Here is a 446,451-nt window from a genome sequence, read left to right as displayed (position 1 = left end):
TAAATTGCTGCATAAAACAGAGATAAAAGAAACTCCATATGTATGCACACTTAAATTTGCACATGTGGAGTGGCTGATTGCAACACACCAAACCACACACACATGCAAGCGTGTGCGCACACACACACATGTAAGCACAGAAGCACAAAAAAAAACCCCATGTGAAATCCAGTACCATCCAAAATCATGTACAGGCTTGATAATGATTCGCTGATTAATTGTTTTTTTCTTGATGGCCTTGGTGATTAGGATGCATTCATTTGCTTGTGATTAGGGGTCTCTAATCACAGATAAGGTTAATGGGGTTCTTCATTCACTCCCCTACTTTGTTTCTCTTGGAGCATTTAAGAAGCTTTCCTATTAACCGTATGGCCTCAGCCCCCTTCTGTTGTAACACACCTTTCAATTTATGCACCAACCTTTCCCACTGCCGTCAAAAGAGGCGCCTTGACAACAACAACATTTGACACATGGTAGATTGTGTTTTGTATCGCTGAACATGTTATCATGGGGCACTCAGCCAGAGAGGATCATAAAGTAGTTTTCTGGCTACAAACGCCGCATTTAGGAAAAGGACTTCTTAATGAGGAAAAACAAAACTAGACTGACAGCTCATCGCTTCATGTCAGCTCCCAGTGACAGGCTATCCCACTTGTTTTTGTCGAACCGTTTCTCTCAATAGGACACTATCAAAATGCAGCCCTCTGTCTCCTCTGACCTGTCCTTTTCTCCCTTCCCTGGCCTGTGACAGATAGTTGAGTACAATCTATCAACCTCAGTCTGCCTTGGTCAGGGCCAGTGCTTTGTAAGGCTAAGCATGAAGAACAGACATACACACACACACACACACACACACACACACACACACACACACACACACACACACACACACACACACACACACACACACACACACACATATATATACACATTCCTGAGTCTGTCACACTAAATGGGATAAACATCCAGTGTTGGAGAGAGACAGAAAAACAGAGGTCAAATCAATCTGCCCTCCGTCTGCCATACACTGATCCCTGTCATAGGCTGACCTCTCCAACAAATGAAACTCCAGTGATGCATTTGAATACCAAGACAGCAGCACTTCAGTCTGGCTTTAACACAGACGATGGGAGTGAATGAACTCATTGCTGGTGGGTCTTGTTTAGTCAGATGATCATTTACTGCTTCTTAAGTGTTGCCCCCTCAGTATGCTGGAACAGGTACTATGACAAGGGTTATTATTCAGTTTAATAATTATATGCTCCATTAAAACAACAAACACTTTGATACAAAAAGCTCATTATATAATAAACTTCCTTATTATTGTAAAACCACCAACAACTTCAAAGACAAAAAAACAGAATTTATTTAAATACGTGGTTTATGCTGAGATAACAGCATTTTTTTGAAATTTTCTCACTTTCTTTTGTTCATCTCAGCCCTAAAGACTGAATGTGTTGTCCTCTTGTCCTACAAATAGGAGCGGTGAGGAGAACGACTCCGGCAGCAGTACTTTAGCTGCCTGTTTTGATCTCTGTCTCTTGAAAGAGTTCGTCAGTAGAACAGCAGTACGCACTATAGTCACAAAACAGATGTGTGGTTGAGAGGAAAATAAATGCTGGAATTGAGATGGGTGGAGTGCGAGCCATAATTACTGAGCAAAGGGTGTGAAAAAAAAGAAGATAAAAAAATTATGTTTGAGTACAATGTTACCCAAATACATTAGTATTCAACGTATCTCTTCCTGTATGTTCTGGCTTTCATACCACCTCTCCATTCCCAGCAGTAAATCATATGGGGAGGGATTTGTCACCATAACATGGGGAAATATTGTGAAAGAGTCAATTTTGCCCCAAGCTACAATTTTTTTTTCTTGTATTTTGGATACCTAAACTTCATTTATTAACAACATGACACATAAGGTTTTACAGCCAATGGGAAATCTTTTCAGTGGTTCTAGTGTTATAAGCTGTTAATGGATATTCTATCAAAGACCTCCTGTTTCATGCACTTTACAGTGCAATCTTTCAGAAGCAAGTCCTAAAAAAACATCAGATATTTTAGTTTTGATTTAGCTTTCCTGCCTTCCTACGAGTCCATTATTTTCTTAACCAGTTATCCAGCTCAGGGTTGAGTCGGGGTTAGCCTATCCTAGTTGTCATGGAGAGAAGGGCCTGAAAACTCAGGAAAGTGTTGACAAGATTGTTTCAGTCCATTTTATGACCTTATGCACAAACAAATAGATCAATACCGCAGAAGTTCTAGTTGACATAAAAACAAAGGGTAAAACAAAGGGCAAGTTGGATGGTAGTTCTGGTCCAAGAAATCAAAGGTGTCATGGCTGTTGTGATCACACTAGAACAGTGGTTGTTAACCTGGGTTCGATCAAACCCTAGGGGTTCGGTGAGTCGGTCTCAGGGGTTCGGCAGAGCCTCCGCTGCGACATGCACGGCTCATTTTGTGCACCATTAAGAAACATATGTATGTCTTGAATTTTAAAAAAAATCTCATTTTATTTTTCACTAAAGAGGGGTTCAGTGAATGCATATATGAAACTGGTACCTCCAAAAAAGGTTAAGAACCACTGCACTAGAATATGGTCTGGGGTTCTTCTTTCCCACCAGGGGGTCATCTGATTGTTTGGGTTTTCTGTCTAATGCTGTGGGGTCTTTGCTTTACAATCTTAAACACCTTGAGGTGACTGTTGCTGTAAATTGGCACTATTGCATAAATAAAATTGAACTGAATTAACCTGAATCAGGCAGTCAGTTTCAACAAGGTTATTGGCTGGAAAAAACTGGAATCCTCCTTTGGGTTGGGGAATTCAAGTATTTTGGAATTTTATTCAAAAACTGGGAATTACTAAGAGTGGAGCGAAAACTTGATGCAGCTGCATTGTATCTTGTAGATTAGGGGTGTCCAACTCCAGTCCTCAAGAGCTACTGTCCTGCAGCTTTTTGATGCATCCCTAATCCAACACAGCTGAATCAAATGGTTGGATTACCTCTTCAGCATGCCATCAAGTTTGGCAAAAGTCTGGTAACAAGCCACTCATTTGATTTAGGTGTGTCGGATTAAGGATGCCTCTAAAAGCTACAGGACAGTAGCTCTCGAGGACTGGAGCTGGACACCCTGTTGTAGATGATACGAGAGCTGAGCATGAACGTTCCAGCTCTAATCTGTGACCACAGGCTGTGGGTGGTGACCAAAAGAATAAGTTTGTGGATACAAAAGTTGGAAATGAGCTTCCTCTGTCTTAGAGTGGGTCGGGCTAGAGCCACTATTCCTCCACATCTAATGGAGCAGTTGAGGTGGTTGGGACATCTGGGAAGCTTCCTTGATCCCTCCAATGTGAGATGTTTCAGACATGTCCTCTGGAAAGGAAACAACATGGCATGTTTCTTGGCTGGCTTGGGAATACCGAACTGTCCTACCAAGAGAGCTAGACAAGGTGACTGGAGAAGAAAAGTCTGAGTAAATCTGCTTAGACTGCCCCAATGACCTGAATTAGCAGTGGAAAATGGATGGTTGTCCTTGTCAAGCTCAGATTGAAGACAATATAATGAAAAATGAATGATAATGAAAAATGAACAGCCTTGCGAGATGTAAAACACAAACTGGTCATGTGAAAAGATTTTCTTGTCTACCAACCAAACACTTTTAAAACTGCATTTTAGAGTTGAACTCTATTTACGTGTTCATATTATAATCTGGTTACTGAATACTAAATACCCAATAGCAAAAATTCAAAACAGACAAGCTTTTTAGGCATTTTGAGCCTTTTACTAGAAACCTCAGTGTTCTATCACTTTAAGTCTAACAAATGTCATTATCTGAAACGGATTCAATTTAATTAAAGGCACAATTGTTTTGCTTCGAGATTTTGCATTGTCTTTTCTTATTAATTGCTCTGCCAGCCGAGTGTTGCATTTTGTGATTGAATTTTACCATTTGAATTTGATGTTGTGATTTTGCATTTCCTTTAGAGCTACTTTGAGATTTTGTGCCACACTACGAGGTCAAAACTCTAATTAAAACAGATGCACTTACATTCACATGTTAAATGCTTTCTTAGTATGCATGGGCTGTATTCACACAAGCAGGTTCACACATAGTCTCAGCGGCTCTGCGTGTGATCTCTTTGACACGAGTGACAAATAAAACAATTCACAAGAAGATATGCAAGCCATGAAAGAATATCACGGCAGCAGTCCTCGTAGCTGTTTTTGCTTAGAGAAAGTGTAAATCGGTAGCTGCCAACAGAGTCGTTGCACATTTATTATTTAGATAATGACCTTATTTAAGACATGCACACTACACAGCAGATATGTAATCAAGTACACATGCAAATAAGCAATAGAATTAACACGATGACCTTCTGAAATTAACACTGACCTTTTGAAAGCAATATTTTCCTCCCAGCATGGATCATCAGATCAATAATCATTGCTGTTAGGTCATGTTCAGGGTTATATTGACCTGTTGCATGCTCTCTCTCTCTCTCTCTCTCTCTCTCTCTCTCTCTCTCTCTCTCTCTCACACACACACACACACACACACACACACATGCATGCACACACACATGCATGCACGCAAACAGGCACACACACATGCATGCACGCACACAGGCACACAATTCCTAAATGTCAAAAGCTTGTGCTGCATATGAAATGTGTGCGATAGCAGTAATTACTATTGTAACCATTATTGTACCCACGTTCGGAACACACAGCACTGCTCAGCATTGACTTCTTGACTATAACTAATTGTTAATCAGCGTTGTGTATAATATAGTTATAAGCGCTGAGCACAGGTGAGAAAAGCAATTAAGAGTTCAATTTCCATCTCTCTCACCATTACTCCTAGCATTTTGCAGATCTTTTACTCCAGTTCTGCTCTATTCAGTTTTAGCTGGCATTTCTGCCACATGAATAAAAAAAAAAACCCATGACAACTCAGAGGTTATTATGGATTGTTTCAGGTCACAGACTATGGCTAAATCTTACTGGTTGTCAAATGTCAACTGGATTCATTAAGTGTCACTGGGAACTGCTTCAAGCTGCTGGAAAACCGAGTAGACACTGTATCATTCGTGTTAATTATATATTTGTGTGGGTTTTTTTTTCTTTGTTCACTGTGTACACAGCATGCCTGTTGGTAGAGCACTGCCATATCGCAGCACCGAGAACACATCCTGTGGTGCTGCACAACACAATATACTGCAGTCCTGAGCCATATGGTGAGGCCACAGCACAACCTAGTTACCAAGATATGCCACTGCAGTTAGCGATGGCTGCACATGCTGATCTTTAACATTCAACAAACTCTCTGTCAGTGAGGTAAGAAGTATTTGAAACAGTAACAGGTTTCTTGACAAAATGAGATGGAAGTCTAATAATAGTGTCTACTCTATGTGGTGAGAAAGTGACATACAAATGGCTGACTTTAAGGTCTGACTCTTTCTGCTTTTGTTTGCTCAGGACTGAAGATCCAAGAAACATTTCTGTTTGTCGCATAATGACCTCATTAATATGGGTTTGGCTTTAATTCAATTTAATATCAAACATATCCTATGATGTTCAGAGACGCATAAAGATCGTAAATGTTTACTGGGGTAGATGGCTATGCAGCAGATTTAATACAGTCAGCATTCCTCAGCCATTCTTGTAAAATAAATAGGAAAATCTGAAGATTAAAAAAAATACAAGACTAGGAAATTTATTTCGGAGGTCCAGAGATGTTCAATTTTTTCAAAAAGTGCAGCATGTTTATAATTTATCTTTGTATTTTTCCTTATCTCTATTGTCCAGGGTTGCACGGTTTGATTTCCTTATATTAATTAGTCTTTATGATTTCTTAGATCCAGGTGTTGATCTTTTAGTATTTTCTCTTTAGTTTCATATCTTTCTCTCTTTAATATTTTCTCGTTTGCTATGCTCTCGGTTCCTGGTTACAGTTTGTTTTCTATGAGCTCTTGTTTCAACAGATTGAATCAAGTTCTCTGTAGTCTTTCAGTTACTCACTTCCTGTTTTACTTTGATAGTCATTTGTCTCCTGTGCCTTGTATTCACTTTTACTTCCTTGTCTCATTTAATTAGTTTCAGCTGTGTCTCTAGCCTTCTGCATCCACTTTCCTTGATTACCTCAGGTGAGTATTTAAGACCACACTTTGTTTTACTTCTTTGTCATGTGGTCCTATCTATTGGCTCTGTTTTCCTGATGTGGTTCCTGTGTTCCTAAGTTATTCTGGGTCTTTTATGTTTATTTTGGTTTAGGACTCTGTTTCCCTCTGTTTCTGGGTGTATTGTTATAGATTTAATCAGCCTTACTTTTGTTCCTTATCTTTTTTTAAAGCTTTGAGGTCTGTTTGGGCTTGTAATCCTGCTACAGTAGCACATGAAGTGTTTTCCATGAAGATGAAAACCAGAATGTGTGGTTACTTGTCATTGGTCAGGCTGTAGTTGGCTTGGTGCAGTTCTAGAGTAGGCAAAGCCTGAAATTTAAATATTACCTCCACCACAAAGTTTGCCACTTTGACACAATGCCTTTTACCACTTGCTGTCCTGTCTCCTCACATTGATACCTGACAGAAGTGTAAAGCTTAAATTCATCAATAAATAGAAGGGTTTTTTTTTCCCTCTGCTCTCCTCTGATTTATTTGAGGCTCTTACTCTCCGGAGAAAACTTTTGCTTACTGGAGTCTTGTATTTTTTATAAAGCTCTATATCACTAAAGAAGTTCGATTTAAAACTCACCCTGAATAACATTTGATCTTTCAATCTTCTGGTGGTATGGCCAGTTTGGCTTTGCTTGTTGTGCTTTGGATATGGCTGAGACAGTTTTACGTGCACCTTTCCTTGATCTCTGTTCCAATCTTGTTTTTATCCCCCAGGTTATGAAATGTATTTTATTTTTATTTATTTATTTTATCAGGAAAGAGCCAAGAAACAGTAGACGGCTTCATGGATTCAGTTCATTATGGTTAGATAACAGCAATACTGTCTGGATGGGCCTGGGCTCCCTTGCCTTGGTGGATACCAGAGGACGGGGGTGCATATTGGGGTCAGCGGGGGAGCTGGCCCTAGGGAGGGACACCCTCCCCTCCCTTCTTTTCCTCCCCATCCCCGGCTGCCTCCCTCTTCCCGCTCCACCACACCCACCCACACAGGTAGGGCTTTGGGGTGCGGGTGTGTCACCAGGGTGCAGGGGAGACATTCCCCCCCCCTCTGTCCTCTTCTGGCCACCTGTGCCTCAATTTTATCTCACAACTTAGACATCCACATTACTTACACTCTCATAACACACACACATATATATATATATAGGGCCTTGAGGGTGGGCACGTTAACGGCGTCCAGTAGACGGTCTGTGTATTCAAACCTACCTCTGGCGCCGGTGCCCACCTCTCAATTTTAAATCCATGTAGACATTGAGGGTTCTCGGGAGGGGCCGTGCTAACACCTGCTGCTCTCTGGCAGCAGCACCATGCTCTCCCTTGTTTCAAATACACTTTAGAGCAACACGCAGTAACACTACACTTGAGCGGGAGGAGGGAGGTATGGGGTCTTAACACACACCCGTTCTCTGCTAGCCATCGGGGCGGGGGGGCTGGGAAGAGATGCTGGCTGTCCGATTGGCCTCCCTGCTGCTGCGGAGCCTGGGGCGGTCTGCTTGCCTCCACCCCGGAGGGAAGGGTAACATCTCTTGGGTCTGGGTGCCGTTTCCATCTCTGGGGGTGAGGATACCTGGACCCGGGGTATAGAGTATGTTTGGGGAGTGTGATTGTGTGTACATGTCCATTTACGTTTATTCCTACGTTGGGTGAGTGCTGAGTGTTTGTATATGTGTGCATGAGGGTGGGAATGCATGTCTGTGTCTGTGTGTGCCTGTTTGTCTGTGTCTATATGTCAGGTCGGGTCTTAGACTCCACCTCTCTGGGAACTCCAAGGCCCTCCAAAGTGTGGAGGCCTATCTCCCCTCACCACACTCCCTGCCGGTGACTGATGCCCTCAGGGGTCGGTGCGTTGGTGGTTCTTGGTGTCCAGGGCTGGGCGCTCAGGTCATGTGCCAGCTCACTCCCGGTGGCTACTTGGCGGGGCCTGGCGCCTGCTGCTCGGTCAGGCCTCTTCCGGGGCGCGGGGGGCCCTCGGGCCTCCGGCCTCTGTGCCTGCGGCTCGGTTCACTCTGGCACAGCTGGCTGCAGGCGGAGCCGGCGGGCACGCCGGTGCAGCCCCCTCTAGCTTCTGCCCGGTGGCTACTGGGTGACCCCTCATCTGGGGATCCTCAGCCCTTCCCATGAAGGTGGCACGGATGCCCCTCCGGTGGTCCTCCTTGGGCTCTTGCACTCTGGGGCCTCTGGATGTCTGGGGCCTGGATCTCCTCCATGCCTGCTTCATGCCCTGGGGGACAGGGCTATGGCTCTCTACATCCTCTAGCAGACCATTACATGGGGAAACCATTTGAATACAAGCGCGCCGATCCACACAGGTGTGCACACGGGTGTTCACTGTTCGTAGACTTAAATCACACCTTTCTTCTCTGCTACTTCAAAGCACATTGTGCGCTGTCTGTCCTGCGTGCTGCACAACAACATTCAATATTTAGTATTTACTGCTGTTTACACTTAGCTAGATAAATGCGATGGTGTTGTGTATAGTATGTTGCATTGTTTTGTTTTTTTTGCTTGTTTTCTATTCTTTTTCTCTCAACAGGTGATCCCGGAGATATTTTTTCTTCCCCCCTTTCTCACTGTCCCTCTCCCCTTCTGTTTTTCTTTTCCTTCCTCTTTCTTTCTCCCTTTCCTATCCCTCACTCATGTCTGTCCCGTCTGTAACAACTGAAAATAAAATAAATAATAAAAACAAAGGTCGATCAAATGGACCAATACGGCAATGCCATGACGATCCATTTGGCAAAATAAATCCATTGGGTATCCTTGTTGGTCTTCAGACAACAATTCTGACGGCTAAAGAACCAAATGGGACAGGCGGGAAAAAAAAAAAAAAAAAAAAAAATAGACAACAGCAATACACTCCACCCTTGCCTCAGACAAATATCAACCTTAATAAACTTATAATAATAATAAACATTCCAATCCAAAATACTGTAGCCAACAGCAATGTCCAGTATGAAAGAACACAACTCATCAGTTATTTAAAAAATAGAAAACAGACCCCCTGCCAAAAAAGACATTCTTATGTATATATATTTTTTTGTCCTTTGCAAATTATCTGTATTTTATATTTAGCCCAACAAAACAACCAAGGGGCTAAAGTTGTATTTTGTCTATTTTGTTCTGTAACAGCAACGCAGCTAGCACATTTTACCATAAAACGTGTTGGGTTTTTTTTTTGCTTTTTGTTTTAGACCTAAAGATCTGCACTAAATCTAATGTGCTGCTAACAATCTTTCCTCCATTTTTCTTCCTCAGCAGCAGAATCAGTGTGACAGCTTGTTTACTGAGACACTTCAGTGCACTCCTGTGTGTGTGTGTGTGTGTGTGTGTGTGTGTGTGTGTGTAGGGGAGAGAGAGAAAGAGAAGGAATGCACATTAAGATTAGGCATGTATTCATTTGGCTGTATACAAACCGTTATTGTATTGTATCTTACTTTTACCCCTTGAGCGGCACTGGAGTACCCTTAGCTATTTTGATAGTATCAGTTACATTTCATTACATGCCTTGATTTTTATCGGAATTAAAACCAGTATTACTGATCTCTGCATGTGGGTTTGTATTTGAATATGAGTATTTGTTATGAAAATGTATCATTTCATTTTTCATGCCTTTCTAGAAAACATGTTTGTGTGTGTGTGTGTGTGCGCGCGCGTGTGCATGCAATGCTGCACTGTCAAGATTTGTTGAAACAGCTCTAGCCTTGGATTTCCAGTAAATGCCTTCAGAGGACTGTAATTAAGAACAGAAGCCTTGTGAAAAGTAACCAATAAACCAGGTTAACACTTGAATGTGATAAGGCAACACTGCCCCTTACTGGTGAGAAACATTAACACAATCCATTCTGAAAGAGTACTATACTGTGCAAAAGTCAAGTCACCCCTCATTTCTGTATATTTTGCAAGGAAATGGGAATTGGGTGTAGAGTGTTATTGAAACGGATGGAAATACAGTATCTAAAGTAAAAGGGTTCAACAATTCTAATGATCTTGAAAATCTTGAAGGTTCTATCCCTCAAAACAGTCTGACTCTTTTTGGCAAGCTTTCTTGTCATTGTTTTCAGTAGTCTTCAGGAATAGTTCTCCAGGTTATTGAAGGACATTCAAAGCTCTGGATGCCTTTCCCCCCATTCTCTTTCAAGATGATCCCACACTGCTTCAATAATGTTGAACATTGGGCTCTAAGGAGGCCAATCTATGACTGATAATGTTCTGTTGAGTGTTTTTCTACCTAGGTAGGGTTTTTCTCAACTGGAAGTGTGCTTAACATAACTGTCATTCTGAAAAAATAAAGCTGTTGCCAGTCATATGCTTACTAGATGGTTTTACATGGTCTATTAAAATCTGATGGTGTTTTTCTTTATTCTTAATTTCAACAATTTGGACAAGATTCCCCAAAACACTGGGTCATAGATTTAAATGAAGACATGGAAATTTATTTTGTTTTTAAATTTTTACATCAGGCTTTAAAGTATGTTCTTTGGATTGGGATTAGGATTAACAAACAACAGAATATTGCTCTGAAAATGGTCAGGTACAAAGAGTGAACTGAAAATGACTCAAAAGAAGCAAGAGAACATCTAAAGAGGGAACTTTGTGAAAGACCTTCAGAAAGCCTTGAAAACTATTGAATGGGACTTTCACCTTCTGCTATTACATGATCTCAAAAAGCAAACAGAGAAACAACAACAACAAAAACCCCTCCAGTCTTATGTAACCTACGTTAGAAACAGGATTCCACACATAAAAATATAGTAATCTATTAGCTGAATTGATCAGTTCTGATTGTGCCACAGATGTTCCACATAACCAGCTATTTATTTCAGGATCAGTCACATAGGCCATTCAAGCAGATGACAAAATGCGGATATATCTCATGCTTTAGATACAATGAAATAAAACACTTTCCTTTTTTTAAAAAAAACAAAAACAAATCGGTTTTATCCAAACACATTATGTCTGTTGGACGGATGGATGACGATGATAGTCCAAAAATGACTCATAAGTGTTACAAACAATAACATATCACAAGAGTCTTTGGGGGAATAACAGTTGATGGATATTAAAAATGGGGATACATTATTTTGAGTTATGAAAAATAAAGATATCAGGCTGCCAATAGGTAGAATGATGGAACAGATTTTGAAACTAAGGAGAAGCTGCTCTCAAATTCAGCTGGATGACTCATACTGAGTCATACTATAAGGAGTATACAGTGTGACCTAACGTGGTTGTCATTCACTTAAAGCTGAAACGTCTTTTTTCATCTCTACAGCTCATTCCTCATAATATAAAACTGCAGAGGAAGATTTTTAAAGAGTTCCACTTATTCTGGTGATAACTTTCAATTTAAAGTGTAACAGTGCAACAGTGTTCCCACTGTTGAACGGTGGATCTCTCCACCCTGTTTAAAGAATTAAGAAAAAAAATGTAATAAACGCTTTCTTCCACTTGGCGGCAGCATATACTGCTGTACTGTAAAATCTGAGCCTGATGTGTTTGTGAGCTTTATTTAGTTTCTCTCAGCTCATATAAAGTCGTCTGACAGAGGCGATGAGCGGAAGCCCTTGATCTTAAATACAAGTACTGATTTAAAAATAACATAACTCAGAGAGCCAAGTATGAGGCGCACTGGAAAAGTAGGACAGCGGACGTCTTTAGTTAAATCATAAAAGAAATCAAACCGAGGAAAAAGATGAGTAAATCTGACTAACAAGCCATAAAACATTCGCCAGACATTGCATTTTAGGTCATGTAGGAAAAGCAAACCCAAAAAACAAATAGAAAACTGCCTGTGTCTTTGGACAAACTTCCAGAGTGGATAACGAGGTTTATAAGTTACAAAAGTTTCTCTCCAATGACTTTATGACTTGTTGGCATGAAAACATACATATAAATATGTGTTTGTTTGTGTGTTTGTTTGTTTGTTTTGTAAAAAAGCTCAAATAATTATGATTAATCACTTAAGAAAATGACATAACAACTCCCAAATGGTGTTATTTTAAACATTCGTGTTTTAGATCGTGACATGAACATATTTGATGTGTTTGGCATTGTACCCACTGCACTTGCTGCTGGAAAAATAATATAGAGATCCAATTTGCTGTAACTTCTACATAAGATGCATTTCTTTCACGGCTCCTCAGGGAGTTACATGCATTTTTAAAAAATTTTTTTTTACATACCAGTACAGTCATAGGGAAAGAGTTTTCCACAGGACTGCAGAGATTCCTGTGGAAAACTAAGTTCATCCCATGATTCAGTAGCTTGTAGCTTGTAGAAACACATTTAGCAACAATAACCTGAAGTATTTAATTTCATTTTAGTAATTATTTAATGACTTCTATCTATCACATTATTGTGCAGGGATTTAGTTGGCTTCACATTTGACTGCAGAACACTTTGGTATACAGAGGAATTCATTGTCGACTCAACGCCTGCAAGGTGGCCCAGGTCTTGTGGCTGCAAAACAAGCCCAAATCACCCCTGCACCACTGTTCTTGACAGCTGGTATGAGGTGTTTGTGCTGATAATTTGTGCTGTGTTTGGCTTTCTCCAAACTTGTCGCTGGGCAATGCCATGCTGTTTTTTTTTAAATAGTAGAGGCTTTCTCCTTGGAACCCCTCCAAACAAGCTGTACTTATTTAGTCTTTTTCTAATTGTACTGTCATGAACTTTAACATTTAACATGCACACTGATGCCTGTAGACCCTTAGATGTAGTTCTCTGGTTTTCTCTGAGCATTACATGGACTGACCTTTGGGTGAGTTTGCTGACGTCCACTCCTGGGAAGACTGGCAACTGTCTTGAATGTTTTTCCCTTGTAAACAATCGTTCCCACTGTTGAATGATGGATTTTAAATTGTTTGGAAATGACCTTATAAGCCTTCCCAGATTGATGGGCAGCAACAATTACTTCTTTCCTGCTTGAAATTGTGTTAACACACATCTGAATGCTCCAGACCAGCAAACTGCCAAGACTTCAGCTTTTATAGAGGTGCTCACACTCGCCGATGATCAATAAAACAAGTGCATTTGTTTAGCAGCATCTGGCTGATACTTATGCTGTTAGTGTACTTAGCAGTTAGGGTGTACTTGGTTTTTGAGGACAATATAAACACTTGAGCTTTTCTCACATGAGCCCATACATCTGTGGCTTCATGAAGGCAAAGGTACGTGTATTGAGTTGTTGACTTGTCCCATTAAGCTGATATTTAAAATATCAAGAGCATGTAGGGTGATGCACACAATCATAAAAGTACAGGGAAGGGCAAGCGGAAAGCCAGAAGAGTGAGAACAGTGCAAGTATAGTATTTCTGTGCGCTGTAAGTAGAGTGAATGATTGTCAGATACTGATTGTGTTTGAATCACAATGTAAATGTTTCTGTCTACTGAAAAGAAACTGCAAAGGGTACTAATATTTTTTGTGAAATGATTCCCAACATACTTGGGAGTGTACACTGGATAGCACTTTAGCAATACTTAAATATTGCAGCTCCTACCTGATGGCAAGTTCTTCTGTTTCTCCAGTTTCACACATATATAATTTGTAACTTAATGAGCTTAAGACATGGAGACACCGCACAACTGCACTAAGCTGTTAACTTCTGTACGTATATTGTTATAAGCACTTTGGTGTATGTAAAAAGGGTAGCTTTACAGACTCTCATAGGATAACCCTCAAGTATGTGTTAAAATCATCCTGAGGGAGCTGGTTGTTTATCGTCTACACACAGAAACAGGACAAAGCACTCAGTGTGCTCTGAACAGTTCTTCCTGTGTGGCAACACTAGACAGCAGCTGTCACCTCTGACATCATCGCCAGAGCCCATTGGCTCTTTTCAGGTGTCAGTGTGCCCCGCTGCACTCTGACAAGACAACTTAGGTAGATGGTTCGATCAACTGGGAGACCGAGCACTTTTTTCCTAACTCAAGCTGAGCGATGACTGTGATGGAACACATCAACCATTGAAGAAAAACAGGACACAAGACTGTTGAAAATCTTACAATGTATATAATTGACACAAGATTTCAGGTACAACAGCAAATGAGACATTTTAGATATTTTTCAACCTCTTTCTGGCTTCCACGTTCACCACAAGAACAAACTCTCTGTCGATAACAATGAAACAAAAGTAAATCAAAACAGGAAAAATAAAAGTATTTTTGTCCTCATAAACTGGCACCCTTCAGATGTGCCTCCAAATCTCAGCTCAGTGTGGAGTAAATCTGTTTCGTTTTTCTTCTCTTTTTTTTTTTTAACGGCTGGATAATCAGCTTTGCATTATTGCCACCTACAGTGATGAACGAAGGCAGGATTGAGGCATACACGCTGATTTGAGATCAGTGCCCTTGACAATCTGTTCTCCTTCCTCTCACACTCGGGGGCTTAATGTTTACACTGTTTCACCATACTCAGACAGGAGACATCTTGCCGGGCCATATCTACGTACACACACCCCTCCAATCGATAGTTGTTTCTGGAAGGTGTCGACTCACATATTGATCAACCATCTTGTGATGTCTTTGTGCAGACAATGCCATTTATTGGCCTCATAAAAGTGCAGGTTTTTATAAAAGGGGAGGGGAGCGTGGGGCTTTGAACAACAAATTAATGAGATCAAAAGGTCAAGAAGGAGTGGGCATGGGGAGGGGTTGTGCAAATTTCAGCTAATGACATTATGAGGCTGTCATTGAAACTGGAGATGTGAGCCTAAAGTTGTAAATCATCTTTGAACTGGAATGTCACCATCACAGTTGAAGTACTTCCTTTTATTATTACAGGGCTGCATGCGCACCTTCACATTCATATTCAGATCTTTTCTAGAGAGTCTTAAAAAGAGGACCTATGTGGCGTGCTTGCTAAACGGTACTTTTGAAGTTGTTGTTTTTCTCCTCACCACCAACCTCTTGCATCATAGCATCTCTCTGTTTAAATCTTAAAACTGATCTCAAAGTATCAAAGGCAGTCACAGGCAGATTTCTTAACCAGGGACTAACAGAAAGACAGACGGACGCACACACATATTCACACAGCAACAAATCGTTCATTAATAAAGCATATCAAAAAAGAAGTTACCATTAAAATAACCTGTCATGTCACACATAGGGCAACAACAACAACAACCCCTTTTCAGAGCAGTAACTAACCAAGTCAGATGTACTTCTAAAACTCTGACAGCACCCCACGCTATCCTAAAGCATTTGGAGTATTATCAGCAGGGAGTGCATGTACTGTAAATGATTTTTCACAACATGAATTATATAGAGGATTGTCCCAATGCACAGGTGAAGTAATGACGTACTTTTAAAAATCATGTCCACTTGACTCCTCTGCATCCTGTCTCGCTGTTCCATGAAATGAGATTCCATCAATACATATGATCATTTATTACAGTGAAAGTTTTGAAAATGCAATTTCTGAAAAACGAGTTGTATTAAGCTCCTGTTACTGTCAGTTTAATAGCGCTCTGTCACACCGTGTTAGTGCAGTACATTTGAGTTAATCTCATTTCTGTGTCATCCGAACTACTGTCGATTCAAAGAGGCGCTATCGTCCATCCCTCTTCTGCGCTTTCAATCAAAGACAAGTACACGCATTCACACGCAAACAAAACACATACGCGAGCATCGTCCCATCATCCTGCACGCAGCACTCCTGAATGAGAGCGCTGGCATTTCTTTGAACTAAATTGTGGTACATGCTTTCTCCCTAGCAAGCATCGGGTGGGGGGGAGGGGAGCCTTAAACTGTGTTCCCATAACATTCCCAGTAAGGTTGACACATAATGAAGCACTGTGTCATTGTCATATTGCCTTGCTACAACGCAGAAGCACGAGGAACGCTTTAAAGGTCATTATAACTGATGAGTGGGGAAAAGGGCAGAGGAGGTTAGGGTTGGCATAAAATAGGCACCGATATAGAAATGTTTCAGATAATGAAAGGCGGACATGGATACTGACAGATGATGAAAAATAAGCGGTAAGAGCACACAACGATCTTGCTTTTGTCAAATTTTGAGAACTAAAAGCATGTTTTTTTTTAATTTTTTATATCCCCCTTCTACAAAATGGAAAAGAAGCAATCAAAAATATAGACGTGCAGGGTGTGGCTTTTACTGTTATATGGATCGCTGCGGCAATCGCTTATGAAAAAAAAAAACAACTATGATACTGAAATTATGATGCTAATCACAGGAACACTGGGCCATTGCGGGGAACCCACAAAATTTTATGCATATTATATTTTTGCTCTGAATGTAAAAGGAATACTAAAAGAAGTGCAGCAGGACAGCGGAGCCTCTGCTTCTGTGTGCATTTCTGCTGTGCTACAAGACTCCAAGATCATTTCATTCAATCCTTTGTCACAGGGGTCATCTTAACGCGACACCTCCTTTCCACGTAGCACACTCTATAGCGAAAAGCTGCTTCCGTCTGAGACCTGTCCCAGCCGAGCACGTGCTTTGCTTAGACCAGAATGTTGAGTTGATGCTACACTGCCAGCAGGTTCTGGGGAGAGGGAGGGAGGGAGACAATCTCGGTGGGGCCGGGGGAGGAGGGTGGGATGGGGAGTGTAGGAATAAGTGGATGGATGGAGTAGAGGACAGACCGTGTTACTCCTACACTGGGCGATCGTGCCAGTGTGACTGTGATCACGGCTATTATTACAGATTACATGATGAAATGGCAAAAGTGCTGACGCTAAGTGCTCTCAACCTCACTGTGTGAGCGAGTGCATACAAGTAATGATACTGTGAGGCTTAATGCATTAAGAGGTTTGATGGGTCATGCTGTCCAGATAATTCTCCTTTTAAAGTCAGCAGATTTTTTTTTCTTTTTTCTATAAATATCTAAATGTGATTAAATCATTTTGGGACAAATATAATCATAAATAAGCAATTCCCACAGTCACAAGTGGAATACAGACACGTAGTATCTGGGTGCCACTGCAAAAAGCTCGACTCTCCCTCTCCCTGTGGTGTCAACACCAACATACTGTTAGCAATATAGTCTCGCACACGCTTTAGGAGCAGATATAACCTCAGAGAAAACCAAACACCAAAAACAAAACATTAGAAGATGCAAAAAAAAAAAAAAAAAAAAAAAAAAAAGACCAGCTCTAAAGGTGTCATAATATAGGAAGAATAAAAGATGAGAGCAGAACAAAGAAAACAAAAACGTTTATGAGTACTCATATTTCCATTTTGCTCCAATCCAACACCAAAAGGAAGTCCATCCATGTGATTTATTGTTGTTGTTTCTTTAGATTTCTTTAGTTTTGGCAAGCTAACTAACCCCCAACTTCTCCTCCCTCCCCTCTTAAACTCTCCCCAACCCCCGGTGCCCCAGACTCAGTCCCAGTTGGCAGATTCCACCTCGTCGATTATCGCCGGAGCAGCAAAATGAGCAGTGTAAGCAGGTAAATGCTGATGGAGGGAAGGTTCTGCATGGCTGAGCCTTTCACCCTCTCGTTTTCTGGAGGGTAAGGAATGGCCACAGGTCGGTCAGTGATGGGGAGAACAAGGCGTGTACCCCGGGAACACATGTCATCTGCGCACCCGCTTCCTGAGCCGCTGGCGTCATCACCTATAGACACAGGGTACGGACATGAGCTCACTCTTCCAACAGGAATAAAGCTGTCACTAACCCTATTAACCATACAGTGCACATAAAGTGTTTGTTTAACTGCCAGTAAAAATTTGGCATTGACTGTTCAGGGGCAAAGAGAATACAGCTATGAGTCAACATGGTCATGAGTTACTTAAATTACGTGGTATGAAAAATGAAACCAGATATTCAAAAACGGCATTCCTGATTTTCACAGGTTTAGTTGGAAAACATGTTTTTGATTAATCGTCAATGGACAAAAATGCCCTAAAAAAGCTTTCAGCATAGTGTAGTTGTTGTAGAGGAAACTAGACACCTGCAGCTCATGTACAGGAAATGTAAGTTGTAACAGGATATTTTATGCAATCATGGGTATTTTCAGTCTAAACCAAGTGAGTAGCATAAAAGAGTTAAAAAATCTACACAGGAAGCATAGTAGGAGTAGAAGGCAGAACAGACAGGGTGAGTTGCAGGTGAGGTGTGTCTATTTCTTTATTTTTTATTCTTTAATTTGAGAGAAGTTACAATAATGTAATCATGAGTAGGTCATCTGATTTGAGGTTTCTTGTGGGCTGAGATGATAAAAATTACTCACTGGTGTCCTGAAATTCCACATCCTGGCCATTTAGAGCATTCTTCAGGCGGTGAGTCATGATCTTCAGCTGCATTATTTGTTGGCGTATTGTCATGTCTGGTTTGGTGATGTCAATTTCCACTTCAGGGTTGTTGATCTGACTGGCTAAGCCGTCATTCATTAACTCAGGAAGGTACCTGTGAACAGTTAACAGCCAGCGTGCTCAGCACCAGGTGGAAGTGTGCTCAATCAAGCAATTCATTTTCTGGATTTTCCAGGATTCTGGAGAGTCGCTTTCCTTAAAGATGTCATCATTAGCTTAGCAGACTCAAGATGAGTGTAATGCAATTAGCTCTTGTGACAAAATGTTTCAAAACAAGAAGAAAGCCATACTTTAAGCTAATGCAACAGGACCACAGAGCGACTGGCATACAACAACACTGTGCATATAGCACCATGAAAAAGTATTCACCCCCTCCCTGATTTCTTAGTGTTTTTGGATCTTTGTCACACTTACATGTTTCAGATTATCAAACAATTTTCAATATTAGACAGAGATAACCCAAGAAAATAAAAATGCAGTTTTTAACTGATGATTTTGTTCAAAAAAGGAAAAGAAGCTTTGGGGAAATTTTGGCCTCCTCTCCTTTGCAAAATGATCTCAATTGAGCCACATTGGAGGGTTTTTGAGAATGAATGGCCTGGTTAAGGTCATGCCAAAGCATCATAATCAGATTCTGTTTGAGCTTCAGGGTATGAACTGATGGCCAAACATTCTCCATCAGGACTTTCTGGTAGAGAGCAGAATTCATGGTTCCATCAGTTATGGCACGTCATCCAGGTCCTGAAGCAGCAAATCAAGATCTTTTTTGGTAAATGTGAGACAAGCACTTCTGTTCTTTTTGGTTAACAGTGGTTTTCTCCTTGGAAATCTCCCATGGCTGCCATTTCCGCCCAGTCTCTTTTTTATTGCTGAATCATGAACTCTGACCTTAACTGAGGCAAGTGAGGTCTGCAGGTCTTTAGATACTGTTCTTCTGTGACCTCCTGGATGAATCATTTTTTAGACCTTTAAGCCTGCTTCACTTAGTCAGACAGATTTTGTATAAGTAATTTCTTGATTCAGCAGGTTTGACAGTGGTTAGTGAAACTGAACTCAGTTTTCCAGGGAATGTGGTAATGGAAGTTTTGGATAGCATTTTTAATTTTATTCAGTATTAAAATTTGTTTGATGATCTGAAACATGTAAGTGTAAAAATATGCAAAAAAAACAACAAGAAATCAGGAAGGAATAAGGAAAACTTTTTCACAACATTGGAATTCTGTGTTGAAGTAATAATTTCTTTGTGCATGGGTTCATATTCCCTACCTGGCACGGTTGTTGCCATTCCAACACTTGTCTTCGGACCCTAATCCAGTGGCCACTCTGTCACTGCAGATGAGATTTGGGAGAGAAGTCCAGTATGGCCTATTGTCCCCCAGTATTATTCTTACATCAGACACCTGAGGCAAAGTTGTTGAGAGCACATTCATGAGCATTTATACTTTCCCCCCCCCAAAGTCCCAGTATGCTGTCACACACCAACAATAAGAAACACTCTGGGTCCCTCAATAACCAACTGCAGTGTTCAGTCATCTGACGCATTTATCGATCCAAGCATTCATTCCCGTCTAATCACTTCATAGTTATCTGTGCATAGGTGAAATTGAACAGCAAAAGTGGTTCAACTGGCCTTGATGACCAATGACTCTTCCTTTATAAAACATCACTATGAATGGGACAGATTATGCCATCAGAGAGCAATAACAAGGTGCCAATTCAGTTGGGTACATACTAACCAATTTTTCGATTTTGTCAGAGCTGGCTTCCAACCTGTCCTCCACTGTAAACGCCCCTCGCTTCATGATTTCATCATCTGTGCTGGTGGTTCCTGCTTCCTTGGGTTTGCCACATGTCTGGAAAAGCTGGGGAGGAAAAGGCAAATCGAAATGTTGAATGAGAAGATAAATGGCATAGGAGCCGTTAATAAATGGCTGAAACAGTCCTAACAAAAGAGGGTTTCTATTCTTTTGTGTGTGTGTGTGTGTGTGTGGGGGGGGGGGTTTAAAAGTCTAACACGATACAAAATGTATTTACTATATCTAATATTAAAAAAAATAAAAATAGTAAAAATAAACCAAGAATAATAACTTGTTTTGTTTATGTGCATAACCTCGTGAGTCAATGACAGCATCACTTTAGCAGAATGATTCACAACTCGGAAAATATTACTCGTCCCTGGGGGCTTTGGATTTTATAAATGCTGCTCAGGGAATACAGTAAAAACTGCAGTCAATCTGTCATCCAGTCTGGCCTGCTTAGAGGAGCCTCAAGACTTTGAACCTTCACACACACTGTAACTATTAAAAAGAAAATCCTATCTTGAGCTGCTATTAATTTTATTATGACTCAGACAACATCAAAAATTAATTGATAAACTCCTTGTTTTGGGGTTTGAGTAAGCAGCTTAACAGTTTGGCTTTGACTCAGTTACAGAGCGGTGGCATATATTTCCATATAGGCTACGCAGTGTAATATCTGCATTTGGCATAATTCGTCAGGAAAGCTTGTAACACAACATATGGCTTTTGACATTAGTCTATTATGTATGATAGGAAATAATCCATCCAACACTATAACTCTGCGCGCCATATTACATGAAGATCAGAGGCTGAAGCTGTGTGTGATTACATACAGGACCAGGTCAGCGGCAGACCGCCAGTCCACTGCTAACCTCAAGGGAGCCAGCCTCTTAAACAGCTAACCAGCACAGAGGAAGCTTTGTCTTTCCTCTCAACATCCACGCCATTTCCCACCTTTACCAAACTAATCAGTCAGTTTTTCAGTGCTGCCAGTTGTTTTTAAGGCTCATATAAAACTGTTACCCAAGCACCATTAAAAAGTTAAGTAATTGCTTGGCCTGAAGGCTCTGTCATGACTCACTTCCCTTCATTTGAAATCAAATATGTGGAGCATGATAACAGCATTAATGTAGTGGGAGGAAATGTGTTAACTGCATATACAAAGCAGGGCAATGAAGTCACATAGTGACCCAGCATGTGAACTCAAGTCCAAATGTTCTTTTGGAGTGAACCAATTTCTATTAGTTTGTGTTTTTTTAAGAGATTTCAGATTCTTTTGATTGCTAACTACTATTTTTACAGCATTACCAAGTGCTAAGGATCTTTAAAAAGCCAAACGTCAGCTACCAGTGTTTCTTCACTGACTTTCACCCATATAAAAAAAGCAAACAATGCTTCAATTCACATCTATGTTTCCAAAAGTTTTCCAAATTAGTAATTACGTTGTTAGCAGAAACTAGAAATAAGTAGGACCACCTGAAAGTTAGCTTAAGTGTTCATTTCAGTTGTCGATGATGGTTTTAAGAGCTCACAGTATCGTTTGATGTCTTTTTGAGGTGCACAGTAAATGCTGATCACATCGTTTCGACCTGTATGCGTGTACCAGTGTGTGTTCTGACCTTGCTGTTGATGCTGGCTATATTCTCCATCATGGTATTCATAGCTTCTGATATGTAACTGGGAAGGGAGAGGATCACACTTTCCACACCAGCAGGGTCATCTAAACGGTCAGCCACCTGGATCATTGTATCTAAAGAGCCATGAGGCACAGTTAGTGTGAAGAAAGTGCGAAGTGTTTCATATGTAGGGCCTCAGTGTGTTGATAGCGTGACTCCCCTTTATTAGAATCAGGTGTGGGTTGAACGTTTGAGCTGAGCATATGGTTAAACTGGATTCATATGAGGGAGTGTGTGTGCGCCCCACCTGCTAGGTGCCTCCACTCTGTGTCGAGGTCAGCCTGGTTGGCGAGACAGCCCTTCATGACGTTGGTGCAGTAGTTCAGACAAGGTCTAGCAGACGGCATCCCACGGCAGTGGGGACAGTAAGTCATCTTCATTATGGCTCGCATGCACTCCTGGCTCATTGGCACCTGGGTAAGACAGAGATATAAATAAACATGCACCACTTTGATAAAAAAAAAAAAAATCAAGTCAAATACTGTTTGGTTAAGTTTACATGAGAGACAAAACTTTGCATGTTTGGCTATTTAAACTGTTAAACTGCTTTTGTACAGAAGACATGAATATGGAAAATGATCTGTCTTTATAAGATGTGAAAATGTACATTTTGTTTTAGCTACACAATGACAGTGGCAACAGTAGGAGGTCACCTCCCATGATGACCTTTTTTTTTTTTTAGTTTGCACCAGGATCTCTTTCATCACAGTTTCCTTGGAAACTACTTAGCAAGAATTTGCTTTTTGTTTCAAATGCGATGAAAAGGCCCTGACATTCATACAAGTATTTTCAGTCTCTCACTCTATCCTTCCTGTCTCTTGCACTCTTCCCTCTATCCCACAAGGCTGTTCCCCCAGGAAAAGGCCTTCGTGCGTGAAAAGTGAAACTGGGTTAATACCAGTAAGCTCTGTTCACAAGAGAGTACAGCTATGCATACAAAACCTAAGGAAGTGTTGGGTGTGTGTCTGTGTGTGAGAAAGAGAGAGAGAGAGAGAGAAAGAGAGCAACAGAACGAGTCCAGCTACGCATACAAAGCTTCTCTAAGCTGACATCTGGGCCAGCCTAATGCTTTTCCGGGAAACTGCAGTTCCAACAGCAAAGTCATAGTTAAAACCAGCTTTTAACAAATATACAGTGAAAATAGGACAACAATAGGGTTCAGGTGTGAAAATAATTCAGATATTTTTCTACAGATGCTTGTTGACATCAGGGGAAATGAAACTGTTCTCATTCATGCTAGCACTGATTTCTGAAGTCCATAGCACTGTTTCCTAAAAACAGCTTCTGAGCAACATTTATGGGTGTGTATTTTAGTACTATAAGTAGTCAGTAGCTACTTTAATGATAATATCAATATCAAAGATCAAGATCATTGAAATTTAATCAAAGATGACTTGCAAAACTTTATTTTGACACTTTATCAACTCTACATAAAATCTTAAACCACATTAAAAATAAAACATTCAAGCACTGTAAATTAGTTAACACTTGTGTGTAAAAAGGGATCAGTAGAATTTGGTAATTGGTCTCAGTTACACAGGGACAGCAAAGAAGTGACACAGAAAAAGAATAACCGTGTTCCCAGGCCTAATCTCAAGTCATTTGAGACATGAGTCAGATCCTCGTCCCTGCCCTCCTTTATTCCCTTCCTCCCATCCGTACTCTAGTTCTTGTTAACCAGGGATGAGTCAGAAAATTGCTTTTTTTGGTGAAAGAGAAGAATGGAGTGTGCAGCGAGGACTGGGGAGAATAACTGAAAATGAGAGATACAGATGTTAAAACACTATTAGATTAACTGAGGGGAATTTAAAAAACAAAAAAAAACAAAAACAAAAACTGGGAGATGTTAATGAAATACTCCTGAAAAGAGATTAATCGAGTGTTTCCTACATCATCCATGCGGTGTCAATACTGGGAATCACTGGAACTGCACAAGAGATGTGAAATGTGCAGTTCTGCTGTGTTGCTTGTTAGAGGCTAATGTTGACAACTTCCTAAGGCTGGCAGCCTGGAAATTGTGGCACACCTGGCTCTAAATTATAAGTAGTAATACAACCCATATCTTATTCCTACTGGAGTGCGGAAACCCATCTCAGTTTGATAAAGTTCGACATATATTCCTTGATATTTTTCGCACATGCGGATCCTCAATGTCTCTTTCATACTCTAAGTCGTCCTCGCTTCACCCTCACTGTATGCTTCCCATACCTGTTTGTACATTGCCCACAGCAAATGTCCATGAAGACACACCGTCTTTCTTTCTGTTTGTCTCTCCTCTGTAATTAGTAAGGATATGTGGACAGCCTCTCCTCCCTTGTTTTACAGAACAAGCTGATCCCGACTCCTTGCCTCCAGAGTGAGCAATTCGCGTGGCCTACTTCCTACTCTCCCCTTACCCGAGGGAATAAAACAGTCTGGAAAAAAAAAAGTTAAGGACACACGTAACAACTGGTGCAGCCCAAAGCGAAGCAAGGGAGGAATTAATACTCAACCAGAAAGCCAGACAGACCTTCCTGCTGACACCTTTTTTTTCTGTCTTATAAAAACATCTCTAAAATTAACACTCTCTCTCTCTGCTTTACTCTATTCACAGCATCCTTTAAGGATACTCTTTCATCACCTGCCACCACAGCTAAGGCTTATCGGGAATTCATTTCATCTTTCTTATGAAAACAAACTTCTGTGGAGGACTACAAGGATTGGAGGCACACACATACACAGAGGGAATTTTGTCTTATCCTGCCTTAATACCTCCTCCAGCAGCATACAGTAAACACCTTCAGTTACTGACCTCTTTGCAAGTTACAGTGCACTTTTTTTTTTCTAAAAAGAGAGGCTGTCTCATTAATGCACATGCATTAATCTACTGCTAATAGAATTTCATTGGGATGGAGGGGAAAGCTAAGATTAATTTATATACAAGATACAGCCACAGACAGAGAACACAGCAGGGTGTGGCTGTGGGAAACAAACAGAAACTACTATTCACTTCTTACAAGGAGAAGAGCTGCAGAATTTAAAGACAACACACACACACAAAATGAGAGAGTAGTAAGATAAGGATACGAGAGGAAGCTGGATTTTGTCAAAGCTTTCCTATGTCTGCCCCCCCCCCCCCCCCCCCCACACACACACACACACATTTTTCTCACTGTTTAATTTGTTCCTATCAAGCGCAGTGCTGTCCAATCTCCATAAGTACAGCACAACTGTGACTGTGTGCTGGGAAGACAGCGACACAGACAAATGCACAAATTATATATGTGAAGTTGAACAGTTGCACCTCGTCCAGTCGAATCCTATCAGAGAGGCCTTGACCCGGAGAAACTTGACCTTGCGGTTTTTTGAAACACGCCGAAAATTCTCTTTTAAAACTAGACTGACCAAGTGTGCCCATCGTGACTATTCTTGCACTACAGAGTGCTCTACTCTAAATAGGACAGAAGGCACTCCATGACCTCATTCAGAACGCAGCAGCTCCAATACCCTGGCATTAGCGCTGAAATGACATTCTGTAATTTTGTTAAAAGCTGCGCTAATTATTTACTCGTTTTCCCCCAGCCACCCTCGTTCAGTGAACTCATCACTCACTGCTCTTCAGCACTGGCAAAGTGGTCGAGGATCATGCCTTAAAAAAGGCGTAGTAAGGAGAGAAATGTGTGGGCACATTTTTAGTACCTTTGAGCGCTGGGGTTCAGTCTGTATATGAATATGTTTGTCTAAAAAAGATGCTCATTAAAATAGCAATTGCAACATTCCCCACATGTATTCTGTTGTTTACTCCTCCGCTTACTTGCAAAAAGGTCAAATTGTTTTTCTGCATGTGGTAAGTTAGTTCAAGAACCCCGGGTCTTTGTACGTCTGACACCGCCCACAAACTGATCGCATACATTAAAGTGACAGAAAAGAGCATCACATATATTTGTTTCCTTTGCATCCAGATGTGTCGCACAGTAGTTCTCGCCCTTTACCCTTTCGTGGTCATTCACAGCACAAACTTATCAAGGAAATACCTGTAAAATTCACACTTTTTTACAGCATCTGTTTCCTCAAAGCATTTTTCACTGAACCTCATCTCTCTCCACTCTGCTTGCCCACGGTCTGACAGCAGATATTTTTCACAGGGGCATCAATACCGGCCACCTCCCTGAAATTATTTCTCAGTCTCGCTCTCATCTTAACCTTACTCTTGCCTTTTACAAAGAGGGGATCATTTCTCTTGGGGGAAATTAACCTGCCTCACAGCCTAGGGAGACATTTTTCAGCGTGGAGAGGGAATTAACTGTAGTTGCAGGGGCAAGCTGAGCCCGAGGCCATGCTTCGCAGAGTGTCTTGCTTCTGCTAACGTTGATCTGAGGGGAAAAATATCAAAACTGAACCCTGTGGAAAAGTATTTTTAATTTTTCTTCTGTTTATTTACACACACACATACCCCACCCCCTTTTTAAAAATAAATTACATAACTCTGTCATTATACAGTGAATGTGACTCAGGCAGATCTGAAACATGCTCGATCAATTTCTGGATCTTGCAGTGATGTTGTTCGGGTGTCACTGAATGCTACTCGTTATTTTGCAGAAACATTAGTAGAGCTGCTGATGTTTGTTTGTTGCCAGCAGCATGTTTTTTTTGCCTTACATCAATACCTACAGAGCTGTACCACACAGAAATAATAAATGCTTCTGAAAATCTGTTGTGATGTTCATGTTTCCGCACAAGGGGCAGCGGTTTTTAACTTCATTAACATTATATCAGCCAGGCCTCTGACAAAGAAGATGCCCCGAGTTCTTCCGCACAGCTGACAGGTCAGCTTCTCTGGATGGATCCTGAGCTCGACCAGAGCTGTCGGTACATTTTTATTAAGATGCCTGTTATTATGTACAAAACTAGATTTCACTGTTTAAATTATGCATTGGGCCTGGAACTGCAGAGGCGAGGGCAGGAAAACAGAGCTGCTGCTCAGTCTAAAGGATCGTGCAAGATGAGAAGAAATAGTTTTACCTGGGATACTCTGCGTACGGCTTCGCCCGCAGTCACCAGGCCCTGAACAAACGAACGTGCAGCCACAAGCGTGCGCGTGACTTTCATCTTCATTTGACGGGGTGTGTCTCCAAAAGGCCGCAGTGTGTCTATCTGCTTAGACACACACTCCAGGTAGTCCTCACCTGTAAACAGCAAACACATCAAACTAAATCTTCAAGTAGAAAATCTCACCACTTCTCAAGGTTTTGGGTTAACCCCTGAAGGCTGAAGCTAAAATTATTTAAAAGTAAATAATAAATCATTTATTTTATTTTTTACTCAAAAAAAAATCTTACACATACATCAGACCTTTTAGCAGTTTCTTTAGACCTGATGTGTTACATGTGTTGCTTTTGATATCTTTTAGCCTGGTTCACTTTGTTAGACACGTTGTACTTAAGTGATTTCTTGATTCAACAGGTCTGACAGTAAGCCGGTCATCAGGTGAACAAAAGATGTGGGTAATCACAGTTAAAAGCAAATTCTCAAGAAACTAGAGCTGCTAGCTGCTGCAGTGTGACAGGTTCATGGTATTACTGTAATAAACCATGCATCGACCAGTTTCCGATACGGTTAACAGAACATGAAATAATCCCAAGCCAAATAAAATAAGTAAGCGATAAGCTTTTAGCTGTTATGTGCATCCAACAAATGAACTAAATGTACCTATGACATATTGCCCGTTTGCCTGGAAAAAGAGCTTCTCCAGGAGCCTGATCCAGAAGTCATTAAGCGTTTCTTCCAGGTTGATGTTGGCTCCTCGGTAGTACTTCTTCAGTTCTGTGTATAACTCGGAGAAAACATCCGAATTCTTGTTGTATAGAGAGCCCCAAGTTGAAGTGAAAGTCTCTTGTAGGTTCAACTCAGAGCGGTTCAGCAAATCTAGAAAGTGACCTGAAAACAAAAATTTAAACAGCTGTTATAATGTGAAATATTTGTATTCTCGTGTGTTATTACTTTGCAATGTGCTGCTCCATGTAGACCTTAATGTCACCGTTTCAAAATAAGTCAGAGCCATCAATACAAGATGCGTCAATACAGTACTCTTTTGCAAAAAAAAGTCACTTATTCCAACACAAAATTCCACTTATTTTTTAAATGCTTTGTGCTGCATGCCAACAGCCTCACACTGTCAATGAACCTTAAGCTAAAATATGTGAGAATGCCCCTCTAGGGCATGTCAGGGAACTGACAGTGCTTGGGAGTTTGGTTATATACTGCTCCAAGTGAGGATTTACAGATATGGTTAATGGGCACATGCACACATTCAAGCGCACAAGCAGATAAACAAAAAGAGTCAACTAGGCAGGATGTCACACTTGGAGAAAATCATACAAATTCATACCCAACACTAATGCTGTATTGTTTCACAATACAATCTAATACAGCTTCACCAATAATTACAGACTAAAACATTGCAAAAATTCTTAGTAGTATAGACATACACAATGTTAAGCTTAGGATTGATTTAATGTAAAGCTTTTAGACAGCAATAGACAGGAGTAAACAAGAGTATCAGATGAGACAGGTGTAACAGGTAGCACATTGCTGTCCTTGGGCTTGTGTTGAGAGGTGTGCGCATTTTCAGTTTGCTTTTATAAATCCCACATTTTCTGTGGCCAGTGGCATAAACAAGTTTACATCCATTTTATGTATGAACTTAGAAATTCAGCCCTTTTTCTGCAAGATAATGACAACAGAAAGTTCAACACGACAACAGTGTGCCTTAACCATCCATCCATTCCAGCCAACATTTGCATTTCTTTGTTGACTTTGGTTACAAATAGGGTTGGCACCTTAGTGAATTTGAGTGTGTGTACATCCTTGTGGATATGGTAAGTGTCTGTGTGCTAGGGAGATGGAGACTGTAGTCTGCAGCAGTATTTACTTTGCATTATAGGTGTCTTATCTTTGGCAACAACCACCCACAGTCGAGAGGCAGTGCAAAAAAGGGGGATGCTGCAGCCCCCACATGGGACCCCTTTCCTGGGGTTAGCTTAGTCCCCTGATGCAGTTATTTAAAAAAACAAAAAACAAAAAAGCAACATCACAGCACTCACAAACATCCATCTCCCACACTGTCTTGCATATTTAAAGAAAATACAAACACACCCTGCCTTGTAGGAAAAACCGTTCCGAGTGATACGGTTGCAAAGCTATAACACCCACATGAGCAGAGCCAATCCCAGCACAGTAAGACAATCACAGCACTTGGTGTTACATAACATGTTAATATGCTAAGTCCATCCTGACCCATCTGTGTAGCATTATCTAAGCTCTGGCCTTGTTGGATGCTGTATCTCTGTTCTGCCTTCCCAGTCATTAATAAACCCTAGCTGACTTTGCTCCATAGCTGCTGGTCTATGCTGCTTTCTGGTAAAAGAAATAAAAGTGTGAGAGATTTGCTCATTTTTAAACCCTTTTTTTGTCTTTCATTCTTCTCACAAACACTCTGAGGCTTATACTTTTCCAGTCTTGATTTTCCTATTTTGGGTGGTGGTTTAATCTTGGGAACGTGCCGGGATATTTTTCTGTTTAAATCAAGCTGATTTTCTACTTTGTTTTGGTTTCTAAAATGCCATTCCCTGACGCAATAGAGAGCATTATCACATTCTTGTTCTCTGCCACATTTAATTGCCTCCTGGCAATGAAAGACAGTGTAAAATGTGGTTTTGGACTGAACGTTTTGAAGCTTCAACATTAGTGTTTTTGGTCTCTGACATTTTTTTCCAAGCCAGAAATGACCTTATGTGGATGTAAGGATCTAATGCTAACTCATCAGCTAGTCCCAGAGGCACTACAGTTTTCGCCACATCTGCCTTGGCTTCTTTCTTAAGCTCCAGAAGTTGCCCCTTGCTTCAAACCCAGAATAATGACAGGTCAGATTATCTATAGTATACTTCATGCTCAAACCCTGATGATGATTTCTTAAAACTGGCAGAAAGCAAGCAAGTCAAGTAATTTTCTAATTTGAGGGCTTACTCCCTAATGACAACAATGGTAGGCCAGGTTAAACTTTGTAATATATAATACTTTAGATAAATGGGAGGTTGAGTAAAACACTGTGATGATTAAAGGCTTAAAAAGGTTGGTGCAAACTGCTTCAGCAAGTTACAGAAGACATTTCTAGCGAGCTTCTAATTATAACTACAGACTTCATAGCACAGAGAAAATGTCAACACATCGAATGCCATCTTTGTGATGCAAATCACTTCTTATATTGTAATGCTTGGCGAGATAAATGCTTCTGAAATGTAGCAGCTGTATATCCAGTATTTATTACACAGCAGCTGCATGACACATCGCTCCCCAGTTCCCCAGCCTTCTGTCACTCAAACTATCTGCAAACACAGCACTGGACCAGACTCCACATACCAGCAGAGCTACATGCATGATAGGAGAACTCACATTCTTTTTTCAAACCATATATATATAAATCGAATCAGCACACAGAGAAAGCAACTTCCAAGTGACAGCGCATTCATATGTACACAGTGAAGGATCACAGCCCCCACACGAACACGCACACACAATCCAGAGTACACAGCAGCAGTCAGACAGACAGAAGGGAAGCTGCTCTGACAGGTGCAGATTTACTTTTAATCTCTATTAGAAATTATTCCTGCTGTGTACTGTCAGCCACACTGTAAATAAGTCTGGCTAAATGAAATGGCTTTCAGCAGAATAGCAAAGGATGTTGTTCAGCTGCTGAGGAGAAGTTGTTTCCGCCATTCAATGCACAATCTGCATTTCTGTTTACAGTTTTTTGCTTGGGGCATGTTTTAAGCGCTCACATGTGGAGGGGAGATCTCGGTAAATGGTACAGTGTTGTACAGTTCTCCTCTGCCCTTTAACTCAAGTGAGTAATAGCCATCATTAGTATGACACAAACCCTCTGTGCATGTGTGCGTGCACGCTCGCTCGGGCTATTGTGTGTGAAAATGACCTTTCTCATTCTTCATCAGTTTGCATCTCCACGACATAGGGTGTCATATGACTTTCCTCTCTATATACGCCCTTTCTTTTACGCTCACCCACAATCCTCCGCCATCCCTCAAAGCTTAACCTCTACGCTTTCTCCCTCGGTGTCTGCTCTCTGGGGGAAAGATTGATGGGAAAGGATGCTTAATTGCCTATATCCCAGCACACCGGGTGTGGAGGGGACAGACTGGACGAATAACAGCAGAAACAGCTGCACGGTATTAGATGTGTTTACAGTAAAGCTATACATATATGGCGAATGCTCATGTTAAAAATGGACAAAGATTCAAATAATGAGGTCAGCAAATTTACAAGTAATCCCTATAAGCCAGAAGCTCAGCCTTCAGACCGCTTTAAACACCACGTTTCTGACAGTGTTTGGCGTACGATGTGTATGATATCCTTAATGCAGTCTTCTCAGGCACACAGCTCTGTCTGTGAGAACACAGCAGCCCTATTTGCAGGAGGCAGCCAGTCAGAAGAAATATCCTAATCTATTTAAAAAATAACTGTTGCTGTCAAGACTTACACATTTATCGGGCAAGAAATAAACATTTATCTGCTGTGAACCTAACAAGCCAACCTGGTATATAAACTCAAACTCTAATTTGATTGACAGGTCAATACATACATGAAAATGAGTTTCTCAGCCTCAGGAAACCGTCTGTGTACATAACTATAAGCAATACATAATACTTCATGGCCAACAGAGTGGGTCTAGCTACAAATACACCACGTGGTGCACATCAAGTTTAACAACAACCATATTACAGCTCAAAAACCTCAAATATGAAGCTCATACTTACTACTGATTGTGGCATTTATATAATATTGTGTCTGCTGCAAACACCAAGCACACTTAATGCATTTCTTCACAATTAACAGCTGTAACTTTCTTTAATGTGACAGCAGATCAAGAAAATTGCTAACATCACCAAAGTGACACTCTACACCCATCACATTCTTGCTTTCGTTCTTTCATCTCTCTAACTCTCTAACACGCACGCGCGAGCTAAGCGAAGCATGTGTGTCTTAATGACTTTCTTCCTGCGCTGAGTGGGAAGTTAATGATTTCATTTGTAATCACTCTGAGCTTCACATCTAGGCCACCTTGACATGTCAGAAGCTTATTTTAAGTCTATTCCTACTTTCTCTTATTTGGATGCTTTGAAACCTCATTAAATTACATACACGCGCGCGCACACAGACACACACACACACACACACACACACACACACACACTTTAACACCTCGTATGTCTGTGCTCAGTTATCCTACTACAGCCCCCTGTATTCTTTCATGATTTAATACAGTCCTTTAAACCAGACAAGTAGCCTCACCTTCCATGTGCCCTCTTCACGTGACCATCTGTCTGGCTTTAATCCTCTCCCTACTACTCAAGTTGTGTCACTGACAGAAGATTCAGAGAAAGGTACCAGTGATGTTACCCCAGCTGCCAATCACTCTTTCTTAGAGCTTGGACTGATCTCAAATGGTTTTCTCACATCAGGGTATTAACTGACTGAGGATTATGTCACTCATACGATGGGCTTAACGGGCCTGGGAACATTTACCACAGTCTAATAAAATTGGATCTCATGGAAACCATATCACTGAATGAAAAAAGCAAAACAAAAACAAACAAAAACAAAATTACAAATTGGTTTGTGATTAGGCTCATTTTAAAAGTGCAAATTCTTTTGCAGTGTGCCTATTATCACCTCCTCTCTCTCTAGTCTCCAGTAAAACTTAAGCGTTTGTTTCCTCTAATTGGAAGGTAACAGTTCCTGGCATGTGTAGGAAATGTTTCAAAGCCCTTGTGACCACGCTTGAACACTGCAAATACTTCCAATCCCAGAATTGTTTACAACAGAATAACATTATAATCGAAACAAAATGGAAAAATAATTAAAGTAGAAGTGAATTCCAATTCTCATCTACTTTAATTTGTACATACTGTACTTACAGCAGCTCATCCGCTCTCTCCCATATAGCTAGTATATGGTCGTAAATAGCAAACGCAAGGATGTGAAGGATGAGCTGTGTTTTGGCAGAGAACCACGTACTGACAGGGGCTGATCGGACAGATCAGTGAAGGAATGAAAAGGTAGTAAAAGAAGAAAACGGTGCTGCCAAGGCAGCAATTGTATATTTCGCTCTTATTTGACAGCCCTGATTCTGTTTGTCCGTTTGACAAGTGCTGAAAAATCACATTAAATGATGGTTCTTTGGCAGAGAAGAGAGAGACGGGGAGCAAACCATGAAGCATATGCCAAGAGAGAAGGAGGGAGGAAATCAGGTGGCAGAGATAGAATAAAAAAAATAAAATGAGAAAGCAGAGGACATTCAGTACATCCGCTATCGCTGAACACATATTTTAATACTGGAATATTTGAGTCTGTTTCTACTGCTGATGCGCTCTACATTAAAATATAAATTGATTGGTCATGCTTTTGATTTTTGTTGGTTGATGGCTGAGCATTCAAATAGTTTCCTGGGGTATTAAACACTGGTGCAATGATACAGTTGCTCCAGGTTTTTCTTCTATCCTGACCTCCAACTGACAGTGTTTCTAAATGATAACATTATTTTCAAATTATAGAGGAAAAAAGACTAAAAATGTGTCTCCCTCGGCCGATAGCCTAATTTCCACTAAATGAATCTAAATGAAAAACAGATATATGGCTCTGCTCGCTAAAAAATATCCAAATAACCAGCAAGACACACCTGAGTGATGCACTCTGGTGCTTTTACTGCCCTTCTCCTACGTATACTACTACCAATAATAATAAATAAATAAATAAATAAAAACATGCATAAACAATCAACTGCTGTCTTGGGCGCAGTGAATGCACAAATGATAGTCTGGGAGCCATTAGACTGTTTATGAATCAGACTGGCTCGCCATCAATAACAACACTTATCACACACATTGTGCTCCAGGAACACTGCGAGCCCCTTAGTCAGAATTTAGATGCCGTTAAAAAGCCTCTTATATTAAACAAGCCGACACATCACATAATGCATGTCGTTTATCAACACTCCTCTGCAAAAGCCTTTACTCCACTTTCTCTCTGTCTCCCCTCTAAATTTCCCTGGCTGGCATTATGCACCATTTACCCAAAGCTGTTTCTTCCTTATCCAGCTGGTTCTTTTTTTCAGACTTTTTTTCCCTCTCTCTCCCTTGGTTGTTTCCACCAAAATTCCATACTGTTGCTTATCCTCATTATCATTTTGTTCTCTTTTATTCCCTTAATTTACTTTCCACTGCATTCCTCAGGACCATCCTTCCTCGCACATTCCTCTCTCCCTTTCTCACTTTTGTCTCTTTTTTTAAAATTTTATCATTCCTAGGCATCATCGCTCCTGGTGAGTAATGTGTTTGGCATAATTAGGCCAGCCTACTCCAGGTCTCCACTGACATGATTTGCATGCGGATAAAATGAACCGATTATGGACCACAATGGGAGTAGATGTCTTTGTCTCTCATGACATCATCAGAGGTGACCCTAAAAGCAGGAAATTAGAAGGTTTTGTGGTTCAGTACAAGGTGGAAGTGAATTGACTCTCTTAGCTAAATAAAAAAACATTGCAACTTAAGTGTACAATTCAGGGATTTTGTGATTACATGAATGAACATGCTTTGGGGAACCACTGGTCCCTGACAGGTTGTGAGTGGTTCCTGGAGGTTGCTGGTTACCCCGGTTGTTACTAGTTTGCATGGGAAGGCAAATGTTCTCAATTTTGATTTTGTGTCACACTTTTTCAAGTTTTACCACAGCTCAGAGAATAAATGATGAGTTCTTGCAGACAAGTTTGAATCTTATATTCTCCAACCGGCTGGGGAACACACATTTTTTCCTACGTTGCCAGGGGATCACCAGCAGGTCTCTAGGCCTGTCTGACCTTTCTACTCTACCTGAGCACTCAAAGCACTTCATAGAACTTGCCTTTTTTACTACTCATTCACACAAGCACTTTTTTCTATGCTGAACCTTTCTATCTAACATTCACACACATTCATATTCCAATGGATGCATCAGAGAGCAACTTGAGGTTAGTATCTTGCATTTATCTATCTTGTCCAGGAATATTTGGCATGCAGACTGGAATAGCTAGAAATCAAACCACCAGCCTTCTGATTTGTAAATGACCTGCTACCTCCTGAGCTAGTAAAAGAAAGTAAATGAGGTTGTGGTCCAAAAGCACCCTAGTTTGTCACGTACTTGGGTTTATATAGAACTTTCTTAGTCATACTGACCACTCAAAGTGTTTGAGATTATAAACCACATTTAACCCGACATTCTTTATTCCGCTTTAGTCTACACCTTTTATGTACCTCATACACATGGCCAGTTTATCCACATTCATAGGTTTGAAAATACACCCTTTACTACTTTAAAGACGTGCTTAAGCTATCAACTCATATGACAGTGGTATAAGATAACAATTCATCAGCTGACCGTGAAAATTAAATAGAAGGATCTATGGGAGTTCTATTAGTTTTGGCAAGAAAGAAAAAAGAAACACTCCTTAGGTCATAGTCCAGACAAGCCAAGTCTTAGAGTAGCTCTAGTCTGCAAAGCAGCAGGATCATGACAGGGATTTTGTAATTGTATAGAGAATATTGTAGGGGCAGGGTGTGTCTCACACTGTACCAACAAGTTTTGTATACAGTAAAAGTACACTCCTGCATTAAGCTGTATGTTTGAAATATACAGCCAATAACACAACACACACACACACGCACATGCACAGTGTGTGCACACAATTATCCAGATGTCACAGATGACACTATTAGGCCAAACAGTGCCTGCCAGGTTTAAGGTTTCCATCTGTTAAACACACCTGGCTGCCATCTAACACACAGCTCCCTTTGGTGCCATCACTCTCTTTGTTCTTCTTGACCTTCTCCCTCTCACTTTCATATGTAATCCCATCTTGCTGTCTCTCTCTGCCCCCCCCCCCAAACACACACACACACACACACACACACACACACACACACACACACACACACACACACACACACACTCTCTCTCTCTCTCTCTCTCTCTCTCTCTCTCTCTCTCTCTCTCTCTCTCTGCCTTTGCATTCCTTCTCTCTCTTTTATCTGTCAAATTGCTTCATTTCTGCCCTCATTTCTATCCTCACTGACAAGTATTTGTTTGACTTTAATTTTTTATTTCCCCCAACACTGGTTACTCGTTTAATGCTACATAAAAAAATCCCTTACAGCCAATCATAGTGACACAGAATAAATCACAAACCTGCAAACATACACATCTAAACATATAGTTGCATATATGCAGTGTACAGTCTCTCAAACCCGGAGTCAGCTGATGTGAATATGGCAGTCCTCTAATCTGCGGCTTGGTTGGTGCTTCTTCCAGAGTTCCTGAATCTAAAAAGGCCTGACTTCTCTGGGCTGGAAGAGTAACACCCTACATTTAGCCACATGGTGCAAGCTAGCCCACACCCTGCTAAACAGAGCCAGATGTGGAGAGACTGGAAGCATGGTACCGTGTCAAGTCACTGAACAAATAATGCTCCTCTCAACACGGCTAAAATCTACTTCTCCTCATCTGTTTGACCATATCTCCCTTAACTTTGCAAAAATACTTCATGTTTAGGACTCTTGATCCAGACACCCCACTTTTAAAACACTCCAATGCACAAAAAAATGTAACAGTAGCGGTTTAACCGTAGTCTGAAATAGAAGTAACGTGTCTTATTTTCCACAACAGCGAAGGCTAACAACAGGATGTCTTTAGGAAAAAATTGTTTTATCCTGCAAAACTGCTGGTCATGCGGTTGCAAGGGTGACACATTATGGTCCAATTAACCCCAGTCTATCGTTCAGCTCTCTTTGAGAAGACGGCCTTTAGCAGATGGTTTTCAGGCCTCGAGGTCCCAACACACATATACTTCTCCCTCTGTCAGCTCTGCATCGCCATATGATGCTCACTGGGGTAAGATAAGGGAACACGAAAAACTGGCAGAGAAAAACAAAACTGAAAGGAGTGGGGAACAGAGGGTGTACAAATGTTTTTACATTTGTGATCAACAAGAGCAGTCTAATTAATTTACTGTCTCAAGCAACAGCAGCTATCAAACATTTATAACAGCATGTCTGGCAAGCATACACAAACACAAAACAAGCTCCAAAAATGACCTCATTGTGACAGAACACAACCAACCATGTTCGGGATGTGTGTGTCTGTGTGTGTTTATCTTAGAATTTTTTGGATGCAAATCATTACAATGTTTAGAGACTGTAGCTGAGTGCTGCTTAAATTTGTGCGTCTGTAGACTGTGTTGTTTACTGGCTCTGCTGTGCTAAATGAAGTGTCTCGCCGAAGAATGGGAAAGTTCAAGAACTGTAGGATGACGAGCTAAAATGGAGAGAATTTTGTAGGTCTTGGATTGCTTTTTGTGTGCTTGTGTACTTTTGCTTCGGAGCGGGGTGGCTCACAGCAACGGCGCCGTGAGCGAAAAGGAGGGTCCATGAGAACGAAGGACACAGAGCAATAGAAAAAGAGTAAACAAAAGTCTCTCAGCCACTAATCACTGTGATCTGAAAAGGTCAGGCTAACTAGCCAAGCTCAGAGCCCCGGCTGACAGATCCATTGTCACTGTCTGGCCAAGGGGAAGAAGTGGAGCACAGAGACACCCTTCTATTAACTGGAGCAAGTCATTATACACAAATAATTGCCTTGGTGTACCAATGTACTCATTTAATCTCTCTCTCTTCCCATCCCTCAGACTTATAACATTGTATTTAATATCTCATACATTTTGTATTATTATGATCTTATTGTATCATTTTTCAAGGTGTAGAGCAGATTTAGTGATTGAGACTATAATAATAATCTTATATAGTACTTTCCAAACCTCTAGGTGCAGTGAGTTAACGAAATGTGCAAATATAAATGGAAATACAGAGACTGTATGAATTTAATGCATTTGAAAGTCAATATATTGGGTTAATCACCTTTGTTCTCCAACTCGGTTTGAACTCTCTTGGGCACAAGTTCTTATAATGTCTTTAAGTAGTCTTCAGGACTAGTTCTCCAGACTTTTTGAAGGACATTCAACGCTTTTCTTTGTATATTGGCAGCTTTTACTCTTTTCTCTCTGAAGATGATCCCACAATGCCTCAATAATGTTGAAGTCCGGGCTGGACTGGATCAACTGAAGGACCAGGTATCTCTCAGGTCAGGTCTTTAATTTTTTCCCAATTTATTTTTAAGGTCAATGCTGAGATACATTTTTCAGCGCTCTAGGATTCACCCTGTTGGTGCAAAAACATTATATACAAAAGAAATGGCAATAAATTATGTGTTTTTATGACAGAGTGCAAGTAAAGTCCTTGAATGGCTGAATGATTCACAGGTCAGTGTTAAGTGGCTTAAGAAACAAACAAAAAAGCCATTACTTCAATAATGATTATCACGTACAAAGGCTAGACTGAAAACGAGCGAATGCCAAAAGAAAAACATTGAAAAGCCTTCAGATAGTCTGGAGAACTGTTATTCAAAAAATGAAAAGAAAGTATGGCTCCTTGAAAAGAAAATATAAAGAAATGAAGGATGGCTCAGCAGTTTTACACAGTAGTGCATCTTAATTTTAGTCTGTTGATGGGGTATACAAGAGTGTTCAACAGTTAACATGATATGACACTTTACTTAAGTGTAAAGTGTACTTTACTTAATGATTTCCAACTGATTGAACCATTTGCATGCTGTACAAAAAGTAGCATTTTTCACACATTAAATAGTGTAGAACACTATCAAATCACTATGAAATGTGTTTGTCTTTATCCTTTGTTTGGGCTCAGTCAGTTTTAAACCACTGAACCACCAAAGCTTTAAATGACTTTGTTCATTTTTTGTGGTTCTGACTCTTTGCATTAAATCATGCTTTGTTTTACAGATATCAAAGCAAAAGGGAAACAAAGTTTTAATTAAAGTTAACTGCAAATTGCTCCATTTGAAGCATGACAGCAGATCTTTGTTAACTTTGTAGACTTTGAGATAAACTATCATTGATCTCCTTTGCTTTTTGTCAGTTTGTCTGTTGCGTCAGTGAATGTTTAAAATGAAAAAAAAAAAAAAAATACACAGACATATATTCTGCATCATAAATACAAAAAGCTCACCATCGAAGATTTTGTACTGTCCAGTAAGCGAGATCTGTAAGGAGCGCCCGGCATCTTTGATTACGTTCTCCACTTCGGTGCGGCTCTGCGAGGCCAGTTTGTCCTCCACGTTACTGGTACAGCAGGTGTAACCCTGAGGACAGATGCGCAGGTGCTCGCCTATCAAAGGACAGGTGGAGGCAGAAAAGAAGAAAGTGGGGAGGTGGTGGAGGAAAGAACAAAAGGGGATAAAAGGGGGTGACAAAGAACAGTCAAGAAAAAAAAGAAAGATGTCATTAGCAGATTCCATGAATCAGCACTGAATGACAAAACTGAGATTAAAAGCTTTTGTGTTTCCTCTGTTTAAAATACTCTACAGTCGCTATGAACATGACAGGACTAAATTAACTACAGTGGCTGTTTTTATGGCCTTTTTTTATGGTCTGCTGGCAGTCAAGGAGGTAGAGCTGTGTGTATTCGCCCCCTTGATTTCCTGGCAAGACGTGGTGAACTGTGTGGCAGCCGTACAGCGGCAATCGGTATTGAGTTTTAATGAGCACTCCTGACACGCATTCCTGTGCCTACATTTGGAGACAAGTGCATGCACACACAAATGCACAACTCTGAAAACCAGGGAAGTAGACGGAAACTATTTCAGACATTGTGATGTTCATACACACACAGTCAAACGCCATATACGAGAATTTACTGTAAACAAGGAGGCTGTCAGTGCGATTAAAGCCGCAGTCAAGCTGCAGCTGTAATCAGGACAAATGATGTAAGATGGAAATTCCTTTTACATCATGGAAATTCCTTCAATCCAGACATAAGGCAAATGAAATTTTTGTGACGTTTGATGAAAATAGGATAAAATATTTAGTGTTTGCTGAAAAAAAAACCTCTGACACCCCCACACATCCACACCCACGTACATTTTTACATTTCTTTTAATCAGTGTTTTACAAAAGAAATTTTAGTGAAATAGCATAATAATAGCAACACAGCATCAGGAAATGTTTGGTTAAACTGACCCCATAATGATCCATGATCCCATACAGTCATTCAGTGTGCAGAACTAGAACTAAAGATAACCTTAACCTAAACCTAAACCACCCTAAGCTAATAACTTGTCTTAACCTTAAAATGTGTAAAACCAATAACAAGTCCTGAAAATCAACCCAAACTGAGACACAACTTAAAACAATAATACATGTATCCAATTTAAGACATTTATGCAAAGTAGAGGAAATGAAAGTAAAGAGAGGTTATGTTCACCTATTACTATAACTAAGGTAATAGTAAATTGTGAAATAGTTATAAAGCTATTTTTTTCATTGGTAATAAAGACAAGGTGCTGAATGGAAAAGCTCCTTGTGATTGCTTTGGTTGCCATGGTCGACAGCAGTTTGCATGGAAGCTGGACTTGTCTGCAATCGCTTGCTAACTGCTCGTCAACTGGTAGTGAAATTGTGAAAACCAGAAAACTGAAACGGTCTGCCTTCAAAGTTAAAGTGCAATTTGAAATAAGTTGGTTGCATCTATAACACACAGCATTTAATCTCAAGGTGAACATCCTCTGTTTCTGGTTTACTAAATTTTTCAAATTTCACTACAGCTCAGAGGGTAAATGGCGAGTGTTTGCAGAAAAGTAAACACTCGCTGGTTCGTGCAAACTATGTGTGACCACTGCAATCTGCAAGCAACCAAAGCAATCACAAGTAGGTTTGTTTGGTGCAGCAACCTCTTTGCAACTAGCAGCAACCAGAGGTTAAGTAATTTCTAAGTCTGTGTTACTGAGGTCTAACACAAAATACAAGAACAATATATTTCACGAAAATAATATGTGCATGACAGTAACACTTTTCGAAAATCTTTTATCTGCTCTATCCATCGGTGAAAGACTAGAATCCAATAACAAGTCTAATATAAGCCGATGAACAACTACGTCTTAGTATTTGGTATTAACATGAATTGAATATGTTGTCTAAGCTTTAGTCTGGCAAACAAAGCTTTGCTGGTTCTGACACGTCTTGAAATGCGTATTATGTCAGCTCACATGGCTGAGCTTCACATGGTGTGCACAAAGGCAAATTCAATAAACACATACTGGTGTTGTATTAATGATTAATGCCCCTCGAGCTGTCATTAGCATGCATCTAGAAGACTGAGCTCAGGGCAACTAAGCAGAACGTGGAAATCAATGAGATGGACTCTGCCATCTATTTCAACATCAGAGCCAGTGATTTCTGTGCACACTGCCTCAACAGTTACAAGCAAGTGATTCACCTTCATTTACTGTAGCTGTATTCTCAGTCGCCCACTGAGGACCCCCATCCTGTCCACAACCTCAGTTGTGTCTTCCAGCCAGTGGAGTGGATTTGTGTGTATAACAAGAATCCTTGCATTTCACTGATTAAGTGGCAACCAAGTTCTCTGTCTTTTAAGTGTCTTATGCAGTCCAGCGCTGAAGTGAAGCAATTAAAGGCAATTGTCCCCCTCAAACGCCAAAGTGGAGAACAGGCTGTGCAGACCAGAGAAGGTGACATTGACCGTCTCTCAGCACCCTCTCACTGATAATGATGTGACTCACACCCACAGACCATAGGATAGGAGGACCTGGATAAAGTCTTCGTGATTTGTGCGAAAAATAGGAAATGAAATTTAACAAAGAGAAAGGAGAAAACAGAAGGGCAGACAGCAGGCAGGAAATGTATGCTGAAATGCAGGAAATGCTGTTCTTTTGTGCGTCAAATTGAATGCAATCTACCAGCACCTTCTAATGGACAGCTTTATTGCACATGTGTATTAAGAGACTGCAGGCTTTTCTTCCACTGCAAGCCGTTTCCAGCACATCACTAAAAAAAAGCGTGGACAAATAGATGCTGACGCACAAAACACTCACATACACACATATAGCAGGAGGTGTGAAGCTTCCAGCTACAGCCACTTCAGAGGGTCAGTTTTTTATGTATAAATTAGTGCTGTCTAAATTAACACGTCATTTTGGAATTCATTTCAAATATTTATTGTACTTTTTTAAAAACAAGTCACACAGCTAAATTTGTTTAATTCCTTTGAAAGCTGTCTAGAAGTTGGAGGCGTCCTTTACAGGGCTCTGCGAGTCAGGCATTTCATTATGACAAAGCATAAAGTTGTTTATGCGCTATGAACCGATGTCCTTCTAGTTATGAAAAACAGACAAAAAAGTAGACTTGAGGAGGAACTGCAAGAAGTTTAATGTCAGCGCATAATACTGAGTTCTAACTTGCAGTGCATCTCTCTCTAGTCGGTCTCACTGAGCTATGTTGGAAGTGCATCTTTTGATCTAGCTGTATAGATAGACGCTTATAGATATAGACATATATATACATTAATTTTGAGTTTTGACATTTAAATATTCACTTGCTTAAAGCTTCAGTGTTAATCGTGATTAATCACAGCAAATGGTTTGAGTATTGTTTTTGATACCAGCTGTGGTGTAAACAACATTGTGAGGATTTTCACTGTAACAACCACAACACTCGCAGTGGGAACCGACCGAGTCAAAGTCTCACAGCCCTGGAGACACATCTACTGTACAGCGAGAAAGGTCACCTGTAACAGAGCATTATGTTTCCAGTTGGCTAACCTAATAGTCAGCTAATAATACAAACAAAGCACTCTCTTCCATTTGACTCAGTAAACTGGAGTGTGTGAGTGTGTGTGTTTGTTTGGGTGCCAGCAACGCTAAGCCACTCTCCAAGTACAAAAGGAAATATATACTTGACAGGAAGTTGTGGCTCTTCTCTTTTTAAAGTCGCTTAAGCACTCACACACATACGCATACACACACTCACATGTGGGCTACACACATATGCACACACACTCTCACAGCTAGAGGATACTAGGGTAATCAGCAGAGGAGGATGGGCCATTTTTAAGTGGGAAGCCCCACTCATGTAGACGGAAGAGCATCTAAAGGGTGAAATAATGCTAATGCTTAAAATGGCTATTTAAAAAAAAAAAATCATAGCATCCACTTTCTGTTACGCACTCACTGATGCTGTATTTATTAATGCATTTAGGTAGTAAATACATGTGTTCACACAGTAAGTAAGACTTATACTGAACAGGGAAAATGACGGGGCCATATTTTATTAACTTTTTAATAAAACCAACAAAATAAAAACAATGTGCATATCCTCATCACTGAATGCTTGGCCACTGAACGGTAGGTGTAAATAGACTGCAGAGTGTTCAGTGTGGTGCTATCCACTTAGCCAGTGGTTGTTTGATTTCCCCAGTGTCTAATTTCCAGCAATCCTCTTGGCACTTAACCGCATACACTATATTGTTCTGTTTGTGCTCGGGAACCCGATCCTTGGAATGGATTGTTTCCTATTGTTAGATTTAGAACATGTTTTACTACCACAAAACCACTCTTGGTTTATTGCATTGAGGTAAAATTAAACCAAACATCTATAAGATCTTAAAAACAGAAACAACAAAAAAACAACAACCCTCAAATGGTATTTTCAAACATATGCGAGTTTACAAAGTAGGTGTTCTGCAATAATTGACCACCTTCTGCAAGGCCAATCAGTACAAACATAGCAAGCCAATAATCTGGCACTGCTTAAAATGGCTCACATGCATGCACCACCCACCAAATGTATCTGTTTAAAAATAAAAGTAGGTGTTCACTCCACAGCAATCCCTTTTCTTTTGACAGACACGTCCGTTAAATAGTGAGCAATTCCCTGCCCATTAGCTTATCATTGTTCACCAGGGGGGAAGGGTCCTATTAAACACTAGTCTTGGAAGGCAGAATAAGGTTGTGGACTCTGAGATAAAGCATGTGAGAGATTGACGGTCAAAGGCTTGTAGAGAAACACAGAGAGAGGCCAACAGGAAATTAAGAATAATTCAAAACACCACTATTTTGGGAGTCGGGGAGCAGAGGTCACATTTTTTGTTCTTGTTCAGATAGGTCACCATAACTGAGGCAGTTTTCAGTGATGCTTTGTTTCCTTATGCACGTAGCCACTAAAAACATCTTAATGGGGGAAAAATACAAATACAAATAAACACCACCGCAGCCATTTGTAGCAATGTATTTCACATAAACAGACACAACAAGTTTTGATGCTATATTTGTCCCACCAGTTGAAAATGTGCTAACCGCTGCAGCTGTTATGCTGACTGAGACACTGTATGCAGTTTTCAGCTGGTACATTCAGGCAATTCATGATGTTCATGGAAGATTTAGGGCATGCCCCCAGATGCAAACTTCATTCCAAACCTTGGTTCCTTTGTCCTTTGCACTGGTAGGAAAAATAATCATGTAAGGTAGTTTTTTTTTCATTGATGCCTGCTGAGCCTGTTTTTGAACATTTTATTTGTACTGTGAATAAGCCATTTCAAATGATGTCACCTGGTACTAAAAAAGGCCCATCTTCTTTTCATAGAAAATAACATAGTTGAGGTAGTTCAGGCTTCTCTGCATAGACAGTTTCCCCCCCAAAAAGGGAAGACTAAGTTGCAGAGAATGGATGGATGGATGGATGAAGAAAATACCTGGAATGACATGGAATCCCTAATGCTGCATTTCTGCTCTTGCTTTGCAAAAAATGCAGTAAAGTCAGCGTCTGAACATAATATGTATTCATGTTGAGAAGTCAGATCAGTGAATGTATCGAAACTAAACAATCCAAAGATTAAAGCTCTGGAGCTAAAAGCAGAATTTACAGTGAACCTAAAAGTGTTGGCTTTATTTCTTTCAGGCTTAAACTGTCTGCACTGATACTTTGGAGAAGTATGCATGCATCATCGGAATTCAGGATGCATTACATGCAGCAGTTGTTAAATCTCCCTACTTTTCTGCCAAAGCACATTTGACAAACTAGCGTGACTGCGACACACTGACATAACTGACGGCTCCAAGTAATGACCGACATTGCATAACTGATACCGTTTCAGACCACAATGCAGAATGTCAGTGCATCTGCACGCGCGCATGGATGTGCACGCTCGCTGTGGGATCGGAGAGATTAGCAGCGTAATCCCGCCGGTAGTGCGAGTGTGTGTGCGTGTGTCAACAGCAAGTCACCGGTGCCGAGGAAAAACATCCATGGGACACCAGGAATCACACGGGCGCGTGCACACCCCCTCAAACACACTTGAACAGTGGATTAAGGTTAAACAGATAAAGTACAAGAGGACTATTTGGCACTAGAGGTTGACATAATGTCTGACCCACCAACTGTACACGATGAAATTTCACATACCAACCTGACAAATGGTCATTACAGGGTGGTACCATCCTGCATGCCTACTTGTTGTGAGTCAAATAAGTCTGCTTGTCCATCTTTGTCCATACTCCTATACTTAACACATAGAGTACGACCCAGGCTTTCACCTAGACCCTAGATTCACCAGTCTGGTAATGTGAGACCAGTAGCTATATAAATAGCTTCCTCGAGCCAGACAAGGTGGCAGCCACACACAGAAAGCATTACTACTAAGGTTAGGGTTATGAAAGTTCCATGCTGTTTTCTCCTACTGCTCTCTCCCGTTAACCCAGGCAGGTGGTCTTGGATTCACTTGACTTGAGTGAGAGTCATTTTAACTGACTGTGAAAAGTTTAACCCTCTAATCATAGCTACAGACGGCACAAAAGACTCAATGGATAACGTAACATCATAATCACGTGGAGTGTGGGGGTTAAAGTTAAATATCTCTGGCTAAGCTGTGCTAACAACGGGTGGAAAAGAAATGAAGTGAACTAAGGACGCAGGGTAAAGGAACAGGAAGTGCAATGATACAGAAGAGGACAAGACAAAAATATGACAAAGATAATAATGTCCTATTGTCAAAAAAGTGCTAATTGTATAATGGTAGCAAACTAGATACTGTTTAGTGTGGACATTACTGCTTCTCTGCCAATCTAGCAGCACAATGTTGTACAGTGGTAGAAAATGAAAGTGGGTGAAAAAGAGAGATAAACTAAGCAAACCTCTGTTTTTTCCAAACACCAATGCATTACATGAATTTTAAGCCCTACAGTGCATGCTTTCTTTATCTGCACTGTTTTGGACAGATTTTACAAGATTCACATCCTGCTTCAGTTTTCTTAGCAAAGCTGTGATTTATAAGGAACATGATGGATTATAACAGGTTTTGTAATTAAGTTGATGTAGCCCTGAGAAACACTCTTGATGGCAGTCCCTGATTGAACACACACACACACTACACAAACATTTAATCTTTGTCCTGGTCCTTCTTTCACTGTCTTTCTCTCTGTTGCTCTCTCACATTCACAGTGAAAAACACAAATCCCAGTGCCAGTGAATAACCCAAGAGTGTAAATGCCAGCAGCATTAAATGATGGGGAGCAACCAGTCGCATTCACTTAGCACGTACAGGCAATGTGCTATCAATAATCGGTGCTTTAGCTGTTCAGCATGCCTTCTTCAAGATCATCTCCATTTTTCATCCATTCCCTCAATTTTTTCAACCTAATTTACTCAAGTTAAGAAGAAAAACTTACACACTGAACTTATACTGTACGGAGAAGACCTATACACAATGTCCAAGTACTGCTTGTTACAGACATGCCATAACTTGACCTCATCTGTGTGTTTCCTTAGTAACTAAATGTGTTTGCACAAAAAATAAGGGAGACAACAAGTAGAAGAAATCAAATGAAAGATGTCATTCTCAGGAATTTTATCTGGATCATTTCAATGTGCTCACGATATATTAGAGACAATATATCACAGACCATCTCAAAGTAAAAAAAACATAGCAGTTACACTACAGGGAGCTGACCTCATTTCCGTCTATAAAGGACTGTGTGTTGTTTTGGGGTGTGTATGTGTGGGGGATGATCTAACATAGGTCTTTGACAGCAAGTGTCTGCAGTTGACGCAAATCACGCAGAACATCTTGTCACATGATGCGGATGATAAAAAAAGAGTGACGCTTCTGTGTCTGTGTTTAAATGCACACAGCACCGCAGAGCTGGACCCAAATGTTCTAAATGTTTGACTATGTGGGTTTTTAAACACAGGTATCCGCACACTTAACAGTTTTAAATTCTGCATTGGCTTTTTTCATTTTGAAATATTGTACTAATCAAATAATATCATGTAATTATAAACTGTTTTTATTTAAATGTACAATTATTTTACTTTATCGCATTTATTTATTCTTCAGATATTTGTTTTTTTATACCATTCTGTCTTTTTTACCTATTTATTATGTTTTTCTGATTTACCTTTATTTTTTATTTTTTTCTGTGATGAATAAAGCGACAGTTGGGTCCATAAGTTCTTCGATAATGATCCTTTTTTATTTTTTCATTTACCTCTATACACCACCACTGTGAATTTTAAGTCAAATAGTTAAGATGTGATTGAAGTGCAAATCTTCAGTGGGTTTAAAAATGTGCTGCACTTGATGCTCAAAAGAAAGCAGCCAAACTAGCGTAATCATAAATATAAAGACTTATTTTCATACTATATTGACTGCCTGAAGTCACTTTCAACTGCTGCTTCTTTGTAGGTGTGTCTGCCTTAAGCTTTGTGTTCAGTAACTGATAATCATGCTCCACTCTATGGAGATCAGGTGACTAACTTGGCCATTGAAGAACATCCGGTTTCCTTGCCTTGATAAACTCTTGGGTTTGTTTTGCAGTATGCCCGGGTCATTATCCTCTGCACAGATAATTCATCCTGCTACTTCTATCAGCATTCACATCATCAATAAACACAAGTGACCTGGTTCAGCTGGCAGCCATACATACCCATGATATTGCCTTCACCACGTTTGACAGACAGCGCAGTATGTTTTGGACCATTAGCTGATTCTTTCCTTGTACATGTTGTTCTCTTTCCATTCTGGTAAAAGTTCATGTTGATTTCATCTGTCCAAAGAATTTATTTTTGATGCTTTCTAGCAGATTCTAATCAAGCCTTCCCGTTCTTGTGAGTAGAATTTTGCCATCATGCACGTAAGCTATCTTCTCCACAGTTTTCCATGCTTTTTGATGCTGCTGAGCTGGCCAGCGCATTCCTTCATTTTAAAAGCATACCGGACTGTCTTGGTCACTTAGTTATATTTAGAGTTCCAGTGAACAGCTACTAAATGCGGGTTCGATAGGTTTGTATCAACTCCAGATCTTTCATTCAATTTATTTGTCATGAAAAAAGAAGGGAGCATCTCTCATCTGGCCATGAAACAGCTTCTCAATCAATTATCCACCTACTTTGATCCTCTGTTCAGGGGCAGAAAGGAGCAAGCAGTTCAACAATCAGACACACATACTTCAGGGTTTACTTGGGTGAGTATCTTTGGATCTTTACAGCTGCAATATTTCATATGTTTATATAAATAAAAGCTATTATGACTGCAGTTGGATTAGGATGCTAAATATGTGAACATTATGTTTCTGTGAGACTTGATGACAAAGCACTGAAACATCCAATAAAATCAACAAACTTTCTCAGGAAGTTGAGCTTGATCAATCTACCTCAGTGGGTTTTTATCAACTTCTACTGAAGCGCCATAAACACTGTTGTCACCTAGAGCCAAGACTGCATGGAATGCAAGGACGTGCACCACGTAGTAAAGCTTGCCCATCATATCACCAGGACATGCTTCCCGAACTTAAATCTGAATCTAGTAGCGTCATCAGAGACTTAACACACCCAGTCTATGATCTGTTTTTCTGGAAAGAAGGATCATGTGATAAGATCCAGGACAAACAGACAGAAACAGATTTTTACAAGAACTAAAGTTTGTGCTGTTTTCTAGACTTGTTTTTCTCTTCAAGCTTTTACACAAACATAAAACACAAATCACCACTCAAGCATCAAAAATTAGTAAAAAATATGTCAGTTTAGTATAGCATCTTGTTCACAAGCTCTAAAGGAGTGTGCTTTATTCACATTTTTCACATATGAGAAAAGGCCTTAAACCTGTGTGGATATGCTGTTCATATACAATCAGTTTTATATTTAGCTTAGAAATGCACGAAACGGGTAAAATAACTGAAAAACAGGGAAAAGGAGGCCCATTTGTTTTGAAGGTCCAAAGACCTTCAAAATAAATGGGCAAAAAAGAGGGGAGCATGAACATACTTGAGCACAGGTATTTGTGCATGTGTGCCAGAGAGTGCTCATGGCTTGACTACTATGCACTTGCAGCCTTCTGTTTGTGGCAGGACTGTCTCTTGATGGTGAAAGAACAAACAAAGCAGCCAGTTCCCCTCTGGCCTTTGCTGCTTAGAGGCAGAGAGGCTGACAGATAGAGGCTGACTTTTTGTTGTTGGGCCCTGTCAAAGCAACACGAGCTAGAACATATCCAGCCAGGACCGAGTCAGATACATGAATGGTGGGAAATGATGCGGCTAAGAAAATGTATGCAAATAAAGAATGGTGAGCGCACAAAAGTAAAACAGAAAGCAGGGATTATTAGGAAACAGAGATTCACTGAAAACAATAAGAGTGCTTGAAAATAGAAAAAAGGGCCGATGGTTAGATATTGACTTTAAGCTTAGAAGTACATTTTAAATGAGCCAGTGCACCTGCTGCTGGTTGAAATGTCATATGAAGCATATGAAGAGGCATTAGAAGCTACAAATAGCTTTTTGGAGGCAGTATTTGGAGCAAAGCACAAGTTGTCTACAATACAACTACTAGATAAAGAGAGACAAACAGGTGTGTATTGTTCATTTTAATTGGAACTTTTGTTTTGAAAGGCTATAGATTTTACAGACATCTGGTAAACCCCAAAAAGCAGCTTTAGTATTCACCTTTCATTCTTACAATATAAAGGTGAAACAATGTGTATTTGTCAGACACTAAGTTTCGGAGTGTGAAAGTGACAGTTTAAAAATGTTAAAATGTTTAAAATGTTTTTATTATTTTTTATTATTTTTTATCATTTATTATGACGTTTTAATAGTGATTAGTGATTTTAATAATAATAATGAAAAAATCCCCCCAGCAAAAGGTTTGGGAAACAAACCCTGATATAACTTTTGTTTTGAGCCTATTTACACATCAAAATCTTTGTCAGAAGAATAACTCTAGTTGTGCACTCCAATCACATTCACACAAGCACTTTTTTCAACAGCTAAGTGTTGTCTAAGGTTCACACTGTGGCGAACACATCAAGAGTCAGCATCTTGCCCAAGGAGCAGCCAGGCATCAAACTATCAACCCTACAATTAGTAGATTGCAGTGACATTGCCGTCAGCTAATGTACAACCTTTGTTGTACAGTCTCCTCCTCTACAGCTTATACTGAACATGCTTAGGATGGATTAAAGCAAGAGAACAATTTTCCCTTTGGGCTCAATAAAGTTTTCCTTCCTTATCCATCCATGCATAATCGTCAACTCTACCTTTCGATCCTGTGAAATACTGCAGCAATGACGCAATGTATGTAACATATGAGTAAACTCTTAAATTGTTATTTTTTAATTTAATGCAGGTCATTTCTTCACGCTACTATGATACAAAGACCTCTACAAAAACCATCAGTCATTAGCTTAATCCCTATAAGCACACACCCCTGAGACTCCCACCGAACCATTTTCTAAATCCTAATAAAAAAAACGTTGTCAAAGCCTCAATCAGGTCTTCTTTAATCCCCAGTAATGACTCATCAATGAGACATTAAATATTCCGTGATCTTATTATAGATCTCTGCTTGGAAAGAATATGACTGACACTCTCTGCCTCAGTCATCAGATCAAAGCACAAACAAGCCTCTTAGTTCCTCCCTTTGGTTCTCACATATCTCTCTCTCCCTCTCTCCTTGCCCCATGCCTCCCTCACACACTCTTCCCTTTCCTTCCTTTGCCTTTGGCTGGGAATCTGGCCAACAAATCTGGGCTTCCAAAGAGCAGATCCATACTTGCCTGGATACTCAAACACTGGCTTGTTTCATATATTGTCTAAGAGTCGTTAGCTTGGAGTTGTATCTCTGTCTATATCTTTTTGTGTTATTTGTCTACATTCAATATAAATCAAGATATCAGGGTATCATCATCTGTCGTTTGGTAAAAATGTCACGTTAACTAGTTTAAAGAGCGCAAGGTATTGGTTGTGTGGTGAGGCCGCTTCCACATACACCTTTTCATTTTCATAGGAGAAGACATTTAAATTCTGATGTGCTCCTGTTAACTGACATTCAGAAACATTATAAAGATGGCCCTGGGCTTCAATAAAGTTCCCATACATCTATTAACCAGTGAGTCATATTAAAAGCCTGATCTGAAAGAGGGTTTGACATGTGAACCAAAGCTGTACAAGGAAAGCCCTGTTTTGGCGATGTTGTCTGTGCATGGTGTGCGTGCCAAGCTGTCTATTTTGAAGTCAGGTCAGGACAGGCTAGCACTTCAGGCCTCTCTTAGTCACTGTGAGTCAGTAAATTGTCTTGACAACAGACGGATAGACACGGCTAACTGACGACCAGACAGAGCGACTGAAAAGCAAACAAACAGAAACATGTAAGTCACATGGCAGGAAAGAAGCGATAAGAGAATTTCAAATAAAGGAGCCAGGAAGCAGACCACAAACAAAGCCGAATGGGAAAGATTCACATTCAGCACACAAACCACTGGAAAGCAACCAAATGCCAAGGCAAAGATGAAGATGTTTAGGGAATGTCAAGGCTATTAAACCTGTGGTTTCTACTTTCCTCCTCGCCTCCAAACAAGCCGATCTGTCAAACCACCATGTCACTCCATTTTCCACAATCAGGAACCACCAAGTCATTGTTCTATGTAGGCCACCATCAGTGATGTCACACATCTCCTGCATTTTGCAAAGCAGCGTGGGCCTTGATAATTTACACATAATGACTGAAGAATCATTCCAGCTGTGCTTGTGCCTGTTGGGAAAAACAGGGGATTTTAGGAAACTGACTCATCGGATCTACAGGATGTTAGTGGCACACAAAGATGTTGAAGATCCGTCTAGTTTACTAGTAGCTTGTTTTATAGAACCTAAACATAGACTTAATTAGATTAAGATTTAAACCTTCCTGTGAAAGAGTGGTCAGCGGTGAGTCAAATACTACATTTAGACTTTAGCAAGGTACTTGAAATGAGGTAACCAAGTACAATGCAATGGATTTTGTTCTATAGCTTTAAATTAAACATTGCTCTAAGCGATTTCACTAAATTCAATAAAAATATGTTGAATGTTGACCACTAGCTGCAGCGTTTGCACATAAAGATGAGGTTTTACCAGTGTCCAGACCTTGATAATAAATTAAATTTTAAGAATTGATTCAGGCCTGGACAGTTGATCTCTGCCAAACTAGGAAATAAAGGAGCAACATTCCTCTGCTAATGGCCAAAAGCTCCAAATACTATTGACTTTGTCATGGGGGTAGCACTTGTTAGCAAGACAGGGCAAGGCTGACTGGTAACACAATGACCCTCTAAGTGTTGGCACAAGCTTAATGATGTGAAAAAATCATTAGCCCCCTAACTGCTTACTGGGGCAGTGGGCAGATTATGTGTAGTTAGAGAATTTATGTTCTGCTAAAGAAAAAAAAAATCCAGGCATTCGTGATGAGTAAGAGCTGCAGAAAATTACTGCTACCTATAGCTGTAATGGAAATTACATCCATGAGAATTTAAAACTAATCTGCAACTCTGATGCTAAAAACTAAGTCTGGAATATATATGTATATATTTTTTAAATGGGAAACATATGCATATGACACCAAAAGCAAGGTATGGTTGAGAAAGTAGAACCGGAGATATATGAACATCACAGAAGTGTGTTGAAAGAAGAATTTAAGGCACCTTAACAAAGCCACAGAGCATGTATGGTGTTAAGATTTCCACATGCTGCCTATTAGGCCTCTAGAATTCAAAATTCTGGCATATGGCCCATATGGGAGCAGCTTCATTGTACTGCTCTGACAGGTAAATGTAGAAGATGTATAAAGGAATGTTTCTATCTGTCACTCCCCTGTCTAATCCCCATTTCAGTCCAGGCCTGAAAGAGAGCTTTTCATGGTTTCATCTATGAAACAAGAAAACCTAAATGCTTGTCAAAGCTGCACTCGTGAACTTGGGAGTGCAGCAGTTCTGTGCTTGTTGCATTCCTCTGCCTGCCTGCCTCTGTCATTCGGTTCTTTTTTGACTCCCTTGCTCTGTCATACACTCTTTTATTGTCTTCCTCCATGAACCTCTGTGCCTGTTGACGTCATGTTTTCAGATGTGCTTCTGTTGTTTACCTTGATTTCTTGGTTTTCTTTCCAACTATACCTAAAGGTCTGTCATGCTTGTGCTTTAGGGTATGGCAAAGTTGCTCCTTTATCAGTTTTAAAGACATCAGATTTTCCCAAAGATTGCTTTTAAAGTGTTGGATTTTTTTTATTTATTTTTTGGTCTTTCTTAAAAATGTTACTACTCGGTTAAGTGACGATTTTACTACTATCATTACACAGATGCTTGTTTCTTGTTTCTTAGCATTAGCTGTGTGATAGACTGATGACCCATCCAGGGTGGGAGAGGCTTCTGCCTTCAAACAACCTTATGTTGGGTATGCAATTCAAATAATCAGTTGGTGCCTTGTAATACATGGGCATGTATAGTTTTAGCAGAAACTAGGAAATAAATTCCTGGGAAAAAAAACAATATAGCAGAAGAAATGTAAGAAGAAGAGGTTGAAGTCTGTGCTGTCCAAAACACTTGTAGTACTGTAAGTCTTCATGGGAAAATTGCAAGTAGCACACATATTAGCTAACATATATGTTTTAAGGGAGAAACAGAGAGGAATCTTATTACATTTTACCAACAGATCAAATTGTTGCTTTCTTTCAAAATGTCATAGAGTTTTCATTTTCCTTCAGCTGCTCCAATGCATCGCAGTGAGTGGGACAAAGCTTGTCCACTGTCCTCCTTCACTGGAAACAGTCATTAAAAAGGAGCTGGATTGTGCTGAAAGGGTAGATGGTTATCCTCCCGGAGTGAGATGAAGGCAGAGGAGGAGGGTGGGAGAGAGATTTGGGAAGAAGGCCACAGGGAGACAGACAGGCCACAGGCTTTTGCTGAAAGGGTGGATGGTTTAGCCATCCAACCAGAGAGGGAGGAGGAGAAAAGGCTGAGATAGAAAAAAAAAATTACAAAAAGGGAAATGCTGGCAGGAAGAAAGGAGAGAATGAGGAAAGAAAAGAAATTAAAATCCTTCTGTTATATAGCTCATGATTTTCTGACATGATGCATCAGAAGTCTTGACACCAGTGAAAGCAGACATGGGTTAGCATGTATTTGGCAGCATCACTGTTAAACTTCTGTGCGCGTATAGCTATTAATACTCTGGGACCCATTTTCTCTTTCAATATTGTTCTATACGCATAATAATTGGTTTCTATCAGCAAAATATTATACAGTTTTGTTAAATAATAAGAAGACTGTGACTAAAACTACATTTTACTTTCATTTTTTAATCTAATGGAATTGTTCAACATTATAAACCGCATATATTGACTTTCTTATCAGGATGGCCCTGCAGCTTATTGCAACTTCATGAAATCACACACACACACAACTTATTAAATGCACAAAAATGCTTTATATACATCAAGCAAGACTAAAACCTTAAATGCTGCTGTTAGAAAATGTAATTCATTTTATATTGATAAACTGATTAACATTTCAGAGTAGGCTGAGAAAGAAGGACTGTTTAAGGAGGTAATATAATAAGCTATACTTTACTCCAAATTATCCCCCACCATATTATTAACAGGGAATGTAATTCCTATTTCGGATTAGAGTGCCACCACCTGTCCCTCCCATCCAGCTGTGAGAAGGTGAATGCTCTTAAGTCCACAGGACATAAATGTGTTGAGTGAAGTCAGATCTTGCCTGACATCTGTAGCCTTTTCCTGCATCACAACTTCTAACAAAGCCCGTCGTTGTGTGGCCCAGCTTGTGCCCTCCGCCCACGCCCATCTAACAACCCAGATCCCACTGAACTGGCATCAGTCAATGGACAAAAAACTGTTTTAATTAACTTCAGATCTGTCAGCTACCGCTGAGCTACGCCAAAGTAGGCATGTAAGTTCATGCCCCATTTGATCTTTATGGGGATTTTTTCCCCTTAAATTAGAAGAGAGAAAGGTACACACATAATCCAGCAACTGAAAAAAAAATCCTTACAGAAATTTGCAGCCATACATAAAACATAGGACTCCACTTTGATCTGATGCATGTGCACTTTTGTGCATTTATACAGCAGGTGTTATGTGCGTCCGTGTAAGCCTTTGATGTAGATGTCCTGATTTTCATAACAATATATAATTTGTACAAAATAAACAGTACAATTGTAAGAGCTCATTACCCGGAAATAAAAAACCCCACTGCAATAGTTGTTAAAAAAGTCCTGAATCTGTGTGTCGCTAACGTTTAATTAGCAGTTATACAAAATCTTCTACTAGGAGGGCGAAGTAACTGGTGGCAATAGGGGAACTGCAGCTTGATTTCTAGTTAGCAGTTATCTAACAGCTGGCTGCAGAGTGCTGTCACAATGGAAGGCTGGTTTCTTTTCACCTATAGTGCAAAAAAGGAAAAGCAGAAGAGAGGGGAGAGAGAGCGGGTGTTTCCATTGCAGCAAAGCAGCATCGCTTCAGAGAGTAAAGACAGTGAACATCAAAGCTGGCCCTGGGCTAGAAAGAGGGAAGACAGAAGAGGAGGGAAGTTAGAACTCACAGACAGCGGTCCCTACTGAGAATCTTGGGTAAGGAAGAAAAAAAAAGGACACGGACTGGTTGAAAAAGAGGGAAAGAAAATAGAAAGTTAAAACTAAAGAGAAGGTCTTTTTACTTCAGAAAATGGAACACGAACTTGACAGAACATTATTAAGGTGGCTGTCTACAGGGGTAGTCACCACTTGACTGCCAGGGCAGATGTCTATATCGCCTAATACTGCTGGACTGCTCAACAAATGCCTTTACAAGGGCTACACAAGGCTTTAACTACAAGGACAGACCTGCTCATAAAAGCACATATCTGCTCCACAATGTTCCACACAGACACATGCAGTTCAAGAGTACAAACACACCACAGAAATGCATAGAGGTTCACCGGAAATCCAAAATCACAAAAGGCTCTGTTTGCTAAACAAGCATGAAGCGCTATCTTGCAGACAAAAAAAGACAGCCACGCCTTGAAAGGATCGCTACAAGGACAAACAGAGACACATGCACAAGCTCAAATCGCTTCCATCCACTTCCTCTTTCCCGACCTAAAGCGTTTCATTAACTGTGCTGCAGAGTGAAATGATAATTTCTCTTTGGACAGACTTTGCAGCAGTTAAGGGGGCAGTTAGCCATCTGAACCTGCTGCTGTGAATGTGTTTCACTGGGTGGCAGATGGGTTCAGATGGCAAGAATTCACGGGGATGCTGAGAGGCCAGGAGTGTGTTTCCCAAGGAGCTTAATTGAAAGAGATTGCAATCTAATCTGTGAGTAAACAGTCAGAGAAGAGCAGAAGCTTTCTTCCATCCATCATTTGCTACATCAGCAAATTTGAACAGGAAATCTTGACAAGGATCCGTTCTCACTAAAAACCTCCCAAATTTAGACACCAAGTTATAAAGCCTAATACTGGAATGACTTGTGATTGGTGATGACTGAATGGTGTTATAATTATCCAAATGTTTTTCCTGTTAATAACATGATAGGAAAGGCTATTAAGAATTACAGGTGCCACAGCTTAGACTGATTAAAATATTGATTTGATGATCATAGAGAAGCAGCAGCATGTTTATCATCACTGAAGGACAACTTTCAACAGAGTATGCACAAAAATATAATTTAGTCCTTTAGGTTAATATGAAATATAGCATTTTTAAACAAAATCAGTTTAGTTTGAATGTAGATTAATGCTCTATACAAACATAGATTTTGGCCCCATTTATTTAAAATTAGTAATAACCAATTCCAAATTACATGAATTGAAGAGATGCAAACTTTAAGAGAAAAAGGCTGATGATTTTACTTTCTAAAAAGTTATTGTGGGTATTATTTTGTAATATACACAGATTTTTGTTCTTCTTAGTTGTTTTCCAGATAATACCCTGTTGTGTTTTACGTAAGAGCACATATTATGTGCTCTTTTAACTGTCACGCTGTCAAAGAGCACATGCAATGAGAGACTTTGTGCATGTAAATGGGAAATTATCATCACACATGAAACGGAGTTCCACAGGGTTCTGTGCTGGGACCAATACTTTTTACATTATGTGCATTTCCCTGAAGTAATATTATTATAAAACACTGCATACATTTTTATTTCTATATAAATGATACCCGGTTACATTTATCTATGAAGCCAGATAACAAATTCAGTAAACTACAGGCATGTCTGAAAAATCTGGGTGACCTGTAATTTCTTACTTCTAAATTCAGACAAAGGCAAGGTTACTGCATTTGGCCCTGAAAATGTTAAAAACATGGTGTCTAACCAGATTACCTTGGCCTACAGTAGCACTTTGAGGACTTTTGGAGTTATCATTGATCAGGATATTTCCTTCAACATGCATTTTACACAAATAAGTAGGACTGAATAGCATTTTGTCTCAGAGTGATGGTGAAAAATTCGTTCATGCATTCCCTGCTTCTAGGATAGACTACTGTAATTCATTTTTATCAGACTGTTTCCTAAAAAGCCTTTAGTTAATCAAAAAACAGTGCAGCCAGTACTGACAGGGACTAGAACGAGAGATCGTATTTCTCCTTATGTCTCCAATATTAGCTTCTCTTAATTGGCTTCCTATGTAAATCCAGAATTCCTTCTCTTCACATATAGTCTTTATAATCATACTCTGTCATATCTTAAAGACCTCCCAGTAGCATATTAATGTAAAAGAGCACGTTGCTCTCAGACTCCAGGCTTAAATTTGGCTCCTAGAGTGTCTTAAAGTAGAATTGGAGGCAGAGCCTTCAGCTCTCAGTCTCCTGTCCTTTGGAACCAGCTCCCAGTTTGGATTCAGGAGACAGAAACCCTCTCTGCTTTTAAGATCAGAGTTAAAACTTCCATTTTTTGATAAAGATTATAGTTAAGGCTGGATCAGGTGACCCTGAAGTATCCCTCATTTATACTGCTATAGTCTAAAGCTGCTAATTAGCAGTATGATAACCACTCATTTAATGTCAGCAGAGTGTTTTGTATTATTATTCATCAGCCATGGAGTGATTAAATTATACAGTGTGGTTCCTGAATTTACAGAAAGGAAAACTGAAGGCAAAGGGCAAATTGTATGCGTCAAGGTAGTGTGTGTGAGTTTACTGCCTGCCCAGCTAGCTGAGGTGAAACACAGACATTGGCAAATAATTTAAGTTTCTATCAGCTCAGTGTCACACTCCAGTTTCTCATAGTCTGAGCCGCCTCAGTAACCCGAGGCTACACATCACTGCCTCAGAGAGTAACACAGAGGAGTTAGGCAGTGCTCCACCCACAGTTATTTAGTTATTTTGTATCCTTTGATTTTTCTGTTTTTGTTTTTTAATTTATTCATTCTATTTTTTTTCATTCATTTAGACATCATTCAAAGTGAGCAGGGCCAGGGAATAAGAAAGATAGCAGACCACATTTATAAAAAATTCAAAAAAGAGTGACTTCTGGATAAGTGTGACAGCTGTGCTTAATCGTGGCAAGCTAACCAAGAGAGATATGAAGAGAGCAAAGAGTAAAAGAAGGCGAGGAAAGCTCACAAGAGGAAGTGAGAGCCCGAGGGGTGAAAAAAAGGTAAGTTTAATTTCTAAAGTCATATCGGGAAAAAACACTAGGGGCCTAAAAATGAATGGAAGCTTTAAGAAGAAAGGGTCTTCTTACAGTAATAGAGTTGATTCCAGTAAAAGCACAACTCTCTTGAGAAAGCATCCCAATATGAAACATCAGAACTTCTCTTTGTGTTTCTCTTATTGCAAAGAAAAGTAAAAAAAAACAGGAACATTGCTTTTTCTTTTGTTACGTTTTTCCCCAGCCTAATGTACTTTCTACAAGGAGTTCATTTTAAACGGGAAAGTAATCTAAAATTGTGTTATTAAATATATATTACTATAATACCTAGTAATTATAGATATATAGAAGTTCGTTTTGAAGAACAAAATAATTCAGTCTGTAGAAGGAGAATATATGATGACCAAAATCTGCCTGGGAAATGACCTACACAAGTCCCACTTACCTCGGTTCAGCCCTTTCAGTCCTCCAGGCCCTGGCCATTCATCAGCAGACATCACATGACAAACCAAAACCATTCATCCTGAGCCACAGCCTCTTCTGCCCAAAAGGATTTGTGATTCAATTTGACTGAGTGATGCCCTGGGCCTCAGGGCTGGGACTGAGTCTGCTAGGGTTTGCTGGGAAAGTAGGGTGCATGGTATAGGGACACGCAAAGGACAGACTGTATGACAGAGCGCTGCCACTACTGCTGCATCACAGCTACATGTGCTGTTCATAACATTGTTTTTAGAGGACACACAAAGCTGACAAATACAAAGACAAACACACATATATAAGATGAAAAAATGATGCAGCATGCAACTTTTCTTTGTAACAAGACAGATAACAAGATCAAGTGGCTATAAAAGACGTGATTCTTAGCTAAAATTCAAAAAAGGCACACATAAAGAATGACATAATGAAACTGAACGTGTGTGAAAAAGTAATGACTTATAAGCCCTTTGAATCATCTCACAGCTTCTCTTTTTATCTCAGTAGGACGGTAGCAGGAGCATGAAAGATTTAAAGAGAAGGCTTTTAGTTTAAACCAGATCCTGGACTAAATACGCATACTCAAGCACAAAATGAAGAGCAGAGATGCTAGACTATCTCTGACAAAGCTTTCTGTTACAATCACCAATAAAGTCACTGGATACAAACGGTGCAAGACAGTTGAGCTTCCCTTAAGGTGTCAAATACGACACTGATGAGTCAGGGATTTCAGCTGAAATACACTGCTGCAAGATATCGAACTCACTGTATCACGTTCTGCATATTTTCAGTCAGCTGAGAGCTTCAGACAGGCTGCAGAGGAGAACAGCGTAAGATGAAAGACTGTGTCTATCCTTGCCTCCTACTGCCATGCCTTTATTACATTCCAGTCAGCTTAAAAACTGGCTGTGTTCCTGTTTCTTTCAACACAACCTTTCCAAATTTCAGGTGGTCCAGAATGCTACCGTAAGGTAAGAGAACATACCATATACAACTGTCTTTAATACATTCTTTAACATGTTTTTTTACTTTGACTTTTTTTGACTTTTTATCTTTGTACTCATGCTCCATCATCCATCATTTAGAAATATGCCCGATTTAGCTTGAATTATACTGATGGTACAGTTATTTTAGATGTAAAGCATTTTCTTTCTGCCATGTCAATAAAGCTATTTTTAAACTTTCTATTGCCACAAATTAGAAAAATGTGTTGTCTAATATGAGTGCTTATTAAAAAAAAGAACAAAGTAATGCAAGACGAGTAGTTTTTGATAGGACAACTTGAAATACACTCGGATTTACATTTTATATGTTATAATAAGTGATTCAGGCATGCACTAAGGGTTGACAGAGTTCACTGGGAAGATGTAAAATATTTATGCAAGAATACTCTGCAGGGTGGGAAGAAGAGATGAAGACTGCAAAGGACAAGAAATAAGACAAATGAAACACTAATAAGTGAGTCCAACTATAATGTTTGGTGTTACAGCTGAAGAGAAGCTGGGGAAAGCTAAATAAGTCATTGGCATTGGCAAGTTCATTTGTTTTCTGCTTGCCCTCCTCAATAAACAAGCAGAGAATAGTAAAAAGGGGGTGTTGACAGGGTACAGTAGAGGAAGCCCTTTTTCAGCATTTTGTTCAGTCATGTGCTGCCAAGTTGTATAGAGCCAAGCAGCTATAACATATTCCTTACACGTGTTCCAAACTGGCTTTCCCCTACTCTTTTATTTTTAGGCAGACAGATATACAGGAGCACTACTAGCAATTAAGTGGTTCATATGGCATGTCTATTTGGAGGTTACGATGCTCATAAACAGGCAAAGAAAAGGGAGACACACTGAGAAACTGACGAGAGTTAGTAAAATTGGCTGGTAAAGGGAGTGGACAGACGGGAAAGGGAAAAAAGAACATGTTAAGGAAGAAGTGAATAGTGAGTCAGAAAAGTGGTGGTGGTGATATGTGTGTGTGTGTGTGGGGGGGGGGGGGGAGCCATAGAGGTAAAGCTTTGGGTAATAAAAACTAATCTTATACTAGCAACCAGGATGACAATTGACAGTAATTGCATATTTTCCCCCTGTAATTATGAGCTTTTTTTATGCGACCCTCTTCTCACAAGGTCTTAGTAATCCTCCGGTCATTTCCTGCTCCTCCATCCTCAGACAGTCACTCTACCTCCAAAATTAAATCGCAAGGGCTGGTCAAGCCAAATAAGCAAACCACCATGAACTACTCAGGCCTTTCTTGGTCACAAATAATGCTTGACAAATGATGTCACATGAAATCAGATCTCACTATTTAAATAGAGAAGAATGTGCTTAGAAAGCACTAAATCTAACAGAAGATGAGAGTTGGAGTGGACTCGGATTTTTTTTGTTTTAAATGGAAGAAACTGCTTTACCAGAAACTGGAAGACAGAGATCTTAAAAAGACTAAAGTACACATTTAGAAGAACGTATTTGAGTATCCTGTTTGCTGCAAGAACTAATGCCATGAAAGGCCAGTGATCTTTGCAGTTTATTGCAATTAGAAAGTTGAGGTCCCAAAAATGTACCAGATGGAGAAGCAGACATGCTGTGGGATCATGGAGTTTTTGAAAGTCTGTTAAAACTGCTAAACTGAAAGTTTCCACTGTAAACACGTTCAAACTAAGAGCAAAGGAAGATGGTGCATGTAGGAAAATAGATTTACAGGAAGAATCAAAATGGCATTAATACTTTTTTTTATAAAGAAGTCATTAATCAGCCATAGCCAGATCTTTAATTCATTTTAAAAAATCATCGCATGACCTTTATTCATTAGGAGCACACTTTGTCAGAGCCGTGCTGAAAATCTAGCCTATGCATTTGTTACTTCCAAGTTGGACTACTGTGGTACCTTATTATCAGGATGTTCCAATAGCCTTATAAAAGCCCTCCATCTGATCTAAAACACGACTGCAGGAGTACTGACAGAAATTAGAAAAAGAGATCATTTTTCTCCCATATTAACTTCTGCTCAGTGGCTCCCAGTAACAGTCTGAAAAGGTTTTAAAATTCTCCTCCTTACATACAAAGCCCTTAATGGCCAAGCTCCATCATATAAAAAGACCTCTTAGTACCATATTATCCCAACAGAGCACTTTGCTCTCTGAATTCAGGCTTACTTGTGGTTGTTAGAGTTTCCAAAAGTAGAATGTTAAGCAGAGCCTTTTAGTTTTCAGGCTCTCCCCTTCTGTAGTACCAGCTCCCAGTCTCTGCCGGGCAGACAGATGCCCTCGGCACTTTCCACTTTTATTTTAAAAAAAGGAGGAACCTATATTGTACCATATATTTATCTATTGCTTAAGAAATAAAAGGAAATAAATAAAAAATTACACACGCTTTAAAAAAAAATCTGATTATGTGCAAGTAAAACCACATGACTGTATTTTACACTGCAGGTGTGCCTTTTAGTTAAGGTGCAGGAAGAGCACTGGGCCACAGTAGTGTGGGGAGCAGCACCTTATGGTGTGATTGGCACTCCTCCTGCGACTTTGCTAATCAGCTTCTCCCTTTTATGCAGTCGCGTGCTGGGGCCGGATGGCACACACAGTGAGACTTCATGGCTGACGCTGTGCTGTGCACTGAGCTAAGAAGACAAATTTCCTTGAGTTGTTTAAAGTTCAGTATGCAGGGCAAGCACACAGTTTCTTTTTGCTTTTTTTTTTACATTTGTGTGTGTGTGTCTGCACAGTGGCGAAAATAACCTTTATCTGTGTCTCAGAGCCCATGGTAGTGGCAGTCCCTCCTACAACATTATTGACAAAAATTTGAAATAACTCGTGAAAAATCTATACATCCTTCCAACCTGAAATCTTCCCAGCATGCCTCTTATGTGTGACAGTTCCTATATCACTGACCTTTTGATAAATGCTACACTTCTATATATTTGACTACCAAGACCTCAAAATGAGACACTCTACTTTTCTGCTCTTTATGTATTTATATGCCATTATCCGGTCGTTAAGTCTGATGTCACTAGCCGTGTCTGGGCCTAAACTCCGCTGCAGGTCCATATATCAATCGATCACTATGGCATTACTGAGAGTTGAAAAACTGTCTAAAGTCTTTCATCTTTAATAAAATGATCAGCGTTCTGCTCTACCAGGTGTAACAATTGAGTTTACCATCCAGGCATCCATGAAAACAGAATGTATGACATTTAACGGAGTTAGAAGTTAGCAGGAAGTTAGTTCGCTAGCTTCAATCTAAATACAATATAGCATGTCCTGACTGCGGGGTTTTGGAAACAAATTAAAACGTACAGCTCTGTTATCACTTCCAACATAAATGAAGACAGAAAACTAAACAGCAGTGACGTTTGTAGGGTTACTGAAGTTTGGCTAGCTGGTATATAATGATGTGCTACGTGACCGCTAGCGACACAGCTATGTTAGTGTAATATAAACAAGCTAACTGTTTTTCCACTCGATAAAAGTTAACGTGAGTGTTCTCGGTGGTCAGGAACAAATGTAATCGCATGGCAGGATGCTGTAAAAGGACCAAACTTCAGCCAGGAGAACAACTGAGGTAATCCATCCACAATACGAGGTTAGTCATTCATATACTGCTGCATGGGCTGGGCTGTAGTTACATCCTAAGGTTTTAAAAACTGAGCTTAAATAAATGATTAGCGGTAATAAAAGCCGAGGGAGGTCAACAGTGATCACTGACTGTTTTAGGAGCTTTTTGAGATTAAATAGAAGAAAATACAAAACATTAAACATGTTAACAACACAAAAGCCATATTAAACGCAGACTACTTTAGGCCCGGAAGTAGGATTCGTCACGTCATCACTTAACGACCAGATTGCATGTGATATGTCTTATTGTCTCTCCCTCATAGTTTCATAACTCCTATCTAGTCATTTTTCTTATGTGTCCATCTGCCTTTGCCAGCTAAGCTGCATGTTAATAATCTGTTATTACTGGGCCAACCCACTGTCCACCTTTTACTGTTTGTTGCTTCTAAATACACGTCTCTTCTCTCTCTCCACTCGCCTCTCATCAACCAGTCGAAGCACAGGCCAGGTTCTCTTTGAGATGTTAAAAAGGTATTTTTTTTCACAACTGGTTTAATTGTTGGGTTTCTCTCTAAAATATTGTTAAATCTTCACCTCAATATACAAAGATTCAAATGAAATGTTTAAGAAAATACATGTTGTACTTCTTCTCATATTGTTTATGTATCTCTCTACTAAAGCTTGGAGGACAGACAACTCAAACGCAGCTCTTGACTTTCTATAGAGCCAACCATATAGCCATATGGAGCCATGAAAATCACAAACGAGCAACAGAAGCAAACCAGCTTTGTTTTTGCAGCGCATCTGCGAACATGCAGTAAATTTGCAATGAAAAATAAATGAATTCACAACTTCCTCTGCAGGAGCAGATATGGAAAGAATGAGAGCAATATAAGCTCAAAGCCAGAAAAGACTTTGGGAAAGAGGAAGTATGCAGTGGGAGGAAATAATTAGAGTAATAGAAAATAGTGTGAAACAGTTTATCTCGCTGAGAGAAAATCTTCAGGAAATTATGAATGCCAAAAAAAAAGCAGTAATAGCTATTGTGTGCAGGCACTTGTCTATAGCAGCTAAAAAAATCCTTCAAATGACCAATTAAATTTTTTTTTTTAAAAAGGTCAGAGCTGGAGATTTGATAGAGCAGAAGAGAATGCGGCAACGTGTCTGCATCCAAAGTACGGAAACACGCTCCGTGGAAGGGATTACAGAGAGTGATGTTTACACCTCGGGGGAGAGGATGAGAAAACGAAGACAAAGAGGATATTCATGACTCGAGAAACACCTGGGAAGCCTGCATCTCTCACACAGTGATTCAGAAACATGTGTACTTGCTGAAGGTTTAATAACTTGCAGTCATGTTTCTGCCAATTTTTATTCCAAAGATGTCGCCTATGTTTTCCTCAGTGCGCTAATAAAAAGGGGGTGTGCAGTTGTGGGATATGCTGCTATACCTGTGTGTGCACTATTAATTCAGTTTCTACTGTGCATGCCAGATGTCATTGGACAGATTATAGGTATTCACTTCTTTCTTTTTTTTTTCTTTTTTTTTTTACCAACTTTTTATTTTCTTTTTTTATTCACTGGCACAATCTCTCTTAAATGCCCATTTCAGCTTTTTTTTTAATATGTTTGTAGATATAAGCCTGACAGCTGTTTCCATGGATTCTTTTAATTATACTGCGTATACAGAACTGGATCTGAAGTGAAGGAAGCGCTTAGGAGTGTGCCGAAGCTTCACAAGAAGCATTAGTGAGAAAATGTAGCTGCCACACACAAATCATTTCAAACAGTGGAATACAAAGCATTTCCTAGTCATATGGCTCAACACTTAGCTGACATGTGCATTCTTTCTCTGCTTTAAAACTAACATCTTGGGGAGTGGGATGGTCTGTAAGAAAAAACAATAATTTGATCATCATCTTGGGCTGTTGTAATCTCTAATCGGCATTTTTTCATAGGTTTCATTGATTATTTATTTCAGGGATTCATGCACAGCCTGTGAGATTTATAAACTCAGGCAACAGGAAAACAAATCAATCAATAAAATATAAAATAAAATACAAGCTGAAGATTTTTCTTTCTGTAGAAATCACTATTTTTGAAGAAATCTGCTTCAAATACCCAATAAACAGATAAATGTATCATCAAGGCAAATAAATTGGTAATCACAATCAAACAGTCAAATGAATACTCCAACTCCATACATGCGTTTGCATCTACTAAATTTGTTGCTGTAATGCTGTATAGGCATAGGATTTCCCCTCTGAGGAGCGTCTTAGCTGAAGTACAAAGATCTCCCAGCATATCCTGTGGTTCACACCTGCAGACGGAATATATGTGTGTTTTCTAGGGTGTGTCACATTGCAAAAACAAGAAAGAAAATCATACTGCACGGCCTCAATTGAAACGGCATTAGCCATTGGTTTGTGTTTGAAGCAGCTGGAGTAACAGAAAGAACGCTCTCATACAGCCGTAGCAAGATCCTTGACACTTCAAATTCTCGCCTAAACTAAAGAAAGCACCGCTGGAGGGGACATGAGTCGCAGCAGCATGGCAATGGCAAACATGCACATTAACGTAACTGAAGAAAAAGCTAAATACAAATGTCTGCAGTCATGCACAAACACAGTTTTGCACATGAGGACAGAAAATGAAAAGAAAGCAGTTTTTAAACTCTAGGAGCCGTGCACGGTGCACACATTCACGGCACACCCACAAAAGAAGATTCACTTCTAGGCTCGTGGAGACACCGGGTACACATGTGCACACACATCTGCACCCAACCTTCCCCTTTCCCTGCTCCACTATCCCCCACTCGCTTCCACACACATAGAAACATACACACAACTAGAGACACTGAAGGAGCTTGCTGTGATGAGGGAATAATTCTCCTTTTGACACAACCAATTCCTCTGAAGACAAAAGACGAATCATACACTGACACACTGCAGCCCTCTGAGGGAAGCAACACACAAGCCCCTGATTCCACACACACACACACACACACACACACACACACACATGCCTGATGCAAAGACACCGCCATCCCCTGTTATCTGTGCTGTCATCTGTGTGTCTGCTGTTTCTGTGTGTGCTTTCATATAGAGGGCTCTACATGTGAAGTCCTTCTCTCGCATTTGATAAGTGACAGTGAACATAAGACAAGGGGAGCCCAAGATGAGAGAAGAGGAAGTGGTGGCTGTCAATGAAACTCACGTAGGTCAGAGAGGAAGCAGATGATGCTTGTCAAGGTAGTACATCACATTCTAAAACCCAGCCGCCAGTCTCTCAGAGCACCTCAATTTCTTACCTTTTACAAGGTGTGGGAAATAGTTGTAATTTTCTGACATTAGTCATAGGAAGTGAAAGCAAAAATAACAGCAGGTTGGTTAGTCTGCCAAAAAAAATGAGTCAAATTAAGTAGTTGATGCTTTCCTCCGGCACATTTGCATGTTTCTAACAGGCTTTTCGAGAATAAACAGTGATTACACAAGGACTTTTTTAAAAGAGGTTGTTTTCCTTTAACTGTTTTCCTTGTCATAATTTATCATTTTTTTTGTGTGTTATATTTATTTATTTTGTTTTCTTACAGTTGGTTAAGAGGGCAGGGCAGGACAAGAAAAACCAAGCAGACCAACCAGGGCAGGCCAAGTCAGTCAGCAGTCCATCTCTCTCCCTCTGTCTCTCTGTGTGTGAACTTCAAACATGATGTGGTCTGTTTCATGCTCCCTGCAGCCCATTATGGCTTAATGCTTCAAGAGGCTTCTTACTGACTTCAGCATTTAACAACTTTGGTGTTTTCATTTGGTACACTAGCACACACACACACACACACACACACACACACAGAGAAATGCACGCTCACAAACACTCTAGTGCTACACACAAACAAGCACAGACAGGAGCCCAGATGCAGGAATTGACAGACTTTAAACTGCAGCAGAGTTATGAGCCTGCACGCTGTGATACTGAAACAACTGTTGCTTTTGCTTTAATCTGTTTGAAGAGGAAGACCAACAGAAGCATGGGGCTTTATGCTGACATCAACCTTCAAATAAGCTTCAGCTCTCTTATCTTCGAGTCAGTTAATGAGTTCCATTCATATGTAATTCTGTGTGATCAATTAGTTATCCAGCATAAGGAGAATAAGAAAACCACATCAGTGGGAATAAGGGATAGAGATAGGGCTAACACTTATCTCAACACACACAGTATTTTCTATTTATGTTTAAGTTTGCTGAGTCCCTTTATCTACAAAGAGTCCTTTATAGAAAAGGGACTACACGTGTGATCGTTTATCCATCTGGCTTACATGCTTGCATAACTTGTGCATTGCAGACTTGCAATGTTGGATGTGTTAGTGTTAAAGTGTAATGAAATTCAACCTAGTGAGGTAGTTTAAGAAAAAAACTATATTTTTTTCTTTTTCTTTTTCTACTACGTAAGGGTACTTCAGGCAAAAATGAGCCAAATACTACTACTTAATAACTTAAGATATTAGGTTGTCATATTAGTAGAATTTCAAACTCAATACAGATACCCAGAACAATATAAGCTATTTAATACCACTGTCAGAACCAAGGGGAAAAAAATGACCAGTGTGATAGCGTTAAACTGCCATCAACAGACAGACAGAACAGACATTTGGAGCACCAACATTAACATTGCCATTTTATTATTAGCCCTAGCTGCTAGCCACTACCTTAATGATAATAGATGGCTAATGTGGCTATGGGGTAACTGCTAACAGTTAAAGAGCTAACAGTTAAAGCCGTGTGCCAGCTCAGTTAACATTTATGGGAACTATTCAATACTTCAGTGTTGTTAAAACTGGAGCTTTACTGACTTTAATCTAGAATTCCCACATAAAGTGTTGTTCAGTGTTGTGAACATCAACTACTTCAGCTGGTAGCGAAGAGACAGGCCTGCCTGCGTGCATTTGTGAAGTGTGCAAACTGGAAATGCTAAAGACTGCACTGCTGGTATTGGCACTTTTGCAAATGACTAATGTAATCTGACTGCCTTTTTTTTTTAGAATCCATCAGTGTCTGAGTACCGATTTTTTTATTTGTTTTGACAATCCTGCTTGGACATGGACGTGACAAGAATACGTCCACCTGCAGTCACATTTATGCAACACGTGTATTTAAGCTGAGATGTTGCATTTAAAGCATTATTTCCACAAATATTAACCATACATCTAATCACAGTGCAAGTATTTTGATGGCTATATGTATAGAGACTGAGAACAGAGTCCCTATGACTGCTTTTACCGAGTGTGGTTTCATTATATACTTCACAGCAAAGGAAACTAACAAAGGGGGGGGGGGGGGGGGGAAGTAAATGTAAAATGTAAAACTAATATTTCAATAGTGCAAAGTGCTTAACCAAGCTTGTCTTCATTTCCTGCAAACGCACTTTCATTATAGTATAGCTCTTTGCTGTTACAATAACATAATGCATCCACTTGAGAGTAAGCTAATAAGAACACAGTGGGACAATGATGTCCAAATAATCTGTAAAACTGTGGAATTATTTTTTGTATTATCCTTACTGGCATGAGAGTACATTGCTGAGGGTGCATAAATGATACGACACCACAAGCGTCTTACTGCAACTTTCCAAATATAATCTATATTTTAATAAAATACCCATTTACTTTGGGAGGCTTTTTAGCCTTTATTATGATAGGACAATTGAAAGCCCTATCATAAAAACCCCAGAGCAGATTTGAACATGGGCCTCTGCAATAACCATACAAAAGATAGTGCTGCTCAAGATAGTGAGCATTACTATTTGTTTGCTGTTGTGGAGTTGATTTTGCAGCCTTTCTGTGGCTTGCCAGCTTTTTTTTTTTTTTTTTTTTTTTTTACTGGCAATGGACTTCTTCTACATTTAACCTCTGGCTGAAAAGAGGAGTAAGGGGAAGCAAACACTCTTAGCAGCCAGTATTTTAGCCTTAGTCAAAGAGATGAGAGGAGTGACCAGCTTTTAACTTCAGTGCTACTTTTTTCCCCTAAATTCTGAGTGAAGCTGTCGAGTTCAAAACATTCTCATACTTCTCATGGTGGGCTGCCATACAGACCAGTCCATATTTCCAGCCACAAGCCAGTCTTTAGTCAAGAAGAGTTCCTAGCAGCCTTGGTAAATAGCAGTCCTACTGTATCATTAGCCAAACACTGGTTATAATGACACTCCAGAGCACTGTGCAACTCACAGTCAGTGTGTAGCAACCAGCAACCAACAACACAAATACAGCATGGGAAAATCAATGGCATACCAAAATGTTACCAGCCTTCCTGCAGATGTCTCATACAGCTTGTCTCTTTGTATAGGCTTATGTGACATTGAGGATCTAACGCTCGGTGGCTGCCAACTGCTTTCAAAGAGTGCCTGGCGCCTCTCTCTTTAAGAGCCGATGAGAGAGAAACACAGAGAGATGAAGAATGTCATCCCCTGAAAGACAACAGGATAAGTCATCAAGACTGTCAAGATGGGGTGGGACAGGGAGGGGGCAGCGCAGCGAGGAGACATAAAAATCAATCATCCATTTTTTTGGTAAACATGGATGAAAAAAAAAGCTGTTTCCAAAACTGATTACACTCTACAGAGCTGAAATAGCATCATCATGCTCATTTAAAAGCATCAATCAGCTCACTTTAGCCCCTGTGAACTTGTTTAAGGAGCTCAAATTATAGTTCCCCCATGGTCATTATGTCAACACAGCGATAACAAACAGCTCACCCTTAACTCAATAGCTCTCCTTCTCGTGGCTTTTTCTGCAGGGCAAATTACTTAAGAGTAGGGGGCTATCCAAGATGCTAAAGGAGGCACATCCATGTGATATCTAGGAACCTTTGTTCACAGCTGACTGAGGAATATCAGATGGAGCCTGTGATATGGGGTCAGATTTACTGCACATGTATACTTAATGCCTTAAAAAAGTCAAATTAACAGAAATTAACTTAGTTCAGAACTTGTCTCTTCAAATTTGATTTACCTAGATGTCCGCACTCCATGCTCAAGATTTATACATCTTAAAAAAGAAATTTAGTGTTTGGCTCATAACTGCACGAACTGTTTTCTGTGCCTGAGTAATAATTATTTCATAAACTGTGCAGTGGCCATGAAAAAAGGATTTGAAAGTACTAAAAGTGGACATCATTTTCACAGTTGGAATGCAACTCTTCCTCCCAAAACTGAGTCACTCAGTATGTGACCTTGAGTCAGGCCCAGCCAATACTTTACGCTGATCGAACCCCCGTGTCACAGCAGGAAACAAACTCTGCAAATGTCAGAGATCAACTGCAGCATTCGGGCGGCTCATATTTTGGAGGAATAAATGGAGCACCTGAAGTGTATTTTATGCTAGAGAACAAAAATATAGAGACACAAGGAAAGTATTGCTGATGTGCAAAGCCTATCCATTGTCTCATCTGTCTCATCCTCAGTTCCTGTGTCTCCCTCTTCTCTCTCACTGAGGAGGCATTGACCCCAAACTTAAGTAAGCTCCACGTCATTGATTGAAACAAGTGATACAGTTAATGTCGTGACAAGACAGATTCCCTCTTTAAAGCATTATGGATTACAGACATTTAGAAGAAGGGGGTATCTCTAAGGAACCAGGGCTGGTGTTAATTCCGTCAATTGATTTATTCAATGTGTCTGTCAAGTAAATGAGAAGTGTCCACTTACCACTTGGCCCTTTACTGCTAACTAAAGATAAATGGAGTGATGATTTTTTTTACAGTTTCATCTGCTTTCTATAGCACTGTCAAATTTGATCTTTTCAACTACCCTACCTAAGAGTGTAATCACTTGAAAGGATTTACTTTGCGTTATCGTGCTCCCCATTCACACTCATCCTGTTGCCTCTCAGAGAGAGCTCAACATTAAGCAGAAAACTAAGAGAGTTTAAAAAGAATATCTGACTTTTCTAAACCACATCCCCCCCCCCTTTTTTTTTCCTGCATCCACACTGTGTTGTGTTAGAACTTAACCGGAAAACACATCACAGTTTTGTGCAAGGGTCAAGGGTGTGAGATGCGTGACACTCTTGTCTCAGAACTGTTCAGTCTGTGCTGACCAACCTCTCAATCTTCACAGGGGAGGCGAGTTTATCTGCTGCTACTGGCTCTCGGGACGGGGAATTGGACAGTGGAGGAAAAAATATATAGTGTATGTCAATCTGGGATAGGAAAAGGTGTCTTTTTGCAAAATCCAAATGTAAATTGAGTAGATTGCTTTGTATGTGTTGCCATCTACATCTTTTTTTTTTTTTTTTACTTTTTTTTGAAAGGCACTCACTGCATTCAGAGTCTGCGGAAATGGAAAAAGTTCAAAAAGAGTTTAAAAGTGAGTGATGTTCCATTTGAATCTACATAAAAAACGGGACCATGAGCATAGATGTCCTGTCCTTGCATGTGTGATACTGTAACTGTAGAGCAGAAAAGTGTGTGTGTGTGTGTGTGTGTGTGTGTGTGTGTGTGTGTGTGTGTGTGTGTGTGTGTGTTTATATGCTTGAAAGCATTGCACTGAATTCCAGGGGAGGCAAACATGCAATCATCTAAACTGCAAAGGGGCTTGTGACTGCCTTACATCAGCCCCTGAATGACACAGTGAGCAGCATCATATTTGCATGGTTACAGCACATGGTCAAGTGACTGGCAATTTATAGGGTGGCAATTCCCCACAAGAGGATGACACAGTTTAAAGAAGAGGCAGAATTAGGGAGTGTCTTCAGGAGTTAGCAGCTTTTTTTTGTTTTTCTAATGAAGGAAAACTGAAAGTGAAGCACATATCATATATCTGTGTTTCCAAAATGCTGAGTGTGGGATGATTTCTCATAGTTTTGATCAGAAATCAAATAGACAGATTGCCTGGGCTGTCATACTATCTTTTCAAAGCAGTGTTTCATCTTAAGACATACAGAGCTCTTGTGCTTTACCATGTGACATGAAAGATGGATGTCTTCTCTGCTTTCAGTTACACCAGAAAAAAAAAACGAAAAACTTTTTGATGAAGGCACCGTTGAGTTACAATTTCCTGTAGATCCTCTGTGAGCACAAAATTAAGAGTTTGTGAACCAATGTCATTTATACACAACTTGGATATACACAGCCTAGTGGTGACTTTGTCCCAATCAGTCTACCATTCTTAGAGGGATTTCGCAAAGAGATTATGATACTGTTTAAAGCAGCTGTGTGGCTCTTACGGGTATAATTAACGTGTTTTTGCGTGTCATTTACAGTTTTAGGGGTAAAGATGAGGTGTAGTGCGCACAACACGAACAAAAGCTTACCTGATATTTCAAACTGAGGGACATCTTCCACAAGGAACCCCTTTCCTTTGTAAAACACCTTGATATCAGAACAACTCCGGGCTTTGCTCGTCCCTTTTTCCCCATAAGCTGGTGCCGTTAGAGAGCACACTGCCAGCGCCGCTATAATGAAGGAATCCATGCCGGCCGACCACATAGAGTCTAATTGTGTCTATGGACTCAGTCAAGTGCAAATCCGACCGAACACCGAGTTCTACTCGGAGTAGCAGACTCCCGGCTTCTTTAAATTGGGGTTGCTTGGCCCTGTTGTGCGTAAAATATCCTCCACCTTCCTGTCTTCCCTCTGCCCCTTCAGTGCGTCTGCTAAGTCTGTGTCTGCACCCCGCACACTGCTGCCGGCACAGGAGCGATTCCTCCAAGCGCAGAGGTCCCGTCTCTTCTCACTTCTAAAGCTGGCCGATGTGAAGAGGGCAGGAGCTTTATTTCCCCCCTCAATTAATCTTCTCACGCAGATTGCCAAAATAAGCGTGGGTCTCTTCTCTCGTATATCCAATGATTTTCTTGTCTTCTCTCTCTTTTTTTTTTTTTTTTGGCTTACCTGCTCGGAGAGAGGCGAAAGATTAAAAAAAAAACAAACAAAAAAAACAGGTTACCCGTTAGCCGCTTTTAAAAACAAAGAAACAAACAAAAAAAATAGTCAAAATTGCAACGTGCTGGTTAAAAACCACGCAGCTATGTTGTGTTGATTCATACCTACCGGTGACGAGCTGTGTAAAGAGATGTACAGAGGCAAGTACCGCAGCTCAGGGGTTTCTGGACGATGCTGTGCCAGCGCTACCACTCTGTGGAATGAGAAGGAGGCGGAGAGAGAGGGAGAAAGGGGAGAGCGAGGGAGAGAGCGAGAGAGAGAGAGAGAGAAGAGGGAGCGCATATAGGTTTCATGATACTCTTCCAATTTTTATTTCATTCTGTTGTATCTATTAGTTATTTTTGGACACGTTTCAGAGTAAACTTACAGTTTAACAGGTTTGTTTAGCTCTGTGAAGCCTCCGAGGCATCCTGGTAGTCTGTGCACGATAAGGTGGTCTGGATCTGAGTTAAAGAACGTCCTCTACGCCTCTGACAGCTTGTTAGCCACCGACCGGGTGTCACAGATGAATTGTGGGCCCGCCCTTGCGCCCAGGTGCCCACCCACAATACAGGTCATCCCTGAGAAGCGTCTCCTCCAGTCTGCAGAGCATTTGTGTACATCACTCCTCAAGGTGCAATTACTCCCCCAGCAAGTCATTACCTGCCTTGATGCCGTTCCCGGCTTACCTGACACCCGCTGAATGCCTTCGTTAACTTCATTTTCTGTACGTGTTAATATCCATGAACAAGCCCGAGAATGTTTTTAAATTGCTTTTAGGCCTCATGTGACCTTTTGGGCATACGCTTTTATTATATGTCAAGTAATGACCCTTCACGCCCTATTGGTTTATTGTAGCATAGATGTCAAAATAACAAAAAGTTGAAAAGATAATCTACATTTTTAGTTTATTCATTAGATTTAATAGGATCTGTGACTTCAAACACTGCAGGCAGTGTTTCTTTCTTCCTTCCATTTTTCCTTCCTTCCTTCCTTCCTTCCTTCCTTCAGAGAGCCAGGAATAGAAAGGGCTGTTAGAAGAGTGTAAGCCTCATACCACACACGCACGTGGACATAAGATGAAATTTGAAAAAAATAAATAAAAAATTGTGGGGTTGTTTTAATGCAATACACAACTTTTTCAAAAAGCCTTCAACTGAGTCAAGGATACGGATGTCTGGATTTACATTGTGTCACATAAATTAAGAGACATATGCAGTTACTTTACTTAAAATAATATCCCATTAGTCATTTCAGTGCGTGAAACTGAATCAGAGAGTATTTAATGGTGTCACTCCCGTGGGAGATGCTTTTTAAAGGCTTGTTTGCACAAGAAGATGCCTCTGCAAATCATCTCACCGACACATGGAAAAAAAAAACTCCCGTGCAGTCCGTGCAGTAAGTGGGCATCGTCTGACAGATAGAAAAACCGAACTGAAAGGCAGAGAGAGAGAGAGAATGGGAGAGATCCACATGGCATGCACAGTCATTTCCTGCCTCTAAATCATTCTATTTATGTAGACTGACTATGTTTATGAATCCATTAGGAAATGTGACTCTATAATTAGTCTGTTCCTCATCACTGGATGAGTCCAAACAAAAAGGACAGAATCTCGCATATCACCAAATGACAAATGGCTGCGCTCGCTGCCCGTTATTGCAGCTCTAAAGTGAGTGGGCATGAATTCCACCTTCGCTCTGCAATGTCAAGTGTCTTCCTCATATTTGCTCATGTGTGGAGTTTTTTTTTTTTTTTTTTGGAAAATCACCATTGCAGTTAGTCTGCTAGAAGTTCAGGAATGTGCAGCTCTGTGCCACACAGCAGACCGAACCCACTCGCTAATTATGTGTAATAATGTTGCTTCACTTTTTTTGTTGCTCCGAGGGAAAAAGCAGGCAGTGCTAAGCACATGTGGCCAGAGGTTAAGTCTGGTGGGCTCAAAGTGTGTCAGCAATAATATGTCAGCTAGTATTATATATGGGTTTGTGTATGCCTGACCTTTATGTGTATATGTGTCTGTGTCAAAGGCGGTTGGTGTGTGTAATGTGAGTTTATGTGTCTGACTGGGACCCACATGTGGCCATAGGTCGGCAGAGCTGTCGGAGAACTGATTGGCCCTCTACTGTCTGGCATCAAGATTATGTAATTAATGCTCAGTAAAGCCACAGAACAGCCATGTTTTCTTCAGGCTGCCTCTCATTGAAGTTTTATTGGCTCTGACCATGAAAGGCCCCCTAATGAAGGGCAGGATGCTGGGGGAAGTTGAGGAGACTGGGGAGAGCAGATGAGGGGAGGCAGAATGGTAGCAAAGAAAGAAGAGAGCATGGGGTGAGAGGCCACTCATTTTAGCCTACTTGTGCAGTAATTATGTGGTGAGCATTTTCAGGGCGCAAAGAGGGTTTATAGTGAAAATTACAATTGCATCTCTACAGAAATACTATAAATGTTAGACTAAATCTTCCAAGAAAAAAACCCTCGCGCTTGGTTCGAAACTGGATAGTTTTAAAGGGAAATTCTTACGCTTTCCTTCAGAAAGAAATTGCAGCAAATTAAACGTCTTTTCGTGTAAAGGACATAGCATAGTATAAATAAACTATGTGGAGAAAAGTATTGGGCCAAATATCTTAATCTTTGGATTCAGGTGTTTTCGGTCTTGTTGTCACATGATTATAAAGTCAAGCACCCAGCCGTGCAGTCTGCTTTTGCAAGCACATGTGCAAGAATGAGTCACCCTAAGAAAGCTTACCGATTTCAAGCACGGTGTGTTAATAGGATTGTGGCATCCATTGTGGCAACAAGACAGTTTGTGAAGTTTCTTCCTTTCTAGACATTCCACCATCAGCTGTAAGTGCAACGGGAAGGATTTAGGAACCACAGCCACAAAATTTTAGACCACATAAAGTTACAAAGGGGGGGGGGGGGGGGGGGGGGGGGTTGCCAGCTGCTGAAACGCGTAGTGCATAAATGTATAAATGTTGCCAATGCTCTTCTGGCTCAGTAACTGCATAGTTCTAAGCCTCATTTCACTTTAACATCAGCATGAACACTGAGTACCGGGAGCTGCATGGTGTGGATTTCCACAGCAAGCAGCTCCTGTAGTACTTTTGTTCATATACTGTGTAATAAACTGTTAATAGTTATCAGTAAATTGCCCATTTAAAAGGTTACTGCAGTTTACAAGAGTATGAAGAAATCACAGTAGTTTGTATTTTTAAGACAGTTGATCCATTACGGAGTTCATTGGGACTCCACTATTCCATTTTTTGTCCACCCAGTTGCAGCAACCCCAACTCAAAGGTTATCTTATCAGAGCTGTTGCTGTCTGTTGTCAGTACTTCCTCTCCTCCTTTGACTTTGTCATTGCAACAGTTGGACCAGTTTGTTTTTCATTAGGGATAGCCATGTTGAAATGTGATACTAAGCATTATTAGGCTCACCTCTGGGGCTTTAACAAGTCATTCTCCCACTGCATTGCCTAATAAAAGATCAATAAACAGAACTGTAATTTGAAGGGAAACACTGGGTAATAAATCACTTTGAAACTGACTCATTTGTAGTAATTAAAGAAAATGGCTTTGCCTTGTATAAATATTAATATTTAGGAAAGGAATTTTATGTAAAATGGTTTGGAATAAACTTAAATTGTAATTTTATTTTCCCCCAGCAGCCTTTAGATTACTGTACAAGGTTCTACTTTCTGCCTCTTTTTTTTTTTGACAACTTTATTTATCATTTTCCAATATGACAAAAGTACAGAAAAATATAACTCGAATTGCGATTACAAACACTGCCATTGTGGAACTGGTTACGCCACGCAGTGGCAAACCAGTTGAATGCAGAAAAAATGTGTAATCTATGGGCACATACAAAAAAAGTACTATCACGTGAACAAGGCAAAAACAAACAAACAAACAAACAAACAAACAAACAAAAGAACAGAAAAAACAAAACAAAACAAAAAAACCCACCAAAAAAAACAAAACAAACAAAAATAAAATAAAATAAATACATAAATAAAAGGGGGGCTGCATTGTGCGCAGTTCTTTTTGGCTTGCTGCAGATAGTAGGTGGCTTTAAAGAAAGAAAGAGAAAAAAAAAAAAAAAAACCAAACCCAGATAAAAGCAGTATTACATCATACTTCAGTAAATGACAACTTCTCCACATATTCAACAAAGGATGACCAGGTTTTGTAGTATTTACTTTGAGACCCTCTCAAACTGTATCTCAAATGCTCTATCTGCAAACACCTCATCACCTCTCTCACCCACTGAACAAACACTGGCGGACCTGAATCCTTCCATTTAAGAAGAATTAGCCTGCGTGCCAGGAGAGATGAGAAAGCCACTGCATTCATTTGATAAGAAGTTATCCCGTGTCGGTTTGGGAGTATACCAAAGACTGCTGTCATCGGATTAGGATCAATTGTTTTCCCACACACATATGAAAGAGCTTTAAAAACTAATTCCCAGAACCGGTTCAAATCAGAGCAGGTCCAGAACATATGGCTCATAGTGGCGGGTGATTGCTTGCACCTTGGACATCTATCATCGGAGGTACTGTATATTTTGGCTAGTTTAGCTTTGGTTAGGTACGCCCGGTGAAGAATTTTAAACTGTATTATACAATGTCGTATACAGATTGAGGATTCATGGATCCTGCTAACACTAAGGTCCCATAGGTCATCTGGGATCTGGAGGTTTAAGTCCAGCTCCCAGGCATTTCTGGCTTTGGACACAGAGTCTACCTTTATATGCTGCAATGTGCTATATATTTGAGAGATGTGGCCTTTAGCCATAGATCGAAATTGCAGACAGTCCTCAAGTGGACAGTCATTAGGTAGACTTGGATAAGAAGTGAAGTGTTTAACTGCAAAGCTACGCGCTTGTAAGTATCTAAAGAAGTGGTTCTTCGGGATTCCAAAATCTTTAGATAATGTTTCAAAAGATAGAAATGACCCTTTAACAAACAGATCAGAGAAGCAGATAATTCCTCTGCTGTACCAAACCTTGAACCCTGCATCGCTCTGAGCTGGTAAAAAAAGATGATTTGACGTAATAGGGGAGCAGACAAGTGACCGCCTCAGCCCGAAATGTCGTCGACACTGAAACCAGACATTGAGAGAGTTCTTAACCACAGGATTTTTAAAATTAACATTGCGACTGACTGGTAGACCTGAACACATTATTGCAACAGGGGATATGGTGAAATTGCCGTCTAGCTCCATAGTGGACCAAGGCGGCCCTCTGCCCTCCCTAAAAGCCCGCATCCAGGTGGATAGTTTCACAATATTGGCAGCCCAATAATAATACATAAAGTTTGGCAGGGCCAGGCCGCCTTCTGACTTAGAACACTGTAACAGGGATTTACGGATTCTTGGAACTTTTTTGTCCCAAATAAAAGATGATATGAGTCCGTCTAACTGGGTGAAAAAGGTTTTAGGAAGAAAAAGGGGTATCATCTGGAAGAGGTACATAAATCGAGGCAAGACTACCATTTTGATCGTGTTGACCCGTCCAGCAAGAGAGATGGGTAATACTGACCAGCGTGCCAAATCAGATTTTGTTTTCTCTAATAAAGGGGTAAAATTTCGTTTAAAAAGATCCTGATAGGTGTCTGTGATTTGAATACCCAAATAGGTGAATGAGGAGTGTTCCAGTCTAAACTGAAAGGCTGAGTAGTCAGCCTCCTTTGCCAGACTGTTAACAGGGAACAGTGTGCTTTTAGCAAGGTTCAATCTGTAACCAGACAGGCGGCCAAAGGATTCAATGAGGTCCAAAGCTAAAGGAATTGATGCCTCCGGGTCTGTAATATACAGAAGGAGATCATCTGCATACAAGGAGCACTTATGAATAGTGTTTCCCCTAGTGATCCCCCTTATTCTGGGGTCCATTCTCAATGCTGCCGCCAGTGGCTCTATTGACAAATTGAATAGCAGGGGGCTTAAGGGGCATCCCTGTCGGGTGCCTCTATGTAAGGAAAAGTATTCTGAAGTAGTGTTATTGGTGCGGACTGAAGACAGGGGCGCTGAGTACAGAGTCCTGATCCATGAAATAAAATTAGAACCGAAGCCAAATTTTTTAAAAATGGAGAACAAATATTGCCAATCCACACAGTCAAAAGCCTTCTCGGCATCTAGTGAGACTATTATCTCGGGGTGATCAACAGAGTGGTCAGAATATAGGATATTTAACAGCCGTCTGATATTGAAATATGACTGGCGGTTCACTATAAAGCCTGTTTGGTCCTCATGTATAATAGAAGGTACTACCTTCTCAATACGAAGTGCGAGAGCTTTTGTGAGGATCTTATAATCCACATTCAGTAGACTAATGGGGCGGTAGGATCCACATTTTTGAGGATCCTTGTCTTTTTTGAGTATTACAGAGATTGTGGCTTGGGACAGAGTATGTGGCAATGTGCTTGTTGCCTGAATTTCTGAAAAAACCTCAGACAGTAGAGAAACTAACTTGCCGGCAAAGCGTTTATAGAAATCACACGAGAAGCCATCTGGGCCCGGTGCCTTGCCATTTCGCAAAGAATTAACTGCCTGCAATATTTCCGCAGAGGTAATAGGTCTTTCTAGTAGCTCACGTTGATCTGGGTTAATAGTGGGCGTATCTATGTTCCTCAAAAAGGAATCCAAGTCAGCCTCTGAATAATCAGTGCGGGAAGTATAGAGATCCTGATAAAATAGTTTGAAAGCAGCATTAATTCCATCAGGGTGTGTTACCACCTGACCGGAGTCTAACTGTATGTCGGGTATAGACTGAGCTGTGGCGGATTGACGAAGCTGATGCGAAAGATATCTACTTGCTTTTTCACCATGCTCGTATACATGATGTCTTGATCTAAGTAGGAGCTTCTCAGTTTCTTTAATTGAGAGAGTGTCAAATTCAGACTGAAGCAGTACCTTCTGCTTATATAAATCAGCGGTTGGACAGGTAGCATATTGTGTGTCAATGTTAGCTATGAGCTCTGTCAGCTCTCGAAGCAGTTCGTTTCGCTTTTTATTCTTATAAGACGAAAAGGAAATAATTTGGCCCCGCAAATATGCTTTTAGCGACTCCCAAATTATAGATTTTGAAACATCTGGAGTGTTATTTGTTTCTAGAAAAAACTCGATGTGGTGTTCAATGAACTTGCAAAACTCCTCATCTGACATTAATGCTGAGTCAAATTTCCAGAACCGCTGCCTTGCGCATACATTTGGAAATGCGATATCAACCTGTACTGGTGCATGATCAGAAATTACAATTGCATGGTATTTACACATGGTGACCCTTGGGATAAGGAAATTATCCAGAAGAAAATAATCAATTCTGGAATACGAATGATGCACGGGAGAGAAGAAGGAATAGTATTTTGCTAAGGGCTCAGTGATACGCAATGGATCTGAAATGCCATAGTTTTGAAGAAATGTATTCAGAACGGACACTGATCTGGAGGTCCCAGTAGACTGACGCGGCTTAGACCTGTCAAGGTCGGGATCGAATACCAGATTCAGATCCCCACCCATGATCAGGTGATGCGTATTTAAGTCTGGTAGCAGGCCAATTAGCTTTATAAAGAATTGTGGATTGTCCCAAGTTGGTGCATAAGTATTTACCAAGATAACTGGAGTGTTGTGGAGCTTACCAGTAACTATCAGAAAGCGACCATTCACATCACATTTTACATTTGAGGTGATGAAGGGAAAATTTTTCCTAACAAGAATGGCAACCCCCCGCGATTTAGAGTTAAATCCAGAATGGTAGACCTGGGAAACCCAACTTTGTGTCAGCCTATTGCTCTGCGTGGAACACAGATGTGTCTCCTGTAGAAAGACAATGTCCGGTTTGAAAGTTGACAGATGAGTAAATATCCTTTTACGTTTTTTAAAATTATTTAGGCCTTTCACATTCCATGTAATAAATTTAGTAGAATCAGGTGTAGTTGTAGCACTGTTGGTTACATTGTAAGCCATAATTCACACTTTCAAGACAATCATGACAGGCAAGCCGAACAATAATTTGGGGTAAGTATACACACAGAACTGCAGCCAACAAGAGAAAAAAGAAATAGAAAATAAAAAAACAAAAGAACAAAAGTATAATGTGTAACTACAAACGTAACTCCCACAAACCGGGAGCAAGCTACGCCCTCCCCCCCAAAAGAGCTTATATCCAACATGTCTCTTCGCTCCCCAGAACAAAAGTTGCCCCTAGCAGGGAACGCCAACTATGATATAATGTTTAGACATCTGGCAGATTGGAAAGCCACACGTGACTTCTCTTGGTCGTTTACTTCGCTCAGTGATAAACAATTATATGCAGACCTATTAAATTATGAAAGTAGCAAAAGTACAAACCTCCATCTAAGGTGCAGTCTGTCAGTGAACAATAGTGTCAAAAAGCAATTGAGGTTCCACAGTCCACTCAGTCCGTGTCTTGATTCCCACACACAGCCAAGATGCGATTCTTGACGTATTCTTTAGCAGCCGTCGGATTGGTGAATATTTCCTCACCAAGAGGGGAAGAAATCCTTAGCTTCGCTGGGTATAGCATCCCGAATCTCACACCCCGACATCCGCGCAGTAGATCTTTAGCTTCTTTAAAGGCCCCCCGTCTCTTTGCGACTGCAGATGGCAGGTCGGGGAAAATTAGGATTCTGTCTCCATTATGCATCAGGGGACTATTTAACGCGGCCCTGCGAAGTACCTCCTCCTTTTCTTGAAAGTAGTGAAATTTGACAATAAGTGGCCTGGGTCTCTGGTCTCTCGCAGGGACGGGCTGGAGGCTGCGATGTGCCCGATCCAGTGTCGGAGCGGTATCCAGAGCCAAAACCTCCTTTAGTAGCTGGGCCACAGAGGTGACAGGGCGCGTCCCAGTCTCAAAGTGCTCCCTCACGCCAAGTATTCGAATGTTGCATCTGCGCTGTCTCCCTTCAAGGTCTTCGGTCTTGTCCGAAAGAGCTGACACAACTTCTTTCAGATCGTGAACTTGCTTCTCCAAGTCCACAACCCGGTCCGAATATGTGTTTGCATCTTCTTCCAGGCTAGTTAGCCGGCTATGGTGGTCAGTGCAGGTAGTAGCTAGAGCATCAATCTTAGCACAAAGTTCAGTCCGCACTTCATCTATTTGGTCAGAAACATTGCTGCGAAGCGAGTCGATCAGCTCATTAAGAGCTTGGCACTTGGTCTCGACTTTTGCTTCCAGCGTAGAAATTTTGGCGACTACGTTCTTCTCCGAGTTAGCTATGGCAGCCATTAGCGCGGCCGTGTCCGGGGATGTAGCATTGCTATCAGTTGCCTTGGCTCCATCAGTCTTTCTGGTGTTTTTGGATCCTGACATTGTTGCAAAGTTCCCTTAGGTGATGCGCACGTTTGCAGTGATAACTCAGCTGACGACAGATAACGCGTTAGTGCCCAATGTCGCAGTATTTATTTGAAAAAATAGCGTATCCCCACAGAGCAACTCAGCCACGCGTCTTTACATGTCGCTGCTCCTACGTCCCTCTACTTTCTGCCTCTTAATAACTGGACTGAAACGCGCGTGCTAAAATTCATTGCTGTCAAATGCAAAACCTCTGTGTTTTCCAATTTAGTTTCATTGTTTGTATAAGAAAAGTAATTGTGAAACCTGCAGGTTTTCTGGGAAATTCCCCATTGACTGTAACGTCTCCATTGCGTGGCACCTTCTGAAAATGAAAACTAAAGGAGTGGAAAGTTCTTCTTGAAACCACATCTAGATTTCAACAGTGTGAGTGCACTCGGGTCTCAAAGGGGTTAAAACATTGCTTGAGAGACAGAAAAAGCAGGCGCTGATGCAAGAGGCAAACAGTGGCAAAATCTCTTATTATGTATTGGCTTTTCATTTCTTATGGCATCATTGTATTACTGACTGTGTCCATAGTTATATTGCGCTTATACAGCATGCAATTTCCATATATTTTCAAGTATCTACACAAATAGGCAATATCGTCCTTCTGCTGAAAGTCAGCTTACATATGTTACTGGCGCTCTCATCGCACCCTCTAATAGAGTTTTATGAAGACATTAAAGACAGAAAGAGCAGGTTAAAGCCAGATCTGATAAAAGGCACACACAAACACACACAAACACACACCCCTGACAAAATGTGATGTAGGGAAGGAACTGCAGCAGTGCCCAGTGTACAGGGCTCCTGGCCAGGCCTCAGCATGGTTTTTATGTAAATATAAGTGTGCTGTTTCAACAGATGGCCTTTAGAGCGAGATCATTGTGTCCTCTCCCTAAAACCAGTCTCATCCTGGGCTCTTGCAGATAGCATCAATTCTGCATCCTCTCTGGGTTTTTATGTCAACCATTAGCCAGAGTTCAGCACATTCACTGAAGTGCTCAAGTGTGTGTGTATGCATCACTCACTTGATCTGTCTCCCTCCTTTCTTGTTTCTCAGTCAATGCCTCTTTGCATCAGTCAGTTTCATTTACATTTTCTCTCTGCTTTGCCATTTTTTGCGTGGCGAGTCTGAAACGATCATACCTATATCCTTACACGTTTAAACACTTTAAAAAACAAAAGTTTGAGTTGTTTTAAAGCTTGTTGTTTCTTCTTGCTAGCCATTTTGATCTACTTTATTGTCCCCTTGATCACATTTACCCAGCATCTGTCTGTGCACACGCAGCTTCCAGAAAAACCTAGATTTGCCCATCTCCAAACACGGAGCCCTCCACAGTTGCCAAAGACAGATGATGACAGAAAAAGGAGAAATGTTGATGGTTAGTGCAAAGGGTAGACAGATTATATTGTAGGGAAAAATGAGAAATAGCGAAGGAAACTGTGAAGGGGGGTGGGTGAGCTTATGAGGCAAGATAAGGAGGGGAGAGAATATGATGATGGATGACTTAGGGAAAATGACAGAGAAGTGAGCTGAGGGGAGAAAGCGGCAGGGAGGGATTTGCATTCAGAATGGTGAGGATAAAGTGTAGGAAATAGAAGAAATAGAGAACTTTCAGTGAACGGGAGCGGGGAAAAAATAATTGGAATTATGTGAAAATGGCAAATGGTCCTTTGATTATTTGGGTTGATCTCGCAAACAGGCACTGTCGTGGATGAGAAATGTCCCCTGTGGTGTGTTGCGTTGTGCTTTTGTATGTCTCTGTGGGCATCCTGGCACTGTTGCTGCTCAGTAATCTGAGCACATTCCAGTCTTTTCCATGCATGGAGAAAATCTTAGGTACACCCCACAAAATGCTTTCCCAGAAATGACCACAGGACAGAGCAGCGTCCGTGAAGTCTAATTGAAACGCCACTTTCAATACCTTTTAATAATGATCACTGAACACATTTTTGATTTTGTTTTTTGTTGACAGTGACTTTATTAAAAAAAAAGGCAAAAAAACCCCAAACAAACCCCAAAAGCACTGCAACGTAGCAAGCCTCTCTAATGCATACACAATGACAGACTGTACCCATGTGGCAGTGGTGTAACCTCATTCTTCCAACTTCATTCAATTACCTGCACACTATTTTTAGACGATCAGTTCTCCTTTTCTATATCTCATATGTCTTTTGGAATGAATGAACTGCTCCTCTCATCTGTCTCTTGCTGTGAAAACTCATAAGCTTATGTGACGAGATGACAAAATCTAAAATTTATGATAACCTCTTATGAATAACTCTCACACAAGTAATGATATATACTTTTAACCGGTGTGTTGGTAAAAGTCCATCTGGTCCTTTTTGGTTCCGATCCCTTTCATGTATCTAATTTAGGCTATTCTATGTTGTGTAGAGCTAAAAAGCATGACACAGATTTTCCTTATGTTGCTTCTGTCCTAAACTAACATAGTGAATGTGCATTTTTCAAGCATTTTTCTTTGTGTGTTCATTTCAACCAAATGCAGTATTAGGAAACAAAATAGCAAGTTTGGTGGTTAATATTATCCTGGGAGTATTTTTTTTTTTACAGTGACCTTGATATCATAACAGAAGTTGAAACAGTGATTCTGGCTGCAAAACTTCAATTTTGATACATGCAAAAGGCTCAGAGTCAGCTAAGCACGCATATCTTTTAGTCTGCTTCAGATCTTTGTTCAGATTGGCAGCATCTCCTTCTGTGGCCTCGGAAACAGTGGGAGGCCACATCTCTGTGGTTCTCAGCCCCCCTATGAGAAGTCCTACATTAATTTCCCACTAGAACAACTTCTATCCTGACATTCCTTCAACATTCCTCAGGCCTCCCCTGTAATGAAAGCATTTTATCACATGGCTTTGCCTTCATTTCTCCAATTTGTTTTTAAAAAGATAGATTGCATGAAAAGTGGGATGCATAAAGCGTTGCCTGGGTTTGATGAACAGACACATGTACACTAATAGACATTAAGTGCTTTTTCTTACCACAAATATAAATTGTCAGTATTCTCTCTGTTTAAAACGAAACACTTTTGAGAGCGCCTGAGCTTTGGTCGTAGTTTGTCTTAAGCCTTAACTCTCGCCCACACTGATCAGAGTGAAGCTGCTAATGGGGAATTGCCATTTAGATGGATTGTTCACTTAGCGTTCCCCCCTTATGGCTATGTAAACTGGACTCTAAAACAAATCTAGTCTGTAAATCTGTCAAGTGAGACACAGTCTTTCTTTTGTTGGATTTTAAATGAAGCTGTATTGATGTGTGTATACACTCCAGAAGTGGAAAAATGTTGGGTGCGTCACCACTGATGAGTTTTTCATCATTTACAGCAGCAAATGTGACTAACATATGGCTACACAGCATGTAATGTTGTCACCATCAGTGAAGCATGTGTGCCCATAGTGGGGCGGTATTTCTTTGGGGCCATCAGATGGAAAAGAGACACTTTTTATGTATGTCACTTCTAACTGCAAGACTATCTATAAGTACAGTTTGACAAGGAGAGTAACACGTCAAGTAAACTCTCCAATAGTTTGATTAATAGGAGGTTTTGGCAAACTTCTTCCATCTTAGCAGTTATGTATAGACCAGAGCTGGTGTGTACCCAGTGCTGTTTTCTCCAATTGGGACATCAAAACTCAACTAAGTAAAAACATACAGTTCAAGTTAAAACTTTTTCAACAGGTAATCAGTGAAGAAATCAGCTATAGTTTCACTAAAGTTGGCAAACACAGTTTTTCTTTAGCTACTTTTATATTTTAGAGAAAAATGTTGTTACATGTTTAGTTTACATTTTCAGGTCACAAATGACAAATAAATATTCGGTGTGACCACCTTTGTTCTTCAGTGTATCCTGAACTCTCTTAGGCAAGCTTCCTTGTCATTTCCTTAAGTATTCTTTAGGAATAGTTCTCCAAGCTTCTCTGAAGGACATTCAAAGTTCTCTGTTGGATGTTGACTGCCTTTTGTTTCTCTGTCAAGATGATCCCTCACTACTTGAATAATGTTTAGGTCTGTGCTCTGGGGAGACCAATCCATGACTGACATTGCACTGGCAGTGTGTTTGAGGGTCATTGTCATGCTGAAAAATGAAGTCAGTTTAGTGGATAAAAGCTAGCTGTTTTTCTTCCTTATTTGTCGATTGACAGCCACTTTTCCATTTCTGACGAGGCTTAGGTAAACAGTAGATGAATCAGCTAAAGGTCCAGATGTATTTCTCAGCTCCTGTGTCAGGTCTTTGCTGGATTTTCCTTTTTTCTTAAAGACATTACTTTAAGAGTCGCTTCATCTGCTGCATTGTTTTTAGGTCTTTTTTGAGGCTCCACTTGTCTAGTTACCTCGGTTTGTTTCCAGCTAAAAGCTCTTTAGGAATCACTTTGATGGTGTCAACATATCATTTCATGCCTGTGTGTTGTGTTATTGTTCTCATTGTTTTTAATTCAACTAAAGAAACGTGATAAATTTATGTGTTTTACGTTTTTTGCTTTGTGTAGACAAAACACTGGTTCATCGTGTTTTTTATGCTTGAATGATTCATAGATCAATGTTGAGTGGCTGAAAAAAAGAAGAAAATCTTCAGAAAGTCCAGAGTAACAGAAAGTATTGCTCACGATCAGTCCAACAAAATACTTGAAATTGCACGATAATTGCTGTCTCTCTCTCTTTTGTTCCATGGGATGTTAAGTCAGCCTGAAAATTATGCAAGCCAAACTCCATCTGGTATGAAGAAGCGAAGAGAGGATATGTTATAAGTATGAAGGTGAAGCCCTAGTGGCTCTACAAAATTGATTTTCTGTCTCACATCTCCTGAAGAGTCACATAGCAACAGAGACCTCTAAATCTGTAATCAGATCCCATCAATGGTGCTCCTGTCCTGGGCCACACACATGTGAACTACCATATAAGTAAATTAACCTGCACACACAAAGCATAACATCTATTCTACCATAATATGACACACTGACGTTAGATGTACAGAAGACAAATGAATGAGGAAAATCCAAACAAACAGATACAATAGTCAGCTACAATTTTCACCTCCACCCTGACAGGGACAGAAAGATGGGGATAGTGAATTGGAAAGGTGGAATGGCACCCAAGGGAGCAATGGAACATTCACACTGGTGCTCATCCATCTCCAGGACATGAGCAAGCTGGCTGCCTGTAGCATGCCAAACAGTGGACGCCTTGTAGAGAATTCAACATGAGCTGTAGGCCAGCCTCGTATATGTGTGGCAGACGTCCTTTTGTACACACATACTAACACACACAGCTGCTTCTTAAACTCCTCGATCTTACATTGCACACCAATGGTGACCCCAGCGATCTAACTGGAATGAGTCTGATGCTGGTGGAGCCACATTTCTCTAGCTGGCCATTGTCACATGAAGACAAAGTTACACTGTTTTGCTAACGGCCAGACTTTCCTGTTGACAAATGTTCAAGCCTCTATTCACCGCCTTACTAAGGCACACTACATTCTAATCATGCCCTCACCTTACACATCAGCTTAAAAACACTGATTTGAAACCTCGAGTAGACAATAAGCAACCTTAAAATTAGGCTACAGCTTTTGTTTTGTTAGCTTGCTAAAATGGCACTATTATATCTAGCACCACTGCTCTAAATTGTGAGTAAAATTAACAAAAAACTTAAAACCGCCATGCTTTTATTTTAATATTATTTATTTCATTTATAAATTCACCATCATTAAGTAAAATCCAACTGAAATATATAAAATCAAATGTTTATTTATTCAAATAACGAATCATTAAGGAAAATGGGCTAGGTGTACACTAGCTGTAGACCAATCAATTGCTTTTCATTTGACCAGATTCCATTAAATTAAACATTGTGCATTATGCTTAGTTAAGAAACAAAATTAAGGATTTGTTCTTAAAGAGTTTATTTCAAATCAAAACCTATAAAATGCAACCACAAAGTTGAAACATTTAGAGATAGCAAAGTATTTTAAGACTGGTTTAACCAAAGATGCCATGGCAGTAACAGCATCTTGTTTACTCAAGCCCAGAATTTGAATTTGCATTGTAATTATCCATAAAAAGTCAGCAAATGATAATGCACGACGCTTTCAGAGCATGCTCAGTTTGTTGCTCTTGTTTGTTGCCTTTCTTAATGTTGTAACACCAGCTGCAATGAGATTCAACAGCTCTTGCTCTAGTCACAGTTCTTTCTTTTGCCACAGATTACCTCTTCCCATCTTTCCTTGTATGATACTGAAAAAGTGTGACAGGAACAAGGTCTGAAAAATCTCTTCCCCTGTGGGTCTTATTAGTGAGTGTTTAAAAAGAGCGAGCTGTCCAATGCAAGTGTGGTGATTCAAGTCTGTCTCTATTTTTCTTTCATAACGGAGAGAATAATTTGGGATTCTTATGGGATAGGAAATTATTGCAAAGCTAAATGCCTGTTCATATTTGATGCTCTTCATACACAGAATGGCTGAGCAGAGGGAGTGATCTGATAAGTACAATGTTGAAAACTTTTACAGCTCTTGACATGCACAAAAGCTTTGTCGATGCGTGCTGGCTTTTATTCTGTTTTATGTTTCAGAAATAAATTGTCTATCACTTCACAATAGCATTTTCCCACTATTGGACACAAATGACAACATTGTCATGCTCAGTGTCAAGAAAAATACACAATTTAATGCTGTCTTCTTGCCCACTGCCAGCAGAACTGTACATGATGTGAAACACAACTGACAAGTGAGACCAATCAGTGGTTTGGAGACAAAAACAAAACGAAAATAATCCATTATATCCTATTGCAGATTTGATCCCTGTCAGCATGTCCGAGGCTCTTCTTGATGCTCTGTTGTGTTGAAAATGATTTAATTGGACTCAATTAGTCAGCTCAAAAACTCACTGATCATAATGCTAATTGGCCTGCGGAGCAGGGTGAAAGATCGGCATCCTGCAACGAGGGCATGTGTTACTTTGTTGTAAGCACTGACAAACCTCTGAAGAGAGCGAAATTGATACATTGACGAGTGAAAGTCAAGAAGGAGAGCTGTGGTAAATGGCAGCCGCAGGTCCTCCTTCGTTTCTCCTCTGCCTCACCCAACTGCCCATTTTTGAAAAGCTATTTCCAGCGCTTTCCTTCTTCCTTTGCTCATCACTGTAATCCCCTTGCTGAAAAGGTAAGACAATCTGGAGGTGGTGGTTGGGGGTACTGTCACTGCCACCCTAGTATTGCACAATCAGCTTGAATTCAGAGAACATCTGAGGAGAAAAGGCAGGTACGAATCTTAAAGCTCAGTTTGCAGTCTGTGACTTGACTGTTCTTCTTCTCTGATTGTGTGAATTAGTGTTAGATCTACTCTTTACTATGCAGTAAAGATTTCTGCATGCATGTGTGCAGTGTGTGTGTGTGCAAGGATGTTTAAGTGTGTTCTGGCAAAGCCAGTCAGACAGAAGCGCTGATGTGTGCCATAGTTTAAAATAGCCCCGCCAGACAGACAGCTGAGCAGCTGTGACCTCAGGTCCCCTGCCCTGAACTTTCAGTTGCACTCAGTGACCACACTGTTTCTTTTAACGTGCATAAATACCCAATGAATCATCTATAGTCTTTATCAAAACTGCTTAATGAATAAAAGGAGTGAAATAAAAGTTCCAAGCAATTATCAGACTAACTCTATTTTAGTTTCAGACTCATATTTTAGATTCTTCCATGGCTTTGTTCATCCAATGGCAGGCTTTGGTTTTGTCAGGCAGAAACAATCCATCCCAATTACAGCTTGGGCAAAGAGAAGGCACGCTATGCACAGACAGACTGGGCACCCTCCTCTCTCTCCTCTGCAGCCAAGCAGACACTCAGTTTTATAGCAACAAGCATGAAATAGACTCCAAGGATCAAATACAGCGCGCGTGCAGTTGGAAGTGTGCATTTGCGAGACAGGGTGTGTGAATGAGATCATTGGTGTGTGCGTGCGTGTGTGCGTGACAGATGATTTTTGTGCACATTGTGTGCTTTAGTAAGGAAAGTGCTATTAGTTATATGCTCCTGGGCTGATGGCTAAAACAGTTGGAGGTGCGGTAAGGCTTGAAGCTCTGCTGTCACCTGATGCGTTGCCATTTTGCATTTTTTTTTTAAATAACTAAAGATCATTGTTACACTGGAGACCAGTTATACCATCAATTCTAAATCCTTCTGACACTATGTAATTATTCTGGCAACATGCAGTGATGCTAAAATAATTCCCAAAACAGCCTCAGCCTGAAATACAGCTGATTTAAACCATAGCCTCACGCTATCTCGTTGGCGATTACCGTACTCTCAGCGTCATAGCACAAACAAACCATGTGCTTCTGCACTCCTTGTGCGTGCTTTGTGTTTTACTAAAAACAATATCAAGACTTCAGGGACAAATTAAGGGTAATTAAACTCAACGAGTAGGCAAAGTTCCCCCTCAGGAGTGGTCAACAGGTCAGTCTCACATGAGTGCAGTGAGCTGACGTCCTCCCTGTCATCATGACTGACGGTGCCAAACTTATTCATGTCTTCTGCACACTGCCTTTGCCTCTATTCCTGGAACAAACACAGACTGATATGTTTAGCAAAAGGCTTCCTAGATGCAAATAGAGAAGGTCAGACTGAGACAGCTTGCCCTGCCCATGCCCTCATAATTCAATCCTTGTCACTGCTGACCAGCTGCAAGCATGAACACACACTTTATCCTAAAAGCTAAGCTCTCCTGGCTCTAGTTGGTGCACAGAGATGATAGCTAGATGATATGGGTCAAACCATTGGAAAACAAATTACATCAACTTAGACCTTTTACAGGCTCAGAAAGTATCTAAAGTATCGTAACCACCCCCCAAGTTTAAGATTTGTTTTTAAGGAACCAGGGCAACAGAAGTTGAGGCAATACAAAAAAATAAAGCTCCTGATCATACACACTGGCCTTTGTATTTATAATGCAAATTGGGTTGAAGATGGATGTAGGTATGCTGAAAAGTGCATAGGACCAACAACAGGAAAGTCGGGGAAATGACCCAAGAGTATTAAATAAAAACACCTGTGTCAATGTGTAATGTGTGTTAGTCTCTAGTAGGAAGATCTGCTTTGTTCGTGACTGGTATTCTTTAAGGACAGGCTAGAGAAGCAAACGAAAGAGCAGAGCACTTTTAATAGAGCTCAACAACACTATATCATTCCCATACAAAAGAGACGAAATGAGACAAAAAAACAAATGACACGTGATGCAAAATATGTACATTTATACACATGCGAGGGTATATGACTGTAAGGAACCAGTGAGTGCAAAGAACATTGGCCTGGAACAGAACATACAAGTAGGAAAACAACCAAATATGATAACCTGACCCAAAATGTGAAACATTTGAACTGTTGAAATCCACATAGGTGTGGTCATCTTTACTCTCCATTAACTACAATACTTTTATTGTATGTATGGTATGCCAGCACAATATAGACCTATTGAGTTTAGACACTGTGTCTGTGTAGCTTTTACATATGACGTAGTCAGCATTTATACGGCATCTTCTTAACAGGGACCATTCATCATCCTCGTTTACAGGTAATCTGCTGTGCTAGTACCAGTGGATACAACCAATCTACACAAGAAGGAAAAGATGTATAAAGAGCAAGCCACATTACTTAGTTTTGGGAGTTTTTTGTTTGGTTTTTTTGACACATTTTTCTTTTGCTCTCTTGTCATGCATGATCATTGGAAACATCAATACTTCATCATTAGTTTGAGACTCTCAGTTTGTTTTTTGCTTTTGTATGTATATTTGTATATTTACAAAGCTATGGGCACAAGTTGCCCATAGCTTTGTAAAAGAAAATGATTTTGTTAAATTAGAATTAAAGCAGTCATATTTGCTCCTGTTTTCAAATTCCTATTATTTACCACCCCAATTCCCAAAAAAGTTGTGACACTGTGTTGAATGTAAATAAAAGCAGCATCCTATGATTTATGAAAATTACTGGATTTTTGTAAATTAACATATCTCATAAAGATATATTTTGCTTACAGTAGAACACAGACGTATTTATGAAAAACATTAGGTCAAGTTCAAGTTGATGGCAAGCAACATTTGTCAAAAATCTTGGGACTCAAAAAGCTAAATAAGTAATTGCTACTATAGCTGAAGGAAAATGTCACAGCTAAGTAGGTTAATTGGCATGAGGTCAGTAACATAATTGGGTGTACAAAGACCATCATAGTGTGGCAGAGTTTCACTATTTTGCCATAAAATTTTAAAGACTTTGGATATCATACCATCCGCAGTGTGTAATATCAGGAAAAGAGAATCTGGAGAAATCTCTGTGCGCAAGGGAGAAATTGGATTCCTGTGCTCTTCAGGTCATCAGGCAGCACTGCATTAATAACGGACATGATTCTGACATAAAAATAACAGCATGGGCTCACTAAAACTTCCACGAATCACTGTCTGTGGACACAAATACAGGTTAAAGCTCCATCAAGCCAAAAAGAAGTGATCCAGAAACATCACTTCTTTTTCTGGGCCTAATTTTACTTAAAATGGGCAAAATGGAAAACTGTTCTGGTCAGACAAATTATAATTCAAAGGTCTGCATTTTTGATAGCATGGAACTGGCAGCTTGTACATTTGGTGACCAGCCTCCTCAGGTCCTAGACTTTTACGGATTGGTTTTGCTACACAGTGGTAAACAGGACCCTGTCCCAACGTTTTTGAGAGATCTTGCTGCCATCAAAGAAAAGTAAATATACCATTTTACTGGGTTCCATGGTGAATCAAATAAGGGTTTATGAGATTAGCAAATCATTCTGTTTTCAGTTATAGTTTACAAATTGTCCCAAATTTCTGAAATTAGGGTTATAGAAAGGCAAACCCTGATGTCATGTCACCAATGAGAAATGGTGGGAAAGACTTTGATAGCTCTGTAGGTTATACATGTATTAAAGTGTAATTCAATGAGTAGACACACAAACATGGATGCACAACAGACATGATCAAAATCAACAATGTACAGACTTTGTTCAAATGTCCAAAACCGTCCATTTATGTCATGGATTTAAGGAGGAAAATTATGCATATTTCTGCATTATTCTTGATAATGCTTTTTTTTTTTACATTTTTTGCACCCTTTCTTATTTTGTACTGAACGACAAGCACAGCCCATTCACAGCTAACTCAAAAAAACAAAAAAAGAAAAGAAAAAATACGAAAACTCTATTCAGCTCAGTCAGTTAAGAGCTTTTTTTTTCAATCAGAACCTCATAAACTCTAGCAAATCTGTCCACCTATGTACACTTACATACTATACACACCTAGTTTATCTGCACAATTCAGCCATGCATGTGTGCCTGTGCTGTACCTGCGTACTTGTTACATTCTTATCACTGCCAAGGCACGCAGTCATTAGAGAATATCAAATCTGCTGTATGAGGCCACATACCTGGGATTGATCTAGCAGTCAATGCATTCCTTAATCCCCAAATATAAATGAGGTGAGTTTTCAAATGAGACGCAGTGCTGTGATGAGGTTTTTAGCATCAAAGGGTAAGTAAACACCAGCAGCAGAAAAAGAACAAAGCGTTTTTGGCGGGTGTTTGTAAGTAAAATCAGAATGATGGCCTTTCATTTTTGGATCACAAAGGTGTGTTTGTGTAAGTGAAACAAGGACGTGCATGTTTGCATACACACGTCCAGCCTCGTAGCCTTGTAGATAAGCGTGCATAATATCAGCTTGTCCAAACACCCACAATTGTGATGCTGCAGGACACCAGTCTGCATCTGCCCCGTTCTCCTTTGTATCTATGTACGTTGAGGATAGCAGTAAGGATTATATCTGTGATATGTATATGAGTTTTTCTGTGCGTGTAGGTTCCTAAAGGGACAGAGGTGAAGGTTGATCCGCAGCCTGTGCTGGCATCAGAACAGGATCCACTGCAGGCAAAGTCCAGCAAAAAGCAGTGCAAGGCTGCAGCACTGTGTCCAGCTGGCAGATGAAGAACCCCCTATCATCTTCACTAAGGGGGGCTTAGAGGGGTTTTCTTGCGGGCTGTCACCTTCAGGATGTTTCCCTAATGGTTTACCAGCACTGGATGGTTCGGGTACTGTGGGAGACGAAAACAGAGAGAGACAACGGGAAAGAGAAACAGAAAATAACAAGTTTAGCCTCCATTAAATTCAGGCATATGTGCTTAAATGTTCTTTGGGTTTGTATATTATATTTAATAATCACTTAGTCAAGATTCCCATTACTTCAACTCTAAAACCTTTCAAAGACTAGTGGCAGTGGCTATTTCAGTTCAAAGTGCCCATAATTTGCTTTCAAAAATGCTTTATTTTTTATTTATTTAGTTTAGGTTTTTTTTTTGCCAGTGCATTTATAATGCTGCTACATTACTTAATAGCTAAAAGTATTTTTTCAATTACACACATAAAATAAAAACTGAACATTTTAATCCTTGATTGGTGAGAGAGGTGCTCTTTCCAGAGGCGGAGGCCTGCTTGTAGCGCTCATCTTAATGATTTACGCACAGAACGTCCAACTGTGGTAATGCAAAGGCCTGCTGAAGATTCAAAGGTTTCGTTAGAGAAGGCAGCTGACTTTACAAGCAGCACAACAGCAGGTTAGTGCAGAATGTCAAATCTCCAAAGAGAGCAAAGAGGAGCCATGTTTTTCTTTGGATGTTGACCTCAAAAAGGACAGCTGAACTGGACTACAAGGCTTCCCGGCTTGGACCCAACCGGTGAAATCCTGCTCAAGAAACAAGCTATTAACCAGAAACCTACAGTGCACTTTTTAATGTTGTTTAAAATAACTTCTCTTAAATACATACAGTATACTGGTGTAATTAATACCGTACAAGGGTTAATACTTCCAACCTACGCTATTCAGAACTTCCAAATCCTTCAACCTTGCACTCAAGATTGCCTCAGAAGTTTAGCTGACCCCTTTTGACTGAGATGTGCCAAAGTATTTAATATAATAACCCTTTTCTATGAAAGTTAATTATTTTAATCATTAACTGAAAGATTTGATAATTTTGATTTTACAAGATTGACAACAACATTGTTTGTTTTTGCTGTATAAGACACACTAATAATGACAGTAAGTCATAAGAAAGTAATTGCACCTTTTGTAACAGACACCCCACATAATTTACATCTATTTAGACAAAAAATTCCCAGCTGACATGAAAACTGACTGAGATCTCAGTTGTCTTTAATTTATCAGTGTCACCGCACTGCTTCTGCCATCATATCTCCTTCTCTCTGGGTGGTGACAAAATGTTGGTGTGTGAGAAATCCAAATTACCCACCCTCCCTGACTGACCCAACCCAATAAGCACATCAGTGAATTACTGGGAGCTTAACAGTCTCAGTGCAACAAGTGCACACCCAGTCTCAGTTACATTCCAATTAACCGTCATTACAAGTATTAGATGTCTAGATTTATCTGCTAGCAGCACTTAGTGATCCAGAAAGGCTTCTGTGCGCGCTAAGGGAGGAATACAACAGCATCCCATCGACATAAACAGAAGCAAACAGGCACAGAGGTTAAGGGGGATTGACTTTGGCATTGGCATCAGTTTATTTTTATATAGAAACAGGTAAGAGGCAATAAAGCAGAAGAGTGTTGGATAGACTGTAGTGATTTCTTTGGGTTTAATCAGATATTTATATGTTTACATTTACATTTTCACTGAAAGCGATTGTTATTTGGTCATGCCAGACTCAGACTGCGTACAAAAATCTCCATACATTTAGCGAGCAGACAAGAGATGACAAGATAACATGTGATGACAAGATGATAAGATAAAACAGAACCTGAGAGAATACTGCCAAATGAGACACAGCTGGTAAGTTGGAAATGATCCAAAGCCTGAAGGTGTTGCACTCAAGATTACCTCAGAAGTTTAGCTGACCCCTTTTGACTGAGATGTGCCAAAAAGGTGTCGCTGTATAGCAAAATGGTACAAATAAACAGAATGAATAGAATATTTTTTGTAGCAACCCCTTTATATAAGTTAACAAGTTAACAATTATTTCTGGAACTGATTTAGGCGAGGCCCTAGCACTGGTTGTGATGGGGATTATGTTCAATATCAGAGTCCCCACACTGAGGCAAAGCCTAATGCCAAGTGGTTTCTTTAAACTGTATCTGTGTAAATAGGGCTAGGCGGGGCTCTTGAGACAAAAGTGTTTTGTGTGCCAATGGTTTTTGTTGTTCCAGTAGACAATAGACAAAGACACCATTTATCTCAAATCAGATTGCTGTTATTGTTTCAGTGGAAATGGGCTGCATCTCATCAGGGGGGTGTAAAAAAACAGCATTTGAATAAGCCAACACAACACTAATACTGCTCTGCTGTTGGCTAACTAACTGGCTAATTAATGGAGAAAGTCCTCGCCAGGACAACCAATTAGACACATTCTGCAGTACTGCCAACCAGGTAACGTCTCCTGTGATCATTTAAATCAAATAAAATTAGATGCAATCATTTTTAAAAGGAGAGTCAATACTCAGTAAACTAATAATGTAACCAGGCCTATTTTTGTCAAAGTATTTAAGTGGTGCTCTGAGCTTATTTGACAGCAACTCAACCTGAGCATATTCCATTACCTTTTATAGTGAGGAGGGGGTTTTGCAGTAGAAGCTGAAGTGTTCAGGATGTTGTCTGATACATTTTGAAACTAGGATGGTGCTTTTCTGTGTGGGGTTTGCACGTTCTGCCAGTGTCATGCAAGACTCCGGCAGACCAAAGACATTCACAGGCTTAGGCTATTTGGTCATTCTAAATTGGCAAGTTCAATGTGAGTATGAATGGCTATCTGTCTGCAATAGATCTGTGACCTGTCTAGGGTGTACACTGTCTCTCACTATATGACAGCGGGGATAGGCTCCTGCTCCACTGTAACCCTGAATTGGACAAGAGGAAGAAGATGGATAGATATTGAATATGGAGCTGCAAAGCAGGAGGAAAAAGAGAAAGACCACCACAGAAAAGAATCATGGATGTAGTAGGGAGGATTGGAGTGACAGAAGAGGATGCTAGAGATAGGGTGAGGTAGGTGATCCCTAAAGGGACCACCTGAAAGAAGACGAAGAAAAAACTATGAAATCCCCTCAACATGTCGAGGAAGCACCGAACATTTTTCAAACTGAAAAAAAAAAAAAAAAAATACAGACAATGGATATAATTAATAACGCTTGACATTTTTGGAAGTTTAGATAAAACAAAAAAAGCACTATACTGTAAAAAAAATGGCACATTGATCACATTGAGTGGAAATATTATGCAATAATACGATACAATAATATATGAGTGCCTAAGTTACATAGCAACAGGAGAAAAAAATGTAATTACAATGGGAGAGAAAAATAAGCAGAAATTTAAAGGGTGAAAAAAGAGATGAGTACTTGTTCCTTAAAGCCTCCAACAGCTTGAGGCACAAAGAAATAGAAAACTGGGGGGCAGAAGACTAATGGAATGTTATGTTGTTGTTGTCATAATGAGACAATGTTAGCAGATAAGCCATGCTTCATAAGCTGAGTCATGTGTAAATCCCCGAACAGTGGGGAAAAAGAAGGGAGAACAAGCAAGATAGAAAAAAAAAACACAGAGTGGGAGGGAGTGAAGGATGACATAGAGGGTTAGAAGAGGAAAACATTTAGTTCAGCTTTTCAGTATGAGGATGAATATCCATCGCCACTTGTATCAAGACAGATGGAATCAATCACCTCAGGCGACTTCAAGGTGATGCAATGGCACATCAACATACTTCTCCCATCACAACAGCAGTCAGTGACATATGTTCTTCATCAGTATATGACAAATGGGATTTGATTTTATAGATGTTTTTGTAATAGTCAACAAACAGGGACAGAGAAAATCTAATCAAATAAAAAAACAGAACCTAAGACCTTCATGTCTGGGCAGTTTCTGGATATCGATGCATGGGTCTGTGGGGCCTGTAAACACTGTAAACACCATAATACTATAAATAATATGCTGTAGCTTTCAAACTTGCTGTTTAGGGATGCGGTAAACTGTGTCATTGAGATGAAGAGAAAATGGTTCGTGCCATTTTATACAACTGACCACCCAACTTTCACTCTGATATGTAGTGCGGTTACTGTGTTACCTAACTACACATACAGTTTAACAACCTCATTGACCTCTGTGTTGGCTATGTGTGTGAGAAACAGTTCACAGTGTCCTCTGCCACTAATGCCTCTCCAGATGGGTAGCTTGTGTGTTTGGAGGAGCCTTTATTTCCCACTGGCCAAAGAGGAACAACAGCTGCTTCTAACAACCCGGGCCAAAGCTCAGAAGAAGAGGTGGACCTCAGGCCCTAGCCAAGAGAGAGGAGGGATGGGAGGGTAGCAAGAGAGAAATAGAGGAATAAAGGCAGTAAGGTGAATAATAAGAATAACAAATATCTCGGCCATCAAAATTCTGAACGACCGAAAATTGCATGATAATTCTCCAGGCAACCGTGTTAGTTTTCTTCTTTCCCCTGCCTCCTCTTGGTTCCTTTTGGTTTGCCAGCACACAGTGGCTGCTGTCTCACAGATTAAATCCTTTAACTTAGGTATGCAAAAGGAAGAATCAGACTGTTGTCAAACAGTTCTCTTTCTGTCTTCAGCTGATAAGATTTAGTCTCTCTTTTTTTCCCCCCTTTGTGTCATGTATAAACTACAGTTGGCTAGAATACTCACACCGACAGCATATAGGGTTGCAGAAATGAATACACACACACACACACACATTAAATAAGTTAACCCTGAAAAATTATGTCTACATTTGTGTTTTGCCTGCCTCTGTATGTGTGTATCATGAGGCGTGCATGTCTGCATAAAACTCTTGGCTCAACCCTAGCTGCAGAGCTGTAATCCAGCGAGGAATGGTGCTACTGTTTACTGGGGCTTAGCAAGTTGTCACACTACTTGATATCAAGATGACAAGACAGCTTTTCTAGACTGAGTACAGACTTTATAGCTACGACAAACATTGATAAATTTCGCTAAAGTTCATTTTATTATTTCACCATACTAAATATCCACCTAGAATTACGTTACAGCAAATCTATTTACAGTGTAACCTACTGTTGTACGTTGCAACTTGATCCCACACTGAACTTACATGAGTAATGAGAAGACTTTGACCTGTTTGTCATGAACTTTAAAACACCTGGTGTCAGTTCACACCTCTGCCTGCTGTGTAGATTTCTAAAGACAGTTATAAGGTGAACTTATGACTTACAGTGCATTGATGGGGTGTGGTGAAGGAGAATTGAGGTCAGTATCTTGCTAACCATTTTCTTGACCTTGCAGCTCTTCGGCAACTGCATAGCAGTTAATTGGATGTGGATGTTGGGGGTGAAGGTTGTAAAGAAGCTCATGGGCCTAGGTTTGGCAAGGCCTCTGGATCTCCCATGTATTGATGTTTCCCTAACATAGGTGACTCCTTGTCTTTATCAGTTTTTGACTCCAGCTTAAATACAACACTTGTGAGCATGCATCAAAAAACTAACAGAGGCGCAGTTTATTCGGCTGCTCCTGTATTTCTACATAATGACACTGTCGATTTTCTAGATTAATCTTTATTTGTCGTAAGACAAGATCTTTATGCATTTGCCAAATATGCATTAGTGCATGGGTGCCAGCTGTCTGTTTCTAAAATACACTGAACTACTGTAAGTAAAAATGATTTTTACCATTAGTCTGTCATAAATAGGAAGGAAAAACTCACACTAGATCCAGCCAGATTTGTAACGTTGTCAGATATTTGCTACGTGCAGTGTTTCCCTTTAAGGCCTTCACTTGCTTTCTGCTTTGTTCATTTTTTTATATATGCTTTTCATATAGCACTAATTTCAAGTAAGTTCTGTTGCAGATAAACAGTGTGAAAGATGGACACTGTGACATCAACTGGTTCTGGACTCTGCAATTACACCATGAAGTGCTAACTCATTAGTCATGGCTAGCAAGTTTGGTTAGCAAGCTTCATCCGTAAACAAATAAGGGGAAGGACACAGAGGTATCTGGTAATTAGTGCTAATTACTAGATGAATTAAATACTACAGTTGTTTTTCTCACCGTCACTGGAACACAAACTTATTTGTGAGACCCTGTTACTGTGGGATCTTTAGGTTACAAAAGGCACTGCGAGACAACTGTTCCATCCACTTTGCACAATGTACCAGTACCAATGACAGCAAAACAGGTCTAGAGCATGATGCTACTTCCGCAATGCTTGAGAACTGGTACATTGTTCTTGGGTTTAAAAGCCTCACCTTTACACCAAATATGCGTCTTGTTATTGCGGCCAAACAACTAAATCTCTGTCTCATCTGACCATACAACTTTTATTCAGAGGGCATTTGGCATTTCTTGGTCAGCACCCTCTCAGGCCAATGTAAAAGTTGCTTCACTGTGGAAAGTGACACTAGCAGCAGTTCCAACAGTTTCTAGTTCGTGGAAGGCTTGAGCATTAGTTTGGTTCCTGGATTGTTTCGGACATAATTCTCACAAATTTCCCCTCATCTTCTTCTTCTCAATAAGTTGTACTTACACACAAACTGACTGAACTAATGATTTTGGAATCTGCATTTTTTTTTTCTTAGAAATGGCTTTAAGACTCTGGAACTGTCCCAATTTGTGTAAATATGCAAATCTCCTTCTTAGATCGTCACTGAGTTCCTTGGACTTCCTCATTGGTCTGCATATTGGTCAATCCAATGAGTGTTTCATTTTTATGCTAGCAAAGAGAAACTACCAGTTGTGGTCAATCATGATCAGTTAACAGGCTCTGGCCTTGTCATGTTAAGACATTGCAGAACCTTCAGTACCACCTTTATAAAAATATTTAAGTAAATGTTTGTATATATTTGTATGCCTGTATATATAATTTTGAACCTGTGTGGATTAGGAAAAAAAGCTAAAATGCATGCAAACTTGTGCACCCAGTTCTTGTTTTTGAAAGTCATTAAAGATTTATGCTAAACAATTATTCCACCCTTGAAGAAGAAAAGTTCAAAGAAATCATTAAAGGCCTAAAATTACCATAACATTCATGCCCAAGATGAGCGTAAGTAAATTTCTGACTGCAACTGTAGGTATAGCTTAAAAAAGAAGAAATGGAGGGAATGACCTAGTTGAATCCCATTTTACCCCTTTAAAGAAAGATGGATACAGACAGGACTGCACTTAAGCATCTGGCAACTGAAGGAATGTAGCATATAACCACACTCAAAATGTTCAGAAAAAAAGTCACAGCTAATTTCCATTGTGGTATTGTTTAATTATACCACCTTAATCTTGAAGCACTAACTTTAAGAAGATCAAATGTTTTCTTGTTCAAATATACAAAATCCAGACCACACACCAGTTAAGTGACCTCTTAAGGTTGCACGCTACATTGTCGTAGATGCAGCTTCTCTGAATGTATTCCATGGCTGTTACACTTGTAGTCAAAGTTGTTGATTTCATGGTTGGGGAAAAACAACATTAATAACTAGCCATATCACTGTCTTCCAATCACAACTTTACACACAAAAAAAACCAGCCATGCTGCTGTTACCAGCTACAAATCCTGGATATCCCGACGCTGTTTGTTAGAACAGGGAAATGTTAAATTTCTTAAGGCCTCATTTTCCTTGACTCATATTTACCGTTCCAAGAATTTAAACAAGTCTTTCTTATCTCTTTTCACACACACATTGTCTTACAATGAAAGGTAAGGGTAGAGAGTAAAAAGGAGGGGAGGATGAATTCACACAGTTCATTACTGGCCATCCATCTCTGTGCTGTTGTTGTCCGCAAATCACTCTTTATGTGGTGGCATGTCAGGCAGGGGCTCCTCACTCATTCAAACTAATCTCCCTATTCTGTTTTCTGAGAAACACAGTGAATTCATGCACATCTCTGAGAACTGCCTCCCTGGTTCACAGGCAACCTGTACAACAGGACTGGTACAAGGTCTCTGGCAGGCCACTCAGGGGGCTAAAAGGGCCAAAATACTGGGGCACCAGTGGGGTACGTGTCTTAGCCTAAAGCTAACCTAGCAACAGGCACAGCAGCCTGGCAACTAGCACAGGGATCAGTGGAGTGGAATCTGTCCAGTGTGATTCTTGGCTGTACTAGACTATTAAGCTCCTTGGCAAGATTAAAATTTACACCCTTTACATACACACACAAACACATATACACAGAAACAAAAATTGGCAAATGGGGCCCTGGGAGGACAGTGACCTCCAGCAGTCAATGTGACAGATTCTCAAGATGGAGTGGAAGATGAGGGAAGTTTAATGCCCAAGACAACTCCTCAATCTCACAAACAAATACACACACCCATCGCTACACACACCAGGGTACTCAGAACACACACCACACCTGTGTGCACTCAAACACCAGCTGCCTCATCACATTGCCAGGTGTCACGTTGTCCTTGTAGAGAGACAAGCATGAAGGATGCAGAAATAAACTGCCATTTATATCCTTTTGCTCTTTCTTTTTCAATCGCATATGCACACGCACGCATGCATGGCCACACACATACACACACACGCACACACGCACAGACAAACAACACATGTTGATAGTTTTTGGGGTTCTTTTTAGTTAGTTAGTTTGTTTTTTAAACCATCAAAATGAAATGAACATGAGGCACAACTCAGGGAAACAATGCCCTCACATGTACCTACTAACCTCACACTTCTCCCCATGGACTTAACTTACTGGTACACAAGCCTTAAAGGTTGAATTATCCAAAACTTTTTGAGTGATATTAACAAGGCTTGCATGTCCTCAACAATGTATATTTCAAGTTTCAGCCCAAAATACCACACCACCCGGAATGCCCTAGGTTTTGAGACCCATTATGGGCTGTTTTAAAGTTACCACAAGTCATAGTTGTCCCCCTGCTAACACTTACTTTGGCCACATTAGCCGCAGTAGGCTACAACCAGACTTTCCTATTCTGGAGGGGACATTTTGATCTGAAGAGTCTCTTTGTTTTTGTTGTTTAGGTGATGGGAAAACATGGGAGAGTTATTTGGTTATTTGTAGACTGTATTTAGTTGTTTTTTTATCACTTTACTTGCTATCACACAGTACTTTTTAATATTTTACTGGAGCCATTATTTTTCTTGCATAGTACACAATAACTGGACAGGAAAAAAACACTAGCTTAATCTAAAAGAACACAGTGTTGCTGTGCGCTCTAGTTTTTAGCAGGTTTTAGTTTATGGTTATACTCACAAACAAACTAACCAATCGATGCAGTGGTAAAGTAGCAGGAATGTGCTCTGAAAGGTCAAATTACATTATTTTGTGGCTTGTTTTTCCGTCATGTAACTAATAACGAGCGCGGCCTCGGCTCCTTGTCAAAAATAGCTGTCCGGTAGCAGACCAAGCCCAGAAAACATATGTAATATTGGATACATTTGAACAGAAAGCGATTTTTAAGTTAGCATTTTGGATCAGTTAGCATCGGTGTTATCAGCATGCTGTAATTCTCCCCTTAGCGCTGACACAGGAAGACAGACGCAACAAGGAAAATTCTTATTGGCTTTTAAAGCTGGGAGATGGTCTTGTTGCCAAGGAGATGGGTCTTTTATTTTTTTTTATAAAAGTCTCATAACACTATAAACCAAACCTTTAAGATTAATGCTTTCACATTTGTGATGTTACTATTGCAATTAAACAGGACTTTGTTTCATTTAAGCGTTCTGCTTTGCCTTGCTGCCTAGATGCATGCATTACACATAAAAATCTCTCCATAACCAAATAAATAGACTGAAATCATTATTTATATTATTTAGGCAATATCAAAAATGTTGGCTGTCAAATATATTTCATATTGTATTTGCTGTAATCCACAATCCTTCTGAAATTATCAAGACAAATTTATTCAGCACTTCAGTGCCAGCTTTAGTGTGTGTAAACTGTCACTGACACTATCTGCTTAGTGACACCAAGTAGCGGTGCACACATAAAAGTTAAGTGCACAGAATGGAATGCAGTCTTGTGTTGCTCCATGTGACGGGCCCCTCTGAATTAAAGTGATTTAAGTGATACTTGCCTTCTCAACTTCAAAGTGTTTTCACATATCTGAGCGGGTAAGAGAGAAAAAAAAAACACATTGCGCTGTGATGTTATAAATGTTTGATTTTGTGTGGGCGAATCAAATACTTTGATGTAAACTCTTGGTTGCGTAACTGACTGCAGTTTTAGAATTAAATCACTTAGAACTGTGCACTGAGTACACTGGTCCTTTTAATCTGCAATCAGTTCAATCAGTCAGAGGTCAGCCCTCGCTCAGCCCTCTGGCCTGACAATCTGCACCAGGTTCACTTCTAATTGCCACATTACTTATGGATAAGGGAGAAGGACTTTGTTGCTCTCACCACAGATCAATGGGATTGGGCTCTAATGAAGTGACTTGTCTTCCAACGTGTGTCTCTTTGATGCTTACCTGTAAAGCCTACACACAGACTTTGCACTCCAGGTAGTAAATAGACTGTTTGCTACCAGATTTCATTACCACTCATGCCACACTAACATGCTTTTGGCCATCTAAAAACAAACAAACAAACAAAAAAAAATACTGTGATTGTCATTTAAAACAAAACTTTGCATTTTATACATATTACAAAGGATTACCTTCCCACGTCATCAGTGGGAAAATCCCAGCCGACGTTTTTCCGTCTTTCTCCCCTCACCTACATTGCATTTCCCCCTGTATACTAGGCTGAGATGAGACAGAGGAGGATCACACTCATCCCTGCTTATCCTTCTACTGCATTTTTCAATATCAGTGGAATGTCTGACTTTGTTTGCTCAGTGCTGTGTTACAGCAGAAATGCCATTTTCTGTGTTAGTAGCCAACAATAAGCTCTGGTCAAGGAAAGACAGTCAAGAGGGTCACTCACACCAGCAACGCTGGCCACCGACAACCCATTTCCATAAGTTCATTGAGGTTTACCAAATATTGCCTCAACAGCAACCTAAAAGTATAATCTAAAGCAGATTGGGGCTCAGGGGGAAGGGTGGTGTACCAGGTTTTTATTCACACATTAAACATGAAGTTCTAGCCACTGCACCGCTTTCAATAAAGAACACTTTATGAGTCTGAACCATCTTTTAAAGTCCATGTACTGCTTGGAAACATGTGCATGTAAGAATGTCTTATAAGAATAAGAGTTCCTTCTGTGGTACTGTTAAAGCTTTTATGTGGCTGTGGTATCAAAGCACTAGATCACTAGCACCCTGTGTTCCTCTGCTGATCTGAATTCTAGGTTTAATTTTCACTAATTTCTGTACATACTCACTCCCACCATTTCCTTTGGTTTATTACCTGTTGCCACACCAGAGATTCTTGGTGTTTCCCGACCAGGCTCCCAAAGGTGTGCTGCAAAAGCTCAATCATAAAGACCTTACAGATACTGCTAAGAAAGGAAATGATGATGCTGGCTAATGAGAACCATTCTCCTCTGATGACCGTGCGCCTAGGGAGCCTTTCAAGCTAATATGCTTTCAAAGTGCTATAAAACCACAGGGTAGAATATGTCATGCAAGTGAGAAAAAGGAGCCCACTTAAAAGCAAGGTGAAATATGGTATAAAAGGGATGAATAGAGACAGCAGGAAATAGAAGACAGTTGTGACGACTGTAATAAAACTTAAGGAAAAAAAGTTTGCTTTGTAGTTTAAGTGATCAGGAAGGATGTATTTCATATGTCATTAATTAAACAGAAACTATGTTGACATTTCTCTAAATTATTGGCAAAACAAGTATTTAGACAACTTTGCAACATTATCCACAGTCTCGCACACAACAAATGGATGGCCCTGCATATCTGACCAAAAAAATTTGACTCACTCCTCCTACATCTATCCGCAAACCAGACCATTCTGCTAATCCTCTCGTTCCTTCTTCAACAACCCTACTCTGCCCTGCGGAATTCTCTCTCAGCCCCTTGAGCTCCAGATGAAAGGCTGAGGGAAATGGCAGTCATACTGGTAATATCCGCACCGGGACACAGCCACTACATCTGCAGGCCAGCCAGCTCTCTATGCACGGCAGTCCTAAGGGACCTCATTCAGCCCAGGACCTAGAAAGAGAAGATCTAGGGTTGGACTGGCTCTATCTAGCTTGCCAGTGCATACAACCACCAAATCCCCAGTCCACCCTTCTAACCCTTTACTCTCACGGTAGATTGAATCATAAGTCTCTATGTTGATTTCGACTCGAAAGCACCTTTGAATCTTTTTATTTCTCCGTTACCTGCGCTACAACGTAAAAATGGACAGCCTTATGCCTTTTACACTCAAGTGCGTTTAGTTTCAGCCTTTTCTTCTTTCTGCTCTCCTTCACATTTGGCTATTACCCTGAATCATCCAACTTGCTACAATCCACCCTTAATCCCCAGTCTTTTCGCCTTCTTTCGTTGTATTTTTGAACAAGAAAGGCAAAGTGCGTGCTGGGTCCTGGACAACAGCAGGCTGTAGCGGGACTGTGGTCGATCCAGTGTAATCTTACTAACACTAGTGCAGGTTGGCTGTATCCTGCCCAGCTATTCATTTCAGAAATGTAGCTCCCTTGCCAGAATGAACAGCTGCTACACACCTTTTTGGCCTTATAGGCTTTGGAGGAAAGTTCTTTCTATGCCTTTGACATTCAGGTAAAAATACACCACCAACAACAAACCCATTACCTTAGTGTGCTGATACTATGTGTCTAAGTTGAACACTTTCACCAAGGTCAGATTCAGTGTGTGTTTGCCTGTGAGTTTGAGTATGTGAGCAAAGTGAGAAAGTGAAATATCGAGCATTGATAGACGTGAGTGCAGATTTTGCCCCTAGAGGTAAATTCAAAACCTGTTGATGGAGGCCTTCTTGTACCATACAGCCACACCTTTTTAATTATGCAGCACTCTATTTTCTTAAGTAAAAAAGCCACCAAACTAGCTGCTGCCAATTTAAGTTAATTATCAGAGTTTACAACCCTAAGGGTCATATTTACACTCATGCACACACTTGTGGAGACACTCACATCTCAAATAAGGGTATGCAAGGATAGACCAGATGCACAATAATCGACTCCTATAACTTTCAATCTCGTCAAATTTTGATAATTACATTCTTTGACAGGACGGCAAAGAGAAACAATCACTGCCTATGGCTTCATGTTAGACACGTTTACCCACTGAACTGTAAAGTTTGTGAAAAAAATGCCAGGGGGTGTTTTTGTTTTCTTGATGAGCTCACCAGCATTCCTGACAGATGGTGTTTGTTACCAAAAGAGAATTTTACTTTCATGGCTGTACGATTCACACTTTGTCACTGCACATCCCTCCGGCTCAATCACAGGAAATGTTTATCCATGCGATTACTCGTGCTCCTGCGAGATGGATAACCTGCCTTCATCTCCTTTTTGTTTTCATGACTTTTCATACAATACCTGGTAGACTGCCTCAACAACAGCTTTAACGCTATAATAACTTTTCTATTTGAAGTCAAATACAACAGATTTACCAGTGGGATGGAGTTTGGTTTTTTTTTCGTTTTTTTTTTCAAGTTCAATCCTAAACTTAAGACTTCATTATAAACTACAATCCCATTCTTTTAAACTTGAAATTTCTCTACTCTATCTTTTCTCTCTTTTTCTCTGTTTCTGTGCGGATCTTCACAGAAAGCAAGAGACGACTGCCTAATCTGCCAGACTCAGACTATGCTAGTGGACAGACAAATAAAGCACTGTTCCAGCTTTTGATGTACAGAAATTTGGTGTCTCCTCTATTTTCCTAACGGAGAGATAGTGGTTTAATGTGCCATTGTGGGCATTTTAGAGATTAATACGTTAATGAGCTATCTACAAATGAATAGCTGCTTTGGAAGAAGCAGTGCAAGTGTTTCGGGTAATACAGTTAATAAGCCACAGTCACGCCACAAAATGTACCACAGAAGAGGCTCTCATAGCTGCAGAGGCGATGGATAATATGGTTCATTAAAGAATCACAGATTTATTCCCCTGTTCATGGCTGTGGCTATGGCAGTCGAACATGACCAGGCCTTCCTTATCTGGCGCACAAAGTACACTTGTGTGAATTTCTCCAGGCGAGAGGAGCAGGATCTGGGCCAAGATCAAACCAGGAATTACATCATGCAATCACACTGCACTTTCTTTTGGAGCACAATGGTATATCTGATAAGAAATTATCTTTACCAAATCTTGCCTTGACTATTTGTAATGCCTTCTTTTTAGCCAGACAGTGTAAAGTAGAAACATTGTACTACCAGTTTATAGCTCAGTTTTTTAAAAAGCTGCCTAGTACAGTCCTTTAGTTTTTCACAGTCATAAATCATAGAAACATCTGTATTAGCAATCTTAAACAAACTGCATTTTCAGTATGCAGGAATTGTATCGTTTCAGTAAGACTTGCAGCAGTTTCATGCCATCTGTGCGATGGCACAGACTGAGAATCTGTTCTCCACAGATTAGCGCTGTTCATTTGCTTCGTAATGAAGTCTCTCTAAGCAGAACAGTAGGCGGTCATGCCCCCTTTTAACATGGACCTTGGGAGCTCTGGCACTGTTATACAGTGACAAACAACTGCAAAAACAGATGGAAATAAAATAATCTATGCCTACAATGTCCTTTATCTTGGCCCAGCTGGGTAATTACTTTAATGGTTGCCAAAGTTGATGTTTGGATGAATGTTTAGTCAATATATGAAAAGTCATAAAGGCAGTATCTAACAGTCCCACTTTGTTAATTCTCAAAGATCACAGTAAGAAGTGAAGAAGAAGAAGTAACTTCGTAACAGTTAAAGAAAACTGAACACTTAGGAGAATTTGAAAGAGAAGAATGTGAAAGAATGCCCGCTAGCATAGTGGATATACACCAGACAGCTTCAGACAAATAGTTGAGCAGACACACAAATGAGTTCAGCCTTGTGTGGTGTGATGTGCATCTCTGATAATGTTTGCTATCTCTTGGCATTAGACTTCAGAGAAGCAAAAAATTCTGTCTTACAATTAATTAATTAATTAATTCTGTCTTCTTGTATTTGTCTAATACAAGGGCCAGATGTGCAATATTACTCTATAGCCCATTACCTTGCCAAAAGGTGTGATTTGATGGAAAACACACTTATAAAGCTAAAAGACAGTAAACAATGGGCCATTTTTTTTGAAAAATTACTGGAGGTAGTTTAGGAAATCCCAGACAGCATTTTGCATTGATTATCTGGAATACTGGTGGTAGTGGTAGAACTCTGACCAAGACTGGATATTTTCATCCGCACTGTAACAAGGAGCTGGGCTGAGAGGACCTTTCCAGAACTGCATGTAACTGGACTTTTTCAGTGATATTTAACTGTACCGTATTGTTTTATTTTCTTCTTTTCTTCTAAGTACAAACAGTATTACGCTGTTCTGATGAAATATTCCCTTACTGTAGGATTGAGCCTTCAGTGCAATCTTCAGGACCTCAGTTAAATAGAATCACTTTGTCTTGTCTTAAAAACAGGTAGAGAAAAAATTGCTAGCAGTGTCGACCTTGCGGTTACAGGACTGAACTGAACAGTATGGGTTGCGTTTGTTTCAGTAAACAGCAGTTAAATGTCATTTAAACAACCTGTTAAAATGACAAAGCTTTGACTGCTGCAATCTAGAAGAAAAAGGCCATGCAAAAAAACTGCTGGATGTCTAAAAAAAAGTATGGCCATGTTGTGATAGTGTTAAGGGGTAAATGAAGTGAATGAAAGGAAACAGAGAAAGACTGACAAGCAGTATGTAAATCTGCAATTATAGTCACAATCGTAAATACACTTCAGTCTGTGTTGTACTTAATTGCTCGTCATTAAAATATATATTTAAATGTGCATGCAGTCATCCAATTGTACGACATGTGCTTGTCTGGATTTGTGGTGGACAGAGTAAACATGGTACATGCTACATATTAAGAGACTGCTGAATCAGCAGCTGAAACGCTGGCAGTCTGAGCCGAAGAGGCTCAGCTTACTCAGCTAGGATTTTATTACTTTCCCTCTTTGTATTGCCCGTCCACTTCCTTCTAGCTCTCACTGTATGGTATCTCCAAATGGTCTATTTACCAGGTGCATTAAAAAAAAAAATCAGTTTTAAAGTACAACAAGCCTAACACTGGTTGCAGTTGGATAGGCGCTTTGTTAAAAAAAATATTCATTAAAATGAACACGAGGTCCAATAGAGTGTGTCCGTAAGTAAGCAAGCCATCTTTTTGATTTGGCATCTGGTATATAAGGTACTTATATGCCACCACCTGGATTCTGCTGGAGCCTCAGCAGAATTTGAAAATGTGATTTGAGGTGAATCAATATCCTACCTGGCAATATCCATTGCCAGGTAGGAGATGAATAAAAGAGAGAGTTTGTGACAGTTCTTAGAAAACAATAACAGGGTCACTTAGCTGAAAAAAAGAAAGCACACTGTCTCTCCAGAGGAAGATACTTCCATAGTCATATAACGCAATTGATATTCTAAATAAACACGCAGACTTCGTGTGGAATTCTGCTTGTATAGTGAGTGTTTTTGCATGGAAAGGTGTGACTTACAGTGTTTGTCTTGACCGTCTCCTGAGGCTTGACAACCATCTTCATCATCACACTCTGTGGTGCTGCCCTCCTCCCTTTCCCCACTGCCCAGCTCTTCCCAGTCTTCCATTTCTGCCAATTCTGGAAACATTTCCTCTGTGTCCTGCATATGCACAGAAATATGGTTAATGCATAAGATCCCAATATCATGCATGTGAAACACTGTGAGCAACTTTTAATATAGATAAAATATGATATACTTTAACTGCAGATCCTTCAAAAATCTGTCATCTGTTGGACTGTTGGATCATAGTGGAAGATCCGATTACTTCCTGTATAAATCTCAGGACACTTTCTGAGAGCAGAAAGGTTATGAAATGTAGAAAGGTTTGGCAGAAAACAAACCAATTATACAGTGGCAGTTGTTAATTCTTTTGGTGAATTATTCTAATTTATATTAGGTATTAGTCTATATACAGCTGCAATGACACTTTATCAGCCTGGACCATATCCTTCCCTCCTGCTGTGTGGCCCACTAATTGGCTTTGTTGGCCCTTCATGCTGTCCATCATCATCAGGGTGGTCTCTGCTCCATAACACCATGTCTGACAAACTCTCATGACACAATAAGAAAACTGTACTCTGAGCATTAGGTTCAAAATAAGGGCATAGATATCAGAACTTTGGAATTTGTGAAATTATAGATGGATGCATTTGCACACATGTGTGAATACACTGTTAAACCTGCTTTACAAAGTTTACAAGATCATTCCTGGGACTAACTGACCTTAAAGGGAAGGCACAACCAGTGAAGACATGTTGAGAGGTGAATGAGAGGCATGGAGTTGGCCCCATTCCTCTCATTCACCTCTCGACATGTCTTCAGGTGTTGTGGGATTACAGATGTCTTTGCTGTATGCTCACTCATACACCTGACAGCAGAAGAACAAGTTCTCTCCTAAGCCTTCAGTGCTCCAAAAGAAACATTTCACAAAACCAGACAAGTTTATTTATAAGAATTAGAGTGCAAAGCTAAAGAGAATCAAGACAAAGAATCAGATATGCTAGTGGTCCAGTGACAACACACTCATCCCACGTGATGTTTCAAACTACAGTAAACGTTAACATGCTATCTTCAACAAGCTTAATGTGCTTCTACAAAGGGTGGCTGTCAGTCTGCAACATGTTCCAAGTGTGTGGTTTCAGGAAAAAAAAGTTTCCTGAAATAAGCTTGTTGTTCATGATGGGATATAAGTAACACAAAGAAAAACCAATGTTAAGTGGGCTCACCATGTAGGTCCAAAAAAGTGTCTGCAGACTATCATGAAATTTACATTCTGCAAATTCGCACAGACCCTTACAGACTAACATAAAGGAATCTCAACTGTTAAATGTATGTGTCTTAAAATGTATATTTTGACTTGATGATAGCACAATAAGAAAAGTCCCATGGTCTCAAAAATGATGCATAAGGATAATCTTACAACCTCAACTAGCAGAAAAAAAAGCAAGGAAACAGATAAATCGCGCTCATGGCAACTAATTTAGTTGCTAATGGTAAAGAAAGGTTTAATTTTCAATTAATAAGATGTTTCATAAGAGGTTTACTTAAAACAAAAACTAGATGTCAAGATAGTCAAGGCCCCAAACTGACAAACAGAGAAACTGAAGCACAAACCAAGGAAGCTATACACGGAACTGAATTTAACTTAAGATAATAAATAAATGCTTGTTTGGGAACCAGAATTATTCAAACAGACACATTAGTATTCTTTTTTCCTCTTCTATCACATTAGAGATTACAAATGGGATGGCTAGAGAAAGACATTTAGAATGGTTTTGACTCAAGCTGGTACTTTTACATGATAATCGGTATACTCATTACTTCCATCATGTTTCACATTCAACCAATGTGAAAGTCCATCTTCTCACTGTGGCCCGAGAGAGTAAAAGGAGATGATACAGCTATAACCACTTAAGTACAGGCTAATAAACCAGATCTTGTACATTTCAGGTAAAAGTGAAAGTCATTGGTAAAACTGGATGTCTTAATTTTCACAAGTGTGAATAAATTACAATAGGAGGGGAACAAGGTGAACAATATCTGACAGTTGTTAGAGTTCCAAATTTTATAGTATGAGTTAATTCATATTACAGTTTGCTGATAGACTAATGACTGATAACTGAGACAAGCTGGAAAAAAGAGAAAGCAATGTCTTGAATAAGATAAACCCATTATGATTTTTCTATCATGTAAAGCAACTAAATAAATTCAGTGTGCCTTACAGCAGTTCACAACCAAATGCTCTGCTAAACAGCATAATGTTCGCCATCACTTGATGCCAGCGTGATATTAAGCTTATAACTATGGCACTGAGTGGATGTTTGACACAGTGTTGCTTGGCCCAGCTGTCCTTAAAGCATGTTAATTAGGGAGTGAATCAATTAAGGTGTTGTTGCTGTGGAAACCACGGTTAGTATAATTGTTGGTTTGTTGCTGTCTACTGAGTGCAGGGTGTTGGGTTATTTTTGTTAAGTCATGATTGCTAAATGGTCAAACTAAAGTCCTTCCTTTACAACTGTAACATAGCGAGGAAGCAAATTTATATTTTGTCTGTGGAGCTAGAGACAGATATGAATAACATGAATGTATGATGTGATAGAAAAAGACTGCTCTGGATTTCAATGAGCATCTTAAGCACTTTCTTAAAATGGTTTGTATTTATTTAATTTTCCTTCTCGCTTTAGAGCAGAAGGCGTCACCACATCAAGGGAGAGTTTGTTCACAGGCAGCCTGCTAAGCTGTGTCAGTTTTTTTTTTCAACTATAAAATATGCTACAAAAAGAAAACAACAAAGAAAACCATAACAATATGTTCAACAATACAAAGGTTGATCTGTTTATGAGAAATAACAACAACGACTCAAAGGGTCATCCTTCTGATCTGTCTCCAATGAGGTACAATGAGTAGACAAGTGGGAACAATATCTCAATAGCAGCAGACTTTACATTATGGACAAGGCAGAGATTTACTGTGCCTTTGAGATGCAGACAGATGGTTTTGTTCTAACATGACTCGTCATTCTTTCTGACATGTCTGTGTACTGTTGGGTTAGAACGACCTATTAGAATTGAGAACATGTGTATTTACATTTAATTTCAATTTAAACTTTAAATAGTTTCACATACTAAATGAAGACTGAAAAACTATAATTCGCGAGTGCAATTAACTTTACAATGGTTTATGATAATCAGAAGTTATTATCGTTAATGCCATCATCTATATATACTGAATGCCAACAGTTTCCGAGAAACAACTAAGACAAATGAAAGGTTTTCAAGTCTGGGAAAGAAAACTGAAATATTTTGTTGTTTTTCTTTTTAAAAAAGGAGCACAGACAGGCGCTTGAACAACTTGCAGTTGTGTAAGCCGATGAGTACGGCGAGGGCACAGATACAAGATACAAACCTTTTCCTTTAAGGCTTACCTTGAAATTACCCTGGCATCCAAGGGCAAATCAGGTATTCCAAAAAGGCTTTGAATAAAATCCCAAATCATGAAATATTTTCTAGTTCCCCTCTCACAGTGCCAACTAATGCACCTCTCTCTTTCTTTTCAAAAGCATTCTTTAGTTAGAGGATGATGCGGCAGGTTTGAGAGCATCAAGGGCTGAATTCCTGCATTTTTTAATGCTTCCTAGTCACGCTAAAATCTGTACTGCCAGGAGTAACCAATCACCTTGGAGTCTAGAAGAAAGACTGAGCTGTCTGAGTGTATGTATATAGATTCTGTTGTAATATAGACATAAATGGGACATCTAATCATGAAATGTAAAAATGTGAAATGTGACCACTTGGCATATGATGAAAACTACTGCAAAAGTTACAGTAAGCATTTTCATATGGCTATGCATACATTTAGGGTATGATTGCCAACCTTGCGGACAAGGATCATAAGTCCTATCCTCCATGTGCCCACATCTGCTCCTTTTCAGCCCTGTCTGATCACCTCTTTGAGGGCAGTGGTGAATAAACTGCATATGAGGACAGAAAAAAAAAGGCAAGCAAAGGAAATCCTGGAGGATACTGAAGGAAAAACTGACAGCGGTGAATGTCTGCATAACATAAGTACTCTCAACTTGTTGAATTAAATTGGCTACATTTTCTCACATACTATTACGGGCCACAAAGCTTTTATGTGAAAACAAACATCAGCTGGGAGACAAAATAAGAGTGTTTAAATATGTGTTATGTCTGTGTGTCTGTGGATGTCCCCAATTAAAGAGGAACTGGATGCAATTATCTCTATTTCTTACACTGCCTGACAAAGAAAAGGCGGCCGGGAGAGAGATGGAGCGAGGGAGAAGCTTCTTCTAAAAGTATAGGAATGAAAAGATGAAAACGGTGCATCCTAAGAAGAGTGACAGGTTCAAAACAAACTCTGGACAGCTGCAGTGCTCTGCCATCCATACCTGGAGTAGCTGTACTGTGCTGCTTGTGTATATTAATTATACCTGTTATGGTCAACAAGACTGTTCATAACTATAAAAGAGCCTTATCCATGTGTATGTAGAGCAATTGTTATTTTCTGATGGCAGCAGTGGTTTCATTATAATACAGTTTATCATAGCTTTGTTTTTATAATTTAAATTACTCCATCTGTCTACAGCAGCCTTCATATTCCCCACATGTTAAGAGAGAAAAAATCATGTTTGGATGCAATTGCAAAATACAATTTGGGCAAATTTATAAGGGAAACACAGAGAAAAGCTATAGAAGGATCTGTCTTGGTGAACCAAATCTTGAATATAATGAGCCAGAGGTTTTCACATGGACAAATTTTGCATGACATTTTATTAAATCAGTATGAAATCTGAAAACAGATGCTGTTTGTAGAAAAAAAAATCCACCTAAGTTTCTTAGAACTCTGAGTAATGTTTTCAACATTTTTCAACAACTGCCGAGCCACACCTCCACTACAAGCTAGCACAAGCTGATTGAGTTTGTCGCTGTTAGTGACACTCTGTTGGACATGCCCTCATGTAACCCCCATTACCTAATCGCTGCATTGGATTGTCACACCCTGCTCCTGTAAGGTACTGAGTGAAACAGCTCGTGTGTGGAATATATGCGTACGGGAACAAACTTTGACTTCTAACAGCTAAGTGATGGAGATGTTATTGAAAAATGCGTGGCAGTTTCGGTGACATCAGCATTTTTCTGAGTGCATGTTCTGACAGCTTCCTGCGAGAGGTGTGCGGGTCGAAAGACAGCGAATGGTGCTCATCTGCTGCTGGGAAGCAGATTTTTTAGACATGAAAATTGGCTTCAGATGTCCTTATAAAGGAGCAAAAGGTTTGAAGAGCTGACTTCAAGGCACCAATCCAGTTTACACACCATGAATACCAAACATTATCAGGATAATCAACCCACTTACTGGGTCAAATCAGTGTAGCTTCTACACTACTTGTGCTTTTACTAAGGCCAATATGCTGGGAACATTAAATTAGATCGCGGCCTACTTTTTCTCTGAGATATCCATTTCTCTTCTTTTTCTATTTCAAGATTTCTCTTCTTACCTGAAGCCTTTGAAAATATGTTTATTTATCTAATGTAAAGTAAATTAAATCAGTGTGTCTCGAAATGAGATATTCAGAATCCCAACTGAAACAGATCAGGAATTTAGTGCCAATTTGCAGCGATATGATCAATTGCACTTTTATGCCCCATCATCCCAAATGGAAAAGTGAATAATTTCACATAAAAACCCAGCATCTCATTGATTCAATAACATTTACTAAAAAGGAGAAGCCACAAGAGTCTGTAATCCATCTTGGTGATAACCTTAAGAAAACAGTCTTTAATATGGTTTTACAAATGCATACCATAGCAGATTGAAAAAGATTAAAAAGGGGGATTTGGAAAAGGGATTTTTGAAACCGTGTCCCAAAAACACAACCAGCCACATATTTTCTTAACAGGACAAGAATCACTGTATTAAAATTATAACCCAAAAGGCAAGCAAATACAGTATTACCCAATGAAGAAAAACATCCACAGTTCACTGAATTTTTATGAGCTTTGCATCTAATTATGGCATTAAAAAAAAGTTATATTTAAATTACAGTCTGGGTTCATGAAGTCTGGTTGCCAAGTGAACGGAGAGCTCTGGGCAGTAAGACTTGTTGCTGTATCGTTGCCACAGCAGCAGTAAAGAGCAGCAGAGCTCCTGTGAAGACCAACTCCATCATCTTCTTCAAGTGGAAAGAATTTGTCCCCTCCCTGTGACAGGCTGCCAGCTCAGCCCGAGCTCTTTCTTCTTCCCTGGACTCCACTAACTCTTGAGAGCTCAAACCCTTTCACACTGCTGCAGGCATTGCTAAATCATAAAGGAGATGTATACTGAAGTCAGAAAGTCCGCTGAGAGCTGTATATCTGTAAAACCGATATACTTTAAAGAATCAGCTGTTTATTTTAACCTTTTCTTAAAAGCAAGCACAATTAAGTCTAAACTAACAAAGGCACATAGAACTCTGAGTCTCTGAGTCTGTGCAGCAGCTGATGGGGCCATGGACTGACTGGACCCACAAAGAGGATATGCACAGTGTGGGTCTGAAACAAGCGTGGCTTCTCTGATGTGGAACCTGTCTGGGCCACTGGCCAAACAAGACAGCAAAGCAGCAGTCAGTCCCATCAATCACATGTCAGCCTCACTATATTGCATCTTTATGCTTTCCAACTCTCTATCCTGCAACCGCTTTCAAAATTGTTAATGCTATTGCCCCTTTATAGGCGTGAGTCTGAGTGAAATAAAGATAGAAATAAAGCCCGAGAATCAGCGTCTGAGTGTTTTTGGGTTTTTTTTCCTACTCTGAATGTTGCCGCTGACTTTCCATTTACAAAAGTGCAAAGTGACAAACTGACAAATGATCTGGACTTAATAATCACATGGAAACAGATAGACCGTTGTGAAATGATCCCCACCCAAAAACAGCTGGACTGATGGCTAAGAATCAGAAATCTACTTTGAAACATTTATTGTCTGGATTAGCAACATTTACAGGCAAGAGAAAGAAAAGGAGAAAGAGGAGAGTTAGAGGAGGCACACATGGGAGGACAGGGGAGTTGGCCTACTCATTTAATGGACTATTTTATAGAAGGTCAAGATTTAGCCTTGTCCCGTGTGTGTGTGTGTGTGTGTATTTTAGTTTTATTTCTAGATGTTATGTCCTTGATTTAACGTGGAAATGTTGTGTGCATGTCCTCTAGCTCTATCCCCGTGTGTACTGTATGTGTAGGGCTGTGTGGGTGAAACTCATACACATACTCATTTTGTAAAGGGATCTGAGTGCTTAAACAGAAGGGTGTCATGGTTAGATGATGGGTCATAGTCTGCGATATATCAAGAGTAGTTTTCCAATCCTCTTAGTGCCACAGTGCTCAGAGTGTAACTGCTCTTCAGTAGGTAAAAATATACACGTCTTTAAGCCCACTAATCCCGGAAATTGAGGTTATTCAAATCTGGAAAAAGCTGAGATTAGACCTTCTCTGAAAAACCTGCAATATCTTTTAAGCTAAAAAAAGAAGAAAATATGGATATGATTTAAAAGCAGTCGGTGTGCATTTGTTATTTGTCAGCGTCTAATTTCCATTTAAAATGAAATAAATATCCACAGTAGTTCAAAGGATGAAAGAAGACAAACGCGCAGCCTAATTATCCTCCTAACATCGACACACAATCGAAATCTTAACCCTAAACAGTCGTTTGAAGAAGTGAGGACTTAAAAGTGTTGCGAGCGTTTGAAACTCAAAGGAGTTTTTGAAAAGATGAAAGTGGGGTTACAAGCATGCATGGAGGACCAACACTGTGCAGGCTATGGTTTGAATAATCTAGTCCATGAGAGTAAACCAGGCAGACACATTTCTTTTTTTTTTTACCTTTTGTTACTGTCACAGTCACACATTATACTATCAAACTATTTTTTTGTTGTTTAATATGAAATCAGATTTAACATAAAATCAATCAAACTCATTATTTATTTATTCAAAGATAAAAATTGATAGTTTGCCTGCACTTTTAGTAAGATAACCTTTACTTTTATGTGCTTGCAGGTCTTCCAAGAACAATGACAATCACATGCCTGGCTGGTTTTTGGTTATTTATAGGTTTGCTCCACGCTCCCAGGCCCCCTCAGCAGCCCACTGTATACAAAGCAGTGTGCGTCTTTCCAATAGCACACGTGAATCTCAGAGCAATGAAAAACTTCCTTTTCCAGTCCTTGTTTATGAATGCAGATAGATTTAAAAAAGCAAATTAATTTTCAGGTATTTCCCAGGGTTTGAAAATTGCATGTTGCATGTTTTGTGCCTTTACTTATCAACTGTTTGCCAGCATCCAGCAAAAGTATGCTCAAAGGTTATCGATGAATTGAAGCTTCTGGTTCCAAAAATGTTCAGAACATTCAGAACAAAACCACTTTTATCAGGCCTACAGTATTTGTCTAAATAGTGACCATCTTTACTATCAGGCATAGGTGAACTTTAAAAGTTAATATGCAGCATTTCAGAAAACATATAGTTTTCTTTTCTTTTTTTTTTTTTTAGTGTTCCAATGTCTGCAAATGTGCATCTTAGCAAGCAATCTGTTCACACAGGTATGAGCACATGTGATGACTTGTGCTGTAATCTCTGGATCGACTGGTTGATAGCTTGGTTGATATTTGTTTATTCAGCCAAATTCTCACTGATCAGCCAATCTTGTCACCTCCTGCGTGTTTTAGTAGCTTTGAATTTTCCCAAATGAATGTATTCTGTTGATTTAACATTTACATTTAGTCAACTTTTCCTCTGACACCATAACAAAGAAATTGTTGGTGCAGCTTCAGTTTATATAAAAAGAATCTAAACATTGCAGCAGTTTGCATATCAAAGCCCAACAACCAACAGGATCTAAATTTAAAATAAGTCTAAAAACCTGTCGGTGTTATTATGTTCAAACAACTTCCCAGTTTAGGCTCAAGGCTTTAAGTGCAAATACATCAGAACTGGTCGATTTCCGTGTTTGCCCTAATAATTCATTTATAACAGCATTCACACCAAACCACAGATTCACTAGCTCCTCGGTCTCGCAGGAGCACACACCTACACCGAGACCAAGCTGAACGTTTCTTCTCTTATCACCCCCCACCCAGTGCCGCCAATCGATTGGTTTGAGAGTAGTAACAATTTTCAGTCGACCAAGACTTTCTTTGGTTGACTGTCACTTCATGCAGGCTAACACTCTGTGATACTCTCTCTTATCTGGCACAAACATAAAGCTCAGTCAAGCTCTGGCACCTAGTGTAGATGCAAGGTAGGCTTTTCAAGTCTGTAAATGTCAACAGGACACCCGCTCAACTCTGCATAGTTTCCATGACAACGAGGCACTTGACAGCCACCAGCACAATGGGATGTTGTGGTCTAACAGGAATGATCTTGAACTGCCAGTTAACGGGTTGAGTGATATATAGTGTGGCTGCTGCACAGATGAAAGAGTAACGAGTGACACTATCGACTCAAATAAGACTAAAACAAAAATACAGTTAATACAGAGAAAAAGGGAAATCCATAAGATGGAAGCATGGGGAACCACACAGGTATATAAGTGGTCAAACGGAAAAAGCAAAGTGAGATATAGAGATAGAACTCTAGTCATCGCTGCACTTTCTATCTGTGGCCATAATTTTTTCAGGGCAACAAAAGGGCAGGCGGGCAGAGGGGAACCAAATCCTGGTCCGTTTGTCTCCTCAAATGGCCTCTAGGGACTGTCTGAAATGGCCCTTTTCTTCTTGGTTCTTTCAGCCCTAAACCCCATCTACATGACAAACAGTGTCACTTTGAAGCTGCCTGTGTCATCTATGCTATCTGTCACTCATTCATGACCTTTTGCTCCTGCCTCTCATCTTTCTTTCTTTTTTTTCCTTTCCACAGTAATTCCCTTTTTTGTCACTGTCTCCCTTTCACACACTATCCTTTTCATTTATCTTTGATATCTGCCTCTGAGCTCAAAACAAGTCTTTGGATCAAAAGAAAATGGCAAGGACATTTCAGTAGTTCTTTTGACAATGTGTTATAGCATTTGAGTCCTTATAAGAAAAAAAAAGACTTTGAGTTGCATTTGTCCACAACCAACAATCATCAAGTCTGTATTATTATCATTATTATTATCTTCTTAATTCCTCTTGTTATTAATTACAAAACACAACAATTAGACCATGTGCATCCATCACAGTTAAGCTCTTTACTCAAAATCAGAGTTTTAATGCTAAAATATAAATATTGTTGTTATTCATAAATTTTCAAACAACTATTTGACAGGAAAGCTGAAAAATTGACAAAAAGAAGAGAAAAAAATTATTAGATGCTGAATTACAGTTATTTACTTCCTGAACAGACAAAAATAGGTTTAGTGGTTGAATGTTATTAATTATTGAGTCCAGTCTGCTGGCTCACATTTTAGTGTAAAAACATGAATTCAGTTTGTTATCCTACTAATGAATAAGCGCACATTTTATAGTTGTAAACACATTTTTGACAGATTTCTATTAATATTTTCTTGTTTTTATGATAGCTGGTCTAATAAAAGAATTAAGCTATGCATATGATAACTGAAAAATCCATCCTACCGTGTTGAAGTTCTCCAGCCTCTCCTTGGCTTCAGTGACTGCGCACTCCACATTGCGAACTTTGACCTCTGGGTTATTCCTCTGGGCATGCAGACCATTTCCTACAACTCTGCCTGTATAACTGTGACAAAAAAGAAAGCCGTTATCAATTTAGTCGCCAACATCATCTTTATTCTGTTAACATGCAATGCTGAATGTATTTGTTAATATCAGAATACTTATTGCTAATGTGTTATTGCTGTGAGTTGCACAATTTAATATGACTCTGTGATTTATCACTATGGAAATATACCTTGGGCACTACAGCCAATCAGAAACACACACTATGCCAGGCTCCTGATTAGACTCCAGCATCTTTAGAATTTGCCTCATTTGTCAACAACATATCGTTAAAAAGCTCCATTATGCATCTTCTCCTGCATGAACGCTGAAATCTAATCCAGATCATTTAATGATGCTTTTCATGGTCTTGTGTGAGGAAATATTTTAATGATAGCTGAGCTCTGCCTTGTAAAAATTGTGATTGAGACAAATGCATGCTGGACCTTTTAAACTCTGGCATGCTCTGTGGCCCTGAAGCTTGGCAGGAACTATAGCTGTTAATTTCTTCAGAGCTGTTGTTGAGCTAATGTCAGAGAAGCTAAACTTTTCTAGCGGCCAACCTGAATTAAATAGGAAGCGTTTTTGATGTCTAATAATAGATTGGAAATTTGTCCGTAAAGAATCGGTGATTTAACGTTTTACAGTTTTGATGGTTTAAATGCTGAACAGTTGGAGCTGACACTGAGCACTGCAGTGTCTCGCACAGGCATTCAAAAACAACAAAAAACAACATCAGTGTGTGCCCATTTCCTGTAACCTCCACCAGCACTGGCTCGCTCTTTGCGTCATTAATCTTATTTTAGTCTAGTATTATTGTGGCCAATACCATACGCTGTTGACCTCACGGGTGAGGGTGAGATATACAAATTGACTTTCGATGATGCGATGCACTTATCCCTCATTTTCCTCCAAATTAATTTTAGAATTATATATTGATGCTAATCTTCCATACTTGGGAGATTTAACAGCACTGGAGAGGAGTGACATGTACTGGCAACAAATCAATTGATGCTTCAGCAGGCAGCGCGAGGCTGATAAAGTGATTATGGATGGTTTAAGCGAGCGTGTTTGTAAGGATGTCTTTATGGGTATGTGAGTGCTTTTGTCGTCGCGCTTGCATATACTTGTACTTGTGAATATGAGTCGAGGCAATCATAAAAGTGCTGACCCTTAAAAAATCTCTGGCCTGTGATATAAGCAGTGTCTTGATAAGGTCGGTGCTCTTCCATCTTGCTGAAACAGCAAAATGATGTAAAAAAATAAATAAATCCTGTGTAATCCAATGACATTGCAGATTAACTTTGCATCTCATTGTTTGTGTATTTGATTTTATGCTTCATTTTCTTCCTTCAAGTGCTTATTTTACTTTAGGGTATTTACCAACCAGATTTTCTGTGTGCCACACACACACAAAACAAACTGCTTGGACAACAACTGAAAATTCTTATTTGCTGCCAACTCTCAGTCTTCCGAACATGGACGCTATCAATAGCTTTTGGACTTACAGCTTCTCCCCTCTGACACAAGAGATTAATTGAAGAATCAAACAGCCCACTAAGCAGTGGTTTAAAGTGGGAGGGCTGTGTCTTAGGGGTCTGACTGTCTCCAGGCTTGGCTTGTGATAAGAGTGTTGGTGCGGAAATGAGCTCATCAAATTGGATGTTAATAAAAGGGAAGTGTCATGGTGAGTCTGGCAGTGTGTTTGGCCTGGAACATTTCATTGCAGGGCTTGTTTGATACTACATCGGGGATGTAACCACTGACACAGCAGGATATCCCAGAACTGATTACGCGATAGACATACAATTAATGCAGCAAATTTCAAGGCAGAATTCAGATGTTATAAGCTTGCTCTGAATGACAACAGTGAACTGTTTTGGAATAAATTTCACTCGAGCGCTATAACTCAGGGGATTAAACACTGAGCACACAGTACAGCACAAATGCTACAGCACCCAAATGATGACTCCTTCTTTTTTAGAATTAGCTCTTCTCCCCTTCTGGTGGCCTCAAATGCAGAACCTCACCAAGCATTTGAAAACTCTTTCTACACATTTATGGCTTCTGACTCAGAGCCCTTTTTCTATGGAAGTGACTCACTCCCCCGTGAATGCACAATTGATGCGCACTCTTGAAGGCAGCTTTGTCTGTTCGCGTCCTTTCCCTCTGCCTGAAGCACAGACTAGCAGTGACCTGTACTCCCTGATGCTGACCCCAAAATGAAATGTTTTGCTCTTTTCAAAGCCTGAAGGAATGCTTGTGGGTTTTGGGACAAAGCATGAAAAATCATTATTCATTTTTAAGGTGGATGGGGGGGTGTCATCTTGAGAATACCCAAGGTAAAGGATATTTTTATATGTATATTGCATTAATTGAATTACAAGGATGCGTATTTGATCTGGAATTTGAATTGCCTTTTGCTACTGCGAGGGATTCATAGCAAAGTGACCCATGGTGAATCTGATTCTATTTTATCTGTTAAACCCGACTGCCTAAGCTTGTAACATTCACAAAGGACTTAATTACTCTTGTTTTTGTTTTAATTTATTTATTTTTGAGAGCACTTGTGGCTGCTCTTGTTTTTCACATGAAAAGAAACATAAAACAACTAAAAAACTACAGATTCTATCTTTCAGAGTTTTCAACGATTTATGACCCCAAAAGACTACTGTATAAACATAAAGCATCACTGGTAAAAGAGATTACACATCTGTATTTGCCAGGCAAATAAACGATTGTAGATCATTTCTTAAATGATGGGAGCTTTATTACTTCTTTTGCCAAGGACTCCTCTGGGATTGACATTAGGAATGAAGACATTCAAATTAATGGATAATCTAGATCTTTTCTTGATTCATTCGAATCATCTTATTTAATTTATGTACATGTTCATCAGCAGGACGCTTTGTGACATTCTCCTGAAGTTTATTAGATGCATGCCTTGTATCAGCAGGATCCTATTATTCAATTGTGAAAAGACAAACACTGTGCAAGCTAGAACAGTCTCAGTGTGGATGTAAAGACTAAACAATACGTCTCCTACTGGAGAAGAATCTTAGCACACATTACTGGTACTGAAATAAACATTCGTTTTTACTGGAGTAGACAGTCACTCAAGAATTATGACTACTACATCAAAGCAATCTGTCTGGTCTAGTAATATGTAACTGAAACAAATCTTCAAACTGAAAAGAGACTCACAGTTCATGGCTTGCTTTGAGGTAAAGTTTCATTACAATATGTCTCACTAATTATAACAGTGTGCAGCACAGTGCACTGGTTAACAGAATGTATGTTTAAACTGGTGTAGAAATCTCAACAAATTCAGTGCTTAGCATTCTGACCTGTTTTAGTGACATAAAGTGACAGTAAGCATTATTGCAGATTTAGCAACAATGTGGAACCCAGTACACAATCACTTGGATCACCTAGAATGAAGTGTTTTTGGAGACAAGAAAAAAAGTAAATGGCTTTATGCACACAAAATTAAGTCTATAGGTAACAGACACACGTCTTCTCTTTGATAATGTCAATATTTAACTCCAGTAAGTACTTGAGTGATTTAAACCAGAATTTCTAGGTAAATGGGCTTGACTAATATCTATGTAGACAATCAATACAGTGCAATACAAACTGAAGCAGTCTCTTTTCTCAGTCCTATCTTTGTTCTTTTTTGTAATGTGGAAAAATGCTATAAATATTCTCATGCTTAGCTACTTAAATACCAAAATTACTGCTGCAAAGCTTTATTTTTGTAAGGCAAATGGAGCATTTCTTTGATAAAATGTGATTTTGTGATACTTGGCCATCTCTCCTGCATCAGTGGAGCAGAATCTGCTACTGAGGCTCTGTTTGGCGTGCAGAATTCATGATAGACTGAGAGTGCAGAATCTGCTATCACACCAAAGCATTAGTGGGTCTGTTGCACACTTTAGCTTGATATTGCTTCATGTAGTAAGAAGACACACTGATAAAATTACAAAAACAAACATTTAAGCAACCATGGACTGCATTAAAAAAATAAAGGGCTGCTTATTAATACTGTTTGTGTGCATTATTAATGTTCTATTTCCATGCTTTCCCGCTGAATTCCTTCCAGAACAACCCACCGTGATCTTACTTCTACAAAACATAATGTTAAAAGAATACAGAGCATTAGTGACTAGTTTGTGATTATTTCATTAATTGGTCTATACTAAATAGACCGGACATATATCTAAGCCCTTTAGTGCTCACATTAGTGCATGTTAATTTCCCTAGCTATAATCATTTCTGTGAAACAAACATCAGACTGAATTAGAGCAAGGCGAGGAGGGGAATAATGTCAGTGATTAATAACTGAGAGGAGGTGAGGCTGTTTACTATGACTGAGAGTGTGTATTTTTGTGGCTGTGGGTGGCACCATTTCAGCTGAAGAGGGTACTGCACTCACTCCTATCAAGATAAACAGCAAATTGTCGGTTCTGCATGATTAATAAAGCTTTTCCCCACCCCCCAGCTGTTGTGGGAATTGAACATGTGTTGAGTTACTCGTGGGGAAGTCCTGTGATTAGTACACAGTGGGTTATATCAGCTGTTTTTTTGAAAGTTCTCCTGTTTGAGGATTTATGTTTGTTATATTTTTAAGACAATCATGCAATTTTTGCTACTTAACATTCAAAAAATGTCAACAATCCAATCTTTATAATTTTTTTTGTTTAAATAAAACTATTGCCATATATATATAAATTTCCTAAATCACAGACTGAAAAAATAGTTCATGTCCAAGGTATTTAAAAGTTTTTCTTTGGAGATTCGCTGCTTTTTCCCCTCATGTTTAGTTCAATCCTGGTACCTGACCAAACGAGTCATGAATCTATGAAAAATGTCAAAGAAGGTGATTCTCAAATACATTAGGCAGAAACTTGGATATCTGAGCATGGGGTGCAGTGAAAAATCTGAGGAAACCAGACAAATGGAGGAAAGATGTCTTAAAAACCCATGTACAGTAGCTGAAGAGTATCTGAAAGTCAAGACACTTTCAGATACTTACTTTCACAAAGATCTGACACAGGATCTGAGAGATACACCTGGTCCTTCAGCTGCAATAGTCTCAAGGGAAGGGTGGCTGTCTAGAAGCCTGTCATTTTTAAGGAAGGGAAACAGGAAGAAAAGCTGAGGTATGCCAAATTACACAAGAACTGGACTGAAATAAGTGGCAAACAATCTTCTCATTATGATTGCAAAGCGGTATCATCAGATTTGGATTCAACGGGCAATATCTGCTGTTTATGTACTGCATTTCTGTGTATGTTTGCACATGGTTCAATAAATGACTGCACCTATTCCAATTCAATTCAATTCAGTTCAATTCAAATCAATTTTATATATATACCAAATTAAAACAGTTCCCCCAAGGTGCTTTATATTGTAATGTAAAGACCCTATAATAATACAGAGGGAAAAAAATAGAAAACCCCAACAATCATATGACCCCCTATGAGCAAGCACTTTGGCATCAGTGGGAAAGAAAAACTCCCTGTTAACAGGAAGAAGCAGTTTCGGAGAGGTGTGGCCATCAGCCATAACCAGTTGGTCCCATTTTCCAAGCAAAATATAAAGGAAGGAGAATTATCTACAGATATACACTAAAAAAACGAGTTCTCATCTGATGTTAATTTATTTTACATGTTTTTAGTCAGTCTGGACAGTATATGCTGTTCACATAACATTAGACCCATACCGCTGAAAAAGAAATCTAGACCTTTCTCTTATGCCCTTTCAAAAAAGTGTGTGTGTGGGGAGGGGGCGCTGAGCAGATGCTTGTAGCCAGTGAACTTTACATGCAAGGCTTGGGCATATTGAAATACTCTGAACAGGAGGTTTTGTTCTGAAAGGCCAGACTGTTCTCACATGCTGTGAACTTAGTAGCCATTTACTGTATGGCAAACAGCCTCAAGCCCATGAACAGGCAACTTGTCAGGAGCCACTTGACAAACATTTACTCACCATCCCACATAAGGTCATCCATAGGCAATAAACATAGACATGAGCAAACACATACAAATGCTTTAAAAATCTATGCCCTGTAAGGCAATTTGAGCATATCCAAATGGCACTCTCGGGCTTGCCACAGTCCCTGAAACCCAACAGTTATTCCCAAAGATAACCGCACGCTAAAAATAAATGCTTTAAACGTCAAGCATTTAAAAAACTAAGCACTGATAAATTCTTTGGTTGATATCTTGTCCAATCTCTTCACAGTAGTTAGTGTAGTCAGCTGTACTCTAAGGACAACTGCACTAGACATCAGAAAATGCACAAGGGGAAACAGCACGCAAATCAGGAGAGGTCGTTTGCAGGGCAGACAAGCTTAAACAGTGTAGTTTCTATTCGATGCTTGATTACTCTTATCCACCATGCACCCCCACCTATTATTCTTTGTTCTTAAATGATCTCTCCAAATCTACAACAAGACTTTTGTTGAAGTCATCTTTTTTTTCTTTCTGTTCATTTCCCTCCCAGCAAATACAGACACTGCAGAATTGGCTTTTTCTTGTTGCTGTCATTTGTAAGCCAGCTGGTGACAACATGAACATGCCATCAGCAGCTCCAGTCACTTGGAGTTCTCAGAAACACCTGGGCAAGCGGCCTTGGATCTTTTTATTTTGCTTCTGTTATATTTTATCAGTCTCCTCCTACCTCCTCCTTGTTCCAACTATCAGTTGGGTATTTAAAAACAAAAAAATTCCTGTTTTCCCAAATGATACACAAACCTGTGAAAAAGTTATTCCCAGTTCAATTAGAAATATGACTAAAATTCTGAAACATGACAATTGTACCTTAGTTGCCTGTAATACCCAATAAAGACAGACGATAGGATGGGTCTTGTACTGGGATTCTCCTCCTCCCTCAGACATGCTATGTGAACCTGAGCTCAGTTAAGTTCTATTCTGTTACTCATATGAATATATTCCAATGCCTCCTGCGCGATATTCGGCTGCTTCCTTTGAGGGGTCACCACAGCAGATCATCTGTCTCCATCTCACCCTATACCTATCATCCTCTTCTCTTACACCAGCCCTCTGTAAGTTCTCCTTCACTACATCCACGAATCTTTTCCGAGGTTTTTCTCTTTTTCCTCCTGCCCGGCAGCTCCATTTTCAACATCCTTTGTCAAATATATCCACTGTCTCTCCACCGCACATGTCCAAACCATCTCAGCCTTGGCTCTCTAACTTTAGCTTATCATACTTATAAGATTTATTTAAATATTTTTAAATCCAGCTTATTTTGCACAGAGCTGGGTAATAAGACAGCACACTTATACCACTCTATTCTGTTATAAATGATGCTGCAGAAAACAAAGTGAGTTGAGCTCAGTGGGACAAAAGCATTGAGTTCAGAAAAAACACCTACCCATGCTTGTGCTGCTTTGTTGCATATTCAACACCTTAAATTAACTGTTTTTTGTTTGTTGGACTACTGTGAAAATAGTCTTCATCACAATCTTGATTCAACAAGTATGCATCAGGAAAGAGAAAAGGTTAGAGGATTGCAATTTAACCACCCTAGTCTAATTCAAGCCTTTGACTCATTCGGTCACATGAGTCAAGGCAGTTGTTCTTCTGAAGCTGAAGCTGATCAAGTGTGGAGAAAGGTACTGGTTAAGATGAATCATCTGCATATGATCGAACAGCCACATCACCTTCTGCCATTAACCATTATACCCGAAGCAAACCTATTTGGCTGTTGTCTGTCAGAAGACGTTCTTTTACTAATGCCTCTTTCGAACATGTGCTATCTTCCATTAATCTGACGACATCTGAACAGATTGGCTTCAAGTCAGCATCCTGTTGACTGTTTTTGTAAAACTGGGGGTGGAAGTCTAACAAGGTATTTACATCTATTCATCACATGTTGCCCACTACATCTGAATTGCTCATCTCACTAAAAATATGGTCTGAACAGCAATAACATCCTGGATCACACTCGTGTTTATCTGTTATGCTATAGTAAGAAACCTCTAGCATTATGCATTTTATATCACACAGTGTGCATGTATGCCAGCTATTGCTGTACTGTAGCCTAGGGCTGTGCGATATGACCAAAATCTCATATCCCTATATAAGAATTCTATCGTCCCGATAACAATATAAATCACAAAAATGTAACATTTTCCGTAAATTCTGTGAATCTCGGGCAGCTCGTCTTGCGGGAAGTGTTTCCAGCTGCGCGTCATGTACAGTAGCTGGAGTCGAGTGTTTTAATGCATGAAACTATACATTTTTAGACATAAGTTGTAAAGGCTGCCGTTTTCTTTGTGAGTATTTATTACACGGCGTGCTGCGGGGAAAAGCCTGTTCTAACGTTTGAGTCTAAGGCTTATTTTTTAGCACCTGGCGGCTCTTTTTTAATTCTCATCCGTAAACAATCTGCTCTTTCACGCGATTCAGTTTATTTTGAAAGGTCTCAACAGGATCTTGAGCTTTATTGTGAAAGGTTTATGTGGAACATAAACAAGCGGACACGCGATGCTGTTACTGTCATTGTTGCTAACAACAACGCATAAAAACAAGCGCTTGTCCGTCCGTAGTGGTTATATTAAATATAAGAGAAAGAGAGAACTTTAAGAAATTAATATAGCCACTACAGTGACCATCAAAACGATGACAAAATATTGCCGTAAAGAGTTTATTTTGCGACACCACGAAACAAACGATAGCGTAAAATGAAACGATAGACGTTTTTATATCGTCATCCGATATATATCGTTATATCGAGCAGCCCTACTGTAGCCTCCGTTGTCACTTTCATGGACTTGTCTGGACTGACGGAAAGGCGAACCATGTCTGGATCACAGAATGCACCAGTAATGTGAAAGACTCTACGGCTGAGAAGTGTTAAAAAGGTTTGTTAAGGGGTACATGCTTTTACCCAATATCCCTTGTCCCAGAATGTCAGTGTCATATGCTCTTTGTATTTATAAAAAGTTCCTATTTCTTAAGAAGAGAGTGATTCCATTGAAAATTGCACCAACTGTGCTTTGTAAGTGATCAATCCAAAGTAACATGGGCCATGTTTCCAAATATGCAGACCTATACCAAATACACAGCAGTGGTCAAATAAAGGAAGGTATCGTTACACATTCACGGTCATTCCAGCCAAGATGAAAGATTTTTCTCCTTCTCCTTCTTTAAAGTTTCGGAGTTTACCGGAGGCACATCACCTGTGCTGAACTGGTGGCATGTCTTTGTGGCACTTTAAGCCAATGAATTATGGCTGTTCAGGGCTGTGGGTTAGGTTGGAATTACACACCACTACGTAGGGCTCAACTGCTTTACCACTTCTTAAGAGGTCCCAGGGTGATTTTACCAAGACCGAGTTAGCTTATTGAGTGGCTGCACTGTCACAGCTACATGGCTGGAGGTCCTATGGCTCAAATTACTCGTGGCAATTGTGCACTAAAAGCCTGTCCTCTGCTGTGCAATGAAAGGTGTTACTCCACATGCGAATGCTCCTCTTTGTACTGTTTTTTTTTTCTGTATCTTTTTTTAATGCTATTGAACACCTGTAAATGGCCTTTCTTGATTCATATTAAGCATCCCATCAGTATTTATTCTGAATCCTATTTTCAGTTTGCTTAATTGCTGCCAACACTCTCTGAATACTTCTGTAAGAAGCTTTCACACCCAATCACTTGGGTCAGATTTGCTTTCTCGCTTTTTGTGGTGACCAGAACACCAGGTCATGAAACAAAATAGCCTTAATGTTTTCTTGTATCCATATTTTTTGTAGTCAATTATTGAGTGGACATGTCTAATAAGACTGTTGGGTGGATAAAGATAAAAGTCGACCCTACTCACAGCAGACCATGATCTTATGATATAGGCAGGCTGGGATGCTTCTTGGCATTGAGATAGCCAAGATGGTCCAAGATGGATTTTTTCTGTTTATTTAAAAAAAAAAACTAAAAAACATTTTCTTACCTGGAAGAAATCCCAACTAATCCAACATTGAGATTACTGGTAGGAATTGCAGTTTGGGATCAAGTTGGCTAATGCTAATATGTTGTCAAACAAGCTAAAGAGATACTAGATAACCAAAATATATTTTCAGAAAGAAGAGCTACTTCGAAAGAGTGCTGCATCTGAAAAGGCAGCTCCCTTTGCTCCACTGTCTAGATGAAAGAAGCCATTTTTGCACAAAAATTGAACCTTGGGCCCAAAAAGTTTGAAACCACTGCTCTATAGCATCTAGCTTTAGGCTAATCCCGAGGATAGTCAAGGAGCTGAAGACACTAAGCAAGAGGAATAGAATTCAGTTTTAGGGTAGAAAAAAAGATGGGGAAATGAGATATGGCAAGCTATTGTGAATCACTTAGAATGTGCATATACGTACTGGTAATCACATACTGTGATTATCTTGTAGCTTGGAGGTGTTTGATGTCATTAGGGTTATTCTACCCATTTATTTCTATTTCCTACTTCGGGCTAGGTGAGACACTATCTCGTTTGGCTCATCATCGGCCCATTACTATCCTCCAACCAGCCAAGCATATTTCATTTCAGTGCTACTCCAGGCTAATGAACATGTATCGATTTATCTAACAATCGCAGTAACTGCAAAGAGCTGAATTAATTTGGTGTAATTGACCTACTCCAAGCAACTGACTGCTCTTGGTTTCTTTCTCATATTCCCCCACATACGCTCTATCTCTGTCATCCCGATGGCCATGTAAGCAATTCCTGACATTAGCAAATCACAACTTGCAGCACAGTGTAATATAAGCACTCTTGCTCAATAAGTGAAGGAAACAGATCTAACATGTACTCTGTAAACTTGTTTCCTCCTCCAAACCCTGATATACCCATGAGTGATTAATCTACTTTGTCATTCGGGGGGGAAATACATGATGCATATTTATGAAGCTGGACTGCATGTGTAATATCTTCAGACTTAGCAGATTGTCTGGTAGAATATGCTTTCACACTGCACCCATGTGGCCACTATTATGTACTGAAAGCATCCAGCATCCAATGAAGCATCAATATTCTGAGCTTTAAGAATAAGCTGAGGGTATGACAGAACTGATACTGTTATTCCATTGACGTATATCAGCATCATTTCCTTTGAAGCTTATATTCCAGTCTGTCATTCGTGAGTCTTACAGATGGACATTATAATGATAATAATAAAAAAAATCTAACTTTCTCTGTGCTTGTATAACTGGAACCAGCTGTGGAGCAGAGACTTTCAGGTCTCTGTCAAACAAATTTTAAACAAACAATATTTAATCTTTTAAATGCAATTCACAAGTCAAATAAGCTTATTACAGCCTGTGTTTGCAGAACAGTTTATGATTCATAATTTTTAAAGCTGTTTATAGAGACCATGTTTCCAGGAAAAGATGCAAAAGCTCCTTTCTAAGAAATCATACAATAAATTCTCATTAAGTTCAATTGTTTAAAAAAATAAATACAATTTCTATGACAAAAAAAAAAAGAAATCTGCAAAATGCGATTTTGTTATTATTTATAATAATTAACAATATGGCAACAAAATTTAAAATGATGTTTTTATTTTCCTCTAAGTAGAAGGGCCACTATGTTCTCATTCAACAACTACAAATTTATGTCATTTGTTGGTTACATGAAAGTTAAACAAATTACAAAATAAACGGTGGCCATTTGTCAAAGTCTGTCTCTAGTTTTAGAGACAGACAAATGGAAACATACAGTACAGCTATGGAGTTTAAAGCTTTAATAGCCTCTGGTGGCAATTATATAGATTACAGCTATAATTGGCTCGTGGTTTGCTTTGAGGACATTCCCAGGCCTGAGTGTGTCTGTCACTGGGTGTAACTGTTCTCCACCTCAGTGTGTCGCCTGCCTCGATGTACCAACAGACATACTGTAGGCTGACTCAATAGACCACACAGACTTCTGGGAAAACATTATGCAGCCCCATTAGATTGGAGGAACACGAATGTCATGTCCAGGATGCCCACACACGAAAATCACAAGCAGGCAAGCATCATTTCCTGACAGAGAAAACTATTTTTTGCACATTTGAAAAGTCACATACACTTTTCTTTGTATTTCTTACAAACTACAAATACAAACTGTTTTCAAAGCAATAGAATTACAATACTGTGTAAAAGTCCTGAATCACAGTCATTGCTTTGAATTTTGTTAGGAAGATAGGAAACAGGTGCAGTGGTTTATAAGACAAAAACAGAGTATTGAAAGTCAATATTTGGTATGACCACCTTTATTCTTCAACACAGTTTGAACTTTCTTGGGCAAGCTTTCTTGTCATTTCTTTAAGTAGCCTTAAGGAATAGTTCTCCAGGCTTCATGAAGAACACCCAAAGCTCTTCGTTGGTTTTTGACTGCCGTTGGTTTTAGATGCTTCAGTAGCGTTGAGGTCGTGGCTCTGGGGAGGCCAATCCATGACTGATGCATGTTTTCACTGCAGTGTGCTCGGCATCATTTTCATGCTTAAAAATGAACCTGTTGCCAATCAGATGTTTTCCAGGATGTATTCCACGGTGTATCAAAATTTTAGCATATTTTTCACAATTAAAATTAAGATCCCCAAGACCACAGCCCCAAATCGTGGCAGTGCTGTGTTTTACAGCCAGCTATAGACACCAACGGTCATACCTCTCTCCTAACCTCCTCTGTACAGACTGATGATGATTTAGGTTTCACATTTGGATTCATCACTCCATCAGACCTGTTGTCACTGATTTTTAGTCGATTTCTTGTGTGATTTGGCACATTCATGCCTTTTCTCCCTGTTTTCCTTCTTTACAAATGGTTTCTTGGCACTGACACCACTAATGAAGGTTTGGCAGACAGTAGGTCAATCAACTGATGGGCAGGATGCATCTCCCAGGTCTTTTCTTCCCCATCTCATAAAGACATAACCTTCAGATACTGGTCATCTAATGCAGATTTTTTAGGCTTGTCACTTATTCTTTTGTCCTCGGGTTTCCCTATTTTGTTTTTTTATGGACATAATTTATGTGTTTTTGTGACAGGCTGCTAGTAACAATGATGCAGTCTAAAATGTTTCTTGGCTAAGTTGCCTGTTATGTGTTGACATAACACTGGTTCATCAGTTGAGTTTTTTGTGTGTGTTTGAATGACTCATATGTCACTGTTAAGTGGTTTATCGAACAAAACAAACAATTGGTCAGGACTGGACAAAAAAGTAGTAAAAAAGGAGCCAATGCTGACAAATCTCCCAAAAAACTAGAGAACCACTGCCCAAGACCATTTTAAAGAAATTACAGGAAAGTCTGGCTCCTTGGGAACAAAATATTAAGAAGGTGGTTCAAGACTTTTTCACAGTACCGTAATCACTAAGACCTTAAAGTTTAATGAAGGATATAGATATCGATCTAATGCAGTTAAAAATTAACTCTTTAAGACATAAGCCCAAAAGTCTCGAGATGAATATAATTAACTATTCTTGACTGTATTTTTTCTGCTTGTATTCAAATTCAGCTTTCACTCTATGTGAAGTTCTGAATCAATAGAGCCTATTACAAGAAGTGTAAGCCAAGTGACTTATAGTACAAATGCCTAATACAAACATTTCCCACCAGGTAGGGAAAGCACAACTAATGCTGTACTTTCTCAGGAAACTACATCAGGCCCAGTTACCCCAGAGACTGCTAGTAAACTTCTACCGCTCCACCATCAAGAGTCTTCTGACTTACTGCTGCACACTCTGGTTCAACTGCTGCACCGCGGAGGACAAGAGGAAATTGCAGCGGGTGGTGAGGGCAGCAGAGTGGGCAATTGGCACCTCACTAACCCCCCTCAGAGACATTTATACTGGCAGACTTCAACAGAAAGCCAACATCATCATCAAAGACCCCTTGCACCCTGGACACTCACTTTTTTCCCCACTTCCCTCTGGTAAATGCTACAGGTCCATCAGGACGAAGACAAACAGACTCAACAGAGGTTTTTACCCACAGGCTGGCAGACATACCCTACCTCCACCCTGACTTTAATGCAACCAACATTCCTACCTCTTTAAACTGTAGTTATTATAACACTATTTATTATAGTTGCAACAGCACCCCCCCCCCCCCATATATGTATGTATGTATGTATCTGTATGTATGCATGTGTATCCATAACTTGTACATATCTTTCTTGTGTAAATGTAAATTTGTCTGTGTTATTGTGTAAATACTTACGCTATTGTGTACTTCAGCACACATGGAGAGATACCAAACTGCCTTTCATTGTTTTTGTAACAATGACAATAAAGAGCTATTCTATTCTATTCTATACACATTTACCAGTAGGTGGTAGCATTGCTCAATGCACATTTCACATGGTTGCGTAGATAAGTCACTAGTCACAGTTCAAGAATATCATGTATGTGCATTAGCAACAATGGGATGAAGGATGAACAAAAGAGGAAGTGACAGAGAGCTGAAAACATGAGTGGGATCCAACTCAGGCATAAATGCACATAATATAATACAGAAAGAAAGAAAGAAGAGTGAATGTGTGAAAAAAGAAACTGTTGCCAGACCTAATTTGATGAATGTAACCCCTCCTTCCAGTCACATGCCTACATGCCGAGGAGAGCATGGATAACTGAGGCCAGAGGTCTGGGGGGAAGCTGGTGGGGCAGTTGGTGTTTGGAAGGCAGACAAGGGCAGGCAGGAGCAGAGCCAGGAGGGTAAACTATGCCACAGAGGACAGACGGGTGGAGTGGACCATGATCCTCCGGGGTGGTTCGACCACCTGTTTGTCTGTCTGTCTGTCTAATCCGGGTCAGAAAGGCGTGATCTAATGCTTAAGGTTGACAGCTCCAGGGTAAACTAAAACCCAGTCATGGGGTCCACCACTCGTAAGCTGAATCTGCACAATCCACATTTTATATTTTTCATATGTATGTAAAAGCTGGCTTTGTGTTCACATAAAGGTTCAGTGACCAAAATATATGAGACACAGGGACAAAAAAAGAGGAAGGGATAATGTCACATACTGTACTGTAGCCCTCCATATTCCCTGTATATGTAAAGGGCATTAAGTGGTAATGTTCAAGGCATTAAAAAAACACATCTTCATATGCAGACATACCCATGTACAGAGTAGAGGGGATTTGTGGGAGTGCTGACGGAGGAGGTCGTGGTTCAGATTCTCTGCTGCCGCAAAGGGCACATGGGAGTCAAACCCATCGTCTGTCATGAACCTATGCACACCCACTCAGAGCATGCACAGACGGCCACAAAGTACATTCACTGTGTCTATATGCAATCAATATACAGATAGATAACCCACAAGCACTCATATATCAATAGCGATTGACCAATAGAAGGAGTCAGCTCTAAGTGCAGCTTACTGACACCAGAATAACATATATATATATATATATATATATCACAATGTTGTGCAAACTCTTATAAAAGTCAAGAAGTAAAACAGAGTGACTGTACTGCAGGCAAAGAGAAGAAGGGCAAAGTTCAGGGAGGTGTTATCCAAATGAAGTCACGCAGATGGTAGCACTGACAAACACATTGACAAAATGGCTTTCTTGGCAGAATTCCCAGCCATAGCTATCATGTTTGTCATGAGCAGGCATATGTGAATATCTTTAATAAGAAATTAATCTTCTTAGGTGTCTGTGATTTCATTATCATTCGTCAAGCTGGTGGTCTTTTGGGACTTTAACAATGTCAAAATCTTGATTTTACACAGATATGCAAATAGATGTTATTGCATACTGACTTATAGTTCATTACAGGAAATATTTTAAAAGCACTGCTGCATGTGTTGCAAATCGCTTAATTATCTGGGCCAAAGCATATTTCTAATCTTCATGAAGTAAGTAAGTAGCACTGTGAAAATCCTAAGGCACTCAGGCTTTAAGGTTCTATGTGCTGTGCTCCAGCTTACAGGAAGTGACTAGAGGCACTGCACTGCATTGGCCTTTAAAACCTCAATCCTTCTGCAGTCTGACTCTGGCACTCTCAGGGGAGATTCCTCTCAACCGGGCTTGTCTGCATGTGTTCTGTTTTGTTCCACTCTCTCTATGCTAAGTTACTTGTGTCTTTGGTGAAGTAAGCTACTTTTTCTACTCTTACAAACTTGTGCTGTCTTTCTCCTTGTTGCAGTGTGTGATAGTACCTTGACTCAAGGTCCTTGAGCCAGATCCTAACCTGAAATTAGCCCCACTTTAAAACCTAAAGGGAAGCACGACTGCACCATCACCACTGATGAAGCTGAATGCCACGGGGAGCTGGAGGATATATGAGCTGTTACTGGGCAAGAGGCAGGGCACACCCTGGACAGGTCAACAGTCTATCGCAGGGCTAACACGCAAAGACAGACAACAAATCACACTCACATCCATACCTACTGCTGATTTGGAAACACCAGTTAACCTAACAAGCATGTTTTCACACTGTGATACGAAGCCTGAGTACCTAGAGAGAACCAATAGAAGCACAGCGAGGACATGCAAACTCCACACGGAATGCCCCAGCCAGCAGGTTTAACCCAAAACTCCTGATGTGTGGCAACAGTCCCAACAACTGCAGGCCAACTGTGAGCTAAAAATGTTAATTTTTTTTAATCTTTTACCTTTTTTAATTTTTGTTATCATATCATTAGGGAAATTGGTCAAACCACATAATTTCACATGTTACTGGTATTGATAAATGAGCTCTGTGTGTCCCTCCCCCACATACAGTCAGCTACTGGACTCTTATCTGATGCCTACTGCACTCTGTTAGCTCACCTAGGCACAGCACACCCATCAATTAAGTGTTGTATTGAGGTTCGCTTGCTTAAATACATTGCAAGTCTATGATTGTATGCCGTTTGCCCTAGTACCTGAATTACAAGCTACTATTATTATTTAACAGTTATGGCCAAAGGGTTGAATTGTGTTAATCTTTTGTTTCTGGCTAACAGAAGAAAAAAATGAGCTAACTGGAGCCCTGTTAAACTGAGCGCTGTTGATTCTCCTCAGCAGGGGGCCATTCGTGAAGCAGCCAAGTCAACACCTTCTATCACTGATCAAATCTGGCAGTTATATTATGAACCAGATCCAGTTTGCATTTATCACTTGGATCCAAAATCATAATTGTGAGTTCCTGTTTCTCTTTATTCTTTATTCTTCTACCTTATTATTCTAGTTGCTCAGACCTTTGCTGGCTAACTACTGTTCTGCTCCTTCTGCTAATTCCTGCTGTATCTTTTGGTGCTAATAACTTTTATACTTTTTGAGATATTAAGCTTTTTATGCCATTTTTTTGGCCCATTTTGCTGAATGGGACTACATTATCAGTGTGATCACCAGTTTTGCCTGCTGGGCTGATCCATGTTTTAGCTCAGCGAGATGAGCAGCCGTTCTCAGAGAAGGAGGGCAGGGTTCGAGTCCCGCTTATGGCAACATTTTTTTAGTTAAAAGTTCAATCTTTTCAACTCTTTTCAATGCAAATGTCAGCTTCTTCACCACTATTCAGCAAAATTTTCAGTGTTTTCACCTCTTTTCAGCACAAATTCCAGATTCTTCAGCTAATTTCAGCACAAACTTCAGCTTCTTTACCTCATTTTTTAGCAGAAATTCTGCTAAAAAAAGCAGTGGAACTTTGCGCTATTTTCAGCACAAAGTTCCACTTCTTAACCTCTTTTCAGCAAAAAAATTCTGTTAATTCACCTCTCTCCAGTACAATTTTCAGCTTTTTAACCTCTTATCAGCACAATTTTCAGCCTCTTCTGCTCTTTTCAGCACAAATTTCAGGTTCCTTATCTCTTTTTTGCTGAACATTCAGCATTTTCACCTCTTTTCTGAACAAATTTCTTTTTCTTCACCTCTTTTCAGCCCAATTTTTTGTTTCTTTGTCTTTTTTCATTAAAAAAAATTCAAAAAGTACACATCTTTTCAACAGAATTTTAAGCTTTTTCACCTTTTTTTTAGTTACTTGAGATCCAGTTTGGCTCAGTGAGATGAGTAGCCTAAAAAAATTCTGCCTCTTCTGTTCTTTCATCAAAATTTCAGCTTTTTCTTCTGTTTTAAGCATACAGTTCTGTTTTTTCACCTCTTTTAAGCACAAGTCAGCTTCTTCGGCACCCTGCATATTTTATCTCTCACCATATCTCTCGTTGGGACAAGAACTAGTTTGGCTCAGTGAGATGAGCAGCTGCTGTGAAACCCGGTGGTGCATGTTCAAATTATACCTGTGGCTGTTGGCACAATTCTTCTCCGCTTGCATGCACTGTGCTTTATTGATACTGTTCAGTGTACCCTTTCAAGTAAAGCAGTTTTCAGCAAAGAGTTCAGCTTCTCCACAGTGTTTTCAGCAGACAGTTCCCCTTCTTCTGCTGTTTTCAGATTCCACTACAAGGCATTCACACTGCATTTTCGCAGGAAATGCAACTTTTTCTAGTTTCAAATACGGTCACAGAGCAAAGGATAGATGATTAGGTTAAGACACAGAAACTAGTCAAATATATTTTGAATATATAGTTCATGAATTTGTTTTCAGAAGTGTTCTCCTTTACCTTTATTTCATGTATATATTCCTTAATTGGTGTGTGTGTGCGTGCATGCATTTACATGGCAGCAAGTGTATATGAATGTATGAAAATAGGGCGGGACTTTCCCTTTATTCTGTTGCTCTTCCGTGGAGAGGCCGCATTCCCAGCACCACTCAGGGGGTTCCAGTGAGCGAGCCATGACACCAAACCCACCAGGAATTCTAGGAACGTTTTCCCTGTGGTTTCAGGTTACCACATACACACACTGAACACAGATCACAGGCACACACAACAGCCTCCACAGTAGTGGACTGTACTTTTGTTGTTTGTACAGAGCTGGTTTTCCTTCTCTCCTCCCGTGCCGGTCATTCTTTTTCATTTTAAATTCATATACCTTTGCAGTGGGTTTCAGTAAAAGCTTGGCATAACTGTTAAACTTGTAACTAGACTCAAAGCAGACGCCTTGCTCACATTCTCACTTTGATTGTAAAAAACACTCACTGGAAACTGAAACTTGTACTCACATTTACACAAAAACTCTACAGGGAATGTTGCCAATACTCACTGTATGCCCTAAATTTAGGTCTACAGGTAAACATTACCTCATACAGTAAGATATATATATATATCAATGTCTTGCCTAGGTCAGGTCTGTATTTTATGTGCAAGGTCTGATGAATCTATTGGGGAAAATGATAAAATTGTTTCTAAAAATAGTTATGACAGAGGTGCTTAGCTCTGAAAGTCAAATTTGATCATACTGTGTGATGCAGTTGTGTGTTGGATGTATTACAGTACTTAAGCTGCCCCTCATGTCTTATAATAGCTGCAGTGATTTATTGAAATGTGCAAATATAAAATTAAATACACAATACAAGGTGATAACAGAGCTTGTTATTGCAAATGAGCTTGAAAGTCAGTATTTGGTATGACCACTTGTATTCTTCTACACAGCCAGAAATTTCTTAGGTAAGCTTCCTTGATATTTCTTGAAGTAGCCTTCAGGAGTTGTTCTCCAGGCTACTTGAAGGATGTTGGCTGCCTTTTGTTCTGACCTCTATCATTATAGATATCACACTGCTTCAATAAAGTTGAGGTCCTGGCTCTAGAGAGGTCAATCCGTGACTGATAGAGTTCCACTCTAACCATGCCTTTACTTCATTAGTGGTGCCTTTGAGATCATCTGTATGGTGAAAAATGTAGTTGCTGCCACTCTGATGCTTAAACCAAAAATTGGTCACTTTGATTCATCACTCCAATTCACTGTTGCCAGTGAATTTCAGCTCAGATCCTTTTCTCCTTATTTTTCCTGCTTTATGAATGGCATTTTGTCAACCACCCTTCCACTGAGACCAATTCTAACGAGGGTTCAGTGAATAGTAGGCTCAACTACTACTAATATAGGCAGGGGTGCACATAAGTGGTCCGCAGGTGCGCATTCGCTGTCAAAATAAAAGACGCGCAACAGATAAGAAGTTGCAACATAAGATTTTCTGGAGGAGCACAGACATTTGTTTAGAACTCTTAAAGATGTCGAAGAAGCAAGCTCCTTTAAGCAATTACTTTGGTGTTGCTCCACCTCCAAAGAAATGTCAGAAGGAGTCCGAACCGCAAAAGAAGCGTATTCTTGGAAAAGTGGTTGCAGGAGGGGAGCTGGCTTCAAACAAATGATGAACGCACAGAGATGTGGTGCAGAATATGCCGTGAAAATCCCACTCTAGCGGACAAAAGCAGTGCCTTTTATATGTACACAAACGCGCGTTGCAACTTCTTATCTGGTGCGCGTCTTTTATTTTGACAGCGAATGCGAACCTGCGGACCACTTATGTGCACCCCTGACTATAGGTCTTTGTTGGATTTTTAGCCTATTTCTTAAAGACACAACTTTCAGATACTCTAGCTCCTCGCCTTCTTGGTGTAAAATTACTATTTCATGCCTGTCACACTGTGTTGTCTTTGGCATTTATTGCTGATTTAACCAGAGAAATATGAATGATGTGTGCAGGGGGGGTCATATATAGGCAGAGAACTGGAAGAGGACTGTATGAGGTGTGGTCTCGAACCTGAAATACAGATAAATGATTTCGAATTTAAAATTTATTCTTCGTTAAGTCGCCTGTTATGTGCAGACACAACAATATTGCACTCCTTGAGTTATTTGCCTCTTTTAAGCTTGAATAATTTATAGGTCAGTGTTAAGTGGATTAATAAATGAAGAAAAAAGCATTCATCTGAAAATGCACGGGTAAAAAGAATAAAAAGACAGAAAAGAAAGAAAAAACACTTCGGAAAGAATGAAGAACTATTGCTCAAGATCACGTTAAAAAATTACAAGAACGCTTGGCTCCTTGGAAGCAAAATATGAGGAAAGAATGAAAGTTGGCTCAAGACTTTTCTACAGTACCGTATGTGTGCTGTCAGCAGACAACAAAAATTGTGAAATCCATATAGCCACCATCATCATGTGGTCACATAGATATGATATGTTTGTCTGGAGTAGATTTTCTATAACTCTGATTAGTGCAAACTTTACATTGAACATAAGATTATGAGTGTGTAGTTCTGATATAACTGTCTCTTACTATGGGCTGTATTACTTGAGATAAAGTTTTGTCCCTTTCATAACAACAAGTCGCACATATGTAGCACTGAATGGCAAAACAACTGTTTGGTGTGGTAAAACTCTATAAATATAACTGTGACACATGCTGTAACCTTGGATTTTATTATATTAAAGCAAAAAGTAAATGAATTTTCATTATAAGTTCTTTAACAATAGATATGCACAGAGTTGTGACACTGTAACATGATAATCATGGAGTGTATGCTAAGTGAGTGAATGTAAATATGAGCTTCACTGAGTAACTGTAAAGTCGTTCAAGGCACTCCGATACCGTACAATAAAACTTTGTTTCAAATGCATCCCTTTTGATCCATTTAACTGCATATTGCAGCGGTGTTGACATCATGGAGATTTAAGCTTTCTTTGTCCTTTCTTCACTAGTTCTTTACACTTAAATGTCAAACTGAACAGAATTTCTTGAATGCACAGTACTCTCAAACACACACAGAAGACAGTGACACACTGACCACTATTGGCTGCCAACCAGAGAAACAGTGCAAACTTCAAACAGGCTCATAGAGTGAATTAAGCCACAAAGACAGAGGGTTCTCCTTAAGCCGCTGCTTCCTGCTGCCACTGACCTATATCTTCCTTTTCCCCCTCAACTATCCATGAGTTCATCTGCCATTCCATCCACTGTTTTCTCTTTCATACTTCCTTAACCCTCTCCCCACCACATATATCCTCTCCTTCTCATCCTTTCTCTTCTGCTGTGAGTTTGCTGCCTTGCCAGTGGGCAAGCACTGAGGTTAGTGAGTGCACAGTGTCTACCTCGCCCAGTAGGAATTGCTCCAGTAAAACATACCAATCTATTGTGGAAATTTAATTATATTAGCTCAACCGAGTGCACTGACTGACTCTAAGGGAGAAGTTGCATCTCCTCTATAAAAACAATCAGAATAAGACTGAAAGAAGTTGGAAAGAAACTTTATAAATATACAGTGTCTTCAAGGCACACCATAAAACCAAAACTTGAAGAGACTGAAACTCATAAACACTTTTCATGCAGGAACCACATTGGCAAATAGCTGTATATGCCAACAGAATTACATCTGCTGACATCTAAACTTGTCCCCATTTTTAGAAAATCCATGAATCCAAACTCCGAATCCAAGCATTTCTTCAGAGAGTATAAATACCTCACAAATACTGAAATATGATCACTGTTGTTTTCTCTTTCTCTCGAGTGCGCACACATATACACACCCACACCACAAAGACGCAGGCCCAAAGAGAAAAGAGTCAAAGCAATGCAGCGTGGGTCATACTAAGGTCCCAGGAAGTAGACCAGGGTTATGGGAAAGGAAGGGGCTGCTGAATAAGAGCTTAGGAAGTAGAATAGGGGAATTGAGGTAGTAAAATGGGAAGCAGTTGCAGACAATGGCAAAGGGTTAAAGGATAGGTGTAGAGGCAGAAAATGTAAACATATGTAGGCAATTTCCAAAATGCTCCACTTTTTCTCTGCAAACAAATCATGACTCACAATTCCACCATGTCTGCTTTATCATATTATTGCAACTTTACATTTTAAATACAACGAACTTCTCTCGTTCTGCTTGTCACCAGAACAGGGGTCTTGAGGCACATATGTGAAGCACATAGACTGCACACAAAGCAGGGAATGTCTTCCGTCTGCATATAGTCATTAATTTATAGTTCCCCCTTTCATTATCCAATTCGCTCGCATTTTTTGGAACTGAACTCCCCTAACCCGAGAGACAGACACAGAGAAGGCTATAACTGGATGGGACTAGAAGGCGTGAAGAAAAACGAGTGAGAGTATAAGGGGTGAAGGTTTTGCCCAGCGCAGCGCTCTCTCTGTTACTCTCTGCAATAACAGAATGGATTCCAGATGTCAAAATGATAAACAAATGGATTGTCATAACCTTATAAAAATGCAAGGCATTCAGAAAGACTCACACTGCTGTATTGTACGTGGACCATCTCTTGAGCTACTCCCAATACAGTGGAATCGTTTGTATTGGGTCATATAATATAGGTGACAGAATTATCTATTCTTAAAAAACTTTTATAATAATTAGAATAATACACTAAAAAGCACCTACACCTCTCTCTGCAGAATTCCATAGCAATGAGGATGCACTTATAGTATAAATATGAATAAGTTAAGTATACATGAATATTGCATTTTTTTAAAAAAACCCAATGGGGGTTTGAGGGATTTACTGTTGCTGTTGCAATGATTATTGCTCCTCATGAAGGCCAATGCAGAGAGAGTGGGCTATACAATAAACACAATGATTTCTGACTGCAGGGAATGTGGTCGTGTGATGGTTAGCACTGTTGCCTCACAGGAAGAGAGTTTAAGATTTGTACCTGCTGGCGACTGGGGTTTTTTCTGTGTGGTATTTGTATGTTTTTGCTGTACCTGCGTGGGTTCAAAGACATGCCTGTTAGGTTAGCTAACTATAGATGTGAACTCTTATCCTTGAACTGTGAGACAGATGATTTGCTGTGGCGACCCCTAAAGGGAGCAGCTAAGTCTGAATTATTGCTTCTCTGTGTTAGACTTGTGATAGACTGGGAACTTTCCAGGAAGTACCCCACTTCTTACCGTATGACAACTGGAATAGGCTTCAGCACCCCGGCAACCCTAAGTTGGATAAGGGATCATGTTAGCATTGCTGTCATGCTAACACATTTAGCATGTTTAGATGTGTAGCATTCTCCTTAACATGAGGACGCTAGGATCCATGAAGGGACAGCTAGTATGAAACAGTTTGTTCTCACAGAAGTATTGTATGCAAGTCTCTACATCTCTTTTCTGAAACAGTCTAATTACCAGCTGGAGCTGTTTTTTTCAGACATGTGTGCCTTTCAGCCTCCTTCAGATTAAAGAAGCCGCGCTATTCGGCAGGGGTTGCCATAATAAATAACAGACAGACCAAAAATCGCTTGGAAGAGTTCAACACTAGGTGGCTAAGATTTGTGTCAGGTTAACTTCTTAAAATATTTTTAGAAGCATACTCACAGAGCAAATGATTCCCTTTTGTTTTAAAATATATCCAGTTTATGTGTCAAATATAGTAAAACCCCCAACTACAATTAGATAAGTGAAGAAAATTAATAAAGCATCGTGCGAAAACATGCACACAGTATCTCTAAGCATACCTCAAAGGTGAGAAAAACAGGAATGGTAATTGATGTAATTAAAGTGAGTTTTTTTCACTTTGTAATAACACCACCATAGCTATCGAGTGAGTGGCTAACCTAAAAATATAGTAGATAAAAAAAGAAAACTGTGATCATTTTGATTGAGCTTATTTTTCCGGAAAAGTTAAAGCAAAGTATTTGCACCTGTGTCGGTGTAAATATTCTGAGATTTTGAACATTTGCCAAAACACAGTTTTAGTTGTTTTTTTTTAGTTACAACTGCTTGCCCCCCGCTTGCCACTCTGTTATCAGTTGCTGAATAAAGAGAGGAAGGGAATTTCAATCCCAAATGCCTTTGATGTACTTTGAAGTATTACAGCTTACAAGTGTGTCTGTATGTGTGTGTGAGTTTCCACATTTAGATGTGTGTCTCGTTGCCTGAGCACATTATGATTGTGTCTGAATGAAAGATTCCCCTGCAGTTGACTAGCATATGGATCCCATGTGGACTGATATGTGAGAGTGTCTGCATCTGTGTCCTGTCCACTGGGAAAACCCGCTGAGCCCCGAGTGGCTTTGTGTCCACCATACAGGAAAGAAGACTATCATGTGGACAAACACAACAGCACATGTCCATAAAGGATCATACTTTTTTTTCATCTTCTTGTATTTTTAAAACAAATCGTTTCTCTTCTTTGTTTCTCACTGTCTTCATTTCTCTCTACTTCATTGCCATTTTCATACAACTTTGCCAGGCATGGTCAGTAGTGGCAGTAAGTAATGGCAGTGATGTCCAAGCCTTTCCCATGCAGCTTCATAGGAGGGTCTTTGTTCACCCTCCGGGCTTTGGGGGTCCCCACAGCAGGGCTGTGCCCCTCTCCACTGACTTCACAATGGATCTTTATGCTGCCAAGGCTTCCCTCGCCGTGATCACTACACCATGCTTCCCTCATCAGGGGCACTCCAAGGCACAGGGGGCACCACGGCACCAAAATGGCAACCCTTTTCATGCCCTGTCCTGCCCTCCTTTCACTGTAATACATGCCAACTGCGTCAGATACAGTGAAAGAGGCTAGCTGAATAGCCACTGGCCAAGCTGAACAGTTTATGAGTTGTGCCAAATGTCTCAGTAGGGTACTGTTTTCTTATTCAAACCAAGAACACTTGACACCATAAGGAAAGACCTGGCACCCACCAGGAAGTGTGTGACAACAAACTATTATAATCCATTACCGTTGCTGAAAAATCTATAGTCTTCATAGTAGTAGTAGTAGTAAAATGACACGCACACACTGTCAGTAAATACAAACAAGGATCGCAACTGCATTAGTTAGACTCTCTTGTATAGGAGTTGAATTATGGATGGCGTGCACAGTTTTTGCTTTCTCGTGTATATCTGATCACAAGCATGTGGCACACACTTTGGCTTCTTAGAGAAGAGAAGAGAAGAGAAGAGAAGAGAAGAGAAGAGAAGAGAAGAGAAGAGAAGAGAAGAGAAGAGAAGAGAAGAGAAGAGAAGAGAAGAGAAGAGAAGAGAAGAGAAGAGAAGAGAAGAGATCCAAATAAAAACAAATAAGATTTGGAAGTACAGCTAACTTCAATGAAGAGTTTTATCAAAATACTGCTATCCAACGAGGATAATAAAAAGGTTCTTCTTAGAATGTGAGTCATCTCTTCCTGCACAAGATGTTATTCCATGTACTCGTGTAGAAAATAATGCATACCTCAATCTGGGCCAAAAGATCTGATAAGCACTCATGGGGGAAGCCATCATTTGGTCCTCTGTTTTTCACTGTCAAAGCTAATACTCCCATAACAGAGCACTAAGTTGAAATGCCAAGGGGGGCAGTTTAAGGCCACCACAGTAGAAGCAGCACATAATCTTGTCATAATTGTGGACCAAGCTTTCACAGCTTTTAAGAATCAGATCCAGCAGGGGGAATCATTTACAGACTCGCATTGGCTCAGTTATCTGCATCATTTGTCTGTTCTTCTTATGTTGATGGAGTAATGCATAACCACACACAGTACTTAACCATAAACAGGAAAAGGGTTATAGGGCCACACCTATAAATCAGCACAAAATAAATATCTCTTAAACTATTGGAAAGAGAGAAAGGCATAGTGAACAACTCATAAAATGACTCCAGCACAAAGGAAAGGAGCGCCTTGCAACCATTTGTGCTGCCTGCATTTATTCAGTGCAGAGACTGATTTAATGACTTACTTATTTCCACAGTGATTAGCGAGAGCCAGCCACGCTGACTCATAACATTATTCCACACAAGCGCACAAACTTAAACACCGAGGTCACTTTCTGTCAAATCTCAGGCAAGGTATTACATCTCTGTTTGAAATAACACCAACAAGCCTGCATCCATGCAACACTGCAATGTCGTTTTGCAAAAAAGAAAGCTCTTATCTCTAACGCAACACATTTCTCTTACCTTTCCACCACTCCATCTCTGCTCCAGCAAGCGGACTCATCATTCGCCACTTCACATAGAAGCTCTGGTAACATGCCAAAGAAGGACTTATAGCGATGTAGGGTCATCAAAAAATCCCTGGGGAAAAAACCACAAGTATAATTTTTATACAGACGTATATCTTCCTCTTCACAATCGGTACACTTAAAATTGAAAGTTTAAAATTGAGAATTGCACCGTGCAATTGTGCCATTAGTGGTCACATTTTCGGGGCACCTGGTGGTGAGGCACTGTGTTTCCGTACAATTACACTAATATCCTGTGTTGGGGAGTAACGGAATGCATGTACTGCCGTTACGTACTTAAAATACAAAATATGAGTAACTGTATTCCGTTACAGTTACCGTTTAAAAAGGTGGTATTCAGAATACAGTTACTTTGCTGAAGTAAAGGGATTACACGGCGGTCTTTTCCTGTTTCATATGTTAGGCTATGCCCTCTCTATTTTTGGTAATTCCATGCTGGTGGAAACCCAAACAAAACACGCATTAAGAGGCTCAGTGCCTGTGTCTCAATCTCGCGTCTCATAATGACGTAAAGAAATATTTTTAAAAATGATTTAATATGAAGGCAATAGGCAGAGTGTTACAGGCATCGCCCTAAAGAATGTAGCCTCAACTGCCATACCCCTTATGTGTCTGTGAGTGCGAGGGAAGGAGAAAAAGGAGAGTGGAAAAGTACGAGTTGTCATCGAGCAGAAACGGGAGCTGGAAGCATGTAAATATAATAATAACCACTGCAGCCAAAAAGAGTGTCTGACGAGCCCAGTTGTAAGTAAGCTATTAAGACTCGACAGTACACTGTGTTCGTGTTTTCCTCCGAAACAATAAGTTCCGTTGGAGCAGCCTTTCAACTCTCTCTGCAAAGTTGACCCAGACAACAAAGTAAAGCTAGTTTTCGGCTAAGAGCCCGACACAGAACCGATGCATTAGCCAGAGGCAGACCTGTTTTATATACGCGCCGAATACATTTCTATACAAGATGACTGCAAAAAGTGCAGCCTTACCTAATGTCCACCTACTGTTACTCATTTTATATTAAGATTTAAAAATCTAGTTGGTATTATGGTGAGTAACCTTCAGTAATAGTAATAAATCACACAGCAATAGTACATTCATGTAGTTGTAAAAAAGTATGATAATATATTAAGTAATCCAAAGTATTCAGAATACGTTACTCTCATTGAGTAACGTAACGGAATATGTTACAAAATACATTTTGGGGCATGTATTCTGTAATCTGTAGTGGAATACATTTTAAAAGTAACCTTCCCAACACTGCTAATAACAAGCATGAAAGCATGACCTGCACCCATGTGATGATACTGATGGTGGCAGGAAATGAATGGCTTTGAATGTGACCACTTCATTGCATCAGCACATTTTTCTCAATGATGCTGTGTGGTAATTTCTTAGCTTCCCAGAACAGCTAACAGATGCTATCAATATAGACACTGTCATCATGAACAAAACAATGGCATGATATTTTGATCGGACACACATTGCCGCCACCCGTGAGAAAGAGGCTTAAAAACACATGGGGGAATATAGGGTAATGTGTCGAGTCCATTGATGAAACCGCTGTTTGTAAGACATGCAATATGCACCCATCTCCCAAAACACAAAGTTAATCACCTGTTAGCAGTATCTGAACAATCTATAGTAGCACAATACTGTACCACCTTCCATTTCTAAAAGAAAAAAGTGTGTCTCTTGGGTTCATGCTTACCTAGAGAGGATTCCCAGATTTTGTTTATTTTTCTTGAAATGTTTCGGAGGGAATGAACTGGGAATGATGGGAGTTGGAGTCCCGGTGAGATTGTTGCAAGCAAGGAGGATGCAGGGAGGTGAAATGGGGATTGAGGGAAAGAAAAAAAAGAAAAAAAAGGGTGACATGACAGGACACATGGGGAAGAGGGAGAAAAGACAGTCATTTGACCCTGGAAGAGAGTGATTAATCATGCACATGCAGACACTGAGTATACCACATATAAATCGAAACCGATTTTTCCCCACACCACATCAAAATTGAGACAGTAAATGGAATGAATTTGTCAAGTCAGTAAACAAATGCATGCAAACATATGCACATGTGCAAAGATTTAAATATATAATAAATATAAATGTTGTTTTACTCTATCATGTTTCATATTTTTCAGCTGTACACGAGTCTCCTTTTACTGCACTTGGTGCTGCCGTGCCTCTGATGTGGTCAGCACTCACATGTGCGCTGGTCAGTGTTGGCAGCATGCAGTGAGCTGGATTGTGTTGCCATGAATGGTGGTGCTAGTGCCAGGCCAGACCTGTCAGCTAGGCTGGCATCACTGCAGTGATTCATGGTAGACAACACTGCAAGAGGGTGTCTGTGTGTGTGTTTTTGTGAGTGCTGCTATGTATTCGAGGCCGGCTAGTGTGCAGAGTTGGTGGTATGGCCGTCTGGGTAAACAGGAAATTGTTGGTCCGTCAACATTAATCTTACCCACACTTCACCTCACTACCAGATGCTGTGGGCACAGGATAGTTGCCTCAGACTGGGCCAGGTGGAGGGCACGGACTGTGCAAACCCCTTTCAAAAAAGCTGGACCAGGCACTACATTTACAGTGTGTGGTTGTGAATTGTATCCAACTAGCCATTTGAAGAAAGCAAAAAGTGACAGCTGTGAATAGACACTGGCCAACCCCTTAGGCCGTGTCATATAGGCCTAGTCATTTTTTATTTAAGTGGAGTTTACATTCCATCTAGTAGTGTAGCTAAGTAACAAGAAAAAACATTGACTGTAAAAAATGAAGAGCCAGTAGTAAAGTTTGGAATCTAACTAAAGGATTGAATGTTTGTAGCTTTGCCTTACCTTTTTAAGTGACCTAACTGCCCCTGCAACTCCTCTAATGAAGGATGGGAGGAAGGGGAAGATGGAAAAGGAGAAGATAAGGTCACTGTCGAGGTTTTGACCTCGGGTCTAGTAGGATGCATGTGTGTGGGTTCCCCTGTAGACAGGTCACACACCTTGTCCACCTGTGGGGAGGACAGAGCAAACAAACACCTGTTAAGAAAGAAATCTTATAAAACTATGGGAGGAACAGCAGTGAAGCTTCAAAACCACCCACTGACACCTATACAACTCTGAGAACTTACTTGCAATTAAGATAATACCTTTCATCGCACTCATACAATCACCGCTTTAAATGAAGGACAGCTATATTAAAGTGAATGATAACAGAGGGAAGAAAGGTGAAAAGAACTATGGAACAGCCAAGTTCAGAGTAATGGAGAGCATAGGAAAGGAGTGGCCATGAAGTGAGGGATGCGATGAAAGAAACGGTTTGATGAGTGAGTTACAGCCAGGAGGTCTGATAGTAAATGCAGACTATTCCACTACTTCATGGAGGTGAATGCATGTGTGCACACTTGGAAACATTGGCAAGTATTCCCAGCGGGCTATTAAAGCCAGCGGCAGAGAGGAGGAGACAGCAGGGTCATGAATAAAGGGGCGTGTGCCGCAAAAAACGAAAGACAAAATCAATGACATCTCATTGGCTTAAAAGCCTCTAGGCAGCGTTATTAAGTGAGCCTCAATTAGCCAGAGAGACCGACTGTAATGGCTGGTGCAAGCTGAACTAAACAATTCCTTACAGTGATCAGTGCGTATATTGCTTTGACTAGAAAGATGAGTCACTCTACCGTGTAAGGACATCTAAAAAGGACTACGTAATATTTAGCCTTACAGTAAGAAACAGCGGAAGAGAGTCAGTGACCACCTCATTCTTGGTAAACAAGGTAACTTGAATTTACAGTAAAGAAGATTTAGACTTTAGAATCTTAGCGAAACAAATCCATCCTGGCGACATGTGTGTTTAAATTTTTGCTTGAAGGGGTGTGTCCACATGCTGGGAAGAGTTTGGATTAGTTTTGAAGCAGCTGAAATATGTTAACGGTAACAAAATGTGTCTCGCAGTTGCACTAAAAATATCCTTTTCCCTCCACAGTGAGGCAGATGTGTCAGCTCATGTGCTGTTTAAATGAAAGCTTTCACATACCAACCATGCAATAGGCCCATCAGTAGCAGAGGACTCAACAATGACATCATAATAAGTATCAGATTTTTCTTTTCTTTTTCACTAAAAACCTTCTACTTTATCCATAGTTTTATTTTTTATTCTCGTGTCAAATCCTCTTTTAAGGCATACGCTGGGCACGCGGAAGGTGGTTTTACTGCATTAACCTTAACTCCCTTTGGACCCATAAAACACGCTCACATGTGGTGGACGGACTCAACCACACAAGAGTATGGCCGCACATACGCATGCACACACGACACACACATGCACTACATTGCGGCGGTGAGAAAAGATAGACCATAGCAACTGTTTCGACCATGTAGCCTGTCAACACTCTAAATGCTGTTTGCATGCGCAGCAATGCTTCTGTGGACAGTCATTGTTCATCTCGTATGCACACACTCACAGTGTGTTTAGAAATGTATTAGAACACAGATTTGAACATTTCAAAATAAAGCCTGACAAATGAGATTATTTGATTGCTCTGACCAAAAACACAGTTAATTCTAGGAATTACTACTGTTATAAATGTCACGACAGTTACTTGGCCAATGCAACAGCTCCTGCTGAATTAAACAATGTGCCTCTTTCTCATTTAGCAAAATAAATACAGAAATGAATAAAGGAAAAATAATCTATAAATCCAATTCCAGAGATTCATTACAACATAAAATCTTATGACATCATGTCCAGACTGTAGAGTTTGGGAGGTCTACTGCACTGTGCATATGGAAGTGTGTGTGTCTGTGTGCAAAACTGAGGAAGCTGGCAAGCCTTTGCAACAGCCATGTAAGCAAATGGTGGAGCAGAATAGTCTGTAAAAAAGTTACAGGTTTTGCTTAAGAAAATAATGTAGTTATGATGCATTAGTTGGATGTTTAATGCTCATTTTTATTATTTGAATTTTGTGTTAGGTTAATGTAACCTTGTTATGACTGGCTAGGAAGAAAACTATTCTGGGTAAAAATAATAATAATACAGGGGAATAAACCACTACATACCATGAAGGAGTCGCCATAACAGAAATAATAAGCACAAGTGAGTGATAAAAAAGAGACAAAAGGGGCCTTTCTGACTGCTCAGGACCTCAGAAAATACACTGCATATATATGTATATATATATATACATATGCTGCCAATATATAAATGAGCTGAAACTTATTAACAGGACATTTTTTATTAATACTTCTATTAGGAAACTCTCTCAAAAGTTTTTTTCTTTAATCGCATGAGACCAAATGTGCTAAATAAAGTTCAGCGTGTGACAAATGAGGGCAGTGCTACAGGTTATCACAACTCTGCAGTGGTGAGAAATTAAGATAGGGTGTAATCCTGTCATTGTGGACTTTTCAAAGTGCCATTTCTCATCAGCGTTTCTCAACATTGCGCTATTCTTTCAGACAAAAATGTAAACATCTGAGTAAAATATGAACATCAAGAGGGGGTCACTCTCAGTTCTGTTTGCATTACCCCATTTTTTTTGCATTACCAAACCACAGAGAAGAGGTTCAAATGTTATACTTTTTGAAGAGGCCCAAAAAAAGACCTACATTTCAAAACAATAACACTAACACAAATCATTTTTATGCCTAACTAAACATACAGTGTAAACTGAACACAAAGTGACTGTCAGGAAAAATAAACAGGATCCTCTTAAGGATACTCTTGAGAAATACAGACATGCTCTTATAGATTGGCTCTGATAACCACATAATCCTGAAAGCCAATCAGATGACAGGCTGAATAATGACATGAGCTAAAACACGGCCATAAGTCAATTCTCATGACCTGATGATGGCGTGAGAATGGAAATCCCATTTGGGCCCAGCGTGAGTTTTTGGTTTTGAGTGTGTATGTGTGTATGTGTGTGTGACCACCTGCTTGCCCTTGTTATACCTTCACAATTTCAGCTATTTTACAGAGCATTCCTTATATGATTGCCTGAGGACAGAGACTGATGGAGGGGGCAGATTGATGGGATGGATCTTCTCCACGTGGAAGACTTTAGGGAAATACAAGGCATGTATTCTATGTGCATTTGAGCTACCCAATGAAATTTGATTTCTACTGCTGCAGGGAGGGTGGATTAGTGTTTTTACAACTACACTGCATGTGTACAGTATGTTTTACAGGTGTGGATTTACAGTTTTGCATATCAACACAGTTGCACATAACCACTTTCCAAAGTGGATAGATTTATTTTGTTTTTTGTTTTGTTTTTTTTTTAATCTCACAAAGGTCTAAGATAGGGTCTATTTTCATGTGTTCTATGTTGTTCCAACTTTATGAAGAACTGTGCATTACTTAAACATCTTCCTAAAGTAAGAGAGTGAAAAAAAGAGAACAGTGCATTACTTATATATCTTCCTAAAGTAAGAGAGTGAAAAAAAGAGAACAGCAAGATAATCGCTTCCAAGCTAGCCAAGCCCATTGCCATCGCTTCTCTAGGGGAGTATTAGCTTACAGATAGCAGTGGTGGTCTTTCCTCCCAGTTTATTTATCAAGGGATTATCCAGTAAAGCCTGGAGAACTTTCTCAGCCCCCCTGACCCCAAGCACAACACATTGTGAGATGAGCATTAGCTTGTCTGGTCAGTGAAGACCCTCTTCTTCCGATGGGGTATGTGCTAAATGTGCATATAAACATCACATGTCATTGCCTAATGCTACCAACTGTTTCTCTAGGAATCATACCATATTTGTAAGCGGTGCCCAAGTCATTGTCAGTTAAATGCACTTTCTAGGTGAGCTCAGATATAAAATATTTCCTTTTCATGGCTCTGATGGTGGATGAGAGAATTGAAAAAATAAAAATAAAGAAGTTTTTAAAAAGGAGCCAAGATTGGATTATATCATCAGTTCCTGACCTAAGATGAAACAATGTCCACTTTTGAACCATCTGACAGAATTATAAACTATCATGTACACTAATCTCCATTATGCACACTCTTGGCCTCTACTGGAATACTTTGACATCACAGTTCTGATTAATCATTGTTTATCTTACACTGGGCCTTAGTGCAGCCTTTTGTTCATCAACTATCCGAAACTAAGCTATTTCAGCAATTCTCCCTGAAAGCCAACTTTCTTGTGAGTGCCTGTCCTTTGATTGGGAATTTGGAAGTTTGTATTCGTAATCAAAGCTGCCTGTGTGAGATCAGCATATCAAGAATATTCCCTCTGTTTTATAATACTTATATAAAAGTAATGAACTGCCCGAACCTAAGCATTTAGTGCAGCCTGAAGCCTGACTTTTTGACGTATAGAAGTTTTCAATACTGAAATATTAGCTACCTTTGACGTGTTTATCCAACATTGTAACAGAATATATATGAAAACAAATACGGAAACTTCCACTTCAGTGATTATAGCAAGGAACTTAAACTTCAAATTTCTTTCGTTTTTGGTGATATCTTTAAAAACCGCTCATAGGATCACACCATCATCCAATCCTTTCATTGAAGTTTAGAAATGACACACCAACGTGTAGTAGGAGAAGAGACATTGCCTTTGGAACAAGAATTTAATTTAATTTCATATGAATGTTTCAATGAGCATTATGTAACAAGCTACCAGGCTGGAAAAAGCACTTGCAAGATCAAAAGTAAAGAAGTTGTTAAATTAATTGACTTGATTCACTGTGGTTTCAGACTAAAGGAAAACAAAAAAGAAAATACTCACAGTAGTACAGTCCTATCATAACAGTGGGAAAGCAACCAGCCACTGGTTAAAATATTGGTAACATGGCTGTATATTATATTTATTATGTTTTCCCCATAGAGACCGCAAAGAATTTGTGCCGTTGAGCAGCATGGTAACTATGCAGAAGAAAAAAAAAACTGCACCGCTAATTGCTACACACATGAAAACAGAAAAGGAAGGCTCATGTGCGCACAAGTGTTTACATTTCTTTTTTTGCTGATTAAACGTTAATCTAAAAACAGAAGAAATACATAGACTCTAAGGTGTCTTTTGTTCTCCCCCGAAATGACTTGGTGAGGAACAACACTGGGCACAATGTGTGAAAGTCTGTAATAACAATATAACATTATCCAAAAATAACACATAAACATGTATGTATAATACGGACTTTGTCTTTATTTTGCCAGACTAGCGGTAAAGTGGCGGAGGCCTTGTGGTTAATGAAGCAGGGTTGCAACTGGATACTTGCCAGTTCAAACCCTGACCCCTCTGGGAACATGTGGGTGGGTTAGGGGAATAAGAAAGCCTCTCTCTTCCCTCAACAGCACTGCCAGACTGTGTTATATGGTTAACCACACACTGACACAGATCTAGGCTATAAGGTGTTACTATAGCATCAGACAGTCTATACAGATTGATAAATATTGCATTATTATTATTATTATTATTATTATTATTATTACAAGATCCCAGGTTCAGTCCAGGAAAGAGATACAATTCCCTTTTGGGTTGTGTGGAGCTACCCCCTACCCCTGTTATGACCCCTTGTTAATAAAAGCTGTCTATTCTTGTTGTTGTTAATATTAATAATAACAGCAGCATAGCTGGGTCAAGGCATGTATGTCAAAAGCTGATTATCCACAATGATTATCTATGGTTTCTTTTGTGGATGAAGGAGATTGCTTTGTAAATAATGTGTTGTTTCCATAAACTGGAATGTACAAATTATATACATCTGCATTAGAGATGGCACAATACCACTTTTTTATGTCCGATACCGATACCGATATCATAAATGTGGATATCTGCCGATACCGATATGAATCCGATATAGTGTGTTTTTTAATCAATAAAACTGTTTTTTAATATCTTGCTTTTGTATAAGTTCATACTCAAGTTAAAAAACAACAACAACACTAAAGCTATTCTGTTATACCTGTATGTAAAAAAAACACACTGCACCCAAAATATTTCATAGATCAGCAACGCTGATCAATCTAATAAAGTTAAACCTACTCCATCCTCCCTATTCTGGTATTTTAAAGAGTACTTAGCAGAAATATTAAGCAACCTAACTAATAGGGTTGCAAACTCCCAGCAAAAGAAAATAGGGAACCACCCCCCACCCTCTTCCTCATGATGCTTAATCAATGTAATCAACTTTAATTTGATGCAGGGTGAAAAAACATTCACAGAAATAAATTATTTTTCAAGAATAATTAAATAGATTCAACATCTTTCTTCAACAGAATTGCAGACTGCATAGATGGTATTTTCCCAAAGGAAAAAGTACTATAGCTTACTAGGGTATATTAGACTTAACAGTTACTATATACAGTAATGGACTTCTATACATTTTACATCAGATTAAAACTTTGGGTGTAGGGGTCAGATAATTATTTATTAAAAGCTAGACATTTTAAATGAGAATAAGAAAGAAAAGTATGTCTTTGTGCCCCCGTTCATGCCCTATCGGCCCCCCTGGCTAAACTTTGCTAGATCCGCCCCTGCACAGTTACCAGCTGTCAGCTGCTTAGAAAAGGATCCTGCTGTAGAAAGTAATATTAAATAAATTCTAACAACAGCTGATCAAGTTTAAACGTGCTGCTGTTGTTCAGCCGCTGGTTTCCTCTTTCTGGTGCAAAGTGGGCCAAAAACAAAGAAGAGAGACGGACTCACAACAGAAAAGCCGATCAGCTGATCATTAAGCAGTTTCACGATTGAAGTAGCAGCAGGAGAGAGAGAGAGAGAGGCAGTTGCTCTATATATCGGTTGTTAAGCTTAACGCGGGAATGCTTTACAAACATTCAGAGATGAACTTACACACTTGCTTTACTTCTCTCTGAGATAACTTCCTCAGAGATGAAATGTTTGCTAGCAGGCTACAAATACACACAGCCGCTCTATCACGTGACCACACTGCTCCCACGTGCTACGTTATGAGCCGAGTTACGCCGTGTCGCAAGTTTTGTGAGGTGCTTTTTTGATATTTAATGGATCGGATTACATTTTTTATTTCTCTCCGATATCCGATCCAGTAATTTAGGTCAGTATCGGACCGATACCGATACGTAATATCGGATCGGTCCATCTCTAATCTGCATACCTCAAGATGAGATGTTTGCTGGTCAGGGTTAAATATTGTGATTAGATCTGCTTATGATGGTAAGCTACCAAGTTTTGAATGATAAACAGAAAGCAGCATTTATAGTTTGTTTACAACATATTTAAGCTGAATTTAATTTAAGTTTAAATATTATTTATTATCACCATTTCTTTTATTTTTTTTAATTGGTTTTAATTTTAGTGGTTTTTCTTTTCCATATTAATTGTGTGAGCTTAATAAAGCACCTCTATGTAAAAACACTGTGTAAAAGCTGACCATGAAACATTAAGCCGCGTATACACAGGAAGTGATTTGAAGCTTGCTTGCAGACATCCCAGGCTCTGGTTACTGTTGTGACCTTATAATATATTTATTATCTGGTCATATGTCAATAAACGGTGTTCTGCACTTTCATTGGCAGTACCTTCAGTTTCTAATCCTGAAGTTAAAGAGAGTTTTTTCCACTCCCGCATATCTTTCTGTGGTCTCTCACAGCAAATTGTTTCCAGTGTGTAACTGGCTTTAGTTATGCCGCTATAGGTGTAGGCTGCTGGAGGACTTCCCATGATGCACTGAGTATTTGTCCTCCGCTCACCTCTTTTCAATCCCCACATCTTTATATGTCACGTCATTAACTTTTGTCTTCTCTCTTCTATAGTTTGTGTTTTGTCCTCGTCTTTCTACGCTCCTCTTTTCTCTCCTCCTTCCCTTTAACCACCGACCATTCGCCGCAGATAGCCACACCTCCCTGAGTCTGGGTTTGTCTCTTCCTGTTAAAAGGAGATCTTCTTTTCCACCATTGCCAAGTGCTGCTCATAGTGAATGCTCTGTTTGGTTGACTTTTCTGGCATCTTTTTTCTGGGTTTTTTTTCAGTATACAAATAAAACTGAATTTAACTGAAGTGAGTATGATTATGTGTAGTAGCTAAAAACAAAATGTTGAATAACCTACTTTTCTTTCTATAGCAATCCTCCCACTCATACAGGAAGATCTCCGACAACCCTGACTAAAAGAGTGTAGACAGTTTACACTGTTACACGTCTCCCCGTGTGTGCCCTTTGCCTCTCTCTACCAGTTCTTCATTGCAGTCTTTGTGGGGCTCCATTCATTTTGTCTAAATCATTTTGTCTATTCTTTCTCAGTCTCTGTTGAGCTGTCCTCCCCTCTCTCCTTTTTCTGTTGTCCAAACGATGTCAGTGCTAATTAAAGAGAGTTGCAGTCACTCGTATATCACAGGAAAAAGTCCTTCAGATTGCAGTCTGTAAAGAGCACACTGAGTTCCTCTCTCCACACTGAGGCTTGTTTACCCTGATTAAATCACTCGCAGATGATCTAAAAATGAGAGCCTCTTGTTTTTTGGGGTTTTTTTTTGTTTTTTTCTTGTGAATATGGGTGTTACTGTGGAGTTTGTTGACAACGTTTATCCAAAACTGTAAATAAATTTCTGAGAATTACAGACACAGAATGTGCCAAGACGTCTCAGTGGATTCAAGTGGTGTTATATATAGAGAAAAAGAAAAGAAAGCAAGAGAAAGAGACTGGGAAAGTCAAGTGAGTTCATCTTGTCTGTCTCTACAATATATTGTGGAACATACGGCCACAGGGAGAGAAAATAAGCATCTAAAGAGAAACTGGGAGCCCATGTGTTCATGAAGGCTTCTAATGGGCCAGCGTTTACCATAAAAATCATAACACAGATGCAGCAGGCACTTGTGTTAACATCGCAGCAGCTGCTGCCTGATATTATTATGGTAGCTAGTTCAAAATACAGGATTCAGGAAACACTATAAATAAGAATCACTGAAGTGTGATTTTTGTGCATTCAGTGTTAGAAAATGTATTTATGTTTATTTAATTAGGAGAGATGTCTAACTTTTGGCTTAAGCCACGAGAAGGTATCAGGAATTTGTGTGTTATAAAGAACAAAAAGTCTCATCAGGAATCCGACTTTTTTTGAATCAATATGAGAGGTAATATGACTTGATGAGGTGTTCTGATTTACTATGTGACAAAAAAAATAAATAAACGAACATGATTTTATTACATTGGATGGCACTATTGAAGTTTATTACACAAATCTGGACTTTGATTGGAGAAGCTTACAGACTATGATCAATATACCAAAGTCCTGGAAACATTCTTTCATTTATTATACTGATAAAGTTTATTTTTGTTGTCTGTTTTCTGTCTGTATTTCTCTGTTTCCTGTTCTGTACAAACTATCCATCCAGTAGCCGACCATGAGCTCTGAAGAAAAACCTCACACTAGATTCCCTTCTACCGACATTTCATCAGCATAATCAACTATATATTGATCCAAGATGGTGTGCCTTCTGAAACAATATGATTCTGTCAATCCATCACTCCAAAGTAAAGATTACTAGAGAAAGATATTAAACTGAGTGCAACTGCTTTGTGTTCAGAGGCAAAGGCATTCCACTCTCAATCACATTTATGGCTGCTATAACAACATTTATTTATTCATTTGTTTGTTTTTATATTTCTTGTTTGTTTGTATATTTGTTGTGGTGTGGCTGCATATGATCAGCATACAGTATTACAGTGAGAGAAGTTGAGAGTGGCAGAAATGTGTGAGGGCGACTGAGGAGAAGATGGGCTGCATCAACCATCATTAGCTAATGGACTGCTGACTAAGTCAGTCACTCCGCCTGATGTTTAGAGGCGTGCCAAAGGCACACGCAATTTAGAAAGATGGTTTAAGCATATAGATTTGCCATCTGCATTATTTGGCAGCAAACATTAAGCTAACAGTCTGAAATATCAGATACAGGAACTATGTATAAAAGCCTGAGCATGTGTGTCATATAAGATGATAAAAAAAAGACCTTCTGAACTGCTTTCATCAGCATATCTGAAACAAATGCTGAAAATGGTCTGAAAGTAATTATTAAAATAAAAGACATAAACGTTAATACAAAAGAAGTTATAATTCTTTCTCAGGAACATGTCTCAAAAACGTATTTTTTTGCATCACCTCCTTTTTAATCACCTTTCTAATTGTTTGGGAACTAAAGATTTCAGTTCCTTCATGTATTACTATTAAAAAGGTTTTGATCTTTGTACTCTCTTGGTCACAGAGCCATGTGCTGTTGCAACATGTGCAGAATGTAGTTTGCTACTGTCCTGCTAAAATAAGTAAGACATCTGAACGACAGCACATGGTGCTCCTAAACCTGTTTACATTTTTTCAGCAAGTGGAACTTTCACAGATGTGTGGGTTACCCATGCCACGTGCACTATAAAGTACCTAAGACGCTGTCTTTTGAACCACACACTGATACAGAACAATGTCTTTAGACCAGATATTCCATTTAACTTTTAAGAACAACAGTTTGCCTAACTCCAAATTAAATGAGCACAAACCCAGAGAAGATGATGGATCTTCTTTATATCTGACTTTATCTTTGCATAATAGAGTTTTAAATTGCATTTGTGGATGCAGCAACACAATAAATTTACTGACCTTTTTCACATGTGTTCCTAAACCAGTGAAGCCACATCCACCCCAGAACTGTGCCTATTTTTAATGCAGCACTGCCTGGAGATTTATCTTGATTCTCTATTTTAACAATACTATAATAAAACTATCATATAATACATTTTTAAAGCTAACTAAAAAGATATAAAGATTATTTTTAAATAGCTTAACTATTTGATGAGACAACCTTTTACAGCTGGGTGAATCCCTCCTCATCTTTACTTCTAAAACACTCAGCCTCTTTGGTTTGATCATTTTCTACCTACATTGTTTTACTACCTGTTGACAATTAACCTAAGTAGTTGTAGGATGGGTCCATGTGTGTTTTAGTTGCTATCAAATTTGTAATTATCATATTTTTTAATTTAAAAAAACAGTCCAATTTCTCATTTGCAGCATTCAATTCTTAGTCTTTGTTCTATTTACAATGAAATATAGGCTTCAAATCATTTGCAACTCAATAAATTCAGTTTTAAATATATTCTGCCTACTATCCCAACTTTTGAAAGCGAGGTTGTATTTTCAAACCAATGATATTCCTTAATTTTATTGTGGCTAAGTGTAAAAGAAAAAGTGCTTGCAATGTAAACTTCTGCAGTCTACTGAGGTGCCGCGATGGTAAATGGAAAGCTTCCAATCAACCCACGAGCCCTTGTTTCCATTATCTAAAGGCCCAGTCTGCTATTATCATTCCTCCGTAAGACCGTAATGAGAAGGTGTGGTAAAACCAACAAGCGGATAAGGTAGACCTGCATATAAACTGTTCTAATATGGACCACTGTTGCTATTTTCTCATAGACATACCATAAAGAGCTTAGTAAGCAACTGAGTCACTGAATGAATGTGTGAGAAAAAAACATGCTTTCATGTTTTAAGAGTTATCCTAGTATGGCATTCATAACCACGCAGAAGATATAAGGTTTCCCTGTAGGTCAAATGAGCCATATCATTTTTGTAATGATCTCAACAAATGGCCTCAGAAGCACAGCTGAATCTGGAGAAATTTTAAGACGAAATAAACACAGCTGTATTCTGAGAAAGCCTCACTGAACATTGGTGCTGCTCTTTGCATCAAAGGGAGTAGCTGTTTTACTGCATATTTTTTCATGTTTTCCCTAATGGTGTCTACTTCTCATAATCCAACTCTAGGATCTACCAAAATCTATAATCACTTCCCTTCAACCCACCCACAGTTAGGCTCTATATCAATAAAAGCAGGAATGTGTTAGATCTAGGTTGCTAGGTTGGGCTAAAAATGTCATCCTTGGGCAATCCTCTGTGTATGCGTTTGTGTGAGTGTGTGAGTTTGTATGTACAATGTGTTGTATGGCAACGTATATTGGAGACCATGTAGTCTGCAGCTAACAGAGTAAATGAAAGCGCAACCACAAATGGCTTGGGACAGCATCCCAGAATTAAACCGCACAGTCACAATAATTCCTTTAATAACAACTCCATATAATACTTTGACTGGGCAAAAAAGAAGCAGAGTTCGTTGTTTTCAACTCGACTTTAGTTAAGCACATTTTTGCACTTGTACCACAGTTTAACATTTTTCAGTGGGTTCAATGGGTATTTCATAGAACTCATAGGCCTTTTAGTGTGCGTGTGCATGTGTGATGACTTTTTACACATGGGTGCTCATGTTTATGCTCCAACCTCGGTGAGTGCTTACTCAAACATATGAAAGCCACTAGTATCCAGATCCTTTTTTTTGTCAGCTTACTAGGTCTAGATTGTATGGCCTAGCTGGAACTCTTTCAATTCTGTACCACTTGTCCTCATGCTGCTGAGTCCCCTGCTCTGGGCTTGCCTGCCACCCTATGAATACCAAGCAGGCACACGTACGCACACATGAAATACAAGCTTGGTCTCTCTCCCCGCATAGTTTTATTAGGTCAGTCTTTAAGCCTGGCACCTAACTCTCCTCTGTTACACACAAACAGAGAAAGTTATAAGCATCTGTGCAGGTTATAACTGTCTATGCATTAATATGGATCCATTTATGTTTTGTAGTGTTCCTCCACAACTAAAGAGCCACACTGCTGGTTTCACATGTTGAAGCACATACGTTACTTACTTAATATGTTGCTGGCCATTTGTCACCAGAATTGCTACAAGTATGAAATATGTTTTTCTTACCTTCTAGATAAATATTATTTGACGTTTAGGCAAAGAAAAATTATTTACACAGATGTTGCTAGGCAATTACAATCTGGTGCTTTGAACTTGTGATAATAATGGCCTGATTCAAAAGCTATTTTGTCTGAAACCAATAATCAAAGAAGACTACTCAATATGTATTATAACCTCTGTACTACTTGCTAAGTTGCCTAACTAGGTACAGCTTAACTGTAATGCTTGCTGTCATAAAAGAACAGGTTTAGCTTCAGGTTTCTCTGGCAGCAGTTTATAAAACTCTGTATATGCTGTTGACAATATTAACTTGTGCACACATATTGCTTAAACCATATGGTAGCATTTATAGCATGCAAGTGCACTCACTTGCATACGCTTTATCCACTTTTTGTCTCAGGTTCACCATAGTCAATGAGCAATATGTCCACAGTCAGAATGTAAACAATGGAGATTTTTAGCTGCCTTACCATTTTGAAAAATGATTCCTCTAGCCTCAGTTAACTTGGTGGGGGCTAAAGTTCTTTTCAGTATAAACATTATTTTTCTCTGAAAAGTTTCAACGTAGCAGAAACATTAATGTAGTGTGTAGGGTTCTTTGTTGCACTGCTGGAAAAAAAATAAGTCATAACTGACAAGCAAGCTGCAAAAGCTTTCCAATCAATATATTAAACTTTGCCAAGGTACATGTATAAAACAAAGATATTAAACAAACAAACAAAAAAAAGAAACGTTTTGGAGGCCTTTTCTTGTGCATTAAAGCCTATGATCGATGTTTCACCAGTGTGTACTCACCGTGGCAGTAATGAGTGGACCATGAAGCTGTGTATAAAGCAAGGCCTCATTAACGTGCCCTCTGACGCCCAGCATGGCCAGTTCCAAACTGTGCTGCCCGGCCATGGCATGGGTAAGTTTCTCCACCAACCTAGTGTATCTCCTCCAAGGCTGATCCAATTCTGACAAGCAAGCCAAGCAGCCTCGCATTACATTCAGACAATAGCCCCCACAGGGCTTGATCAACGTCAGACCTCTGCAGTGGGAGCAGTACATCATCTTCACCAGGGACTTTACACACTCCTTGCTCAGTCTGGCATATTCGGTTGCGTTCATGACCTCCAGACCTTCTTCCAGGGCCAGACCGAGTTGCCGCCCAACCCCCAAAGCCCCGGCCAGCTTCTGGGCCATGACGACAGCGTGATTGCCAAACGGGTTGATATCTGGCCGGATCATTCGGAGACAGTCACCCATTTTACTGCCCACCATTATGCTGCCTTCAACGCCTGGATTTATAAGGCGCGTGTATGCAAGTGGGAAGAGGTTGTTAAAAAAATGGTGGACTTCTCCCTCCACAGAGACATTACCTCCACGGAGGTAGAGGGAGAGGGAGGAAAAAAGCTGATTTACATGGGGTAGTGCTTGCTGGGACAGAGATGGGAAGCTTGCCTCCAACAGCGAACTCAGGTGGCCTTGAGAGAAGGATAATAGGGACTGGAACATGTCTGAAAGGAGAGAGACACAGAAATAAGACAGAGGGAAAATAAATAACATTATAACAAATCTTAAATTACATGATCTACAAGCTCACCAGGAACTGCATAAGGCATTTCAACTGCAAACACATATCAAAACCCTGGAAACTAAACAGTTAGGCTTGGTTTATGTTTATCAAGTTGAGCTGAGAATTGCAGTTGGATAAAGTTATGGAAAATATTCGCAAAGTATGCATGTCTTAGAAAAGATGCCTCTGCTTTTCTACAGAGAGAGAGAGAAAGAAAGATTTAATAATATGCTGACCATTGTAATCTGCTACGTTATTAAGTACATACTTAATACAAACTAGCAGGTCTACGGCTGAGCTGCAACCAAATTAATTTTCTTTCTTTTCATTTTACTAAAATGTTTAACTTTTTCTCTACTAATTGATATGATTTCCCATTGAATGCAACTTAAAAAAAAATGTTAACATTAATTATTTCATATTGCAATCTGAAATCTGAAGGTTATTCAACCTATTTCACCTCTACATCACAATTGACTCAAAACTCTACACTGCACCCATGAGCTTACTTCCACCATCTTTCCATATATATTTTTTTCCATGTAAGTGTGTGGGTTCCTGTGGGTTTCTGTCTGTATGTCGCGGACTCAACCCTCCTCTCTTGGTGTGTGATGTCACCTTGAAAGCATGACCAAACATGAAGGCACAGTAGCAACTGTACAGACACTGAGAAAAGAGAAAGAGGGGGCCAACGCACATATTCTCACTCCAACAACCATGCACACATGTGTATGTAGGTACAAACACATATACATGTACAGTAGTCACTGAAAAGAACGTTAGTCTCCAGTACCTGTTCAATACTGTATGTGGCACCGAAAACAGACGAATAACAGATAAAGAATTAATGAGGCATTTTGGATTTTTATTTTTATTTATTTATTTATTGATAAACATCCGGAATAATGTTAACTTAACAAGGATGTTGATTCATCAGACTTCATTCACCAAAGCAAATCTATTTCAGAACTGTGTGTGTGTGTGTGCGTGTGTGTCCAGCCCCTCCCATCTCACAGACAGAAGGATAACAACAGCCATGTCCTCCTCAACAGCTGCACTAATATGACCGCCGTCTGCGACACACTGGGACTCCCCACAAGCCAGTAAAAAGCACAACTCATTTGTAACACACCCGATAACAACATCACTGTGATCAGGGCTGCTCCCGCTAACATTTAAAGTTGCTGCCTATAAAATTTGCCTAGAAAACAAAAGAATGTGTGATTGAAATAAGGGCGAGAGACATGGAAAAAAAATCCTCTGTTAGGTAATATAACTGGAAAGCTAAAGGGTGACAAGTTATAGCCGGATTGCTTGCTGAAAGCTGTCAGAAAAGCCTTCAAAGAGGTCCTGCTAAAAAGAGATGTAGAAGAGAAGAAAAATAGGAAGCCAAGAGAGGGAGTGGGTAAAGAAAAAAATCGCAAGACTGCCAAAGAAGTTGTAAAGACAGGCGTTTTAGTGCCATTTCACTGTCCTCTAAGCCTCTGGTCCTGGTCTACAAAGTTGTTATCAATGTGAGGTCTGCCAGCTTGCCTGCCAGTCAAGGCCGCAATGCTTAATGGCCGCAGGACATTTATACCACAAGATGCAACCACAGGTTTAGATTACACGGCATTACATAGTGTTATTATAACATTATCATGCTCCGAAATACCGTGGTTTAATCTTTCTCTCTGCGAGACAGAGCGTCTTTTCTACATAAGAAAACAGAAGTTTTCTCAAGACAAGAGGTGAACAAAAAAAGTCTTCTAGCTCTCAGCAGCCCCATAAGTGGATGCAAATCATTCAGTGGGTTTATGACAGGATCACTGAATCCTTAAGACATTCCATACTTGTTAAAAGAGCTTTTCATATTTGCCAAGAGAGTGACACGGAGAAAGAACACGAAAGAAGAAAAAGGGAAGAGGATGGGAAACTGCCAGGAAAAATGGAATAAAGAAACGACTGAACTTTTAAACAAGGAAAAACAACTACCGTACAACCCGACTCCACCTTATGAACATGCTCTGACATCTGGATTCATTTGGCCCCTGGGCTCATTGGACTTCCCTGTCTCTCCGCGGCTCTTACTTCAAACGTGTCCATGTCCGAATATACAGAATCGGAACAACAACCCACCTTTCTTCCTTTCCACACTCCCCGTGACAAACAATAAGTGATAAGTTATGACTGCTATGTTATGTTATGATTCTACTCAAACCTCTATGGGTGACAGCTTGCAGTGAGGTGCGGTTTAAATTATTCAAACATTCCAGCAGTTCAGATTTTAAGCAAAGCTACGAGGCAGGGAACACAGTGTTTTACCTCATTCTTATCCTTCTGGGGGCAGAGGTTATAGTTATAACCTATCATTGCCTTTTGCTCGATTAACTTGGTAGAACAACCCACACATATATTCATGCAGCCACAAAAATCTGGAGGCGAGTCATATAAACATAAGCTCCCAGGGAGTATTGTAGATTCATAATACATAATTGAAGGTACAATTTATAAGTTATACCTAGAATGCAACATAAGCTGTAATTTAGCCTTCAAACGTTACTGTTCACCTACTCATTACTAAGATGCAAATCTTCCATCTTGTCACTCAGCATATACCAGATAAGAGAAGGGCTGCAGACTTGTATAAAGGAAGTTTATATAATGGAAGCCACAAAAGACCTAATCCACTAACAGCAAGAACCATGAAGGAACCTGCCTCCATAGAAAGGTACAGTGATGACCAGGCACAGTCTGGTTTAGGCATAAGCTGCCTTATACCAGACTCCACAGGCATTTGATTTTTCATATACAGTGTGAACTGGATCCCATGACTCATTTTCAAATTTTTATTCATCTGTGATTTTCTAAAAAGTTGTCTCCTATGGTTAGACAGATCTAGATTCTCATTCTGTGATAAGTCAAGCATGACTGTTGTGGGCTTCTCTGCATTTTCCATTTCTGGGAAAGATACTAAGAACAAAAAACAGGCCACTTTTTAAGCCACAACTAGCATTGCGTGGAACTCAGTGGGGTTTGATTGTTCTGTCTAACCACTGTACCTAATTCTGGATTTGACCACACTCAGTTCAGACACACACTCGTGGGTGGCTATCATTACTATGTCACAGCCTCCCATCTGTGATCCTGTTGGGAAATGAAGCCTTACTGGATTATTTTGGAGGATATTTTTTTACGAGGCAATTATCTTTAATTTGCTAGGAAGTCCTAAAACACTGAAATTCAAAACACATAATTGTCACGCTAACTCTATGGAAACAAATGAACAGACCTTGTTTGTCTGTGGCCGTGTGGTGCAATCTGACATCTTCTCCGTTTGGAATAAACAATGTATTAAATGTGTAAAATAGCAGCCAGCGGCAACGAGGAAGACGCCTTTGCCCTACAGTGGCTTAAACTGAGAATGTATTTATGACTCTGTAATAAGGTATTGCACCACATCCAAATGCTATGCCAAGGTCATTCTCTAAAATACTGGATTTAAGTCATAGGAGGTTATTTTCACTTTACATTTTGCACGCCAACCCTTTGTTTAACTGTCTCAATTAAAGCTAAAGTGTCACTATGAAACTGCCACAATCACCAAGTCAAAAATAAGCACAGCACTATGGTTTTGTCACAACTGGCGTTTCTTGCTTTTGCTACACAGTTGTTACTGTATGGATGGATTCCTCAGTCTAAATCACAATGCACGCATGCACAAGATGTGCATATGTTAATTATTAAAGGTTAATTATTCTGTCTGACCAGTAGATTGACTGCTGTTGCATTATAGAGGCTATTGTTAATTATTTAAAGACTCTGTGAGTAGTCTTTGAAAATTTCAGACTTTCTTTCATCCATTGGTTTATAGATTATAGATAATGGGTTGCTGGTGGACATTCTGGGATACATCTGAATACCTTGGGTGACTCTCTAATAAATAACTATTAGAGCAACTATCTGTTGCTCATTAAGGTAGCATTTCAAATGTTTGCCTTCTGTTTGAAATTGTTTAATTCATAAGTGCTCACTTCGCTAACAGTTCTTTTGCCTGTTCACTTCACATCACTGAAACTGGTTGCTGCACCGCGTATAGTCTCCTCTTGAAAATTAGGAATTCATAAAATAACTGACAAAATTCCACCAAATCTGCTACACAAATACTATGTCCAGTTCAGTTATAAACAGGAGAGAAACAGAATAAAAGGAAACATATTAAGTTCAAGGTTTAACCCAACTCCCAACCTAAAAGCTGGGATAGATTCCAGCCCCCTGGTGTGCCTAAATTGGGCAAGTGGACAAAACAATGGATGGATGGAATTATATATGTTTGCATTGGGTAAAAATACACCAGAAAAAGTATTTTGTCCCATGAGGGTATATCTAATAATGGAAGTGGCATGCTTGTAGAGGTGTTGCATTGCAATATAACTTTGTTCTGTTATCCTGGCAAATTGTGTTTCTGCCAGAGGTTTCTTCCTCCTAAAATGGAGTTTTTCCATTGTCACCAAGTGCTTTGATTGTTGGGTTTGCTTTGTATTATTATAGAGTCTGTACTTTATATAAAGTGACTTGAGGTGAGTGCTGTTGTGAGGTGGCGCTATATAATTATAATTCAATTAAAATTAATTACTGTGGGATAGCTGGTAGATAAACAGTAATAAAAACAAGTGTTGCATGATGCACTTGAGGGCTCGAGTTCTTGCGTGTGTGCATAAAAAACTTTGTAACCCTACAACCATTATTGGACTTTACATCCAAATCCCATTATGAAAACCTGACATACAGGATATCACAGATGACACTGATTTCAATTTTTGCGTGAGCACAAGCAGAGAGAATCTACATATTTGCTACTATGTATGTCTATTTTCAAGCATCTATATGTGACCCTGTAGATGTGTGTGTGCTTCCGTGTGCTTGGAGATGTGGTAATACCGTGATAATGAGACCGGAGACACTGTTCTCATACCATGGAGTTGTGGGTCATTCCTATCTTGGCAATCAGTCCTGACTGAACCTGACCAACCATGTTCTCAGGCAAAGCATTTTAATCCTACACGCTTGGGTTTCAGACAGGTCACCACACAGTTATGTGACATAGTGACATATGTGTAGATTACATATTCTTGTTTTAATTAGCAGAAATACTGTATATAGGTCCATCATCTCCCACGCACTGCTGGTCATCTTAGGTTACATGGAAGAGCTGCAGTGTCACACAATCTCCCAGTTTAATGGTAATAAACTATTAATAAGTCTTTGAATTAATCTGTTGATTCATCATACTCGTGCAGCGAAATCATACATCTAAAATCTAAAGTGGTAGCATGACTCATCTGTCAGACACCAGGCGCAAACATGCTACTCACATAAGTTTGACCTAAAAGAATCGGAAAACTGCCCTCCTGCCAAGAACACTGAGTTGAAAAACCTCTTTGAAAGCCCATATACAATCAAAATGTATGTGCACATAATGTAGCTGACCTTTGGCTCCAAGTCCTAATTTGCCTGTCTTGTCCTATCAGGAGGTGAACGTTTGGAATAATGAGGGAGGGGTGTGGGGGCTTTATGTTTCACTATAAGCATTTCCGGAATCTAAATGGCAACCCTGCTGTGTCAATAGGTAAGGAAAGAAAAATTTAAAAAATTTAAAAATCATATCCTGCAGTGTCCACAGTGCACTGCCCTATAATGTGGCAGGGAGGCAGACTGAACATGGAGACTGAATGGTGGAGGAGGGGGGCAATGCTTTCTGCTTTGGCAAAAGGGGGGAAACATGATCGACTGCAGGGAAATGAGCAGATGAGCAGATGAGAGAACGACAGGGACAGAGGAGACAGAGCTCAGGAGCTGTGGGTGAGGGGCTGAGGGAAGAGTGGTGGGGTGAAGGTTGCTAAAGTGGCTAATACCATAAAGGGGAAATGTAGACAGTCAGCACTGGTAGAGACTGTTGACAGATTGATGGACAGAACCTCTGGTACTTACCATTAAGAGGGCCATAGGAGTTTAGTCATGTCCCATTTTCTCTTTAATTTATTGGTATATAGATTACAAGTATGCACATCTAAATGCAGCAAGTGTTACTAGAAGTGTGACCATAGCAACAAAATATATTTTACCCAGTCAACACCATGGGAAAAGTGATTAGACAGCATCCATTCTGAGTAACTGTATGACAAAAGAAAAGAGAAGGACCAGCGAGTGACATACTTTTTCTAACTCTGGCTTAGATTGTGAAAAATGTAGCATTGCTCCATGCAGTAAGAAAATTAGCTCATACAAAAGTTTCAGATTGTGAAACTTTATAAAGATGTGAAAGGAATTGAAAAGGCTAGTAAACACAGTGGTTGGGATTCTGATAGGGGGCTGCATGAGTGCAGAAGGTGTATGGATGGTCATATATGCAAATATTCAATAGAAAGACAGATTTTTCTTTCCCAGGATTCATGTCACCAAATTATTGCCTTTAATTCTAAAAGATTAAAATTCTCTGTTTATTGTAGTTCACTAGCAAAAACCTGATCTATGTGCAGTTTTTGCCAAATCTCCAGTGCTTTTTCAAAGTCTTCACTTTGTATTTAGTGGTGACTCAAACAAAATTCCATGGCATATGCCAGTGGTTCCCAAACTTTTTTTGCTAGGCTCCCCCTTTATTTTACAAGAAAAATATTTTTTCTTGCGTTTACTTGTGGACGAGGAATACAGAGTTTGTCATGCAACGTCAAAGGTATGTGCCTTTTTTCACGTCACGCTGTGCGCCACGTTATTGTTTACATGAGATGAATTACAGAATGGCAGATAGAGACAAAATACTGTTGCTGTTAATCTTACTATCTTCAGGTTTTACACGCTTACATATACACACGCGGTTACTGTCCCTCCATTTAGAAAGGCAGAGGCGCCATGGTGTAATTATTTCATGTGTAGTTGTTTTTTTCCTGTGTAATAATATTCAACATTGCTATCAATACATTTTTCAAAAAAAATGCCTCTCTGTGCAAAATGGGTTCAAAAACAGTACAGTAACTTTACTGTATAAAGAGTTAACATCTCCAAACTGTCAGGAGTAGTCATTACAAGTGTTTGTGAACGGGCCCCACACTTTGGGAACCTCTGACGTATGCTAATTTTGGTTCAAGTTATATACGCAAACGGAAACAGGACCCCAAAACAACAGAGATAATGAAGTAAAGATAATATATAAAAAAGTGAAACAACATGGAATTTATTAAAAATGCATTTCAAGTATGTTATTATTTGCTGTATGTGTGACAAGGTTCATTCCAAGTTTTGTTCAGATTAGTCTCCCCATATACATACAAACTTGATATATTTGTATATCTGACAGCAGGGCTGGGCCATATCATACCGTCCACTGTAATGCCGGTATGTTGTTAGGCAATGATAAAAGAATGAAATATCGCGAAAGAGTATGGGTAAAACGCACATGCACAGTGCCTTTGTTTTCATACGCACATGGCAGAAAAAGCATGGCGGCAACAGAGAATGAGAAGGGCGAAAGCGGATCGTTGAATAAAACAGATGAACCAGAATTGGTTTGTAAAAATGCTGCAACTTCAGTGGTGTGGCAGTGGTTTGGCTTTCATCCCTCAGATACACACCAAAGCACATTTTTTGGTAGAGCATGCAAGCGGGCCGTCGTTATTACCAAACCGATTTTATGTGGTACACGGCGCTTAAAAATCTGTCAAAAAATGTTTTAGTACGACTTTGCTAAGCTACAAACCCACACCGCTTGATGGATTGTCAGAGCATTACAGCTACCGTAGTCAGGAGCCTCGTAATACGTACTGTGCTTCAACATAATATTACCGTATTGTTTGTGTATAAGCTCTTTTTAAGTTTTGTGGATATTATACACGGTTATGCTGAGGATATGTTGGCCAATTTCCACTGGAAATGCCTTTTGGTTAAACTGTCGGAAAGGAATTTGCATTTGCACTGTTAAATTTTTATATAACTTTAATGCACATAAAAAAAACAGCTGCTTGTTTAAGTGAAAATACATTGAGGGTTTTTTTTTTCGCACTAATAAAGTTGAGGAGTTGTAAAGTATTTTGTCTTACGTAAATTATATCGTCAGTTATATCGTTATCGCAAATTTTCAAATATATATCATGATAAGTATTTTTGGCCACATTGCCCTGCCCTACTTGAAAGTATGCCTTGAGAAATCACAATACACAGAAACCGTTTGCATTGACAATCAAAAATTTGCATAACTGTATTGCACTTAATGTTTTATTGACAAAAATTAAGTAGTGAAATGATTCCATTTGCAAAGGAATATAGGTCCGGTGCAACCTCAAATTAGCCGGCGATGCCTTTTTACACACACAGGTAAATTGAACAAAAGTGCCTAGCTAAACCTAACTAAATGCATGACTCTCTGTAGTTTGTGACAAATTTTAAAAATGTCCAGGTAATAAACCATTACTTAAGTGGAAACTGATGAAGACTAAACTAGAGACAGCCAGAGAAAGAGACTGGACTCCAGATATTCATAAAAAAAATGAAAGGAAACATTTAGGCTAACATATGATTAACATGAAACAGACCCTTAAACGGACTGAGGTGTTAAACAAATCCAAGATGAAAGGGACTCTAATAAAGAATTTTCCACTTTTCTAAGCAGGTGTGGCCTCTGTTTTCATTTATCAGCTTTATCATAAATCAGGCATACAGGAAGGTGCAAGCGTATTGTTTAAATTAGGGGCCAAAACTGGTCTGTATAAATGTCTAAGTCCAGTACGCTATGAAAACAAAATAAAATGCTTGTATTTTCTGACTAAAATAAACAAAAGGATAATAATAAATAATCAAGACCTACGCAAAACAATATTTCTTAAGATAAGATAAGATAAGATAAGATAAGATAAGATAAGATAAGATAAGATAAGATACCTTTATTAGTCCCACGAGTGGGAAATTTCATGTTAAAGGCAAATTCCCATCATAATCCCAAAACCCAAAGTGGTGACAGTTTACCAATGATAGACTGCACTGTGCTTGACTCAAAGGCTTAAACCTGTGTTCATCTTGGCTTACAATGCAGCAGATACAATCTATCACTGATCATATAAAGAGGACACAGCTGGAAAGAGTCAGAAGACCATTTTCATCATTTACTGCAACTCCTCCCCCAATACAATGGATGAATGACCTGGGAATTAGTGACTAAATCCCACTGTGGGGACTCGTTAATGGTACAAAGAAGCCACAGAGGCAAAAAGGAAACAGAAGAAGCAGAGGAGTGTCTGTGACAGGGTGTAATGAGCAAAATGACTTGACTTGAATGTGGAAGTGATCTGGTAAATCATTCCCACACTCAGCTGGAAAAGAGGCACAAGAGAAAGACAGATTTGGGCTGAAGCAAACATGTGAGTCATACTACAGAGGCATATGCTGATCACAATGTTGATCCACTTCTGCATTAAAAGCATACATTCTCCCACAGGTACTGGCTGAAAACAGCTCTCCTTCACAGGAAGTCTGGCCAATTTGCAAAGTACAACACGCCATTCCCCCAAGCTCACCAATATCCCCTTATGTGCCTCAGCATGACCTTATTATGGTCGAATCCACATTAATCTCCCTCAAAAATATCTCCTCGTCCTCAGAGATATTAAACCTCTGGGGTAAGGGTTCTGGTTATTAGGCATTTTCTCAAAAACATTTTGACTGACAGCTGCTGTGTAAGGACACATGTGCACACATCTACATCTAAGGAGTAAGCTTTGTGTAAGCAACCTTAGTAGGTCAGCTCTAGTAACATTTAGCAATCACTGTACAAGCAGTTACATTAACAGATGCATTCAAAAATGATTCTTGGCCCTTATAAACATGAAGCAATAATTCTCGGTAAAATGTAGCTGAAATATATAAAATCAAAGGTTTATTTATTCAAATAATTCATCATTGAGTGAAATATGCTGAGTATACACTGAATGTATACTAATCAAGCACATTTCATTTAACCTTTCCCATTAAATTTAACATTTTGTACTGTATTAATGTTCCAAAATTACCGGTACATGGAAAATTTACATTGAATCAAATTACTTAAAGTACACATTTTGGGCATAAATATTGTTTTTAGTGTAGACATGTGGGGTCGTGCAAGATTATGACCCCACACCCAAAATTCCTCAATAGCTCAACAGTTTCTTAGGAACTCTGGAGGCTTTTGGCTGAGATGGACAGTGACTTAATAAAAGAGAGGTGGTATGCATTAATGTGAAGAGAGTTTATGAAGACAGCATTTATGAAAAAGCAAGCAGGCTACACAGATGGCAATGTGGAAGGTAACTCGTGGGTCTCAGCCTTTGAGCATGCATCAAGACGTCTCAGACTAAGGTCTTCAGAAAATACTAAGCAGGATGTCTCTTCTTTTCTCGACGACCTTGACCCTCACACCATCAGATGCCACAGTACGGTCCACTCTGTCACTTTGATTATGTCTGAATGAAGTCATGTGAAACGTAACATAGAAGTGACCTATGCCTCAGCAATGTGAGTTATCCCATGTCTGAAAAAAACTACATCTCTCTCTCTCTCTCTCTCTCTCTCTCTCTCTCTCTCTCACACACACACACACACACACACACACACACACACACACACACACACACACACACACACACACACACACACACACAGATCAGCCAGTGAAGCATGAGTGCAGCAGAGTGAGACATAAGAAAATAACATAAGAAAAAGCCAGGCTGAACCCATCAGCAGCAGAGTATGAATCCTATCAGCCAGACAGCCAGAATCTGTTCCAGAAAAGCCAAACTGTCTTGGACTGGTAACAAGCACTGGGAAATATGACTTTGTCTTATTATCAAGTAATTTCCTGAGTGTGATGCTTATTGTGCTCTTAGTCCTACAAATAGCCTCACAACTATTTCTAACAGGAATGTAGGAAACAGTATTTATTAAGCAGCCTCAGAAAATAATTTGTGAGAAGGGAAAAAAAATGGATATTTATCCAAGGTTCCTTCTAATCATTGCAATAGAACTTGGCACAAGGCTGGACAGATATCTAGACCGCTATGGTATTTGCTTAGGCATTCAATCTAATATTGTGATGCATGCGTGCTTGCTGAGGAAGATGGTGGCTAATGAAGAAAAACAAAAGAAGACTTTTGGATTAAATATGACAGCGGAGAACAGAGATGTGTTTATGGTTATGGTTCTATTTTGCAGAGTGCACTGTTGGCAGCCATGTTATCTTTAAGACATGAGAGCGCTCTGCAGCACACATGCCAGCCAGCAAGTTCAAGATATTGGCACGCTGCCCACTTGGGCCCAGCATGCTCTTGTTAAGCAACCAATGCTGACAAAGCATGGTTCACAGAAAGAGAGAGAGAAGGAGAGAGAGACACCCGGGAAGATAAAAAAGGAAAGTTGTCAAGAGGGTAGCAGCACGTAGTGACTCTACGGAGAAAAAGCCTGTTCACTCAGTGGTTTTAAAGACATACATATGCATTAAAAGCATACATTCTCCCACAGGTAGACACCTGACAGAAGCACATTCAAACACACCTGTGCACACTTCACTCTGCTCCTTCCTTTAGCAACAAGCCCTCCCTTCATCTTATTTCTCTCTGCTCACTTTTAAGGCCCCAGTCCCTGCTCTCTGGGTTCTCACACATTCATGAGGTGAGAAGGGCAAATGAAAAGCAGAGGTAATTAGGACAGATTTGAGCCCAACTTCAAGACTTTATGGCACGTTGAGCTTCTCCCTTGCTCCTCCCTCTTTTCCTTTTGTTATTTCCCACTTTTCCCCAGTGAGGCCGAGTTCTCCAAACTCTGAAAGCATCCTTCTTGCATCCTGTCCTCATGTGTCATGTTTACTCAGGAGACTAGAAAGGCATTGCAATAGAAACATGCTTAGTACACACGCACTTCGAAAGACACAGTGCATTTGCTCCAATATTAAGTCCATAAACACAGTCTCCCTCCACCCTGTAGACTAAATGAGACATGTAGGGACCGATTCCGGATATCCTCCCTAATTTGAGCATGAGCTCATAGCGCCGAGCAATGTCATTCTGTGTCCAAACGTCAGCCTCTAGAGCAATAACCCTGTCGTTTAAAACATCTGCAGAGAAATATACACGCAGACGTGAAGTGAGAGAACAAAAATGATGATGTGAGAGAGGACGGGATAAAATTAGTGAAAGACATTGCAGACAAATCCAGAGATTGCAATAAAGATAGAGGGACCTGAATCTGATGGATAAACGATGCTTGAAAACAGGATGTAGCAGTCAAGTGACTCACTCTTCCAATCATATGCAAAAGCAATAAATCAAATCAAATACATGCAATAAATGAACCTGTTGGCTTAACAAAGGCTGCGTTGTGTGGGCCACCCAGGATGATTCTGACAGTTAAAATAAAGAAAGCATTAAGCAAACTTTTTAATTAAACTAAAACGCTTCAGGCTAGGTATTCTTGTTTGCCTGTCAGTGCTGAGAGAAAGGAAATGAGAGGCATGGGGTTGTGAGTGCAAAGAGCAACTAACATGGAAACTACTGTCTAAAAAGGCAATTAGAAGAGCTGTAAATTCCCAAAAGGCAGGGGGACAATTACTGTAGGCAGAACTAAACCACCTGGGAAGACAAACAATCTCACAGTGACTCACTTATTATCGTGCATTCCCATTATCTATTCTCCCCATTAGTTCGTCTTCTTATTCTGCATTCTGCCTTTAAAAGCCGAGGCCTTCAAGTATCTTCAAGTCTTTGATTGTGGTTTTCGATCACATCGGGTCTGAAATTCATGTACAGAAATACACGCGCACACACACGCACACAGAAGCACACACATAGCCTGCCAGGACAAGGTGTCTGGAGAGTTCCTGGATGATGAAACAAGGATCAGCTAATTATGCCACCTCAGTGAGAAAAGTAATCGTTCTTTATATGGCGTGGTTTTCAGTCCCTGTCACTCTTTCTCAAATTAACTCCTTGTCCTCAAAGGGCACGTACTGCAAAGTTTCAAATGTAGTGCACTCACTTTGTATGATATTAAGCCAAGAGAGTACATTTCTCTGAAAAAGTATTTGTCAAGTCTTGTGAGGACAACTTGAGCCTCAAGGTGGCCACAGTGTCTAGTGAAGGTGGTAAATATTGTACATGCTTACATGTCTTTGGTGCATATGTATATGCTCACACACAGACACACAATATCCTGCACATGTAATGTACACATGTTCAAAATTTCTATATTACACAAACATTAATGGCCTTTAGCTGTGAGTCAGGCCCCCCCTCTCATATCGGTGTCACTAGTGATCAAAAGTGTCAGCATTTTCCTGACATCTGCCATCCCAGCCTCGTGACTATATACCCAGATACCTACTCTCTTGCTCATCATTCCCACCTGTCGTTCACACTCTCACACACACGCAGACACCACACACACAGACAAACAAACACATGAAATTCATTTTGCTGTTCAACAGCTTGCAAACAAGAGTTCCCTGAACAAGAATCTACTAAAATCCTAGTAAGAATCCTTACAACAAGCAAGAAAACATTAGGCCACAGAAAAGTTTCCAAGCGAGATCACGCCAGATCTGATTGGCTATGGCAGGGTGACAGCCGAAAGCCCTTGATGGCAATTTTAAGCTGACCGAGCTTAGAGCGGGCTCTGTGGTTGACACCTACCAACCATCAGTGCCCAATGACCATTCCTTATCAGCTATGACATGGATTAGGAGAGTCTGTTTGTGCTATGGTTGAGAGAGGGAGAGTAGAGAGCTGACCCAGGTGTATCCGTGAGGATCCTGTGGGAGGTTTAATGTTAGGAAGAATGAATAATAAGGAAGAGAGGGGCTGATGCCTGAAAATGAATAACCTGGCTGTGGGTTTTAGGGCAGGACACTGGTATGATAAGGTGGAAGAACTATAGCTAAGGTTATTTGTATGTTTTCAAGATTTTGAAGCTAGCAAGCGAACCTGTTTATTCGCATTATTACAGGAACACAAGCGCACATGTGGTCTGCATTTAGGGGGTCATACTCATGACATGGCAACTCCCACATAAGACAAAGCACAGTAGGAAATTTAAGGCTGTCAAAACAAATGATGTCCAACGAAAGCACATATACACGCAGACACACTCCTCACACACCCCCATGTAACTTCCAGTGTGCACATCCTTTTGGCTAACCTTACCAATCAGCATGAGAGCTTTGAGTTCAAATAATACGAACAACAGTGTAAAAAAACGCTCAGACACTGCACCCGTCGTGAGATTTGCTGCACACACCTGAATATAAGCTGAGAGCAAACAAAAAGAAAAAGGAGGAAAAGGTGATCCACAAACAATTTCCTATCATTTAGAGTTTAAATAACAGCACCAATGTTATCAGACGAATTCATATTCTTGTTACTTCAGTATATGAGGCACCGGCTACTTCACATTCCACTACAGGCTCTCAGACAGCTCAGAGACTGTCCTTAGAAGGCCTTGAAAATTAAAGCCTAGTGACATCATCATTTTCGGCACCATCCAATTTCTATTGTTATTCCATTGTTATTTTCCATCTTGGCCTTTTCAGGATATGTTGAACACCTGATCTTCATTCACGAGGAAGGCTCAGACATGAGGTAAGGAGGGAGGAATAATAATAACCCTGAAAAGGACAAACACAGCTATTTCACTTAATTGGTTTATAAGCATGCTGTAAGAGGAGCTTATCTCTAGAAACGTTTAAACACTTATGAAAATGCTTTGTGTTAAAGCAGTGGAATTTCACATAGCTTTCATTTTAGTTCAAGAAACATTATGTGGATGAGTATACACTTTCCAGATGACATACATGAGTTAAACATGAGCAGTAATTTCCATGGCATCGATGTGCAGGACCGTTCCCTTACCCGTTATTACTCCATTATTTCATATTAGACACCAAGACCAGCAGTGTTTCTTGCTTCCTTTGTATCAAAAATCTGGCCAATGCTGCATCAAAGCAGTTTGTGGCCATATAAAACTAATTGCATGGTACTAAAATTCCTGTAGCACTAAAACATCCGAGGCATGTTTCCTACCGAGTGGCATTGTACTGGAGGAAAAACCTGGTCTGTTTTAGATTTGTTTTTTTTATTTAAATGACTCTACAATTAGTGGAGGAGGGAGGGCAAACTTGGGAAACTGGTGCACTGCTTGATTTAGTTGTGTGTAGCACAAAGACCTTTAACTTGCAAGATAGGCTTTTGTCTACAGCAAAGATTTTTTTATATCAAAGAGGCATCACAAACAAAAATGATATAAATAAATAAAGAACAAAAGCAAAAAGAACTATTACTTTCAAGGATTGTTACAGCCTACCTCAAAACTACTATAATTTCTTTTTCCAAGGACTGCAGTCATTGTTTTACTGTCCCAGGAGCAGGACTGGACCGTTCTGAAGCAGACCATCTTCCACAAAACACTAGAGGCTAAGAAAAAGACCTCCATAGTCTCTTTTCCCGTCTACCCTCAGTGATCCTGCTTCATATTTCTGCTGCTGCCAAACCCACAGAAGAAGTGGGACCATGCCCATTTCCTCAGTTACACTTGCCTGCACGCCAGTTACCAAGGTCCTGGGAATCTGAGTGAAAACTTACAAATAAATATTCTTGCCTGGAAACAAGCAAATAAACTTAGATATTTGCTTATTTTATTGTTTAATCTGGATTCTAGTAGAGGAAATAAAGTTCAGTTACAGGTCAACAAACGCTGGGTTTTCTAGCTTGATTCTTTGCAGAAGCCAGCCCCTCTGGGCTATCAGTCCCATGCAGTGGCAGGTATGTCATACGTAGGTGAAGCATAACAACTTACCAACACGCTGAATAATTATACTATACATAAAAAACAGTTTCAGGTCAATTCAGCCCTAGCTTGACCCCATTGTATATGAACTTACCCTGGAAGGCATCAACATGGAAAGCGATCACATGCTTAATCTCATGGGTGTAGGCCTGAATGTTATGGAGAGTTTCCCGTTTTACAGCAAACTGGTAGCTCTCCTCCATCTTCCGGGTGCAGCAGGATGGGCCTTGGTGCTTACAAAACAACAGATCTGCATCTAAGAAAGTAAAAAAGCAGGGTTAGTTTACTTGCTGTTCTCTTTTTTTGGTCAATCCAAATTTAGACAAGCTATAACGTTAAGACAGAAGAGCCAGAGGACAGGAAGTGAAAGTCATCATCCATATTTCCATCCATAATACTTTCCTGTTAAATATATTGTTGTCTCAATTTGATGTGACTGAGCACATCGGTCATATCAGGATGTACACTGATGCAATGCAAACACAAATACAAGCAACAACAGTGGGAAATCACAATACTCCAGTTCATCAGCTAATACAATAAAAAAGAACAGTTTAATTACAAACACATAGTTTAGTTCAGCTAGAAACTTGTACAGTAGTACTCTACCAGTGTTACCTACTTCTCACCAGTGCTTTTAATACTTTATAAATACAATTACAATGTCAATTCCCACATTTATTTGCACAAATGCCCATGTTCATTTTCCATTTTCATAATGTATAAGTCTGGTATTATAACTCATTTTACTGGGGGAAGGGCTGAACAGGAGTGGCTGGAGGCAGGTGTTGTAACCAGAGCCTAAAGCATGGCCTAAGGACAGACCACAAGACCAGTGCCTCACTGTCCAAATCCCACCATGAAACACAATAGGGTTTCATTCTGAATCCCTCTTTCCCTTCTCCTCCCTCCCTCCCTCATCCCCATTTGCCTGGCATATCCTTGTGAGGCCTGGGTGTCTCTTAATTACCCAGTGAGGCTCCATTTGTTCCCATCTCAGAGCCAGATGAGTGAAGTCATAACTGGCTGTCCTGCCCCTTACAGCTCATTATCTCTATCTCTGTAGCAGTCCAGTCCTTCTGTATTGGCCCTGGCTATTATTACATGGAGCCTAATATTGAGATTCTAATCACTTTAAAAGCCCAAATCAAATCAAAATACTCATATAAAGCTCAAATTGGGTAAACAGACCCAAATTGATCTAACATTTATTTGTTTGCAGAGGGATCATTTAAACATACACATCCCATCTTCCAACAATGATTGACTTAAAGCTGACATCCTCCGCTGCACAAAAGTCATGAACTTTCTGAGAATGAAAAAGTTAAGAACCATCCAGCAACTACTACAGTAAACAACCTTTAAGAAGCAGAGCAAGCATGTGCTTAGAGTTAACTCGTTCTGACCTATTTAGCGTGGACAAACAGTTGAGTTATAGAACAAATGACAGGCAAAAAAAAGCTCAAACTGTTAGTTTTAGAAGTGCTGCACAAACATTTGTAGCGTTTGATCCTGTAATAAAACATCCAATAACAATTTTAGTGCCATTTATTACTCTGGGAAATACTTGAATTAAGCTTAATTTATGCTTATTTGACATTAAAAATACATCAAGTATTGTTTTTGCTCTATTTTTAGGCTAAGATTTCCCTATATGTGGTGCATGTCCTCTCTCCTCTTCTGTCCCTGACCCTGCTCAATTCACTGGTTGGCTCCTTCTCTCTTTTGTGTTTGCGTGTTATCTGTGATATGAAAGTAATATCCAGGGACTCATAGTGGAATTCAGCCTGGCTTCTCCGTCCACTGCGCGTAACTGTGTGGAGTAAGTGATACTCAGGAAGACTTTGACTCTTAAAGCCACCACAGCAGACAGGACAGGCTGACTGTGTCCCAAATATACTGAGCCATTTCCTGCAATCAGCCCATGCCACTGCTTTCCTCCCCTGTCGTAGCGAACAACTCCTGAATTTGTTTTTTTATCTTTTAGAATATTTATTTGGTGCTTTCTGAAAGAGAAGTATGGAACCCGTGAACGCAGGCCCAAGACTCACTGAAGTCTACAATACCGGACATATTGTAGTGTATGTATCAATTTTCATCTTCTTTGTGAAAATGTTTTAACCATAATGCCTTTGTAATTGCAGTATAGCCAACATACAAATCTTTAAAACCCATCCTATTTCTGTCTTTCATTGCTGCGTGACTGGTTAACATTAAGTCACTTGAATGTAACATGGGTCTTATAAGGCTGCTCAGTTACAACATGAATGAAAACTTGCAAAGTCAAAAAACAAAAGGAGACATTCGGAAAAAGCAACAGTTGATAGCAACGATAGCAAATTTCCCCCATTATACTTGGCAAACTACTCAGCTCTGTCAAAGTGCTTGAGGATGTTGACTTAACAGCAGTTTCCCAATCATGCCTCAAACCTTCAGGTGGAAGGATTCATATGTTGCACAGTGTCAACACTGTTGCCTTTAAGGCATTCCCGCATAAAATCACAACTATACATAATTTTTTTGTCATTTGGCTCTACGTCGTCACAGTGCATTTTGAATCAGAAAACCCAAATTTGACTGAATTCCAGGCTTTCAACTTTAAATGAAGGAGCTTAACAAACTCCAGCAAAAACTTTGCAGCATTTACAGCCGTTTTATTTTATTATTTATTTTATTGCTGGGAAGCAATAGCCACGGCTCGCAGCTTTACACAAGTATCGTGGTGGTCACTCAGTACAGACCCTTCATTATGCAATTGTTAATTTTTTGTAACCTTGTTATGAGTTTGCAATCTTTGTTCATCTTCATGATGCTGTTTCTGTCTAATTAAGTGCTACTTTTTCAATTCCTTACACAAACTTTTGCAAATCAGTGACTCCAATCCTTGATTACTTACCAGTGATCCCTTTTCAACTGCTATGCCCTTGTAAGTACAAATACAATTTTTATTAATGAAAATGAATACTTATGTACTGATGATTTTCTGTGTACCATCAAAAACACATTGCAGGGGTGCTGGAAAAACTTCTTTCACAGCACATCATCTGCCTCCACCTCACCCTATCCCTATCATCTTCCTCTGTCAACCTCTGCATGTTTGACTTCCACGAACCTCCTACCTGGCGACTCTGGGTTTTTTTGCCTTATATACTGTATTTCCACATATGTTTGCACATGTTTCAATAAAGCACTCTGCCTATTCCAGCTTAGCTTCCTGTCTTTTTATTAGTGCCAGCCTCTCCAAACTATACACCACTCTACTACCTCCACTCCACCCAAAAATTAATTAATTCATTGATTAACTGCATATTTAGTATATCTTGAAAATCTACAAGAACTGATAAACTCTCATACCAACTTTTCCAGGCAATCAGAATGTTATATAAGAAACATGGGCAGAATACTGTGGTGCAGAAATACAGCAAGATTTTCTTTGTACATGGTCTACAAGTTGAAGGTATGTATTTTTTATGTGATTCTACACGCAATCCAATTGGCCATCATACTGAGCTCTGTAATTAGTGCCTAATCTACATACTGCTCATTCTGCCTGGCTGAACTTTAACACACCCCTCTAGACGTCAACTTTGGTTTCTAATCCCCTTAATTGTCCTCAGATGACAAATACCTCTGGGGTAATTTACCATTAATGACATGGCTCAGGGGTCTTGATTTGTTAGCCATGATCCCTTCAGCAACATCTCAGCACCCTTCATTGAACAAGCCAAAACATCTGAGTGAAGAAACTCTACTGCTGTTCACCACTGTTCACATGCCACGCCTATGTAATACTAAAGTATCACATTTGAGTTTTCTACAGTATAATGCTTAGAAGAAGAAGATATGTTGCACTTTTCAAAAATACATGCACCAACTCTGGTACTAATTTATTCATAGGTAGCTCACATCGCCTCAGTATGGTATGGAAATGTTGTTTGGATTTAGTATGCTCTAATGAGCAGGTGATTTGTGGTTTCCTGATACTGCTGTTTTTTTTTTCTAATATTTTTCTGAGAACAAGAATAACTTTGTTAGAAAGTGAGAAAGTAAGTAATTAATGCAGTTACCCTTCTCCTGCCTCAGGAAGTTAGTTCCCTTTGAAATCCCAAGATCCACTGAACTTTCAGGATATTTGCTCTATACAGATTTGTGATGCTTTGGATAGGCCACGTTGAACCAAAACACATTTCAAAAGGGTCTCTGCCACATACCTGCATTTTTGGACTACTTTGAAACTCAAATGGAATGTTTAACTTTCCCATACCCCAATCTGGAACAGCCTACAGTGAGAGTCTAAAGAGTCTAAAACCACACTAAAGGGCACAGACAGAGCAGAAAGAGAGATGTTAGGCTGGCAGGCAAACAGATGCAACCTGATGAAGCAGCATAATATCAGATGGGCATGCTTGTTTATTTTTCTGTTGATCATAATTAAGTAGTTGATACATACTAAATACTGATATTCAAGCTTGTTGCAATTGCAAAAACTTTCTTGTTGCCTTATATACTATATTTCCATGCAAGTCCTAGGATGTTTTAATAAATCCCTCTACTTATTTTCCATTTTCCTAGGAAAATATGAAGAAATGTGAGGTGGCTTGAGACTTTGCACAGTACTGTACATGGTTATATTTGAGAGGTAGATAAAATGACATCATAAAATCACATTTTCTCCCACCACATAAGTGAGCCAGGAGGGTAACGTAGACCACAATCATCTGAAACACAAGACTGGGTCAGACTGAAATCCAATAAGATGGGAAAACCTACTCAGACAGGGTAATCTCACCTTCAGTCTGGACAGCACTGGCTGGAGTATCTAAGTAAAAAGATCAAAGACCATGCAAGATTTTTATTTTATTTTTACGATTTTACATCCTCAGTTTTAAGAAACTGGAGATTTTGGGGGTTTTTATGTTGTTATTTGTTTGATTTTCATTCCAACTTGGGGAAAAAAATGGCTGAGAAACTGCCAGACAGAAAATGGACTAGTGCTCAATAAAGTCTGTATGGAGTAGGTGTGCTCCATGTGTGCACAGCTTCAGTAAGAGAAGCCAAGTTAAAAAAGGAATCAACATAGCCAGAGCCAATCAAAGACTGTGGCGCACTTTGAGAGCTTGCCAAAGCCTTTAACACTGTAAACGGTTAAGGATGTGGCGACATGTGATAACACACTGAGTTCCCGTTCGCCTTTCTATTAACACGGCCTCACCCCTTTTGCATTAAACACACAAGACACTTTCTCTTTCTCTCTAAAACAGTTGTTAATGACTCAGTGAATTAGCGTGGCAATACGGAAATGGGAGGGAAACGTGAGTGTGGTACGCATACAATCTTGATCAAATAGCTTGCTTAAAAGGTTTTAACTGAGCTGTAAAATACTTTGATCATATCTAAAGAATTTATTCAGGAACACATTTCATCAAGTTATGTGTCTGCGAGCAGCACTTCTTGCTGTCTACTTTCCAAATGATCTATCTCCAGAAGGGTTATATCAGCATGCCGTAGTAATCACAGTATGGAGTGTTTGGCTCTCCACCACTGCACCTAAGAGGCCATAAATCAGAGGATAAGCAACTTCATGTCACTGATTATCAAAGTTCCCTTGATGATGAATCCAGCATTGAGACAGTCACCCCTTACACTATAAATTGTAGCCAGGGGAATAAATATTGTCTAAAAAGCAAATTGTTTGGTAATGAAACATCATATTGGTGTTAATATAAATTTGAAAACATCAAAGCTCTTTTAAAGTGTCCTTAATTAATTCAGCCAGTCCTTACATCTTATATTACTCACTTGGGTTTTACACAGAATTATTTCCTGCTGAAACAGGATCATTCAATTGGATGGACCTCTGGCTGCCACACTCCTGCCACTTTGTGAGAAATCAGTTCACCACACATGAAATGCAGCACTGTATCCTAAAACAAATATCAGACTGTGAAAAGCACTGAAGTCTTGCCACTTCAAATTTCAAGCGTTGCTTTTGTTGGCGTTTCATCTGAGAACTGAAGCAGAGTAGCATAATTGTGTACACATACACACATATACACCAGATCTTACACTCTGACAACCCCATCCATTGGTGAGCACTTTGAAGACAAGACTGCATCTAACCCAAAACACCCACTCAAAGAAAAAAAGAAAAGAAAAACAAGCTTTAAGCCCAAAATGCAACGGTGAAACTAAAGCAATGTTTTATTAACTTATAGTCCAGACTAAGGAGTTACAACTGCCTCATTCTGCAAAAATAAAACTGTTACAGTTAAGAAGAAAGACCATTTCATACCATCACATCGTTCTGTGTGACATCTTTTATTCTCAGGTGGCAGAATGAGATATTTATGTAGCTTCTTTGAGAAGCTGAGCGTGCAAAAGTTTGTGACAGAGGTCTTGTCTCAGACTGCTGACATGCTTGGAAGGTCCTTTCGTTGTCATTAAGCGCTAACTACTGCTTGCAAAGGAATATTCCCTGTTGCTAATAGTGACACCCTACTAAACAAACATATCGAGTGGTTTGGATGCACCTCTTGGTATGTTTACCACTCAGCTATCAGTTGCACTTCTCCCAGTTACAGCATGCAGACTCTAACTGGTTGATACTTAAGCTGCCACCAACCTGCATGTGACTACTGCACTGAGCATTCTGGCCTGCAGCAATATACAGACATTGAATGCCAAATAATGATCACCTCTGGTCAAATAACATAACTGATTTTTGCAGTGACAAGATAAAAATGCCTCATGCAGCAGACATACATCAAATGTTTTAGTAATAATAACAGTACCAATAACATAACACACACAAAAAAAGAGTAGAATAGGGTGAAAAGGACATACTGATGACTGTTAAACATAGGAGACTGCTTTGTTGAATTAAAATATATGCATTTAGCAGCCACATTCTTATGCAACTCTGTGTATTTCAGCATGGTCAAGACAAACTGAGAATCAGAAAGGAGAAAGAAAGGTGATTTAAGTGACTTGAACGTGGCATGGCTGTTGGTGCCAGATGGGCTGGACTGAGTATTTCAGAAATTGCTGATCTACTGGGATTTTCCCACACAACCATCTCTGGGGTTTACAGAGAAAGGTCTGAAAAAGAGAAAGGATCCAGTGTGTGGCAGCTATCTGGATTAGAATGGCCCTACTGCTTCAAAATGATAGGAAGGCAATGGCAACTCAAATAACCACTGTTTACAACCAAGATAAAGAGAAGAACATATCTGAAAGCACAGCACAGAAGCAGAAGATCACACCAGGTGCCACTCCTGCCAGCTAAGTAAAGAAAACTGAGCCCACGCCCACCAAAATTAAACAAACAGACGTCTGTCAGAATTGGTCAAATCAAATCTTCCTTATATTAGGCTGGTGTTGGTGTAATGATGTGGGTCCAATAGTAAAATGCAACATGTCACAAAGCTGAGATCACCTCAACCAGGTTTCTGGAGCATGCCAGTGAGTTCACTGCACTCAAATGGCCTCCACAGTTACCAGATCTCAGCCCTTAGAGCGCCTTTGAGCTGTGGCACAACAGGAGATTCTCATCATGGATGGGTCGCAACTGTGTGATGTTATCATATAAGCATTAAAACAATTTAAAAAATCCCTGAGAAATGTTTCAGAATCTGTGTTATGAATAATTAAGGCATTTTTGAAGGCAAAGTGTAACTAATATAGTGGCCAGTGACTGCATATAGTCACTGGCGACTAATTTGCTCCATCTTAAAACTGACACCATCCTTATTTAATAGTGACAAAGTATCACAGTATTACTACCAAAAAACCAAAATTACCACAGCAGGACTAATGTCTAAACTGGTTCATAAATGTCTCCAAGAAAAGATTGAACTGATGTTTATCCTCATAAAATAACTCTTTTTGTTTTTCTATTATTTTTTTTCGGTGTGCAGGAGGAAAGCACAGACCCCAAAACCTTTAAGGCTTTTAAAATAGTTTCCAAGCACTGCTGTAGCTATGTAGAGAAATTATTCATATAAAACGCTCTAAGTTTGTGTGTGTCGATCTTTAATAATTGCAAAGAAACCTGGAGATTTCAAATCAATCACTATTTTCACTGTCCACATCATATGATACTATTTGTGTCACACTCGATCTGTTGTAGCTCACAAACCCTGTCTCAGCTGGATGGAACGTGAACCTGCAAATTTTATAATATTAGACCAATTAATATCAGACAGGACTCACACATATATGAATAGCTTAAATGTGTACATAATAGCTGAGAGATATGATTTATAAAGAAAACACAAACGCAAGAATGCAAGATGACAGACATATTTGACTTCAAAGAACAGACAAACATGTTCAGACAGACTTCACTCACTTTAAGATCATGTCAGATTTGTCGGTATGTTACACTGTTTAGAACAGAAATCATCCTAGGAAAGTGGACACGCAGTCTATCGTATTATTAAATACACATGATCTGGTCGAAACAATTTCAAAATTCTCCATCTAATATGACCAATATGGTAAAAACAAGACAGATGCAATATCTTCTTTCACCTCAGTGAACTTTTAACTCTTATAAGGCCATTCACAGTGATCCACATTCGCATAGTTTAAGAGCAATGTAATCGATATCAGGAGCCCATTCATTAAAGGACTTTTATTTATTTATTTTTTAAATTAAAGTCAAATCCTGGGCTGATTTAACGTGACATCATCTACACATTTTAAGTATGGTGTTTGCTTTAGTGTTATGACTTCACTCGTTTTAAGACTAAAATGCTTCTGGAAAGCTATCAGACGCACATAGTGCGCTTTAGCCAAAGTGCTCCTCGCCGTGGGTGCCAAACCCACTCGCTCACCTGTGACAGGTGTCTCCGGTACCCGGTTCAGCGGCCCGACCTGCTGGAAAGCGGTCCTCACTTCATGACAGCTGTACGTGTCCACGTCGATCACTTTCACCGCAAACGTGAGCAGCGACAAAATCCAAAAGCATCCGACAGAGTTTACGCGTGGGCATATTCCTCGGGACATTGCCGCATCTCACACCAGGTATCCTCGTGGATAGCGTACTGTAATCTGACTGTAGACTGTGTGACAAGGTTGGGAAGAAGAAGAAAAAAAGACGGTACGTGTGTCTAATGAAGCGACGATTAGTTTAAACATCTGACAAACTTCTCCGTCTGGTTTTCACATTATTGGTGAGTGTGACCGCCTCACAGCAGAGATTCGGGGTCTTCTCCTGGACAGAGGAAGAGTGGTGTGGGCTAAACCCTGTCTGTCCCGCGCTTAACACTTTGCATTGGTCTACTGCCTGCATGCCTATTTCCAAAGCCTTGCGCACTTTCCCCTCCCTTGCATTTTACTTCAGCTAAGTGCCCTTACTGAAACTCACTTCAACACTGCTACAGCAGATCGAAGCGTCTCTATCCCTTATGACATTCTAAATCCTTAATAGTAAAATATTTAAGATGCCACTTGCTATCAGTGCTCTAGCACACTAGACTTAGGGTAATATTTAGGCTAAATGGACCTCTCACCAGCATAATATGATCTCTTTAAGACACACAGAAAATTAAATGAGTATTGAATGTGGGCTTAAAGATGACCAGACATTCTGTTCCATTTGAAAGTATCACAACTGGCTCCCAGTAGATTCTACCTGCATTAAGGAGCGCTGGGATAGAGCTTTACTTGTTTAATTTACATTGGCGCCATCTTCTGGCGAAAATGTTTAGTAGATGTGGTGGTGGCATCAAGTGTTCCAAAAAAAAAAAACTGTTACAAAAGATGTCGATTATTAATAAATAGCAAATTAAAATGAGATGGAATGAAAACAATACAATATGAAGTTTTGGCTTGTTAGAGCTACTTTTTTATTGTATATATTTTAACATGCGACTGTGTGGGGACAGAGTGTATTGGTTTACACATCTGCCTAAAAGACAAAAGCTCCCCGATTTAAACCTGGCAGGAGACACATCGGATTAGGGTTGTGTAAAAATGTGCAAAAAATCATACAACTGATGTAGTGAGCAATTGTGAAGAAGGGTAAAGCTGAAAGGAGTTCATTTTAATCTGAAAACTTTTCTGTAATAATTACATCTGCTAATATTTTTGTGGCACAAATGATTGAAAAGCAAATCTTCTTAGGGAGTTGAATCCCTTGTTTTCTCGTCCAAATAGGGGATGTACTTACTTTTTCCGATGACTGTATATAGTCACAGTGTAAATGTCACCCAATGAAACCATCTTCAAAGGTTGATGTAAGAAAACCAAATGGCTTGCAGCGCAGGGGGTGATGACTATGACACATCAGAAACAGTTTAATGGGAGCACCTGTAAAGAATTTGGTCACTATGGTTACTGAGCATCAATAACAGCTCACTCACAAAAAAAAAATTCCCAATGGTATATTAAAAAAATGCTTTAACAAGTGCACATCAACAGAATGTCAGCTCTTTAAATGATGGTATGTTTTAGGTCAATACCTAAAATTATATTTGTGACTTTATACTTTACTTTTTTTGTAAGATCTGACCACACCATGTCAGCATAGATAATGTTGTATATAAACAGAGAATTCCCTTGTTTTTTTTCCTCAGTTTATTGATGTTTTGGGGCTTTTTTTTTTTTTACCCCTGCCGCTTTATTAGTTATACTTTTTCATTTCCAGCACCTTGATGAATCTACGCCATGAATAATTAAGCCAGCTCTAAAAGCAAAAAGGGGTCCAACCTGGTTCCAGCAAGGGGTACCTAATAGACTGATCAGTAATTGTATTTATTTATCATTTTATTGTTATCTGAATGTTGGCCTGAATAAAGGTACGATTCTAAGTTCAACAATAAGATTGCACTTCAGTCCAATTCACTTGTTCTGAACTAAACAACTGTGTAGGGGAGTTATATGAACCCTAGTAATGAGAAGATTCAGACTATATAGCATATGGTCCTGGTACCATACCCTTCCTGTCTAGTTTATAGATACTAACGGCACTGGCTCATTGCTATGTAAAGTAGAGCAAAAGACTGCTTGGCAATTAGGTATACTGTTAGGGAAATACTGGAGGATTATTGATTCAGAGGTCATGCTCTGCCCCCAGTAGCATTGTAGAGTCTAGTAACACAAATGCACATTACTAGAATGCCCTACCTTCCTACATAAATACATTTTTTTTAACTGGAAGCTGTAGCTGTTTGTCTTGGCCATACTCTCCAGCTCAAAGTTATTTGCTTCAGGTCTCAATATGGATTATGTACATGCTCAATAAACATACTAACAATACTACTATTACAAGTAATAATAGCAGTAATAATGTTAACATCAGATCCATGTCTACAAGTAAATAATCTTTCACTAAGAAATTGCTTGAAGTGAAATGCAGTTGCTGGTATGAAAAACATCACATTTTATAAACAAGTTTAGCAGTTTTGGGTCTGTCTTTGTTCTCAGATGTATGAGTATTGCTCAAAGTAACCTGGAGTAATTTGAGACAACTACTGGAGATAACATTAAAATTCTGCTTTCTGAAATTCTTTAGTGGTGGTAATGGCTTATTCATATTTTCTTAATTGTGCAAAAGTATGTTCACAAGAAGATGAATTATGAAGTTTCTGAAATTTTTCTGTAGTTATATACTCCTGCGCCCCTTATGTATAATTTACTAAGCTTGTGAAAGTTTAACACAAACAAGAAAAAAATCCCCCCAAAAATCAGCTGAGTCTCAGAATGAATGCTACTAAACTGCTCAAACACCTGTTCAAGCTAGCTAATAAACACGACTAGCTGTGTTTGTGCAAGGATGCTAGCAAGTAGCGCAGTCTTACAATAAAACAAGCGCGGTAGAAGATTTGGGGGGCGGGAAAATCTGCCATTATTTACAGAAATTGACAGCTATGACTGCTGTGATTATAAGCAAACTGGGGCTTGGACCATACACTACACTACACATGTGTTGCTAAGCTAGCGTAATAAACGGTGAACAAGAAGAAAGGTAAGAGATGAATATTTTCCCCACCTATGCACTCACACACGCACGCACACACATTTGGCCACTGATGTTTACACACAGATAGACAAAGATATGCAGAGTGCAAAGGTTGTTGGGAAAAGGTAAGAAATAATGAGTTTCTGCTATTTTTACAGCAGATGGCGCCAGTCACCTAACTTGTCCTCTTTCAGATGACATTCAGTCCCCATTTACCCGCAGGTTTTCTCTACAAACATGTATCACAGTATAACAAAAAGCTCAACTGGAGGCACTAGAATACCATGTTTTGTTCTTTTTTTTTTTTTTTAATTTCGATCGTGTGTTTTGAAAAAACAAACAAACATCTGAACTGAAATAATCTCCTGTATTCTAACACAGCTGTAAGCAGTGAGTCATCTGTCACCTCTGGTATTCTCACAGTCGTTTTAGGATGAGACAGACATGATAAACATGTACAGTGCACCGTAACTAGAAACCAAACTTCAACCAAATCATGTCGTGTTAAAAACTGTGATGTATCTGATCCCGTTGAACTCAGTTCTGTCTTATGACTTTGTGAAACGACGAGGAAGCTGCAGCAATTATGTTTGTCATTTGTCCTCATGCTGTGTCTGAGACCAGCAGCTAGTACACCGTCTGTGGGGGCTTTAGCCCATCAGTCCTGTCCCTCTAAACTGGGGATTTAAGGGGCTTACAGGGGGCTAAACCCCCAAGATTGGAGCCCTCAACCGCCTGTTTGAGAGATTACAGTCTTCGGTCTCTTATTTTCACCTCTCTGTCTTGGTGGAACAGCGGGAAGTGCGGAGGGTGGTCGTTAGAGACATGCCTCAGCTTGACATCTCCAGAGACAGGAAGTGCAGATAATTGTTGTGTTAGTGTTAACAAGGTTGGTGAAGACTTTTTTTTAAAATAACTTTCAAACTAAAAAAGCTTTTTAACATTTCGAAATATATTGTGTTCGGAGATGGAAAGAGGTGTATATTATTGTATGCACATATGGATCAAGGCCGTATGTAAAAAATAGAATATAATTTCTACTCCTATAATAAACAATTATGTTAAAACATTTATATAAAAAAACACTTTTACTTATGGAAGTCACCTCTTTTCCTTTTTCCTCAAATGCAAGTTTATTATAATAATTGAGTAAGAATCAAGTTCACACTATTAAATCATAGTATAAGACATGTAAGTCTTTAAGACTATATGAAGCACTGACATTTACTCTGTTATTTTCTGTTTCTCCTCCATTTGGGAGTGGTCAGATGTCTGCAGATTGCTGGTCAGAGCATGAAGCTTGTGCTCTATTTCTCTCTTAGAGATGTGAGGAATGGAAGTAAGCCATGCTGCATCTTTAATGAGAGTCTGACATCTTTAGTGCCACTGTCTCACTATCTGTCTTGCCAGTGCCTTCTTCAGCATCACCTTCATGGCACTTCCAGAGCGGACAGAATACAGAGAATGCCACAAAGCATCACAGGCCCTTTTAAGCATATGAATGCTGCCTAGCGCACTGTTGAGAAGTAGAAATCATTTTCTAGTTTCAGATAGCAAGAAACAGCACTTAATAAATCACTGGAAAGGATTGAAATGATTCTGTTTCCTCAGTGACATTTAAATGATTGGCATAATGGTTTTTATAGACTCTTCATTAGCCTGTTACAGCACTGAATCAATGCAACATCATTACAAGCATGATTGAACTGAGTACCAGGCATCTGCTGCAGGGCACATTGGTCTCTGTTTGTACAGTCATTAATGTCTCACTACACACATGAACTGGCAAGGTTATATACTTTACAAGTGACTTGAATCTGAATGACCGAGTGCATTTTATTGGCTTGATACTAAATGAGGAGGATGTAGTCTAAGCGCTAAATTGACAACAACAACAAACAAAGGACATCTATTGTTCACTAAATAGGGGTAAAAATGCATCGTGTCCACTGGAAATATTTATTGACTTTTTTATTGTCACATTTAAAATTCTGTTTTAGTTTAATTAGCTTTTTTCCCCCTCAAAACTTAGCATACAACAACTGCCACTGAACCTAAGCAACTTTAAGCTCATGCAAATGTAACCTTATATTTAGTCTTGCAATGATTGAAAAAAATAAGGTGTTAAGGGAAAATTAAATTAAATTAAGAGAAATGAATATGGAATCTAGACATCAGCAAAAGCTTTAAATTGTGTTCTTTATTTCCACAGTGCAAAAATAATATATTCATTATCACAATCTAACCACATTACTTCATTTCAATTCAGTAAAACTTGCTTTTAAGTATCTATTTAGGCATTCTTAATGCATTTTTATGCAAGTCATTGTGTGTCTGTAAGTGTGCGTGAACTGAAAAGTTAGAGGAATTGTATCCTATTTCAACCTCCATTCTGTCCCAGAGGGAGTGTCCTCCACTGTCCACAAAACAAAGTACTCCTGCGCACGTGGTGGAAAAATTTGTTTAACCCATTCACCCCTGAGATTTCCATACAGTCTGTGTTCATTGAGCTCCGATAGGATCTAAATACTTCTTTTGAGAAGTACACAAAAACCATGCACTAAGGTCAGAGTGACCTTTTTGTATATGTTCATGTTTATGTGTGCGTATGCTGGATAGAGCGACTTGCTTTGTGCATGATCAGTCGACCACATCCCTCTCAACAGTCAGGAAAAAGGGGTGTCTACCTTTCGACAGCTGATTTTTATAAAATCCAGTGTTAAGCGAGGGCATAGCAGTTGTCTATTTGGGACATGCGGCATGATTTATCTAAAAGTGTGTTTTAAGTGAGTGCATTTTGCCCTGATTTTTTTTTCCTTTATTAACTTAAAAACAAATGCCTAATTTGATAATCAAATGCAGGTCAGCACAGCACAGCGTAGTGGACTCACTAGTTCCATTGCTGGCCTTTTTTAAGCCTTCCCTTCCTCCCTAAACTGACCATCACATGTTTGTGAAAAAAATCATTTTGTTGCCTCCAACCCGCCTTTTTTTATACCCCCAACAAAATATAAAACACAACCTGGCCAAGCTTGTGGTGGTGGTGGTGGGGTTAAGAGAAATGGAGGGAAGGTTTGACGAAAACAACAGATCGCTGCTCGCTGATCCTTTTGTGTCGATGGTGTTAATCCATCCAAGCAAACCCAGCCCCCCCCCCCCCCCCCCCCCCACCACCACCACCACCATCAACCTACCCACCAACCCGAACAGCTCGCCCTCCCTTAACCCCTGATTCTGCACCATAGACCAGGCTTTCTCACCACTGAAACAACTGACAGCGCTACTGAAACCAATACTTATCCCCCAGACAGTCAAGCGGGGGTGCACAACAGTCACAGTAGCAGCACCCCCCCACCTCCACCCACCAACAAACATGCAACTCAGGCTCAACTCTGTCCTTGTTTTCATCCCGTTCATCTTTTGTGGCCACTGGGAACAAGTCTCTGCACTGCATTGCTTGTTTTGTTCTTCTATGCAAAACATATTTTAAATTTGCATCAGCAGGTCAATGTGTGTGTGCATTAAAAATGGAAAAGTATTGTTGCTTTCTCTCTTTGTTTTTTGTTTCTTGCCTGCATGCATTTATTACTCTTTGTTTTGACTACTGTACATGTAATGAATGAACTTGAAAGCAACACAGTAGAATTCACCGCAAGTGGAATTTTTTTTATGCGTGTATGTCCTGGTGTTGTTTACGAGCTGTGAGAAAGAGAGGGAGGGAGGAAGGGGGTAGGAGGGAGGGGAATCGCATCGGTTGCCAGAGGGAGAGGAGGTTGTGTCTAATGAGGTCACACCCTGGCAACCTGGTGACTCCTCCCACTCAGCCCCCCCCCCCCCCATCCCTCCTCCCTTCTTTCCACTTGGCCCCCTTTGAATGTGCCCACCCACTCAACCCTCCACCCCCCGCCTTCGCCCCCTGACAGAGAGAGCTCTCCGTGGTGCTGAAAGCAGAAAAACACAATTCAGTTACAGCCCAGTTGCTAAGGGAAGGCAGGCGAGGCACAAGACGAGAGCATAAAAATGACTAACTGCAAAAAGAGGCTGGGGTATGAGTGCTTTTGAAGATAAGTTGAAAAGCACACAAGAGAAAAAAAGAAGAGGGACAGAGGATGACGCTCTAGTGGAAGGTGGCTACAGTAGGCAGTGGGCGTGTTCTTCTTGTTGTGATCTATAGTTGGGAAGCCCAGTGTCATCTGCTTAAGCACAGTGTGAGCGTGCAGACCTATCTGTCTAAGCGGGACGGAGGGAGCAGGCAGGGAATGCCTTACCTGGAAATGCACATCACTTTGCTCTACCTCGGTCTGAACCTTGAGGGCACTGTGGATAAGGATTCCTTTTACCCGGGCAGCACTTTGACATGTTAAAGCAGAAGGAAAGATATTCTGGAAATTAGAAAGACTTTGAGTGCCTGGTCTGTAACTGCAAGTGGGAGCTTCATGTCAGAGCATGTGAGTGTGTTTGTGTGCATTTGCGTGATGTATGCGGGTGCGGTCAGCTGCTATGCTGCATCTTCCTTCCATCTTTAGCATGTGCAGATGTTTGAAGAAGTGAAGCTGACATCTGGCTTGAACTGTGGAAACATCTGGATTGGAGCGGACACGTCTCTCTTTTTTGCCCAGGGAAGGGAGCACTGGGCCGGGTACCCAATGGCCCAGCTCCCTTCTGGCACCAGCCTTATCCTGGGTCACAGGCAGTCTTTCTAGCTGGCCAATCAGTTGGACCATACAATGGATGGAAGTCTATGTGGCTTTAAGTGGAATAGTGCACTGGTGCTCCAGCATAGCTCAGAGTTCATTAGTGTACAGTGGACTTGTCAGGGGAAGACAGACCTCGCATTGGTCCACAAACCAGTAAGGACACAACCCTATTGTAAGTATGCATCAGAACTTTTTTTTATTCACAGCACTGACCTACAAACCCACAAAGCACTGACAAAAAATGCCTGCTTGTCTAATGCTACACATGTCATACTGTGCACCCTTCTCAAGTGCCTATAAAAATAAATCAAGTGTAAAGACATGCCAAGTGTTGCATCAAGTAAACATTAGCTTTAACTTGGTCCTAGAATGATTGTGTGTGTCTGTGTGTGTGCGTGTGTGTTTATGCATACACAAGTACCCATGCATGTTGTCACCAGATTCTTGCCCTTGCAATCTTTCTTGACAGTGTGTCTCTAGAATATCCATGCTGGCCTTCTCCTGTGACATGGTTGCTTGGAAACAGAAATGGTGTGCCACTATCATTTAAAGCAAAGTGCACCTCTGTGATCCAACTGTTGCACCCAATGTCAACTAGGGCAAATGGAGGTAGAAGGGGCAAGACAGAAAAAAGAGAGAATGCATAATGTCACTGAGCAAAACAAGCTTTGCTTAAAAAAAATGAGAATGAAAATGTTCACTGAACTGACAGGTTTTATGGAGATGAAAAAATTAATAATAGCTTTTTGTATCAATGAGTTGAGGGAGGACAATCCAATGAGAAAGGTTTGGTTGGTAAAAACACTGTGATAAACAAGCTGATTCCAGTGCAGAGTGCTGCTGCAGGCTTACAGGGATTAGGCAGGCAGGCTTAATTCAGCTCAAACACTGTTTGAACTGTGCCTTCCCATTGCCGTACCTCTAACTGGTGTGCTTCGTTTTCCCTCAGAAACTGTGATTTGAAAAAAAATTGGTATTTGTGCAGCTGTAGGTGTTACACTGTGCCTGTGCATTAGTGATAAAACCTGATTATCAGGAGAAAACATCTCTGCACCGCTTGACACCAGGCATCCTTGCCCTCGTTTGAACTTTGCTCTTGAGATCCTGATTATGTCTTTTGGCTCTTATCAGTCCTCCCATCTTGCCTGTAAAAGCCTATGCAAAACAGTTTTGAGATGCATCATGGATGCTGAGGGATGGCCAGACAATGGCCAGTCTCTGAGTTGGCCATGCAATCTCCATTTGGCTGCCCTCCAAGACCCCCCTTGCTGCCCTTGCCTCTCTACACACACACACATGCACATGCAAACATATATCGAGATATCACAAGCCCCCTCCCCCTCCCCACGCAAGCTCACACTCAGTGCTTGTCTCACACGTAAACAAGCATGAGTCTTAGGTTGATCTGAAAACACTGACCTACATAAAAGCATGCTCTGTCTTCTCCTCTTCCACCACTGCCCTCTCGAAATTCACATTTGGCCGTTGCACGTTGTATGTACTGCGTTACATGCGGTTGCACTTGTTTTCAGCCAAGTGAACATACATGCAGACTGAATCGCATCATTATCTGCTTCATTCTGTGCCTCGACTTTAAGTGGCTGCAAACGATTGCTTTTATAAACTAATTACCGTCTAGGAGTGAATCACTGAGTAACTGCACAAGTGTCGACATTTCACAGAGAAGGCTTCTTCTCACTTTTTTCATTAAGAACATTAATGTTATCACCGACTCAAAAGGCAGGACTCGAGAAGAGAGTATTTGAGGATTTAAGAGACAAGATTGATGGTATTTATAAATGTAAAAGCATGCTTCATAGTTTTGTTTCATTTGTGCTGATCTGATTGCTTCCAGGAGTTTTATGCTTTCCGAGTCCAGGCTATATTATGACTGCAGAAGATGAAAGCCCTTTTTCAGTCCCATTCACACACTCGCTTGGTTAAAGCCAGTAATTTCAGCCAGAAAATGTGCAAACACAACTGAGAAAATTAGCAGCCGCTACTGTTCCACACTGAAGCAGAAGGTTATGAGTAATTGTTGCTAAATAGGGAGTCTTAGCGCTTTCCATGTGCACATGAGCTTTTGTATATGTTTGCATGTGCGTGTGTTTTTTTGTGTGTGCGTGTGTGCATCTGTGTGCAGAGTGAACAGTAGAAAAATATGTTGCAAATCTCCAGGGAAAATACTCCTCTGGATCCAGACATGATGCAAGGCCCACCACCAACTCTACAGCAACATTCAGACATATTCAAAATCAACAGCAATGTCACATATACTCAACATGTGGCACTAACGTGTGGCCTGTGAAATCCATCTTTTCTCATGACTGGCGCACTCTTGTATTTTGTGACCCTTCTAGAAGAATAATTATGACTGATATGTCTTATATACCCCCCAGAATGCAGTGGAAATACTTGAAGAATGATGAGCTCCAAAGAGGAGGAAACTCTCAGCTTTTTCCAATATGTTGAGGAGAATGGCCTGAGAGCCTACAACGGCCTGGTAGCTCAGAACTTGGACCACGCCAGGAATGAGAGAAACAAGATATTCCTGAAGGAAAAAAACGAGAAGAAGAGAAAACAGGAGGAAGCCATAAGGAGGTAGGATGAAAAAAAAGTGCTTGCAAATATGAAAACCTCAATAGTATGTTTTGACTACATTTAAAGCAGGGAATATGGGAAAAGAGAGGGGGGCAGATGACATGCAACAAATGGTCCAGCCAGCTGGTTATTGAAACAGGGACTTGATGCTCAAGGGCATTTGGACCCGTGTGGTATGAGCCCAAACCACTTTGCCTTCGGGTATCCCGTGCTTAAGGATGAGGAAATTGGGACAAGTAGCCAGAGGGTTTGTTAATTTGCTATGTTATGGAGTTTACAAGTGTGGATCAGTGCACTCCGTGATCTATGGAGGATAATTAATTTTTCACTTTTAGACTTATTTGGGACTTGTCCTTGTATGGAGGTCGTCACTGCTCTATTTTTGAGATGGCAAGCTTTTACAATTAAGAAGGAATGAGGTGGGCCAAGACAGTAAAACACCCAGGAAGTTAGGAAGTGAGGGTGGGAATTAGGCTGATGATGTAAGTGTTTCGAAACACCTTTATTTAAAAACCATCTGGAAACATGGAAATGTGTGTGTCTGTGTGTGTGTGCGAGGAGGGTTCTAACCAGCTTTATGAACACTCGCATGTCTGACTGCACTGTTTTTTAGAGCAGTGCCACTGAGCATGGTGCCACTGAAACTTCACTAAATAAGAGGCACACGCTGTAAACATGTGCCTAGCACGTGGAAAAATCCTGCTTGCTGGGTGTTAGAGAACCACTGGGTGTTAGATTATCAGGAGATGATACCAGGGTATTTGGAGGGATTTTGAAAGTTGTTGGTGACAACATGGACATTTGCAATCCCCAAAAACGGAGAGCAGATCTTTACAATCATGACATAAAAAGAAACTATATCCATCAGGCATCAAAATGAGTAATGAGATTTTTTGTTAGGTCTTAGAATGATGTCTAATCTATCAATTTAATCTAAAGTTTGCCGTAATATAGGACGGAAAGAAGCATGAGTACACTGGGTACTTGTAATTTATGCTTTCCAGTGTTCTCAAACATTCTAAAAATAATTTTGCTTGCTCTAAGTCTTTCTGGCTCAAAGTATTTTAGCAGCTGATGGCAATTTTAGCAGCTCATCAAATAATTAAGGTGCTTTTGGGGAGTTGAGCATTTATATCTGACCAGATGTGGCTTTTTAACCTATTTATCCAGGAACACTTTGATCCCTGTCATGCTTCTCTCAATGGTCCATGCATCTCCAAAGAGCTCTGTCTCTTTTTTTGGCTCCCAGTATGACTGGATATGCAAATGGCACGTCACTTGCATGATCAAAGCTCAACTTTACACAGCTGGCATTAGAAAAACAAAGTGGCATTTTTAGAGAAAATTCAGAAATCTTTCTTTGCCTCTATTTTTAACCTACCAGCAAGATCTCATTGTCCTCATTGTTATGCAGTCCTGTACAGTAACTTTGGTGAATGGGACAGGGTGACACCTGAGGAAAGTGCCATCTGCTGTTCACTTTCTTTTAGGTGTTGCCAAACCTAAAACATTAATTCACAGTCACTGGAGAAAGAGACAAAAAATAGTTGGATTTTTTATGAGACCTATAAGTAGGTCAATGAGACGACCCGTTTTTTTACAGTAAGTGAATAACTGTGAGAGTGTAAGAATTTGTGTGTGCATGCTGCGTACTATGTGCGTGCATGGGCATGAACAACTGGAAAAGGGAATAAATTAGTTTACGAGAAAGGGTTGGAAAGAGCAAACTGACAGTGTGATCGTGTAAAGGAAAAAAGAGCTTGTTAGAACAAGTGTGTTTTAGAGTTGGGGGAAATGGGGGAAAAAATGTTAAAGAGAGATTAAGTGTGAGCTCAGTTGCAGGAGGTGGGTTCTGCCTGGTAACAGCTGGAGCAGCCATAGGCCAATCAAATCAGCACGTTTGGTTTGAGTGAGGCGGGCCTTCCTGCCTAGCACACTCTCACTCTGGTTTTCTTTTATTGTATTTCATCAGAGGGAAAAAAGTTATCCACACAGTCACAGACATACAAATCCATTTAAATGTCTAAGAGTCTTCAAAACGACCCTTATCCAACATTCATGCACACACACGCACACAGATGCACACGCATTTACTTATGTTTGCATATGCATGCAAATTCTCAACGACTGCCCTGCCCTTTGTGCACACGTGCATGCAGACACAAACAAACATTTTTTCCTTCCTTATTTCTCAGTACGTCATTTAGTAAGTGTTTGTTTTTTTGTTTTTTGTTTTTGTTTTTTGTTTTTTTTGGGGGGGGGGATAGGGGTTGTTTGTTTGTTTGTTTTTTTGGGGGGGGTGCCTTGTTTTGCCATCCCATGGTGTCACAGTGAGACAACCAGAGCTGCTCAAAAACAAATCAACCCCAACTGCGCCTACTGCACCTGTGGTCTGTCCTCTAGCCAATCACTGGGCAAATATCCTATAAATAACCCAGTCACCAGTACTCCAGTCACACCCAGCCACCCCCACACTACCAACCCATGTATATAAAAGTGCACGTCACAGCAGATGCATGCCCAAAACACCTGTGGCTGAATCTTGTTGATAAAGAATTTATAATTTCTTCATTGATGTTTTTTTCCCTATATATATATATATATATATATATATATATATATATATATATATATATATATATATATATATATATATATATATATATATATATATATATTATAGTTATTTACATAAACTTGTGATTTTTAACTTCTGGGTTTGTTCATTCTGTGCCTCTACCTGTTTCTGCAGGTCCCTTTTTTAAACTTATATCAGCAGTATACTATTAAAACAAACCCTGCTGGGGTTATCATGTGCTTATGGTGTGCACGTGTGCTTTATTATTGTTGTGCAGTGGCAGCTGGTTTTGTGTCTGGTTTCTATGGGTACCCTGTTGCTAGGCAAAGTTAAGCCCCTGACCAATGAACCCAACCCACTGAGCACCTTCTGTTCAGCAGCTGGCCAGAGAGGGAGTCATAGTCAGCAAAGTAACAGGCTGAGGGGTCACCCCCAGATACATCCATACCAACATGCATGGTTGACAATGTCACAGATGCAAATGTGAGATTTTTCAAACAGATAAATCTCTGAAATGAAGTTTAGTTCTGCTGTCTCTTTAATATGATGCTAAAACACAGTCAGATCTTGAACTCATTTACTCACCCATTTACACTCAAGCACACACTTCCCTTTACACCATTATTGCACAACACTCAGACATCATTAACACTCCATCCAGCCCAATCATCCGTTTAAAGGGATTGATTGTGTGTGCTTGTGTGCGGGTTATCAGTCATATCCAGGGTTAAACTCAAATCAATGCTTTGCCCTGAAAGAAGCCATCCTGTCAGTGGCACTAACACATCTGTTATTGTTAACTTAGTGCTCTTGTCATTTTGACCACCTGCACACAATGAAATGCACATACCTACGTGCACATACGATCAAATGAAAGACGTTTGATGGTAATGTGTTGGATTGTGGAATGTCTGTATTTCTGTGTCTTTATCTTTTTTATTCTTTGCATTCCACATTTATTCATTCTGATCTCTTAACCCTTCTCTTTGTCCTTCCTCTTTCGCTGTTTCAGATCGGGTGAGGAGATAGCAACTGAGGGCAAGCACTTGCGTATGGGCTTAAATACCATGCCAGACCCCCAGGAACGCATGCCCGTGCCCCACCTGCACCCTATCGCCTGTGGGCAGGGCTTCTCAGTACGCTCCCAGTCCCTTCACTCGGTCGGTGGTGGGAACACTGGGGGTGGAGGAGAGGAGGAAGTGGGAAGTCCAACTTCTAGGAAGCAGCCCCCACCTAAGCCCAGGAGAGACCCAGCCACCAAGCTGAGCATGTCGTCTGAGGCAGTGGACCATAGTCCCATGTCTACCTGCCGCGGGGAGAGATGTGACGGTGAGTGGTGGTGGCACTTCACACAAGACTGATGCACTATATATAGCTGAACTGCAGGGACCTCTTCAACATTGCTTCTCTCACAATGACATGACATTTAACAATTCAGTGTATGCTTTTCACTGACCTACCATAGGTGCAAACTGATACAAGATGAAGGGTGTAAATACAATAGGGGATTGAACTGTGATTAAAGTATTATATATCATATATATCCATATTTTGGCTATGCTAAACAACATTGCAAACATGACAGCCTGAAGCACATGTATAATAATAAATGAATATTTAAAGACATCTGTGCTGCAATATGTTCTGATGGTCATGGTTTTCCATTTCGTGAGGGCTGACCTACTCTAGCATGCATTTAATAACATACCGCAAAATGAACAGGCCATATAAACTGAGAATACCATTATAATACCAAAGAAAAATTAAGAAGTTTGGGATAGGTTGTACCTTTGTTTGATTTTTCATTCTCACAGTCCTCTTTTTCTCTTGTTATCAAATTAGCAAATGGTAGTTTGCGTATTTTTGCTTCCCAACAGATAAATCAGGTTGCATGTGCGAGTACTATCATGTAGAGACAGAGATGGAAGTAGTCACTTATAATGCATGTGATTGTGTGTGTGTGTGTCTTTTCTCATGTCTTAAGGCTTTGGAGAAAAAGTACCCCAGTTTATCATGTGTTACCATGCTTGCTTCATTTTTCACTATATTTCAAGAACCTTGAAGTGTATGATAAGATCTTTGGAGCACGTTGAGATTATTTATCCTTGTGCATGTAATCATCAGGTGTTGCTCTATATACAAACTCCATCTCTTGCTCAGCATAGTAGGTTTCAGCTCAGCAGAGTAATAATAGTGCTATTATTGTTGTTTGTTGTTATCCCAAGACAATTGTTATCCCAAGACAATTGTTCTTGCAACAAATGCAAGCTGCACAGTACTGTCTCAGGGGGAAAAAAATATCACAATACATGCATTTTGCAAAGTTAAACTGAAAGAATTTTCAGGTTGCATTAATAACAAAAAGATTTAGAGTTTGCAGGGAGCATTGACTCCATTCCAGTTTAGATGCTTTGCTGCCAACGTGATGTTTAGGGAGTCACCCTGCCTGGCTCAGATTGGTGGGGATCACTATGTGCGCACAGATCTTCCTGGGCACCACGGCAACCATCTCACAGAAACAAGACCCCCTGCAGCCCAGCCAATCCCAGCATCACTGAGCAGCTTGGGCCAATGAGGTTCCGGAGATGCTGAAAACTAAGGCTTCTGAGCCAATCAAATTGAGAGTGTGGGGGTGTCCCTGGCTGAGGGGAGGGTTGCGTGCTCTGTAGCTGGCGTTTTAGTGGTAAGGGGAGGAGCTTGTCAGAGTAGAATTCATTCAGGAGGAGCGATTGACCTAGATTCGTTTTCCCCAGGAGGAGTGGGAGGGGGGAGGGTGCTGCGGGTAAACACATCCGCTGCAAGGGGGAGGTGGGGTAGAGGGAGCAGTGGAGAGAGGAGAAGAGAAAGGAGAGCGATGTTTTGAAGGGGTGGATTCATCATCCATGCTGAAACAGATCTCAGCATTAACCATGGAAACCTGCTAGTGTAGTAATGTAATTTGCTGCTGTGGAAACGAGGAAGAGGAACACCATTATGCGCCCATTACTGCCCGCACATATATACACATGCATGCCCACACAAAGACAGAAGAGGAGCATATGCAGGAATCTCAGTATCATAGTACAAAGAAGCACATGCCAAAACACATTTGGGCTTAACCAAATCTTGTATTAGCACATTATTAGCAAGTGTTAATTAGGAGAGAACACCAGTCCAAAAGTCCCAAGCATCCTATGTTCAAATTAGTTTATATATATGATCGTGACTAAATGTATAGCATGCAAAAAGCAGAACAAAATTGGATGTTTTGTTTTAATCTGTAGTCTTTACTTTTGGTTCTCGCACTGGATCATAAACCTAACATTGAATTCATTTTTTCCTCAAATAATATTATAAACAAGAGACATTTTTATCAAAGTGCAATACACTGTATCCAATTTTTTGCAAAACAAAAAAGGTAAAAAAAAAAATAAAAAATAGAAAAAAGAGCAAAAACAACCTAAACTGTGAAATAGGTACATATCAGTCCTAATTCCTCTGTCTTAAGGTGTCGGCATCTTTAGTGTGTGTTTGTGCGCCTGTATGCATGGAGTAAGGGTGGTGAGTCATACAGTTACTGGAACTAGGAGTGTGTCTCGGCCATCTGCCACATGAATTATTTAAGGTATAAAATTTGCAGTTTTAAAAATTTTAGACATACTCCAGCTCTTAACCACATTCATCTCCCACTACCTGCCAGTGTGAGGGACACTTCTATCTAAACATCTCAGTATTTGACCTAGAAATAGACTCAGAGCAAGTTGGGAGCATAGAGCTATGGCTACTCTCTGTAAGCTACTGTAGTGGTACCGCAGTGTATTTTACAGTACTAGCTGTACAAATGCCTCTCCGCACCACATCTAAAGAGATTCGCACTGCAAAGCTACGTCACCACTATCAGAAAGAAGCTCAACAGTGTGTGTGACCCAGATAGTATACTCGCATGCTGCCATATATGTGACCTAGAAACATGTATATGCCTCAACTATTCCCACATATCTGACTCAAGATATTGCACTGAGCAGCACATATAGACCTACAACTGACCCACATTAATAATTGATGACAAATAGATTACAAAAACTTGAATTTCACCCAATTCAGTAATCTATTATATATGACTCTATAATTATTTGACTCATACCTCAACAAATTAGATCTTAGACTTTTTCTCTCTCTCTTTTTGAGCAGTTCAGGGATGCAGTGAGGACTGCAGGAGGGTGCCACCACCCAAACCCAAGAGGAACCCCAACACACAACTGAGTGTTTCCTTTGATGAGTCCTACATTAAGAGCCATGGAGGCAGTGGGGTTTGCCCCTCCAAACCCCTCCACCATGTCACTTCCCCTAACGAATGCAACCCATCACCTCCTCAAAGTGATGAAAGCCCTACTGATGACTGTGAAGATGAACCTGTCTATATAGAGATGGGTGGGATTGATGTTGGAACGCGAGAACCCTTGAAGAGTGAGGATGAGGAGCCAGATGAGTCTGTGTACGAGGAGATGAAGTACCCAGCTCTGGATGACATGGAGTACCGCACCGACCCTGTAGGATGTCGTTCTGCGTGCCCAACCCCGGCACCCTATGAACCTGAGCCTCTCAGCCGCTGCTCCACACCTCGAAACATTCCACTGTGTGACATTCCTGCACCCTTCCCCAATTTACTCACTCATCGACCTCCACTGTTGGTGTTCCCACCAGCGCCTGCCCAGTGCTCGCCAAACTCAGATGAGTCTCCCCTCACCCCGTTAGATGTAGCCAAATTGCCCATGCTGGAGAACCAGTCATACAGCAAATCTCCCACCTCTTCCACCGAGCCACCCTCCTCCGCACACATCCGTAGGGAGCTCACAGCCACCCCGACTCTCACTGTCTCTGGACGCTCCTCTGCGCCTCCTCTGCCCTGTACCCTTTATAAATCCTCATCATCATCTTCCTATCAGCGTAGCCACTCTGCTTGTCCGTCGCCAGTCAGTATGGGTCGCTGTCTCACCCCTCTCAGCCTCATGCGTACACCTCCCTTTGATGCTCCGATGCCATTCCCTGGGGGTCTGCCCCGAAGTGCTTCTGCTACACCGCATGGAAAAGGCTCGCCACCTCAAGATGGTGTCGGACGACTTCACGGGTCTATGCAAAATGTATCAACAGGCCGCTCAAGGACACCCACCAGCCCTCTGGATGAACTAACCAACCTGTTTACGACAGGCAGGAATATGCTAAAGAAAAATTCCAGTGGAAGAAAATCCAAGGAGCCAGGAGAAAGTAAGTCTTACGATTATGAAATGTAGTTACAAAAAGATACTAATTGAAAGTATTGCAAACTTTCTGGTTTCCATATGAGTGTAGATAGTTTGCAAACCAAGGGCGCAGATTTGGTTTTGGCATTGGTGGGGACGGATGATTGAACCACCGAACTCTGCCCCGTTTCTTTTTTTTTCCTTTTTGTCTTTGCCTCTTGATTAAAAAAAAAAATAGAAATATACTTGCCTACATATGCTATTCTACATGCTTTTAAACCATTTAAAATTACAATTCATAGTTTTATATGTGAATTATATAATGTTAAATTTACTTCAGCCATATTCCATATAAATCAGGTATCATACAAAAATAAAAATAGCTTCAAATACAGTCATGACAATAAAATAATATGACTTTAAGGACTCAACAACATTAGTTCAGTTATAGTACACCAACATCTGTTATACAATAGCACTAAGGGAACACTGAATGACCTGGTGGTTTTTGTCCATAAAACTACTCATCTAAGATTACCACAAAAGATCTCTCAGCAAAATGATGCAGCATTTTAGGCACTATTGCCCCGATCAAATCAGTGAGCTGGGATGTTTTATTCTAAACATGAACTACTGTTGCAGCAACACACATGCACTACTGGTGCCCCACACAACAACTCAATGTCCACTATGTGAAGCAGCCAAACACATGCCTTCTCCTCTCGTTAATCTATAGCACCAAATCATCAGTCAGTCCCCTGTGACCTCGCCTCTTCACCTCTGTCCGAGCGACAACATGGCAGAGCTGCCTCTGTCACCTGATAAATAACAGTGAGACATTCCAAATACATGCAGTCACAGATGTGTCATCATCCAATTTCACCTGTGATCTTGTAACACCATTACTCTCTATCACCTGACAAATAGGACATACATGACAATAAGAATAAAATGTGTAGCTGCTTCAGTGCTTCTGTCAATTTGTGCAGATCTTGACTCATCAGTAATGTTTGTAGTGTGAGTGCATTTTTAAAACAATTTGTGCAAACTGCACTACAAGGTGGAATATTTGCAAAATCATGACTACCTCATGATATTTTGTCTCAAAAATTATCCCTATGAATATGTTAGTGCCATTAGGATGAAATTATTGTGTCACCAACATTTTAACGTTAGACAAATAATTTTAACAGCCTCTGTAAACGAATATCCTGGCTTGCTCGAGGCTGCCGTTTTGTCTGACACTTTCAATCAAAATTAGAAATGCTACTCTGAGACTGAGATAACTAATAGTGCTGCATGTTGTGCAGTTAGTTTCGAAAACTCCCTGAAAAGCACAGCCAATCACATTGCCCATATTTGTCACATGAGGTAGGACTCCAGTAGAGAATGTAATTTAACTCTTTCTGCACTGCTGGGTGAATGAGACGCTGACAGATCATTTTTTTTCTTACTATCAGGTTTGTTTTTCTTTACTCGAAGAGATCAAATTATTGGTGGGGACATGTCCCTTCCGTCCATGCCAAATCTACGCCCTTGTTGCAAACACATGCCCATTAAACAGTTTTTCCACCCTGTCTACTGTACACACATTTGTTTCATGAGAGTGACAGATTTAGTTAGAAAGCAGCACTAGAAAGTAGGATAACAAACTGAAGAGCAGAGGTAACACAGAAGTGTGTCACTGGGCAGTGTGCACTCTGTTAGTGTAAAGAGATTTAGTAAACCTGGCAGCAAACATAAATAAACACTTTTTAATTCCTTAATCAGTCCACATTTAGGGTTAACAAGTTTGAGCCTGCAAAATCACGAGTTTGTGCATTTAATGCATCGCTTTCACAGCACGATGTTTGCAGGGCACTTTGCAGTTTGCGTTTGTTTAATCTAGGCCTGCCAAGCCAAGTCTGATACAGATCGTATGATTTAATCTGAGAGGATTAAAGACTAAAGCGGGCCGTAGGTCTCTCAAACCAACTCATGGCATTAGGCCATCAGGCAGCATTACTTTTAAATATGTAAACATCAACATTTAAATACAGATATTATGCCACACTCAGGAAGACGCTGCCAAAATATGTGCGGTCGGGTAGGAAAACAAACCCCTTGCTGCACAAATTGAATTTACGAAAGAAGAAAGATATAAAAGCAGAAACTATTTCTGAGTCTGGTGCCAGCAGCATTATCAGTCAGCCACAAATTGGCCTTCTCATTCTCAAGCATATTGCAATCTTCATTTTTCTGTTAAAATAGAAGTTGTAAACGTGAACATTGTGAAACTCAATGTGCTTATTATTTAAACTGTACAAAAACAGAACAGCATGATTTACACATTCTTGAAGCTTAGATTTATTTTGTAGAGGCATGTCATACTTTACTTGAGAAGGGTCAGTAACAAAGTCAGACGGAGTATGTAATCATATACAGTGAAGATGACATGCTGTTTAACCCTCAACTTCACATAACTCTCCTCATACCTGAGTTTCAAAATCTGAAAGAATTTAACAACAATTTAAAAGCTGAACAGTTTTCTTTAATGTAAATACCACCAAAGACAGCATTTATGCATACATCATAAATCATGAAAAAAACCAAACTACAAAGAATCCACACATCCATCCTTACTCAGTGCTCTTAGCAACTACAACATAGCAACAGTGGAAGGAGGAGAAATCCCTGTTTCTTATTTGCAGATTCCCTCCCCGTGGGTAATGCAGCCAATCACAGCTCAGGGCACGTCAGACTACAATGCATGCTCCTGATAGAGATGTTATGCCTCTGAACTCTATCCTACACCTGATCACAGGATTTCAGATTCCCTTTTCTGTCCAATCAGCACACACATATGTAAGCCAATCGGGCAGCTGGAGCAGCTGTGCAGATGGGGACGATGGACGCTGAGAGAATTTATGATTTCTTGCCATTTTGACTGTAATGAGATATACGTGTTCATGCATGTACCAAACTGGTATACATTTTCTGCTTTTCCAGAGATTGTCATTATTAGCTGCTGAATAATGTGCTTTTAGTTAGAGACTGCATTTAGGTGCGAGGATTACCCTTTGATTTCTCATCAGTGAGATTTTTGGTTTAGTTAGTGCAAATGTCACATATGTTGTGTGTTGTGAACATGAAGGTTATGAAGGAATGGAGGATCATTTTGTTCTTTCCCTTTCTAAGGCAACAGGGGCAGCAACAGCTACCCTGACCCACTTACCAACTGGTTAATCACCACACTTGCTCTCTTTTACTCCTCCCCCCTCCCCCCTCCCCCCCCTCCCCCCCCCCCCTCATACACACATCAGCATAAAACTACACATATGACGCATGCAGGCATGACAGGGGATGCTTCCACAATGTATTGTAGGTTAAAGCTTGTACGGAAACCATCCAGAGACAGGCTCAGATCAGTGATGCATATATATATATATATATATATATATATATATATATATATAGATAGATAGATAGATAGATAGATAGATAGATAGATAGATAGATATCTCCATACGGTGGTGGGATAAAGTTTTTTGCCCCTTTCCCAAATAATTTTTTTGTATGTTGATCACACTTAAATGTTTAAGATCATCAAAAAAAAGATAAATTGAAGTTTCTAAATGAAGTTGTTTATTTTTAAGAGGACAAAAATCTAAACCTACATGGCCCTGTTTGTAAAAGTGATTTTCCCCTAAACCTAATAACTGGTTGGGCCACCCTTAGCAGCAACAAGTACCATCAAGTATTTGTGATAACTGGCAATGAGTCTTTTAAAGTGCTGCAGAGGAATTTTAGCCCACTCATTTTTCCAAAATTGTTATAATTCAGCCACACTGGAGGGTTTAGGAGCATGAACCACCTTTTTAGGGTCATGCCACAGCATCTCAATTGGATTCAGGTTTCAGGACTTTGACTAGGCCTCTCCAAAGTTTTCATTTTGTTTTTCTTAAGCCATTCATAAGTGGACTGGCTGTCTGCCAGATGTAATAAGATATACACCTTGCAAAAAGTTCAACTTTTGTTTTGTGGATCCACAGAGTATTTTCCCAAAAGACTTGGGGTTCATTAAGATGTTTTCTGGCAAAACTGAGAGCAGCCTTTATGTTCCTTTTGCTCAGCAGTTGCTTTTGTCATAGAACTCTCCCATGCAGGGCATTTTTACCCAGTCTCTTTATTATCTTTCTTATGGTGGATTCATGAACACTGACCCTAAGTCAGTTACATTGTCTTTTATTTGTTCCTGAATTTTCTTGGACCGCAGCATGATGTCTGACTTTTGAGGATGTTGTGGTCTACTCCACTTTGTCAGGCAGGTTTTATGTAAGCGATTTCTTGATTGAGAACAGGCGCAGTAGTAATCAGGCCTAGAGAAACTGGCTAGAGAAATTGAACTCATCTTTCCAAAGATGTGATACACCACAGTTAATTTATCGTATAACAGGAAGGGGCAATCTTTTTTTTCAAGCAGGGCCATGTAGGTTTGGATTTTTCCCCCTAAATAATAAACATTTAAAAACTTTGCTTGTGTTATCTCTGTCTAATATTTAAATTTGTGTGGTGATATGAAATGTTTAAGAGTGACAAATGTTAAAAAAAAAATAGGAAATCAGGAAGGTGGCAAACAATTTTCACACCACTGTATATGTATATGGCTTTAAATCATTTTGTTTCAACTCCAGAGGTTTACAACTCCTACCACAGCTTCTTAAATGGGTCGTAAGGGACACCTAGTGGATAATTGTTTGCATTGCAATAACAAGTCTGATTCTGATGATACTCACAGTTTGTCCCACTGTTTATTATTATTATTATTATTATTATTATTATTATTATTATTATTATTATTATTATTATTATTATTATTATTATTTGTGTGTGTTTTTTAATCCAGTTTATTTTGATAGGTACATCAAAAACTGAATGTCTATTGATTTGCCTAATATTTTTACCCCCCTTTTCTTTGGCAGCTGAGTCCAAAAGTAAGTCTCACAGTGAGTCAAAGCGAGAAGGCAAGGAACGTCACAGTCACAGCAAGGAGTCCAAGCGTGAATCCAAGGAGCGTCACAGTAAAGAGTCTTCACATAGAAAAGACAGAGACAAAGACAGAGAAAAAGACAAAGAGAGAGGAAGCAGCAATGCAGAGCCTTTGCCCCACAGACGAAATAGTAAAGACCGTACTTGTAGCAATGTAGATGCACAGCTTGTTCGCAGGGATAGCAGGGACCAGGCCTGCAGCAATGCAGAGCCCATCCCTGTGAGGCGGGACTCCAAAGATAGGGGCAGCAGCTCCATAGAAACAATCCCTTTGATAAGAAGAGACTCCAAGGACAGAGGGATTAGCAATGGTGACCTATTACCAAGGAGAGACAGTAAAGATCGAAGTGGGGGACATGGAATGGAGTCTTTGCTGAGACAGGAGAGCAAAGACAGAGACAGACTGCTTGATCAGCCACCTGAGCTGTTGCCAAGGCAAGACAGCAAGGAAAGGGCAAGAAATCCTGTAGACTACAGACATGAAAGCAGAGAGAGACTGGATCAGCCACCTGAACTCTTACCCCGACAGGATAGCAAAGAGCGAGCCAGAAATGGTGTGGACTCAAAGCACGAAAGCAGAGATAGGCCCCCTGAGCTTCTTTCCCGACAAGAGAGCAAAGACAGGGTTAGAACCGGACCAGAATACAGGCATGATAGCAAAGACCATCGTCCCGATTTGTTACCCCAACAGGAGAGCAAAGAGAGAGAAAGGAATGACACGGAGCACAAATATGAAGGTAGAATAGATCAGCCACCAGAGATCCTTCCCCGACAAGAAGCATCCAGAAGCAGCAACAGCAGGGACAGAGTTGGTTCCAACTCCGAATCCAGGTATGAGGGGAGAGATCGAAGCTGCCACAGTAGTGGAGATCTTCCTCCTCCTCCTTTACCCAGGCAGGACAGCAAAGATCTGAGCAGAACTGGCCTTGAAGTGAGGCGGGACAGCAAAGACAGAAGTTTGAATGGCTCAGAGCATCATCATTTTGACATCAAGAGCACCAAGAGCCCTTCATCAATGGAATACAGGTGTGATAATAAGGAGCGAGGATACAGATCAGATGGCACCCCCCGGCGAGATAACAGAGCCAATTACAACACAGACCAGTCAAAAGCACAAGAGAGGAATGGCAGCACAATATCAGGACAGCATTCATCAACAACAACACCCACTCACCACGGAAGGTCATCAGGTAGCCCTCCAATGACCATGGGAACAGGAAATGGTGAGTGTTAAGACCTAAATTTTAAGGTGGCATTAGACAATGCATATAACTATTCAAATGGCATACTACCAAATGTGATTTTTTTATTCCTTTGTAGATCTGAAAGCAGCATCTAAGTATGCCCGCTCACCGTCTAAACCTGCTAATCCTTCCCCAGTGGGAACTCCACAAAGGAGGGCAACAGAGACACATCAAAGTCAGGTATGCATATCTGGTTTGTTCTTTCTTTTGTTTTGTTTTGTTTTGTCTTGTCTGTCTCTTTACCTGAAGTGTCAGTTTCTTATAGGTCCTGAAAACTTATTTCTTAGTCTGTTATGGAACAGTTTGGACTGTTTAAAGACATTTTGTTCTAGTTGGTCTTCAAACTGGTGTGGGGATTTTTTTTATCTCAGCAATTTAAATTAACTGACTATTCAATTGACTGACTAGTTAACTATTTTGACAAAACACTAATTAATAACACTGATTAATTAGGCATTTTTCATTAGTAATGTGAAAAATCTTCAGTTTATTAAAACGTAGTGGTTACAACTGAAGATTTATTTTTTTAAAAATGTAAATCGTTTGCAAAGACAGAGAAGAGAAATCCACAGCAGGTTTCAGAACTTTCAGAGAGATCTACATTATGTTTAACTCGTCATCTTCTGCCAGATATATCAATTGTATTTTTTTTTAAACTGATTTATTAAGTCATAGTGTAGGGTGAAGTTCATGAGTAAGGGTGCTCCTAGCACAGCAATTTGGTGAACATGATTTTTGTCAAAATCATTTTTCTATTTTTTTTTCTTTTATTGCCTAAAGCCGGGAACAGATAAATGGGTTTACCATTCTCTCCATTAAAAATGATCAGTACTGGTGAGACGCTGGGTTACACCAAATCAAATCAAAAACCACACCCATCCGCCCCTGAATTCATTTTTTGTGTTATATGATCACTTAGTCAATTGTGAATGACATCAAAAAGAAATTCTAGAAAGAGTTAATTTGTATTTATTTCACGTGGTATGTTAAATGTGTTGCTCAGATGCCCCAGATGCCATGGATATGTGGAGACACCACTATGCTAGAGCAAATCGAGAGGAAACGCACCCTATGCATGGAAATCCGTTCCAGACAGCATCCGCACTTGCAGAGATCTCTGGAGAGGCCTCCTCCTCCTCTGCCAGACAGGAATGAGGACAGGCACCAGGAACGAAGTCAGTGCAAGCAGGAAAATACATCTGTCCTTCCAAGCTGGGGAAAAAACGGCGGGACCAAGAAGATCCGTCCTCCTCCATACCCCACCCAGACAACGGTATTCTGGGATACCGCCATCTGACATTTACAAGGCATTTCAAACACATAACCCACAGTTAACCACTCCCTCTCCTCCCTAAAACATCACAGGCTTCAAGGCGGCCGCTGAGAGGACAAGAGGGATGATGCTCACTGATGTCAAAGGACAATGGTGGTTACCACAGCAATATTTCTGCTTGTTCAGGTTGTCATGTTTCTTATCATCACTGGTGATATTTGATATTTTTCTATTTCCTGTGACTGGACTCCTGTAATGTAATTAGTAGAGTAGATATTTGATGATGAATAGATATTTTCTAAATGAGATGATGGGGATCAAAAGGAAACTTAAATTATGTATAGTAGATGTAGATGCAATCTAATATTTGTTTTTATGTTATTTTTGTTCAGGTTATTTTACATTTCAAAACATAATCTATCGATACTTGTACTGTAGTTGCATAATTTTCTTATGCCAAGCGCTTTTTGTTTGTGCTTAAAAGCACTAAAATGAATGGACTATTTAATTCTGTCTATATATACTTTACATTTTCACTGTTGTATTGTAAGTTGAGGAGTTTACGTCGCCGTGCTTTAGAGTCCAGGTCTCTCCATGCCTGGTCCAGGATGTTCTAGAATGTACAACAGCTGGTCCTAGAACAGAAACAGGAAACTACTTGTGCTTCAGTTTGTATTTAACAGTGAGAAACTGTGTGGTCACTACGTCAAAGCCTTTTAAAGCTGTTTCGCAGGAAAGCCTGTTGGCATTTGTAGAGGACAGAGATAGTGTGTAATGTTTTTTGCTGTATTCTAAAATACACTATGAGGGCGGGGTGGGGAGGTAGCAAATTAGAACATACATTATAAACAGGATCATTTTCCAAGACCAGCCAAAGCCTGTAAAAGCGAGATATGGGTGTGGTTGCACTTTGGATGCTTGGTTATTTAAAATGGGATTAGTGGCAATAGCTGGCGAGTACCAGCATCTTTACATTGCCATGCACACTGCAAAGCACCGTGACAGTGTAAATACTTGACGCCAACGACCAGCCCGTACAATCAACACCTGAGCTTTTAGAAGATTTCTTAATTTCACTGCAGATTATAATAGCCATATGCACTTGCTTAAGAAGTAACTTTCAAGTTTATGCTTATATATATTTTTTGAAATTGTAAGAATAGTGAGTTGTGCCATGTAAGTTTTCATTTATTGGCTGAAAGGTAAAGCCTCAGGAGAATGGCTGGGTGTGTGACATACACTCATCTATATTTGGGTGTCTCTGACAATGTTTCCAATCCAATTCAATGGCTGGCAACCATTTTAGAGATCAAATTATTGAAGGACCTATCACATGACAACAGCTCCAAGCTGTCAAAAATAGCGGGGAGGGGTTGCACAAGGGCCTGCAATTCTGTCAGGCTACGAAAAAATAAGTGAACTGCACTAACTCTCATCTTCCTTCACATTAAATCAGGCTGGTTACATATACATTCATCTCCCCCTGCTCTCTCCCTCTACCTCAACCTCTTATTTGCATGAATTCAGTTGATTCTCTTTTGCACATTAAAAGGCAATGTCAACATTGCCAAAATAGTATGGGTTTAACAACAGCCCCTAAAGTGCAAGTGCAGTACCCCCTCTCTATGAGAATCAACGATTCAGAAACCTTCGTTGGTACCGGTATGCGTGTGAGGGAGAGAGCTGTGTGCGTGTGTGTGCGTGTGTGTGTTCATGAGTGTGTGTGCCAGGCTACACTGTATGCAAGTTGCTAGTTTAAAAAAAATGATTGTCTTAAGACATTCACTTTGCCCTCATGATGTTGGTGGGTGAAGGTTGGAAATGTAACAATGATGATGATGTACAATCTTTTTGTGTGTATAAACGTGCACTGTGAAAAGGTAGAGAGAGCACCGCACCGTCAGTCCTCTGTCTTATTGCACTGAGTGTTCTCTTGTTTTGCGTAATAAAAAAAAAGAAAAGGAAAAAACATGTTTGAGGAATAAAGTACTGTATTCTGATTGTCACTTGGGTTCTGTTGAGAGAAATAAATAAATATGGACTTGAAACCTGCTATGGAAAATGTGCATCCTGTCAAAATGCTTCTTTTTCTTAAAATTTTATTTATTTATTTAGTTTTTTTACATGACATGTCAAGTTAGTCTTATTTTAAAATGAAAAAATGAAAAACAACTTAAACACAATAAAATAATAATAAACACAAGAAAAGGTCATTTCAGAGAGGAATACAGTACCAGTCTGACAGATTATAGCACAATTATAGAACATAAGGTGCTTCTTTAGAACTATAAATGGTACCTAAGTGAAAATAATGTTAAATGTTGAGGTGTGCAAAACATTTATTTTAATACATTTTTATTGTCAATGAACATAATCAAATTCATCTTTAACCCTGAGTGGTATCAGTAAGGTTTGGGTAAATGGGTAAGAAATAAAAATCATAATCTTAGGTAAAATGCTTATCCTTCTCTGTGGCAGACATTACACTGGCTGGTCCTGTGTCGCTGTTGGTCGCTTGCTTTGATGGTGCCAGGACTTGCGCTTATGAACTGCTCTGCTGGGCTTACAGTAGTCAGCCAATAACTATAGAGATTGGCAAAGTAGTGACAGGAACCCCGTGCCCCTTGGCACTCAATGAAGGGATGAGTTCGGAAATCCTTAAGGCAGCTACCAGTAGAAGCCAGTGACTGGCCACCACCATTATTACCTGATCCTGTGTGCTAAAGACAGCAAGCCAGCAGGTACACAATGAGGGGAGTTGACAGAAGTTTTCCTTTGAAACACTTTAACATTTTTTTTATGTACTTACCAAGAGGAAAGAGTATCCCACCCACAAACTCCTCCATCCAGGTGGGCATGAAGGGAATGTAGGATTCTGGCTGTGAAAAGTCACCACAGGTGAAATGGTCTCACACACCACACAACGGCTGATATGGGACACAATATCCTGGCCAAATAGCGGCATCATGGGTATGGGAGCAGTTGTGGAGAGCCAATAGGATTTGTCATTGCGACTAGAATAAGAACAGGCAGCTTTGTTACAATAGGAGAACGGCATGGTGGAGAAAACAGGGAGGCAGGAGCCAGGCTGGCCTGCAAGGAAAAAAGACAGATGTTATAAAATATAGACAAGGAAGGGTTTTTAAATTTTTCTTCAAATTTCTATATACCAGGGATGAATACATTTCAAGAGATCAGCAAAATGACAACTTTATGCTGATGCTTACCCAGATCTTGTGTGTGAGCCTTTTCTTGTGCCTCCAGGTAAATGAGACTGTGTCCCACCCAAAGCTGAGTGGTATCTGCTGGGCACTGTGGGACCTCAACTGATTGACTATGTATAACTAACAGAAATCCAGCATTCAATATCCTCCTGTAGCCTGGCTGACCCTGGTTACCAGGAGGACCTGGAATACCTTGAAGTTGTTGTGGTTGAACAAAGAGCATGTGTATTAGGTGGAGAAAGCATCAAAGTGAGGACCCAAAAAAAAGCATATCAGAGCTATATTATTTATATTAGTACACCAGAGCAAATTTCCGAATTTTATCTGGAAATTTCCACACAAATTTAGTGAGCCATCTATAAAATATGAATATTTACCTTGAGGTCCAGGAAATCCAGGCAAACCAACAGCCCCTGGATCTCCAGCTGGACCATTACGACCAGGAGGACCTGTTATACCAGGAAGGCCCACAGACCCCACCGGACCCTTCTCCCCTGAAACATGCAGATAAAAGCAAATGAGTAAATACAGCCATGTTTACAGGAGCATGGATTTTTTTTGTTTGGTTGTTAAGCCACTTTACACTGACCTATAAAACACTAAAGCATAAAAATGCTTCAAACACATAGCAGACTTGTCAACACATAGCAGACAACTTAGAACCAAAGACCCAAATTTCAATTGTAATTTTAAAACACTAGCAACCTGTTACAAAATCATGCTATTTGTTACAATTTCATTATCTGAATCTATGAAAAATGCCAAAGATAACACAGTTTAACTGGGGATATATTTTAACACCAACAAGGTGATTCCCAAAGAACTTGTAGCCAAAAACTGTCATATCTCAACATGATGTGCAGTATGCCTTAAAAAAATTTGAGGTAAGTAGAAAAGTAGAGGACAAAGGAGGAACTGGCAGGGCTAAAAACACTACATCAGATGAACAGTATTTGAAAGTTATGGTAAATGAACTGGTTCTTATACAGCGCTTTTCTAATCTATCTGAGCACTCAAAGCGCTTTATACAACTCATATCCTTAAGAAATTAAAAAAATACAATAAAGACCAGACAGAGGCCCTGAAACAGGCTCTCTCGTGGTTTGGGGCTGCATAAACTGAACTATGAACACAGAGAAGCACCATCAGAGTTTTACAATACCCTCTGAAAAGCATCTGCTGTATAGGCATACCTGGTTATAAAAACACATAATTGAACACTATCAGTCATGGACTGGACTCCCCAGAGCCTGGACCTCAATATAATCTTGACAGAGAACAAAAAAAAAGAACAAAAGAAGACCTTTGACTGTCCTTTAAGAAGCCTGGAAAACTATTCCTGAAGATTTCAAGGAATTAGAAATTAGAATTAGAAATTAGAAATCTAATTTGAAGAAATAAGAAGAAGTTTACCTAAGACAACTCAAACTATGGTTTTTCCTCTTGGACTGTATTTTCACACTTATTTCATATTTCCTTGTAAAATATAAAGAAATAAAGAGTGGGTGAAGACTTATACAATACTCAAGTTGGACAGAGACAGAAACGAAATATACACTTATAACTGTCCAAAGACTACATTAGGTTTACCTTTACGACCTGGAGTACCAGGAGAACCCATGACACCTTGGAATCCTACACATCCCGGGCTACCAGGAGGACCTGGAGGTCCAGGGGGAGCAGTGGTTGTTAATATACTGACAGAGTCACCAGGAGCACCTTTGACACCTAGAAAAAATATTTTGATTACTACATCTACTATAGGAACAATTACAACTTTTTTAAAAAAAATAAATCAATTTATTTTGCTTTGAACTGTAAAGTCTTGTATATTTTAGTTTCTTGTCTACAGTACAACTTACCCTTATTTCCAGGGTGGCCAATTTCTCCGCTGGGGCCCTGGGGCCCAGGGGCACCTAGCTGACCTTTGGGTCCAGGTAGGCCCATTAGACCAACAGGACCTTGCTCACCTGTCAAAGTGTGGTAACATTTGGAGTATAATCAGTTGGATAGCTGCACTGTAAGTTACTGATGATGTCTATTGACCATTGTTTTGTTTGTACCTTTAGGTCCTCTAGGGCCTTGGTGGATAGAAAGTCCAGGTGGTCCTGGTAGACCCCTTCTTCCTCGAACACCTGGTAAGCCGTGGGGGCCAGTTGGTCCTGGGCCTCCTTTGAACAAAAGGCTGGAGCCTGGTATCCCAGGTTCTCCAGGAGGACCTAAAAAAATTCAAAATTCAAAATATGTATAAATATATTTAGTGGCAAACATACACACAGACTGGCACAAAGCACCATCCAATTCAAAAGGGTAATTTGTTGACAGTTGCATTTACTTATTTCTCCTTTTGTGATAGTGATGATGTGTATTGAATAACCCTCTGCTTTGTTTGTTCATTGTATATTTTCCCTTTTACCCCAGGAGGGGGTTTAATGAGAATGAAATAAAGTAGAGCAAAATAAATTAAAGATGACCCAGCATACACACATACCTGGGGGTCCTGTAGGTCCTTCAAATCCTTGACCTCCAGCAGGTCCCTGCAAAGGTGTTTGGCAGATTATGCCACGGTAACCAGGTTCACCTGGGAGCCCTGGGAGGCCTAAAAGAAAAAACAATCTACCCTTAGCAATAAAAAAATTACTTTCAGTTTCTCCCTTATTCAATAGGGGTCACCATAGTAGCATACTCGCTCTGCAAGTTTGATTAAACTGTTTTTGTGCCAGATGCTCTTCCTGACACAACCTGACACAAAATTGTATCTAGTGCAGACAGTACTGTTACAAATAAAAGTCATGATACCTGGATTGCCTGGTGAGCCCCTTTGGCCTTTAGTCCCAGGAATAGTAGTTCCTGGAGGTCCTTGGTAGCCCCTGGCCCCTTTGACTCCTGGAAAACCATCTGGTCCTCGCGGGCCAGGGATATCTATGCCTGTATTATAAGTGAGTACATATAAAACATAGCATCACATTGTAATATACTCACATTTAATTGTGTATCAAGAAAAACAATTTAAAAATTAGCAACTACACATATTATTACTAATTGTAACAATAAATAATGTGCTATACGACTGGCACCCAACTGCGACAAAATTCCTACAGTCCTAAAAGACATAGAAAAGGAATAATATCATATAATGCTCTCTTACCACTTGCCCCCTTCATCCCTTTTGGACCTGTAAGCCCATACAGTCCATCTAGACCTGGTGGTCCAGGGGGCCCTAACATAACAAGCACAGTGTGATGATGTGTAAATTGTCTTGTTTGGTCCTATGATTGCAAAATCATGCTTCTTGTTTCAGTTTTTTTCATCTTGTATTCTATTATTACATATAATTAATTATTATATGATATATTATGCTATATGATCAAAAAATAAATGAAGAAAGCAAATCTGTTCATAATGTTCATAACCATTTTAATGTTTTACTTCATCATTAAACAATATGAACACATCTAAACTCTTGGATTGAGACATTTATGTTTGTACCTGGGGGCCCATATCGGCCAGGGGGGCCTGGTAGTCCCACACTTCCTTGATCACTGGGAAGACCTGGGAGACCTGGATGGCCTTGTGGACCACGGGGTCCAGGGGAGCCTGTATGTATACATAGGTATACACAAAAGAGCTCAAACAAGCATTTATATATAGGAAACAAATCAATGTTATTTGAGGGAATAAAGTCAAGTGTCAAATTGAAGAAACTGATTATTATTGTAGATTAAATTGATGGTTAAAGGAGCTAAATTTAAATCCAGATTAAATTATTTTAAATGAAATACACTCAAAGATTTTATACAACTGAATCCAGTTTCTGGCTGACACATTACATATTTACAATATTTTATATGAGAACAAAATTGAAATGGTTACTTGCACAGAATTCTTTTTTCCCTTTAATGATGGAGAAAAAAAAGCTAAGGACAGGGGGAAATTTATTTTTCTCCTGAATCAAACTATGAATAGGATAAACATTGGAAACATCAGTTTCTTAATTGTGCTGCTGAAGTACATCCAGAAAGTTCTAAAATCAAACCTATAGGGATCACCTGGTCTTCCTTGTATTCCCCGTTCTCCTGGAATGCCTGATGGTCCTGGTCGTCCTGGGTTTCCTCTGGGTCCCAGATCACCTGGGTCTCCTGGTATCCCTCGAGGTGCTAAAGAAATTATCAGCTTTTTCTGTTTTTGTATGCAAACTTTATTTAGCCAATGAAACTACCATATATCTTGTAGAATACATTTTTTGTTTTGTTTTTTTAAGATTTGGTATAAATTGTTTGGGTTTTTCGGGGGGGGGGGGCTTGAAAAATAACTTTAATTTACCACTGAAGCCATTCTCTCCTGGGATGCCTTTGGGTCCAGGTGGACCTGGTTGTCCATAAGATGGTCCTGGATCACCTGGAAGAGATTTGGATAACTGAATAACAAAACATAACAAAATGAGACTGTACTGAGAGACTGGGCTACATTCTTGACCATATTTGCAGTGACAATGTACTTAAATCTTTTTTTTTTTATTGCACTGATTCTGCGGTTTTTACTGAGTTTCTACATAAAATTCCCACTGTTTGTAGCTAAATTAAATCAGCTATTTAGTATGTTTTAATAAAAAAAAATGCATAATTACCCTTGGCACCAGAAAATCCTTGTCTCCCTGGAATACCTGAATATCCCACAAGCCCTGGATCTCCCTATAACATACATCAATACAATCCAATAATTTAACACCAGCATTTGTAAGTCTGAATAATTCCACTTAAATACACTTATATATCCTTCAAGCCCGGGTCCTCTACCAGAGGCCTGGGAGCTTGAGGGTCCTGCGCAGTATCTTAGCTGTTCCTAGGACTGCACTCTTCTGGACAGAGATCTCCGATGTTGTTCCTGGGATCTGCTGGAGCCACACGCCTAGCTTGGAAGTCATTGCACCTAGTGCTCAAATACCACTGGGACCACTATTACCTTCATCCTCCACATCTTCTCCAGCTCTTCTCTGAGCCCTTGGTATTTCTCCAGCTTCTCGTGTTCCTTCTTCCTGATGTTGCTGTCATTCAGAACCGCTACATCGATCACTACGGCCGTCTTCTTCTGTTTGTCTACCACCACTATGTCCAGTTGGTTAGCCACCACCATTTTGTCCGTCTGTATCTGGAAGTCCCACAGGATCTTAGCTCGGTCATTCTCCTCCACCCTTTGGGGTGTCACCAATATTGACCTCAGGACTTCCAGGCCATACTAAGCACAGATGTTTCTGTACACTATGCCGGGCACTTGGTTATGGCGTCCCATGTATGCCCTGCCAGTTAGCATCTCGCACCTTGCTGTTATGTGCTGGATTGTCTCAGGGGCATCTTTACAAAGACTGCAACTGGGGTCTTGCCTGGTGTGATAGACCCCAGCCTCTTTGGATCTTGTGCTCAGAGCTTGTTCCTGTGCTGCCATGATTAGTGCCTCTATGCTGTCTTTCAGTCCAGCTTTGTCCAGCCACTGGTATAGGAGGTGGCTGACAGCTGCTCCATTCTGTAGTCGCTATGCGTAGCCAGTCTTGTCAGTCATCTCACTGAGGGGGTCCAGGCCTATGCAGAACAGCAGTGGGGACAGAGCATCTCCTTGGTAGATCCTGCACTTGACGGTGACTTCTGCTATTGGCTTTGGCCTCTAGTGTTGTCTGCCACATCCCCATCGAGTTCCTGATGAAGGCTCTCTCTCTCTCTCTCTCTCTCTCTCTCTCTCTCTCTCTCTCTCTCTCACTATATATCAGTGCTATAATACTAGAATATAGTATTATATTATAATAATATACATTAGTGTAAGTATACACTAATATATTATATATTAGCGTATACTTACCTATTACTATATAGGTTTTGGGTTTTTTTAAAAAGTTGTATTTCACAGGAGAGAGTCTGTGTTAAAAGATTGAAGAAAACTATTCAAATTCTCTTTAAATTTCAGCATACATTCTTTGTGTTTATTCTGCATTTACTTCATTATATTCATTATATTGCATAAATGTCTGTTACAAACTTGTAATTGCAACCAGGCTATTGATCAAGTAATTGCAATTAATCGCAATTAATTACAGAAAATTGTGAGACTGAGTTAATTTTTTGAATCTATTGACAGCACTAATACATACATACATATATTTACACTGCTGTGATCAAAATATGCAGACAATAACTTCACAGTATTGGTGCAGGGTCTCTACCTTACTGTACAAAATGCCTAGAGGTCACTGCTATGATTTGATGCTACATAAATTAAATTGAATTGACTTGAGTACCCGATCTCCATCATTCCCAGAATACCCTCTGGAACCAATGAAACCTTTATTCCCAGGGTCTCCATGAGGTCCTGCTCTTCCTGACCTGCCTGGAACTCCAGGGATACCCTTAATTCCTGGTGGACCAGGCCATCCATCAGGTCCAGAGTCACCTGGCATTCCCCATGTGCCCTTTGGACCTATAAATTACATCACAATTTGCTAATTGTTTAGTTTTGCACCGTCTATCACTGTCCATCTATACAGTCTTTCTACCAAAGAAGAATAAAGCTGTTTTCTAAAGACTTATGCAGGTTAAATTAAAACTCCATTACCTTGAAGTCCAGGCTCGCCAGGTAGCCCCATCATTCCTGGATGACCCGGTGGACCTTTCCTTATATTCACTGGACTTGTCACTCCTGGATCTCCAGGGTCTCCCCGTAAACCTGAATAGACAACAGAAATGAAATGCTTGCCATTTTCTTCCATAAAGTACACAAGAAGTGAGAGAAAATAACTTAAAGAAAAAGACTACATTTGGTACTTCCAAGGGTCTTAACCTTACAATAAAAAGGACCGTGAGGCAACTACTGTTGTGATTTGGCACTATATAGATAAAAGTGAATTAAATTATTTGATCATTGTTGTGAATAGGAGCCACAAGCACATCAGAGTAGATTAAACATACAAAAATAGGTATTTTGACATTAGCCATAACTCTCAACTCGCAAACCTCTGACCATTGCATTTGAATCTCAGAAAACAAAAAAACAGAAGACAAATCAAGCGTCTCTAGACTAATAAAACAACAATAATAGTAAGTAAAAAAAGTTGAGAATAATTATTTGAACCCAACAGAGAAGACAGCTTCCCATTATTACACTCCACTCCATCTTAAAAGTTTGCCTAGTGCCTGATTTCTGTGTTTTCCTTTACATACAGTCAGATATTTCCACCATTTGTCAGAAATGGTACAATACAACCTGGTCAAGGCTCCAACAGGACACTGTGCTATATTTAGTATATATTTATTCCTAATAGCTGTATTTTTAAATTTACTAAACAGAAAAATTTCCTGCAAACCAAATTCCTTTAGATTTTCACTCGCAAGAATACGTGTGTTTTGCTTGTCGTAGACTTGTCTAAAGTTTGAATAGTACAGGTACATAGTTCAATATATTTGATTGTTTCAACTAATAATAATAATAATAATATTCTGCTTTTTATTCTGCCAAATATTTAATAATAATAATAATAATAATAATAATAACAATAATAATATATTATAAATAAAGAACACAAGGCTAAGATACCCATAAGTTTAGGTTAGGAAAATAAGAGAGACACGACACATTTACAGACTTACCTTTATTACCATCTGGTCCTGGATACCCTGGGGAACCTGGGCGGCCATTAAGGCCCCTTTCACCCTGTTTACCTCTCGGTCCAGGAGGTCCAGGGCGACCTGGGAAAACTCTTTCTCCAGCCCTGCCAGGATACCCCCTTTCACCTATAGAAATTGAACAGAAAACCTTGCTTTAATCAGCACACTGAGGTTCATAGATTTAATTAAGCTTGCTGTTTACCAGCTAGCTGTTGAATGTAAATGAGATAAGTGATGGGCTATTAAGTTAAACAAACTGGATTTTGGAAAGTGAATGGAATTACCTGTTGAATTTTATAAAATTCTTATAAGGTTTTAAATAATTATCCAATAAGATACCATCGGCTGACCTTTCTGTCCTGGCCACCCATCGGTTCCAGGATCTCCTGGGAGGCCAGTGGAGCCTGTTGGTCCAGCTGGTCCTGGTAAACCAGGAGGACCCTGAACACCTTTTGATCCTTTCCATCCATGTCCAGGTGGACCAATATCGCCTCTCAGACCTATCTGCCCAGTGTTTCCTATTCAACGTCATAAAATTCAGTGACAAAATATATGGTCAGATGACGTGGATAAATGAGCATGAATATACTCATATATTGACACAGAAGTTGATTGACTGTTCCTCCTTATGTATGGACAAACTGGCCACCAGAGGTCAGTGTTGTTATTTCATAGATTAGCAACTTATGAACATCTAAAAATTAAAAGATGAAACAAGTATTAAAAATAGTGTTACTCCATGTTTATTTATATATTACAGTCCACAAACTGCAGCGATTTGTCTTTGACGTGTCGATATAAAATATATGATCAGTTTTATATCACACAGAGAATATATTTTGTATTTATATTTTTTGTTGTTATTGAAATTTATATCAATAAGGAAACTAGATAAATAATCATTATTAACATATGGAGCAGAAATGGGATTTGTACTTCATCCAACTTCTTTTCTAGTGAAACTAAACAGATGCGAAGAAATTTTGCATTGTCCTGTATTTTGCTTTACTTTTCTACTTTTACTAAATAAGTTTTTGCAAACTGTTTATATGCTCAAAAACAAAACAAATATACTATTTATCGTGACAATAGTGTGGGATATTCATGTTGATATGAAAATTGAAGTACTCAGTGTAAACAAATGTAAAGTTTTAAATTGTACTTGTATTTGTAAAGCTGTCGAAGATAAGGTAGATATGAATAAAAAGACGTGACTATCCATGATTTGGGGCATAGCTGCAGTTTGCTCACCTGGTATTCCCCTCACTCCAGGATTTCCTGGAGGTCCTGGGGGTCCGGGTGGGCCAATGAGTTCGCACTGTGAGCACGGTGGGCCTATTGGTCCAGGGACTCCGGGGTCACCATCAACCCCTGGCTCTCCTTTATAGCCTGGTTGTCCAGGTTGGCCTTGTGGGCCTGTAATTGCAAAAGACCAACAGTCAACTAATCTAAATGTACAGAACTAATGCAAAGCACCTTGTTTTTGTTCTGTTCTTTTGAATATTATTGTAATACAGGCCATGAATCCCATTTGTTAGAGATTAGTTTGAGTTCAGATAAGTTAATCTTACCTGGTATTCCTGGGTTTCCAGGAATTCCACGGAGTCCTTTATAGCCTATACTCCCAGGAGGGCCAGGTATGCCAGTTGCACCTGGCCTGGTTGAGAGGACATCTCCTGGAGGCCCTTTCCTACCTGGTGGTCCAGGAAAACCAGGAGGGCCAGGAAAGCCTTCTAGACTAATTCCCCTGGAACCTGGTTCACCTGGTTCACCAATTAAACCTGGAGGTCCTTTTATAATTAAGAAATATTTATAAGCATTAAAAACAACTCTTTATTTTTTATTTATTTTTTTATTTTTTTAGAATTAATAGATTTAAGGAATATTCCCTACTATATGAATAACTGATGGTCCACAAGCTTCAACAAATGCTCTGTTTTTACAGCCATTACCTGGTGGTCCAGTCCCCTGAGCTCCACCATCATCTCCCTTCATGCCTTTAGTGCCTGGGTATCCTGGCTCTCCGGGAGGACCATTGATCCCTGGCTGACCTGGAATCCCTACAAGAGGCCACAAAAATAAAACAAAACAAATCACTTGTAGTAGTAACTGTAGGGTCCATTCTGTGTAACTTTGAAAATAATGAAGTAACAAGCTTTATAAATAGAAAGCACTAAACAATTTATTAATGACATTTTTTTAAATCTAGATTTCTGATTAAATTTAGTGTTCCAGATTAAACATGTGAACATTTTTAAATAAATAATTAGCACCTGCAAGACTTACCTGGTGAACCTGGCTCACCCTTTGGACCAGGGGGACCAATCTCACCTTCAGGACAGCATCTCTGTGTTTCTCCTGTATTCAAATACAGCTTTTTGTGGCTTGTTTGTTTGTTTTTAAAAAGCATGACACTTTTCTTAATGACAAATCGTGAGAAACCTGACCTGGAGGTCCTGGTCGTCCAGGAATTCCTGGTATGCCAGTAAGTCCCTGATTTCCTTTAGGTCCTTGTTCTCCCTTGGGGCCTTGTAAACCATCACCCGGGGGACCTGCTTGTCCAGGAAATCCTTTGGGTCCAGGAAGACCTGGGTAACCTTTAGGACCAGGTAATCCTCTATAACCATCACCCTGAAAAAACACAACATGATCAAAAGTGTAGAAAAGAGTATCAAAGTGGATAATTTTTACATATGCAGTGTCTTTGAGCAGAGACTTTTAAAAGATTTGTCACATGATGCACAATACTGGACTTTAATATATAGACTCACTGGTGGCCCGGGTTCTCCCACAATGCCATCTCGTCCATCCTGTCCTGGCCCACCTGTTCCTCCAGGAGGACCACCATATCCTGGGTCACCTATGTAACCCTTGGCACCTTCAAGTAACAAAATCAACCAATAGAGATTTGGCTTTAAACACTCCAGAAAAACAAATACAGTCTGTATCTTATTTAAAGGTATAGTACTATTAAACAGTCTTTGCCTAATCCAATGTGCAGTGGTTGCCATCGTAACTGAACCAATTTAAATTTTTGAGAGGCGCTCACCTTTTACACCTACTGCAAAAGCATCACCCTTTTCTCCTTTTTGTCCCTTTAAACCAGAAAATCCTTGAAAGCCCTGCAAGCACACATAATTGTGGGCATAACAAAAATAACACAAATGACATTTATTTGCACAGTTTTAGTCCCACTGTTCTTACTTGTGGTCCTTGAGAACCCTCATCTCCTTTCAGACCTGGGTCCCCTCTTGGTCCTTGAGTTCCAGGTAATCCTGGGGGGCCTGGATAACCAGGTGGACCATGAGACCCTGGGCTCCCCCTGCCAGAGATACATTCACAATTCCCTGGACAACCTATAGAAGACAAAAATAACAAAATTTGGTTGAATTTAAATTTAGTCCCCAGACCTGCTCATACGAACTCACACAGATGTTTATATTGAGAAATGAATCACTGACGCTCGTCTTCCACCACATGTTGCTTGTGAATTCAACACCAGTATTCACAAAGAAGAACAGAGTCTTGGCTTATATTTTTAATGCAAACAAACAGCCACAGTTCACCTTTAATTCCCTTGAGCCCTTTGTTTCCAGTAGATCCAATGGGTCCAGGATCACCAGGGTCCCCAGGGTCACCGCGCTCACAGTAGTAGTCTTTGAGATTGAAAAGACAGACATTAGTTGAAAATAAGTTATTCATAAATTAAAAATTATATTAAATTTAAAAAAGGTTTTAATTTGTTAGATAAAATATAATTTTAAAAAATTACCTCCACAGCCTAATCCAATCCAATCAGGCAAATACAGAGACATACAAACCAAAAGGTAAGTCATCATTAAAGTGATCACATATAAAAAGTGATGAAAATCCAAGTAATAAAATAAATACATCAGTGAGATTAACTTCTGCACACATGAAAGTCTTGTCCTGTGTATTATATACGAAGAGCAGAGAGAGCATACCTGGGGGGCCTGGAGGGCCTGTGGCCCCTTTAGGTCCTGGGAATCCTTTAGCTCCCTTGGGTACTGCAATGGAATAGTCATCATACTTTCCCGGCTCTCCTTTGTAGCCTTTAGGACCACGGGGCCCTCGTGGACCAGGCAAACCCTGGCCCTCTATAAGGGTGTGAGATGAAAATGTAAAATTTAAAATGATATAGGATCAGTTTTCCAACTGTGAAAACACAGACCATCAGTAGCAGAGAGAATCTTTGATTACTGACATAGTAATTTCCACAGCAACAGAGTATTTTAACAACTGTCAGGTTGCAAGAATTATCATAATTATTATGAGTGATATATATACGGCACAAGTACTAAATCAAAATACACAAGGCTTCGCCATTAAAGAAAGGAAGCAAAGTCTGAAGTCTGACCTGCTAACCCTGGTGGGCCAGAGGGCCCAGGAATGCCCATGGACCCAGTGTCCCCAGGGAGTCCAGGTTGTCCTGGAAAACCACGGTCACCTTTAGCACCTGAAACATAAAGTCATAAAGTAATTATTGTTTTACTATACATTAAGGTGAATCGGACTACACTAAGTTAAATCAGACTACAAACTAAGTTGTAATTTTGTACACCACCATGTTGGTCAAGATGTGAGGAAAATGCAGATTTTCATTTAGACATGTTCAGGGGCTCAGAAGTAATTGGAGAGTTAATGGACATGCAGTTTCATGGCCAGGTGAGGTCTGTTTACTGATTACTTTGTGATCAAGGACTCAGATAACAGACTTTGAGTTGTTCAAGTCATTTACTTTTCAGACAGGCTCAAGTATTTAAAATATCATTAACTTGTCCAATTACCTTTGAGCATCTGAAGATGGAGAACTATATATATTAAAATGGTTAATGCTAATTTATTTGTCAAATCCCTTGAATAAAAGTACAAACCTTAATTCCATCTTAACCATCTGTTTTAAAGTCAGTGCCTCCGGTGTTGGATTTATGGACCTATTTGTATTTGAACCATAAATCTACAAGCAAAACAGTGACTTAAAGGTGTTTATTTAAAGTGATACTCTACATATATTGCTATGTTATTTTATTATTTTAGTAAATATATAATCGCAGTGTAGTGTAGCTGTGACTGACATAATTCAAGCTGAAAACAACTTGAAAGAAAGAAAGAAAGAAAGAAAGAAAGAAAGAAAGAAAGAAAGAAAGAAAGAAAGAAAGAAAGAAAGAAAGAAAGAAAGAAAGAACTTGAGTGCTCCACCCAGCAGAGTGACAGAAATTTTTATTTATGAAACTAATATATTGTTACATTTTACAAGTAAACAAAAACGGGAAAAATGTAGTAGTAAGAGTACAGATGAAGCTGTGGTCTCACCTCTCACATGACTTCCATTAAGAAGGACTGTATCACCAGGGAGACCTGGATCTCCTGGATAACCCTGTATAAGATGGAAAGAATGATTAGGAAAAGAAATGGCACCGATGTGCATTTTTTCTACAGGTGAGAAGACGGACCAAGGAATTTCATTGGAGTTTTACAGTTAGCAACCCTTTCCACTAAGTAACCACCAGATGTCAGTAATTCATTTACAGTCCTTCTCTAAATGTATAGCAAATATGCTAACCACGTGTCTCCTGAAGAACCAACAACAGTGTCTATATCTATATCAAACCAAGCCTTTTAACTTTGCCTCCCAGTGGCATTCTGTTTTTCTTAAAACTGTAATACTGATTTCACTGATGTATAAACAAAAGTCACCTTTAGTCCAGTTCTTCCACTGATGCCTGGAAGTCCCCTCTGTCCTCGAGAACCCTGAAAATGTATTAATGTATTTAATATGAAAGAATGCCTAAGTATAGTAAGACATAATAACATCATATGTAAGCTGCACCTCAGGTCCTGCTAGTCCCTCCCTGCCAGGTAATCCTGGAGGACCCTACAGATGGAAAGAATGAGCTGAAAACATTTTTATGTATATTCACTTGTCTTTGTCTAAGTGTATTGTCCAGTGTCATTTAAATCATTTACCCGAAATCCGACAAATCCGAGGACTCCTTGCTCTCCCTTCAATTCGTGAGGGTAGTAGTCACCACTACCACCCTGGATAGGAAAAAACAATAATTGAGTTATTTGTTTTTCCTCTGAGATATGACTTCTAGGTACACAGGCATATCAAAACACACCTTTAAGCCCTTTAGTCCACATGGGCCAGGAAAACCTTTGTCACCCTGGGAGAAAGACCAAAAAAAAGATAAAATTATAAAACAAAAATCCACATGGAAGAGTAGAGTTTGAACTGCAACTTGTAAATTAAATTAAAAAGCTGTATGGATGGGTAGACATGAAATGATCAAAAACATGGATTAATATTGTTTCATCTGCATAAAAAATATGAAGAAGTTAAAAATCAAATGCCTTAAGAAAAAAAAGCCTTCACCTTGTCTCCTTTTGGTGAAAAAAATTGTGGAGGATATTCTACAACTTCTTCTGGTCCTGGTGGGCCAGGCGGGCCCTGTTCGCCCTGTAACATGACATTTTTGAGGTATTTGACTGCCCATATACATCAAAATATACAGCATCATGAAAAAGCATTTTCCCTTTTCCCGATTTCTTAGTTTTTTGCATCATTTATAAAAGGAGAAAAGTAAAAATTATATATATTGCCAAATACCTGACTGTGCCAGCCTTGGCAGGAAGAAATACAACCAAGTGTTCGCAATAACTGGTAATGAGTCTTTCACATCAATGTGGAGAAATTTTGGCCCATTCTCCTTTGCCAAATTGATTTGATTCAGCAACATTGGAGGGTTTTTGAGCATGAATGGATTGTTTAAAGTCATGCCAAAAGCCCTACGTGTTGTTTTTCTATTGAACCATTCCTAGTGGTGTTTTGCATAACCTGATCATGCTTGACCTTCAGAGCACAAACTATGGCTGGACATTCTCCTTCAGGATTATCTGGTAGAATTCGTGGTTACATCAGTTACGGGAAGTAAACAAAGGTTCATAAGCAGCAAAGAAGACCCAGACCATCACACCATCACCACCATTTTTGGCCATGTCTCAGCAAGTGAAGCCTGCAGGTCTTTAGATGCTGTTCTGCAGTTGTTTGTGATCTCCTGGATGAGTTATTGATTCACTCATAGAGTAATTTTGGTACCCTGTCCACTCCTGGGAAGGTTTACCACTGTACAGGTTAATCTCTGTCTCTCTTCCACAGCATGTCTTTTATCCTGTCTTCCTTCTCTCACCCCAACCGGTGGCAGCAGATGGCCCCGCCCATCCCTGAGCCTGGTTTTGCCGGAGGTTTCTTCCTGTTAAAAGGGAGTTTGTACTTCCCACTGTCACCAAAGTGCTTGCTCATAGAGGGTCATATGATTGCTGGGTTTGACTTTGTTTCTTAGTTGTTCTTGAATTTCTTGTTTTTTGGGTTTTTTTTAGACCTTTTAGCCTACTTCACTTCATCAGGCAGGTTTAAGTAATTTCTTTATTCAACAGGTCTGGCAGCAATCGTGTCTGGGTGTGGCTAGCAGAGATGGGCAGTAACGCCTTAATCCGATTACTTTTTTCGAGTAAAGTTAGGAATTGCTATTGCAAAAAAGACAATTAGATTACTGTTACTTTCCCGTAAGCACCCTGCGTTACTGCTTTACTAAAACCGTGATTTTTTTGCGAGTGTCTCATGACAATGACGTAAGCGAGTGCGACATTCGTGGCAACAGAGCTGTGTGCAGATCAACAATGGATAATATAACGAGTGCAGCGTTTAAAGCGTGGAAGTACTGTCCGTAAAAAGTGACAAAAACATTAGCGTCCGCTGTTCGCTGTGTAACCATGGTAAGATTTACAGCAATCAGAAGTACAGGGTTCTTTGAATGCATCGTATTCTTGTTTGATAGTTTAATTTCCTGGCTTGCCCTGAAGGCATCATCTGCAGCTCGGTGCGCGTGAAGGTGTGGTGTAGAAGAACAAAGACGGCAAGGAAAAACTCCATGCTACCGTGGAGCACGGTTTTCCAGTTGAAAGAGAGAAAAAAAGAGGTTCAATTAACATTTGTGAGAGAGCTGTCGTTAGCGGTGAACCACAGCCGGGTACCTACCTCGAAGGAGTCGGAGTGTTTCTTCGAACTTTTTGAACTATTCTGGTGAGTTAGCCTAGCTCACTTAGCACCGCTATTGCAGTGAAAAAAATAACTAACCAGTCAGAATAGTAGTAAATGTGTTTAATGATGTTTAAGATGTGTTTTTTATAGTATTGTGATGTTGTGACAGTTTGTTTATTATGAGTGTCTAGTGTTTTTCTTTTCTTGGGCCTGCTAGTTCAGCCGCGGCCAGCTAAATGGTTATGCGCAGTTCACGTGCTACAGCACGCTGTGCTGTAGCTGTAACTGCGAGTGATGCACAGTAATGCCAGTGTATTTACTTTTAATGTGTCACAAGATGCAAATTTATTTTAATATTTAAAAAGAACCTAGGACATTAGGAACACGGACATTTAGGGAATGTGGACATCTAACATTCTGCGTATTTGTGTGCAGACTGTTTTTTTTTTTGAGGTAGAGTTCCATGTGTGCCAAGTGAGGAGCTGGTATCGTGGGTCTAAGACACTGTTGCTGCTGTGGAGGCCTTCTGTGTGTCAGGACGCCGACACGTTGATGCCTGCCGTACCAGGAGGGCGGTAGGGAAAAAACAAAAGGAAGCCACCTGAGAGAAACCTTATCATTTTCTTTTGCTACTTTTTCCCTGCCTGAGATTCAGGTCGTTTTCAGTTCTTAACCCAAGACAGTGGGTGACTGAATAAACTGACACCATAAGGAACTGGACACTCGCATGCTATTTTCTTTTCCCCTTTTCTTGGGGTGTTGAAATATTGTGTTTCTTGTCTTACATCTATTTTGATTGTTTCAATTATTTTTGTTATGCATTTGAGATGGTTACTGCATTTGAAGGTATCCCTACATTGAGGATGAGCAAAGGGAACTGATCCAAAGAAAATATATATAAAGCAAACTTTGTTTCACAAATCTGTGGTCGTGCGTGTTATGTGGGTTGGAAGTCTTATTGCTCTTACAGAGTTGCTACCGCCAATCTCCTTCCCAAACCTAGATTCGGATATTGTAGACATTGCACTTGGGCGAGCAGTATAGATCATCTCTTTATAGATAAAGGGACACACGTCCAGGTTACAACTGCATGGGAAGAAAACTTCTTTTTACATTGAAAAAAACCCTAAACTTCTGAGCGAGCACCAAATACGCTGCCGCCGGAATGTGAAATTCACAGAGAAACTGCCGTATCCTTCCACTGACCGCTGCGGCACACCTGCACCAGGTCAAACCTCCGCCTGCCCCACTCCTGCTATACAGGTGAAAATAGAGCAACAGGACGGCTGAGTCTTTGATTTTATTTATTTTCTGCTGTGTTTTACGTGCATCTGTTTGAAAGAGTGAGCGTAAACACAAATGCTTGCTTGATGCATAAAGTTAAAAGATTAAAACTAATAAAAAAAAGTTTTAAAAAGAGACTTTTTCATTTGATTACATTTCATATGATGGATTATGCAGAAAAAGTAGAATTGGGCTGAAAGATCTATTGCTTTATTACCTATTTAGGCGATAAATCATGTTTTTAAAAGTAACTAAGTTACTAATTACTCTTCAAAATAAGTAATCAGTAAAGGTGGTTAGCACTGTTGCCGCACAGCAAGAAGGTCCTGAGTTCAATTCCACCAGCAGGCCGAGGTCTTTCTGTGTGGAGTTTGCATGTTCTCCCCGTGTTTGCGTGGGTTCTCCCCAGGTACTCTGGCTTCCTCTCACAGTCCGAAAATATGCAATTAGTGGGGATAGGTTAATTGGTCAATCTAAATTGCCCATAGGTATGAATCTGTGAGTGAATGTGAGTGCGAATGGTTGTCTGTGTCTCTATGTGTTAGCCCTGTGACAGACTGGCGACCTGTCCAGGGTGTACCCCGCCTCTTGCCCTATGACAGCTGGGATAGGCTCCAGCGCCCCCCGCGACCCTGGAAAGGATAAGCGGAAGCGAATGGATGGATGGATAATCAGTAAAGTAATGGGATTACTTTTTGGGGGGAAATAATCAGTAATTAGTTACCGATTACTTTTTCCAAGTAACTTGACCAACACTGGTGGCTAGTGAAACCAAACTGACATTCCAAAAAACGTGGTTAATGATAGCTAATTCATGATTACCAAAAAGTTTTCTTACCTCATCACCTGCGTCACCTGTCAGTGATCTTCCAGGATCACCCTGCCCAATAACCAAAAGTGTAGTAAGTGTTGGCTTTGCATATGTGTATCTCTGTATAATAGTTTTCAGCAAGCACTGTTAAATACTGTGAAGCTTATGACTCACTGTTTGTCCTCTCACACCTGCAGCTCCCTCTAAACCCTAAATGCACACAGATGCACAAGTGACACTCAGTGATATATGATAGTAAAAAAGATGCATAAATATTTATCTATTTTTATGCATTTATTACCTGACGGCCAGGAGGGCCAGGGGGACCACTGTAACCTTTAGGACCAATAAATCCTTGTCTTCCCTGTTTTAGGAAACCATGCAGTCATGTTAAAAATGCAGTGTTCGGGTAACAGATGGTATGAAGAGCACAATACGGAGAGAAAGTTTTAAGATATTTATTGCCTGCTTTAATTTTTGAAAGTGTTTCGCAGAGAATTGTTCAATTGTTCAAATTTTAAAAAACATACAGGAGGGCCAGGCTGTCCATCTCGCCCACGCTCACCCTGCAAATTAAAATAGAAAGACAGAAAAAGAGGATAGCATTTTTACAGACAGGGTACATGTATATTACAAATGATTCTGGAATGCACACAAAGAGGGGTGTTAACTGTAGGAGAACTTACAGGAACTCCTGGAAGTGCATCTAAATATGAAGCTTCTCCTTTATCTCCTTTAGGCCCAGGTAATCCCTGACAAAAACACAGTTAAAGCTCATGATATATTTAATATTGTTACAATGGTCACCATTTTTACAAAGGAAACTGCCACAAAGGGTCTTTTATGCAGTTTAAAAAGAAGCAAGAAGAAGAAGCAGCAACAAAATTCTGCGTATGTGTCATTGAGAGATATTGTCCAGGCAACAATTACTGGGTGATCATGTCATCATATAGCCTAAATATACATACTCTAAATACTCATTATTTTGAACATCGGTGTGCCTTCAATGGTAAGATGGTCTATAAGTGCATTATTTGTACAGTATGGGCAGATTGCTTTTGCTGTTTAGAGCAACTAAGCGCTCTTATCTGTAGTTTAAATATATTGTCAAAGTAAAACAAAACTCTAGTCTTTCATCTAAATGCACACCAACCAACTCTCTACTGCCCTCCCCCCCCCCCCCCCCCCCTGTTTACCACTTGTATTGTACTGAAAGGTAGTTGAGTGTAGAGATACCTAAAACATGTCCACTATGAGTAATGTAACTCTTTTTTTAAACCACTAATCAAATGTCTTCAAAGAAGATGGTGGAACATCTGAAGGTCTCGCCATTGAATGAATAATTTAAAACATGAGTATTCTACTTACCGGTGAGCCATGGAAGCCATCCAAACCAGGCAAACCGGGGATTCCCGGCCTACCTTGTGTCCTGTTACAACCATCTAATCCTGGCAACCCAGGCTCACCGCCTGCTCCGGGGTGACCCTGAGAAAAACGGCACAGTTGTAGTCACGTACAAACACAGTGTTGGAAATGACAGTTGTTGTCTTCCTCGTTAATCTAAAATGATATGTATATATCCTTTACAGCAGTGATATCTAAAGGCCACTATAACTATAATTATATAGTGGTGGATGACTAAGTAAACCAGCATACTGAAGATACAGCTTCAAGTTGTAGTGAAGAGAACCACACTGGCACCAGCAGTGTGTATTATATTTGTCCACTAGAGGGCATAACACATGAGCCGCCAATATTTTAACTGTAAGAATTGGGCAGTTACACAACTGCGGACACCATATTTTCACTGACAGACTGCCTGATATTGATTACTTCTTTGACACTGTAGAAAAATAAATGATCAGCACATAAGAGAAGTCCATCTATCTATTTTCTCAGCTGCCAATTCAATTCAGTGTCGAGGAGAGCTGGAGCCTATTCCAGCTGTTATCGGGAGAGAGGCCAGCTACATAGCTCACATTCACCCTTACAGCCAATTTAGAATCACAAATTAACCTAACAAGCATTTCTTCTGTACCAAAAGAGGAAGCCAGGGTACCCTGAGGGTAAAAAGACCCTTGCCTACACACATGAAATTAGTTATTGCTGTCAGTATGAGATGTTTATTTTTTGACATTTGGAATTAAATCCATAAAAAACAGTAGTTTACTTACTGGTAAACCACTTCTACCAGGAAAACCAGGAGCACCAATCTTTCCCTGTAATATAAAGACATTTATTGCAATAGCTATTCATTCATCCTTAGTCTCAAACAATAAAGAGGAAATTCATCATTTAACATTTTTGGCATTATTTTGAACCCAGTGTTCAAAGGGTTGATGACAGTCTTTTCTGGCCTGTTTGCCTTCAGAACTACCTCAGTTCTTCATGGTATAGTTTCAATAAGGTGCTGGAAACATACCAAAGACATTTTGGTCCATATTGACATGATAGCATCACACATGTGCTGCAGATTTGTTGGCTGTACATCCACAATGTAATCTCCAGTTCCACTACATCCTAAAGGTGCTCTACTCGATTGAAATCCAGTGACTGTAGAGGCCATTTGTGCACAGTGAGCTTATAGTCATGATTAAGAAACCAGTGTTCAATGATTTGAGTTTTGTGATGTATTGTTTTACCCTGTTGGAAGCAGCCATCGGGGTAAACTGTGTTCATAAATTGATGAAAGTGCTCAACAGCAATATTCAGATAGGCTATGGTGTATTAACAATGGTCAGTTGGTTCAAAAAGGCCCAAAGAGTGTCAGGAAAATATCACACACACCATTACACCACCAGGAAACTAGAAAGTTGAGACAAGACAGGATGGATCCAAGTTTTCATGTTGTTTACACCAAATTCTGCTCCTACTGTCCAAATATTGCAACAGAAATCGAGATTTATCAGACCAGGCAACATTATTTTTTTCCACTCTTGTCTCCATGTGAACCTGCGTGAATTGGAGCCTGTTTTCTGTTCTTAGCTGACACAAGTGGCATCTGGTGTGGTCTTCTGTTGCTGTGGATTTTAAATATGCATTCAGAAATGTTCTTCTTGGTTGTAATCAGTGGCTTCAAACAGTCTGACTACACTCCTTTGACCTTTGACACCAAGAAGGCATTTTTTTCTCTTTTTTTTATTTTTCTTTGTAAACCCTAAAGATGGTTACGCAGGAAAAATCCAGAATATCAACAGCTTCTGAAACACTCAGACCAGTCCATCTGACATCAGTGATCATGCCATGCTCAAAAATGTTTACATGCTTAAATGCAATGACTTGCTGCCATGTGATTGGCTAATTAGAACAGTTGAACAAAAGTACCTAATAAAATGACCACTGAATGTATCTCAGTAACCACTTTCAAGGTGAATATTTTTGAGCAGTAAATATAGAATTAGCAGTTGGTTTGATTTCATTGTATATATATATATATATATATATATATATATATATATATATATGTGTATGTGTGTGTGTGTGTGTGTGTGTGTGTGTACATTCACACCAACATGGAAATGAACACTAACTTGACTTCCTTTAGGCCCCTCTGGGCCATGTGATCCAGCTGCTCCCATCCTGCCTTTCTCTCCAGGAAGCCCTTCATGTCCCATTAGTCCCATTAGTCCCCGTGGACCTTCCTGGCCTAGTCTACCAGGAGCGCCCTACAAAGCAAAAACGCTGTTAAAATAACACTTTTTCCATTGAAGATATTCATGGCTTGTATTTAGAATAACAACAATGCAGATCTCTGTGTGACTTAATTAAGTTTCACTCAATTGTTTTCTTTTCATCATCATCATTATTATTATTATTATTATTATTATTATTAGAGAAACTAATGATTTGCTAAATCCACCCCAATAGTAAAGCATCCTGCATAGCAGTCCTGACAGACTAATGAAGACAAAAACCCTTTCAGTTTAAAAATCAAGTTAAGTTTCTGTTCCATTTCATAACGTTGTGCAGAGAAACCGTCCATACCCGTGCACCTTTGGCAGGAAGACACCGACATACAGAGCAGTCTCTACCTTGACACGGGCCCTCAGTGTTTCCCTGAAAAAAGAAAAGTAAAACATACAAAACACAGGTGCTTGTAAGCATTAGAAAAGAACAGCAGGCTGATTATATTTGCTGATTCTCAGTCTTGAGAAAAAATATAGTTTCCTATAGAGACTGAACAGTGCAGATTAGAAAGCTTTGCGCATATCAGTGTTCTCACACTGACGGCTAAATAAACCTGACCTTGATAAGAATTATTTTGTCTTGACATTCTACTGAAAACCTGTACTGAGTTCAAACATCAGTGTGTGTGTGTGTGTGTGCGTCTTCTGGGAGTTTTGCACCGCAGAAATATCTGTGTTGAAAACATTGCCAATGTTTTCTCTAAGGCCACTAAATATTTACACTGATGAAAATTAGTGAGACCCTTCTGCACATCTGTTGATAAACCTGTCCGCTTTAGATCTAAACTTCATTGGATGTGCCCCAACTTTCAGAAAATGAAGTGCAACGGTCAGTTATACTTTTAATAGGACAGTGGGGTTCAGTGTGAGAGAGTCAATTATATACACATACCCCATTTAATATTTGGTATAAATGTCCTTTGGTGAGTTATACCTTGACATGACACTTTTCATAGCCATCAACAAGTTTCTACCATAATTCTGTCCAAATATTTCACCACTCTTCATGGAAGAATTGGTGGAGTCCATTTAAATTGGCTGGTTTCCTGGCACAGACTGAGCATTAAGGCTCCATCCAGCCTCTGAAGTTGAGGTCGTAACTGTCATTCTCACCACGTTACACTTAGGTGTAAACTGCTCTAGTGCAAAAAGGACCCTCAGGTACCCGTTGAGTGGATTCAAACCCCCGACCTCCTGATCATGGGGCAACCAAGCTACCTACTGAGCTATCCCTGCCCCTACCACCTCTAGCCAACAAACACCACCAAAGTTAAAGTTTTCCACCACCTGTCTACTCTTAGAATTTCTGTCCAGTAAAATTATGAACAGAATCCGTGACAAAGGGCAGCCTTGGCAGAGTCCAACACCCACCAGAAATAAGTCTAACATTGTCAGCAATGTGAGCCATGCTCCTGTTGCAGTTGTACAGGGATTGAACGGCCTATAGCAACAAGCCAGACAGCTAATACTCCCGCAGCACCCCCCACAGTGGGCGCTACTCAAGGAGCATTGTCAAATACCTTCTCCAAGTCCTCAAAACACATGTAGACATGTGTAGAGTGGTTTGGCAAACACTTACACACACTCGAATATCATCAGGAGGATAAAGAGCTGGTTCTAGAAGCTTTTTGTTAGCCTTTCGATATGTCTAGGACCATTTTCTTGTTGGACGACCTATTTGTGTTCAAATTCACTTCAAGTAGTAGTCCTCTTTTTTCATTGTTCCATCCACTTTGCGCAATGTGAAAGAGATCATTAAATGGACATCCATGTATATGTCCATGATGAGTATATGTAAACCACAGCTATAACTGTTTGCTTGCCAATAGTGTCATATGTGAATAATGCTAAATATTTAAACTCTGTGAATGTTAAAGTTAAATTCTTTGTGCAAGAAAACACAATGTGAGACATTTGAGAATGTCAAATGTGAAAGTTATTATTAGTCATTTTTAGTATTAAACACAAACTATTGGATAACAACATGGTCTTTTTACCACTCGCACACTTTTTTGGCAACAAAACCACCTGCCCTGTTCTGCTTGCTACAATAGTTGAGCCATGACTAAGAAAGATAAATAAATTAAGAATTAAAATAAAAGGCTTTGACTTTGGTCAGTGAGTTAAAAGTATAGGAAAGCACAATGCTCAGCTTGGCTGCCTGGTTCAGAAAAAATATTGTGATACTTGGAAGTTGATCAGTTTATTTGTTTATTTTAAATTTGTTTAAATATATATATTTATAAATATATATATTTATATAATATTATAATATATATATTTATAAAATATATATATATTTATATATAAATATATATATTTTTTATCATTTGCATTTTTTTCTATTTTATTATGATGTATTCTCTAAGTAGCTACTATAAACATACTGTGTATAGACAAAAATAGGCAAAACAGGAACTCAACCAATACATTTGTCACGTCCAGTTTAGCATTTTGAAGTATTTGTGTGCAAAAGCCCATCGTTTGCGGCTTAACATAAAGTACCAGGGATAAACAACATCAACAGATAAGGAGCTGAACAGTCTTCCAGGTGCAGTGAGATTCCCCTGGGAAATACTTAACAAATCCTAACTTAAGAGTCTATCTGTTTGGTATGTTTGTATGCATAGCGACATACAGATTGTGATAAGCAATAACATGTTAAGTTCACTGAACAGCAGAGTCGGGGCTATGCTTATGTTACACTAATAAACTGAACATAAAACTACAGTCCTGGCTGCTCTAACAGTAGCAGTAGCACCAGCTGCATTAAGGAAAATGTAATTCAAGTATGTTTAGCAAATTACATGAAAGAATTCATTCAAGCCTGAGCCACTGTAGTTGGACTAAGCTCTGCAATGGACAGGGATAGCTATCTAAAGCTAATGCTAATATTTTTAAAGTAAAATTAACATGTTTAAAAATGTGGCAACAAAAATTAATGAAATGTGATTTTCTTAAATTAAAATTCATTACTATTCATTACTCAATGTATAATTTATTTGCAATATAGTACTAGAACTTGGAGTAGATATGCTATGTATAATAGTTATGTTAAGTATGAATATAAATGTCTATAAAATAATTCTTACTGCCTTGAGCTGCTGCACAAAGAAGATGAGGGAAAGCATCCACCTGTGAAAACAAGAGTGTTAAAAAGGTAGCGCTTTTCTTTTTGAGCACCTACTGGACGCTATTACACAACTGTAAATGACCATGAGAGAGACCCTTGTATGGAGTTTGATCTATGAGTCTGATATGTTCTGAGCAAATCTTTCCCACTCACTGTTATAACTTTGGTGTCCACTTGGTATTTGAAAGTGAAAGTATGTGCCTCTGTGCCTGACTCAGAGCAGATCTTCTTTTTACTTCTAGTATACAAGCATACAAATGTTTGCATATTTGAATAAACAGGCCAGAAGTGTGCCTGTCTTCAGGTAAACACACTTACAGAGTTATTAATGTGAGTGTAATAGCTTACGTTCAGTCAAAGAGGTCTGAGTGGAATCTAAAGATAGCAAGGGTTAAGGACTATTTTTTTTGATTCGGTCATACAAATTATCATTATTATCTGAATACTTTTACCAAAAAGCTAACATGTGTCTCATATTTATTTCTGGAAAAATATTGTTGTTATTAAAAATATTGGAGTGAGACGTACCAAAGAGCAAACAAAGTCCCAGGAGTAACCGAGGATTTCATCTCTCAAGTCCACTTCACAGCTGCTTGCTGGCCTCAGTGCTGCCACCTGCAGTGGATTAAAACAAAAGAATGAAACCGCAAAAACACCTGTTAGGCAAAGGGCACTTTGTATGAAAGTGTGAGATAAGGTAGAAGATACAGAGTATACAGTTATGACGTTTAAAAAGTGGGAGCATGCAACTGATTAAGGATTTTTAAAAGACTAGTTCCACTATGCACAACAAGTATTCGCTACTCACCCAAATTCAGAGCCCAAAATGATTTTCATGAAGTTCATTTAGTTCTAGCCAAGTAGCTTAATCCCTAACTTGAGATTCCATCTTATCTTCTGTCCTCATACCAGTAAAAAACCAAAGTGAGAAACTTCCGCTGCAAGGACCAGCGAGAGTGAGATGAGAAGAAGCGTTCTGACTGGGAATAAACACAACAGACCGCCTCTCTATTCAAGGTCAAGTTAAACAACTTCTCCGGGCTGTACTGTCTAAAGTCATAAAGTCAGATGGGGAAACCTTGATTGAGGACTGCCGTCACGTAACATCACCCAAAGCACTGCGGTAGATGAGTGAAATTTGAAAGCTGGTTACAGAGGAGAGCACTCAAGGAGACACCTATCCCCCCTGGAGTGCCTGTGGTTATTCCCAAACTACTGATGTAAATGCAGAAAGAAAAGCCATGGGAACTCCAACATTCATAATTCCTATAATCCTGTTGGCTGCAATGCTGGTGATGACTGATGGAAAAAAGGTAAGATCCTTCTTATTTCCCCTTATTAGCTTTATTGACTGTTTTAAATTAAGCTTTGCACGCACTGATAATCCATCACTGCACTGACTGTCTTTTTTTTTTATATAAACACATGGGACATGGTCTCTTTTGTGGCTGACTCTGGATTAAAAAAATTGTGTTGCTTTCCTTCATGTCACCCTGCATGGACTGGGCTTGTTGTTGAGCTGTACTGACTTATTAATCGACATTGCTCGAGAGAAAACCACATGACAACTCAATTCCGTATCTAAATATAGTGTTTTTCTTTTCCTCTAAAAAAATATAGGTTCAAGAATGACATTGAATATTTTTCTCAAACCTGTAGATCAGTAACTTCTTAAATAGTAATGCTGTATAGCACTCTCTTTTTCTCTTTTTAGTAACTCTGTGAGGACCTTAATGACTGTTTACTGGAAAAAAGCATCCTGGAAACTTTTTTTAAACATCTCCCAAAGAAATGTGATGCTTTTTTTCCCCAGCCTGTTTGCTGATGCACTCCGTTAGGTAATGTGTACAACACTCTTCAGTGTGCTATGTTGGTGGGCCTTTTAATAGTAGGTCATGGAAAAGTCTGATGTTGTTTCATGTGCAAAAAAAAAAAAAGAAGCTGAAAAACTGAATTAATTATAGCTTAATGACCAATGTAATAAATTTCCAATAATTAAGTATAACGGTTTTATCATTGTAGCTGTTCTTGCTAAGCTGCTTTTGGCTCAAGGGTGGCCTAATATTTAGACTACAAACAACACTGTGCAGATTACTCTTTTTTATATACTTTATTACCCCACTTTTTAAAGTCTATTAGCTTCACTAAACCACTGCTGACAAACAAATATGTGTGCAGCTTTCTAATTAAAGGCCACTGTGTTCAATAGAGACTCAGGAGGGTATTAACACAACAGAGTGTCAGGTTTATATAGTGGATTGTCATTTATGCTTAGAAATATCTACTCATATATGCTTAGAGTTTTATAATCAATGTCATGTTGGTAGAGGTTTGATCTTTAGTAGTCTGTGGAGACTCTGTGTGCCTCCCAGAGTGTTCTGGCATTCACACGGTCGTACCTTCTCTTATTGTTTTGTGGTAGGATAAACGTATCTATGTCTGTTTTAGTCTAAGTGCCTTTTGTTTAGATGAACTGCTGGACTTCCAGACCAGCAGGTTTAGGGAAGTCACACACACACACACACACACGCACACACACACACACACACACACACACACACACACACACATACTTACACAACGCACAGGCAAGGTACTCTTTGTGTGTATGTACGTCATATGTTAATGAACCTATAAATAAACAGGCCAGAAGAGTGCCTGAAGTGTGCCTGTCTTCATGTAGCCTCAATAAAAGAGCAGTGTTACGGGGGAGCGGACGAGAGCAACTGGGGTCAAGCGAAGGAACGGCGTTTGTCCAGTTCTCTCCCGTGCACGAGAAACATAAAGAACTTTGCCTACTCGTGTCTTGCTTTGCTGTGTAGTTAAATTGTCTTGAACGTTCCAGCGAATAGGTTTAAGCTACAAACCCATCACAGACTGTCTAAGGCAAATTGCTTTAAAAGTGCTAATCCTCCACAAATTAGCCTAAAGTACAAGGAATGTCCCTCACTATACTAGCAAAAAAAGTATGATTAAAGACTGCCTTGAGGACCTGTAGCCTGCAAAATGAAAAAAAATCAACAAAAAAGGAAAAAGATTTTATACCAAAGCTACGGTGAAAAAACTGAGAAATCACCTATTTGTGCATTTAAAAAAATAATGCAGTATATGCAGCATTATGCAAAATGAAAATACTTTACAGTCAGTAGGACAACTGACTTTGAGGAAGCAGCATTACATTACAAATATTTGACAATTTGTCAGAAACACAGTTGTTTTTATTTTATTTTGCTTTTTTATTTTGTGCATTAGAGATTAAAAAATGTAAACTTTCTTCTAGTGTGTGTGCAACGGAAGATCAAGGTGCCGCTGTGATGGAGTGAAAGGCAGCAGGGTAAGTGTCTAATTCACTGTCTGTGTTGAAGACTCAGTTCATCCTCCTGCAGTTTACAGCTACTTATTTCTTCTTTTCACAAAACCTTTATTCTTTTTTTTTTTCTCAAAGCATGATTTGTACTTCCCGTGACTATGGTGTACACCCCACTAATTAAATAATTTTTCAAAGTAACAAATAATTTAATTATGAAACACATCTTAGAAGGAATATATGCAAATAGACACATTCGTCATAGAAATATAAAATTCTCTAGTCATTCATTACCCCCTAGATGTAATGATGATGTAAATTGTTTTCGTTTTTACACTATTTAGACTGTACAGTTTTATCAAGCATCCACAAATTAATAATAATTATATCTTAAATAAACAAAAGAAAATGGATGTATGGCTAAATATATCCTTTACGAAGGACATGGATAAATATTTCAGTGTGTTTACACACTAGGTTTGTTGCAGTTATAAATATAGCAATTGCTCTCATTTTAACCGCATACAGCTGATAAATGTACCAATACCAGTTATAGTTGGCAATATTTTCATAAGCATTCACAAAACAGCAGCTACGTATTTACTTATAAAGTGACAATACCAATGAAGCTGCCGTTTGTTTACTGGTTGCCACCTTATGACCTTTCTTTCTGTGTCCTATTACTTTTCATTCACACATTCATACAAACAGGGAGACAAAGGATTTCCAGGAAATCCAGGTTCCCCTGGGCCACCAGGACGTCCTGGAACAGATGGTCCCACTGGCCCAATGGGACTAAAGGTAAAACTTAAGCTCTCATTAAGTTTTCTCATATTAGCACAGTTTGTAGTGTCAGTCTAAATTAGATCTTATATTATTATACTTGATATATAATTCAAAATTTCTCATATGCCTACACATTTTTAATTGAACTTGTTAAATGAAAGGAAAAATCAACACGAAATGGTGTAGTATAACCTCGGGTAGGTTCCTCCGGGAAATTCAGTAATTAAATAACAAAGTAACTAAGGACACCACATGATTTAACAGCCTGAAGAAAGAAGAAATCATTTTCTGTGTGACTTCATCAGTTGCTCACATTGCTTTGAAGGAATTTTGGCCTACTCGCCAACTAACATGTTGCTCACTGAGGTTTGCAGGTATTAGTTCATGCACAGCTCTCTTAAGATCCTGCCACAGCACTGCTATACAGTTCTGAGTTCTTGTTGACTGGAGCATCACAACACTGATATGCTGTGTCTGGTTTCACCAGTCGTGGTTCTGAGCATTATGACCAAACATCTCCACTTCAGTCTCGTCTGTCATTGCTGTAGAAGTCTTGTGGTTTGTTCACATAGAAATGTTCTCTGAGCACTGTGCAGTGGGATTTGGGGGTAAATTCAGTTGGAACACTGTGTTAATATGCACTTAAATGCTCCAGACCAGCAAACTGCAGAATCTCTGCTTTTTAGAGGTGATTATTGTTAATTTAATTTAAGTTCATTTGATTTAGCAGCACTTGTGTACTTACCCTGATAAATACTATGGCATCAGTAAGGGTGTGCTTGTACTTCATAGTTGAATGAAACTTTTTTACTTGACTGTATGTGTTGCTATGCCATAGGGATTCATTAAAAGTTTGCCTACTATGACAGGGAAACACTGGGCATGATGGACCAGCAGGACCAAAAGGCGATCCGGTAAAAAAAAAAGAAATGTCTGTTTGTCTTTCAGTCAGTAACACCTATATGTATGTTAAAAATGAAAGCTATTTTCGCTTCTGTCATTACAGGGACTCGAAGGCAAAGAGGGGTTTGCGGGAAGTCATGGCTTACCAGTGAGTTGTCTTGTTGTGTATACAAGTCTAATGTATGAATCACAGACATGCATATTCCTGCAGATCCTCATACATGGCTGTTGTGTTTTATATAGGGTGTCCCAGGCTTACAGGGGCCTCCGGGCCCACCGGGAGCCCCAGGCTGCAATGGAACAGACGTATGAAAATATTGCATATTAGCTGTGGACCTATAATGCTTTGAACTTTTTTTCAGGGTTAGGGTTGGGGCTTCTAATTTGAAAGAGCACATTTTAAATGTATTATAGGTTAAAGAGTTTGTAATTTCACTGCATGTTCTCAACGCATTACTTTCCAAAAGGGGGAAGACGGACCTCCCGGTATACATGGGACCTTTGGTCCTGATGGACTGCCAGTAAGAACAAAACAAAACCTTTTTTTTAAATTCTGTGTTGCTACACTTCTCAGTGACTCTGGTATCATATTTCATTGCATCATCATTTAAAATTACCCAAATTAACAATTGATAAATAAATGTTTGAATATTTGTTTTTCATCCACAGGGTCCACCGGGTCAGCCTGGACCTAAGGTAATGATAAGCCGCTTCATGGCCTTGTGCTAAATTCTTTTTGTAACAGGGAAAGATGTGTCTGCAGAATTGCTCAGCAATGGCTGTCATTCAAGAAGCTTAGCTAGTTAAAGTTATCCTTACCAATGTAAATATTACAATTAGAAAGCTAATTGTTTGGGCAAGAACTACTGGGAACTGTTCATGTTTATTTGAATGCACAAGAATGCTAGAAAATGTGATTGTAGTGTTTAAAAGAACTTCAGAAAATACAATGTATGTATATGTGTACCCCTATAAGTGTTCCTGTGTTTTGATATTCAACATTTACCAGTCTTCAAATCACATTTCCTTTGATGGTGGCTGAGCAAAATAGTGTCAAAAGCATGCATCCATGCCATCAGGGGAAAAAGGGGGATTCTCAAAGCTCTGACTTTGACTTTGAATTCTGAGTTGAGGAATTTCAGAGGAAGCACTGACTTTTAACCAGTTCGAAATATGTGCGGTTATGTCTGGGTTATGGTACACAACACATTACCAAGGTTGATAAAAACATTTTAAAAGTGACAGTCAAAGTCTACAGATGCCAGTTACTAACAAGATTTATTAACTGCAACTCTAAAGTATTATTACATTTTTGAAGTGTCATTTTCATAGGGTGAATCTTGGATACCAGGCAGTTCACAACCAGGGCCCCGTGGACCACCTGGGAGGGATGGACAGTCGGTAACATTTTACACTGCTCTCTTAATAAATAAATCCTGTCAGTCAGACACACATATATATTTATTTTTGAACAGTTATGTTTATTTTATATTGAAAGCAAAGTTTCCTTGAATTTTAGGGAGATCCAGGTTTACCTGGATACAAAGGACAACCTGGTGAACCTGGACCAAGGGGATCTGTTGTAAGCAAAGCTTTTTCTGAGATTTTTGTGGATGACATGTTTTTGTGTGATGTTTGACGTTAAGTGTGTAAGTTCTTTATGAACAGGGCTTTCCTGGACGCCGAGGGCCTCCAGGACCAAAGGTAATGCTGTTAGAATTAAATCTGTGTATGTGTGTACAGGTTTGAAAGCTTGTATTGTGATAATGAGTCCGTCAAAAAAGTAAAACCACAGCTGCTGTGAGTCTTGAGTTATTCACACCCTAAAACTATTCACGTGAACTGTCTGATAAAAGCAAATATGAATAAAATTTGCTGGTTTATGAAAAATAAAACTTTTATTTTAGGGTCAGGAAGGTATTAGTGGTGCCCCAGGACCTCAAGGACCTAAGGTAGTTTCTTTTTCACTATTATTGTGGCAGCATTGTATCATAATTCATGCCGACAGTTGTGTATATTATGTCTTGTTTTTTTCAGTGAGGGTAATTTTAATTTTTATGTTGCAGGGGAGACAAGGCCCACCAGGTCCACCTGGACCAAAAGGTCGGATCAAGGAGCTTGTCTCAGGGGGTCTCGTGTTAGAGGTACAGGAACAATTTCATGTAATACTCTACAACAAAATCATCATTGCCTTTCTAGTTTTGGAAAATGACTCAAGGATTTCTCACGTCACACTGTTCACTCTTCAGTGACTGGGCTTCAGCCACTGCAAAAGTAGAATATTTTCCTACTTTTGCAGTGGCTGATTGAACAGTAACCTGCACTAACCTGTTAATTTCAATAGACAGAACAAAAAAACAAAATTTGTTTACTAATGGGAAGAGATGAAAGAAGGTAAAGAAAAAACATTACTTAAAAATAATCGTAAAGGGCATATGTTTCCAATGTGTGAATAGTGACACTATGAGAAAAAATCACAGGCGCATTACCAGAACTGTTTTGCCCAAAACATTTCAAAGCAACTGGGTAAGTAGTCAAAACATGCTGCCGTGTTTGGGACCAAAGAGATGAGATTTCTAATTCCTTTCTAAAATGATTAACTAGCAAACTTACAAAAAGGATGAGGTAAAATTAAAAACAAATGAAGCATAGTAAATACAGATATAATATTTAAAAATACAATTTAAAAATGCAATTCTAAACATTTGGTCCCTGAACTGCTCTTTCCACATCCTGCCACTCTAATACAGAAATATTGTCATTGAAATTATCAGAACATAACTTCAGTTGCTTTTATTTTTTGATTCTTATTTAGGGGTTAAAAGGAAACAAGGGCGATATAGGAGAAAAGGGCTGCAAAGGTTCAACGGTAAGTACAGAATTAAAATTCAAGACAATTGAATACATTCGCTAATTTTAAAGAAACGTAATGATTCTTGTCCTTATTTTAATCTGTTTCCAGGGAGAACCTGGTTATGGACAATATAGTAAAAGTGCAAAAGGAGGAAGAGGATTACCAGGTCCAGAGGTAAGACACAGCATCCCATTACCACTCAGTTTTTCCATTTGACTGTGTACAAACATATGGCATTTGGTTAATCAATTTATTGTGCCTGATATTCCACAATTCTCACACATCCCCCTATTTTTTCATTCCTTCCCTTTGCACCAAAGGGTTACCAGCACCAGTATGAATAGCACGAAAAAGAGGATGAGCAGCAGAGGGCAGTGATGCAACATCAAACTCAATGCGATTTGCCATTTAAGATGAGAGAAAAGACTGTCATTGGTTATCCACATTATAGTAATCACTTCATCAAAATTATTTTTGCTAAGACAGCAGCAACCAACAACAAACATAATTATGTTCCATAGTTTTATTATTAGCCCGTTGAAGCTCTCTGTTTAGGCCATCCCAGGTCAGGGACAACAGCAGCGTCTCTAAATCAAAGAAAAGGATCATTCTACATATTTTTAGTGTGTCTTCAGACTGAGGGGGCACAGCATTGCTTAAAATGGTCCTCAAAAAGCTCCAACCCTGATATGGTCATATTCTCATTTCATATATATTAGAAGTCACTGCTTCAAAGACCACATGTGTCTTTGAATAAGAATTTTTAATTTGAATTGAATTCCTGTTTGAGATTTTTTTTATTTTTATATATTTATTTGAAGGCCTATTTTACCTATTTTTATTTTAGAATAGAATAGCTCTTTATTATCATTGTACAATGAAATTATGGGTGCTCCACGGCAACTGTGCAGGGTGAAAAATATATAAATAGTACAGACATCAGGAATAAATAGCAAACAAAAGACAGTCGAGAGGAATATATACAAAACAAGAGAAAGGCACACATTGGAGGGCAAAGTCCTTGGAAGCAGTGCAAAAGGATTTGGTCTGAGTATAGAGTGCATATGTGAGTGGCCTGAGTGATGGGGGATACTCAGGCCATGACTCAGATTGGTGAGGTGGGTAGGAAGGGATGGGGTGTGGGGGGATAGTGTTTGTTAACAGTCTGAAAGCCCTACAGAAAAAAGCTGTTAGTGAGTCTGGAGGTGTGGGACCTGATTGGGCCTGAGGCGCCAACCACAAGTCAGCAGGTCAAACAAGTTGTGGGCGGGGTGCAAGGGGTCGCCAGATCCTTTTCTGAGACACAAGGATCTGGCAATGGCCTCCAGAGGTGGCAGAGGGCAACAAACGATTTTTTTGAGGAACATGAAGATTTACATGAAGATCACAAACATTTGGCATTTTACAGTCTAAAAACTGTATTTTTGAGACCTAAGTAAAAAATCTTTGAGAAAATAAATAAAAACATGTACTTCATCCTGAAAAACTCAAGCTTATATGAATCTTCATGCTTATCCTTAATTGTCCTTACAGGGTAAGCCAGGCAAGGATGGTGATCCTGGACCACGTGGATTTCTGGTACTGTTCTGCTATGCTTAAAAACACACACACACACACACACACACACACACACACACACACACACACACACACACACACACACATATATATATATATATATATTGAATACAACAATACAACTGTTGAATACAACATATTTCTGTTTAGGGAAGACCTGGCCCCAGAGGGGATCCAGGATATCCAGGAGTGCCAGGAGTGCTGGTCAGTTATCCTTTTTTCTTACTAATTATTCAGATTCTTTAAATTCTTTAAAATGTGCATTTATACATTAAAGTATTAAATCGAATCAGTAAAGGTGGTGTAGTACCAAAGCAAAATCTCTTGAAGGGCTAATAATGTTTTGCATGACACTTTGTTTGCATCCTCTATATAGGGTGAAAAGGGAAATAGGGGTCCGCCTGGCCCAAGTGGAGATGTGAGTTTATGACAGTTTTCTACTTTACAATCCTTATATGGTCAGAAAAATGCTACATTAGTCTTTGTTATGGATACAGAATGAATTTCTGTGGATTTTATTTGAATATATCACTTCCTGTTGTTCTAAAACGTCCAATGCAATTTTGTTTACAGACATATGTGACTGAGCCAATCAAAGGATACATGGGAGATCCTGGTCATCAGGGCCCATCTGGACTTCCTGGGCCTCGGGGTGCATAATACTCTATAATATACAAACTAATGAAGAAGATATACAACAGAATAGCAAATCCTAAAGTCAAAGCCTGCACCAGTCATGAGCCGATGAAAAAAAAACCCTGCTTTATTGTAGCTGACTTGCCCATACAGTAATAACACATGTGACTATTCTTTTCTCAGGTATTGTGGGCTTTCCTGGACCACGAGGACCTCCAGGTGTGAAGAAAGAATTTGAAAGAGAATAACATCCTTTGTACCTTCATCCACATGTTAAGCTTATTTTGTAAAGCTTGCTCATGGCCTCTCACTTTACCCTGCACAGGATTAGGTATTGATGTGCCTGGCCTACGTGGTCCCATTGGCTTTCCAGGCCTAAAAGGTGATTCTGGGGAGCCTGGGGCTGATTATATCGGACCTCCGGGTCCAGATGGAGAGCCTGGTGACCAAGGACCTCCTGGAGATCAGGGCCCACCTGGAATCCCTGAAGACAGAAGTATGCAAAAATGTTCTCCCCCAAATACTATAACTTCAAATGCTAACAATAAACCTACTGCAAGATGTCATGTCACAATCGGTTGGGCATGAGTGGATGAAGACAGGACAAAGACATGCTGTGGAAGAGACAAAACAACAACTAATTAAATGCTCAATCTCTATCATGCTTAACAAAACAAATAAATAAACAAATAACTTTGAAAGTTTAGCTTTTTATTTACAGAATTGTAGCATGTACGTTGTGGACCAGTGATAGTCATTGAACAGAGTGGATATGGATTTTTAAACTCTTAGATATAGGCTAAATTACTATAGTGAAGGATATTAATGACATACTACTGCAATAATTATACAGATATTTAGAGGAAATTTTTTGAAAGTGTAATTAGGAAACTAAGTTTGTTGTCGTTTGTAGCTAACAGAGTTACCAAGGGTCTGCCAGGAATTAAAGGAGTGAATGGATTGCCTGGACTCATGGGATACGATGGGGTGTTTGGAATGAAAGGTTGGATTGTTTTTAAAGCCTTCTTTTTTAATTTTTTAAACCATTGTAGTTAGTATTTATTATTTATTTCAAACTTGTTATGACTTACTTTTACTAGTAGACTACTGTGTTGTGTGCAGTTGTCATCAAGGCCTTTGAATCTCATATATAAAATAATATTGTGCAATAATTGAGATTTTAAAAAAATGTTTGTTTCTTTGTACAGGACAAAAGGGGGATCCCTGTTATGAGTGTACTGGATCAGGATTCCCAGGACCACCAGGTCCCCAGGGTGAAACTGGCCCTCCTGGTAACAAGCACTGCATAACAGATGAATTTTATTCTATCTGAGTTGCGCATTCAAATGCACTTTTACTGGTAGTGATGGAAAGCAAATAAGATTTAAAAATAGAATGTGCACTATTTCTGCCACTCAGGCTTCAATCAGCCTCAAGGTGATAAAGGTGATCCCGGTTTCCCAGGACCTAAAGGCTTACCAGGAAGACCTGTAAGAAAACATGTCTTGAAATTTTTGCTTTGTTGTTGTTTTGTTTTTCTTTACCTATGTAAACACTTAATATTAATTCTTTTCCAAAGGGTCCAATTGGTGAAGCAGGTTTTCCAGGTCGAAAAGGAGAGAAGGGAGAGTCGTATTCCTTTGGTGCTCCTGGGCCAAAGGGAGAGAAAGGGGACCAGGGACAGCTTGGGAGGCCTGGGGAGCTGGGTTTACCTGGGCTTCCAGGATTGCCAGGTCGCAAAGGCAATCCAGGGCTTCCAGGGGATCCGGTGAGAAATTGTTGACAAATCTGAGTTTTACATGACATCTTTTTGCCTGGTACAATTCCACATCTCAGGTGTCACATTTGATGCTTCAGAGGTTCTAACATGTACAGGAGCAAAACAATATTTTTTTTTAGTCATAGCTAGAACAAGTATTCTGCCCACTCTCTAGTATTTTTTCTCTGGTGAAACGGGAGACCGTGGATTCCAAGGCCCACCAGGCCCTTTAGGCAGACCAGGACCAGACGGCTACTCTGGGCCAGTGGGTTATGGACCTGCTGGGCCTCCAGGAATGAAAGGAGATAATGGGGTACCTGGCTTTCCAGGGCTGCCAGGAATTCCAGGTTATATTATATACTGATTAATGTAAAATTTATTAAAAACTTAAATATAGTAAAATACTAACATACATTCTCTCCTTTATTGTAGGAGAAAAGGGAGAACCTGGAGTCATATACAGTAAGGGACTTCCTGGCCCACCTGGATTGAAAGGTTGGCCAGGTTCACCTGGAAGCCCAGGTAAGTACTGCATGTGGATATGCTGTATGGATGCATAACTCAATAGGTGGATGAATAATTGGATGGATGGAAAACAATGGCTAAATTATAATAGCAGAAGAGAAACATATTTTATATCACCAAAACAAATGTCAGGTCATCCGGGGGCTCCAGGTCGTCTAGGACCACCAGGTATACCAGGCCAGAAAGGAGAACGTGGCCGATTATCATTTCCTGAAATGCCAGGGAAACAAGGACAGAAAGGTAGGTTCTGTGAATTTATGCAGAAGAAATTTGCATATTTGCAAACACATAAAATATTTCCTAGATATGAGATTACTTTGACTGTCTCAAAAGGAAAAAAGGACTAGTCACATAGATGATTTATGTTTTTACTGATAAGTATGTATTTTTCAGGTGACAAGGGCCAACCAGGTGTCCCAGGCCCTCCAGGTAGAGGTTCCCCAGGTCAGCCAGGCCAAGAAGGACCTCCTGGTCCTCCAGGACCAAAGGTTAGAAACAAAGTTGATACAACAGACATCTTCATATAGCAAACACTTTACTGGTCTTTACAGGAAGGCATAAAAGCAAAAAAATAAATAAATAAAAATTATTTTTTACATTATTGTCTAGATATTTGTTTTTAAAAACTGGCCCCTCAAATGACTGCTTCCTTCATGTTATGTAAGTTCTTTGTGAGGGGAGATCAGGGAATGACAAAAAATGAGAAAATGCAGCATTTTTTTTTCATAATCAAAGGCTTGGAACATTACCAAACACTACCAAACATTATACCTTGCAATATAATTCTGGAAGCAGATTAAGTAGTGAATGCTAACATATAAATTATGTCCTCTATTTTTCTAATAACAGGGTGATAGCAACCTTGGAGACCCTGGGCCTCCAGGCTTCCCAGGGCTTCCAGGTGAAGATGGAGATCCAGGGCCTGCAGGTGATCCTGGGAATCCTGGCTTACCTGGATATCCAGGGCTAACTGGCAGTCCTGGTTTTCCAGGAGAAAAAGGTACTGATAACTACACTGAACTAAAATCAAAACTGTACTCTTCATAAGCACATAATAAGGCACAAACTTGCAACAATATTGATCTGTTTGCTACATTGATTGTGTTATTGATTTGTGCAGGAGTAAAGGGTTCTGAAGGGCTTCCAGGGCTACCTGGTAGCAAAGAATCATGTAAAGGCTTGCCTGGGCCAAGTGGAGAACCAGGACCAAGTGGTTATGAAGGACCTCAAGGTTAGTCTATGCTAGACTTGTGTGGTGTATTTGGTGTTAGCCCTGAAAGAACATTACAGACAGATAAAAAAAACAGGTAAAAGCTTAGTAATACCAATCTGGATATAAAATTAGTGCAGTTATGGCGTTAACGTCATTTTAACGAGATTAACGCTGACAGCACGAATATTTTTATATATTATATTTCCTTTGCTCACCTATATATATATATATATATATATATATATATATATATATATATATATATATATATATTTTATATATATATATATATATATATATTATATATATATATTTTTTTTAAGGACCTAATGGCTTTCCTGGTGAGAAGGGAAATCAAGGTTTGCCTGGGTTTGGTTTTCCTGGCCCTGCTGGTGAACCTGGGTTCCCTGGGCCATCAAGACCAGGTTCACAAGGACATCATGGACAAAAAGGAATCAAAGGAAAAAATGGCCTACCTGGTCAACCAGGTACAGTATTCCTTATCTGATAGACCATTCATATTTAAATTCATCAATATGGAATAGTTAAAAAATCAGTGTTTTTCATATATGTGAGTACTTAATGTGATGTTGAAAATACCAAAATTACTTTATGAGTTTTTACAATGTATCGATTTTTATCAAAATATTCAACTTCACTTTTGTTAGGACCCAGAGGAGACCCTGGACCAGATGGATCGTCATCAGGATATGGACCAGATGGGTTGCCTGGAATTGTAGGTCCACCAGGTCAAAGAGGTAAACACAAATGCAACACAAACACACGCGCGCGTGCACACACACACAATGGATATAATATACACAAACAATAAATATAAAAAACAAAGTCCGATCTGAAACAATATGATAGTTTTTGCCTCTGTGACAGTGATTTATGAAAAACTGATTTATATAAAACTGATGAAGTTAGAGCTACCATGGCTATTTGCAGGTGACCCTGGCCCAGATGGGCCTAGAGGTCCTCCAGGCCCCCCAGGTATGAATGGAGACCAAGGTCCCAAAGGTGCCCGAGGAGCTCCATCACCACAAAATTATACTGCGAACCCAGGAGACCCTGGTCCACCAGGTACACTTTCCAGTAAAGTCTTGTTCAAAAAATGTCATTTTACAGTCTTTAATATTTCTGAGATTTTTTATTTATTCATTTATTTTATTTTATTAATTAATTAATTTTTTTTTTTTTTTTACAAAGGATCCACATTATATTAGGACAGGGCATTGAGTAGGATATGGTAATAATATTTTAACACTAACTGTATTGCACAAGGTAACCCTGGTCTGGCTGGTCCAAATGGAGATCCTGGCAGAAATGGATCAAAAGGGTGGAGAGGAAAAGTGGGAGCACCAGGGGTTCCTGGACCAAGAGGTCTGAAATAAGCTAAACATTCACAGTGACTAGTTATTATTTCCGTTTGTAAATCTGCCAAACTGTATTTATGCTGTGTGCCTGTATGTCCCCAGGCTCACCGGGTGATCCAGGGTTGGATGGATCATTAACATCACCAGGGTTTAAAGGACTTCCCGGAGCTCCAGGAGATGCAGGGCTGAGGGGGCCTCCAGGTAAGTAATGCAGTTTACTTCAAGCTGAAGTTAAATAAAGAAAAATTAAGAATATTTTGGTCATCATGCTCATGAATGCTCAGTGATCACTGTGCAGAATAATTTATTGTACGATTTCTACTACTGAAAAAAAATAAAACCTTAAACTTAAAAATTTAACATGTACAAAACTTCATGTTTTAAAATCCTTTTAAAAAAAGATGAATAAATGACCTTTTCAGTGTGCAGTTCCAAGTTGCATGCCCGTTACAATAACAATAATAATGATAATAATAATGTTACATGTCTGTGAAGGTTCTCAGTCATCCAGGTCATCGTAGTCAAAGGAGCGTCTGGACTTCTTTTGTGCACACGCTCTTTTCTACTCTGTAATATTCTTGTCAATATTCTTGATATTTATTTATAATCACCTCTTTTAATTCTTGATATTTATAATTGAGTGATTTGTATATACTAGTGCTATTTCTTAAATTTGTAAAATCTGTAACATATTTTATTGATTAATTAGTCTGTTACTGTTACTGTCTTGGAGCAGCTGTAACCCACATAATTTCCTTAGGGATTAATAAAGTATTCTGATTCTGAATAAGATGACAAGGGCCAATTTTATAGTGTATAATAATGATAATAATGATAATAATAATAATAATAATAATAATAATAATAATAATAATAATATTGTTAAAAAAATAATTGAAAAACAAAATGTCCTGTTAATTTTCTACCAGGGGTGCCAAAATCTCACCTTTTGTTACCAAATTGCATTCACTTCATCAATGAATCCAAGTGAACTTTTGTTCTAGATTAACACTACAGGGTCTTTACCTTACCATACAAGGTAAAGGTTGATTGACTATTAATGGTGCTATATGAATAAAACTGACCAGATTTAAAGAAGGTATGCCACATACTTGAAATGACCTGCTCAGCATTACATAAATCACAATTTCAGCAACTGTTAAGACAGTTACAGGGAAAATGTGTCTGTCTGCAAATATTAACTAAACATTTCTATTTTGCTACAACATGGACATAATAATAAATGTGCTGAGGTGAAACTAAACTTTCAATAATATTACCACTGTAGTCTATTAACCAGCAAATCAGTCTAGCCAGCTGGTCAGCTAGCTAAAAGTCTTTACCTTAGCAACCCAAATCGGAAGCCCTTTCTCAATTCTCAAGTACACGAGTCCGTACCAGATTCTCGCTAAGTCTGGACTTTGTAAGTTTGCACAGGAATCCGGATTTAGCAAGAACGAGAGTATGGACATGCAATTTGTACAATTGGAACACCAACATACTTGATGATGTCACCGGTCCGGAGTTTTTACTGCCATCCGCACTTAATTTAACTGTGATTAATTTGTTATGAAGCTTAACTTTAATCTCAGCCAAACCAATTTACTCATGAACAAATAAAACACTGAAATAAAGCAAACATTAAGATTTAGAAGTTATCTAAGTGACTTATATATTATGTTTAATCTGAGTAGCGAAATCTCTCTATTAATAAAAATAGTATACATGTATGCCTGAATAAAAAAACAGGTGAGATGTTAGAACGCTGTTAGTTTTATTTTAGTAGACACTTAAAAATTATAACAGACAGCTGCCGGGGTTCGGAAGAGAACTGAACAAATATTTAAAATATAATATGATCATTTTTGGAGCAGCCTTCAGAAACTCCACGTTTTTACATGTTTTTGTTCCCAGCGAAAATGTTTCTTCTTGAATTAAAATATTTTTAATGTTAGGTTTAATTCAGAGTCAGCTAATCTCAGCCAAACCGATTTACAACGGAACAAATAAAACTAAAATATAAACCAAACATTAACATTTAGAAGTTATCTAAGAGACTTATAGATCATGTTTAACCTGAGTAGCGAAAGACCGCGGGGGGATTGAAAACAATGTGCCAGGAGTCCGCTGTTCTTGTCGGGCACCAGTGAGCCTTGACCTCCCGGTCTGCTATCGAGCTGGTGGGTAACAGACGTCTCTGAAAATGTCGGAGCACTTTTGCGAATATGTGGTGTCTTGATAAACCGAGCAGATATTTGAAGTTTACACAGCTACATTCTCACCTGAAAATATGTTAAAAGTTTATTTTGTGATGCAGAAAGAGTAATATTTAAAAGTTTTTAGCCGTGCTTCTCCACCATTGCTGCGTTTGAGTTTTGGACGAAATGCATTCTGGGATATTTAGCTGTACCAAGTCCACACAAGTCACCATGGATGCATGCTTGATAAACCGGGCGGAGCGAGAGAACTTTTTGCGTTCTCAGCTTGATGCGTACTCTAGCTGTGTCCCAAAACCTAGGCCGCAACCTTCACAGGCCACATTTGTAGACCGATTACGTCACAGCTATGTGGCGAAGGCTGTCCCAACTCAAAGGCTGCTCCAAATGCAGCTGACAAATGTGTCCCTCATTTCCCCGAATTTGAAGAATGGGTTGGGTGTATCCTTCATGGCCAAACCTATCCCAGAATTCATAGTGCGGTCCAGCCAATTCCAGTTTCCAACAATGGCGGCTGCTATTTAGTTTTGATATTACTCTTATTACTCTTTCTAGGTCACGAAATAAACTTTTAAGATATTTTCAGGCGAGAATGTAGCTGTGTAAACTTCAAATATCTGCTCGATTTATCAAGACATCACATATTTGCAAAAGTGCTCCGATGTTTTTGGAGGCATCTGTTACCCACCAGAGCGATAACTAGCCAGTGGTTCAAGGGTCACTAGAGCCGGCGAGAACAGTGGACTCCCGGCTCATTGTTTTTTAAACCCCCTGCTACTCAGGTTAAACATGATATATAAGTCACATATGTAACTTAAAAATTTTATTGTTTGGCTTTTTCAGTGTTTCATTTGTTCCTGAGTAAATCGGTTTGGCTGAAATTAAAGTCATCATATTAGATTAGATTAGATAAAACTTTTCCTCTGGGGTTTTCACCCAGTTGAATAAACGTCAAACAGAAAACCGATTAAACACAAGTGTGAGATGGTCGAGAATTTACTCCAGTGTGCTGTTATATTTTAGATAGCAAGGAGCAGACGGCTGAGTTTATCAAACTTCACCGAGACAGCGGTGACGCAAATCTGAAGGCTAGACTGTCCCATTTCACAGCTGCTCACTTCCAGCCTTCTCGGTCTTCGAAGGACCCGGCCCATGTAGATCGCCGGGTCCTCCGAAAGATGCGGCCTAGGTTTTGGGACACAACTTTTGGATTGGTACTTGTTCTCTGACTGATGACTTATCACGAGTCCACAAGAACCCGGGTATGCACAAGTACTCATTTTGAGACAGGCCCAGAGGCCATTGTTAGCATCTGGTCACAGCAGACATCAGTTCACAAATAAATTAACAATTATTTCTCAATAAAAACATGTAAGCTTTAAAAAAACCTTCTTTTTTTTGAAAATATTTTTTATTGAAAAAAGAAAACAACAGTACTTGCAGTTACCGAAATACAATTAACCTTTCTTCATTTTCCCAAGTAAATATACTTATATATATATATATGTGAAAAAAAACAACGCATTCTAAAACAAAGACCCCACCCCCCCCCCACCCCACCCCCCAGTCCCACACAGATCAACACAACCATCAAACATATTAGAGAAATATAACAGTAACAGAAGTACATTTAAACAGGCAATACCTCTAGACTAGCAAAATAAGAGATAAAGGGTTGCCACTTGTGAAAAAATTTGGCTGTGCAACCTCTCAATGTATATTTAATTTTTTCAAGTTTTAAAAAAAACATGACAACTTTAAGCCACCGGGAAATAGTAGAATACTTAACAGACTTCCAATGCAACAATATTAGACGTCTCGCTAATAGGAATGTGAAGGCTATAATATCCTTTTGTGTGGAATCAAGTGTAAGTGAGCGAACAGGAATCCCAAATACAGCAATCAGAGGACAAGGATTAAGAGTTACCCCAAGAACAGTTGACATAATAGCAAAATACCCTGTCCAGAAACTTTGTAGCTCAGGACACAGAAAAAACATGTGGCTAAGGTGACAAGGAGAACCATGGCATTTATCACATTTATTTTCCACTTCTGGATACAATTCAGAAAGTCTAGACTTAGAGAAATGCACCCTGTGTATGACCTTAAATTGAATAAGTTCAAGACGAGCACAGCAGGTGGAAGATCGTACCCTCGCTATAGCCTGTTCCCAAGACTCCTCATGTATTCGAATTCCTAGTTCTCCTTCCCATGTACACTTAAGCTTAACATTAGAGTGGTTACTAAAAGACAGAATAGCATCATAGAGTTTCGAAATGGTTCCTCTGTGATGAGGATAATAGGGAGATTATAACGAGAAGACAAGTTGGGAAAACTATCGAAAACACCATCCACATATAAATGTTTGAACTGTTTTATACCCTTGTCACACCACACTGAGAATGTCGAGTCCAAAAGTGAAGGGGGAAACAAATGGTTGTCACTTAGAGGACCCGAGGAAGACGGCATTACAAAATTAAAGTGACGTCTAAACTGAAACCAGATTTTGAGTGTGTTAAGAACCACCTGATTATCAGTATATAGAGAGGGTTTTACGGGTAAAGAGGAATAGAGCAAAGCTGGTAAAGAAGAGCCCTTACATGATGATAAAAAACTTTTTTAATATTTTAACATATTTTAATAAAAAAAAAAAAAAAATGTATAAGCTTTAATATGTACTAATAGTACATTAATAGTAATAGTAATTAATAGTAATTAAGAAGTATGGAAACACATCTGCGGATAATGAATACGGAAAATCCGTTCACATCTATACAGAACAATGTATTGTATTTTTACTGAATCTTTTTTTTTTTTTTTACAGTTTAGGGCCCCCTTCAGATTGTGAATCGAATGTTGACACTAACAATAAGAACTGAATCATTATGTTTTAGAATATTACTGCATGCACCTTAAACTCTTGTGAATTAGAACCTTGAGCTCTCAGAGACATCTCAATAATAGTACAACATTTGAATTATTTGTTAACGTCATTATTATAAATATGATGGTAGTATAGTTATTAGAAAGTGTTACTAGCGATTTAATTCTGCCAGGGCCAAAGGGAATATTAGGAGATCGAGGAATACCGGGAAAACCAGGGCGAGATGGTGATCAGGGTAAAACTGGTTTCAAAGGAGCTACTGGGGAACCAAAGTACAATGGATATGGACCACCTGGACCAGCAGGCCAAAAGGTAGAATTTAAATATCACTGATGCAGTAGAGAAGATTCCAATAAATAAATACAAATGTGTATATTATTTGAAACAAATGTGTTCATCAATAGGTTCTTTATCCCTCTTTCATTATTTACTTCGTGTCCTCAGGGTGAACCGGGATTGACTAATACTAATTCGATGAAGGGTCAAAAAGGACAACCTGGAATTGCAGGAACAGAGGGTTTACCAGGAATTTTTGGACTCAAGGGAGACCCAGGACCTACTGGACTAAATGGTGTGTACAACTGATAAAATATTAGACAGCTTTAACGCTCTACCTCTCTACCCAACTCTCTCTCTCTTCACTCTTTCTGTCTCAGGTCCCTCAGGGTCTCAAGGGCCAGAAGGGTCAGATGGCCCTCCAGGTAGCAAAGGGCAACGCGGACCTAATGGACCACAAGGCAAAGTCCTTTTAATTGCAACTATATGAAGAAACTTTTTTCACCACATATTTTTGAAGTGCAACCCATTGTCTCATTCCAGGATCAATTCGAAATGATCAAATAGTACTTTCACTTTTTATCTATACTTTAAGTTTAATCGAGTGTACTTTTTAAAATGTGTTTGCCTCAGGTAATGTGGGTCCAACAGGAAATAGAGGATTTCCAGGTCCAAAAGGCAGCCAGGGCTTGGATGGGATTCCTGGCCCAGCCGGGCAGAAAGGGGAGACTAGTAAGCCAAATACTGCTTAAAAAAATGTTTGTATGGTTCTTTGAGGTCATGTATAATCCTATGTAATTATGTATTTATGTATGCTTTTTTCTTTTGTCTAAAATTAAAAAGGCCTGTAGAATAGCTATCTCTTTCATAGCTAATGGTACCCCTGAATGGCACAGACAAATTCATCTGTCCTTATATCGCTCTTCTGCAGTCTTGATAGAAGGGAGTCCTGGGAAGCGTGGTGACCGTGGTCAGCCAGGTGAGTCACATACCAGTCACATTACCCTCTAAAGGAGCTGGGGAGTGGGGGTTATGCAGGAGGGTGAGGGTCCAGTGTTTCGTTTTGGGATTTGTTTGGTTTTTTTCTTTTCTTTTTTTTCTTATTTTAGATAATCTTGGAAAAACACTGAATACATTCAAACACACCCAGAGATCCGATGTACTTACAGTATAATCCGCATGCTGGAAGTTAAATAATGAGCGATACATATAGCAACCAACAAAGCACTCATCAGTTGATGTATTTATATGTAATATCAAACAATAAAATATACTAAAGGCCTGTTCCATTACATTAAATTATGCATCACTACTAAAATAATTCCTTACTGATTCAGACTAATTGTTCTTTCCATTCTGTAGGTCCTCCTGGAAATCCTGGCCTCCCTGGGTTGTCTGTTACAGGGATTCGTGGACTAACAGGAGACATAGGAATTCCAGGTCCACAAGGCATCCCTGGCCCAGGAGGGTCACCTGGGAGAGAAGGCACATGTCTTCCTGGGTATAGAGGAGACCCTGGCGAACCTGGATATCCTGGGAGGAAAGGTTAGAATCTACTCGATAAGTTATAGGTCCAGATGTTGATTTCAGTTTATGTAATTTGGTCACTGTATGGAAGTTCTTGCATGCCTATTTCACTAGGCCACTCATCCTCAATTACTAATCTCAATGTAGGCAACCCTGGCCCACCTGGTCCTCCAGGTACAGCAGTGCCTGGGTTAAAAGGAGACAGAGGGGACCCAGGTCTTCCAGGAAGCCAGGGTAATTCAGGGGAACCAGGAGATCCGGGCCCACATGGACCACCTGTACGTTTTTACAGTAATTTACCTCTGACAAATGCCTAGAGAAAGTAGACATGAGTTTTTGATTAAAATGGAGAGTTCATAGCAAAAGATGTATTTTACAGTTGAGGTAATCTTTCATCAAGCCTTCCTGTAGCATTCTTCACACCATACTAAAACTAATATTCTGTATAGAATGGCAGGTCTTCAAACTCTAACTGCAATAATTAGAGTCTGATCTTTCTATTTCCATTTGCCCCCTCAGGGTGCAATAGGCAGACCTGGAGACCCAGGGCTAAGAGGTGACCCAGGTCTTCCAGGATTCCCAGGACCTGCTGGTAATCTGTGTTGAAGAGTAACAAAGTCTGCAGCAAGTTTCTCACAATACATTTGAAACGCACATCATCATCATGCTGGAATTCATGCAGCAATACAAGAAGATAATCCCATTAATTTTTTTTTCTTTAGGTAAAATTGGAGAGCCTGGGTACATCCCTGGCCCTCCTGGTCAGCCAGGGGCCCAAGGTATCCCTGGTACACCAGGTGAGTCAATATTTGATAAGCTAAGCATTACATATATCTGGGGAAATAGCTTTCTAATTGCTCCTGCTGTGTACCTAAAGGGCGTAAAGGTGAGGCAACATTTAGAAAAGTAATACATGAACCAGGAGCTCAAGGCTCTCCTGGTGCCCGTAGCACATGCGGACCTCCAGGAAGAACTGGTCCACCAGGACCTCCAGGCCCACCAGGTTAATACTTTTAGAGTTAATCCTTGTTGCATGTATTACCTTTCCCTGTGTAATATGTGATATTCGAATGATAAATTTTGCTATTGAACATTTCTTTTCCAGGCCAGCGTGGTATCAAAGGAATGCAGGGTTTCAGCCCACCTGGTCTGCCTGGATTTACAGGCTACAAAGGAGATAAAGGAAGAGCAGGGCTGCCAGGTGTGTTTAAGGCTACGTCCACACGTATACGGGTATTTCTGAAAACACAGCTTTTTTATGCATTTGGACCTTTCATCCACACATAAGCAGTGTTTTGGATCACTAGGGTGGAGATTTTTGAAAACTTTTTGCGTATACATGTGGACAAGGAAAATTGAGATTTAGTCGTGCAACGTCAAAGGTGTGCGCCTTTTTTGACGTCACGCTTTGCGCCATGTTATTGTTTACATGAGATGAATTTCTACAATGGCAGATATAGACAAAATACTGTTGCTGTTAATTTTACTATCTGCAGTTATTATCCTACCATTTAGAAATACTGCTTTTATGCGCCATTCATCTTTATTTACTCTTTTCCTCCCAGGCTTCTAGACTTCTGATTGGCCAAGACTTCTATGTGGTTAGGATTATATTGCCACCTGTTGCTCTGGCATGTGCTTGACAGCATTTGACTTTGTTTTTTGCGTTTACATATGGATGGGATTTTTTTTTTTTTTTTTAACAAAAATGGAAAATCTCTATTTACAAAAATACGTGTGTACATGTGGCTAAAAGTTTGAGTTAAAGTGTGTTTTTGTGTATATTCCAATTACACATTAGAATATAAAAAAACGCTTGAAAACGTAATTTTCCAAGTATTTCAGTAGAATGTGAAGTGTTAAATGTGTGCAAATGATTGGAATTGCCTTTCAAATAGCTGGACACATCACAACCTGAAAAACAATAAAAGCTCTGGTATTGGCAGCGCTCCTGTTTCACAGTTGTGCATTACATTGTGTGAATAAGAAAAAATAAAAAATAATAATGCCCTTTCAGTGAAGTTATCTGCCAGTGCACATTAAAACAGGTCCTCAGTGCATTAGTGGCAGGTAGTAGTGACTATAGAACATCCCCCAACAGATTCCAAAAATATCCTTGAACAAAACTGCCCACGTGATATTATTTCATTGCATATTATGTTCTTCACTCTGCAGGTCCCGGTGGCAGACCTGGAACTCCAGGTCATAAGGGTCCTGCAGGTTTGCCCGGCAGAACTGGTCCAAGTTATGCTGACAGTTTCCTGATAGTCAGGCACAGTCAGAGCATCCACCCCCCTGAATGTCCTCATGGCACTAGCTTCATCTACAGTGGTTACTCTTTCCTCTTTATCAATGGATATAAAAGAGCTCATGGGCAGGACCTTGGTAAGAGCATGGAAAACACCGCACCCAGGAGTTGTATGTGCATATATAAGATGCATCTTTGCATCATTAAAAAATAAATAAAATCTGCATATTTACCAGTGTTTTAAACTGTCTCTCAGGCACCACGGGGAGCTGTCTGCCTCGTTTCTCTACAATGCCTTTTCTGTTCTGTGACACTGAAAATGCCTGCCGCTATGCTTCTCGTAATGACTATTCATACTGGTTGTCCACTGACACTCCCATGCCTATGAACATGGTTTCCATATCAGGAGAAATGCTGAAATCCTACATTAGCAGGTGGGATAAGATTGTGTATTTAGTGTGATTACCATTAACTGAAATTGCCACCTACATCTATCCTCTAACCTTATGTGGAATAAAATAATATGGATACCTGTTTAGGTGCTCAGTGTGCGAAACCACCTCCAATGTCATAGCCATCCACAGTCAGAGGACTCTCATACCAGAATGTCCTAGAGGTTGGGAATCACTGTGGACTGGGTACTCTTTCATCATGGTAAAGAAATCAGTGTTTTGTTCATTTTTACTATTTTTAAAATTTGAATTCAGAGACCTTGTTTCTCTAAGTGATTCTGTTCTTACTGTCTGTTACAGCAAACAGGTGCTGGAGCAGAGGGATCCTCGCAGCCCCTGATTTCTCCTGGCTCATGTCTGGAAAATTTTCGCCAAGTGCCCTTTATAGAGTGTCACGGCAGGGGGACGTGTAACTACTATCCTGATTCCTATAGCTACTGGTTGGCCTCCCTCGACCCCAACAACATGTTCGGGTGAACTGTTCACTTCTCTGTTTAAGGAGACATAATTCTGTAGTTTTCCGTTAAATATTCAAGGAATTGTTCATCTTTCATTACTCTTTTGTCCAATGCTGTTTAGAGGTTTCCCAACTCAGAACAGTGCTGTCTTGTGATTTGGCAACTTGTATCAAATTTAATTTGTTAAGTTATCTGTAATTATTATTGTCTCTGTATGTTGTTCTCCTACAGTAAACCCATACCTCAGACAGTGAAGGGACCTTTCCTAGAAAGCATCATCAGCCGCTGCCGAGTCTGCAGAAAACCAGGGCATCAAGGTGAAGGGTCAAGGTGAAGAGATAAATAGTCTGTTTCTCACTTCATTATGTTCATATTGGGCTTATAAGCAGAGGCTAAACTAAGATTTGTCTGGTGGAGGGCCCTATGATTTGTCAAAGAATTACTTTGCAGTAAGTTGTATAATCATTTGTATTTTTAGTGCTCATAGTCTGTGATCAGCCAAGCCTGAAATCTGAGGTTTACTGAGCTGTCATTGTTGTTTCCCAACCTGTAGATAATATAAATCTGGTATAATAGGTGAAGCATCCTCAGCTTCAATTAAATATACCCTTGATATAACTTATAAGTGACCCTGGACACCACAGCCTGCTGTGCACCAGCCTAATATAGTCCTTTAATGTCAACCGTACCACGGTACTGCAGATTAACCAGTTTAGTCTGCAGTACACTACAATAAACTGCCTAGGACTGTCATAGAACACACACATGTAAAAGAGTACATAACATGTTTAAATTAAATTGGCTTTTGCTACGTCCATTTCTGTGTGAAGTTATTACGTTAAGGCTTTTTTTGTCCTGGAAAATACACCAACTTTACATTCAGCTAGAAAACAGATTCAGATTTACACTGAAAAGAAACGGTTTGTTTGTTTTCCTGATATTTGTTGAGCTGTTTGAAAAATTGACTCTGATTGGCTGTTATCTCCTGATTTAAAAAACCATGTGACAAAGTGCCCAAACCAAAACTTAGCCAGCGTGACAAGGAAAAAACAATATGTTCAGGATGTTGTGACTTGTGGAAAATGTGGTATTACCTACAGTTGTAAAAACATAGTAAAACCTGCTCAAGTCATTTGAATATGCAGTATTTTTAATGACAACACTTTTTTTTCCCCATAGAGATATACAAATGTTATATCTCTATATCACTTTCGTGTGTGTGTGTGTGTGAAATATTTCAGATCATTTCTGAAGATCCTGTCAGTGAATAAATAACTGCAAACAACCAAAGTCACAATAACTAGCTCTAGTATGTATGCTGTAAATCTGGAGTTTTCAATGAGTTTGTGTATTCATGCACACAAATATGGAGTTATTTGAACAGTAACTCCTCAAAGCAGTTCTTTGAATACCAACATGTTGAATGGTGCATGGAGAGATTAAGCATTATGACTCACATCCATTTATAAATATACTGTTGGGAGGCAGAAGAGAAATCAAACTGGTGTCTTCAGAAAAAGATATAGTGAAATCAGACATTTAGATCTTAAACTGAAGTATCGAAGTATTGTCAAATATTTTTTGCTATTCTCAATATTTAAAATTGCAACTTGAACGAGCTAATATTAGGATAAAATACAAATGAAATGAGAAATAGTTGACAGTTATAAGAGAGGCCTTGTGCAAAATCTTACTAAATGTGTTAATAACATCTTTCTTCTCTAAGCTATTCACTGAAAACTATCACTACAGCAATGTCCCCAAAGGAGCAGTCATTGAAGCTCAGTCACGCATATCTATCACCATAATTAAAAGTTCCAAAATCTGGATACGAAACAGATCAGTGATTCCCCTAAACACTACTGTATTCAAAATCCTGTGGTTTTTCTGGCACACATATATTCCAAGATATTGATTGCTGGGAGTCATAAATAAATATGGTGGTTGCATAAGAAACCCAGCCAGCACAAGTAAGAGACAAAGAAGAGCTGTGGCCTTTTATGTAAAGCAAATATTTGATTAAAACAAAACAAAACAAATATGTTACATGTTTGTGGATATTTTGGAACCAAATCTGAGCTTAAAGGTTTCAAAACATCTGAAACTCCTAATATATTATGCAGAACTCCTTGAATGCCACCTTGAATTATACAAATCTTCTGGTACAGACAGTTGTCAGTGACGATAGAAACGCTTGTGCTGCGACGTGCTCTCTGTAGCCTTCTTAACAGGATTATTCTGCTTCTGACAGTGCACTTTCTAATTGTTTAGCCAGCTATATCAAGCTTTTACACCTCTATAATTGGGTTAGGATTGCGACTTGTTGAAAGGCTGATGCACTTCAAGGTTATCGCCCATTTTAGAAAGACACATCCTTTCACTTTTCTCTGCGCAACTCACATAGGCTAAAAAGACATCTGCCCATATTTTAAGAGGTTAGATCTTGATGGGAGAATAGTTATGTAAACGTATAACAGATTTAGGTTGCAAAGAGTATTCCAGTTTGGACTGTATACTCCAAAAGAAGATAGATGGGATAATCCTGTGAGTGATGACTTTACCAGTGTTGGTCAAGTTACTTGAAAAAAGTAATCAGTAACTAATTACTGATTACTTCCCCAAAAAATTAATCCCATTACTTTACTGATTACTTATTTTCAAAAGTAATTAATTACTTTTATTACACAATTTACAACCTGAATAGGTGATAAAGCGATAGATCTTTCAGCCCAATTCTACTTTTTCTACAATCCATCATACAAAATGTAATCAAATGGAAAATTCTCTTGTTTTATTAGTTTTAATCTTTTAACTTTATGCATCAAGCAAAAATTAAATTATATGCAATATTCTCTGACTGGAAGAAATTTGTTTAACATTTAAACCTATTTTCTGCACATTCCAGCACATTATTTATTTATTATTTCTTTTTGTGTTTACACTCAGGCTATGTCCACACGTACCTGGGTATTTTTGAAAACGCAGATTTTTCTATGCGTTTGCACCTTTCGTCCACACGTAAACGGCGTTTTCGGTCACTGAAAACGGAGATTTTTAAAAACTCCGGTCAGGGTGGATATTTTCTAAAACTCAGTTTTTGCATTTACGTGTGGACGAGAAAAACGCAGAAAACGCAGCGTCAAAGGTGTGCGCCTTTTTTGACGTCACAGTGTGCGCCACGTTATTGTTTCGGTGAAATGAATTTCTACAATACTGTTACTGTTAATTGTACTCTCTGCAGTGTTTAAATGCTTACATATACACACACAGTTACTGTCCCTCCACACATACAACTCGGTTCTGCTTCTAGACTTCTGATTGGCCAACATTTCTACACGGTTAGGAATATAGCGCCACCTGCTGCTTTGGCATGTTCCTAGCAGAGTTTTCCTTCATTTCTGCCTTTACGTGTGGACGGGATTATTTTTTAAAACAAAAACGGAAAATCTCCGTTTTCAAAAATACCCGTGTACGTGTGGACATAGCCTGAGTCTTTCAAATAGATGCAAGTAAAACACAGCAGAAAATAAATAAAATCAAAGACTAGCGGTCCTTTTGCTCTATTTTCACCTGTAAAGCAGGAGTGGGGTAGGCGGAGGTTTACCCTGGTGCAGGTGTGCCGCAGCGGTCAGTGGAAGAATCCGCGAGTTTCTCTGTGAGTTTCCCATTAAGTCGTAGCGCACTCGGTGCTTGCTTGGAAGTTTAGGGGGTTATTTTCGCTGTAAAAAGAAGTTTTCTTCCCACGCACAACGGACGCTAATGTTTTTGTCACTTTTTATGGAATCAAACTCAAAGTAAGGTCAGTACTTCCATGCTTTAAACGCTGCATGCTCATACTCTCTCCCGCACTCGATATATTATCCATTGTTGATCTGCACACAGCTGTAGTCACGAACGTGGCACTTGCTTATGTCACTTTCATGAGACATTCTCGCAAAAAAAATCACGGTTTTAGTAACGCAGTAACGCAGCGTTCCTACGGGAAAGTAACGGTAATCTAATTACCGTTTTTGCAATAGTAATCCCTTACTTTACTCGTTACTTGAAAAAAGTAATCGGATTAACGCGTTACTGTAATCCGAGTTACCGAGTTACTGTTATCCGATTACTGGACTTTACTTAGAAGACATCCTTACATTTTCTATCCACACAATACAGCTGTAAATTTGAATCATGTGCCAGTGCAAAATCATTATAACCCATAACAAACACATCTTCAGATGCAATACAGTTAAATAGAGCAGAAATCTCATTAAAGACAGATTGAGCTTATAAGGGTCCAACAGTTGTTTTCTTCTGGTATGTTAAAAGTGCTAGTTTTTACCTCCATGAAATTAGATTGTTTAGATTGTTTAAATTTAGATTTAATATTTTCTCTCCCTTAACCTAGGTGATCAACAATAGTTTGGACCATTTCAAAATGCTTCGTTCCACAGAAATCAAGTAAGAAACAGGATATAACAGATTGTTTGATTTGTGAGTTTTCTTCTGGAAATCCTGGGTGTCCTGCTAATTACCATCTCAGTCAAGTGCAAGACATATTAAAACAGATGAATCAGGCCATGCTAAATGAGGCTAAGATCAGTTTTAATATTGTGTAACACTACTGTGGTATTTCATTATATATTTGCAGTCTATATACAGCTGAATGAATCTAGCACTGGCTTGTTAGTACCCTGCAAACATCAGTGACTTTTAAGTGAGACTATATGGGTGGCTAAGTTTATTACTTCAGGCATTTGATGCAACAATTTTACTTACGTCATTCTGACAAACAGCTAAATAAACCCTTTGAAATGGTATTGCTGTGACAAGCATTACTGAGTCACACTGCTGACATTTTGACTCTTCTCCTTCAAGCTGAAGTTATACTTATCTCATATTTTTCAACTGTGGCCACAGTGGCTGGTGTACGAGAGTTACACAGTCTTCCTTGTGGTAGAATTTATTTCATTATTCAAGGTAACCTGTGCACACTGTAATGCAGTAAATGCCTCGGCTATTTTTGAGATGTGGACACTTCAGCCTCTCATTCGTGCTTTAGAAATGATTGACCTTGATCCTTTATACCTGTACTGTTTAATGTACCACAGACAGTCTGGCACTGAATATTTAATGATCAGTAAATGAGCAGTTGAGGTGTGAGTGCTGCTCCAAAGCCCTGTTTGTTCCGACTGTGGAAAAAGGCATCTAAATGAGCTCTGAAGACAACTGGAAAACTGGGCAAGCTTCCTCAATGATGCTGCACCACCGACCTGTAGACTTGTAATGTTTTGATTGATTATGCATGTGCTATATGTCCTCTTTTCTGCAATATTGTTTCCACTCAAGCAGAAGAGGCTGTTCTTCTCATTGTTAGAGTCATTAAAATTCAGAATGTAATAAAGGTCAGCACCACATTTGATGTTTCCCAGTGATATTCATGGTAGGCCAGCAAAGCAATAAACCAGACACCAATTCATCTTTTATTTCCTACAACTTTAACACTATTGTCACCACTGACGTATACCAGTACTTTTCTCTTAAGTAGTGTATAATTTGAATGTGAAATTGCAACGACTTTGAATATCTCATCATTTACAGTGCATAATACCCTCAAAATCTTCAGAGAATTTGGATAAATCCCTGTGCACAAGGGACTAGAGTGAAAACAGTTTACTGTGTTATCCACAAATGCAGGTTAAAGCTCTCTGTGAACAAAACTCATTTAAAATGGACTGAGGCAAAATGAAAAACTGTTCTGTGGTCAAAAAAATTTACATTTCAAATTATTTTCTGAAAATATGAACACCGTGTCCTCCTGACTAAAGAGGAGAGGGTTCATCCAGCTTGTTTTCAGCTCTCAGTTTAAAAGCCTGCATCTGTGATGGGACAGAGGTGCACCAGTGACTATGAAATTGGCAGCTTGCACATCTGGAATGGCACCATCAGTGCTGAAAGCTATATACAGGTTTATAGGAACATATGCTCCCACCCAGATAAGGTTGTTTTTTAGGGAATGCTTTGCATGTTTCACCAAGACAAGCATCCATTACAACAGCATGGCTTCATAGTAGAAGATTCGAGATGCGCATTGTCCTTCCTACAGTCCAGACTTTTCACTAACTGAAAACATTTGGCACATGGTGAAATGAAATGTGTGACAAAGTATGTGACTGTTATGCAGCTATACAGCAGGGCAAACATGACCATGTCCTCACTTTTCTGAGTTAGCAAAATTTTACCAAAATTCAAAATCACCTAGTATATTTGCATGAAATGGTACATTTTGTCACGTTTTTTAATCTTCTACTGTCAATAAAAATGAAGATTAGTGAGGGATTCAGTTCTTATTTACGGTTTTACGCTTTTATAGAATTAGGGTTGTAAAGTGGAGCCTACTTGATGAGAATTACTTGAACTCATAAATCACAAACATGTAAATACTGCATAGGGAACACAAAGAGAAAAGAGATAAAGAGAATCGATGCAGCGTGCTGAGAAGGAAGGCCTGATTGAGGAAACTTATCAAACAGGATAGAGGGGTAGACAGGGAATAGAGCTTAAGAAAGTGAGAAAGCAGAGGAAAAGAGGAAGATAGAGTGCAAAGTGGATGAGCATAGGGATGAGAGAGAAAATTATTAAAATAACAGCGTTGAAGCATAACTGCAGTCAAAGCTTGGCTTGGTATCCTTCTTGTCCCCGGGCAATTGGGATTCAGCAGAACAGCTCTCCTCTGTAACAGGATCCACTGTCAGCACATTAACATGCTCATGCAGCAGAGCTCCTTCAGTAAAGTTTTTTTTAAAAAGTAGTCGAGTAAGAGTATGCGAGAGAGCAAAAAAAAAAGGTACGTGGGCAGCTGTGGGTGGGCAGCTGGGTGAGTGAATTTATAATGCGTGTAGGAGTATGTGTACAATGTGCATGAACCTTTATGTGTATTCTGCCTTTTATGAGCATGCCTGCCTGTGGTAATCCCTCTGGTCTTCATCCAGCAAACTGAGAAGCCAAAAGCAGAGCATCCCAGAAACAGTGAGACGTGGAAAAGTTAAAGTTAAAGTGACTTTAAATCTCTTTTTAATCATCTTGTTAAAGTGGACTGCCTAACAAGGAGCAGAAGTAGAGACCTGAAGAGTTGAATTCAGTCTTTTTAACCATCAGGGCTCCTTTCATTCAAATGTTCATATCAGACAATTGGATAAAACACACTGAGCTGGCTGGATCAAAGGAGCATCACTGAGCTTTAATTGAACACAGAGTAATTATTTTTAATGAGCAGAGCTGAACATCCCACTTCTGATTAGGAGTTTCCTGTCCCAGAGGAATAGGCACATATCAAAACAACAGGACAAAAGCAGGTACACACAGATGAAACAGCAATGCTTTCAGTCTGCAAAAGAAAAACAGTACAAAACTAGCCGAGTTCCTTATTTGATGCTTAGTTTTACGGCAATGTACAAAGTCCAAACGACAGTTGTGAGCAGAACCTAATTACACATAAAATGTAAATTGTGGAATTTTGAATAGTTTGAAATGTTCTGAAAACGTCTGAAGCTCCACCAGTAAAACGATTTGTCTGCTATGATGCTGAAGATCATCTCGCTGTAACTGGTTGTCATTACATGTACAGTACGTCTACACGGTGGATCTCCGTTTTCTCATCACCATGGTGACAGTGCAACCTGTGTTAAAAATCTGTCAAGTAAGGCTTTAAAGTGAGTGGAAAATGGTTAAGAGTTAGGGTAAGAGTGAGGGTAAGTCTTCTACTTCAGATGGCATTACAGTAGAGGTCCTCACCAGTGTTGGGGTCATTTTTCAAGAAAATGTATGTATTACACATTACTTATTACTTTTTTTTTAAGTAGTGCATTAATTAATTTGTTACACTACTTGTTACACTACTTGTTAAATTATTTTCACCTTACTCTATAAAATACACAATCTTTCTTTTACTTTTTACTTATGAACACAAAAGCGAAGGTAAAATAAAAAAGAAAAGACACTTTTGTTGCTTATTGAGTCTGGCTGCTGGGGTGGGGTCAGCATGCACTCAGCTTTAACCTCACTCGGGGTTTTGGCTAGGTTTGTGTTAGCATGCTCTCTGTGCAGATGTTTGGAAAGAGTCTTACTTATCTTACTTATCAGTATAATGCTGTTGCTTCTGTCCTGGATGCAGTTTCTACTTTATCATCTCACTCTTGTCCTTCTGTGAAATAAAAATAAAAGTAATGTCAAGTTTGCCACTTATCAAAAAAGCAGTATCACTGTTCCGCAGGGTAATGCCTTACTTTGTAAGGCTTTAATGCCTGTAACACTTTGTAATGCACTGACAGTTAGACCATAGTGTACAAATTTATGATTCACGACCACACGAATGTCAAAAAAACATAATGACCAAGCTTCTGCTGCATTTGACCAAATAGAGTATATTTTTACAAACTAGAGAACCAGCTCTTGTCATCAGCTCTTGACAGCGCTATGTGTATGATTTTTTTGTTTGTTTGTTTATTCTCAAATTCTAGGCATCTTATTTTTCCTTTTTTTTTTAAAAACAAATCCAGATACATGCAAGACTTTGAGGTTTTTTTTTAGTTTTCTTTGAATTTTTATTTTGTTATTGAAATGTGTTCATAATCTATCCGGTCGTTAAGTGATGACGTGACGAATCTTCCGGGTCTAAAGTATTCTGCGTTTAATATGGCTTTTGTGTTATTAACATGTTTAATGTTTTGTATTTTCTTCTATTTAATCTCAAAAAGCTCCTAAAACAGTCAGTGATCACTGTTGACCTCTCTTGGCTTTTATTACCGCTAATCATTTATTTAAGCTCAGTTTTTAAAACCTTAGGATGCAACTACAGCCCAGCCCATGCAGCAGTATATGAATGACGAACCTTGTATTGTGGATGGATTATCTCAGTTGTTCTCCTGGCTGAAGTTTGGTCCTTTTACAGCATCCTGCCATGCGATTACATTTGTTGCTGACCACCGAGAACACTCATGTTAACTTTTATCGAGTGGGAAAAAAGCTGTGTCGCTAGCGGTCACGTAGCACATCATTATATACCAGCTAGCCAAACTTCAGTAACCCTACAAACGTCACTGCTGTTTAGTTTTCTGTCTTCATTTATGTTGGAAGTGATAACAGAGCTGTACGTTTGAATTTGTTTCCAAAACCCGGCAGTCAGGACATGCTATATTGTATTTAGATAGAAGCTAGCGAGCTAACTTCCTGCTAACTTCTAACTCCGTTAAATGTCATAAATTCCGTTTTCATGGATGCCTGGATGTTAAACTCAATTGTTACACCTGGTAGAGCAGAACACTGATCATTTTATTAAAGATGAAAGACTTTAGACAGTTTTTCAACTCTCAGTAATGCCATAGTGATCGTTTGATATATGGATCTGCAGCGGAGTTTAGGCCCAGACACGGCTAGTGACATCAGACTTAACAACCGGATAGGTACCTTTAGGTACACCCTAGTCCTCATACGTTATCCAGGTATCGTGTGTTCGTGCTTTTTCTTGTTTTGAGTTTGCTTTTGTCATTCGTTTATCCTTTTAGTGTGTAGCAGCCATTCAACTAGATAAATAGCCAAAACAAGCCAGAGTGCTGTTTTACCCTGCCCCGAAGCAACCATCTTGGATGCTTTCCAGAAGAAAGAGTGAGTCCTGCTGATGTTATCCCTTATTGCTACCCAGTAAGTAAAAATAGATTTTTAGCATGAATCGGTAGCCCAGTTCTAATAACTTCTTATCAACTGTCACCATTTCACAAAACACCAGCCTGCTTGGTTGTCCTTTGGCTTTAGTTCTAGCAAACATGAGCGTGCTAACCTGACAAACACAATATATCAGCTAACCAGCATATTAGCATTGTTACTGCGCAAATGTTAGCATGCTAACATCGAAACACCCTGCACTGGTGTTTCACAGAGCTTTAGATAATTTCATGATCTTTTTTATATCATTTATTTCACTGTGGAATGAGAGTGTTGGCTCTCCACTGCAGGTAATTTCTGTGCTTTTCTTCCACGGTTCTCCTTTCTTGTTCCCCACTTGTCTGCTGTGGTATTCCTTTTAAAGCTCCTGGTATTATGCCAGTGTTTACTAACACATTCTCAATGAATCTAGTAAGAAAAGCTCCCAAGTGAAACTTAACCTCATAGTTTTCTTTTACCCCTTTGGGCAGACACTAAAATATTGTGGCTAAAGTGCTCCATGGCTATGTAATGTGCCTTTGAAAGCAAGGTTATATTGATTTAGGCATATTTCATGTGAGAAGATCACAATGTGAGGCTTAACCTCAAAAATAATATTTGGAGGTCGCTAGATTTATTTTAAAAAAGGTTCAAAACTGATATTAATACAATACTGAGTCACTTGTAATTTTTGTTTTGAAGCTGCAAAGTTCCTAGTCTGTTCTGTAGGATATGTGTGAAGGTGGCCTCACCCACACAAGAAAGGAGATAGGATGGGAGAACACATGGCAGAGGTCAGTTTTAACAGAGATGGGTAGAATGGCCTTCGAGCTGTTTACAGCTCTTGGCTGTCCTATGTGTATCCAAACAGATGACTCTGTTTAGACTGCTAACACCCACAGATGTCTAAGTAGCTGACCTTGACTTGTTTCTACTCTTTGTGAACATTGATTACAAAGGTACAGTATGTACTGCTATGAGGATGTCGTATCTCTTGCCATAAAATGTGTGACTATTGATGTTTCTCTCTATTATTGTAGGGTCTTTACATTACAGTATAAAGTTTATTTTTTGGGGGAGGGGATAGCCAGGTCATTAGCAATAAAATTATATTTTGTTCCAAAACACTTTTGACAACAAATTTGTTTCTCACACTATATGATTGTGAGAATGTCAGCCATTTATTCTGACTATGTCCTCCACCAGCTGGCTTTTTCTGTTGTTTTTGTTGTCAAACTTCAAACTTTGAAGATCCCCAGACTTTTTCTCTAGTGCCCCCATGAGGTATGGTCTTAACATGTAATTCTGTTTAGAGATCTACCCCCCATTGGTCAAAATTAAAACTTTAAAGTTGCATTTCATTTTTGGTACATTAATTGGTTGGTACTATTTAACACATACTAGCAGGAAAAAGGCAGCACGGTGGTTAGCACTGTTGCCTCACAGTGAGACGGACCTGAGTTTGATTCCACCAGCAGTGTCTGAATTTGCATGTTCTCCCTGTGTTTGCGTGGGTTCTCCCCAGGTACTCCGGCTTCCTCCCACAGTCCAAAGACATGCACTTTGTGGGGATAGGTTAATTGAAAAAAATTAAAATTGAAATTGCCCATATGTGAATGTGAGTGTGAATGGTTGTCTGTCCCTGTGTGTTAGACTGGTGACCTGTCCAGGGTGTGCCCCGCCTCTTGCCCTATGACAGCTGGGATAGCTGCAATCCTGAAAAGGATAAGCGGCAGCAAATGGATGGATAGCAGGAAAAAGCCCTAAGCATCAGTACGTTGCCATTAGGAACCTAATATTTGCATCAGCATTAACTTTATGTACTTCTGTACCTAAGCACAGCCTCACAGAGACTTTTTAAATTACTGCATTGGCTTTCTCTGAAATTAAGAAAACTTAAAGCATTAAAAAAAATTACAACTAGAAGTCTATGAGATTTCATATTTGCAAAAGTGGATTTCTTAAATGCAAAAAACAGAATAATGCAGCATGTCTTTCCTTCAACTCCCTTTATTCTTTTTCTTGCTTCTCATCTTTTTCCATGTCATTTTTGGTACATATTGTCCCTGAGGTTGCATGCCTGCACTCTTCTCAGCTGTGTACTGTAAGTGAAGGAAAAACCAAAATAGAAGAGAACAAAATACCCCCCCCCCCCCCCCCCCCCCCCATACCCTGTAGTCTTGTGCTGCAGCCATCATGCAGGAGAGAATACAAGCCACGTCCTGAAAGTCAGGGGAGCCTTCATCCTCCTCCTCCTCCTCCTCATTCTCCTTGCAGACATGGAAGGTCTGTTTCCATGACAACGTGAGAATTAAGGGCGAAAGAGCGCCATCCCAAAATGACATATCGGATTTAGGGGCTAGGTAGAGCATAAATCACTTCGGTGAACGATAGAGGAAACTGATTTGAATTAAATGTGAATCCCATTAAATAAAAATTGACACATTTATCGATTCAGTTTTGTCTGCTTATTATCCTAATTATGTTCCTGTTACAAAGAGTGACATAACTTTAAAAAAAAAAGATAATTCAGTCATGATCAACAACACATTCAATGAATCAGTCACTGTATAGCTGAGAGTTTTTGATAACATAATCTTTATTCTTAAACAATCACTAACTTCATTCTGTTTTTTATATAATCAATGCATATTTTTTGTCATCTCAGAATTCATAATGCATATATGAGCATGTTCCAATGCAGTGAATCATCTGCAAACATAAAAATATTAAAATAATAGTTATTATCTCATACAATCAAAGCCTTTATTAACCCGTTTCACACATCAAGAAACCCACAAAAAAGTGCTTTGCTTTACTGCTTTCTCACATTAGCTATTTTGACTCCATGTATTCATTCCTTTCTCAAATCCTTTCATTCATCTGTCAAGAGTTGACATTCAGTACACTTAACTTCATGCATTGCTTTAAGTCCACACATGTGTCATATGCACCAGTATAAACCTCTGTATAAAGATACTTGTATGCTGGTCTTGCCTGCTGACTTTCAGTGTCATGTCTAATATACTGTATGTATCACTGTTATTCAGTAGGTACTGTGGAAGTTGAACTAATCTACTGTTAGCTCTTACAGGTAACTTGCATCAGCTGCGGACCCGGGCCCAAGATGGAAGACTTTCCTAGATCCATAATGATGCCTATACCACTGTAGTTTGCTGCGTGCAGCTGAATGTGTGCTATTTACTGTACATATCACCAAATTAGCAACCGGTTTCTAACCAGATGTAGGAGAGATGTATGAGCTCTCGCTAAAATACTGATCAAAATATTGCATAAAACATTTTGGACATATGCTCCCAAAAATCTAAAGACATTCCTCTTGGATCCCGCCTCAAACTTAAACCAAACTTACATCAACTTCTACAGTCATGCGATGGTCATGCTTGATCGCAACCATTTCCCCTTTTCAGCTTGGCTAGGCTTAGCTGTACGTCATCTTTAATAATAGTAAAAAAGAAATAACACTATTAACCCCAATCCAAACACCACATTGGTGCCAGTCTTTGTGCAACTAGTGCTGGACAGTGGACATCCAGCCTCTACGTCTGGCCCATTCACAACTGTAGGACTTCCTGAGTTAGACAAACTAATTGGGGTTTAGAAATAAGCTCAGCAGCGTACACAGCGTATGTGGTGTCCCAGTCAACTCAACTCGTTTATACAGCCCTGTCAATCTGTTGATTTATGAAAGAGAGAGACTTTCCTCCACAATGCAGCAAGTGGCTCATTTCATTGGTCGCAAAACCAGTGGGAATAGAGATGGCATGCGTTACCATTTCAGAAAATCCCACTGAGACGGCAAGACATCCTCCTCGAATCTGGCCAAATCCATATGTACTGGTTCCTCAATGAAACATTTAGCTTCCATTGTGATGGCAAAGTTTGAATGATTGTGACCTTACAATTTTTGAACAAATTTTCAACATGTTAGGTCAGTGATTTATTAAACAGTCAGGCACCCAGTCCACCAGTGTTGAAAAAGTCTCTGGTCATTGCACAACAGAATAATAGAAATAGTAGAACTTTCTGGAAATTAGTCAACACAACCCTTCACGGCCAGGCTCGCCAAAAAAATTGCCACTTCTTTTCTTTCTGCGTAGAAAAACTGCAGAAGTCTTTAATCAAAGGTTATTTCATGTTTAGTCCATATAGTTCAAAAGCACGACTACTGTTACATAGTTATATTTTGAGTTGTTGTTATAGCTAACAGCAGAAAAAGGGGTCTGTGGTTCTCGAGGTGCAAATGCGAAGTGACCGTTTTTGGCCATGGCTCGTAGTGCTGATGTTGGTCATTGCCATCCTCTCAGCTTTTGGAGAGAATATTATTCTTTGTCATTTTTGACAAGTTTGGACATCTCTTTGTTTATAACCTAATGCTCATTTTAAGTGATGAGATAATACAGAAACTGTATCAAAACAGGTTTTCACTCCTTTCCAACTTTTAATGCCTCATACAACTTTCTTTGTCTTTTCTACTGACAAACGCACCAACCGTGGAGATGTGTTGTCAGTGTTTTATTGTTTTTGTTTTTTTATTTAGAGACATACTAGACTGCACTCTGTTATATTGCTTGTATCGGTCCCGTCCTGCCACACCAGGGCAACATATGGAAGTTTGTGTCCTATAGTCACATTAGTCTAACTTACAATACACACCTGAGTAAATTACATCCCACCCTAAGCACTCTGTTTCCATTGAAGTCCAGCAAGGAGAACTATCAATATATTTAGTCTTACCCTCACACCAGTGCAAGTGGTGTGACAGTGCATTCAAGATCAAACTGTGAGAGAAAAAAAACACATAAGGGTAATAAAAAAATTCTCAAATGGTCTCAAAACCAAAAAGCTAGTAAATAAGATGATCGAGCAACAGATTAGTAATGATGATTATAATGAAGATGGTATAGTTATTGTTGACAACAACACAATAAAGCATATGAGAATGCAATAGCATGTAGAAAAAAAAATCAATGTATGAAAAGTGAACATGTATTAAAGCTTGTTTTTCACAGCATAAATCAAAAATGACAGATACTTGTATTTACGTGAAGGGAGACCACCATTTCTTTGTTTATCACAGCTTTTTTATACTTTTTTGCATAAAATGGTTGGCCAAGTCCTGATTGAAAACGACTTCTCCATATATATATATATATATATATATATATATATATATATATATATATATATATATATATATATATAGTCTTTTTCATATTAATTCATCTAAAAGGTTTTCACAGGCAAGACATCAGTTTTTGTTTTCGTTGTCTTGGGTGTACAGTAATAGCTCCTCGTTGTCATCATAAACCCCTCTGTTTGTCACGGGCTATGGTGGTGCGTACATTGGGAGGGACGGGTGAAGTTTCCTTTGGCCCCTTCCCTTCATTCAGGACGAGGCCTCTCCCCCCTGCTGGAAGCCCCTCCCTCAGATGCTATGTGGAGTCCTGATTGACAGCTTTCCCTCCATTCATGGTGGGAGTCCCTGAGCTCTTCCTGGAGCGGTGCTTGTCCTCTATCTCATGCAGTGATGGCTCCCTGTACATACAAACTGTGGAAAAGATGGAAAGCCAAGGAAAGGGATGGAAACGAGGAGAGGAGCGGAGAGGAGAATGGGGACAGTGGAGAGTAGATTGAAGAGATGGATGTGCAGACAGAGACAAGGTCAGGTGTGAGGCTGGGACAATTATACCAGGCTGGGAGGGAGAAGACAGGGGAATTAGGCCATGTCTACACTTTTTTATCACATTGCTTGACAAGTTATTACAACAATATCTATGTGATATTTTAACAAAGCTCCCACAAAAGATATGTAAACTACTGCGGCACTGAAAGTGAATCACTTGCCAAGTCCAAAGTCCTGTTTCACACTTGTGAGAAACTGTGCCTGAATGTGTAACAAAATTTTAAGGATTCCCCCTTTGCCCGTACACTGCTCTACTAAGCTTCATCGAAAATGAGATAGTTAATCTTGCTGACAAATAACAAAGCAAGAGCAAAATAAATGCTCAAAATGATAAATCCCCTTAGAAGCTGTGTTTGGAGAATGGGAATGCAATGCAAATGATTTCATTTTGCTCCCTCATAAAGCTTGAAGAATACCAAGGATTGTTTGAGCTAAAACAGCGGATGTCAATATATTTTACCTTTAGGTGTGTCAAAAGGATTTGCTAAGTTTAAAATAAGAACATTGATTTTTTCATTTCCCATGATGCACCTATACTATGTTTCATTAGTTTCTCCCTCCTCCTTAATGCCAACGTATTAACAAACCGAACAGTTCCAGCTGGTAATGAAGGTCCTCCAAAGCCAGATAAGACATTATCTGGTTTCAAAGGCTAGTTAAAGCTGGTGGATCGCTGCTTTAACCTCCAGTGCTGTGTTGCACGATAATACTAGTGTACGTGATGGGAAGTGCATGCATTACAAAAAAAATGAAACCAAAAAGAAATAACATTAAAGCTGTACCAAAAATGTGCTTCTACAAGCTTTATGATACCTTCAATTGGCCTGGGAACAAAGTGCGATGAGGGCTTAGTCTTCTTGACCCGGTTGCCCTTCATTACTTGTCCCTCCTTGGTGAGACCAAGGAACCAGGCCCGACCTGACTCCTGCTGTCGGTACACAGTGGACGAGTAGATCACATAGTAGTTCTCAAAAACTGACTCCTTGAACTTACACTCTGGGGTGAACACCTCCTGCAAAAAGATTGAGTGAAGGAAGGTAAAAATGTTATAGATATTTGTCAGTGCAAACAGAAAACACATTTTCACCCACATGAAAGCTGAAAGCAGCAAAATAAAAAAAGAACTCATGACCAGTATGTGAAAGTTGCCAAGGTCGGTAAACATCCAGTAACACACACACACACACAGACACACACACAGGAGACTAATGAGAACGATAGTCTTATTAGAATAATGTGACAATGGAAGATTTCTATCTCTTGGTTTCATTATCAAAGTAAGTCAAGGAGAGAGGCAAGGGGACTCACAGTAATGACTGGAAAACTGGAAAGAACCAGATACTGGATACACTGCCATGCCTGAGTGCGATGCCAGATTATTGCCATGACAGTGCAAGACAGGAGACAATGCTCTTGACTCTGTAACCCATTCCAGATGTACAGTAAAGATGCACAGTCATTTGTCACCTTTGGCAATCGTGTTAAAAAGGCACGATGTGCTTTTTCTGCACAAAACCTTTACTTATCACCACACATGTGCTGATTAATGTGTGCTGACAAGGAGGCTGCCAACTCCTCAGTCCTTGTCCCTGTTCACAACAATGTCATCTTCGAGACTAAATTAAAATCTAATGCCAGTCAATTTGAAGGGCAGGGAAGTCGTGTGTGTGCCAAAAAAAAAAAAAAATGCAGGCAGAACAGCTGGTTTGGTAGATGTTGGGCCATCTCAGATCTCAGCTAAGCCAGACTTTTTACTATGGGTGTGTTTTTGTGTCACTGCTATATTTCATTTATTAATGTCTCCTGCAAGGTTCTGTGCCCTTTTAAGGTTGTCTGTTTGAGTGACAGCCCAATTCTGCTCCCTGCTGGAGGTGACAGTGTGTGTGTAGTCCAGGTATTACTCATGTAGAAGGGACCTAAATCTGTTTATACCATCACGTTATAGGGACGTGTCTTCCTTGTGGGGACAAAAAGAAAGTCCCAATAACATAAATCAATGCATTTTATGGTTAGTGACATGTTTTAAGGTTAGGATAAGGGTAAGGCTTTGACAAACAGCAGTTATACTTAAACTCTATGTCTTCGGGAGATTAATGCATGTGTAAATGTCCTTTATGAAGTAATTGATACAAATCAGGAATAATTTAAAGCTGTTTCTGACCACATGGTTAATGTAAGTTTTATAGCTGCTTTACTTTTTAGTTCTGTTTTGCTTTCTACCAGCTCCCGAGGAAAGCATCTGGCATCTTTACTGTGCAGTCCAAACTGTGTTTATCAGCTAGTTGTTAATGTCATCTGGGTATCTTTTTAGCAGGTGGTATGGATTTAAAGAGTGCTAAAAATCTGTGTAGAGCTTTCTTGGTTAGTTGTTTTAAGCAGCACCTGTATATTACACACAGTCATTTGGCTGATTGTTCATGCAAAAAATAAATAAATAAATAAATAAATAAAATCTGTAGCTTTAAATTAGTTTATGTCATATTCAGTACAGTTTAAAGAGTGTGTGTGTGGTCTCTATTTGGATGGCACACCGCAGTTGAGAGTAATGAGTCCCAGTGTGTATGACCTCAGTGCATTGCAGGCTGAGTAAGGGACTGAGGGAAGGTGGAGATCACATGGTCGACGGTGTGGAAACGTCTCACTGGTCAGCAGGAGGGAGGACAAGCTCTGGCGGCAGAGTGTATCTGAATGCCTGCTGAAACGCTGTCAAACGGCAAAGATCTGGCTCGCTGTCAGGGCACTGGGGTCACGTTGTGCCTGTCTGGCTCTGTGTGTGTTTATGTGTGAATGTATGTGTTTGAGTGGTTGGGGGGCAGACAGTGATACATTACACAGCAGAAGGCTTCATCGCTACTTCATCTGTTTGGTGCTCAAATTAGGCCAAGAGCACACACACACACACACACACCCACATACATACGCACCCAAGTACTAACCTACCATTCACCATTAGCCACTTGCTTTGCTGACACACTAGAAAATTCCCTCCACATTCTCCACGGCAACAATGCCCTGTGCTGTCCATGAAAAGCTGGAGCGGTTTAGAAAGCACCTTGGATGCAGTTTGGGAATGACTGGGGTGAAATGTAAGTGACTTTGAAGTCTCTGACAGAGAACCTTGTTCACGGATGACTGAGTAGAAATGCGAGGTGAAGAGATGGGGTCAGACTCTATTGTGATTAATGAGATTTTATTAATGGACATACACCACAGAACCGCAGGCACAAAGAAAAAGCACAAAAATACACATCAACACACATTCTCAATGCCCCAAATATATGGACAACAAGTTTGCCCTGTCACTTCCTCTGCCAGGAGCTCATAATTAATTGAAGTTGTTACTGCACCGAAACAAGTTTTTAAAAAAAGAGCTAACAGGCTCTGCAAGCTGATATTAAAGTAATTGAAAGGATGCTTATTTATATTCCATAGCAATCTCGTGGACAAAACCAGAAGACTTGATAGCAAAACTGGACACGTGCTTACACTGCACCTTTAGGGGTCTCAGCTTGGACCTACGGATTGATAAAAAAAAGCTTCACCTGAGACGCTGTGAATAAACACAGCAAAACTGCTAACTGAATGCAAATATTTTGGCTGTTTCTGCATATTTTCACAACATTTTTTTCTTTTTTAATATAAAAGCTTATCATCTGTTTTGACAGAAACAAACATCGAACTGATTTTTGAAAGGAAAATAACGCACCAATACCCTTTTGAGTTTGCAATTCCTGCTTTGCACAAGGTATAAATGTAGCACTACAGCATTGAATTACCACTCATTTCGTTATATTTTGCTTCCAAGAAGCCAGACTTCCTAGCAACTTTTTTAAAGCAGTCTTGAACAATGAATGTCATGTCCTTAAGAAATTGGGGAAAAATCCATGAAAGACCTGACACAGGAATTGAGATGCATCTGGCCTGTCAGTTGATCCATCTACTGTTTGTCAAAGCCTAAACAGAGGTGGTCTCGATGGAAGGGTGGCTGTCAAGAAGCTTCTCACAGAAAACAGTAACAAAAGGCTAAGGTATACCAAATCGGCATCAATATGCATGGAGAAGGTCAAAAGAGAAGTACACCAGTGAGTGTCTACAGCCAATCTGTGATCTGTGGTTTTGGGTGGTGCTTGTTAAAATTGGTGGAATTATAAACACAGAAAAGAACTGTCAAATTTTGACCGACAATGCAACACCATCTGAAAAGAATCTGATTGGAAACTGCTTTAGTTTTAAACAATGATCCCAAACACACTGCCAATACAGTAAAAGCATAAATGAATAGAAAGGAGGCCCGGAAGCTGGACTTCAACATTCTTAAAGCAATGTGGGATCACCTTGACAGAGAATTGAGCAAAAGACAGCCAACAACCTTTGAAAAAGTTTTAAATGTGCGCTTGTGTGTTACCTCAAAATAACCAAATTGTGACCTTCTCATAGAAAATCATAGAAAAATAAAGAAAAAAAAACCCCTCTATCGCTGAAGTCTTCAAAAACTCCACAGAGAACTCGCTGCTATTTTCACATCATCCTTGATTTTTTGGACATGATAGTGTTACTCACATCATGTTTATCTAGATTTTGGCTTATCTTAACTTTAATACCAGCTGCAAAACCAGCAAAACAACCTCATACCCATCACCACCTATGGTGGTTCTGCACCTCTGTCCAGATAAGTGTGAGGTAACGTGTGTGTTTGGGGCTTATGAAAGGTGTGAGCGCCAATGTATGGAATGTAAAATGAAACTCGAAGAATGAGAACAAGATGTAACGGATTGCCAAACTGGGTTGCCAAAAGAACTGAGCTGAATGCATCCTGAATCCAAATCAGCTGCTGGCTCCATCACAGGAGGGAGGCAACTCTCTGGCTCTGCTTTAAGGAGCAGCTGCCGACAGACATCTTTTGAATTTGGATAAAGATGTGGAGGATACGGTGAGGACCTCAATTTAAAAATGGGCCTGAGACACTGGTGTATCTGAGAGATCTGGGCCCTGTAACAATCCCAGTGCTGCCATGGAACTCCCGGGGAGCTTATTATTATTCTTGGAGAGATTTAGGTCTGGGATTGTCTAGACGTTACTTAAACTGAAAACTCTCTTTCTCACTTTTTTCTAATTTTCCCTCCCTCCATGCTTATCTTTTTTCCTCTGTCTGACTCTGGAGTAAGTCACTTTGAAGCAAGGTGTTATTTTTTGTCTTTTCTCAATTTTCTCCACAGATGATGTGTTTGATTGTCTGCAATTAAATTGCAAACACACACCAATGGTCCACCATGAGCAGCTACATTGTTTGCACACACAGAAGCACCAGTTTAGCTCATAAAGTAATCAAGTAGAATGACAAACTACCAAACCTTCATCAATTTTCTATTGAGCCATTTATAGTGTGCGATTTACAATTTTTTTGCAACATAAATTTACATATTTAGATAGATACTGTAGACGGTAGCAGTGGTTACTGTTGTGCAGCAAAGTAGGTCATATTGAGTGTTATAAATAATGGAAGGGAACTCTTCATTGTAGATGTTCAGCCCCCACGCACTTTATCACTAAACACTCCACATAAGCACCATCACCCAGCTCACCCTCAGCTACATCAGCGAGCTCTGCAAGCAAGAAAAACCAGGCAGCATATATGTAACGACTTAACTGATCAGCAGTGATAGTACTAAAAAAAAATGATACCTGACACCCAGATAAAAGACTGACAGAAAAGGTCCTCAAGGGTGCAGTGCAATTTCTCAGAAGCATCTCAAACAACAACAGAAGAAAGGGTTGTCGCGTTCTCTCACTAACAAGACAGCGCAAAGAAGCAGGAAGGAAAAAAGTAAAAGGGAGGCAGTGTTAGAGAAGTAGGAGGATATCCCTCAGTAATTATCTCCCAAGGGGGGGCACGGGAGAGAGCTATGTATCTCTGCTCTCAGATGTAAGGAAGGCAAAACAAGACGACAAAACAAGCAGTGACAAACTTTATAGTTGGTGGAGTCAAAATAGTAAAATGGAAGGCTCATCTTAGAGAGGACAGGAGGACGGGAGCAAGAGTGAATAAGCGAGGATGGCTGGGAAAAACAATGAAGACCCAGACAAATAATAATAAAAGTAAATGTGACTAAGAATGAGGAACGAATGTGAAGGACTTACTTTATGGCCGTGGTTGCACCAAGAGAGCTCTCATAAATGCATGAATAAAGAACAGAAATGCCCCCCTATAATGGCATTCCTGCAACGCTTTATTATTTATCTGCATACATAACCTGTACTGGTAAACAACAGAGGCTATATTTGCTTTTATGTAGTTTGCATGTTAATTTAATCTTTTTATGAGCCCCTCCAAGGCTTATAGGCTTATAGGCATTGGTAAGGAAATAACCAATGCTAATCGTCCATGCTTCACATCTGAGGAATCGGACCCCTTTCACATGGCTAGAAAATTCATTTAGTTTGTGGCTTTGATTAAAATGGTCCTTCGACTGCTACAGCAGATACATCTTGCCCTCTAATTAAAAATCACTCTAACTGTTTTAGAAGGCTCAAAGAGTTGATCCTGCATCCAAAATAAATGTGGATAAAATGATGATAAGTAAAGACAAATGTTTGTTACACCAAAAGCTGCCACTTGACACCGAAGTACTAAATGGTTTGTAATTAATAATAATAAAGTACTGTTTTTATAAAGAGCGGGTTTGTGTGGGGGTCATTCAGCATCCCCAACTTGAGTCAATTTGATAAATTAAAAGATTGCTGTCTGGGCAGGATTAAACTTTAATTAGACATAGATAGGTGGGAGGAGGATTATTATAAGCTTCACAGTAGGACTGAGAGATGTGCACTTGTTTATGAGCCTTTGGTTATGAATGAATCTGTCAACTGGGTGAGTCATAAAACCATGCGCATTTACTGTATGTCCTTCTCTGAACTTGTGAGTGCCTCATACATCTGTCTAGGCACTGAGTTGTGTTCACGTTGTACTGAGTAAAAACTGCTTGTCATTCTGAAATAACGATGGTAAATTGAGCTAATTTTTCAGTTATTCAAGAGCACATTTAAAAAAAAAAAAACAACCAAAAAAAAGACATTGCATCCACCATTCATCTTCTCAACTCAAACTTTTCCCCTCGTCACCCTAACAGTAAAGCGGCGCCCTTATCAATAAATGTAAGCTGCAAGTTAGCAGACACGGGCTTCACTGTGTCCTTCAAGTATTTTATGAGAATTTTAAGAGAGAAAAAGTTTGATGGGCAGTCTGTGAATTCCAGCTCTCGCCAGTCATTTATCATGGCTGTCTGGCAATCACACAGCAATCGCCAAGTCCCTCAGCAGAGGTTTGGGAGTGATGCAGCCCTCCCATCGGCTTCTTTCTTCAGTAGCACTATCCTCTGCTAAGACTAGAGGTTATATAACCATCCCAACTGGGATATGTATTGCAGTTCTTTCTCGCTGTCTTACAAACACGCTCCCTCTGCAGCTCATTTTCCTAAGACATGCATGTCTTGATCTTCAATGCAGCAGCCACGTCTTTTGGCTGGACACCCCCCAACCCCCGGTGCATATATTCTACACATTTACGTTTGTAACGTTTACCCCAGAGTCTTTCTGTTAATATGTTAAGATTACTCTACATTTTTTTTTCTCATACAGAACAAACTGAGAGCACTTCACTGAGCACTGAACTTAATATCAAATTAAATGCAAAGCATGTGAGGTGCAATAAAAGATGGGGAGGGGTTGGGAGAGATAAGTGCTGCACAGCAACACAAAGGCACATCTGAAGAGCTCTAAAATTTAGCAGAGATGAAAGGGATTGGCAGGGCTGAGTCTTTGCAGCAATGGGATATTAAAACAGACAACAAACAGAACAAAACACAACACGTGTTAATGAAGAAATACGCATGCTGGCACCGCTCAAACATGCGCGACATGGCGGCGTGACTGGAGCGAGGAGTCGCATCTTACCGAGCTGTAGAGCATGCCCTCGCCATTCATGGCAATGTAAAAGCCACTCTTCACGCCCTGGATGGCCACCACTCTCAGACCCACAGGAATAAGATTAAACAGGGCTGCAGAGCAGACAGAGTGGAGGAGAAACTGACGGTTACAAAGAGGCAGAGACAAAAGAGAGACATCAGACACAAAGGACAGAATAGGACAATTGAGTTTTCACTTAACTCTTGTAGAAACAACCACCCTCTGATCTCTGTTCTTTGGCTGTCTGTCAGCAGTAAAGTGAACAGTGCAGGACATAGACAAAGGGAACTCTGATGCATCTGATGCACAGTGACGCATTAAAGCAGGAATCCAAAACTTTTTTAATGACATCTAGCTGAGGTAACTGCACAAAGAATCACAAAGCATCCTGTGATTCTTTGTACATCTACTTGAATTAAAGTCTCCTGGATGGCTTAGATTTTGCAAAATGAAAGCAACTATGTACTATTTATGCACACATATGTGACTCTGTTTGCAGCAGCTCCAATATGAGAAATTGTAACTGGCACTGCCAGTCAGAAAGGAATTGATAAGCTGCCATACCGGTAGAAATGAGGCTTACTATGAGTGCAGCTAGTATGTCCAGGCACAAATGTTCAGGTTTTAAGTCATCAGCGTTCATTTTGATCATATTCCACTGCAATCTGAAAACCTGCTTTTGGCTTGGTGATTACTGAACGCTGATCCGTACCTGAAAGTATGCAGCGTAATCTTTAAAGCAGTGAGACGAGCGTCAATAAAACAGCGTAGACATAAATCTGTGATAGCAAACAACCGAAATTGTGTTTTGATTTAAGACCCCATCAATCACTAAACTGCTGCAGGCAAATGCTACTGAATCTCCTGAGCGGACTGAACCATCAAGGGCGTTGGTTTGGTGAGGGTGTGAGGGCGTGCTTTGCGTGCTGTGAACTCCCCGTGATGTTGGAGTGATTGTTCTGCAAGTGTCAATGGGGACTACCAGAAAAGGCTGGCAGGGGGAAAAAAAAGGCATCGGGCCAACACAGGTCTGTCCTCTGAACAGATTCAATTTCACTCAATAAATATCGACGTGCTGCCAATGGTTTAAACCTGACCTCGGGGCCAGTGGTGCGCGTGATATGCAGGGACATATACCCTTGAGGCCAGACAGAATGGGTACTTCAGCCCCTTCAGTTTGATTTTCTAAGACTTCTCAGCTATTTTTCCATCTGTTCCCTGCTTCTTATTCTGTCATTACCTCCTCTGTATGCTCCCTCACTCCTCTTTCCATTAGCCTTTCATAGCTGCTGCGTTTGTCTCGTCGATGTCTGGCAGTGTCTGTCAGAGGCACCATCAACAGTTCGGCCTTGCTTGAATAGTGGGAGGAAAAGAGACATAAAATATGGCCCAGTACTACACTATTATGTTATAATTACAATCCACAATCCCTGCTCTCATTTGCCTGCCAAAAAATTTGAGAGCTGACAGAAGCTGTCATTCAGTTATCATCTAAATGCCTCGCTTTTTCTTTTTACCCCAGCACCAGCATTTGATTGATTCCATAACTACCTGATGACTATTCTCACGCTGATTCCTCCTCCTTAATCACCTCAATCCTATCTCTCACTGAAAAAAGAGAGGCCGGGCTGGCGCTGGAAGAGTTAAGCGATTCTCCAGGGATCTGTTATCGTCAAAGGGCCAGACAAAATAGGTTCAAACAACTCAATAAAGGAAAATCCTCAAAATGCCAAGTCTTCCAGAAGAGCAGTAATCGACTACAAGAAATCCTGCAGCGGCTAGACTCAGGCAAGTGAATTTCATGTGAGGAATACTAGCACAGCAGGAAATAAACCCTGCAGGAAAAGTTTCAGAAAGAAACTTAGCCAAATTTCAAATGCCAAGGGCATATCTTCAAATCCAGAGAGAAATCCAGGTATACACTGTCACATTTGCAATTATATAGAGCTTATTTTTTTACTCCACACTCCAGCTGGAAACTGAAAGCACTTGAAATTAGCGTATGGGTTTTCAGGTAATAAGGAAGTCTATCCTCATTCCATCCATCAAACCCGGAGCATCAGAGATAGATGAAGCGCGACTGCCTGAAACCGCAGGTGTCTCATAACCAGCAGTGTCTTTCTAGAGCTTCAGAGTGTGCAGATAATTACTGTAGGCGATCAACTTATGACAATCAAATTAATAACTGTTCAAATTTGAACATGGATGGTAATTAATTGAACGGTGTTCCTAAGCCCTCACTGTTAGTTAAGCGTACAGCTTCCAGTCAGTCATGCTTACCACTAAAGCAATTTTCCATACTTGTAACTGTATATTGAGCCTGAAGGCAGCAACTTTGTGATGTACTCAGTCGAGCACTTTGCACAATTTGCCAAACCCATAATAAAATCGAGCTATTTAAAAATGAGAGAGGCATGATTAAAGAAGAAATTCCATTATTTTATCATTTTTCATCATCATTTTCCTCCTTTTTATCACTAAAACTGTTTCCTGTTCAGCGGCGTCCTCGTTTCACCGCTTCCCGTTCCGCACTGAAATGAAGCAATTGATAAAAATGAAAATGGAAACCAAGTGCACTCTGGGCACAGGTCACTGCTATTATTCAGGCGCCATCATGCTCCTCACTACCATTGGTTCCACTGAAGCACCCCCTGAAAATAAATTGCTGTATTCTATCAGCTAAAGCTGTGGATGAGGCGGGTCAGAGGATGTCGTAGTTGAAGGGTGGAGGATAATCTATTATTCTAATAATCCAGCTAAGAGATCAATGGCTCAGTGCAAGACCTGAATATAAAATCTCCTTTCTCTTTTTCTGACAGCGATTATTCTTCCCCTTCCTCTTACTGTCTCCATCTTCTGCTCTATTCTACACTTTGAATTCCTCTAGTGGCACCTCCTGCTCGCCTCTTCCCTCTGTGTGTCTTACTTTAGACAGTCTGTATGCTTGAGGCATCTAATATAGAGAATTATTCATTGGGTACAAACGGAGAAGGTGGTATTTTTAGTTTGCTGTGGCTGAATTATTCACTGCATTCCTCCATCCCTGGGCCAGGGGGACTGCTTAACTAGAGGATTACCTAAAGGTGGGGAAATCCTCACATGCAGCTAAACCCTCAACCAGCTAAAACCTTTTAGACACAATGGAAACCTTCAAAAGAAACAACAAAAAAAAAAACCCAGCTGTTTGCTCAAGCTAAACACATGAGATGCATTATATGTGAATGTTTCTCACTTTCCTTCCCATCCCCCTTATGCAGTAATCTGTTTTGTCCTGAAGACCCTCACTTTATGCCCTGAGTGGTTCTCATTAAAGATCTATCTCCTCTTAAAATATACAGCAACAACAATGGAGGAGTGAAGCATTCATTTCCGCACATAACTGCCCTGGTCCAGCAGCTGTGGCTGCGGTTTTCTGTAAGTAAGGCAGGAGAAGAAGAAAAGTCATGGTTGGTTTCCTGTATTGGCCTCACTCCAGACTGGGAGTGTCATCATTATAGCTTTGACGGTTGTTCCCCCTGACATATGTGCTGTCTATTCCTTGATCCTTTATAGGAAACTCTTAACAAAAAGCTACAAGTTTTAATATAAGAGACTCTCTACAGACACGGCTGATTTTGCACTCCTTTCTGTTCTTGTGGAGGTGGATGGGGTATACCCCAGAGACTATTTATTCACTGGTAGTTCACTATGGAAAGTCGATTGCAGTGAAATATTGCAGGGGAGGTTCTTGTGGCATGGAGTGAAGCTATGGGCCTACAACCACTTCTAGCAATGGCTTTTTCCAGGAAGGAAATTTTGATGTGATGGTCACATGTGCTTTGGAGCCGTATCAATCAAAACAATGTGACAGTTTCAATCATGACGTGTACACAGTAGAAATGGTTTACCTAGTAGGGACCTGGTGGGGATACCAGAATTGTTTTTACTATAGCAAATTAATTATAGTTACCAGATAAATATGATATTTAGAGACTACGTCATTTTTGAGAAAACAGGCTTGGAATACATAAAACATTTGAGCAGATTTTGGCACATTTATGTGCATATTATTACATAATCATATGCAGAAAAGAGGCCATTCGGCTCTGGGGTATTTCTTGCCTTTAAAATCTGTTTTTTAATCAAGATAATCCAATTTAGCGAGGGTGTCATAAATTAATTTTAGAGTGCTTTAGGTCACCCAAATAGCACGAGTTATATAAGAATTAAAAATGCTAAAGCGTATAGATGCAGCAATCTATTATATAACTGACTCGTGGCCATTAAATGTTTTACGCTGGAAGCTGTGGCTTCCAAAATGCTCCACTCACTGTTGTCGCTGTTCTCGTCCTTGCTGCCGTCGATGGTTCCATCCGGCTGCATCTGCAGGTAGAAGCCCTGCTGGCTGAACAGTCGTGTCACGATGCCTTTCAGCTGTGGCTCTGGAACATGCACACACACACACACGTAACACGCACACACACACACACACACCCGTCGGCCCCAGCCCCGTCCCCACCAAGAATATGTCAGAACAACAGTCTCATAATGGTGAGCAAAAAGCACAATTTAGCTGATACCTCTGCTTTCAGCTAACACTCAGAAAGAAAATCATCCAAAAGAAGTGTTTCACAATCATAAAATGTAGTGCATGATTAATTAAAAGCTGGCTGTGGAGGATGGAGCGTATCAGCAGAACAATTATAGACTTACTCTACTTAAAAACATTTACAGTTTATTTCTTTTGTCGTATTTAAAGTCTCTAAAAGGTTAACGATGGTTCACTGTTCACTTTATGACTTGTGTATCTATTCAATTGTATAAGCCATTTTAAAGGAACTCTTATTATTCCTGTGGCACAATCCAGCTTCCACAATTGCCCACAAAAAGCACTACACATTTAACAATTTCAATAATATATATATTGCATCACTAATATCAATAACACTATAAAGGACAATTTGCTGTGAATCACCTGATGCAGCACATGAGCCCATAAAAGGTTAAGTAGCTGTTTGACAGGAAAGCCTTTACAAGGACAACACGTTAACAGAAAACCAATAATAATATTGTTACGTTCCCACTGTGGTTTACCTTTCAACATCCTTTTAAAATCACATTTAATGCACACTGACATGCCAGTACTTTCTTTGGTATGAAGCAACCATGCATTCTAGAAATAATATGACTGACATTTTTTATGAAATCACTCTTTTGAACAGGCATATTTCTATGCTGCGCTCCAAATGATTTCCTTGTTATTTATTTCCTGAAAGGAAACAGAAAGGAAGTTCTGGAGGAGGTTTCATTTTATTTTATTTTTTTGTTTCCCAGTAAGATAACCCTGTTTCGACCTCCAACTTTGGAGGGTATGACTTCTGGCGCGTGGCCAAAGTGCTGCTCAAAGTGCTCCTCTCTTCAGGTGGGGCAGGTGGAAGCGAGGATTAGCTGAGGGCAAAAAAAAAGCCTTTCAGCCTCAGGCAATGCTGAGTAAAAGCTGATTTACGGAAAGCAGTTTTTATCTGAGAAAAAAAACGTGCTTCTCTTGTTTGATTTTGTGCAAAAGCAGGAAGTCCAAGTCAGATGACATCATTATATCCGGATGATTAAGAATAAAATAAAACTATTTTAAAGCAGGTAAAATAAAAGATATGATCATGCAATGAGTATATATACAGTCATGGTTTTCTTGAGGCTCATCGTGAGTAATACTACTCTACAGCTGCACAGTAATGCGCTGTTTTGTGTAAAGTCTGGGAAAAACAAATAGATACTAAAGATGACTAATCCTCAATTCAGTCTGTCTCACAAAAGGAACAAATTATGCGTTTTGTCACAATTTAATTGGCACTTAGTTTCTCCTTGTGCACCTAAATAAACATTCATTTAATGAAATCCTTGCTTTGCAGGCACAAACATTCTGATAAATAGTGTATGTGACTGGAATAAAGAAGCTTGACTGTCCACCAAGGTCATAAAAATTCTTGGAGGACGTGCAATTCATTTTAGTCCAACCAGGCCCAAAAAGTCCCAAATGAATTGGCAGAAGAAACATTTTTCAAGCTTGGTATCAGGACAGAAGGGTGGTTTTTGATCAGACTTCAAAAAGCACTGACAGATGTTAAGGTCCTTACTTGAAAGCTGATCACTGCAATAATTACTGTTGCATAAACTCTAGTTATGTTTTATTTTCAGAAGACAAAATGTGGAGAAGAGGGCTCGAGGAAAGACTCCCCAGCGAGCGTGAGTTGCTGTCCTTTCCTCTGTACATCATCCTAACTGTCACTTCCCCATCTCACCTACCTGTGGGTTGACATCAATTCCTGGGACAGGCCCTTCATCATCCATCATGGGAGGGTAATGTAGAGAATGTAGCATGTGCTTGTGTGTGTGTGTGTGTGTGTGTGTGTGTGTGTGTGTGTGTGTGTGTGTGTGTGTGTGTGTGTGTGTGTGTGTGTGTAAGCACATGGGAGTGGCCACATCAGTAAATCACATGTGATAAAGACACTTCCATGAATTAAGGCCTGAACAACTGCCAACGCATTATCGCTTCAATCATCAATCATTTATAGAGTCAGCGTGTGTGTGTGTGTGTGTGTGTGTGTGTGTGTGTGTGTGTGTGTGTGTGTGTGTGCATGTGTGTGTGCAGACATGAACAGACTTCCAGATAAACTCCAGTGTTTCCAACGTGTGTTTGTGCGTCTTTCAGCTGCAACAAGCTTAAGGCCACCCTGTGAGTGCACGGGCCACTAGAACATCAACAGATTTACTTCATACCAATACAGAAGGACAAAAACATTTAGGTATGTTGACAAATGGCGTCATGACCATGAAATGGTGAATGATCACCTGCTCTATAACGCTTCACAGGGAGGAACACATCATATCCATATACACCAATATACACTACAATTAAAAGAAAAAAACCTCTAGAACATTTACACAGTATTACAGACACAAGACGGGGAGCGAGGATAGAGACTGATCCGACACTGACTGACAAAGAGAATGGGGCAGAAACGAAATGAGAAGAGGCAGGGAGAGGAGACAGAGGAGCAACAGACGGCTGGCTATAGGAGAGTTTTAGCTAGAAACAGGTCAGAAATGAAGCTTTAAAAGTCCAAGAAAGCCACACAGGAAGGAGAGATGAAGGGGGGGGAGAATATAGTCAGCAAGGGAGAGGGTCGCCGGCTGTCAGACAGGTGTTGAAGCCCCAGGTCCCTCCCACCCTCCCTCTCTGTCCCTCCCCACCCCTCCCTGGCCGAGGGGGAAGTCGACATGGGCGCGAGATGGGGTGGAGACGAGAAGAAACACAGCACACACGGATGGAGGCTGAGCTACTGACCTAGCCTGCAGCCCTTATGGGACACCTGTGGAGGTTTCGAGGGTGCATCTTACGAGGTGGGGGGTGGGGGGGGGGGAATAGAAGGAAAAACAACAGGCTTTTAAACAGGCAGAATTCATAAATTCTCCAGTGTATCGGTTGTTTATAAGCAAATATATGGCAACACATCAGTGGAAATATATGGATAATCAATTAGAGGACATACAGCATCCGTCTGCCTCCCTGTCTGTCTGTCTGCTTTGTGACTGGCCATGTAGAAGGAGTTACCTACCTGCCCGTTAGTGTCTGCAGGACTGACTGCTTTGGCTGTCTGGTTATGTTTTTAATCAAGTAATTTGCTGCAGTTTTGACACTGAGGTTGGATTGTCTGTGGAAACTGCAAGACTACGGGGTTTTAAAGCTGTCTGGCTGGCTGGGTGACTGTCTCCGTTTTTCTCCCTTTCTGCCTTAAATATTGATGCCTGACTGCCCGTCCGTCTCACTCCTCATCTGTCTGTTGGGACACTGAATGGATCTTACTGTCGCTCATCACAAACCAGAACTATCTGGATAGTGAGGAGGGGGAGGTGACTTGCACTCTTGGCTTGTTATCTGTGCACCAGGACAGAAACATTTCGAATTGTTTTAAAAAAAAAAAGACAGAGAGAGAGAAGGTTACGTGAATTTACGTGAATTGTAGTAGTACCTGAGTCTTTGTATATCAATACAGCCAGGGCAGCTCTTAATCACTAAAGCTATACCTCCCTTCACTGCAGTAAAGCTCCCTCTCTGCAATAAGCAATAAACATTTACCATTAAAACATTTAATCTGAAAAGAGCCTTGGTGCACTGCAGTGCAACTTATCTCCGCTCCTTACCCCCAACCTGCATTAATATTGAATTTGGGCGATTTTAAAGCAGGTTTCTTCTTCTTTTTCTTCCATACAGCTATTCAAGTTGCAATTGTGTAATTGTGTAATTGGAGGGTCGGGCTGGGGATTATTATGTGTGGGGGGAAATAAAAAATCAGAGGCTTAGATTTATTGTATTGCTTTTGAGTCAAATCCCGCTCGAGCTTTGGCTGGGGAAGAATTTTTGCTCAGGGGTTAATTTATTATTCTGATCAGAGCACTATCACGATGCATAAACTGGTAACGTCACGGCATGTAGATCATCCACCGTGCATTCTGGCCGGTACCGCTCGGTATGTGGGGGAGGGTTGCGGTGGGATAGACAGACAACAAGAAGACCTCATGGAACAGGTGGATTGTTTTTTCTTTCTTTTTCGCACCGCGGAGAAAATCTACCTTCTCCTCCGGTTCAGATTGAAGCCCTTGACTGCAGTATAATGCCTCTGCTGCTTCAAAGAGGGGCGGGGTGGCGCGTGGTGGTGGTGGTGGGGGGAGGTTGGGGGAAACCGCTTCCATACACAGACGTAACACACATCAGTTTAAAGAAAAAAGCAACAAGAACAAAAAAAAAATCTACGGCACTGACCTGGTCGCCGCCGAACGGGTCTTTTCTTGCCGCTGCAGAAACGGACTTTGCTGAAGACCCCCAAGAAATGCCTCTCGCAGAGAGAGCGGGGGTCTTTGCTGGGGCTGGGGCGACGTTTCGAAGTCGAGACCCGGTCGCTGTTGGATTCCCTCGCCTGGCGTTTCTGCCGGATCAGGGAGCTGGCGATCGCGGCCATCTCCCCGAACCGAGTCTGAAAACGGAAAGTCTACTTCGGCAGATGACGGATCTCACTGTAGGTAATTGGCGTGTGGCGGAAATAAAAATAAGAACAATGATTCTGTCCTTAGGTCCACGAGTTTGTTGGGTTGTTTTTTTTTTTTTTTTTTAGCTAAATGTCATACTGATCACAAAAATCCTTCGAGTCCAGGGCATCATTGCGCTTCGGGCAGCATCCTCTTGTGGGGACAGTAGAGTAGATTTAGATATATATCTTTAAATATGATCAGCTGCTGCGAGTTTTGCTTCGACACTCGGGCTTTTCAATCAACAGCAACCGATCTTATATAAAATATCTAAGGGTTAGGCCACAAGGGCCCAGATATCAGACATGAAAACATGCAACAGTGTTTCTAAGTTGATGCTGCTGCGTGCCATAGGAGAGAGCGCTTCAGGTATTCCAGGTGAACAGCGCCGCGACTGACGAGCACGACATCGTTTTCCTCATCCGCACACCAGCCTACCCTCTGGGTTCCTGACGCCTTTCGATAAGCATTAAACCCAAACCCAGGGGCACTGCTCGTGCGTGGAGAAGACTACTAACTTTTTCTTTCCGTAATGATCTTTTTACTCCATGCTCAAAAAAAAGTCCGCTGCCGGTCCAGGATGCGGTGTAGGAGCCCGTGTATGTGAACCAGTCTCCGGTTCCGTCGATGGCACCGCTTAAATGCAGTCGGGGAAAAAATGGAATCGGCAAGCAGAGGCTACTCTGCAAGGGTGCTGCAGAGATGTAATTTAAGCCCGCAGGGAGTGATTCCCGTCTGAAAAGCAACAATTAGTTGAGGCGAACACACGCCGGAGTGCTTTTCATTGTAGCGCACAAATAATAAAGTGACCTAAGCATTATTTCCAGCGAGTCCCGAATGAATACTGTGTGTGTATGTGCGAGTGAATGGTGGCAGTCCACAGCTTCTCTCTCTCTCTCTCTCTCCCTCTCTCTCTCTCTCTCTCTCGATCTCCCTCTCTGTCTCTCTCACCCCTTGTCTCCCTCTCCAACTCTTTTAACGCAATCATACGTGATTGAGGTTAGTATTAGTAATTCCCTGGAGTTGCACGGGACAAATGAATGATCCCAATCTCGAAAATGTGCGAATATTGGAATTTGTATTGCAAAACGTAAACTTAAAAAGGGGGAGGGGCTGGGTGTTTTTTCTTCTTCTTCGCTTTGAGAAATGGGTGCGCGTGCACGCGAGTCCTTTTGGATTATGTGCGCGTTCAAACTGGGGCGACTCATCTCACAATTGTCTCTTTTAATTACACTTCAAATCCGAAGTTGCAAAGCAGTTTGAAAATGTGAGAAGGCTGCATGAAACTGCAAACTGCATGCAGAGTTGATTCTTAATCAGCTTTGGCTTATACTACACGGCATTCTTGCCCTCACAGCTTATAGGCCTATCAAAGAGATAGGGGCACACATTTTATTTTGTAAAGAAAACAGTGGCCACGCAAAGAGCATGTTAAGTCTGGCTTAAAGGATCAACCACAACAGGGTCCAACACAGAGTATGAGCGGGAAACACACACATTCAGGCAAAACTGAAGATCCACACAGTGACACAACAGATGGATTCATGAGATGGAAGTGAAAGTACAGCCCCAATGAACACAAATGACAACATTCAACAAATAACACTGTGACACTAAAGCTTTGAACTGCCTTCAAATACATCTTGGCCCCTCAGTTCGTGTGAACGCATCGTGAGAGCACCCTGTAGGCTTATTCTGTGTTTCCATCGGACTAGGAACAATTGTAAACCAATTGATTGCTTCTCTGCAGCTGTCTTCAGCACAATTAAGGATCACTGTAGCAGTAAAGGTAAATCAATGTAAAACGCACCAGCCAGAATAACCTGCAGGCATGATGGACATCATGTTTATGTGCCTCTGGTTTCATTCCTTTTGTTGCATGGCTAAGGAGAACACACACAGCACAGATGCATTCTGTGTTAGGAAAAACACGCGTGTCTTTAGCAGCATCCCCATGATGAAAGAACATGAAACATTTAGAGGCTTTTTCTAGGACTTGGTTTGACATTCTCTCACCAAACTGAATCTGTAGAGACAGCAAGACGAGGAAAGAGGAGAGACCGAGCGAAAGACGGAGAGAGATTTTCTTTTGCCGGCTATTGTCTGTCCCTTTTATGTAAGATTTGGATAAAATGGATGAAGGAATGTGAATGTGAAGTGCTGATACCCGCGTCGGTCATTTGCATTTTTCTAAAGTATCTGCGAGAAAGAGAGAGAGAAAAGACTGATAGAGAGAAAAAAAGGCAAGAAAAAAAAGTTAGGAACCGAGGCTTGGATTCAATCAGATTCTAAATCAAAAACCTTTTGTATTCCTATTGAGTTGCCAGTGAGTGGTAGATATTAATTTGACACTGCAGTATAAAGGAAAATTAATAATAGTCTCAATACAACATTCATCACTTTGGATGTGATATACTGCGCGCTTCTAAGAAAGAAAAAACAGAGCTGTGGTTCCGAGTACAAAGTGAGTTTTCTCAGAAATGGTAGGGAGCTCGTGCGCTCCACAGACATGGACATACGTCTTTGTCGGGGAAAGATAAAGTATTCCCTAATGAGGATCTGTTTGGCTTCCTCCTTCTACCAGAGACAATTAATGTTCCCTTCACTCCAGAAACGATACATCCAAAATCAGTGAAACACTGCTGTTATGAAACACACTGCAGATAGTACAGAGTAATAATTTAAATTGTCATTTCAAGTGATTTTGACTCTGAAGATTGGCTGTCATGGTTACAGAGACTCCGTGAGTTTGTTATTATTGTCAAATGTTCTTCTTTTTTTTCTTGGTTAAATAATATGAACATTAAGGGCAAAAATGGAAGCAAGTATGCTGAGGATGCATTTGGAGCATTTATCTTTTAAAAAGATGTTTTATGTGAGATTTTCTCATTAAATGTACAAATTTAACTGTGATGAATCAATTCAGTGAACAGAAATAAACCACAGCCAGAGTCTCTGTGGCCTTGCCAGAGGTGCAGCTTGTTCAGAGAAACATTTTTTTATATATCTGCTGCCCCCTTGTGGAGAATAAATGAACCACAACCACTTTGGAGAGAAACTACTTTCACTGTTTCCTATCTCTGAAGTTTGTCACTTCTCGGTGTCCTTGAGATACCTCACAGATCTGTTGACTCACAATAGCTAGAACTGGTTGTCATAGCGTAATGTCTGCTAAACACTCATGCCAGCTCCTCGAGAAGCGCAGAGTAGAAACGTGAGAGAATATGAGACATTCTGTGACTCAAAATGCTCCTTAAAAACTTCTACTACATAAACAACATGAATCAACATGAAAAGGAGATAAAAGCCCGAGCCGTACGGCTGAACACAACAATCAGATTCTAATTTTAATCACATCTAGTGCAGCAAAATATGAGACAAAGTCTAGATTCCTGCATCTCGCTCCGATAAATCGAGTCATGTCTGTATGTGTGATGTGCGTTTGTCCGCGTGTGTGTGTGTGTCCACATTTCTAGTCAAGTCATCATCCAGTTGACTGCAAACATGGTGTGTATATTGCTGGGGGGGGAAGGAAATGCAGCGCTAAGTTTAAGAGGGTTTCCTGTTTCTAAGCTGTTGGTCAGCAGAGCCTGTTGCACATGGGGCTAGGCATTACAGTAAGATGATGGCGTTAAGCTAACACACAGAGTCAGGCAACCACTCACATTCACGCATATGTCCAATTTAGAACCTCCAGTTCATCAACAAGCATGTATTTGGACTGTTTAGGAGGCCAGAGAGAAACCACAAAGGCACATGGGCAACCATGCAAAGTCAACACAAAAAAACACAGCAGTGGATTCAAACCTAGAATGTTTTTCATTGAAGTAATGGTGCTGACCACTGCGCTCATGTGCCACCCCTATTATTAATGTATTTATTTAGTGTTTTTGATTGATTTGCAATTTTGCTGTGTAACACTGTGCCAAAGATTAAAATTAATCTTGAATCTTTTATTAAACTTTCCACTGACCGTGACGTCTGCCTTGGAAACTAATACACGAAGGAATCTATGTATGTGTGTGTGTGTGTCAGCTCTTTATCCAATCATGTTCTTGTACGTCCTCTATCATTACTGCTGCATTCAGGAGGTCACAATCCTCTGTGACCTTAGCAGTAGAAGACTTAGAAGTTCAAATTATATATATCTACATCGGCATTTGCTATGAGTGTTAAACCTAATGTTACAAAACATTATATACTGACATTAGAAAAAGTACTTTAACCTAACCTAAACCTGATGTTATATTCATCAGTTACTGAAAACTGACCAAGTGGCAAATATAAAGTGCTGCTGGGTCTGTTAGCGTTGCTACTATGACACCCACCACACAGTATCCTGTACCTGCCACACATTAACCACAATACTGGGGCTCTAGGTGCTCCTGACATCTGGTGTCCTTATACTGTGCCGTGGAACCTGCCTGATATATTTTACTCACTGCTCCTATTTCAATATATCGGCTGCTGTGACATTATTATGTGACATTATAAACCGTTCATATTTAATGCAGTAGTTTGCAGTAGTTTACAACACCCGAGTGTGTTTGTTTTGTTCACACCATAGCCCTAAGCAGCACACTTCCAAGACTGGAGACAAAGAGGGAAAACTTTAACACCACAAAAGCCAGGTGCAAATCTGATACTACAAAGGAAAGCGGGTGCAAACATTTAAGCCTGCTCACACACACATAGTTCACCAGAAGTCCCTACGGGGTGAATTTTGCGCCTAAAAAATGAAGCGTATAACACTTCACTTCCTGCTCCTTGTTGCTTCCATGATCTTGTACTGTTCAGACTGTAGGAGAGAATGATGCAATGAGATTGCCATGCAAAATGCAGACTTTGGCAACTTTGTATAGAAAGTTAAGTCAATTAAATGGCTTTGTTTCACTTTCTATGGACAATGTTTTTGAGTTATTCTGAAGTTATCAGAGAGAAAAATGGGGAAAAAATGCTGCCAGCATGGCAGCATCACTCAAAACTCATACTTCCCTTATATTTTAGCTGTAATTGGAAATGAAACTGTCTGACCGGTCTTTAGCCATACCACCATAATAATATAAATATATAAAACATATACCTTCAAAATGATTGAAAAAAGTCCAAAGTTTAAACAAACTACTTATCTGAAGCAATTTGATCTTATCCATGCAGTCATGCTTCGCAGTCATTTCTGTCAACACCCATGTGCTGACTCATAAAGTTTTGATTGAGGTCAAAGGGTTCATCTAACAGTGAGCAGAGATGCAGAATAAGGACTGATAGTGCTTCATATCCGAGTCCTACAGATCCCAGGGTGCATGCTGCTTTTGGTCCAACTACCTCAGAGGAATCAACTGTGCTTAATGGAGTTTCTAATTGTCTGCCCTGAATTTCCAAACTGCTCCAGCTGAGATCCTACGTACTGCAAGTGACAAGAGGAGGTGTTGCCATTGTTTCCCAGTAACAAAAAAAAAAAAAAACGTCTGGTTTGCTCTGGCAATACTGGGGAATTCTCCACGCCTATGGAGACAGTAGAACTGTGTTATGAATGAACAACAGCAGCATTGCAGTGAATTGCCTGAGACATGACTAGAGGACATGGCAGGGATCTTTGGCTTGTTGCCAAAGACTGATAAGTGGTGGCTGTGTGTGTGCTTATGCATGTCATTGCAGTTTTGTATCCTTAAGTGGTCTTGTTTTAATATATACAAATTCTAAGCTGCATAGGTTTTGTTTTTTAAAAAAAAGAAGTTGTATACATATCTATTAAAGTAGTTAAAGCTACAGTGGTACTTTGGGGACTTTCAGAGGGGTCTTCGAGGGACCCAAATTTAATTAGGCCTAACCTCATACCAAAAAACATGTATCAGTGAAGCGCAGAGGGAGTTGAGTAGTTTTAAACTGAGTTTGTACTGTATCACACTAAACCCTAAGAGGTCTAATTGTACAAAATGCAATCAACCAACCAACCAATCAATCAATCAATGTGGCTTGGCATAAACAAAAGAAAGAAAGAAAAAAAACTGACTGGAACAGGAGCCTTTCTGTTGTGGCGCTATCCGTGGTGCTGGTCGTTTGGGGCCCTGAAGGAGCGCTGCTTCTCCAGGCCCCTGAACTTTAATGACTTGATCCCTGCATTATCCGTTTTTGGCCCGCTTCAGTTGCACCACTGGAAACAAATATAGCACGGGCTTGTACAGTATCAGGAGCCCTCTCTTCTCCAGAGTAGTGCGACTTACAGCTGACTGCCAGCAGCTATCCGCGACGGCCGAAGACTGCACAGAAAACTCAGGACAGACGCGAGGAGCACAAGGAGAGCCTCCCTCCACTGCAGACTCGGAAGATGTTACTCACACACTCTGGTGTTTAATAAAACCACTCATCCCCTTCTCCCCTTCTCTATAACCCCCCCCCCCCTTTCCTTCCCCTTTTCTTTTATCACTCAAGAGAGAAAGCATGCAAAGCAAAGACAGCTATAATGCTATGTCTCTCACCGTTGGTGATTGTGGTCGACTTCGATCGTTGTCCACAGAAACACTGCAGCATATGCGCTCCTTTCTGAAGGAATGGCCTCAGAATCCTCATTGATTTGGGTTGATGGGAGCCTTCCTCAATCCAAACAATCGGACAACGCTATCACAACACAGCAGGGTCAGGCAGCATAGCGTAGCCAGCCAGCCAGCCTTCCTCTACAGGCTCTCACAGCAGCCCCTCAAAACGCCGGAAGGGCACAGTCTGCAGGACAAATTACGCTAAAACGAGGCATCTTGAGTGATTCCCCCCTCTCTCGCTCTCTCTAACCCTCTAACTCTCTCTGTCTTTCCTCTTCTTGTCCACCGACGGTCATTCGCGTTCACGGCACACTCCTCTTCCGCCACAGCAGGCAACGCAAGGACGTTACAATGTGCTCTTAATTGTACACCCCCCTCCTCCTCCTGCCTCCGCGTCTTTACCAGCAGCGGACGTAATAGCAGAAAAGGGAGATGGGAAGGGGGAGACAGAGTGAAGATTGAAAGAGAGAAAGAGAGAGAGCGCGCACTCCAAAGTTAAACTGCAGGGGTAAGTGGCAGGCCACGAGTGAGGTAATGCGGAGCTGACAGCTAAAAAGCGACAAAGGCTGCACGATCCGAAGCTTTGGCCGCACAGATGTTGGACTCCGAGAGCCAGTAGTTTTCCTCTTTCTTTTTTACCCCCTTCTACGTTTTCACAAATCACCGGGAAGAAGCGGACAACGTCAGCTGCAGGCCATCGCTTTGAAGTCAATGATGTTTTGCGATGCGTGATAGTAGCAGAAAGTTTATGGCTCAGTCACTGCGTTATGAAAGAGCGAGTGACGGTAAATGGACTGGTTCGTATATAGCGCTTTTCTACTCTTCTGAGCACTCAAAGCGCATTCACACCCGTTAGCACAAGCACATTTAAGTGCTTTCTAGCTAACATTCACACACATTCATACTCCGGATGCATCGGAGAGCAAATTGGGACTAGAGGAAGCCAGGAATCGAACCACCAACCTTGCGATCAGTAGATGACCTGCTCTATCGCCTGAGCTACAGGCCAACAATCGCCACCGAAGTGTCCTTCAGTGCGTTCATTATTTCGCTAAATTTCATATATGGATTTGATATAGATCAGGAGATACGCTTTAAGCTGATCATGACTTTGTGAAAAGTGTAAATTTTTCTCCTGAATGGAACAGGAAGAGTGTGCAGAAACAACGAGAGCAAGAACAATAGAAGTAACCGGTTTGGTTTCGCTACAGCACTTTGCGTGGAAGATCTCGGAGTCCCACTGCGTCTTTTGTTAATGCGTGAAAGTGAAAAGTCAGCTGCTAAATCAGGGAAAGTCAATTCCAGGATGAGGATTTGTTGGAACATCACAGTGTGGCGTAAATGCGGTCCCGAACTGAATTAGGTACTTGCAATACTGGACAGTGGAGTTGTGACTCTATAAAAAGCCTTTACATATATTTTATATGGCAATATATCTCCTGATGACACTCACCGTGTGCACTTCAAGCTCTAAAGACCTTAAAATGTGTTTTCAGTTATGACTCACTATCCAAACGAGAAGGTTCACGATCTCATTACGCATTTTGACCCATGATGACTAGAGCGCTATGTGCCATTTTCAACACCAGGTGGTGCCATAGCATAAACCATTAAAATTAAAGCGAGCATATCCAAGTAGAAGAGAGTTGCCTATAGATACTCAAATTGCTAAAACATTAATACTAGATTTGCACAAGACAAAACAAATTAAAGAGGATGCTGGGTTTTATTTTATTTTTCCAAGTCACCAGTCAGCCAAACAAACACTATGACAATCTCTGCCGTCTCATTCAGCACACTGCTAAAAAGTACTTTACAGTATATACTGCAACATTTTACTATATTTCAAAACCTCTTTCTTGTGCTCATGTGACATTGCACCACAAGGACAATGAAATATATGATAACAGCTACCATGGGAACATTCCCTCGCTATGTAAAATCTACACAATGAACATAACAGGACGTTATAGGTCAGCAAAATGCCTCAACAACAGCATCCACATGCAAATAAGGAAAGGTCAGAGAGGAATAAAGAGAGAATGGGTAGAGGGTGCAGGGAGCTGGCATCAGACCCAGACTTGGTGATGGTGCTGTACTGTACATTCAGCTTTCACTATACTGTACCACTGCAGAGTCAATCGCTAGTTGCTAAAGAGCCAAAGAAGGTATGAGGGGAGGAACAGAGATGAAACGGGGGCTATAGCGCAGAGGGAACGTGAAGTGACAAAAATGCACTGTAGTTAAGGCAACACTTTAGCATCCAAACAAAATCTATTATTAATTATACTAATTAAAAATGTAGTTTTAGTTTTAATGTGTTTGTCCCAGGGACAAAATTGTGGAACATTTTCATTTATTAGCATCAATTTTATTTAAAAATGGACAAAACAATCACAATGTCAGTCACTTAATGATGGGAGGACTTAGTGTGCCTGATTATTACTCACAAAACCCAGACATTTAAGTAAATAAGCACTGATCTATTCCGTTTCGTTAATATGACACAAGAGTTATAGCACCATGCTTCTGACACGGCATGAGATTTGCATGATAAGCTCTCATAAATATCTCATAAGTGCTATGGTTTTATGGAATTCTGATATGTTTATTTACAGTCAGTTCCCTCCTATGGCTATGCTTAGTTGATTATCATTCCATTCATTTATTGGCGTTACTGTAAATATGTTCAAAGTTTTTGATACTTCACACCCTGAAACTGTCATTATCATAAGACCTGTTGTTTACTGACCTTTCAGTTTAATTTTAAAGCTTCAAAAAGAGAAAATGTGTACATTGTTTACATTTCACTTGTTCCCAATCCAAGCCGGGCACTGATTGGAGAGCTCAAAGATACAGTCGAGCCTTACAAACCTAAAGAATCCACATAAACTGGATTGTCCTACAACACATGTTGAAGTGTTTACTTTAGTAGGATTCTTATAAAACAACAGAGCTTGTTTCTCCTCGTTTCTCCCCTAAAAAGCCCAGGAGATGTGCAAAAAAGTGTCCTGGTTGAAGAAGACATGGAGGCACAAAAAAGTTAAGATTTTTTATAAATAATCAAACTGAAAGAGATGGAAAGCTGATGGCAAGGAAAGAAACAAACAGCACAGCACAGACACTGGTCACCAAACAAAAGCATAAGTTAAAAAGTGTAAACTACCAAAAACATGCTCCTCTCCACAACACAGGAGTAAATATCCAGAACACACACAGTTCACACGTGGCAAACCAAAGAGGAGTCTGACACTGCAGCTCTCCTCACTCTGGCCTTAAGTACATGGGGCTAATTGCTGAGTAGAAACAGCTGTGCAGAAGGGCAGTACCTATGGCAGGACAGGCGATAGGACACACCCATGAAGGCAGACGTCACAGCAGGTCCAGCTGTGGCCATAACACTCCTTCCCTGAAACCACTGGATGAAGTCTTCCACCGAACCACTCAACAAATTTCTGCAGATATCACTGCAGTGGTGAAAATGAGCACAAGAATGCATCTGTGTGTGTTACTTCATAGGTTTTTGAGATATTTAGCATCTTAGTTGGGTTTAGCTTAGTAATAACCAAATCACATGGGCTTTACAGCTTTAGATCATCTTTATTTCTATTAAAAAATATGAATCCTTTAATAAAGACAGGGCCTAGCATTGAATGACCATTGATTATAACAGAACAAAGACATTAAAAAATAAAGTATTAAATACATTAACCAAAGGCTTAAAACCCTTTACATCTGAATATAAGCAAGAGGTGTCTATATTACATTTAAGTACAGAGTTTAGTGCAACAAACAAATCCCTGTTTAAAATTACTGCGAGGATGACTCAGTTGTTTATAAGTGTTTGCAGCAGAGCTGCCCACAGCGGGGCATGATGGATGATGGATGAGAAAAACATTTCAAAACATATGAAAAGGCCACTTAGTTATTTAATATTTGGTGCACAAAGGTCATGTTAAGGCATCAAACACCTGGGTCTTCATTTGACAATTTTAAATTGTTCTCTTATCAGAAACAAGTTGTGACCAGTGATATTAAATATTTTAGCCTGTTTCGTAAAAATCACATTATCTTTTGTACACATTCAACATTTTCACTAGCATTCCAACAATCTAGTTTTTACTTTAGTGCAATACAAAATATGCCATCAACTGTGAGCAGATATGTCAGCCATGCACAATTAGGCCACTAAGCATCCTCAGAAACAGAAAACTGTGGTGTGGCACTGTGACACAGGACACACCACCTTGAGCTTATTGCATGTATCATTTTATAGGCCTCTATAAACTGATAAAGTAGTATGCAAGTCTGCTTGGTACAAAAGCACAGTTACAACTAATACTACTACTAGAAGGCTAGCCTTATTAGCAGTGCTAACACGCTACCATCTAAATGAAGAGAACAATCAAAAACCTTCCATCACAAATAATGATGTTCTTGACTTTCCTTAAAATTCATATGCCATAAATAAAGTTAATGATGCTAGTTCTGTACTAACTGAAATTCAAATTTTACTTCCAGTGCATCATATATGCTTTAGTAATTTGGAAATGTAATGGACGCTTCAAATCAAACACTAGCTACACTGTCTATCTGTATTTAATTTTAATTTTGAAGTAGAAATTAAGGCATTACTTGCTTTTAAAATATCATATAAATAGTCAGCAGTGATGCATAATATAGTGTAATATAGTACATCTTTGGCTGAGGGTAAATAATAATAGCATATATGTTGTTTTTGTAAGCTGCTTTGACAGCAACACAATAACTTTATTCTACCAGACAAAACTTTTGCATAAACTACAGATGCCAATAAATCATTTCTGTGTGGAAATCTATTGCCATCTCTATAGTTAAATATTACAACAATGTTTATTAACGGGCAGTTAAAATAACCTATACAAAGATAAACAGTCACAGATTTGAGAAGATATTTAAATGCACAAAACCCCAGAGTCACTGCTGATGGTTATTACTGTTTGCTGAAATTCTAGTATTCTGCAAAGCTTAAAGAAACAGTGCACTGTTTCAAAACTGTTTATGGTTGCACCAAGTAATGCTGCCAAACACCTTTCTGCTGAATGACAAGTGTGCAAACTTGAGGTTAGGGGCTCAATTTGACCGTAGGACAGCAACAACACACTTGTGGCAGATTGCACAGAGATAACTGAGATTTTTGTATTTATTCATTATTATTTCTTTATTTAATTACAGGCATGTGGGTGGCAATCACTCAAAAACGCCTATTGTTTTCAGCTTTGCGTTGATTGTTTTGGTCACATCTAAAGCAAATTAACACCCACCAAAGCATCCATGTAAACGCAATCATCAGCATAAAACAACATTTTTATACAAGCACCATACTTAAGTTGAGGAACTGTGAGCTGATGTTCTACTTTATATGAGATCACACTTGGTCAGGGAATCAACCCATGCCATGCACAGAGAGAAACGACAATAGCATCCAACACATGTCAGCATAAAAAACTACAACCAAACAATGCAATCACTTAATTTAGTAATAAACCAGTGATGAGAGGTGATGCATCTGAAAACAGTGACAGTTCAAACTACACTTCCACAGATTTAGTACATATGCGCAGGAAAAACTTAAATTGAGAGGTTGGTGGCAGTTGTAACTGCTTCATTAGGTGATGAACACTAGAGATCCCAGAGTGGGTTGAAAAAGGTTTATACTCTAAATCAGGGATGTCAAACATAAGGCCCGGGGGCCAGAATCGGTCTAGCAAAGACTCTAGTTTGACCCACTGAACAGCTTTGGAAAATATGAAGGAGGATATAAATTTTTGACTTTAAACATTAAATTTAATAAATTTTACAGACATTCATAATACACCAGTGTAATCAAGTGCTAAATAAACCATTACATGAGAGAAACGATCCTGTATTTCCTGTATCTACTGCAAAAAATCAATATTTTTTACGGTGTGTCACCAGTAAAATAAAGAAATAAAATAGGACATTTTCTGCAAGTTAACAAATAACTTTCACTATCTTTCATTTATTTTAAAAATGTAAGCCCAAAGACTTGTGCTGACAGATTTCTTTCAATAATTACAGCAGCATATCTTTGTCAAGTAAAAGAACCTCACACTTCGTTTTCTTATATTGATTTTTACCGTTTTGGCCAACTTAAAAACAAAGCAGGCTGTTTGTGGCCCACGATGTAAGATTAGTTTAATATCTGTGCTCCAAATGATGTAAGTGGAATCTAAACTGTGCACTTGGCATGAAACCTGCTGTTCCCCACTACTTTTATAGGTTTTTTTGCTATGTTACCACACTTTGCTTTGGAACAACTCTGAGCGAAACAGGCCAATGTGACCCTGCCTGAAGGTTACCCTACTTAAACAAGGGCACTCTGTCCCTAATCCAAATATATTTTACACAGGGAACACCCCCTTTGTGCTTTAACCCCCATGTGTCTTAACAAAAAACACCTCCACAACATAAACACAATGAAGCACATCACTGTTTAGAGTGAAACGCCTTTAAGGGCATCTAGCTTTTCAGGGAGCAGACTCAGCATCCAGCAGGTGTAAACTGCAGCCTCTCTACCCATTACTGGTAAAGTTGAAAAGCTTTGTCAACAACACGCATGCTAATCGTTCAGGGCACACTGCCGCCGCTGCACGGAGAACAGCAGAACAGTCGTTTCACCGCAAAAAAAAAAGTGGAGAGGCAGCAGTTTTTGTCTAAATCAGCTGACAGCACTGATAGAGTAAAGACGCCAGAAGAAGGGAGACCAAACATTTTACCATGCGCAGCAGCCTGCTTGAAAACAACCAAAGCCTGAAGTAATATTTACACTGGTTCAATAAATGTATATGTGATTTCCATCCTTATAATGTTAAATTCTAACCAGTGCTGGGGAGTTTAGGGTGCACACTGGGGTTGCAGAGTGTATGCTTGGGGTGACAAAACTATAAGAGGCAGTAGACTGAGCGAGAGAGTCTGGATACAGCAGCAGTAGCAGCATCGCCCTGCAGCACTGAACCATGTGGCGAGGATGTGTGGTTGGTTAAGGCGTGTGAAGGATATCTTGCACATCCACTGGGTCAAATTCGTGCCCATATTCAAAAAGTGTATTTTTTTTCTTTTTTAATTTAGAGTTTTTGTTTGGCTTTTTCTGACGTTGCGCAGTCCGTGCTTAAATAGTCAAATCCATTAAACACTGCGTCTGAACAACTACCCAAGCAAAATGTGCTAGTAAATTATTCATAAAGAAGCACGTGGAAGTTTCTTACCGGCGTTTTTGTCACCCATGTCCTCTTGTGGTGCCGAAGTTGGATACTGCCAATGCGGACTATGCGTTCGCCTCGTGCGCGCTCTCTTCTTCCGTCAGGACAGCTGAGAAGAGGGAGGCAAGTTGGTTGTTTCAAGTAAGCCTAATATTATTTTCAATTGTATTTTTTTTTCTTTTTTCCCCCCAAATGAGATCCTTCTAGGACCCCTACTTGGCCGGAGACACACCGAGTGCAGAGCTCTCGAGTGAGCTCACACTTTGGTGCTTCTGAGAGTTTCTGAGTAAGATGGACTGGTGGCTGAGGTAAAGAGTGAGTGAGGGAGGGGGTGGGACTTTTCAGGAGGAGATGCAGAGTGTGCATTGTGCCTTGATGCAGAAATTATTTGGCATGCAGCAGAGAAATGGTTATAATGAATGAACTGTTTCATTGCGAGAGGATGAGTTCTGCCTTCTCGTCTGTTCATCTGTCCTCGACTCCAAAGCAATCGACATAGCAACCAGGCTTCCCCCTTTTTTCTTTCTTTCTTTTTTTTTAACTGTTTTTAGGGAGATTGTTTTATATACATATCAAATTTTTATACCTTTCTGCAAAAGAAAAATGGAAATTATGCAGGAATATTTTCACTGCAGCTGAATATTTCAGGGTTTTGTTTCGGTTTTTATATATTTATTTATTGGGACCATTTGAGGGCAAATGTAGTGCTTTAGCACCCCATAAATTCAATTCTCTTTCATATTTTGAACGGATCTCTGCGAAATTAAGAGCCCCTCCCTCCCACAGTTGCTGACCACGTAATGTACATGTTGTATTACTTGTTGCAAAGGTATATGATATTTTTGCTGAGAGACATTAATATTTAATGAATGAATCAGATCAATAACTGTGTCCTGAGCCTTTGACGCTTTATTGTGCCTGTTATTTGATTATACTGCAGCAGAATTATGATAGATACACAGAACAGTGAACACAAAGGCTGTGCATTCAGAGTGAGCTGTTTCAGTGTAAACTAGTGTTGTGTAATGAAATCACGTCATCATGAACTGCCAGGACAGATTTGTACACAAAGGCACAGTCTGTGAGTAAGAGTACGCTGCTTTCACCTTTATTCAAGTGCTGCTCTTGTTCTGTGATGAGTGTTTTTTTCTATCCCTTGTGAAATAAAAAAGAAACACACACACAAACAGATTTGTTGTATTCCAATTAATCAGTAAGAGTACTGGAAGGTTGCTGTTGTTGTGTTTTGTTGCTGTCCTCTGTTATTTTGTGCAAAACCAACATTAGCACTGAAATCCCGAGTCTTCAATTCCCACAGCATGATTCTGTCTATCAGCCGAAGGAGAAGAATACCACAATCCTGCACTGAGTCTCAAAATGTATGCAGTAAAAAAAAAACAGAAAACAACTAGTGTGGTATCATCTAACTGGTCCATTGATCAGTGTCTTGGAAAGGGCCCTGTCAGCACTCTGATGGGACGCTATGACAACAGCTACAGTTTCCTATGATGGTATAAAAAGAATGAGCTGCTGGTATAAGATGTTTCTAGCCTTTGAGCTGTAATAGAAACCTGAAGGCCAAATGACGTTCCGCGTCATGCCTCCGCCTGTAGCTCCAAATCACAGTGCAAAGCCGGGAGGTTGAATGTCAGATTGGCTTTAATATTTTCTCAATGTGGTCACAGTTGCAGTGGCACAAGAGGCCGTCATACGTGAATGAAAAGTTGCTCTGATTTCAGACATTATGCTTTCTGTCACATGTGCCGGGGACTGGCTGCCCTGCTGCCGACACAGGCGAATCCTGGCGGGCGTCAGTTCACAGCAAATCAATGAGAGGACCTGAAAGAGAACACCTCTGTTGGGGGGGAGATGAACTGCATTGATCAGAAAGACACCTAAAGTCTTCTACAGATTCAGAGAGATGTGTATGTGTGTTCATCTCTTTAATGAAAAACCAAATGAGCAACAGCTTTAAGTTTACTCTTTGACGCCTGAAATATTCATGCTTTTCACCCTCCTTTTTTGTCTACTCTCTTACCTCTCCCATCCGGTCTCCCTGCCTGTCTCCTATCCCTTCCTTCCTCTCCTTTCTTCATCTCTCCTCCCCTAACTCCTCTCTTGTGTATCTCTGTGTCCTCCCCTGCCCCAGACCTGCACCCATAGGATATCATCTAACTTGGCAGTGTGTCCTTGCCCCATACAGTGGCAAAGGCATGCTGCTGTCCCTGCCTTTGTACACAATATCTTTGTCCTGAAACACCTACACACCCTGTTCCCTCTGTATGACTATATAATTTTCTTGCAGAAGTCAGATTGTATTATAATGTACCCAGGAGATGCATTGTCTGCTTCACTTAAGATGAATCGCTTGTGTGCCCCTTCAGTCCTACCTTTTAACTCTTTTTCTGGCTTTCTCTGTGCAGTATTGTGTAGAGCTAAAACAGCCCAGCAAGTGCAGATATTGCATCGGAGGAGAGCTCTCCTCTGCAGACACTGCAGTGCAGCCTTCCCGCTGCAAAATTCTCCCTTCTTCACCTATTTCTGGAGTCAGTGGCTGGCCTGGGAGAAGTTTGTGGAACTTGTCCAGATGCCAATAGCATCACCTAATGTCATCAATATTGCTCAGTTACTGTCCACGTTTTACAGTGTTTCTTGTTTTCATGAAGGCAAACTTTTGTGTATTTATAATTTAATTGGAAGAAATTGGATTTTTTTGGAAAGGAAGAGGTAAGGAAGTCTTTCATTCAATGTTTTGCTCATGTGAAAGCCTAACATGTTAATAGCTGTAGCAATCATTAGGGAAATTCTTTAAGCAGGCTCTGAAAATGTTAAATAAAAAGACAAATTCATAGAGTCATTGTCCCCCATTCTCTTAATTAGTTCAATACAGGATAAGATTTTGAAAGACTGTTAGGTCCATAATGTTTTGGACAGTGACACAGCTTTTTCAATTTTACCTGTCACCACAGTGCATTTTAATTCAGACAATCAAGCAGACTTTCAGCTTTAATTTAACGGGTTTAACAGAAGTAATGTATTAATTATTGGGAAAATACATCCACTTTTAGACACAGTCCAGTGTTTTCAGGGGCTCAAAAGCAACTGGATAAAGTAAGGTCATTTTAAATATAAGGATACATTTTAGTACTAAAAATCCTTTGCTGTCAGTGACTGCCTGAAGTCTAGAACCCATGGACGTCAGCAAAGACTGCTTCCTCCCTCGAGATGTTCAGTTGCTGCTTGTTTGTGAGTCTTTTTGTCTTTAGTTTTGTCTGCAGTAACTCAAAAGCACACTCTGTTGGGCACTAACTTGGCCATTGAACAATATCCATCCCATATCTTTTCCTGGAGAAACTCTTGAGTTGCTTTTGCAGTATGCTTTGGGTCATTATCTATTTGCAATGTGAAGCATCATCCAATGCAGCATTTGTCTGAATCTGAGCAGAAACCTGTACACATCCACAGAATTCATCCTCCTGCTTCTATCAGCAGTCACACGAACACTGAACACCAGAAGCAATTACATTGCCTCCACGGCGTTTGAGAAATAATGTCTCTCTCCTTCGCTATACTTTTCTCTTCCCATCATTCTGATCCAACTTCATCTTGGCTTCTTTTGTTAAAGATGAAATGCACAATGGCTCTTCAGCATGTCATTGGTGGCTTATTTTCAACCTAAAGTTGTGAGGTCAATGTGTAGTAACTGCTCCAATACAGTTCTCTTCATCTTGTTCATCAATACTGTTGAAAGTATTTAGTTGATCCAAAATGCTGCCACGAGAGTACTGACAGGGACAAGAAACAGAGAGCATATTTCTCCTATCTTCTCTTCATTGGCTCCCTGTTAAATCCGTAATCTAATTGAAAAACCTTCCCATCACATAAAAGGCTTCATATAATCAGGCCCCATCTTATTTTAATGACCTTATAGTGCTGTATCACCACAGCAGAGCACTTTGCTCTCAGGCTGCAGACTTACTTGTGGTTCCTAGAGTATTAACAGTAGAATGGGAGGCAGAGCCTTCAGCTCCCAGGCCCCTTGCTCTCAACTCTTTTCACTCTCCATGTGTTTATACACCTCTCCGCATTTAATTATGAGTTATTATTAATCTCTAGCTGTCTTCCACAGCGTGTCTTCCTCTCTTCCCCCCCAAGCGGTTGCATCACGAGGCTGCCCCTTCCTGAGCCTGGTTCTGCCAGAGGTTTCTTCCTGTTAAAAGGGAGTTTTTCCTTCCCACCTTTGCCAAAGCGCTTGCTCACAGGGCGTTGTCTGATTGTTAGTGTTTCCCTGTATTATTGTAGGGTTTTTACCTCACAATATAAAGCGCCTTGAGGTAACGGTTGTTGTGATTTGATACTTTATAAATAAAATTGAATTGAATACTGCTGAGTGAGTGCATACATGGGCGTAACTTTGTGCTGAACATTGAGGGAGTCAAGATCTCTGTCTAAATAAATAAATAAATCTGGGTAAATTCCCAGATGATTAAACATGCAACTATTTTGCTGGTAATAACGGAAATGAATAAAGAAAATCAACAGCCTATTTATGCGAGATAATTCATAATTTTATCAGGGGGTTATATTGGTTGGGTCTGATTATTGGGGGGGTCATAACCCCCCTGGAAATTAGTGGCTTTTCTGCAGTTCCTTCATTTTCATGTCACCTACATATCCTTGCTGTATTTGTCAGACACTGGAGTCAGCTGTAAAGATAGTACAGTGAATATTATTGCCCTGAAATGTAGTTAAATAAACACAAAAGACGGAAAGTACAACTACCACAAACTATAAATTATATTTTGATGAAGCACTATCTTTTACTGGTTAAAAATCAGTGCCGTGGATAGGCATCCAGAAGTCTGAGATACGCACACTGGAGTAAAAAACTTTTTTACTTATAAATTGTTAAATTTGCGGATATTGTAGCACATCCCATCACAAACAAACAAAAACCGAATAGTTGCTACACGTGTAACAATTTAACCAGTGTTGAAAGCGCATTTGTTCAGACAAATCTGTGCGTCAATGCGCCACTAGAGGGAGCTGATTATACCAAACAAAAGAGACGCTAACAGAGGCCTGTGGAGTATTTACTGTTGCACAGCTGAACGAATATGGCAAAATAACCTTCTGTATTTATAAGCAATCAAGGATTTTCACCCTTTGGTGTTGTGCAGCTCTGTGTCCACCCAATAAAAATCAAACTGACAATACTAACGCCACAACTAAATATAAGGTAACCAATTTAAGTTAAATAGATACTGTGAACCGAATGTATATAGTCAGACACAGCGCAAGAGCTGCCTGTAGATGCAGAATTATACAACCAAGTTACAAATACTGGCTTTTACATGAGTCCGTGAACGCAGCATCAGCTACAGCGTGGTAGTGGGACGGGCTTGAAGCGGAAGGTCAACACAATCATGGCGTGGAGAGGATACGCGATAAAATGGGCCAAAACAGAGTTCGTGAGATCCCAGAACACCACTCCACGAAGCTCCAGGTGAGCAACCACAAGGTCGCTGTGGTCGCAGCGTCTGACTGCACAGGCGTAACACTGACAGGATGTGTGTGTTTACTTCTCCACCAGCCGCAGCCCGTGCTTACCTAACTGTTCCGACTGTCATTGCAGGGAGATCCACAAAGCTGAAGACAGCTCCATGTTTCATTTGCTTACAGCCGTAACCTGCGATATCGAAGCGTATACGAGTTACTGTAGTCTTTCTGTTTTTCAGTAAACGAACTGAGTGCTTCATGCATGTCGTGCTTTTATTATTGATACTGATACTAACAATAAGTAGTTATGGAGCCACTGTGAGGCATACTACCCGTGTAGATTTACACAGTGTGAGTGCTTGAATTGTTCTCAGTATTATTAGCTTTTATTACGGATGCATTAATTTTTTTTGTAACTCTACAACCAGCAGTAGCTGTAATTTTATAACAACAACAAAAAAGGAAAATTAGTTTTCAAAGCAGGACTTTTATGTTTTCCCCCTAAACTGAACATTGATTTTATACTTTTGTGTATATTTCAACAACTGCCTGCTTTAAAAGCTGCCTCTTTCTCCTGGCAGTCTTAACCCCTACAACCAGCAGAGGTGTGGATTTCGTCGGGAGGCCAAAAGGCCAGACATAAAGAAAAAAAATGCCATGCAGGAAACAAACACCTCAGCCACTGAGGCTGGCACCCCGGTGCCCCAGCCTCCTCCTAAAGTCCCCAGGCCGACACTTTTCACACCGCTGATGTTCACAGTAGGGGTAGGTCCCCCCCAGTTTTCTACTGCTGATGTGTAGTGATGAAATGGATGCATGGTACACTGATGTTTGGGACAGTAGAGTGCTTCTGGATGTTTTCTGACTCCATTTCAGTTTACAGGCTGCTCCTTTGGTGCGGCAGCCATTCTCCAATACGAGAGTCTAAAGTCAAGACTTCAGACTGCAAAAGATGAAGAGAAGTCAGAAAAAGGCATGCAGGTGAGCACTTTGATGATCCACATTATTGTACATCTCCTCTGCTTGCATATTGCATTACTGGTTTGATTTACAAGCTGCTCACAGAGACTCTGTGAACCTTCCACATGTTCCCAGGGCACCCAGGACATGGCATACTGGCACGACTGGTGGAACCAGCTGTCCAGCTTCCAGCGACAGCTCATTCTCCTGGCGTCCATGGTGGATGACTTCTGGAACAGCCTCACAGAGGGACAGAAGACTGTGACTGGTATTATTTACACAGTCAACATCTTTGCAGTGTGTGTGCGGGGGTGGGTTTTGATTATTGATTTTTAAATATAAATGTATTTTGCCCGAAACGCCAGAATATCAGGATAAATCTCACAAAATTTTGACAACCACCAAACAGCTAAAACAGCAAATGAGAGCAGGTACACGGATTCTGCACAAAGACGTAAACAGAGCGCGGACCCGACGCTTTGTCGCCCGACGGGACATACACGGACATGCGGTCGGGGCTGAAAGCCGACAGCTCACTCATTTTGATGTGTCTGGTCCACGCTCTGTGTTTAAATCTTTTATTGCACTAGATTCTGAAGCTGCAGGTTTTGTGTCTCTCAAACCAAAGTTGATTGAACCAGTCGCAAAAGAAGATCCAAACTACACTTCACATAAACATCATCATGAATTCCCTCTTACTTGCTGTTTTGCCTCCACCACAATAAAATCACACTTTATGCACAGCTCTCTCTCTCTCTCAGTGTACTTCAAGAACAGTTTCCCATTCACTTGCTTATTACCTACCAGTCTACCATTGTATACAGTGCTGTCAGCTGCTGTTTTTTTTTTTCTTTTTTACTTAAATGACTTCAGACAAGAAAGCTGCATTTTTGCTGTTCAATACTGAAGAAATTTACACTTTTTAAATTATGCAAAATTGCAAAATGCTTAATTGTATCTCTAATAGAAACCTCTGTAACTTTGCTCTGCTTCACTTCAGCAGCATCAGGTAATGTTCATGTTGATTCATGGTTTTCTTCAGTTGTAGTTCTACTGCAGAATATTTTTAAGGTTATCTGCTATAAAAAGTCAGGCCAGGAAAATCGCCTTCATGTTTTTCTGTGTTTTATCCTCTGTTACTTTGACACAAAGGCATCTGCTGTGATGCTCACACCTTTGATAAAGTCTCACAAGTGTAAGGTTTCTTTTTATAGATATAAAATATAATATGTACTGATTAGTGATCAGAATTATAATATTTCTGACTGTCTGAGGCAAAATTTCAACCGATTCAAATTGAATGGAATGGAATCGATTCGGGACCTTGTGCTTGTGAATGGGAATCGAAACGATTCTAGAAATCAGTGACGATACATAAACCCTATGTGTCTTGTTTTTTTTTTTTTATTTAACACTTTGCATTTCTTCATAGTTGGCACCTTTATTTATTATTTTTTTCTAGGTATTATCGCACTAAATGCCGCAGTCCTCTGCTGTTGGCGGATCCCTTCAATGCAGAGAAGTATGCTTAAGTACTTCACATCCAACCCAGCTTCCAGTGAGTTCACCTGTGCTACACGATCATGTCCTCTTTGTGTTTGCAGTGTGTGCATTTTTTTCCCCTCTCCTCTTCCTCTTCCAGAAACACGCTGCCTTCCCATGGCCCTGTCCTCCTTCAGTCACTACTCCATCATCCACATGGTGGCCAACATGTATGTCCTATGGATATTCTCCTCAGGGATCGTCTCTCTTTTGGGGAAAGAGCAATTTCTTGCAGTTTACCTGTCTGCTGGTGAGTCAAATAAAGCACACAACTGGAGTCTGATAACATTTATTAAATCTAAACACAATACTTGAATATTTTTAACATTAGTGTTTAATCCAGGGTGGATAGTTTAATGATCTCTTTGCTTCATGTTTGACTGAAACTCGCTGTTATTCCATCCATCATTTATTACAGCACAAAAACCTTATTTTAATTTTGGGACACTCAAACTTTAGGGCCTTTCAGTATTATGCATGGCTGATTATTGAGAATATAGGTAACAGGAAGTAAGAAAGGCTACCAAATGTTTGATTTTCAGCTGTATGATTTTTCAGGTGTGGTTTCCACTATGGTCAGTTACACATGTAAAGCAGCCACCGGGCGTCTCTATCCATCATTAGGGGCGGTAAGATATTTGCTAAAATCCATTTTAAAGCTCAACTCAAATGAAGGACGGCTGTGATAGTAACTGTTTTTGATCTACAGTCTGGCGCCGTCATGGCAGTGCTCGCTGCTATCTGCTCTAAGATGCCAGAGGCCAAGCTTGGCATAATCTTCCTTCCCATGGTCACTTTCACAGCAGGAACAGTAAGTGCACACTTCATATTTCCTACATACACTCACTGGACACTTTATTAAGTACACCTTACAAGTGCTCAATTGGAATCCATATTGCCTTCAGAAATGCCTCGGTTTTTCATCGCACTGATTCAACAAGGTGACTACAGTCAGCTCATTGTCATGTTTAAGAAACTAGTTCGAGATGATCTGACCTTTGTGACATGGTGTGTTATCCCGCTGGAAGCAGCCATCAGAAGACCTGCACACTGTAGTCATAAACATATGAACATGGTCAGCAGCAATACCCAGGCAGGCTGTTGTGTCTAAATGATGTTGTTTTTACAATCTTTGATTGTCCCATGGGAATTGTAGCCTTAGTTCTTAGTTGACAGGAGTGGTGCCCACTGTGGGGTTCTGTTGCTGTGGCACATCTTCTTTAAGGTTGGACATGTGCATTCAGAGATGCTCTTCTGTCTACCTCGGATATAACGAGTGGTTGCTTGAGTTGCTTTTGTCTTCCTTCCCGTTGTTGCTGCAGGAAGAGATGCGAGTGTGCATGGACCAAATAAAAAGGTACATGTATGAGTGACTGTGGAAGTATACATGTCAGCGCACTGAATGCAGCTTTGCCTTTGTTTATGTTTAGGCTCTGAAAGCGCTAGTTGCCATTGATACAGCAGGACTTCTGTTGGGATGGCGGCTGTTTGACCATGCAGCTCACCTTGGCGGAGCCCTCTTTGGAGTGTGAGTCGGGTCTTATTTTGACCTTTTCCTCAAAGTCTGTCCATGTTAGCAATATGAAATACAGTTTCAGTGTTTATGAAACTGTCTTAATCCCAAATCTGATTACTTACTTTTTCTGGAGGATTTAACTGTTTTCTTAGACTTACATAAGCAGACAGATTTTGCCCAGTTTTTTTAATATCCTGCTCTCATAACATGGCCCAAGTGTGAAAATTGTGGTCATGTGACAGCTGCAGATGTAGTCACAAATACAGCTTAAAGCCCGTGGAACATATCTAATATTGTTAAATTGTTGATTTGAAGGCTTTGTGCTTTTGAACTCAGTCATGAAAAAAAGAATCCAATGATTCTGCACTGCTTTGATCAGTCTAAATCCTTTCATATGTCTTAATGTGGCCTAATGGGAGCATCTTGTTCTGCTTTCTCCACATTTTACCGTGCCATGCATCTCTTCATACAGGTGGTATGTGGCATATGGTCATAAACTCATCTGGAGGAAGAGGGAGCCCCTTGTGAAGTTGTGGCATGACATTCGTTCACCAGGCAGCCGAGGTTCCAGGCCTGGACGTGGACCCGGGGGTGGTGGACCAACATCATAAGTCCCTGAAATTCTTTGTGAAAGAACTGGAACCCATCCAAAAGAATATGCAAGGACACTTTTATCCAATGACATGGAGTGGACTGTTATTAATAAATAAATCTAGTTTTCACATCCAAAGTTAGTAAAGAGCATTTGCTGATTTAATGCCTTGCAAACTTGAAATTTAAAAGCAGGTGAAACTTCATATCTAGCGTTGCAGTCAAGATGTTTACTTTGTAGACTTTAAGCACCTGTTATGCTACCGGTAATCTGTAACTCTGCTACCTCATTTAGCCATTTTCCACCAATGCTTTGCCAAATCTCAAACTGGTTCTACACATTTACACCAACAAAGAATGGTGGCACCACAAAAATCAGTCTCCCAACACTTGGATTCAGTGATTTCAGAAGCAATGGGAATATTACTGCAAGTAATTTACCACTAATTTCCAAATGTAGCATTCAGATTTGGCCCTGTGTGACACTAACGTCTGATATAGTATGCAAAATTTCAGTTCTGACACTTGCCAAAATATGGCCATCGACCAGCACCAGACTAGGCACATTACTGGTGGAAAACAGGTGTTAGTAATCCAAAGAAAAACCTTAATGGCCATGTTTTTGTGTTCATGTTGTTCTGGAAAACTGCATTAGCCACTAGACAAAAGAAGAAAAATTCCACATTAGAAAACAAAGAATTTTATTGTCTCATCCTTTTCCTCTGTTAACACTCTCAATCAAACTATTAGCTTTACATTGAGAGAAAATAGAACAAATAAGCATATCCAATGATTTTAGATAAATGGGCACTCCCACGTATACCTACTAATCTAACTAATTCATTTGGTAACAAATCTCTTTATCAGTGCCCCCTATTACAGTAAAAAGTGGCCAAGTCACTTTTCTTTTTTTTTTTCTCTTTTTTTTTTTAAAAAACCCTGCAGTTTAACTTTTTTGGTTAGAAATATTTTCCTCACAGCAGGGTAATATGTTTAAAATTAAAGCTGTGACAAAACTATTCATGACAATATAAGTTTTATTGGAAGCATTTGATTTATAGTTGGCACATATGAGAATTTGGAACAAAGATGCCACGATTCATGGTGCCAAAACACACTCAGTTAATTCTTCACATGCCGACATCTCCAGATTACTACCTGAACTCATACAGTGGGGAAAGTATTTCACCCCCTGCTGAATTTGATGGGGTTTTTTTTCCTGGTTGATATTCTGTCTTTCTCCATTAAAATACCACTGCCATAGAAAATTAGAAACGGTTCATTTCTTTGAGTGAGCAAATTTACAATAAATTATTTAATAAATAATTATTATTTTCACCATTATAATAATGATTTCATGCTCTGAGAAAACGTTTTATTTATCAATCACATTCCTGTCCTGGGCATAAAGAGTCAGTGTTAAATGCTTTTCACAATTCCTTTTTATTCAGATACGTTGGTGGAAAGTTTTTTGGGTTAAATACAACTACAGCATACCTACATCTTAAGACAGTCTAAATCTGTTACTAATAAAGCAATTTAAGTTGTCAAAATAGATCAAAGACCGACACTTTTTTGGCTTCAAGGTAACTTTAAGGCGGTTCCTGGTAAACAATACAGATTAGCTTATCAAATATGGATGTCTCATCAGACAAGGGCATGTGCAGCAAATTCTTCTAACAATCCTCGCTGTCCAAAAATCAGGCGTCCATCACTGCCGGGCTGTGAATGAGAAAACTGCTCAGAATCCTAAAACTCAAAAGAGTAGGCTAAAAATCAAAGAGGTACAATGGGATTAAAGTTTTCATTTTTTAGTTTCCAGGCACAGCGCGCGTGCGCACACGCACACACACACACACACTGTTAGATAATTCAAATTTATCCTCCACCCTGTCACATGATGTTAATCAAACAGACTTACCAGATCGCTATATCTCATCAATTTTTTATCCAGAGCAATCAGTAATACAGCACTTCCTCAGCCCCTGCTTTTGTGGTTTGCATAACTGGGGAAGCCAAACTGGGAGACCATCAGGTTGGAGAAGGAAAGAGGCATAAAGCCATAGATCTGTGTCAACCTGTTCAGGCAGTAGGACCTCTGGAGAAGGTGTTCGGGACGATGCCACATCCCCTGGTATCCACTGCTGGCCTCCTTTTCTAGGTTGCGGAGGTCCACGGGTTTGATAAAGACCCCAGAGGCTCTGTTCATTTTGCCCAACTTTGATTGTTTTCTTAAATACAGAGCTACGGCAAAGTTCATGGCAATATCGTCACAGTTCTGCGTTTCATCCACTAAAGCATGCACTGCTTGAGGCTGGTCCTGAAAGAGCTGCAAATAGCGGCGGTGGAAGAAGGCAGCACCAATTAACACCATGGAGTATCTGCAGGGAATGCAGGGAGATGGAAGCTTAAAAAACAAAGTACACCTAGCCAGAGGCCAGTACTATGAAGCAGGATTAGTGGCGCAGCAATGCAAATTCAGGGTTAACTCTGCATTTTCAGCAATACGATGGTGATACGCTGCTGTAGAAATTTATACCTACATAATGTAGGTTGAAAGAAAAACAGCTGCTGTTTAGTTGTGTCTAAGAATCTATATTTATTACTCTTCATGGAAAGAAGACTTTAGAGACTCATGAAAAACATTAGACCCTCTTACTATCTGCTCAGAGTGGCTCGAGGGTTTTACAGCAATGTTAACACCATTTTCCAGAAAGCCAAGTGGAGAGAATTTATCTAAATTTCAGGAGTGGTACCACACCTCCATACACATCCCTTCCAGTTCTCCATCAATATATGACCCTCCCGAGCACTACAAGCTGTTCATTCTCATCTTTGTGCCCCACCCTCCCTTCCCTTTTTTACAATTCATTCACTTCTCATTAGTACATGAGGATCTTCCCAGCCTGGGAGCCATCGCCAATCCCCCCTGAGGCCTTCCCCAAACTGCAGCCTCAATTCATCCTCAAGCCATCTGCCATTATTTACTAGGAATGCTGTCAAACCTAAAATGAGAATGTGGTCCCAGCTAGTGAATTGGGCAGTAGGAAGTGACGTTTTATCTCTTGATCTCAATTCTCAAGGTAAACTACCCCCTAAGAAATGAACCCTCTTCATAAACCAGGCTTTATGCCAAAGCTACCTGAATAAGCCTTGAATTTTTTCATGTTCAACTTAAAGTCAACAAGTACAAACTCACCATCTACTGACCAATCGTTTCTCTGGGAAATGGTGCCACCATTCCTGGAACACATGTCGGACATGTCCACGGACAGCTAGCGTCTAAAGGAGCAACTTTATTTCTATTTCTAAAATGACTGTATTGTCTTCCACACCTTTATAATGTGAATATACACTAGATATCAAATTTGCAAGCATGCTATGCCTCTCTTTAATTTATATTTGTATATATTTTCTTAACTTGCACTCAAGCCATTAAACACCACCAGCACAGTTTCAGCTGAAAAGATGAAGTTAAAATTGTTTTCTAAACATTGATATACCAGGTTATCCTGTGTCTTAGGGATAGCACTGCAGTACTGAGAAGTCTGTTAACTCGCACAGATGGCATTTTTGCCAGATTTTCTTCCTGGCTTCAGCTTAGGCTTTATAAATATAATAGTGCTTTTCCATTCATAAAGCCTATTTAAATCATATACTTGTAATCTCACGCTACTGTTTTGGCAACAAGTGTTGCTCTGAGCCTGTACTGTACACAGTTTAACATTGCCTGGTCTGACACAGTTTTAACTTCCTTTCTAAAATCAGGCCGCTCAGATCGGTTAGATCTGCCCACGTCTGTGATTGGTCAGAAGTTGCCTCTTTCATGTGTTCATGTGAGCATGAACACATGACAGACTGGTAAACCTAGAGCGGACCTATTAAGTTTATAACCACTTTCTTGTGACAGCTTAAAGCTGATCTAGACTTCTGCTATGGATTTTTGATGTAAACCATGAGTGGCTGACGTTACTGCCAGCAGTCATGCTTGTCCTTGGCGCATCATTCGCTAATTACCTTGTGGTCATGTCCCAGTGTTTTATATGCTGTGCCAACAACAATACAAACAAAATTCTGGGACTTTTCTTTCCCACATGGTTCCCCACTATTTGTTGTGGCTGGTTTTTGTTCCAGAGGCAAACATATGTCCCGTCTTTGCACATTATCTCACATTCATTCCAAAAGCTTTGGCAATCTCCCTGCACGAATTTTCTGACATCTGTGAATCCTTATAGAAATACTATGATCATTATTCTTTATACTAAGACATGATTGTTATTCTCTCACTGATATGTTTAAAATTAAACACAGAAGTATACTGATGTACACTGATGTAAAAATAAGTAAAGCCACACAAGCAACAAACATCCTGTGTATGTCGAGCATGCTTCGTAGTACAGGCCCAAATAACATGCAGGGTATGTGGACAAAAACCCCCAAAAACAAACAACCTACACGTCACCTCCTGCTGTTTCTGGATCCTGCAGCTCAAAGCTGCCATAGCTGTACACTCCTGCTGCCGTTGAGACATGTTTCCTCGGTACAAACCCAACAATCTGGTCAGGAAATTGCTGTGGAACCCAACAGTAAAACAACTTAGGGTTTGCCAGCTAAAATCTGCAGTTAAATTTTTCAAGTTTATGATACTCATTACCTTCCAGACAGAAAAAGCAAAACTGATGTCAGGTACACTGATGAGAGTGTCATCATCCAGCATCAGAACAGCTACAGGAGCAGAACAAAAATACTACTGTTCACTGACTAAAATGTATTTAAATATAACAAATAATACATACGGTGCAAGCTGACAGATGTACTGACCATCAGTATCAATTTCAGGGAATGGTTGTAGTCTGTTGCGCATTCGGTTGCTGGTCTGCTCCTTGAAGACTACCTGGACCGGATGAGGCCCCAAGGAGCTCCACAGCTTTGCAGGTGTCTGCTCTCCAATGTTGTTCCATACTATGATAATTCTCTGAAGATGAGGTACTCCCTGGTAATGGTTTAGGAGTTTGAGCAAAACGTCTGTGCGGTTGTAAGTCTGGATGATGACGGTAAACTTCTCCTCCTCCGAGCTGTCAGCGCGGTGAACCTGTGCGGGATTCTGCTTTTGCGGGGTTGCCCTTCGTAGCACCTCCAAGACAGCAACACCTCTTTGGTCCTCAGCAGGTGGCAGCAGAGCTGTCAAGACTACACCAACCAGGAGGATCAGCAGAATTGCCCAAAACAAATAGGTTCGTCGGAGCCCAAAGCAACAACGGGGCAGCCTGCACACAGATTTGCAGTATTTATTAATATTTCCATCTCAGCTCCAGTTTAAAAGAAAAAAAATCAATATATGCAGTTTCTATGACTGACTTGTTGTATTCTAAGCATAAATTAGTTAATCTATGGCCTGTGATAAATGTTAGGATTATATGACATCCATAACTAAACATGCAAATCAATTAAGCTATCTTGGGTATCCGAAATGACATCTTAGCTTGTGCAAGTAGTTGCACTGATTTTAGCTAATTTTAACGTGATTTTAGCCCAGCGTTTGTTTTGAACACAACGGTTTAGTCGGCTCTCTCGTAACATATCTAGCCTGTTACATTTTAACATATTCTATTTTACTTTCTAGAAAGGAAAACTCACCTCATTTTTGTTGGCACTACAAACATTCAACCCCTTTCTTTCAAACGGTCGCCATGTTGGCTGACTTTGTCCAAAGAGTGTACAAGTTAAGAGCGGTTCCAATTTAACACCCGCCGTAACTTGTGGTACTCAACAGCCACGCAGCTATTTTATTATAGAGAAAATTTCTTGTTAAATTAATATTTTTTTCTTACTTATTATAAATACATTTTCTACGTTACAACCTCGTAAATATATTTTCACTCGCGTATTTCGGCTTTCTGATGAACAGTCGCCATGTTTGTTCAGCGAATGGGCTTGATTTTTAATTCAGGGGCATATCTTCGCCTCTACAAATATGTTAATAATAGTTGGTCGAAAGAGAAGGGGAGAATCAACTAAATGAAAAATTTACAAAACCAGTCTCGCCTAGTGGTTACAACAAAGGTAAGTTAATCTAATGCACTGTTAATAAAAAAAAATAGTGTATTAATAGTATTCTTTTTTGGAGAATAACATATGTTAACGAGGAATGACTTTTCTCGTTAAAGCAAGAAAAGTTAACAACAAAACAAAAACGTTTTTCCAGATTGCGCAGCTCTGGTGAAGTGAACATGTCGTTGGCGTCGGTCCTGAACTGTCCTACAGTACTACTTTCCAATGGTCTGCAGATCCCCGTGCTTGGTTTGGGTGTGTTTTACTCTGGCAGTCACTGTTTTTAAATCAGCTAGCACAAACCTTTTGTAATGAAGCATTATGCAATCCCAGGACACAGTGATTGTTAACTGAATCGGTTGGTTTAAAAATTTTTAAGTAATGCAGTAGGGAAGTAAATCCACAAGTAAAACTGACACCTATCAGGTTTTAACTCAAGAAAAAATATGTAGTGTTACTGTTCGTCAGTTTATCCACCGGCAAACGTTTGGTCTAATTCCTCCAATACAGTTGATACTACTAATAAATAGTTGCGTACACAAACGGGTATTTCAGTATCCTTTAATCCAGGATATGTGAATATTTTGTATGTATTTATACCTTTTATGAATACACTGTATATTTATGTCAGCGCTAATACGCCGTCAAGTTTGAATTAATCTACATAACACTATAATTAAAATGTATTCTAGTGTATTTTACTTTATATAGCAACCATTTGCTCATAGTACACTTCACTCTTATATAACATTTTCCATCCATCCGCTTCCGCTTATCCTTTTCAGGGTCGCGGGAGCCTATCCCAGCTGTCATAGGGCGAAAGGCGGGGTACACCCTGGACAGGTCGCCAGTCTGTCGCAGGGCCAACACACAGGGACAGACAACTCTTCGCACTCACATTCACTCGCACATTCACACCTAGTGGCAATTTGGATTATCCAATTAACCAATCCCCACAAGCTGCATGTCTTTGGACGGTGGGAGGAAGCCGGAGTACCCGGAGAGAACCCACGCAAACACGGGGAGAACATGCAAACTCCACACAGAAAGACCCCGGCCTGATGTTGGAATTGAACTCAGGACCTTCTTGCTGTGCGGCAACAGTGCTAACCACCGTGCTGCCCACACGAGATTGTATAATATTTTGGCTTTTTTAATTTGTACACTATTTTATCTTATTTATTTTTCTGTTTTCATGTTTCAAATATGTCTCTAATTCACCTTTTCCTTCTGACCTTTGTGGTGCTGTAACATGTCAATTTCCCCAGTGTGGGAAATATAAAGTCTATATTATAATAATTACCATTGTTTTTTTTAAAAAATGTATAAATGTTGTGTGTTTTTCTCTTTGCCAGGCACATCACATAATGGTGGTTACTCCCACGATGCAGTTATGTATGCCCTCACTGAATGTGGCATCTGCCACATTGACACAGCAAAGAAGTATGGCTGCGAGGCCGAATTGGGCAAAGTTGTCAGAGAAAGTGGGCTTCCACGAAGTGATCTGTGGCTCACGAATAAACTGTGGCCTGGCGACTACGGATATACAGCTGCAAAAAAGGCCTGTCTGGACTCCTGCTTGGAAATGGGGGTCAAGTATTTTGGTATGCCGTCTGATTGATAAAGTTAAAAACAGTTAACAGTTAAACAGTTTTCTGGGATGTCACTGCAGAACAAACGTCTTGAATAAACCTGTGATGGCTCGTGATGTAGTTGAATTAATCCATGTTCACCAACACCGAATGCAGTTTGCTGTCTTTTGTTACATCATGACCTCTAATCCCTGTTGTTTTTAAAGATCTGTACCTGATGCACTGGCCAGAGTCAAAGACACCTGGTTGTTCCAACAGGGCGATGAGAGCTGAGACCTGGAGAGCTTTGGAAGAACTTTATAAGGAAGGTAAATGCTAAATGCATGGTATTAACTTAGAGACAAGGGATTAGCTTCATGGATGACAGCAGATTATCAGAATTACCATACAATGCAATTATTTATTTATACTATCTTAATTTTATCCTCATGAAATATGTTTATAATTTCATTAAAAGACTAGCTTCAGTTTTACAGCTGGATAATCACTGAAGTAGTGATGATAATACATATCACTTAATAGTAGTAAAAGAGTTTATTTCACAAAGCATACATATCTCTGTTTGCTAATATAGGTGTGTGCCGTGCTATTGGGGTCAGCAATTTTCTGGTCCACCACCTGGAACAGCTGAAAGAAGACTGTACTGTGATACCACATGTTAACCAGGTAGTTTTATCTATTTAGCATTTATTTATGCTAGAATCTGTGCAAAGATACTCAGGTTGACTTTCTTTATGCCATAAAACTTCCTTCAGCTCATTGACTTTATTGTTTTATATGCTGTTTTAACCGATCAGGTTGAGTACCATCCTTTCCAGCAGCCAAATCACCTGATTCAGTACTGTCGTCAGGAGGGAATTGTGTTTGAAGGGTACAGTCCTCTGGCCAGGGGTCAAGTCTTCAACAATCCCACTGTTCTCCAGATAGCGGAAAAGCACAGACGCACGCCAGCTCAGATCTGCATCCGCTGGAGTATTCAGGTTGTCACGCTCATCACATGATTTCCATCCCTGGTGTGAAAATATTGTGTCTACTGAAATTCTAAATATTCTTGAATATTTTCAATTTTGTGTTTCTAAGAACGGAGTTGTGACAATACCAAAATCGACCAAAAAGAAGAGGATACAAGAAAACTGTGAAGTGAGTTTAAAGATCATTCCGTACTTTCTTGAACCCTTTAAAAAGTCTACAAAATGAAAAAACAAAATAAAAGTTCATGTTGTGATCGAACATTTTTTCAAATAAAGCTTAGCTGTAGCCTAAGTTTGACAAGACAGTCAAAATCATGTCTTCATCGAAACCTAGTTACAACACCGTGCAAAGGTCTTGAACCACCCTTAATTTCTTTATATTTTGCCTTTAAGGAGCCAGCTTTCTGAGGTGGTTTCAGAGTTTTCCTTTGGGCACTGGCTCTTTTTACACCCATTTTTAGTCCAGTCCTTGTACCTGACAATTTTCAGAGGAATAAATCATTCAAGCACAAAAAAGGCAGCGAACTCGAGGGGTGAATCAGTGCTGTCTCTACACATAGAAATACAGAGAAAACTTGGTAAAGAACCAATTTTAAATTGTATCTTTACACACTTTGTTACTAGCAGCCTGACTGTTCTAATTTCTTTAGTCTAATCTATGGAAAATGCCAAACACAGTTGACAGATGTAAAAATTGTACTATAACAGGGTGATTCAGAAAGAGCTATTAGTGGAAAAGTTGCCGCACTGTGTCCTAAAAATTTTAAGGAAACACGACAAATGGAGGACAAAATAAGTTCTTCTGCAGCAGAAGAAAAGTATCTTAAGAAACAGGAAAAAAGCAAAGACCTGACAGAACCTGAGAGATGCATCTGGTTCATCTACTGTTCACTAAAACTTCGTCAGAAATGGTCTCAGTGGAAGGCTGGCTGTTAAGAAGCCATTCTTAAGGGAGGAAAACAGGTAGTATGCCACATTACACAAGAACTGGACTTAAAATCAGTAGCAATGAATGGAGTGATGAAACCAAATCTGAAAGTTTTGGTTCAAATAATTGTCAGTTTATGCAAAGGTCAGGAGAGAGGTACGACACTGATTGTGTACAACCATCTTAAAAACACGGTGGAGGCTCTGTCATTGTTTGCACCTGCATTTAAGTCAGTTGTGTTCTTCTTCTTCATCTTGTTAAAACTGATGGATTTAGTGATGAATTACGAATGGAAAATGTATGGAATTATTAACATTTTTCTAAGAAAATATACAGATTTTTTTAAAAAGGAGGTGGCTCAAGACTTCTACACAATGATGTGCCTTGTTTGGTAGCTTCCACTAGAGGTCATCATAATAAACTTATGCATCTGGCTTAACTGAGGTTTACTAAATGTAAAGAGATCTTGACAAGTTAAATACTTTAAATAATGGCATAATGTGTCCATCTTTCCAGTCAGAAGACAAATGAAAAATATAGATGCATAATAAAACTTCTGCAGCTTATCATCACAACTGAGAGAAGCCAATCTCACTTTTAATGGCACAGGCATTTTCGTTTTTCATATGATCCTTTTCCTCTTCTTATTACGGTGGCCCTGAGAGGCCAAACGGACTGCAACTTCAGAAAACACTTGCCAAAAGTAAAATGCTGCAAAAAGAAAAATGCTGCAAAAAGAAAAACACCTGCAAAAAGAAAAACGCTGCAAAAAGAAAAACGCTGCAAAAGCACACAAGACACAACAGAAATGTTTCTGGGGAGACAATAACCCGACGGACCAGTTGCACGAACCAAAACATGCTAACAAGTGCACTGGGACTGGGAAGGAACAACATTTGTCTCTTATATATGATACACCTATATATGCACTGTCAAAGATACTTGTCTTGAGTGAAGATTTAAGGTGATAAGACATATAAATAACTGCAACTTGAATCTGTACTGAAGCTCAGTATTTGACACAGAGTTCATGTTCACTGCTGTAATAGCTAATAATGATTAATATAATAACTATAATATTGGCCATATTATATTTACATTACCAAAGTGATATGACTTTAGTCTCATGAACAACATTAGCTAATTGTTATTTACTAACGAATCTTAAATGACCGTTCAGTACAGAAATGAAGCCCAAAAATCATGTTTTACAGTCCTGTGGTCTCAGCCTCAGATACTTATCAAATCACACAAAGCTCTTGTAGAAACAAACAAACAAATGAACAAAATATGTTCTCCTTCATTTCTGTCAAACAAAGTTGTATGACACGTTTCCAGTGGTTAGTATCATGGTTGCTAGGCAACCTGGGAAGCGCAAAGGAGACTAGACCGTCCATGTGTTTGCAACAAACTTGCCATTTATTTTGCAAATCGAGCTCGACACTGCCCCTAGCGTCCTGGAGCACTTCCATTGTGATTTGGAGTTTGCATGTGTTTTGGATTTTGTAAGTGTTTTGGATTTTGTACGTGTTTTGGATTTTGTACGTGTTTTGGAGTTTGCGTGTGTTTTGGAGTTTGTATGTGTTTTGGTGTTTGCATGTGTTTTGGATTTTGTACCTGTTTTGGATTTTGTATGTGTTTTGGATTTTGCGTGTGTTTTGGATTTTGTACGTGTTTTGGAGTTTGCGTGTGTTTAGGAGTTTGTACGTGTTTTGGAGTTTGTACGTGTTTTGGAGTTTGCGTGTGTTTTCTATTTTGTACGTGTTTTGGAGTTTGTACGTGTTTTGGATTTTGTACGTTTTTTGGAGTTTGCGTGTGTTTTGGAGTTTGTACGTGTTTTGGAGTTTGTACGTGTTTTGGAGTTTGTACGTGTTTTGGATTTTGTACGTGTTTTGGAGTTTGCACGTGTCTTGGAGTTTGCACGTGTCTTGGACTTTGTACCTGTTTTGGAGTTTGTACGTGTTTTGGAGTTTGTACGTGTTTTGGAGTTTGCAGGTGTTTTGGATTTTGCATGTGTCTTGGTGTTTGCATGTGTTTTGTATTTTGTACGTGTTTTGCAGTTTGTGCATGCTATTTGGAATTTGTAAGTGTTTTGGAGTTTGTACATGCTTTGTCTCTAGGGGCCACCGTACTCAGGGCCACCGTATTTTATCATCCTCTCTCTCACACACACAAACAGGTGTTTGGATTCCAGCTGGAGGACGAGGACATGGCTGCTTTAGGAAGCTTGCATGATGGAAGATATGTTACTTGGGATCCAACAAATGTGGAATAAGAATAAGTGGGAAGATGGAGGGTATGTTTGTCCATGAACTGGTGATGGCTGAGTGAGGAATTGATTTGAATATGTTCTTGGTTAATTATTTTTCTTTGTGACAGTTTTCCTGGAAATAGACTCGACTGTGATGTCAAAGTTTATTGAGCTACATCTTCAGATAATGTGTAGAAAAACACACACGAAGGACAAAACCATTCCAAGTGCCTTACCTTATAGAAATGTTGATTTTTTTGTGATATATATATATATATATATATATATATATATATATACTAAGAAAGGTGTTGTAAATGCAGATAATGGTATCTTTACCTTTCCAGAAATGTGATTGTGAGCTTGACTTGATCTTGAATAAAATCTACAAATTATTTTTTTTCACATTCAAATTAAGGGGAGGGATCAAGTGGTTTCTAAGGACCTTGGTATCGTATCTATGGTTGCAGTATATAAAACAACTACGTAAACTCAAGGCTGTGACCTTTTATTGCCCCTTTTATTGCCCCTCTTCTCTAAAGGAAATCTTTAGTTTACTTCACCTGTAAAATTTGTACGTGATTATCAAAATACCTTAAGCAACATGTATCATTTGCAAGTAAGTCATGAGACAAAAGAAAAACAAAATGGCCCCAAAGCTTAACCAGGTTTGGGAGGCATGAAAGTGAGCTGTAACGGTAACTTTATATAACACAAGCTATCAGGGTTTAGCAAATAATTTGCTGGCTACACTGGCTCTGGTAACGTTCAACTTCACTAAACCTTATCATGTTATCATGTTAAATTCAATTTTGATATTTTACATAATTTAGTATGAGGTGGATTCTCATGTCCACCTTTATTCTTCAGCACAGCCTGAACACTCTCTTTATTATTGTTAATCTGTGGATCTCTTTCACAGCGCATTTTTGTCCTATCTTCCTCCCCTCACCCCAAACTAGTCGCTGTTCCCCCTGAGCTTGGTTCGGCAAGAGGTTTCTTCTTGTTAAAATGGAGTTTTTCCATCCCACTGTCACCAAGGTCCCTGCTCATAGGTCATGTTTTTTTTTTTTGTTCTCCTGTTTTCTGTGTATTCTTATATACCATATAAAACACAATGAAGCAACTGTTGCTGTTTGTTTATAATAATAATAATAATAATAATAATAATGTATACTTTATTGATTTCTGTGGGGAAATTCCTCTCTGCATTTAACCCATTCACTCAGTGAAGCAGTGGGCAGCCACCAGTCTAGCGCCCAGGAAGGATTTAGGGATGGTACCTTGCTCAGGGGTACCTCAGGGTAGGACATTCAAAGCTCTTCTTTGGATGTTGGCTACTTTTTGTCCATTTTCTGTCAAAGTGATCTCACACTACATCACTAATGTTGAAGTTCAGTCCAACCCATGATTGATAGTGTGTTTGGGATCATTGTGATATTAAACAAAAAAAAACACGAAGCTGCTGCCAATCAGATGCTTTCCAAATGGTGTTGCACTCTGGATCAAAATCTGACGGCACTTATCTGTACTCATAATTCCATCAATTTTGACATGGCTGAAATGAAGACCCAGGCATCACAGAGCCTCCACTGTGTTTTGAAGATGGGTATACACATACAGTGTTGCACCTCTCTTCTAACATCATCTGTACACGACTATTTAAACCAAATATTTCAAATTTGGATTAACGACTCAAGACCTGTCACCACTGATTTTCAGTCCAGTTCTTGTGTAATTTGGCATACGTCAGCCTTTTCTCCCCATGTCCCTTCCTACTGAGACCATTTTTGAAGAAGCTTTAATTAACATTAAGGCCAGATATCTCTCAGGTCTGTCTTTTTAAAAGACACGAGGATGTTAATGATCTTCTTTTGTGCTTCACATGTCCAGTATCCTCAAATTTCTTAAGAACACACTGCACACCATGCAAAAAGAACCCAAGCTTTCAACTAACAGTTCTTTGGGAGTCATATTGCTAATGCAAAAATACTATTTTATCTTTGTCAAACTGTTACCTTTAGTTTAATCTACAAAAAAATGCCAAAGGAAAGAAAACAAAATGTGTTTTTCTACTAGGTGGCTGACAACAAAGAGCCTAAATGTTTAAAATTGGTTCTCTGCCAGGTTGGCTTACATGTAGTCACAACAGTTTCATCTCTTGAAGCAGGCACGTTTTCAATGCTTGAATGATGATGTGGCCTCAGTGTGGCTCAACCCCCCCCCCAAAAAAAAAAAAAACAAAACAATTCCTTTCAGGTACAAAGATCACATACAAGGACTGGACTGAAAATGATATGGGAAAAAACAAAGAAGCAGACAACTTCCAAAGAACAAATCTCAAAGATCTTCAGAAAACACTGCTCAGGACCACAGTATACAGGTTGAACAGACATGGCTACACGAGGAATCTGTGCTTAAGACCACACCCATGAGTCCACTCCCAGCATTCACATCTTGAAAAATACTGAACCATTTCACAAAATAAAACAATGACAAACTCATTGAGTTAGCAATATCATTTATTCTTTCTCCCTCAGCTTAGAATCACTGTTGTACATAAGTTACATTTTGTTTTCTCAATTTCACAGGTTCTTGTTTTCCTCCTCAAACTTCCAGTTTGACCTCCCTCTCATATCAAAAAAAGAAAAAAAAAAAAAAAAGCAGATTGTATTATACAAAAATGCAAACCAATTTTCACACAGTGAATTCTCTTACAAAGTCATAAAATGGCGTAATAATGGCTACATCCACATTGGAGGAAGATAATTCTAGACATTCCTTAATGGAGTATAATATACATATAAAAAAAATTTTTTCTTGCTGAAATCAAACCTGTACCTTAATTTAAGAGATATTTTACACGGGAGTAATTATATAAAAAAGCCATTTGCGAATTTCCCCAGAAAGTCTGGGAATAAAATGTGAGCCTCAAACAGCAGTAACAGAGTTCAGTGGTCAAGGGTGGTAGAGGAGGGGTTTAACTGGTTATGCAAATATGGGCAGCGGTTCCACTCAGAAACAAAAAAAACACACCGAATATTGAAATTAACGTCTTTGCTATTTGCTGTATAAAACACCCCATATATCACGGTATGCCAGCTTTTGCAAAGCTAAAGTCATTTCGGCTCATTCAGACCTGCAAGTGACCCGTTTGGCAGGATCAGCACTGTGGGAAATTTCATCAACTTCTGTTAGAAACAAAATACTGAATTAACACCATTAACTCTTTAGCCAATTACCGACTAACTCAGTTCCCTGTTGTTGTTGTTTTTTTTAAATTAAGCTGATGGCCCTATTTCTTGCAAACAGTTGTAAAAAAACAAGAACAAAAACAAACAAACAAACAAAAAAAAAAAAACCTCCTCCCCGCCAAAAAAAACCCCAAATAAAAATTAGAAAACACACACACACACAGACACACACAAAAACAAAGTGTGAATGTCACCAAGTGCTCATAAAGCTGCACACATCAGGTCAGGTGTTGACTAAGACTTGCATGTCAATAAATTCACTCAACTAATGCCAAGAAAAAAAAGAAAATCTACAAAAAGCCAAGTCAACGTTCTTTAAAAAAAAAAAGAAAAAAAAGAAAAAGAAAAAAGCTAATCAAATCTTGACAGATTTAGATTATTGTATCATTGCATTTTTTGGGTGGTGGGACCAAGGTCTGAGTCCATCATGCCAATTCAGTGTTAATTAGCTCCTTAAAAAAAAAAAAAAAAAAAAAAAAAAAAAAAAGAGTGCTAGATGAAGACTTGAGGCTAACCTTTCATCAAAGACTTCTTGCTAATTCTCTTGGGGGCAATGGTGGGCTAAACCCCAAAACTTTCCTAACACCTCAACTCTATCACTCGGTACAGCACAATGAAGGGGGAGAACAACAATAAACAACTTATCCAGGGTACATTTACAATACAATCTAGCACACACACAAAACATTTCCATAAATTTTCCAAAGTTATGAATTTTGTCTTCTTCGGAAGCATAGTCTAATCTTTGTTTGAACACAAAAGATTTAAGTGAACACACATCAATTCACACAGAAGTCCTTCGTCTGGGAAAGGATAAAGTCTGTGTTGGCAACCAGTGGACCGAAAACAAATTAAAAAAAACCCCAAAAAACAAAAACATTTTGCTGATTCTAAGTAGAGATCATTTAATATAAATGCTGAGCGAGTAGGATAAGAGGTGGCACGTTAATAGTGCTTTAGTATATTAATGTATGGATACATACTCATATGTATAAGTGAGCTGTGTACCTAAACAATAAATGTAGCAAGGAGCAGCCAGAGGCTTTAAGTGTGGTTGGAAAACTTAAAAAAAGGAAAGAAAATCCAAAACTTTTGCTGTCGTGGTGCTGACAAACTGGAAAAGATACCCATTGAACAGCCAAGATGAGGATGTTGCACAACACAAAAACATTTGTGCCTTAAAATAATTGACTCATCCGGTGTCACCAATGTGCCAGTTTCTCAGTATTCCTCATGTGAAAGCAAAGGTTTGATGTTAAACTAAAACAACTCGACCCACAGAGTCTCCTCCATGCTTTAACCGTTCAAGAACAAGAACTCACCCGTTGTCAGCAGAGCAGTAAAACTTTTGCCAATCATGCTAACTGTTTACAAAAAGGCAACGAGCTCTCTATTGAGCATCAGCAGTAAACAATTTATATGATGGAGAAAGAGCAATAATGGTTCTAATGATGGTGATGATGACAGCAGGTTGTGAACAAAAAAAAAAAAAAATGTGACCAAGTGAGCTGTAGATCGCACCAGTCAGCAAAGACACTCAAATACACTCAATGCGAGGTGAATGAATTTATTAATCTGATCGAAGCACAGCCGTTCCTGAAGGTTTCCAGCCACTCCTCAGTAAATAACACTGCTTTTCTTCAGCTGTAAACATGATTTCAAATGTACTAATGTAGCCAAGAACGCTACAACAGCAACCTTTCTGGACTTACTGCCAATTATAGCCATTTCATGACGGAGAGGAGAGTGTGTCTTAAACTAAGCTGGATAAAACCTTCACAAGGTAAGCATCATCGCCCAAAATCGTAACAATGTAAAGCAAGAAAAAAAGTAAGACAAAAATTTAACAAAACATACACAAGGGAAGGCAACTTCATAGAAGTTAGGAGAACAAATGACAAGATAATCCCAATGGGGAGGCCTTTTGTGTGGCCAGATGAGAATCTCTGAGGAGGGAAATCCCTTATTTGCCTTGATGTTTTAAGGTCAACTTCACAGTCATTCAAGTGACTCCTGATACAAAAAGGTGCACCATCTCAGTCTGGTAACCTGCATGCACAAGCTCACAACAATTTTGACTGAACTGAATGCAGCAGACAGTCAGGAGCACTGGTGAAAGGCAACCAAATCACATCAGGGTCACATAAAAAACAAAAAATAAAAATAAATCAAGAGAAGCACTTAGTAGGTTCCCTTATAGAAAACACGGAAAGCTCATTATCAAAGACTTAATGCAATCTTTAAAACAGAATGCTCCAATTAAATATATTATAAACGGCTTTCAAATATGAAACAGACACGTGTTCATAAAATGCAATAATAAAAATCATACTTCTCATGGCAGGTGTGGAAGTGCATGTGGTGTAACACTGCATTTTTAAAAACACCCTGCATGCCCATTTTGGCTGAATCCAGGTGGAATATTGAAGTGCTTTTCCCTTCTCAGACATCCAGATCTGGGCAACCTCTTTTTTTGTTTTTTTCTTACGATTTTGGGGGGTGAGTACCAAGAGTGACATTTCTACCATCGTCAATCATAAACCAGATCGTACAGAATTTATTCAGAGTGTATGCGATGTTACAAGGTGCTCCTATTTACCTAACCGTTCAACTAACCCAACATTCTTCTCCAGGAGGATCAAATACTCTGCTATAATTTTACCGTTGAGGTTGAATATGCATATACTTTTTAAATAAAGTTGTAATGACACTGTCAACGTCACCACCATTTTCTCTTCCTGAATCTACTGTGAGCCTTGTTAATCTAAACCCAGTAAAAAAAAAAAAAAAAAAAAAAAAAAAACACACACAAGAAATGTTATCATATGCCCTGGTTTCCAGGCAAGGAAAGTCATTAAAAAAAAAAGCTCATTCACAGAACAAAAAGAAAGAAAATTCATCACGGCAGATACTGCTCATCTTCTAAATAGAATGGTTGTATGTGTGCCTGTGCATGCTTTTGAATGTGTGTAAATGTGTACTTCCTAAGAGCAGGAATGGACAACACCATTCTTCTGCATCTCTGAACCAGTGACACCTGGATCTGAACATAAGCTCAATGCAGATGCTTTATTCGTCAGTGACAGCATGGACCCGCCCACTGCACTTTCCGGCAGACTGCTGGAGCCATTTGACACCTCACTGTATGAAGAAAAGAGAAAACAGACAAAGCAGAACAAGACATGAATGGAAATAATATAAAATATTCATATTCAGGGGACGCAGTATATTTAAGCATGTTCAAACTCACGCAAGTGCCAAGGAGATTTCTTCCAGTGGAGTCTTATGCTCTGGCTGTCCATTCTCAGCAGGTTTCATCTTGTACTGCTGAACATCATGGACCACCTGGTTTTCCTGGTTTGGAAATGGATATAACCCCCAATAAAATATTTCATCACACACAGCTCAAAGATTTAGATGTCAATTTTCCAAAAACCCACCCATCAAGACGTTTTAACCACATCCACACTAATCCCAAATTCTCTCAAAATCCATGGTTAAACTGTTACATCCCTTGTTAGTGTTCAACACCACTCCTACCATAGCCATCTCACGGGTCCTTTTGCCGATCTCTTTCTCAACCTGGTGAAGCTCCAGGCTAAGCTGTTCACTGGAGACAGCTGTTGCACTTGCTCCCCCTGATGGCCACTTGGGTTGTTGCTGTTGTGAGGCTACTGCTGCCTGGCTCTGGCCAGGGTGAGTAGCCAATGCACTGGCCTCCCTCTGCAGGAGTAAAGAATTACTGGCAGCCTGTAGCAGAAAGACAGGAAGTAAGGAGTAGGAGGGTGAATGTGCAATCTGGAAGTCTTTAGCAATAGTCAGGAAAACAATGGTTTAAAATGGGACATTCATTTTATTCATTACACATATTTCAGTGTTGAATATATGTTGATAGTAACTAGACACCAGGTAAACAGCTTGTATTTCTCGCCACATCAATTTTTAATCTAAAAAGAAGAGTCGAGCCATAAATAGGTAATGTAAGAAATCAATAATATTGAGCACCTCACACCTCTTGTGGCGTAAAAATTGATCAAAACGATAGGGGTCTTTCTAGACATTTATAGATCCTCCTTAGTAACAGATTGTACAAACCTCCATGCTGTGCATCTGTGTCTGTTGGCTGATCTGCTGGTTCACCTGCTGTAGCTCAATCTTTAACTGCTCTCTGTCTGAGGCTGCCATGGGTAGACTACAACAGCAAAAAATAACTGCTTCACAATCTTTAACAAAAGGCATTTCTGATATTTGGCAAATACACAATTCGCATGATCATCTACTGACTATATTAAAAAAACAAAAAGAAAAAAAAACAACCACGAGAATAACAAACAGATTAAACAAATATAGGACTTACCGCTCACTAAAATGACCCTGAGAGGAGGAGGCATTCTGGTGGGTGGGGTATGAAGTTCCACCCCATCCTCCATGGCTTCCATATGTGTATTCTGCTGAAGGGAAAATGGTAAATTGTATAACAGAACTATGTTCTTAACAAATTGCAATTATGAAACACTACAATTATGTGAAATGACTATGCTCTATGAGTATTCCCGTGTGTTAAATACTACACTTGTTTACTTTGCAGCTCCAACAATGTGAATTTCCCATCTCTGGGACTAATAAAAGCTGTCTTATCTTATAATCCGGTGTGTGGGGGGACAAAAATAAATGAATAAAAACATAACTCTTTCCTTAAACCTTCTTCAAAAACTACTTTGTGTATCACAATTGACAAACTCAGATTAGAAGTATGCTTGTACAGGTGAGGCTTCCTATAAATATAGCCGGAGCTGATCTGACAAGGCTGCTCTTCTTAAAAACAATTGCTTGATGTGCATTGTGACGTGAGCATGACAGCCTTCAAAAGCACTTTATAAGAAATACTACAGAAGCTTAGAAGGGCTACAGAAGTGTTTCTAAATAAAATGATGTTCAGTTTGCAACAGGCACGTTTTCTACAAACGGAAGAAGAATTCAGGACTGTTTCTACTCTTCATATGAGTGGGTGTCCTGCAAAAAAAAAATCCTCACACCAAGAGCACAATGAGCAATCTTGAAAGTAGTGAAAAAGTACCCAAAATGCTGCAAAATGACTTGCAGAAATATCTACAACTTGATTAAAAAAAACAAAAAAACAGAAAAACAGAAAAAAAGAAAAGAAAAAAAAGTGATTAAATGTAGAAATGGAAAGATCTTACTGCCTTAAAAAAAGAAAAAACAAGAAAAAACAGGATGTGCCATTTCTGATAAAACGTTTTGCGAATAGATACTAAGCTACACCACCCTTGAAAATTAGTGTATTTCCATATGATGCATGGTGGAGGGAGTAGGGGTGGGCTATATCATACCGTTCATGGTAATACCGGTGTAATGTTGGGCAACGATAGGAAAATGAAATATCGCAATAGAATATGGGTAAAACGCGCATGCGCAGTGCCTTTGTTTACATACACACATGGCGGCGATGCAGAATGAGAAGAGCGAAAGTGGATTGTTAAATGAAATGGATGAACCAGAATTGGTTTGTAAAAATGCTGCAACTTCAGTGGTGTGGAACTGGTTTGGCTTTCATCTGTCAGATACGCAACAAAGCACTAGTTTTCGTCTTTAATTTTGGTTGTGTTTACGGACCTCGAAACGATTTTATGTGGTACACGGCGCTCGAAAATCTGTCAAATGTTTCAGTACGACTTTGCTAAGCTACGAAGCCGCACCGCTTGATGGATTGTCGGAGCATTACGGCTACCGTAGGCTGGAGCCTCGCGGAGTGATACGTACAGTGCTTCAACATAATATTACAGTATTGTGTGTGTATAACCTCTTTTTAAGTTTTGTGGATATTATACATGGTTATGCTGAGGATATGTCGGCCAATTTCCACTGGAAATGCACTAATAAAGTTGAGTTGTAAAGTATTTTGTCTAGTGTCAATTATATCGTCAGTTATATCGTTATCGCAAATTTTCAAATGTATATTGTGATAAATATTTTTGGTCAAATCGCCCTGCTCTAGGAGGGAGTATTGATAGTTCGACGTTTCTTTGCTATCTAAGCACCTGGTGACCACAAGCACACAAGTAATTCAACAAAGACAATTTGCGCTATGGAATGGCCAAGTCAGCATTCTGACCTTAACCTACTTGAGTTGCTACATGCATGACAAACATACAGTTTTCATTGTATTTCTGATGAATGTTGCAGAAATATTGATTAACTGAAACAGTAATGAGGGAATAGTCCCAAATCACAGAAGCAGCTACAGGAAATGCTGTAGCTGCTAAAAGCTGTTGCACAAGGAGGTTCAATGAGTCACCGAATTAAAGAGTTAAGTTCTTTTTCTTCTTCTTGTGTGTGTACTGCTCTAGACAAAGCAATAGAAACAATATGCTCCATTTAATTACCAGTGTCAGTAAAGCAATAAGACTGCGGTCCATGTGGGCTCTTACCTGGCATGGCCATGTGTTTAGAATTTGGGTTCTGGGGAGTGGAGGCCATGGCCTGTACAGGTCCAGTGGTCTGATAGCCTGTCTTTGAGGTGCGAGAGATGGCCCCAAAGCGCGACACAGTGGGCAGGGTACCAAATGGAATAATGGGGTCATCATCCTTTACTTCTGTGCCCTTCCGAGGGGCCTCCAACGACGGTTCTCTCAGGCCTTTAGCATCCACATTCTGACAAAAGGAGAGAAAAGGATAAAGAGAGGAAAGGTTATTATTATATGAAAAACCCAAGAAATCAGCACAACATTCATTTGTCACTTGAGGCTTACCATCATCTCCACAGGAGGAGGAACCATAACATCTTTGGGTTTGGGATCTTTTGTGCCAATGTATGAGCCAATAGTTTCACAAGACCAGGGAGAGTATTGCCCCGTATAGTTGGCTAGTCTGCATTTTGGAATTGCTTTGGAGTTGTCCTCGTCATACTGCAGACACAACACATGCAGTTATTAAAACTTACCCATATTCACAGTTAACTCAAGCTTTACTTCACCAACTACATTCAGGATTATTTTAGGCTTTTAAGCCTGAAATAAGAGGCTAAATATTACAATGGCTGACATAAACAGCAGATGTATATTAAATTTCCGGTGTACTAACATCAGGAGGGTAGTCGTTGGGGAAGGGATGTGTAAGAGTGGGTGAAGCAGCAAAAGGTGGAGGCGAAATGACCTTCCTTTCCTCCAGCTGGGATAACAGCTCCTGCCGGCGTCGATGCAGATAGTCCAGGCTGGCTTGAGGACCACTACATGATGGCCCCTATGAGATGCACACACAAATAATGACTGCTGAACTGCTGACAGTTCCCCCCCCCCCCATATCCACACCAAGAGAAATGAGCACAAAGCATATCTAAAACCATACTCACCCTCACATAGGGCCTCATATTCATAGGTTGAGCACCTGGTGGATAGTAGCCATCTGCTGCATATCTATCCCGGCTACTGGGCTCTGGGTGGTAAACAGAGTTGGAATGCCCTGTTGATGGTGGGGGCACATCTAGAGGTGCTGGACTCATTCTGACCAAGCCTTCCCTTTGAGATGGGTAAGGCTGAGGGGGAGGTGGCGGACCACTGTAGGACATATGGCGACCTCTGTCATAGTGTGAAGGATGAGGGTAGGAGAATTGTTGACCAGAGTGAGGGGCCGGGTAGGTTCGTTCTGGAGGGCCATAACCAGGGTAAGGATCCGGGTAAGGGGGTCCTGACTCACTATGCGGAGGAGGGTTACGGATGTAATCTCTTGGAACATACTGTGGTGGCTGCTGGTAGGGGTAACCTGGAAAACAAAATGTCACAGTATTTAAAAAAAAAATCTTCCAATTTACTTCCAAGTATAAATTAAAATAATAATAATAAAAATAATGCCACAATTTCAGTCATACGCATACATTATGCCTACCTGCAGAATATGGTTGGGGCTCATACTGAGAGGCAGAAGGTGGTGGACGAGTGTCACCGTACATCTCAGCGAGCTGTTGCTGGGGGTACACTGGTGATCCTCTGGGAACCACTGACAGGTTATCTGCTGAAATCCTGGGGTGGGCTAGGGCATGAGGTGGCAGAGTCATGCCATGTTTGGGCACAGTGTCCAGGCTACAAGAATAAACCCACATTGTTAAATATTTTTCCAACATCTGATGTATCTTGTGTTGTCCTGTTTAACAGAGCAAATAATTTCACTGAATAACCTCATTCTGTGACCTAGGGATAAGAAAACCCGTGGCTTTGATGAAGATGCTAACTCTCTGGCTTCTGCATACTATACTCACACATCAGGAGGTGATCCTGGGGCACTGGGACTCCCTCCGTCCATCTTAACAGATTTACGCGGCAGTTCATATGAGACTGGGTCGGTGCCACGAGCAATAAGCGTGGGCAAAGAGGATCCACCAGTCCCATTGGCCAAGGGTGAAGGCTTTCGGGTCACTGCTACATCGAGAGGATCATCTGACAAGAGTCCTCCTGAGCCAGGGAGGCGAGCTGCCAGACGCTTGTTCATCTTACGATACCTTAAAATAGGTAAATAAATAAATAGGTAGGTATTATAAAATATGATAAAAATTATGATATCGTATTCTTTTTAGATATTAAAAAAACAACAACATACACATATATTTCTGAAAAATTGAGAGTGTATAAAAACCACTGTGGTAATAATGACTGAATTGAGGAACAGAAACTAGCTTAACACTCCCCCCACACACACACACACAAAATCTCTCTCTCTCTCTCACACACACACACACACACACACATTACGTTGACAAGTTGTTGTTAAGACTCACTTCTCTAGTTCTTCCTGAGAGTGTGCAAAGGTGCAGCTGGCTCCACGAGGACAGCCTCCCTTCTGCTTCATGTCACGACACATGTAAGTCTTGTATTTGCTGTGCTGAGGAGGCTTAAAAAATAAAAGATTTTTTTTTGCATATGATCAAAAAGTAAAAACTCCATTTAAGAAAATTGCATCGAGTAACAAATGCAAACAAATGTTATATCCAACAAGATGAAACGTTACAAAAATCCTTTTTATTTATTCATATAGTTATTTATTAAAAAAAACCCTCTGTATTTACAATCCTGAAAAATTTGGGTTTGCTACAAATTACAGTAAATTCAAAAATCAAGTGTCATAACAATGTCTTGGACCACCATGACTAAATCTCCTACAAGCCTTTGAAACATTATTAGACCGTTTAAAAGCCTGTCTTTGTTTTTTCCGAGCATTATTTGCAGTTTAATAGAAACACTAACCTGTTGAGGATCGGCTCCTTTCTTGCTATGGTTCTGGATAAAGTCCACCAGGCCATGTACCACTGTTTTCACTGCTACCAACCCCTTCTCAAGTTGCTCCCATGTAGGAGGAGGAGCATCTAGACAAACAATAAATAATACAGGAAAAAAGGATTAATACATTTTAAATTGGCTGTTCTCTATCACCTGAGACAGATGTGTGCTTTGAGCCACATAGTAGAAGTCACACTACACAGGACAAATCCAACATACTGATGGGAGTATTTGGTTGTTAGCATAGTTTTAGGAATTTGGTTACTGAGGTGTAGACTTACAGCTTGAATTCAAGGTCAATTCAGGACAATTTATTACAACATTTGATTTGTTTTTAACAGAGTTGCTCCGTTTTTACAGGCTCAACAGTAACTGGACAATTGCTTAATAACCAGCTTTATGACCAAGCTTTGCGATAGCCTGCAGTAGCTGATTCCAAGGGCTGAATATGCATTTGGTGACTGTTCAGTGGAGCTTTCCACAATAGAATAAAGTCTTATTATATACAAAAAGAGGCAACTTTCTGGCCAAAAAGATAATACAGACCTATGAGAAAGACATAACCAGTGACAAACTTTACTATTGTGTTATTTGCTTTAAAAAAAAAAGAATGCATGGTGACCTCAGCGATACCAAAAGCCAAGTAGTTCAAAAAGGAATAAAATGCGCAATTGATTTCTTGGTTCAGAAAGCACATTCTCAATATAAAAGGAGGCATATCACTGTCAAAGTTTACTGTCAGGTTTTACCTAAATATGCAAAGAATTAATGACATTCAAGAAATGACAGAACAGTTCAGTGGCAAGATTCCCAGACATGAATGATGAAATCAATTCTACTAGAATTATGGGAAGAGAACAATATGGATAAGTAAAGGGAAGGGCTAATAACTTTGATCCATGTAGAAACATATCAGCCAAGACACACTGTGGCATATGTTTTCAGTATTTTGCACTATGCTTATTTGTTGTCTGTTGAGAGTGTGCATGTGAGGATGGGTGACTTATGACTCCAGAATTAAGCTACTTATGGGTAATAAATAAATAAATAAATCACTCAATCAAGTAACCTGAACTTTAACTTGATTCCTGTAAAAACAAAACTTGGCCAATAACAAAGATTTCTGAGAGAGGGCTGGGAAAACACAAGAGCCATAGTTTGGATTTGCATCTGACACTGCATGTACCAACTTGTCCTCGCATCAATAGCGGGTGTGTTTCTCACCAGGACTGGGATCAATGTTGGCCAAAAGTTCCAGATGGGGCCGAAGCCTGTTGAGGTTGGCTGGGTCTCCAGTCCTTTGCAGCGCAATTGTCAGCTCCTGGACACTCTGAGCAAAAGATGCTGGGGTCTGCAGCTATACACATAACAAAAAAATAAATAAAAATAAATAAATAAAAATAAAAAGTTAATGCTTTGGTACTTCAGCTTTCATATGTAAGAACATGTTATGACCAACAGAGCTAAGACTTTTTTTTTTTTTAAATGATTCTTTGAAATGTGTACAGTATGTGAAAACGACAAACTGAAATAGATTTACTTCCAGTACACACCTTATCTATAATAGACTGCATGTGTGACTTGTGAGACTGATCCCCATACAAAAGAGAAGACCACTGGTCAGGAGCAATCCGCAATCCACCCTCCATAGCAATCTGAACAATCTGAGAATCGTGCTCCCGTCGCAGAGCCTCGTAAGTACGAAACTCCTCTTTCAGCTGCATTAGGGATGAATCTTCATCACGTTTGGTAACCTAGTAGAAAGCCACAGAATGAGCTAGTTACCTTTATTTTCTGAAAGAAATTCTTACATACATACAACAGAAAATTCTGCACAGAAAGGGTTGCACCTATATTTAGCAAAACAATAGTGAAACAAATATTAAAAAATATTTATAACAAATATCAAAATAATAAAATAAATTTCTTCTGGTTTTCAGCCAGATTAATACCTTGAAACAGGAGGCCCTGTAGAGAAGCTGCACAACGTGGCCTATGCTAGTTTTGGAAGCCTGAGGGAACCGTGGCTCAAGCCTCTGGACTACAAATAGAACCAGCACCTTTCTTGACAAAGCAGAGCCATCCTCAAGAGCAAGGAGGACCAACTTTAGGGCTTCTTCCTGCATGGCTGAGAAAGGAAAAACAAACACAGAATTGATGAGTAACACTCAGTAGTCATCACATTCCAAATTAGTCTTTACTGAGAATAAATGGACTGTTTTCATGGAAATTTCACTTTGTGGGTAAAGGAAAACTATCTACCTGGGCCGAGAAACTGACATCCTCGTGCACGGACAGCAGCCCACAAGTTGGACGAGAGCTGCTGTGGATTCTGGTGCTGCAAGATGAGCTCAGTGACAGTTCGCTCGCCCAGAGAGCGAGCCGCTCTCATGGCTCTAACACGGCCTTCTTCTTCCACCAGCTGGCAGTGGACCAGAGTAACCAGTTTCCTCTGCATGGGTCGACTCAGCATGCTTTGAGCGGTGCTGCTCAGGCCTACACCTGGCAAGGAGAGGAAAAAAATGCAATAAAAGATGTACTGCTAAGATACTTTAGTTCAGTACCAGTATCAATGTTTAAATTATCAGACGCCAGCAGCCATTGTTGAAAAGGCAATGCTCTTTGATGTCACCAGAAAACAAGGTTTGGCTATCCTAACAGTCTGGACAAAGTATATTAATGTAACTATAAAGAAAAACTACATTAAAAACTCAGAAATTAGTTCATTCTTGTTTCATCCATCAAACATGCACCACTCTGCAGCAAAGATCAGAGTGACACACATTGACAAACTGGATGCATTTACATGTAACTTAAGTCAAATACTGTTAGTGGGAATGAAGAAATTTTTTTCTTCCTTTTTTCAAGAATTTTGATCCAATATACATCCAAACAAGACGCTAAATGAACATTTCTGCTCCATCCCAAGAAATCAGGATGTCCCATCTGTTACCGTTGTACTGAGGCTCCTTAAATACATTTATGACTCAACAATCTTGAGGGCAGCATCATGCACAATATTCTGCACTGAAACAACTTGCAGATACAACTCATTATATTGATATTGAATATTTCAATAAGCAATGCAAATAATGTAATTTGTTTTCAGACTTAATAGCTTATCATCTGTTTTGCTACTTAAACCTTGCACCTTAAATGCAATTCAGATATTTTCATATGCTTGTGCAATTGAACAAAGTGACTAAAGAGACTAACATTTGGTCTGTAAAATTTAATTTGGATGTCATTAGTGGGTTTTAACCACCATCCATCTCTGTGTTATGACAGCACGGCTTTGACAAAAAGTCAGATTTGTAAAAACTGAATTTCAGTTTGTAATCATCTGTGATATTAAAAATATACATATATATTAAAAAAATAGTGATCTAGTACCGTAAAAGACAGGTAAGGTTTTGAAGGCATTTCAAAAGTAGGGACAAAACATTAGTATAGATAATCTTGGTCCTGAGGTAATATTGTCTGCTCGTTCTTGGCATTGTGACTTTACAATTGCAATGTATTACATTACATATAAATACAGAATACTATACAATATTAAAATGTATTACACTTTTGAATGAAAAATCAAGAGGTATACAAATGACACTTGCACTAAATCAGTTATGATACACAGTAGGGCTGTATTTAGCTGTTTTTATATATAGGGTGACTTCGACAATCTAGTTATGTCTTATTAAGAGCATTCTCACTCAAAGACACCTCCAGCTTTATGAGCTATGATATATGCTGGTGCTGTTTTACCTGTCAGTGCCTACCTAGTTTTTGTTTGCCATACAGTTTTTGGTATCCAGCATGAGATTAACACAAAGAAAGCAAACACTCTTATGCTATTTTTTGAAAGGGAAGTCTACACCCATTAACAGTTACCTCCCAATCTATCCACCCTCTGAGAACAAGAAAATTGTTAAGTGGTCTTTCATACCGAAAATCAACCTCCATATTTGAAAGGTTGCAAGTCTGTCCACTTAAACAAAAGAAAGAACAAACCACAGAGCTAAATAGTTCCAGCAAGGTCCAGTACCTCGGGTGTTGCTGAGGGGTTTAAGGTAGAGGGCCAGCTCCTCCACACACTGCCTGGCCTCCTCATAATGTTGTGAGTCCTCTGGACTTGTTATCAAAGCAACTGGCTGAGCCTTAGGAACCTGAAGCAGAATGCAAGGGAGGAATTTAGAAAATCAGTAGCAACAGATGAATAGGTTTCAGTACAATTTTGTCCCAACAAAGCTGTACCAGAGTTAGTAGAACCGCCATCACCATCATTTTCATTTCACTGTGTAATGTAGCAGCTAAAAAGCTCAACACAGCTGAATGCACAAATTAATTGTAAATACCTCTTTATGTGTATTGGAAGACAAAGTGAACTATGTATTCTTACTGATAATGTGAAGTTGCATAATGAAATATATTAAACTAGCCTAATATCAACAGAAAACATTACTTACTGAAACAAATCATAACTTTGGAAAAATAAATGACATTTTCAGTGAGCTGTCAAGCATATTTAAAAAATAAATAAATAAATTTAAAAAATATGATGTGTATGTTGGTGGCTTAAGTAGTCATTTTTTGCAACATTTTTGTGTATGGTTATTCTTACGGTAAGAAACAATTTGGACTGAGGGCCAATTTAACACGTTACAACTCATTTTGTACAACAATTAAAATAATCCCTACTTAAAATATATTACATTTAATTTCAAATTATGTGGATTCTCACTAATCACTGGTATTAGAATGTTTTTTAAGTAATCAGCTGAAGATTGTCAAAGACCCCCAGACCAGGCATTTTCATTTGTCCACAGAGTTTCACTTAACTATATACTAACAGCATGTATTGAAATATTAATATGCTGAGATGCTCTCGTTAATGTTAGCAAAATCTGTTGCTGCAATCTTCCACAAGCAAAGCTCACAAAGGCTAACATCAGCACATTAAGGCCAATTCTGAGAAAGGTCATAACAAAGCTGAGTGCTACTTAATAATGTTTGCCACCATTATTATCACTCAGTCTGCCCAAATACATGTGTGTGTGTGGAGCACACCACGTGTGGTAGGGATAGTTATATTTTTCCACCAGAGAAGCAAATTTTATATATATATATATATATATATATATAGGGAACATTTAAGGAAGCCCTACCTATTGGCACAAATGTGCAATACAACCAAGATGTGTTTAAGAGACAAGCCATACCAGTCATGATGACTAGAGAAGATACATCTCAGCATTACAAGTGATGCAGTGACGTTATCCATTATTGCAGTCTTAACTTAGAAACCTGGCCAACAAAGCCAGACACCATTAGCTGTGCCTCACCCTGTTGGTATAACACTCCCTCTGAGAAATACGGCTTTAGTGAATGCGTTAGCACTCAGTAAAGCAGCATAATTCAAGTCATTGCTCAATGACTGTAGGGTGACTCAGAAAGAAATCCCAAAAGTATGTACACCATGTAGTAACCCATGTGTGACACAAATACAATCCAAAGTAATTACAGAAAACGTCATCCTTTAAAACCAGGATTGGTGTCTGGTTTTAAATCCTGGTTTTAAAGGATGACGTTTTCTGTAATTACTTGTGCACAGACGGTATAAAGTCAGATCTCTGTACATTTGTTTAGCAATTTATGACAAACACACAAAAACAAACTTCTTACCTGGCCTCCCACCAGCTGCAACAAAGCTGTGTTGACAGGTAACTGCTCGATGTCTGTGCTGATGGCTGTCTGGTCAAAGGGACAGGCCTTTCGGTGCAACTTGTTCAGGCACATCTTGCAGACTGTATGTCCACAGCCTAAGCTGATGGGCCTACGAACAGTTTCCTCAAATGTCTGTGTGCAGATCGGGCACAGCAGGAACTCTGTCCATTGTGGTGCTTGCACTGGCATGGTTATATGTTGATGGGATGGGTGTGTATAAATGTATGTGAGCTTAAACACAGAGGAAAATATATAATAATTTTATATATATAATGAAAGATTCCACTGGAATCAATTTTTTTTTCTTCCGAACTCAATCGTTCTTAAATGTCCTCACACATTGTGGATTGTGGATCACATCTCGTGATGAATACTGTAAAGCAGAAAGAGAAACGGAATTATAGTTGTTCCCGCATTCACAAACTCTCGTTGTTTTTTTTTTTATAAAACGTGTCATAATGTTATTAGTTTTTCATCAAAACATTGTAGAGGTACACTATAAAACATGGCTACACTGTGCATGAGTGCATTTGCAGCTGAGAAATGCATTCTAGGCAGTGTGGTTATAAAGCATGTTTCCCGTGGAACAACTAACCGCACTGAAAATATGCCTCTTCCTGTCAATTACGTTGTTCAAGCCCAACAAAACAATGTAACGGCAAATCAGAGGTGACACAACACATATTTGTAAAGTCCGAATCAAACAAATGGTTGAGATGGACCAAAACAACTGCGGCGTGGCCTAGTTAAAAAAAAGAGCTGGTTATCGCTATGACTATGGACAAAGGGTATAGGATAGGCTAACCACACAAGTCCCTCTAACTTGATATAAAGCTAGCGTCTGGGGATAGCGCTCGATAATATTGTACCAACAATGCGCTGTTGCCCAGTTTGTTATCCTTGCTGTGACCATCTCGATGTTTCGTTATGCACCCACTAATCTTACGAGTGATACGAGACGCTTTTATAGCTAGCTAACTCTAGGTAACGTTAGCTTAGTTTTAGCATCGGAAGCTATGGGTGGCTAGTTTCCTAGCTTAGCTATGGGCAAACGTCGTTTGATCAGCAAACAGTTACTTAACGACCTGAAACCTATCGCTAAATGACTGTCACACAGTTATTGCTCTGAATATAGTCACAGTTGTTCATACGTTACAGTTTTAAAGATATTAATTATCCTTCGAGGAGGCGCTGTTCAAGGAAACGAGATCTAAGAGACACAACAAGTCAGATTATGTAACGCTAGCGCCCATAACTTCAAAGCAACAAAACTGTCCCAAAATGTCTTTATATTCACCAGACACAGTAACAACAACTCAATACCATAAAATTCTTAAGAACTGACCAGGTTTGTGCTTTACTCTTGTTTTGAGGGGCACATAACTCAACGGCTCTTGTCGTCGGAATGAGCACAGAGGGCTAACATGCTAATGAACAAATGTTACTCTCTCCACTCTCTTAGCTCCTTAGCTAGCTCGCTAACAATCTCTATGCGTCACTAATGTGCCTAAAATTAACATGCAACTACTACTTTGGGTTTTTCACCGAGCAGATAAATTGTTATTGTCGATGCTACTCACTTATTCCAAAAGACTTGGAAGTTTTTCATCTTTTTTAAGGAAATTGCTGCGATATTTTCTTGCCATGTCGACTGTGCAGCTTAGCTGCTGCCAAGGTAAGGGAGAGGGTGTCAACTCGACAACAGACTGGCTAGCCGGTTACAGCTAGCTGGAAAAGATGTGTGCGTGCACGCGCGTTTTTTTTCTTTTTTGCGTGTGCGCGTTTGGATTGTGGGCAAATGGCGCCCTCTGTTGAAATTGAGCCGCACACACAAAATACCGAAACTGGGCAGGTGCTGAGAAGATCACATCTGGGAACATTTTCACAGTTAAACTGCTCAGTTTGCGCGGGTGCATATATATTAAATATGTTTGTGTATCTGTATTAGAGAAACGAAGAGAAGGGGACAGATTAAGATGGGGGGAGGGAGCTGTATTGACAAATAAGAATCAGCTGACATTTGTTTTTGCGAGACAAAATTAGACCCGTGCTCCCTAAAACGTAGCAGAGCCTACCCCACTTCCTTGCAATCAGAGCCACCGAAATAAAGAGTGAAAAGTATCTGGGATATCTCATTTGGGCGAGAGGTCACCGAGCCATTTTACTAGAAATGTTTTCTCTTTTTCATTGGTTTATTCTTATTTATTTATTTTTTTATTTTTTTATTTATTTTTTTTTACAGCGGGGAGGGAATCGGTGTGTGTGCACTTGCGCAACACAGAGCTCCACTCATGAGGCAAGAGCGAAATTAAAGCGGGCATTTTTTTTTTATTCCATTTTTGTTTAATCCCACTGATTTCTGAGGGGATTATCAGACCAGGCACGATGGAGAGGCCGCTGACTCGCCTGACACCGTTCGGAGCTACGTAGAGCGACAGAGAAAGAGGGAGAGTGAAAACATAACCTCAAAATCTGGAGAAACATTTGGAAATCTTGTTATTATCATTGTTATTCCATCCACGGGGACGTCGCTTGTCTCGCCTGTTGGTGACGCGAGGATGCGCGCTGCAATAACTGCACGATTGGCGCAGCTTTTTATTATGGAGGGCAACTTTAATTTGTGCGGTTGCCCCAGAATTTATGGCAACTTTCTCGTGACCATCGACGCTGGGATTGCATGTCAAAGTACGCCGTCTTCAGCAAAAGTGCAGGTACATTAAAAAAATGTTTGTTAGCGAAACCAACCTGTCTCTAAATGTGACGAGAAGCTACTTTGTTAATGATAATAATGAGTTAAACTTGCTTTTATGGAGGCGGTTTACATAATTACTAACAGTAGCCTGTAGAAAACTGCTGTTGTGCGTATTTCTTATGGGTAAATAATGAATTTTAAATACTTTAGCTGATTTTTCCTCCAGTTTTTCTATAAATGAATGGCAAACAGGTAAACACATGGTTGATTATTTCTGATATATACAACCAAACATAAACATATAATACTGCTTATTCCCTGTAGGGTCTCAATTGCAGGCAGCAGTTGCTTATTCTGATTCCAAAGGATTATCCTTTGCCCTGCAAAGTAATCACTGGATAAGGCAACGTGACAGAGTCCACATTACATATCTCCTTACCCGGCACACAGGAAAAAAGTATCTGGTAACAGAGATGCAGAATACGCTGAATAGAAAAGGTTTTTATCTTTCTTGTTCTTTATTTTCAGAATCTCTTTGGAATTTCTTGTGCATGACTAGCCAATGGAGGAAGAGAAAGCCGCTGATAATATCCAATCAAAATCTGGTTCCCCTTTGCCCACTGGGCTTCCCATAAACTGGGGACTCATTACGGGTCCTGTTCCTGAGCCTGTTTTCCCAGCACCCACCACCACTTTGAATGCTTCTCTTCCTCCCCCTGCTCAAAGTTCAGCTGTCCACGCCCTGCAGACCAAGGTGAAGACAATCACGCAGAGAAGAACAAGGGGAAGAGACAGGGAGAAAGACAGAGGAAGATTTGACACGGAGGTGTTGGTGAGCAACCCAGCGGGGCACATTTCATCTGAAGTCCTCCTTAGACAGAGACCCAAAGTGAAAGGCCAGCTGTTTCTGCCTGCTCCCTCCTGGCGATCAGGTGGTGCAAAGGACTTAAGCAGCAGTGATGAAGAGGAGGAGGTAGAGGTACAAGTCAGGCTGGAGATCCATAGTCCTCCCGCTGAAGCACAAGTTGTACAGCAGGGGGAGGAAGTGGAAGAGGAGCAGTCAGAAAACAATGATGGACAGGTCAGTCATCCAACGGGTCAGCCTTGTGGGCTTGGAGAGGGCACCAGTCTGGAGAGTCTTCCATCTGACAACCCAAGCACTAGCAAGGATGGCCCATCCCCTTCCCCTCCTCCTCGTCCACCACCACCTGTGCTCTCCTCCAACATCTCTGCTTCTACAGCATTGTCTTTTACTTCCTCCACTTCTTCTCCTTCAGCAAGACACTGGGCCCCTCCAAAGGGCTTCTGGAGAGTAGCACGCCCAGAAACGTTGCTTCTCAATGGGGTTGACCCTCACAATACACCCCCCACATTACCACTAAAGGACTACACTCGGACAGAGGCACTAGCAGAGCCTCAGAGGAAGCCTAAACTGGCTGAAGCAGGCAACAAGAATGATGTGGGAGGTCTGGCGAATGACTATGATGTGTCTTCTGAAATCCAAAACTCTGATAGTGTGGAGTGGTACCTGGACAAGTATGAGCAGAGGGAGACAGATGTGACTGATCCCAATAAAGGACTGTGCAGTTCAGACAGCTCGGAGAGCATGTCTTCACAAAGTGGAATCCTTTGCGTTGATGATAAACTGAGGGTGAAGGAGAGGGCCTATGCAAAGTTAAGGGAAAGACAACAACACTACAGGGAAGTGAGAGAACTGCAAGAAGGAGAAATCACTGGCTATTATGAAGAAACAACGTACAGAGTGGATTATAATGGTAGGTCTATTAAGGAAAATAATAGAGAAAGCAAAAAAGTAATGCATGGAGCCATTTGAGAAGGGCTTTAGTAATGCTTTACTGATAAATAAGCTGTAGAGTGTTTTGAAACTCCTGGCCATGGCATGAAATACATAACTTTACTTTTGCAGTATTATTATGCTATACAATAATAGCATTTTTAGTAGCGTGCCTTTATTTAAAAAAAGACAACAAAACACATGCTGCCATATTTATGACAACAATACTTGATATAGTTTCCATAAAAGGCTGTGACTTAGTCATATTTTTTTCTCTATTACTTTAGCTTCCTCATGAAGTGTAGTTAAATGTTATGAGCTGGATCAGCTCCTGTGGCGTGTTAGCATTTTGGATGAGGACAGAAAATGTTAAATTTTGCATTTGATTTTTTTCCCCTAACAACCTTCTAAAGCTGGAAAATTGTCAATAATTTATGCACATTGTCTGCTTAGAATGATTTCCATCTGTTGCAGCCATTTAAAGTGCCCCATTCAGCCGTAGTCTGCCTACCTACAATGTTGTATTGAAACGCAGAATGTAACCTGGCTGGTTCCCAGTGCTGAACAGATGTCAGATGTGCAGATGTGCATACGGGTGTTACTATTAATAGAGCAGTGGGGGAAGTGTCCCTGTCTGTTTTATCTCTGCGTGCTAATGGATGTCTTTGTATGTCTGTAGGATGACAGATGATACTTTTTCCCATGCAATGATCATGTGGTATTGCACAGATCTCAGTTTCAATGCCCAGTACGAGAGATGCAGGTGCAAGTCCGTGATGATGAGATGATTTTGCCCTCTTGTCTCTGGGAAATCTGCTTTTATCCTTCAGCAGTTACATAATCTGTGTATGTGTGTGTATGTGTGTGTGTGCGCGCGTCTGTGTTTTGTTTTGTTTTGGGGGGTTTTTTGTCCGAGATTAAAGATGAGTTAGGGATGACCTCTGAGACTGCCACTGAGTGTAATCTGAACCTAATGTTATAAGGTTTATGAAAATCCTTTTGATCATAGCAAGTCCCAATTTCTTTGATACCCAAATGTCCTTGTTGGTCACGTCATGGCTGACTGCTCTCTCTGCAGTTGTGTTTGCCGCAAGGCAAGTCCTAAAAAAATGGAACATTAAACAATAATTTAATGCGCTGTAGCACATTATGTCTGGGTGAAGGAAGAGACAAAGACAAGAAATCCTTCTTTTATCTGTGAGAAATTTTGACTGCACTTTTATATATGCTCATATCTTTTTCCTTTTTTATACCAGTTGCAGGTGCCCATCCTGTTTTGGACTCCTCAGACTCAGCCATTCTGGCCCAGGAACTTGAACCCTATTTAAGGTGAGCAATGTAGTTTCTGGCAAGGGTAGTGACAGATAATCTCTGTGGACTATTTATATCCTCTCCTCATAAATTTCACTTTTACAGCTGCACTTGAGAAAATCTACCCAATGAGGCAACTATGCGTGGTGCACAATCCAAACAAACACTTTGATAATCGGGTTTAATCACAGGAAAGAGATGATGTCGAGTATTGTCAAAAGCAGTGCACTGGCGATACTGAGCGAGTATCAAGTATGTGTAATGTTTGATACTCGCTCGTCACTTGTCGACCTGGCACACTGTTATCTTTTTTCACCAGTTGCACTATTTTGGAAGCCATCCTTTTAATGAAGGTTGTTATTTTGAACATGGTTATAAACTGTAGAATAAAGAGCTGCATATGATATTTAAAGACAGCCTCCAACTTTGTTGATTTCTTTTTTCTGGTGTTTGAATACTGCGGTGACACAACAAACTGTAATCTAGTGAAAGACAATATGTTCTCATCTTGTCACACAGGAGAGAATGAATCACACTTAGTCCATTACAAAGATAATCCACATGGCTGGTGTATCATGCTATCTTTATCACTGGGCCAGGGGATAAAGAGAAGTACAGACGATGAAGCACAATGCAGAGCAGCTTAGCTGCTGGTCACAAAGATGGATGGATGAATGGATAAATGGATGGATGACATTCCCCTTTGCTGCTGACCACTAGAGCCACGCCCCAGTCTTTCTATCTGATATTACATAAGACAGCTTAGGAAGACGCAGCTTGCTGGGCTCCATGTTAAGTCAATCTTTGGGGAAATATGATGTATCTGGATATGTGTCAGCACAGAATAAGCTTTGAAAATTTGAACACTTTATCAAATATTCAGCATTCTCAGACAGATGCAGGCAGATTATCTCATTAGCGAGTTAAACTCTATCCATTCCCCTGCTGTTTTTGTCACCATAATAATTCCTTTCTGTACTAATTTCCACTCTCTGTCTCTCTTCCCATTGCTCCTCAGGTCACTTCTTGTAATCAGCGATGAACTACCTCTAAGCCCAAGACACGAGCAGGCCAAGCTTCTTCTGGAGCGAGCAAGACTCAAGGCTCGCTCCAATCACATCAAAGGCGATCGCCCCAGCAGACGCTCCCATTCTGATCAAAGATCCACCGTGTAAGTTGTCTTAAAAGGCCTGTGTGAGCTTGTGGGATTGAGGTTAGAGACTGTGAAAGTCCCACTTTGAGCGTGTCTGCTTCTTCTTTTTTTCCTGTTTATGCACTTCTTATGTTTGTTTATCACTTTGCTCCCATCCTTACGTCTCCCTGCCAACACTTCTTCTGTGCTTTGTCTATCCTTCTTTTGCACTTGCCCCTTTCCTGCAAAGCTAATGTTGCATAACCGAAAACAAGTCAAAGCTTTAGAACTTGACTTTTGCTTTGTAATTACATAAGCAAAGCTGACAATGTTTTGGAAATGTTTGCTTTTATTCTTTTTATGTAATAGTGTGTACTTTGTGTAGTTTTGTTTCTGAAATCCCTTTAAATCAGCAGGAAGTTTTCCACTTAAATTAGGATTAGGAGAATTTGCAATATATCCTACATTCCTGACTGCTTCACTAACCTGGTCATTGGTGCCTGAGACAGACAAAGTTGTAACACATACAGTATGTCTTATTACAGTTTATGTAAATGTCCTTTTAGCACCTTATATTTTGATATTATGTGCCCAGTGGTGCACATGTGAGTCTTATGTTTGCTACCATCTGATACTGAGATGACGGATTCAGCTTTCCTACATTGTTGACAAAGTATCTGGCGCTTTAAAATTGTCTCCAATACCCACACCTCTGTCATTTTTTACAGGAGGAAACAGCAAGTTGAATCTCCCAGTCCAACAACAGCACAAAAAGCTGTTCAAACCAAAGAAGAGCTCCCAGCTCAAGTCTCATCTGGTCCCCTCCTTGTCCCCAGTCAGAGAGACATTTCACCCAGCGACCAAGTAGGTCGAACCAGAAGGTACGGTTGCTCACCCACCCGTGTACGCTTTGAGGATGAATCAGAAAAAGAAGCAGAGTCTCGCTACTTGGACAGAGTGAGACAGCGTGGCAGGCCCGGGACGCCCAGGTTCAAGAGTAAAGACAGCAATATAGATTCCAGCAGCAGCGGTTCAGAGAGGAACAGAAACCACAGAAGTGTTTCTATGCCTCCTATACAGAAGCAAGAGGATGAGCCTGCTGTTGGTGAAACTACAACAGTGGTTAAAGAGATAATAGTGCTGGTGAAGAAATGTGAATCATGTGGTTCTGTGGTGAGGGAACCTCAGCCAGTTTCATCGCCACCAGATTCAAAGCACGCTGAGCCTCAGCAGCCTGGTAACCCTGAGGACCCAAGAGGAAAAGTGGCTCCTCGCTGGGTGTCACCAAACAAGGCGGAGGCAAGCACTCGTCCTAAAGCTCCTCTTACTGTCACCTTCGCCGGCGCTTATGTTTTGGGGGAAAATAGAGAAATTAGTACAGGATGGAAGTCATCAGGGTTTGGGAAACTTAGGAGAAGGAGCAGGAAAGGAGAAAGTCGGTTAGAGTCTGGTCATGGCCCTTATGGCCCGTCGTGGGCTCAGCGGCGTAACTCAAATCCACGTAACAGAGTCAACCTGAGCAGAGCTGTTTCATTTGCACCTGGTAGCCCCATTTCTCTGGAGCCACGTTTGCTTGAAGCATCTGGTGGACTAAGGGAGTCACCAACCCCTGCATTGCCTATCAAGTCAGCTCTCAAGTCAAGCTCAAGAAATCGCTCTGCTGCTGGTCAGTCCACGGTTCAGTTCCAGATGACCTCAAATCAGGGAGGAGAGGGTGGAGCTCAATCTCTGCTGGATTCTCCAGACACAAGGAGGGAGTCTCCAGCATCTTTAACCCCAGGGGTGCCTGCTAGTAGCAGCCCAGTGTCCTGCATCAGACCCTCTACTCTGAGGTACTCCCCAGCCAGGCTAGCCACAGACCTGCCAGCCTCTGAACTCTGGGATGCCACTCCAGATGGTGCAGGTGAGTGGCAACAGTAATGTACATAAATACTATTAGTATGTTAGAATTATTTTTAAAAGCAGCATTATACGATTACACATACTATTCGTTTATCATTAATGTTTTAAATGTAGTCATGGTTCTATTTTTGCAACTAAGCAAGAAACTAACTCTGAGTAAGTTCTATTCTTAGGGATGTTTAACTTTATAATGAAGCCTTAATAAAGTAATGAGAAGGAAATGAAAAAGGCATGAGCTACAAAGTAAATGTTACTCTGACTACTTAATAAATGTTGGTGAAAAAGTACAATATGTCTGTCTGAACTGCAAACAAGTGGAAGTATAAAGAAGCCTTTTTGGTTGTGCTTCTGAAGTGAACTGTAGCTTCCTATAAACTTTACTTGTGTGCACTAATAGATAAATGTTGTAGTGTGGAAAAGAGCAGTTATAAGTTTACTTTCTGCAAAGATCAGGATAATACTGACATTTAATTATGTACTCTTTTCCTTTTGTAGGCTTAAGTGGGGATTCTGGTTCTGGTTCAGAGTGCCGTGCAATACGTGGACTGGGTATGTCTCGGGCTGAGGACCTCAGAGCAGAGCTATTGAGGGCTGAACATCTGAAAGCTGAGGCCCTGTGGGAGGAAAACTGTGATGGGTCTAGGTAAGCCAAGATAACAATGTTCTTGCCATAGCTTAGACAATAAATCCCTTGCCCCCACCAACATTGTTGTGCAGCAGTTAGTAGATTAAAACCCTGTTCAGCAGACAGGCTGTTGTTCTTGTTGTTAGAAAGCTTCTTTCAATACCAGGGCAATCCTGCCCTCTTTTGGTAATGCAGTATATAGCTGTAGTCATTACAATCCTTTACAGAAGGAAGACAATTATAAAATTGTTTTCACAGCTCAGTCCATAATAACAATTCTCAGTGTGTGTGTAGTTCACACTGTGATGCAACAGTGTCTAGATCAATATATTTAAAGTCTGTGCTAAGGTCTAATTTAAAAAAAAATCACAATTTTCCTTTTACAGAAAGCTGGATGGGCGGCCAAAGCTCTTCCTACGTCGCTTCTTTTCCTCCATTGGCCTGAACAGTGTCGGTAGGCTTGTGAAAGGAGGTCGCTCCAGTAGTATGGAACAGCTCAGTATACCCACTGCCCCCCGGGCGAGCTCAGCATCACCAAGCCCAACACGGAGACTGCAGCCCACTATCCGCATACAGAGGACACCCTCCCTGCAGACGCTGAATACGGTGAGCAAGAGGTCTAAATGTTTTGTTTTGTTGGGGACTGCTGCGCTCCTTTATCTTATGTTCTTAACATCATGATTGGCCACAATAAATTTAACCTCATACAGGCAGAAGGTAAAAAGTAATGTCATTTTCCTCACATACCTGTACAAAGTTCATTTCAATAGTGGACCAGCCAAAGTTTCTACTTTGTGCTGTCTTCTCTGCAGCTTCAGGAATACACTAGTGGAATTAATCCTTTTTTGTATGTGTGTGTGTGCTGCCAAGCAGACCATATTTTTATAGGTGTAGTAAAGGGAAAATATTATGGTTCTGGAAGCTGGTTTGGTGAAAAGAAATAAAATCAGTTTATTACAGTGCCATTCATTTGCCACTAGGTGCTGCCACTGGCCCAGCTGCGTAAAGCCTCCTCTGTGCAGAGTTTAGAGAGAAGAACAGAGCGTTCAACCATACTTGGGGAGGTGCAAATACCATACGGCCTGGCACTCAGGTAGGTGTCTGTGGCAAACAAAACCAAGCAGAAGAACTGAGTGATGAAGATGACTTATATAAATTCTCACACTCTTATTCAAATAATGAATTTCTGCTTCCTCAGCCCTGACAGCCCTCAGCTTGAGCTTCACAGGGCCTTGAGCGTTGAAGATGTACTTCCCTCTAGAATCGCACGTCCGGTGGGTCGGGTCACTCAGGCTTTCCCTGATGGGAGTATTCTCCTGGAGCTCATCAAACCCCCAAACGGTCCTTATGGTTTTGTTATTTCAAGGGGCAAAGGTCGACCAGACACAGGTATGTATGTTTTTACATTTTCAATTTCATTTTTTCTAATAATAAATAGGGTAGAAATTCTATGAACCCAAAGACACATTTACTTCTAACTCATTTCTCTCTATTCATCTTTCTTTTCTTCTCTTTTTTCTCCTTTGTGCAGGTGTATATGTTGAAAAAGTGGGTGATGGCAGCGGAGAAGGCCCGTACGTAGGCCTCCTTGGCATCGGTGATGAAATTCTGCAGGTGAATGGAGAAGCAGTGGCCGGACTCACTTTAGACCAGGTGACACGCCTCATGACTAGGGAAAGCACTGCTTCCCTTCGAATCATGCCCGCCCGACGCAATCAGCGCTGATTGACAGGACAGGCATGGCACACAGCCACTTCTCCTGGAGACACGCAGAGTAACTGACTGCTACAAACACTGCGGACTGACTGCAACAAATGGTAGACGTGCTGTAGTCAGTGCAGCACACTTGCAAATGCGTAGGTGGAAAAACAGGGTGAGGGCTTCTTTTCTCATAGTGCAAATCAACGTTAAATTATGTGACATCACAAAGGATTGCAATAGAAACAAAAGCACATTACATACAAATCCAACCGTACACAGAGTAGGCAAGTTAGAAAAGTTTAATGTATTTGAAAGTTAAGAAAAATTCAAACCTAATATAATTTCAATTTGTAAAATGATTTCTTTTCTTCTTCTTTTTTAGTTGTTGTGAATTTTTCTTGTGATTCATTTTGCTCTTTATGTCACACAGAGCACAAGATCTCAAATGGTTAGTGATTGGAATTGTATTTTGTCACTTATTTGAAATTGTATACAGATATATATTTTTAAGTACTGTTGCTTATTTATTTATTTATTGGTCAAATAATTGATTATCTGTAGGGGTGTGGCACATGCTTGATCAATAGACCCTTGAACTGGTGTGTAAAGAAAGAAAAAAATAATTATCTCATTTTGGGTTTGTTTGTTTTTTTTCTTCAGGACATCATATTTCCCCAGGGCTCTGTATGGTCTCTTCATTTTGCTTGTGTTGTATCAAGTACTCTTTTATGAACCGGGTGCCGTTTTGCTTCTAAATAAAATAATATAGAGATTTATTTTGTCGAAATGTTTATCCTTTAATTTAACAAATTAATTAATCATTCACATTCATTCCACAACTAAATCACACACTTAGAAATGCTTACTCTGTTATGGCGTATTATATGTTTTATTTAAAGTTTCCAGTCACGTGCATTAACTTACTTTCTCGATTAATGACTGTTTGGCGCATTTTTATGCAGAAGAGTGACGTTTCAGCGGAAGATTATGAAAATAAGCACGTGAAAGGGAATTGTTTCAGGCACGGATCACGCACAGGATGTAGGATCACGGTCGTGACTTCTGCTTCACCAGACCTGCTATAGGGTCGTGACTCAGTGTGGAGTTCGATCTTTAAATCATTAATTCACAATGGAAACGCTATCTATCTATCTATCTATCTATCTATCTATCTATCTATCTATCTTCAGCAGTCTTCAATCATCCTGCTCATTTGGTTAAATGCGCTTATTTTCTACTTTCGCAAAGTGTTTTGAAATGTGTTAAAATCCGTTATTAGGATGTACCTGCCACCATTTATGCTCTACTGAATGTACTCTGATAGCATGTCACCGTTGATGCTCTGCTCGTTTATCTGATGTGACCAGAAGCCGATCCGCTTTTATCTCCCCGAGCCACGACTCCCCACGGACTCGGGGGAACCGCCGGCCCCATCCCCAACATTTCCAATGGCACACACACACACACACACACACACACACACACAACACATTTTATTATGAACGTGTTTATCGATAAAGAAATAGTGTCACATTCAATTAATAGTGTCAAAATGATTAGACCACCTCATTTTTACCAGCCCATTGTATCAGTGGCGCATTCATCCTCGGGGCGCAGAAATGGATATGGATTAATGGGCAGAATAAACTGAACAAAAAAAATAAAATAATATAAAACATACAAAAAGAAAAAAGGTAGAGGGCCCTCTGTTATTATCAGTTATCTTATTGCAGGATAAATGAGCTTAGCGTAAAAACCCTTTGTTGAAAATATAAATAGGTCAAAAGCTTAACCTGAGCTTTTGTTTATTGCGTAAAAAAATAAAAAATTAAAATTAAAACACCTCAACTGTAGCTCAGGCTACACTACACCACCTCACGTTGATACAGGCCGTTGCGCTGTGCCTGTTTGCTTTTTTTTTTAAATGCTTTGCCCTCCACAAGACTATATAGCCCACGACAGCCAAATAATAATGAATCATTTCATAAATAATGGGTTTAGGGGCTTATCGGGAATGAAGAGGCCGCTGCCGTGCGCTTATCTCACTCGGCCACATTGCGGCCTGTGTTCCGCTCCCCATACTGTGGGAGCGCACTGGATGCGGCGAGGAATAACTCAGCTACACACATACGCATACACACATATACACACGCACACACATACACACACTACTCCACAACTGGTAGAGAGAGAAAAAAAAAGAAAAACCTCAGACATGGATGACCCACTCACAAAATGGCTCCACTTACACAGTAACATCAACAACACGGCTGGAACGGTAAGTCCCCCCAAAAACACATCTCTTCATTTAAACCAGCGCATTTTTCGCTCTGTACGCGGTAATTTGAGCGCGTTCGTCTTGGTTTTATTGCTGTAATGAGCTACATTTTTAGCCTATATTTTCTGCTATTGTCCGATCGGATGGTTGGAGTCTACGGCATGAAATAACGGATGCGAGGCCTGCTGGAGAATTCCCAGAAATTATGGTGCGTTTTCTTTTTTTAATTCTCCGTCTGCCGTTCGTTTAAAAGGAAAAACATTTCCAGGAAATTTATCAAATGAGTTACGTCTCAAACACCTGAAACTGGTCATTTGTGGGAAACCCCTGATATTCGGTGTTAACACCAGCACTAATATGGCCTTACGCTCGATAAAACAAAAAAATATTTTAGACAACCTGCTATGAATTCTTTGCGCGCGAAAACGATCCCGTTCGAGCATTTTTTGGACTATTATTTTTCATTTGCAAGGGGAGGAAGGAAAAGCAGAAAGGTGGATTTTTATTTTTCTTATTTTTTTTAACTTCGACGAATAGTGGTCATTATCAACCTTGCTTTTAGTCCTCGCATCCACAGCTTTCCTCCACGATAGGTTTACATTTAACAGTAGCGAAAATGATGCTTCTAATATCCGATCTTATAATTAACGCGGACATCTAACGTCCCTGTAAGATATAGGCGTAACGCCTTAACTGTAGCCCAGTGAAGGCCATGCAAGCGTTTGATAAGAGCTTTATAATAACAATAAAACAAACAGGAGCAGACAAGACTCCTAATAAAATAAATACAATAACGGGTTACACCTGCACCTGTAAATTAAATGGTGACAAAATAATCAACCGTGGAAATTTCAAACAAAAAAAATCCAGTGAGCCCTGAAAATAATTCATCGTGTTTCTATTTAGCTTGAAAACACTCTCACCTTGGATAGTTTGAGAAATAATGGTTTGATCCTGGAAAACTGCGAGATGTTTGAATGTGATGGTCATAGAGTGCCGAGTTATTTCTTTGTCATGGAACAATATCACAGGAAAATCTTTGGCCTTTTCTTATTCAGTTTGAAAAATGTCGAATAAAATAATGTGTCACCTGAGGCGGGGGGGGGTCCATCTAACTGCTAATTCAATTTGCTAATTTAAGCTTTACAGTATTCATATAATTTACAGTTTAAGAACAGTACTTTGAATAAGGATAAGAGCCAGAATAATAGCTCGGTGATGATGTTTCATTGTTAATTTTCTTTAGGCTTGCGTGGACAGCAAATGCGTGGTTATATCTGACATTTTGCCACACACAAACGATGCACTGAACTATGGATTAATCGAGGGAAATCTCATTTAGGACGTAGTGGACTCTAGCGAGTAGTGACGGCATAAAAATGATGGAAAAGCGGCAACAGGAGCTTTGTCCCGAAAGTCCCGATGCAGGGTCCGGTCCTAATAAACGGGAGGACTCCGCCATCATCTCCAGACAGAACGGATGCAAGGAGGACGGGGAGCCGAGGAGAAAGGAGGGGGAGGAGGAAGAAGAGGAGGAGGATGAGGAGGAGGAGAGGGGAGGGAGCTTCAAGGGGGTTGAGGAGACGGATGACGTTCCTCTGCAGAACTCGAACAACGGGACCAGCATCAGCATCATCATCAACGGCGTTGCCAAGGAAACTGCCTCTCACAACGCCCTTGACCTGAAAAGGGAAGTGCCGGTGATCGAGCTCTCCAGGAGGGACGCTATAAAAGCGGTGCAACAGAGGACTGAGAGCCATTTGGTGCCGATCACGGAACTTCGCAGACCTCCACCGCTGCCGCTGCCGCCGCCGCAACGAGACGACGCTCGAATGGTCCAACTGAGCCCAAACGCGTTCCCTGTCCCAGCGCGGGCGATGCTCTACAACCTGGCACAGCCTCTCGCCGCCATCAACAGGTAAAGGCTAAAGGAAGGGGGGGGGGGGGGAATCAAAACAAAAAACATACAGTTTCATGAATGCACATAGAAAGTTTGATGGTTATTAGACACAATTATGCCTTTCTGTAAAAGGATAGGGGACAAGATGCTTATTGTATTACTGAGGTTACCTTATGTTTACATTATTGAGCATGTGCATATGTGATAGATAATGTGTGTGTGTGTGTGTGTGTGTGTGTGTTTGTGTATGTGTGTGTGTTCTGCTGCAATGAGTGGAGAGCATTAAGATCTTTTAGAAGCAATGAAGGAAACTGTGTACAGTGGAATTCATGTGACCTAATGTACCTGTGCACCTTTTTTCTCCTTTCTGTTGACATAGTCTCGGAGGAGAGTCGGAGCAGTACAGCATGTACCCCAGCAACAGGGTAAAGCGCCGCCCGGCGCCTTATGAGGTTGAACTCGACGAGGGTAGGCGCATTTTAGATCTTTATAAGTATGGTAAGATGCACTTCTGCTGTGTCCTCCTTCTGCCAGTTTAGTCCCCCCCCCCCCCCCCCCCCCAAACGTCCCTTCTCCATCACCATTGTCATTCATTCACTGACATGGAGCTATACCGTACCTAATCTGAGTCTCGCAGAAGATGCCTTGCCAAAGGAAAATTCAGAAAGGGCTTCACCCATGAAGAATAAATGCATCATAATTCACGGGGCTAAATAAATGCTAATCTGAATGTCAAATACATGTACCTGCATGCCATTAAAGTAAACCCCTTTCAGGCGGATTTGGGGTTTATTTCATTTGAAACATCCTTTCCACTGCTGCCCACTCACTGCCATGTACAGGGGTGGAGGATGGGGGTGCTCCTGCCTCCATGCCAAGGTTTTACTGCAGAGTGGGCTGAAGGATTAAGATAGACTGGGTGTGTTCCAAGGGCAACAATAGCTTAGAAGACACCATTGTTGAAGGGTGAGAGGATGTGACTACCTGCAGTGAAGCATTTTACTATGACTAACTAAATAAAAAAATATTTAGAATGTCAAATAGGGAGCACACAGGCTCCCTGACAACCTTTAAGGAGATTGGCATGCCACACCAACCATTTCACATGTATCACATATGGCACACATCTGATCCATCAGCTAAAAAAAAATCTGTGGCCATATATGGAGGACAATTTTAAAAGCTTTAGAATTTGTTGAAGTTTGTTATTTTCATCCTGTACTTTCTCTCAAATAAATGTTGTGCATCTCCTGCTGCTTCTTCTCCCACTCTTACTTTTGTGCTTCTGTTGATTTATCGTTTTACAAACCATATTTTCTGCTACAGCTCTGCATTTCATTGGTTTTTTTGCAAATGTGTTGGTGCCTTGTCTCCTTACTCTCCCCTTTTCTTGTCTTTTTCTCCTTCTTTCCATTCTGCTAGCTGGCCAGCCAAAGATTGTACGTCGCATCTTCACAAACAGTCGTGAACGTTGGCGGCAGCAGAATGTAAATGGGGCATTTGCAGAGCTTCGTAAACTCATTCCCACCCACCCTCCCGACAAGAAGCTGAGTAAAAACGAGATACTGCGGCTCGCTATGAAGTACATCAGTTTCCTCTCCAACCTCCTCGAGGATCAGGATGGTGGGAGGAATGTTGGCAGCACAACTGATGGGGACACAGGGCTGTTGGTTGGGGTTGCTGCCCACGAGGGGGGCCCTCAGGGTGGACCGCACCAGGACACAGTAGTGGGCTTAGCCAGGGATGATCTTTTGGAGACAATGTCGCCAGGCTCCAGCTGCGGAAGCCTACCTGATGGCGATGCTGAAGGCAGTCCTGAAAGCTTCATGGAGGACCAGGACTCGCCTCCAGCTCCAAGGACTCTAGCAACATCTCGCGGACCCCCACTTCATCTAGCTACTAGAGATCTGAGGCGCAATGGACGCCCATTAGATAACTCCAGTCGCCGATGATGCTGACGCCAACAAACAACAACACAGCACCTGAGAGTGAAATGGAGGAACTAAAAAAAAGAAAAAAGAGGCGGACACACTCAGACCCTGTAATTTTTGAGTCATCAGTGTAGAAAGGAGAATTAAGCTCCGCATATTGAGATAGTGCTGTCCAAAATGGACGACGAGCGTGTTCTCGTCTCCACGCTGAACAGTTTGGTTGAATTTAAGACTTGTAAATTCTGCATGTCTCATGTCTTTGACAGACCTGCGGATTTCAGTGCTTTGAAAGCGCCAAAGACTGGATATCCTTACACAATAGAAACACCCCAATATATGAAAGAAAGAGCAAAGAAAAACTAATAATAATCAGGCAATCGTCACTCAAATGACAAGCGTCTTATTCAGAGGATCAATGTTTCACTGATGACACTATTAATTACAATATGATGCCACTGGAATTGATCCACCTTGCTTGCACGGTGCCGAAAGTAACAAGCACACCAGGAGATTTATCCTCAACAAGTTCGGTGTTTTAATTTAAAGACACAAAGGAAAATTTGCCTCACTCTGAGGCCATAAAAACACAGAGTGGACCCTAATTGTACCCATGCGATTCGTATGCATTGTAAATAGCATATATATTTCCACTGCACAATGTAATAATAGTGACTCAAATTCAAGTCATGTGGATTAAGATGTACCATAGTGTGTTTGTCAGTGGGTTTACTAGCAAAATTGTCTTTTAGGAGACAGGATGACAAGAAGGAGGAGAAATTAGATGAATTTAAAAAAAGGGAAAGAAAAAAGAAGTAAAGCAAGCGACTGAACGTATAAGTACATCAATTGTGGTACAATTGACTTCTGTTACACTTTGGTGATGAGAAAATGTCACCAAATGTGTCAGCAGACAGCAGAAAACAATCACACTGCCTGGAATGAATATATCTATTTGAAATTGCTGTGGAGGTACAAGACATGCAGTGTACAAAGTGTGGGTCAAATGAAATCACGACATGACTCATGCAGTCCTTTTTTATATGAATGTTGCAGTGTTTTGTTTTGTTTGTTTGGGTTTTTTTTTTTTAACTGTAAATCAGTTGTAGTTTAGTAAGGTACACAAATAAATCCCTTCATTGCCATATTCTACACTTACATGTACAGACGACACATTAAAACACACGTGCACACACACATGCACAAAGTTGCACATCCATGACTTAAGAGTATATGAAAATGACGTACACTGATTTCCCAGAGACAGGCTGTGTCACCACATCTTGGTGTTGACCACTGATAGCTTACTGTTGATTCGCATACGATACTGCTTTATGTAATTGTTCTTATTTTGCACACTTTTGTACAGGTGTGGTTACAGATTCTCTCCGCTAGCATTTTGAGTGCAATTCATTGAAGAAAAAGGAAACAAAAACACAATAATCAGAATTAAAGATGAATTAATATGACATTACTATTATTGTCATGTCAAATTTAAACATCTTGCAAAACTAATGATATTGCAAATTCTTCTAAGCACAGCAGTCGTATACTGAAGCGGTCTCAGATCGTGACAGCCATCTGGGAAGCTTCTCCAACCTTAACCCTTACTCTCCTTTGAAACTTGTCTTCATTTTAGAAGTTAATGATGCACTTAATGGAGAGGTGCCTTTTGTTCTCTTAAGGAAAGGAAATGCCAATAATCTGAGTGTATAAACAGATTTAGAGCCCCGCAACGTGACTAATATCTGGATCGCACACACGTGCAAACAGACACACGCACACCATCACCACACAGTGTTAATATCATAAGAACACCAGCAGTTTTCTGACAAAGACACTTATGTATTGCTCACTGTTGTTGCTTTTTCAGCAGGACCTAGTAGCCTATATTGGTACCTTTGGTAACTATGGTATTTTATGAATTGCAGTAAAGGGACATTGTACGTTTGGTAATGACATATTTGTTGTATTATAGCTGTATCTATAAATATATCCAATGTTAAATTGATGAATTTTATATTAAAAAAATGAATAAAACAAACAGGAAAAGTCTTGTATATTTGATCTCATACAAACACGCTGTGGGTCGACTGCAGTGCATTTCAAGTCAGCTGAGTTCATACGGTAGTCTTGTGGCCCTTCTCATACTATGTGAAATATTTTCCATATTTTACACCTTATTTAAGAGTTGCATAACCTCAGTGATTAATTCCTATAATGACATTCCTCGCAGCTGTTTTCCACCATATCTGCTTGGTTTATAGCTAAACCCAGCCCTCCTCAGAGAAACTCCTCCTCCAATGAATGCTGGAATCCTCTCTTCCTCCCACCAAGTGACAACTTCCTGTGGAGGTTAACATGGCTCGGTGACCTTCAGGATATCCTGCCATTGTGAAAGTGGTTTTGACAACCTCCACTGCATTCGTTTGTCTGCTGCTGTGTCTGTACACACTGTGAAACAGCCACACTGATCAAGACTCCACCGCCCATAAATTCTTTACTTATTGAAGTTATGCTCCCCAGCCTGTGTTCATTAATAAAAAAAAATTAGCTTTGTAGGTGTAGCTTAAGCACTTTTTTTTTAAGACTTCTTCCCTATATCCCATAAGTTTTCACAGAGGCCACCACTGCTACAACAGAATCAGCACTTAGACATTTCTGAAAGCTATAATTGCTTCCAGAGAGCATCAGAGACATCCAGGTGTTTGGAGACCTCTCCCGCGCTGTGCTCTGGCTGTGCTGGGACTCCGCAGAGGGGTTCTCTGGGTTAGTGCCTGCCAAACATTTACCTGCTCCAGTGTTCCTAACTCTCCAAAAAGACACAGACTCACAACTGAGAGGGATACAGGGAGTGTACAGGGATTGAAAGAGAGCGAATGGGAGGAAGATTGTTGCGGGTGTGTGTGGATGTGTTTGTGAGAGCAGCGTTGTGTGTATGCGTGTGCCCACTGCATGGATCTGTGTGTGTGTGTGTGAGAGAGAGCTGGTGTGTGTGTGTGTGTGTGTGTTTATCAGCTCAGTGCAGATGGGTGGCAGAGTGGCTCTTGCTGCCAAATGATTCAGTATGCTAATGAGTTGTTATCTGTAGTGCTGCAGGAACAATATACTGTCTTTCTCACAGTGGGAATCCAGCCTGTTGGGAGCAGATTACACTGCACACACCGCCAAGGTAGTTATTTATATTTTCACACAGAGTAGTAGGAAAATACATAAATGCAAACATACACACACACACACTTATGCACACATATCCGCAGATAGGCCTTTAAACAAACAAGCAAAATAACATTTAACAAACGCACACACACCACCATCAACATGAACAGCAGCATGAATAAGGTGGAACTTTGACAGAAATATACATCCTTCACCAGTAGATGGAGATGTTATTCTGGGCTTTCCTCTTTAACAGGTTTCCCTTCAATATTCCTCATAAAAGTAAATTAATTCATAATATTCCAGTCAATCTTCCAATCAATAAAGATTTTCCAGTTGAGAGATATTTCTACCTTCACCACTTCCTGTCTGGAGGTTCCTGTACAGAGAACAGGCTGTTGCTGAGCACGCCTAATATTACTTAAACGAAAGCAGCTATTGTTTGTACTTCATTTCTGTCACATCCAATTTGATGGAGTTGCACTGGAGACTATTTTTATCAAGTTCGATAGCATCAGCATCAGTGACTCCTTATTATAAAGCTGTCATTTACTCTTTAATTCACTGTTATAATTAGGTAGAAAGAAAAAAACATGTCAGTTTAACTCGAGTTCTTCAAATGTCACTCTGGTAAGGATAAGGAGATTTCCAAACTAGGTCTAAAGTTCTTAGTAATTCTAAGGTTCTTCATTTTGGCCAAACATTAATGTTTCTTGATTGCTAACCAAATCTGGTGGTGTTTGATCAGGATGAAATTAAAAGAAAATTTAAAAGAAAAGAGCGGGGAAAATTTTGGTGTTGGAAATTCTAACCTTGTCTGAACAATTTAAATGTTTTTTGTATTTAAAAGTTATTTGAATAATCACTGGTGATCAGCTACATAAATACTACATAATTCTTTTCAAAGTTTTCACAATTGTATTTACAGTTGTATTTAAATTGCAGTGTGGATGATAGACCTGAAAAAGAAAAACATTACCTGCCTCCTAAATTTTTTCATGAAAGACACCAGAGAAAGAAATGCTGCCTTAAAATTCGGACATCAGTGTAACTAGAAATCCTCTGTGTCTACTATGATACAGTGTTTTTGATTATAGTAACTGTTTATCTTCCTACAGGCAGCAGTCTTGGTTGAGTGTACAACCTGAAATATAAATCCCCCTCAGGCAACACATGTTCTCCAGAGTAAATCAAAGTGTTACGCAGATTTGTAAATGAATACACACACTAAGTACTTTTTTTATTAAACTGCATTGAAGAGTGAAAATACACTTCTCAGGTATATGTCCAATTGTAAAGCTTTGTTGTTATTTAAGACTCCAAGTGGGAGAAAGCCCTGAAGAATATATTTATTTAATAGTTTTTATAAATTAAAATGATTTAAATCTCATTTATTTGTCTCACTCCCAATGAAATGTTGATACTTATACACTAATCATTATGACTCTGAGATTCATATTCACACTTCAGTCAGGTACTCTGAGGATACATTTCTGTGAAAATTGTTGCACAAGTTTGGTGACCAATATGTGACATTATTAGTACCTAAATCCTCATCTTGCTTATACGTTTTGTTGTATGTGTATCATATGTGCTTAGAAAAATATGTGACTGTGCCTAATTACAACCTTGCATAAAGAAAAAGCATTTAAAACCAGCTAATGCAGCTCCTCTGCCTCCTACATTTAACGAACACGTCACAACATAAAAAGTCTCAGAGTATCTCGGTGTGGCTGAGTGTATACCGAATGTACTGAATGTAATTTATCTTCAGAATGAATTGCTGCTGTATAAAAGTAAATGAGTTATTATCGGCTATAATCTGGTGAGAGGTCCTGACTCTTTAACGTCTAATGAGATATAGTATTTGTAAAAGTCTATTTTATTCTATTTTTCATTGTGCAGTGTGGGAGCATTAGAGTATAATTTATGGTGCAGCTTGATCTACTGCAGAGGGTTATCATCTCGGCTCGGGACTAAGGTGTATGATGTTATGGGGGTGTAATATCAATTATATATGTGTACATACATATATATATAATGTCTTTTTTAAATCATATTACTTTCTGTGTTCCAGTGAATCATCCAGAGTTGCCTTTTTCCCCTTGTTGTATATTGTTGCCGTAGTGTGCAGTTTTTTCAATAACATCACGACAGAGGTATCCCTTTCAATCTTTATCTGAAATATTTGTGGGACCATTATGTTTTTCTAGCCTACTGTCTTTGTGTATTAATCTCCAGAGCTTCTTTCCAAAAATTGAACACCTTGCGCCCTCTAGTGGGAAACTAATGCAATATGTAATTTATTTAAATTATGTCCAAGTAATACAAATGGTTCACTGGCGTTGAGCTTTTCCCTTCTCTTTGCAATGGCAAATAGCTTTTAAATGAGTGTATAAGCTGTTTCTGTGTAAATACAACCCAAGGGTCATCAGTTTCAAGCAGAGTCATTTTTAATGCAGTGTTACAAAGAGCTGAAATGTTGCATACAGAAGATAAATCGGGCCTCACCCGTCTCCAGGTACAGCAAGGCAAGTAAAGCATTTGGTTTGATTAGCATGGGAGCTAGCAGATACTGAGCAGCAGTGCTTAGCTGAATCACATTAAAATGACAGAGCAGTGCAGAAGGCTGAAAGTTGCAGAGTCTGCGAGAGGCTCAAATCAGAACTCAGTCAAGGATGCATTCACAGGTTTGTCAGCTCAGTAGGTTTGGTCTTTATGTCTGGGTAAAGTAAGAAGCCAGAGAACGTGCTGTCATCTTCACTGCTGGAGTAAACTCCATTCCAGTCTCTCAGTGTCTCCAGCCACACCTGGTCACCTTCGTTCAGCTGCAACAGCGCGAGATTAGATGCCTGATCGATGTCTTGGCCATACAGAGAGTCTCTTGTCCGTAGCTTCCGCATTCCATTAACCACCAGGGCTGCACGCACAGGCCGGTTGCGCACAGTGATGTGATAGCTGAATAGGTAGACCCCGGGGTATGTGACGTTGAACTTATTGAGTCCCGGGTCCCAGTGTCCTTCCCCATTGTAAAACACCTTATCAAACTTCACAGGCAGGCCCGGTGGAGGGAAGGAGCGGCTGGGGAACAAACCTACACTGAAGGCAGATCGAACCTGAACGGCACTCTGACCCGGAGATCCTTTGGGACCCCGAGGCCCACGAGGACCTTTAGGCCCCTTCTCTCCCCTCAACCCTGCCAGTCCCCTCCCACCTGGGAGGCCTCTAGGTCCAGTATCACCCTTCCCTCCTGGAGGCCCTGGCTCCCCCCGTTCTCCCTGTGCACCGTCAGCTCCATTCAGACCTGGGGGGCCCATCTCACCTCTTAGACCTGGGGGTCCATGATCACCTTTCTCTCCTTTCTCACCTGGCAAACACTCACTTGGCTGCCCTTGTTCACCTTTCTGACCCTTTGACCCAGGAATCCCTGGGGGACCCATCAGCCCCTCTGGGCCAGGGATGCCTTTAGTCCCATTCAGGCCAGGCTCTCCTCTTTCTCCTGGGTCTCCTTTTAGACCAGGGAAGCCACGTTCACCTTTTTCTCCTTTGGGGCCTGGATCACCTGTGTGTGGAGGGTTTATGTTTATTTAGGAAGAAATGTTTGAATGAAAATATGTTATTATGTACCTCAATGCACTTTGAGAAACAATAACTATAAATCAGGACTTTTGCACATGTGTAGCCAGGTTCTTACAGGAAACTACACACCCTTTTCTCCAGGTTTTCCTGGCATACCAGGGGTACCAGGTAGACCTTCAGGTCCTGGATCACCTTTTTCACCTGCAGCAGTTTTGATAAATAAAGCGTAGAAAATGACATCCAAAAAGTACTTATACAAAACAGCGTTTTGCACAAAAGAAGCGAGAGACACAGAGAGAGAAACCCTTAGACATTCAAGAACTCTTCTGCTGTCAAGCCTCGTTGTACCTATGTCGCCATTGAGTCCATTGGCTCCAGGTAATCCTGCTGGTCCTGGAGGTCCTCTGGGCCCTGTTTCTCCCTTCTCTCCTGCCAACCCTGACAACACACGAGAGTAAAAAGAATAAAATCGTTGACTTAAACTGTAATTTCCCTTACAATAAAAAAAGTTAAAATCCATCTCACCCGGAATGCCCCTCTCGCCTGGTGGCCCCGTTGGCCCGCTTTCTCCCATAGGCCCTACGGGACCTTTTTCTGGTGGACAGCACTCACAGAAGTTGAAGAAGCATTCGTTGTAGTCAAGGGTAAAGTTTGAAAGGATGTTCCCGGGGGGCACTATGGCATCAGTGTGAAATTCAGTGGGGTATGTGTCAATGGAGTATGTCGTGCTATCTGTAGAAGGCAGGGAATATGCATCCATCATAATGTCAGTTGTTTCTTCAGTGTTCAAGCTGCTTGTAGGGGATGGGGTCGTTGTCGTGGTTCGTCCAAATCGTCCACCTCCATCACCGCTGGCGCCAGCTCGAGGTGGCTTCTTGGTGCTCTGGGGTTTGGGCCAGCGTGTGGTTCTGGCACCAGCTGCCAGCATGGCCATGAGGGCCATGCAGAGAGTGGTCAGCGCAACAGCCCGAAGGGGTGGCATATTGACGACTGGGCACAATAATCTAATGGAAGAATTCAGGCAAAATGGGTGAAGCGCTGATCATTTATCTTGCATCACAGACAAATAGCACAGAAGGCATCTTACCTGTTGATGACACTTGATTCTTCACTCCGTCCCTCAGAACAAGTGGTCGGTGCAGTTTTTCTTCCTTCCTTTTATTGCCCTGGTTCTCCAGCTTATGTACCTCTAAGCCAATGACAGAACAAGGGACAGAAAACTCTGGGGTTATTGGGTGGCAGGTGGGCTGGCAGCAACAGATTACATGACTCCTGAGGGATGCGAACTAAAGCAGATTGTTGTACAAGGCAAGACTTTATGTCTTTGTGATATTGGATATGAATCCAGGGCCCAGGAGTGTGCAAACTGCCTAGGTGTTGCTCACACACATGCTTGCTTTGTACAGAAACAGGAGACAATATAAAGTTACAAAGACAGATACACAGTCAAAGAACATGCCTACATACACTGACTGTTTATACACAAAAACATACACATTGTTGGTAATGAATACCGTTTCATATGAGAGTTACCAAGTGCAGTACCAAGTAAGAGTTGTCAACTCACTACACCATTTGGCAGCACCTCAAAGCAAACAGATCACCAGATACAGTGGGACAAGGATCAGTGTCCTAAAACAGGCACCAGTAATCTAACTAGTCATCTCCTTGATCTAAAAGTAAACCCAGTAAATCAAGTACACCTCACGGAAACCTGGCACCAGTGAACCGAGCTTCACATCTCTCGAAAGTTGTGCTGGATGTCATTTCAGTTTCTGAAATGAACTCATGAGGGATTTGGATATTTAGAAATAGTTGATCAGTGAGGACTTTCCCAGTAAAGTAAAATAATAAATTAAATGAATAAATAAAAAGGAGGAGGTCATTAGTAGACATCCTGGCAAATTCTATGACTGCACCACCACAAAAATTTTTATTTTATATGAAATAATTTGCTGTAAGATTGAAACAAAAGCACAACTAAGAGGTTAGGTCCGATTACCTTAAGCATGCTCCTTAATCTGAAAAGAAAAAAAATTGCTTCCGAGCAGCCAGACTTTCTCGTAATGTTTTAAAGTGATCTTGAGCAATAATTCTCTCAGCTTTCTGAAGGTTTTTCAAACTTTTTCTTTGGACATTGGCTGCTTTTACACTAATTTACAGTGCAGTCCTTGAACTCTACTATTTTAGCCACCTTACACTGACCTTTGAATCGCTCAAGCATAAGAAAGGCACTTAACTTAAGGGATGAGCCGGTGTTGTGTGTCTATATAATAAAAGTTTGTTACCAGCAGCCTATCACAAAAACACATAATGTGTTCCCATTTCTTTAGTTGAATCTACACAAAATGCCAAAGACAACACAGTTTGGAGGCCTAACATATTTCAAATTGTTTTAAGAAGGAAGGCTTCCTGGACTCAGAACTCTCCCATTTTAGGTGGTCTTTGGAAGGAATACATGTACACTAAGATATCCAAAAACTTCAAGGCACTTTCATATGGAATTAATATAAGTTTATTCTCAAAGAATTGTTGTATTTAACCTAAAGCTCATTACAATTGTTGCTTAAATGTAGTACAAAGTGTGACATTTGTTGATTCTGCTTCACAAAATGAGTTTACTATAAACCATTTTAATTTTAAAACCTCATTTTTAATCTATAGGCCAGTGTCCCAGCTGTAAAGTGTTTTTTACATTGATAGAATAAAAACATGCTTGTATAGGTTAGCAGAACACGAATATGCCATACGCACAGGTAACATTATTTACCCCATGGCTAAGCACTACCTGGACTTTCATAATAATAATCCTTCTACACTATAAGGGGCTTAAATTAACCACATTATTCTTTCAGTACGGAGAGGTACTAGACAAAGAAGTCTTAACTAAAATGAACCTTTTAGGATTTGTAAAATACAGGCCACTAAAAATTCTGGCTTAAATGAAGATTTATATTTTACATCTTTGTCATAAACTTTATTTCCCTTTGAAGATGCATATATGTTATCATTAGTTGATTTCACTGTGTTGTCTTTTCTTTTGTCTGACTTGGATTGAATTTGAGCTCTTGACAGGTTACTGAGGACTCCTCCTATTGTTAAAGTTTTACTGGTGGAATTTTCCACTTTCACCCTGAGTGGAAGTTTTCTACTACTGGAACACCACATGTCGAAGACCCCTTAGGGAGCAGAGATTCAGTGTGTTCATGGACCGTGTTTTTACCCAGATGAAGGCCCGTTTGCTGAAGAAATATAACCAAGATAAAGAAATAAGAATAAAGGCACTTTTATTGTATAAGAAAAAGAAAGTGCCTTGGAGGGTTTTTTTTTTTTTTTTTTTTTTTTTTGGTATTTTAGGCATAACATTGTATTTTTGCAACAACAACTTGATTCCGAAAAAAGTATTAGCTAAAAACTGGGCATTTCTTAGCATGGAGTGCAGTGTGTGCTTAGGAGAAGACAGGCCTTAAAAAAACTACTTACAGCAGATGAACAGTATCTGAAAGTCCTTAGAACGCAGGAAAAATTCCAAAAAAAGACCTGACAGATGACCTGCAAAGATGCACCTGAGAGATCAACCTGCAGTTGATCCATCTACTGTTTATCAAAGCCTGATCAGAAATGGTCTCAGTGGTAGTTGTCAAGAAGGCATTCTTAAGGAGAGGAAATAGGGGGAAAAGGATGAGGTATGCAAATAACACAAGATTTGAACTGACATTTGGTGCCAATAAGTCTAATTGAGTGATTAATCCAAATTTAAAGCTTTTAATTGGTATGATTTCTCTGCCTGGAATTGTTCCTTTACAACTTTATGTGCCCCCCCCATCATTTGACTCCAAGAATGTAAATTATAGAATTAGCCGTGAGTGTTATACCTTAAACTGCCACCAGGAGGTGGCATTTTTCAACCACTGCTGTAAAGCATAAAGACATCGCCCCCCATTAGTTTAGGGCCTAAAGCTGCCTGTTTTGAAACGACCACATAATTGTATCTACTTTTAAATACTGTTGCATGAGTATTGGGAGTATTTTACGTCTGTTTTCTATTCTGCTGCATTTTTATTTTGGGACTCGTTAAATGTTCTCAACAGTCAGCAGCCCCATAAAACATCACATTATCACACAGTATTTTAAGTCATACGAAGTGAAAATGCCGCTAACTAGATTATGACTGTGATGTATTACACTAGATGACCTCATCATCTGATTCCGCAGTCACCACCATTTGTCCAGCGTTCTGCTTGCGCATGGTATGAGTTTGCGGCTGCGCAGTCTCGTCAGTGCCGACTGCATTTGAGGAACGAGTGGACGTGAAGTTTCTCGCTGTGAATAAACCGTTTCCGCTGGTCTTTCAACATAAAGCACCTGATTTGGCCGCATTGCTCGCAGCTCCTGCCTCTTCTACTATTTTGCTTCGTTAAACACACACTTGGATTTCCGATATTGTTCTCGCTCACTGTTGGTGGTTTGACAGTTCTTAAGTAGGAAGGTGTATGTGTGTGTGTATGTGAAATGTGTTGTTGATGCGGAGACTGAATCGGCACATATCTGACAGTAGGAACGGGGTCAGCGGTGAAAAAGAAGGACATATTGCAGTCACTTCGTCCCCCTGGTGACTCCTATGTCTGTCAGCGTGGTGGGTCTAACCCAGAAAATCCGTCGTTTTACAATGGGTTGTGGGAGATCGGCTCAACTCGGAGAATCCTCTTGCAGCTGTTTAGAGAGCCGGGGATAGGACCAAGACGTTGTGTTGAACCAATGAGGGTGGCCTCCTCTCTTTTGTCCTCTGTTTTCGGCCGGGTGTCTGGCAGCCAAGCTGTGCACAGTGCGTAAATGCGCTCGGAGCAGGCAGACCGAGCTCCGAACAAATGTTTAAATCCTGTCTTTTTCTGACGATTTCTAGTTAATCGATTTCTTCATAGTCCCGCTGAGCGGATGGAGTGAATTGTGCAGACGGGGGGAGAGACAGACCGCAGTTTGGTTGCGTGTGATGATAGGAGACACAATGACGCTCTTGTCTCTTTTGGGTCGGATCATGCGTTATTTTCTCCTCAGGCCGGAGACATTGTTTCTGTTATGCATAAGCCTGGCGCTGTGGAGTTATTTCTTCCACACAGACGAAGTCAAAACCATCGTCAAGTCCAGCCGGGATGCGGTGAAGATGGTGAAGGGGAAAGTGGCGGAGATGATGCAGAATGACCGGCTGGGAGGCCTCAGTGTCCTGGATGCAGAGTTCTCCAAAACCTGGGAGTTCAAGAATAACAACGTAGCCGTGTACTCCATACAAGGGAGGAGAGACCACATGGAGGATCGCTTCGAGGTGCTTACCGACATCACCAACAAGAGCCACCCGTCCATATTCGGGATATTTGATGGTCATGGTGGCGAGGTAAGCTGGAAGCAAGAGGTTACGAGGGCCCATTTTAATTTATTTTTTAGCAGCACAGTGAATTTGGTAGGTAAAGAGAACGTGATGTATCTTAGAGTGCTGTTTTATTTAATGCTGCTACATTTATAGATATTCAGAAGAAATTCTTAATTTAGCCTTGTTGAGTGGGTTAATTTGCTACCAATCAGGGTTTGAAATAACAAAAGTTAAGGTTACAAACTTTCCACAGGGGTGGTAGAGAGCTCCCCCTCCCCACTTGTATTCCCTTGTTTGAACACCTCCACCACTGCCAATCAGGGAGGTGACTTGGATTTCATCACAAAGGGCTTTGTGTGTGTGTGTGTGTGTGTGTGCGTGCGTGTGCATGTGTGTGTGTGTGCAAGAACAATGGTTTGTAGTATGTGTGTGTATGTGCGTGTGTGTGCCCTCCAGTCCCCATGTTATCAAGGGTCAGTTGTTTCTCAGGATTGCCTGAAGAGCAAATGTCCTGCGCCATCTGTCACACCATCACCACTGTCCCACAGAGCTCCCAGTATAGGACATGTTGTTGCATATTTCACTCAGTGATAACATCTAAGAATAAGAGTGCCATGCAGCTATAAAAGTATGGAAAAAAGGAAGTTTTGTCCCTAAATGCAGTATATGCTCAATAAAATGGTCTGCTGTTCCCGTAGAGCAAATAGGAACGAGCCTGAGTCATAAATCTTATTTCTAATTTGGAATATTTTCCACATACGTATTATCTGTTGCACTTTATGATACAGTCCATGACTTAGCTTGTAATTCCTACATGTGATTAAAAGGGTAGCAATTCTACTGTAAGTAGTTTTAGGTAACTTCAAGTACTTTGGGGTATTTGAGCAGAAAAGAAAATCACTACTTCTACTGTAATATGCATTACTTTTAGGGATGTGAGCCATTTTATGAAGTGGCTTAACCTTACAGTTTTACAATGTAAATATGCCCCACCTTTAGGGCCGTGGGCTGTATTGTAGAGTGGCCTAAAGCCCTTTCTGACATCATAAGTATAATTTACTTTTAGAGTTGGCAGTTGTATTGTGGAGTGCCTCAAACTCCCCATCTTGAATAATAATAAACAGATTCTACTTTAAGGTGTGTGGGCTGTGTTAAAGAGTGGTTTAACCTCCCTGTCTAACCTTGTAACTACACCTTTTTTATGGTCTTGGGTCCTATTATGGAGTTATTTAACCTTGCCCTATGAGAAATAAGCTCGAGCAGCACTTGTAGTGTTAAGAACAGCTTTATTGTTCATGTTTCAGCTTCTTGCTTTCATTGGGGTCACCATAAAACATATCAAAAAGTTTAAATTGCATATGTATAAAGCAAAACTTGAGTTTTAGCCCTTTATTCTGGTGTACCTAATAAAATTGCACCCTAAATAAATATATCAGTTTTTATTTTTATTTTGAAAATTAAGGAGTTGTGAAAATGTTTTTTAATTTCTTAATCTAACTTATTTCGCTTCAGAGCTTTTAAATATCCAGTTTAGTATCATTAACAGGCCAAGAAAACAAACTAGTTCACATTTGACTTGAAACAGTGAAACTGGGATTTTTGCTTAAAACTATCTGAAACAGTAAATCAGAAGAGTTGGTGATTACATCCAGTCTATCCTCTCTTTTAAGCACATCTTAAGGGATTCATTAGACACAGGCAATTAATGTGCTGTCTTAAGGAAACAGGCATTAGTTTGTTAGCTCCCAGAAATGCTGTAACTGTTGGCGTCCGGATGTGTTCAGTCACAGGGAGGTAAACAAACAGACTGTGTTTAACTTTCTGTCTCTTTCTACTGTGTAAACAAATATTTTTCTTTCCTCTAATTCCCGATCTTGCACCCTCTTTCTCCTTTTCACACTCAGTGTCTACTGTTTTTCTTTGCTCTCTTTAGTTTCTGTAGTTCACAAGTCAGATTTGTGTTGCTTTGTCTGGTTTGTTTATATGTGTTTTACTCAGGTTTGCCCCCCTTTTTTTTTATCAGTAGTCGCAAAGGCTTTGGACTTGTATTGGGTTGCTTTGACATCGACCTCAGCTGCTTTAGGGTCATTAGCATCAGTGCACAGAACACATGCTGTAACATGCAAACACAGTAACCACAATTCCCAGTATAAAAACTAGGCTCTAGTAAAAACAAACTACGTGGGACCCTCAATGCTAATGATATGCAGGCACAAACTGTAGGAAGTGACATTTGTTTGCTGCTGATCTTTTTTTTTTTTTTTTTTTTGCACTTTTGTGCATTTGGAAACACACACAAACCCTCACACATCACCAATATTGAATGAAGCCATACTGCCAAGCCAAATATGGGTAGATAGAACAGGCCGTCTCTGAGTGCAGGGTGTCCTGGCTCTGAAAATATGCCCAACATTCCTCAAATATGTCTGTGTTTTTTCTCTATAGTTTTTATTTTCTATCAAGGCACAAATTGTGGCCTTGAAATATAAAAGTCAGCACAAGCTGCTGCTCCATTTTTAACTTGCCTTACAGGGGGAGAGACTATTTGCTTTGACTAGTTTACACCTTAAACGGGCTTTCACGTTACTTTGCTGTACAAACTAAAGTTCAATCCTGCATGCTGGCTTTGGGAAGAAGTAGAATTTAGTAAAACAGCACAGTTAATAAGAAATCAAGATCCATAATCTGTATTTTCACTTTAAATGGGGCTGAGATTATATTTTACATTAGCTAATTAAATGTAAAGGCTGTAAAATATTGGAGTCCTTCGAGAGGTTTGTAACTGCACTCAGTCTGGCATTTCCTGCTATTTACTGCAAATGGAAATTTACACTTGAAGCTCTTTCCCTGATCCAGCCTCCCCCAGTGCTTCTCCTCCATTAAATAGATCATTGAGCACAGGAAACAGGGACTTGATTTGTCCCTCCTGATAATTAGACATAATTAGACATTTCATACACTTCATGGTAAATATTTTGAGCAAAATCACGGTTCAAATGTCAACTGCGCTCGTGGATAAACCTGATAAACCCGAGTATTATTTTTTATTACTGCATCACGTCAGAAGGGAGCAAAATGAAAGCGCGTGGACTGAAGGGCACAAAGTGTCCTCGTTTCGTAGGAGCTGTGAATCTGAAATATGAATGCAGGGACATCAAGATGGTGTAAAATGCTCCCGTTTTTAGATTTGATTTGACAGCATTAGCATAATGGAAATCTTGGCGGAGAAAACGAGGGTGGAAGCAGATATGTGAAGGGAGGAGGTGGAGGAGTGGGCTGGAAGAGGAGGAGGTTGCTCAATAATTCAGCTCTGAACACCTGGTGTTAAAGCACTCCTCTAAATTAAAGTTGTGTTGCCTGGCGAGACATAAAACTGGGGAACATTGTATTTATTCAACACGATGAAATCGATCCATATATTACGGCACCAAAAGTTATATAAAAAGTCACCAGAAATCAACATTAGATTTATAAACAGTATATCCAATATAAATCTAGCAGGCATTAAATAAAAAAAGTTTGACTGCTGACCACTTTTCAGTATTTGTTTATTTTTGGCTCTGTTTTGGGCAGCACCAGTTTAAGGAAACATCTGTTTGCTATTTGTTTCTACTTATTTGTTATGATCACAGGCACTGTCCTGTGTCTAATCCTCTCTGTGCCTCCCTTCTTCCCCTTCTGACGTCTTAGGCTGCAGCTGACTATGTGAAGGCCCACCTGCCCGAGTCCCTGAAGCAGCAGCTGCAGGCCTTTGAGAGAGAGAAAAGAGAGAGCGCTCTCTCGTACGCCAGCATTCTCGAGCAGCGCATCCTGGCTGTGGATCGTGACATGCTGGACAAGCTCTCTGCAAACCACGATGAAGCAGGTCAGAAGGAGGAAGAGGAGGAGGAGGGTGGAAGGAAATGGGGAAAAAAAGATATGTGGTCAGTGTGTGTGGGGGGGAAACTTTGAAACTAAAATTGCCACATGAGACAAATAGAGGAAGCACGTCTCACATGTCTTGTAAACACACTGTGCAAGCACTTTTGCCAAGATGTGTCAAGAGTATTCCTTTAGTGCACTTTAATATAAAGCTGGCTGTTTGCATAAAGGTTGGCATGTTAAGAACGATGCTTTCGAGTACTCTCATTTTCACGCTCTCTCCTCTTAAGGGACTTGGTGGCATTGGAGAACCTCACCTATGAAAGAAAATCCTCACAATTTCCTGTCTAATACGCTGATCCAGATTTACGCTGATGTTTCAGAGAAACAGTTCAGTTGGTGGCATTTGATACGTCTGCCTGGGAAAACAGTTTCCTCATATTTTTGACCTACTATTATTTTTCATTATTGATGTTTTTTTTTTTTTGGTGACAGTCTGCCACAGCATCTCATCAGGATAGTGATGATACAGTTAATGACTGGCCACTGGCACAATGGTGTCTCTATAAAATTAATTTTAATAATTGAGCTTGATCTAGTATTGACCCACAGGTTAGCAACTTTATTATGGAAAACTCTGTTTCTTAGAGTGGCCTCTACATGTGTTTCATCCTCTCTTTCTTTACAGTTTCCATCAGTGATTTAATGTTTTCCTCTTCTAATCGTCTTTAGATCAGATTTTAAAGCTCACATTCATACATGTCATCGAGCATATTCTTTAAGGTGTAATTTAAGTTTTATCCTCTGAAATCCCTCTGTGGTAGTGTGAAAATAAATTCATTACAGGAAAGGTGCTGCTATAGCTCACTGGGATGAGTGGGGTTTGCTGCAAGTCATCCCCCCATCCTCTTCCTGCTTTTATGTCCACCCTCTACATTGTACAATATAGGTATAATACAAAAAAATAAATCTTAAAAACAACAACAAAAAAAAAAACACCCCATACTTGAAACATATCTACTGTATGCATTGCTGTAGTGTAGTGGTGTACAGGTTTGCGAAGCAGCAAAACAAATCACTTGAGTTTTGCATCGGCAGCTGGAATAAAAAAAAATTTGCCTAATCAAATATTTGGAGCTATCTGAAGTCATGAGTTCCGTTCTCAAAAGCCAGCATAAACAAAACAAAATCTAGTTTTAAGTATTACTGTTAATCTGGCATAAAAATGATTTGTTATATTTTGTGGTGTGATTAAAATAAAAAAGTTAAAGGATAATAAAGGATCACAAAGATGTGCCTGTAACAATTCTGAGGTTTTTTTTTTACTTGTAGCTGGTTACAGTACAAAAATCACTAATGATTAGTGTTTGGATTTTTGTTTTTGTCTTCTCTTTGAATTTCCCACACAGGAACGACATGCCTGATGGCGCTGCTGTCAGATAGAGAGCTCACAGTGGCCAACGTTGGAGACTCGCGTGGTGTGTTGTGTGACAAAGATGGGAATGCTGTCGCCCTATCGCATGACCACAAGCCGTATCAGCTTAAAGAGCGCAAGAGAATCAAGAGGGCAGGTAAATAATGAGTATAAGAGTGTAATATAAAGCTTAGGCGTTGTGTACCTGCTGTGGATATGGGGTCCTTTGTCACCATCTGTTGGTCTGTTCTGGGAAATCACTGAGTTAAATTCAATGCAGTGTTAGAAATAGGTTGTGATTAAAGTTATTTCTTAAACTTTAAATTGGAATTTTTACTCTTTTTACTTTTAGGAGGCTTCATCAGTTTTAATGGATCGTGGAGAGTCCAGGGAATCCTCGCTATGTCCCGCTCCCTCGGGGATTACCCACTGAAGAACCTTAACGTAGTCATTCCCGACCCCGACATAATGACCTTTGACCTGGACAAACTGCAGCCAGAGTTCATGATCCTGGCCTCTGATGGCCTGTGGGATGCCTTCAGCAACGAGGAGGCAGTGCGCTTTGTCCGCGAGCGCCTGGACGAGCCTCACTTTGGTGCCAAGAGCATCGTCCTACAGTCTTTCTATCGTGGCTGCCCTGACAACATCACCGTCATGGTAGTGAAGTTTAAAAGTGGAGCAGGGGGGAACAGCAAGGCAGGGGAGTAGGTGAGGGTCGAGTTTAAAGCTTGCGTCATGATCAGTATATTTTTCCTCCCATCTTCTGGATGTATCAGTAAGTACATCATCACGGAAGGAATGGGAGAAGTATAGATTTCGACTGGGCTTTTAACTAATGCACACACATACAGAGAAATGTACACACACACACATGCAATGATATGAGAAAATGAAGCTCAATTTAATTTGACCTGATGGAGAAAAGGGCATTTAAATACAATACAGTTCACAGCCATCTGCTAAACGGATGAGGCATTGATTAAAATATTGAAGTACAGTACCAAGACTACCAGACACAGGGGAGGGGGGTGGGGTCTTTTAACCAGCACACATTAGACTGTGATGACATCACTGCTGTTTACTGTACATGCACACGCACACGAATGGTACAGGTCCACTGGAGGCTTCTTCAGAGGAGGCTTCAACCAGTGCCTGCACAACAATTACTGTCCATCTGCAAAAACACCACCCGGCTTGCTGCATTTTGATGATTCTCTGATTGTACGCATTTGTTAGACTTTCAAACAGGAATAATAATTTCTCAAATGTAAGAAGACTCTAGTGGATCCGTACCTCTACTTAATTTCTGATGACAATACACACATATCACTTTTGAGTATTAAGCACCTATTTTGTGGCTTGAGGAGTGACGGTAAAAGCTTTGGGAGATTTATTGTTTTTGCATTTATTTAAAATCCATGCTCAGCACAGCAGATTTTAAAACTAAGCAGTCACATAAAGAGAAGGGGGTAGAAGGTAAACGCTGGCAAGGGCTCGTGGCTTATTGAGCTGATAATTTTCTTTTTAGGTGACACACATTTTAAACATCTTTAAATTAAATGTCTTTTTTTAAAGTGATGCTGGAAGTCAGTTTTGGAGTATCTGATAATTCATTGACCAAATAAATGCTAAATAAGCTTTTTTTTTTAAAAAAAATATTGCACATCAATTTAATCAACTTAGAATAGGCATAAAGATGATCTGAATGTCCATAATTTTTTTCAAAATGTGTTTAAATGTTGAGGGTCAGTTGTTTCACTGCATTAAGATTGACAAAAAAAATCTGTTCTGGTTCTTATCCTTCAAGATCTCCAATAGAGTGGACTCAGATGTTACTTCAGCTATTTGAACATTTACATCTAGTTCCCAGACATGGATTAAGCCTGATCCTAAACCATAAACTTTAATCATTGTTGATCTTCATTTAATTTTTCTTTTAGTCTGGGGCTTGTTTCAATCCATGCCTGGGAAACCTGGTGTTATTTTTTCACCTCTGAAGAATCCTTAATCAACATTACCCTAACCGAGTGACGGCTGAAACTTAACATTTTGAAATAAACTTATCAAGTCTGTAGAAGGTGTGTGATACTCAAAAGTGAAATTTGTGTGTGGAAAGCAACTTTAACTACAACACACACATACACCACATGAGCCACAATCTTATAACCACCTATCAAATCATGTGTGGATCCTCCTTGCCAAACACCTCTGATCCATCAGAGTGTATTCACTGGAGTTCTGAGAGGTTGGTGTGTGGGACAGGGATGTTGGCACTGGATGCTTTGGCTCATGTGGGTTTCACGGTGGTGGCTCTAATCTGATGCCCAGTTGGCTGGAGTTATTCGTAGGCAGTTTTATATAGTGGTTGAAAGTGCGTTGCCTTGCTGGGAGAGGCCATTCTTGGTCTGCAGCAGTGTTTAAGTGGGTGATTTGTCACCAAGGTTACTTGCTCCACTTGTCAGTGGTTTAAATGTTGTGGCTTATACATGTAACTTCCACAGAAATACATATGGTTTTTAAAAAAATGCACTTTTCAGATGTTTATTTTTTGGAATGGTAAATTCTTACATATCAGCAAACGTAAACACTGTTTACCCTCAGCAACGCAAGAGGGTTTCACTCTACGTCGAGCCCGACACTCACCTGTTTGCGAGGCTACGGAGGAAACGCAAACTGTTCCATCCAAGTGGACTTATACTGTCTGTATCAGGGCATGTGCTTCAGCTTAACCATGTTCACGAACGAATGACCTAACGGCGTGCAGCAACGGACACTGGTGGCTGTCTTCGACCTGCGAAGCACACGAAGCGAGGAGGTGCAACGGACACACCTCGACCACGAAAGACTAAAAGACTAAACGATGTCGCATCACGAACTGTACAGCTGCAGCCAGAATGCTTGTAATTAGAAATACGATATGCTCCCGAAGCAATACAACTGGTGTCAATGACGCAGTCTGTCAAGGAAAGTTACCGTAAACCGTGCTTGATTTACTGTTGTTTTAAATTCACCTTTTACCACTGTGTATCATGACTTCATCAGTCGAGAGAGGGGAATTTTGTTCCTTTTGTTTTCTTTCTTTTATTTTAACAGTTTACCCAATGCCTTATTTATTGTTATGTTTTTTGGATGTCTCAGGCAGATTGCCAAACCAGTATGATGTATTTTCAGTTTTGTCCTTCTGTACATGAGCAGAAGTTTACAATAAAACAAATACCCGTGATTTTAACGTGAGAAAGTTGTAAGTATTAAATTCTTTCCTCTGAAATATATCAACCGTTTTCATCTCCATCATCTCATGACAGGTATGATCAATTTGGATGTGTTTATTCTTTCCACATTTTATCATATATTAAATGCAATGCACATCACCTGCTGCCGGGTCTGTTGGAGAGCTCCACTGGAGCACTCCAGTCTTAAGTGCCTTCCGTTGCAAATATAGATTTTGGGGAGATGCAAACAGCTTCTCAGATTTTTACCTCAAGACATTTCTTTTAAAGAATCTAGCTAACAACAGTCACAAAGGCTAGGAGGGTGAGGTCACACTAAGATTGAGGGAAAACACGTGACATAGTCCGAGCGTTTCTGGGATGCTTCTCTCAGACCACAAATAGCTCTCTCACTCTCAGAGCTGCAGTCTGCAAGGTAACTCAACACCGCAGTCTTCAGCCTTGAAGCTCAGCGATGTCAAGTTCAGTGACACTCTGCATCAGGTGGCCAAACTCAGAATAGCCTCCACACGACTTCATCCCAATTCCTAAGACCAGTGTTGACTAATAACTATAAAAATCAACAGCGTCACTCATCGGCTTTACGGGAACGCTTTACCGCTGTTTATTTAAATTTGGCATGTTATACGAGAGATCAGTGCGTGTGGAAGACACGTGAGATTCACTAACAAGCAGGAATACACCACTTCTGGCTTAAAAAAAACCCCCTTAGATCGTTTTAGGAATCTTCTTGAAGTTCCAAACAACATGGGACAGCATGGCTCCAAATCTTCCATTGAAGCCCGTGCGATTTTTCAGAGCGATGGCGCAGCGGACATGTGTCAGAAAGCGGACACATGCTCTACCCCAGGCTCAGTTGTCCGCTTTCAGAAGAGGGTGACCAATCAGTCGGCCTGTCTTCACTCTTCCCCCCGGACAAGGCAGAAGTCAGAACTCGACTCTTGGCCTCTGCGTCGCCGTGACACCGGAGGACTGGTGTACGTGATGGATAACCCAACCGGCGGGGTGTGGGTGAAGCCGGAGGAGAAATGGTCCAGATCTTGATACAAATAATTTAATCAGTGGAATCAGTTGAGCATCTTACAGAGTAGCAGATGTTGTTGATTTATCTTCCTGCTGTGAGTTGAGCCTCCACTGTGTCCGCCCGCAATGCAGTGAGGTGGATTCAGTCGACCTTCACCTTACCGAGGATTTGGCTGGACGGATCATTGAGATGAACGGATTTTTCTTTATTCTGTTTACATGTTCAGTGTTAGACTGAGAGGGAGATGGTGAGGGGAGGTGATTAGCCACCGAGTCTATGTCTTTGGGTGCTCTATTATTCTGAATGATGTGAAGCAGAGTAAACAAAGGGAAGGGGCCTGGCTGTAGTGCTTTGGTCGATGGTGTCATGGTGAAACCTGCACCCTACCAATGGCTGACCAACCTTTATTGATTTTGTCCCACTTTCCTTTTTTTTTTTTTATTTGACTTTTATTTCTGTTTATAATTACGCGCGTATGTGCTATACAACATACACGAGTATTAAAATACAATATTTGAAAATAACGATGGTATTTTGGATGCGATGGAGTGACCTTGATTTAGGACGGAATGTCCACAAGGGGTAAAAGCTAGATGTGCGTGACGTGACCTCAAGTTTACGTTGTTTGGCTGCTTCTGGTTTTCTAGAAGCACTGGAATCTGAGTAGATTTTTTTAATGTGGATGTCAGCGTGGAAACATCCATCTCATATTTAACATGGCTGAGAAGTTGGTTGTAGAAGTGTAGAAGTTGGTTCGAATACAAGAACTGTGTGTATGCAAACAGGAAGAGCTTCGATGTTTTATTTATTAATTTATTAATTTAAGTTTTTCTAAGTGTCACTTTTTAATTCCGTGATTGGACATGTCATTCAAATTTTGAAATGTTGTAACAGTTTGAGGCATCACAGTTACTAAGGCACCTTCCATTACGGTCCTTTTTAACTTTAACTGGTTTGGTGTAATTTGGTATTATTTAGTTTTTAATATTTAAGTATGTTTGAGTACCCGGTTTTGTTCTCAATGAGCTTTTGACACTTTTACGAATGCACATTAGTCAGCCTGATATCTTCGGATAACAAACATAAAGTGATGGAATAAATGACCAATAAAAGTGTAACTGGGGAACGGGAAACTTTGCCCTCTGGTGTGACGCCTTATCGGAACACAGTGCCTTGGCAGGGAACTAATGGCTTATCCATTAAACCTCGGTAAACGCACTAAGCAAACACCGCGTCAGACGGGCGCAGCGCGGAGGATGTGACTGTCCCACGTCAGTTAACACCCTTTGTATCTGCGCTTCACCATGGGATTATGGGTTTCCAAACCTCAAGTGCAAGTTCTTCTGCTGGGTCTGGACAACGCTGGAAAATCGACTCTCCTCTACAAACTGAAGCACAACACTTGTGTCAGCACCGTCCCTACCATCGGCTTCAACGTGGAAATGCTCGAGGCCAGAAAGAACAGGAGAAAAATAGATATAACGATCTGGGATGTCGGCGGTCAAGGGAACATGCGCGACCACTGGCCGAATTTCTACCAGAACGCTGGAGCTATCGTGTTCGTCGTGGACAGTGCCGACCAGGAGCGCCTGAACGAGGCGCAAAGGGAGCTGGAAAGAACTCTGAGAAATGATGAGCTCCGGGGCCGTCCGCTGATTCTTCTCGCCAACAAACAGGACGTCGACGGCGCGCTGAATGTCACTGAAATGAAGGACAGATTCAATATGAGAAAGATCGGCCAGGAGCGGGATTGTTTCGTTCAGCCATGCTCTGCGTCGACGGGATTTGGAGTTGAGGAGGCCTTTAAACGAGTGGTCCAACTGGTCAAACTTCCGTCAGAGCCCGGTGCAATGAAAGACAATATCAAGGATACAGTGCACTACCTCAGAACAAACACCAAACATTAACATTTATTTATAAGCAATGTGATATTTGACAATATGACGAATGAGCTCTGACACTACCTTCTGCTTTAATTCCTTTATATCAACAATAAATCGTATTTAAAGAAATTCCATGTTTTGGTTACATTTCTATGATTCTTACGCCCACGGAGACATGCACAAATCATATAAACAGGTAAGCTGTTTATTGGGTGTGCATTTAGAAACTGCATATCCGTATCTCCTTTTAATTATTAAACGCAATTCTGTTATCTCACAGTCGTGTATCTCACTGACAGCATCGTCAACCCAGGGGGAAAGCGCAACAAAGACAAGTGCAAATAGGTTTGGATGATTTAGTTGTGTTGCACTGACTCTCGGCTGTAAACAGTCTCCTTTGACTAGTGTTTCATTTCACTTATGTACGAAATGATAGATGCTGATAATCCACGGATTAGCTTTTCGCTTTCTAAATGGCTAGTCTGCAAAAACATAATCTAAATGTGGTAAATGCTAACTGTATTCATTTTACTAGGCTGTATTAGAGTCTGACTGATTAAAGAGCAGATACTGTAGGCTTGGCAAACCCAAAATTGTTGCTCTTGTTTTCTGTTTTCTTTCTCTTTGTTATGTCATATCACATCTAATCTATGAAGCATTAGATGTGATATGATAATAAATCGAGCCTCAGTGCTGAGAGTATTTAGCAGAAAATTAAGCTTAACCTGAACACTCACTTGGACACACTTTTTTTTGGAAGAAATGGAGGAATTGGATCAAAACATTTTCCAGAGGCATACAGTTCATGTTGTATGGAAATTCACCTGACGATATTTTGTGCGTTCTTCTCCAAAAATGCGCACTATAGTGGCAAATATCTCGAATATCGAATACTTGAATCTATAGTGCTACGTGTTCGTGCCTTGTAGCTTGTCCGTCACAGGATTCCGGTCGTCGATCTCTTTCCGTCCCGAACCGTCTCCTCATATGTCGGCAGATGTTTGCATTCATCGTATGTTGGCAAATGCGCAGCGGCAGCTGGATCCGCCGAGCTGTCCGGTGTACAGCTCTCCATAAGCATTTCTTGCGATGTGGTGGCCGCTGGCTGTCCATTTTGAGGTGGGATGTCCTGCCTTGATCTTGAACACAGCACCCTCTGGACAAAGTATCCCAACGCGAAGAGAAGCAGCAGAATAAGTATTCCAGAAAGTTTTCGGGTGACCATGGCGATGCTGTAGTACGTATAGTTCACCAACTCCGGGCAACAGGTGACAACAGAGGTGTTGTTTCCCTGCGTGCAGCATATCTGATCATTTCTGCAAAGGACGTCTCCACATCTTCGGCTGCAATAAACAACCGTGCGAACAAAAAGGCAACTAGTGAACAACGCCAGCAGTTGGTTTCTGAGGGAAAACATCGCCGATGTGTTCAACGGGATAAAACAACCCAGTGAGAGACAACAGCTAAAGCCCTGAAACAGGATGCAGGCGAGACGACGCAAATGCCCGGACTGAAACACTGACGCAGAGCATTATCCACTCACCGCATCCCCAGAGCATAGATAAAACGACGGACCAGGGTGGGTAATCAACAATCTTAAGTCTACGTATTAACAGTACCAATCGGCAGACGATAAACTGCAAGCATTCCCCGACTGAAAACGATCAGGCAGAGATCTGGACTTGCATCTGTAACCCCTGCAACGCATGAATATGCTAATAAAGCAGTGGCACTGAACTCCTAAGTGCTACTTCAGTGCGCTCCTGATTTGTTATGCACTTAGCAGGTTTATTGGTACAGCAACTCGTAAACAGCATACATATAGTGGCTTGTTCATCTGATATGCAAGTAAACAGGCGCCCGGGAAATCGACAAGTCGTGTCAGAAATGGCAATTAATCACGGAGAAGGGAGGGGACGCTGAAAACAAAGTGGCCCGTGCAGACTGCTTCAGCACCGCGGACAGCGCTCATCACGCCCACCGAGGACAACAACAAGGGGCGCTGTCCGAGATGCTGACACCACAAAACCCAAAGAGCATAAATGCTCCACTTGGCACGAGCGCAAAATTTTTCCATTTGCAATATTAATACCACTTTGCGTACATCAAGGGGTCAAGCCAGGCCATCCCCTTAAAAGGCCGCAATGTTCAGCGGACGTCCATTTAAGATGATCCGTACATGAGGCAATAAGTGCTACTAGGGAAGTGCTGCTCTTGGAACGTGTTTGCTAAAACCCTAAAAGGCTGCTACACAAAAGCACAGATGTGACACTTTCTAATGTTTATTAAACATATTTACTGATAAAGTGTAAAGCTGCTCTTTTATGAATAAAAAGTTAGAAGACAAAGATGCAACAGTTTTAGTAATCCATCTCTCCAGGGAGCTGTGACTAATGTTACTGGATATATCTGAAAAGCCAGGATTTTATATTGCATCAAATACCCCTCATTGTGACAATAATGTGGTTACATGAGTAGGCTGAGGGTAGTAATGGAAGGAAGCGCTCTCTAATAGCATGTCTGCATATCTCCTTAATTGACAATGGTTGGCATGTTAGATGAATCTTTACAGCTGGCAAAAGGATGCATTGTTTGTGTTCAAGTACACAAGTAATGCATCCTTTTGACATCCACTTCTGTTGCTCGGGGCTAATGAGCTTGAGTGCTTAAAAACCCGATGCTAATTAAATTGTTTGCTAGCTCCATATCAAGTTCAGACTGAAAATTACAGGATGTTGTGGATTTGTTCATGTTTGTTGTCTATATAGCAGCTGAAGCAAAGAGTTATTTGTGGTAGAAAAATACATAATTTAAAGAAACTGATGGCAAGCAGCACACACTTAAATGGCTGTAGAAGTTCAGACAAAACTTTATTTGAAAAATGTAACAGGCCTTATTGTGTTCTAATGCAGAGGATGATCTACATTCATGGGGTTTGTGTACAGCACCCACAACATGTTTGTAAAGTCAGCAGAGAAATCTTTATTTTAATCCTCACTCTCCAGTAAAGCATCCCGAGTCTCAGGTGGTCTTGTTTGAAACTACTGTTTTTAGGTCTGCTAAACTTGTGATATGGTTACTGAATGGCAGCACAGTTAAGGGTCCCAGCTGGAGTCTCCCTGTAAAAACAGGGAAAAAATAAAAATAAAATACAGATCACAGTGTCTCACTCAGTTTTCTTTGAGCTCCACTCAAGGTTTAATTATTAAATCTCTGAAATACAAGTTCAACAGCAATCCAATTTTAATGAAAAGGTGTTTAATAGCAGAAACCCACTGACTTAAGATTGTACTCACGTGCTACATAGTCTGTTCCTCCCTTCATTAATTTAGCAGAGGATTGCTCATGTTTTGTGTGCCTGCGCTGGTGTAATCTTGGACGAAAACGGACATAAGTTGCTGGATGATGTTTGGCACTGTTCTGGACTAAACCTTCCAGTGAAGACAAGGTGGGCCTTGCTTTGGCATTCATAGTAGTTTGAGGTTGGGTGGACTGAGTTTCAACCTGGTGGGCAATATTACAGCTCCTACATGCCTCATCATTCCCATCGACTGAACGCCACCTGGATAATGTGAAATTTAACATGTGTAAAATAAAATTTTACACATGATTCTGTGAAATCTGATATAACAAAATAAATATGTTGTACTTCAATAAGATTTTAGAGACATTGTTTTCATTATGTCCATCATGACTTATTTTCTGGTAACATGGTAGCACAAATGGGCAACTGACCATTGCTGCACATAAAAATGACATGATTTTGGTACCTGTTCTCAGTTAAAGAGCAGGCCCGGTTTTGTGAGGTGGCAGTCATTGTGGCTGGAACAGCCTTTACATGGCAGGTTATATAAACCTGTGAATGAGACAAAAGTTAGGGACATAATTTGGCCAAAGACAGTTGAGATTAAGTCACTAACGTCGCCACTGCAGAACAGCCATCCCACTTCTTTGCTCTGAGAAACTCTTGAGTAGCTTCTACAGTATGCTTTAGGTCATTATCCCATTTCCACTGGCAAGCACAGTGATCGGTTTTGCAGCATTTGACTGAACCCATTTTTGTCCTTCTCCCATACTCTATGCACAAGAATAGTTTCTTTGTTTCATCTGTCCAAAGACATGGCCCAATGATGGCTACCTTCATATGCACAGACATTTCTTTGGCCCTTATATTTAAACTTATAGTGAAAAGATAAAACAAACTCAACAACTTAAATCAGCTTCAGATAATGTCTCCATTTTTCATAAAAACAAAGAGAGCACTGCCTGTTGGCCAAGTGTGCAACTACATATAAAATTATTGTTATTCTTAAACAATAATGCAAAAATTTGGGTGAAACCCTTGAATTAGAGTCAAAAGCGTTCAATCGCACAATGATTTTAAAATCCACTGTGGTGTTGTAAAGAAGCAAAACTACAAAAACAGCATGTTTGGTTTGACAAATTATGGATCCAACTGTATAGTACAGTAAAACACACAGGTCTAATATTGAACATATGTACTGTGGAGAGCCATTATTTACTATTAACCTGGTTGCTGGGTGATTGGTAAAAAATGAAGGCTTCTAGCTGGAATCTCAGCTTGTGTTCCTCGGTTCTTGGCAGAAAACACGAGCTGGAGTTTGTCAGGTAAGCATCAGTAAGACATCTGTTATGTAAAAAACAAAGACAATTTAAAAATGAAAGCCTATGCCATGATATGAGTTTTACTATATGGAAATATAGGAATCTTTATTGAGAATTAAAGATTTAGTAGTAGAACTCACCCATGCTCAACAAAATCATATCTTAATGCTACGTCTGCATCAGGAGTTGCTGTGCCAACACAATGGTCAATGTACACCCGCAGGGGCATGTGGTTACCAATAACAGCAGAGACTTCAAAATGAATCGAGTCACCAAGGAAATATGTATAAGACCCCCTCTGAAACGTCCAATCGTCTGCAAGATGGCAACAATTAAAGAATATAAAATAATAAAGTACACGTAACCCTCTAATGAATATTTCTAAAACCTGTGATGGCATTTCAAAGATGAATCTTTATGTGGTGACGTTAAGTATGACTCTTAGCAATAGCAGAACAATGTTTCATGGCTGTCATCCTTGTAATACCGGTCATGAGAAGCAGATGAAAGTCTATCTGGTCTTCTGCTGAAGCTGTCGCAACAAGTGGTACCCAGGTGGGATGCAGGGAAACGCCACCTACTGAATACTTCCTGGAAACAGACAGATTTCACACAGATTTCCACAGCACACTGCAAACCTCTGTTCATGTGCATAGGCATACTTTTTGTAATGACATTCAACTGGAATAGCAGCTCCATCCAGTCTAAGCAAACCATCAGATGAGGGCTCAGGTGAGTAGACGAGCACATTGGCATAGATAAGCTTCTCTTTTGTGGACTGAAAGCAAATGTTAACATTTTAGTCTGCAACTCGCACTTCATTCATTTTGTTTTGTAAAAGGAGAAACTTTTGGCCAGAACACAGCAGTGACTGAGCCACGCTCCAGAGAACTAGCAGTGCTTACTGAGAGCTTTGTCCCACAATCCACCAGCTGGGTCCGGATGGTGAACTCCGCTTCTCCCGATGGGACTGCTCCGCACACTCTCTCCTCACCCGCTGAAACTGAGCCGAGTCTCAGATGTCCGCCGTCCACCTGTAGGCCTGTGTCAAACATGTCAGCCTGCACCACGACCTCCATGGCATCCGGTTGGCAATTTACCGTGACCGGACGAGGGCGCTCCCGGAGCTCCGTGCTCGGTTTCTGTTTTACCGCACCAAACTGAGGCTGGATGCGGCCATATGTCCCACCCTGGCTCAAGGAGTTTGTCACGCTTGACTCGCTGCTGTGAACTAACCGGCTGCTTTCTGCCAATACGCAAACGGAATACAAAACGATAAAGCACCAAGAAACGAAACCGTGCAGGTAACAGTCCATGCTTTAGCCAGATTTTTGGAAGGAGCGATGAGTCCCCCGACAACACACCCTCTGAAAGAAAAAGCACCACAGCTGTAAGTGATTGCTCTCCAACACACCTGGTTTGACTGATTATAACCGTTTCACTGAGCATGCGTGCCCGTTACTTGAAACGTGACGACACAAAAGTGATTTTTTTTTGTTAAACAACAAGTTTAACTAAAGTGCAACAAGTTAAAAGCTTATTTTCGGCATAATTTTATTCATTTCGATTGTGTGGTCGTTTAGAAAATATAAATGCTATTGTATATATTTTCCACCAGGTGGCACTAAAACAGCTTAAAGTCAGTTTGTCGACAGGGATTGGATGATGTAATGGTGATTTCATTCCTCTGTTTAGAAGTGACTATTTTTGCACCTAAGTTTGTCTTGAGCCTTACGATTTATTACGCCAGCTCTACTGGGATGTTCGTGAAATGACATTACTTAATAACTACCTAAAGTAAATAAAAAAATAGTCTGATTTAATTCCAACTAAACCTGCCAACTAAACAAAAAAAAAAAAAATTTATAAACTAGAAGGGGCAGCAGATGGGGCTTCTTTACCCTGGGTTTCCCCCCTTAGTATACATTCAGGTTGCCCCATCATAAACACTTTTAAGTCTATACTGATGAAACTTGGATACATTTTCATAGTATTAAATGTATTAACAAGGTATTTTCTGCTTGTGTGGTGGGCTTGCCCATATCCACCTCAGCCTGGTCGCTTTCTTTCCTATCATGTTATCACATGTATTTGGATCTCCATCTCATTCTATCTCCTGTGCCTGATTGTGATCCTTTTTTCCCCTTTTTAATTTTTTTTTGTCTACCTCACATGTTTCTGTGGCAAAAATGTCGCACCTCTTTTCTCAGCCTCATAAGCCACAAATGTCAGCTGTGACAATTCAAACGAACAGGGAAGGGATGCGGACGGAAACAAAGTTATATTTCATTTTCAGTTCGGTTTTATGAATAAACAGTTCACCTTACCTCTGCTTTCAAACCATCGTTCCCACAATTAATCTGTGTAACTTTCAGGTGGCACTTTAGGGCATTTACCTGATTAAATCAACGAAGTTTGTGTTCGAGTCAAGAAAACCTCAACAGCGTTTTACACGCTCACAAGTACAATGACGATGGTTTTTAGAATATCCTGTCTGTCTGTTGCACAAGCATGTCTGAGCAACCTATACTAAATTCAATATCGAAACTGAAAGTGTGGCATGTTCGGATTTTTTTTCCTTTGTAAATAATGAATACAGTAGTTGATATTGTGAAAAATCAATGCGCTACTGCACACACCCAGAACCCTGCATAATGTATGACATCATTTAGGAAACACCCAGTATATCGTGTTACATGGAAGTGCTGTATCCTGAATGTCGTCACAGCCTGGATATGACTAAAACCTGCAATTATAATGGGAAATAAAACAAGCTTATCTTATTTCATTGTTAATTCTTTTGTGTGGACTTTTCTGTACAAATATGACACAAAACATCAAAAATAAAGTCCTAAAAGTAAAAGAAAGGGAACAAAATTAAATAAAAGACAAAAACATATATTTATATATATTTAAGTGGTAACAGTATGTGAACCATTGCTTCAAGTGTCTGGTGTACAGCCTTGTGTAGCAGTAAGTGCAGTCTTACGCTTCCTGGTCAGTCAGCTCTTGATCAGTCCTGCACACTGTCTTCTAACCAATTTAAATCCATACAATGCATTTTCAGGACACTTGTTGATTTCTTCATGTTAACTGCTTACTTCAGCTCATTCCACATTTCAGTTGGATCAAGCTGAAGACTGTACCGAAGGTTGCAGTCTTGCTGCATGACCCGCGCCTTCTTTTTCTATTGCTATAATTTAAAGTTTATTCATCAAAGTACAGCTACAAAAACAAGCCCAAAGCATGATGTCACTACTATATAGCTTCACAGATGAGTGACGTTTCCTCTTCTGAAATGCAGTGTTCTTCTTTCTCCACAGGTAACACTGTGTTCATGAAGATGAATGCGTGAGGGGGTTTTAGCTGCTTAAAGGTTACCCACTGTGACCTCCCAACCCCGGAATAGGTGCTTTCCTCCATTTGCAGTAGGAAATCTGTCCGATTGTGGATTGGTTGCGTCCATACATATCAACAACTCTGAAATCTTGTTTGTTTTTATCGTAAAACACTTCCACAAACACATGTTGGGAAGATTAGATTTTTTTTTTCTGAATGTTTTTTTAGTAAATACAGGCTGCTGACTCATAGCTGACTCACACCCTGCTGACTGAAAGCACCGGACTCTAATTTCACCTTTAAATTAATGGCTGATCACTGAAGTTCACACACATGTGCGTCTCACAGATATGGAAGATTGGATTTATTTATTATCATTTAATTAACTGCTTGTGGATATAGTGTTAAAATCAGAACATGTTTTAGTTCATGTTTATTCAATAATACTGAATAACAATTACAATAATGATTCTTTCTGTAAATTTTGGTCTTAACAGATTAACTATTTGATGCATTTCTTATTACATTGACTGTAATGGCACCATAATGAAGTGTCATAATCCAGTTTTTAAGTTTAATTTAACCCCTTGGACAGATACTGATTGACCTTCCTTCTTGATATCAGACCACATTTTATTGGCATTTTATTATCACTATTTTATCATGACAATAATAGTCACTTGACTGTCATTATCTTAACTTGGGGATTTCCAAATGAAGCGTGAACAAACACTATACTGTGGTCTCTTTGTAAACGTTCTTCATGGTGGGTTTAGTTTGCTACATGTTTATAGGAAACATAGAGCATTGTGATTGCTCTGTGGCAAAAACAAAGAAACAAAACAAAATCCATCAATGTGCAATCTACATTTTTTGTTGTTTAAAATCTATTAAGGAATATTTTTTCTTATAGTCCACAAATGCTTTTTATTGTTTTCAAGCTTGACCGTAAACTAACCATGTCTTTAGATTCTTATAAAGAGTTAAATCACTTATCTTGTTGTAACATATTTAAAACGAAAAAAATAAATAAATTAATCAGTGAACAAAAAAGTGTAAACCAGCAGGTAGTATGCAGGAAAAAATATTTATTCAATGATTCTTAGAATCAAATAAATGACAACACATTCAACATTTGAAAATAAATAGTCCAGAATAAAATAAATAAATAAATATCATTTTCAAGTCAGTAAACACAGTTAAATATAAGTCGTCAATTTTAAGATATGAGTTAAGTAATTTATGAAACTTTAAAGTATATTGAAGTGTTTTCTGTCACAGCAACATTAACTGACTGTCACCGTAGTTTCTGTAATTTCTTTCTGGAGCCTCTTGAGTATTCTTGTTCTGGAGCTCAGTGACGATTCATTTAGTGTATTCATCAGAGGTCATGTACGCAATCACTCGGTTTATTGTGATGGCACGGACCTGGAAGCCCTTCAGCACTTTGCAGAGGTGAAGTCTTTGGTCGAATGAGGTTCCAAGGTTTGCAGCAGCCTTAAAGAAACACAGAAACATTATAAACGATTTGAAACATTCAAGTAATTAAATTTTGTTTCCCTAACAAGCCTAATATTTCTTTTTTCAAAATATTAATGAGAAAGACCCGAAGAAGCATGAAATCAAGCTTGATTTAAAAATAAATAGATCTCTTACCTCCCTTAAGGTCGAGTCTGATGCCGGAAATATTCCGAAGCAGTTCTGTTGAGAGCAAAAAAAATTCTTACATGATATAAATAATGTAAATGTTGGTAGTTTGTGATTTCTCCTTTGTTAAGATTTTAAGATTTATTTTAGTACCCTGGCAAATCACAGTACGATAAAACAACATTCAGAGAGTGATTTTATGAAAGAGTCTGCATTTATTTATTGAGAATTATGTAAAATCACAGTAAAAAATGATAATAATTGTGTACAATCACATACCTTCATGAGTTCCCTGAGACTGAACAGAAGAGTACCAACAGGCTGCGCTGTGAGAAATTCATCATAGTACTTCAGATCCTCCTGAATGTTTTTCAAACATGAACTCTAGAGGAAAACACAGCAAGCACAACCACAATAAATGTCAAACATCATTTTAGATTTGCTTGGAATTATTTGGCTTCCATGTCTAGACCTTAACATGTTTATCAAGAATATAAAGTAAAGAAAAAAATGCTGAAGTAGCACAAAAACCTACCTGATCAAATCCTGATGTAGTGATTTCTGAGCATGCTGATCCCTGTGGGGGAAACACAGTTAAGTAATCAGAGGCACAGCTAAAAAAGACTTATCAAATGTTTGTTATGTTTCCATTTCACAATGTATCCTGAAACAAAATGGAAGCAATCTGGTATTTAAAGTGGGTACCTGTGGTGCACACGCTGATGGTGTGCGGGTGTTTTTGTACAGCTCCATGTTCTGCTTCGTGCAGTCAATTCCACTAAACAGGGTTTTCTGTTTGAGCACAAGTAATATTTAATAAAATGTAAACTGTAAGAAAAAAAACCTGTGGATTTGCATTCGTTGTAGGCCTACCTGGTTGAGTACATCCGTGATGTTCTGGAGCAGTGTTCTTGCGTATAATACACAGGAGTCTTGCATTCCCATCAGTGGCACAGATTGGCTGATCTGCCATAAAGGACAAGTGAGCACTAGGAGCAGCAGTGCAGGAGTGAAGTCTAGAAAAAAAAAGAGAAAAATTAGATAAATGTAAAATATCTCTTGGGAAGATTAGACTCTTCAATCATGATACGTTATACTCACAGAGCTTGATGAGGGGCATCTTGGTTCAGAGTGGTAAACTGTGTTCTTTGACTGTGTCTGGCTGAGCAGTGTTTTATATTCAGACTGATGCAGGGATTTCCCTGCATCAGTCTGATTTCCCTGCATCAGCCAATGGAGTAGATCCACTGTAAGTTGAAAGTGTGGGCTCAAGATTGTGTAGTTTCCTTTCTCACCATATAACCATGGTTTGCTGAAACTAATGTCTGTTCATTGTTCGATTACCAAAGAAAACATATTGAAAGTTCATCACATATGCTCTTTTAAACTTTGATTGTGCACAGTTACGTTTAATATTTCTCAAAATATCGATCGCATCTAAGATATCATTAATCACAACTAAACTTATATAGCCTTTTAAGGATGAAAAATAATAAAAGGAAAAGGCTGAAACATTGTGTAATAATGTTTATTATGTGTATTATTAATAATACACACACACACACACACACACACACACACACACATATATATATATATATATATATGTGTGTGTGTGTGTGTGTGTGTGTGTGTGTGTGTGTGTGTGTATATATATATATATATATATATATATATGTGTGTGTGTGTGTGTGTGTGTGTGTGCTTCCTGAGATACTTTGTTTTGTAATATTGCATTGATTTAATTTTACTGTCCTATTTTTGGGCTTTTTTAACAGTAATGTCCCAAATTTTGAGAAAAAAAGTATAATGAAGTCTTATAATAAACAGTTAAGCGATCATTAGTTTTTGCCATAGATTATTTTCCCACTGGTTGTTACTATTTAACACTAACCAAGGTTATTTTTGTCACCACTGCTTTTTCCCCCGTTGCTGGCGGTAATTCTTTAACAAAACTTAAGTGTCAACACATCACATGTGAAAGTGTGAATGTGAATAGAAACTAGACGGTGCCCTCGCTTCCTTCCTTGTGTAGCTTGCAGTCATTCAGTTGCAGTGTCAAGGCGTGATGCTTTCCTTGGAACATGTGGACTTTTTTTTCTTCTTGCAAATTCAGAAAAAAAGCAAAATAAATCTCATGAAAGTCGACACACTTGAAACATTTATTACGGAATCATTTTTTTTCTGCTCTTTTTTTTACAATCATTATAGAATACATGTGTTCATGAATCAAGCAATAGAAAAAAGTGACTTTGTGTTAAATGACATTCTTAAAAAGCTTAGAATTAAAACACTAAAACACAACAAGGCATGTTGTTAATCCTTTTAATAAAGTATATTTTAACATTTACATACATAAACATTTGAAACAGATAAAATAGATATACGCTTATGCTGCGATTTATTAATATATGTTTTACATTTTCTGTGTTTACCATCTCTGATCGTTATTAAATTACGAAAATGGAATTGCATATTTCTATTAAGAGACTATCTGTGTGGAGATGCCTGTTCCTTTTTACAGCTTTGTGTAAACTTTGAAAAAAGTGAACTTTTTGTGTCTTCTACTGCGCAGATCATCACATTTGACAAATACAGATTTGCCCAAATAAAGGTCAAAATACTGTCCAGTGAAGCTCTAAATGTCTTTAAAGGAGGTGGAAACTGTAGCAGCTATTTAATTATATTAAGGTTTGAGTCTTAAAGATTTTTTAGGAACTTTCTGGAAAGCAGTTGCTTAAATGTAACAAATACAGAGTACTTATCGTTTCCTATTATACCAGATCAGATATGTGATGCTTGATAGTGAATGAGAGTGATAAACAGCAATGTCACAGTGCTCTTAGTGAAGTGAACGATATACAAGTGAACAGAGCATTTCTAAGAACCCTGTTGATTATTAGAGCCAAACAAAAGACCTCAAGATCTCAACTCATCATCCTTTTTCATAAAAAAAAAAGAGACACAAGGCATGGTGGTGCTCTCTCCAACCCAGCTGTGCCAAAATCATTGAGTGCTAAATAAAGATCAGGGATGGAATCAACTCGACTCCCCTAATTTTATGAAATATGACGGGGACAATCATGCTGAGTGGAAGTGGAACGCCTACACAAACTCATCTGTCAATACTGAAATTGGTGATCTTACACATGTAGATGTTGTGTTTTGAGGTTCTAAGATGTGGTGCAACGTATCACATGTGTCTTAATACTACTCTATATGCTGCATTCAACTCTCCAGATACAGTGAGCACAGATGAAGTTTCATTAGCAACACTGGTAGCAGTCCGTAGAGTGGGAAATCGGACGGCGTGCATATAGACACATGTGTAGACAAGGTGTTTATTTAGAGATGCCTTTCTCTGGCTGGTGCCGCTGATGGCTATGTGCATGCCTGCCATAACAAAGAAGAAGAAATATGTTAAAGTGAGTCCAGGACATACTGTGAAGTGACAGCGCTTCCAATACCTTTGACAGCTAAGAAGCTGAGGTGGAGAAAAACTGTGGTTCACCTGGTGAGGTCCTCTATGTCCACTAGCATAGCGTCCTGCTCCACATGCAGCTCATCCCTCATCAGCAGCAACTGTACCAGCTCCTCATTTAGACCTGTTTGAAGATACAAATCCAGTCTTCGAATGTTTGTTTCCCTTGTATGATTGTATTTTATCGTGCCAAGTGTGTGCTTTTGTTGTGATGATGTTAGACAGAAATGTGTTAAAAAATAGGAAGTGAAGAAGAGAAAAACAACCCCGAAAGATATCGTATAAATTCTTAAGTGGACTGAATGTCTTTTGATACTTTATTTGATAGAAATAATAGCATAGATGGCATGAATAAAAATATTAAAATCTGATAAAGTACAGATCAGTCTTTTGGCTTGGTTTTATTAACTAATTTGTGTCTTTACGCGTGAGTCATCTACTCACTCTGAATCTGTGAATGGAAATCATTCGTGATGACTTGCAGCTGTCCAAGGCTCATGTCTCTCATGTCCCCTTGCCTCAGATTCCTCTTCATTAAACCCTCACTGATGTGGGGCAAATGGGGAAGCTGCTCGCATAAGCACACACAGACGGGAAATTACTGCACGTCAAAATGTGTCAAACATTTGAGTGTAAATAAAGACTTAAAAAGTGTTGTTAATTATTAATCAACTGGATCTCTGGATTTTCACATGACGCAGCCTCTAACTGCAACTTGCAACACGTCTGTTCACCAGTTTCAGGGGCTTTCTCTTGGTAACATGCACCCACGTCTCACGTACACATAAAAACCTGAGTGTTGACCTCGTCATGTGCCTATGTAGTTTTATTAGTTCATATTTACTGAAACATCAACTTACATTCCATTTTCACTTTATTTTCCTTGATATTTTAGTGCCCTTAATAATTTCCTACATTGAATTTTCCATGGAAGAGGGAATTAAGACCTCTGTGCATAAAACCCCTCTGACTCACCAAGTCAGCCACAGGTGAACGTCTGTGAAGCTGAATTTGCCTCTCTACCTCCACCTGCATGCGGGCCATGGGTCGAGCCAGAGCCAACGCCACCCGGGCCTCCTCTTGCAGCCTTCGCTGCACTCGCCAAAACCCACCGCAGTCATCTAAAGGATCTGAATCCTCCTCTCCAGTGTCCCGGTCCGACAGAGATGAGCTCTGCTTGCTCTGTATAGGAAGTGAGCAATACTGTGATGCAACAACTACTGCGGTCACCTCACGAGTGTAGTGGAACAGAAACACACATAAAACCCACATATGGTGACACAAAGAGACTCGGACACATACCACAGGTGACAGCGGTGTGTCTAGGCTTGTCTCTGTCCTGCTGTCTTCAGCATCGCTGTCCTTGTCGCTGCTGCTGTCATTAACAAAACACACCTGCAGGTTCACCCCACTCTGCAGCCTGAGAACACAAATGCAATATTCAGAGGCGCTCAGATCGCACCCGTTTTAGTCAGAATCACACATTAGAGAGCACAGGCCAATGCTGTTTGCACACAAGAAGCAAACACCATTTAAAATAAAAAGAATTTGGGTCTTTGTCATTTGTATTTGTTTAGTTTCTTGTCTATTTTCTTTGTTTTTATTTGTTTAGGGCAAAACTTATAAATGCATTTGAAAAATGAAAATCAGACAATAAAAGTTATGTTTGAGTTATTTCATTTGATGCTTAGCTAAGTCTACAGGCCTATTTAATCTTGCTGTGTGTTACGCTTTGGTGTCCTGCCTGTCAATGTATCTGAATTTTGAAGTCTGTAACTCAGTGTAGCAAAACAAAAATTTCCTGATTTTTCCAGCTGTTAAAGCTTCCCAAGATGTTGCTTCATTACAATGGCGTGGTCCACACATTCATTCTCATATTAACTTATAATTAATCTAATCAACTGTTTTTGCTGGCTAACACCTGAATGCGAAATTGGCTAACAATAATTCATATGATACTTTGGACCAAATGAATTCATTTTTGTTGACATTTGTTGGATTCACATGTCAGCGATGCAGTCTGGGTACACATTGGTTAGGGCTGGTCAGTTCACCTAAAATAAACCGAAACCAACATTTAGAACCTCTAACTGATTTAATCTTACGAACGTCGGTTATTTTTTAAAATTATTTTTATTTTTCTGTCAATACAGAATTTGTTTAAAGCACACTCTGCCCTGTCCAGTCTGCCACATGGAAGCATCATGTAGGAAAGGTTAAACATAGGGCCAAATAAAATTGATGTGTCCCTTATTTGGAGACATTTTTGGCTACAGGAGAGTCAACCTCAAACAAAAAGAAGAAAACTGAGAGAAAAATGGTTGAAGCGACCAACAGTAATACCGCCAGTGTATTTCAACACTTGGAGCACAACAATATTACATTAGCTAACTGTTCAAGCTTTAATTAATATTAAACATTTAGTTTAGCAGCATATTTACAATTAAAAAAAACTAATTAATTAATCGAAATCAAGGTAAAATGTTTGCCCATTGACTTTGAATTTCTGCATATATTCATATTTCCAGTGGTTCCTCCATATTGGAATTTTTTGGCACATCCCAAAACTTGTTTAGCTAAATCCAAAGATTTAATCACAGATATGGAAACAGCATAGTAAAGCATAAAGCCTTTTATTTATTCAGATTTCTGTTACTTTAGGTCACACAGCAGGTTAGGATAGTATTCATTATGAAACAATTCATCCGACTTTACAACAATGTGGGCAAAGACTCTTTTTCCCATTTCATAAACAAGATCTTTAAAAAGTGGTCGGTAACATCTCTTATACAGAAGTGATGGAAAAAAAACCTTAACCTCAGCCTTTCCAAGGGTTCAAAACACCATTTATTCAATTCCAGATCATGATACTGAAAGAACCTAACAACCCAAAGTAACCTTCCCCTACACTAAGACAAAAACAATTACTTAAACAACACCTCACTAACTCTTTTTGGAATTTCCACCCTAAACTATACCCCGTTACACCTTTACCTCCAACGGGGGTGGGGGTCACATGCTCAATTCCACCAATTGTAGCTGTGGATAACTGTGTCAGGCATTACTTCTTCTTTCGCATGCTGACGAAACTACTTTCTCAAACATCTACAGTAACGAAGGACAGCCCCACTGTGTGACATAAACTAAAGGGTATTGTGGGAAAAAGAAAAAAAAAAAGGTTGGGAGCCAAAAAGCTACTGGAGGTCAACTGGTGTCACAGAGAGAAAGAGTACTGATGTAAGTGCTGCGGCTTTGGTTAACCACGGGGAGTCTGTCATAATGCAAGTCGTTCCAGTTGCATTACATGTTTTGTGTTTTTCTATCCAAAACTGCAGATGTGAAATGTCATTTCCATGGAAACTAGTATGTTATTTGATTTCTATCAAATATAGTACTATTTACAATGACATTTTATAAGAAGATATAAAATATTCTCTAAGTAAAAAAATTACTGATCAACTTATTTTATTTGCATTGCAAAAATAAACAACAAGTCTGACAAAAAAAAAAACATTGAATACTAATGTTTAAAAAATAAAATATTTGGATATTTCTGATATTTAAAAAAATATTACACTGTCCTTTTATTTTTATTATTTAAGATTTAACGGGCAGGTTGGTGGCACAGAGTTCGAAGAGAGCTGTCCAATTTGAGAACATCATGTCTGAACTGTGTCCCACCATGAAGCTGGGGCATCGCTTAGTTTCTGTGTGGGCAGCTCATCATGCAACAGAGGTTAACCACAGTGCCATGCTCTACGTTCCCATTCTTTCCATACTCTCTAGATAGCCCATTGTCAGTCCCTTTAGACTGACTGTAAACATAACTGTGGCACTCCGGGAAAGCTTTCACTTTCGCTTTGCATGTCTGTGACTTAAATGACTCACTTTCATCCTCTGTTGTTGCACAGTCCGTATGAAACCAGCCATGATAATTAAACGTACACACAACTCCAGAACGTCACTGCTTCTAGATAAATTTCTACCAGGGAAAACTATTCCATCTCCCTAATTTGTTTGTTGTAGTTTTTAGCTAACAGTTGTTAGTCAACAAATGACGTAATCTGATGATTAATCCCCTCTCCTGGCTGTAAAGGTCTTAACCCTTTAACACCCAAGTATAATACAGGTTAAGTGGAGTTATTTTGCACATTTTCTCTGTAAAATCACCAGATAACTCTCATTACTGTGAATCATTTGAATTTCCTCTCCCAAAAATGGCTGAGGACTTACAGTAATGTAAAATGCAGGTAATAAAACCTAGGCGAGCTGAATTTTATGTTCTTCTTTACACAGCAGTATTTTGTGAATGCTTTTTGCTACAATGATACACTAAATATACCCCAAAAAGCTCTTCTTCTCTTCTTTCCGAAACCATTTGAATTTTGTCTCTAGTAGAAATGGTAACCGAGTCAAGGTCATTTGAAAGAGCTTGTAAAATGGGCCCTCCGCCAGGCCTATTTTAAATAAAGGGTTAACAAAAGGTGCTCCCATGATACAGTTGGCATCTCAGCCAACAAAATAAATACATACATAAAAAAAAATATTTTCATGAGATCTAGACTTTAATATGAAAAGGCTTTGTGAGAACTGAGCAGCTTCAGGAAACCAAATGAATTTTCAGTGACTGATGAAATTCAGTTCACCAAATTTCAGTGATTTATTTTTCATTTAATTTTATTGTACATCACTGCGCTCTGAAGATGTGCAAATGCAGTCAGAATGACATATAGAGCCAACAATCTATCACATTATTACTGTTACGAATCATACAAAATTCAAAATTATACCATCCAACCATTCTCTTCTGCTTGCTCACACATACACATACACTCAGTCAAACGCACCGAGACGAAGGGCCGTTCTTGCTGCAGCTGGTGTAGATGACTGGCTCATCGTCATAGAAACTGCCAAGGGCAAGTTTCTGCCTGATGGACTCTCTCTCATTCCTCTGGGCCTGCCACAAACAGAGAAACATGAAAGCACAAAGAATATTAACACAGACGAGGCTCCTGTGCTGCCGTCTCTCTCAGCTTGATTTGCCAAGTGGGTCGCTTATTGACAAGGAAGACTGATGAAATTCATAAACAAATGCATAAATTCAGGTAATACCAAAATGAGAGGACACTCTCATTTCTTCTAATCAACTATAAATCCTGTTACACCCGATTAAGAGGGAAGATGTGATGGATTCACATCTACCGTCTACTTTTAATTCCATGTATGAATATGAGTGTTAAAACATTCATTATCTGCTGCTACTACCATCTGACAGCCTGTCCAGGATTTCTCATCTAATGCGTGTAAACAGTAGTATTGAAATAGATGTATAGAAAATGACTAAACGAATGAATCTGGCAGATGCAGTCCTCATTAACACTTCAGAGAAACGTACTGTTTCAACTCTGAGAGACAGTGCACTTATTTTTTTTCCACAGGCCAGGCCCAGAAAAGACTGAAGAATGAACCAAGTAATAGGTGTATCTATCCAGTTATGTCAGTGCATCTGAATGCATTTTTATTAAAGATCTTTGTTCATTACAATCATAGGATTGTAGTGACGGTGAATCATCCATAAATGGCTTCTTTCACTAATTTATGCATCACATTTCATCATCAAAACAGCAGGTACTATCTAAACTGGTTAAAAAAATTCCATTGCATTCTTTTAGTGCTGCTGATTCAAAATGCCGTGTCACTGTGGGCTGGTGTTTTACAGCTTCCTCTTCCTATGTGACTAGTTTCTCTTGACCGACGTCCCATTTTTCATACTTTTTGTTTCACTTTAATGACATTGGATTTTTATGTTCTGCCCCCTTTCCCTCATCTGTATTTCTCATTCTTTTCCCCTTTAACCTTTTGAGCTTCCACACCCGAGCCTTCTATCTCGTTTCCTTTTATTTCACTTCATCTCAGCTTTCAGTCTGTAGCTCCCCCTTTGAACCGATTTCATTTTTTTTCCCTTGGATTTTCTATTCTGGCATCAAAGGGAAAGTATTTATACATGATGGATTTGAACCAAAAACATCTGCTAAGCTGCCTGAGTTTGTGTGTGCTCTTTGGAACCACACATATATTGAATAACACTTCTAAAATTAGGCACGTTTCTCTTATGTGTCAGCGTTTGTACTCAAAATAGCTGCAAAACTGATACATACACATACACACACCACTACACCCTCTTTTTTTGTGACGCATCTTAGATGAGGATGTGACGTAAAAGCATAAATGAGTTCATTGCCATCATTCTCCAAACCAACGCTGGCCCCTGCTCACCCACTTCAGACAAACAGATGCCCTCCTTACTTACAAACTGACTACACGAGCACATGCACCCCCACAAGCCAAAAATTGTACCCCTTATAAAGAATGTACATGGTATGACAAATGCAAATGTAGAATGATTTTAGTTCCTATTCAAAAAGACAGTATAACATACAATGATATAGATATCAATGATCTGAGATGGAAAATTGTGTCAAATCTGACTGAACAAATGCTGGAACATACATATTACACAGATATATTCGAGCGCAACCACATACGAACACGCCCACTCCCTTTTCCACTCATCCCATACGGCTGATTTATCTACAGCATCACACCCATGATGGATACCTATCATGTATACCTTTAAATATCTTGTTAAATGCTACACACCCATCAGAATCACACACTAAATGCAAGCAAATACAAATCCACACACCTGGTAAATGCGTTTCTCTTGGTGCACCATCCTTCAGCGCATCGTACTAAAACAGCCGTCCTGCCCTCCTCTACACTGCAGTGAAACTAGACCCAGGAGACCCTCTCTTATACCGCAGCTCCGTGCAGGAGAGCGAGGGTGGGAGGAAGGGATGACAGAGCGGGGAGGGGAGAGGCAGCAGATAGGGGAGGGTGGGGAGACGTGGGAGCAAGGGAGGAAGGAGTGGGCAGCGACGGAAGCAGAGGAGAGAGAAATCAAGGGAGGGGAGAGAAGAAGCTGCTCAGTGCTGCCACTGCTTTCCTGATCTGTTATCTGTACCTCCATCTTCCTCTATTTTCTCTCTCTTGCCTTCTCCTCTTCACCTTTCCTTTACTGGAAGGAGAGGGACAAATAATAAATCTGTGTTTCTGATAAATGGAGGCAGACATTTCAGATCTATAAAAAAAATGGCAGTTGGATTAGGCTAGAAGGCCTAATGGATGAGAATGCAAGAAAATACTTAGAGGCCATAGCTGGTTCTCTAATAGATCAACATCTGATTATTGGCCTTACACAGCGTAGTAGATTTATTATATTTGTTTTGTCTTCTGGAGGAATTTCCTCCAGCCTCATCCCACATCAAAGGTACAAGTGTAATGAGCGGTAAGAGACATAAGGAAGCACATGACGCATTTGTCCACATGTGCATAAACAACCAGTGTTGCATGCACACACACACACACAGGCTTGCAGTTAGTTCCCACAGTGCTGTGTCACAGTGCAGTTGTGCACTGATTAAATGCCTAAAGACTGAGTCATCTTCCTTCTTTCGTCAACATCAAGCCAAATATTCTCAGTCTCTCCATGCCAGGAATTTTGCTTATGGAAAATATGCTGCATATATATATATATATATATATATATATATATATGCTGCATGCATGTAAAACAGTTACAGAACTGCATATTGCAAATATGGCAATAAACACAGCCTGTTGTTGCACTTGTCTTTTACCCAAATTTATTTTTTTCCCTATAGCCCATTCCTTTTTATTTGGAGAAGTCTCTTCAACAGCTACAAGAGACGTAGCCATCAGAACAAGTGTCCTCATTTATTTCCATGTGTGGATCAAACAAGAGACACAGTGAATCACTCACAGAGATGCTGGACAGCCTGGTTCTTGCTCCACTGTAACAGTGATCTGCCTGTGGTGCAAAGATATCCTTAAGCTCCTCTGCCCAGCTGCGACTGTTTACCATGCATCCTAGTCTTCCTCCCTGATGCTGTGCATCTTCCCACCAGTGGCACGTCGTGGCCTTTCTAGTGAATACGTCTCCCTCCTCTTCCTCATCCATGTCCACATCATAGTCCTCCATAAAGATACAAAGTAGAGTAGGCGGAGCAAACTTTAGAGATGGAGGAGGAGCTGAGAGATCTGGTCGGGAATCTAGCCAGACATAAACAGGAGAGGAATACAGATCTTTGACCAAAATTAGTTGTTTAAACGACGGCTGTTCCAGTCTATTTAATGCACGGTATCTTAATGTTTCCTGTGGCAGCATGGACATAAAAAAATAGATTATATAACAAAATGAGATTTTAAAAAAAAAAAATGTAGAATTTCAGTCTCTGGTTTTAATCCTTTCATTAAGTTCATTTTAACAAAGCCACAAAACAAATCTATAGCCTGATACACACATCCAAATTCTTTATCACTAGTAAAAAGATAAAGCAAAATCCTGTGTACCACAAAACGCTCACCTTGGCTAAAGAGATGCAACCACTTCTTTAAATGATTGAATAATTTAACCAGCTGCAGCGAGACACATACGCAGTGTTGCATGAATGATCTACTGGATTTCTTGTTCTGGAGCTCTGGACCCTCCAAGTAGCGTTTAGAAAATGAAGTGGCTGAATGACAATGAGCGTGTCTGGATTCAGAGTCCAGCATTACACATCTCTCAGTTGTCACGTGTGGTTGAGTTTCAGTGAAGTGTGTACACACAGTCACGGGGTGCCCAAGGGGGAGAGCACTGAAAATATATAGGAGCAGACAGAATAGGGGCTATGTGCAGTGGGTGAATTAGATTTATGCAAAGACAAGAAAAAAAAAGTGTTCCATAAGAACTAAAGGTAGCCCTCTAGAGACTTTTTTTATTCATTGTCTTAGTATAAGCTCTAACAAGTATTGAGGGGGCTTGCTATAAATGGGTCAAACATTTGAACAGTAATTCGGTTTGGTGTTTTAGAAAGGGGTGTACCATGACAACCAACATGCTTAGGACTGTGCATTTCACCATCATTAAATGACCAGTCCTTTTCACATGAATGATGAGAGTGTAGTCTTTTGTAGTGGGAAAAAAACAAAACAAAAAAAACCAAACAAAACGACAACAAAAAACCCACATACATGAGAACAGGTTCACAGTAAAAATCTTTAATTTTCATCATCATCAGGCACCATGAGAAAACAAGATTTTCTTAGAACAATTTAACCACTACCCTAAGCACTTACAGCTCTGCTTAATTCCCAGTCAGGGACCTCCTTGACCTCTGTACTGAGGAAACCTGGACGCAGTTTGCAAAGGGAAGCCTGAATGTGTTTGGAATCTAGATTTAAAACCTGCTTTGGCCATGTACTTCTGGTCATCAGGGAGTTTCTTAGCCTTGTATACAACATATGGCTCAAAGGGGAGCTTGTCAAATGGAACATATGGTGCTATAGGGGCTGCAGAGGTTTCTGGGCTGACAGGGCTTGGGTAACTCAGTGTCACAGGGGAAGCTGGGTAACCTGGCATAGCAACTGGAGTAAATTGAGACCAAGTAGGTTGCTTTGGCAAATTTGGTTTTTGTTGGTATGAAGGCTTTCCATAGAAATATTCAGTCTCCGGGTTATAGTAGTAAACCTGAGTTTTGTCAGGGATCATTTGCAACTGTTGGACTGGTGGAAGGTAGTGCATATTAGGAAAATGTGGCGGGTAATAGGCAGGGCTCTTGGAAGGAATTTTGTTGCCGCTAGGTCTAACAGCCATAGGTGGTGCCACAGTGGTTGTAGCTGGTGGCACAGTGGTCTTCACTGGAAGAAAGTAGGAGTAGTAGGGGTAATAAAAGTTATATGGGTAGTACAGAGGGTATGAATATCCAGGTGGCTTTGTGTGAGGACGAGTGGTAGTTGGGTTAGTCTTAGCACCTGGTGCCATCATATGCATGTAATAGTTATACCAGTAGGAATTATATAGATTAGGATAATAGGGCTGTTTTGCTTGTCGTCTTGAGCGATGGAAGTGCCATGGCCTGAGAGAGAAAAGAAATTTCCTGGACTGTTGAACTGGGCAGATGAATTTAACTGCCATCCCCCGCCAATTCATTGGCAACACATATCTTCCATTCTGAAAACCCAACATGTTTTGGCCTGGGTTTTTTTTTTTTTTTTGGCAGATTTAGCATCAAGCAGTTATACCAACTCTAAGTTTGAAGAGTTCTTTTTCAAAACTACCAAAAGAAAATATGGAATTCATCAAATAGTGCAGATATGAAAACCACATTTCATCAAGTCCAGGTCCTTTTAAAATAATAAAAAAGCATACCTCTGTTAGCACACTGCAGGCATTATAAGGGACATTTAAAACTAGTCCCAGTGCGTTCTGCTGCATTGAGAAACCACAGCTTTCAGGCACGTGCTTCAGTGGTAAGGGTTGTGCATTTTCTGAGAGAAGGAGAAAAAAAATGCCAGTGTTCAATGACAGTTTTTAAAAGACAGTTTTGCATACTTATAATATTTTTTCTACCTATGTGCAGTTGTAGATCAGCAGCACCAGGCCCCATGGCCTTCAGCTTCATCTTGTTATCACTACAGTATAGTGAACAGTTTAACTGGCTCCATGCTGCTTCATTAGCAGTGTCATTCTTCAGTTTTGATCTACTCTCTGCTTTAGGAAGAAAGATATCGCAACACAAAGTTAACTGCAACAACCTTTGCCTCAAGTGTACCGAGCATATCAAATTAGCAAAAACAGTCAAGTATTACCTGTGATGCTTGACTGTTGCAAGTCAACTTGCAGCAATGCATGTCCTGTGGCAGCTGCAGAAGAAGCAGATCCTGACTGGGAGTTAAGCCTTTTTCCATTAAAGAGAATGCTTCCCTTTCTTCCATCTTTCACTGCAGTCTCACTAGATCCCTCACGTTTAACTTTTTTGCCCAGCACTTGCAAGTTTAAACAAAGGGCTAAAGAGCACAGGAGTAATGTGACTGCCACAGTTTGACATGCTCTACATCTCCCACTTCTATCACCTCCCATAGTGGTGACACACAGTGCAGATGGAAAGCACTTCACAGCGATGCAGAACAACCAAATGACAGCTTCTGATGCTGTCTGCAATTTGTCACCAGTTAATCAACACAGTTACAGTTTGCACCTGTGGCCTCATTAAGCGCCTTTGGCAGCTGACTCTAGTGTTGCCCTTGGATAAGTTGAACATTTTTTGTGGAGCATGAAATGCGTGGAATTCTATAGTCATCATAACTCATGAGTATGCAGACAAGATTATCCTATTTAGATATACTGTAGACAAGTGCAGGCTCTGTCTCTTGTTAAACTAAAATTATTCTTCTTTGGAACATAAGTGAATTGAATCAAGAAAAATTCAAATAAGTGTAGCTAGGTTATTCCAATGAGCTTAAGAAACTCTTCTTTGACTCGATTAATAATCAAATAAAAGTTCTCAGTTTCAAGAATTACAGTAGTAAACACCATCTAACTGTAGCCTGAACACTGAATGACTGAGCAGAGAAGAGTTTTATAAGATCCTGTAAAAGAAAAAGAACTGAAAAAAAAATGAAATGCAGCAGTAGTGTAGTATTCGCTTCTCCATTTAGTTACATTTTTACACCATATATGCATTTGTCAGAATGCATGCAGAAGTATGAAACCAGAAGTACAAACTAGTAATTTCATCATGGTGCCACTTTATAAATGCCTACCCAATAAAATGCTGCAATAAAACAGAAAAAATGCTCTGCTGACTTTTTCCTAAAACATCTGGACAAATTTACTTTGTAGCAAATAACCAAACCACAAATGTGATTTAAAAAATTCATACAAAAATTTACATCTCATAATATGTGTTGTTTTTCATCAATTGCAGGTTAACAAGTTAAAAGTAAAATGAAATCACTTTGTAATTTGCATTACTAAAATTAATATCTGAATAAACCTGTATATGCAAAATAGTGTGCCGTTAAAACGCTTGTTTGCAGAGCTTGGCAAGCTATTACAAACAGCTAACTGAAAGAAAGGGTGGGCTCAAACAACTCCAAGAAAAAAATTATAAATCCAATGAGTGGCCTAAGATGGTGGTTATGATAAATGGACTGGTTTAGTGTATTTCAACTCTTGAGCACTTTATACAATATGCCTCATTCACACCCGCCCATTCGAGCAGTTTTTATTCTAAGCTAAAGTGCCATCTCACATTGCACTCCAATGAATGCATGATACTTATGCTGGAATATTTGGCATGCAGACTGGAGCAGCCAGGGACTGAACTACCAACTTCTCAATTGTTGGATGACCACCTTTGTCTCCTAAGCAACAGTGACCCTGGTTATTTCTGATAATGTGTATTGAAAAATTGTGTTAGTCCTGTAACGACAGTCCATTTTCTGCTTTGACTAAGTTGGAACAGCATGACAGAACATTGCTTTTTATCAGTGAAAAGCAAGCTTCACAGTTCAGGCTACATAAGCCCAGCATAGTGCAACAAAATAGTGACTTTCCAACATTACATATCCACCCACCCTTTGTTTGGTGGGTGGTTGCAGACAACGGCCAAATATCATCAAGTCTGCTTATTAATTCCAATCACCTTAGCACTAAATGCTCATAACATTTATGAGTCTTGAGTTTGAATCTGTGGTGCTGATTGAGTTGAGCTGTTGAACAAAGAATTTCAAACCAAGAACTGGTGTTATTTAAAGCCTTTATTACATTTTCTTCAAACTATGACGAAAGGGAGGGATTGGGCATTAACTGAACTTGTTGATGGAAGTGTGGAAAATTGTGAGACTGAGCTTGAGGCAGCAGAGTGTCTGTGCTTCCGCTTTCCAAGTCTGGATTAGGATTGCTTGGATATTGAGGAACAAATTGAGGGACAGGCACAACATATTGAGGGAGTACGGTGTCCGAGCTTTCAGTAGCAGCCGCCAAATCTGCATTAGGGTTGTTCGGATATTGTGAAAGAGGGACAAACTGAGGGAAGAGAGGATACTGGGAGAGGAAATTCACATTGGGTGGAAGCTGCAGTAAGCGGGGATAAAACTCAGCGTTAGTTGTGGTTTGAGTATCTGCTGGCACAGGTAATGGAAAGGGCCAAAGAAAAGGTGGACCAGCTGGTTTGTAACCAGGTAAGACAAACTCTGGAGGAATGAAGGATTCTGGCTTTGCAGTGGTGGTTGGGGGTGCTCTTGTGGCTTGAAGTGGGGGATAAAAGTAAGGATAGAGGGGGGAAAAGGGTGGAGGGTATTGCTGGAATGGGGGCATTTCTGACTGCTTAATGGGTTCTGCAGGATCCGATACGGCAACTGAAGGATATGGATAGTGCATTTGTTGTGGAAAGAAAAAGGGTTGAGGAACATGGGAATACAATTGGTCTGGATTTTTGCTAGTGTAGGGCATCTGGGAGTTTGATGCGGGGTCCTGAGGGGTTTGAGAGGCAGTCGTCATAAGAGCTGGTGCTGCAGGTTTGGAACACCAAAGGGAGATTGGAATACCCTGCCACCGCATTGGAAGCACATAACTGCCACCCTTTAAAACAAGAAGGAATATCAGGACTTGCGTGTTACCAGTCAAGGAGTCAAAGTTATTTACCCCCTTTTAAAAGAGCCATATTTGTTTGACATCACAATATTAAGTGTTTATGTTTAGCCAAGAGACAGTTCCAAACCCATGACTAGCAAAGTAAAGCCTCGGCCATCTAAGGAAGATTTCGCATAATTTTAATTTACTTTTGATAATTTAAAAAAATAATCCTCAGACTAGCCAATTTTAACAGCAAGCTGCCAATTATTCAAATATAGCATAAGACTTAATTTCAGTTAAAATTACCTCTTGAACCACACTGCAGCCATTATAGGGAACCATCATAACAAGTGACAGTAAGTTCCTCTGCATGTTGTAGCCACAGTTGGGAGGGACCTGGCTCAGAGGTACTGGCGGTGCATTTGCTATGGGGGAAAAAACAGTTTACATGACGATGCAACCAAATGGACACTTTACAAAAAAAAAAAAAAAAAAAAAAGAAAGAAAGTGAGCCCTGCTTGCTTACCTTGGTCCACTGCTAGCTCTGACGCTCCTCTTCCCACTACCCTGAACTTCATCCGATCCCCACCGCACAGCAGCAAAGGTACCATGCGCCTCCATGCTGCTTCTCTGGAACTGGCGTCATACATTTGGCCTTTTGACCAGCCTGACGTGGGAAAAAAATAAAATAAAATCAAGAAGAGCAAGTTTTGCAGTTATGCACAGAGGCATAGAGCTTTTAAATAAAAATCTAAATGTAAGTACATCTCCAAATAAGCACGCTTTTCCTGCAGCCAGTGTCCTTACATAAACTGTGGACCTGAAGCTTACCTATAAAATCTGCTTGATAAGATTCCTCCACGGATGAGTTTGTAGAGGCTTTCCCATATTTAACCTCTGACTCAAGGCCTGAGCCTTTCCCGACAGATTTTCCGAATACGACTTTCCCCTTTCGAGCACCTAACGCATCGGCCTCTTTGCGCCCTCCTCGTCTCTCTGTTTTCGTTAGTCGGTAACAGTCTATTGCTTGCACTAAATGGCACATCAGAATAACAGCTACAGCACAACAAACGGAGGCACGTCTCCCTTTTTCTCTACGCATCGTTTAGCTGTGCGTGTCTCCTAGAAATGTTAAGAGCTGGAAGGCGAGACTTCGCCACGACTATTTGTGCGGCAGCAAACAAGCCAGGTACCGCCACAGCCAATCAGAAGCCGCTGCGGGGACATCAACGGATTCTCTAATTACCTGGCACTATATGCACCTGAGTAATGTCTGGTTAACATTTTATTCTTAACGGGATTTGTGTGTGTGTGTGACAGAGAGAGAGAGAGAGAGAGAGAGAGAGTTTAATTAAGACACACAGTAATAATTAATGAGGTAAACTAAGAAAAATAAAAGCACAACCGCTGCCCCATCTAAAAAATGGTATTAATGTGGTATGTGTTCAGAGACCTCTGCTGCTCATAAATGGAAAGCGCAAAAACGATTTCGATTACCGAAGCGAATTTGTTTTGTCAGCTGCAGTTTCCAAGCTGACCAATGAAAGCTGGGGATCAACCTCTTACGTGCTCAGAAAATATCAAGAATTTGAACATCTACGATGCAATGGCAACCACCAAAGCTCCACCTGTCGGTGAAGCTGCAGAAAGGCTGTTAAATGAACCACTGAGGTGGGATTATTTCCTGCCTCCAAATCCTTTGTAAACACTAGATTACCATATTTACACATTTCAATAATTGTGGAAAGGTTTTGGCTTTTTTTTTTTTTTTTAAATCCGGGGTCTTACCATAGATTTTACTGTTTATTAGAAATTTATGTCAGAACGCTTATGAATGTTAGCATAACCAGTCAGATAGCAGCACAGATGAGGTCTGCTGTTATGTTTACACATTACCATACAGCTATTTCATCTCCATGGTTACTAACAACATCGGCTAGTCTGAAGCATCGCTCAATACTTGACTACCACTGGGGCAAGTACGTGGTGTTTTATTATCGTGCTGTCTTCAGCATATCTTCATAGACTATGTATAGAGGTGTTTGTTTTCACCTACTGTCAGCTTTATCTGTCTTTTTTCTCTCCTTAAATGATGACTGCTTTTATATATGTAAAAATATATTAGAAGTATTATACTTGAGTGTGTATGTGTTAGGGATAAGTTTTGATTTCTGGTAGCACATGAGACTAGCTCATTGAGCTGAGGGTGGATTGTTTTATCTTGGGATAAATACACTAAACACAGTCAAGACAAAAAGATGAAGTCCAGCTTTTCCTGCAAATCTGTTCAAAGTACATGTACATTGACTGGTCACTTTATTAGAATGGTGGACCTTCTTTTGGCTTCAAAACTGCCTTGACTCTTCTTGGCACAGAGACAACAAGGTGCTGGAATCATTCCTTGGATAATTTGGTCCATGTTGATATGATAGCATCACACAGTTGCTGCAGATTTGTCAGCTGAATCCCTGATTGCACCACATCCCAAAGGGCCTCTACTGGACTAAATCACCCTTTATAACCATTCTATTGTTCAGTTTGAACTTCAGCAGGTTATCTTGACCACATCCACATTGGCTGGTTAGATGTAAGCGGTTGAACAGGAATACCTAATGAAGTGGCCAGTGAGTGTATATTTATACATACATACCAACACTGTTAACAGTTCTCTTATTCAGACTTCTGTGTTTCATTAAATGTCACTGCTACATTAGCTCGTGATCTACTCCATGTTCCAGACGACCATATAAGACCTTGATTGGTTTCACATGGTCATATAATAATCTTGATATTATTATATGGATTAATATCTCACTCTTTCTAAAATCATTGATTGTTTCCTTTTATTTGTCATTTTTTCTCTTTGTCTGGTAAGAGGATGCGATGCAGTTGCCCAAAACCTGTCAGTGACCCACCCACCTATTGTATCAGAGCTGCGGGAGTTCTGAGGTACAATCGTGAGTCTGACAATCACAGGATGAATTTAACAACTTTTCCCCAAAGGGTAAAAAAAAATTAAAAGTCAAATATCTCCTTACTTTTTAAGGAAGGAAGCAAGGTGTTACAGATAATGTTACTCTAATAAAAAAAAATGTTATTCAGTCCCAGACAGAATACCCAGCACAATGTGAGTACTGTGGGGAAAAGGCTCATCCTCTACTTGTTCTAACATGGGTACATAATCCTGAGGTGAGGCAGACTGTAAATGGTCAAGTCAAAATCCCTAAATTCACCTATTGTACTACATGACCTCCTTACCCCCTCCTCTGTGTCCATCACAGACCCACTTCTGTTGTGCTCAGCGGCAGCAGCTATGTCAAATGCTGGTGAAGCAGAGACTTTTGTTTGAGGAGAGATCTAACCTAACCTTTGGTAATCTAACTTCAAAAGACCACATGGAAATTCTGTACCACAAATCCAGACAGAGTGAAGCTTACCGCATGTTTATGAAAGGCTTTCTGAGAAAACCTAGGTACACATTTGCATGATTTTGCATGAAAATGCCTGTAAACAGAATGAAAGTAGGAACAGAAATATGACTCAAATAATGTGCAAAATTAATATGAGTAGCGCTTATTTTGTATTTTTTCATAGAATACAATCAAGAGAATCTACAATCTACAGTGGTTACCCAGTTAATCTGCTTGCAGGGAAGACCTGTGAGTAGTTAGCAACATTCACACTGGAAGCCTGAAACTTTTGCATACAGTCATAATAAACAGACAGACAGACAGACAGACAGGTAACTGCATCTTGATTTTATAAAGCTCTGTGAAACTAACGTAGTCTATTTTGCTATTGTTTAGCTGTCTCTGCACCAGGGGTCTTCAGGTTAAGACTCTCACATGCTCCAGGAAAGGGGACAACGTATTGCAGTTGCACAAGTGAAAAATGCTTAAAAATGGAAGAGGAGGAGGTGTTGCTCCCTTTTTATGATTGGAAACCAGTTCAGTTTGGCATATGTAATCATCAGGTAACATGCAAATGAATATTACTTCTATTTTTCATGACCCACAGAGCTTGTACAGAGCTTGTTTTTTCTTATTATATTGTAAATATATGACGTTTTGTTCTTGCCAACGCAGAGGTTTCATTTATGTTTGAATAGAGGCCTCAGACAGCTGCATTACACACTAAGACAATGCCCCCATGTGGCCACACTGTGTCTACATAATACATTAAACCCAAAACCTTCACAAATGCAAGACTTTGTTATTACGCTAAATAGTATTATTATTTATAAAGAGAAACTACTCAATTTTAGTATCGTAAACTAGTAAAGCTGGGTAAAAAGGCCAAAAGACAATCAAAATCACCCTGCAGAGGCTGACGAGTTTAGACATTGAAAGAGAACTTGAATGTAGAGGTAAATTTGTAATAAAGCAACCCTCCCACTTCTTTCAAACTCCACACTATTAGGTTATGATAAGAATAATAATTGTTTTTTAAAAATAATTTTTCAAAGGTCCATGTAATTGTGTGCAAAATAGAATTTCTAGATATGATAATTTCTTCTTTTGAATGTTATCTGTATTCACAGGTGGGGTCTGAAGTTTTACAGAAATTTTATTCCAGTGGCATCAAATTCCTTACCATGTTCCCTGATGGCTCTGCTCAGGTCTTGTATCCTCTCAGATTTGATCAGATTGATCATGAGACTTTGCAGAAGTGATTTAAAAATGCACAATTTAAACATTAAAGAAATCCAGGGAATTCCAGTTGAATTGATTATCCTCTATAGTTAGTGTTCCTGTCCTTACCAGTTTGGTTACAGTTATCCCTCCGGCCTCTTGGCTGTACTTATCGTGGTCACTGAACACAATGGAAGAGTTTGTATAGTGTATGACGACGTCAGTGCCCCTAATCAACAAATCAGAGCTATATTCCAGTCTGATGGCAGAGCGACATGCTATCACACCAATGGAAACATATGGTAGATAGCATTTTTTTTTAATATTTACCATTTATTAAATATTGCCTCTTTAAATTATATTATTAGCCCTATAGTTGTTGTTGTCATAGAGGTTGCTGTCAAAGAAATGTTTTTGTTTATGGGGTGTAAATGTAATATTTAAAATTTGCACAGGTGAGCATAAATACATAATGGCAATGAGCTACAGTCCATTTATATGCATGTATTTTTCTGTACTCGCATTTCAGGCTGTCCTTAAACATGTCTGGTGGCCGATGCTTAAACAATGCAGGCAACGTAACTTGTAAGTGGAGCTGGGGTACTCCCACGCCCCTGCAGCCCATCTTTCTGTCCCTCAACAAAACTGTGGGAGTTCGAGTCCTGGGGAACAAACAAGTGTTTGTTTCCTTCTTGGCGGGCAGGCAACAGGCTAAGTTCAGTGTGGGTACCTGCTGTGCTCAGGTAAGACTGAAGCACAGACAACTAGTCTGCACATTGTGAACTGGCTATTTTATATAATTAAACACATGACAAATAAAACATAACAAGGGTTAAAATGGGAAAGAAAAGTTGGAAAATATGCTCATTTTGAATATGACACTGGAACAAGTCTAAAAGTTTGGATATGGGTATGCATTACTACCAGTTTTCTGATGTCTTTCTTTATGAAAGCAAATATATTTTGCCTTTCAAACATTTAACTACAGAGGGTTTAAATGATTTGCAAAATGACTGTAACAAATGCTAAAGTGCTTCATTAACGTGAAAAATCTTTGATTAGGGTGAATACGTGCATACTTCAGGCTCATCGGTCTCTAAAGACGAGCTGCTGGCATTGGCAGCCAAAATCAGGATCCACGCAGCAATTCAGCATCTTCACCAGTACCTGACGATGCCCTTACATCCCCAAAAACTTAAGACTACACCAGCCCATCACTTACAGGTTACTGCTCAAAGGCTCCAGAAAGTCAGTGATGATGTAATGATGAATGACAGTGACAAAGCCTTCATCCTCAAGTGCCTTCAGGATTGTTGATGTATATGTAATATTGGAACATGATGACAGTGACTGGGGAAAAAAAACAAAAAAACCCCCCCAAAAAACCTGGAAAAACATTTTGCATGTCTCATTTTTTGACTTTAGTTACCAGAAAACTATATCACCTAAAGAAAAAAACAAAAAACATTTCATGTACTAGCACCTGAGTGCTAGCATGTCAATATTTTAATATATAGAGATAATCCTTATAGCATGCTTGGCTGAATCAGTATTTTCTCATTTTTAAGGCCAGACTTACCTTTATTTTAAATTCAATTTAAATGGAGCCCGGTTTTACAAAGAGAATATCAAGTAAAGGTGTTATACAATTAACCCAATAAATGACTGTCATTACTCATTGTCTATAAAAATCATCTGTTGCACATTAACCACTTTATTTCTTTTAGGCTGGTCTTGTAGTTGTTTTTTTTTTTTAATTCTCCTCTTTTGCCTTGTAATAGAAAAATCAGTGTAGAGCTTACCGAAGACTTAATAATCAGGTTGTTACTCCAGATATTTCATACCATTGCATAGTATACCCACAGTAAACTATAAGCCTGATGACAACAGATGCGTTAGTATGTCAACTCAACACCACACCGCAGTTTCAGAGTTAAATAGTTAACAATATGTTTTATTAATCTTCTTAGTTTCCCCCAAGGTTTGTAAATATAAAAATTCAGAAATCATACCAACAGGTTCCCAATGTTATTGTCACAACAGTGATGACAGACTTTTAAGTGCTGCAAATTTCTACACGGTAAACTACTTGATAAACAAATTTCTACATATGGCTCAGTGGTACAAATGACACATTGTTTCTTTTTTTCCACAGAGATCAAATTATATTCAAATAGTTAAAGACTACAAGAACCAATGTTAACTCTCTCCTTATGGGCTCACTAATATCACCTGGATGAACTCTGTAGTAGTATGAATAGTACAAGAAAATGACAAAATGGCCAGCACTGTTGCCATGGATCCCACTCTGGCGTCAGGGGCGGGTCATCTCTAAGGGGCGCAGTGAAGAGTGATGGGGACATCCAGTCTGTGCTAGCAGTGTTCCTGCCTTCAGCGCAGACGTTCATAAACATCACCTCACAGCCCAGTGAGAAACCCACCTCAGACCTAGAAGGGCAGAGAAAGGAGCAGGCCGAATTAAAAAGCATAAACCTTCACTTTAGTAGAAGTGACTCCAAAACAAACAAAAACAAAAAAAAAAGTCCTTGGCACACGACTGTACTTACATGGAGGGGCTTTTAGCTTCAGCTAGGAATTGAACAGTAAGGTTATGAATGGTGGTGGTGCCTTGTGTTCATGTGAACGTTCATCTTCATTTCATTATCCAGGATTTGCACAAGCTGCTGCATGGAGGGCAGGTGACCTGACTCCAATTTGGACCACACTGGTACATCTATAAAATAATATTTTCATTTTAATTTGTGGGCTAGATTTTGTTCCATCATCTCAAGTTTATGAAAGTTATTGCAAGAAAAATGAAATAAAGTCAAATCCACTGGGCACTAAGTATGTGCTAGAACAACACTCACCATTTAATGTGATTTCAAACGCTCCTGTTGACATTAACTGGTTTTCAATCATGTTGCTGAGGAAGAACACCATCATGCAGGCATAAATCTGATGGAGAGGAAAGATTTATTTTATTTAAACAGTCTGCAATGTTCAGTGAGCAGAAATTAAGACAAAAACCCCACAGGATACAAGTGTAGTAACAGGTTAGCATGTAGCTGCTTTAAAATATCCGTTAGTGCACTTCAGTAGTCACTCTCAGTGGAGTAACACTTGCCAATATGTTAACATTGTGAAGTATATGGCTATTTCTCAAAATAAATACATTTTAAATCCAAGTCACATAGTCCAAGGCTCCTGCAGTTAAGCCGTTGAGACTTTACTGCAGGTCTAAGTTTTGTTTTATTTGTTACCTGTCTGCAGTTCGCATGACAGGGACTGACAGAGTTGTGCATGCCTGTTTTTGACGCACACTCTTGAGCAGCTCTCCCCGTATTGGCTGATGAGATTACAGTGCAGTAGGATTACACAACAACAAATGACATGGCCTGGCACAGTCATTAAAACCAGATTTCTGCTCTTAAGCCAGCTGATTTAGTGATAGCAGTCTAGATTCATGTTAAATATTATGCGAAAGGATTCCATGTATATACCGAAAGCAGCTTAAAAAGCAAACACATACTCAGCGGAAGAAAAACTTAAGATAGTCTTTGTTATCAAACATATGTGGCTTAGAAGCAATTTTAAAAGAACAAATTCACTAGCAAAACCAGCCCAAACCAAAATGAATAAGTCTTTGTGTATTTAAAGGCAAGAGTTGCTGTTATGCGCTTGGATTTCAATGGCACAAAAATAGTTTTTAACCTTTTTCAGCCTTCTGTTAAAATGCAAGAACGACCATTATTGCAGGAAGGCTTTTGGGATTTGCCAGGTCTCTAACCCTGGGGATAACAAATCCAAGCCAAACAATACTTAACAAAACAACCAGAAGCCACCAAATGAAGAGCTAATGAAATCCTGCGGGTTTTAGTTGTACTTGGCAGCCTGTAAGTAAACGGAAACTAGAGCCCACCTTTCTTCATTTCTACATGCTACCCACGCCTGTGCTATCTGCAATAACTTGCCAAAACAGTGTGCAGCTCCATCTACTGAAAAGCCAGAGTCTGCCGTCTAACACGCTGTTACACATTAAAAACACTACAGTAAAAACGCTCCCATAAGGACACAGTTTTGATTCCAGGAAACCTTACCTTATTTCCTTGGCCCCATTCCCACATTCCGGGGGCTTGCATACCAAAGAGAGCGAACGGGTCCCTGCCGATGATAATCAGCCCAATCACCAGCAGTTTGAAAACAGACAGGAAGGAAGCAATGTGTCTGTGGAAACAAAACAAAAATATGTGTAGCTATGGATTTGAATACAGCTCTTATACATGATAGCATAAAGCAGACAGAGCTTGTTACTGAAGTAAAATCTCTCCAAAATCTTTAGTTTGACATTGTGAGACATTGAAAACAATGGTTAAAGAATCTGAGGGGGCTTGATACCATCTCCATTTCTTTTGCACAGCTTTTCTCGTGTGTATTCATTAGAAGCCCAGAAAAATACCTAAGAGTCTCAGTAACACCACACCTTAACTACAACACCTGGGACTGCTACACAAATACATCTCACATGTAATAAAAATACAATCCAATTCTCCAGGCAATGATTCCTCAAAATGCGACTAATTATTCAGAAACCAAGTTATAGTCCATCTGAAACGGTAAACACAAAGAAACAGTTCCATAGAAACTAGAATACAATAAGAAAGATTTCATGTGTTATTTATAAGTTCTCTTTTGGACTTTATTATCATAAGTCACAGTGCTGATCGTTGTACAGATGGACTTGTTGGTTTACCCAAATACCTAATGTTCTGATGCAAGTCTTGATGCATGCTCAATCATCCTGGTAAGTAAATCCCAAAAAGTTGATTCTGTTCATCTGGATGTAGTGTTTTCAGTGGGAGAAACACTTCATCGCTCATCCAAGTGACTTCTTCAGTCTCAGCTGACTGCAGGTTTCCCCAACCTTATAAACAATGCATTGCATTATAACTGAAACCAGCCCACTGATTGAATAATGGGCTGTGAGGTCAGTTCCTTGATCATTAATATGCTGGTTTTAGTTATTATGCATTTACGCATGTCATAGTGCCTGGTACCAGGTACTTTTTTTAGTAAATACTTGACCAGGGGTCTAAGCGATCCGGGCAGGTACTAAAATGTGACATCAGACTGCATGCCACCGATTGGCTGGTCAGTAGCATCACTTGTCTCGTTCACAAAAATCAAAATCTGGAAATGAGAGAAACGGCTATAAAAACAACGCCGTGTTTCCAGAGTCTAGCGTTCACATTGTGGGATGCTCGGACGTGGTGCTATGACTAGGGATGGGTATTGATAAGATTTTCATGATTCCGATTCCATTTTCGATTCTGTTTAACGATTCGATTCTTTATCGATTCTTTTTAAAAAAGGAGAACACTAAGGTCAAATAGCTTAGAACTTTTTATATCTTCTCTTTGAACAAGATAGAAATTTAGGAGTAACATGGCCTTACAAACCCAACAGTGACATCTTAAGAGATCCACAGCCTATGGCTCTTCCATGGGGTGTCACAGGGTCCCCAGGGAAAAAAAATTGTAAATGTAAAATAATAAAATAAATATTTTTCTGTAGCAATAACAAAGTATAACATAAATTATTCTGTAGCAATTACACAAGAATATTCAGTAATGTTCCTGCCTACAATTAAACACATTCACTTACCATCTGCTGTGGCAAATAGGTGCAAGCCTTTTACCACAAACTTAGTCACTGCTCTGTGACATTCGTCTATCCTGGCCTGAAAGGAGACGCTAATGGTAGACTGCAGCGGGAACTGCCAGCATCTGAGCCAGCCAGACTGTCTGTCTCTCTCATCATGGTCACCTAAATGCACAGTAATGGCAGGTTTTGTAATAAGGCAGATCGCGCTAACATAATATGCACTGTTAGTTGATTATTTACCTGCCGCATTAACGGGAGAGGACGTGCAAACGTTACCGCTGCTGCTGGGTTGAGATTCACGAGTCCGGAGCGGAATTAAAAACACGACATTCATTTAAGGTTATCTCGTGTTTTGTGAGCTTTTGCATATTTGTAGTGTTTCCTCCCTTAAATGAAATGTCTACTTTGCAAGTATTGCAAGTTGCCCTGTTGTCATCCGTTCTTGTAAAGTATAATCAAACTTTTGAGTGTTTGAGCCGCCGTGTTTCCTGCCAGGTAAATGACGCTACGCAACGTGGTGACGTCATTCGGGGCGACTGGAATTGATAAGGGAATCGTTTGCAAAAATGGCAAACGATTCCAAGGAATTGAAACAGTGGGAACCAGTTCTCAACAAGAACCGGTTTTCGATACCCATCCCTAGCTATGACGACAGTCACGTGTGTTAGGTAGCACTGCTTTGTAATGGAAAACCAGTTGATCCAAGTCGAGGTGTGGCAATCCATGGCAAGTAGGTATTAATGGAAAAGGGGCTTAGGTACCAAAGTACTTGGTACTACAACCTAATGGAAAGTCCTTGAAAATGAGTTGAGCCATGGCGAGCTAATCTTAGTAGGTACGAGTGGAAAAGGGCTATAAGAAATATGGGAAGTGGTGGATTTGGTCATTTGGAACAGATTTTTCATTACCCTCCCAAGTTAAGGCTACATTACTATTTCTCGTTTGGCTCTCAGCGAAGGCGGTCGCACTTTTCTCCTCTCCTCCTTACCCTTATCTTCCCTGCTTAGCCTCTGTGTCCTTGTCTGTCTCATGTGCATTACTTTTCCCTGGAACAGTCTCTCACTGTCGTTCTCTAAAACCTAAAAGAGAATTATGGATTTGATCAACTGGTCTCTGAATGCTATTGACACCCTCTTCTCAACGAGAAGTCTGGGCTCGGGAGAGCCCGAGTGCCCTGGAGGGACTTTCCCTGCCGGATACACGATGGACGGGTGGCAGAACTGGAGAGTCATGTGCCTGGCGGGACTGTCGATCGAGGACGCTGAAGATATCTACCTATTCGGAACCATGATAACAGGGTCCTTGCTGATCGGAGCTGGCATGGCCCTGACTTATCGGAGAATTGAGAGAGCGGAACCGGCTGTTCAAACCCCCCCAAGGCTGCCTGCTGGAATCGAAGCGACTGGACGAGTCGCGACCTCTCACAACGAACGCAGCATGGTTAACACCTTGGAGACGCTTACAGCTGCTGTGAAGGCTCAAAACAACACCATTGAGCGTATGGTGGGATACATCAGAGAGGGCCCTGCTCAAAATGACAACCTTGAGCGAAAGTTGGATCACATCACAGAACGGATCACTGCAGTTGTGAGGTCTCAGAATCAAAAGAATGATAACACCACGGATCAGAAGTTTGATACCATCATGGGGAGGCTCGCGGCTCTCCAACGGGAGATCGAGAGACCAGCATCAGAGTGTTAAAGATCAGCTTTGAAAATTCTCGTGAGCTGCTCATATGGAAAGAAAATCAACAAAATCAACAAATTCGGGATCAAAATGCAGACACCACCACGGCGCCAGCTGCACAGGCCCAAGGCTGAAGCCGGACAAAACACTCCCTGATAACGACTGTGTGATGACTATTCTCCCCATCCCATGCAAGGCCACCTGGATTGGCTGGAGGACTGTTTACTTAGCCTGATAGGGCGAAGGACACTGTCTCAGCTGAACTATGGACACGCACACACACACACTTACACTGATAAGCACTCACTCATCTCCCCTTCCCTTTCCAACGCCTTCGATGCTTGTTACCTCCTGGGAACACGAGGCGGGTCTGGGCCCGCGCTGGCGAATCGGCGCAGTGGCAGGATGTCTGCTGTGTTGCCTGGGATTACTCCTTATCCCCTACCCAACCCTGTTGCTGGTCACGTGCTCTATAATGTTGTACTGTGGACATTTATGTGCTTTTCTGTGCAGAGGAGTTTTTTTGTTTCCTGTTCTCATGCTGTCCTCCTGTAGCCCAGCATGAGTAGAGGTCTCTTTTTTTCCTCTTGTACTTTTTCCCATTGTAATGTCCATTTCAGTGTTTTTTTTTCTGTATCAACCGTTCTCTGACTTGTATCCCCATGTGATGTCTGTGTTGTGTGTGTAAGGTCGGGGGGCGGGTTCATTCCACTGCAGGGCAACCTACCTCTGCATGTGGTGAATAAAATTTGAACTTGAACTTGAACTTAACTAATACCTAATTGACCATTACGCATGTTATATAATCCTACACCATAATAAAGCTATACATTTTTAAAAACTGAAGGAAAAAAAAATGCATGTCCCCACCCAATGAACACATTTACATTTCAGAAGATTTATGACTTAATTGATGTTGTTTCTTTCTTTTTCTTTTTTTAAATCTTTATAGTTTTTAAACTTCTATATCTGTAGCTTTTTGACCTGTTATATCTTGTGAAACAAATTTATCTGTAATGCTGACCCTGCATTAACTTAAAATGTGACAAATAAAACTAAAACACTAAAATAGCGTGACATTCCACTTAATCTACATTTAAATACTTTAGCTGAAACCATCACATCCATGTCTGTACTGTATACACCAAGGAAGGTATGCAACTTCAACCCCATGGCCTGAAAATTTAAGCAATTAAGGGAATGCATCACAGTTGTTTGGATTACCTGCGGAGAGTACCCATTTAATGTCTTTAAAACTTGGGAATGCAAAATGAAGTAAGCTGGAGTAAAATTAGCCCAGTTCATCTAACAATTTGTCTATTGCTGACATTTTGATTTGATTTGAAGACATTTTTCTTCATTGGAGTGATTTTAGGACACTGGATCAAAACATCTTTAAAAAGGACAGCAGTTTAAGCAGTGTCTACCAAAACTACCAGACACCAATCCATGGCCAGATATGTTCGTGCTTGAGAATTTCACTTCCTTAGACAAATCACGGCTAATCCCAGGGAGCTTTCAGCCCACTTTAATAAGGCTCAACGTAATCCACTTGTAACAAGGCAGGCAATCTTTCGCTCTCGCTTACCGATACATGGGAACAGGAAGATAGTTCTCCCCTTCAATGCGGATGTCTGGGTACCGCTGGTACAAGGCCTGCGTGTACTCCTCAAACACCCGCTTGTATCCTCAGGAAATGCTGTGGGGGGGAAACAAGGACACTGCTAGAAAGCCGCGCACAGTCTAAAGTCAAAACAGGACAGGCTAACAAAGGTTACGTTGATGATTTAGCACGAAGATTTGAATTTTAAACTTCTCTGTTGATCATTTACTCAAAAGTTTTATATTTGCCTTGGCAGCAGCGCGTTATCATACATGAAAGCTGCATGTTCACCTTTGTGGGCTGTGTTTGCTTTAGTGACTAGCTTATTTACATTGCAAACGTGGTCTTAAAAAATCATTTCCTCGTACACAAACGTCAAACAAAGTGAGAGTTTTCAGGTTAGCACACCGCCTCCTGGTCAGGTTAATATTTAGAGTAGTTAGTGGACTAATTTGCCTAAAATCTCCAAGTCTATCAGCGAAAACAATATGTGAATTTACCAACAATAACTGCAGAGCAGAGGGAACATTTTACTGTAATCTGGAAAAAAAAAATCCTGTCGTCGTAGCGTAACAATAATAACGCAATACCATGACCTACACACAGTAGACGGCTTATTAAAGGTTTAACAGCGGAAGAGGAAGCCATGTTTTCCACCAAATGTTCACGAAAAAAGTGCCAAAAATGATCGACTTCCAGAAAATGATTTCAGTAGAGCTTTTGACAGCTGTTTATTTATTCAGTTTGAACAACCCGCAGCGTTGTTATTTCCTAACAAACATCCGGTAAATTAACCTCCTATCGGCGAGCGTTTACCGATTTTAGGCCTGCGCCGCTGTTAGCCGGGGGCTAGCGTGCAATGACTCGCCAGTTTTTTTTGGCTCATTTGCTTACCAGATTTGAAACCTGAGAAGAGGTCCAGTGGCAAACTGCATCTTCATTTTCTTTATGCCGCTGCTGTCACCAGCCGTGGCACAGCAGAGGGAAAACACCCCCAAAACCAGGAGCGAGAACCGTATCCACTTCATGGCTATCCTCTTCGACGGTCTCTTCCTTAACCCGTCGTACACAGGCAGGTTAATCTGTATATTTCGCTTCTGGTTGGTCCCTCCTTTTCCTCTTCATCCAATCGCAGATTTTAACTAGTACTGGTTTCATCTTTAGCACCACCTACCGCTTTGGCAGTTCAACTGATAGACAGAGCCTTTGGGCTAATAAAATATAACAACATGGATCACCTCATCTTAACCTCCTAAGACCCGAACTCTTCTACGGCATGCATTTTTAATTTGTCTTTGATATTTGGGCATATTGGGGCCCAATGAACATAAAACCAAAGAATTACCACATTTTCTTTACCTTATTTTTGTTTTTAAGAAAAATAAGAGCCACATATGAGGATATTCGTTTAAAATTTTGATAGAACAGCAGCAGTATATAACCTTGTAAGTGGATATCAGGCCCCTGTAAAGCAAAATTGAGTATTTTGGTCTAAATAACCCAAAATATGATGTCCACATATGTGGATGCCAGGTCCTAGGAGGTTAAAGATGGGATATTTCCTTAGTGTGTGTTTTGATAATAGTGTTGCAGCTGATCGGATACCTACTAAGGCCACAGCACATGATCAACACTTACACTGGCAAAATTCATGGAGTGATTGTGCACCATCATTCCCCCTTTTGAGATCAAAGTCTCATTATAGGATAGGGGCCATCAAAATATTGATTTTAAGTTAGCCTTCCCTCACAGGGGCCAAGTCAAATAATAGAAGCAAAATATTCTATAGCAGCTATTTGCTGTTAAAAAAACAACAACTCAAAAACAAACAGAAACCATCAACTTAGTCATTCAATTATTTATACAGAGCCACATCTCACCAAGAATAACTCAATTCTGTTGAAATTTCAAATTTGAATCATAGCTTTGAAAGAGGTGAACTATGTTCACCTATGATGCAGAAAAGAAATCATACTGCATTCTTAGTGGTGGTATAATTTATTTAATGAGGTGCATAGACAACTTCAATGACCATTTCCATCAAGAATGAGCCCTCCAAAACTTGTCTCGATTTTTTAATGTCCATGTATCCAATTCTGCACTAGAAATGAGCTGTCTGCCTAAAATATATAAAATCACATTTAATGAATAGTGTTCAAAAACATTTTATTGAATACACAGAAGTTACTACAATGAAACAAATATAGTAAGAACAAACACAATTTTCTAATAAAACAGCTCGTTATTCAGAAGAGAAGGTTTTCTACTTGATTTAGTGATTCAGCCTCGCTGATCGCTCCTGATCCACAGCAGACTGCAAAGCCATCACTGTCTCTGTGGATGAAACAAATGAATGTAAAGCACACCAAAGTAAATCCTTTCTTCCTAATCCTTTGTCAGGCTATCCGGTCGTTAAGTGTGACGTCACTAGCCGTGTCTGGGCCTAAACTCCGCTGCAGGTCCATATATCAAACGATCACAAAAGTTAACGTGAGTGTTCTCGGTGGTCAGGAACAAATGTAATCGCATGGCAGGATGCTTTAAAAAGACCAAACTTCAACCAGGAGAACAACTGAGATAATTCATCCACAATACGAGCTTAGTCATTCATATACTGCTGCATGGGCTGGGCTGTAGTTACATCCTAAGGTTTTAAAAACTGAGCTCAAATAAATGATTAGCGGTAATAAAAGCCGAGGGAGGTCAACAGTGATCACTGACTATTTTAGGAGCTTTTTGAGATTAAATAGAAGAAAATACAAAACATTAAACATGTTAACAACACAAAAGCCATATTAAATGCAGAATACTTTAGGCCCGGAAGTAGGATTCATCACATCATCACTTAACGACAGGATACATTCAATTTTGACAAAACAAGATGACTGTTTGGCATCTATACATTTGTTTTTGTTTAAATACACTTAAAAAAAATTAAAGAAAACAAAACATGAACTTGGCTGATGTAACCCACTGTCTCGTTTTTAAATCCTCAAGACAAGCCATTTTCTCCATCACCATCTTGGTCTTTTAAAAATCAGATATGATGAAAAGGGCAGATTGGACGGTCAAACTGCATGCTCATTGGCTAACTACTTGAAACAATCCTCCATTTCTGACCATTACTTAATCGTTTTTCTCCCAAGCTCACCCTGAAAATAATGACTAAATACAGCAAGAAAGTGTTTAGAGAGGTCACATTTGGAAACGGTTTTTCTTTCTATAATAACAAAATTCTTTTTACAAGCCCTAGGTATTGCCCCCTGGTGGCCATTAAAAAGAATAGAATTTTAAGACATTTCTTTTATTTCTTTTTTTAAACTGTCTGAGTCTGCACCTTTATTTAAAACAAAAAACAAAAGAAAAAAGGCTGGAGCTGTGTTAGAAGGGGTAAAGTATTGTGTAATGAGCAAGCAGATTTAGTACATTACATTAACAAAACAAATCAAGCAATATTTTGGTTGGTACAAACCCAATAGCTTTTTGGAATGATCAACCAGATTGGGGAGTCCTTCCTCGATGTTGTATGAGATTTGGCCCATTTCTTGTACGAGGTCACCTGCCCTCTGAGTGGGGGAAAAATAAATAAATAAATAAATAAATAAATAGGCGAAATTACTAATTTAAAAAAATAAAATGACATTGTAACTTGAATCCTGGAAAAAACATACAAAGTTAGGAAAACTCTACCTTGAGCTCTGAATAAACTTTCTCCTCCAGCGCAGCCACCTGAGATATGGCATCATACACACTGGTATCCAAAACTGATTCCTACATCACAAAAAGAGTGACAAGTTAAATCTGAGAAACTTCCACACAGGTTATAACTGGATTCATGCTGTGCAAGCTTACCTCTTCTGAGGAGCTATTCATTGGCTCCTGTGTCTTAGGTGCTTCACTGGCTTTGGAATTGCCATTAAGTTCCTTCACTCTGCAGAAAATGTTTCAAGCTTCATCATACAATAAGGTGACTGAGAATTCCCATTAGAAAAAAACCAAAAAAAACCCAAAAAGCCCACAGATTCAGAGCTTCATATGCTAAATACATACCTGTCAGCATAGCGCAATGTGTTCATTGTATATTCACATGAGGTCATACCTGGAGACACCATAGCAATCTGTGAAAAAGAAAAAAAATTATTTGATGTGGATTTCAAAATATCCAATGCTGAGAGGAAGTCAAATTTGGTGTGGTAACATACCATGCAGGTCCTGGACTTCTCTCCAATGAAAGAATCCCTGAGGACTTTGGTCAAAGTGCTCATTCGGAAAGGAATGTGATCACTGTTCTTTCCCAGTGAACGGATACACTCCTACAGGATACAAGAGAGGAAACACCAGCGTTTTGAGTTGCTGTGCATACATATTTAATGGAGAGAAAACAGAGTACTTCTGCCTTTTAATTAACCATCGCTTACCTTGAGAGCCAGAAGGCTGCGATTGATCTCGGCAGTTTCAACTAAAGTACTCCGGTCATTGCTGCTGACATCTGTACCACGCTCATTGCCAGCCAAATCGACCAGTGAAAACTTGCCGTGCAGCGTGGTAGCACGGTCATTGCGCCGAAGAACAATTTGAAGGATTGCATGAGAGCGGGATGAGTTGGCATTGGCTGAGGTTTGGCCCGACGTTCTGGAAAAGACAGTGAGATTCTAACTTAGAGTTTGCCTACCTACACTAATGGGTAATTAATACGTTTTTGTGCTCTTTCAGCCACAAAGAAAAATGCACAAGGAAACATCAAACACATTCTTGATACTAAACTACCTGCACGAACTGCCAATCTGTATCATCTTGATGACCTCCTCTGCTGAGGTCACATAGATCTCTTCGAGGCCGACCACCTGAACCTGTTGTCGTTCATCTTCCAAAACACGCAGCTTGGCCTTCTTATGCAGCAGGTCATACACCTAAATAAAAATAAATAAATAAATAAATAAAGGTCTAGTTTGTTATATGGATTAATTGAACACGTGGATTCAATAGATATCTTCTGAGTGAAGGGTGTTCCCTTCACGTTTTCCTACCTTGCCGTTGTAAATCTCAAAGAAGCTGACGTAGGCAGAGAGATCCAAATTAGCATACCTCCTGTGGTGGAGGTAGGCAAAAACATCCTGGGCTAGAAGTGAATAGACTCAAATTATGACAAAGTCTGTTTTTTGTACAAAATCCAGTTGTTTCATTTCAGGTCCTACCTGCTAATGCGTAGATGCCTTTAGCACTGTTCTGCTGCTTCCCTGTGAAATCACCTCCCATTGTCTTAAAAACAAATAAAGTCTTTGAATAAATTCCACATTTGCAAAATTGTGCTTCAACACCCCCCCCCCCCCCCCCAAAAAAAAAAAAAAAAAAAAACAACAAACAAACACTCAAAGTCTTAGATCAAGTGGAGACTTACATGAGTCTTACCACTTCCTGTCTGGCCATAGGCAAAACATGTTGCCATACCACCTTCAAAAATGGACTGGACTAAAGGTTTAGCTGTGAACCTAAAGGAAAATCAGAATTTTAGTCATCATGACATTAACAGGAAAATTACAGCATGTATAAAAGTATACATCGAGTCTCCATTGTACTGGTCAATGTCCCAGTTGAAAAAGCTAAGTCAGAAAATGTACAATCAGAGCCACTGTTTGCTTAATTAAAGGAAAAATTAGGTAGTTACTTGTAGACAAGTTCATTGGTGGCGGTCTCATCAAAGGAGTAGTCAAAGTGGAAGACTTGATTGTCCAAGTACTTGGTGAGGTCCACCTTGTGTTTTGGCTCATGGACCAGTAACGCACCTTTCCCAGGTACAGACACCACATCAATCTCCTTTTTATTAATCTCTACAATACACAAGAGTATCGGAATTAGTGTATAAACATGGCAACTGTTTTCTTTCCCTTAATTACTCCTTTGTATTCAGACGATAGAATAGAGAATCTACAAATTACTCCTGACCTACCCTGCTTGTTAAAGGGCCGCTTGCGAACGCACACACAAATCCTTTGGGGCTCAATCTTAAAAAAGGCAAGAGATGTGCAGAGAAATGACTGTGCTACAATAAAACTTTCTGGATGGAACATTGTAAGTCTTAAAAAGTCTAAAACCTACTGTTTCAGTAGTTGATAAGGGTGTGATTTCCAAAGTCGCTCTGAAATCCTGAATCATCTCAAAGAACTTCTGGTTGGGCCGGGAACCTTCCAGAAACTATAAAGACAAGCAAACAAAAGGTACTGTAACAAAATGAGGAGTAGTTTTGCTCATGTTTAAAGCAATTTACATTAAAAAAAAAAGAATGGTTGAAGAAATCTTTCACCTTTCCCCTCTTGGTTTGCATATCTGGGGGCTTTATAACACAAGAGAGCCTTTTATTGCCTTTGTTCAGCTCCACGGGAGCCACAGATTTCCTTCTGCCTGAAATGTGAAAAAACAAACAAACAATATACACACTGAAATAAATAAATGAGATGTTAACACCTAATACCAATAAAATGGGTTACATACCTCTAACTGTGGATGGAGGAGGCATTTTCTCAGGTTCATCATTTTGCTTTATGGCCTCAGGAACAAAAGGCTGCAAAGTCGCTGGTTGTGTATCATTCCTTTTACGCTGCTGATTCGGAATTACTAGATGACAAAAAACAAATATACTTCAGATTTAACAGAAGGAAAAGACCGTAATATTTTTTCATACATTTAAAGTACTCAGAAACTTACTCAAATACATTTTAACAGGTACATGATATGACTTTGTACCCTGCAGATAACCAAATGCATATGGCATGGTCACCAACAACAACATGTTGTTAAATGAAACAGATGTGGCTCTCATTAGACCGCGTTATGCATTTTAACAAATCTTTTTGTTTTCTGTTTTAAATGAATAAGTAAATCACAACCAACCAGAGTTTTTGAGGACTGATGATGGGGGTAGATCGGGATGTATGGTTTCTGGGTTAGCTGAAAATGATTCTGTAGCTGAGACTGGTCCTTGAACAGAACCTGGGGCCTGAAACATACACGTCTGCCGAGCCTGGGACCGAGTAGCAACTGAAAGTGACACAAAACCAAGTCAAACTGCTGAAATATGAGTTTATGCAATTCAGACTGATTATTAACCGCATTATCAATCTGGATTAAGACAGCCACTACTGGTAAAATGGAGGAGAAAGAGGAAAGAAAAAAAAAGCAAAGCTGTACGAGGCTGTCTGGCAAAACACAAGTGACACCAACAGTAAATTCACCACTTATTTTTCTGAAAACAGAACAACCAAATTGACATCCACAGTGGTAGAAAAGTGTGTTTTAAGTGAATAACAAAGATATGAAACACTAATGTGGTGGTCATTAAAAAAGTCCTAAAAAAGGACTCTAGGCCACTGTACATGCACTGTTTATTCTCCAATGAACTGATCAACCAGTGATAACAATCAGCGGTCCTTTTTATAACACAATCTTATTTCTCAACAGGCAGAATTTAAGGACGAAGAGACAAAAAAACCAACAAAAAAACAAAACACTGCTGCATATGCATATACAATCACCCAACACCTAAATGTGTTGATTTGCATCCCTTGTGCTTTATCATTAGTTTAATGTACATCTAAAATCTGGGAGCAGAGTTCAGCTCTTGCAGGACTGTCACTCCTCGCCCTTGCACCCATAACCAAAACAGGACAGATTTGCTTTAACAAAAAACATGCACGCCGTGCCGACCTGACTCTTCAGTTCTGGTGACTGCTGTAGTAGAAGCTTTTGGAAGGAAAGAAGCCATTAGGCAAGAGTACTTAACATTTACACCTGACACACAGAGACTCAATATTTACATACAGGAGGCAGGTGCAGGAATCCTAGAGGAGCGCAGTCGACCCTCGTATTTCTACAGAATAAAAACAGAAAGAAAACGGTATAATGCTCAGTCCAGTCAGCCACTTAACTCCCTCATAAGAAGCACCGTGTACTTATGTGTAATATAAGTTATTAGAACATCATTCTGCATGTAGTTACATCAAACAGTATAAAAGCGGGGGGAGATTTTTAAATCCAGATGATGTACTATGAGGTGCAAAATAAAAAAACTTAAAAAAAAAAAAGTTATTTATCACTTATAAAACAAAAATGCTCAATTTGAATTAATCCACTGTCTTAAGGTCATCAACATGTGGAGTAGAGCATTGCTTCAGGTTTGCTCATGGGAAGTCTTCATTTACAACTACAGTTGTGTTCCTTTTGGATTACACCTCATACAGCATAAGGCTTCTACTGAACATTCAAATTCAACTCACATGCATCCTTACCTGAAACTTAATGTCACAGGAGAGGCTACACGAGGAAGCAGGATCATCTAACCTTGCTGTCATCTGGTGACTGACAGCAAGGTTAATGTAATACATTATGAGAAAAAACAATGTAGGCTAGCACTCACCTTTTCTGGAACATGAGTCAGTGGGTCAGGAGTTGAGCTTGTGATTGAATTTATAGGGTCCAAAACCTCTGGATTGAGTATACATAACTCACTTAGATCAATCTAAAACACAGAAGAAGAAGCAGACTCAGCATATAGGATATATTAATGCATACTTGGTTGATATCACCTCAGTTACGACATTACTGACCCCCTTTCCACGGCACATGTTCCTCTCATGCCACTCAACCATAACTGTGGACTTGTCAACGGATTTCACCGTGGCCGAATGGACTCGACCTAGTTCACGTACATAAAAAAGCATGCCTGAGTTAACTTACCGCACACGGGAAGTACAAAAACACATAATACGAACGGATTTAATGCAACATGAGCTCACCATCACTGCGGCTGATCTGGACAGAGAGTCCAACGAGAAGTCGGGACAGGCTGTTCTCCATGATAGCGCCTTCTTAAAAAGCTGAAAATAATGAAGGTAACGTTAGCGTATTAAGTATCCAACTCATTCTCTACCAGTTGTGCTGTCGTCGCTGTGAAAATATGTCGCCTTTTCATGGAAACGTAAAGTTTGATAGAACCAAACCGTCAGTCGTTTCCATTTGTTTATTTTTAGTTTCTTTCAAGATAAAAACCACACTTACCTTTTACCCGTACCAAACTCAACAGCGCCCAGAATTTAAACTGGCGTTATTTCCGAGTATTTAAGAATCTGATTGGTCTTCGTCATTTCATAGAGTCCAGCGTTCTTCTTCTACGGATTTATAGGTGGTATTTAAATTGATGTTACACTGCCACTCATCGGACAAGTTAGGAAGAACCGCTACAGTTGTGCAAATGGAAGAACTTCGATACACTAATTCAACCAGACCAGCTCGGTAAGATGTTGCTGACTTTAATGAAATGTTGTGTTTTATCCACGCAAGCAAACAAAAGCAGAAAGGAGGCTAGTAACATTTATTTTAACAGACAAGTGCTTTACAAGAAAT

General features: G+C 39.9%; 24 protein-coding genes across 52 annotated transcripts; 9 read left to right on the top strand and 15 right to left on the bottom strand.

Annotated features, from left to right (window-relative positions):
• Positions 1 to 11,099: 11,099 nt before the first annotated feature.
• gpc1b (glypican 1b) lies at positions 11,100 to 74,263 on the bottom strand. Of its 3 annotated transcripts, none has more exons than XM_085140281.1 (12): positions 74,137 to 74,263; positions 73,874 to 73,962; positions 73,142 to 73,718; positions 39,096 to 39,254; positions 27,619 to 27,846; positions 26,932 to 27,095; positions 22,178 to 22,343; positions 21,874 to 22,004; positions 20,192 to 20,317; positions 19,722 to 19,855; positions 18,374 to 18,549; positions 11,100 to 17,757 (listed from the first exon to the last, which is right to left on the bottom strand). In XM_085140281.1, the coding sequence occupies exons 3-12, from the start codon at positions 73,314 to 73,316 to the stop codon at positions 17,555 to 17,557; spliced, it is 1,662 nt and encodes a 553-aa protein (XP_084996407.1). In that variant the 5' UTR covers positions 73,317 to 73,718; positions 73,874 to 73,962; positions 74,137 to 74,263; the 3' UTR covers positions 11,100 to 17,554. The 3 variants fall into 3 exon arrangements, with proteins under 3 accessions (XP_084996407.1, XP_084996405.1, XP_084996406.1); XM_085140279.1 differs by having other exon boundaries at positions 73,142 to 73,713; XM_085140280.1 differs by having other exon boundaries at positions 73,878 to 73,962.
• A 6,198-nt stretch (positions 74,264 to 80,461) lies between these two features.
• On the bottom strand, positions 80,462 to 83,241 carry LOC146497809 (uncharacterized). Its single transcript, XM_085141829.1, has one exon. It carries the CDS (start codon positions 83,077 to 83,079, stop codon positions 82,165 to 82,167), a length of 915 nt encoding a protein of 304 aa, XP_084997955.1. The 5' UTR covers positions 83,080 to 83,241; the 3' UTR covers positions 80,462 to 82,164.
• Positions 83,242 to 89,183: 5,942 nt separating this feature from the next.
• gpc5c (glypican 5c) lies at positions 89,184 to 191,891 on the bottom strand. 2 transcript variants are annotated; one of them, XM_085141799.1, is made up of 9 exons: positions 191,125 to 191,891; positions 182,382 to 182,543; positions 165,691 to 166,394; positions 152,026 to 152,189; positions 150,906 to 150,962; positions 149,139 to 149,255; positions 122,350 to 122,470; positions 111,707 to 111,848; positions 89,184 to 95,210 (listed from the first exon to the last, which is right to left on the bottom strand). In XM_085141799.1, the coding sequence occupies exons 1-9, from the start codon at positions 191,294 to 191,296 to the stop codon at positions 95,026 to 95,028; spliced, it is 1,824 nt and encodes a 607-aa protein (XP_084997925.1). In that variant the 5' UTR covers positions 191,297 to 191,891; the 3' UTR covers positions 89,184 to 95,025. The 2 variants fall into 2 exon arrangements, with proteins under 2 accessions (XP_084997925.1, XP_084997926.1); XM_085141800.1 differs by lacking the exon at positions 150,906 to 150,962.
• A 2,097-nt stretch (positions 191,892 to 193,988) lies between these two features.
• Positions 193,989 to 218,940, top strand: nyap2b (neuronal tyrosine-phosphorylated phosphoinositide-3-kinase adaptor 2b). Of its 2 annotated transcripts, none has more exons than XM_085141798.1 (8): positions 193,989 to 194,258; positions 201,349 to 201,550; positions 205,141 to 205,457; positions 208,299 to 209,372; positions 214,309 to 215,598; positions 215,696 to 215,799; positions 216,623 to 216,892; positions 216,985 to 218,940. In XM_085141798.1, the coding sequence occupies exons 2-8, from the start codon at positions 201,372 to 201,374 to the stop codon at positions 217,018 to 217,020; spliced, it is 3,270 nt and encodes a 1,089-aa protein (XP_084997924.1). In that variant the 5' UTR covers positions 193,989 to 194,258; positions 201,349 to 201,371; the 3' UTR covers positions 217,021 to 218,940. The 2 variants fall into 2 exon arrangements, with proteins under 2 accessions (XP_084997924.1, XP_084997922.1); XM_085141796.1 differs by lacking the exon at positions 193,989 to 194,258 and adding an exon at positions 198,163 to 199,121.
• Positions 218,829 to 245,689, bottom strand: LOC146497806 (uncharacterized). Its single transcript, XM_085141790.1, has 47 exons — positions 245,550 to 245,689; positions 245,270 to 245,356; positions 244,701 to 244,743; positions 241,907 to 241,978; positions 241,453 to 241,587; positions 240,097 to 240,141; positions 239,291 to 239,407; positions 238,609 to 238,674; positions 238,453 to 238,488; positions 238,224 to 238,286; positions 238,097 to 238,132; positions 237,950 to 237,991; positions 234,163 to 234,246; positions 233,909 to 233,953; positions 233,754 to 233,825; positions 233,617 to 233,661; positions 233,484 to 233,537; positions 233,100 to 233,163; positions 232,144 to 232,242; positions 231,720 to 231,883; positions 231,332 to 231,419; positions 230,970 to 231,121; positions 230,815 to 230,887; positions 230,537 to 230,643; positions 230,213 to 230,396; positions 230,052 to 230,123; positions 229,718 to 229,825; positions 229,337 to 229,555; positions 229,017 to 229,181; positions 228,116 to 228,283; positions 227,748 to 227,891; positions 226,717 to 226,827; positions 226,403 to 226,581; positions 224,744 to 224,807; positions 224,440 to 224,514; positions 224,166 to 224,273; positions 223,606 to 223,713; positions 223,265 to 223,336; positions 222,916 to 223,044; positions 222,608 to 222,715; positions 222,180 to 222,335; positions 221,979 to 222,086; positions 221,707 to 221,844; positions 220,494 to 220,610; positions 220,120 to 220,308; positions 219,702 to 219,985; positions 218,829 to 219,612 (listed from the first exon to the last, which is right to left on the bottom strand). The coding sequence occupies exons 2-47, from the start codon at positions 245,308 to 245,310 to the stop codon at positions 219,352 to 219,354; spliced, it is 5,010 nt and encodes a 1,669-aa protein (XP_084997916.1). The 5' UTR covers positions 245,311 to 245,356; positions 245,550 to 245,689; the 3' UTR covers positions 218,829 to 219,351.
• A 106-nt stretch (positions 245,690 to 245,795) lies between these two features.
• On the top strand, positions 245,796 to 278,213 carry LOC146497805 (uncharacterized). The gene is made up of 52 exons (XM_085141791.1): positions 245,796 to 246,054; positions 248,022 to 248,075; positions 248,760 to 248,849; positions 249,704 to 249,748; positions 249,841 to 249,885; positions 249,981 to 250,043; positions 250,205 to 250,258; positions 250,407 to 250,433; positions 251,070 to 251,138; positions 251,257 to 251,319; positions 251,406 to 251,441; positions 251,645 to 251,689; positions 251,804 to 251,881; positions 252,553 to 252,606; positions 252,700 to 252,765; positions 254,125 to 254,169; positions 254,320 to 254,373; positions 254,546 to 254,587; positions 254,743 to 254,821; positions 254,989 to 255,024; positions 255,131 to 255,301; positions 255,719 to 255,808; positions 256,014 to 256,097; positions 256,225 to 256,295; positions 256,385 to 256,573; positions 256,740 to 256,911; positions 256,997 to 257,086; positions 257,222 to 257,329; positions 257,483 to 257,577; positions 257,939 to 258,089; positions 258,210 to 258,320; positions 258,626 to 258,790; positions 258,971 to 259,060; positions 259,254 to 259,388; positions 259,590 to 259,688; positions 259,784 to 259,882; positions 264,954 to 265,093; positions 265,226 to 265,352; positions 265,438 to 265,518; positions 265,691 to 265,789; positions 265,989 to 266,036; positions 266,420 to 266,602; positions 266,732 to 266,862; positions 267,104 to 267,176; positions 267,307 to 267,381; positions 267,462 to 267,587; positions 267,690 to 267,785; positions 268,760 to 268,969; positions 269,089 to 269,266; positions 269,372 to 269,486; positions 269,585 to 269,757; positions 269,974 to 278,213. The coding sequence occupies exons 1-52, from the start codon at positions 245,983 to 245,985 to the stop codon at positions 270,074 to 270,076; spliced, it is 4,995 nt and encodes a 1,664-aa protein (XP_084997917.1). The 5' UTR covers positions 245,796 to 245,982; the 3' UTR covers positions 270,077 to 278,213.
• A 5,312-nt stretch (positions 278,214 to 283,525) lies between these two features.
• fgf12a (fibroblast growth factor 12a) lies at positions 283,526 to 315,919 on the bottom strand. 6 transcript variants are annotated; one of them, XM_085141815.1, is made up of 6 exons: positions 301,893 to 304,393; positions 300,417 to 300,464; positions 297,403 to 297,513; positions 293,081 to 293,184; positions 285,944 to 286,142; positions 283,526 to 285,140 (listed from the first exon to the last, which is right to left on the bottom strand). In XM_085141815.1, the coding sequence occupies exons 1-6, from the start codon at positions 302,086 to 302,088 to the stop codon at positions 284,965 to 284,967; spliced, it is 834 nt and encodes a 277-aa protein (XP_084997941.1). In that variant the 5' UTR covers positions 302,089 to 304,393; the 3' UTR covers positions 283,526 to 284,964. The 6 variants fall into 6 exon arrangements, with proteins under 6 accessions (XP_084997941.1, XP_084997943.1, XP_084997945.1 ...); XM_085141817.1 differs by having other exon boundaries at positions 283,526 to 284,995; XM_085141819.1 differs by lacking the exons at positions 300,417 to 300,464; positions 301,893 to 304,393 and adding an exon at positions 308,635 to 315,919.
• Positions 315,920 to 321,285: 5,366 nt separating this feature from the next.
• On the top strand, positions 321,286 to 326,987 carry parla (presenilin associated, rhomboid-like a). 2 transcript variants are annotated; one of them, XM_085141808.1, is made up of 10 exons: positions 321,286 to 321,459; positions 322,034 to 322,217; positions 322,329 to 322,433; positions 322,548 to 322,680; positions 323,875 to 323,970; positions 324,055 to 324,204; positions 324,513 to 324,583; positions 324,664 to 324,765; positions 325,385 to 325,482; positions 325,943 to 326,987. In XM_085141808.1, the coding sequence occupies exons 1-10, from the start codon at positions 321,380 to 321,382 to the stop codon at positions 326,079 to 326,081; spliced, it is 1,158 nt and encodes a 385-aa protein (XP_084997934.1). In that variant the 5' UTR covers positions 321,286 to 321,379; the 3' UTR covers positions 326,082 to 326,987. The 2 variants fall into 2 exon arrangements, with proteins under 2 accessions (XP_084997934.1, XP_084997935.1); XM_085141809.1 differs by having other exon boundaries at positions 321,373 to 321,459; positions 321,589 to 322,217.
• On the bottom strand, positions 326,303 to 331,835 carry extl2 (exostosin-like glycosyltransferase 2). Of its 3 annotated transcripts, none has more exons than XR_014870929.1 (6): positions 331,699 to 331,835; positions 330,883 to 331,328; positions 330,716 to 330,786; positions 330,517 to 330,632; positions 327,979 to 328,442; positions 326,303 to 327,783 (listed from the first exon to the last, which is right to left on the bottom strand). XR_014870929.1 is itself a non-coding variant. In XM_085141811.1 (5 exons), the coding sequence occupies exons 1-5, from the start codon at positions 331,722 to 331,724 to the stop codon at positions 328,040 to 328,042; spliced, it is 1,062 nt and encodes a 353-aa protein (XP_084997937.1). In that variant the 5' UTR covers positions 331,725 to 331,835; the 3' UTR covers positions 326,303 to 328,039. The 3 variants fall into 3 exon arrangements, 1 of the variants encoding a protein (XP_084997937.1); XR_014870928.1 differs by having other exon boundaries at positions 327,983 to 328,442; XM_085141811.1 differs by having other exon boundaries at positions 326,303 to 328,442.
• Positions 331,836 to 331,920: 85 nt separating this feature from the next.
• Positions 331,921 to 341,275, top strand: LOC146497801 (9,11-endoperoxide prostaglandin H2 reductase). Of its 3 annotated transcripts, XM_085141813.1 has the most exons (9): positions 331,921 to 332,124; positions 332,267 to 332,367; positions 333,468 to 333,716; positions 333,911 to 334,012; positions 334,279 to 334,370; positions 334,502 to 334,684; positions 334,785 to 334,844; positions 337,783 to 337,899; positions 337,983 to 341,275. In XM_085141813.1, exons 2-8 carry the CDS (start codon positions 332,292 to 332,294, stop codon positions 337,876 to 337,878), a joined length of 858 nt encoding a protein of 285 aa, XP_084997939.1. In that variant the 5' UTR covers positions 331,921 to 332,124; positions 332,267 to 332,291; the 3' UTR covers positions 337,879 to 337,899; positions 337,983 to 341,275. The 3 variants fall into 3 exon arrangements, with proteins under 3 accessions (XP_084997939.1, XP_084997938.1, XP_084997940.1); XM_085141812.1 differs by having other exon boundaries at positions 337,783 to 341,275; XM_085141814.1 differs by lacking the exon at positions 332,267 to 332,367 and having other exon boundaries at positions 337,783 to 341,275.
• Positions 341,276 to 341,434: 159 nt separating this feature from the next.
• On the bottom strand, positions 341,435 to 357,857 carry rc3h1b (ring finger and CCCH-type domains 1b). Of its 2 annotated transcripts, none has more exons than XM_085141794.1 (20): positions 357,697 to 357,857; positions 356,075 to 356,489; positions 354,438 to 354,558; positions 352,658 to 352,897; positions 352,348 to 352,523; positions 351,949 to 352,149; positions 351,620 to 351,752; positions 350,363 to 350,481; positions 349,897 to 350,009; positions 349,381 to 349,620; positions 349,011 to 349,204; positions 348,478 to 348,887; positions 348,210 to 348,368; positions 347,879 to 348,034; positions 347,558 to 347,780; positions 345,466 to 345,559; positions 345,204 to 345,300; positions 344,649 to 344,858; positions 344,359 to 344,462; positions 341,435 to 344,249 (listed from the first exon to the last, which is right to left on the bottom strand). In XM_085141794.1, exons 2-20 carry the CDS (start codon positions 356,303 to 356,305, stop codon positions 344,093 to 344,095), a joined length of 3,378 nt encoding a protein of 1,125 aa, XP_084997920.1. In that variant the 5' UTR covers positions 356,306 to 356,489; positions 357,697 to 357,857; the 3' UTR covers positions 341,435 to 344,092. The 2 variants fall into 2 exon arrangements, with proteins under 2 accessions (XP_084997920.1, XP_084997921.1); XM_085141795.1 differs by having other exon boundaries at positions 345,466 to 345,556; positions 357,697 to 357,856.
• A 257-nt stretch (positions 357,858 to 358,114) lies between these two features.
• On the top strand, positions 358,115 to 368,050 carry LOC146497799 (uncharacterized). Of its 2 annotated transcripts, XM_085141792.1 has the most exons (10): positions 358,115 to 358,827; positions 359,337 to 360,583; positions 361,860 to 361,932; positions 362,933 to 363,085; positions 363,775 to 364,949; positions 365,444 to 365,591; positions 365,960 to 366,179; positions 366,554 to 366,666; positions 366,772 to 366,962; positions 367,105 to 368,050. In XM_085141792.1, exons 2-10 carry the CDS (start codon positions 359,371 to 359,373, stop codon positions 367,296 to 367,298), a joined length of 3,480 nt encoding a protein of 1,159 aa, XP_084997918.1. In that variant the 5' UTR covers positions 358,115 to 358,827; positions 359,337 to 359,370; the 3' UTR covers positions 367,299 to 368,050. The 2 variants fall into 2 exon arrangements, with proteins under 2 accessions (XP_084997918.1, XP_084997919.1); XM_085141793.1 differs by lacking the exon at positions 358,115 to 358,827 and having other exon boundaries at positions 358,858 to 360,583.
• A 94-nt stretch (positions 368,051 to 368,144) lies between these two features.
• Positions 368,145 to 375,432, top strand: tal1 (T-cell acute lymphocytic leukemia 1). Of its 3 annotated transcripts, none has more exons than XM_085141806.1 (4): positions 368,145 to 369,552; positions 370,895 to 371,470; positions 371,832 to 371,950; positions 372,875 to 375,432. In XM_085141806.1, the coding sequence occupies exons 2-4, from the start codon at positions 370,932 to 370,934 to the stop codon at positions 373,402 to 373,404; spliced, it is 1,188 nt and encodes a 395-aa protein (XP_084997932.1). In that variant the 5' UTR covers positions 368,145 to 369,552; positions 370,895 to 370,931; the 3' UTR covers positions 373,405 to 375,432. The 3 variants fall into 3 exon arrangements, with proteins under 3 accessions (XP_084997932.1, XP_084997933.1, XP_084997931.1); XM_085141807.1 differs by having other exon boundaries at positions 370,799 to 371,470; positions 371,832 to 371,920; XM_085141805.1 differs by having other exon boundaries at positions 370,799 to 371,470.
• A 2,928-nt stretch (positions 375,433 to 378,360) lies between these two features.
• Positions 378,361 to 381,431, bottom strand: otol1a (otolin 1a). Of its 4 annotated transcripts, XM_085141804.1 has the most exons (4): positions 380,644 to 381,431; positions 380,467 to 380,556; positions 380,248 to 380,319; positions 378,361 to 380,101 (listed from the first exon to the last, which is right to left on the bottom strand). In XM_085141804.1, exons 1-4 carry the CDS (start codon positions 381,098 to 381,100, stop codon positions 379,224 to 379,226), a joined length of 1,497 nt encoding a protein of 498 aa, XP_084997930.1. In that variant the 5' UTR covers positions 381,101 to 381,431; the 3' UTR covers positions 378,361 to 379,223. The 4 variants fall into 4 exon arrangements, with proteins under 4 accessions (XP_084997930.1, XP_084997929.1, XP_084997928.1 ...); XM_085141803.1 differs by having other exon boundaries at positions 380,467 to 381,431; XM_085141802.1 differs by having other exon boundaries at positions 380,248 to 380,556.
• Positions 381,432 to 384,572: 3,141 nt separating this feature from the next.
• ppm1la (protein phosphatase, Mg2+/Mn2+ dependent, 1La) lies at positions 384,573 to 392,403 on the top strand. Its single transcript, XM_085140296.1, has 4 exons — positions 384,573 to 385,507; positions 389,174 to 389,348; positions 390,754 to 390,915; positions 391,111 to 392,403. The coding sequence occupies exons 1-4, from the start codon at positions 385,109 to 385,111 to the stop codon at positions 391,464 to 391,466; spliced, it is 1,092 nt and encodes a 363-aa protein (XP_084996422.1). The 5' UTR covers positions 384,573 to 385,108; the 3' UTR covers positions 391,467 to 392,403.
• Positions 392,404 to 392,411: 8 nt separating this feature from the next.
• Positions 392,412 to 402,837, bottom strand: LOC146497794 (zona pellucida sperm-binding protein 3-like). Its single transcript, XM_085140291.1, has 8 exons — positions 402,427 to 402,837; positions 402,184 to 402,299; positions 402,009 to 402,112; positions 401,662 to 401,836; positions 401,426 to 401,543; positions 400,666 to 400,751; positions 400,192 to 400,457; positions 392,412 to 400,014 (listed from the first exon to the last, which is right to left on the bottom strand). Exons 1-8 carry the CDS (start codon positions 402,835 to 402,837, stop codon positions 399,917 to 399,919), a joined length of 1,374 nt encoding a protein of 457 aa, XP_084996417.1. The 3' UTR covers positions 392,412 to 399,916.
• On the top strand, positions 396,317 to 397,488 carry arl14 (ADP-ribosylation factor-like 14). The gene has a single exon (XM_085140298.1). It carries the CDS (start codon positions 396,317 to 396,319, stop codon positions 396,917 to 396,919), a length of 603 nt encoding a protein of 200 aa, XP_084996424.1. The 3' UTR covers positions 396,920 to 397,488.
• Positions 402,838 to 406,225: 3,388 nt separating the features above from the next.
• Positions 406,226 to 407,475, bottom strand: LOC146497793 (interleukin-12 subunit alpha). The gene is made up of 6 exons (XM_085140299.1): positions 407,381 to 407,475; positions 407,213 to 407,299; positions 407,043 to 407,084; positions 406,787 to 406,891; positions 406,517 to 406,561; positions 406,226 to 406,357 (listed from the first exon to the last, which is right to left on the bottom strand). The coding sequence occupies exons 1-6, from the start codon at positions 407,450 to 407,452 to the stop codon at positions 406,226 to 406,228; spliced, it is 483 nt and encodes a 160-aa protein (XP_084996425.1). The 5' UTR covers positions 407,453 to 407,475.
• Positions 407,476 to 408,647: 1,172 nt separating this feature from the next.
• LOC146497792 (schwannomin-interacting protein 1) lies at positions 408,648 to 418,605 on the bottom strand. Of its 3 annotated transcripts, none has more exons than XM_085140294.1 (8): positions 418,436 to 418,605; positions 417,832 to 418,121; positions 414,836 to 414,945; positions 411,291 to 411,408; positions 410,964 to 411,170; positions 410,433 to 410,556; positions 409,975 to 410,112; positions 408,648 to 409,900 (listed from the first exon to the last, which is right to left on the bottom strand). In XM_085140294.1, the coding sequence occupies exons 1-7, from the start codon at positions 418,515 to 418,517 to the stop codon at positions 410,015 to 410,017; spliced, it is 1,029 nt and encodes a 342-aa protein (XP_084996420.1). In that variant the 5' UTR covers positions 418,518 to 418,605; the 3' UTR covers positions 408,648 to 409,900; positions 409,975 to 410,014. The 3 variants fall into 3 exon arrangements, with proteins under 3 accessions (XP_084996420.1, XP_084996419.1, XP_084996421.1); XM_085140293.1 differs by having other exon boundaries at positions 410,019 to 410,112; positions 418,436 to 418,598; XM_085140295.1 differs by lacking the exons at positions 417,832 to 418,121; positions 418,436 to 418,605 and adding an exon at positions 416,695 to 416,844 and having other exon boundaries at positions 410,019 to 410,112.
• A 294-nt stretch (positions 418,606 to 418,899) lies between these two features.
• LOC146497791 (uncharacterized) lies at positions 418,900 to 421,047 on the bottom strand. Of its 2 annotated transcripts, none has more exons than XM_085140289.1 (4): positions 420,702 to 421,047; positions 420,463 to 420,603; positions 420,262 to 420,380; positions 418,900 to 420,063 (listed from the first exon to the last, which is right to left on the bottom strand). In XM_085140289.1, exons 1-4 carry the CDS (start codon positions 420,970 to 420,972, stop codon positions 419,209 to 419,211), a joined length of 1,386 nt encoding a protein of 461 aa, XP_084996415.1. In that variant the 5' UTR covers positions 420,973 to 421,047; the 3' UTR covers positions 418,900 to 419,208. The 2 variants fall into 2 exon arrangements, with proteins under 2 accessions (XP_084996415.1, XP_084996416.1); XM_085140290.1 differs by having other exon boundaries at positions 420,463 to 420,600.
• Positions 421,048 to 422,639: 1,592 nt separating this feature from the next.
• LOC146497790 (uncharacterized) lies at positions 422,640 to 424,733 on the bottom strand. The gene is made up of 4 exons (XM_085140292.1): positions 424,303 to 424,733; positions 423,998 to 424,138; positions 423,778 to 423,896; positions 422,640 to 423,477 (listed from the first exon to the last, which is right to left on the bottom strand). The coding sequence occupies exons 1-4, from the start codon at positions 424,571 to 424,573 to the stop codon at positions 422,674 to 422,676; spliced, it is 1,335 nt and encodes a 444-aa protein (XP_084996418.1). The 5' UTR covers positions 424,574 to 424,733; the 3' UTR covers positions 422,640 to 422,673.
• Positions 424,734 to 425,016: 283 nt separating this feature from the next.
• Positions 425,017 to 429,455, top strand: LOC146497789 (glutamate-rich protein 6). Of its 4 annotated transcripts, none has more exons than XM_085140287.1 (10): positions 425,017 to 425,142; positions 426,347 to 426,475; positions 426,574 to 426,660; positions 426,753 to 426,943; positions 427,066 to 427,130; positions 427,278 to 427,444; positions 428,012 to 428,094; positions 428,246 to 428,404; positions 428,632 to 428,845; positions 429,165 to 429,455. In XM_085140287.1, the coding sequence occupies exons 2-10, from the start codon at positions 426,350 to 426,352 to the stop codon at positions 429,417 to 429,419; spliced, it is 1,347 nt and encodes a 448-aa protein (XP_084996413.1). In that variant the 5' UTR covers positions 425,017 to 425,142; positions 426,347 to 426,349; the 3' UTR covers positions 429,420 to 429,455. The 4 variants fall into 4 exon arrangements, with proteins under 4 accessions (XP_084996413.1, XP_084996412.1, XP_084996410.1 ...); XM_085140286.1 differs by lacking the exon at positions 425,017 to 425,142 and adding an exon at positions 425,149 to 425,446; XM_085140284.1 differs by lacking the exon at positions 425,017 to 425,142 and adding an exon at positions 425,149 to 425,450 and having other exon boundaries at positions 426,349 to 426,475.
• Positions 429,456 to 429,569: 114 nt separating this feature from the next.
• Positions 429,570 to 438,133, bottom strand: selenot1a (selenoprotein T, 1a). The gene is made up of 6 exons (XM_085140300.1): positions 437,950 to 438,133; positions 437,041 to 437,151; positions 432,203 to 432,329; positions 430,973 to 431,060; positions 430,670 to 430,836; positions 429,570 to 430,550 (listed from the first exon to the last, which is right to left on the bottom strand). Exons 1-5 carry the CDS (start codon positions 438,081 to 438,083, stop codon positions 430,712 to 430,714), a joined length of 585 nt encoding a protein of 194 aa, XP_084996426.1. The 5' UTR covers positions 438,084 to 438,133; the 3' UTR covers positions 429,570 to 430,550; positions 430,670 to 430,711.
• A 901-nt stretch (positions 438,134 to 439,034) lies between these two features.
• Positions 439,035 to 446,234, bottom strand: kif2c (kinesin family member 2C). Of its 2 annotated transcripts, XM_085140282.1 has the most exons (23): positions 446,107 to 446,234; positions 445,845 to 445,925; positions 445,656 to 445,744; positions 445,466 to 445,567; positions 444,871 to 444,919; positions 444,757 to 444,792; positions 443,944 to 444,090; positions 443,545 to 443,667; positions 443,357 to 443,454; positions 443,152 to 443,247; positions 443,003 to 443,057; positions 442,721 to 442,883; positions 442,454 to 442,544; positions 442,251 to 442,314; positions 442,083 to 442,174; positions 441,823 to 441,965; positions 441,474 to 441,687; positions 441,258 to 441,368; positions 441,106 to 441,173; positions 440,908 to 440,986; positions 440,746 to 440,826; positions 440,528 to 440,621; positions 439,035 to 439,389 (listed from the first exon to the last, which is right to left on the bottom strand). In XM_085140282.1, the coding sequence occupies exons 2-23, from the start codon at positions 445,903 to 445,905 to the stop codon at positions 439,328 to 439,330; spliced, it is 2,118 nt and encodes a 705-aa protein (XP_084996408.1). In that variant the 5' UTR covers positions 445,906 to 445,925; positions 446,107 to 446,234; the 3' UTR covers positions 439,035 to 439,327. The 2 variants fall into 2 exon arrangements, with proteins under 2 accessions (XP_084996408.1, XP_084996409.1); XM_085140283.1 differs by lacking the exon at positions 444,757 to 444,792.
• Positions 446,235 to 446,451: the final 217 nt, after the last annotated feature.

Source organism: Neolamprologus multifasciatus, chromosome 18 (genome assembly GCF_963576455.1).
Source record: "Neolamprologus multifasciatus chromosome 18, fNeoMul1.2, whole genome shotgun sequence".
Taxonomy (NCBI): Eukaryota; Metazoa; Chordata; class Actinopteri; order Cichliformes; family Cichlidae; genus Neolamprologus; species Neolamprologus multifasciatus.
This window is presented reverse-complemented; position numbering and strand designations above follow the sequence as displayed.

Excerpts from the sequence above, each read along its gene's own strand:
- rc3h1b (XM_085141794.1), bottom strand. The coding sequence starts at position 356,305 with ATGCCAGTGCAAGCACCACAATGGACAGAGTTCCTGCTGTGCCCGATC. Across the intron at positions 352,898-354,437 it reads ACCCCTCAGCAACACCCGAG|GTGTAGGCCTGAGCAGCACC; the intron begins GTACTGGACCTT and ends TCTCCTTGCCAG. Across the intron at positions 345,301-345,465 it reads CAGGGTCATTTTAGTGAGCG|TCTACCCATGGCAGCCTCAG; the intron begins GTAAGTCCTATA and ends TTGCTGTTGTAG.
- tal1 (XM_085141806.1), top strand. The coding sequence starts at position 370,932 with ATGATGGAAAAGCGGCAACAGGAGCTTTGTCCCGAAAGTCCCGATGCA. Across the intron at positions 371,471-371,831 it reads CCTCTCGCCGCCATCAACAG|TCTCGGAGGAGAGTCGGAGC; the intron begins GTAAAGGCTAAA and ends CTGTTGACATAG. Across the intron at positions 371,951-372,874 it reads TTTAGATCTTTATAAGTATG|CTGGCCAGCCAAAGATTGTA; the intron begins GTAAGATGCACT and ends CCATTCTGCTAG.
- ppm1la (XM_085140296.1), top strand. The coding sequence starts at position 385,109 with ATGATAGGAGACACAATGACGCTCTTGTCTCTTTTGGGTCGGATCATG. Across the intron at positions 385,508-389,173 it reads TTGATGGTCATGGTGGCGAG|GCTGCAGCTGACTATGTGAA; the intron begins GTAAGCTGGAAG and ends CTGACGTCTTAG. Across the intron at positions 390,916-391,110 it reads CAAGAGAATCAAGAGGGCAG|GAGGCTTCATCAGTTTTAAT; the intron begins GTAAATAATGAG and ends TTTTACTTTTAG.
- gpc5c (XM_085141799.1), bottom strand. The coding sequence starts at position 191,296 with ATGTCCCGAGGAATATGCCCACGCGTAAACTCTGTCGGATGCTTTTGG. Across the intron at positions 152,190-165,690 it reads GTCCACTCATTACTGCCACG|GTGGACAAGGTGTGTGACCT; the intron begins GTGAGTACACAC and ends TCCTCCCCACAG. Across the intron at positions 149,256-150,905 it reads AATCTGGGAATCCTCTCTAG|GGATTTTTTGATGACCCTAC; the intron begins GTAAGCATGAAC and ends TTTTTTCCCCAG.
- LOC146497789 (XM_085140284.1), top strand. The coding sequence starts at position 425,302 with ATGAATGTTAGCATAACCAGTCAGATAGCAGCACAGATGAGGTCTGCT. Across the intron at positions 426,944-427,065 it reads GGCTTTCTGAGAAAACCTAG|AATACAATCAAGAGAATCTA; the intron begins GTACACATTTGC and ends ATTTTTTCATAG. Across the intron at positions 428,405-428,631 it reads CACACCAATGGAAACATATG|GCTGTCCTTAAACATGTCTG; the intron begins GTAGATAGCATT and ends CTCGCATTTCAG.
- kif2c (XM_085140282.1), bottom strand. The coding sequence starts at position 445,905 with ATGGAGAACAGCCTGTCCCGACTTCTCGTTGGACTCTCTGTCCAGATC. Across the intron at positions 443,058-443,151 it reads CCTTATCAACTACTGAAACA|ATTGAGCCCCAAAGGATTTG; the intron begins GTAGGTTTTAGA and ends GCCTTTTTTAAG. Across the intron at positions 442,315-442,453 it reads CAGGAAGTGGTAAGACTCAT|ACAATGGGAGGTGATTTCAC; the intron begins GTAAGTCTCCAC and ends TTTGTTTTTAAG.
- arl14 (XM_085140298.1), top strand. The coding sequence starts at position 396,317 with ATGGGATTATGGGTTTCCAAACCTCAAGTGCAAGTTCTTCTGCTGGGT.
- LOC146497801 (XM_085141813.1), top strand. The coding sequence starts at position 332,292 with ATGTCGTTGGCGTCGGTCCTGAACTGTCCTACAGTACTACTTTCCAAT. Across the intron at positions 334,013-334,278 it reads GGAAGAACTTTATAAGGAAG|GTGTGTGCCGTGCTATTGGG; the intron begins GTAAATGCTAAA and ends TTGCTAATATAG. Across the intron at positions 334,371-334,501 it reads TGATACCACATGTTAACCAG|GTTGAGTACCATCCTTTCCA; the intron begins GTAGTTTTATCT and ends TTAACCGATCAG.
- fgf12a (XM_085141815.1), bottom strand. The coding sequence starts at position 302,088 with ATGGCCGCGATCGCCAGCTCCCTGATCCGGCAGAAACGCCAGGCGAGG. Across the intron at positions 297,514-300,416 it reads CCATAAGGGCTGCAGGCTAG|AGCCACAGCTGAAAGGCATC; the intron begins GTCAGTAGCTCA and ends TGCATGTTCCAG. Across the intron at positions 286,143-293,080 it reads AGGGCATGCTCTACAGCTCG|GAGGTGTTCACCCCAGAGTG; the intron begins GTAAGATGCGAC and ends ATCTTTTTGCAG.
- LOC146497805 (XM_085141791.1), top strand. The coding sequence starts at position 245,983 with ATGGGAACTCCAACATTCATAATTCCTATAATCCTGTTGGCTGCAATG. Across the intron at positions 251,882-252,552 it reads CAGGGGGTCTCGTGTTAGAG|GGGTTAAAAGGAAACAAGGG; the intron begins GTACAGGAACAA and ends ATTCTTATTTAG. Across the intron at positions 268,970-269,088 it reads AGCTCATGGGCAGGACCTTG|GCACCACGGGGAGCTGTCTG; the intron begins GTAAGAGCATGG and ends ACTGTCTCTCAG.
- LOC146497806 (XM_085141790.1), bottom strand. The coding sequence starts at position 245,310 with ATGAAATCCTCGGTTACTCCTGGGACTTTGTTTGCTCTTTG. Across the intron at positions 231,884-232,143 it reads TGGCCCACCAGGGTTAGCAG|AGGGCCAGGGTTTGCCTGGT; the intron begins GTCAGACTTCAG and ends ACACCCTTATAG. Across the intron at positions 229,826-230,051 it reads GGGTGAGCCAGGTTCACCAG|GGATTCCAGGTCAGCCAGGG; the intron begins GTAAGTCTTGCA and ends GGCCTCTTGTAG.
- LOC146497809 (XM_085141829.1), bottom strand. The coding sequence starts at position 83,079 with ATGTCAGGATCCAAAAACACCAGAAAGACTGATGGAGCCAAGGCAACT.
- gpc1b (XM_085140281.1), bottom strand. The coding sequence starts at position 73,316 with ATGTGGTCGGCCGGCATGGATTCCTTCATTATAGCGGCGCTGGCAGTG. Across the intron at positions 27,847-39,095 it reads ACAGTACAAAATCTTCGATG|GTCACTTTCTAGATTTGCTG; the intron begins GTGAGCTTTTTG and ends TTTTGTTTTCAG. Across the intron at positions 27,096-27,618 it reads AAACGGGCAATATGTCATAG|GTGAGGACTACCTGGAGTGT; the intron begins GTACATTTAGTT and ends TGCTGTTTACAG.
- nyap2b (XM_085141798.1), top strand. The coding sequence starts at position 201,372 with ATGATGAGCTCCAAAGAGGAGGAAACTCTCAGCTTTTTCCAATATGTT. Across the intron at positions 205,458-208,298 it reads CCGCGGGGAGAGATGTGACG|TTCAGGGATGCAGTGAGGAC; the intron begins GTGAGTGGTGGT and ends CTTTTTGAGCAG. Across the intron at positions 215,800-216,622 it reads CAGAGACACATCAAAGTCAG|ATGCCCCAGATGCCATGGAT; the intron begins GTATGCATATCT and ends TGTGTTGCTCAG.
- LOC146497792 (XM_085140293.1), bottom strand. The coding sequence starts at position 418,517 with ATGCAACACTGCGTATGTGTCTCGCTGCAGCTGGTTAAATTATTCAAT. Across the intron at positions 418,122-418,435 it reads GTTGCATCTCTTTAGCCAAG|ATTCCCGACCAGATCTCTCA; the intron begins GTGAGCGTTTTG and ends ATGTCTGGCTAG. Across the intron at positions 410,113-410,432 it reads TTTCCATTCACAGATTCAGA|GTCTAAATGAGGAGCTGGTA; the intron begins GTGAGTAGATGA and ends ATCTTCAAACAG.
- extl2 (XM_085141811.1), bottom strand. The coding sequence starts at position 331,724 with ATGTTTGTAGTGCCAACAAAAATGAG. Across the intron at positions 331,329-331,698 it reads GTAGTGCCAACAAAAATGAG|GCTGCCCCGTTGTTGCTTTG; the intron begins GTGAGTTTTCCT and ends ATCTGTGTGCAG. Across the intron at positions 328,443-330,516 it reads GAAACAGCAGGAGGTGACGT|ATACTCCATGGTGTTAATTG; the intron begins GTAGGTTGTTTG and ends CATTCCCTGCAG.
- LOC146497791 (XM_085140289.1), bottom strand. The coding sequence starts at position 420,972 with ATGGGAGGTGATAGAAGTGGGAGATGTAGAGCATGTCAAACTGTGGCA. Across the intron at positions 420,604-420,701 it reads GCAACAGTCAAGCATCACAG|CAGAGAGTAGATCAAAACTG; the intron begins GTAATACTTGAC and ends TTCTTCCTAAAG. Across the intron at positions 420,064-420,261 it reads CCTGCAGTGTGCTAACAGAG|AATGGAAGATATGTGTTGCC; the intron begins GTATGCTTTTTT and ends TTGGGTTTTCAG.
- LOC146497799 (XM_085141792.1), top strand. The coding sequence starts at position 359,371 with ATGGAGGAAGAGAAAGCCGCTGATAATATCCAATCAAAATCTGGTTCC. Across the intron at positions 360,584-361,859 it reads GTACAGAGTGGATTATAATG|TTGCAGGTGCCCATCCTGTT; the intron begins GTAGGTCTATTA and ends TTTTTATACCAG. Across the intron at positions 366,963-367,104 it reads CAAAGGTCGACCAGACACAG|GTGTATATGTTGAAAAAGTG; the intron begins GTATGTATGTTT and ends TCCTTTGTGCAG.
- LOC146497790 (XM_085140292.1), bottom strand. The coding sequence starts at position 424,573 with ATGCGTAGAGAAAAAGGGAGACGTGCCTCCGTTTGTTGTGCTGTAGCT. Across the intron at positions 424,139-424,302 it reads TTATCAAGCAGATTTTATAG|GCTGGTCAAAAGGCCAAATG; the intron begins GTAAGCTTCAGG and ends TTCCCACGTCAG. Across the intron at positions 423,478-423,777 it reads GCTGCAGTGTGGTTCAAGAG|GGTGGCAGTTATGTGCTTCC; the intron begins GTAATTTTAACT and ends CTTGTTTTAAAG.
- LOC146497794 (XM_085140291.1), bottom strand. The coding sequence starts at position 402,837 with ATGGACTGTTACCTGCACGGTTTCGTTTCTTGGTGCTTTATCGTTTTG. Across the intron at positions 401,837-402,008 it reads TCATCTGCTTCTCATGACCG|ACGATTGGACGTTTCAGAGG; the intron begins GTATTACAAGGA and ends GCCATCTTGCAG. Across the intron at positions 400,752-401,425 it reads ACCAATCACCCAGCAACCAG|GTTTATATAACCTGCCATGT; the intron begins GTTAATAGTAAA and ends TCTCATTCACAG.
- parla (XM_085141808.1), top strand. The coding sequence starts at position 321,380 with ATGGCGTGGAGAGGATACGCGATAAAATGGGCCAAAACAGAGTTCGTG. Across the intron at positions 322,218-322,328 it reads CGCTGATGTTCACAGTAGGG|TTTACAGGCTGCTCCTTTGG; the intron begins GTAGGTCCCCCC and ends ACTCCATTTCAG. Across the intron at positions 324,205-324,512 it reads TGCAGTTTACCTGTCTGCTG|GTGTGGTTTCCACTATGGTC; the intron begins GTGAGTCAAATA and ends ATGATTTTTCAG.
- otol1a (XM_085141801.1), bottom strand. The coding sequence starts at position 381,100 with ATGCCACCCCTTCGGGCTGTTGCGCTGACCACTCTCTGCATGGCCCTC. Across the intron at positions 380,102-380,247 it reads AGGAAAACCTGGAGAAAAGG|GTGATCCAGGCCCCAAAGGA; the intron begins GTGTGTAGTTTC and ends CTCCACACACAG.
- LOC146497793 (XM_085140299.1), bottom strand. The coding sequence starts at position 407,452 with ATGGGAATGCAAGACTCCTGTGTATTATACGCAAGAACACTGCTCCAG. Across the intron at positions 407,300-407,380 it reads TCACGGATGTACTCAACCAG|AAAACCCTGTTTAGTGGAAT; the intron begins GTAGGCCTACAA and ends GTGCTCAAACAG. Across the intron at positions 406,562-406,786 it reads GTCTCAGGGAACTCATGAAG|AACTGCTTCGGAATATTTCC; the intron begins GTATGTGATTGT and ends TGCTCTCAACAG.